A 563,706-nucleotide genomic window follows, 5' to 3' on the forward strand; every position below is an offset into this window, starting at 1 on the left:
TCCCTACTGGGGATGTGCCCACAACCAAGGCACATGCCCTTGACCGGAATCAAACCCGGGACCCTTGGGTCCGCAGGCCGACGCTCTATCCACTGAGCCAAACCGGCCAGGTCAAAATGTTTTCTTTTTTAAATCTTTATTGTTGAAAGTATTACGTATGCCTCCTTTTCCCCCCATTGACCTCTCCCAGCCCACCCCACCCCGCAGCACAGGCCCTCACCCCCATATGGTCTGTGTCCATTCGTTATACTTATATGCATGCATACAAGTCCTTTGGTTGATCTCTTACCCTGTCCCTCCCACCCTCCCCTGCCTTCCGAGTTTTCTAATCTATCACCTTAGACATTCCTCACAATAATCCTATGAATTACATCAATATTCTTATGTTGACATGGCAAAACTCAAGATTCTAAGACTGGATTAGCCAAAGCACTTTGGCAATTTAGTAGAGGATGCAAAACTTTCAGAGCTCTCCCTTAAACAGCTGTTACCTGACTGGCCTCTCTTTGGCCACAAGAAGGGCAGGTTCCTTCAGGTTTCTCCTCATGCTTCCGCCAGAAGCAACCCTCCATCATTGCATGATCAAATCGCAATGGGACATAGGAAGGTCAGACTCTGCCAGGCTCCGGCACAGACTGCGTGGACCTCATTGTGTCATCTGAGCTCTCTGTGCCACCCTTCTCCCCAATACGTAATATAGAGAGCCTACTCAGCCCAGGCTTGCAGGGTGGTTTGAGTTTATTCATATGAAAGAACTTAATAACAAAAAGTTAGCACAGAGAGAAACTAAGATGGCGGCATAGATAAACACGGGGAAATTGCCGCCTCCCACAACAATTGAAAAATACCGCAAAGGACTGAGCGGACATCATCCAGAACAACAGGAAGGCTGGCTGAGTGTAAATTCTACAGCTAGAAGGAAAGAAAAGCACACTGAGAGCCAGAAGAGCTGCGGAGGTGAAGTGCAGAGGTACGGCGGCTCGCGCGCACGGAAAGGGGGTGGCACCTGAGGACGCGGCTGTCTTTTTTAATCACAAGCTCCCGACTGCTCTGAACTCCGGTTCTGGGAAATCTCTGGGGACCCAGGACTCATACGGGGAGAAGCTGCACTGTCGGGCAGCGGGCGAACTTGAGGGCGGCTTTCCCTCAGAGGTGCTTGCAGCAAGTATCGGGTCACTGAGACGCTCGACTCCTTAGGGCTGGGCGGAGAATCAGCCATAGCTGCTTCCTCCGCCCTTTGATTCCCTGAGACCCCGCCCCACCCAGGCTGCGGCAGAGGCTTTTGCATGTGAATGTACCTAACTGCAGCCGAGCCAGGCAGACCCGGAACTTCCAAGAGAAGGCCCAAGGCCCCACAGAGGCTTGCTTTGCTTCACAGCTGAGCTTGCTTTGCTTCACAGCTGAGCCTCTTCGTGGCTCCTGCTGTGTGGCCTCAGGCAGAGGCTGAATTAGCACCTCCTTAGATCCAGGAGCCACTGTACCCAGTGGTCAGAGGGGGACCATCCAGATCACAACTCCTCAGATCCATAAGGGGCACACTCAGGGAGCAGACTCAGTGAGCACCAAAGCCCCACTGAAGCAAGTCTTGCCCCAGAAGGGTGTCTTCAGCACAGAAGTTCTCCCACTTCAGACACAGCTGATTCTCACAGCCAATTGGCCTGGAGGTCAATTCCTCCCAGTGATCCTACAACAACCAAGGCACCAAGAGTGCACCAAGAGTGTCCACCTCAGGTAACTGGGGAGGCTGAGCCACTGGGCCCTACAGGACACCTGGCGCGCAGGGCCACTCTATTAACACAGGGAAGCAGCCAAAATGCGGAGACAAAGACACAGGTCACAAATGGCAGAAATGGAGGAAAGCAAACGACTGGATATAGAGTTCAAGGCCATGTTTATAAGGTTTTTCAAGAATTTTATGGAAACCACCGATAAATTTAATGAATCCCTCAATAAGTATAGTGAGACCATGGAGGACATGAAAAAGGACCAACTAGAAATTAAGCATACACTGACTGAAATAAAGAATAATTTACAGAAATCCAACAGCAGACAAGAGGATCCCAAGAATCAAGTCAAAGATTTGAAATACAAAGAAACAAAAAATACCCAACCGAAAAAGAAAAAAGAAAAGAGATTCCAAAAATATGAAGATAGTGTAAGGAACCTCTGGGACAACTTCAAACGTGCCAACATCAGAATTATAGGGGTACCAGAAGGAGAGAGAGGGCAAGATATTGAAAACCTTTTTGAAGAAATAATGACAGAAAACTTCCCCTACCTGGTGAAAGAAATGGACTTACAAGTCCAGGAAGCGCAGAGAACCCCAAACAAAAGGAATCAATCCAAAGAGGACCACACCAAGACACATCATAATTAAAATGCCAAGAGCAAAAGATAAAGAGAGAATCTTAAAAGCAGCAAGAGAAAGACAGTCAGTTACCTACAAGGGAGTACCCATACGACTGTCAGCTGATTTCTCAACAGAAACCATGCAGGCCAGAAGAGAGTGGCAAGAAATATTCAAAGTGATGAATAGCAAGAACCTGCAACCAAGATTACTTTATCCAGCAAAGCTATCATTCAGAATAGAAGGTCAGATAAAGAGCTTCACGGATAAGAAAAAGCTAAAGGAGTTCATCACCACCAAACCAGCATTATATGAAATGCTGAAAGGGATTCTTTAAGAAGAGGAAGAAGAAAAAGGAACTCTTACCATTTGCCACAGCATGGATGGAACTGGAGAGCGGATAAATACCACAGGATCTCACTCATTTGTGGAATATAATGAACAACATAAACTGATGAACAAGGACTGATCCAGAGACGGAGAGGCATTGATTGGACTGTCGGGCCTTGGAGGGAAGGTAGGGGAGGGGAGGGGTAAGGGGGAAAGATCAACCAAAGGACTTTTATGCAAGCATATAGGCCTAACCAATGGACACGGACAACGGGGGGGTGAGGGCATGAGCGGGAGGGGGGGGGGGTTAGAGGGTAACGTGGGGACAAGGACACATATGTAATAGCTTCATCAATAAAAAATATATTTAAAAAAATAGTTAGCACAAAAGAATTAAGCATTGTGTGAACATAATAAGGCTTGGTATTGCTCTTGAAAATATATAGTATCCTGGTATTATTTCAACTCCAGGAAAAACATCAATGATTTATTTCAAACATTTTTTCCTGAAATCAAAGAGGTTTTCTACACTAGTTATAGTACAGTATTCTTAGAAAGACCCAAGACTCAATGTCTGGGGAAATACTTTCTGTGTTTTCCTATTTGTGAATCACTGTATTGGTTGATTCCTTTAGAGAAAAGTTGTACACTTTATTTTTGGAGTTGAATTTATAGAGACTTATACTTGCTGCTTCTTCCAACACCAGCTCTACTTCAGTTCCTGAGATAAGGCCAGCTGCTGGGAGAGCTGCTCTTTGGTCTTGATCAATAAATATTGTAGTAAATACAGGACCCACCGCAGGACCTGGAAAGGAGGCAGCTCTGTGCTTTCTTCTTCCCTGAATTTGTGGAATTCCTCCCAAGAGAAAATGTTCCCTAAGAAGTCCTGACCATATGTTTGCCATGGCCCCTCCCCTGCCCCTCACCTCCTGGCCAGTGTCAGGTAGGAGGGCTTTCTGATGCCGAAGACAAGACCTCCTGTGATTGAAAAAAGGAGAAGGAGAAGGAGGAGGAGGAGGAGGAGGAGGAGGAGGAGGAGGAGGAGAAGGAGGAGGAGGAGGAGGAGGAGGAGGAGGAGGAGGAGGAGGAGGAGGAGGAGAAGGAGAAGGAGAAGGAGAAGGAGAAGGAGAAGGAGAAGGAGAAGGAGAAGGAGAAGGAGAAGGAGAAGGAGAAGGAGAAGGAGAAGGAGAAGGAGAAGGAGAAGGAGAAGGAGAAGGAGAAGGAGAAGGAGAAGGAGAAGGAGAAGGAGAAGGAGAAGGAGGAGAAGAAGAAGAAGAAGAAGAAGAAGAAGAAGAAGAAGAAGAAGAAGAAGAAGTGGGGCTTAATCACAAATCTGAAAAATGTTGGCCCTCACAGATAAGGGGCAGTTCGCTTTATTTTTTTAAATATATTTTATTGATTTTTTACAGAGAGGAAAGGAGAGGGATAGAGAATTAGAAACATCGATGAGAGAGAAACATCGATCAGCTGCCTCCTGCACACCCCTCACTGGGGATGTGCCCACAACCAAGGTACATGCCCTTGACCGGAATCGAACCTGGGATAGGCCGATGCTCTATCCACTGAGCCAAACCGGTCAGGGCAGACAGTTCGCTTTAAATGCAAATGTTTTTGTCAAGGTCAGGAGTAGCAAATGCATTTCACTTGAGGCCAAACCTGACTGAGGTGGGAGCTTGGGTGTGCAGGCCGCTGAGGCCTTTTCTGGGCTCTGCTAAAAAAACAAACAAACAAAAACCTGTAATGTTTTTGGACAGCATTTATAATGTGCCCAGCATTATGATAAGTGCTTGCTATAATTATTTTATTTAACCATTGAAGAAACCCTCAGGGACTTGCAGTATAGAGTGCTCTTAATTACAGAAGAGGAAATGCGACGGGTTCTGTGGACCGGGGACATTTTCATAGGGACAGTAGTCTCCATGCCAACCCCACTCCTCCTACCTCACCAGTCCTTGTTCCCTCCACACCCCACAATCTTCACACCTCCAACAGCTCCCAAAATCCCGCTTCCAAAATCCCATCCTGGGACTGAGACTCCAAGTCCTCACTAGCACCCAACAAAAGATGAGATATGACCTTGATGGAATACTGCAGTAGGGTGAAGAAAAAGGGGCAGGGGACAGGCCTACATTTAAAAGGGGACTGCCTGCTAATGACTTAGAGGTACAGGGTGACCATTGTCGCCACTTATCAGAAACTGGGGGATTGCTCAGAGGATGGCCTTGCCATGCTAAATCAGGCAAGTCCTGGGAAGCCAGCACAACTGGTCACCCAGGGTCCAGAATTCCAACCCCTGTGCTTCTCAAGTCACACCACAATGTGCTGGACTACCCCCACCCGACTTGAAGACAATGTTGCCAACTGCAGGTATCTCCCCCATGTGCCCTGTTGGACCACCCCTCTGACAGGGGTTTGGGGTAGGGGTAAGGGGGCTGTTAACTTCCAGTCACCACCTGCCTGTCTGCCAAGATTCTTACCACTATGGGGGGCGGGGGGAATGGTATTTATAGAAGTAAGTGCTTCTTGGAATGTGCATTAGCCGGGCTCGAACACTGACAAAACTTCACTATTGACTTATCGGTGCCCACATGATCGGAGCTCCCCAGCTTCTGCGTGAGGTTTAATTCCACATGTTAAATAATTTACAGCACTGGCAAGCAACTTCAGAAGTTACATTTGCAAATGCCAGTGTGTTTAGTTCTTTAGTTTTGGGTTTTTTTCTTGACTTTACTTTGAAAGTATAAAGTTAAAAGGGATAAGCTTTCAGGCTTTTTCTTCCCTCAATTAATGGTTTTTCTTCAGGAGCTTAATGGAAATTACTTGGAGTCGATTGCAGAAAATAAAGTGGAAATTTGCTACTTGCAGCAATATGGAGAAGAAAGAAAAAAAAGGAAGGGAGGAAGGACGGGAGGGAGGGAGGGATATACATATATACATAGCTTTATATTATACTAGTGGCCCAGTGCATGGATTTGTGCACATTGAAAGGAAATAAATTAGAAGAAATATTTTAATATTGTGATTTGCCCTTTCTCTATAATAGAAGTGTCAGAGATGAAAGAAAATTAGTAAAATGCATATGAAAATAATACATAAATTGATTAATAAATAAACAATAACAACATGACATAACAACAACAAAGGCATGATAGAAAAACACCAAAAACATGATATAAAAACATTGATAAAAACAATGACTGATAAATTGATTAAACTTATTCTAATATCTCCCTGTATATCACATTAAGAGCAAAAACACTTTCAGAGTGCTTGACTAATTTCCCTTGTGATGAAGTATTTAGAACTTTAACTTTAACATCACATGCTCTTTGAGAGAAAGCAACATATAACTGACCATGTGCGAAAATGGGTTCAGGTAGGAATATTCCTAGTCTGTCTAGAGTTTGTCCTTGTGATTTATTAATAGCCATCGCAAATCCTGGCATCACAGGAAACTGTCTTCAAATTAATTTAAATGGGAAGCCAGTGTCAGATGGGGACAAATCAATTCTTGGAATCAGAACAACCTCTCCCTCTGCAGATCCTGTTAATACTTCAGCTTTGATTATGTTAGGTAGCAATCTTTTGATAATAAATCTAGTACCATTACAAAGACCCCATTTCCTATTATGATTTCTCAGTAGCATGATGATTGCACCTACTTTCAATTTTAACTTATGACACAGCATTTCAGAAGGAGTAATACTATTAAGAAATTTGATGGGAAAAGTTTCCTTTTTGGCATCATTCATTAAATCGATTGAATCATCACTCAAATAGGTGTGCAGATTTCCATAGAATATATGCAAATTTTTTTCATTTAATTTAAGAACGTGTTCATTTTTAGGACAAAGAATCACACGTTTAGATATATTTGATAATATATATATACTAGGGGCCTGGTGCATGAAATTCGTGCACTGGGTGTGTGTGGGGGGGGGGGAGTGTCCCTCAGCCCAGCCTGCCCCCTCTCACATACTGGGAGCCCTCAGGCGTTGACCCCCATAACCCTCCAATCGCAGGATCGGCCCCTTGCCCAGGCCTGACGTCTCTGACAGAGGTGTCAGGCCTGGGCAGGGGACCCTCATTTCCCTCCATCACTGGTTCTGCCCCCAACCCAGGCCTGATGCCTCTGGCCCAGGCATCAGGCCTGGGCAGGGGACCCCCAGACCCCTCCGATTGCTGGCTCTGCCCCTTGCCCTGGCCTGATGCCTCGGCCAGAGGCGTAGACCCCCATCACCCTCCGATCGCCTGATCGGCCCCTTGCCCAGGCCTAACGCCTCCGCCAGAGGTGTCAGGCTTGGACAGGGGACCCCCATCTCCCCCCGATCACTGGCTCTGGCCCCCGCCCAGGCCTGAGGCCTCTGGCCCAGGAATCATGCCTGGGCAGGGGACCCCCATCTCCCTCTGATCGCTTGCTCCACCCCCCGCCCAAGCCTGACGCCTCTGACCCAGGCTTCAGGCCTGGGCAAGGGGACCATCATATCCCCCCAATCCCCGGCTCCGCCCCCCACCCAGGCCTGATGCCTCAGCCAGAGGAGTTGACCCTCATCACCCTCCGATCACCAATCACCGGATCGGCCCCTTGACCAGGCCTGAGGCCTCCGGCAGAGGTGTCAGGCCTGGGCAGGGGACCCCCAGCTCCCCGCGGTTGCAGGCTCCGCCCCTGCCCAGGCCTAACGCCTCTGGCCTAGGCGTCCAGCCCGGGCAGTGGGGACCCGCAGCTGCAGCGGCCCCGTGACCGTGGGCTCCGCTTTAGGCCCAGGCAAGGGACCCCTAGCTCCCGGGACTGCCAGCTTCGACCGTGTCCAGCTCCCATCGCTGGCTCCACCCCTACTTCCTGCTATCACTGGCCAGGGCGGAAAAGGCACCTGATTCTCCGATCATGGCTGGGGGGCAGGGCAAAGGCGGCCCCAGGGCCACCTTTGCCCTGCCCCCCAGCTCTTAGCTCCCCCCTGGGTTTCCGATCACTGTCAGTGGCAGGGGGCTTCTTCCTGCTTTCCCTTTCGCCTCCCTGCATTGTGCCTACATATGCAAATTAGCCGCCATCTTGTTGGCAGTTAACTGCCAATCTTAGTTGGCAGTTAATTTGCATATAGCCCTGATTAGCCAATGAAAAGGGTATCGTCGTACGCCAATTACCATTTTTCTCTTTTATTAGTGTAGATATACACATGTATATATATTTCCAAAGGTACCTTCAATAATAAGTCTGTTACAAATCATTTCACAGGGAATTTCAATAATATCCATTCCTAAATGAAAAATGCTATCAAGTTTGCCATCTTTAAATTTTACTAACCATTCGCTGTAAGCAGAATCCTCTGATCTCATACTTGTTTTAAGAGACAACTGTCTGAAACATCCCCAAACACTATAGTACTTTAAACTCGTTTATACTATGGCCGATCACATAGCATGCGGCATAACACTGAAACATTGTCAAAAATCCCCTCCGAGAAGGAGAACTTTCCCACCATATGCAACAAAAACAACCAAATTCACGATTGACAATGACAGATCGAAACACACGCGTGAGATTGGCGCCAGCGAGAGCTTTATATGGATCGTGCATGCCAAGTAACATTTATTTTTAAATTACCAATGCGCGTCATATGTACCAGCAAGTTGGTCGGTCAGAGGGTTGGACAGATGGACGGTTGGTCAGTTAGCCTTTTATATATATATATATATATAGATATTATGTGTATATACATATATATCCCCTAGCACATAACATAAATATGAAGGTATTGGGACCACATTCACTAGTTTGAGGCAATACATTTTCTAGGGGGAAACAAATGAGAACATGATATGAGTTGTATTGATATTTTGTCTAAAAGTGACTACATACATGTGTGCCAAGGAGAAAGGGAAAAAATGTTGAGCTGTGCTTATAAAATCTCTCTCTCCCTTTTTAACCTCACCCTCTGGGACTCCCTGCCCCAGCCTGGACCTTCTCAGACAGACTGCATGGTCAGCAGAGGAACAGGACAAGGTGGGGATGCCCACATGTCTCCAATGCCACCTTCACTGCCCTGAAATGAAATTCACATATGATATGACCTACTCTGACACAATTTTTAATAAAATCTATATAGTGTCCAAATCACTATTCAAAGAAATATAAAGAAAAAACCAAGAGTGATTTATACTAAAATACATATTTAAGTATGTAAATTCCTAATTACGACCATAGTAAAAAACATGCTAGTTACACACTTACTTTAATGCATTTGTCTTGATTGTTTAAAACATGTTTTTATTGATTTCAGAAAGAGGGAGAGAGAGAGAGAGAGAGAGAGAGAGAGAGAGAGAGAGAGAGAAACATCAATGATGAGAGAGAAACGTCGATCAGCTGCCTCCTACACACCCCCTATTGGAGACTAAGCCCAAAACCTGGGCATGTGCCTTGACTGGGAATTGAACTGTGACCTCCTGGTTCATGGGGTGATGCCCAACCACTGAGCAACACCAGCTGGGCTTGATTTTTTTTTTTTTTAACGGAGTTCAGAAGCAATACTGTGCAAGAAGTAGAGGAAAATGGCAAACCAGTGGTAGGTGTGGACACAAGAATTTTGGAAACAAGTATGTAGTTTGTATGTTAAAACTATGTACCAATTGCTTATATGTAAATGAATTAAACTCTAGACTCAGATAAGAAGGAAGCTTTTCACCTGTGTGACCATCAGGGTAACATTAAAGACACCTCAATGACATGCAGCACTGCTGGCCCATATCAAGTATTGTGACAACCAAAATGCCGCATATCTAGTTCTAAAACACAGCCTGGGAGGCACCACTGCACCTGTTGAGAAGATTTACCTCCAAGGGTGAATGAAAAACCAGGTGGGACAAGGGCAGGGAAGTCTGTGTGTCTTTTCATGGGGAGTTCTGATGTCATCTGGAGAGAGCCCAGTGGAGGCATAATTTGCGGTGAGACACGAAGGAAGGGAACTGTGAAAAGTGACAGATTATGAGATGGATCCCTTCTGACATCCCCCAGGAAGCATTAGTGAAGTCTGAAATCGTTGTTAATGACCTTTATCTGGTTGGCCATGTTTCTCTGAACGGACCCTGCACAGCCTCAGATCACGGGGGATCCCGTGTGATCACAGTCACCCACCAAAAGGAAAAGTAAATGTATATTTGAGTTGATTTCTTCAATTTCACCATCTTTAAAAAATCATATCCAACAACAGAGCCACTTTCTCTACATCACTTTTTTCTCTTCAAGTAAAAAAAAAAAAAAAAAAAAAAAAAAAAAGATTGTAGGAAAAATCAGTGGGTAATAGTTCCCAAAAAGTGCCATGAAAAGGAATCTGTCTACCTCCCCTCCCCCTAAGAAATAATTTGGGATTTGCTCTTCAAAGTGCCAGCAGCAGCAGCAACTGGGAACTTTTGAGAATTACAGATCTCACCCACATTCGAGGAATCCAAACCTCTTTTTCACGGGAGTCTAAGTGACTGTGACTGTGTACGTTGAAGATTCAAGCGGCAACACTTGCTTTTCTCAGACTCGGTGAAAGTTCCTCTCCTCCCTGCTATTGATGGAAAATCATTGCTTAAAATGCTTCGTTGGATTAAAAAAAATAGGGCTCCCTGTCTTGTCCCACATTCTGTACTGCCCCCAAACTGTCCCTCAGAGCAGGGATGAATAATGTTCCATGCTGAGAGGAGTGGCCGGTGTGTCTCTTAGGAGCACATTTAGTCCTTTCTTTCTCATACAGAGGACCTTAACAATCCTGCTTGGTTGCTTTGGCATCCTCCCTTTAGCAGCACAATAAAGTATTTCTTCTGAAAACATATTCTTCTAAAGAAGAATTTTAGTCAATAAAATTCCCTTTATCTTGTTATTTATTGCTCAGAATAGTAGGGCAATGAAGTTGTTATTATATACTTTGATCAGTTCATGTATGCCTCAATTTTTTTAATGTGTATTTCCAAATAAACAAGCTTGTAGGAAAGATAGAGGCTTAAGCTGCAAGAATGGCGAACCATCAGCCTCTGCTCCTTTTTATACCTACCCTGCACATATCTGCCATTACCTCATTGGCTTCTCATCCCCACCTCTGCTATTCATGGCTTTTGTCTTCTAAGCATCCTCGTCCACAGCTTCTATTTGCTAGGGATACAGCTGGAACATCAATAGCTTTGGTTTATCAAATGAAATGAAGTCTGGGGTGGTGTTTGCAAAACTGGTGAAGACCCCCCACACAAATGCTCATTGCTAGTTCCAGAGGCCTATAATGAAGTACATTTCCCTAAGCAGCCTTGATGGCCTTCCTAAGTCAACTTTAAAATCAAGAATATCAAAGTTGGAAGAAGCATAAAGATCCTATGATCAACTCCCCTTCTAAATCAGCATGCCTTCTGCACACACCTGCACAGTTGTCCAGCCTACACCTGAACGTTTCTGGTGGGAACACCTCAAGACCTGCCAAGCAGCCTATTCCATTGGCTCTGATTTGCCTGTTAGACAGTCCTTTTATAGGAGTCCAAATGTGCTCCATATAGCATTTTTAAAAAGTATTTTTAAAATTTATTTCAGAGAGGAAGGGAGAGGGAGAGAGAGATAGAAACATCAGTGATGAGAGAGAATCGTTGATCAGCTGCCTCTTGCACACCCCCTACTGGGGATCTAGCCCACAACCCGGGCATGTGCCCTTGACCGGAATCAAACCCAGGACCCTTCAGTCTGCAGACTGACTCTCTGTCCACTGAGCCAAACCAGGTGGGGCCTCCATATAGCATTTTGCCAAGGATTCTCAAGCAAAACTTAATTTCTTTCCTTCTTTCTTTCCTTCTTTCTTTCTTTCTTTCTTTCTTTCTTTCTTTCTTTCTTTCTTTCTTTCTTTCTTTCTTTCTTTCTTTCTTTCTTGCCAGTGGGATGGCAACAGTGAGACAAAATAAATTTTTTAAAAAAATTAACCCCTCTTGGTTTCCTTAAAATTGGTTCAACATAATTCTAGACTTAAACATGACAAAATCTCAGTGGTGGTGGTCATTCATGTCCATAAATCCTGGAGATGCTATACATGCTATCTTGACCATAATTTTGATTGAGACTACTGTTTTACATCTAAAATGGGCATACTACAGGAGAGGAAACCATTCTGACATCTGATTCAGGTCTATGAGTTCATTCACACCCAAGAGATGACTGTAAGACAAGATTTCTCAACCTCAATGCTATTGATATTTTGGAAAAGACAATTTTTTGTTGTGGGGTTATTTTGTGCATTGTAAAATGTTTGGCAGGATTCCCTAGATGCTAGCAACACCCCCTCCCCCAGTCATAAGAATAAAAAATGTCTCCAGGTATTGCCAAAGGTCCCCTGGGGGACAGAATCTGCCCCAGTTGGGAACCACTGGAATAAGCTATATAATGTTCTCATTTGGTTTCTGTTTAATGTATGGAGTGATTTTTTAGAAACAGAATATGCTATATAGGAGCTTAATTTACCTTCTTAGAACAAATCCAGATATTGTTATATTGAGACCATGAAAGTTTTCTCATTACTTCAAGAAAACTGACCAAGAAAAATTAGCATTTCTTTCTTTATTACAATTAAGAGTTCTCATTCCTTTGTGTATGAGTTTAGCTATTAGTGTACTGGTGTAGTTATTCCTTATGATTTTCTCAACCAACCTTTGAAACAGTATTAACATCATATGTATGTTTTTTTGAAGCTTAATGGTTATAAGACATTCAAAATCAGCTTTGATCAATACCATCATAATGAAGATTAAAATGTGATTGTGGGTTCCTCAAAAAACTACTGGAACAATTTATCATAGCCAGTCAGGTAGTCAATATAAACAAAACTTGCTGGAGAAAAACAATCACTAGCTTATGTAATACGAATTTAATCGATTTACTTTTATTATTAAAAAACTAATGGATAATTTATCAAAGTTAAATATTTATAGCACCATTTAAAAAAATTGATTTCTGCCCTGGCTGGTATGGATCAGTTGTTTGGAGCATTGTCCTGTGCATCAGAAGGTTGTAGGTTCATTTCAAGGTCAGGGTACATATCTGGGTTGCAGGTTCCATCTCTGGTTGGGCTGCTACTGGAGGCAACTGATCGATGTTTCTCTTTCACATCCATGTTTTTCTCTCTCTCTCTTTCCAGCCTCCCTCCCCCTCTCCCTGCCTCTCTAAAGTCAATAAAAATAAATAAATAAAATAAAAATAACAATTTGATTACTACTTTTTTTTACTCTAAAGCTAAGCAGATACTAGTAGATGTACTTAATATGGTCTCAGATTATACCAGAAAAACATCCATATGCTAGCTAGTAAAATTTGTAATCTTTAGTATTTTGCATTTTCCTAATTTTATTACTGTTTTTAAATTTTAAACTTAAATTGTATGTATACATCTTTTCAATTCATGCAAACATACTTACTATTACTTTAACTTGTAAATTGAGTAGAGAATTTAATTGTGCAATGTTAAAACTGTAGCATTTTAACATTAAACATTACAGTGAAATAATATTTTTGAAGTGTGTTCCACGTGCTAGGCATATCTTACGGCACCTTATTTTATGTTTGTAGGGTGCAGCTATAGGGTTAAGCCTCAGACTGACCTGTTAGCAAAGCCACAAACAAGTACCAGCTTAGAGGGCACAGCCCTCTTAGCATAATTAGGTTTGACCTTATGAGCTCCCTAGATCCTATCTGGGCAGCTAGTGGGCTGTGGGAGGTGCAGCAAGTGCTGCCAAAACAAGTGAAACTCATAAGAACAGTGTAACTATGGTGACCACTACCTTGTTTACCTCTGGCTATAAGATAAAGGCTCAGCTTGCCTCTGGATCTCCCTCTGTGGCCTCAGCCAGGCACAGGAAGATATCCACCTAGAAGACCCAGCTTATTCTCTTTATCTGTCTTTTCTTCATCATTCGCCCCCACCCCCCCTAGGCTCACCAAACCATTGGCTGTGCTAGCTGGCCGCAATGTTTAGCCCATTTTACAGGAAGGAAGTGGAGACTCAAAGAAGTTAAGTAATTTGTCCCCAAACCCACAGACAACATCCACAACAAAACCAAATGGCAACGTCTTTCTACAGCCTGGAGATGTGAGCAGGTAAGAATAAATCACCAACAACTAGAAAACCAAAGTGGTATCATTCCCCGTGTTTAAAATCATAGCGGGAAGGCAGCGGGACACCTGATGGGACGCCTAAAGTGGCTGTGGGTCCTCATCCAAAGGCACAGCAAGACCAGCACAACAGAAGCCCAAACTGGGCAGGGGTCTGCAGATTCCAATTTTCAAGTGGCTGCAGTGCGACCACAGCAAAATCTGAAGGAGCAGGTCTGCACCCTGTGAACTGTGCAAAGTCCCTTTGCAGGGCCAAGCTCTGCTCTGGGGAAGGGGTGCTGAGAGTAGAATTCAAATTGCACAGAATAGAGACACGGAGACAAAGGAAAGAGAAGATCTTGATAAGAGAAAGGAAGAGGATTGCAGGGGGCCTGTCTCAGAAAATATGAAACCATCTTTCCTTTTTTTTCTTTTCACTTTATGAAAGTGAATTAATGCTTTAGGAGCTTAGCTTATATGTCACTCTCTTCAGGGACAGCTTCCTGGCCCCTTCCAGGCTGGGTTGACACATGGGAGACTGTGTCACCTTCCTTCAGAGCCTTTCACTGAGGTTTTGACTGTGTATTTGTTTTAAGGATGAGGTCATTGCTGTTATCTCCCCCAGTGGGCTCCAGACTCGATGAGCACAGGTCGGTATCTGTCTTTACCTGACGCCATCCTTCAAACCCTAGTAGTGACTGGCACACAGGTGCCACATAAGGCGTGGTTAAGTGAGTAAATGTAAGAGTGGATGAACTGATAGATAAACTCATTAATGTTGTTATTTATCAACTCCTGGTCAATCAGGTGTCTTAGACATTATAATATGAAAAATTGAAAGTTTACATTTTTCAAATGCTTCTCAGTGTCTTCATAAAGTACACATCATATGTAGACATTTAAATTTATTTCTCTGGCTTATGATTTATCTGCTTATCATCTTTATTCACTATGTTTTATCACATTCATCTTTCTGGTCATTTCATGTCTTTATCAAAGTAGAATCCCATTGAACTACAACTACCAGTTCTTTTTTTTATATCAGTTGTATTTATTTTTGTATGTATTTATTAAAGTTGGTCCTTACAAAAAGAAGCTTATTGAAACATTTAACAGAATCTTAAAATTTATTTTTACTTGTTATATTTGTTTTATTAAACTTGTTTTAGTTTAAAAGTTTAAAAGTCTGTCTCAGGAATCCTCACTGAAGTTTCACTTCATTTACAGTATATCAGTAGATTTACTGGTAAAAGTAAACCACTCTTAGACTGTCATTATATGAGAAAGTACCAGAAGATAAAATTTACTTCATGATTAATGCAAGTAGTTCATACATATCTAGCCATCTGTGCTTTATGTGGCCTGCCAATGTGTTAATAATGCATTAGGATTTGTCTGTATCCCAAATAAGTCAGATGACAGGAAAAGACACTGGAATTATAACCCATCTCATGCAGTCTAAGTTGCATGTCAGGTGCGGATGACAATGAATGCATTGGCCAGCGTATTAAGAATACGTTCAGGTGAGAATGACACAAACTCAACTTATTAGCAGCCTCAGTAAGATAAGAATTTATCATTCTCTCTTATATAAACAGCGTCCAGAGGTAAGCACCCCAGCACTGGAGGACTTAGGGTCCCAGATTCCTTATGGTTACCCCTTTCCCATGTCCAGGTGCCTGCACCTCAGAATCCAGGCGACAAGATGAAGAAAGGGGAAGAGAAGGGGGCCACGGTCATTCTCCAGCTCCCTCTTAAGAAGGTTCCTGGAACCTGCCACTCCGTATCTAGCCACGCTCACAAAAACTGTGTGTCATGTCTACTGCCTGACGTAACTATCATGATGAATTTTTCTCAGGCTGGTGGTTTTAATTAAGTCAATGTCAGTTTGTAAAGCAGTGTCAAGTAATGACAGTTAACATTAAATTACTTAACAAATACTAGCAACCAGGTCCTGCTCTAAGCACTTTAATAATATAGGATGATTAACTAATTTAACAATAATCATTTGAGAAGGGACTACCACTACTTCAGAGTCTACTAAGTAGAAGTGGTAGGACCTAGCCGGTTGGCCCCAAGCCCCTCCTCTCACTCCTGCCTCTGATGTACTTCCTAGTTAATCCATCTCTTAATTTAAACTACTTGCTATAGAGACCCTACTGTTGTCCTCACAGGGTTTACAACACTGTCTGTTCCACCCTCCACCCCTTTCCGTTTAATTCTTTTATTCTTCCTTCTCCAATACATCTTCTGCTCCCCATTCTTCGGATAATATAGAAAGTTTGATATGGGACCACATTTCCTCAAATCAGCAAAAGCTCTGATCCATAGCATGATTTGAATGTCTGGCTGGTCATAAAGGGTCCCAAATCACCAAAATGTACTATGATGCTCTCATAAAGCAACTTCTTCCAAACCCTCTCATAGAAAGACCTAGTCCAAGTTTACCATGGCTACAACATGTTCCCTATTTTGATTCATTTTGGTTTACCACCATGACCCTTCAATGTCACTTTCCTTTTCCCATCAAGTTCCATTAGCCCCTTTCCTTCCCCTCCTCTTTCCCTCCCATCCCTTCCACTCCTTTCCTTCTCCTTCTCATCCATCCCATCCCATTCTTTGCAGAGAGAGAGAGAGAGAGAGAGAGAGAGAGAGAGAGAGAGAGATCAATTTATTTTGTGCTTATTTATGCATTCATTGGTTGATTCTTATATGTGCCCTGACCAGGAATTGAACCCACAACCTTGGCATATTGGGAAGATGCTCTAACCAACTGATCTACTGAGCCAGGGCTCATCATTTTATTACCTTATTACATTAAAACCAAATTTGGCCATTTGCAATTAATTCATTTCTTTGTTCTGTTCTAGCTGCAAGTGCTGTATTCAGAGACAACACCGTCAGTACACCCTGGTCCATTTAACATGGTGATCACAGTTGATGTCTATGCTGTTGCTATTCTGGCTGTTAAATATTTTCAATCTCTTTCCAGCTATTTAGTTGGCAAGCGTTGCCCCTAAATAGACTATGAATAGATGAACTATTCTACTTTTTCAAGGTCAAATAAGAAAGCTACAGGACTGGATCCAAGCCACCCTGTGTTGGGAGAAGTAGCAGAAACTATTTCTCTGAGGCTTTGAGAAATGACTTGAGGTGGAGAGGGTTAGGGGAGGTGGGAAAGGGCTGCTGAATCAGGCAGGAAGTGGGGTAGAGGTATCTGGGCTTTAATCAGTTCCCTGCAGGGATGCAATAAACACTCAGGTTAGAATCGTCAGCATCAGAGCCTTCTCTGGAAGAAAGTACAGCGTACAGGGTAGAGCACATTCCCAGTATTGTCTAGAAACCACCCCTGGTAAGGCTTTTTTATCCGGGGGCAGGTGCAATCTTCCAGTTGGGGAAATACCTGTGGTCATGAGTCCCATGACATCATGCCATACCTGTACTCTGTCCATTCTTGGTACTTGAAGGGAACAGAAATAAAGAATAGCCTCTTACCGGAGGGACCTTACAAGCTATGTTGGAAAATAGACTAATATATAAAATAATATTGTCCATAGTCCAACAGAATAGGGTGAAACAATAGCAAAACACATAATGGCACAGTCTCAAGGGTTTTACATATGTTAATTCATGAGTCTGGAAATAACCCATGAAGTAGGGATTGTTCTTATTCCCCATTACACAGACAAGGCCCGGAGAGCATGTGCAGCCTTCCTAGGTCTGGAAGTTAAGTAGCAGACCCAGAATTTGAACCCAACAGTCTGGCTTCAGAGTTATCGTTGATAGTATGACAGCTGTAGATGTTTTGTGGAGAAATGCTCAATGATAGCCGATAGAACTAGGAAGGTGACTCCAACAGGGCTGTTGGTAGGAATCACATGATCTTATAGGACAAGGGTAATTCACTGGAAGGATACAGGGCTCACAGAATTGGGGGAGCCTATGAAGTCAGGCTTAGAAAACAAGCTCAGAAAATCACCATGCTGTCTGGGAGCAGGGTAGTCACATCACCAATTGGCCTAGGCAGGTGCTTCTGCTGTGGGGGATTCCATCTGCAAACACCTTCTTTGCCTTTGGGTTGTTTGTTCAAGGATAAAAGTCACAAGTGATGGTCAAACACCACCCTCTGGTCGTATCAGGGAGCAGAGTGGGAAAGTCCCTCTCACTGATCTCCTGTGGTCAGAGATCCCATATGCTCCATCCACTTTAAGTCACCCCCACCCACACCAGGTTCTATAGAGGGACTGAAGTAGAGAATCATCTCCTACCCAAAGGATTGCTGGGAACTACCCTTTATCCAAGACCACACATGATGGGATGCCTCAAGAGGAGACTAGGGCTAGTAGGAAGCAGGTGAGCTGCTTATTGTAAATGCTGCATAGCCCCAAACTGGCCAACATGCCCTAGAGCAGGCTCACTAAGGAGGAGTCTGGGCTGGGTCTTGGCAGGCAGAAGGAAGGTACTACAGTCAGAATGAGCTAGGAGGGCGTGGAAGATATCAAAGATCTGTCCAAGCAGGTTCTTCTTTGTGCTTCAAATGAACTCTGATAATTATCATCCAAGTGCAAAAATGACTGTTATGGCCTTTACTGAAGAATTCACAAAACAGTATGAGGGAGAGGGACCTAATCAAATAATTATACGTTAGCAGGGAAAGTGCTATGAGAAAAGGCCATACTGAGTTCCATGGGATACCTGTATTAATTTCCCATTGCTGCCTAACATATTATCACAAACTTAGGTGCTAAAAATAACAAACTTACTATCTCACAGTTGCCATGGGACAGGAGACTGAGTATGGTTAGCAGAGTCCTCTGCTCAGTGTCTCATGAGGCTGAAATCAAGGTGCCAGTTGGGGCTTTGGTCTCTGAGGCTCAGAGCTGCCTTCCAAGCTCACTTGTTGTAGCCAGAATTCAGTCCTGTGGAGAGCGGCTACAGTGTTGGGACAGGTTCAAGCCTCAGACTAATGAGAGGGCACGGTCCTCTCGTGGCAAAGCCACGTGCAAGTCCTAGCTTGAAGGGCAAAGCCTTCACAGCACAATTATAGCCAAAGGCTATAGTTGTAAGCTTGACCTTATGGTCCCAACCTGTGGTCCCAGTGGCTAAGTGATATATATAGGCTGCAGGAGGTGCAGCAAGTAAACAAAGCTTGATCAGGTGCATGTAATTGAGTAGATTCAAAACCTGCGAGAACATTGGAAACATCTTGACCGCGCCCTTACTTTGTCTCGTGGAATCCGGCTATAAAATAAAGACTCGGCGTGCAGGCTGTGGTGGTGCTGTTTTTCCATCAGGGAAGCAGCGTCCAATCCAGCCCCAGCTTTCTTCTCTTGTCTGTCTTCTCCATCCTTCACCGCCCCCTCTCGGGTTCACCCATGGCAGCACACAGTCCCTTGCAGCAGAGAGACCAAGATTCCTGTTTTTTGTTGCCTGACAGCTGGAGGCTGTTCTCAGTTGTTGGGTTCCGCCTGCCATTCCCTACCATGTGGTCCTCCTTTAAGGCTAACAAGAGTGCATTTCTGTTCAGTATGATGCGACCTAATCACAGGAGAGATGTCCCACCATAGTCAGGGGTTCATAGTCACAATTCAACTCCCACCAGAAGGGAAGGGATTATAGAGAGTGTACAGCAAGCATGTCAAACTCACGGCCCGCGGGCCGAATGTGGCCCACAAAGAATATTTTTGCAGCCCAGGCAATATAACAGTATGTAAGAAACATTTTAATAAAAATTTTGTAACTTAATTTTTACAATAGCCTGTTATACATAATTATTAATAACGAACTACAATGTTCGCTAATGACTGATCACTATAATCGTTACATTCATTTCCCTTATGCGCCTTACACGCAGGTGCACCGTTTCTCTCCACTTAATACTAGCAGTGAATATTTCAGCAGCCGATTGCCACGTCATTAGTCTTAACTAATATTTCGCTTTTGGAGAACAAGAAAAATAGGTTTATTTGCATTATGCTTATTAATTTGTGCAGTTATTCAGTGTCTGGTAAGTTAATGTTCAAGAAAAAACATTAATTTTTATTAAAATACTCCATTATTTTATGTTAATGATTACTCATTTATTTCAGCCCTTTGTATTCAGCATGTCTCTATCGAAATAAACCTACGTTTCTATGAAAATTGAAGCTTTTGTGTGTGTGGGGGGGGGGGGTTTGCAACCCACATAAACTTAAACCTTGTTTATTTGGCCCATGTTAGCCTTTGAGTTTGACATGCTTGGTGTACAGCATGGTGCGGGAGTCTTATAAAATTCTGCCTCCAGCAATACCGGAGAAAGAAGCAAATACCTAAAGAAGGGACACATTCTTAAAGATCTAATGAGGTTTGCCCAGCACACAGAAAGATGAGGAATGTTCCAGAGGGATGAGCGAGCACTGCAAGTGAAAGGAAGAAAATCTAGCTAAATAGATAGGGATCAGCCAGATTATGAGAATCTGTGAAAACTGGATGGAGTTTAGGTTTCATTCCATAAAAAGCAATTAGATCTAATTAATATTTTATTGTTAATAGAGTGACCCTAAATTGGGTAATATCAAATTCTTTATAGTAAAATTTACAAAAGTAAAATTATTCCAAAATTGTATTGCAACAAGTAATAGGGTTTAAAAATAGGTCCTAAGCAGCCATTTAGTATTCAGTTAAACCAGAAAGCCACAGTGCTATCAGCATTTCCTTCACCTGTCATTAAGAAGTCTAGGTAGTGTTGATTTTTATACAGCAGCTACAAGATGAACAAAGGGTACCTCATCTTCTCTACCTGTCCTCCACTTAATCTGATGATATTATAATGAGGTCCATTTGCCTAGCCCTCCCCAGCTCACCAGTGTGCCTTGGGCATGGGCACTCAATAAGTGGATTCAGAGAAAGTGGAAGGAAATGAAGGGGATAAGTAAGGTAGAGAGAAATTACATGTAGGAAACAGGAACATCTGATCACCGTGGGTTGCAAGAAATGTCAAGGGATTCGGAGGTCCCTTCATTGCAGACCAATGGTTCCCATGGCTTCATCTGTCTCTTATCTGTCCTCACATAGTTTCAAAATCTCAAGAATAAAAACAAGAAAAGTTAAGCTTCCCCCCCGCCCCAATTCTTCATTTACATGGAGTTCTAAACAATGTAAAATCAGAGCCCAAACAGGTGACAAAGAAGCTTGTTAGCACCCCTACAGACTTGAGAGCAGATCCCAAATCTCCTATTGCACTCAAAGTAGTAAAAGATATGATCTCTGGTCAAGTTCCTAAAGAGATGCATGCATTGCCTACCGGGTGATATAATATTTTTATCACAATCCTGGAACATCTACACGTTCATTTTCTGTGACTATCTTTGCCACTTGGTGGATGTCGCCTCCAAAATGTTAGAAAGAAATGGTGTTTATAAAGGGTTTCAAATATGGAAATTAGTGCACATGCTAAGTTATTGTTATTAACTAGAGGCCCAGTGCATGAAATCCGTGCGTGGGTAGGGTCCCTAGTGGCTGTTGGCTGCTGGCTGCCGATCAGGGCCTCCCTTTCCCTGGCAGCTGCTGCCGGCTGGGGCCTCCTTTCCCACTGTTGGCCAGCTGGCCCCACCTCCCTGGTCGAACTCCTGGTCAAGGGGACAATTTGCATATTAGGCTTTTATTATATAGGATAACATTTCAAATTGTATACACAGAATTTGTGGCTGCACTGAACGGCATTTTTAAAATATGTTTTTATTCATTTATTTATTTTTAGAGGGAGAGGAAGGAAGTGGGATAGAGAGACACATCAATGAGAGAGGAACATCATCTATTGGCAGCCTCCTGCACAGCCCCTACTGGGGATTGAGCCTGCAATTGAGGTATGTGCCCTTGGCCAGAACCAAACCCAGAACCCTTCAGTCTGAAGGCTGATGCTCTATCCACTGAGCCAAATCAACTAGGGCAGTGGTCGGCAAACTGCGGCTCGCGAGCCACATGCAGCTCTTTGGCCCCTTGAGTGTGGCTCTTCCACAAAATACCGACTTCTGCGCATGGGCCACAAAGTTTCAATCACACTGTACATGCGCGCCCACATGTGGTATTTTGTGGAAGAGCCACACTCAAGGGGCCAAAGAGCCACATGTGGCTCGCAGTTTGCCAACCACTGAACTAGGGTATGAATGGTAATTTAATTGAGTTTGTAATTTTCCCAAGCAGGGGGCAAAAATAATTTTTTTTTTTATCTTCAAAGTCTAAAGTCATGTCAGGTTCCCAGACATCAATAGGATTTGATCAAGATGCTTGTGTTTTGGCTGAAGACATTTGTGCAATGGCTTATTTTGTTAAGGCTTCCAAAGGTAGATGAAAGAGAACAGTGTCTCCAGGTGCATAGAAGCTTTGGGCATTCATTTTTCAGAAGAGACGTCACACCAACAGAAGCACTACAATCTTACTACCTCCTGCTATGTTAGCCCAGAAAGTGATCACTGGCAAGCCTTCCTCCATTTATAGCTTAGATTAAAACAGGAGATAATTTATAGAGAAAAATTACTGGTTTAAACTAAATTTACTTGCTATTCAGAACAATGAGTTCTTTTCATTAAAATTAGATTCCCCAAGTAAGAAATAAGTTTTAAGAAATTTCCACATGCACTTTGCTTGATTTTTAAAAGTTGTTTATTTAGCCTGGCCGGCGTGGCTCAGTGTATGAGCATCAACCAATGAACCAGGAGGTCATGGTTTGATTCCCAGTCAGGGCACATACCTGGGTTGTGGGCTTGATTCTGTGTGGGGCATGCCAGAGGCAGCCAATCAATGATTCTCTCTAATCATTGATGTTTCTCTCTCTCTCTCCCTCTCCCTTCCTCTCTAAAATCAATAAAAATATACTTTTAAAAGTTGTTTATTTTGTGACTAATTTGCAAAATTCCAGTACCTATGGTGGCCAGGAGAGCTTCCCTTAGTAATATCTACTCATATGTGGGTTCCAGGGATACCTTGTTACCTAATTTGGTTGTAAATGTGGTTCATGGGTTTTTGGTTGACTATGTAGTTGCTCTGCTTTAATGTTGGGATTTGGAAAGATTAAAAACTATGCCACCACCACCTTCCACCTTCAACATTTTTAAAAAAATATATTTTATTGATTTTTTACAGAGAGGAAGGGAGAGGGATAGGGAGTTAGAAACATTGATGAGAAACATCAATCAGCTGCCTCCTGCACACCCCCTACTGGGGATATGCCTGCAACCAAGGTACATGGTCTTGACCAGAATCAAACCTGGGACCCTTCAGTCTGCAGGCCAACGCTCTATCCACTGAGCCAAACCGGTTAGAGCAACCTTCAACATTTTTAAGACAAGTATTTCCTACCTGTGACCATATGCCAATCAAATTACCTATCAAGAATAACATTGGGAAGAAATGTTTTTGACATTTATTTTCTATGCACCCTTTTCCAGGAAGTTACTGGAGAATATATTTCATCAAAATAAAGAAATAAATCAGGAGATCCAGGAGAAAACCCCAAAAACAGATTATGGGAGAGGGGGAGGGAATTCCCAAGACATTGGTGAAGTGAAACCTGAGGACAAGTGCAGGCAACAAGCTTAGAAAGTTACATGGTGGCAGGACTTCAAAGCATAACCAGAGGGATGGCTCCAGGGGAAAAGATGGAACTGGAAAATACTGATGTGATTACTCACATTGAGAGAAGTTTTACAGCTTGGTCAGTTGATTGTATGTTAGTGGTAACTATATAGAAAACTGGGAGAATTAGAAAGGGAAGCACTGGCTACCTTCAAGAAAAAAAGTTGTGTAAGAAAGGAAATGTAGTCAAAGTACATCACAGTGCAGCAGCAGCATGGAGTGCATGCACCGATATTTACTCGCTCATAACAATATGATATTATGAATACACAGAATACTGATTTAATGAAACCTTGTGGTAAAGCTCTATGGGGATAGGTGGTGGTAGGGGAGGGAGTGCACAGGAGTAGAAAAGAGGGGAATACTTAATCTTTCCTAGTAGGAAATCAATTGATGCTTTCTAAAAAGTTAAAACTTGCATGATATGCAGATTTTTTTAGAAACTAGAGGCCCGGTGCACAGATTCGTGCACTGGGGGCATGGCCTATAGCAGTGATGGCGAACCTTTTGAGCTTGGCGTGTCAGCATTTTGAAAAACCTTAACTTAACTCTGGTGCCGTGTCACATATAGAAATTTTTTGATATTTGCAACCATAGTAAAACAAAGACTTATATTTTTGATATTTATTTTATATATTTAAATGCCATTTAACAAAGAAAAATCAACCAAAAAAATGAGTTTGCGTGTCATAGGTTCCCCATCACTGGCCTACGGGGATCGGCCTGCTGTGGAAGCACACTGACCACCAGAGGGCAGCTCCTGCATTGAGCATCTGCCCCCTGATAGTCAGTGCATGTCATAGTGACTGGTTGACCATTTGTTCTGGTCGTTCCACCTTTTGGTCACTGGGCTTTTATATATATAGATATGGAAGCAATAAAGGGAAAAAAAAAGAAAGCAAAGAGTTCTAAATGATTGCCTCTGCAGAAAAGGATTTGAAATTGAGGGGAAGATGTCTGGTTATAATTATTAGTAGGGGCCCGGTGCACGAAATTCGTGCACTGAGTGTGCAGGGGTGGGGCGGGGAGGGGAGTGTCCCGCAGCCCAGCCTGCCCCCTCTCACATACTGGGAGCCCTCAGGTGTTGACCCCCATCACCCTCCAATCGCAGGATCGGCCCCTTGCCCAGGCCTAACGCCTCTGGCTGAGGCGTCCGGCCCGGGCAGCAGGGACCCGCAGCTGCAGCGGCCCCACGATCGTGGGCTTCGCTTTAGGCCCAGGCAAGGGACCCCTAGCTCCCGGGACTGCCAGCTTCGACCGTGCCCAGCTCCCATCGCTGGCTCCACCCCTACTTCCTGCTATCACTGGCCAGGGCGGAAAAGGCACCTGATTCTCCCATCATGGCTGGGGGGCAGGGCAAAGGTGGCCCCTTTGCCCTGCCCCCAAGCTCTTAGCTCCCCCCTGGGTTTCCGATCACTGTCAGTGGCAGGGGGCTTCTTCCTGCTTTCCCTTTCACCTCCCTGCATTGTGCCTACATATGCAAATTAGCCGCCATCTTGTTGGCAGTTAACTGCCAATCTTAGTTGGCAGTTAACTGCCAATCTTAGTTGGCAGTTAATTTGCATATAGCCCTGATTAGCCAATGAAAAGGGTAGCTCGTACGCCAATTACCATTTTTCTCTTTTATTAGTGTTGATACTAGAGGCCTGGTGCACAAAATTTGTGCACAGGAGGTGGGTCCCTTCAGCCCAGCCTGCACCCTCTCCAATCCAGGATCCCTCTCACAATCCTGGACCGCTGGCTCCTAATCGCTCACCTGCCTGCCTGGTCGCCCATAACTGCTCCCCCCAGCCAACCTGATTGCCCCTCACTGCCTCTGAGTGCCTGGTCACCCCTAACTTCTCCCCCCTCCACTGGCCTGGTCGCCCCCCCCCGCCAGCCTGGTTGCCCCCAATTGCCCCCCCTACTGGCCTGGTCTCCCCCAAATGCCCCCCCACTGCTGGCCTGGTCACCCCATGCAGCCTGCTTGTTCAGCCGTTTGGTCGTTCTTCACTAACCCCCCTGCTGACCTGGTCATAGGCAGCCATCTTGTAAGGGTGTGAGAGTTAATTTGCATATCACATCTTTATTATATAGAAAGCCAGCTAATTCTATTTTATTTTAAAGCTATGCAAATGCAAGTCTTTGCTTAAAGTTGAAATGCATTTTTATATAAACAAAGTTGTCATTGTAATTCAGAAAGTAAACTTTTGATACAGCTCTGCAGGATCGCACAGAAGAAACCAACCATTCCTTTGCCTTTCTTCTTCCATTTCCAACTGGAATGTTGTTTCAGATTGATCCACACATTCCCCTCACAGAAGACTCCACTCTACTGCAGCAGCCTCAGAAGATCTGTTTGGAAGCTGAACCAAGGTCTGAGGATGCTCTCCAGGTAGCCCTGAACATCCTTGTTAGGATGTGTGGGCCACAGGTGCCCTGGTTTTGTTCTATTCTAGGCCCTTAACCAGGGTATCAGCCTTTCAAAGACACGCGTGCCAGGGCTTCTCCTATGCAGGTCCAAAGCAAAGTTCATTGTAGTGGTCACTGTAACAAGGTCACACCTAGTTGTCCAGGTCAAGTGATGATGTAAAGGTACAGGAGGAGTGACCTACTGGGACAGTGGTGGTAAAAGGGCTGTGAGGCAGGCAGGCCTCTGAGTCAAATTACACAAAGATGACATTTAGCAATGCTCCCTCTGCTCTTCCATGCATCCTCCATGCTCACTATGCATCCTCCATGCTCACTGTGCACCCTTGATTGTCTCCCCTAAGCTGGGGGAACCAACCCTGGGTCATACTTCTGTGTCTTTTACCCTCCAAAGCACTGGCCCTGTTCCATCATTGCTATTTGATATGTGAGGAAGCTGGGCCTAAAGGGGTGGGGTACTGGGGTGAACCTCTCAGTGGGCCAGAACCCAAGCACCTTCATCCTGGGTGCTACTTAACCCCAACCGGGCCTCTCAGCACCTCCCACTGGATGTGGGGAGTTCTCCAGAACTCTTTTTATCTTCCCCAATGAAACTCTGCATCCACTAAACACTAAGTTCCCACCTCTACCCCCACCCCCAAGAAACAACTATTCTTCCTGCCTCTGCGAATGGGATTTTTGTAGGGACCTCATGTCAGTGGAATCACACAGCATTTGTCCTTTTCTGTCTAGCTTATTTCACTCAGCAGAACGTCTTCAAAACCATTAAACTTGTTAGTGTTCTTTTGCCTCTTTGATTAGAATATGTTCATTTCTAGTTAAAACTGATAAAATATTCTTAGAAATTATGATAAATGATATTTTAAGGGAAACCATTTTGTCTTTGTTTATAAAAACAAAGGGACAAGAGAAAGCATTTTCCTAAACAGAGTTTATGCTTGGAGGGTGTGGCTCAGTGGTTAAGCATCGACCTATGAGCCAGGAGGTTGCTGGTTCGATTTCTGGTCAGGGCACATACCTGGGTTGTGGGTTTGCTCCCCAGGGTGGGGCGAGCAGGCAGCAGCCAATCAGTGATTCTCTCTCATCACTGATGTTTCTAGCTCTCTCCCTCTCCCTTCCTCTCTGAAATCAATAAAAATATATTTTTTAAAAAAGAGTTCATAAATAGAATATGCAGTAAAGTGATGTTATGTAACATCAAAGTAACCTGTGAAAGCAAAGGTGCAAATTACCTGGAACAATGCTAAATTTCTAATTATTGTCTAACTCCTAATTCAGCAATCCTATGATTTTATTTACTTTGGAGGAACAATATTTTAAAGTTTTTGTTGAAATAAATGAGAGCAGCAAATTGCGTTAGTGACTTTATTGGTAATTTTAAGCACTTCAGAACTCAGGTTTTTATTTTTATCCCTGAAAGAAAACTTGAATGAACATAATTGATCTTTTTAGAGAAAACAAAAAACAAAACAAAACAAAACAAAAAAACAATGTAGGAAAGGGGGTGTAAAAAATAAATAAGGAAAGAGAAACAAATTCTTAGCATATTTTCCTTTCATGTATTCTCACTGACAAAACTAAGAGAAAATAGGAAACTGAGAAGCAAAATTAATCCTAATTAGGTTCATTTTGGGAAAGCAATCCCTTTGCATGATTACCCATTGTGAGGTGTACAATGGGCCCCCTCTGTGCAATGAACACCTCACTGTGGAGGGAAAGGGCCTGGAGACTGTGATCATCCTGGACTCACTCCTGACCTATGTCTCAATACGTGAAGTGATAGAGGACTGACAGAGGAGAAAAAACATCTCAAAGACATACAATCAAAGAATGCATGGCCTCTCAGAATGGATGTTAAAGGGGCAAATATGAGATCCCCTGACAATCAAATCTATGGATGACCCGGAATCACAGGATTTGGTGATGATTTTCATGGTAGAGATCATACTAACACTACCTGGAAGATGAAATCTTGCTAATTCTTTGTGATTGCCACTCGTGCTAGTCACATATTTTTGGATTAAGAATGATAACGAAATGTGAACATACCCAATTTTTCATACCTGTGTAATGACCAAGTTAATCTAAACTTTCAAGGGTAACTAACTCAGTGGCACTGCCCCACAAGCTCCTCCCAGGCGTGGGAGACAATGTTTCATCAACACATTCCAGGAAAAATGGACTGGTAGAGCGTGGTGGAGTAAGATGCCCTCAGTGGCATTTCTTACCCAAGACCTCGCTCCCCACAGCATTCCTGCAGGGTTACAGGTATCCATTCTGGATAGACTTCCCTGTACACCTTTCCTCTTGCACATGCTAAAACTTTGTGCCTTCCCTTTGTTCTACCACAATAAAGCTTAGTGGATGAAATAGTAGTTAAGGTACATTTAATCTTTTCACCATTTATTCAATACCTATTATGTTTGCAAGGAACTGTGCTATGCCTTGGGGGGTAAAAAGGAATCAAGAATCGAAGTCATCCTCAACAAGTTCACACTCAGGCAGGGAGACAGACATTTAGATTAGTGGGTCTCACAATTTGCACCTGGGAGTTTTGCAAAAAAGCTGATGCCTGGGCCCACTCTAGACCAATTAAATAAACAATGTCTAGGCTGGCAGGAGGGGTCCAGGGGGTAAATAACTAAGTGACACTAAGTGGTGTCATTAAGTGTGCTAAGGGAGGGAGTAACTAGTTGTAACTGAGAGGGAACTGAGGAAGATGTATAGGAAAATGATATTCAGGTGTGACTACAAAGGATGAGTAGGACTTTGTGAGACAAACAAGGAGTGGGGTAGAAGATTCCAGTCAAAAGGGATAAAGGAGTTGAGAGGCTAGCCTGTGTGAGGTACAGAAAATAAGAGTTTCTGCCATTGAAGAACCAATCATGGGAAGATGGCACTGATATAATTCTGAACCTGTGGTAAGAGTGACCCACAAAAGATGTAAATGCTCCACCAGCTTGGAAGAGCAAGGGTGCTCATCTGAAGAGGTCAAGCCCACTAGTGTATGGTACTTGCTCTTTCTCCTCCTTGAAAATAAAACATGTTACTAACCCACACTTTCCTGTTGTATGTTTTCAATCAGCAGTTTTAGCTTCAGGTTTGTTATCTGAGGGCCCAGTAACAATGGTCCTCCCACCCCATTACCATTTGATAATTGTTTTGCACTGCCCTTGCCATAAGACCTTAGTTTTTGACCCGCCCTTATTTTCACTTAGAAGTCCATGAATCCAAGATTTCTGATTTCCATCCTAGTCCCCTCTGGGTTGAAGGGGAGGAGTGGCGAGCAGGTGTTTATGAGTCTGTGCACAGGTGTGGGTGTGGATGTAGCCTGAGCATCCAGCTGCAGACCCACAGTTTCATGTAAGTTTTGGGGTTTGCATCCTATCTATTGCCTCCTCCTCCTGATGTACCACATTAAACCACAGTGGTGAAGCATCCATACTGCTAGTGGGTCAGGGATAGGTCCCGAGAACCCAAAGCTGATTAAGATTATTCCATTCACTCAACCCAGGCCCAAGGCAATCATCCGATGGCATTCCAACAGCCTAGTGACTGATTGGCGAGGAATGGGCACAGGACTTAGCTGTTCCAATTGGAGAGAAAATTCTCTTTCCCTTTGGATGTGAGTGAAGAAACATGTAGACCCTGGAGTCTCTGGCAGCCATTGCACTTTGAACTTACTGTGATATTGCCGATATATTCCCACACTGCACCAACACATTCCATTATTGTATAAGTCTATCTATGGTAGATTATTTATAAAGGTGGCCACTGACAAATTCTTCATCCCTTTATGTATGAGGTCCTCTTCCCACCAAGAAGTGAAATCTATTCTGCCCCTCCCTTGAACCTGGGCTGTCATTGCAACTTACTTTCCCCAACAGAAAGCGACAGATATTCTGGGACTTCCCAGCTCAGGTTTTCAACAGTGGTATCTCGTCTTCTTTGACCCTCTTGGGACCCAGCTGTCATGGAAAGCAGCTCAGGCTAGACCACTAAACAATGAGAAACCATGGGAAGAGAGAGAGGCCAACCTGCTCCCAGCTTCCCAGCCACCCAGCTCAAATGCTGACATATGACTGAAGCCATCTGAACCAACACCAGGTGGAGTAGAAGAACCATGTCACCAAACCACAGAGCCTTGAGGAATAATAACTCATGTTATTTAAGCTCTCCAGTGTGTGATGGCTTATTATACAGAAATAAATGATTTTCAGGGTGAGTTGGGTTTTCTGTTACTTAAATGGAGTCTTCACTGGTTTGTTTCTATAGTCTTAAAGTTAAGATGCTATCAGCCACTAGTAACCAAAAAATCCAACTCAATAAGGATATTTCTTATCTTCATGATATGAAATCCCGTGTTAGGGCCACAGCAGGATTGGTTAATGGTTCAATGGTTTTATTAAGGACCCATGGTCTTCCCACTTTCCACGCTGTCATCCCCAGAGTTCCTCGGGTGACCTCCTGTCATGGATGTAAGAGGCTGCAAAAAGCCAGACATCACATCCAGACAGACAACATCCAGCAGGAATCCAGGAATATTTCTTCTTTATATGCCTTTTTAAGAGTGAGGAAACTTTTCCCAACATCAGGATTCATTAGCTTAAACTTGTTTTAAACTAATTACAGGAAAAGTGGAGTTACCAAGATTAGCTTACATGAACCAGTTTACCCTAGCCATGTAGGAAGTGGACACTTGGACCAAGGTGGGTTTCTGCCAGCAAGAAAAAAGGGCATGGTTGCTGCACTGGTAACCATGGTGTCTACTACATGAAATTAACATTTACCATGGAATGAAACAGACACTCCTGAAAGACAGGCAGCCTTTACCCAGCAGCCTTAAATGATCTCTGCTTCTGTTCTTCCACAAATCTACCCCATCCAAATGTCAGTTTGCAAGGTAGAATGCTACTCAAAACCCCACTCTAGCGGTTAGGGTCCTGGCAGGAAGCAGAAGGCATTCTTGGGAGGAGATTTGGAAGAGAATGTGATGAAGGGGCCATTTGTTGCAGTGCAGTCATGGTTCAACAGCCCATCAAAGGATGTTGTTACCCAGGGACCAGCAACAATGGGAGGCAGACATCACTTCCCCAGGCTTAAGAGGCATGGGGCAGAGAACTGTAGCACCTGGAGCCTGACATGATGCAATGGAAAAGGAAGCCCAATAAGAACTGTCCTCACAGAGGCATACAGATCTGCCAGGCCCCTGCGCTCAGGACAGAAATACCCCAGCCTCTCTCTGTGGGCTCCAGGCTGCAGCTGGCACCCCTTTTGGCGAAGAGCCATTAATAATGCCTATAGGCCTTTGGGGGCACAGAGCAGGGCAGAGAAGGCAGAGAATAGTTTTGGATAATGAGTGGAGAATCAATGAGTTAATTGACCAAAAACTGGAACATTGTATTGAAGTAAAGTAGTTCAGAATCCAGATAGTTTAGTCACTATCGCCATTCACTAATGCTCGTTTCTAATCATCTGTGGCTAATTCAAAACGTGTCCAATACTGCTTCTCTGCCACAGCCAGTCAGGGCAACATTCACATTCAATTGCATTCCTGCCCGGGTCAGGAGCCCTGCTCCTTACAGGCTTGCTAAAGGTGTTGTTCATGCCTCTGTGATGATGACCTGTGAGCGGAGAAGGGAGGTTGTAAACAAAGTACATCAATTAATTCAAGGCTGACTGTGTGGTTGAAGAGAGAGTTTGTTTCACTCTGGGGAAAACAGAGACGTTCCCTAGGACTGAAATCGCGGTGTCTGTGCGATGGAACAGTTCTCAGGTCTGGTTCAGAGCTGACAGCACCAAGTGTGTGCCCCGGGACGTGGAGGCAGCGCAAGCCTGGAGTTTTCACCCTGCTCCGGGCTGGGCCTCCTGGTGGCCTGCCCAAGCAGAGCCTGGGCAGATGCGGAAGCTGGACCGGCCAGACCGGCAGAGGGCTGCCCGCTGGGGCCGGCGGCTGGTGTAACAGGTTCTAAGGCTGACTCCAAACCCCCCACGCTGCCGGACTACCAGGGTCTGGAGACTGGGGGCGGGAGGCCAGGGCTAGGGCTCCGGTCGTGGTTCCGAAAGGAACCCGGATCCCAGCGGGGAGACCCTGTGCTTACCTTCGCTCAGCCGAGAAAAGCTGCACGACCCTGGGCGGACAGACCCCTGAGCCACACCTCCGCCCAGTCTCACCCGAAGAGCAGGAGGGGCCGCACGTGGGCGCTGGGCTCTCAAGGGAGCGCGACCCGGATCAACGAGACCCGAGTCCCCTCCCTCCGCCGGCACCCCCCGGGTACCTTCGCGATCTCTCTCCCACCCGCCGGGCCTTCAGTAGAAACATGAGTTTCGGGTCGGAGCGCGGCAGGGGCCCGGTACGCCGGCCGAGGGGGGCTTCCGCGGGGCACACAGTCCCCGCCGCCCGCCGCCCGCCCCCGGGCAGAGCTCACCGAATCCGCCCCGGAGGCGGAAGCAACAGGGAGTCGCCCCCACCTGTCGGCCTCCGCCCTCGGCCCCCGGCTCCTCTCCTCGCCCTCGCTCCGGGGTCAGGGAACCTGCCGAGGCGGGGCGGGCGGGCCCCTGCGCGCGTGCACACGCGTGAGGGCGAGGGTGCGGGCGGGGGCCGGGGCCGCGGGGCGCATGCTCACACGCGCCCGTGACGTGAGCGCCCGGACCGGCGGCCGGAGGCAGGGCTGAGCGGGGCGACGGGTGGAGGACCCGGGAGGGGAGTGGAAGAGCGCAGATCCCGGAGCAGAGCTGGGGAGCAGAACAGCAGCAGGACCCGCCGGGGTTTCCGCGCTCCCAGCCGGAGCCCCACCGCCCGCAGCAGCCCGGGCGCCCAGCCACGACCGCCAGCAGCCACCGCCGCGCCGGCCGCCGCGGGCCGGGCGGGGCATGAGCGCCGAGGGGCCGCGGCCGCCCCCCGCACCGCCCGGCGCGTCCAGGCTGTGACCGGGGCGGGGGCGCGCGGCCACACTCGGGCCGGGGCCCATGGGCGCGCTGAGCCGGGCGCCGGGGCGCTGAGCGCGGGCGGGCGGGCGCGGCCGGAGGAGCCATGGACTGCAGCCTCGTGCGGACTCTCGTGCAGAGATATGTGAGTGCTGCCCTCGGGAGGACCGGGAGCCGGGCGGGAACGGGACCCGGGGAACGGACCCCGCCGCCCCTCGCCCCCCGACCCCGCTGCGGCCGTCAGCCCGGGATCCCCGAGGGCTCGGGCGGCCTCCAGAAGCCGGCGGTCTCCCGGGGGACGAGCAGGACGCAGGGAGGACCTACGGAGTTTACACCCTCGGGCTTCCGACGGGGGCCAGCGCGCCCGCGCTCCGCCCCGGCCCCCACCTGCTCCCGGTGCACAGCCGCGTCCCTCCCGGGAGCCCGCGCTGGGATGGAGCTCGGGGCCCAGGGCCGGAGCGATGTTCAGGCTCGGCCCCCGCCTGTCACTTGTCCAGGCGGATTAGGAGGTTGGGAGGGTTACACTTCTGCAAGGAAAGGCGGTGATTTTTGCTTGTGTGCCACACCACGGGGGGATCCAGCAGTGAAGTTTGGGATCTTTTATTTTTCCTGAAAGTAACCAATCAGCTCAGAGACCCCGGGTGTTCCGAAGTCCCCCCGAATCCACCTCCCGTGGTGACCGGGTGGTGAGGTCAGGGGGAAGGCCGGGAGGGGAAAAGTTAGTTTCGTTTGACATCACGCCGAGGGGAAAGCTGCCTGTGGCCGTGACCGCCGGCACTGGGTATCCCAAGGGGGTGTGTGCGCCGAGAGGACGAAAACTCTCCGGAGGGTGTTGTTTCCTGGCCACTGTCTTTCACAAAAGGCTCCTTGTTTCCCAGCGGCTGCCGGCCCCGGCCCCTGCCCCTGCCCCTGCCCGGGGTCAGTCGCAGGTTGGAGGAGTCTAGTGCACGGAGGTTTGGGACCAGAAGAGGGTTTTATGATGGGAACTTCGTTTTCCCCCCTGGTATAGGAATTACCTTAGGCAGTCTTTCATATTAGCTTTCTTTGAGAAGGAGATCTTGGCACAAGGTGAAAGTTTCTTTTCATCCAAGGGGAACGCCAAATCAATGCTCTTCTCCCGAATCTAGACACTATCTAGAAGACTCAAGTCTAGGGAGCTTGTGTGCACCTTTCTAGTTCTTCCCTTACGAAAGTCAGTTACCTTCAGTGGAGAGAACTCTCTCTCTCTTCCTCTCTCTCTCTCTCTCTCTCTCTCTCTCTCTCTCTCTCTCATTCTAACTTAGCTGATGAAAGACTTATGTTATTTCCCAAAGTCCACATTGTAATGAGTGGTAAACATCAGATGCCACCTTTGTTTGTTTTTTACAGTAATAAGTTTTAGAAAAACCAATAATAGCGACGATAGGTAACCGGACTTATAAGAGAAATGCTTTCTTGGCCAGGAACATGCTTTTCTCAGCTGTATCACCCCGGCGGTGTGGGTCTCTAGGCCAGTTATTGTCAAACTGCCTCGGTTTCCTCAAAGGGAAAATGCCCCCAAACTATTTTTTCGCATTAATTTTAACCCTCTGCCAACTCTGACATTTTGCAGTAAAAAGAAGGGTTGAGTCGTGAGAAGCAAAGCGCAGTTTTGGCCCCATGAGAGCCGAAGGGTGGATGGGACATCTTTCCTCTTCCTCTGACCTGGCCCAGGTGCCCTGACCGGTGGGTCTGACCTCATCACGCATTCCTGACTCCTTCATCCTGAGACTGGGCAGACGTGTCCAATCTTTGTGTATCTTTTACTCCCTGACTTCCTCCAGGCCTTCGGTTGCTTTTTGTGATATCAACCTATAGAAATGTCAATGTAATTTGCATTTTAAAATTACCTTTTGCTATGTTATTAGACTTAAGAAAAAAATTTTTCTCTCAAATCCAAGTGGTAAATATTTTTTAGTGGGCTTTCCAAGCATATGCATTGTTGGTAATGTCCCTGGACTGCAAGTTACGGGATACTTTTCATGCACTTTTTTATCATGTCTACTTTTCTGCACTTTTTTTTTCAGTTTGGTCATTTGGCCATTACACCATATTCACATACAAAGTCATTCATTTCTATGCTATTAAGTTCATGTCCATGCTATTAAACTAATTTGACCTTTCCCAGAAACAGTCATGATCTGTTTTCTTATAATTTGGTTATCTTTCCAAAGGTCCTTCAGTATAATGTAGGGCCACATTATATTTCCTTTTGCTAGAGGGGGGGAATGTCTGGGGTTGACCATTCATATTCCCTGCAGTTGTGGCTTAAATCCTCTCCTCTGGTAGTGATCGCATAGTCAGAATTTCTAGAAGAAAGAAAACTCAGCTGCTTCTGATGCATGAGGGTTGCCAAACGGTAAAGAAGTCCTTAGAAAACATTGCTGTAGGTATTTTATTCTGGGTTAATCCCAAAGAGATAGAATAGACAAATAAATGAGAGAATTCTGTTCCAGGATTGGCTGTATATACAGCCACAGGTTGCATAGCATATATTACTGGTTGTTTGAATGTCTGGCGGGATAGAATCCATTTAAAGATGTTTTGTATTTATAAATGGCACAGTGCTTATGTATCATGAAGTAGTTTGATGTGTGAGTGTGTGTGTGTGTGTGTGTGTGTGTGTTAATCCTCACCCGAGGATATTTTTTCCATTGATTTTTTAGAGAGAGTGGAAGGGAGAGGGGGAGGGAGAAACATCCATGTGAGAGAGACACATCGATTGGTTGCCTCCCGAATGCGCCCTGAACAGGGCCGGGTATCGAGCCTGCAACCGAGGTATGTGCCCTTGACCGGAATCGAACCTGTGACCCTTCAGTCGGAGAGCTGACGCTTTATCCACTGAGCCAACTGGCTAGGGCTGATCTGTTTGTTAAAGACATTTTTAACCAAATGGATAAAAACCTAATGTTATCTCCTTTTTTGGAGATGTGAGGTAGAAAACAGATTCAGGTATGTAGTTAAAATTCTTAAAGAAACCAGTGTACCTTCTTGAGTTACCTATAGATTCTGTAAGCATAGTTACAATGTAATCTTGGTCAGGTTGCTTCTTTTTCTCTGCCTCAGTTTTCTTATCTGAGAATAATAGAAGTACCCATTTTATAGGGTTATTTTGAGGACTAAAGTGAATTAATACAGGCCTGGAGCTAAGAATGGTGCCTGGCTCCGGGGAAGTGCTCAGTGAATTTATCACTACTCGCTGTTAACATAATTTTGTTAATTATGCTGTTAAAATAATTTTGGGAAGGTGGGCAAGGAGAGAGCAAACATTTCTGTTGGTCAATTAGCAGGGGCCTGGGATGCGGTGAAGAGGTGAACTGGGCCCCCTCCTATTGAGCAGTGTGTAGGCCTCAGATAAGATCTGTCAAACTTGAAAACAAGGTGTGCTAAAATACAACAGGCCAAACAAAAAGTCTACAGGCCACGTTGGCCGTAAAGTTTATTTAAGGGTGAGCATTCTAGGTCTGGACAACCTCCCTGGCAGGACGCTTTTCCTCCCTCTCATCCACGCTCCACCTCCGTGATGGCGAACCTTTTGAGCTCGGCGTGTCAGCATTTTGAAAAACCCTAACTTAACTCTGGTGCCGTGTCACATATAGAAATTTTTGATATTTGCAACCATAGTAAAACAAAGACATATTTTTGATATTTATTTTATATATTTAAATGCCATTTAACAAAGGAAAATCAACCAAAAAAGTGAGTTCGTGTGTCACCTCTGACACGCGTGTCATAGGTTCGCCATCACTGCTCCACCTTTAGGAGATTTGATGGAAGTTCTGTAGGTCAAGAGCTTACTTTAGTTGTGTCTCTGTCATTTGTTTTCAATTCTTCAGCCTGGATATTGCTTACTGGTTTTGTTTTGCTGCTTGTCTCAGTTTCTACTTGTTTCCATCTTATAATGTTTGCTTTCTGGGATACCTCCTACATTTTAAGATTTTAAGATAGCAAACTTAAGAAAAACCTGGTGGTTTTCCTTGCTGACAGTAGATATTTGGTTTTGAAGCAGTTTGTTACATTAGGATTTTCTTTATAAGGGAAAAAATAAACATTATTAGTCCCTGGAGAAGCATGGCTATGTTAGAGTGCTTTAAACCTTCTAAAAAGTTCAGCCACTTTTATTTTATTTATTTATTTTATTGTCTGAAGTTTTATATATGTCTCCTTTTTCCCTGTTTGACCCCTACCCCCAAATTCCCACTCCCGAGGGCAAGCCCCCACCACTCCAGTGTCTGTGTCCATTGGTTATGCTAATATGTATGTATACAGATCCTTTGGTTGATCTCTACCCTGCCTCCCATCTCCCCTGCCAGTTGTCTCTGGATCTATTTTTGTTCATCAGTTTATGTTGATCATTATATCCCACATATGAGTGAGATCATGTGATATTTATCTTTCTCCAACTGACTTATTTCACTTGGCCTAATGCTCTCCAGTTCCATCCATGCTGTTGCAAATGGTAAGAGTTATTTCTTTTTTATAGTGGCGTAATATTCCATTGTGTCGATGTACCAGTGTTTTAATCCACTCATCTGCTGATGGGCACTTATAGGTTGTTTCCAAATCTTAGCTATTAGAAATTGTGCTGCTATGAAGTTCAACCACTTTATACATCACATGTGTCTATTTTTGTTTATTTATTTATTTATTTTGTCACCAAATGGTACCTGTGAGGTTTCTTGTTCTAAAAGGCAGACTTATTTGTTTGACTCAGTTATAACACTTTGTTTTAAAAACTTTAAAAGCTGCACACTTCTGGAGTTGTCTTTCCTAATTCAGCTTCACATGTTGAAATGGGGGCCTTCCTGTTGTTCAGCTCCTGGAGTCTACACCACCGGATCGCTGAGCTGAGCCACTTTCACCACCAAGGCTTCAGGTGTTTGAATTAGGTGACCCTTAGGCGTGTTATCCATGACTAATGGTTGGTCTGGCTCTGGCAGTATAGAGCAAGGCTGTCGTACGGCCTTGTAAAGTGTTTACCCACGGGTTTACCAAGCCCAATAGCTGTTTCCAGGACTCGTGTTTTAACTGGACGTTTTAAAGCATCTGCCGAGGTGTATAATTCAACCTTGACATTGCAGCTATTAAGTTAAATTGTTTCTATTGTTTTTTCAAACTCTTTTAATGTCTGCTTATTAGGAACAAGGGATCTTGAGGTGCTTTTATTTCATGCCAGAGGGTAAATTTAATAACACAGGAGAAAAGGAATGTATATTACTGGGTTTTGCTATAGTCAGTTAAATTTCCAGGGATGAGAATACTGCATTGAATCCACTGACGAACATACCTGTTTAATTATACAGGAAGTTCTCTGTTTGCAGGTGTGCTGGGACCATCTGTTCCAATGGGTTAATATGAGATGGGTAGATCCCCAAGTCCCTGACTTACAAATACTTTCTTAAAACCAAGTTAAATGTAGGCAAAAATGCTATTTATGTGCCATGAAAATCAATGAAAAGCAATTTTTACAGCACTAGAAATTCAACAGGATTGGATAGGGGATGTTTTTGCTTTCACTTGGATACTGGTATCTGAGGAAAACAAAATAGATTGTGGAGGTCAAAGTTCAGCATCAAAGCCTACCAAACTCCGGTTCAGACTCTGCCTTGGCCTCTGATTGTGAAACCAACATGGGCAGGCTGACTGATGTCTTCATGCTTGGTTTCATCTTGAAATGGAGGTGATTATTGGGCCTCGCTGAGGGGTAGCTTGGAGGATTGAGCAGGGTGCAGTGTTTGCATAGGTAGGTGCTCAGGCAAGGGACATCTTGTTTGAAATGTGGGTTTAATGCTGCTCAGCAACCCTGCAATTGTGTGTCCGTAAGGACACCAAATCCTTGTCCCTATGGCACTTACCTTTGGATTGGGGCCTGCAATTCCCATCTGCTTTCTCAGACCTCTTATAGCCCTTCTTTTTCATGTGGAGAATGGGCGACCTTGCCTTGTATTTCATGGAGAGAACTGCAGTCATCAGATGAGGCTCCCTCTCCCACTCACCTGACCAGCTCTTCCCTTTTTAGCTCTTGCCTCCCTCCTGGTGTGGGGCAAGGACCTCGTTCTGATAAAGGCCTGTCCCGTAGTTGTGCTTTGGGTACCCCCACAGCCCTCCCTGTAATACGGAATCGTACCTCCAACCTTCCTTTTTTTAAAAATAAACTTTCTTGACCCTCCTGATGTTGTTTCTTTCACGTCTAAACTATTTTCTTGTTCTATTTATTTTTTAAATATATTTTTATTGATTTCAGAGAGGAAGGGAGAGGGAGAGAGAGTAGAAACGTCAATGATGAGAGAGAAACATTGATCAGCTGCCTCCTGCACACCCCACACTGGGGGTTGAGCCCGCAACCTGGGCATGTGCAATGACCAGGAGTCGAACCGTGACCTCCTGGTTCATAGGTCGACACTCAACCACTGAGCCATGCTGGCTGGGCTAATTCCTGGTTTTAGATGGTTAAAATGTTTACTCCATTTATGTGCTTCTTTAAAACATTTTTTTAAGTTAAATTTATTGGGGTGACAGTTAATAAAATTATGTAGGTTTCAAGTGTACAATTCTACATAATAAGTCATCTGTATATTGCATTGTGTGTTTACCACCCAAAGTCAAATTTCCTCCTGCCACTATATATTTGACCTAGACAGCTAAACGTGGGCACTCCCTTCACCATCTCCATCACTTCCCAGCTGGCTCCCTCCAACGGTCACCTTTCTGCCCTCATGCTGGAACCTCAGACACACTGCATGTCCTTACGTACTGGCAGCAGACATTTAGTGAGTGCCTTTGGTAAATCTGTGAGCCAAACAGGAAGAAGTCACCAAATCCTTGTCCCTGTGGCACTCACCTTTGGATTGGGGCCCGGCAGGCAGGAACCATCACATGAATGAACGTGGGAGTGTGCTGGAAAGTGATAGGTGCTGGAAATGCTAGAGTGGAGTGGGCCTTACTGAGCAGCAGCCTGAAGGGGTGAGTGACAGACCACGAGGTGTGCGTCCCAGGCAGAGAGAAAGGCCGTGGAGTATACAGTAGCATCAGCAGCCCCTCGGCCTCTCCTGACTGTAGACGGCCCTTGTCCCCCTTTTCCATCAACACCTCTGCCTAGGAGGACACCCCAAATACCTTCTTTATGTGTGTGGGTCCCACATTGCTTTCTGAATCTCAGCTTCTCCCCACTAAGTCCGTCCGAACAATCCTGGTGCAGGGCGTGGTCGGCACTCTGCCAGCATCTGCTGAATGAGTGATTACCCTTCTTATCATTATTGTTAATAGGACGGGGAAGAAGTTGCCCTTGGGCGCTTCTGAAGGAAACTGTATGGTGCTTCCAAGGCCTGGAGTGACCACTGACGGTTTTTAAAATCATGTTTACCGTCACTTCAAACTTTTGGATTCCCTTTCCTTGGTATATTTCATAGTTATCAACGTGTGGAAATGAGCTGGGCAGGCCTCTCACTTAGTAAACAGCAAATTGGAGGGAATGAAGTCCCCAAGGTCTCCCGCCGCGCATAGTCCCTGCACCTCCAATGGGCCACCCTGACTTGGTTAGGTTCCGTGTGCAGTATGTCCCCGTGCCTGCCTCGGTGCTCTCTCGGTGGATTGTGGGCTGACCCTCTCATAATGGGGGACCCTAGGATTTGTTTCCTCTTCTCTTGTCCTCATTCCTTGGACCATGCGGCCTGGGAAGGAGAGACCAGCAGGAGTGCCCCTCTTCTGGAGTCAGACGCGCTACCGTTGCGCCACGAGGTCGACCAGAGTGCCCCTCTTCTGGAGTCCCGTCAAGAACAAGTGCTCTGAACGGGTCCCTAATGGGACCCAAGCTCCCTTGAAACAGTGTGCAGAACTTTTGCATATATGCTTTTTGGTTTCTGGACAGGGGTTTCCTAATTTCTGTTAGCTTCTCAGAGGCGTGTCTGCCCTCGTGAAAGCTAAGAACCCTTGTCGGAGAACACAGACAGGACACCGGCCCTTTGAATATGTTGCCGTCGGCCCATTCGGTGGCTTTAGAACTATTTGAAATTCTTGTCAACATTTCAATATGGACGCATCTACATAAATTTCCCCACTTTCGGTACAATGTGGCAATGCCTCACTGTGTGGCTTCCCCACGACCACAGCTGCTGGAGCGAGCAGCCACTCCCAGAGTTCAGTGCTGTCCTGAACTCTGTGGCTTCCTGGTCCCTGCACCTGAGCTGCTTGTGACACGCCCTCACCCCCCAGGCAGCATACTGGCTCTTCTGGTTTCAGTGGACACTTGAGGAGCTTAAACGCAAACTGTCCACATTTTTTGCAAGTTGCTTAATGTGCTTTACCTGCTTTTGTCCCCTGATGTGCTCTCTTTGTTTTAGAATGTACCTGACTATGGTCGCCAAGAGCCCAGGAGGTTTCTATTTCCTCTGGGGTATATCCTGGGAAGGAAGCCCTTTTAGCAGCATCTACAGGAGGGTAGTTGGCTTACTCAGGCTGGCACGCCCGGATAGGAAAAAAACCAAAACATTAGACAGAGAACCAAAAGAGAGGATTTTAGGTTTCCTCTATCAACTGTTACTTTTGTAACCTGGCCAGACCCAAACATGTGAGCACTGTGGGCAAGTTAATCATTAGTCGCCTCTCCAAACCAATCCTTTAAGTCGTTTTTGCACCTTTTTAAGTGGAGTGGGAAGAAACTCATTTTCTATGAGTAAAAATGATCTACTTCTTTCTTTATGTTCCCCAAAAGGAATTTGTTAGTAACATATTTATACTTATTTGCAATTGCCTTTTCTTTCAGTTTTTTTTTAAAAAAATCATAGTTAATTTAATTGAGTTAGTCATTCTCTAAGGATAAAGCTAATCTAGGTGGATATATTTTTAAATTCCTACTCTGAATGTATTTATGTGGACACTTCTGACCTCTCCTGATTTTCTGTCAGCAAAATGTTTCCCATTTTCCTGTGGTTTTAATTTTATTTTTTATGGGATTCAGAATCAGAGCAGTTCTTGGGAGGCACATTAAAAAGTTTACAATTGAGACAATAAAAGAAGTCACTTTTTTTCTGGGAGACAGCAGTATGCCATGCATTATTTGGTATCAAAATTTCCATTCGCTGGCTGCACTCAGGGTTGGCGGTCCATTGAGAAATTTGCAGTCTGTTTTTTTTTTTTTTTTTGCATGTAAAAAAGAATTTAACAAAGATAGGCTGCCACTGGCAAGAAGTTCTTTTAACTTCCATTCATTTTACTTCTGCTCTGTTGCGGCACCTGTCTCATGGATTTATGTAATCGGTAGAGACCAAAGTTAACCAGAACCTCACTTGAGATTCATGCCAGCAATGATCTTCTAGATCGGGGTGCCAGCAGCCTTTTGGATGGCAGCCCTGTCTCCAATCCTGCTCTGCGCCTGGCAATTCACTTAACCCCCAGAGGCAACTGTAAAATGACACTAATGGCATTTGTTGTCTCTGCTTCTCTGGGTCACGAGGACCAAATGAACTCATGGACGTGAAAATAATTTGTGCAAAGTAAAGGGCTGTAAAAATAACTCAGGAAAGCACTGTCAGTTTCTTGTATATCTCATGTGGCAGAGGTAATTGTTTTTGGCTCAGAAAGGGAATGGAAATAAGATCATTTTTCCTGGTTTACAAGACAAGAGAATTTCAAGAGAAGGTTTGTTCCTTGTGAAAAAGACTCTTTGGCCAAAGGCCAGTAAATTAAGAGGTCAACAGAGATGGGAGAATGGGTAGCCTGGGAAATACGGCATCTCCATCCTTATCCTACTTGTCCCCTTTCTTCATGCCCCCCACAAGGGAGTAAAGCAGAGGACTGCTGTGAAAGAGACCCTGGTTACTGTACGTACAGGCTCCTCCCTCAAGCAGCCTGGGACAGCTTGGCGCCCTTTCAGAGAGAGAAGGGAGCTGCCCTTCATTCATGTCTGCTGTGCTGGGTCCTCCCCAGGAGTTTTAGCCAGAATCTCTCACTTTATCCTCACAGCAACCCTGAGAAAGAGTGCTGTGTCTATTCTGCACAAGAACACTGACCCCTGCGTAGCAGATACAGGTGGCCCTTTTGTCTGACTAACCGGTGCCCTGTACATTCGGGTGTGCGTGTAAAAGGTTTATCTGTGCCTAAGGATGGGCAGGTGTGTAGTTTGCCTCGTTCAGCCCCAGTTTATGTTGTTGTCCTAGTACACTAATTAAGAGTGTCCTTTTTTCGCTCACAGTTCACTAGGGAGATCACTTCATTAAAATTTCTCCACCTCTTTCAGTTAGTTGCTGAATTTATCCCCAGGTGGACCTGCATGGACCTGCTATTCCCTTTATGAGCTTAGATTTCAGTAAACTGCTGAGGGAGAGCAGTCTACCTGCGCGTTGCTGTAGCTTTTCAGGAGGATGTGGAGGCCAGTAGTAAACGAATAAAACTCCTTTTGGAGTCTTCAGATTTGAAATCCAGAGAAATTAGGGTTCATTATCAACATCTGCTTCTAGGTACATGTATGCAGAGAAGGAAAGAGAGAGAGAAGGAGGGAGGGGGGAGAGAGAGAGAGAGAGAGAGAGAGAGAGAGAGAGAGAGAGAGAGAGAAACTTTATTTAACCTTAATTACATCCTAAAATTCCTATCTCTAAATTCAGTTACATTGGAGATTAGGACTTCAATATAAGAATTTTGAGGGAACAAAATTCAGTCCATAGCAGTATACTATTAAAAGTAGGCACTGATTAGATTGTAAATACTGAAATAGGTGGGGAATGTCAAAGAGGAAAGTTTGAAAAAGCACATTACTTGCTTACTGTTTTATCAAATAATACAGAAACAGATGTTCCACGAAATCTGGAAAAGTAAAAACGAGATAAACATTTTGTGGGAATGGGTGGGTTTTGTTTTTTTTTAATTTAGGTGATTGGACCATTATTAAATATAATAGACCACAACTTCTAAGATTTGATCAGATCTACCTAAGGTTGTATGCATTTGTATATTTTCCTTTTCCTTTTGAGTCATCTTCCTCCCCACCCCGGCATGAGGTTGGTAGGAGAATGGTGGTTGGTATTTGAAAAGGCTATACGGCATATTGTTTGGGGTTTTGTAGTACAATCCAAATCCACAGCGTCTGGCTGTTGACAGGACAGATGTCACGATATATGCCACATAACTGGATTGGACACATTTGCTTATTATGTGGAGGCTGCTGGGCAATGATCCAGTTCTTCTAGTAAATGGAATTGCATTTTAGGGACTTTCTGTTCTGTTGACCTGCCTCTGTACAGGATGACATTTTACCTTTGGCAGATTTGGAAAGTGATAATTGGAAGTTGAATTTGAAATGTTAGTTAAATAATAGGGACATGTTATCAATCTCCGGGATTGTCTGTAGTAGTGGGACCAAAACATGCTGTTAGCACTCATGCTATGTTACCCAAACTTCTGTTAACTTCATGTGTTTTCATGGCAGTCTGTACGTTTTCAAATCAACTGTCTATCTGTTTTTTTGTTTGTTTTGTTTTTAAATCACAGCCTTATTGTCTTTCATGAAATATTTGCTTATGCTGTTATAAAGCATATATCAGAGATTATATAAAATTTTATGAAAGTACAGTGGGGCCTTAACTTACGACTGTCCCAACTAACGAGTTTTTTGAGATACCAGCTGTGTCTCCGCCGATTTTTTACATTGAGTTGATAGAGTAATTTGAGTTAACGAGCTCCTTAACAAGCTCGGTCTCAGAACGAATTAAACTCCTAAGTCAAGGCCCCACTGTATTACCCACTTTTGGTCAGGAATATGGCCTCTGATGATTGTTGGAAGAGTTCTGGATATTTTTCACTCATTTTGCCTACAAGTGCAAGGCTGATTGGTTCCAGCCTTAAATAGAAACCACAAATAGCCGTGACACTATTTAAAGCCACAGTGGAGTGCTTCCACCTCACAGCATGGTCCTCCCTGACTGTCTGTGCAAAACAAAGTCCTGAAGTGGAGGGATGCACTTACTGAATATCTCAAGTTTGTATTTTGGGAAATGTGAGTCTGAGATTGGCGTGTTGGTGGCCCCCTCCCTCACATCGGCCCCACGCACAGGGGCAGCTGGCCTGCTTCTCCTTTCTCTGCCACAGGCCTCATGGCTGTCTGGAAAGGAGGCTGCCATTTCCTGGGCATTACATAATCTCCCTGCCTCTGAGAAAAGAGGATTTCCTCCAACCTATTTTCTGCAAAGGATTAGGGACAATGAAGTTCTGCCATTAGAATGTCATCTAGATTTTTGTGTAATTTTTTGAGGAGGTCTCAGCAGTTGCTCACTAAAACACAAGTATGGTGATAAAATCCAGGACTAATCGTTGGTGTGGCAGATATGCCATTTTAGGGTAAACCAGACCTAGATTTATATGTCACTTAGATAAAATACCTGATAAAATATCTGAAAGTCACAGATAAAGGCTATGCATTTAGAATAATTTAAATTACCTTTTCGTTTTAGAAAGTGTTTGAAAGTAGTTGTTTTGATTCAGATATAGATAAACCATTAAAATGTTAGCTAACCATGAGGTACATAATGCATTTTTCCCTGTAATAATCAACTTTGATATAAATCTGAAAGTAACATGCATACAAAGAAATGATTGTCATGATGGCGAGAGTCCTCATTTCTGATGTTCCTTAACTCATCTTACCATTTCTCTGATGAAAAATGAGACTAGAATAGGCAGCCTCGTGGCATTGAAAAAATATGTGTAGGGGTAAACACGTCAAGATTCTTGTAAGGAAAAGTATTTGATGCACTTAGTGCATACTAGGTGCTCAACATGTTCATCAAGTACTTATTGAGCACCTGCTGTATGCATTAGGGATGCACAAACACCCTGGATCTCCTGGAGACTGCGTTTTGGTCGTAGGAAATAAGCACATAGCATGTTGGGTATTAGAAGTGATGTGGACAAAAATGAGATGGAAAGAAGGATCAGGAGACATGTTGGGGTGGTAGAGAAGGTGAGGGCTGGCTTCCATGGGAATGTGACAGGAGCCAGGTGGTGGGTGGTTCCAGGCACAGGAAGCTTGAAGGCTGGACCCACTGAGCAGCCTGATGGAGGAGGATGCAGGGCCTGAGGGGAAGGGTCCATGGGAATGGGGGCCCAGGAGGGTCTGAACAGAGAGATGGCTGGTGAGCTATATCTTATTTAATAGGAGCACCTGGCCGCCCCTCAAGTTTCATCGCTTAAAATGTGGCATATGTTATATGTGTTGCTTTTTTTTTATAAAGTTTTAAATTTGTTTTAAAATTATATGGCCAAATGAAAATGTTACATAATAGATAAGTTAGGATGATTTATAACAGTATAAAGGTGTGTTGATTTATTGAATGACTATATAATAAGTTCGTTTATGGACAATTTTTTTTATTGTGGTAAAACATATTTAGCGAAATTTACCATTTTAACCATTTTAAGGCGGTGAACCATTCAGGTTTTAAGTACATTCATTTTGTTATGCAACTATCACCATTATTTATTTCCAGAACTTTTCCATTATCCCAAAACAGAAACTGATTTATGGGCAGTTTTAAGTAGCTTATTCCACATTTGATATTGTATATCTTGCTTTTTTGGAAACTTTTTTTTAAAATCAACGAAAAAGATCATAATTGGGTTGTGAGAGACATATTGAAACCTAAGCACTAATTAACTTTTAATGGAAAATGTACCCAGGTAGGAGGGATTTTTTTTCTTTTACATAATTGGTGGTGGTAAGTTTTATTGTAAGTTAATATTTGAATTTGAGGATTCATTTGAACTTTGCTTTGCTTAATATGTGTTTATCGGAGAACAAATAAGAGCCATGATTATTGTTCCAGGGAAGAAAATCTGACATTTGCTTTAGAGTAATTAATTCTTTAATAAGAGACAGAATACCTTAAAAAGTATGTTTAGTTGGCAGTACATTCAGTATTACAGTCATCCTGATAAGTTTGTGTATGATGTTATAAAGTTGCATTGGCTTTTTCCTAAATGCATTTATGAGGAATTAAAGCATTTTATGTGAAATTGCTTCCAGAAATTTCATTTTGCTGACTGGTTTGGTTTGAATAAGTTTTCCATTTTCAGTTAATTCCTTTACTACCTATAAAATTAATAGCAAATAGATTATTTAAAATTACATTGGAGAATGGTTTTCTGTAAAATTGTTGGTATTATGAGAAGCAATTTTCTGTAATTTCTACTGTAAAAGGGATATGAGATTCTTTTTGTTCTTAAACTGAATTCTTTGATTTCAAAAACTGTGCCGTTGCTTTTTAGAGAACTGTCCCTTTTCCCTCCAGGTGCCTGAGCCCTGGTCCTGCCAGGCTGCAGGCCAGGCTGAGCACTGCCACAAGGCCCATAGCAGGTCGGAATCGGGGGCCAGGTTTATGTGACCCCCAGTCCTCGCTGGCCTGCAGCAGTTACCAGATCTCCTCCCATCTCCCCTCCAGGTGGCCCTGACACACCTGGTCCTCGCACCAGGGGGACATGTCTAAGGACGCCAGTGCCCCGAGTGGGGAGGGCAGGTTGACCGCAGGCGTTGGACCCGGGGCTCTTGACATTCTTTCTTAATCCAGAGCCACTTTCCTTTCCTATTCTGTTGTAATTTGGAATTTAGTAATCACGGTAACATTTTGTGGTTTTAAAAAAGTGACTTGAAGTAGTGAAGGGGAAATTGTCCTAAGTTAGTTACGGTTTAAACTAAAATCCCAGAGAGAAAGAAGCTAACTTATATAAAATTTCAACTCCATCAACAACAACAAGAAGGAAGGGAAAAGGAGAACCCCTCCTAAACTTGCTCATAAATGACTTGTCAGAGGGATGAGTTTCAGGGGTTATAGGTTTCGCTTTCATTTTTGAAGCTGCTGGAAGTTGTAGCTTTTTGGAATTCCAGACTTGGATTTACTAGAGAGTGGAATCTCTAGGAACTGGGAGACTGCCCAACGTGTGAACCAGACTGAAAGGGAGGCTGCGTGTGTCCCCTCCAATCTTTTCTCTGCTTTCTAAATATAACCCGAAGGAGCCTCCCTGGCTGACTCAGTTCTGGAGCCTGCCGATGAGGAGAGGGTGGGAGGGAGAACCCTCATTAACTTTCTGAATAGGAGGCTTCTCATTCCAACCATGTGGGGAACAGAGAGCAGGACAGAGCTTGGACATTTGACTCTGGTAATGATGGCCCAGTGTGTGAATTGCAAGACATTTTACTGATCGGCTTAAAAACCAAAATAAGAGCTATCACAGGCGGCTTCTCCATGATTGCTTCCAGATGCTTTCTCCATCCTTCTTTCCCATGCTGAGTGCTGCTTGATTCTCAAAAATCCCTGCAGTTGGTTTCTGCTTCCTGTCAATGTAAGAAATGTTCAACCTGTAGAGAATATTTATGAGTTTATTGGAGCCAATCTGATGACAATTGCTGGGAAACAAAGTCTCAATGGATTGATAAAATGCTCTGGAGAATGACCGTTTTACAGCTTATTTTATACATTACAATCAAAGGAGGAGATGTAAGGAGGTTACATGAAATCTATTGGTGGTAGATTAGGGAGGCAGGAGAAAGCAAAGTGGGGAAATCTCTGGGATTGGATACAGAGTGAAACAGAGAGACAAATGCTTCTTTTACATTGCTGGGGATAGGATAGTTAATTCACATTTACAGCACACACTAGTAGAGATGCTACCTGAGGGGGAATAAGATAATAATGATGGGTTCTGAGGTAGATTTGCCCTGAGGGGTCCAGAAAAAGGGGCTTACTTAGACATTCCAAGGGTATATTATCTTAGATGCAAAAACACAATGGACAGGCTTAACTGAGGTAAGGTTGACTTTTGTCAAGGAAGCTACAGACCTAGGACATCACTACCCTTCATGACTCACTTTTAGGTCGGAGTTTTATGTTTAGACCATCCTATGTGGTTACTTTCGGTCTCTGAGTTTGTAAGGCCTCCCCTGAGCTTCTCAGGTTCAGAATGTGGCCCCTTTTTCATCCACATTCCCATAGAATTTGGTCAGTAGCTCCCCAACAGTTAACAGTGCAGTGTCCCCACAGGTAAATAGCAGCCTCATTAAGCCTATGCCCTCCCACCCTCCAGAAATGCATGGAATGCCTAAGTTTTTTAGCTTCCCAGGAGATCAGGGTGTGAAGGCTGGATTCCGCAAGTCCTCATGTCTAGGTGGCATCATTTAGACCCCCAGCTTACAGATGGTAAGAGGGAGGCCCTGAATGTGCAGGCCACTAGTGCAAGGCCACACATAGGCTATAGGGAGGCAGAAGCTGGCCTGTCTCCCGGGCAGGTCCTTTTCCCTTCGTTGTGTCACTACCACACAAACCGTCTTTAGGAAGCTCAGCTAGGTTCTGTAGCTTGGCCAGTAAAAGGTGGGTAGAAAGAGAGGAAAACCCACGGACAGTCCTGGAACAGAGGCCCTGTCTTTATCGCTGGAAATGCTGCTGTCCATTAACTGGTGGTCACAGGTCCCAACTTCTCTTTTCCTTGGGCCCCCCTTTTCTGGACCAGCCTAGTGTACCAGCTGAGGCTAAAACCTGTTTCCAACATGCAACTCAGTGGCTGGAGTGAAATCAGTCCGGCCGAGGACCAATTCTGACCAGATGGTGCCCACTTCTGCCTTTTCTTATGTCCGTTGGACAGAATAACAAAGAGCTGTTTCTTATCGAGTCTTGTCTGGGGCTTGGGGTTAAACACGCACCCCTGGGGGTTGTGCCTTTGCTGTTGTAACGCTGTCACAGTGGGTGGGTTTTCCAGTGGTGACCTTGGAATTCAGAGTTTGAATAGGCCCCAGTTGGCATCTGGCTGATTTCATGAATGAAGCATATTTGGTTAATGTGAGCAGAGCCTCGAAAGCTCAAAACAAGTTCCGTGGAATTTCGGTGTACTTTTACTAGCAATAAATCCATGCTTTAATAGTCTGCATAGGGCTATATAACACAGAGTTCACCAAGCTGTACAAATATTCGTGAAATGAAGTGATTTTTTAAAATTTCATAGTTCTTGTGGATGTAAGGATTCATATTATTTATTGAGCATGTTCAAATAAAAAATTGTGCACCACATAAATGACAGTTTTGTAGTCTTCTTTAAGTGCCATTATGCCTGTGTTTTAGAAGAAGACCTCAGTGGGTTTTTAATTGTTGTTTAATGTTGTGCTTCTAAGGCTCCCATTGTTTCGGGCAGGATGGAAATTTCATTCCCCGTTCAGCTGTGGGAAGATCACATTCTGGCCATTTGATCTTTTGCTGACAGGTAACTGTTGATACGGATGAAATGAAACCGATATCAGTTTGGATATACTCAATTGAGGAAAAAGAAAGCCAGGAATGCTGATGAAGTGATAGCCAGGCTGGCTGGTGTAGGACAGAGGATGAGTAAAATGAGATGTGGTTTTAATTACATCTCATTCTTCCAGCTGTGTTCTCTGGCTCTTCTCACTTCCTCTCCTCTTGGTGTCTCCTATTCCTCCATGATATGCCTGGTCTCCCCTGCCTTTTCCAGCCCTCATTTCCCATTCATTGGGGAGAATCTTCTGGGTTTAGGGGTCCCTCATGAGTCACTGACACTTGACTAGGAACATTCTCATCTCATCCAGAGAAGAATGCTGTGGTGGTTTTTCTGTGTTGATGGATGTGGTTGAGACAGCCCCTTGGAGGAGCCCCAACCCTTCCCCCTCTCCCAGCTCTAAGGCATCAGGGCCAGGGTGTCAGGAAGGAAGGAGCAGATGGGGGGGGGGGGGGGGAAGGTGCTTATTTGGGCAAGCTGCTTTTCTAGCCCCACATCCTATGCTTATGTTGTATGCTTCTATGACAGTGGTTCTCAACCTTCCTAATGCCGTGACCCTTTAATACAGTTCCTCATGTTGTGGTGACCCCCGATTTCATTGTTACAAATTGAACACAATTAAAGCATAGTGATTAATCACAAAAACAATACGTAATTATATATGTGTTTTCCGATGGTCTTAGGCGACCCCTGTGAAAGAGTCATTCGACCCCCAAAGGGGTCGCGACCCACAGGTTGAGAACCGCTGTTCTGTGACATAACAAGTATTCTGTATAATAAAGCTTTGACGGAGACACAAAAGAACATGAAGGCGAAAGAGCTCCTGACCACAGTGATGCGTGGGGTTCGGGGTGCAGTTTTTTTTGTGGGTCCTTGTCCTACAAAATTGAAGAATAAATTTGTAGACCAAAAGGCTTCTTTAATAAAAACATGGAAGTTTATTGGAAACATATACAAATTCTCGCTGGGGCAGGTTCCCCAAAGGGGAGCACCCTGGGGAGGGGTCCCCAAATAGGAAAAATCCACTCTCTCTCTCTCTCTCTAATGGGAAAAAATGTAAAAACTTAATTCTGCTGAGTCTTTGTCTCCAGGTTTACAAAGGCTGTAGTTCTTTGTCTCTTCATGACCCTTTCTAATTGGACCCTTCCTTAATTTAGGACCCCTGTGCTTTCCTCATTGGTCACGCTGCTGCATAGTATCAGTTTCAAAGGTCAAAGCTCACGTGGTGCTCCTCTCTTTCTCTTCCCCTTATCTTGCAACATTCCTCTATCCTCTGTGAAAGCATGTTTCTCTCCTCCTCATATCTTGTGACTTTTATCCATCCTCCTTAAAAGTAAGATAAACATTTTAGTGGCTCCAAGCCCTCATCTATGCATTCTTCTCCCATGGACCGCCTCCCCCCCCCCCCCCCCCTTTCCCTATCCTATCTCTAAAATTCCTTTCAACAGGATGGATGCAAACACCCAAAGATGTTTATCCCATAGTTTCTAACCTATTATATGACATAGATAATTGTGCAGCAGTATTTTTTATTGTGGTAAAATATACATACCATTAAGTTTATAATCTTAACCATTTTATGATCTAAAAATCAGTGGCATTAAATACATTTATATTATTGTCCAACCATCACTACCATCCATCACGAGATCTCTTCATCTTGCAAATCTGCAACTCTGTCCCCATTCAATACTAACTCCCCATTTCCCCTTCTGTGGCCCCTGGTAACTTCCATTCTGTTTTCTGTCTCCATGATTTTGACTAGTCTAAGTACTTCATATGAGTGGATTCATACAGTATTTGTCCTTTTTGTGACAGGCTTTTTACAGTTAGTATAATGTCCTCAGTGTCCATTCATATTACATCATGTGTTAGAATTTCCCTCCATTTTAAAGCTGAATAATTGTATGTATGCCACATGTTTTGTTTATATATTCATCTGTCAGTGGACACATGGATTGTTTCCTGCAGCGATGTTTATGGACCCAAACCTCCCAAAAGGACCAGTGCCCTCAGGTTGCTCCGAACTGCCTAAGAAGAACGTGTTGGCACAACTCTAAAGGTGTGAAAGAGGCAGGATCCTCCTGGTGAACCCGGCCAGTGTGTTTTAGCTTTGTAAGGTGCGGGCTGTATTCCTTCCACACCGGGACTGCTTTTCTCCTCGCCACAGCACTGTCCCATCTGTTCTTTCCACACTTGATTGAAATCTCCCATTCTCTGGGAATTCTTTACAGATTAATCTTTCTTCAAGTGCAACTTTAATCTGTGCCCTTTCAGCACAAGTGTGGCTGTTTTGCATGTGTTAATCTGCACCTGCCTGCTGCTTTGTGAATATTCCTGAGTGACTTGGGTTGGTCCCTAAGTTCCCCCTGTCTAGGTATTGCTCTGCTTGTGAGGGGTGGAAACAGGATATGAAGCACCCCTTCCTTAGAAGTACTGCACCTTTCGCTTTGTTCACACTGAAATCATCTCATGGAGGAAGAGGTGGATGTGTTGTAGTGTTTGGGGTTTTTGCTCCCAGCAGCCTTGAGTTTTGGGGGTGGCCCATAGCTGTTCCTTTGGACTTTGAATACTGGGAAGACACTGCAGAGACTGGGGACAAATTCCAGACAGAATTCCCTGTGGCCTGTTTTCTGAGCCTGGTTCTCCAGCCTCTTGGAGATGCTGTGTGCTGCCTATTTTCCCTGCAATAAATTATTTGGTGGGGCTAACTATTCTCTGTGTCCACAGTCCTGCCTGAATCAGCACCCAGAAGTGCCCACAGGCCCCAGAGGTTCCAGATCTTACGGTCAGAGGGCGTAGGTGACCTCCGACCTGCTCTGGGAACTGAAGTGTGAGCCCATAGAAGGTGTTCCTAGTGGTTGCTTGCAGCTCTGGTAGTTACCTTGCTTTCGCTCCACCACAGCTCAGGGACACTCAGGGGAAGCCACCTGGTGCTGCTGATCTATGGGGCTGACACCCCCTGCCATAGCTATTCTGCCTCCCCTCCTTCCCTGATCGCCACACAGGCACCGGCTCTGCCTTCTGGTGGGCAGGTCGGGGGCCAGGACCAGGGCAAACTCCCTTGCTCACCCTCATCCAGACCAAAGCCTGACTCCTGCCTATTGGCTCTGATCCCTACACTGCACAAGTCACGTGATTAGAATGTGCATGGAGATGTGTGGTCAGCTGGGGACATCGAAAAGGAGGTGCAGGGGCTAGGAAGCGAGCACCGTTTCTGCTGGTGGGAACTCCGTGGAACTGAGTTTGGCCATCTTAGTGCGTCAGAGAGCCCTTTTGGTGGTATTGGTGGGATGCCATGGACGGTTGATGATTCTCCCTGCCTCACTTTCCAACCCTTTCTCTTTCTGCTTCTGACCAACCACAAGCATTAGAAAGGTAAAATCACAAAAGCAATAATAGTTCAGAGATGGCTGGGAGTAGTGCCAGCCCGTACCCTCTTTCTCGGCTCCTGGCGTCCACGAGCAGACCTGGTGGTGTTGGGCTTTGTGGGAAATGCAGGCATGTTCTGGGAACAAGAAATTCTGCTAGGAATTCTCTGTGAGTGAGAAATGAGAGCCATGAACAGAGATTCTTCTATTTGGGGAAGAAATTTTTTCAAGTATAAAAAACTGAATGATCAGGACAAAATGTAAAATGCAAACTATGGTTTCATTTATATGTAGTAAAAGGCTGGTGAAGTAGATAACATGAATAGTTCAGAGCTAAAATAATTTTTTTTTCCCCTCCCGAATCACATCTAACCTGTTTGGCTACTTTTATTTAAAAATGTACTTTTGAAACCAGAGGAGATACTGGCTTTCCTGTCCAGGAGGGACATATCATTCTTTAGTATATGTGCTGCCGAAGCGAGCACGACATATCATTCTTTAGAAAACAATTTAGAAAGCAGCATTTTAACCACCTGACCTAATGGTGTTGAAAGTAAATATCCTCACATACTCTTGTAAATATTTGTGATTTTAGTGCGTCTGGTTGTATAGCCTTTAGATTATTGTATATTAAAACATTTAAAAATATGTTTGTGTTAAAAATGGCTGCCATGCCCTAACTGGTTTGGCTCAGTGGATAGAGCATCAGCCTGCAGACTCAAGGGTCCCAGGTTCGATTCTGGTTAAGGGCATGTAAGTTGACTGCGGGCACATCCCCAGTAGGAGATGTGCAGGAGGCAGCTGATCGATATTTCTCGCTCATCGATGTTCCTAACTCTCTATCCCTCTCCCTTCCTCTCTGTAAAAAATCAATAAAATATATTTTAAAAAATAAAATAAAAATGGCTGCCATAACCTCCCTCAAGGTGTGAACCAGGTTATATTTCCCTGCCTGTTCACTACACAAGATTCTCTGTGCTTGTCTCTGTTTTTGCCTTTTCTGTAAGAAGCACTCATTACTTTGTACCATTGGAAAAAGGCACAACAGCAATGTAAATAATAAAAGCATCTGGATTTTTTGAAGCTTTAACCATTTCAAATGCATTTTCGGCTAACAATGTTCATTGTGCTTTCTGTTTGGGATCATAAAATTGTATTTGTTAGCCAGCCAAAAGTGAATGTTTCCAGTTAACAAGTTTATAACGTTCTGTATATAAAGTTATTTTTGGTGTTAACTCTTGTTATGAGCAAGGCCCCTACTTACATTCTTTAAGAGAGAGGCAAAAGAGAGGGTCTCAGTTGTCTTCCGCTCAAAATAATCCACCTGTCAAAGCGGTATATTTTGAGGAGGCCTGTTCAGAACCCCTACACTGCCTTTAGCCGGGGGGGCTTACCTCCAAGCTGTGTGTGGTGGGCTTTGAGGAGCGGGGAGATGTTGGGTCAGCACTTCTGGATTGTGGCCAGATGCCCCTCTGTTTAGGTTCTTAAGACTGTCCTCTGAGGAGTTGGAGTTAGCCCTCAGCGATCGGGAGTCGGGTAGATGAAAGGCTGGTCTGTTAGAATCATGTATTATGGGATGAAGGAGGCTTAAAACTTGGACATTGGTTTTAACATAAGAGAAGACATTGCTTCTACAGCCTGTGCCTGTTTGAACTGTATCTATGTGTATCTAGGTGCTATCTTGGCAATTGGTGGGAGGGGCCCGCAGTTGTGGGCCTCAGTCTCCTTTTGATGCACAGCTAGGTAATTTTATGATCATCTGCTTCAGGTGTATAAACTTTCAGAGAGGCAATAGAAATAAATAGACTACCTTTTATTGTTATATAATTTTCCTGTTTATTACTTTGTTTTGAAACACTATTAAAATCTAAATTAACACGCCAGCTGTGGGAATAATCCCATTAATTTAATCAGACAAATGTATTCTTGATGCAAAGTATATATTTCCATTTCATTTTAAGGACTAAACCTAAAGAAATCACGGCCCAAATGCACAAAGATGATTATATTAAAACTAGAGGCCCGGTGCACAAAAATTTGTGCACTTGGAGGGAAGGGGGGTCCTTCGGCCCAGCCTGTGCCTTCTCGCAGTCTGGGACCCCTCGGGGGAAGTCCACCTGCTGGTGTAGGCCCGTTCCCCGGGGCGTCGGGCCTAAGCTGGCAGTCAGACATCCCGCTGGCAGCTCAGGAGCCCTTAGGGGATGTCCACTTGCCAGCGGGGAACAGACCCAAGTTGTACTTCCTTAGTGCTACTGAGCAGGTGGGAGAGGCTCCCGCCACCAGAACTGTCCTGGCAGCCATCAGCCTGGCTTGTGGCTGAGCAGAGCTCCCCCTGTGGGAGCACACTGACCCCCAGGGGGCAGCTCCTGCATTGCCCCCTGGTGGTCAGTGTGTGTCATAGTGACCAGTCATTCCCAGTGGTTCTGCTATTAGGGTCAATTTGCATATTACCCTTTTATTATATAGGCTATTCTTTGCAGCACTGTTTACTGTAGCAAAGAAAGCAATTCAAATCTCTATCAATAGGGGATAAGTACATTGCTAAAAATTCATACAAGGAAAAACTATGTAGTCCTTTAGAAAGGCGGCATAGATTTAAATTTATTGATGTGGAAAGAAGTGTATACTATGTTGGATAAAAAAAAAAAGTATATTGCAAGCCATACATACAACATGACCTCATTTCACATATGGATGTCTTTTAATGGATTCATGTAAGTATATGCATAGAAAAAAATCTGGACAATGTACACAAAATGTTAGCCAGTGATTATCTCTGGGTGTCAAGATTATGGGATTATATTATTTTTGTTTTTGAATCAATAAAGAGGTTCTCCCCAGAACAACTTAAAATACTTTTTAAATCACTGTGAGGGAAAACAAGCAGAAAGAGAGATTGGACAGAGACGGCCTTGTGGATTGAGGACAGAAGTCTTATCACATGTGTGTTTGGACACATTGGAGTGAGTGGGGAGTAGAGGATTTAAGTGGAGATCAAGGCTGGAAACCAGGCTGGCATGCCACTGTGACTGTCACTGTTTAAAAGTTTTCCATAATTTTGGACTTGAAGCCAAAGATGGTAGGTGTGACCTGAGAATGGGAGGTTAGGGGGTTGAGGGCGGGGACTAATAAGATGGCAGAGTGGGCTGGAGGGGCAGAGGTGACTCCCATGGTCAGTTAGGGCTGAAGGACATCATAACATCGTAACACTCTCAGGTCCACCTTTGGCCTACCTCATCTCCAGATCCCCCCCAAATTGTGTTGCCTTATGAGTGATGGTGAAAAAGCTGTTTTCCAAATTTTGAGTAATGTGAGCAAAGGAAGGAGTTAACAGTTAGAGGCAAAGATTGAGAGTGATCCAGAATGTGGGGGCAGCTGGGAGAGATGCAATGCCTGTCCCTGCCTCAGACCCTGAGAGGTGATGAGGGGCCAGGCTGACATCCTGCCATATATAGGATCCTAGTTTGAGTCATTTTAATTCAAATGTCCTGGGACAGTTTGATCCGGAAGTCTAGGGTTGTGGAGAAGATTCGTTTGGCTCACATCTGGGTTAACTTACACAGACATACACCTGCGTTTCCTCTCCCAGCCAGCCAGTGCCTTCCAGGGGTGTGGAGGGACCAGGTGTCTCTGGCAGCCCACCACTTGGAGGCTGCCCAGTAGCTTTGCCATCTTAGCATTTTGTGGAGATGTATCATTTAATACTGTGAAAAGCCTGTCGTATGGCCTACATGGTATGGTTGAAATTTTTAAATGAGGAAAGTGGGGCTAAGAGAATTGGCTGCACCCCCAGAGTCATGCCTCTGGTGTCATAGCTGGTGGAGCCTGTTCTGACACCAGCAGGTGTCATGCAGTTCAACCCCGTGCTGACATGATACTGGAGTCGCGGCAGGCAGAGCCACCCACAGGTTAGGGCCCAGTCCCACAAGACTGCCCCAGTGCAGACACCAGCTAAAGTCTCGGGTCCACCGGTACTTCCGACTGACCAGCTATGAATTCAGGGCTCTCAGCAACCCTTTCAGGGTTGATAGTTTACAAAAAAGGCTCCCAGAACTCATGGAAAGTGCATTCCTTACAATTACAGTTTTGTTTTATAAAGGACACAAGCCGCCATCAGCCAAATGGAAGCAATGCATGGGGGGGGGGGGGGGGGAGGTCTGGGAGGAGTGCAGGATTACTGCCCCTTTCCCTGAGCACTTGATGTGGCCACTCACCCATCCGCAAGCTCCCCACACTTCTCACGTGGGCCTCAGCATGCCATTGGCCATGTGGTTGAGCTGTCTCCCCCTCTGCCCTCCTCAGAGGGGTGGGGAAGAGTTCCAACCTGTAATCAAGGTGTGCTCAGCCCCTCCCTTGAAACTATCCAGGGACCTACCTGAGTCACCTAAGGAGGTGTGGCCCAAGGGCTTCATTATGAATGACAAAGGACACTCCGGCCACACGGGAAATTCCAAAGGCTGTTTCCTTTATTGTTATTTTTAAAATATATTTTATTGTTTTTCTACAGAGAGGAAGGGAGAGGAATAGAGAGTTAGAAACATCGATGAGAGAGACATCGATCAGCTGCCTCCTACACACCCCCTACTGGGGATGTGCCCGGAACCCAGGTACATGCCCTTGACCGGAATTGAACCTGGGACCCTTCAATCCGCAGGCTGACACTCTATCCTGAGCCAAACCGGTTAGGGCCGTTTCCTTTATTTTATGCCACCTTCTAGAGCCACCGTGACCTCCTGTATTTCACACTGCCCATCTCAGGCCTGCACCTGCTGCTTCTGCCCTGGACTGTGGCATATCTTCGGCCCTGCCCCTTTCTACTGAGCAGTGGCTGTGCCATTCCTTGTAGATAATTCGAACCTCAACCCAGTGACTTTTACAGGAGTCTCGGAGGCCCACCCTTCCCAGGGAGCTGACCCATTGGGGATGGCTGGGACGGCAGCCAGAAATCTGCAGGCCGGGTCAGACAGGTTCCTCCGTGATTCCAGTACATGTGGCCTTTGGTGGTCAAGGCAAGTCCGGATGCTTTAGGAACACACGAGTGGGTGAGAGGAGGCTTCCAGGGGGAGGGGATGAGATCCATGTTGAAGGCTGTTTTTTATTTTTCTCCTTCCGGCCTCTCCTGGCAACCCCTGCCTGAGCAGACCAGCCTCCCAAGGATTTGAATAATCCTCCAGCCTCAGATTGAGCACGACTTTCTGTGGCATGCCACTCCATTATTGATCACTTACTACCTTTTATAACTCATGGTTACTGTTACGTTTTCCTCCCTGCAGCCTTCATGAGTTTACTGAAGTAGCACATGAGTCTGTTTGCCTCTGCGATGCCAGCCTTGGAGAATCCAGTGTTTGCGCGTGAAAAAACGTCAGAGGGACTGCCACAGCGCCCAGCTGTTCTTAGTTATCTGCTGTCTTTAGCCGACGTAGTCAGGCCACCATGGGGCCAGCAGGCTGCCCTCCTCACAGGAGGTTTAAGGAAATTGTGAGGCTGGCTCACCTCTTAAAAAGGTAGCAAAGAAAACCTGGGACATGACTATTTTGGGAAGTCTTGGGAACTGCTGTTTTAATCAGAAATGAACCTGAGTTGAAACCTATTGGGGGAGAAATGATCACTCTTAAATGTCTCCTAAGTAGGATTTGGCAAATACTTTAGATGTAACAGTCAACATGCTTCTCCATTGGCCAGTGATTATACTTAAGCAAATTAAAGGGCTAATTCTTAGTTATAGATCGGGGGAGTGGGATACAGAGTCATCTCGTCTGTCATTTTCGGTGTCTGTGTTCAGTGGTGGTTCCTGATGACTGTGGACAGGAGTGTTCCTTTGTGGGAAATAAGATAACCTGTGGGAAACCTCAGTGGCTGTGAACGTAGGCAGTGGAATGTGGGGACGTCCTTGGGCCGGCCACCCCGTGCTGGAGAGCTGGAAGGCATGCAGAGGGAAATGGCAGTGTCTCGGGGTCCAGTTTGCTGGATCTCTGCACTAGCAGCTCCTTGGGCACCTCCTTCCTGAGGTCTTGGAATTCCTTTACTGGATGATTTTGTCTGTATTTACAAAATAGATCTGGGATATCCTCCGAAGCCTGTGGGAGGAAGTGTGCTGATAAGGGAAAATGAGGATGGCAAATTTTTAAAATTTACCATTTATTTTAAAGTGGGTGAAAATAAAGAAAAAATTCAGTGTCATTAAGTATATTCACAGTGTTAGGCAACCATTACACTAGTTCCAGAACATTTTCACCACCTCAAAGCCAAAGAGGATGGCAGATTTCTGATACATCATAGTTCATTCTCACAGCAAGATCACACGGGGACACAAGGTGGTGTAATTTTGTTACTGGCCCAACAATTTAAGTGTGATGTCCATGATGTTCTCCTCAAGAGATACACACATTCACTCTTCACGCATCACCTGTGTGTAGTAATAAATGAAGTAGCAGGGGTGGAGTGCATAACCGTTTCCCAGACAATTAAACACAGTGACGACGCTGGAGCCCCCATGCAGGTTTAGGGTGGATGGGATTGCAGAGGTAGGTTCCCACTGGGGGATTTATAGGCAGGGTTGTGGGTCAGATCATATATTTATGAGTAATTCTTTAAGAGGGAGGCTTGAACATATTTGGAGGGGAATTTCTGTAAAAATTTAAAAAGTAGAAGTTAATAAATATTTTTTGGTTTGTTTGCACAGATTTTCATTAGGGTAAGTAGCTACTCACAAACCACCCCTCACTTCAGGGTTTTATATGATACCAGAGACAACTGGGGTTTCATCTCATGACCCAAAGAGCAGAGTTCTTAGAAAAAAAAAAATCTAGTATGTCAAATGGTGAGGGATTAATAGGACCAAGAGCTCCTGAAGGGTCGGAACCAGAGCTGACTGAGTAGCACATGCTGACGTTACAGGGGACTTTTCTAAATTTGGTTGCTGTTGTGAGGGAAGTGGGTTTTTAACAGTACTTTCTCATGGGGGGATTGTTGTGTTCATTATGTGTTTTTCCTTAAATAAAACATAAAGTAGAAATGAAAGAGGAATGCCGTAAAACATAAAGTAGAAATGAAGGAGCAAAGATAGAAGCTAAATTTCAAACTCTTACCATGACAGTACAACACATTTGCTGAACACAGCGATCTGTTTCCCAGCTAGAATCGCATAGCCTACATCTCATCCAGCCTTCTGAGGTTTTCATAGTTCATAATCGATTGCCTACTTCAGAAAGCCTGAGATATATATTATACATGTCCAGACTGGACTGAAATAGGTTTGCCTTCCAGGAATTTGTAGTAACCAGAAAGAAGTTTAAGATGAAAGTGAAAAGTCTTGTCTTGATTTCTAATCTGCAAACTAAAAAAAGTGAGTCTGGGCAGAGGTGAGTTTCAGCTGCCTATTCAGTAACCATCAAACGAGGGTCCAGCCTAACCTCATCTGTCTTGGATCAAAAGTGAATTTACTAGAATGGTAAATATTAGTAACAAATGTGGCCCAATACTTTAACACTTCTCCTCTGTGTAATTTCCTTTTTATAATTCTGTTATTTCCAAAGTGAATAACAATATGGATTTGTCTCTCTGTCCACGACACTTGGTTTTTCTTGACACAACAAGAACTCTCCTATATCCTGCGCTTGGTGCGCTTTGCCCCAGGGCTGCATGTGGGGACGTCATCAGAGTGTTTTGGGGGTAGCATGGACTTACTCCTGAGCTGGTAACCCCAATTGTTGAGCATTATTTTAAATAGGCCTCAGTTCCAGAATATAATATAGCAGAAGTGGTGTGAGCCACTGATGCTGCTTGGCTGGGAGGTCAGACTGAAGAAGAGAACTGCTCATGATATGGTCTACCTGCTTCCAGGAAAGAGTTGAAGTAGCTTATGTAGTGAAGTGCAGCATCAGGCAGGACATGAAAAGGAAACGTTAGCAGAACGTAGCTAAAATTAGCTTTTTGTTTTCTGAAAGTTAAAGTAAAAAAAAAGGAAACGTTCCTCTGGATCTGATAAGATTCAAACAGTGTACCCAAATCTTGGAAGAGTTGCTAAACTGGGTACAGTGCAGGTGAAGCATGACCTTTGCACACATGCATCCATTCACTTGTTGTATGTTTGCCCTTGTACTCTGATGTAAGCATAAGCAGAGCAGGTACACCACACCTTGCATTGCAGAGTTGCTTACATGTGGACCATGGGTATGGCGCTGGTTATGAGAGCAGTGTGGATGGAGAGTGAGATTTGGAGCCCCATCCAGCTACCCTGGGTTTGAATTTGACTGTATCACTTAGCAAATGTTTGTTGATTTTTGGCAAGTTTATTTAGTTTTTCTTAGCCTCAGTTGTCTTGTCTGTAAAGTGGGGGTTTTAATAATGCCTTCTTCATGGGAATCTTAAAATGATTAAATGAGAAAATATACGTAAAGCTGTTAAATAGTGTCTGACCTATAGTAAGAACATAAAAAGTAGTAGCTAATTTTATAGGAAAACACGTTTTATAGGCTAGCCAGGCTTTCTCCTGAGATAGGAACTTCAACAGTTGAGTGTTATGTTAGCTTTGCTTCAATTTCTTGAAAATAGTGTAAGTAAATATAAGTCACCAATGCCACTCAGCTAGGAGGGTCAGGCTGATGAAGGAAAAAGAACTGCTAATTAGGAGTTCTAGTCTTCCATCTTTCAAGAAGGATTTGAAGTATAGTTTATTGGAATTAAAAAAAGAAAAAAATCAATGTGAAGCTACAAACAATAAAAAAAGTTCTATTCCGAGTTGCTAAAAAAAGTGTATTAAACTGGGAACACAAATTAAATTAAAATTGGAATCGTTTCTAGCATGTTAAAATAATGTTTATAATACATTTCAGTGTGCAGGTTTCCTATCAGTATAGCTTGACAAATTTGTTTTGAAAATCTGTGTCCTAATGCTGTACACCTAATAGAGTGTGCATTCTAGAGGAAGAGACTGACAGTAAACAAATCAATTATTAAAATTACATAATAGGCAATACCAAGTATTGGCAAGGATGTGGAGCTGCCAGAACTCATATATATAATATATGTATATAGCTTGTGGGAGTATAAACTAAGAACCACATCAGACAACTGTTTGGCAATATCCAGTCTAATTAAATATATGCAGCTGAAAACAACCCACACATTTGTCAACAGTAGAAGAAGAACCCACAACATAATTCATGATATGTTCATACAGTGGCATAGTATACATGAAATAGCATGAACAGCACACATGACTCATAGACTTCGGACTAAGCCAGAGAAGTAGGACAGAAAGAGTACACATTACCCAATTCTATTCACCTGAAGTTCAAACGAGGCACAGAGGTCCCCATGCCAATCCGTCTGGTGAGAGTGGCTGGGAATAGCAGGAGGGAATCGTTCTGTTTCTTGATCTGGGTCTGGATACCCTGCTGAAGGCTGGGCTGCACATATGGGATGGGTGCTCTTTGTATGTAAGTGACTTTTCAATGAAATGTCCATTAAAATATAGAATAGGTCCAATGGTGATGAGTATTATGGAAAAACCTCCAGTGGGGACTGGTGCTGGGGAATGGTAAGCTGGGTTGCAGTTGTTTTTTTTTTTATATTTTATTGATTTTTTACAGAGAGAAAGGGAGAGGAATAGAGAGTTAGAAACATCGATGAGAGAGAAACATCGATCAGCTGCCTCCTGCACTCCTCCTACTGGGGATGTGCCCGCAACCAAGGTACATGCCCTTGACCAGAATTGAACCCGGGACCCTTCAGTCCGCAGGCCGACGCTCTATCCACGGAGCCAAACCGGTTAGGGCTGGGTTGCAGTTTTAAACAAAATGGGAGGGCTGGCCTCTATGAACTAATGTGGGATAAAGACCCAGGGAGGGTGGTGTCTGAGCCGAGGTGGTCCAGGTGAGGAATGGCACAGCAAAGGCCTTGAGGTGTGAGCAGTGAGGAGTGTGGAGTGGCTGGAGCAGTGACTGGCCGGCCTCAGCACATCTTTCACTCTTACTCTAAGTGGATGGGAAACCCTGGAGGATATGAGGAAAGGGGTGAAATGAGCCAACCTGTAAAAGATCTAGTTCTAAAAGATCTCCGTGGTTGGTGTTGAGAGTTTCAGCGGGGTCAGCCTGCAGCAGTTCCTTGTTGTACTGGCTCTACAGTGATTGGCGGTCTTGAGTATGTTCCCCATAACCAGTTCACTGCAGTGCCAGGAAATGCTGCTTGGAGTACAGTCTTGCAGAACTTTCTAAGTGGCCTAAGATTGGCCATTTGAAGCTGTTGCGTGAACGTCAGAGGTACTCACAGTCGGCCGTTTCCACTTTCTGGAACCTCGCTGCTGTCCGAGCTCTCCAGAGCGCTCATGGCTTCCCAGGACAGGCTTTCCAAAGTGCCTGCCTTGGAGGCAATAGCTGCAATCACATCGTCAGTTTGTAACTGAAAGTATTAGCAACTCAGAAAGGTATTTAGTCCTGTGTTCACTGAATATTGAACAAACTTGTGGCATTTGCATTGTATATCCACGAAGGAGTGATTGAACATGAGGAGAACAGAGAAGGGAGGGAGAAGAGGTGGCCATCACCCATCTCCTACGATTGTTGGTAGGACGTCTTCATGGGTGATGGGGGAGGAGAAGGCTAGCTGAGCAGAAGGCCTGGTCTTGTCCTGGGAGGAGGCTTCATGTGAAGGAGGAGGGTATATGCCAGGAACACTGAGCACACCTGCTGGAGTGAGAAAGCCAGGAATCGCTTGGAAGCCAGCCCGCTGGCGGGCAGGGTGCTGGTTTTGTCCTGGTCCAGGCTGGGAGCCCTGGCAGGCAGTGAATCTCCCCCTCGAGGCTGGAGCTCTGCTTGGAAGGCCTTGGGAGGGGAAGGAAGCCCCGGTAAGCCATCTGGCATGCTGCCTACTCGGCTCCCCCACGTTGAGGATTTGGCCAGCAGGCGGAAGGCCCTGGTGCCTGCCAAGGTTTTCAGGCCTGTTCCAGATGTGGAAAAGACGTCATCTCTTTAAGGCTAGTTTTTTCCATGACATGTCTCATAGGAAACACTGTAAGGTGTGCACTGCTTAAGTTTTTTTTTTTTAAAGTGTCCTTCAGAAATTTCCTGTAAAGTGTGTGGTTTATATTTAACTTTATTTATACCGGACTTTATTTAACCTTTGACATTTTTGTTAGTAATCCTTCATTTTCTTGGATAACCCAAAGGAGAGGAGGTTTTGGAATTAAAATAACATCCAGTAACATGCCACACTTGTGAAGTTCGCTGAACTGCAGTCACCTCTCATCTCCCTGGGCGAGGATAATTTGCTTTTGCCAGGATATACATTTCTCCACACTTTTTCACCTGGCCAACTTAGTCGATCACGTGAGTAAAGTGCAGCATGGTATGTCCCCCATATACTCAGCTGTAGTTAGAAAACTGTTAAAGGAAGTGTCAGGAGCCATTTTACACTTAAATCCTGCAAGCCGCGATCACAGGTAACACAAAGGCCACGCTGTTTTGCAAACATGCGTAGAGCTTTTAACCGCACCTTCTCAGGAACGTGTCCGGTTGCTGCTCAGTTTCTTTAAGGTGAGTTTCAGCATGTAGAATCAGCTTTACCCTAAGCTGGAGTCTACCTTGAAATTCTTTAAAATGAGTAAAATTATGTCTGGAAAAAGTCACCCTAAATGGCAGTGTTTCAAACCAAGTGAAATGAGCATGATTTAAAGCGGTAACTTTGGTAGCTTATCAGGTAGTGAAGAGGCAGGTTTAACCCAGTAGGAAGGTCGTGGTTAGAATGATGGAAGGACAACAGACATACTATTTCCCAAGTACTTTTCCTTGATAACCACCCTCCCACCCCCACTTCTTCCTTGCATCCATGTTCATCCCTCAGTGGGCTAAGTATATGAAAACGCTGTGATGTTGTAAATTCTCTTTGATTTTTACTTAGATATGAAGTTAACACTCTAACTCAGTTGGCAGTAGGGAGATAAGATTGTCGAATCAGAAGCTCAGAAGCCTTCAGAGGGGCCTGTGTGGAGAATTAGCAGGTGGCTTCTATGTTTGACGTCCAGCACGCTGTTTATTAAGTGGAAGTTCCCCGGGGAATGTCACAGTGCATGGCTGTGAGACTACAGAATGACCAGTCTCCAGCCCTGGTGCTGCCCAGCTTCTGTGACACCTCGGCTGTCCATCAAGTGGCATCTTATTCTGTCTCCTCCCGAACCATGCACCCCACGGTTGTGGCCGTGTCAGCTGTGTCTCTGAGGAGTGTGGCCTGCCTTGGTCTGGACACACAGGTTGTGATTACAGAGCACATTCATTGGTGCCTCTATAGGTTCATTTTTTTTCTTTAACTAAAAAGGAAAGGGCATAAAACAAAAATGAACTTTCATGTAACACTGGCTTTTGCTAACTTCTGTTAATTTTTACTGTTTCTTGAGACTTTGTTATGACCCCAAGTTAAAGCATGTAGTCACAAAACTCCAGTTCCTATCCCGGCCCCCACTGATGAGTTTCTTAGGCTCCTTAGGCTTCTGTGTCCTCGGCTATGAAATGAAAAATAATAATACCTCTGGGAGTGCATAAATCCGTGCCCGGCACATAATAACCGATCAGCATTGTTATTTTACTAATAAGAAAACTAGGCCCTGAATAGCCAAGTAAAAAACTTACTAGTCTTGAGGTAAATTGGCAACAGAATTTAGCTTTTTATGATTTCAGTCCAGTGTTTTAAAAATACTTCATCACTTCCGAGACCATCATTCATTCTTTTATTCAGTTGGTAGTCATGTGAATGTTTAGTCAGTACTAAGCACTTACTGTGTACCCCAGTGGGCAAAGGATAAAAAGAAATGCAATAAGTTAATATTCCTAAAGAGAGTTTTATTTTTGTTTATAATTTATAGATTTTCTTATGGCTATCCTGTAGGATCATATGAGAAGCTTTAAAATAAAAAGATATCCAGGCTCTTCCCCAGTTAAATTAGAGGCACATAGAGACCGGGTCCTAGCATTGTTTTTAATAATTTCTTAAGTTGTAATAAAAAACACATAGCATAAAATTGACTCTCAATTATTTTTAAGCGTACAGTTCAGTAGTGTAACCGCAGCATACTAGTGACAGAACTTTTTCATTTTGCAAACCTGAAACTCTATGCCTGTTAAACACGAACTCCCCAACTCCTGGTAAATCCCCCATTCTCCCTCCCCTTGTTCCCTAGCACACACCTTCCTACTTTCTGTCTCTATGAACCTGACTGCTCTAGAGGCTTCGTTCGAGTGAAATCATATAGTATTTATCTTTTTGAGACTGGCCTGCTTCACTTTGCATAGTGTACACAGGCCCCATCCATGTTGCAGCAGATGTCCGAATTTTCTTCCTTTAAGGTCAGTGATAGCCCTTTGCATGGATATACCACATTTTGTTTACCCATTCATCTATTGATGGACATTTGGGTTTTCAGATCTTGTCTACTGCTATGAACAATTCTTTTGGATATATACCCAGAAGAGAAACTGCTGGATCATATGGTATTCTATGCTGAATTGTTTGAGGAACCTCCATACTATTTTTCATGGTGGCTGCACATTTATATTCTCACCCATAGTGCACACTTTCTCCACATCCTGCTGACACTTGATATTTTCTGTTTTCTTTGTTGTTTGTTTTGTTTTTATAGCAGCCATCCTAATGGGTGTTAGGTGACATTCTCATTACAGTTTTGATCTGAGTTTCTCTAATGATTAGCACTGTTGAGCATCTTTTCATATGCTTATTGACCATTTGTATATCTTTGTAGAAATACCTATTCAAGTCCTTTGCCCATTTTTTTTATGGGGTAACTTACTTTTTGTTGTTGTTGAGTTATATTGGTATTGTTTTTTCAAAGCTTCCTAAGTGGTACTGATGTGCTGCTAGGGTTGAAAACCATTGATCTAGATGTAAAATAAGCACATAAGTAATAGATCTGATCTTAGGTTTTGGTTATGAGCCATAAGAAACACCGAAGTGTTCAGAAGGGTGGAGACGGGTGGGAGAATACCTCTGAATGGATTGACTACAGGAGGCAGGATCGCTGATGTGTGTGCTGACAGTGAGATGTCTAGCAAACAAGTGCTCATCCTGGGCATGTGCCCTGACCAGGAATCGAACCGTAACCTCCTGATTCATAGGTCAATGCTCAACCACTGAGCCCCGCCAGCTGGGCAAGGGAAGGGACTCTTGACCCCTAGTCCCCAATTAGGGGCCCACAGGAGAGTAGACACTAAACTAAGGGAGATGGTGGCAGAGAAGCCTTTGTCCAGTCTGTCCTCCCAGACTGGCAGTCTCTGATGCAGCCTCCTGGAGCGGCCTGCCATTGATTGGCAAGGATTCGCTCCACTCAGAATGTGGGCCTATTATGCCAAGATATGGCAAAGGCAAAATAGTTTTCTTGGCTGTGTTTCAAAGAAACAATGCTTTTCTTAGAGAGTGCATGATGTGCACATTTCACAGCGCTGTTATAGCCTTTTGCAAATAAAAAAATTATGTAGGACTATGTGCAAAAAGAAAGGATAAGACAAAATCAAAAGGATGAGATGAATATATAAAACATTTATAGGCAGAGGCTAGAAGCTATTACAGGACTCGAAAACCAAGATGGGTCTTTATTACCTTTTAATTTTGATGAGCATGTAGTCAGCATATTTCTTTTGAGAAGTAATCATCAGTATGAGTATAATTTTAAAATTATGGGAATTTATGCTTATTTTTGTAATCTGAATAAGCAATTCTGTTGTTAGCCAGCCAGCCACAGAGATAATGTAAAAGATATTTTACAACCATTTTATCGGGCAGAAAATGCTGCTCATAGGTCATTATCTTCAGCATTTGTACCATAAAACTTTCAGTGTGTGGTCAGCTTTAATTGCTAGAAGAGCCTCAAAGTCATGCTGATGTCTTTTTAACATCTTCAATTTGTTAAGGACAGCCATTACTGTCCCCTGTTGCAGTGCTTTCCAACCTTTCCACAGCATAGAAAGCAGAGTGGTATTGTTTGTACAATGCCATGGGTAAGTGGGTGAAATTGGGTAGGAGAATGCTGATGCTGCATGGCCCAGCCCCTGTGCGTCCCATGGCGTGCCAGCAGTGTCCAAGTTAAGAGCAAGTTGGAATTTGTCACCCTGGCCCCAGGCTTCTATTTGCAATGCCACACTGTTCTGAAAAAAAGAGAGGAAGGAAGGAAGGAAGGAAGGAAGGAAGGAAGGAAGGAAGGAAGGAAGGAAGGACTTTCATTTCACCTTTTTAGCATTTTTGGAGGAAGAGATTGTAAACATTATGAAATATATCATGCATACAAAAGAGTATATGCAATGTACATATGTTGTTTAAGGATAACACAAACGTCCAGCTTTATAAATAGATTGTCACTAATACTTTTCAGCTCCTTTGGGTCTTTTCTGATTATATAACACCCTCTCCTTCTGTAGCATTTTTAAAAATTATATTTCTATTGATTTCAGAGAGGAAAGGAGAGAAAGAAACAATGATGAGAGAGAATCATTGATCGGCTGCCTCTTGCACGCCTTACACTGGGGATCGAGCCTGCAACCCGGGCATGTGCCCCTACTGGGAATTGAACCACGATGCCCTGGTTCATAGGTCGACGCTCAACCCCTGAGCCATGCTGGCCAGGCTTTTGTAACATTTTTAATAACATTTATTTTAAAAGTCTTTCATCATTGAATAAGTATTTCTTGAATTAACAGTGTTCTCATAAAATATACCCAATGTTGGTCAAAGGCTTAATAAATTTTTCATGAAAAGTGTTCCAACTTCTTGAGAAAATAGGATAAGCCCTATAGATAAAAGGGGGCAAAAAAGGTATATATAAGTTAAAAAGAAAAAAGAAAAACAAACATGCTTTGGCGAAAATACTGAAGCTCGATTTTAATCACTAAGGCTGTTGTGAATATCCTGTTAATATGCCTTACTACTTGTCTATTGGGCTGTTCATTTTTTTCTCTTGATTTATGAGAACTCCTTTTATATATATTGAAGAAATTATCCCTTTGACTAATAGGCATATTGCAAATATTGTCCCATTTTTTCATTTGTTTTGACATTAGGGTGTATATTGAAGTATGGTAGCAATCATCTCAGGTAGAAACTATAGTTTAACTTTAACCCTGCTGTTTGGTTTCTGTACTTATTTGTTTGCTAAAATAATGGAAAAGTTATTTTGATTTTCTGAATTATATAAATCATCCCATTCGATTAAATACCTTATTGATTGTAATGTGAATATCCCATTTGTAGTGGTCATACTGGTCTTAGAAAGCACATTTTCCTTTACCTGGGAAGGACAGCACAATTATCCCAAGGTCAGAGGGCTCCAGTTAACGTGTCCCTGTTGACTCAGTGTTCCGGAGACCCAAAACTGTAAGTTAGATAACATGCTGCTTCTGCTTCTGTAAACTGCTTTTTTGCAAACCAGGTTCCTCATTCCAAACCTTGATGTAATCAATACCTTTGTGATCTTTGCCTATATAAGTCTGGTTTTGCCACCATCTTATCACTAGTCCCAGATTGCAATAAATGTGACTCTTTAATTTGACTTCTTGAGGCATCCTTCTGTGATTCGCGGGGTACATTACAACATTTGGAGGCTCCCCAGCGAGATGCAGACCCTTAGGGGTGCTGTTTCAGGCGCAAAGGGAGGCCGAACCTCCCCTGAGACGTTTGCCGAGCCTGAGGGGACTCTAGGGGGTGCCCACCCTGAGAGGTTCCAGGGCCCCGGAGAACTCCCCTTTGGGTCCAGCGAACGGGCAGGGGACCTTGGCCCGTCCCTAAAAAATTCATCAGAGTCACCTGAAAAACCTCTAGAGGTAAGTTCTGGGACCGGTCACTGGTAGTGGACTCAAAAGAGGGCTGGACGCAGCGGAACCTCAGAGTCCGACCGCCCAGACACGACGGCTTCTGGGGGTCCTGGTCTGGGCAACCTTAGGCTGCATTTGTCTGGTTTGTTTTGTCTTTGTTCTTTGTTCAAATGGGTCAGGGATTGTGTGAATGGATTTCTGATCTAGGAAACTGATTCGTTGGTATTTTGTGGTGTAAATGTGGCGCGTGCCGGTGTAAAAGTGTTTTTTTTCTGTTTTGTTTTGTTTCCTTTGAAAAAACCTTCTGAACATCTCCTGAGTTTCCGTGGTGAATGGGGAATGTTATCTGTCTTTATTGTTTAAATATGTGTCTTTGTTGTTTAAAATTGTCTAGCTAGTGAAGTTTTTGTTTGTGTCTCTTGAAAAATATGAATGTATTGCTAATCTAAGGAATGTTAATTACTTACATGTCACCTAAAAATTAAGGCTAAGAGTATAACTGGAAAGTATGGCTTTGGTGTGATGGAGGAAGGTAAAGAGAAATACTTAATGGAAGGTCTGAGGCATGGTTATGCATTTTTGAAGGACATAGAAAGAAGGTTTGAAGGCTAATTTGAAAGTTTGAAATTTTGTGAAGGTTTTGTATGTGATGAGAAGGAAAAGAGAAATGTTGAAAGAAAGTTGAATGCATGATAGGCCAGTATGCTGGGACAAGTAGAATAGGGAAACTGAGCAGAAACCCTCTCTTCCCTAAACCAAGGATACTTGGGAGTACAGTGGGTTCCTTTCCCAAGGGCGCTTGCTCTTTGTCAGAGGTGGAATCGGCCCTCCTAACTAGTAAAAATTTCTGTCTATGTTTATTTACTAGAGAGTTTGATTTGCTCTGTGATTTTTCTGTGTTGGGTTGAAATTTTGGAATTCTGGTGTACATTTAAAGATATTTGTGGCTTTTCTTGTTGATTGGGACATTCAGGGGTGGGCTCACAGCTCCACAGGTCCAACCCCAGCCTCCGGGAGGGAGGGCTATTCCTCCCCTCTGTAGGAATTGTCTTCCTTTAACTCACAATAGGAAATAACACAGTGTCATTTGGCTTGCTGGTTAAAGGCAGACAACAGACCCTGGAATCTGAAAAAATGGCTGAAGCTAGTCAAATGTACTGAAAGGGTTCGGTACCTGTTGCTGCTAGCAGAGGAGAGGCTGATATCCCCTTCCAGTGCACTCTCTTGGGAGAGGCCTGATTGCTGCTCTGTCACAGGGGACTGGTACAATAGCAGGGGCCTGGTACCCAACCCACTGCCACAGGAGCACTTTGTAATGAAAATGCCTTTCCCCCGTGACGGGAGCACCTCCACTGGTCACCTGGGGACCTGCGCCGAGCTTCCCACCTCAGCCTATCCGGCTCCCATCTCCCATGCCCTCTGCTCACCGGGGTTGTAATTGCCTCTCATCCCCCAAAGGGTTATTTTGAGTAGGTGGTGAGGAGGGAAATTTCCCTATGCCTCCCTGCACCCCAATCAGACCCAAGAACCCCCGGGGACAAGGCCTCCTTGGACACTTTTCACCGTGTTCTGTTGGGGGCTTGGAGGGGCTTAAAAAGGCAAGCAGTTAGAAAAAGAAACTCCAAAAATTAGAAGGATTTGAAGTGTATATTTAAACGTGTATATATATATATTAATATGTATGTATATGTGCTTATATATAAAATGGCAAGTATATGCCTATGTATACAGTATCAAATACTACATGATATATGTTTATCATAACTAATATTATATATTATTATATATAAGTATTATTTTAAAAGTAATTATGTGGTCAAATGATAATCTTTATGACCTCTGTGGTATCACATGCTTTTATTGGACTATTTCTCTTTCCACAGTCATAAAATCATTTATACTAGTATACTAGGAAATTTGTGTTAGCTTTCCAAGGGCATTTCACTTTGAACCTTGTGTCTAATTATGTAGACAAGGTGTGGCTCCTTTCAAAGGAATGTTGCTTTTGCGGTATGGCTGACAGGGGTTAAGGCCCTTCCCTGCATCTCAGCAATGTAGCCTGTGCGCACTCTGGCGGGTCACCTTTCTCTGCTAAGGGAGTCAGGGGTGGGCCTATGTAGTGAAGGGAGAATTTTTTGTTGGTTTTTACTATACACATCTCTCTCTACCAAACAAAATGCCATAATATTGTTTAGTAGTCTGGAATAACAGTAGAATACCAACAATTTACTTTTCATCACAGATAACTGCAGTATGTTCTCTGTGTCCTAAAATTGCTAAAGAGAAATGTAGTCACCAGCGTAACATCAAGAATTTCCAGGAACGTCTGATGCCTCCTCCACTGGGAGGCTTCTTCCTGGTTTCTGGCAGCCACCTGCCTAAGGGTTCCCTGGGGGCCGCTTCCACTGGACTTAGTCAGGAAGATTGAGAAACCCCATATTATTTACATGTGCTAGATGATCTAGAAGTCCTGCTCACAAGATAAGCTAAAAAGTAAGATGTTGTCTTTTCATTTTTCACCTTAAGTTTTATCACATGAGATAGAAGATAAGAACATCAGGTCTAGTGTGAATTCCTAGGGCAGTCATGATAGCCATGTGCCACTAAATAGTCTGGGGAATGGAGCTTGCAGTTTAACTCCATCAACATTTTATCTTCTTCAAAATGAACTCACTTTGTAGACTCTTGTTTGGAGAAAGGCTATGACTTTTGTGGTTGAGAATGAGCTGACCTAGAAGATAGTACTTAAAACATAACAGATTGGCCGAACCGGTTTGGCTCAGTGGATAGAGCGTTGGCCTGCGGACTGAAGGGTCCCAGGTTCGATTCCGGTCAAGGGCATGTACCTTGGTTGCGGCCACATCCCCAGTAGGGGGGTGTGCAGGAGGCAGCTGATCGGTGTTTCTCTCTCATCGATGTTTCTAACTCTCTATCCCTCTCCCTTCTTCTCTAGAAAAAATCAATAAAATATTAAAAATATATATATATTTTTTAAAAAACAAAACATAACAGATTGGTACAGTAGATAGTATTGTAATGTACCCCGCGAATCACAGAAGGACGCATCAAGAAGTCGAATTAAAGAGTCACATTTATTGCAATCCGGGACTATGAGGGGGCATCTTGCTCTCCCAAATCTCATAGTGATAAGATGGCTGAAACACCAGACTTATATAGGCAAAGATCACAAAGGTATTGATTACATCCCAAGGTAAATTAAAATACATAAAATACATAAAATGAAGAACCTGATTTTCAAAAAAGCAGTTTACAGAAGCAGAAGCAGCATGTTATCTAAATCACAGTTTTGGGTCTCCAGAACACTGAGTCAACAGGGACACGTTAACTGGAGCCCTCTGACCTTGGGATAATTGTGCTGTCCTTCCCAGGTGAAGGAAAATGTGTTTTCTAAGACCACTATGACCACAACCCATGGGATATTCACATTACAATCAATAGGGTATTGAATGGAATAATTTATATAATTCAGAAAATCAAAATAACTTTTCTATTATTTTAGCAAACAAATAAGTACAGAAACCAAACAGCAGGTTTAAAGTTAAACTATAGTTTCTACCCGAGATGATTGCTACCATAATTCAATAGTTGTTGAGTAGTACTGAATATCAATTAGCAAATTCCTTATGTGTATAGCAATCAGGAAGCTGGATTATTAATATAGAAATAAAGAGAACTATAATCAGCAAATGGAACTTTCAGTAATCACATGTGGGTCTGGAGGTAGAAATACTTTATGAAGAATGACTGATTTATTCATGTGGCTGAAAATTTTTTACCAAATTTTGAAAAATAAATGGAGTTGTAGGGGTGTATCACCATGTGAACATGTAGATTACATGGCCCATCATCTAAAAGTTTTATAATACTCATATATTTAACACAGCAGTTCTCAGTGAGAGAAGATTTGCCACTGAACAGACATTTGATGTTTTGGGTTGTCAGAGTTGAGGGATGGTCCTGGCATCTAGTGGGCAGAGGCCCGGACTACTAACATCCACAATGCATAGGGCAGACCCCCGACAGAGTTATCCTGGCCAAAATGTCTCTAGGGCTGAGGGTGAAAATGCCCAATTAAACATTATGCTTTAGTAGAAAAATATCTTAGATTTTGAAGTCATTTTGATGTGTTTCTTCACTGTTTTTGAATTAAAATTGTGGTCCTGGTCAGTGGGCTCAGTTGGTTGGGCATTGTTTTGCTGTGCACTGAAAGGTTGCTGGTTTGATCCCCTGTCAGGGCACATGCCCAGGTTTTGGGCTTGGTCCCTGGTGGGGGGTGTGCAGGAGACAGCCAATTGATGTTCTTGCATTAATGTTTCTCTCTTTCCCTCTCCCTTCCTCTCTCTCTAAACATCAATAAATTTTTTTAAAAAAAATTCAGATTGTGAAATACAATAGAATACCATACAGCAATTAAAATACAGATACAAATATTGATGTGAAAAAATCAAATCCTATATAATAAAGAGCTAATATGCTAATTAGATCAAACAGCAAAACGACCATCTGGACGACCTTCTGGATGAAGCTGAAGCTGCGAGGGCCAGCCGGGGCTGGGAGGGCTGGCTGTGACTGAGGGGCTGAGAGGGGCTGCGAGGGTCGGCCAGGGCTGGGAGGGCTGGCTGTGACTGAGGGGCTGAGAGGGGCTGTGAGGGCCGGCCGGGGCTGGGAGGGCTGGCTGTGACTGAGGGGCTGAGAGGGGCTGCGAGGGCCGGCCGGGGCTGGCAGGGCTGGCTGTGACTGAGGGGCTGAGAGGGGCTGAGAGGGGCTGCGAGGGCCGGCCGAGGCACTTGGGGCCGTGAAGGCCAGCCCCTTGGCACAAATTTTATGCATTGGGTCTCTAGTATAGCAATAATAGCATAATGAACCCAATCTAGTCCAGCTTTGACAACAGTTAATTTATGACCCATCTTTCATCTTTACCCTGCAAAAGTTTTTTGTATATGTTTGAAAATGTCTATACTAAAAAGTTAAAAAATACATAAAATGTAATCAACATATATGTTCCTACCGTCTCACTTAAGCAACTCCGAATGGCCTGTGTAATATTTGCATGTCCGCTCTGACTTTGGATTCTTGTTTGTAATAAGAACAAGAAGAACCCGCCCTTCAGGATTGTTGCAAAGGAATTTAAAGTTTCTGGCTGCCTGCTAGACATTAAAAATGGCAGCTGTTGATATTGTTTTAGATATTGTTCTGAGTTTTAAAGCTGGACTAAAAATGGGTGTGTGGTCCACATATGTGGCTGCTATGGATTCTACAGCAGACACCCCGCTATTCTCAACATGTCTTGGTGGGTGACTGGAGCATTCCTTAGCTTGTAAGGTCACGGAGCTTCATGGTTAGTTTATGGTAACAAAGGTTGTTGACTCATCTTCCCAGACTGTTTCTCAGTTTCCTTGTCAGCAAACAAGATAGTATCTTTCAGGGTTATCATAAGGTTCAGATGTGCATATGAATGAGCTGCAAACTGTAAAGCATTTTGCAAATGTCTGGTTAATTATTATTAACTAGAAGCCTAGTGCACAAAATACGTGCATGGGTAAGGTCGCTAGTCCTGGCCGGTGATCAGGGCCAATTAGGTTCCCCGCCTCCCAGCATCCCTGCCTCCTCTTTCTCTCACTGCCCGCACACTGCCATTGTGTGGTTCCTGGCCTCCCCGCCTCCTCCTTCCCTTGCTCCCTCAGTGCCCCACCATCGCTGCTGATCGCCCACCATGTTCCGCACTGCCCCCTGGTGGTCAGCACACATCATAGCAAGCGATGGAACTCCCGAGGGGACAATTTTCGTATTAGCTTTTTATTATATAGGATTATATAGGATGTTAATGCCACTTGTGAATACACCTCATGTCAGTCTAGAGTTAATACCTACTGTTGAGACCCCCAAACTTTCTCGAATATTTTATTTCCACCATGGGGTGATTGTCCAGTCAAAGTTAAAGCATTAATTTGTCTGTATTAAGGCAGCATGCATGTATTTATTCACTCAGAAAATAATTATTGGGCAATCACCATGTGTCAGACATCCTTGCTTATTCAACTCATCTATACTGTGTGGTGCTTCTCTCTCTCTCTCTCTCTCTCTGTAGAAAAAAAAAAGCAAGAATGTATTGACTGCAGCAAAAACATACTTAGGTCAGTGAAACAAGGAAGGGCATAGAAGAAGCAACGGGAGAGCCTAGGTGGGGCTGCTTTGGCTCACTGGGAAGTCAGAGAAAGGGGGGGAGGGGACCTTAGAGATAGGTTCAGCAGGTTAGCTCAGGGATGATCTGCTGCTGCCCATTGCTGCCCTGGTTGCAAGTCTCATGAGATCCCTTAGGGATTAGGGGATATGTGCCTGTGGCGGTAGGAGAGGGGCAAGGGAATGGCACCAGTGTGCTTCCTGGAGGGAGAGTGCCCTGTGGCTTTTTTTTTTTTTTTAAGTGCAGGGATTAAAAATGTGCAAGCTGCATATTCTATCTTCCAGGGATCAAGCCTATGTATTGTCACATAAGTTGACAGTTGTCAATAACAATGTCCCAGGAATGATTTCCCCTCATGGAAACATTGTTCAGAGCAGCATAAACTTCTTAGAAGCCCCCACACTGAAAGAGCCCACTGTGTGCTGGGCCTGGCCTGGGCTAACGTATGTGTTCAGGAGTCATTATTACAATAAATTATACAGACTTACATTTAAATAAGTTATATTAACAAGAGAAGTAGTAGTTGCCCTGGTTGGTGTTGCATCAGGCCATATACTGAAGGGTCGAGGGTTCGATTCCCGGTCAAGGGCAGGTACCTGGTTGCGGCTTGCTCCCCACCCCAGGTCAGGGTGCGAGTGGGAGGCAACCAGTCGATCTCCCTCTCTCCTATGCTCTCTCTCCCCCCCTTCTCCTCTCTCCCATTCTTTCACTCTGTCTGAAAAAACAATGGAAGAAATATCCACAGGTGAATATTAACAAAAAGAGAGAGAGAGAGGTAATAAACACTCACAACATACTATTTTCTAGTTGTTTCACTATGTTCTGTGCTCTAAGTGCCCTGGGGGTGTCTGTTGCATGTGTTCAGTAGAAATACGATATAATGTTGGGCTGCCGCACATCTCTCACAGCCCTGGTCAGGGTAGCTAGAAACCGGCTGGGCACTGGTGGTTTTCTCAGGAGAGCTGGCTGGTAAACCTCCTCAGCACAGCAGTGTTGCGAGTGTGTCTGGAGCCAGCTCCACGTTACTCATTAAAACTCTCCTCAGAGCTGGTCATACATGGACACATACTGCTAAGATTTCAGTTAAATTTTAGTCTTTGCTTCCTACAGATATTTGACATAAAATGAATTGATCAATGCATGTTTTCAGATTTCTGAGATCTATTGTACTAGCTCCTCATATGTGAAATCAAGGAACCACTAATAACTATACTTGTAGAGCATCTTATGATTTTGACAAGTGCTTTCTTGAAACGGCTCATTATGTTAGGCGCATGTTCTTCATCAAACTGACTTGGGTGCAGCAACTGGTGAAGAAATGGGCTTTAGAATGTTCAGTTTGGTAGTTGAAGCTGGAAGAAAATTTCAAGGAAGGCATTTCTTTCACTTATAACCAAGAAGTTCTCATGAAGTACTTCTCTTCTTTTTTCTTTCCTTTCCTTCTCTTCCTCCTTGCCCCTTTTCCCTTCACATTTTCAGTTGTGGCATCAGAAGTTATCAGGTAAAGTGCAAAACAAAATCATTGAACAAATTCATTCACTCAGTACAAAACACTTAGTAATACTTGTGTTTTGTCACTTCCTTGAGTAAACACTGTAGGGGTTCAGAGCAAGTCACCCGATGATGTACCTCTGTGGTATGTAGATTATTTTGAGCTAAAGGCAACTGAAACCTTGCAGGCTCAAGAGAAACATGTGTCTCTCCTTTATCACCTAGAAAAATTTATATTATTGGCTTTGCCCATAATAAAAAATTCACAAGAAATAACTTTAAAATATATATATATCTTTATTGATTTTAGAGAGGAAGGGAGAGGGAGTGACAAAAAGAAACATCAATAATGAAAGAGAACCATTGATCGGCTACCTCCTGCACACCCCCTACTGGGGGGTCGAGCTTGCAACCCAGGCATGAGCCCTGACCAGGAATCAAACCTTGGTTCATAGATCAATGCTCAACCATTGAGCCACACCAACTGGGCAAAAATAACCTCTGACCTATCTGTGTGGCCGGGCAAACTACTAATTACTGAGTATCTGCTCTTCTTATTATCCTGCAATGACTTTTGTCTTCTCTGAAGCCCTAAGATGATCTTTAGCTCAGAATTTCACATATACCTCATTTCTCCTTTCTCTTTCTGAACCTCTTGTACATGTGGTGTCTCTGACTCTCTCGTATATGTGGGGTTCCCATGTGTACGTATGTAATTAAATACGGTTATTTTCTCTTGTTAATCTGTCTCATGTTATTTTTAAAAATATATATATTTTATTGATTTTTTTACAGAGAGGAAGGGAGAGGGATAGAGAGTTAGAAACATAGATGAGAGAGAAACATCAATCAGCTGCCTCCTGCACACCCCCCACTGGGGATGTGCCTGCAACCAAGGTACATGCCCTTGACCGGAATTGAACCCAGGACCCCTCAGTCCGCAGGCCCACGCTCTATCCACTGAGCCAAACCGGTCAGGGCTGTCTCATGTTATTTTTATTAGACCAGCCGAAAGAATCTTGAAGGGTAGAGGAAAATTTCTTCTTCCCCCACAACATAATACCAAATTATTCTCTTTCTTGTAAAAATGGCAACATGCCATTTATACTTTCATACTTTTTGTTTCCTTCTTATCCTGTTTACTAGTAAGGTTCTAAGATGGAGCTGAGGATTTGTTCCAGAAAGAATTAGACCCAGATCCTGCCTCAAAGAGTTAAAGTCTTGTAGGAAAGATGAGAGGGTTGTTAAGTAATGAGGGCAGAAGCAGATGATGGATGTTGTAATGAGAGATTCAAACCAGACGGAAAATAAAGATGAGGGTGGCTTTCAGAGCGGGTGTCCTGGGAGCTGGTGCTGGATCACTGTCTCAGGCACCAGGCACATAGCTAAGAGTGCTATGTTAGCATCCTCCTTTGTGCCCAAATGCTCAGTAATTCTATCAAATCCAAAAGGATGTGGTGAGAAGTTTACACATATTTTAAATTTGGATAGACTGCAAAAAACAAGAGTGGGTTTTCATTCCCATTCCAGAATTTATACTACACCTACTTATCTTTTTTCATATGTATAAACAACAGCTTTATTGAGATAACAGCTCACTCTTTTAAGGTGTATAAGTCAGTGTTTTTTAGGATATTCACAGACTTGTGCAAATGTCACTACTTTCTAATTTTAGAGCATTTTCATCTCCCCTGAAAGGAACCCTGCACCCATTAGCAACCACTCTTCATCCCCCTTTCCCTCAGCCCCTGGCAACTACTGATCTGCTGTCTCTTTAGAGTTGCCTATTACAGACATTTTATATAAACAGAATCATATATGGCCTTTTGTGTCTGGCTTCTTTCACCTAACGTATCTTCAAGGTTCATATGTCAATGCTTCATTCCTTTTTATGGCTGAATAATCCTCTATTGTGTGGCTACACCACACCTGATCCATTCATTAGTGGATGGACACTTGGGAGACTTGCACTTTTTGACTAGTCTAAACAATGTGGCTATGAATATTTACGTACAGTTTTTGTGTTGACTTACGTTTCAGTTCTTCTGGGCATATACCTAGGAGTAGATTTGCTGGCTCATATGATAATTTATGAGTTATGTTAGTAGTTATCTCATTGTAAGTATATTTACTTTTGGTGATGAACTCAAGAGACCTACAGTAAACTGATAGCAAAAATATATTCAAATGGTTGAAATTTGAATTTGAATGTAGCTACATTATACCTACTTTTATAAAATACTAGAGGCCTGATGCACGAAATTCATGCAAGAGTAGGCCTTCGCAGGCCTGGTTGCCTCAGCCCTTGCAGCCCCGGCTTCATCCAGAGGTTGTCCAGAAGGTCGTTTGAACTGTCGTTCTGCTGTTCAGCCATTCGGTTGATTTGCATATTATGCTTTTATTATTATAGATTGATAGGTATAATTGTATGGAGGGCACAGAGTTTTATATAAGATATATGATTCCATTTTGAACCTCTGGGACACGCCTCTAGGTAAATGTTGCTTATTGAAATATGGCTTAAGAAGTTTCTACAGAATGAGCAAGGGCAAGTGAGAAGTGGCAACTTCATATAAAAAGGGCAAAGGTCTGTGCTCTGTCGGGACTTATGCCCACTCTCTACGTGTATTTTTTTTTTTTTTGAGGCAGCCACTTTCCAATAGTGTAACATCTAGACCAGATTTACACTGTGACCTTTGTGCTCCTTCTGTGCAGATGTATGGACGCAGTTACCAGATTTGTGTGACACAGGGTTCGAGCCAGCCATGACTACAACCTCTCAGTTTATGTTAACAGTCCATTGAACTTGTACACCGATAAATCGTCTCTGTCATCATGAATGGCTCAGCCAATTTATTTGCTTTATTGATGTAAAAGTCAGAGATGGGCATTTCTTTATCTTTTGTTTGCTGAGATCAAGGTGCTTCCAAGATTAAAAGCAGTTTTGGATCCTTTCTTTTTTTTTTTTTTTGTAATTATTTATTTATTTTATGGAGCAACTTCATTCTGTTCCTGTTTTGCCACGCAGACACAATGACGTCAGTTCTGAAATGGCAAATTCTTAATTAATGGTGTGTCATTTGAAAAAAATAAACCACCTTGTGTAAGTTATTCTCTTAGAGAACTATCGTAACCTACTTGGAACAAGTTATGCATTTTTTATGTGGGTTGCTTTTCATTTAAAACAAATGTGTACAACGAAAAACAAAACCTTGTTCAATCGATATGCAGTACTAATTCCTGTCATCGTCAGCTCGGTAAGAACTGCAGTAAGCTTTCTGTCAATATGCCTCAGTGACAGCTGCAGCTCGGGGTTTTAAAGGAGGAGAAATAGAAGGCCTTCACTGTGTTGAAGAACAGTAGGTCATCCCCAGCCAGAATCCATTGGAGGTTCTGTGATCAGAGCACGAGCCTTTTCATCTCTCAGTCTCTTCCATGTGTGCAGTTCAGAAGGTGGGAAACAAAGTGACTTACCTTTCTCAAGTGATCTAGAACTCATGAGTGTAATGTCAAAGAAGGTTGCTCAGTGGGAGATTCTGTGCTGCCATTCATCCCACAAATGGGGATGGAGACCCACTGTGTGCTGAGCAGGAGCTTGTATTCCTGCATCTCCACAGCTGCCCCTGGAATGGCTGCTGGCCCTGGGACACACCCTCCCACTTCCCTCACTTAGTACCCACCTGGTCCTGCAGGTGTTTGAATTTCTGACCCTGAGAGAAGTTGGAAACCAACATTAAATATAATCCCTGTTATCAAGAAGTTTCAATCTAATCAAGATCATGAAAATGAACACTTATGAAAGTTTTTTATTCTCCCCTAATCATTTATTTATTCACAGCTTGACTTCTTGGAATCTTATTTCAGTGCTCCAGGTCCTGACCAGCGGGGAGAGCACACCTGATCCTCTAGCTTAGAGGGGCTGGACAGGGACTCAGACCCCTGGGGTTTGCTCTCCACATGCTGCTTTTGGCAAGTCACTTGTCTTGTTGGGACTTTATTGTTCCTTCCCTCCTTCAGGGGTCTTCACCTCATTGGAACAATCAGCCATCAAATTTCTATCACCAAAGAGCTAAAGTCAGATAATACTTTCTTTAAAAATATCAAGATATAAGAAGTGTTTATAGAAAGATTGGTAAATTTGCATGACAGTGTAAAACTTCTATGTGATAAGACTCTGAAAATTAAAAAAGAGAAGTGTCTGACTGAGAGGAGGTATGTGCAATACTTGACTGAAATTATCAGTGCCCGTCACCTGTAGCAAACTTCTGTGAATCTGTGGGGAAAAGAAAGCCCAACACAGCAATTGGGTAAGTGACTGGAAGCTCATGGTTCATAGCTTAACAAAATTACATAGTAAATAAATGAAAGAGGGCTGAAGAGGGAAAATTAGGGACTTTATCTGTGATGTGTTAGTTCCAGGCATCATAAAATGTTAACATCTGGCAATGTTGGATGGCAGGGACAGGAACGCTTATCACATGCTCTCTTGGGTACTTTTCTTCATTAACAAAAAGTCTATTACCACAGAACCCTCAAACCTCTTCCTGTTATTGTCTACTTTGGCATTTATAAAATCCCGGCGGAAGTGGGAATCCTGCACCGTTCACCTTGGAATTTTCCTCTTGCTGCTGCTAGAGCTGACCAGCTGATTCTGAGATTATGAGTTGTGATGTGAAAGGCCGTTATCAGTTAGTTAGACAGAATGCAGGAAACTGCCAGGTCTTCATCAGAGCAAACTACATGGTGGTTTATACAACTGCTCTGCACTGGGTTCAGGAAAATGGGTTGAGAGGCTGTTCTTCCGTCTCTAACCCAGTGGCTCTCAACCTTCCTAATGACGCGACCCTTTAATACAGTTCCTCATGTTGTGGTGACCCCCAACCATAAAATTATTTTCGTTGCTACTTCATAACTGTAATTTTGCTACTGTTATGAATCGTAATGTAAATATCTGATATGCAGGATGTATTTTCATTGTTCGCGACCCACAGGTTGAGAACCGCTGCCCATTCAAAGTGGATTGTGACCAAACCTTCCAGCGTGTTGTTCAGTAATTTTGTTACCTGAAGATAAGAGAGAGCCACAGATGGTCTCTTTTGGGGGGTGTGACACAAGCAGAGTATCCAGAAATGGTTAGTGTGACTTCATTTCTGTGTCCTTGTTCGAAAGTTTTCATCACTGTAACTTGGTGACTTTCACACCCATTTATGCTCAAATGGCACAGTCCATGGAATAATTTGATTCAGGGTCGCACAACTCAGAACATCAGAAGTAAAAAGTGTTTGCTGACAAATGCTCACAATACAATAGAAGTTGCAAACTAAAAGGAAGCTGATCCGTGATTTAGTCCCGGACATAAGCATGCCTTACCCAGAGCTGCACATAGTTCCTACCTCTCACTTTGCTTAAAGCTTATTTTCCTTGCCTTTCTCCTCTCTTTCTGGGATCTTCAAGGCCTTAAGGACCAGGAGATTTTCACGGTATGTTTGCCCACGTCCTCACAACTCTTATCATTTCCTGCCCTGGGTTTTTCCACTTGAGCATTGCATCCTGACTGCGCTCACATTCCAGCCATAGTCTCCCAGGGCACAAAGTAGGACGGGTTCCTAACTGCGGTGTGACAGGTTGCACCGTCCCCATCTCCACCTGCAGGAGCTGCTTGCAAGCTGGGCGTTAGAAAGGAGGTGGCTGTCGCCCATCCCTGTAGAGTCCCCACTTTGGTAGCTAGTCAGTGAGGGCACACGTGCTTTCCTTCTTAATTCTATTTGTCTATTATTTGGGGAGCGAGAACCAGATGCCACCCGCCACTGCAGTTGTCCACAATGGAGACAGGGCCGCCCTGCCTAGGGAGTTTGGGGTATTCGGGGGGCATTTGGGTTGTGGCTGGTGGCCTGTCGGCAGTGCAGAGGCAGAGCAGGGCAAGGGTGTTGGACATGCTGCAGTGTGTGGATAGCTCAGCCGATGAAAATCGGCCCACATCTGTAGTTATCTGAACCCAGAACCTAGCTCCACCTCACATAGAACCACAAAGTTTTATTTAGTGGCGGTTAGTGCATGGAGGGTCCTAGGAGCACAGCGCTCCTCACCATGCTTTTTCTTTTGTGTTTATATGCTTGGCTGACCCTGGAGGAGCAGCCCACTGAGGGCTGGGCAATTTTCTCTGAGGAATTCGGCGGGGGTGGGGTGCAGCCCCAGAGCTGCGGCCGTGGGTCAGGGTTGGCGTCAATCAGGAGAGAGAGGCTTTTCACTTCAACCTTCATGTCACTCAGCCCAGGGATGGAGAGGGCAGGAGAGGGCAGGCCTGGCTTATTCCCCTGACCTTGGGTAGGAGGCCAGCTCCAAAGTGCACAGCTTCTCTGCCCGCTCCGCGTAGGTCCATGCCCCTGCAGCCCCAGGGAATACAGCCAACAGTGTGGAGGGTTTCTGTGTGGCTGCCCCTTTCCCATGACTTTTACACATTTTTACATTCTCATCCTGCGGGCTGGAAGCCTGCCTGGGACCCATGGCTCCCGGGCCCACCGGTGGCCTCTTCCAGCAGAGAAGGCAGCAGACACTCATGCCCTCTGCATCCCAAGCCCACTTTTCCTAAGGACCAGAGTCTGGGAGTGGGGCCAGCCCCCCAGCAGTCGTCCTGGGACCAGCAGCAGGGAGCTTGCCCATCGGGGCCTCCAGACTGTAGGCTGGGCCCCTCATCCTCATTCCCAGATGCTCACTGTGGGAGCCAAATGCGAGGATGCTGCTTCTCCATCTGCTGGACCCCTGGCTGCAGTAACGGTTTTCCTGCTGCTGGTGTCCCTCAGCTGCCAACCAGGAAGACAGTGCGGGCCCAGCCGCTACCTCCAAGACAGTCGGCATCACATCTTTGTCTCAGCTTGTGGGGTCTGTCTGACCTGAGACCCAGGAGCCATTGATTGTGCTTTGCCTGCTTTTCATCCTTTGCTGGTGGAAGGCTGGACAGCTGCCTCCCCAGAATCCTTGGAAAGATCAGCTCGCCCCTGAGTAACAATGTGCAGAATGAATTCCTCTTCATTTCTCTGTGCCGTGTCTGCTTTTGTTGTGATCACATGCCACCTGTCTGTGAGGTGGTGTGCTAATTCTCACCTCCTGCAGAGGTGCGGTGGACAGTTGCTGACACTGACCCTGCCAGTCTCCCACTGCAGGAGCACTTACCTGGGGGGTGGAGGGCATGACCAGAGCGTGTGATTGAGGACAGTGCACTTGTACTTTGTTATGCCATCTGTTAGAAATCAATGGACTTTTCAGCCTGGAGATGTTTCACTGGCTGTTTTATTATGTTAACAAAAATGACAGGGAACCCAGCCAGAATTTCGCTGTGACTTTGCCCCGACCTTCAGCTCACTGGGCTCTGGGTGGCTTACGTGGTTTCCGGCGGCCCCCTCCGCTCACACCTGTGTTCTGAGTCTCAGTTTTCTTCTAAAGGGTTTCCAGGCCCAGGTCTGCTTTTTGGAACTCTCCCTCTCTGCCTTATGCTGCGCCTCATCCCTTGTCCTCCGCTTCGCTCTGGCCCATGGTCCTGCATGGCCTGTAATGGGAGCCCCCTTTAGACAACAGAGGTGGCCAGGTGGCTCTCACCTCTAGTTTCTGCCACGCCAGCACAGCCTCAGGTCGAAGGACTTGCTGATGGTCTTTGACCGGTCACCTTCCTAGTCCCAAGGCACATCCATCCCTCTGTGGGGTTTGGTGACAAGGGGTTGACCTCAGCCTCAGGCTCCAGTGCAGTGATCTTCCCTAAATAGAGGCGTTGCTTCTGTTTCTGAGATTGATGCCGATTTCGGGCAGCCTATTTCTAGGCCGTAGCCAGCCGGCTGAACCAAAATTGCTGAGGCTGTTCTGTGTATGTTGTTATCCAATTTGTCAGTATTTTCACTAAACAGTGTGCCGTAATTCCCGACTCAGTCCTGCAGTTGCCTTCATTAGATATATATTCAATTTTAGAAAAGATGCCTACAAGGCAGTTGAAAGTTTATAATTTCAGCTGTTAAAAGCCTATATGTATAACAACATGTTCTTGTTTGTGAATTGGATATGTCGTTTGCTTAGTTTTCTGGTTAATTCATCTCTAGAAAAAGAGACTCAGTAGTGGGAAATAAATATAGAAATTACATGGCTTTCCTGCCGGCCTCCTGGGTGACAGTTTTTATAGGGAGTAGGATATTTGATTTTTTTGAGCATCTCTCCTGCTAATTGATTTTTTTAAAAAATTGATTTTACAGTGGGAGTAAGGGGGGGGGGGAGGGAGGGGGAGAGAGAGAGGCAAGAAACGTTGGTGTGAGAGAGATACTAGTACATCTATCTGTTGCCTCACTTGTGCACCCCGACCAGGGATCAAAACTGCAACCTAGGTATGTGCTCTGACCGGGAATTGAACCCATGACCTTGTCATACATGGGACGACTCTCCAAGCAACTGAGCCACACCAGCCAGGGCTCTCCTGCTAATTGATTTTAATCCACCATCCTAAGTGCAGTATTTTCTGTTGAACCATGTGCTTTGGCTAATTTCTTTGGCTTGTTGGTGTTCTGGATCTTAACCCACATTTTACTACTGAGAACTACTGAATTTGCATTGCATAGCTGGGGACACACCATGATTTATTTCTGTCCTAATGAGAGCTGTAGGTGCAGGTTAGCCAGTTGGAAGCAGGCGTAGGAATTGGACAGAGCCCCAGTAGTCTGCCCACTTCTCTCCCCTGTCCTCCTCAGAACCTGGTCTCTGTCCCTGTGCCTCTGACACTAGGACGCTGCTGCTGACCCCAGCATGGGACTGCTGGGCCTCCCATCTCCATCTCCCCTTCTGAAGCTCTCAGAGACCGAGGGGAGGGGGGAGTGCTGTGCTGTGGGCCATGGGAGCCCTTGGCCTCTGGCTCACAGAAGGATAGTAATTCTTTCATCAGTGACTCATGATTCCCTGTCCTTTTCTCTTTGGGGCAAGAGCCAGCAGGACTGGGCAACAGTGACCTTATCCTTGATGAAGGGCTGGAGTTGGGCACCATGGCCTCCATGCAGGGCTTTCCTCTATGGCTAGGACCCAGCTGAACTCACTCTGACTCCTGGGGCAGGGGAGCTGGCCTCACATTCTAATATCTCAATGTTTGGTTCTTCCTGGAGGCCTCCCAACACTTGTAAGCCTCGTCTTCTCTCTTCTTGTTTACCACCGGGTCACTCACTTTAGTGTGTGTGTGTGTGTGTGTGTGTGTGTGTGTGTGTGTGTGTGTGTATGTATATATATATATGTATATGTATACGTATGTATATATATATTTTTTTTCTTTTTCTTTTTTTTTTTTTTTCCCTGCCTGCCTGATCACCCCTAACTGCCCTCCCCTGCTGGCCAATTTGGTTCTGATTGGTCAGTTTATATGCCAGTCAGCATCAAAAGCTCTGCCTCCTCGGCAGCCACTGTCTCCTCACAGTTCACCAAGATTTGGTTCTGATTGGTCAGTTTCTTTCTTTTTTTTTTTTCAAAACAAGAATTCTTAAGTGTTTTATTTTTTTTTTTAATTATTACATTTGTTCCTTTTTTTTTCCCCCCCATAACTCCCCTCCTCCCAGTTCCCGCCCCACCCTCCACCCTCACTCCCCACCCACTGTCCTCATCCATAGGTGCACGATTTTTGTCCAGTCTCTTCCCACATCTCCCACACCCCTTTTCCCCCCAAGAATAGTGAGTCCATTCCCTTTCTATGTCCCTGATTCTATTATAATCAACAGTTCATTCTGTTCATCAGATTATTTATTCACTTGATTCTTAGATTCACTTGTTGATAGATGCATATTTGTTGTTCATAATTTGTATCTTTACCTTTTTCTTCCTCTTCCTCTTCTTAAAGGATACCTTTCAGCATTTCATATAATACTGGTTTGGTGGTGATGAACTCCTTTAGCTTTTCCTTATCTGTGAAGCTCTTTATCTGACCTTCAATTCTGAATGATAGCTTTGCTGGATAAAGTAATCTTGGTTGTAGGTTCTTGGTATTCATCACTTTGAATATTTCTTGCCACTCCCTTCTGGCCTTCAAAGTTTCTGTTGAGAAATCAGCTGACAGTCGTATGGGTATTCCCTTGTAGGTAACTGAGTTTCTTTCTCTTGCTGTTTTTAAGATTCTCTCTTTATCTTTTGCTCTTGGCATTTTAATTATGATGTGTCTTGGTGTGGTCCTCTTTGGATTCCTTTTGTTTGGGGTTCTCCGCGCTTCTTGGACCTGTAAGTCCATTTCTTTCACCAGGTGGGGGAAGTTTTCTGTCATTATTTCTTCAAATAGGTTTTCAATATCTTGCTCTCTCTCATCTTCTGGCACCCCTATAATTCTGATGTTGGTACGCTTGAAGCTGTCCCAGAGGCTCCTTACACTATCCTCGCATTTTTGGATTCTTTTTTCATTTTGCTTTTCCGGTTGGATGTTTTTTGCTTCCTCGCATTTCAAATCATTGACTTGATTCTTGCGCTCCTCTGGTCTGCTGTCGGGCGTCTGTATAATATTCGTTATTTCAGACTGTGTGTGCTTAATTTCTCGTTGGTTCCCCAATATAAGATCGAGGGTCTTATTAGTTTTCGTGTAGATCTCATTAAGTTTATCGGCAGCTTCTAAACAGTTCTTGAGAGACCTTAAAAGTGTGGTTCTGAACTCTATTTCTTCCATTGACAATTTTATCCTGTTTCTTTGTCTCCGCATTTTGTTCTGCTTCCTTGGTGCACCCCCTAGTGGTCTTTGTTCGCAGTCTTATAGATAAATCTTGATTGTTGTAGCTAATTCCAGGGAGGGTTTGACCTCCAGGCCAAGTGGCTATGCGATTCAGCTGTGTCAGCAGTGAGAGAACTTCTGTCCTCTAGGGAGGTGCTAATCTAGCCTTTGCCTGAGGCTATCCGGCAAATGCCTCTGTGCAGGGCTTGGGCGGGGCGGGTCGCACAGGATCAAGAGGGTGGGCCGGAGAGAGCAGTTATGGCGGCTCTCAGTCCTGTCCCCAGGGGCTCTGCCTCTCTGAGTCCCAGCACCCGCTGCAAAGCTCGGAGAGAAAGCTGCACTCGCTCTGACCGAAGCCAGACAATCCCGCTTCTCCCGTTTGAGTCTGGGTCCCTAAAGACTCGCCTGGATCTGGTGCTCAGAGTCTGCGACTCCCTCCCGATTGAAAACAACAACCGCGCCCTCCGCCGCCAGCCCGCTCCGCGCACTCCGCACCTCAGAATTTGACTTCAGCACTGCGCCTCCTCTGAGTGTCCGTGTGCGTTTCTCTTTCCTCCTAGTTGTAGGACTTCCACTCAGCCAGCGTTCCTGTGGTTCTGGGTGATGTCCCTTCCGTTTTTTGGTTTCACTTTTGAAGTAGTTGTTCAAAGCAGCAAACTCCGGCGTTAACCTATGCCGCCATCTTGGTTCTCTCATGTATATATATTTTAATTTCAGAGAGGAAAGGAGAGGGAGAGAGGGGATAGAAACATCAATGATGAAAGCGAATCATCCATTGGCTGCCTTTCACACTTGGGATTGTGCCCCGACCAAGAATTGAACTGTGACCTCCTGGTTCGTAGGTCAACACTCAGCCACTGAGCCATATGCCCGAGGGCTAGCTCACTTGTTAATGTCAGCTTCCATCTCAGTTGTTGCCTGCTGTCAGGCCCTGGTTCCCTGAGTTCTGACTTGGGAACACGCCCCTGCACAAGTGCATCTGTCTCCTGAGCTAGACTCTGTGGGTCCTCCTTCTAGGCAGGGACACCTCCCTGCTCCTCTTCTCCCCACCTGGGCCCTGCCCGGACCCAGAGCCAGCACACAGTGAGCCCTAACCTGTCCCGGTGTTCTAGGGGAGCGAGCCTCTGTGGTGCACACACGATAGGGGGTGGAAGGTGATTTACCGGCAGTTTATCAGGAAGCTGCCTTCCGGATAACCCGTGCAAAGGTGGCGATGTCGCCATTGCTGGACCGGTCACCTTCCTAGTCCCAAGGCACATCCATCCCTCTGTGGGGTTTGGTGACAAGGGGTTGACCAATCTGCTGGCCCAGATTTATTCAACCTGAAGAGCATAAGGAGGTCGCTCAGAGCCACAGTGGGAAGCCGGGATGGAAAACTCAGTCCATTTGGTCACTTTCCTGCCATTTTGGGTTTAAAGTTGCAGTGAAGATGGCAGCTCCTTCACATGCAGCCTCGTCGGGAAATGTATTCCTGTCAAAGACGTAGGGTGAGTTGGATGACATCGGTGTCTGTTTTGCTCCTATCGCATTTCACAAGGACTGGGGAGTCTGTTTTCGGTGCTTACTACCCATCCAAGCAGCTTCAGTCTCTAAGGTTTCTTCAGTTCAATTTATATTTTTATTTCAGTTCTAGACGCAGTAAATTATAGCATAGGTCAGCTGACGTTTTCCAGATGGTCACTGTTTCCAAATGAAGTGGACCATCCCTTGTGCTTTTGTGATCCAAATGATACTGTGTTAAAAAAAATATGTTCGCGGCAGAAAAATGCCACTGAGAGCCTTGTAAATAGCCCAGATTTTCTGGAGGGAAAATCAGCTGTTACCATTGATTATGGTGAGAAAGATGGGGGTGCAGCGAGGAGCCAGGGTCACAGGTGTAGTGTGGACAGAAGGAAGGGCCCAACCAGGGTGTCTGCCTCACCAAAGGTGGCCTCAAAGCCTTGAGGTCCAGACCCTGCTTCCTGGCCCTCAGAAAGGCTGGGGATCCCTGGCAGACAGCTTTGATCTCATCAATATGTAGGTTCCCCTTTGTAGTATCTTATTAGATGTGAGTGAGGCTCACGGCAGCAAGAGTGAAAAACTTTGCCCACACAGACATGTGTGGGATGTGGGCTGGAGGACAAAAGGAGCCAGTGTCACCATTGTCTTCATCACAAGAGCGCTGGCGCTGCCTGGGAAAAGGGAGCCGGAGAAATGCCTATTTTTAGAAATACCTGTATGGTCTGCTTACACCATCGAACAAGGAATATTGCCCTTTAAAGCTATCAACAGATACCAGAACGAGGAATTGCTTTGTCATTGGATCTCTGTAAATTTGAAAATGGTTGTTGAGAAGAACCACCTCTATAAAAATTGATCTAGTAATTTGAGGCTAGATGACATGCTTGTGTTCCGCTCCTGGTCCCACAATGTAATTCGGCTAATAGGTTTTGTTTGTTTCAGCTGAAATTCAAACCTTCCATTAGGTGACTGACACTGGCTAAAATGGATTTGCAGCATATTTTTAACAATCCCTTTTGTCCTTGTGTGCGTTCTAACTTCAATACTCAGGCAGCCATACCCCCATGGCAAAATTGGGAAAGCCATGATTGCTGAAACTTGTTTCCCTTTGGTAATTCAGCCGTTTATCTGGTTGAATTCTAAATTCAGAGGAGTCTTGTCCTTACTGGAGTGGCGGAGAGTGGAGGTGGGGGAGGGAGCGGGGAGGACGAGAATACATGAAATCTCTCTCTCTTCTCTTGACTGTTCGGCTTTGCTGTTCAGGGAGGAGCAGGGCATTGCATTTAAAATAATTGGTAGCCACCGTGAGTCCTTAGGAATGAGTTATTTTCCTTGGTTTACATCCAGGGTGTGAGGATGTAATGCTTGCCCTCAGCCGTGTTTATCCATTGAGCCCTGGGTGTAAAATTTTCAAGTTTATCCCCTATTAGGCATACTCCTTTGGAAATGCTTTCCACTCATTTTTTATTCATCAGGAAATGCTCTGTATTAAAAACCAAACCTGAAAAATGTTCATTTTCCCTAAAATGGAGAGAATCCTGCTTTCTGGTAAAGGCCGTCCTTCGCTGCGGTAAGAGATACAGGAAGGTAGGAGCAGCTTCAGCAACGTCAGGTGAGGGCTGTACGGACTCAGAAACGTGAGGCGCAATGCTTGGAACTCCAGAATTTGCAGGGAAAGAGCCACCCAGCCACTTGAGTGAGAGGTACTTTATATATCATAAAATTCTCTTGTTTAAAGAGTACAATTCAATGGATTTTAGTACATTTACCAAGTTATAGGACCATCACCGTAATTTAGTTATAAGACATTTGCATCACCCCCAGAAGAAACCCAGCACTCGCTAGCAGTCGCTCCCCTACCCAGCCCCTGTCAACTGCAGATCTACTGTCTCTATGTGTGGATTTGCCTGTTCTGGATGTTTCATGTCTTGAAGTCACACAGTACCTAGACCTTAGTGTCTGGCTTCTCTCCCGTGGCCAGGGTTTGACTTGCATTTATGTCCCTGATGACTGTTGATGTGGATTTTTGGAGAAATGTCTATTTAAATCTTCATTGTTGTCTTTTTTATTATTATTATTGAGCTGTGAGAGACTCTTCTGTATCCTAGGCACAAATCCCTTATTAGAAATATGATTTTCTAGTATTTTTGTAGGGGCCTGACTCCACCATGGAACCACCTGTGTGGTCCCCGAGGATATGAGTCTTGACCCCTAGTTCTCCTGCATCTTGGCAGAATGTCTTGTGATTCCCCCAGGAAGTTAAAAAGGGCTCGCTTGAACACAAGCACTGTGATAACCACAGCGCTCAGTCTGAGAGCGAGGCTGCTACTAACTGAATACCGGGCAGGGAGCATATCCACCGTAGATACGCTGGACAAAGGGATGATTCATGTAAAAGCACAGAACAGAGTTTAGATCCTTCCTTTTATCCACCTGGATTAAGCACGTCATTACAGCCAAGTCCTTAGGGCCTCAGCTTTGCCTGTCCCTCAGAATTGCTGTCTCTCCTCTCAGTACTTTATTATTAGTTGTGGGTAGGGTCACCTGGTGGCCTAGACTAGTATCACCACTCATTTTTTAAATAGATGATTGAGCCTGGTTTAAGTCATTTTGCTAATTGACCGTGCCTGACATTTTCCTGTTAATGAACCAGTCCTCCTTGGTGGTGGTTCTTGGTTTGGTATCACTCTCTGTCAAGTGGGAGGTTATATTAAAGTCTATTTAAAGAGAGGAAATCAGTCAAGTGACTTGGAGGGTGAGCATTTCTGGCCCTGAACTCCGAGGTTCCGGGAGCAGGAATGAATATTTAACAGAACACTTGAGCACACACGGGAGCCTTGCGCCATACATCTTTCGAGACTAAGTGTCACTTGAGCAGAGAGGGGCACGGATGTTTTAGAGAACATTCCCCCACAGGTAACGCTTCCCTGGGGCTTAGAATGTTTCCTCAGCCGCCAACACACATACCCTACCTGTCAGAAAGACTGCTTTTCAGCAGCACTGGATCAACCCAATTGTCAAAAATATCTTCAGGAGAAAAGAGTTAAGGGAAGAAGCTGAGAAGGATATTCGGATAGCTATGTCAGCATGATTTATGGGGACATCTTCTCCATGCCCTGTCTTAGGGAATTGCAGCCATCCTCCCTGTTCTGGAAGGTAGCTGCTGTGGTTGTCCTGTGTGGTGCCTGAGGGCACACTGAGTAGGAGAGGGGAGATGCCCGCTGTGAGGCATGAACCATGCTTTTCTTTTCTTCACGTGGCCTTCCAGCCACCTCGCCCTTGTGCATTACCTCAGCCAGCCTTTCTCCTCCAGCCCCAGATAAGTTCTTCCAGGAGGCTCTGTCCTGGCCCAGACCAAAGGCAGGATGGCAGGATGCAGTCCATGTCACAGACCTTTTGCCTGTAAGGCTCACTGTGGTCCATTCGTCCGTCCTTTGTCACTCTGTCTTTTGTGTGTATCATAGAAATGAAACCGGTCAGCATTATTTAACATCCTGCGCCCCCAACACCTTTGGCAAAAGTGTACATTGCTAACAGACAGGTGAGCAGGTGGAACATGGATGGAGAGTTCACCCCAAAGCTCCTATCAGCCCAGTTGTGCCTCTGGTTAATGGGGCCAAAAGCTTTTGGCAAGACAAAGGGTCTATGAGCTCAGCCATTCTGCAAAGTGAGATGGTCCAGCTTCCAAAGTCCCTGTGAACTCTGTCCTTCCATCTAGTTAAACTGAGAAGTGTTAATAGGTCCCTATCACAGCCTCCTGTTTCCAGAGTTAGACAGAAGCCATGATTTAGCTAATAACAAGTCCTCCTCTTTTTCCTTGAGGTAGTTTGTCATTTGCTCATGGGTTAATAGATAAGAAAAAGAACGAAAGCATAATGGTCAAGAGGTCTTTTGCATGAGATTCTATCTGATTCTGTCCCCTGGTAATTTTTTTACTTCCTGAAATATTTTAGGAAGAGCTTTATGCCTTAGTTCCTAGAATTTAACAGAAGACTGTAAAGGGGAAGCAGTTCAGACACTTCAGAACGCCTTCTCCCTCCAAGAAAGCACAGAGGAAAGGCTCTAGAACAGTGATGGCGAACCTCTGACACGCAAACTCATTTTTTTTGTTGATTTTTCTTTGTTAAATGGCATATAAAATAAATATCAAAAATATAAGTCTTTGTTTTACTATGGTTGCAAATATCAAAAAATTTCTATATGTGACACGGCACCAGAGTTAAGTTAGGGTTTTTCAAAATGCTGACACACCGAGCTCAAAAGGTTCGCCATCACTGCTCTAGAATAACTGAACCAAAGGCCAGCTGATAATGAGAGGAATTACCTAATGATAGCTGTACAAGTGAGTTCTATGACGTTTGATGTAAACATTATCCCATTATGTCCCTAGCACGAAAAATAATTATCCCACATGCAGGCAAACTACATATGCCTTTCATTTAACAAAAATACGTACTCAATGGGGGGAAAGGAGGATATATGTAATACTTTCAACAACAAAGATTTCATTTAAAAAAAAAAAAAACTTGCTTAACTTTTTGAGAAACTGCCAAACTGTTTCCTAAAGTAGCTGCACCATTTTCTATTCCCACCAGCAATATGTGAGGGTTCCAGTTTATCTACATCTTCCCCAACTTGTGTTATTGCCCAACTCTCTTATTTTTTATTCTAGCCATCCTTGTGGGTAAGGAGTTGTGTCTCCTTGTGGTTTTGATGTGTATTTCTTAACCCACAAATGATGTTGACCATCTATGTTCTCTGTTAAATAACAGCTTATCCAATTTTCATTTTAGTGACCTGAACTCACTGGACATTAGATCCTTCAGTAATTTTAACCATTTCAGGGTTGATCCCTTCATCAAGATCAGAAGCAGAGGAAGGAGGGTTTGTTGTGTTAACATAAGTTACTGACAAGTGTCACATCTACATGTGTTCTGGATTTACTACAAGAATTCTATTGCACACTGAGTAGGATTTTAAGAAGTAATTAGTAACATGTAATTTGCCAAAATAAACTATACCATCTACCTACATACCTTAACAAATTGGTTTTAAGTATACCGTGGGTGTGAGCAAAATGTTCATATTTTTTTGCGGTGTTTTCCACACTATAGAACGGAAGTCGAAGTTTTCATTTCTAGCTCATCAGGACAAAGCTACTGAGCCCTCTGTTGTGTGTGTACATATATTAATTTGCTCCATTCCTTTGTTAGCAATCCTCATTTATTCATTAGGGGTTACGAGAGCAGAGCCCCACAGCACACGTGTGGGGTCCACTTTCCATCCCTGGTCTCACTCGCTGCTGGAAGAGGCATCGTTATTTGTGGTTCTTCTCTCAAACTCACATTCTTCCTGGAACTTATTTATGAAACAAGGTACCCACCTGGCCACCACTCTCTCTGCCAGTCTCTGATGGTACATTTTTTCCCAATAAGCCTTGTTGTTGGTTTTGGGTTTGTTTGTATGGGGTTTTTGTTTGTTTGTTTGTTTTTTGGTGCTTTCTCCCTTGTTTCTGTCTGTGACAATTTAATTTTATAAAAATAATAAGAAAAAAAGACTCCTTGGATTCTTCTTGTCTTCCCTCCTCTGACTGTGTTCAGTCTGGTGGTTTGCAAACTCGCCAGGTAGTAGTGGCCTCTCAGCTGTTGGTTTGGTGATTCCCAAAATTCAGTGGGAACCCTCCACCACCACCCTCTGGGAACAGCGCAGGGTGTGTGGATGGGTAATTTTGCATCTTAGAAGCAACTGAGTGCTCAGCCTCATCCTCACAGTTTAGATTTATACGTGTGATCGGGACTTGAGGCCAGCCTTCCAGGGGGCATGCCAGGTGCCTTCTTGATGTGGTCAGGGCACCTGGTGGTAGTGAGTTGTTAGGAAGCCTGCCAGCCAAGAAAGACCGCTTAGTGCTGTTTCCAGCCTTGCCTTGCTGACCAACATCTCAGGGTTCTGAGGAGAGAAGTCACGTGGAGTTTGTTGGGCATTATCACACAGTCTATCTAAGATGAATACCTAGAAAGAGAGGCCAGTGTCTCCGTTTTGCTGCCCTTGGGAGAATTTATTATAACCTACATCTTCATTCTTAGAGCACCCTGTGGCGTAACTTTCTTTTTGTACCACAATTTAACAGTGAACAGTGTGACTGGTATTTGGTTCAACACTGGCTAAGTTAAGAATTGCATCATAGGGACTAAGTGTGTTTTCACTGCCAAGCATGCAGAGAACCAGAATCTCAGAACTTAGAGCTGGTCTAGTCTAATCCTTCAGTTACTGCTGAGTTAAGTTCAGCACAGAAATGTTGAGTCACTTCTCCATTGTCACACAGCCCGTCAGCAGCAGGACATGTGTGACCGGGAGGGGGTGATTGTAATGGTGGTGATGAAACCAGCCATTCTCCAGGAGTGCCCTCTTTCTTGTATTCTCTTCAGCTTTTGAACATTTAATTTTGGCCTTAGAATTGGACATTTGTGCAGAGAACAACATACAGAGCTCACCAGGGTCTTAATCTGAACCCAGAAATGTCCCCTGCCTGTCAGTGCCCTGTGTAAGATCACCGGTCACTTCATGATTTCAGAGCATGTAGTTCCTCTGTGTCCCGCCTTGCGCTCTGCTGTGCTGACTGAGCAGTGAGCCACGTCAGGGGGAAGCGTAGCTTCACTGACCTTTCAGTCCATGAGTGTAAAACCTGTTCATAGAAGCAAGGAGCTTAAAGGAACTTCTGGGTTGTTCCATCCCCAGGGAACTGTATAAATGCAGTGTTGTTGTACAGGGTTTAGCTTTCATTTAGCTAGTGTGTGGTCCATTCCCAAATGACTTCTGTTGTGCAGATCTAGGCCAGTTCTCCTGCATGTGGTGTTCAGTTCATTTTCCCATCTCGTCCCACAGGCAGGAACGGTGTTCTGACCTGTATTTGTTGAAACGGCACTGCACTGTTGAGTTATGTTTAAGGTGTTAAATAATTACATTAAAAACTAGACAGGGCTGAGAACATGCGTTAGCCTCAATAAAATACATTCTGACTTAGCCTCCCTGGAGACGGGGCGCTCTGTCCCCGGCCAGTGCCGGGAAGCACCAGCTCCAGGCCAGGCACCGCGGCGTGGCCCCTGGGAAGATTTGGGCTTCCAGAGTCAGTGCGAGGGCTGAAAGCCAACTGCTATCTTTGAAGTTTAGAAGAAAGGTTTTCTATTTTTGTATTAAAATTTATATTTGTATGCCTTTCCTTTTCTGGTTCATTTGTTATATATTCTTTGTCAGTGTCACTTCCTGAATCCACAGGAATGAAAAGCACGTCTTCGGCCAGGCTCTGAGAAAGAAAGGGAAGTCAGAGCCTTTTTTTTTTTTCTTAACTTTCCTAGCCAGAGATTGATTTATGAAGCTTTTAGGCAGGTTTTTTTTTTTTTTAATTTTGTTTTATTGCTTAAAGTATTACAAAGAGTATTACATATGTCTCCTTTTTTTTTTCTTTCCCCCTTGACATTCCCCTGGCCTCCCCTACCCCCCAGTGTTTTGTGTCCATTGGTTATGCTTATATGCATGCATACAAGTCCTTCAGTTGATCTCTTACCCACCCCCCACCCCAACCCTCCCCAGCCTTCCCGCTGTAGTTTGACAGTCTGTTTGATGCTGCTCTGCCTCTGTATCTATTTTTGTTCATCTACACTAATAAAAGACAAACATGCAAATTGACTGTACCTTTGCTATGCCTTAAGCCATGCCCACCAGCCAATCAGAGTGACTATATGCAAATTAACCCAACCAAGATGGTGGCCAGCAGCCATGGAGCTGGAGCAAGCAGGAGGCGTGGTTGCCCCAATGACGGAGGAAGCCAAGCTTCCTGGCCAGCTCTGAGCTCCACTCAAAGCAACAAAGTTTCACTTATAGAAGGTAAATAAACCCCAGATACCTGCTTTCAGCTGGCTGTGGCCACGCAGCTGGAGCAAGCAGGAGGCTTTCCTCCTGCCCGCCCTGGCTGGCTCTGAGCTCCTTTCAAGGCTACAAAGTTTCAATTATAGAAGGTAAATAAATCCCAGAATAAAAAATAAAAATAAAAAAAAGGAGAGGCTGGGAGCTTCCATTGCCGGGGGGGCTTGGCCAGCCTGAAAACGGCCCTCATCTCCTCACCCAAACTGGCCAGGCACCCCAGTGGGGACACCCAACCCTAAAGGGGGTGTGGCCAGCCTGAAAACAGCCATCAGCCCCTCACCCAGGCTGGCCAGGCACCCTAGTGGGGACCCCCACCCTGAAGGGGTGTGACCAGCCTGCAAACACCCATCAGCCCCTCACCCAGGCTGGCCAGGCACCCCAGCGGGACCCCCACCCTGATCCGGGACACCCTTCAGGGCAAACCAGCCGGTCCCCACCCATGCACCAGGCCTCTATCCTATATAATAAAAGGGTAATATGCAAACTGACCCTAAGAGCAGAACAACTGGGAATGAATGGTCACTATGACACACACTGACCACCAGGGGGTCAATGCAGGAGCTGCCCCCTGGTGGTCAGTGCACTCCCACAGAGGGAGCTCTGCTCAGCCACAAGCCAGGCTGATGGCTGCCAGTATAGCAGTGGTGGTGGGAGCCTCTCCCACCTCCTCAGCAGCACTAAGGATGTCTGACTGCAGCTTAGGCCTGTTCCCCGCTGGCAAGTGGACATCCCCCGAGGGCTGCCAGAGGGATGTCTGACTGCCAGCTTGGGCCGATCCCCCAGGGAGCGGGCCTAAGCCAGCAGGTGGACATCCTCCGAGGGGTCTCAGACTGCAAGAGGGCATAGGCTGGGCTGAGGGACACCTCCCCCCCTCCCCCAGTGGACAAATTTTTGTGCACCGGGACTCTAGTCAGTTTATAATGGTCTTTATTATCCATAAATGAGTGAGATCATGTGGTATTTTTCCTTCATTGACTGGCTTATTCCACTTAGCATAATGCTCTCCAGTTCCATCCATGCTGTTGCAAATGGTAAGAATTCCTTCTTTTTTATACCAGCATAATATTCCATTGTGTAGATGTACCACAGTTTTTAAATCCACTCATCTGCTGATAGGCACTTAGGCTGTTTTCAAATCTTAGCTATGGTAAATTGTGCTGCTATGAACATAGGGTGCATGTATCCTTTCTGATTGGTGTTTCTGGTTTCTTGGATATATTCCTAGAAGTGGGATCACTGGGTCAAATGGGAGTTCCATTTTTAACTTTTTGAGGAAACTCCATACTGTCTTCCATAGTGGCTGCACCAATCTGCATTCCCACCAGCAGTGCACGAGTGTTCCCTTTTCTCCACATCCTCTCCAGCACTTGTCGTTTGTTGATTTGTTGATGATAACCATTCTGACAGGTGTGAGATGGTACCTCATTGTTGTTTTGATTTGCATTTCTCAGATGATTAGTGACTTTGAGCATGTTTTCATATGTCTCTTGGCTTTCTGAATGTCCTCTTTTGAAAAGTGTCTATTTAGGTCCTTTGCTCATTTTTTGATTGGATTGTTTATCTTCCTTTTGTTAAGTTGTATGAGTTCCCTGTAAATGTTGGAGATTAAACCCTTATCAGTGATAACATTGGCAAATATGTTCTCCCATGCAGTGGGCTTTCTTGTTTTGTTGATGGTTTCTTTTGCTGTGCAGAAGCTTTTTATTTTGATGTAGTCCCATTTGTTTATTTTCTCTTTAGTTCCCATTGTCCTAGGAGCTGTATCGGTGAAGAAATTCCTTCGGCATATGTCTGAGATTTTGTTGCCTTTGGATTCCTCTAGTATTTTTATGGTTTCCCATCTTACATTTAAGTCCTTTATCCATTTTGAGTTTAAAGTAAACATCCCTCATGGATGGCCTCACCCAAAATAGGGAGGCTGCAGGGAAAGGCCTGGGGGCCAGGAGACGAGAGGGCCTGAGGAAGGAGGGCTCCCACTCGCTGGGCCTTCAGTAGCCCCTCGATCCTACGGAGCAGCAGGCTCCTCGGCGGGAGCCACATGCCAAGCTCGTGCCAAGGAAGAAACCCTCTGCTCATGCCGAGTGAGGCAGGCGGCTCCTGGGCCGGTTCTGTTCAGGGATCTTGTGCCGTTTCCTGCTGAGCCTCTCTGAAACACAGGTGGAGTCACAGAGGCGATTTCTCTTTATCCTTTAGTCACATGGAATGTACCACAAAGCTGGGCCCTCATGAAAGGAAATGTGGGTGGAATTTGCTAAGAGAATGCGTAAGCGTGCTGTTCCTGCGGATGCTCTGCTCCACAGGTGGGCGGAGCAGTAGGGAGGGGAAACATGAAAAGTCTTACTCCCAAGAAGTTGATAGATGAGCAAAGGAGATGATAGTATAAGCAAAAAAAGGCAGGGGTGGGGGTCATGCAAGACTTATAATAACCTCAAACAATAGAAATGCTGGGTTTCTTGTTACCTCTCTCTTTTTGGCTTTGGAAAGTGAGGGTCCCCTGAAGCCACAAAGGGTGGACCCAGAAATGGAGAGCAGCAGGAACCTGTGCCACGCTGGGAGCTTGGCCATGTGTTTTGTTGGCCCCGTTCATTCCCGACAATCTGAGGAAAGTGCTGTCAAGCCCTTATGGAGGAGGAAGTTCAAGCCCAGAAACTTGCCTGAGGCTCTGAGTGTCTCAGCAACAACTGAACCAGGCCTTTGACTCTGATGCCCATCACACCGACATTCTCTGCAGTTAAAAGGTGTCCCTCTCCTTCCCAGCACTGTACATCATACCCCAGGAAGGCTGATCTCTTCGGAGTTCCTTTAGCGGAATTGGGATGTGACACCAGGACCCTATGCTGGGGTGCTAATCTGAAGGAGGGCTGGGAGGCACATGCTTTGGCTGGTAGTCTGAGGGAGAAGGGGCCTAGGACCGTGGTCTGGGGTGCTAGTCTGAGGGAGGGCCAGGACCCGTACCGGATGTCTAGAAGAGGCTGCATTTTAGCCTCGAATCCGTCACTATAGTGTTGTTATTAGGCACTTAAGTGCTCATGATAGCTTATGGTCTAGTTGGGTGTTTTTAAAGGATCTTTCTATTCAGAAGATATTTACTTAATCCTCATGCACACAGCACTCTGAGTAATACAAAGATGAGTCAGACCCCAGTCTTCTCCCTTTCCAGGAAAGCCTTATTGATAGAGACATCTGAAATGGTTGAATAATTCTTCTGTTCTGTCTTCAAGATTTTACTCTTCTCTTTCATTAAAGACCTTGCCCCAGATTTCTGTCCGTCATTGTCTTTTCTCTTTTGGAAGCCTTAAGATTTTGCTGTTGTGTTCTGTTTTTTACACAAACCCACCCCATGTCACTTCCACCGTAAATCAGCTTTTTTAAGGCTGCCCCTCAGCTCTCACCGGGAGTCCAGAGTGCCCACTCAGACCGTTTCCCCGAAGAATGGGGCAGGGATCGGAAGCACTTGGCCCGTAAGCGTTGAGTAAGATCGAGGTGGGGGTGGCGATCTCTGGCAATGGCAGGTGGGGCTCAGCTCTTCCCCATGGCCCTGCAGGAGGCTGTAAGTTCATATGGACAAGTGCTAAAGCCAACACTCCAGGGAAGAACTTTCTCACCCACCGTCTGAGGCACTTGTGCTAATGCCACTCCGTTTTCCACAGTGTGCTGGAGAAGAGAATTGGGTCGACAATCGGACTGTTTACGTGGGACACAAGGAGCCCCCCCCAGGTGCTGAGGCCTACATTCCGCAGAGGTACCCAGATAACAGAATAGTCTCCGCCAAGGTAACTTCCTTGTCTTTGTGTTTATTAACTTCCTTTGGGGAGCATTGGGATTTTCTGACAGCAGTTAACATCCCTCCTCCGAGAACTGCCGTTACAGCTGCTCTCCACTCCGGACTGAGGGCTGTGATTGCAGTTTACACGGGGCTTGTGAACTCGTTATCCCTCTGCTTGTCTCCAAAACACTGTTCAGACTTGCCAAGATGTAACAGCACATTTCCTCCATTTCTCTTAATTATATCATGATATAGTATCACATTGGAAGTCTAGGACATTCAGTTCCTACTATTGCCACTTATTTATTTGCTGTCTGGCCATGTGCCCATCACGAACCACCCCAGGCTGGAGTTTCCTCATCTGTGAATAGAGACGACCAGACGATGTTAGATGTCTCCCGTGAAAGGGCGTGTGTGCAACCACCTTGTAAACAAAAACACCGAATCCATGTGGAGTCTGTCAACTAGGTGCAATAAATACAAAGAAGAAGAAAAGTGATTAGAATGTCACCATTTGAACATAGTGCCCTGTTTTTGTTGACTGAGGTGGGACTGCCGAGGCGTATTTTACGCATGGAGAGAGTAACCTGGTGAATGGGTCTTGAGAATAGGGTGGAAAATTTTGTAGTTGGCTTTTGACAAAAAGGTAAATGATGGCTTTCAGGATTATGGAGAGCTTTCCTTTTAGGTGCCTACACACACGTGTCCATGAAGGCATATACACATTCCTGGGTGCCTACACACACGTGTCCATGAAGGCATACACACATTCCTGGGTGCCTATACACATGTGTTCATGAAGGCATATACATGTTCTGGGTTCACTAGCTGTATAGATCTGGGATAGACTGACTGGATTCACACGTGAGTGGCCAGTTGTGTAGCTCTGTGTGGTCCACCTACTTCATTCTTCTATGAGCTATCAAAGAATGTTTGTTAAGAATACTTGCAAACAGAAAAACATTATTTTTCAAGGCAGTTTTTTAATGGAATTATTTTAAAATTGCAATGCATAATAATAATAGCAGCTTCAATCTCCAAAAACACAATGTGGATAATTGCTCATAAACAAAATCTCAACCAAATAAATGGAGTATGCAGTTACCCAGATATGATCAATGAAAGGAGAAACAAAATGAAGGGGAATTCCACATCCAAAAATGCATCTGTCCAGCAGTGACATTTATAAATTTAACGCAGTCTTAAATAGAGATCACTAAAGATGATTTCTATGCACATTATACCCTGTCAACCCACTAGTGTGGCTGAAAAAGAAAAAATCTCAAAAACATTTCTTTTTCAAAAAGGTTTTTAAATTTTTCCATTACAATTGACATACAATAATATCTTAGTTTTAGTTGCACAACATAGTGATTAGACATTTACATAATTTAAGGGGTACCCCATCTGACACCATGCATAGTTATTACAATATTACTGACTATATTCCCTATGCTGTACTTTACATCCTGTGACTATTTATTTATTTATTTAAAAAGTATTTTTATTGACTTCAAAGAGGAAGGGAGAAGGAGAGAGAGAAAGATAGAACGTCACTGGTGAGAGAGAATCATTGATTGGCTGCCTCCTGCACGCCTCCTACCGGGGATGGAGCCCGCAACCTGGATATGTGCCCTTGACCGGAATCAAACCTGGGACGCTTCAGTCTGCAGGCCGATGCTCTACCCATTGAGCCAAACCAGCAAGGGCCCCTGTGACTATTTTTACAATTGGCAATTTGTACTTCTTAATCCCTTTATCTTAATCCCTTAAGCACCCCCAACCCCCTCACATCTAGCAACCATCAATTTATTCTCATTTCTTAAAAATCTACTCCTTTGCAGCACAAATGCACCAGGAAACGGGGCAGTGCACTGAAAAATATTAAAATATTGTGCCATGGTGAACTTGTCAGGACAGGAGTTGGAGTACAGGTGATGGGGTGACCTGCCCATGCTGCGCAGTGTCTAGTATGGGTAGGGTGTTTGTCAAAGCACTTTAGCCGCTGATAAAATCCCTGTGCAGCTGCCTTCTCCCTCCGGGACAAAACTTGGCCTTAAACCTTTCAGCCCCAGGTCCTCCGGGAGACGTGGAAAGTTCTGTACAAGGCTTTGTGGAGGAACTTTCTGGAACACAAAGCACCTTGTTGACTGCAGGCATCAGAGAGTTGGGGGTTGAAAGCCCCTGTCAGTGTTTTGGGGAAGAAAACTGAAAGCAGTGATTTCTAAATCCCATCCCCTTTGTTATCTGATTCAAGTTTCAGAACCAATTTATTATTTTCCTATTTTTCTTTCAAATATTCCCGCAGCCGATAGCCAACAATAATTTTGCGATGTCTTGTCTTACCTCCTCACTCTGCATGCAGCTCACCACCCTTTCCTTTGCTGACGTATCTTTTCTCTCCCTGCGTGGCACCTGCCTGGCCCCAGCTGCCCTACATGCACGGTAGCCCCCAAAGCCTCCTGGGTTGCTGACAAAGGAAACCCTGTGCTGGACATTGGGTTTGATAAGGGCTTGCAGGTTCCTGGTGGCCTTTTTGAAACTGGTTTTTGCTCAGGAAAACTCCTTCATACCAGGAAACTCTAGGGTAGGAACTAATAGAATTAAGTCAACATCTTTTCAGGAGGTGGGTCAGGCTGAGTCCCCACAGAAGAGGGGTTGAGTGTTGGGTAAAGTACTCATCCACTTTCATCTCAGCTCAGAGTGGCCGGGGGACTGTGCCTCTCCAGTTCATGTGTGTGCAGAGAATGATCTGCATTCCTCAAAAAGCAGGATTAATGCCTTTATATCAGTGGATGAAGGTGTATCAATTCAAGGGAAAGTTATGTGCAACATCACATGACCTTTATTGCTAATCAAATTCGGCGCAGAAGAGGACCTCAGAAAGACAAGGACTTAGACTCTAAGCCGGTAGCTGGGTGGACAGTGGCATTGATTTAGATCCACTGGTGTAGAAATCCAGAGCACGAGATTGTTTTCATTTAAAAACAGCAGAGGATGTATGAAAACTACATTTAATTCGCAAAATAAAGTTTACAAGCAGGTTTGGAAAATATGTCTGTGGTAATGTATGTTTTCTTGGGAAGAAAACTTTTATTGCTACCTAAAGGAAAAGACTGCTAGCTAAGACTTCTTCAGGACACAAAAGCGTGTGCTCAGGAAGTCTCATTTATCATGGGCATATTTCTACTCGGGGATGAAAAGGCCAATCTAATTATGTTAAACTTCTGGCCTGTGGCATGGAAGCACGGTCATTGGTAATCAGTGATTGATTTGACTTCCATTTCCTTTTGGGGGGAGGCACACCAGCCAAGTGTCTGATAGAAGAAGGAAAACTAAGAAATTGCTCCTCAGCATGACCCCCTTCCTTCCTTTCTGACCACACGCAGAGCTCCCCGCCCAGGGCCTGCCTGAGCTCACCGGGCGGCTGGTCCTGGACTCGAGAGAACGGTGGAGCACTGCTTTATCAATTTCACAAAACTGTACTTTTGAGCACAAAATTCATGTGGTTTCCAGCTCTGCCCTAAGATGTTGCATAATTAAATAATAGGCTCAGGCTGTACTATCACTCCATACCTTCAACACAGCTAAATAACTCTTGAGTATTGGCAAGGGAAAAGTACCTCTGCCAATTAGATATGGGCAGTGTTCTTAATGACTTCCAAGTTTATCATGTCATGTAAGATCTAAAACAACCCCGTGAGGCAACTCTTACTTATTAAATCTAGCCTATTCCTGAAGCACCAAGCCTCAGAACAAAGCAGATGAGCCAGTCCTTAAGCCACACACCGGACCCTGAGCCCAGCATTCCCTCTGCAGGGCCAGCACTATCTCGCTTACGGCCCATCATGATGCTCACTCATTTTCTAACTCAGTAATCCAGAATTGGGGCATAATTTTCTACATTCCCGTCTCCCAGTCATAAATGAAAGAGAAACTTTAAGTCCATGTGAGTTGTTTGCCTCCCATAGAAGACTAGTGACTGGCCTCCAGTGTGTTTTTAGAACGGTCCCTTGCACACCTGTGGTGCTGGATCCACTTTCAAGTACAGAATAGCCGAGACTTAGGGGCGGTTTCCAGGTGCTCTCATTTTACTTTCTGGCAGCTGGCAAAGAAGAACAGCGCCCAGGGCTTTTTTCTTAAGAGTTTTTCTTTCACCACATGACTGTTCTCTTCTTTGTCATGAGCCATACTCTCAGTGAGCAAGCCAGAACCAGAGGTACTTATGCGTAGAGCAGAAGAGATTGGACAGTAAGAGATCAACCAAAGGACTTGTATGCAAGCATATAAGCATAACCAATGGACACAGACAGTAGGGAGGTGAGGGCATGTGCTGGGGGGTGGGAGCAGGTGGGGAGAGGTCAATGGGGGAAAAAGGAGACACATGTAATACTTTCAACAACAAAGAATTAAAAAAGAGAGAGAGAGAGAATGGACAAAACCGAGCTCAGATGCTCGTGAGGCATTCTCATCTCCAGGCTAATGACAGAACAAATGCAAAGACTCTGCGAATGTAGTTTTTTGTGATGTGAAATAAATGCCAGGAGTAGTAATTGTCTCGTATAATTCAACATTTCCCAAAATACCTTATTAAAGTAAAGAGAGGATCTCTGGTAGACTCAGACTTCTCAGTTTTCTGATAGCAAGAAAAGGCCCATTTTTTTTCAATGCCTACGGCTCAATCCAGGGATTTCTGCTATTAAGTACTGTTGTACTGACTTACACATCAGGAGGGAGGACTTGCTGAATATAGGTCAGTGTTTTATTGTTCTTTGTAGTACACAAAGCATTACATTCTATTGTGGCCCATATGTCTAAGCAAATATTTAGATGATTACCATTTAACAAAGATGAAAATTGTATAGTTGGCCCACTAATATCACTTTTCCAGCTCTTATATATGTAATTATATGCTCATTTTATTTTATTTTATCCATATGTTGCTGTTAGTGCAGTCATGAATGTTTAAATTATCTCAGTTGTTTTTCAATTTTCTATACATCATCAGAAAATAATCTTCTTTTGACCATATTAACATATAATCAAAGTAATAACTTATAGTAATTTATTCTATGAAATGCAGAAATTACAAAACCTAATATCAAAGCTATAGCATAGGCCTTCTATGCCTGATTAGAATAAAGAAACCATTTAACTGATTTTATTATTTTTTTTAAAATATATTTTTTAATTGATTTTAGAGAGGAATGGAGAGGGAGAGAGAGATAGAAACATCAATGATGAGAGAGAGAGTCATTGATTGGCTGCCTCCTGCACACCCTCCACTGGGGATGTGACCTGAAATCCAGGCATGTGCCCCAACCGGGTATCAAGCCAGGACCTCCTGGTTCATAGGTCAACACTCAACCACTGAGTCACGCCGGCTGGGCCTTGTAACTGATTTTAAATTCCAAATTTGTGCAGGTTACCTGGCAGACCAGAAGTTAAAATTAAAAATACAACATCATTTACATTAGCATCAAAAGGAAAAGTATGTCCTGGCCAGTTTGGCTCAGTGGATGGAGCGTCTGCCTGCAGACTGGGAGGTCCCGGGTTCAATTCCGGTCAAGGGCATGTGCCTTGGTTGCGGGCACATCCCCAGTGGGGGGTGTGCGGGAGGCAGCTGATTGATGTTTCTCTCTCATCAATGTTTCTGACTCTCTATCCCTCTCCCTTCCTCTCTGTAAAAAATCAATAAAATATATATTTTAAGGAAAAAAAAAGGAAAAGTAATACATTCTTCAGTATAAATCCTACAAAATATGTACAAGATCTATATGAGGAAAACTATAAAACATCGATGAAAGAAATCAAAGAAGATTTAAATAAATGGAAAGATATATTCCATTTTCATGAATAGGAAGACTCAATGTTGTTAAGATAATGAGTTCTTCCCAACTTAATCTATAGATTCAACACAATCCTTACCAAAATCCCATCAAGTTATTTTGTAAATAATAACAAATTGATTCTAAAGTTTATATATGAAAGACTGAAAATAGCCAACACAATATTGAAGGAGAAGAACATAGTTGGAAGACTGATACTACCCAACTTCATACTCTCTATAAAGTTACAGTAATAAAGGCAGTGTGGTATTGGTGAAAGAATAGACAAATAGATAAATGGAACAGAACAGAGAGCCCAGACATCGATCCACATAAATATAGTCAGCTGATTTTTGACAAAGGAGCAAGGCCAATTCAATGGAGAGAGAAAAGTCTTTTACACAAATGGTGCTGGAACAAATGGACTTCCACGTACAAAAAAAGGGAAAAAAAATCTAGATACTGAATAATGTTAGAGGGAACTCATACATCCTGCCTTTGGAGAACACATTCTGTGCCAGCAGTTTGTTTTTGTGGTCAGCAAAATTGAAAAAAAATGTCTGCAAACACACTAAATTTTGAATTATGGGTTTTGTATCTAAAACTAACCATTTTGGCCTGGCTGGCATGGCTCAGTGGTTGAGCGTTGACCTATGAACCAGGAGGTCACAGTTCAGTTCCCAGTCCAAGGCACATGCCTGGGTTGTGGGCTTGATCCCCAGTTGGGGACGTGGAGGAGGCAGCTGATCAATGACTCTCATCATTGATGTTTCTATCTCACTCTCTCCCTCTCCCTCCCTCTCTGAAATCAATAGAAAGATATTACAAAAGTTAAAAAGTAAACTAGCCATTTTGTACATTGAGATCCAGTGCTACTTATGATGTAGTAGAGTAAATAACACAAAAAAGTAAAAGGTGACCAGAATGACACCTTTTTGTTTTTCTTTTCTACAGTACACATTTTGGAACTTCATACCCAAGAACTTGTTTGAACAATTCAGAAGAATTGCCAACTTTTATTTTCTTATCATATTTCTGGTCCAGGTAAGGCCAGTGACCGTTTCTCTATCTCCTCAAATCTAAATGAGCGATCTTTTATTCTCAGGTGATTAACTGTGGTTTGTTAATAAGAAGGAGCAAGAACTTGGTGCCACTTATCTACAGTTTTTTCCTTTATTTTCTTCAGGGACAAGTGTATTGGTTCAGGGACCTAGGTGCTAAAACATACATGGGCATTCTGCATTTGAGTTGGTTCTGGCCACCGTCCAGCACTGGAGGGGAGATCAGGCGCTTCCTAATCTTTAGGAGAAATTCACCAGCTCAGCTAAGCATGTGACCTTACCCTCTTCTAAGTATACATAGATTCTCCAAAGAAAGCATTAAAGAGAGAGGTGGGTGGGGGGGGGGGGGAGCTGGGAGAAAGGAGTGTGAAAATCACAATGAGCTATGAATTAGGAAACAAATCGTCAGATGTGTTTTAAGAACAGCAATCCAGTTTTTCTCAATTACTAGTATGCAAAATACAATTGAAGGACTTTTAAAACTTCCCCCACATTAAGTTATCCATATAACATAATTAAAGTGTGGCGCCAGAAGCAGAGTAGTAAATTAACATAAAATGTACACTGGTATCAGACTGTGTCTTTGCCACCGCTAACATGGTTTTCTTAAGCATTTCCCTTAGTTAAAAAGAATTGCCCTCAGTTTTATAGTAAAATAGGATGATTTGCTTCTTAGCTAACTTAGCTCTAGTGGTGGGAGGAAGTCGGGTAACCGTAAAGCAATTTAAAATAAGTAAAAGCAAATGTCGGGTGGCCATGTGAGAGAGCCAGCCAGTCTGTTTAAAGTCACCGATGCGTGTTTCTGACAAGGGCTCTACAATTCCCTTTTACTTGCAGTTGATTATTGATACACCCACAAGTCCAGTAACGAGTGGACTGCCGCTGTTCTTTGTCATCACGGTCACAGCTATCAAACAGGTAAGACTTCACAGGCAGAGGGAGAAGGTCGTTATCTTTGTTGTGTGTTGTCACCTGTTATCCAAAGCAATACGGTTCAATTTAGCTAGTTCATAGAAAAGCTTAACTACGTTTTAAAAATGTGTTTTTATAACTGTTTCAGATTGATGCTTGTGTAGGAGAGAGATTCTATAACTTAATTGCTAATTTGGTGCCCTGTGAGTTTTAGGAAGAAACTATAGTTTCACACTGAATCAGCCAGGGATGGTGTCTGATTTTAGATGATTGCTTAACGTGGCTGTTTTCTTGATGGTCTTAACTGCAAACATCTGCTCCCTACAGAAAGTCGGGTGTGGCTTTATCCTCGAGCATGCTAACTCCCGACTTACTCAGTGTGGATCGAATTGTTCTTTCTGGTCCTGATGAATAAAGCCAGTGACTAACAGTAAAAAGAATGCATCTCAGTTATTTCCATTATCCATTTAGCCAGTGTGGCAACCATCACCACTATCTAGTTCCAGAGAATTTCCACCACATGACAGCTCATGGGTACAGATGTGTAGCCACATCTGGAGATGTAGACAGCTCTTTGGGTGCCTGGTTTCCCTTTCATGTGCTGGGAAATAGTACAGAGAAGAAGTAATTCATCATCCTTAAACGCACTTTCCACATTCAGTGAAACCCAACCCAGAAGGCATGTTAATCCAGAAAACACCAAACTCTTGGTTGGAAAGTGTGTGTTTTCTTCTACTGGGGAAAGAATTTGAAATTGTGCCTATTTAAGAACAAAAGAATTTAGCAGAGTTGTTAGTTAGGAGAATTAGGTCAGGCTGCTTTGTCAATGCTTGAGCTGGTGTCTGAGTTGACATAGGAATAGCTGGTATTAGTAGCTTCCAATGTTTGTTACAATCAATAAAATGCATATATGCGTGGGTATGCTGACATAGCCTCTTCAAGGTAGAATATTTAAGTTCAGGTGTTGGAAATATAATTGGTGCCAAGTTTCTTGAGGACTTTTGTTCAGTTCATATTAAAAGCCTAAAAGTCTTATTTGTCTTTTGACTCAGACATTTTCTTTTTAGGAATCTGTACTAAGAATATATAATGTAATGGATATGCACAAAAATACAATTGTAAAGATGTTTATCAGAATTATATGTATAACTATAATTCAGGTTGCCATGGGAAAATGCCCATGATATATCGAGGGTACAAAGTAGTATAGTAAGTGCAGTATGATTCTAATTTTAAAAAACTGTACCCCCTTAGGCTAGAATTATCTATAATAATAAAAGCGTAATATGCTAATTAGACCAGACAGCTGGAGGAAGGTGGGGCTGTGAGGGCCAAGGCAGCCGCCACGGCTGCGAGGGCCGAGCCTTTCGCATGAATTTCATGCATTGGGCCTCTAGTATTTATATATAATTATATTGATGTAGTAATATGCTGGGGTCCGACCCCAGCAGGTCCAGGGGTCCCCAAAGGTGTGGACGGAGTCGGCAAAGAAGGAATGACACAGAGACAGCGTTCAGTTGATCAGCAGCCTAGCCAGGATCTCCAGCCAAGTTCTGGTCTCGATCTCCAGAGAGGTTCTGCTTAGGATCTCCAGCCAGGTTCTGTCCAGGTTCTCCAGGCAGGTCCAGTCACCAGGTTCTAGTCAGGCGCTCCTGCCAAACTCCGCAGTCAGGTTCAGTCCAGGATCCCCTGCCATGCTCTCTCGCCAGGCTCCGCCTCCAGGCTCCGAGGCCAGTCCCTGTCCAGGATCCTCCGGCATGCTCTCTCCAGCGAAGTTCTTCTGTCTCTAGAGAACGTTCTGTGTAGGTTCTGTGCCTAGGCTCTGTCTCTCTTGGTCCTGTCTTCCAAGCCCTGTCTGAGTTCTGTCTCTTGCTGTCTTGTTCTGAGTTCTGTGTGTTTCTGTCTTGTTACAACTGTATTTATACCAGTTGATTCAATCCTATCAATCTCTATTACAAAGGTTAGGGCGTTTCTTATCTCCATTCCAGGGAGTAAAGATTATGCAGCTTAAGCATGATTGTTTGTAGTTAAAGTGATTAATTACCCGCCTGGCACTTAGTTAAGGGGTTTTATTCCCTCCCTAACTTCAGGGGAAAATCCCTACCTGGGGAAACAACCTTTCTCAGAGACCTTGGTTAAAACACATAGTGCCAAGAAGGTGAGCAAACATATTAAGAACAGTATGCCATATATGCCAGGTCCCTTGAAACAGCAAGCATGGACCGGCTCCCGGCAGTAATAATTTATGTATTAATAGTTTTTGTGGAGTGATAGGAATAGGACATTTTTAGGGTTTTTTTTTTTGAGGAGTGATTTATGTACGTATTTCTTATTTTTGTCCTCAAACTGCATAATACTTTTGTAATATAAACGGTAAAAACTAATTTGGGGAAGTTATTTTTATTTTATTTATGTCTTGATTTTATTTAAAAAAATGCATTCTCCTGCCCTGAGTGGCAGAGTGGAGAGTAGCAAATCAGGCAGAAGACCCTGGGTGTAGCATGATCCAGGCATATAGTTAAAAATATTTTTTTTTTCTAATTTTATGTATTATACATATTCATTTATTCTACAGATATTGATTGAGCTGCTTTCATGTAGTGAGTCTTTTTGTAGGCCCTAGAGCTGATATTCCTGAACAAAAGACATTCCAGTGAGGGAGACAGACACCAAGAAGCCATGTGTACGTGCACCTGTGCACACACACATGCACATGCATGTGTACAATAAGCCCACATGTGCACTCTAGGGCATCACAGTGTCAGTGGCGGGGGCTTCCCTGATACATACACTTGGACTAGGAACCAGGCGAGTGCAGTAGAAGGGGAACCAGAAGACTCTGCCCCAGATCTCAGGCCGTGAGCAGGCCCTGGCTTGAGCCATCTGGTGTGTCACCACAGGGGACTCGAGAATGGCCATTCCACACATGTCTAGATGGGAGAAAGTTTGGGAAAGCCCCATTAGATGGTGTAGAGCTGGGGCTCCCAGCAGTGACAGGGCCAGTCATGTCCCTGTTCAGTTTGGGAGGGCCCTTCTTCTAGGGTCCAAGAAGGCTGGGACCTTGACCAGCACGATGGCCAGAGGACATGAAGAAGTGGAAGATTTAGGATCCATTTGAGGGGGAAATGCCAGGATTTGCCAATGGCTGTGTTGGATGTGAGGTCAAGGAAAATAAAAGGTGATTTCTGGTGGTTCTGAGGCCACATTTGTCCTTCTCATGGACACAGCTGGAAGCTCGAGGGCCCCAGGGCTCCTGGCCACCTCACTTGTGCAGTGGGCCAAGGCTGGCTGTACTGTACTCACTGTCATGGCCCATCGCAACGAAGTCCAAAAGGATTGGCCCAGAGCTGAGAGATCCTCCATGTTTCTCTCACTTGTCACATGGAATTTTCTCTCTTTTTTTTCAGGGCTATGAAGACTGGCTTCGCCATAAAGCAGATAATGCCATGAACCAGTGCCCTGTTCATTTCATCCAGCATGGCAAGCTGGTTCGGAAGCAGAGCCGAAAGCTGAGAGTAAGTAATAATTGACACCCTTAACTGGAGTAAAGGCAGTAACAACTTAAAATAACAATAAGAGTGTAACAGGTGTTTTTATTAGGTACTAGAGGCCCAGTGCACGAATTTGTGCACCATTGGGGTCCCTCGGCCAGGCTTGTGGGATCAGGCTGAAACTGGCTCTCTGACATCCCCCGAGGGGGATTGCGAGAGGGTGCAGGCCAGGCCGAGGAACCCCACCGGTGCACGATCAGGGCCGGGGAGGGACACAGGAGGTTGGCCAGCCAGGGAGGGACCACAGGAAGGCTCCAGGGCGTGTCCAGCCCGTCTTGTTCAGTCCCAATCGGCCAGACCCCAGCAGCAAGCTCACCTACTGGTTGGAGCGCCTGCCCCCTGGTGGTCAGTGCATGTCATAGTGAGCAGTTGAACGGCCTTAGCGTATTTCATTAGCATATTACGCTTTGATTGGTTGACTGGACGACCAGACACTTAGCATATTAGGCTTTTATTATATAGGATAGGCCCAACCTCTTCCCCTAATATTTCAAGCAAACTCCTAACACTACTTTTTTTTTAAACTAATTTATTTGTTTTTAAAGGTTTTTTTTAAAATATATATTTTACTGATTTTTTACAGAGAGGAAGGGAGAGGGATAGAGAGTTAGAAACATCGATGAGAGAGAAACATCAATCAGCTGCCTCCTGCACACTCCCTACTGGTTATGTGCCCACAACCAAGGTACATGCCCTTGACCGGAATCAAACCTAGGACCCTTGAGTCCACAGGCCGACGCTCTATCCACTGAGCCAAACTGGTTAGGGCTGTTTTTAAAGTTTTAATAAACAACTTTTAGAGCAGGATCATACTCACTAACCAGTCAAGATAAGGAAAGCCCTAAACACTCTTAGAAAACCTGTTTTAGAACAAGGCAAATTCTTATTAACATGAACTTCACTAGGTTCACAGCAAAATTGAACAGAAGATACAGAAATTTCCAGTATACACCTTGTCCTCCATCCCCAACCCCTAACAACCTCTCCCACTGTCAGTAGCCCCAACAGGGTTATTTGAAGTTTATGAGATTACTAGGGGCCCAATAAGAGTGGGTCTTCCTTCCCCCGGCTGCTGGCACCGGCTTCCCTCCTCCGGCTACCGGCAGGCATCCAGGACCCAGGCTGTCTTCCCTTTGGCCCCAGCTTCGTCAGGAAGGACATTCGGAATGACGTCTAGAAGACGTCCAGTCTAATTAGCATATTATCCTTTTATTATTATAGATACCAGTGATTTTCAACCTTTTTCAATTACTAAAATTCTGTGGCACACCAAAAATATATTTTTTGCTGATCTGACAAAAAGTATAGGTATAATTTTGATTCATTCTCACCAGGTGGCTATTGTTGTGTTGGCTGTTGTCATTTTTTATTTGACAATCTGAGGGAAGAGAGGTCAGTGCCCCTGACTAAATAAAACAGGTATTGCATGTTTTCAAAATTCTTGCGGCTCACCAGTTGAAAATCGCTGGATCATACTTACTAACCAGTTAAGACAAGGAAAGCTTTAAACACTTTTAGAAAATCTGATTTAGAACATCTCAAAGTTCATGTGACTATGATCTTCACTAGTTAGAAATCATAGAAATTGAGTCTGAAACCTCACTGAAAGTTTCATTTTAATATTTTCTCCAATGAATTGTTAATGTAACATGTAATTTTTTATCTTTAAATGTGTGTTTGAATGAAGTTTGAATGAAGTTTGGATTGCATTCAAACTTACATCTGTTTAGAGCACCTATATGTGTACAAACGGTAAGTACTAGTATAATTTTTACAGTTTGTCCTGGAGTCTTGTTTAGCTGTGAACCTAAGGGTGTAGCCCAGCCGTCCTCCTGTCACCTTCTCCTGCCCTTGTCGCCCCGCCCAGGCCTCTCCTCCACCCTCCTTCCCTCCTTGCCTGACAGCTCCACTGGCTCTCTGGGTTGCTTTCCTGGCCAGAAGTCGTGGTGGGGTTCTCAGGAAGTTGCAGAAAAGGATCGTTGCCAGCTTTCATGCAAAGAGACAGGAAAGTGGGCCTCTACTTACAGGCACAGCCCTGAAGGGGGATAGCCCAGTCAGCTTGGGGGTCGTGGTGTTTGGAAAAGGGCCGAGTCCAGGATACAAGAACACATCAGGAGGCCTGTTCACATGTCATTGGCATGGGGTCCACCTTTGTTATGTGTATTATACCCACTATTGTATGTATTTTTTAAAATATGTTTTTATGGATTTGAGAGAGAGAGAGGAAGGAAGAGGGAGAGAGAGAAAGAGAAACATTGATGTGAGAGAGAAACATCAATCAGCTTTCTTCTGTACACACCCTGACCAAGGTCAAACCCACAACCTGGGCATGTGCCCTGACTGGGAATGGAACTAGCAACCTTTTGGTACATGGGACAACACTCAACCGAGCCACACTGGCCAGGGCTGTATTTTCTTTGCCTTATAAATTTTACTGTCCATGTGTTTTAGTAATTCTGAATTCAGTTAGTCTCTACTGATGATGTTTTTCTAGTGGTCATGGGGTCAGAGAGGTGAGGGTGTGGGAGCAGGGCCTCACAGCCATGGGAACAGTGTTAACAGGTTCCTTTAGAACCCAAGCCCTAAATGCAATTTCCATGAACAACTCTATTTCCCTTGCAAAGTCTTCTGAACTTTTTTCTATTAAACTATTTTTCAATTACAATTAATATACAATATTAGTTTCAGGTGCATGACATTCATATAGCTTGCAGATTGATCACCCCAATAAGCCTATACAATATTATTGACTGACTACTAGAGGCCCGGTGCACGAAATTCGTGCATGGGTAGGGTCCCTGGGCCTGGCCAGCAATCAGGGCCGATCGGGGCCTCCCTTCCCCGGCTACCAGCTGCCAGCCAGGGCCTGTCTTCGTTCTGCGCCACCCCCTGGTGGTCAGTGCACATCATAGTGAGCGATAGAACTCCCAGTCGAACTCCCTTGGGGACACTTTGCATAATATATATATATATAGATATAGATATAGATATAGATATAGATATAGATATAGATATAGATATATGTATATATCTATCTATATATATGTATATATCTATCTATATATATATGTATCTATCTATCTATATATATATGTATTCCCTATGGTTTACTTTAGATCCCTGTGACGATTTTTATAACTGACAATTTGTTGTAAACATCTCTTTAATAAACATCTCTTTCTTTAAAAACATACCTAAGCTGTGTCCACCAGCAGAAAATTGAATTTTTAGTGCCTTGATCTCCTGTGAGGAATGTCTGCTCTGTGTCCAGCCTGTGCCAACCAGAGGATTCTCAGTCGACTGTGAGACTAGGAAGAACAGTCAGGCATCCTTTGTGACTCAGGCATCATCTTTCATTGGCCATAATGGCTCAGGCCCTCAGAGGCTGCACCAGGCTGTTAGAAAAGGAACCTTTAATTTGTCCATCTCTATAATTTCAAGAATGTCATTACATAAATGGAATCGCACAGTCAGAAACCTTTTGGGACTGGCTCTTTTCACTCAGCCTCATTCCCTTGATTTCACCCTTGTTGTTTGTATCGGTAGCTCCTTCCTTTTATTGATGAGACCATGGTGTGGGTTAGACCAGAGTTTGCTTGAATTCAACAATTGAAGGACAGTTACTAGTACATCTTTTCCAGTTTGGGGCTATTATGAATAAAGCTGCTATGAATACTTGTATGCAGGTTTTGGTATGAATAAAATTTCCATTTCTCTGGCATAACAGCTCAAGAGTTGAATTGTTGGGTCACAGAGCAAATCCATTTTTAGTTTTAAGAGGAATTGCCAAACAATTTCCCAGAGTGCTGGGCAATTTTCCATTCCTATTAGCAATGTGTGAGAGATCCAGTTTCTCCACATTGTCACCAGCATTTGGTGTTGGCACTATTTTTCAGCTTAGTCATTCTGATATCTCAGTGAGGTTTAAATTTGCATCTCCCTACTGGCTAACCATGTTGAATATCTTCCCATGTGCTTATTTGCCATCTGGGTATCCTCTTCTGTGGGAAAAAAGCAACAACAATTCTTTATGTCTTTTACTTATTTTCTAGTTTTTACTGATGAATTTTGAAACTTTATATATTCTAAATATTAGTCCTTTGTCAGAAATCCCTTAATGGGGCATTCACAAAGCAAAGTTTTAAAATTTTGATGAAGGCCCCAACCGGTGTGGCTCAGTGGATAGAGCATCAGCCTGCGGACTGAAAGGTCCCAGGTTCGATTCCAGTCAAGGGCATGTACCTTGGTTGCGGGCACATCCTCAGTAGGGGGTGTGCAGGAGGCAGCTGATCGATGTTTCTCTCTCATCGATGTTTCTAACTCTCTATCCCTCTTCCTTCTTCTCTGTAAAAAATCAATAAAATATATAAAAAAAATAAAAATAAAATTTTGATGAAGTCCAATTTATTGATTTTTTTTTTACCTTTTATGGATCATGCTTTTAGTGTTAAGATTGAGAGCTCTGGCCTGGTCGGTGTTGCTCAGCAGTTGAGTGTCAACCCAAGAACCAAGAGGTTGTTGGTTCAATTCCCAATCAGGGCACATGCCTGGGTTGCCTGCTCCATCCCTAGTGCAGGGCATGCAGGAGGCAACTGATAGATAATATTTCTCTCTCACCAATGTTTCTATCTCTCTATCCCTCTCCCTTCCTGTCTTTCTAAAAATCAATAAAAATATATTATTTAAAAACGATTAAGAGTTCTTTGCCTAACTTGGAGCCCACAGATGTTCTGCACTTTTTTTCTAACAGTTTTATGTTTTACATTTAAATTCATGCTCCATTTGGAATTAATTTTCACATAAAATGTGAGGTTTAGGGCAAAGTTCCCTTTTTTTTTTTTTTTTTTTGCCTATCATTGCCCAATTGTTCTACTATCATTTGATGGAAAGGCTGTTCCTTCTCCATTGAATTGTTTTTGTACTTTTGTCGAAGTTAGTCGGAAGCTTTTTGTGTGGCTCAGTCTCACTGTGCTCTGTTCTGTTTCATTGCTCTTTGTGCCAGTCCTCTGCCAGTACCGGCACATCCTGGCTACTACAGCTGCATAGAAAGCTTCACATTGGCAGAGTGACTCCCCCCTTCATTCCTCTTGATCAGGATTGTTGTAGCTATTCTAGGCCTACACCTTTCCACATAACTTTTAGCATAAGCCCATCTGTGTCTACGAAAATCTTTCTGGATTTTCTATAGGGATTTCACTGAACACAAAGGTCTATTTGAGGAATAACCCTCCAATGTGAAGTTCTCAGACACTCAGTTGGGGCAGTAATGGAGTGTGACAGGGAACTGCACTTACAGTGCAGGCAGGAGCACGCTGATGTCCTGATTCTGGAAACACCTGCAGTGGCAGCAAGAACATCCAGGCGCTTGGAAGGATTTGAACCCTCTGGCTAGTCGCCCTGATTTTCATGGTCATTTGCCTTCCTGACACAAAGTCTGAAGTCACAATCAGAGAAAAGGGGCCTTTCTGGGAGGTCATTTAGATGTCTTGGTTGGTGATGACACAAAAAGTGGGATGTTTCATCTTATTTAAAAATCCGTATGACAGACGTTCTGTGGCTCTTTTTTGCTCTGGTTTTTTTAAGGTGATTGCCACTTCTGCACTCTTCTTAGTCCCTCTTGAGCGATCTGGACAGTGTCTTGGTTCTGTTGTTCAGCCAGCGTTTAGAACTCTCCTACCTGGTTTATGGGACACATGGTTTTAAGTCAGCGCCTTCCTCCAAGGATAATTCCCACTTGGACCCATTAATGAAACACTAGAACTCATCCTTTTGGGCTGAATCAAGGGTAATCCTGTTATGGATGTTTGTGTTTCCATTGCAAAATACTCAATTGTAATGCACTTTGATGCTTCTCAGATCTAAAATTGGTACATTGAAACCTCACCTGGTCTGTCCTCTGTTTGGGCAAAATGCCTGGGAAATGATCTTTCTCTAGAGTCACATTAGCATCCATATATCCTCCTGTAAACAAACACCATAATGGTATCTGTGAGTATCGACTGGTACATTAGGAAAAAGGAAATATTGCTGCACAGTGGCAGGGTTCATTTGATGGCACTGTCTGTCTGTCTGTCCTGCAGGTCGGGGACATCGTCATGGTCAAGGAGGATGAGTCCTTCCCCTGTGACTTGATCTTCCTCTCCAGCAGCCGGGGAGACGGGACCTGCCACGTGACAACCACCAGCTTAGATGGAGAGTCGAGTCACAAAGTAACGTGCCTTTTGTTGGAGATCCCGTGCAGCGCCTCCCCTTCCTTCCCCAGCTGTGCTTGCGGGGCTAGAAACTACATCATGTTTGGAAATCCAGCTTTCAGTGGAAACCCAGGGACTTGTGCTGGCCAGATTGTTTTTTGACTTTTGTTTCTTTCTGTTTTCTACTTTTTTCTTTCCACCCTTGGTATTCATAACATCCAACCATTGAGCTAACAGAAATAACTTCATGTTATTTATGTAGTTGTGTCCTTTAGCAGAGGCACCAAAGGATGTAATGAATTGATTGCTGAAATTTTGAAAGTTTTCATTTCACCAGTCAGAATTAGTGTCTTTACTACCCTGGAATTAAGTGAAAAGTCCCACACGAGTCTAGATTTTTGCCACACTCACGGTTACTCCAATGAGTGTCTTTTTGTTAAAATATTTTAATAAATATCTGAGGTTATAATTAATTTCTTACATTCAGTATGGAATTCTGTACCGGTAGCTGATGCTACAAATTTTAATTAACAATCACGAGAGAATAGAACATATCACTATTAATTTTAAGGTTTTCATTATTTAAAAAATCTGGAAGCTTCCAAGGAGTTTATAAGAGTGAGTATATCTCAACAGAATCAAGGCATTAGGTCACAAAATTGCAACTCTAACACAATACTTAAACGATACCTATGAATATAGGCAATTTCTAGGATGAGAAAGAGAATTTTTTTTTTTGCAAAACCCTAAAGAATATGCTAATCTTTTAAGGATTATTCATGGTATCGTTGTACAAAGCCCTGTGGGGTTTCTCGGCATTTACTTTCACATTTTCTATGTAGCACATCCCAACGGAGTTGACATTCTGGCACAAGCCGTTGTGAGCAACAGTGATTCTGGGAATGGAAATCCCTGGGGTTGGGTTTCAGGTGTTTATTGTAACCTGCCACCTGTCTCTGGAGCGTGTGGAGTTTATGTGCCGGTCCTTTCTGACAGGACACACCTCTAACTCTCCTCGTGTCTTCCTCTCTAATAACTAAGTGCTGGATGAATACACTGTAATAAATAAACAAAACAAGTGAGCCACCCACACCCTCACTGTGGGCAGTGGGCTGCCCGCTCCACCCCTCGCCCGGGAGGGATGTGGCTGCTCACAGAGGTCTCAGCACCGCCGTGAACAGATGCTGCAGGGCTCCAGGTGTATCACTCTTCTCAGGTAAAATGTCACAGCCGTCCAGAACTGCTGATATTCGAGTCCACATTTTACTTTGACCTTTGGCGTGGTGTGCTCACTATCTTGAATGCGTGCCCTCCGGCGTCATTTCTGTGCATTGGCTTTGGCTTGGGTGGCTGGCTAGATCTGAGCCCTTTGCTTAAGAGGAGATTGGGGAGTGGGACTCCTGCGCTGGTCACATTCATGACTCATGACCGTGGCAGACACCTGGCCTCTCTGGAGTTTCCCCATCCACAAAACAGGGACAAACCTGTCTTCTAGGGGCGCCTGTGAGACATAACTAGAAATTTTCCCGAAGTGTTTGATACACAATAAATGCCCTGAAATGTTACAAATCCTGCTGCGGTTGCCGTGATCATATCTCCTGTTAGTTTTGATTTATTGAGCATTTTATGTGTCTAACACTTGATCATTAGAGAGACAGATAAGAGGAGATGTAGCGGTGTGTTCTCCTTCACCAGGCCCTCATGCACGAGTGTTTCTTTCCTCTCTCCATCCAAGGCGAGCCCACCTGTCTGTCCCTGCTTACTAATACCATCTGGCCCCATGGTCTAACGGGGGCCCAGCCCAGCAGCTTAGGCATCATGTAGGATCATGTTAGAAATGCAGGCCTCGGGCCCCACTCCAGACCCTCGGCATCAGGAAGCTGGGGTGGGGCCTGAGAATTGCATTTCTAACATGATCCCTGGTGGGGTCCAGGAGTCAGTGCCTTACAAGCCCTCTGTGGAGATTCTGATGAACATTCAGGTTCGAGGAGCCAAGTGAGTAGCTATGCAGAAAGCTTACATTCCCCTGTGTCAGGCGAGGGCAGTTCCTGATGCTGATGACAGCTCTCTGTAAACCGGGGGTGGGGAACGTCTCCCGCGGGCCACATGAGGCCTGTGAAATCATTTGGTCTGGCCCTGCCTAGGCAACCCCAGGCGGGGCTCGAAATGCCATAAATCTAGGAGCTTTTTTCATAGCAACATAAATTTATATTAAGTGAACGTTGTTATAAATATTCAAATGGCCCTTGGCAGAAAAAAGCTTCCCCACCCCTGCTATAATCAATAGGATGTTATATAAACAAAAAGGAATATTTTAACTCTTAAATTTGTTTCCTAATTGATAGTCACCACCATGACAGATAAATCGAGGTGTCTAATTTTGAAGAAGAATTCCCAACACTGCTATTAGTTTTAAGTTGAGGAAACTGGGTAAGAATGGAAGAACTTTCTAGCACCTAATAGATATAAGAAAAACAGCAGTAATCTATAAATCTATAACTTTTAATGTTTTCAAACTCTTTATTATACTTCTCTCATATGCTAGCCAGGCGTTGTCATCAGTCTTATTTATATGCACAAAAAATTGGTCGTCAATGCTGCCCTGGAATTGGAGGCATTGGCCGCCAGGTTTGTGTTGTTCATTTTGTTGTGAATTCACATTTCTTGTCAATCTGCAGACACATTATGCAGTTCAAGACACAAAGGGATTTCAAACAGAAGAAGAGATAGATGGCCTCCACGCTACCATTGAGTGCGAGCAGCCCCAGCCCGACCTCTACAGGTAAGATCTGTGCTCCCCACGAGTATCTCTTTATTGCCTAAATGCTGTTCTTGCTCTCCACCCCAAATAGTCTACTGGCCTGGGGGCTTGGAAAGAGAATGTCAATCACTGCTTTAAAGTTAAGATTGAGTTAAAAATAGATTACTTACATATTTTCAGAGTCCGACAACATTTAAATCTATAGCTACTTATGCAAACATTAGAAGTGGCTTAATGAAACTAAATTTGTTGCAGAAAAAATAATTTTTTTCTACTTTGAGGAAGTGATCTTAAGGAAAATCATTTAAGTCCTGGGTTAATAAGAACAGAAAGTAAACTAAGAGAGAGGGGGGAGGTAGAGTGGTTTAGCTACACACAGATGTGCTTTTGGGTAAAGAATCCCAGGTAGTGAGCGCACATCCCTCCTTTTGTAGAAACAGGAAGGCAGGTGTGTAAGCCAGGGCACTTCCAGTCTGCCTCTTCCCTGCAGGGTCCCCCACCCCCGTGTTGCTGCTATGCCACTAACCTGACTTTTCTGTTGCCAGGTTTGTGGGCCGAATAAATGTTTACAATGATCAGAATGACCCCGTGGTGAGGTGAGGCGATGTGCTTCTCTTAAATAGATTTGGAGACTTTCTTCTCTTTACTTTTAAATTATAAGTGCATTTTTTTTTTTTTTTTTTTTTTTACTGATAAGAGTTCTTTAGTGTTGTTGTTCTATGGGGTTTTGAAAGTAGAATTAGGTGTTTCCAGAAGTCTAGGTTCTAGTGCAGGGGTGGGCAACCTTTCTGTGAGTGCGTACCAAAACCAGCAAAATCTCTGACTCAGAATTCTTCTGCGGGCCAACCCTAATTTTTTGAGAACATGTTACGCCTACTTGATATCTCTTAAGGTGTACGTATGTGAAGAACCTTGAAGAAATAATAAAATTCATCCGAGCAACAAAAACACAGTATATGATGATGAAAAATGCATTTATTTTTTAATGTATACATGTACACTGATAGTCCGACAGAAAACTTTATGACTCTGTTTGATATTATCAGTGGGACTTTTGCTGCTGCATCACTGATGACAGAGATTTTACATCAGGTTTATATTGTGACCTTCAGAGATATGCATGAACTACTACTTTCACCTGTCAGGCTACTCCTATTATGAGACTTAACAAAATTCATCACTGAGAACAAAGATTCACAAGCGTATGTGGATGAAAACATGGAGAGTAATGCTGTTGCAAAGTTTTTTAAATAGGAAAAATTTTCTGGAATGGCATTCCAAGGCCTCAATAGTTCATTTTCGACACTATTGAAATTGCTCTTCCCCTCTCGTCAATCCATGTCTATGGTCTTTAAGATAACTTATTATGTAAAATTATTTATCTAAGATGCACCTACACTGAATTTATGTGAAAAATAAAAAAGTCATATTAAGAAAAAAAATTGTAAATGGAAGATTATAAGAGAGGGTTTCGCATGCCAGCAAAAGTTACTGGCGTGCCATGTTTGGCATGCGTGCCAGGGGTTGCCCACCCCTGTTCTAGTGTTTTCAGATTTCTCTTGGGTATACAGCTATATGTGTGAACAAATGAACGACGCTCATGGCAAATGTTCTCTCACAAGACTCTGCTGAGGGTCTCACAGCCCGGAAGGGTCAGGAGCCCATCTAACAGTCCCCAGGCAGAGGAGAGAGTGCTGTTTCCCCCATTAGAAATTCCTTTTCAGCCCTAGCCAGTTTGGCTCAGAGCTGCGGCTGCAGACCAAGGGTGGCTGTTTGATTTGGTCAAGGGCATGTACTGCAGTTGCAAGCTCCTCCCCAGCCTGGGCGTTGGTCAGGGCTCCTGCTGGAGACAACCAATCATTGTGTTTCTCTCACATCAATGTTTCTCTTTCCCTCTCTCTTCCACTCTCTCTAAAAATCAATGGAAAAATATCCTCGGGTGAGGATTTAAGAAAATAATAAAAATTAAAAAAAAAAAAGAAATTCCTTTTCAGCCCAGCCAACATGGCTCAGTGGTTGACTGTCGACCTATGAACCAGGAGGTCACAGCTCGATCCCCAATGTGGAACATGCAGGGGGCAGCCAATCAATGATTCTCTCTCATCATTGATGTTTGTATCTCTCTTTCCCCCTCTCCTCTCTGAAATCAATTTTTTAAAAAAGAAATTACTTTTCAGAATTTATACACAAGTATATCGTCAATTGTGAAGTTGAAAGATTTCTGGCTTGGAAGCCCTTTTATTGGAATGTATGAATCTACCCATAATCATTACTGGGGTATGGTTTTGGCTCTGGATTTCACCTAGACTTAAGGCAGTGGTTCTCAACCTTCCTAATGCCGCAGCCTTTTAATACAGTTCCGCCAATTTTATGGTGACCCCCCAACCATAAAATTATTTTCGTTGCTACTTCATAACTGTAATTTTGCTACTGTTATGAATCATAATGTAAATATCTGATATGCAGGATGTATTTTCATTGTTACAAATTGAACATAATTAAAGCATAGTGAGTAATCACAAAAACAATATGTAATTATATATGTGTTTTCCGATGGTCTTAGGCGACCCCTGTGAAAGGGTCGTTCGACCCCAAAGGGGTCGCAACCCACAGGTTGAGAACCGCTGACTTAAGGGGATGTGCCTCACAAGGGCCTGTCTCAGGCTCACATCCACCTGTTGGCCGGGCATTGCTGAGGCCAGTGTAGGTCACAGGTGGGTGTGCTCACCACCTGTGGTCGGGACCAGTGTGATGTTAACATCCAGCCCACATCTCTCTGGGTCTGTATTGTGTCTGCTTCCTCAGGCCTGTGGATGTTTTATCTGGACATTGTTTCAGGATCCTGGCAGTTCATTGGTGCTAAGGTATTCAAGATCTACAGTTTAGGAAATTGACTTTAAGTGGGTTTAGGAGTTGACCTTTTTTATAAATCTCACCTGTTAGAGAAATTATTCTCCCCCCCTCCACCCCCTGATTTAAGCAGTCTCCAAGTTGCCAATATCCTGATAGTACTTCGTGTATTTTTTTTTATTTTATTGATTTTTTTACAGAGAGGAAGGAAGAGGAATAGAGAGTTAGAAACATCGATGAGAGAGAAACATTGATCATCTGCCTCCTGCACACTCCCCACTGGGGATGTGCCCACAACCAAGGTACATGCCCTTGACCAGAATCGAACCTGGGACCCTTCAGTCTTTAGGCCGACGCTCTATCCGCTGAGCCAAACTGGTCAGGGCACTTTGTGTATTTTTTTTAAAAAAGTTGCTCATGAGTAGAAATAAACTCAATGGGAAACTGCCACAAAATAGTAAGTTACTGAAATATAATTCGTTGGTGCTTATCTCCTTATAAGCTCCTGAAACTATTTGTTTAAAGGAAACAATTTATGCACATCTTAGCATGTTTTCACCATTATTTATCTGCTGGTTAGTTTGTAGCTTTCAGAATTTTTTTAAAAATATATTTTTATTGACCTCAGAGAGGAATGGAGAAGGAGAGAGAGAGAGAGAGAAAAACATCGATGATGAGTGAGAATCATTGATTGGCTGCCTCCTGCAACTCCCACACTGGGGATTGAACCCGCAACCCAGGCATGTGCCCCCGACCGGAATCGAATCTGGGACCCCTCAGTCCACAGGCAGACGCTCTTCCCACTGAGCCAAACTGGCTAGGGCAGTTTTCAGAATTGATGGAGGCATTGCCACGGTCTTTCCTAAATAGATACTAGTGTACAGCTAATTCCTAGTTAGTTTGAAAAAATGACCTGTATTTCTGTGTCTTGTGAGAATTAGTGTTTGAACAAGTAATAGATTACTATTTATTCATATTGCTGATGTGATGAATCCGACAAAGTAAACACTGCAGGCTTTTCATGCTTTCTGTTAAGACGAAGTTTAATGCTGAGCATCTTGGGAAGATAATTACTAATCCATTTTGTATTTTGGTAGCAATTCTAGTTTAGCTTTTTATGCATTATACTATTCAGCAGACTTTTAATATTTGGATACTTAAAGATGTTTATAAGTTTGTGGTGTGGACAGTTATGAATTATATATCTAAATTCTTAATCCACTCAGGGTAATATTTCTTCATCCTCCTGTCCAAACTGGAAGTAAAGTACTTTTTAAAGTAAATTATTTTTAGACTTCCCAGAGCCACTTTTTAAAGGGGCCATTTGTTTTCATGAGCACGCTCCACGTGAATTATTGTTAGTGTAGATCACAGAGGTCGACAGTGCTTCTAACACAGCCAGACCGCAGCAAGTCCATGGCCCTGGAGGCTCTCAAGGTGGCTGCCAGGCTGAGGGGCGAGTGTCTGAGACCCTTGGGCAGCCCTGGGCAGACACGTCAGGTCAAGTGTGTCCCAGCCAACTCTTCCCTCTCAGCAGCCCCCTCTTTCTCGTCTTCAGCTGGACACAGTCCTGAGCTGTATCAGCTAAATACACTGCACACATTTGAGGTGTATAGCATTCACCAGGTTCTCAACATTCCATGCTTAAAGGAAATTAAAGACACTGATGGAGTAAAAAGCAAACTTCAGCAAATGCTTTCAACTCTTTCCCTTCCAAAGAAAATGATGAGAATGCTGACAATAGCAAACTGTGCAAAGTTGAATTCTGCTTCATGCTTCCCTTTTCCTCTTGGGAAATGAGAAGAAACGATTACTCCACCAACAAGGGGAGCTGCTCGAATGTGAACCTCCGGGAGGCAGAGATGCTGTCCGTCGCTCCCTGTTGAGTGCTGAGTGTAGGGCAGTGCTTGTTCTTAATGCGCGCTTTTTAAGTTCCTTGGTTGTTGCCCGTTTCTCCCCAAAGTAGCAAATGCATGGATTGTTCCAGATTTACAGCCGCCTGCATGTAGAGGGCTTTGTGGACTTGACAGCCAGTGTTCATAAAGGCACGCAGAGTATCCCAGCCTTTGCCTTTATTTATTTTTTTAATATATTTTTATTGTTGATAGTATTACAGATATATCCCATCCTCCCCCTTTACCCCTCTCCTCCTAGTCCTTACCACCCCCCCCCCAGGTCTTCACTACCCTATTGCTCATATCCATGGGCTATGCCTATAAATATGTAAGTTCTTTGGTTTATCTCTTCTCGTCCCCCCAGCCCCACATCGAGGTGTGTCAGTCTGTTCCATGCCTCCCTGCTTCAGGTCTTACTTTGTCGGTCAATTCATTGTGTTCATTAGATTCCACAAATAAGTGAGATCATGTGATATTTATCTTTCTCAGATTGGCTTATTTACTTGGCATAATATTTTCCAGATCCATCCATGCTGTCCCAAAGGCTAAGAGATCCCTCTTTTTTACAGCTGCATAGTATTCCATAATGTAAATGTCCTACAGCTTTTTAATCTATTCATTTACTGATGGGCACCAGCCCTCACCTTTAAAGTGTGATTGTATTCCATGAGACACACTGAGTGATAGACACAGGACGTGCTAGAAGTGGCTTGATGCCACATGACTCAGAGGCACCACCCTTTCACTTTCCCAGAACATTTGGGGGTCCTCCCGTCCAGGGGTCCTGAAACCTGATACTTGTTAGGAGCTAGTTTGATTTAGTCTGTCAAGGTGACTCTTCAGGCAAGTTGTCCGGTGCTGCTGATGGCACTGATGCAGGGACCCCACTTGTCAGCCCACCACTCTCACAAGCGATCGCCAATAGAATGTTGTTAAAATGTTCAGACCTGGCTCGGTAGGTCTGGGAGCCTGCTGACATGTGCCGCACCAGGAGAGCAGGTGCCCACGGAGCTAGAACTCTGCAAAATTCTTCCAGCAGAGCGGGTTCTTAACCTCCGGCAGGCAGGGGTCACACACACTGTTCCATGGACCCAGGCTGACTTTTCTCATCCGAATATAAGCAAATCTACATTTAAACGACTTCTTCTTACAATGAAGTCTGTTAGGCAAGTGAGTTGACTTTCACCTTGTAGCATGCCTCTCACCATGGTTTCTCCATTGCCCTGTTTCTGGTCATTCTTGTCTTTACAGGCCATTAGGATCGGAAAACGTGCTTCTTAGAGGAGCCACACTAAAGAACACTGAGAAAATCTTCGGTAAATATTTTAATTAATGAATTATTAATCATAGCCTCTAAAATTAAGGGTATGTTAAGTAATTACAATGGTGGTACCATGAAAGCATCTTCTGTACTTTGAAGTACTTTAGACTTGATGACAGCAATAATTCTGCATCACTAAGAAAAGCAGTATTGATGTATAACTGCAATCCATAAAGCAGTGACATCGGAGGATATTGCTTATATATTAAGTGCCTACAGATTTTGACTCAGAAACAAAGTTAATCCATGAAAGAATCCACACAGTATATTTTGTAACTATTTTTTTAGTGACTTTATTTCTTTACTAGTATCTCCCATTTCTGTGTGGGTTATATTTTATGTTTTAAGTAAAATAAATTTTTAATTAAAATTGCTGTACCCTTTTGTGGGAAAACCCAAATTATTAAAATCTGAGCTTTATAAAAAATACAGATTGTTCTCTGTTGCAGGAAATTTTCTTTAAAAAAGTACTTCTTCAGTCTAAAGAGCCCTATTGTGTGACTCTGTTTATGAACAGCTAGCTTGCCTAGTGAAATAAAAAATATAATTCCTTTTACCCAAAATTCCATTTTCACCATAGCTGTGTGTAACTTACTATGTAAAGGTAAATACAGTTGTGTTACTGTTCTGACATTTATTCTCTACTTTACAGGTGTTGCTATTTATACGGGCATGGAAACCAAGATGGCATTAAATTATCAATCAAAATCCCAGAAACGATCCGCTGTAGAAAAGTAAGGTTCAGTCCCCATTGTGTGAAGTCGGTAAAAATCTTTGACTTAGGAGACCAAACCACAGTAGATATGAAAACACTTTTCTCTTGGCCTGATTAGCAATTCCTTCGTGGTATCTAGATGGACAGTGGAGCTGATTACTTAGATTGACTATCTTATTTCGGTGGCGGGGGGAGGAGGGTGTGAATGGCCACACACCTTCAGCCCATGTGGCTCCCTCATGTGGACACCCCGGACACCCCAAAGTCCCAGTTTGAAGTCATTTGCAGTTTCCCAACAGTTCCTCCCATCATTTCCTGAAAAAGTCAAAGTTGGGTCATTTTTAATTTGGGGTATTGAAACCACATGTTTTCCTGAGCAAAGCATTAGCAGGGAGAACAGTCTTCTTTTTATTAAACCATAAAATCTTTGTAAAAATATGTCAAGGAGAGGGTTGAATTTGTAAGAAAATGTGGCCCGGATTTTTTCCGTCTTTGCCTCTTGTTAAAGTGTATCTGCAACTTGAAGTGGGCCACTGAGCGGTTGCAATTTTTTTAACAGAGAGATGTGTGCTGCTCTCAGGTTTGGGGGGAAGACTGTCAGGGTGCCTCCGGCCCCCTCTCAGAATCCAGTCTTGAAATGTGATCCTGGCCTCAATCAAATACCAAAATGCAGACTTGGCTCCTAAGCAAGAATGCTTTGTTTCCAGATGCCACATTGACAAATAGGTTTCAGAAATAGGTTTTGGAAAATTGCCCCTCCTTCATGAGGTCTGCTAAGACCTTGGCTACAGATTGAACATTATTCTGACGCAGAGGGCATTTCTTTCTTTGTTGACTTCCCTCCTTCCCTCCTCCCTTCCTGGTGGTCCGCTCTAAATCCAGAACTCATTGGTTGATGCTTAAAGGTAGAAGGCATTTATTTCTGGATGTTCTTTCAATGATAGAGTCCTAGAACATACAGAAACCTGTGTCAGCAACGCGGTTGTGTGGAGTCTCTCTCCTGTTTACAAAACTTGCCTTTACTGAGCTGTTTTCCTTGTGGTGTCTCAGGGGTGGGCAAACTTTTTGACTCGAGGGCCACAATGGGTTCTTAAACTGGACCGGAGGGCCGGAACAAAAGCATGGGTGGAGTGTTTGTGTGAACTAATACAGTTAACACTGCTGCTGGTGAAGGAGCGGAGGGGAGAGCAAGAGAACCCTCCACTCTTTCGGCTCCGAGGGCCGGATAGAACAGCCGAACGGGCCGTGGGCCGTAGTTTGCCCATGGCTGGTCTAGAATCACACGCCAGTGACCATGGAGGAGACTCAGAAATGAGCGTACGTTATTTTCACTGTCAGTGGATTGGGAGAGGGGTCTTCTAAGGGCACTCATTGCTGTGCCATTTATTCCTGATCTGCTTTGTCACAATGTGTTCACCTCGACACACAGGTGTGCAGCTCGCAAATCTTCAGGGAGCAATGACTAAGTAACCATTACCTCTTGTGTTTTAGATCAATGAATGTGTTCCTCATAGTGTACCTCTGCATTCTCATCAGCAAAGCACTGATAAATACTGTCCTGAAGTACGTGTGGCAGAGTGAACCATCCCGAGATGAGCCGTGGTATAATCAGAAAACCGAAGCAGAAAGACAGAGGAACCTGGTATGGACACTGACTTCCTTTGCAGTGATCAACAATGCTCTGTGGGCTGCTGTTGTGAAAATGTGTTAACATGATGAAGTTGCGGTTGATCCAATCTTTATAATAAGTACATGCACTGATATGGAAAGCATTGGTTGCCTCTCTAGCTGCAGATACTGGTTGCTTTTGCTTTCTTTGGATTTGAATATCCAAGTCTGGAAAGGTATTAGTTCCCATAGTACATTCATATCGATGCGCCTTAAATGCTTTTGGTGTTTCCAGAACCCAGAGCAGTGTCTATACTTAGAGGATGCTCAGTGAATGCTCATTAATGATTGTGAGGTAAATGGTACTTACTTATGGTACGTCTGTGGACAAAAACAAGAGACAATTATATGGAAACTAGGGTAAGAATTACTTTCATTTTTCAAATGAGAAATGTTTATCAAAAGTATTTTGCCCAAAACCAGTATATTAAAATAATTTGATCGAACCTTTTCTACTTAAAACAGTATAGTTTTCTGGTTGGGCCCAGTGAGTCCAGACCTGAGCCATGTGCGACTCTATAACAGTGTCCACTCAGTATAGAGTGGAGTTGTGTGCAAATCCAGACCAGTATCTACTCAGTGCAGGCCAGAGCTGAGTGTAAACTCCAACCAGGACCCACTGCGTCCAGAGCAGGTCTAGAACAAATCCCAGACCAGGGCCCACTGCGTCCAGAGCAGGTGTGGAACCAATCCAGACCAGGGCCCACTGCGTCCAAAGCAGGGAGGGATGGAACCAATCCAGACCAGGGCCCACTGCGTCCAGAGCAGGTGTGGAACCAGTCCAGACCAGGGCCCACTGCGTCCAGAGCAGGTGTGGAACCAATCCAGACCAGGGCCCACTGCGTCCAGAGCAGGTGTGGAGCCAGTCCAGACCAGGGCCCACTGCGTCCAAAGCAGGGAGGGATGGAACCAATCCAGACCAGGGCCCACTGCATCCAGAGCAGGTGTGGAACCAATCCAGACCAGGGCCCACTGCGTCCAGAGCAGGTGTGGAACCAATCCAGACCAGGGCCCACTGCGTCCAAAGCAGGTGTGGAACCAGTCCAGACCAGGGCCCACTGCGTCCAGAGCAGGTGTGGAGCCAGTCCAGACCAGGGCCCACTGCGTCCAGAGCAGGTGCAGAACCAATCCAGACCAGGGCCCACTGCGTCCAGAGCAGGTGTGGAACCAATCCAGACCAGGGCCCACTGCGTCCAGAGCAGGTGTGGAGCCAGTCCAGACCAGGGCCCACTGCGTCCAAAGCAGGGAGGGATGGAACCAATCCAGACCAGGGCCCACTGCATCCAGAGCAGGTGTGGAACCAATCCAGACCAGGGCCCACTGCGTCCAGAGCAGGTGTGGAACCAATCCAGACCAGGGCCCACTGCGTCCAGAGCAGGTGTGGAACCAGTCCAGACCAGGGCCCACTGCGTCCAGAGCAGGTGTGGAACCAATCCAGACCAGGGCCCACTGCGTCCAGAGCAGGTGTGTAACCAATCCAGACCAGGGCCCACTGCGTCCAGAGCAGGTATGGAACCAGTCCAGACCAGGGCCCACTGCGTCCAGAGCAGGTATGGAACCAATCCAGACCAGGGCCCACTGCGTCCAGAGCAGGTGTGGAACCAGTCCAGACCAGGGCCCACTGCGTCCAGAGCAGGTATGGAACCAATCCAGACCAGGGCCCACTGCGTCCAGAGCAGGTGTGGAACCAGTCCAGACCAGGGCCCACTGTGTCCAGACTAGGATTTATGCAAATCCAGACCAGGGTCCCTACTTCTTTCCTGTGTTTAATTGGGCCTCCCATCAAACTAAATGGCTTAGAGATAAGAACAGACTATATAGAAAAATCTTTGTATCAGACTGATGTTTTGGCATCTGTGGGTTATTACAGAGTCAGTTGGTCATTTGTCAGAGTCTCAAAGGAAACTTGGGATACTCCCAATGTAAAGTTTCCTACTGGCTCTCAGCGGGGAGGCCTCCTGTCTCCTGGCAAAGTGACTGTCTAACAGGTGACTTAATCCTTCCCCCTCCTCAGCCCAGAGGCCTGGCTGGCCTGAGGCCATTGCAGCACTAAAATTAAGTGACAGGCAAGTCATCCAATGGCCGCTGCAGCCCCTTGAATAAGCCGTATCTTTGGATTTGAAATACTTGTATTTAAAATCTGTGCTTGGGTGGTTTGTGCCTAAGCTTTAAATAGTTGTGATGTTGGTGTGGGGATGTGGGAAATCACGCGATGTTCTCTCAGTTTCTCAGGGCGTTCACGGACTTCCTGGCCTTCATGGTTCTGTTCAACTACATCATCCCCGTGTCCATGTACGTCACGGTGGAGATGCAGAAGTTCCTCGGCTCGTATTTCATCACCTGGGATGAAGAAATGTTTGACGAGGACATGGGCGAAGGGCCTCTGGTCAACACCTCGGATTTAAACGAAGAGTTAGGACAGGTCAGTGTCTTCTGAAGTGTCTCATAATCTTGTGAGGGCTGAGCCCCTCCATTTTATGTTCCCAGGTATCTAGATTCTAAATGATTCCTATCACGCAGGCAAATCATCCAGATGGCCAGATGACAGCCTTTCCATTTTAATTAGTGCAGAGAGATAGAACCTGCAACCGGGGAAAGACAACAACAGAATTGTTAGTTTGTGTGTGTTTTTAACTTGTATGACAGTTGGTAGTGCTTTTAAAGTTATAGTTATGCAAAATTAATTGCATTAACTGGTTGAGACATGCTCATCCGTAGCCTAAATGGTGCTCATGCTGTGAACCAAGGTGAAGGGGTAAAGGTGAGGTAACGTGTATTGAGTACCTGCTTCATAGGCATTGCACTGGGCTCGCTTCCATGATTTCCTTCAGTTCTGACACTGAGCCTGTTGTCCTCATTTTAAAGACGAGCAAAGTGGGACCCGGGGGAGTTTCAGTAGCTGGATGTATTGCAGGGTTCAAAACCCCTGCATAGAAATCCTGCTCCACAGTGCTGACCTCATGGCCTGGTGCAGGTGGCGTGAGCACTGTGCCACTGAGCGTCTCCATCTGTAAAATGGGCGTAAGGAAGGCACCTGCCTTGCCAGAGTGCAGTGGGGATTGAATGAGATAACAGAGATGAGGCATCCATCACAGTGTCTAATGGAACCGCCACGGGCAGGAGTCATTGTCACGCGGGATCGCCTGGATGGGGGGGCGGAGCCCATACTGGGGAGAGGCCTGTCCCCCTGACCTCGCCTTGGTCCTCTGGCCTTCAGTGGGAGCCTTCCCACTGCCCCAGTCTAACCTTTCCCCGGCCTTTTTGTTGCACGAAAGAGCATTTGATAAATGCTAAGTTATTTTTGTTACAGGAAGAAATTTTGAGTAGGTTTTTTTTTATATATAAACAGCTGTTTTCAACTAGTAGCTGAAATCCACTCCCTTGTGCCCCAAAACATTGGTCTGAAAATAGATGGTTAGACGCTGATAGCTGCCTACTGCTTCACCTCCTCAGGGCAAGGATACTTGTTACAAAAAAATGGTATTTTGCTTGTTCATGAGTTTGACCTTCAAATCATTCCTCTGGGACACTCCACACCCCTCGTGGAGTACTGTCTCAGTCAGCAATGTGCAAATTATAAGTTGGTGGCTCAGTATTAGAATACCTTCACCTCCATGGGGTTCATTTCCTTTGCAATAGTAAATGATGTATTTCATACATTCCGGAGAAATTCACGGAGGAAATAATATTTTTCTGTAACAAGATAAACAGAGAGCTGTGTTCAGTGCAGCAGGTTACTCTGCCTCAGAGCAAGGCTAGGAACGACTTTATGACACAGGAGCTCCGGAGATCGGTGGAGAGGCTTGTTGTAGAGGAGGGAACATGGTGAAATATTCATTGTTAGTGTGGATCCTCACTTTGAAAAAAGCCAGGTACCTGGTGAAGGGGCAGGTTTGGGGCAAACCGCGATGTTAGGAATCACAGCTGCCCGGGGTCTGAGGCAGCCTGCCGCTCCTCCTCGCCTTGGAGAGGGGCGTGTGGGTCCTAGCCAGCACCCCAGCCACGCCTCGTGTCCGCAGGTGGAGTACATCTTCACAGACAAGACGGGGACTCTGACCGAGAACAACATGGAGTTCAAGGAGTGCTGCATTGAGGGCCACGTCTACGTGCCGCACGTCATCTGCAACGGGCAGGTTCTCCCCGGCGCCACTGGCATCGACATGATTGACTCCTCCCCGGGGGTCAGTGGGAGGGTAGGTGTTTGACCTTTTGGACCAACACTGTCGCATTGTCTCTGTTCACAAGGTAGCCTGGTATCCCCTCTGGTCTGGGATCCAGGAAGGACATGAATCTTCCAGTGACTTGAGTGAGAAGCATGGTAAGATGCCACCATTTCCCACCAGTTCATCTGGCCAGTCACATCATGTTAGGAACAGCTTTAAAAATGTGGATGAGCAGGAAAACGGTCAGCTGTGAGCAAAGTGACCTGCATGCCACATGTGCTTATACTGTACACATGCTCACACTCATACCCAAACCCACATGCACATACATGCGAGCTCACATGCACATATGTGCACATAGACATGCACACAGAGACCCATGCCCCATACCCACACATGCATATATGATGTACTTACAGACTGCACATGTAGATATACCCCACACACATATCCTCATATGTGTGCACACAGGTAGAGACCACACATACAGTGCACTCACACACACAGAGACATGCACTCACATACACCAAATGCGGTGGCTTCAGATCTCAGCATTTCTAGGAGGCAGCCGTGACCCTCAGCTGTGGTCAGCCAGGAGACCATTCCAGAACGCTTGGTGACCGCAGAGTCCTGTGTGGTGTCCCCGAGGGCACCAAGGATGGCTGCTTTAGTGGGCTGGGCTGTGACTGCCTGTCGTGACCAAGCGAACCACCCACACACACACATGCCTCAGGTCATTTCACCCAGTCTGAGAGGAGCGGACAGGTGGTCTATGGCCTTCATGAGGTGCTCCACAGGCATTGCACCCTCTGGCCATTTGCTGGACTCCCCTGCCTAGCACATGTGATGCAAGTCTAGCCCTCCTTGGCCCCCCTCAGCCACAGTGATATCCCAGAACCCCTGAGAAAGCTTCCTGGAGTCCCCAGGGAACCCAGGCTCCTGGCGGCCCTGCATGGGAGCCTCCGCTGGCCCAAGGCTCCGCCCAGCCGTATTCTCCTCTTGTGACCTTGAACCAGTCACCTCCTCTCACTACATTCATTTCCTTTCCGTCTTCATAGCCCATTGGTCTTGATCGTAGCTACTGTGGAAGTGCTCAAGAATGAACAAAAGCCACAGTTACACTACCTTCTGACTACCGGAGGCAAAACTAATACTCCCTAACCCTTAAGAGTTGCATGCCCTGCTTTATTGTTTATTGTCTTCTGTTTGGTTTCCTCCTCCTTTAAGCCGATATGCCATGGATGTGTGCGTTTCTGTCCTGCATTTCTATAGGAGCGAGAAGAGCTGTTTTTCCGGGCCCTCTGCCTGTGCCACACCGTCCAGGTGAAGGATGACGATGACGTGGACGGGCCCAGGAAGTCACCAGACTCAGGGAAATCCTGTGTGTACATATCGTCCTCGCCCGACGAGGTGGCCTTAGTGGAGGGAGTCCAGAGGTACGTCTCTGGCTGCACGCGAGTCTGGTCTCAGCTGTGAGGGGTGGGCTGAGCTGGTCCTGGAGTTCTTTTCCACCCCAACAATGTACTTCTCCTGGACTCACACTGGGCCTGCCCTGAGTCAGGCCCCTGTGCCTGGGAGGCTTACTGAGGGGTGCTGAGCAGGTACTGCCTTTGTCACCTGCAACGGGCAGGTTCTCCCTGGCGCCTCAGTGTCTCCTTGACCTCCACAACCTGCCGTCAGCGTGAGAAGCAGCTTGGTCCCTTCTGCCAGTGTTTGTCACTGTCGTATATGGGTAGTTTTTCCTCCTCACTTCTTCAGTAAGAAGGTTAGAGGCCTTTCCAAATCATCACAAGCTTTTAATGATGCAAGCAACCTTAGACACCCTCATGAAAAGTCTTCCTCATCCATCCTAAAGAATTGAGGCCCAGAGATGTCAAGCAACTTGTTCCCAAAGTCACACTACATGAAGAGGGATTAGGTGGGGTGCTGGGGTTTTCTTTACCGTTAGCTTCCCTATCTTTGTATCCTATCATATTAAGTCTGTGTGCTTCTTGCACACTCCCTCCTTCAGTATCTTTTTATTAGGAGTGTTTGCTGCCTCATGACATGCAGCATTTAAGCAAACACTTGGAAAAGTACTTTAAATATTCCAGATATGTGGCATAATTTCAAGTCAAGGGAAATGTTCTTCTAATGATCACAGCTTACAATTCAAATTTAACACGAATGGTACTAATTTTCCCTCTTTGCTGCCTTTGATAAGTGGGTGTTGAACACCTCTCCTCTAATTAGAAGAGTGTTTTTATTGTTGACTAAACTAATGTATGTTTCCCATGCAGTTTGAATAGTGACATAAGTATGTAAACCATGTCAATTATTAAGTGCATAAACCCACACGTACATATAGGAGACTTCTCAAAGCCAGATTTCTCTCTTCTTGGAAAATGTGTGTTCAGAAATTAAGCCACATTCAGTCATTGATATCAGAAGTGAGGACAGGCTGCTCCTGCCTGTTATTCTAGACTCACCTTCCAAGAAGCCTTTCCTTCAGCTGCCCCCCAACTCCCCAGCTCCTGCCGGGATGGGGCCCCAAGGTCCCATGGTGCCTTCCTACCATTATGGCGCCATGCTGTGTCATTAGGTTGATACCTTTCACCTCCCACGCTGTCAGGTCCTGGAATCCAGAAGCCACGCCCTCTTCCTGCCCCCACTCCTGGCATGTGCCTAACAGCCCATGGCTCCACGTGTGTGCGGTGGAGGAGGAGGGTGTTAGAGTAAGGGCTTTGCAGACGTTGTTGCCTGGCAGCCTGCTCTAGAGCTAGTGTCCTCATCAGTGAAGTGGCAGCTGGTCTGGACAATGACAGTCTCTCAGGGTCCTTCTGATTCTGACATGTAACCTCTACGGAACAACCCCACTATCAGTGAGTAAAACTGGGTCAGTATAGCCAGGGACCAGTCCACACCCCTGCTGTCTTTCTGAAACCTGTTAATACCTACCAGTAAGAATGGTAGGTTCCCCACCCCTGCCTTGGGCCTCACCACTGTGGTGCTTAGGAGGGTAAGTCAGAAATTCATTTGGTCCTTGGAGAATTTTTGTGAGATGGTAAGCTCAATATTATAATTTCCTAAGTTTATAATTCAGTTTCCTTCCTCTGTTTTACCAGGAGTATTTCTTTTTTGAAAAGAAAGCTTTACCAGAATGTAAAACAGAAATATTCTATTGAAAGAGGAATATCAAAATTTCAAATTAACCACTGGGTTTGCCTTCTCCTCTACAGACTTGGTTTTACGTACCTACGGCTAAAGGATAACCACATGGAGATATTAAATAGGGATAATTACATTGAAAGGTAAGAATATTGTACATTATATTGTGATGTAATACAGAATTGTTTTACAAGGCATGAGTAAATTAAATGTTTGACCAAATACAGCAGGCTAATTTTTAAGCTGATAATGTTGTATGGCTGGAGAATGAGGTTATGGATAACCTTGGCAGAAAAAAGGTTCCCCACCCCTGCCTTGGGGCTTCAGAGGGGAGCTCATTCACAGGATGATGGGAAGAGCAGGTATTCAGTAACTAGATGTTTACCTTGCCATAGAGATAGATAAAAAAATGTTATTGCTGGTGATAGCTCTTATTTTTTAAAATCCTTGTTTTGTTTTCATTGATTTAGAGAGAGGTGGGGGGGAGATCAGTGTGTGAGAAAAACATCGATTGGTTGCCTCCTGTCTGCACCTGTATATGCCCTGACTCAAATTCAAACGCACAACCTTTTGGTGTATGGTACAACACTCCAACCGACTGAGCCACCTGGTCAGGAATGGTGATCGCTAATTTAAATTACTTAAGGGGGAGGTAGAAGTTTCTCATGAGCCTGCAAGGTCTCGATTGTCTTCAGCTCAAAGTAATCCACCCACCTGCCAAAGTGGCACCTCTTGGGGAGGCCAGTTCTGAACCCCGTCCTCCGCTTGTGAGTGGGGATTGACATCACAGAAGTTTCACAGTCACTTCTGAGCCACTGGCTGGAGTCTCTCTAGACCCTAAGGAGTTTTCAGAGGTAATGTCAGCGGTGGCTCAGCTGTTTTCAAAGTTTCAAACTCCAGACAGAAATCATGAGTCTTCTGATGACTTTTATGAATTTAAAGGACAGTGGTTTATTCTCAGGGATCAAAAGCTCTAATACAACCTGTGGATCTGTGTGCAACAGAATTTAGGAAGGTGAATCAGCACATAAGATAGATCGTTTTTTTGATGCACAAACTCCATGAGCACTTGTAATGCAGGCTGGGCGTGGGAGGTGGATATCCAAGACCAGGATCCTAGTGGTGAGATGAGAGCCCGGCCTCAGCCGCCCTCGCCCTCTGTCCCCGATGAGCACTGGTGGCAGCAGCGTGGAGCAGATCACCAGTCACATGAATCCAGACATTCCCCTGTGTCTGGAGGAAACTGCCCTGTCTCCAGATTCCCCCTTCCCCCCCCCTCCCCCCACCCCAGAGAGCTGCTATCAGCGTTGCCCTCCAGGCAGAGGTGGGGTGGGGCATGGATGGAGGTGACCTTTTCAAAGCCCTGGGCGTGGTGGGGAGAGACTGCTCCAGACATTCCTCTGTGGAAAGGCTGATAAATACCCAGATTTGATGACATACAGAGCCAGATGGGTACTAAAGACAAATTTTCATCTATTTTTCAGGTTTGAATTGCTGGAAATTTTGAGTTTTGACTCAGTAAGAAGGAGAATGAGTGTAATTGTAAAATCTGATACAGGTAGAAATTTATTTTTCTTTGTTGTCTTAAATTATACATTGTGCTTGTGTTTTATTCTGATGCTCACATTCTTCAGGAGCTTTAAAGATTTCACTGTTTTGTTTTTAAAAAAAAAACAGCACATAGATGAAACAACTATAGGTCACACAGCTCCACACACCCCTGCAGGTCACACAGCCCCTCACAGCCACTGCAGGTGACATCACTCCTCAGCTCCTCGTGCTCCTGTTTCTCTCCCAGGCGCCTTGGGCTGGTGACAAGGCCTGCAGAGCCTATCTCCCCAGTGTCTCTTCCTCCCCCTTTCACTCCTCTCACACAGCTCCTGCTTCCCAAGGTCTCCATCTGCAGTCTCTGCCTTTCTATCATCCTGCCACCATGTCGGTCTTAAGGCCCTCGAACGCTCACGTCCTGGCGGGGCCTGGTGGTTCCTGCTCGGTTTCAGGCCGCCACACCTTCCCAGGGTTTCTTCATGGAGCCCTGAGCTGCCTTCCTAGCTTTCATTCCCAGCAACCTCAGAATGTGCGCAGCATGGACTGTTTCAGCGGGAGGCCCTCCACCTGGTGGGGAGTTTTCTACCTGAAGTTCTCTACCTGGCGGGGACTTTTACACTTAGAAGCCCTCTTGCTCGTTTGAACTGTTCCAAGGACAGCTCAACAGCCACCTGGTAGGAAGCCTGTCCTGGTTGCCTCAGTCAGATGAGCTGCTTGTCTTCTGACCTGGCTAGACTGCAAGCATCCTAAATGCAGAACCGATGCTTTTCTCAGCAGTATATCCACCACAGCACTACCAGTGACTGCTCAATACATACTGCTAAGTTCAATTTACGAATGCACCTTCAAAATGCATTTTATCAAGAGATGTGGGATCTTGTTCTATTTGGTTTCTTAAAACTAGGCAATACCAGGCTATGTTTATCTCTTTGGAAAGTTGCCTGGTGAGCAACCAAATGCAGCCACGACCCTACAACTGAACAGACTCAGCCTAAAATAATGACCTGAGGGCATGCTGGGGAATTTTATGTCAGTGCTTATCTAACACTCATGTGGGGAGAATTTCATTTCAATGGGGAGTAAATAAACAAAGTACCTTTCATTAAACAGAGCCATTCTGACTATCTTCTGATAGAACCAGCAATACCTTGTTTTCTCCTCTAAGACCATGGAGGTTGCCGAAGGCCTGTCTGCCCTGTGCGATATTTTTCACAGAGTGGAGCTCCATGTGCTGGAAGCTGAGCCTGGTGGCAGTGCCCCAGCTGTCCTGGGAGCTGAGCTGGCTGTCGTAGAGCTAGATCTCTCTCTCTCTCTCTCTCTCTCTCTCTCTCTCTCTCTCTCTCTCTCTCTCTTTTTAAATATATTTTTATTGATTTCAGAGAGGAAGAGGGAGAGAGAGAGAGAAACATCAATGATGAGAATCTGACCAGCTGCCTCCTGCATGCTTCCTGCTAGGAATCAAGCCTGCAACCGAGGCATGTGCAACTGGGAATCTAACCATGACCTCCTGGTTCATAGGTCGATGCTCAACCACGGAGCTGTGCCAGCCGGGCCAAAGGTCTTATCCACATGCTTCCCTCCCCTCTGAACCAGCTTATCCTACGTGGATAAGAGTGGGCTCCACCAGCGAGACTTGCCCTAAATATCATGGGACATAAAATAGTTTATAATATGAACACTGCCCATACACATGGAAACAGAGATTTTACCAGTGGGATCAGCAGGACATGGGAAGCAGACAGATCATGATGTTTGAAACAATTCAGGTCAATGTGCTAACACTTGCCCAAGTGCAGACGGTTATTTCACTGTGCACAAATGAAGAACTCTCCTGCGAGTTGAAGCCATTCAGATTTTTCCAAAAGAAAGGCATTGTGGACATCTTTTTGTCTTGATATTTTCCCACTTACACATGTGAAGTCTAGGAGCTGAATCATGCAGCAGCCCTGAGCCTGCAGTAATGATCACAGTTTCAGGAAGCAATGCATCCATTACCCACAAACCGTCTCCTGCCCCACCAATGCATTCTCCTGAACTGCATGGTCACAGTGCTGGTACCCACGGATGTACCGCGCAATCTTCCTTAACAACTTCCATTTACCATCAAAAAGGGCATCACGAGAGCTTGAAAAGGAGCGGGGTCACATTAAGAATTTATGCCCAAGGCATCCACGTCATTAGACTAGCTCTTCCACGGGATATCTACCTATTTCCGAAGGCGTCTTTGAGGAACTGTGGGCTTAGAGGGGAGACAGTCGTGCCATCTGACCTGGCCACTGCATCAATTCATTGTAAGAGAAGTTTGAATATTTAATTCAACAAGTTGTTCTCTAATTAGTAACACCTCCCCGGAGATGAAGCTGATTGCACTGGTTTTACAGCTTAATGGACCCTTGACTCCATTAGGGGAGACTGGAGACTATAGGCCATGACAGCCAGTTAACAACTTGAATTTCTTGCTGAGAGCTCTCCGCTGAGAAGTGTGCTACAGCCCTCAGAGCTGAGCTCGGTCCCACAGCATGCTCTTCTGTAGCTTAGCATCAGGTCACCTGTGTGAGCTGCTGCAGGTTAGGATCACCTCACCTGTGTGCTGAATATCTTATTTATCACCTGTGTATGCACCGCTCTGCATTAGTAGCTGCCTGCTTGCTTACAAACTTGGAAAAGAAGGTCTAAAGCTGGTGCCAAATAGTGTCTGCTCTTGTCTTTGAAGATTATATTGTGCTTTATATTGTGGGTATTTTTTAATCCAAGTCTCTCCTCACCCATATCTTAAGACTGAACTTGGTCCATGTTTAAAGTGGGCATTGAGGACTCAACAAGTTGAGACGGTAAAGAATTTAAGCATTTTACAAGCCATTACTATGAGTCACCATGATTTTCCTAGAAAAAGAAATGTATTATTGTTTAAGGAGGTATCTTTATGTCATCTGGACTACAGTTCTTGCTCCAAGCTGTATCTGATGACATAGGAACACTGGCTAGAAATTGTCTGGCCGACGGGAATGAATTCTGACATCAGGTGGTTGGTATGTGACTAAGAATCCCAGGTCACAGACCTGGGCAGTCGCATGGGCGTGTTCTAGGGATGGGAGTTCCTGCTCTGGTGGATTCCTGCTCCGAGTGGCTGGCCATGCTCCCAGGTCTGTCCCAGCCTCTGCTCAGCCACAGCTCAGGTCATATGCTGGCAACACAGACATCACCAGACACCATCCTTTCTGGCCAAAGGTTGACGTTACCCTTGGCTTAATTTCATGACTTGTGTGAGCATAAATTGTGCTGTATTTTTAATGTTTTCACTGTGTGTATCCCAGGAGTTAGTTCTTTCTGGGACCAAGGAAATAAGCCAAGGTGCACTCTGCACACTGTAGCTGAGTACATGAATGGGCCCGGGTGGGTTCCCTGTGTGCACCAGCTGGTATGGTCTCCCTAGCTCCTGCACTCAGCCCCTCCCTGACCGCCCCACCTGGGGAGTTGCTGTGGTGGGACCATTGCCGGCTTCTCCTGGCGCCTCTGGATTGGGTTTCCCAGATGTACTTCTGAGGGCCCTCAGCATCTAGGGTTCCTAGGGATCAACCCCGGGCCAGGGAGCTCAGCTTTCGAACTTTCTGTCTGAAGAAAAATAAGAAGACAGCAGTGCCCCTTCTCAAGCCCTGCAGCCTGTGACAGGCCACCCCAGCTTTTCCCTCCATGAGCTGAATATCAGCAAAGCTCACCTGGCAAAGGGCCCCGCGGCTTTGCAGGCCAGGAGCCTCCACGCCCGAGGGGCCTGTCCTTCAGGGCTGGCGCCTCGGTCTCTGTTACCTCCTTTTGTCACAGACTAGAGAGTCCCCCTACTTATCTGGAAGAGAAGATGGTTTTATCTTGAGGGACAAGGAGCGTGCATCTACAGGACAAATGTGTGCATAGTAATTGGGACATTACTGGGAAGGTGGGGCCACAATGATAAAACAGACTGTCTTGTAACTCTGGTCGACGGTGACTCAGGTGTTGTATTCTCCGTCAGAGTGCGTTGCGTTCTACTGGGTTTTGACGTTTGCCTCCTAGTATTTCACAGACTGTTATCCCCACTTCTGGGTCAGCCACACCCTTCGTTTCCTTACCCCCTCCTGGTCCCAGGGTCATTTCCTTCACATTCTAACCTGAGAGAAGGCAGCGTGACAGGAGGCAGGGCACCCCGGAGCCACTTGTTTTCCTTGTTTGTGGCTTTCCTAGGAGGTTTCTAGGGTCATAAGGATAAAATGAGGCTTTGGGGTGATCTGTAGATTTAATTTTTTCCTGACTTGACATGTTAGCTGATCTATTGAAATCTCCTTTACAGCAGTCTCAGCAGTGGTATCCCTGTTTTTGTTTCTTAGTAGCATAATATGAAAACTAATTTAGTCTTCCCCAAATTGTGATTAAATCAAACATCTTTTGTTTTCCCTTCTCATTTTCTAGGAGAAATTTTTCTCTTTTGCAAAGGGGCAGATTCTTCAATATTTCCTCGAGTAATAGAAGGCAAAGTCGACCAGATCCGAGCCCGAGTGGAGCGGAACGCTGTGGTGAGATGGAGGCTCCCGGGCACGGGTCCCATGGTTCTCCCGGGTCAGGAAGGAAAGACTCCCACTGAGGATGCCACGTGGCTTTAAGAGACACCTTAAAGTCCGAATGGACCACGTGTGCACAACCTGGAAAATCCCCGTCGATTTTCACACGGATAGTGTTCCAAGCTGGGTACCACCCCCAGCAGGTGGACTCAGGAGCCTGTTGCATGTTTTGTTTCCTTTTATTTTGAGGTAGGGGCTGGGTTAGTTGGTTGGTGATTGTGGGGTCCACATAATAAGCACATTTGTGGTGATTATATTGGAGAAAGATCTTTATGCTGAATTATTTCTAATGATTCCTTTTCAAAAATCAGTTGGCTCTTAGGCTTTCCGTATGTCTTCACCTGTTTGGTCTTCTTCCCACCTCTCGTTCTGAAGCATAGTCTGCCCTATAAATTAAGTATTGTTCAGTTTGTCGGCAAATCTGAGCTTTCAAGCTCGCCCTAACCCTCCACCTCCTACCCCAGGCTCCAGTTCCCTCTCCAAGGTCTGCTGTGGGTGTGGGACAAGCTGTGCATCTCTGACACAGGGCCACCCTCCTCCCCTCCACATCAGACTGTCAGCCAGTGATGGGTGGCTCTTCATAGACACATTCCTCCTGCTTGACTCTAAATATTAAATGTGTATATTGTCCGAGAAGCATGCTTCTTCCGCTGAGACCACGCGTGCCGGCAGCAGCTGCTGCAGTGGTGAGCTCTGTTCAGTGTGGCTGCCATGTGCAAACCCTTTGGCTTCCACTTCACATTAAAGCGCCGAGTAACACCTACTGGACCAACAAAGCAGCTGCCGCGAAACCAGCAGGAGTCAGTAAATGAGCCGCAGGTTTAAGATTATAGAACCTTTTGTGTATGGGATCGTGAAAATGACAATGGCGCGAATTTCTGCTGCCCACCGAGGTGAGGAGCCTGTTGGAATAGAAGATGAAGGACTTCTCGTAAGCACTTAAGTGTACACGTGCTGAATGTAGTCCACTTACAGACGACGAGTTTTAATACAGGGTGTGCGAGGTGACCCCTGAGGGGCAGCCCCATCTGCAAGTCCTTTCAAAACCATATCTGAAATGACAGCGAGGCCTTTTCCCACTGTGGCCGGATGGCTGTGTGACACCGGCCACACTGATAACCACACAAGTCAGTGGGATAGGCTCTAGACGGGGGATGCTTGTTGCTGAACCCTGGGGTCTCTGCCCAGGATGGGGAGAGGGTGTTCTCTCCCCCCGGGTTCTCCCGTGCACCCCTCCCACTCCTTCAGACGCACGTCATATCTGAATGAAAGGAAGTTCGTGGAGCCAAAATGGAATTCCGTGTGTTCTATCCGAACAGCGCTGCCTGGGCATCAGGAAAACCCAGACTTAAAACTCAGGGTTCCCACAGAGTACTATTATGGCATTATGTCTCCTGCTCTAGGGGCTCCTGCAGAAAAGGGTATAAGACTTCCCCCTCCCTGGCCCATTTCTTAACCAAGTGGTCCCTTTCTCTTATAACTGGTTTTAAACTTTTCTCTCTACTCTTTAACAACTTGGCTTTCTGACACTAAACTTTTCATCAGGCATTCTGTGTACCCACAGTGTATAGGGGAACATGCTCACTTCTTTCACATTATGCCATGAGCCTTCTCTCAGCTCCTGGAAATCTGCTAATGTTCTCTCTGAGGGGCAGAAGACCATCTCCCTGTAGCCATCCTGCCGGGCAGAGAGGAAGGGACAGGCACATTCCTGCTGTGAAAGCCCCACGCTGACACATTAATGGGATCCAGTGTTCTGCATGTGCCTCGCTGGCTGGGGTGGTTCATTCTCTGTGTGTGGTGACGTCCAGAATTCTGATCACAGCAGAGAGTTTGTTATTCCTAGATTTTTATTTCACTCTCCTGTGGATCCAGTGGGTTTGATACATAGCCTAGCCGCTTCCTTCAGCAAGTGCTGCATAAGATCAAATGGAATCACAAACTCCCGTGTAAAAAATGTTTACTTTAGAAATATTATTTGGTATCACCATAGAATTGCAAATTACTACCCTAAAAAAAATTTAACTCTTCATTTTTCAAAATAAAAGAACAAAGTCTTATCTTTGGATGGCCCTGATTTTATTATTTATTCCCATGCTTACTAGTTTGACTTTTTTCTGTAACCTGTAATGATTATATTTGATGTAAACGTGAATAATGCAGTTGTAAATGGTCAGCCCATTTTAGGGTTGGTTGGTTTAGAATTCTTTGGTTAGTAATTTGAATTAGAGAAAGGAAACATCACGAAAGCTATTTAAAAATGATATTTTGGCACAGTGACCCTGGAATTCACATGAAATGCATTGTCTCCCATAGGAGGGGCTCCGGACTTTGTGCATTGCCTACAAAAGGCTCAGCCCAGAAGAATATGAAGGCATTTATAAATTGCTACAGGCTTGCAAGGTGGCCCTTCAAGATCGAGAAAAGAAATTGGCAGAAGTCTACGAGCAGATAGAGAAAGATCTGATTCTGCTTGGTGCCACCGCCGTTGAGGATCAGTAAGTAAACACTAGGCCTTGTCTCCAGAAATAAAGCTGTGCCTCACGGGCCAGCCACACGGAGGAAAGTGTCAGCCACACAGAGGCCCGTGCTCACGGGCGCTCCGGAGGGAAGTGTCAGCCACACGGAGGCCCGTGCTCACGGGCGCTCCGGAGGAAAGTGTCAGCCACACGGGAGGCCCGTGCTCACGGGCCGGAAGAGACAGACTGTCTGACTGCATGCCGGGGCGGGGGCGGGGGGGGCGGGGGGGGCGACGCTATCACAGGAAACTCACGACTGGGTGATGTTTTACTTTCCATGAATAAGATTCCCGAATTCACACTTTTGCCGAAGAAACCAGAATTAGTCAGCATTTTTGAATTATGTTATGTATAGTCAAGATATCTTACAGGGTTAATTTTTAAAATTATTCTTTAGAATGGAATCAATAACTAATATGTGTCTAAATTTGTTACTAGTTCTTTCTAAATGCAGGTGTAAAAATGTAGGTCTTAACATGCTCAGTGTAATCAGGGGGAATATTGTAAATAATATAAGAAGAACTGGTAAAATTACTGAAGAAAGAGCATCCAATCTGTGACAAGTCTGAAACAAGAGCTTAAAGCTACTTAAGGCTTAATGCACTAAGAAATGGCCATGGGCCCGCTGAGAACAGAGTAAAGAAATGGAAAAGAAAAAATTATTCCAATTTAAAAGAATAAAATAGAAGCTTCAATACATTTACTGAGATTTTATTTCCCATAAAGGTTGAAAGTCTTTAATATCTATATATTGGTCCAAAATTTAAATCCTTAACCCGAAGCCTACAGTTTTTCTGTGTTTTTAACAAGCATTTACTGCGATCTCAATCTCAATAGCATGAGATTGGACAATGCAGGAAGTTTTGGGTTTGTTTGGATTTGTTTTTTGTTTGTTAAATTAGTCTTTATTGTTGAAAGCAATACAGACATACCCTTTTTCCCTCCACTGACCCCTCCCCTGCCGCCCCAACTCCAGGCCTTCACCACACTATTGTCCATGTCCATGGGTTATGCATATATGCATATAAGTTCTTTGGTTAATCTCTTCCCACCCACCCACCCCTACCTTCCCTCTGAGACTGATCAGTTTGTTCCATGTTTGCTTGGGTTTTTTGTGTGTTTGTTTGTTTTTGTTTCTTTAGTCCCTTTCCTCATTCAGTCCAGAGTATAACGGGTATGGACACAAGTATAAACATGAGAAAGCATAACATGCACAGGACAGGTTTACAGCGTGGAACGGTGTCATAGAACGGAGCTGTGCATCCGGCAGGAGAGAGATACTCCGTAGGGTGGCTTTGCCTGGCGGGGGTGGGCCTGAGCCTGGAAGGAAGTGGTGGGAAAGTGGAAGGCTCTTACGGATGGAGGAACCAAGCAAGCAGAGCCGATGTGCAGGGGCCCCTCAAGAAGGTTGTGGAGCAGACTGAGTCAGTGGGGAGTTGAGACATCATAATATTGATAATAGATGCTGGCGTGGGTGGGCACATATAGGGGCCAGTGGCTTTGAAGTGATGATATTTGTGTACATCCTTAAAAGCTCTGGCCAGCTTCTTTGCAGACCACCCTCAGCCTCAGTATCCTTAAAAAAAAAAAAAAAGGTGAAATTAGAGATTTTTCTCTCTCTCTAGAATATTTATGATTATGTGGTCAACCTTAGAGGATGATTCCAACATCTAACCAAATCTTTCCAGTCAGAATCTGAATCCATTTCTTCTCTGCAGTGCTTGGCAGAGAGACACAACGTTACTCCACACGCCTATCAAAACCTCAGACCCTAAAACCGAGAAAAGTGCTAGGCCCCCAAAGGAGGCCAGCATGGTTTTGATGCCAGACTTCCATGGATAGCGAGACGGTCTGACCAATGTCAAGAGAGCCGTTCACCCTCAGACACGTTTTGTAACCTCTGCAAGCTTTGGGTCTTCCACACGTAAAATGGGGTGGTGGTCAAGTCCTCAGCCCTTACGTTGGTTATCAAAGTGAAATGTCACACGAGAAGGGAAGCTTGTGATGCCGGCTAGCCATAGAGTCTCTGCTGACGTTGTCAGTGTGTTACGTGGTTTACAGCAACCTGGGCTCCAGCTTGGTAAGAGGCAAAATTTGAACAGTTTTTGCCAAAATAAAAGGTAATGACTAGTACTGACCATCTCTTTTCCAGATCTCATTTTTCCCTGGGTTAGACTTTTTGTTGTTGATGGCTCTATGATCTTTCTTACAGTTGCCCAAAGCCTCTCCGGGTAGTGAGTCCCAGCTAGACCGAAACTGTCATGCTGGTGTATGGCCATGCAAGACAGCCCTTACTTCTAGATATTTTGTCCGTGTTATCTACTAGGTATTAGAAAGTGTTTAGTTGGGGGGAGGGTAAAAAATAAATCCACTTTAAAGACAGGTTTGGGCACTTTACCGTAAGACCATGAGTCAGCGCGATGGTGCTTTTTAATTCTGAAGGTTTGTTTTGATTTGCCTTTGTCAGCCCTGGCGTTTGTTGTTTCGTGTTTGGGTTCTTAGGCTCCAGGAGAAAGCTGCCGACACCATAGAAGCTCTGCAGAAGGCCGGCATCAAAGTCTGGGTGCTCACCGGGGACAAGATGGAGACGGCGGCAGCCACCTGCTACGCCTGCAAACTTTTCAGGAGGAACACACAGCTGCTTGAGCTAACCACCAAGAAAATCGAGGAGCAGAGTTTACATGATGTCCTGTTTGAGCTGAGTAAAACTGTCCTGCGCTGCAACGGCAGCTTAACCAGGGACAACCTCTCAGGGTAGGTGACCTCCGTTTGCAAGGAGAGAGCCTCAACACCCTTGTGGGAATGTGGTTCTGCCCTCCCGTCAGCAACAGCATCAGCGTGGTTAGAGGGACCACCTGAAGCATGAGCAGAGCTATTTCTTTTTAGCCACTGTAACGTGTCTTTTTACATAGAGGGTGTGCATAAGAGAGGTGTGTGTGTGTGTGTGTGTGTGTGTGTGTGTGTGTACTTTCACACTGCTGGTTAAAGGATACAAAATACTTTATTGATTGATTTATAAAATACTGTGAATGGGATCATTTTCATGTGTCTTTTTAAAAAAAAAATATGTTTTTATTGATTTCAGAGAGAGGAAGGGAGAGGGAGAGAGCAAGAGAAACATCAATGGTGAGAGAGAATCATTGTTCGGCTGCTTCTTGCATGCCTCCTACTTGGGATGGAGCCTAAAACCCGGGCATGTGCCCTGACTGGGAATCTAACCATGACCTCCTAGTTCATAGGTTGACACTCAACGACTGAGCCACACTGGCCGCATTCTCATCTGTTTCTAAAACACTTGGGGTGGGGGGTGGGGGAGGACAGATGGTACTTTGGATTCCTCAGGGCATCTGCCAGACCAGGGAAAGAAATATTAATAATACACGATTGCTTGTCTGTTAAGACAAAACAATATATGCTCCAGAGTTGGGTTTTTTCCCAAGAATACTCAGAATTTATTCTGGTACATTTTATTAATGTTGTCCTTGCTGGTGTTACTTGCATGATCTAAGAATAGATTTTTTTTGAATCGTTTTAGGTTGTCATTAATGTAGGTAAAGCAAAAGCAGCTCTCTGATCATATGCAAATTTTAAAGTGTTCATAAGTGGTACAAAGCTATTTCCCTTCACCTAATCTGCAGAGTTCCTTTTGGGAATTGGAGATATGCCTTATAATTTTGAAAACCAGCAAAGAGAAATATTATAACCATGTTCTTCCCAATGCAGTCATTTAGGCATAATACCAAGGAGATATTAGCTGTGAAGATAAAGACTGAGGGTGGCCAATGTGGCCGGGAAGTTTGGGAATAAGGACTGACCTCTTCAGACTGCAAGATAAATGTTTTCCTCCTATGGTTGGGCAGTACCGGGACACACACATGAATCCACAGTTAGAACTGTGTGTTTGCTTTGCCTACGTGAAATGTGAATGTTTAATTAAAACACAATTTTAAAATTTAGTCAAAGGCTTTACATTGAGTACTTTAAAGACCATATTGATAAAACAAGAAATACAATAGTCCCTCTCTAGCCACAGTTTCGCTTTCCCCAGTTTCAATTACCTGTGGTCATGGTCAGCAAGTATTAATGGAAAATACCAGAAATAATTCACAAGTTTTCACTGTGCACCGTTCTGAGTAGCATGGTGAAGTCTGAAGCCGTCCTCTGTCCCACCTGGAATGTGAATCATCCCTTTGTCCAGTGTATCCACAAGAGAGACAAAGAGAGAGAGACCCTGTTCAGATAACTTTTATTACAGTATATTATTATAATTGTTCTATTTATTATTAATTATTGTTGTTGGTCTCTTACTGTGCCTAATTTATAAATTAAACTTCATCAGAAGTATGTATGTATAGGGAAAAACATAGTGTATATAGGTTGGTACTACCTGCCTTTTCAGGCAACCACTGGGGGCTCTTTGGAAAGTGTTCTCCGAGGATAAGGGAGGGATTACTGTAAAGCAGGTCCTTGAATAACATCATTTCATTCAGTGCTGTTTCGCTATAACGTTGATGAGACACCATGGGAATTTAACTCTTGTGTACATCAGCCTATGGTAAAATCGGTTTCCTTATATATCATTTGGCTTAAAGCCGCAGAACCTATTGACAACATCAGGTTACTGTACTAGTTTTGTAATCCCTTGATCATGGATTTGTAGCCTCTCTAGATATTCAAGAAAGTTATGTGGTCTTCTAAAACCTGTAAACTTAGTTATTGAGGAATCTCTCTGATTTGTGTCATTAACAGACTTTCAACAGATATGCAAGACTATGGTTTAATCATTGATGGAGCTGCGCTGTCTTTAATAATGAAACCCCGAGAAGATGGCAGCTGCAGCAACTACCGAGAACTGTTCCTGAATATCTGCCGGAACTGCAGCGCCGTGCTGTGCTGCCGGATGGCCCCCCTGCAGAAGGCCCAGGTCCGTGCTCCCGTCCCTTATTATCTAGTAACTAGAGTCCCGATGCATGAAATTCGTGCAGGAGTAGGCCTTCCTTCCCCTGGCTGCTGGCACCGGCCTCCCTCTGGCACCCGGGACCCGGGCTTCCCTCGCATCCCTGGCTTCGTCCGGGAGGTTGTCCAGTCTAATTAGCATATTACTTTTTTTATTATAGATTGACGGGTATTTAAATACTGAAAGCCATTCACTAGTTGTCATAACCACTGATTATTTCTTTTGAAATGTAGCAAAGTACCACCGTTTTTACATAGAAGTAAATGTGATAGAAATTTAAAACATGGATCTTGTTTTGCTTGTTGTGATTAGTACGAGTTCACTGAATCAAATGGATGACCCTTTCTAGGAGAGATGTCTCTGGCTGACTTGTAAAATAAAACCGCACACAAAGGTATAATCGTTGATAGGAATACACACTGAAGGCAAACGTTGTGACCTCAGCGTTACTGAGCCAGTCACATGAACCCATTTCACCTTCAGCATCAGCCTGATAGATGGCTGCTGTTAATCTACTTTTACAAATGAAGTACCTGAGGTGCAGAAAACCAGGGTAATGTTTCTAAAAGGAGGCGTTTGGAAAATTACAGCCAGAATCTGGTTTCCAGTTTGTCGGACTCCTAACTCATGTTCTACCCACTGCAACATATTCTTGTGGAAACACACACCTGATGGTTTTTTAAAAAAGACTCTTTAAAGCATTATGGCATACATATGTGAACATAGATCTCTTTCTGATATCAAACTACAACAGTTCCAATTTTGTTAAACCACATTTTAGATACACTAGACCAGTTTCTTGTGAATGACTCATGAAAGAAAACAGTAACAGCTCAGACTAACCCAGTGGGTTAAGGTGAAGTACTGAAAATCACATGCAAAGAGGTCATGTTTAGCATCCTCGCACGTGAACTACACTAATCTGTTAAGTGGCGGTCTTACTAAGAATATAGGACTCGACCTCCCTGGGTAATTCTTTGTGAGGACAAGCTGAGACTCGAAAACTCATATACATTCTATCTAAGATAAAAAATGGTTTTATTCCCTACCGCCCTCTTATGTGTCTGATTCTATGTAAACCTTATATCCACTATATTTAAACACAGCTCTGAACCGAGTCTAACAAACTTTTATACAAATTAATTTTTGTTTCAGTCTCTCATCTTGAAACAAAGAAAGCAATCTACACATTTTTCCCCTCATCTTTTTACTTCTGTATCTCAAACCATCATTTAGACACATGAATGGAAAATAGTGAGTCCCAAGAAATTGACTAAAACATTTGGAAATTATTCATTGCATTGGACTGTCAGATTTGTTTTTACACACATGACAAGTTTGAAAACTAAAATAGCATTAAGAATAGCTTATTTTAAAAAGTAGATGCTAGATAACAAATAGTTTGGAATAGTAATATTTTCTAATAGAATCCAATGTTCAGATTTTTCTTTTTATATTTAAATATACTTTCCCTTCTGTTTAAATATGTAGTGTAGCTGTAACTGAAAACTACTTCATCTATTTTATGTCTGTCTTCAGGTTGCTAACCAGCCATTTCCTACGTATCTCACTGTAATCAAACCTTAGCTACTTTTGCTTTATTTATTTTTTTTCTTTCAATATGAAATATATCTGCCGAGACCGGTTTGGCTCAGTGGATAGAGCATCGGCCTGCGGACTGAAGGGTCCCAGGTTCAATTCCGGTCAAGGGCATGTACCTGGGTTGCGGGCACATCCCCGTTGGGGGGTGTGCAGGAGGCGGCTGATAGATGTTTCTCTCTCATCAATGTTTCTGACTCTCTGTCTCTCTCCCTTCCTCTCTGTGGAAAATCAATAAAATATATTTAAAAAATATATATGAAATATATCTTATATGGATAAAATAGATCGAATGTAGTACACTTACTTTAAGCCAGGGGTGGGGACATCCGGCCCGCAGGCTGTATAAGGCCCACAAAATCATTTGGTCTGGCCCAGCCAAGGCATTAGGGGTGAGTTAATTAAGTGCTTGACCAAATATAGCAGGCTAATTTTTAAGTTGATAGTTTTGTATGATCCACAAATGATGTTATAAATAATATCCAAATGGCCCTTGGCAGAAAAAAGGTCCCCCACCCCTGCCTAAGTAAATAATTTTTTTCATTTTTCTTACCTAACTTATATCTTCCTTATTTATACTTAGTTAATTATTAACCTTATCAAAAGTAAAACAGAGAAGATCAATTCTGTATTTCTTTTCCAGATTGTTAAATTAATCAAATTTTCAAAAGAGCACCCTATTACATTAGCAATCGGTGATGGCGCAAATGATGTCAGCATGATCCTGGAGGCCCATGTGGGCATAGGTAAGCCTCTTCTTTTTTTATTTCCTGCGCATCTTGGTAACTGAGGTTTATCACTTCAGCTAGACAAGAAGGGGATACAGCCAAAGGCAAGGTCATAGGCTTCAGATGACACAGGGCAGCATCTGGGACTTAGTACGTTCATGACTGAGAAATCTCACAGCCATGGTTGTATCTAACCTTACTTTCTTATTCCCACTTTCACTTGCATGTTGTTGAGAAAGCGTGTACTCAGCACATTTATTCTCTTCTTATAGGTGTCATTGGAAAGGAAGGTCGTCAGGCTGCAAGGAACAGTGACTATGCAATACCTAAATTTAAGCATTTGAAGAAGATGCTACTCGTTCATGGGCATTTTTATTACATTAGGATATCTGAGCTTGTGCAATACTTCTTTTATAAGGTAGGAAGTACTTCCTTGCCCCTCTCACTGTTTCGGTGAAATATACTACCTGCGATGGAATGACACATTTGACAGATGCCTTAAGGCAGCGGTTCTCAACCTGTGGGTCATGACCCCTTTGGCGGTCGAACGACCCTTTCACAGGGGTCGCCTAAGACCATCCTGCATATCAGATATTTATATTACAGTTCATAACAGTAGCAACATTACAGTTATGAAGTAGCAACGAAAATAATTTTATGGTTGGGTCACAACATGAGGAACTGTATTTAAAGGGCCAGAAGGTTGAGAACCACTGCCTTAAGGGTTGATTTATGTAAAAATAGAAGTAATTGTCAGCAAGGAAGGGGCTGATCCTAGCGCTTTTCTCCCATTCACACAATTTCATGTGGAATCAATAAGAAGATATCAGTTGTAAAATGAATGAGAAAGGAGCATTCTTTTATGATTCCTTGAACTAATTCCTTATTCATTATGCAATTTGATTCTTTCCTGTTTACACTGACACCACTCCCTCCTATCTCTTCAACAAATTTGCTTTTACATTATCTGTTCTCAGAGTTACCAGAACATGGTCACATATGCACTGTAGGTGCTATTAAAAAAGAGAGAAAAATGCAAAGCCCATTACCTGCTCCTATGAGAATGTAGGACACTTTTGGGTCACTTTCCCCAGATAAAGTGGTGTCCCGTGGACAGCCTCGGAGGAGGTTAGATGCCTATTCCAATGTGCCCTTGAACTAACAGGCATGTGACTTGTCTTTCAGAATGTCTGCTTCATTTTCCCTCAGTTTTTATACCAGTTCTTCTGTGGGTTTTCACAGCAGGTGAGTCCTAATGTCTTAAGTCAGACGCCCCCCTGAGCCTGATCTCCCTCCCACATGGGGGTGGCTGCAGTGGGGGGAGAGTAGACAGCAGAGGCATCAGGCCAGGATGGGGAGGGAGGCCCAAGTGCCCGCAGCAGCCCATCAGCGGGTGGAGAGAAGGAGTGGCGTGGAGGGGCCCACGTCTGCTGACTGCATGCTCTCCGTGGGGCCTAGCGAGTAACCTGCCTACCCCAAGCCCGGGAGAGCTGTGTTGGGCTTTCTGAATGGACTGAATCTAAATCTGAGATTCTGTCTTGGTGTCTCACAATTCATTGGCTTCTGACACTTTCAGGTGCCGAGCTGAGGCATGCAGGCCATCTGACGGGAGAAGAGACTGTCAGGGCCCCTCCTTTCCCTCGCTCACTTGTTCTCCTGTCCTGCTCAGATGGGCTGTGGCCACCTGCTTTCATCTGAAGGGTCCAGCACTGGGGAAAATGGGAGCGTGAAGATGGCGATCGAAATTGCAAGCTTTTATGCAACTCTTTTTGTTGCAAGTTTGCAGTGTCCAAATGGGGCGGGTCACCGTCTGGCCTTCTCTCAGCCATGGTTTTAACCTTGGCTAGTTGGCATCATGAAGCTTTGAAAATTGTCCTGGTCCTTCTAAATCTGTAGAAAGAAGGCTCTGTCTGTGTTTCAGAATGCTCATGTTAAAAGTCTTTGCAAATTAAAAATGTATGTTTGACAAAACATCAAAAAAGTTTAACGAGGCGCACGGGCGCTGTTTTCAGTGGATGTTCTCCCTCTTGCAGACACTGTACGACACCGCCTACCTGACACTGTACAACATCAGTTTCACTTCCCTTCCGATTCTCTTGTACAGCCTGATGGAGCAGCACGTCAGCATGGACACACTCAAGAGGGACCCTTCCCTCTACAGGTACGAAGCCGCAGGCACACTTGCTTTAGAGCTTGGAGAATAATAACGAGGCAGCCAGAGAGCGGTGCCTCCAAATAAGTGCCTGGTTGAATTACTTAAAAACCAGAAACATTCAGTGTCAGTTGATGCACTTGCTTTTACCGGAGTCCTTACACAAGAATCAATGTAATTTGACTGATTATACTTCAAATTTAGATAGAAGATTTATGTTGCATTTGAAATGTACATATTAAGCCAGTTTGTATTTTGCCATATTGTGTTTTCTTTACCATGCCTTTTTTTAATTTTATTTGTTTACCATGATTTTTGATAAATTACGGAAGGACTGGGGTAAGGATGTCTATCCCCTTATAACCCCAATGCATCTATGACCTAAATTATTCTTAAAAAACCACATATGCTCTGCTTTATTCAGTGAAGTGGGTGGGGGGTGGAGTTAACAGATCTGATTTTGGTGTGTTCTTTTCTGCTTTTTGAAAAGTATGTTTTAATAACAAGGAAATGATGTTTGTTATTTCAGAACTGCACTTCAGGATGTCTGGCATATGTCTGTGTTACTGCGGTTTTTTATGGCTTTTTAAATTAAACTTACTGTATTTCAGAAAACCTTAGATTCACAGGTGGTTGTAAGAAAGAATACAGAGAGATTCTGTGAAACTGGGACACCCACGCAGGATGGGCGGATGGTGCCCACGCCAGTGCCCTGGTTGTGAAATCTCTCCAGTGACTTAGAGGCCCCTAGTGGACACAGGTGCTCACTGCAGAGCACAGTGGAGATAGTGGGGTCCCTGGCCGAGGCCTATTTTAATGGAACGCAGCCACTATGTTGTCACTGTTTTCCTTCCACAGAGATATCACCAAGAACGCTCTACTCCGCTGGCGAGTGTTCATTTACTGGACATTCTTAGGAGTATTTGACGCTCTGGTATTTTTCTTTGGTGCTTACTTCATGTTTGAAAATGCATCTGTGACCAGCAATGGACAGGTTAGTACTGAACTGGGTCTTGTTGACTTGGCTGCTTGGGAATAACCCTCGATTGGTGTTCGATCCGGGGTCAGTGCAGTCATTCAGCACAGCCTGTGGGGTCTCCTGATATTTGGGTCTCTAGCTCCCAAATCACTTACAGGTCATAATACGTCAGTAAATACACTGCTCCGCATACTCGGCCTACTGTGGGAGATCCCCTTCCTGAGGGTTTTCAGACTTTGTTTCTGTAACTTATATTTCACCATTCATTATTTATCTAGCGGTTCAGTTAGATCCACCAAGCATGGCTTATTTAATATGGGAATTTCATATTTAACACATTCCCCCCTTTTTTTTCACATGTCCTTAAGTGTCTGTTTCCTTTGCAATGAGTAGATTGATAGTTTCTAATAGACATCAGCTCTCTGGTTGTTGCATAATTTCTAGGGTTTGTTTTATTTGTATCTTGATTTTTTTCTTTTTGCGACTTGCTTTCCTTCCCACTCTCAGATAATGACTACCAACACACACATGGTAAGACAATTGTGGGTGTGTCCTCTATATGTTTTTGGAGTGCATTCTAGATAAAATATTTCTTGAAAATATTTTCAAATTGTGACTTCTTCTGTGTGCTTTGTCAGTAGAAACACTATTAGCTGCTGCTCCCCTCTCCTTCCTGTAGACGAAAGTTGTATTAGAGAAGTCTGTGTACATTTGATCATTTGTACTTGGTGTTTATCTCTGTATTTCTGTGTCAGGATTGCCACTGAGTCAGTGACGGTTTTCAGTTTGACTTGTTTGAGCTTCCCTTTACCTTAAATTAGAGGCAACGTATGCAGGCATGCGGGGCCTGTTGGGGACACTGCTTTGAATGTGGCAAACCCGTGCTACCTGGGACAATTGCAAAAGACATGGAGCACATGTCAGAATTGTGCCCTACCTAAATGTTACATATTTACCTAGCCCTAAAAATAAACACTGTTGTTGATGTAAATAAGGGTGGCTTGTGAACAGAAGTTTGCTTCATTTCCTATTTGACAGAACACCTCTCCCTATGTTGTCCTCCTGTGTGGCTCATCTCTTAGAGCTGTTGGCTTAAAACCCAAAGGTCTTGCTACAGGTCCCATAGAATTTGTTTACCCATTTATTTGTTTCTCATTTCTTGTTACTAAAAGGTGCAGTTATCTTTCATTATAATGTAAATCAGTTTTTACTAAATTGATCTTGAGAATTTTTTAAAGTCTTCTTTCACTCTTCTACAAACTTTGCATTTTTCTGGAATTTGTTCTTTGTCTTAGTTTATTTTAATTGAATAATTTCTGGATGGTAGCAGGCCATAAATGTCGTTTAACAGAGCTGTCTTATTGTTCTTTATGTTTCTTTTATAAGATTGTCCTTATGGGTTACGCTTTAAGTAAGCGTCTTGTATGTATCTTAAAAAGAACTAAGCTTCTGTGTCCTGAGGATGAAATTCCAGGACCGTGGTAGCCAGCCGATACGGAAGTAAGTGCCATTCATCAGGCACTTTATTTGCAGTTCATGTTCACAAATCTTATCCTCTCTCAACTGCCATCGCCCCTGGACATATTTGTAGTTGAAGAAACTTCACTTCAGACAGGTTAAAAAATTTTCACAAAGTCAGGTAATTAGAACTCAAACCCAGGATATTTGGTACAAAATTATAGTATTTGTTGTAGTCCATGCTGCTGCTTACCAGTAATTGTTTAATCTCCGTGTTACATAGTAAAATTATAGGTGTGCCTGAAGAACCTATAGGGAGTGCTGGTTGACCAGTGTGGTGGGGCTTTGAGGTACAGACCATAGAGAGGCCTTGCCAACTTGACGTCTGAGCAGCATCTTCTCCTCCTGCTCCAATTCCAGTAGCCCTGGTGTGTCTCCAACCAAACTTCCACCAGCCACTCCTTATACCGCTGTGGCTCAGTGGATGCAGTGCTGTGTTGAAGCCTTGCATATTATCCAAAGATTTCTACCAATTCTTGACTTACATCCTATTTCCTGTTTCCTTAAGGATGCCCTGAGCCCCTACAGATCCTAAATACTAACGTCTCAACTTCTAAAATGATGCTTTTCTGCAACACTTTTATATCTCCTATAATTACCACTTGCATGCCTTTGTTCAGCCATTATTGGACAAAACTATTTATTAGAATTTGAAACAATGACAGAAAGAGAGACCAGGGTAAAGAAAATACAAGTTGACCTGTACCACTCCCACTAAGAAATCCCTAGTGGGTGACTTGCCACTCACTGGCCAAGAGCTGTGAGAGTCCTCTGCTCACTGGCCTGTCATGACAAAGATTGAACACGCATAATGCACATCCTGTCGTATGAAAAGCTTCTGAGACACATAGTGATGTTAGGAAGCAGTACGTGGGGCAGTTGGTGCCAAATAAGGTATTTAATGTGAGGTGTTTGTCTGTCTATAGTTATGCATTTTAGAGGCGAAATTTGCTCCAATTCACTAGTGCTCTATAGAAGTTAAATAATCTAATCTAAGGACCTAGAGTTGTAACAGCAAGATGAATAACACTCATAGCATCCCTAATTATGAGTGATAAGGGTGTAAAGGACCTAGTGTGAACACTTACCTGTGTCACTAGGAAGACAGGAGCTCCAAGAGATTGGCATAGTCCAAGGCCACTCCAGGTCAAGTGCAAGGCCAAGGCTGCATGCCTGCTGTTGTCGCTCTCCACACACACACACACACACACACACACACCCCTACACACTGTGCCTGGGCATCTCCAGAGGGAGCCTTTCTCATTCTGCATTGTTGATGCTTAAATTTTTGTTTGGGGAAGAAGAGTGTTAGATCACTTGCAGAACTAAAAGTAGTGTCATGGGCTAGTTCTGTAGTAATTCAAGTAAACCTGCAAAATGCCAGTAAATACAGGGTAGTCTCAGGTGACTGATGGCGATGGCCTTGGTTCTAAGGTGGCAGGGCAGCGTGGAGGTGATAATGCTCATCACTGTTCTGGTGGTGTGTCCTGACAAACAAGAATGCATCTTCTTGGTGGTATAATTAGATGCCCTGTTTTATTGATTGTCAGTAGGGGAGGACCACTTTTTTAAAGAACTGAATCATTTTATAGGAATGTTTATAAAACACATGTAGGTTTGAGAGAACACTAGAATCATGAATAACTTTTGAAAAAGGGAAATTCACTTAGGGGCATTTTCTGCACAGACGTCATGAGCCATAATTACTTCCCAAAATCAGAATGCTAAGGCAATGATTATTATTGTTGAACAGCAGGGTATTCCTAGGCGAACACTTGAAAGTTTAGAGCATGGTATAATATGAGTCAGTAAACATCCAGGTAGCTGCAATTTGAGCCATTGCCAGCCAGTGGAGCAAGGACAAGTTATGCCAGCAGACTTGGTAGCAATCCGGAATCTGTGCATGAAGGAAATGTAATAGGTGTTTCTTGTGGCTGTGATCTTGAAAAAAATGCAAGTCAGGTTTGTTGTGGGATATTTGTACGCATAAAAATTAAATTGGTCTGGATCTTAGAGCTTTAAAAAGCAGGAACATTTCCTGCAAAATACCCATCTTCAGAAGAGAGAGGAAGAAGTGGGAGAAGGGATTAAATGTAGATCTGGTGGAGTGGCAGGCTCCAGAGACATTCTACGAAATTCTCATTATCATCTGAGTGAGGCTATGAAGTTAGTGACATTCTCAATGGAGTTAGCAGTTAGGATATCAGGCTCATGGGGGGCATGGGAGCTAATGAAACTTGAAAAAAGATGGTCCCTCCAGACAGTTCTTTGAGAAAGAGGGTTGGTATCCCAGTGAACCATGCCACCTCCCACCACAAAATCCATAGAAATAATGGCAAACAATTTTAATAATACATTTTCTATTAGCAGTTTGCCTAAGGGCTTCCTTAAAACAAATAAGAAAATTCAGAGGAATTTATAGAGATGTTACCATGATTGTCTATCTCAAAGAGCCAGAAGTAGCGAGAGAGCATAGGTGAGGGTGGAGCAGATCCCAGCATTGCCGAGGGTTCCAGCCAAATTTTCAGTTCTGGGTTCAAGGTAGTTGTGCTTTGTTGCTATTCACCTGTAAACATGACAGTGGAGGCCCATGTGTTTTACTGGACTAGGCATCGGGATGCCTAATTTGAGATCCCAGGTCCACCATAATCCACAAATACAAGAAAACCTGGCGGTGCCCTAGAGAAGTACCCCTTACCCTCTAGAGAGAAAAATAAAGAAGTCACTTGAGTGGCTGAAAGCTTGTCCCTGATTTGTGATGCTGTTGGAGATATCCTATCACTCTTCTGTGCCGACTCCATTTCCACAATTTGCTATTATCGAACACTTTTTAAAATGAGTCCCAGGTTTCCTGCCCAGCAGGGGTGGAAAACAAGTGGGCAGGGTGTGCCAGGTCCCACCCATGGTGCCCGCAGGGGATTCAAAGCTGCCCTTCGCCTTACAGCAGGGTCACCCCTCACTTTGGCCAACAGCATCAGCCTCCAGTGAAAACAAAGTGGAGCCACTTTCTCTCCAACACCCAGCTGGCCAAGCATTGTTGTAGTCCTCTGCCAAACTGCAGCCAGACTCAGTTATAAATGTTCCCGCCTCGGAAGTTAGCATTGAAGGGAGAACACATTTTTGAGGATTTCCCAGCCTGACCATGAATTGCCACTTGGAGCCAGAGAGCTCTTGGCTGTGGGTTGCCCAGTGCAATTAGTAGGCCCCTGGCCTCTGCCTGCTAGATGCCTGTGGCACCTCTCCCCCCACTCCCCCCCCCCCCCATGGTGACAGCCAAAAATGTCTCCAGGCACTGCAAGTGTCCCCTGGAGACAGAGTTCCCGCACCCCCTCCCCACTGAGAGCCACTGGTGATTGTAGCTCCGAGTGACAGAAGCCCGGCTTCGCTCATGGTGCTGAAGTAAAGAATAAAGTGTAAAGAGGTGCTCATTGGGGGCAGGATCCTTATGAAGCCTGTTTACAACAAAGTCCTAACGCGTCACTTAGTTTTCCTTCTGGAATTCTACCAGCGTTCCTACCTCACTAGGTATATCACCAGATGGGTAGCCTACACATTCATCTCAATCAAGTCACATGTAGTTGAAAATTTGTATTGCAGTTTTTTAAATTCGTTGTGAAATAAAGCTTTATAATCTGTTAAAGAAGGACAGCAGCGTTTTCTCAGAGGCCTGGTTCGCAGTACCAGGCACAGCAGGTTTAGTGTGGAAACCGGGAAGAAACTTACTCTTAGAATTGCCCCCGAGGGAAAAAAGTCTCCAGCAGCAGGTGTTTTATTTTGCTTGTGTCTTTGTCTGTAGGTGGGAATGTGCTGTTTTCATGATGTGACCCGTGAGTGCTTCCATCCCACACCATCCCTGGCACCCTGCCCGGGTCCTCGGGTGCCGGGAGCCCTGCTCCCTGCTCTCGCCTCTCGGCAGCCTCTTCTGAGGGACTGTGGACATGTCTATGGTTCTGGCCATCAGACTGGCTGCAGGGGACCTTCACGCAGCTCTGTCTTGTCTGCCTCATTTCTCCCTTTCCTGCGATTTTCCCGAGGAAATCCTAACCATGTGTCGCACATACGTGACGTGGTTGTTTTCACTGGCTGCTCACTGGCAGAATGTTCCAGCACTTGCTTTTCTTCCAAAGCAGGCAGGTGTTGGACTTGAGTCTGAAAGAGAATAGACAGAAACTCTACTGAGTTTATTCTTGAACGTGGAGAAGGCGTAGAACTAGGTAATCCGGTAAATGTCGCTTCGACATGAAACTCGAAACAGAAAAGCCAGAGTTCGCATCATGCATATGTAATACCTGCTCTTCAGTGTTTATCTTGCTCCCAGTTTGTGACATTAGGACTGATGTGTGTTGACAGCACCGAGGGAGCCAGTTTGGGGGTGACAGGACTGTCAGTGTAGGAAGGGCTGTTTCCACCTCTCAGTCACTGCCTGGCCCTGAGGGATGGCACTGGGGAGCCGGAGGTGGGGGTGGGGGGGTTGAATGCCCAGGGTGTTCACTGCCAGCTCCTTTCACTTTGTAGTAACAAGACCTAGTCCCTGTATCTTGGGGGTGTGAAGTGTTGGCGCAGGACAACCATGAGGTGTATGCTCTAAACACTCTCGTTTGAGTGTGAAAGGGGGGAAATGCGTATTAACAAAAGACTGCCTGGATTCTGTCCCCACAGATATTCGGAAACTGGACCTTTGGGACGCTGGTGTTCACTGTGATGGTGTTTACCGTCACACTAAAGGTAAATTCTCCCGTGGTGAGGCTGCTTCTGGCCACGGTTAACCCCGGCGTGTGTAGGTCTCCCCGTCTTTGAACTACAAATCTGTTCCAAGTTACAATCCACACTAGCACACAGCCCAGATGGGCACCTGGGCCCAGTAAGGGGCTTCTTACCACCATTCAAATGAGTGAGGCGTAGACTCAGCTCACCCCATGATCCAGTACACAGACCTCCAGAATTATACAAAAGGCAGATGCAGGAATGAGCCTTTTCTTTTTTTAATTTGCTTTTTATTAAATTATGTATTAGTTACAGTGGACATACAATATTATATTAGTTTCAGGAGTACAGCATAGTGATTAGACATTTATGTACCTTATGAAGTGATCACCTCCATAGGTCTAATGCCCACCCCGTAACAAACATAGTTATTACAGTGTGATTGCCTGTAGTCCCGATGCTGTCCTTTACAGCCAAGGCTACTTGTATAACGGGCAGTTTGTACTTATCAATCCCTTTCACCATCCCCACTCATCCCTCAATGAGCCTTTTCTTTGTAAAAGGGTTCGGATTCGAATTATTTTCATTGGCAAGCCCACCTGTCCCCCAGTATAATAAAAAATGCACTTGAACTGAAATCAATGCATTATGGAAAATCCAGCTCTTTTAAAAGTCAAATTCTATATGGGACATTATTATGGAAGTCCCCACACCTATCAATCTGAGTTTTAAAAAGTGATACAAAGAAAATCCAAAAGTAATTTTCTTAGTAATAACATAGCCAGTACCTTAAGCGATCGCCCCCGAGTCCCTGCTGTCGGAGAAACACTTCCCAGTGCATTTCCCCCGGATCCGGGTGAGAGTTACTAGGAATGCTGTGATACAAAGACGTGACGCCACACCTTCTGTATCTTCATTGGAAGAATAAGGGTTTGTTTTCCTTGAGCAGTTTCATGTGGACATTTTGGCTAAAATTAAGGTATATTAAGGTATTGGTTGGTTAGTTGGTTGGTTTCATTATTTTCTGGCTTTCTTTCCTCACCATGGCTCATGTGACATGTAGATAATCCCACTGTTAATCACCTTTTCTCTTTCAGCTGGCATTAGATACACACTACTGGACTTGGATAAACCACTTTGTCATCTGGGGGTCGCTGCTATTCTACGTTGTCTTTTCCCTCCTCTGGGGAGGAATCATCTGGTAAGAATTCTAAGTAGCATATAATCATTATTACCTTTATCCTAGTAGTCCTGCAGTATCTTTCATTGGGGTCTCAAAACACATTTTCCATTTAACCTCATTCCTGCGTGCAAGTATTTGTTGAATGCGTGCTGTGTGTAAGGCACTGTGCCATGGTGGGAATGAGGTAGGCATGGTCCCTACCCCTTGGGCCCCACATTTTCAGTGGTGGCAACATGCTGGATAATAACTTACCGGGGTTTTGACAAGTGAGGAACAAACCGGATACTGTAGCAAGGGGCCTATTTCACACTGAAGGTCAGAGAAGGTTTCTCAAATAAAATGGTTATTTAAACTGGAACCTGGGAGAAAATCACCATCATCATAACAGGTCTCACTTATTAAATGCTTCCTAGAATGAGGCATGGGCTGAGTATTTGACAGCGCATGTCTCATTCCGTCTTCCTCCCAACCACATTCTCCGTACACTGCAAGTGATAAGATGGACACAGAGAGCAGCGCCACTGGGCCGAGGCAGCCTGACGCCAGACAGCCCTAAGAAAGAGAGATGCATGTGCAAAAGCACTGTGGCAGGGCCATGGCAAGTCCACTGTGACTGGAGGGGAGCTTTGGTCCAGCTGGAAAAGTAAGTAGGAGCAGGCCGCACTGGGCCTGTAGGACAGGTAGGACCACAGCCCCAATCTGACAACAATGGAACAGCATCGAGGATTTTAAACAGAGGGAGGGGCAGAGTCTGGTTGCTGTTTTAGAAAGATCACCGTGTTGAAAATGAACATGAAGCAGACAGGACATGTGGTTTAGATATTATTGCAACAAGGCATTCAAGAAGCAATGTCGGTTTGGTCAATCCTGATGAGGCAAGAAGTGGCTGCATTTGACCTGTGTTCTGGTACTGTCAAAAGCACACCTTTGCCCATGCTCTTCCTACCACCAAAAATGCCCTTTCCAATTAGCCTTCCTCTTGAGCTCTTATTCATCCTTCAAAACCCTGTGGTTCATTGTCCTCTTCAATGCCTCCCTCGAATCACCTCACAGACGGTTCCGCCTCGTCCCCTAAGCATTTATTCATTCTCCTGTCATGAAGGTACCATATTGTTTTATAATTCTCCTGTGTACATTTCTACCTTCCCCATAAAGCAGAGCATTTCCTGAGCAGGGCTGGGCCTAGGGGAAGTAAGGGAGGAGGCCCCAGTGGCTATGACCTGGGAGGGAGTGCCTCTTTCGATTCGGCCTGGCTGGATGTGAGTCCAGAAGCAATATCCTCTCCAATTTGCAACTTCAATATTGAGCACAGGCCCTGAGAAACACAGGGCAGCCCCTGAGAGTAGAGAAGCCTCTGTGATCAACCTTGTCCCCATGTTGGCCGTTGCTGAACCTCTCACTACATTACTGCCCTCTCGTGACCAAAGCCATGCATTACATGTTCTTTGCGATCTGGAAATAGAGAAATCTTAGATCTAATTTTTGGGTGGGTTTCCAACAACCCTGTGCCAAGCTTTAAAAAATCCCTGAAATACTAGCGAACTTTCCCAAGTTGTTAAAGCTGCAGCCACGGAAGAGGAAAATTCATCCCGAAAACTTCTCTGACTGGCTCCTGGGCCTTGGGGTTTAGGGATCATGAAACTAACTCAGGTTCAGCATTATATCAATTGCTGCATCCTCTTCAACGTCTTTTATGGAGCCCAGTATAGATATTTCCTTTGGGGTATAGATTTGCCCGACAGGAAAGCCATTTCATGCTCTGTATTTTTATAGGCAATTTTAAAGAATGTTATGACCTAAGCTTTAGGTAGTTAGCTAGAGCTCTGATGAACAGGACCTTTGTCAGTCTTCATGTTAATAGCCATTGTGATTCTGAGATACCCAAAAAATTACCCATTTTAATCTTTTTAAATCCTTTTTGTGATGCTGAAACTGAACTTCAGGGACTTATTTTCCCTTTGGGATGACTTCATACAATTCCCTCCTCTTTTCCCATTCAGAACACCCCAGCGTTAGAGGGGAAGTTCTCCATCCCAGTAGGTCTGTGATTAATTCAAAGCAGGCAGGTTCAGTGGCTTGCCCAATGGCCATCGGTGCCGGAAGTTAAAGCTGCCAGGACAAAGGGGCTCTTTGTGCCAGTGGGGGAAACAGCGGGATTTCAGCGTTTCTCCTGATGATTTCTGACCTGCCATCCTGTTGTTTTTCTTCTTTCCCCCAACGCTCCAGGCCATTCCTCAATTATCAAAGGATGTACTATGTGTTCATCCAGATGTTATCCAGTGGCCCTGCCTGGCTGGCCATCATCCTGCTCATCACGATCAGCCTCCTTCCCGACGTTCTCAAGAAAGTCCTGTGCAGGCAGCTGTGGCCCAGCGCCACAGAGAGAGTCCAGGTACCCGGCTGCTCCAGCAAGGGCATGGGCGCTGCAGTCCCCAGATTCAGAGCAGGACATGGTCATTACCAAGGGTAGCACGAAAGGTTTGGGTTGAAAGCGTCATCAGTACAGGTATTATAATAAATTTCATGGTAGATGATTTTAAACATTAACTTAGGTAAAATTCAAGATGACCAATGGTTAGACCTAAGCAGCTAGTCAGCTGAAATAAGAAAAAATTTAAGCCAATACAAAAGACCAATTATTTCATGTAAATCTAAAAAAGTTTTTTTAAAATCAATCATTATTTTAAAGATAAAATTGCATTATTTTTAGGGATGGTGAATTTGGCTTAAAACTTTAGCATTTACACTGGGAAATTCTGGTAGTTAGGCTACTTATTTTCCACATTCCCAAACTGAGGCCAATAAACTGAATTCTGGATTCAGGTAAGAAGTGAGATATGCAAAGTGACCAAACTGCATAGGACACCAGAAGATGTCACTCAGAGCTTTCCAAAACCACACTGGCCCTTCCAAGAGCTCTCAGGGAGGGCACATCCCCCATCCTCTTACCCCTGAAATCTCAGGAAGGGCACGTCCCGCACCCCCTCACCCCTGCAATTTCAGGGAGGGCACGTTCCCCATCCCCTCACCCCTGTAATCTCAAGGAGGTCACATCCCCTACCTCTTCACCCCTGCAATCTCAGGGTGGTCACATCCCCCACCCCCTCACCCCTGCAATCTCAGGGAGGTCACATCCCCCCCCTCACCCCTGCAATCTCAGGGTGGTCACATCCCCCACCCCCTCACCCCTGCAATCTCAGGGAGGTCACATCCCCCATCTCCTCACCCCTGCAATCTCAGGGAGGTCACATCCCCCACCCCCTCATCCCTGCAGTTTCAGGGAGGGCATGTCCTCCATCTCCTCATCCCTGTGATTTGCCCATGGAGGTGCAGAGCCTCGATAAGGAGAAGGAAGGGCCCTGGTGAGAGGGCGGAAGCCACAGCTGAGGCTGTTCCTGCAGGTTGCATGTCTTCCTCGTAGAGCACAGGTGGTTGTGCAGGTGAAGGAGAGCGGGCGGCTGTAAGGCAGAAGAGGACATGCCCTAGGTTCTGGGAGCAGTGGTGAGGCACTCCGGAAAGCTTACACAGCCCCAGTGGTCTGGGTCTCCAAGTGCTGTTGGCCCGCATTGGGATGGAAAACAGGCAGCCCCCACTGGGGTGCCGTGGGCGTGGCCTGGCACCGCCTTTTTCTCACCCATTTGATCCCGGCAGTGGAATGGGATCTGGGTTGGTGAGCTTTCCCAGAGCTCTGGTGTTCATTTAAAATGTGGAAGCCAGCGGCACCAGTTCCTAGCGATTCCCTCCTGTATGTACCTGCCATGTTTGTAAAGCCGGCGCTAACACAGACTCAGGAAATCGGCGAGAGCGTGCACGTCTAACTGCCCTACGAATTGTTTCGAGTTTTCACCTTTAAACAAGTGATACAGGACAGGGATGTTTTTAGGGCTTTGCTGGCAAGGAGGAGAAATACAGCAGGAATGAGGTCCACACAGCCTTCTAGCAAGTGAGTGTCCCCGGACACGGGGAGGGGGGTGCGGGGGGCCAGGACTGTTAGGAACGTGGCCCACATTGTCCGGTCGCTTAGCACGCTGCACTGGTGTATGTGGGACATCGTTGGCATTTAATCAGACTCACCGTTGTTCTTGTTTCTCTCTTCCTTTCCTCACTCCCTTCCGTCTTCTGACCTCTGTGGCTAAATAACACTGCTACCTTATCTAATGATGTGCGTGGCCCCTCCTGAACCTCCTGGGACTGCCAGGCTAAGAACCAGTGCCTTTCTGTCGAGCAGTCCACCATCTTTATGCTTTCTCAGACTTCCAGCAGCCTGAGTTTCTGACGGAACAAGGTGATGCTTTCTGTCTTTTTGCATGTTTGAGTTTATAGTCACAGGACAACAGAGGGCTGACTTTTAATAGCAAGAGCTGTCGAACACACTGGTGTTCACGGCTCCTATGTCTGTGATAACCACCACCACACCAGGACATACAGGGCTGACTCGTACCTGGATGTGGGAAGGTCATGTGGACTGCGATTTCTATCCATACCACTAACCAGTGTTTCTCTCTCAGCGTCCATTGGAAGTATTATCCCACCTGCAGGGGCGGCTGCGTCTTCACTCAGGCCCAGCCGAGTGCATCGGGCTGTGCTGCCTTAAATTCGTGCTTCCTACACATGCAGGTGTGGGTGTGGCAGTTTCTAAGTCACGCAAGCCCCGATGTGAGCAGTTTCCTCAGTGCCGTCCTTCTCTCCGCAGCCCAAAGAGGATGGGTAGCAAGACCTCCTCGCTCACATTCACCTCTTAAATCCATTCTGCAGACAGGGAAACTGAGGCCTCCCCAGGGCAGTGTGCTCGGGCCAGCCATCTGGGCTGGGGACAAAGCCAGGAGAAATGTGTTTTGAGGCAAAAGTTCTACCAAATTCATTTTTAAAAATTTTGCTTTAATCTGATTGTTTCTAGAAAAAGCCTTCTGCTTTGCTTTCAATGGTTGTAGTAGCCTGTTTCTCAGCCATGGAGAGCCAATCACACAGCATTTCTCTGTGGCGGTCGCCTTGGATCAAAGCCTTTTATCAGAGCCAAGATTTGAGGGACAGCGCATCAACTCGTGTCTGTTTTCCAGCTGTATGCCCATGGACCCAAATACCACATTCATGTGTTCCCCCAAAGTAGTGCCACTTTGAACACACATTTGGTATTTATGGTTTACTAATGCAGTTTAGGAAAATGTTTAAATAGGAAAATGCCTAAAGCAAGGGAAGGCTCTTTTTTTTCTTTAAATAACAGCTCCTCCTCTATACATTTTAAACACTATTTTTTAACTAAGAAGATGGCACTTTTTTTTTTTTTTTTTTTTTTTTAGTTCAAGTGGTTATTGGCAATCAAAGTTTCCTAATCTGGTACCATCAGAATTAGAATTCATTACCTAGCCTCATGTCACTGTCTACATATCTGAAAGGGCTCAGGATGGAATTATTGGGACACTTTAATCAGTCCCAGGGCCACTGATGAAATCGATCCAGTCATGCCAGCTCTGGGCTGAAAGTGCTCTAACTGCAGTTTAGTGAGAATTGATTCGCTTCTGTACCTTTGCAGAAGCCAGGCTCTGGCTGCTTGGAGCAGGTTGTCACTGAGTGCTCTGTGGTGTCTAGCCACACGGGGTGTGACCACAGGTGTCCCCACACCCACACCTGCACACAGCATTCCTGCAGCCGCTCCTGGCACGCACGAGGTGAGGCTGGTGTTGCTGTAAAACCACCCAGATGGTTGCAAAACTTTGGAGGAATAAACATTTGGCTAGTTCTCATACGGAACATATAGTACTTCAAATGGATGGATTTGTTTTTCTTTTAACCTGTTCTATTAAAAAGTAAAACATCACAGGTACCAGGTTTCATATATATATGTGTGTGTATACATATATATATTTATCTCTAGCTACCTATATTTTTATATATAATTAAATTATATATAATTCAAAGGGCAACAACTACCACCTGTTTAGCTCATTCTTCTCCTTCCCAGAAGACATTCTGCAATTCAGACCTGTGGTTCTTCACTTTTTAAAATCTTCTTCCTGCCAAAACTGGTTTGGCTCAATGGATAGAGCGTCGGCTTGCGGACTGAAAGGTCCCAGGTTCGATTCCGGTCAAGGGCATGTACCTGGGTTGCAGGCACATCCCCAGTAGGAGATGTGCAGGAGGCAGCTGATCGATGTTTCTCTCTCATCGATGTTTCTAACTCTCTATCTCTATCCCTTCTTCTCTGTAAAAAATCAATAAAATATATTTTAAAAATAAAATAAAATAAAATAAAATAAAATAAAATAAAATCTTCTTCCTATTACTGAGGAACTAATATGATCGGACTGGAAAGTCTTAGTGTTCGTATTCCCAGCCCCGCTGACCTGCAGCACTGAGCTTTCAGGATCCTAGCCGTGGCCAAGACTCTTCTGTTTGACTAGAGACAGGGCTGAGGATCAGGAGGAAAAGGAGAGATGGGAGGACAGAAGGATGGGGCAGACGGGAAGACAGGCAGAAGGACAGGGATGACAGGCACACAGATCCTCCCCTCAGGGAACCTTGGTGCTCTTTTTTTGGCGGGGGGGGGGGGGGGGGCGGGGGGTGCAGCTGTCTAGTAAATGGCACTTGAGAAGCCTTCAGCTGAGTGTGGCAGGATTTTTGGTTCTGGAAGCATTTCCTGTGCTCGCGACAGAGGCTGGCCTTTGCTGGGTCGGGAGCAGGCCCGGCAGGTGGCCCTTCAGCTGAGACCCTGCTGTCCCGTGTGGCCCATCCTCTCTGCATCCGCTCCCTCCTGCTAGGAAGACCACCTCTTTCCCCCAGCAGAGCCCCTGGGAATGCCCACACTGACAGCCCCGTGCCCATCTGCCCCGGGTTTTGCACAGACTTCCAAGTGAATCCAACATGCCCCATTCACGCAGAGGGGCCTAGTGAGCGGCCCTCGTGGGCACTGGCCCCCACCCCAGCTGCACGGCCGGATTCTGCCCTCAGCGGCCCAGAGAGCTCCCTTGGTTCCCCGTGTGGCAGCCATCTCAGTGTCTTTCCTCGCCTTGCAGAAGAGCTCGAAACCCAAAACAGCGGTCGATGCCGCGCTGAGCCCGGACAGGCCACTGCTGACGGACGTCTTGCCGGGGCCGAGGCGTGATTAGCCCATGGATAGGTAACGGCGTCCACCATGCTGCCTGGCAGGCCCCCTGGGTGTGCTGTGCTCTTTCAAACTGTCTGTTTTTCCTCCAAAGTTTTGCTGTGCTGTGCCGTTTTGATAGCAAAGATTCATTTAAAACAAACAAAAAATGGAAATCATTTTTACACACACACGTGTATTTCTATCCCAGGTAAGTGACCTGCCTGAGAGTGGCTGGACTCATATGGTTGAGTGTCGTGTACACACATGTGGATGTGCACACATCCCCGACGTGCACATCCACACGCCGTGGTGAACGTGGTTCCACGTGCAGTTGCGTGAGGTCCCCGCGTGGTGTGCTCGGTGCTCGGTGTGCCAGAACAATCTCATTCCTCGTCCCTGGTGGTGGAAACGGCTTCCCTTCGCAGGTCAATCAGGAAAGGCCCTCTTTGGAAATAAAAAAGGAGTGCTGAACGTTAGCCCAGGCAGGTCTGGCACGGATGCACTGTTTCCTGTCAGCTGAAGCTGGTGTTGTGTCTGGGCCCAAAATACAAGGAGAGGAAACGCAGCCGTGTTCACACTGAGCTAGGTTCTTCAGATTTGACAACCCCCTCCTCTACCCCAAAGCAGGCACACTGGGAATGCTCATTCCTTTAAAATAGATTTCTCCTCGCCCGGCGGGCACTCAGTGATTGAACATCGACCTGTGAACCAGGAGGTCAGAGGTCGATTCCATATCAGGGCACATGCCTGGGTTGCGGGCTCAATCCCCAGTTGAGGGCATGCAGGAGGCAGCTGATCAATGATTCTCTCTCATCATTGATGTTTCTCTCTCTCCCTCTCCCTCTCCCTTCCTCTCTGAAATCAATAAAAATGTATTTTTTAAAAATAGATTTCTTCTTGCTGGCTGCCCCTCACTCCCTGCCTGCTCAATGTAAAGGTGTCTAGGACGAGCCGCAGGTCTCCCTGGGCTGTTAAGAAACAGCACGGCCCCATTTGTGTGACTAGAGATAAGCGTAGGCAGGAGTCAGCGAGCCGGCCGGTCAGGACGATGTGGGCCCCATCTCTGAGGGGTGGCGTGGCACTCTGACACCAAAGGACTCAGACCTGGTCCCTGGGGCCTTTGTCAACATTGTCTTTACCCAGCGATGGGACAGCAGGGGAGTTCGTAGCCAGACCGAGGGTCACCGCTGCCTCTGCCTGGATGGACGCCGGCTGACCGGTGTCCTGCAGTGGGAGCCCCCGACCAGGACGATGCAGTGACTGCATCGGATCATCGTGGGTGGGATTCTTACAGAGGAGCCTGACTCTGTCTTCTCTGTTTCCCGACAGGACATGCCCACCCAGAGTCGGGACCTCTTTGAAGTCAGCCGTTTCGTCTCTCTGCACAGCCCCCACACCTCGGCCATCTGCCCCACACAGGTGACGCTAACGTGCCCAGAGAGCAAGGAGTGCTCGGTCCTCCCTCCCAGGGTCTGTGTCTCAGACACCTGTCACCATCCCAGCGGGAAACCCTGCTGCCATGCGCCCTGCAGGGAGGCAGGTGGCGAACAGATCACCAGTTCAAGCCTTTAAGACCCGCACGCGGGTGTGCACCGCACACGCCGGTGCTTGTCCTCTGCCCCCAGAGGAGGAGGAAGGGGCACAGGACCCGTCTGGAGTGCGGAGGCTGGCAGTCTGCGTTGTCATTTCCCACAGGCCTGGTGGCCTCGGGCATTTCGTTGGGCTGCTAAAAGGAAGGCATGCACAGAGCCTGCTACATCTGTCCCAGGTCAGGTCTCTGTCTGCGCCCTCCGTCACCTCCGCCACACGCATCGCCCGAGGAGGACGCCTGCTTGGAGATGGGCTCCAGCTCTGAGCGGGAGGCAGTCACCCCCGCACCGTCCTGGAAGCACAGACGTGACTCTCCCTTGCGGAACCGATGGTCTGGCCGCCGCTTCCTTCTCCAGAGCCCTCTGATACTCCGCTTGCGGCACAGACACCGGAGTCATCGTGCATCCATCCCCCATCGAGTCGCCTGCTGTGCTGTTGCTTTTGTTCAGAACCCTCCACGTACTGAAGCTGATTCTTAGGGTTGCGTCTGATTCAAAGTTTGTTTCTCTGAGGGAGATGTGGCCCCTGTGTTTTGGACTCTGTGTGTTTCCATGTCTCCCTTTCCTGTTCCCTCGGAGGGAAGAATACTCACGTAGAAGGAACGGGCGGTACTGCCATTGAAGCTTTCCCAGTACCAGTTCTGAGATATTTATCTTTGCCTCCCAGGGTGAGGCGTGTCAGTTTACTCTATTTCGTGGGGGCCAGGGGAAGGGTGGTGGTCTCTTTCAGCGCCCTCACAGAGAGGTGGCCTCAAGGGGCAGTGTTCATCTTCCAAAATCTACACAGGCCCGCCCGGGTCTGCCCCCTAGATGGCCTGTGGGTTCTAAAAAGCAATATCGCCACTCTAGGCGGCCACCGCCCTGGTAGCTCTGACCAAAGCTCACGCTGAGCTTTCTGTTCGACCTCTGCCTTGTGCGTGCTGTCCAGTGGGTAGACCATCAGGAGGCTGCTGAGTTCAAGTTCTGTCACTTTCCTGCACTGGCGTTTCTATTTCTAGGAATAACCTAGTTGACATTATAGCCTTAATGGTCCATAAGGAAGACATTTCAGTATGAGATTCAAACTTGAAACGTTAAAACTGATGCCTTTTTAGAAAAGTGTCACCCGGAAACTAACCTAAAAGCAGGGTCCTGGTCTGCTGGCCGATCTCACGCTGTGGAGTTGGGGGACGTTGGTAAGTGAACCCCAAGTCTGCTTCCGAGATGCTGGATGTTACATAGTTTTGGAAGTTCAAATTTCACAATTTGATCCTATAATGTTTCACCGAAAGTATTTATTTGATGTAGGGGATAAATTCACAGTAAGAACAGTGAACAGTGAACACAGAGTAGTTGGGATGAATTGAGGGGAAGTGTGAACACCATACCAAAGACTAGGTAACGAAAGTCTGGCGCCCTGTCCGTCCTGAGGGTCGTCCTCACCACACCCACCCATCCCATCCTGTCTTCCTGACACTCCCCATGTTCTGTGTGTGGTGGCAGCCCTTGGCCGTTCTGATCCACACTAGACCCTGCAAACAATGGTGTGCACATTTTTACAACCGTTTTTAAGAACCTAATATGGGTATAAATATAATACCTGTAGGGGGGGACAGATTCTCTGTATGTTTAGTTAACAAATTCTTTGTAATGTATTTTTTTAGGAATCTTAAAATTGCCTTTGCACTGAAGTATTTTCATAGCTGTTTATATCTCTTATTCGTTTATTTGTCAACATACCATATCTAATTTTTAAAGTATGTTTTTAAAGCTTTTTATTTTTTAAGTTGATGAAATTTTGGCCACTTTAAATTCTGGTGAGAGTTTTGGCTGAATGTCTCGATATCTGATGAATGTGAATTTTCAGGTTTGATTTTATTCTCTACACCTGTTCGTTTTTGGTGTTTCTGGTGGCAGTGATTCGTTGGAAGGCATATTCAGAGTGTAATATTTTGCTATGCTTGTTCTTCACAGTTCATTGCAATTTCATCTGCTTTTTGTTTTGTTTTTAATTTCCATCTTTCCGCCTTAAAACAGAAGCTTCTTACTTGATGGTTCGGTATCTTCTTTCCACCTGTATTGAGACGGTTACCATTTACCTCGGATCATTGAAGTCGCATGTGAAAGTCACTAAGCCTGTACACGCTCCATAATGTTTCCTAAAAACGTGTGAGAGATGAAGGGACTCTGCCTGCGAGGGGCAGGAGACAGAAACAAAGGGAGGAAGAGAAGAGCCCCACTGAAATGACATTTCAGATACGTCTCTGATATTCAGATATTAATTCATGTTATTTCTTTTCACCTCATAGGAGTTAGCATTTACTTGCCTTTAACTTTAAAGCAAGTAACTTTAAGCATTTTCCTTAGTGTTGAAACTCTTATTCATGACTGCCTATGTTAGTAGATCATTAACTCATAATTTCCCATGTTGGTCAGAATTTCTGGTTCCTAACCCGCATTCCAGCCCAACAGCCAGTCATCTATAAGCACGAGTGGTCCCGACCATGTCACATTCTCTCACTCTCAGCGTCACATCCACTCACAGCCACACATGTGCACATGTGCCAGTTCTCATGCACACACACAACACACACACATACACGTTCCCCAGGCCCCACACATCCCTGCCTCCTTCCTAAGGGGGGTCACGTGAGGAGCCCCCAGAAGACAAGGCTTCTTGGGCCTCCATGCCGAGTGCCCACGGGGATACAAGGAGGGGGGGGAAGGGGGGAGGAGGGGAGGGACTTTGCAGGGCAGCCCCTGGGTTTGAGCGGAGCTGCTGGGTAGCCCAAGCTCCTCCTTTGCAGGAAGTCCCACCTCTCCCCTCCCAACGGACACCCTCCCCGCCCCAAAGCTTCGCCCTGAGGACAAGTGGCAGAAAGTGGCATCTGGACCCTCCCAGCTGCAGCGTCTTCACAGGAGCTCAGGGTCCAGGGCTGGCCCTCTGCCCCGGGGCAGCTAGGAAAAAAGCTTCCTTCCCTTGGCATTCCTATTAGAACCCACATCAACCCACTCCTGTGCGTTTGACTCAATAGGGTGAACACAGACCAGGTGACACCTGGCGGTGGCCGCCTGGACTAGGGAAGGAGGCTGGAAGCAACCTGCTTCTGCAATAACAGGTTTATAGAACTGCAGTTTGGCCTGGTTAGATCTTGCAACTTTAACTACAAAAATGTCTCACCCCTGCTGTGCTCACGATTCTTAAATTGCTGGGCATCACCAAATGTTCAGTGCAACCTACAGGGAGTTTTCTGGCCTTTTTCTTTAAACCACTAAGTTCACCTCTTTTGCACTGACTAGTAATAACCTAAAGCAACCACTTCTACTTTACCTTTAAATTAATATTATTTATTTGATAACTCAATATAACACCGTGGTATGCAGTTTCTTGTGTTCTACGTTTCTTTTAGAAGTTTCCCATTTGTAACTTTAAAAACAGGAAAAATTTCTGTTGGTTCATTTTTTTTAAGTAGAGGGTAGGTAAATGAGAATGAGAATCATTCTGATATTGTCTATCAACAAAGTTTTAATGAAGACATGTTGGAAGTATTATAAAGTGTGATTCTACTTTTGCAGAAAAAATATATAAAGATCAGTTTATATAGCTTTATTTTTTACCTTATCAAAATACACAGAATTTTAATATGCATATATTGTCTGTGACTTAAAATTATAATGTGTGTCTGCATCGCCATTTAAAATGTCCATTGATTATGTAATGCAATAAAAGAGAATCTTCAAAAATGTATTTAGCAGGAATGGAATCTGTAGTTGTCATCATCATAAATACTGGAATTTATTTTTAAATTATTGACTATAGTAGGTGCGTTTAAGATAATGTCAGCCTCCAGACAGTCATGTTTAATTGATAGTAATTCATTAACCTGCTTTGAAACATTAAATTATAAATTAAACCAAATCTTACATTTCTGTACAGTTTATTTTGTATGCTGTTTTTAACTTTTATTTCTGTAGATAAAGTATGAGTTAATATTAGTTATATTGGACTTTTCCGCAGATTATCTAAGCAGGAGACTTGAATCTGCTTGCAATAAAGAAGAAAAAATGTCTGGTTTAGTTTCTTTATAAATAAAAATCATCTGAGAAGTTGGATTTAAATGTCTGCAAACAGAAGCAACGGAGAAAAACTCTCAAAGTGAGGGTTTATGTTGGTTGCCAGATAAAGTGGACAACAGACTGTGGAAACAGCTTTCCTGAAAATGAGTGGAGTGGAGTGGTTTCTGCCCCCCTTTTTGCCCCTTGCTGGCCCAGGGTCCCCCGGCACTCACTGAGACCACAGTTCTCAGCTGTGGTTGTGGGGCCTCACAGAACAGGAAACACAGCATTGGGGTTTCTTAATGCTCTGCCCATCCCCACGCCCCCTCCCTGATGGTCATACCCAAGATCCATGCCTTCAGCCACATTCCTGCGGGCTAAGCTTCCTCTTTCCATTAGATTCCTCTCCCTTTCCTCTTGGCCAAACTCCAGGCCCTCAGGCCTACATGGGTCTCCTGGGCTATGTTGTTCGCACCCAATTCTGTTATGATGGAGATCCAGTTAGTTCTGTGTGCCCACCACTGCCCACCAGTTAGGTCCTGGGCACTGCCTAAACACCCAGGAATGCCCCACCTGGCTGGGGGGCGGGGGGGGGGCGCTATGGTTTTGCCCCCACTCCTCATCTCCCCCAGCCCTGCACCTCTCTTCTTCTGGTAACCGTCTGCCTGCCCCTCACTGGCCGCTGCCATCCCCTCCCAAAGCCTGGTGCAGGTCTCAGTTCCTGGGACTCCGACATGCCTGAGTGAAAGGGTGGAGTCAGTTGAGGCTGGCACTGTCCATTTGAAGGCTGACTGCTCAGCTGAGGTGCCACCACCTCAAGGACCACCCCAGACCCCGGGGAGCGACTGTCAGGCCTCAGGCTCTGTCCTGTGCAATTCTAAATTTGGAACTTTTGCTCGAGCTGGTTTGGCTCAGTGGATAGAGCGTCAGACTGAAGGGTCCTGGCTTTGATTCCAGTCAAGGGCACACACCCAGATTGTGGGCTTGATCCCAGTGGGGGCATGCAGGAGGCAGCCAATCAATGATTCTCACCATTGATGTTTCTATCCCTCCTCCCTCTCTGAAATCAATAAAAATATAGATAAAGATTTGGAACTTTCCCCCCACCATCCCTGGAATGCCAGCAAGCAAGCCCACAGCAAGCACTGAGGAACACACACGGAATGGGTGACCTTCACTGTCCCAGACCAAACCCCAGTAGCCAACACACAACTCTACAAAATGCCAGGGCTGCACCAGGAAGTAAATGCCACAAGTGAATCCAGGGTTCCAGTGCTGCTGGCTGCAGTTTAGTGTCCACTGGCCACACCTGCCTCAGGTGACTTGAATGTGTGACCGCATTAAACCGGATGAGCCAGGAGATTGCACATTGGTATGAGGCTCGGCAGGTGTAAACAGCCAATGCCACCCACCTGTATACATGGGGAATGTACAACCATTTATTTCTCTGGGTCACATCCCAGCTTGATCAACACCCGTACATTATTAAGCTCTTTCATGGAGAAATCTTGGAACACATAATTTCTCAATTCCTTTCTTGAACCAGAGGACACCACTAAATTTAGTCATATTAACTTCCTCAGGGAAAATGCTCACCTTTGTTCATTTTTATTATTCAGGGAGCTACTAGAATCACTCAGAAACAGCCAATCAGATGGCAGATTTCTAACTCATCATTGACATACATGTATGAGTCTTAATCAAGCCTGACAGAAGCCCCACAGAAATCTGAGAAACTGTTTAGTTATGAAATTCTTCATCTGATTCATAAAGACATCCAACCCACAATTAGGGTACAGGGGTTATGGCTAAAGGAGGTGGACCTTGAGTAAACACTTGCTGCTCGATGTCCAGAGAAATGTATACTCATTGCCCACAGCAGATTACTCAAGGTACCCTGTCTCTGTCCTCACACCCTGGGCCTGCTGACAGACTGTCCTAATGTATTTGTTAAAACTTTAATGAAAATGTTGATTCCTGGATGTATGACTTATTAAGAGTTTATATTATCCTTTAAAGTTAGTTACACAAAATCATAATTTGAGAAAAAATATACTCATCAATGCTCTTATTCATTTGTCTTTGTTTTTTAATGTTGTTAATCCTCACTCGAGGATATTTTTCCATTGCTTTTTAGAGAGAGTGGAGGGGGAGGGACAAAGAGAGAGAGAGAAACATTGATGTGAGAGAGATCGATTGGTTGTCTCCCACAATGGGATTGAGCCTGCAACTGAGGTACATGTGCCACTCTTGACCGGAATTGAACCTGGGACCCTTTAGATCGCAGGCCAATGCTGTAGCTGTATCCGCTGAGACAAACTGGGTAGGGCCTTATTCATTTGGTTTTTACAAGACTGAAAGAAAGGGAGAGGGTTTAAGTAAACTAAGAATAAATATGTCCTCTTCAGGATTTCAGATGGTTTTGATACCTTTAGAATTTTCAAAAGATCTGCTATACACAGTCTCAAAATATGAATTAAGTATCAAAATAAACATGCTTTAATTAGCTAAGATTTTGTTTCATTTATGGATGATTATAGTTCCTCAATCTTTATAAACTAGTTAAGTAAAAAAAAAAAATGTATGTGATAAGGGGCAAATGGAGGTTAAAATCTTGACCATGACATTACCATATGAAACCTGAGACCTCACTGTTATTGTCAGCATTTGTAGGTTGTCTTAGGACAGTTAGATAGGGAGGCAGTTTGTATAAAAGAAGAATCAGGCAGCACAGAAATGGCTGCCCTACTTGGAAACCTATCTGTGTCTTGTACAGCACTCAGTGGAAGAGCAACATAAAACAAGCAACCTGCTGCTCACTGTATTCCTTCTCCGGGCGACTGTGACAAAGCACCATGGCCTGGGTGGCTTGAACAATCAGAATGGGTTGTCTCAGTCCTGGAGGCAGAAGTCTCAGAGCAGATGTCAACAGGTTGGTTCCTTCTGAGTCGTGAGGGAGAATCTGGTCCACGCTCTCCCCCAGCTTCTGGGGTAGCTGGTGATCTTTGGTGACCCTTGGCTTGTAGACCCATCACCCATCTCTGCCTTCACCTCCATGTGGCATTCTCCCTGGTCGTGTCTGTGGCCAAATTTCCCATGTTTATGAGGACACCGGTATATTGGGTTAGGTACCCATCCTAATGACCTTAGTTTAGCCTAATTGCCTCGGTAAGGTCACATTCTGAGGCACTGGAGGTTAGGATCTTAACACATCTTTTGGGAAGAAGGACACAATTCAAGCCATAATAGTTTGGGGAAAACACTGAGACATTTAGTCTGGCTTTAGAGCAGTCAGGTGAGCACATAGGCTGTGCACACAGGGTGCCTGTGGAGAGATGAGTAGGGGACTGTGGGTGGGTATTTAACTAGGGCACCGCTCAGCTACACCTGAGCTCACATCCCCACCCAGAGCTGTACCGAATGCTTACCCACCATGCCTTTCCTCTGGTCCTCCTTGGGCCACTGAGCCCGGGAGGGCACCTCGTTGACATGCAGAACCTGAACGGGCAAGAAGAGTGCTCCTGAAATGGAAGGCTAGAAGTTAGGATGTAACCCACTTCTCCCGCCTGCACGATTTCTTCAGAACGCAGCCTTTCTCCTAACAGAGGTGACCGTGGCAGGTGAGCAATCTCCCCCTCTCTCAACTGGCACCAGCGTCTCCCTATCTGCTCGGTTGTCCCTGTCAGCACCAGAGAGCCCATCTGAAACTGTAGCCTCCCATCAGCTGCTGGCACGTTTCTCATCTCCCCTTTCATAAAACCTTCCCACGGTGTCTAGATGTTGCCTGCCACTCTCTCCCCAGCCCACCCGAATCAGGTTTGTCTCCTGCTCCACTTAGGGACCCCTCCCCACCACCACTCAGGGCCCATGGACCCCCCCCACCACCACCACCACTTAGAGCCCCATCTTGTCTTCTTCCCCTGCCTGGCCTGTGTTCACAGCCCAGCCTGGTTCTGGGAAGGGAGCTCCATGGAACTGCAGACTATGCTTTGTTCCCTGTGGAAGCCCCGTCTAGCTCAGGGCCAGGCACCGAGTTGCTGCCGGAACAAATCCCATGCCGGGAGGGCTCTGGGCCCCACCCCACCTGCCCTGCCGAGCCAGCATTTGGGGGGCCGTTTGCATTTGGTAGACTTTGTAGAACTCCTCCCCTTGTGAGGCCCAGGCACCAGCTGGGAGGAGCCGTGGTCAGCAGAGCAGCAATTAAACCAGACCCCGCCTTCCTTCCTTCAGGAGGAGCAGGGGAGGGAAGGATGTCTGTCAGGGTCAAAGCAGGGTTGCTGCTGATTTAGGGGACCGGAGAAGATAATGTTTTCCTTCCCCGCTTCCCTTTCCAGACTGGTTCTCTGAAGCCCTGGGGATGGGGTAGGCAGCCCCAACCCCCCAACGATGGCCCCTCAGTTCTCCCAACAACCAGCCCTCACTTGCTCCCAGCGTCCCAGCTTGTTCCTTCTCTACCTGGATTCAGCATGGGAGGGGGTGGGGGGCAGATTCCAAAACACACTGAGGGTGCCCGGGGTTCTAGGAAGGAAGGAAGGAAGGAAGGAAGGAAGGAAGGAAGGAAGGAAGGAAGGAAGGAAGGAAGGAAGGAAGGGAGGGAGGGAGGGAGGAAGGGAGGGAGGGAGGAAGGAAGGAAGGGAGGGAGGGTGTCCTGTCACCTTTTCCCTTCATCTCAGATGGAAAACAGTGTTTACTAGCTAAGGTGCTATTGTTTATTTTGCTCTAGACTTATTTTGAGAGCAATGCTTTACATAGAGTTTCATCTCAAATGGGAACGTTTCAAACACCAAGTCAGAGAAATTGGGGAAATCTGGAAGGCAGATGAACCTTTTCTCAACTGCTTCCTGGGCACAGTGACCAAATGAAGCTCCAAACACAACGGACCACAGATGCCCATTCTCACAACCTTCCTGAGGCTGCTAAATGCAACGTGATCGCTCTGGGTCTCTGCGATTGACGTGGGATCTGCAGCAGGTGAACTGGAAAGTCCCACCTCCCCAGGCAGAGCTCAGAACATGCATGTGCCAAGACAGGAACTGTGTGCTCTGAACACAGATGACGGCTGGATCTCCTCACCGCAGCACATGATACCCCGCGAGAATTACCCCTTAGGCTTCTGCTCCTCCGCTGCGCTTTGTAGACCCCCTTTGTGATGGTAATTTCTGTGTGCCTCACTGGGGCTTTGGTGGCTGTGAAAACCACAGAGTCACAAAGGACTCATCTGACCATAACAAGCCAGAGACCAGCAGGGCACTGCTCAGGACAGTGATAAGCTGAGCTGGGCGTTTGTTCTTTGAGGAATTCATTTCCTCTTGAATTACCTCAACTTTAGAATTTGTCCCAAGATTTTCTGAACAGCACAGAAGTCTTGGGGTTTGTCCTCTGTATTTTCACTGTGGCCCTGTCCCAAAGCAGTAAGTGTTCATGGAGAAGGTAAGACGGGCTGGGTCTGTTGGTCTGTGGGTACCAGGGAGCTGCCTACCAGTTCCACGCCAGCTTGTGGGGTGTAGAACTGAGATGATGACTCAGGATCCTGCGTGGGAAGCCTTGCATTGCGGCAGGTTGGGGTCTGGCTGTGCTGCTGTGGGATCGGAGCCTGCAGCCTGCAGGCATTCTCCTGCCTGGGTCCGGGCTTGGGTCACTGGCCATTTCCCTCATTTTCTGCACCAGCGGTGCTTGCTCCTCCCAGGCGAGCTCCAGGGGCTGCCTCCTTTTGGACTTTTATCGCTCCATTAAATGATATTTAATATAGCCTGTCAGAGAGAATCTCTATTACCAGGGGGCCTTTGATGCTTTCATGGGAAATGGGGGGGGGGGGCGTTTAAAAAAAAAACAGGCATGAAACACCAAGTTGGCCCACTATGACCTTGTTCTCACAGGTTTTTGGGGGTGTTTCAGTAATGAGCCCCTCCTGTTTCCTGGGTTCAAAGCTATTGGGTAAGGGAGTCCCCCTTCCATTTAATTTCCTGTCCCCCTCAAATCCCCCCAGACCTTCTCCAGCACAGCTTGCCCATCCGGCTGGCTCTGTTCATTCAAGAACCCCTATTCTCAGGGAGCTCCCACCACCTGCCTCCAGACCTCGCAGGAGAGTGTGGTGCCTGGAGACACAGCATCCTAGGCAGGGAGACCTTGGACCCCAGTGTGCACACCCAGGCTGGGAGCACCCGCCCCATTCTCCACAAATCCTCAGGTGGTTCTGTGCGCCTCAGGGCCCGCCAGGGGCAGGGCCCACCCTGTCAGGGCCCAAGCACCCTCCCCTCCAGCTCGGTGTTGGCAAGTCCCTGTGCGGGGCTCAGGCGGCCCCGGTGGCTCCTCACCCGGTGCGTCTGGCTCTAGGAGTTGCCTGTGGGTTTGTATTTATTTTCCTCTGGGCAGAACTCCGTTTTTGTTTTATTCAAAGGGGCTGCCCACTTTTCCCCACTAAATGCAGGCATTTTAAAGCCCCAATTACAGTTTAGTTCTAATCTAGATCTTCCGGGAACCTTGGCAGACAAGAATGGAAAGGCACGGTCTTTTTCCCTTTTCTAGCAAACGTGTTCCCAGGAAAGGTCCCCAGCAGCCGGCTCGGCGGCACCTGCGCGCCTCTCGCAGGGGGGCGCTTTTGCATAAATACCGAGTGCCCTGGGGTAGCCAGAGCCCTCATAGATTGCGGAGCCCAGATTCCCTGGGTTTGGACCTGCTACGGGCAGCACAGCCTCCTCCCACCCCAGGATGGCCCGCCAGGTGGCCCGGGCCCTGCCCCCTCGAGAGCGCAGCGCGGGCTCCTCCTCCGGGAGGTCGCGGCGCTCAGGGAGGATTACGGCCCGGGGGTCCCCGCGCACCGGGCTTCAGAGAGGACTCACCATCTCCCTCTGGCCGAGTCTGGCCCGGTCCATCGAAGGAGCTGGTGGGACCCCGTTGTGCAGGTGAGCCCGGGACGTGGGGTGGGGCCCAGGGGATCCCGATCTGACCCCCAAGTCCAGCCTATGTCTCTGAGGTCTGATCCCGGGTCGGAGTGACCCCAGGCGTAGAGGCAGGACCCCAGCCCCATTGCTCCCGGCTGACCTGTGGGGGTCTTCCCCTCCCCCTCCCGGCTCTGTCAGGGCTCCCTGGGCTCAACTCCACCTGACCCCGTCCCTCCCCGACTCCTCCCGCACCTGCCCTTTACTCCGCCCCCTCCCCCTGCCTGGCCCTCCCACCTCCCTCCTTCCCCCGCCTGTCCCTGCCCTCTCCCAAACTTTAACCCCTTCCCCCTGCCCTCTCCCCCTCCTCCGGCCCGCGGCCTCCACGCCTCTGCCGCCGCTCTCCCTCCCTCCCCCGACTCCTCCCTTTCCTCCTTCCCCTCCTCCCTTCTCCTGCCCTACTCCCTCCACCTCGTCCCGTCGCCCACCTCTCAGCGGCCTCTCCCCAAGCCCTACCCTCCTGCCCCTTCCCTTCCCCTCCCTTCCCTCTTTTTCTCCTCCCCCTGTCCCTTCTCCCTTCGGCCCTCTCCCACTTTTTCCTCTGCCCTTTCCCCTCCCCCTCCTTCTCTCCTCCCCTTTCCCCTCCCCCTGCTCCCCTGGCCAGCGCCCGAGGGAGCCTGGTGTTAGCGCGCTGGCACCTGTGGGCTTGGAGGACGGAGAACGCAGACAGCTGAGCGGACCGTCCCACGGCTGGGCAAGGTGTGCGGGGGGGCGGGGGGCGTGGAGAGTGACAGGAGGAGGTGGCGGGGACGGGGGCGAAGGGACGGGGTCTGGGCGGGCTCGGACTATTCCCCCCTAAACCACCGCCGCCGCAGGCGTCTGGCCTCTGGGAGCCCCAGGATCCCAGCCTGGGAGCTCGGATCCAGGGCGTCCTCGCGCGGGCTCCACTTGCACAGATAGCCTCTCCATGGTCCTGGGCAGGAGATCCTCTCCTCCACCCCGGCAGGTGTCATCCAAAGGGGCCCTGTCCTTCGGAGGTTCCCCCACACCTCCTAGAGCCACACGCAAGCTCCCCTGCCTGCGGAGCATCCGTTGGGGGTCACAGGTGTGAGGACAGGGCAGCCGGATGGGTGCTGTCTGGCCAGTGCTCCTCTGGGCCAGCGGTCCCCCAGCTCGGCCGTGAGAAGGACCTTGGCCGGAAGTCTAGCTGCTTTGCCTTCCAAAAGGGTAAGGAAAAGAGGACTCCTGCAGTTTAAAAAAGAGAGTGTCATTTTCTCATTCAGCTCCCAGGCTATTCTCACCACGTTTTTAACGTCTTCCCGTCTCCCCATTGGCTCCTGTGTAGCACTAAACACCGTGGAGGGTGGGGGGTGAGGAGGAACCTGGAGGAGACTTTTTTCTAGAGCAACTGCAGTCTTAACTTTACTGGAAACATCCCTGCCCTGGGACAGGTGGCCTGGTGTTGCCCCTAATAGACCGCACGGAGCCCTGGCCAAGGAAGGGGTTAAGGTGACGGTGAGCTCACAGGCAGGATGTGCAGGGGATAGCCCGTGGGAGGCCCCAGGATGCCTGGCCACCAAGTGGCAGGGCTGAGCCACAAAAATAGAAGTTCAGCCCCAGAGGCTGCTGGTGGTGGAGTGCCTGCAGCCCACTCCTGTGCAGGCAGGAGACCCCACTGGCGGGTAAGTGTGGGGATGGGGTGGGGACCCTTTGAGGAGCCCTCACACTGACTGGAGGGTCTTCTAATATGCAAATCGATGGACTGACCGGCCCAAAGCTGGTTTTGAGACCTGAGTTCTCAGACTGACATGTCCTGAGTTCTGAGTTCTGCTCCAGCCTCCTCGGATCAGCTGCCCCTGGAAGGGACCACCGCCCTCCCCTCACACCTCTGGGGACAGGGCACAGTCCTGCCCTGCAGCCCTCGGTGGGTGGAGAGGAGGATGAGTTGGTGAAACGGGACCCAGAGGAAGAGAGGGTTTTCGGCTCTATTTTAGGATCCCCTTCGATTTTCAGCTCCTCAGACTGTGGGCCCTGCAGCCCCCTCCCAAGCCCTGACTTCACAGTCTGGGCAGGGACCTGCCGGGGCAGAGATGGCCAACACTCCCAGTGCAGTGCTGGTCAGGAACACCAACGCCTCTGTGAACCTCAGTTTTGCTCTTTGTGAAATGGGGGTGACGCCTGCCCTGGCTGCCTCACGGAATTGTAGAGCACTGCACCCAGGGGCTTGCAGCGGAGAGGGTGGGCGTGGGGCCCTGGAGGCTTAGTTACAACTCTCTGTGTTACATACTCCCAATTTCTGGAGTGACTCTTTTTATTTATTATTATTATTTTTTAATAGACATTTTATTGATTTTTTTACAGAGAGGAAGGGAGAGGGATAGAGAGTTAGAAACATCGATGAGAGAGAAACATCCATCAGCTGCCTCCTGCACACCCCCTACTGGGGATGTGCCCGCAGCCAAGGTATATGCCCTTGACCAGAATCGAACCTGGGACCCTTCAGTCTGCAGGCTGATGCTCTATCCACTGAGCCAAACCCGTTCGGGCTATTTTTTATTTCTTTAAGCGTGGTAGAGGCAAAGTGTTCTTACAAGAGACCTGCAAGAACAGCGAGGAGGGGGGCAGTAATCTACCTTGCGATGGTGCTGGGGCTGCAGGGCGCAGTGCAGGGAGAACAACGCTGTGTGAAACCCTCCTCTGTTCACCGCAGGGCTTTATCGCACTCCTGTCATAACCAGGTGGGCCAAGATCAGCTTTCTAGTTGACATGCTCCCTTTCGGAGGTTGAAGACTTTAAATAAGATCTGGACAATTTCCCGGGAAAGGCAGCATCTTGGTGACTCGCAGTGAAATTACAGTCAGGTCAGAAGGAGAGGTCTCTGCCGCTGGGTTATTTAGTTGCCTTTTGTACCACGGGGAGAAGCCTGAAATGGAAGCGGAGGAGACTGTAGTACGTATTCTTAAGAATGTTTCTGATTGACAGCGTCTGGCCCCCTCGTTAGTTGATGTGGCACGGTTGTAAGAGGCTCCTGGCGAAGTCGTAGTTGGAAGTGTAATAGTAACAATCGTGTGAGACATGTCATGTTCTGGGTAAAGCTTTTTTCTCTTAAATTCACTCCATTTCACCCTTTTGTCAGCTCCTGAGAACAGGGAGACTCTGGGCTGAGCTCGGAGGACATGCAGGTTTGTTTTCCGAGTGATCTTCAGGGGAGCGGGGCCTGCGGCTCCCTGCAGTCTCAGAGGCTGCTTGTTAGCATGCGGGCTCCTGGGCCCCGAGACCGCCAAGCCTGGCCGAGGTGGCCTGGAGCCCGCACCTGAGGCAGGCCTGGTGATGGCAGTGACTTCTCCCTTGAAGAGGGCCGTGGAGGAGGGGGTGGGGGTGTCTTCACCAAAACACCTGCAGCAAGAACTGCTTTGGGCTGAGCGCCTGCATTGCAGAGGAGGCTGCGGGGAACTGGGCGGGGTTTGGCTGTGCAGTTGTTGAGGGCGGCTGGGAGAGGCCCACGCAGCACCCCCTGAAGGACAGCACCCCCCTCGAGGACTGCCCTGGTGCTTGTGGTGTCCTCGTGGGCTTTGAGCTGGCATCGCCTGTCTGTAGCACTTTCCCTTTGGGACAGCCTCATAACCATGCTTCCTCCTGGCTTCCTCCTGGCTTCCTCCACTAAAGCTTTCAGAACTTCAGCCCGTGACAGGCTACCAGACACTCCATGGTTACCATGAAGCTCTTGGACATCGGGAGGGCTGGACAGCTTGACTTTGTGGTCAGGGGCCTATCCTGAGTGTGACTCATCAAACATCATGGCAGCGCTCGTCAGCTCCAGAATCCTCAGGAAACCCAAGCCCTGCCCAGAACCTCCCAGTATCTCCTCCCGAGTTCTGAGTTCTGCTCCAGCCTCCTCGGATCAGCTGCCTCTGGAAGGGGCCACCGCCCTCTCCTCACACCTCTGGGGACAGGGGACGGTCCTGTCCTGCAGCCCCCGGTGGGTGGAGAGGAGGATGAGTTGGTGAAATGGGACCCATAGGAGAGAGGGTTTTCCACGTGGAGGGCGTGTGGAGCCACCGAGTCTCCATCTGAAGAACCTGCACCAGACAGGCAGCCTTTGGGATTGTCAGGTGAAGTGTTTGCTGGCTGTAACTCACAGTTGGGGGCCATTCGGCCCAATATCTTGAGAAAGTAAAGAGTATTATTCAAATTACAGTGGCACCTCATTTCCCAAACTTAGTTTGTTCCGGAAGGCTGTTCAGAAACAGAATCATTTTTTCCCATTAGTAATAATGTAAATTGAATTAATCTGTTCCAGAACCCCAAATGATTCCCTGTTTTAACGTTTCTTATATACAGTATATGTCTCTTGTACTATTTAGTCTGTAAATAAACACTTTAAAATCAAAAAGGCATGAAATAAAATGAAAATTTAACAAAAACGGAAATGTACAATAAAAAATGAAAATTTTACAGTAATTATAAGCAGTAACAAAAGTGAAAACACACGGGAACATATCCATAGCACAATATCCCGAGATTTTAACAGTGGTAAATGGACTCAGAATCTCTTCCTTGTTTGCCACCTGAGAGATGCATGACTCTTCATACAGGTATCAGCATGAAAGGGCTGTCAGGTTGAGAAGCGAATTGTTCGAGATGGGAGACGTTTGAGAAACGAGGTTCCACTTTACTAAATTGAAACAAAGATGCAACTCTGAGCAAATGTCATAAGAAAGTGGTGATGTGGATGCCAACGAGAGTACCAGCTGGCAAGCATTTAACATCTTCCCGGTGTCTCCCTTCCCCGTTGTCGAATTCTTATTCAGAATTAAGGTTAGAGAAAGCATGCAGGGCCGGACTGACTCCTGTGGGAAAGGGGGTGTGCAAGGTGGAACCTGAGTGAGGGGGTGAAGAGAGGGGGTGGGGGTGAAGATGGAGATGGATGGAGGAGATGGAGCAGTGGGGGGAGGAGATGACAGATAAGGGGGTTCAGGGAAAGCAGCTGGACCCCTCACATCTGGACACTGGCCTCCCTGCCCCCCCTCACCTTCAGCTCTTCCTTTTTAGTGAATGGTAAGACCACATTGTTAATATGGGCAACTCATTACTGAGAATGCATTTGTTACGAGTGCCACCAATGCAGCCGGTTGGGGTATTTCCATTTTAAATGCATTTTTCTAGTGTTCCTGCTTCAATTAAGAAGCAGCTGGAGCAGGCAGAGTCAGATTCTCACACGGATGCAATTGCTCCCTGTTAGTGCGAGTGGGGGTCCTGGTGGAACAGCCCCCAGGCCTCCCTTCATCAAACTCTCCCAAGGGCCCTGTGACTGCGCCATGAGCAGGAGCACCGCTGAGCCGGGATGTCGGCCTGTCTGTGTGCATGGGACTGTGGTCCAGGTACAGACCTGCTCTCCCGGGACTCGCGCTCCTTGAGGGTGGGGGCTGCCCTGATGACTGCCCTGAGCACCCAGGGACCACATGGGGAAGCTGGGATGTCGGCGGGGCAGGTAGACCAGCCAGTGAAGCTAGTTGACCTGGATCTCCCACTGTGCCTGGCCAAGTCCCGGCTACCCAGTGACCGAGTTCTCACCTGTGTGCTGTTGTGGGAAACGCCTAGGCTCTAGAGCAGTGGTTCTCAACCTGTGGGTCAGGACCCTTTGGGGGTCAAACAACCCTTTCACAGGGGTCGCCTAAGACCATCGGAAAACACATATATAATTACATACTGTTTTTGTGATTACTCACTATGCTTTAATTATGTTCAATTTGTAACGATGAAAATACATCCTGCATATCAGATATTTACATTATGATTTTTTTTTTATTGCTTAAAGTATTATAAAGGGTATTACATATGTGTCCATTTTTTCCCCCCGCCCTAGACAGTCTACATTATGATTTATAACAGTAGCAAAATTACAGTTATGAAGTAGCAACAAAAATAATTTATGGTTGGGGGTCACCACAACATGAGGAACTGTATTAAAGGGTCGCAGCATTAGGAAGGTTGAGAACCACTGCTCTAGAGAGAGACAAAGACCAGCCTTGGGCCTACTGTCATTTTACCGCAGTCCTAGTGGCTTAGCATGGCTGTTTTTCAGTCGGACACAGAACACCTGAAGGGCATGGCCACGGTTTGCTGCTCTGTGGTTATGCCAGTCTTGAAGTTGTTAAAGCGAACAGATGTCAATGACAGGCGAGGTTGGTCTGACATCTGGACTTGTGCTCTGGGCTCCCAGGGTTACAGGAGCTGTGGAAAACCCACTGTGCCTGTGTCTGCCTGTGTGTTTCAGGGTTGTTTTGAGCATGACATTCTTGACTGTTGGGAATACTGTTGTCCCAAACAGCTGAAAAATAAAAATCCTAGTGGGAGGCGGGAGCCTTGGGCAGAAGCCCCGCCCTCCCCAGGCCCTGGACACCAGCTGTCCTCAGCAAAACCCAGCAGCCTCAGGTGCCCAGGCTGGCCTGCCAGGGAGGGGAGGCCTTCTGGACCTTGTCCTGGCCCAGTGGGGGGTGGCCTCCCCAGCAAGTCAGGTGAAGGGCGCGTTTGTTCTGTTTTCCAGAACAAACTAAATTAAAACCAAACCTTGGATCTTCTCAATCCTATCTTGAGACCGAGTGCACACTGATACTTGTAAAATCTTGCCGAATAGAGGACAGAAACAGCCGGAACCTTTCTTGGGTTGCTAGAAGGGCTCAGATTATGGACAGCTCTCTCGGGACCTGGGGGAGATCCCGGGCAGTGGGCACAGAAGAGCCTTTTCTTGGTCCTTCTGCAGGTTTAAGATCACCATCAGTCTGCTGGTGTTTGAAATTCTCCCAATAGAATCTAGAACAGTGGTTCTCAACCTTCCTAATGCCGCAGCCTTTTAATACAGTTCCGCCAATTTTATGGTGACCCCCAACCATAAAATTATTTTCGTTGGTACTTCATAACTGTAATTTTGCTACTGTTATGAATCGTAATATAAATATCTGATATGCAAGATGTATTTTCATTGTTACAAATTGAACATAATTAAAGCATAGTGATTAATCACAAAAGCAATATGTAATTATATATGTGTTTTCCGATGGTCTTAGGCGACCCCAGTGAAAGGGTCGTTCGTTCGACCCCCAAAGGGGTCGCGACCCACAGGTTGGCAACCCACAGGTTGAGAACTGCTGAAATAGAAGGAAACAGGACAAATCAGTATTTTCTCTTGTTGTTATTGTTTTAAATCAGAGAACTCTTTCCTCTTTTTTTAAAAAAAAATATTTTTATTGATTTCAGAGAGGAAGAAAGAGGGAGAAAGAGCTAGAAATATCAATAATGAGAGAGAATCATTAATTGGCTGCTCCCTGCACGCCCCTTCTGGGGATCAAGCCTGCAACCCGGGCGTGTGCCCTTGACCAGAATCGAACCCAGGACAGGCTGACACTCTATCCCAGGGGTGGGCAACCTTTCTGTGAGTGCGTGCCAAAACCAGCAAAATCTCTGACTCAAAATTCTTCTGTGTGCCAACCCTAATTTTTTCAGAACATGTTACGCCTACTTGAGATCTCTTAAGGTGTACGTATGTGAAGAACCTTGAAGAAATAATAAAATTCATTTGAGCGACAAAAACACAGTACATGATGATGAAAAATACATTTATTTTTTAATGTATACATGTACACTGATAGTCCGACAGAAAACTTTATGACTCCGTTTGATATTATCAGTGGGACTTTTGCTGCTGCATCACTGATGACAGAGATTTTACATCAGGTTTCTATTTTGTGACCTTCAGAGATATGCATGAGCTACTACTTTGATCCATCAGGCTACTCCTATTACGAGACTTAACAAAATTCATCACTGAGAACAAAGATTCACAAGCGTATGTGGATGAAACCAAAACACTGGTCGGATCTAGGAAAGCAGGGAGAGTTAAGGCAGAGGCATAGAAATTGCTCTTCCCCTCTCTCGTCAATCCATGTCTATGGTCTTTAAGAGAACTTGTTATGTAAAATTATTTATTTATCTAAGATGCACCTACACTGAATTTATCTGAAAAATAAAAAAGTCGATATTAAGGAAAAAATTGTAAATGGAAGATTATAAGAGAGGGTTTCGCATGCCAGCAAAAGTTACTGGCGTGCCATGTTTGGCACGCGTGCCAGGGGTTGCCCACCCTGCTCTATCCACTGAGCCAAACCAGCTAGGGCCTTTTCCTCTTTTTTAATGTCAAAACTAGATTTAAGCAATGGGAAGTCTTTGGCTGTGCCTAACAGTCTTTGCCCTTCCTGGAGCACCAGGTATGGTCTGATCGCTGAAAGATGAAGCAAGGACCAAGGACAAGTGACAAATGCCGAAGCGCGAGGTCCTGCCAGAGGAGAGTGCATGTGGCATGTGGCTCATCTTCTTGGTGAAGGTTCCTGGTGGTGGTGTTGTGCAAAGACGTTTAAGGAACAGGTTATAAGAACTGGAAGACATTCCTGGACAAGAGACACGAACGATGCATATGGGTAACAAACAAGTCGTTGACCACCAGCAGCATTAATACAAACAGAGGGGTGGGCGGATCTTACAGGACAGGCAGTGAAGCCCCAGGGAGCTGTGGTTTGGCAGGAAGAGGAGGGGGTGGGAGAAACATGATATCTTCTTGTTAGGGACAGGTGTGGAATTGGTGACACCCCAAAGTGTTTGGGATCTGAACTGTGTGTCCCCACCTCCCCCCGGTCTTGTGGTGGCTCCTTCCTCTCTGGAACGATCACTGAGACTCTGCTGCAGTAGGCGGCATATTGGAACCCCTCCTCCCCCAAGGCCGGCCGGAATTGGGGGAGCTTACGAAGCTTCCTGTGTGTCCAGAGGGTGGCCAGACCTGCGAGCCTCGCTGAGCGCGAGCGGCCATCCTGTGGCCAGGGACCTGGGGGAACCTTGTTGGATGGAGTGACCAGGGCCTTTCTGGGACCGCAGGGCGTCCTCCACGGACTGAGGCAGAACAGTGGCCATGGGCAGGCCACCGTCTCTAATCTCCCAGCGTTCTCCTTGAAGGGGCAGGAAGGGCTTCCTTGGGGGGTCCTTGAGGCAGGGGCTAAAGTCAACCGGAAGTGGATAAAGCAGAATGTAAAGCAGTGAAATGAAAGGTGAGATTGTGGAGCCACAAGTCAAATTTATTCAAGTCCAATTCTTTATTCTTAAAGAAGGGACCTTGCCAGTATGAAGCCAACAGGAAGAAATAGTAATGAACCATAAATATTCTAAAACACTATGTCTGAAGAAGTGTAGTTAGTGATTACCTAATAAAGGTGAATTGTTTGCCCAGCAAAGGATTTCAGATGGCTTCTGTTTGAGATACAGTTACTAGTTGTCTATTTAAATTCAAGATTGCTTCTAAAACAACCTGATTTATGTTTCTCTGCCAAATTTTCACTGGAGGAATAAGATTTTACTGTTTGTTCTGGAACGCTGAGGACATTCTTTACTTAGAGGATTTAAAATGTTCTTAAGTAACCTGAATAAGCCGTCGGCATGGTTTTGAAAGTTCGCCAGTTCAGTGAAATAGACTGTGACATTGAAACCAGGAGAACCAGGGGTTTTTATATCCTTGAAACTAGAGCCTAAATGTCAAGGAGAAAAAAATCTAGGTTTTGCTTTCTCTTAAACAGCAGAAGTAAATTTTTGTTTATGTAACCCTTTATTTCACTTCAATATTATAAAAGAAGCTTGCTTGGTAAACTGAACATTGATAGATATTCATTGGAGAAGAATGAATTTAATTTTTTAGAAATATGTTTTACTGACTTTAGAGAGAGAGGAAGGGAAAGTGAGAGAGAGAAAGGAGAGAGAGAGAGAGAGAGAGAGAGAGATCAATATAATATGAGAGAGAAACATTGATGGGCTGCCTCCTGCACACCCCCTACTGGGAAATGAATGGTGACTTATTGGTGCATGGGTCAGCACTCAACCACTGAGTCAGACTGGCCAGGGCAAGAATGAATTTGATTTTAAACATACTGTATCCATTTCAGAATAAACTTTGCTAAAGGCTGTATCTAGTTGTTTGGGCTCTGTTCAAAGAAATGACTCGGATGTGTATTGGCAGCGTGACCTCGTTTTCCTTTTAAAATTTGTCTTCCACCCTACAGACCGATGTTTGACTGTTGGAGATTCATCCGGTGCAAGAAAACGGGAAGCAAGGATTGTTCTTCCCCGCGAGGATCCAATGAGGCCCAAACGGAAGAAAGCGACCATCAGATCGATGTGTCTGACGTCATCAGGCTTGTTCGAGATCAACCAGAGGGGACAGCTACAGGTAGAGGCCGGTTTTAAACTTTATTTTGATCTGGAAGCTCTTGCTACTCATCGGACCCCAAAGCCTTGTCCTTAGCTATTCTGGTCTTTGTAGGAGGCGGATGGGTTTTAGATCTGGGAGAACAGTTGACACACGGCTTCACTGGTCATATGCTGGGGGCGGGCAAACCGAGTTCAGGCAGCTGTTAGCTGACACACCTAGGTGAGGACATCTCACGATGTTTGTTCATTTGCCTTTCTGGTGCTTATTTCAATTAACATTTTTAAATGAGGTTGGCTCCAGTGAGAGATCATGAGAAATGTCCATTTAGGTTTTAAACGAAACACTGTGCCCCTGAAGGGAACGACTCCCAGCCTTTGCTTCACTTTTCAAAAACACAAGAGCTTTTGTTTAAATGTGTTGTGCTGTCGTATTGAGAGGGTGCGGAAGCTTTTGCCAGTCACCAAGTCAGTGACCCCGCCCTAACGACAGAATGAGTAGCACACACGGTGGGGAGAGGACCACACCCCTCAGAGCTCAGGCTCACCCCTTCATCCTCGCCTGGGGATGCCTTTCTCCTTGTTTCTGGCTAATCTGAGAGCTCACACGCATTTCTGAATGGAAGGAAGTGATGGCTCCCCGTTTTTAGTGTTGCCTGCATTTAATTATGTGTTGCCATTTCCCCGCAAACTAACTCCACAAGTACCATTTTCACTAGACAAGGCAACACTGTCACTGACTACCGAAGGGGAAGGCGTGAATCTGAGCCGACAGCTAGAGGCTCATCTGAGCACTTTTAAAAAATACATTTTTATTGATTCCAGAGAGGAAGGGAGAGGGAGAGAGAGATAGAAACATCAAAGATGAGAGAGAATCATTGATCAGCTGCCTCCAGCACGCCCCCCTACTGGGGATGGAGCCCACAACCCTAGCATGAGCCTTGATCAGGACTCGAACCATGACCTCCTGGTTCATAGGTCACCGAGTCACTCTGTTAACACTTCCTTGGGTTCTAAACCGGAGCTTTCTCGGCCTGGCCCTAGGCTGGCATTCGCCATAATCAGCCCGCACTGTTGGACTTGGGCACAGCTAAGGCTGTGCTGCTGTCCCCTGGCCACCCTCTCAGGGCTGGGTCCAGGGTTTCCATCCTGTTACAGGTGTGCATGGCTCAGGGTCACAGCTGGATGTCTGGCATTATCATGTGTGCTCCTGTGGGGGAACTTGTAAATGTCCCCGGACCCAGCGGCTCTGAGCCACAATTCTGCTGACAGACTCTTGCAGCTGTAAACATGGTTGGCTATTTAAACTTGGCTGGCTGAGAGGTTGAATTCCAGTGTGGTCGCTCCCCGTCCCACCCCTCCCCCCGCCCCCAGCATCTGTGTTTAGTTTTGCATGTTTAAAACTTGATTTTTGTCACTTCCCTGGTCAGTGGTTTGCAAACGAGAGGCTAAAACCTAAAACTTTGTATGTCTTCCTGTGATGGGAGCGCCTCATCTTTCCAACAAGTTTTCTTACTGCCCAGGTGCAGTTCTGGTTCTCTGATATGTACCCACGTGAGGAATAAAGTGGGTAGTGAGATGGTCACTGCTTGGGAGAGTGAAGGGAGGAGAGGGCCGCTGGGAAGATGCTGCCCCAAGCCTGCGGCTTCTGCTCTGGGAAAAGGACTTAGAAAGGAGGCACGCTTCCTCCTCGGCGAGAGGACGACTTAGAGCAGTGATGGCGAACCTATGGCACGCGTGTCAGAGGTGACAGGCACTCATTTTTTCAGTTGATTTTTCTTCGTTAAATGGCATTTAAATATATAAAATAAATATCAAAAGTATAAGTCTTTGTTTTACGATGGTTGCAAATATCAAAAAATTTCTATATGTGACACGGCACCAGAGTTAAATGAGGGCTTTACAAAATGCTGACACGCTGAGCTCAAAAGGTTCGCCATCACTGACTTAGAGGGTCCAGATCCCATTTATCATTAGCTTTTATGGCTGGAAGGTGAGCTAGTCTTTCAGTGCTTAGCATGGCTGCACATTAACTGCCCGTAACCACTCAGAGCCCGGCAGGCTTCCCAGGCCCCAGTGACCCTGCCATGTCTTGGTTTGAGGGCTGGGATGGGGTTGACCTGTGCAGAAATGGAGACCCTCTATCACCAACCTGACTGCCTGAATCGTTTCCTAGTGTCACTGAGTCTCCCTAGCTGAGCAGCACCAGGTGCCTGTGTGGTGATGAGCAACACGACTCAGAGCGGAACGCCAGGTTCAAATTCCAGTGTGTCACTTTGTCACTCTCCAGCCCCACGAGCGTGAGCAAGGGGTGGAACCTCCTCTCCATCATGTGGCAATGGCAGCACCATGCCAGTGGGGGCTGTAAGGGTCCTGTGAGTGCAAGGTGTGCCCGACAGTGATGCTCAGAGCTGTGTCCCAGAACGTGTCTCTGCTCTGAGTAACATCGCCGTCCTGTGATTTCTTCTCTCTCCCCTAACCTGCAGAACCCTTTTAGAGCTACACACACGTGCTCGTATGCACGCATGGGCTTATGTGCACACGCATGGGCACGTACACACAGTACCTTTTAGCAAGGGGAGCTTTAAAGCTTGACTGGATCTCCAGATTTCCAGCTCTCCAGATTCCACACGGTGCCTTCATACGTAGACACCAGATCTGTGTGAGCAACCACTGCCGTTCTTGCCTTAGCATGAGTGAACGTTGGCATCTGTTCCAGTCTGCCTGTCTCACACACGCCCGCATCGCCCATTGAACAGGGTAGGTGACCCCATGTCCGTGGCACCCGAGGTCCCATGCAGCAGGGTTTCGGCTTGCCTTCCTGTCCCTCCAGGAGATGTCTCACCAAACCAGCTACGAGTCAGGCAAGGAAGCATTTGTCTGTGAACATTTTGTTCATCATAAGACTTGAGCGTGGGAGATCCGGAAGATGTGCTTATAATGATGAGCAGTTTCCTTGCCCCAGCAGAGGTGAAGGGCAGAACCAGTGCCAGTGGCTGTGACGGCCTGTCAGGTGGCACAGGTGAGCGCTCCTGTTTTTAGAATGCCATTGTCGTGCATGTTCACTCTTTTAAAAGGTTTGTGGATTCTAATTGGTTAATGATGCCAACCTCCCCCCCACCCCCCAACAATTTCTTGAGTGTCTTAAACAAGTACTGGCACAGCTTTGTGTGAGTGTGGGGGACGACTTAGAGCAGTGATGGCGAACCTATGGCACACGTGTCAGAGGTGACACGCGAACTCATTTTTTTAGTTGATTTTTCTTCGTTAAATGGCATTTAAATATATAAAATAAATATCAAAAGTATAAGTCTTTGTTTTACTATGGTTGCAAATATCAAAAAATTTCTATATGTGACATGGCACCAGAGTTAAGTGAGGGCTTTACAAAATGCTGACACGGGGTAACACAATTAAAATGCAGTCCCTGACTTGGACTTAAAGTAAATAAAGGCCATCTGAAATACTACGCTCAATCATGAGGTTGCCACTGTGCAAGTCAAAAACCTTTGAATATTGGTAACCTCATGTGGCTAAACAAAAGGCCTTCATGCATTTGTGATGAGATTGTATGGAATTCTGGGAGGGGCCGGGAGGTGTGGGCATGTCCACCTGGAGAAAGCTGGGGGGGTCGGAAAGAGCTGCAGGAAGAGGGGGACTTGAAAACTATGAGGCGACAGCGGTCACGTTATGGGAGAGCCTCACAGAGGGTTTTACGGAAGCAGCTTGGACTGAAAACGCATTTTGGGAAAGGCAAAAATGACCACAGGAAACGGATGCTTGGGAGGAAATTGGCTCTCTGATGATCTCCAGTGTCTCTGGCACTGACTGTAATCGCCGCTGAATGAAGAATGAATGAGTCGCAGTGATTGTGGCCTTTTCAGGGGCCGAGTTGTGCACAGTATAATAGGCGCTACGGTTTCCTGGTTCCTTGTCTTCCAAAGCTCATGTCATGTTCCCGAGAGAGTCATTGTTTTCCCTTGTATGCGATCTGATATTGGAAAGCCATCCTGGGAAGTACCCACTAAGAGGCTGGGCTTGGTTGGTCTTATCTTTGTGGTTTTATGAGTCCCAAGTGGGACATTCTCCAAAGACGAATATGTTGTTTGTGGAAATGGAGCTTTCAGTGTTGCTATAAATAATTAACTTCTTTTTAACCTTCCCTGATCCCTTGGTCTTCTTCACTTGGACTTTTTATATTATTCAGGAAGCTAGCAGGAGTTCTGATTCTTTAGAATACACTAGAGGCCCAGCGCGTGAAATTCACGAGACCCAGACCCTCCGTGCAGCGAGCCCTGTCCCACCGCCGAGAGCGGCTTGTGGGCGGGGGGGTGGAGGGGGGACTGAGAGGTGCTCCATGCACCTCCTGGTGACTGGTTGTTTGGTCGTTACGGCGTTATGGCCACTGGCCTTTTATAATATAGATGTTCACTGCACTGCTTTTACAAATTACTACAGTGTTACTAGTTGATGCTAGAAGCATGAATACTTCTCCTAATAGGTCTTAAAGGGCCAGGATGAGGTGTGGTTGGGGCCAGAGGGAGGGCACAGGGGCTGCGACCCTCCAGGTCATAGGTAAGAAGGGCTTGGAGTGGATCAATCCCCCAACAGCCTCTGCATGACCTTTGGAGATTCCAGGGAGTCCTCTGGTCTCCAAGATCTCCAAGATGGACTCTTCTAAGTGGAATGGACTTGGCGCTTTTCATCGTTGATTTGAATGGAAGCCATGAATTACCTAGAACTGGGAATAACGACTCTGAGCTGGTGGAGAAATGTTCTTCACATGAACTGAAGGTGCTGGAAAGCAGCTCAGCTACGAGAGCTCCAAATCTTCTCATCCCCCATCCCTGGCAGCCGCACCACTTCTGCGGCACGCCCAGGAGGGGCAGTGGTATTGTGAGTGTTTTATCAGAAAGCTAGTGGGTTTTCTATCTAACTGTGTGCTTTATAGTATGTGCTGTATGATAAGGTCATCATGGCGCCAAAGTCTCCTCCAGAGAAAGTGCATTTGTCAGTATGAATCAGTGGGGAACGTCAGTGGAGAACATGCTGCGTCAACAAGACGCCAAACTGTATGCGCCTCCCCCTTCTCCCAGCTGTGCCGAGTGGGTCACCTGGGGAGATGGTCTTTGCTTTGTTTGAACCATTCTCACTGCATAGAAATCCTTCCTCTCGCTCTTGCCTTGTTCACTTCCTGGTTAAAACCCCACCCATTTATTCAAGATCCACAAAAATATCACCTGTTTCTGAAGCAGTCCCCCTGTGATTGCTGTTCACAGTCTCTGCCCTGGGGGTGTGCCTGGGCTCCAGCAGAATTCTTACTGTTTTCCTCTCTGGCAACCTGGGTTCCTGCATCTCTAGAGTCACTGAGGAGTGTGAGGACTGGGAGTATCTCCTTCCCCGGGGTCCACAGTGGAGGGCTGTGCCCAACGTGGGCTAGAGAGGACTGAAGCCTTGATCCCCCGGCCTCCTATGGAGGTCTGAGGACAGCCCTGACCACTCACCCCTGTGTCCTGTACAGATGTTTCATCTTTCATGTGCACATCATGGAAATACTTGGGAGGCACTGCACTAGCACGTAGGGTGGGCAGTGGATGGATTGGCCAAACTGAGCGGCAAGTGGTGCTAGATTGTTGGAAGTGATTCTGTTAGAGAAGAAGATGCATTCTACTGAAGGATCTGAGGGAAATGGAGAAAAGGAAGAGATTTTACTACCTGAACATTAAAACTGTATGTTAGAGCCTGGCTGGTGTGCCCCAGTGGTTGAGTATTGGCCCATGAACCAGGAGGTGACAGTCGATTCCTGGTCAGGGCACATGCCCAGGTTGCAGGCTCAATCCCCAGTAGGGGGCATGTAGAAGGCAGCCAATTGATGTTTCTCTCTCATCTCTGCTTCTATCTTTCTATACCTTTCTCTTTCTCTTTCTAAAATCAATAAAAAATATATTTTAAAAAACAAAAAAACTGTACGTTAGCAATCTCAATGAAGAAGATTAACCACAAGTGAAAAACTAGAAGAAAAAAAATGGCCACATGACAAAAGATATGGCCTTCATATATGCAAATCTCTTACACAGCAGAATGAACAGGATGAATGCCTTAGCAGAAAGCTCACTATGAGGCCTGCAGAGATGACACACCACCATAAAGACAGGAAAATACTGCACTATAAATAAATAGAAATGAGAAATGCAAATTTAACAAGGAGTGCTCCTTTTCTCCATTTTTATGGACAAAAAGTTAAAACCCACTGCTGATAAGAATGTCAATCCTTGTAGCTATACTGGAAAACAAGTTGATGATATGGATAAAAACTTCAAATATTTTGTTTTCAATCAGAAATTTCCACTTGTAGAAATTTAAACTAAGGAATTAATTTTTAAAACTGTTACAAAGGTTCATGAACAAAGATGTTTATCATGGTCATTATTTATGATGATGAATTTTTACGGAAAAGCAAAATCACGGTATTAGGGGTTTGGTGAAATTATTTAGCTGTTAGAATGATCATTCTCCCATGTCTTATGTTCTAAGAAGTGAATCAGCCAATTATAAAACCATGCACTATGATAGCAATTTTGTAAATACAAGGTATGTATCATTTTGAGAAAAGATATAAAATATGCACCAAGCCTTAGCTGGTTTGACTCAGTGGATAGAGCATCGGCCTGTGGACTGAAGGGTCCTGGGTTCGATTCTGGTCAAGGGCAAATGCCTGGGTTGTGGGCTCAATCCCTAGTAGGGAGCATGTAGGAGGCAGCTGATCAATGATTCTCTCTCATCATTGATGTTTCTATCTCTCTCCCTCTCCCTTACTCTCTGAAATCAATAAAAAATATATTTTAAAAATTTAAATATGCACCAAAATGTACACATTTATTATTACACATTTATATAATTTGTTTTCCTCTGTTTTTCTGCTTGGGAACCTTATTATCTCTCTGAGAGTACATGTTTCCGGATGCAGGATATGAGATTGTACCCCATAGGCATGAGGACTGGTCTCCCATCCTATGCTGACCCCTGTTCTGCACCCCCTCACCCCACCTCCGCAGGCTGCTCATACAGGTGCCAATTCTCAGGCGCTGTCCCCATTCTCACTGTCTCACTGGGACTGCACCCACCCGTGCTCATAACAAAGGCGGGAGCTCACCCAGCAATTCTGAAGGAAAAATGTCTCTGGAGAATATTCCTGGACCTCTATTGGCGGCCCTTGGGGAAAGGGCTAGATATGAATGAAGGAATAAAGGCAGCCCCAATGCTTCTTCCCAGTCACAAGGGGAAGGGCAGGCCTGGGGGAGCGGCTGGGCCTCCTGGGCAAAAGAGATCTTGTGTCTGCTGCTTCTTAGTTGCCTTCAGCTCAAAACCATCTGTACACCAAAGGGGCATATGTTGGGGTGGTGTGTTCTGCTACCCTTCAACAGTCATTTATACCACATCACCAAGAGTGTGTGGCCATGGAGGTAGTCACGCCACACAGCTGGTGACCCTCCTTGTAATTCAGGGGCTGAGATGAGCGTGTCCTTTGCTGCGTGGAGTGTCTGCACTGTGCTGTTGTACCCCAGAGCAGCACCTGCATGTCTTTTGTCCTTGTATCTCTTATAAATTGGTCGTTCATGAGAACCTGAACCAGCTCCTGGATCTTTGTTTATTTTTAAGATGATGTCATGGTGGCACCCTTCCAACCGAGAAGTATGTGACTGTTTGCTTGTCTGTCTTTTGGGGATGTTGGCAGCCGTTGGCCTATTACATAGGTCTATTAATTCTCAAGAGTTGCAGATGTTCTCATTCAATCATTCCTTTTTCATTTATTTAAGTTCTAGGAGAGGCAGTATAAATGCTTGATTCTTTCCTTCTTATTTAACAGTTTCTGGAATAGTGTGTTTGTTCCTTAGCAACTTCCTAGGAATTGGTTAGAGTTTTAAAAAAAATATTTTAGCCCTGGACAGAGTGGCGCAGTTGGTTGGGCATCATCCTGGCGTTATTCTGTGCACCAGGACGTTGCCAGTTCACATCTCTCTCTCTCTCTCTCTCTCTCTCTCTCTCTCTCTCTCTCTCCCCCCTACCTCTCTCTCAAAAATCAGTAAACTTATTATTTAAAAAATATATATCAGCCCTAACCAGTTTGGCTCAGTGGATAGAGCATCGGCCTGCAGACTGAAGGGTCCCAGGTTCGATTCCAGTTAAGGGCATGTACCTTGGTTGCGGGCATATCCCCAGTGGGGGCGTGCAGGAGGCAGCTGATTGATGTTTCTCTCTCATCGATGTTTCTAACTCTCTATCCCTCTCCCTTCCTCTCTGTAAAAAATCAATAAGAAAAATAAAAAAAAATATATGTATCATTTTGAACTCAATGATTTTAATATTTTATATTTTTAAAATCCATCACAGCTATTTTTATTGGTCAAATTGTCCCTTTTTTGGGGCCTTGGAAACCTCTTCCTGGCAGGCTTTTGACTCCACTCAATGTGGTTCAGGAGACCTGGACCATCTCCTAACTCTGAGAAGTACACTTGAAACTAATATAATACTTATGCCAACTGTACTTTAATTAAAAAGAATAGTATACAAGCTAGGCACCTGGAATACCCATTGCCACTGGGTTGGTCATTGCTTCTATGCCTTTTCAGTGGACAGGCCTGGGATATCTTACACGTTTTAACTTAAAATATATCTATGAGTTCATACTAAGAATACTATTCAGCAATAAAAACTAACAGGCTGTTCATTCATGCAACAATCCAGATGGGTCTCGGAAACATTGTGAGTGAAAGAAGTCACACACAAGAGTCGCTACCACGTGACTTCATGTACAGGAAGCTCTAGAGAAGGGAAAGCTAATCTTACAGCTACAGGAAGCAGATTAGGGTTTTGAGGGTCAAAGGCAGGTGTGGGGACTGATTGCAGAGGTGATGAGGGGAATTTTTGAGTGATGCATATATTCTATTTCTGGAGTGACAGTGGGTCCACAAGTGTATACATTTGTCAAAATTCATCAATTGCACACTTAGGCGCAAGTTACACTTCACAGATGGTCTAGAAAAGAGAAACATCTATATGAATTAGTTCTGATACTTGCAATTCAATTTTAGGACCACTTAGATCTTGGATCTGTATCTTCCTGTTCCCATGCCCCAAATCCCTTTTTCCAATGACAGCAATATAATGGCTTATGTGCCGTTTCCTACATACACATCCAATAGTATCAGAACAGCAGTCCTCACGGTCACGGTAACATTTTTCCTGAGGAAGTTGGAATTTAGATTGTTGACCTGTAGGAACTTGAGGGATTTAGTCAGATTACTGTGTTTTAAAATCCTCTCTGTGTGACTATGCCACCAACCCGATGAATAAGTTCCTTTGTTGTATTTTTAATTTTTCAAGGATTGCTTAAATTTCCACTTTGTTTTGTAATTATATAGGATAATTGCATATTTCCAAAGCCAAGCCGGATTCGGAGATGTCTAGGGTCTGTCCCTGGGTCTTCCTTCTTGTTTTTACCTTCCTTCTTGTTTTTACCTTCTTCCATAAGTAATCTATTTTTCCCTTTTAGTTTTTGACGTTAATCCTTCTATTGTGTGTGTGTTTTAAATATAAGCGTGTATATTTATAGCTCTCATTTCTGTATACATGGCTGATACTGTACGTGTTTTCATTCACCACACTCTCTTTTACCCGGGTAACTTGTCTAGCAGGGTTGTCTGTCAGAGATGTCAGGCCTCTGGGTTGCTAACACGTTAAGCCCCATGTCAGTCACCGGTGACTGACACTATACTTTCCCCCCAGAAGACAAAACAGGCTGGGCGCTTATCTACCAACTGCAGGAATGGAATTGCGTAGTGGCCACAGCCACTGTCACCTGAGGGCCCGCTTACCTAAAGGCACTGCCAACAATGACCGCCTCAGGTCTATCTGCAAGCCCAATGTCTTTCTCCTTACAGATCCCCACCTCCTCAGCCCAGTGAGAGAGTAGGCCAAAGTGAGCACACTCACCTGGAGTTTCCTGGGATCCTATCTTGCTGGGTTAGCAGCACACTTTGCCTCTGGAAGTTGAGGCCTTCCCTAGGGCCCTGGAGAGTCCGGAAAAGCTGGTCCTGGAGTCTGTCCCACCTGAGCTCTTAAAGGGCCTGTGGAGAGGTGGCTGTGGATCCCATGGGGAGAGGCGGCCTCCCTGCTATGGGGCCCTTAATGCTATAATTGTTGGTGACCCTAGGAGAAGGGGTGTGTGTGTGTGTGTGTGTGTGTGTGTGTGTGTGTGTGTGTGTGTCTGTGAGTGAGTGCATGTGTGCATGTAAAACCCAAAACAGAGCATTACGGCTCAACACCTGGCAAAGCAAAAGACTTCTGAGAGATTCTCAGAGGTTTACAGCTTCTCAATTGCAGAGATCACCTGAGATTACCTTAACACTGACCTTTCTGGAATGTGGCTGGCTCCTTTGTTCCAGGGGACAAACGTAATCTTTGTTCATTCAAGTGAGAATGGTTTCATAAGGCACTTTTGGAATCCTGGGTTTGGGAAGATGGGCTGCTAGCAGCAGTGCATTGCAGTGTGTTGTAATTTTGTATTCAGTTTCATACACTGTGTAGGACTTTTGTAACATTATTTTTGTTTCTTTTTGTGGGTTTTTTAAAAATTTATCTTTATTGTTGAAAATATTATAGATGTCGTCCACCCCCCCCCCCCCCATTGACCCCTTCCACCCTGCTCCTGCTCCCGTCCCCTCCCCAGGCCTTCCCTGAACTATTGTCTGTCCATGGGCTATGCCTATGAGTTCATTGGTTAATCTCTCTCCTCCCTCTCTCTTCCCCACCCCGACCCTCCCCTTCCTTTGAAATAGGTCAGTCTGTTGCATCTTCAAGGCCTCTGGATCTTTTTTATTCATCAGTTTATTTTGTTCATTAGGTTACACATATGAGTGAGATCATGTGATACTTGTCTTTCTCTGACTGGCTTATTTCACTTAGCATATACTCTCCAGGTCCCAGATCTCCTCTTTTCTGAATTCTGCACATTATTTCTCAATTGCTCTACATATAGAACATTGGATTCTATTGTTTTCTGGCTGCTGAGAGAGACCTTCAAGACTCCCCATTTAGTAGTTATACCAAGTCCAAACCTCAGTTTCATATTGATATGAATCTCTCAAGATTGCATCTATTCTCCCTGGGAGCTGACTGGGTTCTCTTCACCCCCGCCTCCTCCGTTCCCCGCCCCTACTTCAACTTTCCTCTTTTCTGTGTTTTGCTTTATAATAAATAGTAAACATCTTTATGGTTCAAAGTCAAAATACTAATGGTCCCTGACTTACAATGGTTTGACTGATGGTATTTCAACTTTACGATGGTGTAATGCGATACACGCTCAGTAGAAACTGTACTTTGAATTTTGATCTTTTCCTGGGCTAGCAATGTGCATGATTTTCTCTTGTGATGCTGGGCAGTGAGCCTCAGCTCCCATTCAGCCCAATGATCAGGAGGGGAACAACCAATACTCCAGTGTGCTGTGTTGCCAGCATGTTTGGATATTGTGTTTTGTGTTTCTGTGTCCCATCATGTCCACAAAAAGCCCATATGCTTGAGCCTCCTGCTTCTGGTGAGAAGAGGAAGGCAATTACTCTTGAAATGAAACTCAAGATAATGCTCAGATGTAGGCTGATTTGTAAGCATGTTTAAGGTAGGCAAGACTAAGCTATGCTGTTTGGTAGGTCAGGTGTGTTAAATGTGCTCTCAACTTACGATATTTTCAGCTCATGATGGGTTTATGAGGCTGTGACCCCCCGTGAATTGAGGAGCGTCTGTCATATGAGAGGTGCGCCTTGAGAATTCTCGCTCTGATCCCGTCACCATGTGCCCATTCTTCACCCCGTAGGCAGTCACTGCCTCAGGATCCCATGTACCTCCCGGGTCTTTACACAAATACAAAGAGACACTGGTATAATCTTGGTTTCCTCCTGTTTTATGCAAGAAGTAGCATACTGCAAATACTGTCCTATATCTTTTACCCCCATTTAATATATCTTGAAGATAATTCCCTATCAGTAAAGAGAGAATGTCTTTAGTCTTTATTTAGTCACACAATAACCCTCTGTGTGGTTATACCAGTGGTTGGCAAACTGTGGCTCGCGAGCCACATGCGGCTCTTTGGCCCCTTGAGTGTGGCTCTTCCACAAAATACCACGTGTGGGCGCACATGTACAGTGCGATTGAAACTTCGTGGCCCATGCGCAGAAGTCGGTATTTTGTGGAAGAGCCACACTCAAGGGGCCAAAGAGCCACATGTGACTCGCGAGCCACACTTTGCCAACCACTGGGTTATACCATAGCTCAGCAGCCATTGCTGGATGCTTGGTTCTTTTCAATTTTTTGTTATTGCATACAGTGCTGCAGTTAATGACCTTTGTGTATGTATGTATGTATATACTTCATGCATATGCTGGATTTCAGATTCTCAGAGGCTGTCAGGGGCAAGTACTTTTTGACAGTTTTGCTCAAAGTTACTATTGTGTTCCATGGTTTCCATTTTTCTCCCACAAAGAGTCATGAATGACTCTCTGTAGAGAGTTCCCAGTGGGAGCCAGTTTCTATTTTTTGTGTTTGTCAGTCTGAGAATTGAAAACAGCTATCCCAGCTGGAGCTTACTGCATTTGTCATACAGGTGAGAAGACTGAGCATCTTCTCATTTGTTTAAGTTATTTAAATTTCTTGTTTGCCTTTTTGAAAACTAGGCTGCTAATCATTTAATGTTTTTAATTTATAATGGAGCTCCTTATAAATTAAGGGAGATTAGCCCTTGAGATATGTGTTGAAAGTACTTTTCTCAGATTATCTTTTCTTGACTTTCCTTTTTGCCATTTAAAAAATGTAGTTGACTTCCATTAGATTTTGAGTCATAGTTTTAAAAGGTTTCCTTATTCCAGGGTTATAAAGGAATCACCCATTTTTTCCTAGTACTTTTATTTATACTTAAACCTTTGACCCATTTGGATATATTTTGTTGTATAGCGTCAAGTATGGATCCAACTTTGTTTTCTGGTCTGGTGGTCCTAATGCCATTTTTAAAAATCCCTATCTTGTCCTAGCTGGTTTCACTCAGTATATAGAGCATTGGCATGCGGACTGAAGGGTCCCGGGTTTGATTCTGGCCAAGGGCACGTGCCCAGGTTGTGGGCTCTAACCCCAGTAGGGGGCTTGCAGGAGGCAGCCAATCAATGATTCTCTCTCATCATTGATGTTTCTATCTCTCTCTACCTTTCCCTTCCTCTCTGAAATCAATAAAAATATATTAAAAATAAAAAATAAATAAAAATTAAAATCCCTATCTTTATTCCACAGATTGGAGATGCCACCATGAAAATATGTTAAATTTCCATATGCATTTGAGTCAATTTCTGGAGTTTCTGTTCTATCTCATTGGTCTAGTTGCCTTTCATTCTCTGGTATTACACTAATTATTAAGGCTTTATGGCATGTTTTAATTCTGAATCAGGTCAACTTGACTCTATTGCTCTTTGGTAGAGTTTTCCTGGCCATTCATGCTACCTTTTTATTTTTATATGAACCACAGTTCATACCATTTAATTACATAATTGCACAAGCAAATCTGCAAATAATTATCATTTTATTTCTTCCGTGTGTTTTTTTATGCTCCTGATTTCTTTCCCTTGTCTAACTGCATTGTCCAGTATCTCCAGGACAATATTAAATAGTAGCAGAGAGTCTTTCCAAAATAGCGGCAGATTAAGTGGAAGCTACACTGACACTCGCCCAGGACCAAAATGGAATTACAACTAAAATATAGAAAAACCATCCTGAGTAATCAACTGAAGACTAGCTGGAGAGATCACTTATAACCAAGGACGTAAATTGGAGACCACATAGAGACTAGTAGGAAGTGAGAGGTGTGAGAGGGCTGGCTGGGCTCCCACAGACAGCAGCTGGAGTTCCGGAGGGATATTTCAGCTGTGGGCATTCCCACTGACAGCTCTGGAGTCTAAACACCAAGCTGGGTTCCCCAGCCCAGTGCACCAGAATTGAAAAAGGTACCCACATATCATGGTTGTGGGAAGCAGTGGGGTTACTTCTGCCAGGGAGAGATGGCTGGAAATGCAGGCACTTTCTTAAAGGGCAAACACACAATATTTTGTGTGCAGCCACTCACCCTGGGCTCTGACAGAGGGAAGGCAGAGTGGGCTAGAGCTGTGTGAGGAGAATCCAGGGCTAGGGGCTCTGGGGTGAGAGCTGCCTGGTTTCCTGTGCTGAGTCATTCCCCCATACTACAGAGGACATTTTTCTCAGGTAGACCTCTACCATCCAGGCAGCTTTCATGGCGGGGGGTTTGGGGGGAAGCAATTGCCCCACCCTGTTGGAAAACCTCTCACCCCATCCTGTAGAGGTTATGCCTTGCTGTGGTCTGCAGCCTGAGGCTCATTAAGAGACTGAAAATAACAATCAGCCTACAGGCAGAGGCAAATCCCTGGATGCTTTAAGTCTTTGCCTGATCTGCTTTTGGATCCGGGGCTAGGAAAAGCAGACCTTGATGTACATCTTGGTCCTTTCCAAAGGCACTCAGCAGGTAGAGCCACAAGCTGTGGATTGCTGAGAGCTCCAAACAGGGTACTCAGTGCCAGTCACTAACAGCATCTGACCACCAGAGTTCCTCCAAAAAGACAGGAAGTCATAGCAGACCTATCTAATCCATAGAAACAAACCCCAACAGGCGGCCAAAATGGGGAGACAAAAAATAAAGCCCAAGTGAAAAAACAAGAGAATTCTCCAGAAGAACTAAATGAAATGGAGATAAAAAAAATTGATCAGTTATAGAGTTCAGAATAATGATTACAAAGATGCTGAACAGCATGAGAAAAGACAGAGAAACTATGAAAAATGACCAATTGGAAATGAAGAAAGATATAGCCTAATAAAGAACACATTGGAAGAAATAAACAGATTTAGAAAAGCTGAGGATTAGATCAGCGAATTAGAATAAAGGGTAGAAAAAAATCACTCAATCAGAAAACCAAATAGAGAAAACAATGAAAAAACAGGACAATTTAAGGGAATTATAGGACAACATGAAACATAACAATATTTGCATCATAGGAGTACCAGAAGGTGAAGGAAGTGAGAAAAGGAATAGAGACCCTGTTTGAAGAAATAATGGCAGAAAACTGCTCTCACCTGGTGAAGGGAAAAGTCACACAAGTTCAGGAGGAACAGATAGTCCCACGCAAGAAGAACCCAAAGAGGCCCATGTCCAGATACATCATAATTAAAATGCCAAAAATTAAAGACAAAGAGAAAATCTTAAAGGCAGCAAGAGAAAAGCAATTTGTTACCTACAAAGGAGTCCCCATAAGGCTGTCAGCTGATTTTTCATCAGAAACTCTACAGGCCAGAAGAATATACATTCTTCTCAAGTGCACATGGGTCATTCCCAAAAATAGACCACATGTTAGGACATAAAACAAGTCTCTGCAAGTTCAAGAAGATTGAAATCCTATCAAGCATCTTCTCAGATCACAATGGAATGAAATTAGAAATCAACTACAGTAAAATCATTCAAAAACATTCAAACACATGTAGGCTAAATAGCATGTTATTAAATAACTAGAGGCCCAGTGCACAAATTCATGCACCAGTGGGGTCCCTCAGCCTGGCCTACGGGATTGGGCCGAAACTGGCTCTCCTACATCCCCCAAGGGGTCCCAGATTGCGAGAGGGCACAGGCCAGACTGAGGGACCCCACCAGTGCACAGTTGGGCCAGGGAGGGATTCAGGAGGCTGTCCAGCTGGGGAGGGACCGTGGGAGGGCTCCAGGTTGTGTCCAGAACATCTTGCTCAGTTCCGATTGGCCGGACCCCAGCAGCAAGCTAATCTACTGGTCGGAGCTTCTGCCCCCTGGAGGTCAGTGCACATATCATAGGGAGCAGTTGAGCGGCCTTAGCATATCATTAGCATATTACACTTTTATTGGTTGAACTGCCTACTGGATGACCAGACACTTAGCATATTAGGCTTTTATTATATAGGATGAATGGGTTACCAATGAGATCAAGAAAAAAATCAAAAATTTTCTGGAAACAAATGAAAATGAGCATGCAACATCCTAAAATCTATGGGACACAGCAAAAGCAGTCCTGAGAGGGAAGTTCATAGCACTCTAGGCCTACCTTAAAAAGCAAGAAAAATTTTGATCAACTATCTAACCCTACAACTTAAAGAGCTAGAAAGAGAACAATAAGAAAATCCCAGAGTAAGTAGAAGGAAGGAAATAATAAAGATTAAAGCAGAGATAAATGACAGAGAGACTAAAAAACAAAAACAAAAGATCAATGAAACCAAGATAAGCAAGATTGATGAACCTCTAGCCAGACTCATCAAGAAACAAAGAGGACCCAAATAAATAAAATCAGAAATGAAAGTGGTGAAGTAACAACCAAAACCACAGAAACATAAAGGATTGTAAGAAAAAATACTGCGAGCAACTATATGCCAACAAGCTGGACAATGTTGATGAAATGGACAAATTCCTAGAAAAATATAATCTCCCATTTTTGAGGAGGATTGCAGGTATTTTGTAGACTGCAGTTCTATTGGGATTTGTCTGATGATTTTCTCATGGCTATAATGGAGTCATGAGTTCTGGGGAGGAAGAACAGAGGTAAAGCGCCCCTCTCACCCTCACCACATCATATCAGGGGAGCATGCTGTCACCATAACTCATCACTGTGGATGTTGACCTTGATCACTGAGCTGAGGTCATGTTTGTTTGGTTCCTCTACTATACGGTGACTCCCCTCATCCCCTTTCCAACTTGTATTGTTTGGAACCACGTTGTTAAGTGCAGCCCACACATAAGGACTGGAAATATCTGGGACTATTTATTGAAGAATTTTTACATTGGTACTTCTAAGTAGGATTGTCTGGATTTTTCTTCTGTTCAGTGTTTGTCAGATGTTGGTATCAGTGCTTTGTTCTCTTCATTAAAAGAACTTTAAATTTGTCCTCTTTCTATACTGTGAGTGTCATATGTGTTGGAATGACCCATTCTATGAAGCTTTGGTAGAACCCCCCTTGGACACCAGCTGGATCTAGTGCTTTTGGAAAGAGTAGCTCTTTGGAAACTTTCTTTCTTCCATGGAATTTGGTCTTTTTGATAAGTTATATAGCCCCTGAAAAGTATCCATTTTACACAGGTTTTCAAACAAGTGCATAGTTATACAAAGAAATTTCATATTATTTTAAAACTTTTCTTCTTTCAAGACTATTTTCCTCTTTCATTTCTTATTTTTCTTTCTCTCTTTTCTTCTTGATTAGTTAGCAAATAGATCTCTTGTTTTTGTTTCCAGCCACTGATTTCTAACTTTAATTCTACTGGTTTTCCAACTTCTAATTCACTTGTTTCTGCTTTGTTTCTATTTCTTGGACTTTACTTCTTTAAAAGTGTGTTGATCTCATGCTTGATTCATTTATTTTTCATTTACTCTTTGGGGAAATAATGGAATGAATATGTTGATCTTACCACTTTTCCCTCCTCGCCCCCATTAGGTCCTCTCTCCCCTTCTCACCCAGTGTTCCGTCCACTCTCAGGCATCACACTCCTGCACACTCCTCAATGGGAGCATCCTCTTGCTTCATTGTGGCAGCGTGGCCAAGCCAGGGCCCTGGTTGACTCCAGCTCTGCCTAGACCTTGCTTGTACTTGGGTAAGGGAAGATGGACGTTATATATGTCAACCAGGTCTCAATAAAGCTCTGCAAAATATACTACCATACAGGCTGTTTTGCTTTTAAATTCCTGACCATGATCCTCAGTGGGTCCTCAACATCTTGGGCAGTCTTGCTCTATCTCCACAGGCTGTCCAGCTCCCCAGTAGAAGCTCACCCTTTCTTTCTGCTTGGCCCCAGTGCCTTTCTCCATCCTTACTCTCTCCTGTGGAAACCTGATTCTTACTCTACAGGAAGAATTGAATCCACCAGAAGAGCGCCTTCTGCCTGTCTCTCCACGTGCCCACCTACCCCTTGATTCTCCACCACATGCTTGCCTACCTGCCTACTACAAGGACGTTTCCTCACGTTAGTCCTGCCACCTGGACCCCAGCAACCCCCTCTCCACTCTAGGACTTCACTCCAGCCCCCTTTATCTTCCCTCCATCATAGATTCCTTATTCTCCACTGGATTCATTTCAGTTCAAAGATGTGGTTATTTCTCCCATTCTAGAGCCTCCTCTCCATCTCTGCCTGCACTCAATCCCATAGCCTGTGGCTTTTGGTGCATCTACATCAGTGACCCCAAACTCTATACCTTTAGCCCAGACTTCTCCCCTGAACTACATCTAACTGCCTCCTCAACACCTCCACCTGAATGAGTCATAGATGGCTCTACACCTGCTTCATCCACAGCCTTCTCTGCCTTAGTTCACTGCTAATCCTTCGGTTCCATAAGCCATAAACCTTATCACCTGGACTGTGCTTTCTCTCACCCTTACTTCTACTCTGCCAGGAAGTCCTGTTGGGGCACCTTCAGAATAGATGCAGAAGCCAAATCCTTCATGCTGCATCTGTTGTTTTTTTCCCCCCGCACCCCCACCCCCCCCCACTGCCATCTCTCAAAAGAGCAAGGAGATGAGTTTTTTTCTAAGACGGTAGCTCAAGCCCTTTCTCTGCACAAAACCCTCCAGTGGCTCCATCTCACTCAGGACAAAAGCCAAAAGCCAACGTCCTTGTGGTGGTTTGCCTGGACCTTGACAACTCACCTTCTGTGGCTTTCTTCCTGGATCCCCTGCCTCAGCGCACAATGGCAGTTCCCTCTCAGGCACGGCCCTCTTCTTCCCTTCTACCGTGAGGGAGCAAATGCTGGGACCTCCAACATCTGCCATGGGTCCCCTCACCTTCTTCCTGGTCCAGCTTTGCAGCTTCCCTCTCGCAGACGTCAAAGTACTTTCATGAGATTTGCAGTTTGTAGGTTTTGTTTTCACATGTGGTTCTTCCTTCTCTGTTTTGCTCTGGGGCATCTCCATGCCAGCTGTGAGGACTCAGCTGCTTCCTCGGCCCCCAGTGATGGCCCCCCGGTGATGTGAGCTGCGGTTCAGATCTCGGCATGGGCCTCCGTGTGGACTCAGTGCCGCCTGCCGGATTCTGTTACTCTCTCAGTGTTCTAGAGACAGTTACACTCATTCAAATTCATCTAAAAGACTTGAAATTGTACAAAATAACTTTTAGTCTTTAGGCATTTTCTGAAGCATATATTCTCAAAAGTGACTATCTGTTAAGAGTTGGCAATTTTTATATTAAAATGACATTTTCATACCAAAAACATTAGGAACCACTGTTTTGTGCTGTAACAAACAAATAAAAAATACCAAAAAGCTTTGAAATACTTCTTAAAAATAGAAAGCATATAACCTATGCAAACTTTGAATATGGCATTCAAATGTGTGTTTGTTTCTCCCATAAGTCTGTACTTGTAGACTCATTTTAGCTATTTGAAAATTTGATCTCAATACCGAGATAGACAGCTTTTCCAGTTGCACTCTTGGTAACGGTACTCATGTGTTCGTTCATTTTATCGGCACCATCTGTAACTCAGAAATGCAATTTTTTATTTATTAAGTTAAGTAGACCATGAAATGTATTTGAGATGCAATATTACATTTCTCCATGCTTCGAAGGACCCAACAACCTACATGACTTCTCTGTATAATTTCTCCTTCAAATATCAAGGCTTGGCTGAATTATGCATGTTGAATCTTTTTCTTTCCTTCTCTTCTTAAAGAGACACCCCAAGTACTTTTATGGCTTGACATGAAATGCCCTCGTTTCCAGTGTCTGAAGTTACTGTGCTAAGGTTTCCCACCTTATGCAGTTTGGACTTTCGCTCTTTCCTGAAGCTAGACACAGGAAGATAATCACAACACCTGCAAAGTTAGGTATTTAAGGAAAAGGGGTCTGCATATAAGCCCATGGTACCTCCCCGACCTGCACAGGGAAGCACACACAGATTTGTGTGTTGGGAAGTAGAAGAGGGAACGGAGTCTTTAGAATCCAGTTCTGTGTTTATCTAACAAAAATATAATGTCTTCTTTCAAACTGCAGAAGAAAACTTTCCCCTGGCAAGTAGCTGTGGAAAGTGACGTGTGCGTGTTGCTGCCGGCACGCACGTGTGTGGTCAGTGACCCGACACTCATGGGCACTAAGGTGTCTCTGGGGCTGAGCAGTATTCCTGGGGCGTGGCTAAAGAAAATGACTAGAACTCCAACCTGGTTGAGGAATGGGGCCAGGGGCCTGCAGACGGAGATGTCAGGAACAGGCTGGGGTTTGATGTATGTCCCATGAGTACAGACAGTGGTTAACCATGGAGTCACCTCCTGTGGCGGTGGGTGCCTCGGCCCCCAGAGGCTCCGTTGGGCTTTAGAATGTGGACAGAATTCAGTAGGTGGAGAAGAAGAGACCCATCCAATCTAAGGGACACAGTACCGTGTGGTGACCCTCTGCTCAGACAACTACAAAAATTGGCAGAAATGGGACTGGATTGCCGTATAAGTAGGCAGGTATTCACCTCAGAGCAGATGTAGGGAGATGGGAAGGGAACGGGACAGAGATGACACAGAGGGAGAGTCTGAGGTGCTGCCCCAAGGGGGTAAATAAATACAACGCTGAACTGGATCTGCACAAGCCTCTGATCTGACGGACAATTTATAGGAGGTACTGGGGACCGAGGGACACAGGAAGCACCGTAAACACCACTGAAGGTGCAGCATTGGCAAACTCCAGACTGTGGGAAGGTTTACTTGACCAACGACCTGGTTCCTTCAACAACAACAAAATTGCAAAGAGAAAAGAATTGTAAGTCAAGAGAGACCTGGGAGAAAGAGCAGCCAACCACAGTATATGGACTGGGCCGTGTGAGGGTTCCCCTGTGAACAAGCAAACCAACCAACCGGGTTTAGCAAACAGAGAAAAGGCAATGGGACGCTGGCTGGACATTTAATCCTGGAGAACTGTTAACTGTATCATGGCCATGGCGTTATTGAGTGTATTATGTTCATATTTTATAAAAAGTCACTGCCGTTTAGAGCTATGCTTCGAATGATTTACATGGGAAAATACAACAGTGGCTAGGTTTTTGCCTTAGGTGATTTGTGGGGGCAGCAGTTGGAGAGGTGGGGGTTACATAGGAAGCAAGGCTGGCCGGGCACAGATATGAATGTGCCGTCATTACACTGTTCTCACTGTTTTTGTATAAGTTTGACATTTCTATTATTTAATAGAAAATCTTTCTATAATGTGACTTGCAAGGTCGAGATCTCCCTCCTCCCTCTACGGTCCTCTGTTTCCTACGTGCTGCCGCGGCTGTGGGTCTTCACAACCAGGATTAATTCAGTGTGTGAATGTGGCTCATTACATCCTTGGAGGGAGCCATGGAGGTTGTTTCTGTCCAGCCTTGCCAGAGGTTCACGTGGCTCTCAAGCACGCGACCTGAATGTAAGGGAACGATTTCCGGACCTTTCAGAGAAACACGGTGCTTTTTCCCCCTCACAAAAATCATGACGACCATCCGCTCCTAGTGCTTTGTTTATAGGAGTGCCGGCAGCTTTAGGGTCTTGTCATGGCTAGAGCAGGCAGCATGAAACTGTTCGGTTTGCCCGTTGTACCGGCGTGGGTAGGACTCAGAGCCACAGTGCCGTGGGCGTGGCCTTGGCACTGGGAAAGGGCCACGTGTTAAAGAAGAGTCTCTTAGCAGCTTCATGACTCTGACCCATAGTGGAAGTGGACATGTGTGTGTCACCCTCCCTCAGGAGGGCTTCTGTGTCCAGTGGCTTTTCTGGGCACCCAAAGGGCGAGGGAGCTCCCTCCCTCCTGGCTTTCTGCTAAGTAAGGTGGCTGTCTGAGGTTGGCACCTGCAGGCACAGAACCGGGAGCCTCTAACCAGCCTTTGCTAGGACTGACACTCAGAATATTAGTGCCAGGAAGGGCCCGGCCCCCGTCCTCCTGCCCAGCTTCCTGCACTGCAGCTGCAAACCCAAAGGCAGGTCGTAGGGCTTCAGTCTGTCTTTCCTCTGAGATGTGTGTCCACGGTGAGTCCCACCAGGAGAGTGGGTAGAGTGGAGGCTTTCTTTGTTTTTAAATATATTTGTTGATTTTTGGAGAGAGAGAAATGGGGAGGAAGAGAGAGAGGCACATCGATGTGAGAGTAAAACATTGATTGGCTGCCTCCTGCACGCCCTCTCCCCTCCCCCACCAGAAATCCAGCCCACAACTCGGGCCTGTGCCCTGACCGAGATTCGAACCGGCAACCTTTCAGTGCATGGACGACACCCAACCCACCGAGCCACACGGGCCAGGGCTGGAGTGGAGTCTTTCCATAGCCACTTTTCTTGCCTCCAAATGGAGTCCTGTCGGTTAATTTTGCTTTCCCATAATGGCAGCTGGGTCTCTGTGTCGGCTGGGTGCTTATTCTGGAGTCGTGGTGGCCCTTCACAGAAACCCGTGTGAAGGACCCACCCTCGCCCCACCGCAGCAACACCGCTCTTTATCCTATGGGGAGCTGAACTTGAACCGTGTTGTCGGATGCGGTCAGCAGTCTGATCTTGTCGGAGCCCTGCCGTTTGGAGGCCAGGAAACTGGAGAAAGCAATTTATCTTTCACCGGGGATGTGAGCCTGCCATTTCCGCCTTCTCTTAAAAGCATTAGCAAAGTCACTCTGGAAAAACAACGGGGAGTTGATTTGAAACTCATTTCCAGGTTAACTCTTCAAGTTCCCTGATGGAGCCTGGGAAGGGGGCAGAGTTTCTCTTGGCCTTACGCTGGCGCGCCACGATGCCAGGATGGGCAGTAGACAAGCACCTGGGCCCGCGGGGATCACCACCGGGGCGTGCCGAGCACCTGCCTGGCTCCTCCGCGCTTCCGTCTCTCACCCGGGCAAAGGGAGACGGGGAGCTGCCTCGGGGCCTGGGCGTGAGGAGGAGAAGGGGCCTGGCACGGTCACGGCCCGGTCCTCTAGTCAGTAGCCGATGGCGTGTTGGTTTTCCTCCTTTCGTGTGGGTGATCCTCTCTCAGGTGACCCCGCTTTATGACATTTGTTATTCCCACCGGACATTGGAACGTGTTGAGGCAGGACAACAGGGCCTCGTTCACTGGGAATGAATGGAAACGGTGGGAATGCAAATGGTGTGGCCACTTCAGAAGACGATTGGGCAGTTTCTTATAAAACGAAACATGCTCTTACCATACAGTGTAGGGATCACTCTCCTTGGTGTTTACACAGAAACCTGCACTTGGTGTTTATGGAAGCTTTGTTACTCACCCTTGTTGGAAGCAACCGAGATGCCCTTAAGCAGGTGAGTGGGTAAATAAACCGGTACACCAGACAGTGCTTTTATTCAGTGCTAAAAAGAAATGAGCTCCGAGGATTACAGGGCGGTGAAACCATTCTGTCTATGTCGTAATGGTAGATACATAACAATGCGTATTTGTCAAAACCCACAGCACAAAGAGTGATGCTTAATGTGTACAAGATTAGGCGGTCAGGGGATCCCAGGAGGGAAGGCTGTGACAAGAGATGCTAACTCAGTGTGGCTGTGACACGACCTCAGTGACGGGGTTGGGAACGGTGCTGACTGGAGCCCCTTTGGAAATGAATGGAGCCTGAAGGCCAAAGGCAGCGGGAACCACGCGCCAGCTCTGTGTTCTAGTTGGTGGTTGTTTCCCGCTGGGTGGAGGCCAGCCGTTGAATTAACAAAGTGGCTGGCGAAAAGTGGGAGGCGCCCACGGACAGGTGCCTAACTGTTATTACTCAGCTAGGCAAAAAATATTTACTTGTTTTAAATATGGCGTTTAAAGACACAAAAGTTTATTTTTAACTGGAAAAGAAAAGGGCAGAGCCACAGCTGTGCCCTTGCAATGGCACTTAACCCGGTGCCCGTGAAACATGCCGGCCCCTCATCCCTGTGTGCTGGGACAGAGGGAAGAGGTGAGGGAGACATAACTGCAACTTCCTGCTCATATTAACCCCCCTTTCCTTCTAGCAGAACCTGGATTTTTTTTTCTGTTAGTGAGGATGACACACCTGTTAGCACTGCTCAGTCTTCTCACCTTCCCAGGTGGCTGTGGGACAGCTCTATAGGCAGAATTTCATATAGACGGTCCCATGGGGAGAGGCTTTGGGGCTTCCCCCCTGCGTGGATTAAGATGTGATGGTGGGAAGGGAAGCAGCTATCTTGTGTCTCTGAGGGCCAAAGCAATAGGCCGAGATGGCTGAGTGAGAAGGAAGCTGGACAGAGGCGAGTCCTGAGAGGAGGCTGAGCTGCTCCGCCAGCTCTGGGCTGCCGACTGACGCCTTGTTGGATTATAGAAACAAGGCTGCCGTGGCTCCAGGTTTCTTTTTCTTTTCTTTTTTTTAATTTTTATTTTCTTGTTTAAAGTATTACAAATAGTAGTACATATGTCTCATTTTTTCCCCATTGACCTTCCCCCGGCCTCCTCTACCCCCGGCACATGCCCTTACCCGCCCCCCCCCCCCTAGGTTTCTGAAGGCAAGCTCAGTCCCTCAGAAACCCCGCCAGGGCGGAACAGGCTGCTCGCTAAGCAGGTTGACTGCCCTGGGGCCTGCTTGCTTCCTGTGGGCTTCTCCACGCTGCCATCCCCAGGGGCAAGGGGCCTCTAGTTGCCCTGCCAGGAGAAGTGTTAGGAGGAAAGCAGCAGTAGCACAGCCGAAAGACATGATGGAGCCTCTGGGAAGCTCCACAGATGGGAGAAGTAGTGGAAAACTACAACCCCAGTGTGTCCTCAAAACCAGGAAAGTGGAAGAATTGAAAAGGGGCCTCTCTGACAAAGGGCTCAGCATCAAACCCAGCACCCTTCTTTCAACAGACCGTGGAGCAATGTCTCCTTTCATCTTCTGACATGGAATTCACAGGCCATATACCTACCCAAACACAAGCTAAAAGAAACAGTATGCGTCATCTGTATTACAAATGGGAAGAAAAGAAAGCAACTTACGATGAAACATATTTGTGTATGTAAGTGCTCAGCAGACTCTCAGAAGGGAAACTGAAGTCCTGAGGTATGCGAGGAGCAATGTGAATGGCTCACAGGTGCAGGCTGGGCAGGTGTGGATGTTGGGACCATGTGGAACATCGTGAATGACTCACAGGTGCAGGCCGGGCAGGTGTGGATGTTGGTGACCATGTGGAACACCATGAATGACTCACAGTTGCAGGCCGGGCAGGTATGGATGTTGGTGACCATGTGGAACACCGTGAATGACTCGCAGATGCAGGCCAGGCAGGTGTGGATGCTGGTGACCACGTGGAACACCGTGAATGACTCATAGGTGCAGGGTGGGCAGGTGTGGATGTTGGTGACCACGTGGAACACCGAGAATGACTCGCAGATGCAGGCTGGGCAGGTGTGGATGTTGGTGACCACATGAAACACCATGAATGACTCGCAGATGCAGGCTTGGCAGGTGTGGCTGTTGGTGACCATGTGGAACACCGTGAATGACTCGCAGATGCAGGCCGGGCAGGTGTGGATGTTGGTGACCATGTGGAACACCGTGAATGACTCACAGATGCAGGCTGGGCAGGTGTGGATGTTGGTGACCACGTGGAACACCATGAATGACACACAGGTGCAGGCTGGGCAGGTGTGGATGTTGGTGACCACGTGGAACACCATGAATGACTCGCAGATGCAGGCTGGGCAGGTGTGGATGTTGGTGACCACGTGGAACACCGTGAATGACTCGCAGATGCAGGCTGGGCAGGTGTGGATGTTGGTGACCACGTGGAACACCATGAATGACTCGCAGATGCAGGCTGGGCAGGTGTGGATGTTGGTGACCACGTGGCACACCATGAATGACTCGCAGATGCAGGCTGGGCAGGTGTGGATGTTGGTGACCATGTGGAACACCATGAATGACTCGCAGATGCAGGCTGGGCAGGTGTGGATGTTGGTGACCATGTGGCACACCATGAATGACTCACAGGTGCAGGCCAGGCAGGTGTGGATGTTGGTGACCATGTGGCACACCATGAATGACTCACAGGTGCAGGCCAGGCAGGTGTGGATGTTGGTGACCACGTGGAACACCATGAATGACACACAGGTGCAGGCCAGGCAGGTGTGGATGTTGGTGACCACGTGGAACACCATGAATGACACACAGGTGCAGGCTGGGCAGGTGTGGATGTTGGTGACCACGTGGAACACCATGAATGACTCGCAGATGCAGGCTGGGCAGGTGTGGATGTTGGTGACCATGTGGCACACCATGAATGACTCGCAGATGCAGGCTGGGCAGGTGTGGATGTTGGTGACCATGTGGAACACCGTGAATGACTCGCAGATGCAGGCTGGGCAGGTGTGGATGTTGGTGACCATGTGGCACACCATGAATGACTCACAGGTGCAGGCCAGGCAGGTGTGGATGTTGGTGACCATGTGGCACACCATGAATGACACACAGGTGCAGGCTGGGCAGGTGTGGATGTTGGTGACCATGTGGCACACCATGAATGACACACAGGTGCAGGCTGGGCAGGTGTGGATGTTGGTGACCATGGAGAACACTATGAATGACTCGCAGATGCAGGCTGGGCAGGTGTGGATGTTGGTGACCACGTGGAACACCATGAATGACTCGCAGATGCAGGCTGGGCAGGTGTGGATGTTGGTGACCACGTGGCACACCATGAATGACTCGCAGATGCAGGCTGGGCAGGTGTGGATGTTGGTGACCATGTGGAACACCGTGAATGACTCGCAGATGCAAGCTGGGCAGGTGTGGATGTTGGTGACCACGTGGAACACCATGAATGACACACAGGTGCAGGCTGGGCAGGTGTGGATGTTGGTGACCACGTGGAACACCATGAATGACTCGCAGATGCAGGCTGGGCAGGTGTGGATGTTGGTGACCATGTGGCACACCATGAATGACTCGCAGATGCAGGCTGGGCAGGTGTGGATGTTGGTGACCATGTGGAACACCGTGAATGACTCGCAGATGCAGGCTGGGCAGGTGTGGATGTTGGTGACCATGTGGAACACCGTGAATGACTCACAGATGCAGGCTGGGCAGGTGTGGATGTTGGTGACCATGTGGCACACCATGAATGACTCACAGGTGCAGGCCAGGCAGGTGTGGATGTTGGTGACCATGTGGCACACCGTGAATGACTCACAGATGCAGGCTGGGCAGGTGTGGATGTTGGTGACCGAACTCACAAACAGCACTGATGGCGCTTTCTGAAATAGCACAAAAGCTCTGGGTGAAGGTCTTAAGAACCAAGGTACACTTTCATTTTGATTTACACAATAGTTTGTTGTAAGAAAATTAGTGTATATTAATAATGGGTCAAAAATGCTGTTTGGCTATGTATAAAGTAGTGTGAGTGTCCAGACTGAGACACATGTAACCACGTTTTTACCTACAGTAGTGTCCAGAGGGGTGCAGACCGTGGACAGTTCTTGGTGCAGTTATGTGCCCTGCTATGGACAGCTTAGAATCCCTCAGTTCCACCAGCTGTGGACAGCTTTTCTATTGAGACCACCCCCTGCAGAACCCCCGTGTGCCAGCAGGTGGTGCTACTGAGAAGGCAAAGTCTGAACCGCACAGTGGCTCAGGATTGAAGGGTGTAAAGGATAGGATATGTCAAAATGATGTGGAAACTTTAGAAAAATACAATTTAGAAGATACAAGGAAATAAAGATCTAGAAAAGTACTCATACAAGCCTGAGAGATGTCCAGCAAACTTTGCGATAGAGGCTATATAGAAAGGTCAGGGCAGAGCGGTCAGCTTGGGAATGAGTGCCCTTCTCAGTGACACCCTAGTGAGCACAGCGTCCTCATGCATTTCTCAGTCAGCTTCTGGATTGTGGCAGGGAAAGTGATTTGTGAGAGAGCTTGATATTTCCCAGGAGGGGCTGGCATGTGTGAGATGTGTGTGTGTGTGTGTGTGTGTGTGTGTGTGTGTGTGGTGTGTGTGTGCTAGAGTCTCTGCATGGGTGAGTAAATGTGAGTGCCTGTGAGTGTGTGTGGATATAGATTGTCTGGTCTGCCATTCACTTGATTTCTAATAATAGCCTTATTTAGGCATGATTCACATACCATAAAATTTCATTCTTTTCAGCTGTACAATTGGCTTTTAGTCTATTCACAGAGCTGGGCAACCATCACCATTATCTAATTTTGGAACATTTTCATCACCCTGAAAAGAAAGCCATACCCATTAGCAGTCACTCTCCCATTTCCGCCAGCCCCCAGTCCATGTTCTGTCTGTGTTTTTGTCTGGATGTTCTGGACATTTCATGTAATTAGAATCATATAATATGCAGCTTTTTGTGTCTGGCTTTTCCCCTTAGCACAACGTCCCACGGCTCATTCAGGTAGCAGACGTCAGTGCTTCCTCCCTTGCTGTGGCTGGTTAATATTCTGTTGCCTGGATAGTCCACTGTTACCCACTTATCGGTTGGTGGACATTTGGGTTGTTTCTACTTGCTTGCGATTATGAATCGCACTATCAGGAATCTTTATGCACACGTGTATGTGTGGAAGTGTGCTGTCATTTCTCTTGGGTCAGTGCCTAGGAGTGGACCTGCTGGGTCACGTGGCAATTCTGGGTTTAACTGTTGGAGGAGCTTCCACAGTTTTCCACAGCGACTGCCCCAGTTCACACTCCCACCAGCAGCGTGTGAGGTTCCAGTCTCCCCGCACCCTCGCTGGCACTCGCTGTCGTCCATCATGTCCATCCGGGCCGTCCTGTTGAGTGTTGAGTCGCGTCTCATTGTGGCTTTGGTCTGCATTCCCCTGATGACTGATGACATTCAGCCTATGTTCATGTGTTTACCGGCCTTCTCGTATTTTCTTTAAAGACGTGTCTGCGCAGGTCTTCTGTTCATTTTTCAGTGGGGCAGCTGTCTTGTGGTTGTTGGCTGCAGGAGTGCTCAGTGTGCCCCAGATACACGTCCCGGGTCCCTGTGTGCCCCTTGGCGTCCGGCGCAGGTCTCACCTCCGCACGATGGGCATCTGGGTGGACTGTGTGTTGCTGTGGGCGTTCTGTGCACTGCGGGATGTTTCAGTGTCCAGCTTCCATAGAGGCCGGCAGCACCCCATTGTGACAACCAAGACTGTCCCCTAGGTGTCAGAATTGCTCTGGGTGAGAAGCCACTTTAGCTGAATGTCCTCATCCGCAGAGGACACTTGCGGGCACCTGGTGACTGTGTTGGGTTTCCCTGCACAGGAGCGCGTGTGTCCCTGGGTCTCTGTAAATGTGCAGCTGTGCCCATAAAACTCAAACACGGAGTTTCTCAAAGGGGGTTTCGTAGTGGAGAACACGGAAGGTGAGCGGTGCCTCCCTTACGCAGTGTGTTTCCGGAGTTCATGTGTGCCTGCAGACCCGTGCACCCCAAGCACGTCTTCTACTTCTCTGGGTGCAGTTTGCAGAGGGCCCTGGGGGTGGAGGACGCCCCTGTGGGAGACATGGACGGGGCAGGGGGTGAGGGGAGGTCAGGGAATTGAAGGGAAGAGAGGGAGGGGCCTGCGGAGAGACAGGAGGCCGGTTTCCTCACCCAGCATGCCAGGTAGGATCCCTGCTTGCGTCCCCTGGGACGGACCACATCTCAGGGACCCACAAACAACTCAGGGTGGCCACAGGGCTAGGCAGTGAGACAGCACGAGTGCACCTTCTGGAAGTTTCCTGAAGCCTCTGAGGGGTGCGCTGGTGGGATGCTTAGGGGAGGGGCCCCATGTGGGGGGTCAAAGGATGGCGGCCACCAGGGCCTGAGCAGGCCTGTGAGGGGCTGAAGCCACGGAGGCCTCCGGGCCCCTGAGACAGTGCAGACCCCTCAGAGCGAAGGGCGCAGCACCAGGACCCTCCCCCTCCCCTCCCCCAGCACCATCTTGGAGAGAAGAGAGAGAATCACAAAGATTAAGGATTTATCCAGAAAGATGGACTTATCCAAACGCACCAGTGAAACTATGGATTAGGCCACTGTCTGAGTCTCCTCGAAGGCCTGTGAGGCACGAAGCCGGGTGGGCACCACCAGCGCCCTGAGGCTGCCTGGAAACCGCTCACTTCCAAGTGGATCCGAGGGAAATCGATGCAAGGCCTTGTGCACACAGGGCAGCCATTTGTCATCTTGACTGTAAAACGCATTCGGGGAAGATGGTGTGTGCGGCCTGGGACTCGGGCCCTGGAGGGGGTGGTGCCCTGAGCCGCCTGAGTGCCGGTGGCAGGAGGGAGATCCTACTGTGGGGAGGAGGGTGAGGGGGCAGCGAGGGCAAGTGGCACAGGGGCTCGGGGCTCAGGGACACGAGATGTTTGGTAATAATCGGAGAAACTGTGTGGAGAGGGAGGAACTCTCTCTGGTCTACTTGTCTATAAATCCAAAACTGCTCTAAAAATTAAAGTCCATTATATTTAAAGCACCCGTTATACAAACAAGTGATTCTGTGTCACAGTCTTCGGGACCGTTCCCCAGGAGATGTGTTTAAAGCGGTGGTGATGGGTTTGTGGCAATGGCACTGCAGTGTCACCTCTGAATCACCTTTTTGACCTTGAGCGCACTGCCTGTCTTGTTGAGCAGCCAGAACCTGGGCTGAGTGTGAAGGCAGCTCCTGATGAGCATAAGGAGCTAACACCTCACCTGGAAGATGCCGATGGTGGTCTTGCAGTGCGAGTGTTCTGTGTCCTGTTTCAATGGGGTAGAGCATGTGTGTTGAGGGGCCAGTAGCTGGTATATTAAATTAAGAATATGCAGAGCCCTGGCCAGTGTTCTCAATGATTTGAGTGTCTGCCCTCGCACTAAAGAGTCCTGGGTTCAATTCCCAGTCAAGGGCACATACCTGCGCTACAGGTTTGATCCCTGGCCCAGGTCGGGGCACATGCAGGAAGCAACCAGATGTCTCTCTCTCACATCGATGTTTCTCTTTCTCTCCTCTCTCCTCCCCTCCCTCTCTCCCTTCCACTCCCTCTAAAAAAAAAAAAAAAAGAGCCCTAACCGGTTTGGCTCAGTGGATAGAGCATCGGCCTGCGGACTGAAGGGTCCCAGGTTCGATTCCGGTCAAGGGCATGTACCTGGGTTGTGGGCACATCCCCAGTAGGGAGTGTGCAGGAGGCAGCTGATCGATGTTTCTCTCTCATCGATGTTTCTAACTCTCTATCCCTCTCCCTCCTTTCTGTAGAAATCAATAAAATTTATTTTAAAAAATCAATGCAAAAAATATGCTTGGGTGAGGATTAACAATAATAAAGAAGAATATGCAAATTATGCCTTGCTGAATGAGGGGGCATAAAGCAGGCCCCTCAGCATCTGACCTCTCTCTCTGAGGAAGGGAAAGCGCAGGGATCATTTTGATTGAAGGCTCCGTTTCAATATACTCAGACGAAGGAAGCAGCCACAAGATTTATTACTCACAGATCTCAGAACGGGGTGCAGTGAGCAGAAGGAAGGGCAGCCCTCCATCCCAGGTCACAGGCAATCAGGGGACAGAGGGCAGAGTAGGAGGCAGTTGGGGCCGAGGTCACTAACTTTTTGAGGGCTCACCTCTTAAGTGGTTATTGTAAAAGGTGCCCCCGGGAAAAGCAAGGTGGGAACCTGAGGTGGGGATCCTAAGCTCAGGTTCTATCCAAATGTCCAGACTTCGGGTGTGAGCAGGGTTGTCATACTGTAAGATGCCGAGGCCGCGACTTAGCTCTTTCCCCATCACTTCGTGTCTGGCACATTTTATACACTCAGTAAGGGAGGCTGTTAAAATCAGTGGTTGGGCTGGTCCTAACATCCCTCTCAGACTCACAAAAATGAAGCATAAATGTGTGAATTCATGAAACTCGGCTCATTGAGGCACGGATATTTGCCACGTATTTTATGCTTTAGATGTTGCTCTTCAGGGGTCATTTCGGACTATTCTTGTGGCTTCCATATGGCTTCAGCCAGACTGGACATCCTTGGCTGTTGACTGTGAAAAACCTGAGCTCCCCCATCAGTGGGTGAGCCCTGTCTCTTCCTTCCAGAGTATTGTGTTTAGAGGGGATTTCTCTTTGAAATTTTATTTGATTTCTCTTTTCATTAGTATTTGTTGATATTCTAGAGCTCAGGATGACTCACATTAAAATTTATTCACTCTTTTGCTAGATCAGCTTTTCATTTGAAAGGTCAAAATCCATGTAGGCATCATTTGGTTACCTAGCCCCGTGGTCGGCACAAAAGTGTGGCTCTTCCACAAAATACCACGTGCGGGCACTCACGTACAGTGCGATTGAAACTTCGTGGCCCATGCGCAGAAGTCGGTATTTTGTGGAAGAGCCACACTCAAGGGGCCAAAGAGCCGCATGTGGCTCGCGAGCCGCAGTTTGCCGACCACTGACCTAGCCAAATTATCCCAAGTAAAACTAGTCAAGATCCTCCAGTAGATATCACTACAGATTATTTTTCTTCTCTTTCTGATTAAAAATTACAATAATTTTAATTTCAAAATAAATAAAATAGATGTCACTGTGGCCCACATAAGCATAACGGCCCACTAGCTAGATGTCTTGGTGAGCCAACATATCGCTTTATTTTGTTGAAACCTATGTTGATGTGCATGATCTACTACAGCGAAATAAACACTTTGAAATTAAAATAGAAACAAGAACGAAAACTGGCTCTTTTAATCCACAGGGCGCAGAGGAGGTTAGAGTTGTTCAAGTCCCCTGAGATTTTGCCATGAAAATGGGCTAGAGTTTTCCGCAAGGTCAAGGTTCCTTCTTATCTGTGCAACTGAAACAGCAACCTCCTTTGTTGTCTCAGGAATTCTTTTTGAATGAATTCAACCAGAGAGCTAGAGTGAGGTGTATATTTAGAGCTCATCTAGTCAGAAGAGCAGCTTAGGAGGATGCTTGTGCCATGACATAACATTAAAAATTAACCCAAGAAAGACCACTTCCTGGAAGAGAGAATGGATATACTTTCTCCTAATCTTCCTACTAAGTAAAATGAGAAACCCTGAACTTTATATACGAAAAGACACAAGAAGACTCTGAAAGGCGGAGAGAACAAACCAACCAGCCAAGGACCCCAGAGCCCTAGGAAGACACAGTGGCGGGGGAGGGGGTCCCCTGGGATTTTTTCTGCCTCAACACATCCAGACTGGATGCTAGAGAAGCTGGCCACCTGGGGACACCAACAGGCATAGAAAAACAAAACAAAACAAAACTCCAAACCAAAGACTGCGCTCTCTGCCAAAGGACCAGGGAAGGGGGCCGAATAGCCAGACAGAAAACTTCTAGGCAATATCTATCCCAGCCATACACCACAGGGTGACCCCACCCCACCCTGACCCCAAAGATGAGTGGGAGGTCTAGACTTCCAGCCTTACGAGGCTGCATGAGGTCCCCGTACACCCCCTAAGGTGGTGCAGAGAAAGCCAAGTCAGAAGCCTGACTTCCATTCCCCCTGTTGGACTCTAACAAAAACCCACATTTAGGTCATTGTAGTCACAAAAGGAGAGAGGATAAAGGTGGGCTGAAAAGTACTCAAAGAAATAATGGCTTGAAAATGGCCCAATTTTGGCCTAAAAGATACAATGTTAAAAGACAGATATGTAAAAAGCTGATAGACCCCCAATCAGAATAAATCCCCTCAGAACCACACCAAAACATATCTTAGACAGACTCCTGAAAACTGAAGACAAAGAAAAAACGTTGAGCAGAGTGAGAATGAGCTGACCCCTTACCTACAGGGGAAACAATCCCACTGATAGAAGATGGGCATCACAAGGAAGGGGCACGCCTTCCCGGCGCCGGCAGAAAACAACAGCCAATCCATAATCCTGTACCCAGTGGAAATGCTCTTCAGGAGTGAAGGAGATATCGACATTCTCAGACGAAAGAAAACTTTAAAAAATTATTGCCAGTAGATTTATTCTAAAAGAGTAATTAAAGGAAATTCTATAGATATACCAATAAAAATAGATCAAAGGAGAAACTTTGAAATACCAGAGGGGGGGGAAAACATGGTAAATATATATATATTTACCATGTTTTCATATATATATGAAACTATAGACTTTCCCTGTCCTCTTGAGCTTTTGAAATCATGTTTGACAAACAAAGCAAACATTACAACACTGTCTGGCGTAGTTCTCAATGTATGTAAAGGAATTCAATTTAAGATAAATATTTTATAAGTGAGTAAAGGGACATAAAGAGAAGTAAAGGTTGTACACTTGTATTTAACTAGTAAAATGATAACACCAGTAGACTGTGATAGGTTATCTATTTATCTATCTATCTATCTATCTATATAAAAGCATAATATGCAAATCAACCAGACGGCAGAACGAGCAGTCGGCTATGTCGTGCACTGACCATCAAGGGGCAGATGCTCAATGCAGGAGCTGCCCCAGCCCGCAGGCCCTGATCGCCTGATCAGGGCCTGCTGGCCAACCTCTCAGTCCCTCCCCTTGGCCGGCAGGCTCTGTCACCTGATGGGGAACAGGGAACTGGGGGTGGGTGGCGGCGGACGTGGGTGGGCGTGCCACGGCCCTGATTGCAGGCCAGGTCTAGGGACCCTACACGTGCACGAATTTCATGCACCAGGCCTTTAGTATATGTATAATGTAATACCTAGAGTAACCATTAAAAATAACTATGCAAAAAAAGGCATATCCAAAAACATAATAGAAAGTAAAAATTGAATTCTTAAATATGTTCAAGTAACCACAGGAAGGCAGAGAAATGAAAACAAACTTAAACCCTAATATGTCAGTGCTGACACTAAATGTAAGTTGTCTAAATACACCAATTAGGAAACAGGGACGGGCAGAGTGGATAAAAAAACATGACCTGATCATACACTGTTTTTGAGAAATTCACTTCAAATATAATAGCATAGGCAGGTTGAAAGTAAAAACATGGAAAAAGATATATAAACATTAAAAGAAAGCAGGACTATCTCTATTAATATCAGATTAAGTGACATTAGAGCAAAGAAAATTTGCCATAGTGATAAATGGGTCAATTAAGCAAGAAGGCATAGCAATCCTAAATGTATATGCACCAAACAACAGAGCTGTGAAATATGTGAAGCAAAAACTAATAGAATTGAAAGCAGAAATAGAACTAAGCAGAAAATCATCAAAGATTTAGAAAAACTCAACAACACCATTAACCAACAAGCTCTAGTCAATATCCATAAAATGTTTCACCCTAAAACAGCGTAATACACGTTCTTTTCAAGAGCTCATGGTCCCCCCCCCCCCAAGAGAGACCATATCTAGGCCATAAAACAAACCTCAATGAATTTAAAGAATTGAAATCATACAGAGTGTGTTCTCTGATCACAATGGAAGTAAACTAAATATCAAGCACAGAAAGGTAATGGGAAATTGATAAACACTTGGAAAATAAATAATATGCTTCTCAATAATCCTTTGGCTAAAGTGGAAGCTTCAAGGGAAATGTTTTAAATATATTGAATGAAAACAAAAATGCAACATATCAGAATTTATGGGACATAGCTAAGCAGTACTGAGAGAAATTTATAGGACCAGATGCATATACAGTAGGTCCTTGGGTTACATCGGAGATTTGTTCCTATGGCTCAATGTAAGGCGATTTTTGCCGTTAAGTCGGAACCCACCTACACAGCACCTACGTCACTCACATGGAGCACATACACAGCAGTAATGAAGTGAAACAGTAAAAAAATTTAAAAGAAAGATAACAAGTCCTGACCTTTACTTGTGGTAAATAAATAATAAAAAACATAAAGCACGTATGTACATACGTCGAAATGACAGAACTTTTTTTTTATATATAAATACAGGCAGTCCTTGGGTTATGTCAGACTCGACGTATGTTGTTTCATGGTTACGTCGCCATCTCTCATTTATTTATAAAAAAAAAGTTCCGTCATTTCGAAGTATGTACATATGTGCTTTATGTTTTTTATTATTTATTTACCAGAAGCAAAGGTCAGGAATTGTTCTCTTAAATTTTTTTACAGCTTCACTTTATTCCTGCTGTGTGTGTGCTCCATGTGAGTGATGTAGGTGCTTATGTAGGTGGGTTCCGACTTATGGCGAAAATCGCGTTACGTTGCGCCTTAGAAACGGATCTCCGACTTAACCCGAGGACCTACTGTAAATGGGAGATGGCAATGTAACCACGAAACGACATACGTCGATTCCAACGTAACCCAAGGACTGTCTGTGTTAGGGAATAGGAACATTCTCAAGGCCACAATCTCAGCTCCCACCTCAAGAACTTAGAGAAAGAGGAACAAAATAAACCCAAGGCAAAAATAGAAGGAAGAAAATAACAAGAACCAAAATTAATGAAATTGAAAACGGAAAAACAGTAGACAAAATGAACGAAACAGCAATCTGGTTCTTTGAGAAGATCAGTAAAATTGACAAATCTCTAACAAGACTAAAAAAAAAAAAAAAATCAACAAAGAAGACACAATTACCAATATCAGCAGTGAAACAGGAACTACCACTACAAACTCTGCAGCCAGTAAAAGGTAAGGAAGGGTACAGACAGAACAATCCTAAGCATATATTTGACAACTTACAGAAATTGGACCACTTTCTTCAAAAACACAAACTGCCACATCTCATTCAATAGGAAATGGATCATCGAAGAGCCCTGCAGCCACGTTCACACATCTGGGTTGCATTAGAAGTGTTTTATCAATGCGTAGAATCGTATTTGTGTGGGAAAAAGAGAGAAAAGGAGCTTTCCTTTTAGATAGCTGTGACCTTGACTGGCTTAAATGAATATTTGCTGCAGATGTATAGGTCCAGATCTAAAAGTTTAAATAGATGTCAAGGTAGGTTAACTCAATTTCAGTGACCTTGGTGTTGAGCCTTGGAAAATATTGCCTCTAAGTTAAGGCTTGAATAAATGACATTTCTAAAATTAAATCAGATGTATTTAAATATTCAGCACTAGGTTAAGGAAGGTGGAAGGCAACAGACCGGTTCCAAGGTAAGTGCCAGGCCCTGCATATCACTTCCTCCTGCTTCTGGAGTCTCAATTGGAGCTTCAAGACCGACAGACAACCTGCCTTCTCCTACTCCCTGAGCAGCAGGTGCCCTGGCTGGTGGGTGTTTCACACACACACCTGATTCCCTAGTTTCTGTTTTTCCTGCTAACCACATCCCTCTTCAGGAGGAAAGGGAGGAAGCTGAATCTGCTTCAAAACACTCAAGGCTCCCACACACCAGCTCCTGCTCCTCTTGGCTCAATGGGAACCCACGTTTTTCAGACCCTCCATGGTGGTGCCTTCATCCTTCTGACCTTTTTGGTATTTTGTGGGTTGTTTGTGGGGCCTTTTGGTGAGGAGAATCTGAAAATGTATGATGAGATTGAATTTAAATTTGTCAATTTTCTAAACAAAGTAATAAACCAACTTCCTAATTATAAATTGGCGTGTTCTCCGGTGTTTACTGTTTTGGACTGAATTCACACGGAGCAAGACTATAAACAGCAGCCTGCGTCAGAACTGGGACGACACCGTGCTGCAGACCACGTTATCACTCCCATCGGTGGCTCCATTGTTAGCAGTTTCCTCTCCGCTTCAACGTCTGGTCCACTGGCCAGAGAGAGTATGGGGCACGGAGCACTCAGTGTGAATATTAACAAGGCAGATGGCAGGTCCATGCCCATTTTTGAAATATATGCTATTTTTACAAAGAGCAGTTGATGCCTACGTAGGAGGGGCAAGTGTGAGTGTGGGTATTACCTGGGTGAGGGACTGCTTCTCACCGGTGAGTCTGTCCTGGTGCTCTGGGCGCACCCCCTTTGGTGACAGCGGCACCATCTCTGCTCACTGCAGGAGGTAAATGTAATGCCGCCCTTTGCTGGGAGCCCTATTTTGGATTCAGTCCGTGTTTGATGTGTTTCTGCTGAATTGGAAGGCGCATTTGCAGCTCTGATTTCCTGTAGGAATGTGTGAAGCTCACTTCGGGGTGAGGGACGAGGCTCACTGACTGAGAGGTGGTGTTCACACTGATAGATATGTACTGAGCCACCAACCCCATAGGGTGGAGTGGGAGCTCACAGAAGGGGGACTGTTCTGTCTGCTTCACAGGGGCTTACTTCTGCAGACACACAGTTCAATGGCAGAAGGTGGGGATGGGAGGGATCCCCCTACAGATCTTACCTGTGGTCCCTGGAGGGAGGGAGGTCCAGACTCTCGGTGTAAATCCCTCTTTTGGCCCATTCAGGCCCCAACACCAGGGGCTGATCCCTGTTTCTCAGCCTTCCAGCTGGAAATCTGGGAGCTCACCCAGACCTGCGGGGCCAGGCCGGTGGGGCTGGGACAGGCGCAGACACGGGCAGGGCGGGACCGAGGAGGCTGTGTCTGCTCTGAGCCCTCTTCCCTGAGGCTCTCAGAACGGCACTTTATTTTACAATCTGTGTAGTCACCTGACATTTCTAAGTATAAGTGAAGTGTTAAGTTTGCTTTCATTGTTGAACTTTTTCTGAGTTTGTCTTGTCACCCAATGAGATTGTAAGCGCCTTGAGGCCGTCTTTTATTTTCCTGTGACACCAGTTTTCCCAGGCCTCAAGCATAGTGGCAGCAAGAGAATGAAACTCTCCAGCTCTGCCCAGCTCAGACCCATGGGCTCTGGGTCATCTTACTATTCTCAGTGTCCCTCCTCCCGGCTCCACCCTACACCTCCAGGGGTGGGAAGGTGGCCCTTTCCTAAAACCCCCAGGCAGGTCCCTTGGCACTCCCACCATCTACATCCTTATGCAGGTGCCAATGCTCTCAACACCTCACGCAGACATCCGGCCTTAAGAAAGGAGGAAATCCTGCCATTTGGGACAGCATAGGTGGCCCTGGAGGACATTATGCTACGTAAAGTAAGTCAGGCAAAAAGGGACAAATACTGCATGATTCCACTTACAAGAGATATTAGGAGTCAGACTTACAGAAGCAGAGAGTAGGAGGGTGGCTGCAGAGGCTGCCGGGAGAGGCGACGTGTTCACTAGGTATGAAGTTTGGTTACACAAGATGAGCCATTCCCAGAGACCCGTGGGGCAGCAGAGCGCCCTCAGTTAGCAACACGGTTCTGTGCACTTAACAACCTGTTAGGAGGGTAGAGCTCATGTTCTTACTACACAAAGGGGCTGACAGAAGGGAGCTTTTGCAGGTGAGGGACATGTCTGTTAGGCTGTGGCAAGGGTTTCCTGGTGTTCCTGTAGGTCAGGGGTCCTCAAACTACGGCCCGCGGGCCACATGCAAATACAAGTATTTGTTCCCGTTTTGTTTTTTTACTTCAAAATAAGATATGTGCAGTGTGCATAGGAATTTGTTCACAGTTTTTTTTAAAAACTATAGTCCGGCCCTCCAACGGTCTGAGGGACAGTGAACTGGCCCCCTGTTTAAAAAGTTTGAGGACCCCTGCTAGGTCCTGACTCATCAACTTGTACACATTAAATATGTGCATTTCTTTGTATATTAATTAAACTTTAATAGAAAATATTAAAATAAAAATTAAAAAGATGTTAGTCAGACCACTTTTATTTTTTAATCTCTCTCCTGTACCTGGTTGTCCTGAAAACGTAGTCAGGTGAGGATGTAGGGCCAAATGGTCCCCCCTGAATGACCGCTTTCCTTGGACTAGTCTCTCCCCCTTGGCACGGACTAGCCTCTCCCCCTTGGCACACCCTCTCGGGCGATCCCCTCCAGGAGGCTCTGGGCTCCCAGAGACACTGGTTTACAAGGCGGAGCACCAGGAGAACCACGCTCTAGGCCTTCTGCTGTGTTCGTGTGCTCTTTGCAGGGTGGGTACACTGCCCCGCCAACAGCAGGTGCTCATATTCGCTGGCTTGCTCTGTAAGGAGAGACACAATTCCGGGATACTCAGAGCTCCTCTGTCACGCCCGCCTGCTGGGATCTGTGTGGAGACCTGGCCAGTGCCAGGCTCAGGGGCTTGCTCCCTCAGACCTCAGAATTCAGGGACAAATGAAGAGTGACATGGCCAGGATTTGAGCCACAGAAGTGGCGGCTCAAGTAGGTGCCGGATGAATAAATCTGCAGCAAAGCATGAACGGCAAGCCTCAAGTCTCAGGCTGCGCTTCATGGGTCAGGAGTGGGAGGGCGCTCCGGGCCCCTGCAGATCGCCGTGGGAAATCATGAACAAACTCTGAAGCATAGAGACCGTGGTCATAGATCTGACTGGGTTTGGATTCTTTCTGAGGTCCATTCTGGCTTTCATGGGCTAATTCTCTGAATATTATAACGTTGGCTAATATTTATTGAATGCTTACCACACACCAGACATTGTTCTAATCATCTGTACATATGTGATCCTCAAAACAACCCAACGATGTAGGTACTTTATGAACCCCATTTTACAGGTGAGGAAACTGAAGCAGAGAAAGGTTAAGTAACTTCTTCAAGGTCACCCACCCAGTAAGTGGCCACGCTGGGATTTGAACCCAGGTGGTTGACTCTGGGACCCAAACTTGGAACCACACTACAAGGCAAAGTTTCCTGAATAGGCATTTCCATCACCACAAAGAGCACTTCAAGCATTCAACATTCTGGATGTGAACGTCATCCGGAAGGACCAGGACCAATGGCTCCCTGTGGGGCGGGGCCATGTGCACACATCCTGCTTGTGGGCCTTTAAAAATATATCTACACCTCCAGGAAATCCCCAGATACTTTGGAGAATAAAATCAACTCAGGTTGCCAGAATTGAGTTGAGATGTTGCATTGAGTCCAGAGGGACTGATGCTGCATCCTTTAATGCCAACGGTATGCTTTTCTCTAGTTTCATTTGGTTTCTTGGAAAGCACTTGAAATGTAGAAAGTCCAGTTGCCACAGTGTATTGATTTATTTTCCCTACTTCCCAGGAGGCATGATTACTAAGGAACCCAAATAACCAAATACAAGCTGAGAGCCAGTGGCCCTGGCCCAGCACCCACCCACGTGGCCACCCCGGCGCGAGGGAAGTCACTGCTCTGATCTGAGGAGGAACAGTTCTGTATTGAAAACCTGAACTCATGTTCAGATAATATAAGGAGAATATTAGAAGTTCAAGCTCAAGTTAGCTTTTAAGTATTTTGCCTTTTAAAACTAATATTTTCAGCCTGTGCTTGTTTTATACAATGGACCATATTTTGAGAGCCAAATATCAAGAGATACGGCCTGGAAAAGACGTGAAAACACTGTTTTCTAGAATGAAGTTGTAATGGCATTCTGAAACCTCCTTTTCTGGAAGAGGTCAGTTATGTAATAGAACACCTGATACTTTTAGCACAGTCACTGTTAAACCAGATCACATGGTTTACAGGCATCTGGCCCAGGTGATGACAGCCAGTGGGGTCTGCACAGGCCATTGTCCTCGGGGCAGCATGCAGCTCCCTCTCTCTCTTTGGGATCCTGCGTTTGCTGGGGCCTGGGGGCGGGGGGTGGGGAGAGGGTGGGTGCGAGCCTGACCAAGCACTGCATTTCACAGCTTACTGCCTGTACACTTCTGTTGGCTGGCATCTACTGCTGTTGGATTGACAGGAGTCACTGAGGTGAACCCTGGGTCCAGGTGTGTCCGAGGCCTGGCTTTCAGACCAGGTCTCCTGGAAAGCCAGCCCACACTGGGCCTAAAATATCTTGCTCTTTTGTGTATCTGACCAAAAGCTTATGCCCATCAAAACGGGACACACCATGCATGAGGTTTTCCTTAAATATTGGGTGAGTTTGCAAGACATTTTATATGCATTTATATAGCATCCCAGGGTCTTATTAGTTCCCAGGTAGACCGATCCTTTGTCCTCCCAGCCAGAGGCTCTTGTCACGGCAGTCTTTTGTGCACATTTGAGCAGCATGCCTGTTTTCTCACGTCAGTACCTGCCGAGAGGCAATGACTCCTGCCTCTTCCTTTTTTCAGTCTATGGATGGGTGGCTTTGTGATGCTGTGTTTGAAGCCTTGTGTATAGGCTGACCTATACATAAGGAAAACAAAGAGCAGAGGATTAATGGTGATAATCTGTGAATGTGAGCCTGGAGGGTTCTTACGGACCTCACACATGGAAGATCCTTGCCCCGCAGGCGCCCTGGTCCCACAGAGGACAGCCGTGTTCTCACAGGTGTCCTCACAGGCCAGCCGACAGCGCGGAAGCGTTTTCCAGGGGTCCCTGGTGCTCCTCTCAGAGGACGCAGTGTTTTCAGAGACCGCGCTAATGCTTGTATTCATGAGTCAGTAGCAGCCCAGTATGAAGTCTCCAGATTGTAGAGAGCTTTTAGGCCCATGATGTGTATAAAGAACCGTGGAGATCGAGGGTCTGACACACCTAGTGGTGGCATTATTAATACATGTTAACTTAAAACATTTTATACAATGGAAGTCCAGTTTAATTTTGAACTCGATGCCTTTTTTTCTCTCTAATGTACCTTTTAGAAAGAATTTAAGCGAATTGTGCTGGAATGATCTCCCCACATCTCTGCGCCCCCCCCCCCCCCCCCCACACACACACACACTCCCTTTGATGGCAGCAGACATCGCCCTGTCTCGCCTCTGGGCCCTGAGCAGTTGGTGTGGCGGGTATTTGATATAAGTACCTGCCATCTGGGACTCTTGTGGAGAATTTCTTGGGCCTGGTGTGACATGAGAGCATCCTCTTTAAGAGCAGCATGTGGCACGAGGAGGCCGTGCCCCCTGGCACAGACGCCCACAGTTGAGTTGGGGGTTCTCTCTCCAGGGTGGGGCTCTTCCTCCTTGAGAACAGAGCATCCTTTGCTCCTGCAGGGAGGTAGGTGAGTCATCCTGGGGGAGAGCTGGGCTTTCTAAGGGCAGCTCCCGAAACAATAGCTGAAGGAGGAAGCTGTCCTGTTTTCCTGCAGCTCAGCTGCTAAAGGCATTCTCCACTGTTTCGGTTTGTTTGTCTCCTTCGTGCTGCTCTCTCACGATGAGCATGAATACTTCAGTCTGCCAGCGTAAACACAGGCAGATATCGGTGGACAAGCAAGAGGGACGTCAAAATCTAAAAAGTGAGTAATACCTTAACCTCACACAACCTCACACATGCACAGTGACATGGAACTGCTGCAGCCAGACATCTGTGTTGCTCATGAGCACACGGGACACTGGGTCTGACCCTCACGCCCCAACGAGACCGTAAAATCAGATTTAAAATATAAGGAATGGGTCCTGGCCGCGTGGCTCAGTTGGTTGGAGTGTCATCCCGTACACTGAAAGGTTGTGGGTTCCATCCCCAGTTGGGGCCACGTATGGGAGGCAACTGATTGATGTTTCTCTCCCACATCCTCTCTCTCTAAAAATCAATAAAAACATATCGTAGGGCGAGGATTAAAAATATATATTAGGAATGGACACACTAACTAGGTTTTCTGAATAATCACACATATTTACATGGTGGGAGGTGAGTAATTTAAATGTTTAGCCTATTTATCTGTGCAGGCAGCAGACTCACATGTCGTCACAAAGAAGGGCTCTTCCTCCTGACGCTGGAGGGTTTGTCAGAGGTGCCTGTGCTCCCCCTGTCCAGAGGGGCCCCGGCCCTGTCACCTGCTCTTCAGTGGGTCCTCAAGGTCACTTCACGGGGACTTTGGACAGGGTGGGCAGTCAGGGTCTTCTCCCAGAGGGTGGGATGGGGCCTCAAGGTTTTGGTGTGCGTGGTTCCAACACAACTGCTACTGCTGTCACAAATACCCACACACGGCGGCTTAACCAATGCACACTTATCATCTCATAGTTCAGGAGTCAGGCGTTCGAGACCAAGGTTCCTCTGGAGGCTCCAGCGGAGAGACTATTTCCTGCCCTTTTCCCAGCTTCTAGAAACACCCACATTCCTTGGCTCGTGGCCCCGAATCACTCCAACCTCTGCTTCCATAGGCACATCTCCTCTTCGCCACTGAGCCTCCCGCCAGGATGAGCTCCCCATCTCGAGGTCCCCAGTTCATCATGTCTTTGTGGTCTCTTTGTCCACGTGAGGTGGCACATCCACAGGTCCTGAGGACCAGGCTGCGGGCCTCTTTGGGGGCCGTCACCCCGGCCATCCCAATGGCTGTCTCGGCCACTCACAGGCATGGGCTCACAGGCGTCCTGGTCCAAGCTGTGGTCGCAGCTCAGGTGGGGACCCCTGAGGGCTGGCTGGCCTTTTGTTGACAGTGACAGGGTTGCCTGGGCATGCAGTTAGAAACATCCAGGCATGTTCAACTTCCCTTTGCTCCCCCTCCCCCTTCCACTAACAGAATGCCCGTGGCTCCCAGCATTGCTGCCTGGGGGCTCTGGTTGTGCTGGATGCTGCCCTGCTCTCAGGTCTGCCCGGGGGAGAGAAGTGGCAGAGCTGCTAAAGGACCTTCTGAGGGTCTAGTCCAGCCGTGGGCAAACTATGGCCCATGGAGCCAAAAGAGCAGAGGGTTCTCTTGCTCTCTCCCCTCCGCTCCTTCACCAGCAGCAGTGTTAACATGGCAACGTCGGGAAACACGGCCGCAGCTCCTTCTTCTGAGTCCAGTTTAAGAACCCATTGTGGCCCTCGAGTCAAAAAGTTTGCCCACCCCTGGTCTAGTCTGTTGGACATTGGACATATGTATGGCTTAAAGTCATACATCAAAAAAATGAAATAATTGTATGTTACTGTTCCATTGTCATTAAAATAAAATGGGTGCAGGCACTACCATGGTCTGAGTGTGTGTCCCCCCAAATTCCTACATGCCTGACGGGATGGTGTCAGGTGGTGGGTTTCTGGGGAGGTGACTAGGTCACGAGAGTGGGGCCTCCTGAATGGGATGTGTGCCCTGGGACAAGAGACCCCACCACCTTGTGAGGGTGCAGGGAGAAGGCCCTAGAAGAGGGTTCTCTCCTGAGCCCGACCATGCGTGCCTCGCTCTCTGACTTCCAGCCTGCAGAGCTGTGAGAAGCACATCTGTCTCCAAGCCACCAGTCCTGGCATTTTGTTACAGCGCCGGAGCAGACCACGACAAGCACTAATCGGAAAGTGTGTGGAGGTGCTTTACACCGTGTATGTGTTTACTGCTTCATGCCTGCAGGAGCATGTTTCCAATGTGAAATCTTTCCAACTAGACTAGAAGCTGGTCTGCCCCATGGGGAGGCCCACAGGCCTGACACCCCCAAATGACCTGCTCAAGGTACACAGCTGGGAGGTGGCAGGGCCGCAGCCAAGCCTGGGGGCATATTTGGATAATCTTGGAACCTGAGGAAGCCAGTGCTCTGGGTCCCCATGAGCAGGAGGGGTTGGTGTCCCAGACCTGGCAAGGCCCCGCCCACCATAGGCCCCGCCCACCATAGGCCCCGCCCCATCCCAAGGCCCATCCTTCCAGTTCTCATTTTCATGGTCCCAGCAGAATGGGACCCAGGTAGGGGCTTCCCCTGCCACTTGCCCACGGTGCCCCAGAGCAGCACTCAGCCGGGAGAGGCATTTTATTTCTCACTAGGGTCCTTCTGGAAGGTCACTCCTATGGCATGAGCCCTTGTCCCAATCGGTTAGAGGTCATGTATGGCCTGCCGGGTGACCTTTGTGAAGTTTCCGTAAACAACCCCGTAAATGACAGAAGCTGTGTCCCTGCCTCGCTCGGTGCTGTGACTAATGGGGAAACACACTGATTTTGCATTTCCTCTTAGAATTCACGGTGGATTTTTACAAGATGACGCCATTGGCACGTCTGCTCCTCATCTCTAAGGGACTGAGCTCTTTGCTGAACTCAGGAATGGCTTTTCAGAGCCTGTCACAGGCTCCGAAGAGAGCACAGCTTGGGGAAGCAGGGCCTTTATCTGTGGTTATCTGATGAACCTGAGCCTCGGGTCCCTCCACTGGGAAATGCCACGGGAGATCAGGACACTGTCTGTTTCAGTCCCTGAGCTCTCTCGGGGTTCTAGCGGATGTGGCCCTGCCCGCATTAGCCCCTTTTGTTGCCCTAACAGAGGGGATCTTGTTGATACGTTATTCTGATTCCATACTTGTCTATTATTTTTGGTCATTCAAATAGCTGCAGTTAGGTTTCTAAGGCTCAGCCCTGTTCACTTAAAAACTTCAATGTGGATCTCTTCCTGCTCCACCCACCCTCACCCTGAAGGGCCACCAGAGGCGTGGGATGGGGGTGAGGACTGCTCTTCACTCACCACCCTCCCTCCAGCGGCTCCCGTGTTGGGGCAGGGATGGAAGATGCCTGCACACGTGCACGCACGCACACACTCGTGTGGCTGACCTGCCTGGCTGTCTCCCCGGGTCCTGTCTTCGCTGCCCTGGGTGGGACCCATGTGTGGTGGGTGGTGTGCCGGTCCCCACTCAGAGGCCTCACTTCTGGCTGTTGCCGGTGGTGGCCACCTTCTCCTGGTGCCTCCATGCCTGACAACCGTCTTCCCAAATCTCAGCCATGAAGAACTCTTTTAAATATATATATATTTTTATTGATTTCAGAAAGGAAGGGAGAAGGAGAGAGAAATAGAAACTTCAATGATGAGAGAGAATCATTGATTGGCTGCCTCCTGCCCACCCCTGACTGGGGATTGAACCTGCAACCTGGGCATGTACCCTTGATTGGAATCGAACCTGGAACCTTTCAGTCTGCAGGCCGACACTCTACCCACTGAGCCAAACCAGCTAGGGCCCATGAAGAACTCTTAACCCTGTTTGGGTGGCTGTCCCTTTTTTGCCATCTCTCATGAGCACTCTCCCCCCCAGTACTGAGATATAATTGACATATAATGTGTGAGTTTGGGGTGTGCAGCGTGATGATTGATCTAGGTGTGTAAGAAATGATTACCCATAAGGCCAGCTACCACCTGTATCACGCCCCATAATTACCATTTCTTTTTTTTGTGGTGAGAACAGTTAAGATCCTATTAGCCGCTTTGAAGTAAGGATACAATGCAGTATTGTTAGCCATAGTCACCATGCCTACGTTAGGCCTCCCCCCTAGGCTCAGGGAGGAGAGCTTTCGTCCCTGCTGGGAGGGAGGGAGAAAGGAGTCATCTTCCTGCACCGCACTGTCCCTCTCTCCGGGGCCGGTCTCTGGGCCCAGATCTCTCAGTGAGTCCCCCACCAGGCAGCTGTTCCCACACACCTGTTTTCTGAATTCAGAATTTGGGCCTCTTTGTCTTTGGCTCTTAGTGAAATTCTGGGCCGACAGGAAGAATCCCACCTGCCATGCCATTACTTACATTAGACCTAGCCCATGCCTGGGCCTGCACTCCTCTCCTGCCCACCTCCGAGGTGCGTCCCCTCCTCTGAAGAGCTGAGAGCTGTTTGCAGGGGGAGGAGAGGGAGGAAACCCACTGTGAGGGCCTGTCCTGGGGCTAGGGCTTCTGGGGTGTATGGTCCCTGCAGGAGGAGGTGCCTCTAGGAACTCAGCAGCAGGACAGGTTCTGGGGGTCGTTAGTGTCTTCAGCAGCTGGCAGTCAGGGATTGAGGTAAACAGGTTGGGGTAGGGCTTGCAACGCTCAGGGCCAGCCCTGCAGGATCCCCATGCTGGGCATCAGAGGCTCTGGAGAACTGCAAAGAAGGCACCGCTATGTCTGAAGCCCAGCTTGCTTTCCCTGCCACCATCCCTCGGGGCCTGAACCAGGAGGAGGTGTCAAAACATGCCTGGAGAGAAGAGGCTGGGAAATGAATAAGCACCCTAATTAGCCTGGGTGGGCTGGGCGTTTCCAACAGTAATTTAGCACCGAGGACATTAATTTTCCCGCCTGCGGGGAGGGTATGTGTCACTTGATACAGGACAGGCACATTAGGTCTGAGATTCAGTTCATCCTACACATCCACTCACCCATCTCATCCCAAAGTGCGTAAGAATTTGTCTCCAAAAGCCCTCCATGGGGCCCAGGAGTTCTGGAACCCCAGCCAGGTGCCTGATCTCTCGCTGCACCCCCTCCCCGTAGCATCTAACACCAGCTTGTGCCTGGGATACAGGCATCCGCTTTGAAAGTGCCCTTCACCTCCCAGCAGCTCTCATCAGCGGAACGCCGTGTGGGTTTTCCCGTGTCCACATGCAGTTCTGTCGTCCAGGGCACGCTGCGGGGCGTGTGAAGTTCTGCAGTGGAGGCCCCTGCTCCTCGTGCAGAATTCTCAGCTTTCCTACGGCGGCTGTGATGTCTGGCAGAGTGTCATTCCCACCAGGGGAGCCGGAGGTGAGGGCTCTTGGATTATTTTTTAAACCTCATCAGCCGTCCCAGAATTTTATATTCCCTCAAGAGTTCAACTAGAGCGGGTAGGAAGGAATGGCCAGTTGTGTGGAGACTACAGTGGCTGCCCAGCAGAATGGAAGCTGGTCGGTGAGGGGAGCAGTCACCACTGATGTACCTACCATCGCCAGCCCACCGTCCCTTATGAATTGTCCCAGTCTCTCTGTGTGTCCTTAGCTAACCTCTATTTTTTTAAGCTCTTGAGACACTGTTGGGGTTTGAATTGTGTCCTCTAAAAATATATGTTGAAGCCCTAACCCCGTGCCTCAGAATGTGACTTTATTTGGAAACTGGATCATTGTAGATGCAATTAGTTAAGGTGAGGTCACACCGGCGTAGGGTGGGCCCTGACCTGGTATCTTTCTAAGAAGAGGACAGAGAGACACACAGGGGGAAGATGGCCATGTGACTGGGAGATGCAGCCACAAGTCAAGGACTGCCTGCCTCCACCAGAAGCTGGAACAGGCACGGAAGACTTCCCCTGCAGGATTCAGGGCATGTGCCCTGTTCGGACCTCCAGCCTCCAGAACTGTGAGAGAAGAGCTTCCTGTCGTTTCAAGCTGCCCAGTGTGTGGTGCAGCATTACGGCAGCCCCAGGACACCACTGCACCTCCCTCTTCAATCCCCAACACTTCCACCACCGTCCCTGCTCCCCCCAAGGACACCGTGGGCACCAGGAGGCTTGGCCTGCAGCGTGGCCTGGAAATTTTGCACATGGCGTTGTTTAAACAAGACCAACGTGGAGGGAAGGCGGTTACTCGGGCCTCCACAACCAGAGCTGAGATTTGGCCTGAACAAGTGTGCCTTTCGAGGAGGAGGCATGTGGCCTGACAGGTGTGACCTCAGTGCTGTTAAGCTCCAGCTCGGGGCGAGTGCAGCTGGGCAGACAGCTCTCAGGCCCAGCGTGTCCAGCCTGCACCTGCTCCTCTCTGTCTGCTAAGCTTCTGGGGAGGTGGCCATGGGACCACAGGTGTTTCAGTTACCCAGTTTGTGTGGGGCTTTGAGATGTGGTTTGTGCCACCTTGGCGCTGGTGTGACCAGCTCGTGCCTCACTCTAGGCAGTGGTCTTAGGTAGTAAGTTTTGAATTTTTTGGTAAGTTTCTAAGTTTGTATTTAATTTTAGGAAAGAGAACCCATGCAAGCTCTTAGCAGCACTGATCTTGCCTGCTGCGGGCCAAGGGAGCCCATCAGGGCCCCTCCAAGGTGAGCTGCTGAACACAGCCTTTGTGTGTTTGTGTGATGAGGATGCATGTTAACACATGTCTTCCATGTAAACATTAGGTACATATTTCAGAAGCTTAAAAAAGGCTATGCCATTGCCCTGGTCCATGGGGCCCAGTTGATTGAGCGTCATCCCCTGCACCAGGAGGTTGCTGGTTCGATTCCCAATCAGGTCACATGCCCAAGTTGTGGGCTCTACTTCCCAGGAGGGGGCATACAGGAGGCACCTGATCAATGGCCCTCACTCATCGATGTTTTTCTCTCTCTCCCTTCCTCTTTCTCTAAAACTAAATGAAAAAACCCAGCTGGTGTGGCTCAGTGGTTGAGCATTGACCCATGAACCAAGAGGTCACCTGTTTGATTCCTGGCCAAAGCACATACCAGGGTTGCAGGCTCCATCTCCAGTAGGGGGCATGCAAGAGGCAGCTGACCGATGTTTCTCTCTCATCGAGGTTTCTATCTCTCTACCCCTCTCCCTACCTCCATCTCTAAAATCAATAAAAACAGACTTTTTTTTTTTTAAAAAAAAAGCTATGCCCTTTGCTCTGTAATTCTACTTCAAGGAATTTAACAGAGATACAATCAGACATGAGAAAAAAACATTATGCCTGTGGTTGTTTCCTTTTTTTATCATTATGATAATCAAGAATTGCTTTAAAAATCTGATTAAATTTCAAAACACACACAAGGGAACATTTACACAGCTGTTAAGATCATGTAGAAGAGTAGCAGCATGAAAAAAGTTTGAGTGAAAAATTTGTTATAAACTATATATTATTACAATTTATATAAAAGTACATCAGGATTAAAAAACATCTCTACATGATGCTATTAGAGCTATTAGAGTTTATTTTTCATATTTTCTAAAGTGAACACAATGATTCTTGTACTCACACAAAAATACACGTTATCTTAATTTACTTGTTGTAGCCATCAGAATCTAATGATCACTTGTATATGAGAACTTTAGTCCAAGTCAGCCATCCTATCAGATTTTTCTCAGCAAAAGGACTTCTTCCAACTAACTACCCTTATCTACTAATTGTCCATTTAGAGTTTGTGTTAATGCAGATTCCAGACATCCTTACCGGAAAAGCCATGAAAGAGTCAGAACTCCAAGCGTCCAGTCTCTAGTTTCCCCGAGAGCACACACCCCAGGAAGGGACTCTGAATGCCCGCCCTCGCTGTGTCCTGCAGGACACACACTGAGGACTGCATCTGAGGTGGTTTGCCTACCCTGCATCTTGACCTTTGCTTCTGTTCTGTTTCCGTTGAGGAACAGATCCAAACAGTACCACATGGTGGCCTGCAGACCAAACTGTGAATGCCTCTTCTGGGGGCTGTTGCTCTACATAATGTGAAATTCTTTAAACAAACAAACAAGGGGGGGGGGGCTCAGGAATCATGTCAAGTCTGGGGCTTGCACAATGCCCAAGGGGAGAGGAAATGCCTGGTCCCCATGCTGAATCCAGGAGAACTCTTATCCTCATGCCATCTCACTCATGTTTTTACAAAACTTTATTGAGGGAATAATGAACAAATCTCATTGCATACACTTTAAAATGTACAGTATGATGATTTGATATGCATTGTGAAATGATTACCGAGATCAAGGTAATTAACACATCCATAACTCTTTGTGTGTGTGTGTGTGTGTGTGTGTGTGTGTGTGTGTTCAGTGAGAATGCTTAAGGTCCACTCTTAATAACTTTCAAGTACACAATTACCATATTATTCACTGTCCTCGCCCTGTTGTACAGTGGAGCCTCAGATCTCATTCATTTTATAACTGGAAGTTTGTACCCTCTGACCCTCCTCCCAGCCCCTGGCTACCACTATTCTGTTCTTCTCTGTTTCTATGAAATCAGCTTTTCTTTTTTAGATTCCACATATAAGTAAAACCATGCAGTATTTGTCTTTCTATGTCTGTCCCCGCCCCCTTAATGTCATGCCCTCCAGGCTCATCCATGTTGTCACAAATGGCAGGATTTCCTTCTTTTTTTATGGATGAATAATTATCCATTGTACATATGCACCATATCTTCTTTATTCATTCATCCCCTGAAGGACAGTTAGATTGTTTCCGTAGCTTGGCTATCACGAATGCTGCTGCTGTGAACATGTGGGTGCACACATCTCTTCAAGAGACTGACTTGGTTGCCTTTGGATACGTACCCAGAAGTGGAATTGCTGGATCATATGCTGGTTCTAATTTTAATTTTTTGAGGAACCTCCATAGTGTTTTCCATTCTGGCTGCACTGATTTACATTCCCACCAGCAGTATGCACGGATTCCGACCTCCCCACACCCTCACCAACACTTGTTGCCTCTTGTCTTCTTGCTGACAGCCATCCTAACAGGTGTGTGGGGCACCTCCTTGTGGTGTTGATTTGCGCTTCCCTGCTGATGAGTGGTGCTGAGCACAATCCCGTCCTTTTACACTGGGTAGTGGACTTGACACAGTCAGTCCCTCTCACGTGTTCTGGGTGAATCCTGCCTTTTGTTTGCTGAGTGTTTTGGCCCTGGGTTAGAGGAAAGTTAGCTGGTGGGGGTCTCAGGCGGGGGTGGGGGAGGTCATCCTGGGTGCTGGGTGGGGACGCTGTTGGGCCCGGCGGGTGGGGAGAACAAGGTTGTCAGAGAGCTAGGTGACGTGCTGGGTTGAGAACAGTGGTCTAGTGGCAAGACGGTGGCATCTCCAGTATCTGTTTCTTCCTGAGCAGCCCACCTCCCCCAACCCGCATCTTGAGAACCTAAGTCCCCTGTCCATTCCCCCCCCCTCTTCCTCACACCTCACCTCTCTCCAGGCCCTGCCTACTGTGAAGTGCCATCCTCAGGGACTAAGGACAAAGCCCCCTGGCCCAGGGCCCCTGCTGCTTTTCAGGAGGAGCCCTCTTTATTACATAAAATTGTGTAACGCGGCTACTTTCCCCGCACCCCGTGCCTGTTCAGGAAGGTCACCCTGTCTCTGCAGCCCCCCAGCCCTTCCCCTCAGACTTGAGGACTTGGAAGACCAACTTGGAGGAACATTTGCTAATGTGGAGGCAGTTGTCGTGTCCCTAACACGACATAGCTTAGTGTGGCCTGTCTCCGAAGTAGGTATAAACGGAGTTATACTTTATGTATTCTTCGCAGCTCACTGTTGTAGCTCAACTGATATAAACCACTGTTTCTACTGCTGCATGGTCTCCCATTGTGTGACCACAACTCACCTTATTCATCCAGTCCGCTGTCGATGGGCTTGTGCTATCTTCAGTCCTCCTCTCCCCTCCTATCTTTCACCCTTTTCTCCCCTCCTCCTTCCTCATCCCCTCCTCTCCCTTCTTCTTTGCTCCCTTCCCTCTGCCTCTTCTCCTCTCCCTCCTCCTCCTCCCCTCCCCTCCTCCTTCCTCACAGTTATAAGCAGGTCTGCTGCAAGCATTGGTGCCCGCGGACACAGGTGTGCATGTGCCAGAGCTTGTTGCTGGAGGGGCTGCGCACCTCTGACTTTATCATACAGCGTCACCTCAGTTCCCGAGGGAATCGTGCAATGGACACACCGTCTTCACCAGCTTGTTCACCATCTGCCACCAGGGAGGTGTATCCTTGTTAGTGGCCGGCCCCCATTTGGAGCGGAAACCCCATGAGGGCAGGGAGCCCGCCTGCTTTGCTAGGCCCTGCACCCTGGAACCAGCACGGGGCCTGGCTCCCAGCTCCTCGGGAGGTTTCAGGAGACCAGGCGCAACCCGAAATTCCCCACGCTCCAAGATGCCTCTTGTCAGAGGTTAGGCCTCCCCCACACCCCAGCTCAGGAGTGAGGCTGTGCTGTAAATGGTTGCAAATTTCTTCATAGGGCCATCTCCAGGTCTCCCCCTTTTCCTTGCTGCCCGCCCCCACGCCCTTGATGGAAATACGTGCATCCTCACTTTCCATGGCCGGCGTCCAGCTGCACCTAGGCCTGGCTGCTCCCGTCTCCTGTTACCTCTCACAATGGCAGGTCTCTGCTTCCTGTCTCCCCCACCACCTGGAGATCCCCCACCTGTCTCACACAGGCTCCTGGCTTCTCAGAACCCGGCCTGCACACCCCTCCAGCTCTCCTGTTTCTCACCTCCCTTTCATGGCTAACTTTCCGGAACAGTTGCTAAGAGGATGTGCTCGGTCTCCAGGTATAACATTACGTTCCACCTTCCCACCTGGGCGCCGTCTGGCTTCACGCAGAGGACGGACAGGCATGTCCTGCTTCTCCTTTCTGGGAGGGGGCGATGCAGTGCGGAGAGCAGGCCTGTGCTCCTGGGACACGTGGGCTAAGATTCTTCATGCTACGTTGGCTTTGGGGCCTCACCTAACTGTCCCTGTCCAACTGTGAGAGACATTGGGGACAACATTCCAATTGAGCTATGACATTTCTCTGAAGCAACACTTGTTTTCTGGGTCTGTATTTGTACACACCTGAGTTTGAACCCAGCCTCTGCCACTTACCAGCTGTGCGACATGGGGCAACTTACTGTCCTTCTCGCTGTGCCTTATTCTGTACAGCAGGGTAAAAATTATGCCAATCTGCTAGATACTTGTGAAGATTAAATCAGTTCACATCAGGTGAGTTTAGGAGGCGCCCTGGAACTTAGCAGTACTCAGTAAACATTGGGCAGTATTTTATCATTTTTATACTTTTGGCAAGCAGTAAAAGATTTTTATAGAAAGCATCATTTGTGTTATAGTGTAAGAAGAGAGTAAAGTTTTGATAGAGGTTGAGAGAGAGAGATTGAGAGAGAGAGAGAGAGAGAGGAGGGAGGGAAGGAGATTTATTTTAAGTGACTGGCTCACACAGTTGTGGGGGCTGGTAAGTCTAAAATCTACAGGGCAGGCTGCAGGCTGGAGGCCATGTTGAGCTCCAGTCTGAAGTGAATGTGGAGGCAGAATGCCCTCTTCCTCTGGGGAGGTCAGTCTTTCTCTCTTGGGACCTCCCACTGATTAGACGAGGCCCACCCACATTAGGAAGGATGATTTGCTTTACTCATAGTCTGCTGATTTGGTTGTTAATCAGATCTACAAAATACCCTCAAAGGAACAGCCAGAGTAGTGTTTGGTTAAATGTCTGGGCACTGAGGCCTGGCCAAACTGACACATAGGAGCAACCGTCACAGATGGCGGCAGACTCCACCCTGAAGCAGCGCGGGAAATGGCACCAGCCAGCGGTGCTCAGGGTCCAGGGAAGAAGTTGAGCGTGTGAACGGGAGTCAGTGAGAGCAGAGTGGGCAGGTTTTGCCTTTGCCTTTGCTTTGCTTTTGGCTTAAAGACGGGATAGACTCTCACAGGGAGCGGCTCTCAAAGTGTGGGTCAGCAGTGTCCCCATCACCTGGGGTCCTGTTAGAAATGAACATTTCTGACCCTCCAACACCGGATCACAAACGCTGGTCATCTGGGTTAACAAGCCTTTGGGTGCAATTCCAATGAGCCTCCGTGTGAGCACCATTGAGTACACTCTGTGCTGGAAGAGGTGGGGACCAGGCAAAGGGAGGAGGTGGAGATGTCTGGGAGAGCGGATGTCCTGGCAGGTGTGTCTGCAGAGGCCTGCGGGACTGTGGCCTGGGGGCTAGTTTTGGCCAAGGACACGTGTGGGCGCCAAGGACAAGTGTGGGTGGTGCTGCCTCAGGAGGCGTGGAAAGGTGGGTGCACTTCACTTTGGGGAGGAAAGGGCCAGCATTTTAGGACACTCTGTCAGGCGACTTGCCTTCCTGAAGTGAGATGCAGGTAGTTGTGATGGGGAAGGGGGATGAATGATTGTCAGGCTCAAGGGGCCATAGCAAAGCTGGGTTTGGCTTCAGTGAAGGTCAGACCAGGACATTTGTCCACAAGGAAAAGGTTCACTGTTGGCCCTGTGATGATACCAGAGACCCCTCCCCTCACTGGACACTACCCTGAGCCATAAAAAACTGCTGATATTCAATGGTGTGTTTTTTAAAATATGTCTTTTAATTGATTTTTAGAGAGAGGGGACGGAAGAGGGAGAGAGTGAGAAACATCGCTGAGGGAGAAACATCAATTGGCTGCCTCCTGCATGCTCCCCACCGGGAATCGAGCCTGCAACCCAGGCATGAGCCCTGAACCGGAATCGAACCTCTTGGTGCCTGGGTCGATGCTCAGCCACTGAGCAACATGGGCCGGGCTATTCAATACGTTTTCATGTATTTTAAAAAAAGTATTTTTTAGTTTTACCCCACACCTTCCCTGTGTGGTTATTACACCTTCACTTCATGCTGCGATGATTTGTTTGCACATCTTCCCTGACCACCAGACTCCTGAGCTCTCCGAGGGCAAATGCTGTGTCACCTTCATCTTTTTACCCCTCAGCCCACCTCATGGTGCCTGACAGTCACCACAGTAGATGTTGGCACACCCATCACATCGACCTGAGCGGCAGTTTGAATCGCTGCCACTCCTTGCTTGAATTTCCCAAACCATTCATGGAAATAGGCACTTCTTCCTGAAATTCTGCTGTAAGGAAGAGCATGCTAACTGTCATGCCAACCGCAAAAGTATGACAAGCCACCAGGGTGGGGGAGGCCCCATGCAGGGCCCACCGGCGTGCACACTCGTGTTCTTGCATGTCCTTGGGATGTGGCAGCCCGAGCCTTGCACACATGACTCCCATCTGCGGGCACTGAGGTGTAGAATGCACGCGGTGGCTTCTTGCCAAACATGGTGAGCTCGGAGGGCCTGCAGCGCGCTTCCCTCCCCGCCCGCGTCCTTGGGCAGGCGGCGCCGCAGCGGGAGCAGCCGGTCCACCCGGCCACCCGAGGACCCTCTAAGGACCCCAGGACCCACTGACCTGGTGCTGCCCGGGCAGCATGCGGCGGCGCGGGGAGGGTGCGCTGGGCTGCTGCGGCCTCTGCACCTGCCCAGGGACTGCCGGAGGTAAAGGGGGGCGGGCAGGTTCGCGCCGCTCCCGCTCCCACAGTCCCTCCTTCCTCTCCGGTGGGGGGAAGGGGCGCAGAGAGGGCCCAGGCTGGGAAGCGGGGGTGGGGGCGCCTCGGAGTGAGAGCGCTGCGGGCCGAGATGCCCGCGGGTGCACACTCGGGACTGTCAGGTGACCCGCGGTGCACACACTAGGGTCCCAGGTGCTGGGTGGCTGCTCCTGCAGGGTTCCTTGGTGACCTTGGGGGTGGATATTTGGGGCTCCCAGGTGGACTTGGGTGTGCACACTCGAGGCTTCCAGGTGACGCGGGAGTGCAGGCGCCAGGCTTCCAGGTGACCGCACGGTGCACGCGGAGCTCCCTGGCGGCTGCGGGGACTTGCGGGGCGGGCGCGCTTCCGCTTCCGCTGAGCAGCCCCCACCCTGGCGCAGGGCGCGCCCCTTGGCGGGGCTGGGGACCAATCCAGGGAAGGGAGGCGCTGCCGTGCCCCCCTCCCCCTCCCCAGCCTCGCAGCCGCGCCCCCTCCCCACCCGTGCTACCCCACCCATGAAGCACCTTCTGGTGCAGAGGAAAGCAGCTGCGGAGGATCGTTTTGTTCTGCCGGAGGATGAGGTTTTGGCTGAGAAATGAAGAGATGGCTTTGGAAGAAATGGTGCAGAGATTAAATGCGGTTTCCAAGCACACTGGTAGGAGGAGCTGCTGGCCTTGAATTCTATGTTCTTAGGGACATGCGTCTAATTTTTGTATAACAGCCTTCATTTTCCCCCCTTAGCAGTAATAACAGGGAAGAGCAGGCATGATGGGCATTTATCTGGCAGCTGATAGGTTTCCACGGACAGTCAGCATGATTTTATTCTGCTGGGATCGTTAAAATGATTGCAGATGGGTGCCACAGGCGAGATCCCAGGTTTGCATGTGGAGCGGTTGTCTGAAATCTTCTCATGCAACCTGCATTTCCGTTGCATGTGCAGCCATAGCAATGGAGAAAGCATGAGTATTCGTGGATGGGAAATAATTTGAGCCAAGGGCTTTTCGAGCCTGGCGTGGGGATGGCGGAGATACCAGCCCATTTGGAGGAGGAAAAATCCGGATTGATCAGGTGGTGCTTTTCTCCACCCCATGTAGTTTCACCTAAGACAATTGTTGGGAAATGGTATGGGTCAAGAGTGGAAGGATAGCATTGTTGGACATTGGTTTTCTGTGTTAATTAAAAGATTACTTAAAGTAAGCCTCTAGAAGCAATTAAAATGGGTTCGTTTAGATGTAAGAAAAACCTGAGCTGGCGGGGTCTTGCTGTTGGCTTTCAATCAGTCACATCTGAGTTGCCCTGTGCGGGAGGAAGACACACAGCATTAACTAGTTTTCCTTCCTTGGAATGAAGAGGAAAGAACCCGGTACAGTTAAAAGTGAGTTGCCACATTTTTGCCTGGTGTTGTCCTACGTTATGTTATATATGATCACCTTGTTGTCTAAATAAGACTTTCCAGCTATGTGGTGTAGATGTGGTATTCTTTCTTTCCTCTTTCTTTCCCTCTCTCTTTCTCCCCCTTCCCCCCATAAGTGGGAGACCCCAATGGCTTTCGAGAGCAAAGCAATGCTTAAATCAGCATAAGCATCATTGTGTGTGACATTCAGTTTGCAATGGTGACTTTTGTGATTACAGCTGCTGGACTTATTGTATACGGGTCAAAAGAAAATAAAGCCGTTTTACGCCATCTGGCCCTTATTCATAGAAAGGTAGCGAGCTCCCTTTTTCTGGAACACGAGTCGCCTTTTGCTGGGTGCGGGGTTTGGCGTGTGGCTGAGGTGAAGGGTGCAGGGGACCGCAGCTTGGCGGGCGGGCTCCCACTGGCCCTGGAGGGGAGGGGCAGCTCTTCACACCCTCCGCATTGGCCTGGAGTCGGAATTACAGAGTGGGAACCGCTCCAAGAGTGATGTCACTCCCTAGCGCGTGGGGAGGGAGGTTTTTCCTTGAGCTTGGAAAGACGCATGTGCATTTTGAATTGCTAAGAGTCTATGTCTGAAGAGCAGGGATGACATTGGCCACTCACCTAACGTGTATTGCGGGCCAGGTCCTTAACTTGACCATGGACTCATTCTAAGCAGAAACTCCGAAATGTGTGCCCTTTGACACATCTGCGCTGCCAGCAACTCCAGGTTTCACCAGACTCTTAAATCCAGGTCAGCAGATGCCTGGCTTTATGAATATCCAATATCATTTTGTTAGATGAGAGGACCCCTGCTTTTCTCCCATGAACACTGCCTCTTCCTTCATTACAAATCCATTTTTCACCCATTCTGCATGTGAGGCAGCCCTGGACGGAAGCTGGGAGACGTGACGTGGGCTGGAGGGCTGTTTCCCGTGCTGTATTGACACAGTGCCATCCACTGAGCATGGGGGTAGGGGTGTAGGTATATGTAAACCTACTCGCCAGCTCAGGTCTAAACTCCAGGCACTTCCTCTGCAGCAGAATGGCTTTTACCTGGAGGTTGGAGAGTTGTTCCACCTCCAAGGTGATTTGGGATCAATGGCAGGTGTGGGCTGGTGGTGCCAGGACATGGGTCTGCATGTTGGTGTAGAGATTCAGGGTGGGGGCCCTGACCCACTCAGGACAGGGTCAGAGGGGAGGGCCTGGGTTCAGCGACCTTGCACAGAGCTTCGTGGCTATTTCACCTGCACAGAGTTGGACCTTTCATGGCTCTGCCCTGAACCAACAGGCATTTTATCTTTGTCCACTGTCCAGACATGCTGCTGCCTTATTTTCACTTCACATGTATATGTTGCTCCCACTCGGCAAGGACATACATTATCTAGTAACCTTGTACATCTGGTCGGTGAATCTTACCTCTTTCTTGACCTTGAGAATTTAAGTTGCATATACTCTTGAACCTGAGCTTTAACCACAAGGCCAGGAGCACTTTTCAGTGATAAAAGCTCCCTTCTATGTGGCAGGGCTTCTTTTCTAGCATTTTCATTATTTGGGTTTTCTCTTTATATTTACAGTAATTGGTGAAAAAGGAATAAAGATTTGAGGGAGAAATGCTAATGGATCTAGTTGATTCAGGCATTTTCCGAATGCAGAACAGTCATCCTCGAACTAGAACATCTGAATCATCTGGAGAGAATCATCACAGATTCCTGGGCCCTACTTCCAGAGTTTCTGATTCAGGAATTCTGGGGCAGGGCCTGAGAACTTGCATTTTTAAATTCTCAGGTGATGCTGATGATACTAGCCCAGGAACTACATTTGGAGAAGCACTGCAATAGAAGTCTTTAAATCTAGTGCCACCTTCTCCATTAATTAACCTTGAGCAAAATATTAATTCTTGTTATGGATGAATGGATGAGGGTGGATGGGTGGATAAATGGATGAAGTTGCATACAAGACTAAAAATAGAAACTGTATCATATATTGAATTTGTAATCCTCCCGCCCCCAACCCTTGCCCTGAGGACTAACAACTTTTAGCTCTTATACACCCTTGGTTTGCATCAGAACATGAGTGTTGAGGGGAGGCGTGCTGATGAGTCTGCCTCACTCCTCTGTTTGGAGTTCAGCCATGACACTCATACTCTTTGGCCCAAACATCTTCCTTCCCACCCGCTCTGTCCCATCTTCTCATCTTCTCCAGTAAGCATACCACCACCAAGAAGCTCACTTTCAACTGACACCTCAGCTGCTAGCTCAGACACTGGAAGGATGGAGATATGTCCCATCCAGTACTATCATCGCAGCAACATTAGCGTAAAGAGTGTCCATCCTTCAGATGTGTCCCTCTTAAAGAACCTAGGCATCCCGCAGTGGTGTTCTCTGTGCCACATCCAGATTCAGATGCAGGGAGAAGTGAGACTCTTTCAGCGAGTTCTGTTGCTGAGATCTCTAGGGAACTCTGAAGTCGGACAGTGGAGGTAGCTTTTGTGACAGACCTGACCTGGGCGCTTCTTTGGAGTACAAATAGATGTTGTTGGATAGAAAGGGTGAGGACATAGAACAACAAACCCCAATATGTAGACAGTGCTCTGTGGGAGATGATGAGGCCACATTCTGGTCTTTATTTTGTGGAGCCAGCACCCTGCATAAGGGATCCTAGTTCTTTGTGTTCTGGGTTCAGTGCTGCAGCTGTTAATTGTTACTGCCCTAATGGAAGCCCCTGGGGTCCCTTGGTCCCCCACCTAGGACAGCCTGGCCCTAGCCGAGGACATGCCACCTCTGCTGTGTCATCCATCCCCCATTTCTGGCCCTCGGAGAGCTCTGCCCCCTGGTCGTCACTAGTCTCCTGTGGGATTGTGTCCTGCTCCTGGCAGAGAACCCCTTGCACACATACAAGGGCTCTGGTGCCTGGTTCCTTTCTTTCCCTATTGGCAGGGCTTGTTGTGACTCGTCTGCTTCAGGGTCCTGATAATGCTCACCTGCTCCCTCGGGGCCCCCCGCTGCTGATGCCTCGACATGCGGTTGGCATCACGGGGGCTAACCTTGCCCATTATCTCTGTACCAGCCCAAGTCCTACAGCCTTGTGAGGAGCCCGGTCCCTCTGGCCCCCCAAGCCCCAGTCAGTCCTGTGAGGGGTCTGGCTTGGTTAAGACATGAAAATGAATAGTTAACCCAGAAATTCCAAAACACAGCCTAAGAACTTTTCTGTGTAAAAATGTGTACAAGCTCTTGGCAGATTCTTCTGTGCACAATGTGGCTACTCGGGTTTGCATTACGGCGTCTGGACGTCCTTGTTGTGTGAGGTTGGGACAGCATGGAGGTTGGGGTGGCCAGTGGGGAGGAGCCGGAGTGAGAGCAGAGGGGTCATGCCGGTGCACTCGTCACCCCCGGCTGCTGTAACAAAGGCACCATGGACTGGGCGGTTGAAACAACAGGCCTTTATTTCTCACAGTTCTGGAGGCAGGAAGTTCGAGGTCAAGGTGTCAGCTGGGCGGTTTCTCCCAAGGCCTCCTTTCTTGGCGTGTAGACGGCTGTCTTCCTCCTGTGTGCTCACATAGGCATCCCTCTCGGCATGTCTGCATCCTAATCTCCTCTGATCAGAACACTCATCCCCTTGGATTAGGGCCCCCAATGACCTCGTTTTACCTGAAGCACGTCTTTCAGGGCCCTGTCTTCAAATACAGTCGCATTCTGAGGTCCCTGGGATTGGGACTTCAACGTCTGGATTTTGGAAGCGCTCAGTTCATCCCACGACTGCCGGATGGCTTGTGAACTGTGGGACCACAGCTCCAACCTCAGCTCAGATCCTGAGGGGAATCGGAGGCCTTTGAGACATTTAAGCAGAACTGCGATATGATCTCATCCTGGTGTTTAAAGGCTTGTCTGGCTGCTTATTGAAAAGACAGAGGGAGCCATGCGAAAGGAAAGCCCCCGGCCAGGTCCAGCCCAGGAGGAGTTAGACGGCCACTGGGGCCAGGGTGGCAGGTTTGCAGGTGGCAGGTGGTGCGGACAGCGGGGGTCTTGACATGTTTTGAAGGTGGGCTGACTGAGCTGGATGTGGGCAAGGAGAGGAAAAGAAAAGGGCTGTGATGCCCATCTGCCATTACCTGAACCACCAGGCTGCTCACTGCTCTCTGGCCATAAGCCCTCCCTGGGAAGATGGTGTCTGGCTGAGACATGCTTAGTGTGGCAGCAGGTTGGGGGCTGCAGGACCAGACTATCATGAATGAGCTTTCAGGGATATGAAGGTTCCCAGGACATCCCCAGAGGTAGAGACCACCTGAAACTGCCCGATTGCACCTGTCAGAGGGAAGGATGCCTTCGAGGCTGATTCAGCAGGGGTCGTTGGTGTGCACATTTCCACACGGAAATGTTCAGGAGCTTTAAATGCAGGGATCACAGCGTCCGGCAGCAGTAAACTCCACCCAGCATGTTCTCCATCGGGGGCATTCGTGCCCACCCTGCCTGCTGTCTTCTCCTCAGCGATGGAATTCTTAAGACTAGTTTTTTCCCCCAAAAATCCATTTTTTAAAAATATGTTTTTATTAATTTCAGAGAGAGGAAGGGAGAGGGAGAATGAGAGAGAAATATAAATGATGAGAGAAAATCATGGATCAGCTGTCAGAAGGCATCCCCCTTCTGAGGATCGAGCCCAAAACCCAGGCATGAACCCTGACCAGGAATCAAACTGTGACCTCCTTGTTCATGGGTCAACGCTCAACCACTGAACCACACAGTCAGGCTCAAATCCATTTTTAAAAAAATGTTGAGTCCCTTATGAAGAAAATCATACAGATGAGTGAGATTGACCTTGATGAGGGATCGTTGAATATTTTGTGATGCGTAATTTAGATTTCTGATTAGATAGGTGGGAACTATTTTTAAAAGAAACAAATAGCTTACATAGGAAATTTGTTATGGAACTTGTTAGCAGAGATTCTGGAATGAGTTTTGGAGATTCTGAGCATAAAGAGACGTTTGTGGATGAAAGTAGTCATTTATTCTTATTTAGAATTGCCCACTGGAGGTGTGACTGGTTTCCCCCATCTAATGCAAGGTCCTCAGGGTGTGCTCCTAGACCAGGCATCACCTGGAAGCTTGTAATAAATGCAGATTCTCAGGCCTGGCCCAGCCAGGTGAGTGGTGCTCCAAGTGAGGCCCACACAAGTTTGTGTTTTTTTGCAGGGGGAGGGGAGGGGGATGCCAAAGCCCAGGTCAGCGGGAAGATAAAAGCTGGACACTCTGGTTCTTCAGTGGACTCCAGTGAGAAACAAGGAGGCACTTTGTGCCTGTGCCACCCTGTCTGGAGCTCCTGCTCACCCTTCAGTTAACACTGGGTCCTCCCTCAGGAACCAGCTCAGGGCCACTCAGGTGAGGCCTTCGTCCTGGGCCCACCTGGCTTTGTGATTCATATGCTCCTGTGCCCGCACTCCTGGGTGCAGTGCTGTCCCCACTGTACTGTCTGCTTGGTGGCTCCTTTGCCACATCCTTCAGTTCACCGAGTCTGCACAATGCCCTGTTTGACTTCATGTCCCCAGGCCTGGCACTTAAGTGTGCTCCATATGTGTTGGACCGGCAGAGTGTAGAAAGTACATGTTGATGTGAATTGAGAAATTGTGGCACGTAGATGAAACATCGAAAGATGAAATATTTGTGAATACTTCTCTGATTTTCAAAAAGAATACATGCTATTAAGAAACTACGAATTTTCCCTTCACAAATGATGGAAAAAATTATGAGTCCATAAGGAAAGTGATCATCTTCAGCTACTAGCAAAGATCTAGTAAATTCTTAATAAACTAACTTTTATGAGAGCGTGAGAGTGAAAGTCAGAGGCACTTCATGTTTTGGTGTCTGGATTTTGAGAAAGGCTTTCTTTACATCCTGTGTTGTCCTCCGTGAACGAAGAGGAGGGAGAGTGACCATAGGATATTGAGATTCTTTGGGTTCCTTTTTAGCAGCATTCACTCTCCCCTTCCACTGTGGGCAGAGCATGTGTCCTCCTTTGACTTGTTCTTGGTCATCTGACTGGCGTTGGCCTATTTGGTGCCCCCATGTGTTTGCACAGTGGGCTGGCCCTTCCCGTTCCCCAGTGATCCCTCGTGAAACATAGCCAGGGCAGTCGTGGCTTCTCCAGCCTGGGTCCAAATGAGGCGGGTGCAGCAGAGCCACCTACACAGAGTTTTGAACATGAGAAGAGTACTTATAATTTACTAGAGGCCCGGTGCATGAAAATTCATGCATTGGTTGGCGGGGGTGGGGGGGTGGGGGTGGTCCCTCAGCCTGGCCTGCCCCCTCTCACAGTCCGGGAGCCCTCAGGGACAGGAGGCGACCTGGCGATCAGGGAAAGGCGACACCCCATCACACCTCTGCTGCTGCCACTGCCGGCAGCACAAGCCTCGGCTGGCCCTGGGCGGCTGGGGGGCTGAGGGCCTGGGGAACTCCGGAGGCAGGCGCCCCGGCAGGGCTGAGGGGTCTGGACGCCGCCATCTTGTGGCTGTGGTTACTGCCATCTTTGAGGACATAGCAGTCAATTAGCATATTCCCTCTTTATTAAATAGGATGTGTTACTGAACTGGTATATAGCTTGTCGTGCAGCAGTAGTATGGGACTTGCTAACTAATTCAGACAGTATGCTTTGAATAGTCAGCCGAACAACCAGCCATCCAATGGGAGAATGGCAGTTCTCAGGGGGATGACTCCATTGTCTTCTCATTTTTAAATTATCTGTTGAAATATTCTCTTTAACTATTGTTGGAAAACAGAAGACCTGCCAGAAACACGTACATGCCCGTCCAGCATGCCAGCCACCGTCCAGCAGAAACAGAAATGGAGGTGTTCTCTTGGCCTCCAAGTAGTAGAGTTAAGAGTAGTAAATCAATGAGTAGAAATTACAGGAAGCACATTTTGACTGAAAGGAAATATTTTTCCAAAGGACTCCAAACACAGAGTGCTGGCTGTTGAGCTGGCTGTTGAGACAGAGCTGGAAAGTGCTGGCCCCTTGACTCCGAGGAGCCTCGCTGGGGACCTGTAGTGGCCTTGGCAGCTCTCAGATTCAGTGGCTTTTAAAATTGCTCGACCTGCTCAAATGTTTTGTAAAGGTCTCTGAGATTTTCATGTTCAATGGACATGATTACACACACACACACACACACACACACACACACACACACAAAATGAGTATTGGTGGTTAAAGTGGAGTGTTCAAAAGACAATATGTAGGCCCGGCTGGTGTGGCTCAGTTGAGCATCGACCTATGAACCAGGAGGTCACGGTTCGATTCCCAATCAGGCCATATGCCTGGGTTGTGGGCTCAATCCCCAGGAGGCAGCCGATCAATGATTCCTTCTCATCATTGATGTTTCCATCTCTCTCTCCCTCTCCCTTCCTCTTTGAAATAAAAAATATATATATATTTATTTTTTTAAAAAAGACAATATGTATACTTTACAGCAGGGGTGGGAAACCTTTTTTCTGCCAAGGGCCATTTGGATATTTATAACATCATTCATGGCCCATACAAAATTATCAACTTAAAAATTAGCCTGCTGTATTTGGTCAAACATTTAATTAACTCACCCCTAATGTCCTATCAGGGCCAGACCAAATGGTTTCGAGGGCCTTGTATGTCCCACAGGCTGGACAGCCCTCACCCCTGCTTTACACTACAGTTAGGTCCTCACTTAAAGTCCTCAGTAGGTTCTGTGACTTTAAGAGAAATGAAACCAATTTTACCACAGGCTTTTTTGTGAATATAAATAAGAGTTAACTTCCTACGCTATCTCATCAACATTATAACCAAACATTGTTGTACTAAATGATGTTATCGAGGATCTGCTGCTTGAGGGAGACCTTGAAGGCAATTTCAAACACAACCTGCTTTAAGCATCTTGAAGAGAGCAGTCTTAATTTGAATTTGCAGAAATCAGTCACATTCATGCATCTGCTTTTGCTTGCTAATTATCGCTTTATTTAAGCAAAACGAAGAAATGTAAACTGTTTTGACTTAAGTGGGTCTTGTGTTGGTGGAGCCATATCGGTACGCTCAACATGATTCTTGCTATGGGTTGCCCTCCTTCGTCAGTGTCTCCAGATGACGATCACATTGTCAGGGTCCTCCCACATCTTTGCTCAGTACTCAGCCTCCCTCTTCCCAGAAACAATTCCTGGACCAGTCAGCTCTCCTGGCCTTGCTCACCTCATTTCCTCGTAGCCCCGTGTAGAATTTCATCATGTGCGGTTTGCATCGTCTGTTAATCACTCGACAGATCTGCGTTGTTCTCCCTACTACCCTTAGAGCTCCATGAGAACACCGACCATGTTCCAGGCTCTTGTGAGCGTCCCCCTGGGACCACGCAGTACTGCCTCTACAAAGGCCACTCAGGGTGGCCGGTTTGCTCCAGTCTTTACCCAACTCATGTCTTCCAGCAGCTCCTTCGGCAAGTGTTCCTGGTGAGAGCACCTTTGCTGCCGGTCATCTGCATCCACTTAATAACTGAGAATTCCCCCTAGAATCAGACCTTTAGGGACTAGTAAATGTAAAAAACATAATCCGAGAAACCCTTCTTTTGGTATAACTAATAACAATGAATAAACGTTGCAATGAAAAGCTTTCTGATCCTCAGTTACTCGTGAAATAGGTAAATACATTTTCCCTATAAGAGAGTAATTTTAACGGTCTGTTAGGGTCCATGGATTCACAATTTAACCAAATGCAGTCTTCTGCAGCTTAGTCTGCACACGAAGGCTGCCTGGGGAGTATCTGCTCGTTTTCTTCTGTTGCACACACAGGCAGAGCCAAGGTTGGAAGCTCTTTCTGTCTGTCCAAGCTCACCTCTTTGCCAGGTTATCATCTCTGTGTAAGTAGATAGCAGTAATCCTTGCAGTTGGATTTGTACTATTATAAATAGTATTTTCACACTTCTGTATTTCTGATCAAATAAGAACTTATCTGGTCACATTCATTTTATACCCCTGGTTTTAGAGAAAGAAACATGTGTTCTATCTTTCAAAACGAGCTATTGCAGTTGTCAGATGCACATACAAAAATCTAGTTGCCTAAATTGTAGTTCCACTTAAGCGCTGAAATTAAAATATAGCCGATGTTCTTGTAGTCCTGTTTGGATAAAATGTGGAATGAGGTTTTCTGCCTTGAGGGATGATAAGAAGAATAGCACCACTGCAGAGAGCCAGTGTGAGTGTCAGTGATAACACTGTCTGGAGCCATCACCGTGGGTTCAAACCCCGGCTCTGCCATCTGTCAGCATGAAGTACCTCGGTTTCCCCATCTGTAAAGTGGATCCATGAGAGCAGCTTGTCAGGTTGCTATGAAGAGCAAGGGAGTTAAAGTCACATGAAAAGCACTCAGAGCTGCCTGTGGGCCAGAAGGTCTCAGCAAATACTTCTGGATGCCGTTGTCACATACGCATGTGCTTAGTGAGTGCCTGGCTCCTGCGCTCAGTACATGTGGCTGCCAATGTCATTATTACATATTATCACCCCCAAGTATGTTTTCCGATGAACAATCCCGGTAATGAGGCATGTGGAGATTTCCCAGGCAAGTGAGAAGAAGAGGGAAGCATCTGAGAGGCCGTGGCTCGGAGAGGAAGGGACGTGTCAGGGGCTGTGCTACCCAGATGGGATTCTCCAAAGTGCTGCTAACACAGAGCACACCCTGGATCCGGGCCACGGCACCAGCTTGTTAGGAAGGAGCTTCAAAGTCGGATCTTTCTAGTTCCCCTCAGAGGAACATGCGTCCCAGCTTAAGTCCCAAAAGGTACACAAATACTGAGGGAAATGAACTTTTGGGAGGAGACCTTCAAGAAAATTTAAAGATGTAAGTTTGACAGTACCAAAGAGTAGATGCTCTTTCTGAATTTTAGAATTAAGTGGTTGATGTGTATCTAAATTCGGGTTTCAGCAGATGTTCCTGCATTTTGCTTTGTTTCATTATAATAACAGTATTAGAGAAACGAATCCAATCCCAACGCACAAAGGCCAGTTTCTTATTTTTATATTCACACCATGGCTGTGGCACTTATTTCACCAGAGGAAAGAACTGGTGTTAATTTCATCCATGACATTTGGGACAAGATTTTGGGGACGGTGAACTGTCCCAAATATGACTTCACTTTTATAAGGATGATTTGTCTTTAAAGGTAAAAACTCTTTCAAGTGTTTGGATTTCTGAATCCTTCAGAAGGAAGACTATGTCATTTGATATTTAAATGATGACAAAATACAGGAAGTTGTTGAATGCACCTACATGTCAGGTCTCCATGATTTGTCAGTTTTATAATTTTATGACTCCATCAATTCTGCAAGGGCTAGAATTTTTACTGTTTTCTGAAAGCCATTCTTTAGTACCGGCAGGATCGCTCCCTCATAAAGACACGTTCATTCATCCTCACCAGACACTCAGAGAGAGTCTGCTCTGTGCTGACGTGTCCGCCTGGTGGAACCTGACTGTGTGGGTCTGCCTGGGTCTGGAAACTTCACCAGGAACCATCTAGGCACAAACCATCGCCTAATGTGAAGAGTGTTAGAACCTCATGTGGAAAGTAGAAATGAGCATTCTATGCGCTGCATGTTTATTCCCTCATTTAAGATTTGGCCCAGCCACATCCCAATTTATGTCTTTGAAAGATTTCTTTTCAAACGCAGCTTAGAAAGGACTCAATGACCATGTCATCTGTTATCTGTGTCTTAATAGACTTCTCAATGCACGTGACCTGGGTGGGCGTAATCTCTAGAGTTTGTCATGATTGGTCAGTTGTGGTGGAACTTTCTTTTATAAAATTAAGCAGATCAATTAATTATTCCTTTACTCCTAAAAAGAAACTTTGGCTTCTCCAACGATGGTTTCATTCCTGGGTTACAGAGGCCTCAGAATTTTAGAGAATTACAGTGTCTTACGGGTTATCATGATTGCCCAGCTCCCAGAATTTTCTGTCTTTGTTAGAGGGAAGATGTTGTCATTAAAAAATGACAAGAAGTAGCCTGACTGGAAGCCCCCTATTAAAACTGAACAATTTAGTAGTGACTAGCAGTGTGGCTCCCTCAGGAAATGCCATCAAGTAGGGCTGCGAGGCTGTGACCGAGAGCAGTGCCAGGTGAGGGGGGTGGTGCTCGGCACTGAACAGGAGGGGACTTCGCCAGGTGTGTTGCTGCCCTGGACCTCAGGGATTACCAGATTTAGGAAAGACTATTCAGCGCAAGGAGAACAATTCATCCATCTACCCACAGCCAAGCAGGGGTGCCAGGCACCAGGTCCAGCGAAAAACCCAGAAAAGGGATAAAGTGCGGAGAAGTCGAAACAACGCTTGTCCGCGGAGGGAGGCGTGCCTGGCGGGCCGGGGACTCCGCGGTGGGTGCTGGTGTGCGTGCCTGCGCGTGCCGACCTCCTGCAGATTCCCTGAATGCAAGCGCCACGTGTGGTTTTCTGCACACGGTTTTTTGAAAGAGAGAAAACAGATTTGTACCCGAGTCCTCAAGTGTGGCTTCAATGGAGCGTTCAGCAGGCGGCCGCTTCCCTGCCTGCATCAGCCCCAGAAGAATTGAATTTTCAATTACCCAGCATCTTCTTTGGTTGAAGACTGCACTAAGTACCTCCCTGCTCTCCTGCCATGATTAACTTCAGATGCTTTTACTGCCAAAAATCATGCCATTTATTGATATGAAACTTAACAATAGCTCGAGGCCCTATTGTGTAAAATATACTCTTGAGGCGTAAGATACAAGTCAGTCCACTTCTCAAGTGCTCTGGTTCCTTCAGCTTCCCCTAGCCTCGCCCAACCCACCCAGCGAAGGCCAGGGCCATGTGAGGGTGAATTGGATCTCAAGTGTTTTTTGTATTTTTTCACTGGACAGCTATGAGAGGGGTTTAGGGGAGGGCACGCCCACTGGCCGCTGGGAAAATCCCTTAGAGTTTTCAAGATGTTTGCCAAACCCAGTGGCTGCAAACGTACAAGACGAGGAAACTGACAGATTGTGAGTGAGGCTGAGATTCAGAATTGACTTTTGGAAACGGTTGCAATTAGTAACATCTTTAAAACATATTTAGATATTTACGGGGGAACGGGGTTAACCCACATCCACTGGATGGAAAGAACACATTGAATCATAAACTGCGTGAGCACACGTGTGTGTGTGTGTGTGTGTGTGTGTGTGTGTGTGTGTTCTGACTTCCTGGCTGCTCAGGGAATGGTCCCCACATTCCAAATTTTCACAGTTTTCTCTGCACATCTTAACACTTGTGGGGGGAAGGGGAGGGGAGAAAGATCCATGACAGAAATTCTGTGTTTCTGAGGTGCAGACCTCAGAAACGACGCATGACAGATGCTCGCTGCGGTTGGTCATCGGCTGGTGGCGGGCTGCTCCTGTGAGCACGTAGCAGTCGCGTTTCCGCGGGTCTTTCCCTGGGGTCCTGTGTCCTGAACCTGATTGAAGGATCCCTGGTCACGGGAAGAGGACCTGCCACATCAAACACACCATCTGTTTCCTCCTGATTGTGTGTTGGGAGGGGCCTGTGCTTAGAAGCCAGTGTGAAGGGCAGACATGCAAACTCGAGTGCCCGACAGCCCCCGTGGCTCATGCTTTGAATCTCGGTCAGGGTTTTCCTTTGCCTCTGGGTGAAGGAAGTGTTGACTGTGACTGTCCAGGTTCTGTGCACGGTTTTCCTCTCGTGTCGTCTTAAGGAGGCCGCACAGAGAGCTAGCTTCCCTCCGTGAGGTCTCAGGTGGCCCCAGAGGCTGGCTTGCCACACCCACAGGTACCAGCTGGGCATGGGGGGTGGCGGCAGGGGGGTTAGGGTAGCCAGCACCAGCTCCACCTGCCCTGTCTCACTCTCGACACCTTTAGTGCTCAGACGTGCAAATCTCCGTGTCACCAAGGAGCGTGCTGGGCAGAATCACTGTCTGTGGGAAGCTGCCCCGCTTAGGGGCTGAGGAAGCGCACGTCCCCCGGACCAGGACTGTCCCCTCGGCTTCACAGTCTCCAGCGGGAAGGACGCATCCGCCTAGGAACATGCCTGGGAGGAGGGGTGCACCCTGAAAGACTGAAATTCAATAAATGCGCTTATCTTGCTGTCAACCAGAGATGCCTGCCCTAATCACATTAGCTTATACAAGGGCACATGGTGCAGGGGCACAGCCTGGTCCTTCAGACAGACCTAAGTGCTAACCTCCGTCACTCCCTTGTTCTGCAACCTGCAGCATGGAACGAGCACGTTTAAGCCCCTTTGAGCCTAAGCGTTGCATTTTAAATGGCACTGAAGTTTGCTGCCTGTCAGGTTGGAGGCAAGGATCTGCAACACCAGCCTGTGCCCCACGCGATGCTGGCACAGAGCGGGCAGCAAGCAGCTCTGGGGCAAGAGGAGCATCCCCGGCGGTCCCTGGGCGGTCCTGAACCCCACCCCCGCCCCGGGGGAGTTGCCAGGACACCAGGCTCTGGAGCCGCTGGGCTTGGGGCAGGCTCGGCATCTCTCCATGGAAAGTGTCGGCTTGCCAAGCAAAACGGCGTTATCATTTCCTTTTTCCCAAGCTGGACAACAGGCGGGAGCAACAGGCAGCGGAACTTCCAGTTTATTTCAAGAAAGCCTGGGGCTGCTTCCCCTCCCTTCCTCCTGCCTTGTAGTTGTACAGTTGTTTGTTTGAACTTGAGACTTCCTGAACTTGGAAGGTGTTTTTGGCATGGGCCCTCCGAGCAGCTCCGGCACAAGCCCCCTTTCTAAGGAAGGAAACGCCCAGAACTTGCAAATAGAGTGGCTGGGTGCGGCCTCGCCTCCACTCCGCAGGAGTCTTTCTCTGACACCGCAGGCATCTTCTCCCGCTGCCTGTCCTGCAGGGTGTGGCTGGCCGGCTAGCATCCCTGTCTCTGCGGGTGGCAGGAGGCAGGCCTGGGGCGAGGGCAGGTTCTGAGCTGCGCAGAGGGGACTGTCAGTGCAGGCAGTAGTTCCAGAGCGAGGCCTGGACTTGGGGACTCCAGGGGACAGACTTGACTTGACGCTCTGGTCGCTAGAGATTGTGTGCCCGGCCCCGCGTGCAGAGCGGCACCGGGTGCCCTGGCCCCTGGCGTCGGTGCCTGCAGGCCCGTGGAAACCACGTTGCTCTGGCACAGGGGCCGCGTTTGGACCTCCTCTGAGCCTATCCTGAAGATTCAGAGCCTCTGCTGCTGCTGCTGCCGCCTGTCCCTGGTGGAGAGACCAAGTGATGGCCGAGAGGCGAGCGTCACAGGGAGCCCCTGGGGGCCCCCAACGTCGATTCTGGCTGCTGACCCGGAGGCGCCGGGGGACCTCAAGGCGCCCAAAGCCCGGTGAGGCGGGAAGGGGTGGCACCATCCAGGGCACACAGGGACAGGCTCCAAGTGTCCCCTTAGCAGGCAGGCACTTGCCTGTCCATTTCTTTGACTGAAAAATGTGTGCCGTTTGCAATAGTTTTTTTAAAAGGTTAGAAGTGACGTGTTGGGCAATCTCCGCTGAAGCCAGACTTCAGGTCTTGCTTCATTTGCTTTACTTAAAGTGTTCCGGTTCTGAGGAAGCTGGACTCGCCTGTCTCTGCTTTGCTGGGCTGATCATGGGGTAGACACAAGGAAAGCATTTGGTAAGTTGAGCACCGGGGCACGCGAGTCTTACATGCGGTGCCCTTTCTGCCTGGAGAGTGCCCTGCAGGTGGGAGGATGGATGGAGCAGAGCCCTCCCATCCTGCCCCCGCGTCCGAGCTCCCGTCCTCTGCAGCCAGACACCAGAGCCAGCGATCCAGGCTCGGGCAGGCGGTCCCCTGCCAAGGAGCAGGCTGCCTCGGAAGGGCTGCTCTCTCTGAATGGCACTGCTTCTACTAGAAGAAGGCGCGGGAGCTTTGAGCATTTGCTCAGCCAGACGGCACGACTGAAATTCTCACGGGTCTCAAAATAATGTGTTTTTACAAATTGACTTCCAAAGGAGCAGGGATATTCTAATAGACCGAGTTGGAGAAAAGAGCCTTGTCACACATTTCCGGTCCTTCCTCCCAGGAGCACCCCCTCTCTTCTTCCGGAACCTGAAAACCCCTTGCAGCTGTGCCTGGCTCTGTGACCTGGGCCTGCTGTGGGGCACAGATGCCTTGATGTAACATGCAACTCATCAGGAATAGGTCAGAGCCAGCTCCACGCCTTTCTGGGTTGTGGGGGCCCCATGACTCTCTCCCTTTTGGGGAGGGTGTAGGTCCGGCCAGTTAGCACTGGGGAGAGGATGATAGATGCCTGTGCGGAACCAGTGAACCTCTGTGAAACCTTCCCTGACCTTGGTTGTCGGGCCTCGACCAGCAGCACCCCCTGGGCAGGGCTGAGCATGTGGCCCTGGTGTAGCCGGTGGCCACACTGGTGGCCCTGGGGGTAGACTCAGCCATGGGCAGGAGAGCCCCCTCAGTTTCCCTTTGGGTGAGGGGGGCGGCGGGGACTGAAAGCCTGACTGCTTCCACTTCTCGGTGGTGATTCTGAGCTCAGCTGCATCGGAACGAATGATTCAGGGTTAGGCCACTAATTTCTGCCCTCACACCGAGTGCGTGGCGTGGTTACGAGGGTCTTGTGTGGCCCCTGGCCCTGCCCAGCACATACAGGGATGAGGCTTCGTTTCTGTCTCTCCAGTCCTCCCAAGCCCGCTGTTGGGTGTTGGGGTGGGGGGGGTCCCCAAGTTGTTTGACCAGACCCGCCCTGGCCCTGGTGGTTCTGTGCTGTGGCTCTGTTAGGGTGGCATCGAGGACCCCTGGGCTGAATTATCCTGATGCCTGGAGACTTAGAGAGGGAGGGGGGTGGCCTGAGGCTGCCCCCACTCCCCCCGCCAGTCATGTGGCCTGGGCAAGTGGATCTACTGCTCCAGGGGTGTCCCATTGGGGAATGTGGGCCCCCAGGCACCCACTCTCTGAAATGAAGGCCCCCCAGGTGTCCCCTTCCCTGTGAAAGGGGGCCCCCCGGGCATCCCCCTGCTGTGAAAGGAGAGCCCTTGGTGCTGGGGTCATCGCCGAGCCTGTGCAGAGGTCAGGAGCAGGGAGGGTACCCTCTGACTTGAGTGGCTTCTCTTTTCGTCGTAGCACTCGTTAGATAGCTGTATGCTGTGGCTCTGCCTGTCGGTCATCAGGACCCATGTGTAGGACGGGCAGTTAAGTGCTCTGTGACATGAGGCCCGGGTCAGCCTGGCTCCATGCAGCCCTCCTGGCTCAGTGCCCTGCCTCCCTGCACTGCCCTTCCCCTGGCCTCCCCGCACTGCCCAGACTCCCTGCACCAGCGCACCCTGGCACTTCACAGCTAAACCCCCACGACCTGCAGGAGCAGAGACCCAGCTCTCAGACACCCACTGCTTACATTTTCCTTGCTCCCAGAGGAGCAGCCTGGCTGGGCAGTCTTCCTGCCTGGGAATTTGTCCTCGTTCCTTCCTCAAAAACCCATGGGTACACGCATGTCTGGGTCAGGCTGGCCGGGGGGGGGGGGGGGCGGGGGGGAGGGCATGGACAGACCTCCCCAGGCTCCGCAGCTCCTTTCCTTGGGTTGAGCATTGAATGAAGTATCCTCAGGTTGACTCCACAGTCAGACTTCACACTCCAAGTAGAGGGCACGGGGAGAAGGGATAGTGGCGAGATTGTAGTTTTCTTTGATAACCAGAAACAACGTGATACCAATTAATTAAGTGGGAGTTAGAGATAATCTCTTGAATGCACCTCTGATCTGTCCTTTCAGCAATAGAACCATGACCTAGAGTGGGCACTTGAATGCACAGGGAAGGGCATTCCCTCTGTGCTCATCCGTCCTAGGACATTCGTTTCAACAAGCCAGGAAAACCGACAGTTTTACTTAGAACTAAAAGATTCTCTTTTTGGAAACATGCTTCAGGTTGACAGGGACCATTTGAAACAAAACCAGAATTAATTAAAAGAAGCAAATAGATATATTTGAGACAACTGGGTGAGTTGGTCGCTGCAAGAGAGCACAGAATTTCTCTTTGAGCTTCCTGGTGGTTAATGCAAAGAGGGAACATGTTTGGATTCCAGGTCACATGCAAAATAAAAGGTTCTTCTGGAAGGAATTCTGGAGGAAACCAGTAACTCAGCTGTGTACATTGGAAACAGTGGCTCACTCCGTGGGTGACCCCTTTGGAATATCTCCTTTCTTTTGGAAAACCAGGCACCTACAATGTTTCAGTGAGGCCTTTTCCAAAGTAAGCGGAGACAACAGTATGGCTCCGGCATTTGCTTGGGTTCCTCTGCCTGTTTCGGGACAGCTGACTGCTGGAAGGGGGATCTGACCTGTGGCTTACAGTCTCTCTCAGCAAGACGAGCTGCCATCGGTGCCGTGTTGGACCTCATAGCAGAGGCCGCCAGATGTGAGGCTGGCCTTCCCTGTGACCTGGGGAGGCGGAGGCCCATGCCTGTGCTGAGGCCAGCACTGAGGGGAGGATGCCTGGGGAGGAGCCGCGGGTTTCTCGTAAGCAGCTTGAAGTGAGCATAACCATTGGGGGAAACACAGTGTTGATACTTGGCCTCATCTGGATCCGGTGGGTCTCACTCAGAACAGCCTTTATGTTTGCAAACCTGGTGTTCGTCTTTTCAGGAGCCACAGAAAGCAGAGGGGAAGCATGCGTCCTCATTGTTGTTGTTCTCTTTCGCTTTTTGGAACTCCCAGATGAGCGGCTAAGGCCGGAAAAGACAAGAGGAGAGTGTGCTGTGTTATTTAAAGTGTGCATATTCGGAGAAGAAATACTTGTGTTGAGATATTTCCTGAGGGACTCTAGTCAACCTTATTGTAAGAAGTTTCATGGTTTGAAGAAATCTGGTTATTATTATTTTTTATTATAATTTTTTAAAATATCAGGCAACGTGGTGGAAGTCACTGCTTCTGGCCTCCTACCCCCACCACCCAGGCCAAATTGGCTCAGGCCCCAGGAGGACTCAGAGCTGGGGTGGGAGGGTTGATATTTCTGCTCTTTGGGGAGCCCTGGGGCTGCAGGCTCAAACCCTCAGCTCCCCAGGCTCCACTGTCTAAGCTAAGCAGCTTAGACTACAGCGTGTCACGGGGCATATCCCTGGTCACCTGCTGGTTGGGGTCTATGGACTCTGTCTGCGGCCTTGATCCGTGAGCATGGAGTGAGAGGAAATATTTCCCACTGTCCCCGGGAGCCCAGGCCATCTACTGGGCAGGGTAGGGCCAGCTGTGATGGGAATGAGGCGGCTGAACATCTCAGGACTCTACAAGAGGGTGTCCAGGTGGGGGCGCCTGCTCTACACCACAGATTGTTAGAGACACAGACTGAATGGAAAGCTAAGAAGAGAAGAGAGGGGCGTTAGAACACGGTGCCTGTACCTCTGCTTTGCTCATTTGCCTTTAAATAAATATAGGCTCTGCCTCTGCTTGTTCCAGCAAGTGACTAGTGTCCAGAGAACTGAACTTTATCAGATGGAAGAAGGTAGTGACGCGGAGTCGTTCTGGACAGTCTTGTCGGATGTAACATGTCTAGCAAATATGCTTCTCTCCCAGCTGGTGTGGCGCATAGCTGTATCTGACCCGCCCATCGCCTGCTTAAACGCGCAGGGAAGTCACGCCCGCAGAGGTGTCCCCTGTGCCTTGAACGGAGGCCGAGGCACACCCAGAGGTTCCTTTTTCTTTCAGTCACCCCGCACCTGGCCAGCGGGCCGGGAGGCGTGTGCAAATGCGCAGGGAGGAGTGGCAGATGTTGGCCTGCAGGAGATTAATCACCTTTTAATGCTTCATTCTCTCGTTCATGGGTAAAAACGAAAGTAAAAAGCCAGCTGGTCCCTCAGGTACATTTTAGGGAGCAAAGTTCAGTGGGAGACGGCTAATGGGTAACCGCAGGAGGGCTGCAGGATCGCCCGCTGCCCGCATGTGCTTCTCAGCCATGGGAGACAGATATGCTACCCGAATCTCCGTGTCTGAGATGAAGCGCTACTACATGTTTTCTGAGAGGTGCTCCTGGCTGCTCTCTGTGGCTGAGGGTGAGTCCGTGGGTCCCGCAACCCACCGTCCCTTTGGAGTCGCCCGCCCAGGTGTCCTGGGAATGGTCAGGGCTGCTGGCTGCGTGGCCATGGTTTCAGGGCAGTGGTTACTCGCGCTGTGCACTGTGGAGATGGTTCTTGTGGGTTTCTTGTGTTGGTGAGGGACGGTGCCGTCTGTCCTGAGTGACATGCAGTCTGTCCTCTGGGAGCCTGGAATAGCCCAGGGAATGGGGATTATGAGCAAATGAGCCTCCTTTCACCAAAGTTATCATTGGATAACTCTAAGTCATGTCATCAGCTACCCAAAAGCAAAGATCTCCCCTTGCTAGCAAGTGTAAGCTCCACGGCTGGTTGGAATTCGACAGGGGAGAGCTCAGCCAGCAGCAAGCCCATCAGGGCTGCAGCAGACCTCATTCCAGGGGCGCTTGATACATGAGGGCGCACGTGTAAAATGCAAAACAGAACAGAAGCCGGTAGCCCCGAGGTATTGATTATTCCTGGACAGAGTGACACGAGCCTGGTGACTTACTTGCTCGGTGAAGTACAATTCCACGACAAAGCTGTGTCCTTGTCCGCTCTCCAGGAAGCTGCGGATCCCAGCGGATCTCCCCGGCACAGTCCCAGCACAGAGCCCAGGGCCATGCCCAGGCGGAGCAGTCTCCTGTCGGGGAAGGGGTGCCTTCATTCACCCCTGACATTCAGAAGGCCTGGAATGTGGTTGTATATACATGGCTCCCGAGTTGGCTGGCTGAGTTGGACGTCCGAGAACTCAACTCGGACGTCCCCGTGACCGGGATCTGGTCCTTGCTGGGGAAGACACAGCCGCAGGGAAGGCAGGGGGAGCCATTGAATGTTTCCTCCACATTTAATGTGGCCCCTGGTTCTGAGTTCTCATCATCAGACCTGGAGCTTTGCCCTTTACGAAGCTTTGCGTCACCGTCTGATCTCCATGTCATCATTGTACAGACGGGAGGGTCAGGCAGTGGCTTCAGAATTAACATGGCTTGTCTTGGAGGTTGTCAGGAGGGACCACAGCGCTGGGGAAGCGGGCGTGGGTGCTGACAGGTGACTTGCCAGTGCAGCTTGGGTTTGCTGGGTGGACCCGGGAGGGAGCAGGGAAGGTGGTGTGTTGGCCAGGGAATCCACCCGAGGGACCACGCCCCCCCCCCCCCCCCCACGGCTGAGAGGGAGGGTCAGGATGGTGGGGCTGGAGCAGAGAGAAGGCCGCCTGGGGGAAGAGCTTTGAAGGCGGAAGTGAATTTGGCCTCATAGTGTGGGGCTTGGGCTCTGCCCAGGACATCAGTGGCTGCCTCGGTTTATCTTTTTGTAAAACAGGAAAATTGAGGCTCCTATGGAGGCTTCTGAAGTCAGTGACTGGGCTGAATCCACAGTTGGACTAGGTAGCCTTAAGCACTTGAGAGAACACCGTGAAGGAGTGTGAAGTTAATCACGTTGGTCCAGCACTGGCCGGCAGCTAAAGCATAGCCCATTGGAGAGGCCCACTGCACTCCCTCTGTGCCGGAGCCGGGCTGGTCTCCACACCCTGGGTCCCGGCACAGGGAGCACTTGGTGCTGAGACACCTCCCAGAGGAAAAGCCTGAGAATTTGAAAGCTGCGTATAGAACAGAGACCAGATGGCAAGGTCTTCTGGGGGCTGTGAAAATGGTCCATTTCAGTGATCCCCAGGACACGTCCTTGGTCCTAAAGTATTTTGGGAGGAACTGCAGGCGTGGGGACAAGAATTTGGGAAATCAGAGCATAGGTGCTGGCTCCCTCCAGCCCCCCAGGAGGACTGTTAGAGGAGAGGCTGTCTGGGTGCCCGGCCACCGCCCAGTGCCGGCCTCAGTTCTTGGTCATTTCAGCCCCAGGCCCCATGGAGCCCCTTGCTGCCACCCTGGTCCTGCGGAAGCTTCGCCTGCATCAGAAACAAGAGCCGAGCAAATGCCGCACCCCGACCTCGGTCCTGCACCTCCCTCATGTGCCTTCTCGGGTCCTCTCGGCGACGCTGGGGGACCCCAGGAATATTAGAACTCACCACTGGCCAATGTCTGGGTTCAGGTTTTACCAAGAAAATACGCCCCAGGGCTCTTCAGAGGTTCTTCCTTCTCTCGCCCCCTGTCCTCACATCTGAGAACAAGAAAGGCATGTCTGTGTGACTCGGGGCCCAGGCCACCGTGCGCTTCGGCACTGAGGTATCGGAGTCAGGAGCAGGCCCTCGGTGGGGGCAGGGGCGCCCGGGACGCAGGCCAGGGTCCTCCCAAGCCCACAGCACGAAGTTTTTAATGGGCAATAGAGTTTCTGTTTTGATTCTCAGTCTTTTTTCCTCTTTTTTTCACTTAATACCCAAATTCCCCTCCCGGTCCCCCCAGAACTGCTGTTCATGTGATAATGAAATCCAACCGAGACCGGCTGCCACGAGACCAGGAGGCACACGCTGGGTGCCCCGTTCTCTAAAAATACTCGACTGGTACATTAAAATTGAGTCAGAGTGGCAAACAGGGGAAGTGAAACCGGCCTTCGGGAACCTCGAGGACCGAGTCCTGAATCTCAGAAAGCTTAGCTGCTCTGCGCGGACGAGCAGGAGGCCGGGCGAGCTGGGCTGGGGAGCGTCTCCGTGCACAGCAGGTAGGAGCCTCCACGCCTGGGGTCAGAGTGTTGCTCGGACACAAGTGCTTGTTGTTAGAACTGGGTGTTTAATGTGATGCTGCAGAAGTCGTGTTAAGAACACAGATACTGGCGAGTGTGCTGTGGACATGTGACGTCTGACACGGATGTAAGGAGCGCCGACAGGGGCGCCACCAGCAGTGCTGCGTGGTCATCGCCGTCCACAGCCGGTGTCGGAGAGGTGCCCAGGGGAGAGGGTACGCCCAAATGTGAGTCCTTTCTGCGAGCAGTGGGAGCCCGCTGCTGGCCGTGTGATGTGTCCTGAGGAAAGATAAGCAGGGCTGGGCATAGGCGAGTTGCTCTGAATTAAGAATCTGTGTCTAGAAGCAAGTTTCAGGGAAATGGACTGGGGATGGGAGGCTTCCGGTTAGGGAGATGTGCACGGTGCGTCTGCAGGGCCAGTGGGCACTCCGGGGCTGTTTACTGGCACTGCCCAGTGTGTTATGATTCAGAGGAAACGTGAATAACATCTAACGTTATTTGCTATGTGGGTATGGCTGCTTCTGGCTAGGGCACGTGATACTTTTTATGCTCTTTATCTACCACATTTTTTTCTACTATTATATGGCAAGCAAGAAAGGTTGTTTAGTACCTCTGGCGTGCAGCGCTACCCTTATAAAAAAAAAAAAAGCATATGAAAGGACAGGAAAGAAAAGCAGCGGTGAACGCCACATGTTCGCCTCTGCTGTCTCGGAGCGGGCACTGGGACCTTTCCCCTGAGCCTCTAACAGGTATGTGTCAGCCCTCCCTGCTGGGTGGCTCTGCGTGTGGGTGCCCCGCACACGTTGTTGTCAGCTGGCTCCGTGGTGACCCTTAAAGGACATTCTACGTTGAGCAGGAGATAAAGTTCAACGTTTGGGGCCCTTTCTTAACTCATAGACTCTGTGTGAGATGCAAAGGGAATCGTAATTCGATCATATTTTTCTCTTAATGTATCAGTCCTATCATGGTTCTGCTTTGTAGGAAACCCTACCCATCCTGAAAGCAGCATGAACAGCAAAGCCCTTCTTTGTCGCTGTCTTATGTTGAAAGAACACTCGGAATATAAAATGTGTGGGCCACACTACTGTAAAAACCCGTTGTGGCAGTTTTGTTCTATATCCTACGGCATCACAGAAAAGTTGGGGTCAGGGGGATTACGTTTTGTACATCTCTAGAAAAAAAATGGTTTTCAAGAACGGAAAGTAGCCCTAGCTGGTTTGGCTCAGCGGATAGAGCGTCGGACTGTGGACTGAAGGGTCCCAGGTTCGAATCTGATCAAGGACACATGCTCAGGTTGTAGGCTTGACCCCCAGTTGGGGGCGTGCAGGAGGCAGCCGATCAGTGATTCTCTATTATCATTGATGTTTCTATCTCTCTCTCCTTCTCGCTTCATTTCTGAAATCAATAAAAATATATATATTTTTAAAAACACAGAAAGTAAAGAGTGTGTTAAATAGATCCAGCACAAACACACATCATGCAGAGGGAGCCTTGAGCAATATAAAAGAACACACCCCCAGACTAGACGGGGCGGGAAGCATTGGGTTTGATAATTGCCCGTTTGCAATTTTAATCGACATCTGTGTGAAATATGTCCACTCTTGTGAGTAAACGTTTATTTTCTAAGATTGCCCGAATGAGTGATCAGAGTACCCTCCATGACTCCTATAGAACAAACTTTCAGGAAAATAAACTTTTCTGCACTAAGCGAAGAACAAATGAATTAACAAAAGTGTCAAAGACCCAAGAAATGCTTTTCTTCATTCATCCCTTCATTCATTCATTGAGAAGCAGGGACTGGGTGCTACCGTGTGCCAAGCCCAGGCTCATTGCTGGGGAGAAAGCTGTACTATCACCCTATGTGCTTTATGAGCAGTTGGGATAGATGACAATCGGGCAGGAGAACCCACCAGGGATATTAATCAATTTCGGGAGGGAGAGATCAATGGGAAGAGCTGCCTGAGCTGGAACAGGGCTCTTGAAACCTGCTTCTTCCTGCCCTGAGAAGCTACCCTTGGCACCCCCTGCCAGCAGACAAGGTCTGGCACCTAGGTCCACTTCACCTGGTGGTGGGGGCCCAGCGAGGAGAGTGCTGCTTCTAGAAGTTCAGGGCCCTGAGGTGAAGGTGTGCTCACTCCAAAAAGCACAGTCTGAACTAAACTTAGATAGAAGTGAGCCCAGGCATTCACCTAGAACGTCCTTAAAAGTGTCTCTAAGAAAGTTGGCCAGCCTGCCTTCCTCTTCAGTGTATTTTGTCCCATGTGTTGTGTAACCTAATTCCCCTATTACGGTGGGTATTTTCCTGAATGACACAAACTCGTTTCCAACACATTTTCTAGTTGCTTGACTCATTCCGTGGAGTAAAGCAGATGTTCTTAAAGCATGATTTCATTAGCATGTTGGAAATTTTATCAGAAGCATTCCAAAAATCCCTCAGATTTTGTAAATGTGTTAGGTGAAAACTCATGTTAAATGGGACCGCTTAGAAGGCAACTGAAATTTGCATTTTAGAACATTCCTCAGATGTTCGCTTTTTATGCCCCGTCTTTCAGCTGGGTGAGACCAGGACGGACGTGCAGCTGGCTGCCCTCCGTGGCCTGTGAAGGATGCTGTGAATTCCAGAGTCAGGAGACCTCCTCATGCCTTACGTTACCAGAAATAACTCATTTTCGGTCAGGATTTGGATTGTTCTGGTCTCGACCACATGCCCACTCGTCAGTGCTCAGTCTTGCGTGTGGGATTCCAGGCCAGAGGACCATTTCTTGTTAAAAGTTCCTTTTTTGTACATTCCTTAGTAATCTTCTCATTGTATTTAAAATAATTCCTGAAACAAAACAAAAAAAGTATTCCTTTTTATTAATAGAAACCACTGTGTGCTCAGGAATATGCCTGACCTGAGTGTTGTGTGCTGCAGGCCAAGTGTGAGCGCACCCCCAGTTGTCTGTCCGAGGATGGCAGACACACAGGCCGCCGGTTCCTGTCTGATGGAGCCGCCAAGGCCTTGGACGCACTCCAGCGGCTCGTTCTTGGCCTCTGTAGATGGTGGAGTCTTTGTCCCTTGAGAGTAGATTTTGGGAATCGGCACAACTCGCAAGAAGGCGAGTGCTGAACGGGTTGGCTGAGCCAGCTGCGTAGTGATGTGGTAGACAACTTCTCGCCAGATCGCCTTCTTCATGAACCTGATAGAGAATGTTCTGGTTTGGATTTTTTTTTGAAAGGGGAGGGGGGAAGAGGCAGGGCGAGGGTACATGGCACTTACTTGATTGACCCCTCTTCCTAACATTTCACAGCCACTCTCTTCGTCAGTTATTTTTAAGTTGCATCAGGACTGCTGTAGTCATTGTAGATCAGCGTAACCTCGAAAACACCAAGAAGTTCGCTTACATTCTGATTTTTAAAAACAGCGACTTCTAAATTATATTTGAGCTCTGAGCGAGATAAAAGAAAACGCTTTCTGTCAACGCCTGGTGTTTACCGCACAGTGTCTGCACAGGGTTCAGGCTCCAGGCAAAGCCAAAAAAACGCTCCCGCGGCCGCCTTGGCTCCGTCATCACCCCCGTGTGCCTCGCGAGCATCCTGCTCCAGCTCAGGTCCTACAAGATGAGGGTCAGGGCGGCTCCTGGTCCTGGAGAGGCTTGTGGTCTGTGGTGGGAAAGGCGGCCCAGAGACCATGGGAGGGGGCATCCCAGGTCAAGAAACATGTGTGCTGATTACAAACACGGAACGGTTCCGGGAGGCAGGGGCCGTAGCCAGACAGGCAGGTGGGGATTTCTGTCTAGGAACTTGACTTTTAACCCGAGGCCCCAGGCTTTAAGCAGTGATGTACAATGAAACTTCTGTTTCAGGAAGGCAATGTGGATTCGATGGGGAAGCAGTCACCAAGAACCTCTGGGGCAGCCCAGCTCACAGACAGTGAGGTTCTGCACCGCTGTGGTAGCAGAGAGAGGGGCGGGTGGGGAGCAGCTGGAGAGACGCAGGGGGCGAACAGACAGAACTGGGGATGTTTTCCAGGGAGAGTCGTCAGGATGGTTCTGAGGCCTCTGGCTTGGGATTTGGGGGGTCGGTGGTGGCGCCGTTGATGGAGACAGATGCCAGGGAAGGAGATGGGGTGATGGAGCCCATTTTAGAACTGGCAATGTCTGTGAGAGCTGGCATGTAGGTCCGAAAGGGTAAAAGATCCGACTCATGGATGACATTGCAAATACACGGGAAATTGCTTTAATTCAAAAGATGTGTTTGTTCGACTGAGCATTGGCCTTCCTTGACGGAAGGTGAGTAAGGACGGGGAGAATGCTGCAAAGACCAACAGCTTGCTTGATTAATCATTCTCCCTTTGACATAAAAATATACATAAAATATGACCACGAAATAAACACCACTTCACTTAAAAGAAAAAGGAGGTGGTGGGGGTGGAGAGATGAGGTGCTGGCCATCAAAGGGCATGTTTGTGTCTTGATGCCTCCCTGGAGCTTCATGGGAGTTTTGCAGGATGTCACCATTGGAGAAGTTAGGTTTCAGGATTTCTCTCCATCATTTTCCACAACCATGTGCGAGTCCACAATTACCTCTCAGCAAAAGCTTGATTTTAAGACAACAGACGGATGGTCCCGGAGCTCCTGCTCTGTGGCCTGTTTTCAACCTGTCGATCACCTGCTGCAGGAACCGTGGGGACCTCGGTTGATGACCAGCCCCGCCCTGAGCTGCCTCTCTACCTGCACGTCTGGCAGGTCTGTGTCTCAAATTGATCTGAAAGCGAAAGTTGAGCCTTAGAAAATGTCTGGAGTGAAAGAAGACCTTTCCAAAATGATTGACCAACTTGGAAAAGCCTTTCCTAGATGTTCTAGATATGAAGGTTCCTCAAAACTCCTTCAGTTCTGGATGTAGGGCCACTTCTCAGCCAGGGTCCTGTGGGCCCACCCACTGATGGCACGTAATCCTGGAGTCGGGTGTGGTGAGATTCCCAGTAAGTATACTTACGTGTCACCATAGTCCTTGTGATTATTTCCCTGCCGTGTTCAGTGACCACTGATGGAGGAAGTAAGCTTCAACTCCCCAGGAAAGATAAGCTGGCCTGGCTACCACAACAGTCTGGGCAGAGAACACGAGGATGGTCTTTAAAGGGTTGAGTCTGGACTATGAAGACATATAGGTTGTCCGAAGGAGTGCAACACAGACAGAGAAAGAGGAAATAGCAACTTGGGGATGGGGATGGGGTTAGGGCAGAACAAGAACCCTGACCCAGAATGGAATGAATTGCAGGGACTCGAGAGAGTCTAGAGGAGAACACTTTGAAATTCGGGATCTGTCCGGGTCCCAGGGCGGCCTGCAATGGGGTGCAGGAGAGAAGCCTGTTCCCAGGCCGGGCTTCGAGACACGTCCTCAGAACTCTGCACCTTGCTCCTGGGCACTCCCAGATCTACACCAACTCCTCTTCCCTGGTAAATGAAGAAGCACACGAGCGCGCTGGGTGTGGACACTGAGAACCGAGCGCGTGTCTGAGTTGGAGGGGTTCGTGGGGCAGGAGCAGGGTGGCACAGCCCTGAGGAGGCCCCGGGACTTGCCCTGGAGGCCCGAGGGGGGGTTCTCGGTGTGAGTCTGGAAACTGTACTTTTAAGACATTGCATTGGCCTTCGGTGATCCTTCTTGACTCATCCCACTGGTCAGGGACCTGGGTAAAGGCCCCGCTCAATAACCAATGGGCCCCACAGCCCTGCTTGTCAAGTCCTGCGGTGAGACCCACTGTCACGCCCGTCATCTCAGGAGAAAGTCATGCTGTAAACACAAATGTTCCCTGTTCTCTGAGGTGCCCCTCCTCTTCTTGAGATCACCTCTACCCGGGGCCTGAAGTCTGATACCTCCTGCATGTAGCCCAGGGAGGCTGCAGGTGGCCAGGCAGGCACCATGCAACCCAGCTCAGCTGCTGTGGATTCAGGTGTGCCGTGGAGGTTGCTCTGGAGCCATCCGGCTGGGTACAGATCCTGGTTCAGCCCCTTCCTCTCTGTGAGCTGAGACAAGAGGCTCAGTCTTATCATCTGTAAAATGGGAATGCTGACACCTTCCTCATAGGGCTGCTGGGACCCCCAGGTGTTTGCCCAGGGTCATTTTTCAGGGATGACACCCCCCCCCCCCCCCCCGCACACACACACACATTCCACTCTCAGTCGCCTTTCCTGGTCTCATCTTTTCTGAGGTATATGGAGCTCATCTGTGTGTCTGCTCCTCCCATCCTTACCAGGACATTGCTTCATTCGGCGGCTTGCATGAATCTCCAGCATTGCACCCATGTCCAGGCTTATATTGTCCTTGTAACAATCCTGTGAGTGGCTGCCATCACCCCACTTTGCGGCCAAGCTCGCTGAGCACTAGATGGGCACAGAGCTGGGTCTCAACCAGGCACTCTGCTCAGTCTGTGCTATAAACGCCACTGCCTGTGGAGGGCGCCCTTGAAGGAGTGAAGGAAAATGCCGCGGGACGCTCAGGGGCAGAGCCCTCTGCAGCCGGGGCTCGGGAACCGCCAGCATTGCAAGCGTTGCTGTTGTCCAATTTCCGGGCCCGACACCAGTTTGGTCTTCCTTAGACGTCGATCCAATGAGCCTTTGGGTGCAGGCTCCCAATGCTGAGATCTGGCGCCTGCCCTCTTAGCTCTCTCGAGCGCTGACACCTGTAGCACCCACCTACCTGCAAGCACAGGGCTGCTTGTGTTTCCGCATGTGGCTCGTATGGGCGAGCCTCCTGCCTGGCATCTGAGCAGCCCCTCCCTCTCCCCCCCCCCTCCCCCATGAAACTCCTGCTCAGACCTTCAGACACACCTGGCACCCCAGATCCGGCTGGTCTCCACCTCCACATCCCAGGTGTGGGCCGGGGTCCCTGCAGGGGTCCAGCCCCAGGGCTGCCTGCCTCTGTGCCTGTGGCCGGGGTCCTACCCTGGCACGGATGGAGCAGTCATTGTGAGCCCTGGAGTGTGAGGCCACCTTGTCCCACTACTGTCCAGGGAGGACACCGAGACCCAGCCCAGTGGTCGGATTTAGAATCCGGAATTCCCATCGAGAGCCTTCGTGGGTCCTGAGACCGAGGTCACCACCGTCCAACCCAGAACAGCACGTGTCCCCTCTCCACACCCTCCTAAACCCGGCTACGGTGGCATTTTATTTAACCTAAGGCTCCAGCTGTGTTTGCTCTCTGCACTGTGTGTCTATCCCACAGCACCCACCTGGAATGGCTGGGTTTGTGACATGAGCTGTTGATCTAGGAGGAGGAGAATGCTGCCTCCTGCCCAGGCCCTTTCCTCCCAGGTCACAGCCCGTGTGGAAAAATAGAGCAGTTGTTCCCGCTTCCTGGGCGGCAGGGATGGGTGGATCTGAGAAGTACTTGGGTGCCGGCCCCGCCCGGAGGAGGGAGAAGCTCACTGTTGAGAGCCGGTGTCTGGGGCTCCGGTGTCTGTTTTTCCAGTGAGACAAAGAGCGTCTTCCTGTTTGGCTCATGGAGACTAGGCAGGGGGTGGTGCCCGGGCCCTGCTCACTGCCCCTGCGGGTGGCACTTCTGCTCTGGGACCCGCAGGAGGGGTCCTGGGCCCCTCGTGTAGAGTTGCACCCAAGTTGTCGGGCATCCACTGGCTTCTGCTGGGCCTCCCCGAGGTGCTCTGGGTCTTTCAGGCTCGGGTTCCTGTACCTCCCTAAGTAAAACCTTCGTGCGCACCCACACTGGGACTTCCGTGCACATGTATTGTGTGCAGTATCCAACACCAGCAAAAGGAAACCTGAGGACCCCACAGAGAGTCAGTGGAGCTATGATCCCACTCTGGGCAATCCCAAAGCATTCGTGTCTGCTGCACTGGGGGAGGGAACGCGCATAAAATAACTGGGAAACAGACTCAAAGGTACAATGAAACGGAAAACTGAGGAGTTTGGGAAATGGGGCAGCTTGGAGCAGGGGCAAAGGCTGAGGAGACTGGATGGGTCCAGGGAGGAGGCCTGACTGGGAGGGTGATGGCGACTTTTTTTAATATATGGTTTTATTGATTATTAGAGAGAGGAAGGGAGAGGGGTAGAGAGATAGTAACATCAATGAGAGGGAAACAGTGATCGGCTGCCTCCTGCACGCCCCCTACTGGTGATTGAGCCCCAAACCTGGGCATTGTGCCCTGACCTGCAATCAAACGGTGACCTCCTGGTTCCTGGATCGACACTCATCCACTGATCCAAACTGGCTGGGCTATGGTGACTTTTACATACATACATACATATATATATATATACACATGTATATACACACATATATATATGTGTGTATATATATATATTATTGATTTCAGAGAGGAAGGGAGAGGGAGAGAGATAGAAACATCCATGATGAGAGAGAATCGTGGATCAGCTGCCTCCTACACGCCCCCACTGAGGGTGGAACCTGAAACCCCTGACCAGGAATCTAACCGTGACCTCCTGGTTCATAGGTTAACATTCAACCACTGAGCCACACCAGCCAGGCTATGGTGACATATTAACCAAGCTGATCAGGCTGCCAGAATCGATTTGAAATTAGATAGAAGGGAAGCCTGGGAGAAAGCAGAGGGGGTCGGGGGTGTTCTCTGTGGCCCAGACTCGGTGGCCCAGCGTGGGCTCCGTCCTGGTCCTGGCATCGTGACCGAGACTTTCCACACTCTGTGGCTAGTGCAGGGAGGGTGGGTGGATACGTCCTTGCTTCTGGATAATTTGACTGGGACACCTGATTCAAGTGTCCTTGTCTCGGGCTGCCCATAATGCCGGGTGATGTGGAAACCGGACAGAAGCCAGCCCCTCCAGAATAGGCGGTCAGACCTGCCCAGCACCTTTGGCCACTTGAATTCCACAGACTAAGGTCCAGCGGGGCTCCATGCACAGTCTGTGACCCCAATGTCACAGGAAGCCCACGGCTCCCAGGTGCGTGTGCACAGAGCGAGCCGGCCCTGCTTGGTCTGGACATTCTGGCAGAAGGGACAACACACAGGCAACCCCAGGAGGAAAGGAGATGGCAACTGGCCGTGCTTGCTATGAACTGGGGCCATTAGAGTGTAGGCTGTCTGGGGCGCGAGGAGGAGGAAGAGCCGTGCTGCCTTTGGTGTGAGACCCTCTGTGAGTCACAAGCCCATTAGCAGGTGCTGAGGACCAGCCTGTGAGGGGCCGTGGGAGCAGGCCACCCCACCTGCCTTTACAGAAGACGGCAGCCCAGGCTTCGGACCTAAAATAAAACCAACAGAAAACCTCAGGAGGCAGACAAAGAAATCCGAAGAGAGCTGCGTGGGGCCAAGGGGCCAGGCCAGACCCCTGAGCCAGGAGGTGGGACCTGGGGCCAGCGAGGGTGGTGAGAGACGGGGACCGTGTCTGTGCAAAGCAGGGGGAACGACACTCAGCGCCACAAAGGCCTTCGGTAGTTTGAACTGGCTTCTGTTCCCAAATCCTCTTCAAGGAAAGGAATCAAGGCATGAGGGCCCCTTGGGAAGGCGGGCTGGTCCAGGCCCAGCCTCGGGGTCGGGAACCACTGTCGTGCCCTAACGGTGGGCTGGCCCTAACCAGGCCCAGGGCACGGAGAGGCGAGGCAGGCGTGAGAGAGCAGGAGCACGCGTGGTGGCCTCTCAACCCGGGCCTGTGCTTCTCCCTGTGTCCACCCCGCCCAGGTGTGACGACTTACAAATGACACGCAAGGACTGCTCTGCTAACCATGACATGCACTTGATCCTTGAACGACCCCGGGTTGGGAGTGCCAACCTCCCAGGCAGTCAAGAAATCCGCATCTAACTTTTGACTCCCCCAGAACTTAACTACTATTAGCCTACTGTTGATCAGAAGCCTTACACATGACAAAAAGTTAATGCATATTGTGTATGTTATATAGTATACACTGTGTCCTTATAATAAAGCAAACTAGAGAAAAGAAAATGTTATTAAGAAAATCATAATTGCAATATTGCATGTAATTACTGGGGGGAAAAACACATATAAGTGGACCCTTGCAGTTCAAATCCATGTTGTTCGTGGTCAGCTATACACACAAAGATCCAAGATGTCTCAATGAGGAGAGGTTAGATATTAATGCTTTTTAATTTTATTAATAGTATGGAAAAACATTACTGCTCTTACTACAAAAACATGTCTTAAGTAAGAGTCATATGACTCAATAGGTTCCTAGTGTTCCCACACCTGACATAATGAATCAAAGCAGATCCCACACCAGCCTCTTTCAGTTCTAATGAAGTTGTTTTCATAGCCATCGCTGCGAGATGGGAGCGTGGGCAGTAGGCTGGGTTCTCTATCTTGATCCTTGGTTTCCTTCAGCAATTATGCAGATGGTGTTGAAATTCAGTTGATGGGTCTCCCTTTTCCTTAATGTCAAGGAAATGTCTCTTTCTTAATGCTAATCTGTTGTTCTTACAAACTAAGTAGGAGGTGTTAAATTTTTATTTTTTAATGGGTGTATGGTTACTGGGTTCAAAACCCACATAACTATTCAATTAGATTATTTTGTTGAGAAAGTTGCCCTTTGTGCATGGGAGCTTTTATAAATGGCACACCTAAGACTACCGATTTGGGAAGATGCTCTCAGCCTAGTGGAAAATGGGGTTGCTGTCTCACTTACGATTAAACACACTGACCTGGAGAGTTTTCATTGTTTGGGGCCCTGTCTTCCCAGATCTCACTGGGCCACCCGTCATCTTGGTTCACCTGTGCTTGGGTATTAGTCCGACTTGTCTTCTCTTAGGCCACTTGGTTCTTTGCTGAGCATTAGTTTAAACTGGACGATATAGTCTGCAGATTCACTTCATCAGGTGCATGGAACTGAGGTGCTCATGTGCGAAGACACACTGAGGGACCCGCTGCCCGCACCCCCCCCCCCAAGCCTCCCTGCAGGTCCCTCATGCCATGTGGCATGTGGCCCCAGGATGGAGAGGCACCTGCACACCTCGCTTGGGGTCACTGCCGTGCTTCACGGCTGGAGCTCGCTGTGGAAGTGAGGAGTCGGGGTGGGTGACCACGGCCAGCGGGAGGACAGCCACCCGGTCAGCTCCCGCAGGCCTGCATGGCACCCCAAGAAGCCTGCTTTGCATCCAATAGCAGTGGGTTGACTTTGGGGGCAGGGACGGTTCATTTGGCTCAGGAGAGCTGAGTGGACGGGGCCTGCAGGACGTGAGAACTGAGGACAGAACCGCTAAGGGTAAGCAGCCAGGGGGTAGGAAGGACTAGGGCCGCGATGATTTCGGAGTCAAAGAAGCTCAGTAAGAACACTGAGGGAGGGGCCATGGGAGTGGACATGGGAGGAGGGTGCTGGGGAGGAATCAGGAGGGCACAGGAGGAGGATGGGGAGCAGGAAGCAGGAGAAGGATGGGGAGGGCACGGGAGGAGGACATGGGAGGAGGACAGTAGCCAGCTGGGCCGTGGGCATGGGGAGGACTCAGTGACCGCTGTGTCCAGCTCTCCCTTCTTTCCGAGGCTTTGCCGAGCTGACTGCTGAGCAGTGACACCTGCCTCACCTGGTAGCCATGACAACGAAACAAGGCCAGGTGGTGAGGAAAGGCCTCAGCAAATAAGGGCGCTGCCTGTAATCCAGGATGGCTCCTCCCAGTTAGTCACTGAGCAGAAAATGACCTGAGCGCACGCAGCACTTCGGTTCTGCTCTGCATAATTCAGGGTCCAGAGCCTCTCGTAAAGTTACACAAAGAGTTTTCTCAGGTTCGAGGGGACACCGCTTTGCCCATGAGGAGACTGTTCGATGCCCTGGTTGGCTTTTCTTGCATCTCTGGACGAGGAAGGATTAATGCCAGGCTTTTGTAAACATTGGAGCTCAGCTGGGCAGGAATTGGGGCTGCAGCCAGGCCCGGAGGAGCCCGCACACTTCAGGCTGCAGGTTTCTGGGCTGGGCCGACTGGGAAGGCAGTCCTGTACGCGTCATGTGTTTAAAGTATGATGCTGCCCGTAGTGTGTGCTACATATTGCAGGTTTTGACCAGTAATGCTGAATTTTCTCAAATAAATAAACAAGCCACATTTATAGTAAAGTACAGCATCTATCATTTCTTTCCAGCTCAGGAAGCCCTTGCGTTGGGAGGGTCAACCGCAGCCAGGAGCTCCCCGAGGGAGCTGTTCTAGAATGGGTGAATGGGTGAGAGAAAGGACAGACGGGCGGTGGGGCCGAGCCTCGAGCCTGGGCTTTCCCAGGCATGCGGCTCCCCTCGCTGGCCCAGCCCGATGCACTCTTGGGATTGTCCACCAGAGCAGCTCATCCAGAGCACCAGGTCGGACATCGGCAGCCCCTCCCAGACTAAGGGTGCAGCGGAGCTTTCCTCCCAGAGGAGCAGCGTGGTGGCCCAAGATCAGCTGGCCTCCCCTCCATGGGTGCAGGCACCTCTGGTCTAAACAGCAGTGAGCAGTGTGGCCGCCATTGCCTTCCTGATAACACATCCTGCTGCCTAGTGTCACTCGGGCATCTGCCCCACGTGGGCCGGGAGACATGAGGCCGAGACTATGCTGGGACAGAGTGGGGAGTGTGGGGAATAAGTTGGGTGTGTGGTTAGGTGGATGTCATCGTAGCCCCTCCTCTGCTATGCGGCACCTCCATCCTCCTGTTTAAAAACGTCACTTCTCGTGAATAGAGCCTCAGGTCTGACAGCATCTTTCTCAGGAGAGTCCTCTTCCCTGGCTGTCCATTACCCACTCGAAGTGCATCTGCCACGGTGCTAAAAGCCCAGGTGTCTTTTGGCACCAGGAGTTCTGCCCAGTGCAGTGGGGCAAGGGGCTCGCCAGGGGCTCCGGGCAGGAGGGTAGAGCTGGACGTGGGCCGTCGTGGCCTCTGCAGGAGGTCAGGCCTCAGCCGCCCCCAAGCAGGCTTCAGGAGCAGGTTGTGCTCAGCGTGGCAGGGCGATGCTGTGAGCCGGGGGACTCGGGGGGGCAGGTAATGTGAGTGAAGTCTGGCCACAGGAGGAGCTGGGCTGTAAAGGGCCTTGCCCGCCACCCTAGGCGCTTGTGCCCTGATCTACTTGAATGTCTCGAGGTTCCCAGTCCCTGGGAACACGTTGTAAGGGTTGTGCTCACAGAACACGCCTGCAGTGTCAGGTTGAGGAGGAGCCATGAGAAAGAAAAGGATGGGAATTACCCAGCAAGCCCAGGTTCAGAACCAGACCATGTGACAGGAACAAAGAGGGGAGGGGTGGATCGGGGTCGATGTCAGCTGCTTGCTGCAGTGACAGATGCCCCCAACAGCATGAGCCTGCAGGACTTGGTGGCCTCCACTTGGGTTCTCTGCCAGTGCCCAGGCAGGGGGCAGTGTGTCAGCAACATTATATGCCAATGGCAGGTGTAGGAACAAAGGCTGCAAAGGCTGTGGCCACCTGCTCAGTGCTGGCCCTGAGGCGTGAGCTTACAGGACTGTCCTCTCCAGGTGTGTGGGCTCCAGCACTGGATTCAAGTGCCCAGTCCCCTTCCCCCCGGGGGTTCATCCTGCTTACAAGCTTGTCTGCAGACTAGCTACCTCCCGTCACCGTCACCGGGGAGCTCGTTAGAATCTCAGTGCCACCCTCCCCCATGGAAGCCTGCACTTTAACGAGCTCCCCAGGGATCCCCGTCTATGGAGCATCCCCTTTATTCCATCTTCCGCGTTCTCAGCCCCTGGGGGGCGCTCTGCACTCAGCCGCTGAGGACCCTCTGGCGCACGGAACTATGCGGCATGCACACAGCTTTCAAAGGAGCTCGGATGGACAGACACCGAAGAGCAGCATCACGCAGCCGCCTGAGTGTGCGGCTCTGCAGCCTGTCTCCATCCTGGGGAGGTGTCCCGGGGCCAGAAGGTCCAGACCCGGCCCCTGGGTGGCAGCCCCACAGGTCTTAGAGGACTGACAGCGGCTGAGCGCGGGGCTCCTGCAGGGAGGGTCCGGACGGGCGACACAAAGGGCCGCAGCTGCTGCTGCTGCGGGAGCCTCCGTGCCGCTGGAGTCTCAACAGTTAACTGTCCGCAGGCAGAATTAGTGGCCACCGCCGAGGGCTCCTGCTTCGGGGACAGCCAACCCGAGGCCCTGGGGGAGCCGGCGGGCAGGCAGCCCTGCAGAGCACCAGCGGTCCGTGTCCCTGCGGCGGCCGGCGGCGGGCGGCCGGCCCAAAGATGGAGCCTCGCAGCCTTTCTTTGTGCGCCCAGGACGGGCGTTCCTGGAGGCAGGTCGCCGCCTCCTGACGCCGGCGCGCTGGCGGGCGACAGCATGACCTTAAGTCTCATCTCCTTGCTGTCCCAGGACATCTCCGGGCTGTGGCTGCTCCTGAAGACCAGCACAGGTGCGTCCAGCCTGCGCTTTGGCCCTGGCTGTGAATGGAGGGTGTGCAGGGAGAGAGGGGCGGGGGACCTTCTGGGGATGGCTTAGCCCGTCACCCACATAGGCCAGCTACAGAGAGGAGCCAGGCTCTGCCCGGCCTCCCTCGTAAGAGAGATCCAGGCTGGGGTAGAAAGGGCAGTCCTGCTCCAAGGGGTGGGGACGTCTGGCATCGCCAGCTGGTTTGGGGCTGTGGCCACCTGGCCCCCCTCCCTGCCCGGGTTTCTCCGCCCTTGGAGTAAAGGTGCACATCGCCACACTCACCCTGGGAGCTGGAATGGACTGTGGTGGGCTCCTTTGTTCCAGCTTTCCTACGGATGTGCTGGTGGGGCCCAGGAAGGGAGCCCAGAGCCTGTGGGTGCGAGGACTGGTCCCTGGCAGTGACGCCGGGACAGAGCGGTCCCGGGCTCCCGTGCACAGTGCACTCCGATCAAGGGCTCTCCAGGTGGCAGGAATCGGGACTGGACTGGTCAGGCCTGTGGACAGTGAGGGGCCCGTCCTGGGGTGGCCTGTGTGGGCTTCATTTGCCATCCCTGCTCCCAGCTCTGTTAGAGGGTAGGCACTTCCCTCCAGACACAGGCCCCCTGCAGACCGAGAACAAAGACCCTGGAGAGGGGATGGGGTGGGTTCCCTGGTTGTGTTTCTAAGGATGGAACAGTGCTCGTTTTGAAGCGATTTGTCATCGCAGATGCTTCTGCCAAGGATCGATGAATAGTTCCTAAAATAAGTATTTTGTAAATTGTAATGAATTGGTTCAACCTCAGCCATCAGTGGCAACAGTAAAGATCTGAAGCGTCCGGTTTTACGATGAAGAGACTGGGTGTGTAAATAATGACTGAGTGCATGGACCTCCCCAACAGATAAGATTCAGAGCATCACGCTCACATAGGTGGCCGCATTGGAAAGCTCAGTCACTGCTTCTTAAACCCAAGGCATAGACAGTTGGTGCGTTTAATGAAAAGTGGTTGTTTTCGTATTTGAAGTCAGTATCACAGCGACAGTGCTGGAAGGATCCCTGAAAAGAATGCTTTCTCATTATAGCTATTGTCTGGAATTTTAGAAATTTCACAAACCAGATGCCTTGCCATCCCATAACCACAGGTAACTTGATTGTGGGGAGTCCTCCCTTGTGGCTATAGGTCATCATTTTAGATGTTCATTTGTTTTCCTAGCTAAATACTAGTTTTAAGTCTTACAACTTTGCATTATAAATTCTTAGTGGTTCTTCTAACACGTCCTTTATTTTTTTTAAGATAAACGTGCTTTCGAATAAGTGTCCTGAGGGAGCTTGGTGTAATTAAGGGTTGGAGGGCTTTCTCCCCAACTCTAGAAATCATTTGCTGTTTTCTTACAAAAAACACACACACAAACATTTGCTAGATTTATGAAGAAACAGACGTGTTGGTGCATGTGACAGTAAATCTTCCTTTCAATGGTACTGCCAGGGGTGTTCGCTCTGCGGAGGGTTGTGTAACTGGCTACTGCTTTTCATGAGCGCCTGCTATTTACAAACAAGGTCACGTGCCTCTTCAGTCACTTCTGTTTGGGCTGGATGGGGAGGGAGCCAGATGGGAAGTTTGGCACCTGGCTGGTCAGGACCTGGGCCCAGAGCACACACATGATTTTAGATGAAAGCTAACGTGGGGGAGACCGCAGACTTATTCACTGTGTCCGAGGCCATTGAGAACCCGAGCTGAGTAGGATGGCAAGTTTGAACCACCATCTCTTTCCAGGCTCAGGTGTCTCCTGTCTTGTCACTCATGAAATTAATGAGATTGACAGATGTGCATGACCTGCCACCACCAAACCCTAAGCCGCCAGCTCACTCTCCATTACACCTCTCCTCCAACCCTCTCCTCTCTGTCTCATCTTTCTCTTTCTCACTCTTTCTCTCTCTCTCTCTCTCTCTCTCTCTCTCTCTCTCTCTCTCTCTCTCTGCCACTCAAATGCTGCAAGTCTCTCCCTGTCCCCTGTGTGTGCCTGAGCGGGGTAGGGGCTCCAAGGCTCCCAGCAGGACAGTGTCCATGACATCCCTATGCCCCCGCTGTGCTCTGTGCCACCCCGTCATGGGGGCCACCTGGGTGAGGCTTAGGATGAGATGAGCGTGCCCTCCCATGGTCCCCACACCGTGTGTCATTGCTTTTGTCGGATGGGGATGTTTTGAGGAAGGTTTATGCAACCTCTTGTTTGTTTTTTTAGATTTATAGAATTCTTGGTACTTAGAAAGCGGGACTAAGTATGCACACGTATACTTCAAGGGAGAATTTTGGAGACCTTCTGGAGTGTCCGGAAGGAGCGTGGTGGGGTGTTGGTGACAGGAACCTCGGTCTTCCCCTGTGTGCTGTGTTCTGTGAGCAGCTTTCTGAGAGCAGCTCTGGATGGAAGGACACGTGAGCACCTGCCCCAGCGTGCCTCCTGCCCCTTGGAGCCAGGAAGGAATGACGTCTATAGAAATTGTTTGCATTGATTTCCCTGATCTTAGAGTTATTGTGGGTGTTTTTTTTTATGTTGACACGTGATTGTTTTAGAATGAGTAAGAAAAGAAAAAAAGCCATCAGAAAAACCTCCTTTATTTCTATCCAGCAGTGGGCTCCTGTGGGGGGGGTGCATGGTGTTTTTGTCTATGTGTGTGATGTGTCTGTGTAGGTGGTAAGTGCTGTGGGGGGGGGGTGTATGGTGTTTTTTTCTGTGTGATGTGTCTGTGTAGGTTGTATGTGCAGTGTTTATATGTAGTGTGTGCATGTGTAGCATGTGTGTGAGGTCCATAAACCATAGCTGCTACTTCCAAGGAAGCAAAGACGCTGACAGCTCAGAACATAAAACTGTGGGACTCTGGGGGGCCCAGGTGCTTAGGGACTTGGGCCAGGCTCCTGAAGGGCCCAGCAGGTGGCTGGTACAACATGCTGTTGGGAGCCCAGCATGGCCGGAAGCTCAGCCCAGAGCCAGAGTGAGGGTGGCGTCATGTCACATACACTGCGCAGGGCAGACATCATTTGCTCCCATGGAAACCGAGAAGTCGGAGCTTTGGGAGAGGAAACGAGACATTGGATTCACTGTGAAGGGTGAGCTGGTGGTTGCCGCACTTAGGATGGTGCTGGTGTTCTTCCCTGCTTGCTCCTCCCTCCTGTCCTCCCACCTCTCCGTGGCCGTTGGTCTTCAGGGTGGCTGCTTAGGGCTCCCTCTTTGTGAAGACGTCAGGCCAGCGTGAGCCTCAAGGAGCCCTGGGACCGGCCACAGTGGGCAGCCCTGTTCCCTGTCATCTCTGGGAGCCTGGAATCGCTTGGTGGCTTTCTTACCCTGACCCTGTCCTGACCCCTGCTGGCTGCACTGCAGGCACCGAGGTGTGCAGGAAGGCTCTGCCCGGTGCGGTGCGGATTAAACACAAACAAACAGCCCAGTCGGCACTGGGTGCCGAGGGGAGGTGCTCAGAGGAGGAGCCATACTGCCCATAGCACGGCTCTTTTCTTCAGGGACTTGAGTCCGAGGGCGAGCGTATTTAAGCCGCAGCTTCACTGATTAGCCAGATTCACTCAGGCGAGGAGGAGGATTTGGAATCAAGACTTATTTCCTTATGTCAGTGGTCGGCAAACTGCGGCTCACAAACCATATGTGGCTCTTTGGCCCCTTGAGTGTGGCTCTTCCACAAAATACCATGTGCAGGCGCGCATGTACAGTGCAACTGAAACTTCGTGGCCCATGCACAGAAGTCGGTATTTTGTGGAAGAGCCACACTCAAGGGGCCAAAGAGCCGCATGTGGCTCACGAGCCGCAGTTTGCCGACCACTGCCTTAGATCACCTGTGAGTGGTTAGCCCGTTAAATGAACAGTGTGAGAAATGCCACCTGGGGCCTGGGCGAGGAGGAGGCGTCCCACTGTGTGGCATTCCAAGGCTGGTTCATGCACCAGCAACCTCTCCCACAGGTCACTTCCCAGCTCTGTTTTCAGGAGCTCGCCAGGTTCCCTTGGGGGGTGGGGGTGGACAGGAGGGGCAGGTAGGAGGGGTGTGGAGAATGCTGGGTCTGCAATGGGGTGGGCTGAGCCAGCCCTCTGCCCCTGCAGAATGGAACCTCAGCCAGAAATGTGTGATGATGTCACAACTGTGGGCTTGTCAGGGCCACGTGAGCTGATTTCCGTGAAATATCAAGCCCAGTCCTGGGACTGGGCAGCAAGTTCATGAAGAGAAATGTTATCAGTAGTGAAAGGTCCACAGGCATCTCTTGCTGAGCCTCCTAGGAGAGACCCTCCAATCAATGCACGAGCTTGCAGAGGGCCTTCCGTCAGCACCAGCTGGGTGTGCGCCCTCCGGCATTCATGAGGGTTCTCCCTCCACATGACCTGGGCTCCTGTCCGCTGGCTTCCTGCTGGCTTGGCAGACACCTGGCAGATCTCCACGAGTCACCCTCACCCATCCCAGCCTGTCTGGACACTGAAAATGGACCACAAATAGTAGCATAGAATAAGTTCAAACCCCGATGTGCCATGAAGCCTCCATGCCCGGGCCCTCCACGCCCTAGCACGCCCCACCCTCACCTGGTTCTGCAGGTCTCGTCACGGGCCGCTTCTGCAGAGAGGCCTCTCAGGGGGAGCCCGGTGAGGCCCTGCGTCTGCTATAGAGTCACAGGCATGACCGCCAGGCGGTGCGGGCAGGGACCAGCCCCTACCTCGCTGCCAGGTGTGCAGCCTCAGAGCTCGATTTAGCTGGGACTTTGATGTGACGCTTTGGGACACGATTGGTGAGATGCCTCTAAAAGCAAACAATGCACTTAGTTTTATGATCAACTCCATCTCCCCCGATATTTGCACACGAAAGTAGGTCTGGTGTTCGTCATGCCGCTGTCCGATTTCTGATCCACTGCTACCAAAAAGAGTCTGAGGCCCTAACCTGTTTGGCTCAGTGACTAGACAGCGTAGGCCTGTGAACTGAAGGGTCCCAGGTTCGATTCCGGCCAAGGGCACATACCTAGGTTGTGGGCACATCCCCAGTAGGGGGCGTGCAGGAGGCAGCCGATCAATGATTCTCTCTCATCATTGATGTTTCTATCTCTCCCTCCCTCTTCCTCTCTGAAATCAATAAAAAAGAAATATTTTTTAAAAAAGTCTGAAGATGTGTTTTCCTGTAGCGTGATCAGGAGCCGCCTTTTAACCCTTTCTTCCAAGGCTCCCTGGCACCTGCTTCTCACGTCGGCACAGGGTGGCCATTCAGGCTCCCCGGTCTCCCAGCTCGCTTCCGTTTGGCCACGCCTGTGGCGTTTGTGGGGAGCAGCTCCCACCTGCGGATGAGGACACCCTCCTGCCCTGCTCCCCAGCCGCTCGGAGAACAAACCTTTAAACGTTCTCGGGCCCATCCCTTTGGTTGCCAAACCCACGCAGGTGCACACTGTTCCCCAGAGCCGTGGGAGCGAGGTGGTCACCTGCCGGGTTAAACAGAAATGAGGCTCTTGGCCTGGGAATTTCAGACTGAGACGTTCCCATGAAGTGCCCTGCTGCCTTCCTTCTTGGCTCACCCATCGTCTACCTGGGAATGGGAGAGGCCTGTGGCTGGGACAAGCAAGGGCTGCAACGAGGTCTCAGAGCAGTGAGGGGTGGCTGGAAACCAAGTGGGCCGGCCACCGCAGGTTTCCGAAAGGACGGGGGTGTGGAGCAGCCCATCAGGGACACCACATCAGGAGTGGGTGCAAAGAAAGCCCTCATCTATGGCTAGAAGTTTCCTTCTCAGTTCTCTGCAGGGCCCAAGGTCCCTTGGTCTGAGTGAACTCCCTCAGCCCAGCCACAGTGCCTGCCCTGAGCCCGGGGGTGGGCCTGGCCATTGAGCACACAGCCCAGGGCCCCCACTCTGTGAACCCAGGGGGGCACGGCATCGAAGAACTGAGGAGTGAAGAACTGAGCAAGTGAAGTGGCATCTTGGAGGGCCGGCTGCCATGGGTGCTTTCTCCCCTCTGCACCGCAGCTCAGGCCCCTCCCCTCTGTGGCTCAGGAGCCCCTGGGATGAGATGCTGCAGCCCTGAGCCGGCCGGCGCAGCTCGGAGAGGCTGTGGCCAGGGCGTGGCAGGACCACGATCATAGATGCACTTGCCGCAGGGCTGGCCTGGCGTCCACATGCTGCAGCTGCTCTGCGGCCATCTGCACGGTGCCGCTGCCAAGTGCAAGACAGACCTGTATTTCACATCGCCGCGTGGGTCCTTGTCTGCGCCCATTTCTCCGATCGCCTTTGTGGGCCTTTAAAACAAAACAGAAACTGTGAACTCAGGAAGGACTGGCCCAGCTGAAGGCCACATTCACGAAGGCCACGCAGGGAAGAGTTTAATAAATGGGTGGTTTAGAGGAAACAACAGGCCGCACAGCTCTCTCGCCATCTTTCCTGCTGGACACGGCAGCTCCTGCACCACGAGAAGCCTCGCTCACCCTGCCGTATCCGACCTTCCTCCCCAGCCTGCCCGGCCCTGACTGCTGGGGACACCCACCCGCCTGGACGCCCAGCAGATTACTTCCAGCACCTCCATGAGAAGCCTCGGTTGCCCAGCTGGCAAGGGTCGAGTCCTGTGCTCCCAGCTCCATGGCCTGAGCTGCTGTTTAGGGTGCCTGACCTCACCCTTCCTCCTTGCTGAAAACTCACCCTTCGGGGTCCTTAGCCTGTGGAGTGAGCTCCGGGGAGTGCTTCCGGCAGCTGCATGGAGGCGCTCCTCCATGGCTGGTCCAGGGGCTGAGGGAGGGGCCTTGCCAACCAGGACGCAGGAACGAAGCTGCTGAGGAGAGACAGGAGCAAAGGGTCACGAGAACATGGCCACGCTCGTCCTGTATCCAACCTCAGTTCCGTCCCAGCGTGTGACAGCTGTGTCTCTGAATCAGATTCTTTGCAGGTGCCAGCTCCCTCCGCTCCGAATGCAGAGCTTTGCTCTCGAACAGCCCCCTTAGCATGTTCCTGAGCAGAGAGGCAGAGCTGAAACCACACTGAACACAGGAGACGGAGCACCTACTGGGAGAGTGGCCTCAGGACACCCTCATCCACTGCCCAGAACAGGTGGGAGGGAGCGGGGACCCCTCATCGGCTCGGCCCCAATCCCCAGTCAGCCCCCAGTCCTTCATGACCCGGCCACGCTGAGAACATGGCCGCATGAAACCCTGTTGTATTTGGGTCTCTTCCTGCCCCTCCCACCAGACAGGTCTCTGGACCTCTGCCCATCGGATAGCCAGCTATTCTGGGATGTGGCAACTGATGTGTCCCTGACCAGCAGGGCAGGTGCCCGGTTAATGTGAGCCCACTCAGTGGCCATCAAACCGACACTCAGAGGCTGAGGTCCGAGAGCTAGAGTGCCCAGGGGAGGAGGGAGAGACAGAGACAGAGAGAGGCTTGCACATCTGCCCGGGACTGGCCTCTCCTCCTCGAACCCAGGGATGCAAGACCCTGTGGGTCTGTCCTGTGTGGGAATGCTCCCTGCAGGGCGCCGGGCTGGATCTAGCCCACGTGTCTGCTCAGAGACCCCGGAGCAGTGAGCGCCTGTGCAGCTAGCTGTGCACAGCACCCTGCCGGCACCCATGGCCCAGAAGGTGCAGCCTGGTGCCCACTGCCTTAAACATGTTCAGGTCCCGAAGTCCCCATGTTGGATGACCCCTCCGTGGGCATCCCAGCCCTGTGGTGGTGTGGCGAGAGCTGAGTCCCCAAGGGAGCTGTGAGCAGAGGCAGCAGAACCCAGAGCCAGCGTGCTTTCACCCTGCATGAGAGAGAAACCTGGAGCTGAAAGAGGAGAGGGACAGCTGAGGTCTCCAAACTCTGGAAGGACCTGCCTCCTTAGGCGGGTCCTCCTGTGAGGAGCCCACCCAGCCCCATGCTGCCTCCAGATGTGGTTCTTGGGCATTTGGGCCTCGGCCCCTTTCCACTGTGAATGCTCTGCTCAGGATTGTAGAAAGCTTTGTGTTAGGTCATATACCGTATTAGAAATTGAAACACATTTTAAAACATCAAATTAAATAAAAATAACAATGATAAATCCAATATGGTAGCACAAATAACATGTTAAATGAAAAAATAACTCTAACAGTGGTTCTCAACCTTCCTAACGCCGCGGCCCTTTAATACAGTTCCTCATATTGTGGTGACCCCCAACCATAAAATTATTTTCGTTGCTACTTCAAAACTGTAATTTTGCTACTGTTATGACTCGTAATGTAAATATCTGACATGCAGGATGTATTTTCATTGTTCGCGACCCACAGGTTGAGAACCGCTGATCCAGAACAAAATAAAAAGTGTGAAAGCGGTGGCATTGTTTTGAATTTTGCACATGTCCCTGATCTCTGACAAGATGGGGTTGGTGACTGCTTTCCTGTAGCTGGTTGGTACCATGGTATGAGATTGCTAGAAAGACCCACACTCTGGTAGGGACGAGGGGAAGGGCAAAACTCTTAGTAGTATTATGACGTGGCATCTCCTTGTGGAGCCCTGAAGGAGACATTGACTGAAATGGCTTTTTGTTTTCCGTTCTTTTTAAATTATTTTTTTAAGGCTTTTATTTATTTATTAACAGCCTGGCGCACAAAATTCGTGCACAGGTATGGTCCCTAGGCCTGGCCTGTAATCAGGGCCATCTTCCCCGGCTGCCCACAGCCCGCCCTACCCCCCATCACCACCTACCCTCAGTTCTCCATTCACCATCGAGCGATTGGGGCCTGCAGGCTGGGGGCAGGTCCTGCATTGAGCATCTGCCCCCTGGTGGTCAGTATACATCATAGCGACCAGTCGTTTCACTGTTCGGTCGATTTGCATTATTACCCTTTTATTATATAGGACTAGAGGCCCAGTGCATGAAATTCATGCACGGGCAGGGTACCTACCAGCTGCCAACTGCTGGCCGGGGCCTTCCTTTGTCCTGCACCACCCCCTGGTGGTCAGCACATGTCATAGTAAGCGATCGAACTCCCGATCGGTCAAACTCCAGAGGGGACACTTTGCATATTAGGCTTTTATATCTATAGATTTTTTTGTTAATCCTCACCTGAGGATATTTTTCCATTGATTTTTAGAGACAGTGGAAGGGAGGGGGAGAGACAGAGAGAGAGAACCATTGATATGAGAGAAACACATCGATTGGTTGTCTCTCGCACACTCCCTGACCAGGGCTGGAGATTGAGCCTGCAACCAAGGTACATGCCCTTAACCAGGAATTGAACCTGGGACCCTTTAGCCAAGGGTCAATGCTCTATCCACTGAGCCAAACTAGCTAGGGCTGAAATGGCTTTTTCTTAAAAACCAAACCAAAGTCAAACTGCAGGGGTGACATATGCTGGCCAGGGCACAGCGCAGACTGTCCATGCCCAGGTGTTAGTAACAATTAATACCCAGACGCCATGCTGGAGGTGTTCACTGAGTATACAAGCCACCCTGGGAGCTGGATGCCATGATCACCCCAATTTTACAGCTGAAGAGCAGCTCAGAGAGGTTAAGTAACATGCCCTAGGTCACACAGCCCCAACTGCCTTCAGAGCTGTGGCCCACTCCCTGGGAAACCAAGGATCCCTGTGTATAAGAGGTGATTTCAGCCAAGCAAAATTCAGCCTCTGGGCTCCAGTCCCTCACTGAAGCAACTCAGAAGATTGCACAGAGGCGATAGCCGTTCTGTAGACAGCTTGCCTCTGTGACCCTTGGGGACAATGTGCAGTCAGTGTTCAGGTTTAAAGACACTTACAGTTAACGCTCTGGGGGCCCCGGCCTGAGCTGCAGCAGCAGTGGCAGAGGCAGTCCCCATCACTGACAGCATTCTCCTCTCTGCCCGCAGCAGGGAGAGCCGGCTTAAAATCTTGAATGGCAATAAATACATATCTACCAACAACTGAATTTAAAAAACAAAACAAACGAATAAGTAGAACAGAAGCAGACCCGTGGACACAGAGAACATGTTGCCAGTTGCCAGATGGGAGGGGTTTGGGGGGATGGGTGAAAAAGGTGAAGGGATTAAGAAGAACAGAGTGGTTGTTACAGAATAGTCATGGGGATGTAAAGTACAGCATAGGGAACATAGTCAGTAATCCTATATAATAGAAGCCGAATATGCTAAGTGTCTGGTTGTCCGGTTGTCCGTTCAACCAATCAAAGCGTAATGTGCTAATGATATGCTAAGGCTGCTCAACATCTCACTATGGCGTGCACTGACCACCAGGGGGCAGATACTCCAACTGGTAGGTTATCTTGCTGCTGGGGTCTAGCTGATCAGGACTGAGCGAGAAGGGCAGACATGCCCTGGAGCCCTCCCGTGGTCCCTCCCCGGCTGGCCAGCCTCTTTCGACCCTCCCCAACCCCAGTCGTGCACCGGTGGGGTCCCTCGGCCTGGCCTGTGCCCTCTTGCAATCCAGAACCCCTCAGGGGATGTCGAAGAGCTGGTTTCGGCCCAATCCCGCAGGCCAGGCCGAGGGACCCCACTGGTGCATGAATTCGTGCACTGGGCCTCTAGTATTATAGTAACTATCTATGGTGTCAGACCTATCCAGATGATCACCTAGTAAGTTATGTAATGTCTAATCACTGGGGTGTACACCTGAAACTAATACAATAATGTAGGTCAACTATAATTGAAAAAATTTTTAATGATTTTTTTAAAAAGAAATCTACTTGGACTCTAAAAAAGAATTGATACAAAATTATGATGAGATTATTTGAAATGCCTCTGCTAGTTGCTAAATATTTCTTTAACCATTGATGCAAGGGTAAGGGACTCAGGAAATCAAATATCACAGTGAGGACCTTACGACCCACTCTAGTCACGTGAGGGAGGCACCAGACTCTCAGCTCATTTCTGTTACTTTGAGCTTTCTCCATGGCTGTCTGTCACACCAAGCCTCCCCCCGCCCCACATTAGAAACGCCCCCTCTTAGCATCTCTATTTCCGAAACCCCATTTCCTAAGAGACACCCACCGTGATGCTGCCTCAGACTGGCTGACACCCTTGCCCCTCCCTTCGTTAAGCTGCTGCATCTAGAACCACCTCCCCCGACCCGGCTCCCATCACTGCTGTGTGGTTTCAGGCAAGTCTCTCAACCTCTCTGTGCCTTAGTTTGCTCATCCAAAAAAATGGTATAATACTCTCCCATTTCTTGGTTTGTTGTGGCAATTAAATGCATTAATACGTAAAAGGTATTTTACTCATCGTTGTACTCGACTGCTATTTCTGTTACGATTGAAGATTTTCTGTGTGAACCAATTAAAATGTAATTTAGTTGCTCCAGACAGCCTGTAAGTGTAAGAAGCTCTTACATTTCTCCTGTACTCCCCATTATGCCAGCTGGTCATAGTGCAGCCCAAGACATACTTGCTTCCTTATTGATTTAAGACCTTGGTGGGGGTGGGGGGTTTGTTTTTGTTTTTATTTTCATCTGTGCTGTTGGCTCAGTGAGTGCTTGTGTTTGAATTTCATTGAAGACTTTTTCTTTGTTTTACTGGTAATAAGCTACCTGGAGTAGCACTTCCCCAAGCACTTTTTTTCCACATTAATTCTGCAGTGGTTAGGAGTTGTTCTCCACTCCCCCCAAATCTGCGACCAGTTAAGTTTCTTGGAGCTTCCACAAAGGAAGGTTTGTCTGCGGTGCTTCCCACGTGTGTTTGACTACGGAGCCCTTCTCTCCTGACGTGGAAGAGGGCTCCCCGGAACATGCAGACAAACCATCTTCTGGGAGTTTGACCCCGGAAGCCCCAGGAGTGGGAGCTGGGGCCCCTGGGAAAACGCTCCATGCAGGTTAGGGTAGCCCGGCTGATTGTGGGCACTGCCTACACACGGACATAGGTCAGGCAGCTCACTGGCCATGGCCTGCGTGGCAGCTTCGTGTGCTTAGGCAGGCTGCCCAGAGCCTGCCTGTGTGAGGGAGGATGCTGGGCTTGCTGGAGCCAGCATGGGGTGGGATGGATAGAAAACACAATACATTCAAGAGCGACATACTGTCAGTTCTGCGTGTGTGCTTAATGAGGCTGCCAGGTGATTCCTGCGCAGGCGTGAGCTACAGACATGTTGGGCGCGTGGGCACGCAGCCTGGGAAGAGGCAGTTCTGGAGACTACACTGTGAGGAGTTTCACAGGGCCTCCAGGGTGTACAGCTTTCTCTGCACAAGTAGTGCACACTGGGGTCCTGTCCAGCCACTTCTGCATGGTGTTCGGACCCCCAGGCCCCTCACAGGAGAGGGGGATGGCTCCAGCTTGAGTGAGTCTGGCTTCCTGATATCCTCCACCTGGATGCATATGAACCAACACGGCTTGTTGGTGGGAGGTGCTTTTTCTTGATGACAATTTCAGGAAAGCACCTTTTCTTATGGGGTCTTTTATTTTAAACTAGAGGCCTGGTGCATGAAATTTGTGCACTGGGGTGGGGGTGGGGGGTCCCTCAGCCCGGCCTGTGCCCTCTTGCAGTCCGGGACCCCTGGAGATCAGGCCTAAGCCAGTAGGCAGACATCCCTCTCACAGTCCAGGGCTCTCGCCGTCTGGGACCCCTCGTTCCTTACCGCCCTCCTGCAGTGGAGGCAGGAGAGGCTCCCACCACCGCTGCTGCATTCACCAGCCGTGAGCCCGGCTTCTGGCTGAGCAGTGCTCCCCACCGTCGGAGCACACTGACCACCAGGAGGCAGCTCCTGCATTGAACATCTGCCCCCTGGTGGTCAGTGCGTGTCATATCAACTGGTTGTTCCGCCATTTGGTCGATTTGCATATTAGGGTTTTATTACATAGGATTTTGTAAGGACTTGCTCTCTGAGATTAGGAAACCAGGGAGAACGTTTGGTGCACTGAGTGAGTTAACGATGCTTTGCACATGATGTGAAATATGTATGCCTAATTCAATAATAGCTCAGGATGTGCTGTGAATGAGCGTTCAGCTGCCCAAATAGTATAGACCTCAAACATCTCGAGTGGCTAGATCACAGAACCCTCCACATAGATTATAAATAGAATTGGAGACGCCGCTCCTGTCCAGACCACAAGGACTCAACAGCTGGCGGAGGAGGCATCCATCCCACCCTGGACCAGGGCTCCAAATGGGGCGTGGTTGGAGCCAGCGGCCTCCCTTGTTCTGTCCGCACTTTGCTCTCGGCTTGGAGATTCCTGGCGTGGGCTTGGTGAAAGGAATCCCACCCATGGGAGTTGGGGGAATAGCCGCACTTGACTCTCCACCCTGGACTTTGAAAAGAGATCACTATTTTATTTTGATTAAAAATAAGCAAAAGCCAGATACAAATAAGAGAATTAGCACATAAGAGACTTGGTGGCCCAGGGCCTCTCACCAGCTGCTGGCCCCTTTGCAGGAGCCTTTCTTGGGTTCCTGTGTCCCCTGTGAGCAAGGTCCAAGGTCAGCAGGAAACAGCAGGGACCAGCCTTTGAACTGGAATTCAGGGCTCCTGTCAGCACTGGGGCTCACTGAACCTGGGACATGTGCCACCTGTTCAGGGCCCTGCGAGTTCTGCATCTGCTCCGGCCCGTCACTGCGTGCTCCCTCTCCACCTCCGGAGGCCACTGGTGAGCGGAGCAGAGGCTCGTGCCCCCTTGGAGTGGCCGGGAATGGGTGAGGTGCTGCCCACCTCCGTTACAGAATTGTCCTACAGTGAAGCAAATCCCTGAGTCAATTTGCAAGAGGAAGGACGTTTGCCGCCGCAGTCTAGTTGTGTTCGGACGAAGGGATCCAAGGGTGAAAGTATCATGCCACCCCGGGACTCTAAGGTTGCTGCCCAACCCAGGCAGGATTCAGGTAACAGTTTTGTGGGAATACAGTTCAGCAGCTGAGGTGTCTCCCTCTTTGTCCTCATCTAGAGCTGAGCTGGGTCCCAGGCCAGGTAAGACCTCGTGAGTCAGGGACATTCCCACTGAAGGGCTAAGCGGGCTGTTCGCCCCCCGCCATGCCCCAGACAGGGCAGCCTTCCCAGACGGGCTCCCAGCCCCAGCCCCCCTGTCCTCACCACCCTGTCGGGGGTCGGAAAAGAAGCACCGTCTTCTCCCACCCTGTACCCCTCCGACTCAAGGCCCTTCTTAACCCTCCTCCTCAAAAGTGACTCTGTGAAGGGCTAATTGGCTGGGAGTCTCCACTTACGTCTGGGCCGAGACAGGAATGCTGGAAGCGGGGAGCTATCTGTAAGGCACTGTGCTCTCACAGAGATGTTCTGTAAAGGAGCTGGGCCCTGCCTGACCCTTCCATTGAACTGGCGGGCGGGGTGACCCCACTTCCCGTCCCAGGCGTCTGACATTGGAGCAGCCAAGCACACACAGTGAAGGAGGCACGCGGGGGAGAGGACTCAGTTTTGTCACCTTCAAGCACCTCCGTGTCCGTCTGAACCAGTGGCCGCAGCAGAACTCTTCCACAAAATTAAACACGTTGGACAGGGACCTTGAAAAAACACTGTCAGCACCAAGTGCAAAACTGCCCTGCCCTTGAGAATGACGCTGCGGGAAGGGTGAACCGTGACACATTGTCCAGAGCCCATTGCCCCAGAGGCACCATGTGAGGAACTCCAGGTCCTGGGCCTTAATCCCAGGTGGGAAACATTTTTCATTATCTTCAGCTTTCTGCGGAGCGGCCAGTGACCATTTACATGGGGATGCTTTGGAGATCATCCCTTTGTTTGCGCAGACCTCTGTGCAGTTTCCACAGAGCAGCCCCATTTTTCAAGCCTAAAAATGGGGCACTTGATCTGAGGTGCAATAGTAGAGTCAGTTCTGCCCCAGAAAGTTCACAAATGTTGGGTGCCACCACCCGGTTGCAGGGTCACGCCTCGCAGCAGTCAGCAGTCTGGGTCTCTGTACCCCACGCGGCCTGCCACCCATCAGACATTCTGGAAACAGCCTATGTGCAAGCCAGAAAGGACTTTGCCGGATTAGATTCCAAATGATGCTCTGGGAAGCCATTCTCTCCTTCTCCTCTTGCTACATTTGTTCAACACGTTGTTCTTTGAGCTCCTTCCATGGGAGCCGATGAGCTGGGCCCTGGAAGTAGGGCATCTGTGAGTTGTGGGCATAGTGGGTGCTGATAGGATGCTGTGAGGCCCCGTCCAGGCCAGGAACCTCCCTGAAGAGTGACATCTTGGCCTGCAGTTGAGTGAGATTAGACAGGCGAACAGAGGTGAAAAAAGCATCACAGAGGGGACAGCTTGTGCAAAGGCCCTGAGGCTGGAGGGGCCTTGGTTCATTTCAGAAAATCTAAGAATATGAGGGTGGGCATCACCTGAAGAGGAAGAAGGTAGGTGAGTAGGCCCCCTAGATGTCCCTCCCTGGAACCAAATTCACAGGAACAGTGCTCTAGCCACTGCGACTGACACTGTCACAGAAAGTACAGGAGGGCCCGTGATACCAGCTCTGTCTCCAGTGCCGGGGAAAGCCATCGGCCATCAGGGTGAGCTGGGCAGAGAACAGACAGCCCGGGGTGTCCGTAGGGAGCTTCGGACGGTGAGCGTTTGCTGGCGAGAGGAAGTGCTACCGCGCAGCCTCGGCCATTCAGAATCAAGCTAAGAGTTACTGTGGACATGTCCACCATCAGAGGCCTCGACACGCACAGCTTTTTCTCTTCGTGAGTTGGTGACGTCTGGAAGCTGAGTGCCGGCGGGAGATTTCAGGATCCAGGGCAAGGTCACTCTGATGCTTGTCCCTGATGCTGGGTTCCCAGTTGGTAAAGGACTGGCCGGCTCAGTGTCTGCACTATTTCCCGCGGCCCCCGGGACGTCTCCAGGCTTCAGGGAGACCCTGAGTTCCCAGTGGCATGCTCCTCCCAGGGCTGCAGAGGCGGGATGGGAGGAAAAGGAGCACACGTTTCGTGTGGTTATTCCTTCCTGTTGAGAGAAGAAAACAGCAATGCAAAACCTAGACTTCTGGGCTGCCGCATGAGCCGCACCTAACTCGTGCCAAGTGAGGCGTAGACAGTCTTAAGTCACCTCATCTGGAATTAAAGATAGATGCTCCAAGCTCTCTTGGAGCGATTGTTTTCAACCCTGTTTTTCTCCCTCAAAAGAAAGCCATTGCTGAGACATCGAAGTGCACACTGGGAAATGCCATCGGTGCCACCGAGCCATCCAGGGGAGGCCCAGCGCAGTTCCCGACGTTTTGGGTTTACTGTTGTTCCTTTCCTCACCCCGAGTGCCTCCCGCCACCGCCCGCTCCATGGGGCCCTGGCAGGCCCAGTCGCCCTCGCCCAAGTCACTTCCTCCTCCACCCGGGCAGTCGAGGGGCAGCCCGTGGTGGCGGTTGGCAGTTCCACAAATGACACAGCCAGGATCTTCGGGGCCCGCCTCTGCTTTCGCGTGTCGCCTGTTTCCACTTGCTTGTTTGCAAGACCAGAAGAACAGGATTTAAGGCTGATCTGTGCAGATAGCATTTTGCTTCCTCCCCTGGAATTTTCAGGGTAAAAGATCTCCATGAGCCATCTTTCCAGGCTGTTCGTGGCCCGGGTCTCAAACTGGGTGCAGAAGGATTGACCTCTTAGGCCATTGGCAAGGCATCGCCGTGAGTCCCGAGTCTCTTTAGACAAAATGATGTGTTAATGCTCAAGACTGCAGGCTTGACTGTACAGCTGGGGTCTGTGACGTGAGACATTGGCTATAAACACATGCTAGCTGGCCTGGCATTGGCTGGGAAACGCAGAGGACACGGAGCACACCCAACACTGGAGTCCACCTGCGACTCACACCCCAGCATCACACGCCAGGCAGTGACCTTACATCTTCAGTCAGGGCCTAGGTTTTCCCCTAGAGTCTTGCAAAACCGTTGATGGCACCAGGGCGTGGCTGGCGGTGCTGCCAGTTCACTCCCAAACCCCTGATCTAGAACTTGCAGCCTGCAGCCTGCTGAGCTGTTTTTCCTCTCAGCACCAGGCTGGGGGACTTGGCTCAACACCCTCCTCAGTGTCATTGTCAGGGTGGTGAGGCCCCACGCGTGTGTGTGTTTGCAGGCTGCGGACCCACGACAGGGGCCAGGTTTCCTCTCTGATTAGCAAGTCCTTGCATAGGCAACAGGTAAGGGCCCCAGGGGTTGCCTGGATCGCTTCCAGAACATGGGTGGAGATTCCCAGAACAAAGCGTGTCTGTTTGCAGTGCTGCTCATTGACTACTGGCCGTAGGAGTCAGCCCTCCAGCTCCCAGCCCTTCCCCTTTCCTGGTGTCTCCCCTTCTGCCTGCATGTCCCTCTCCGTCCCCCTCTCCCCGCCCTCCCTCCTCTCTCTCTGCCTTTCTCTGTGCCTCTGACACACACCACAGTTTAAATATTGATGAATCCCTCAGCACATCGCTTTTTGTGCTCTGAGAAACAAAGGTTTCTGCGTATTGGAAACTGACTTTTTTTTTCCAAGCACGTGACGGCCAGCCCCTTGGTTGTCCGCTGATGTGCGAGGCCGTGTGGGGGCTGGCCCAGACTCGTAGCTCGTGAGGCAGTGTTTCCACCGAGTGACAGGTGTGTCCGTCTGTCTGCTCTCCCCGCAGATGAAATCATGCACCAGGACATCACCCCGCTCTGTGCTGCCGACATCCAGGACCAGCTGAAGAAGCGCTTTGCTTACCTGTCTGGTGAGTGCCGGCTGCCGGAGAGCGTGGGGGCCGGTGTCTGCGTGGCGGGTGGTTGGCCGCCCCTGGGTTCTGGTTCTCCATGACCTAGTTGGTCCTAGTCCACGTGGTGGGAACTGGGGACAGACCACTGGATGCAGCCTGCTTGCAGCATAACCGAGGGCCCGGGCGAGGCTGTAGCGATGCCTGTGAAGAGGGTAGCAGCCAGGGGAAGAGCCGGCCGCGGGTCAGCTGGGTCCTGAGAGGGACACAGCCCCAAGCGCTGCTGGCTGAAGTCGCCTGGAATCCAGAACTTTCCTGCAGCAGGTAAAGTAGGCAGTAGGAGGGTCATTAGGACCCAGCCTGATTGGAATGTTGTGCAGCATTTACAATAACAGTCACATCATTTATAAAGCCCAGAAAACTGTCGTTCACAGTGTTAGGAAAGAAGCAGGACGCCAGCTCTATATTCAACACAGTCTCAATTGTGTAGAAAAATGCACCAAAAAAGGTTTGGAATTAAATGTGCCGCATGCTATGGTGGCTGCCCATAGCGGCAAGATATTAGCTGATTGTTTTAATTCAGCTCACTTTTTTGTATATTCCAAATATTTTCCTTCAATATGCATGAATTTATTTCATAATAAAAAATATTATGTTGACCCTGACTGGGTGGTTCAGTGTGCTGGAGCATCTCATCTTCCTGTACACCAAAAGGTTGTGGGGTTCAATTCCCAATTGGGGCATGTAGGGGAGGCAACTGATCTGTTTCCCTCATGTTGATGTTTCTCTTTCTCTCTTCCTCCCTTCCCCTCTCTCTAAAAATTAGTAAAAGCATATCCTTGGGTAAGGAATATATATATGATATTGAAGAACATGCTCTCAATTTTTTAAATATATTTTTATTGATTTGAGAGGAAGAGAGATAGAAACATCAATGAGAGAGAATCATTGATTGGCTGCCTCCTGCTCGCCCCACACTGGAGATGGAGCCTGCATCCTGGGCATCTGCCCTGACTGGGAATCAAATCCTGACCTCCTGGTTTCTAGGTGTACGCTGAGCCACTGAGCCACGCCGGCCGGGCGATGCTCTCAATCTTAAATGGAATATTCCGTGCCTGTGAAAGGTCAGCCATGTTCTCCTGATGATGTGGCACCGATGTCCAGTTAAGTGCTGCCTTTGCTGTCTCCCCAGGTGGGCGGGGGCAGGACGGCAGCCCCGTCATCACCTTCCCGGACTACCCGGCCTTCAGCGAAGTGCCCGACAAGGAGTTCCAGAATGTCATGACCTATCTCACCAGCATCCCCAGGTGCGTGTCACTACCCCCTCCCCGCGCCCCCGCCGGGGCCTTTGTCAGACAAGGAAACTATGGCGGAGGGGTGTTCAGGAGCCTGCCCAAAGTTACCCATCGGCAGACAACCAAGGGGCTGAGCCGTGAGAGATGCCGGATCAGAATCCAGCTGTTCCGGCTCCCGGGCTGGCATCCTTCCCCTCACCTGTGGGAGGCTTGGGCCGCAGCCTGCACCTCCTGGGGTCCGGCCGCGCCCAGGAACCTTTCCTCCCTCAAATCAGTGTCCAGTCGTTTCATTAGACGAGCAAGACCATGCTGGGGATGGTCTTCCTCTGGGGAGGGGGCTGCGTGGCACTGATGAGGTGGCTGTGAGACCCAGGCTGGGACCTGGCCCCAGAGGAGGTGGGAGGTCACGGGCGCTCTGACACAGGAGCCCTGCCTCCGTTCAGGATGCAGCGAACGGCCTTGCACGAGACCTTTCTTCCTCCTGTTACACACGTGCGGGGAGGGGTAGGTAGCGTGGGGGGACCCTGTGCGTATGGAAGCTCAGCGTCGCAGGCGCCGGGGTGCTCTCCTCATGCCTCACCGTCCGCAAGGACACATTCCCGAATCTGGGTGATGTGAGCTCCGTGACGGAGTCTAGTCCAGAAAACAGACCAAAGCAGCGAGTCTGGTCAACTGATGCGTGACCTGCAAACACCACCCACCAGTAGCGACCGATCACTGCCAGCCAGTGCTGGGGCGGTGGGCGATGCGTAGAGTATTCCAGCAACCTGGCCGGTGGTGGAGGAAGGGAGGCCGGGTACATTGGGGGAGGTTCCTGACAGATGTGGATGGTGAGTGACCCGTGACAGGAAAGAAGCGGGCAGTGCGCCCCCTGGCTCAGCAGGGTGGGGCCTGCAGTCACCATCTCTGTTGTCCTTCCCTTGTCATACCTGCCTCAGTGTGCCAGGCTCCAGGTGGCCGAGCTGAGGCAGGAGGGATGGCTGGCACCCTGGGAGGCCCTCTGGCCAGCTGTTCCCCCTCCAGGGGTTTGAAGGTGTGACTACTATACCACAAAGCAGCTCCATCTATTGTCTCCCTTGACCCTCAGAACTACAGAGGCAAGAAGGCCGTTGTCTTGCCCATTCTATACATGAGGCCGCTGGACCTCAGCGAATGCGGTCCCTAAAGTAAGATCACGCCTGGAGGATTCAGACGCCCCGTGTGCTGTGAGGCAGGGGTGCCCTTGGGGTGGGGACCCGGGACGATGCTCCCGCGCTCTGCGGATGCTAAAACGCCGCATGACCCGCTGGCCGTGGGGACTCGCCGGGACTGACCCCCAAGAGGAAAGGGGCGGCAATTTGAGCCTGAAACGATGAGCCCAGCAGTGGCTTCCGGGAAGAACACGTTCTAATGATTTGGAAGGAAAGGGGGACGGCTGTGGGGGGCAGTCTCGCCGGTCTTCCGGGGCGGGGGCTTCTGCCCCAGCTGCTGGAGCCTCCCCTGCAGGGACAGTCTCCCAGGGGTGGCGGGGAGCTGTACGTCCAGGGGAGGCTGCGGTCTCATCCCTCCCTCCCCGATGGCCCCTCGGCCCCAGGCCTCTCTCTAGAGCCCGGCAGGGGTGGGAGCTCGTCAGAGCTGATGGACACTGAATGCTAAATTTATGACGTCACTTCTCAGATGGCAAAGCTGTTCCTGGTCCTTACGCCTTGGAGCTATACGCTGGGCATCTCCTCCCCTCTATCGAACCTCCGTCTGCTCATTTCCAGTTTAGAAAACCATAGAGTGAGTTGTTCAGATGCCCGCTGCACCTTTGCTGGCTTGTAACTGGATAGAACCTGAGGAATTCCCAGGCTCCGTTCCCAGGAGATGGTGTGCAGTGGGCCTTTGTGTGGGCTATGTTTTATTCACATTTCTCCCCTGTCGAGGTTGATAAAAATTCCAAGTGCTGGAGTGATGGATCTGAGCCTGTCACACCCGATGCGCCCTTTTCATCCAGAAATAAAACTCCTAAACAGAAAGACGATGCAGCATCCTAGCAGGAAGGACCGACAGGGACAAGAAATCAGGTGTCACATGTGTAGCAGGCTGCACGGGACTCATGAAGGTCAGGTGGGCGCCCGCACCGTGTGTACTGAGTCCATCAGCCCCCAGGGTGCTATGGCAGGCACGGCACCTCGAGGGGATGCGATTGAAGATATCCTCTCTGGTTTAGGCATGAGCTCACAGGGACATCCCCACAGCGTGGTCACCCCGTTGGCTGGACGCCAGCTGATACAGACGCTTTGTGGTATGGAAGAGGGAATAGTTTTCGGTGAAGCGCTACAGAACACGAAAGAGCAGTCTCCCACAGTTCACACAGCAGCTGCGTTCCTAGGGAATGTGTGTCCATTAAAAATGTGTGTCTATAGGTATGCAAGAGTCCCAGCTTCCCTGTCTTCAGGATGAGGGGCCAGCTTAGTGCCAGGAAAGATAGTGACAACTGAGAGACTTGTCCAGAGGCATCTGAAGTGGCCCCAGGATGCACCCCATTGAGCACCCCTGTGTGGGGCAATCCCTTCCTTCTCCTGTGAGAATTTGGGGGAAATCATCTCCCCACAGTAGCCTCCCCGGTTACAGAAGGAAGGGCGTGCTGCCACCTGATGGACACAGCCAGCATTGCAGTCAGTCCCCTGGCGTGTCCATCCTAAACCCATTGGAATGAGGAGCTGGGCAGGTGTTTCTAGAAAAGAAGGAAAAACTCCTCACACAGGCAAGTCATTGGCACGGGAGTTACTCCAAACTGCTGCTGAGCCAGCACAGCCTCTAAGTCAGTGGTTCTCAGCCTTGGCTGCACATTAGAATCACCTCGGAATCTTTTTAAAATCCTGATTTCTGGGCCTCACCCTCCGGAAATTCTGTTTCTTTGTTATGAGGTGGGGCCACAACATTAGTAACAAAGAAACAGAATTTCCGGAGGATGGGGCCCAGAAATCAGGATTTTAAAAAGATTCCGAGGTGATTCTAATGTGCAGCCAAGGCTGAGAACCACTGGTCTAAGTGGAAAGAGCGCAATTGAGAGCCAGGTGTGCGCTTTCAAATGCCAGTGCTCATTAAAGGGACCAAGCCCATGCAGACTGCTGTAAGTCTAAGAGACACCACCTCCTACCGTTGTTCACCAAGCATTAATCGTATCCTTCCAGGAAATACGTGATGTGCTGACTTTAGCTCTTCTTCTGTCATTAGTGCAAACGACAGGAGCCCCCGTTTTAGCCATTCCCTTTGACGAATAGTTATTGATCATTGTGAACTGTGACACTGAAACAGGCGGGCTTCCTCCAGCTCTGTCAGATGTACGTGAAGATGAGGCAAGTTATTGTCCTTTGGAGCACGACTCAGTAAAGGGGATGTGGGAGGACTTTATGATTTACTGGCAAGTGTGTCAGCTGACGTCCAGCCAACGGGGTGACCACGCTGTGGGGATGTCCCTGTGAGCTCATGCCTTGGCTAGAGGGCTGCGTTTCACCTCTCAGAGGCCTACCACCCTTGCAAATCCTAATGGGGTTTGTTTGCCCTCATCTGCCAGGCCTGGGTGGGGCATCCCCAGGGACCCGAGAGGACAGGTGACAGTGAACCACATGCCCAACCCCGGAGAGCGGGCCTGTGACCTCCCTACAGACAGTCGCACGACAGAGAAAGGCACAGGGGGTGCTCTGACTGGTTCCCCCATACCTGTCTGTTGTGTGCTGGGCAACGTGGACCTAACAGTGAACCAAATAGACAAACTCCTGCTGCTCACATTCTCAATAAATTAACCAAAATGTGTGCAGGGAGTAGCGTATAAAAAGGAAGAATGAGAGAGAAAGGAGGCGAGGACCCAGGAGGGGCAGTGAGAAGGGAGCCCCCATGAAAGGGTGACTTAGAGGACTCATGGGGGTACAGTCCTCATAAGGGACCCCAGGAGGGGGGCAGAGGGGAGAGAGGAATTCGAGATGGCCTAACGGACGGCTTGGGGGCAGCAGTTGCCCAAGAACAGAAGAAGCATGTGGGAGGGCAGTGTGGGTGGAGATCACGTGCATATCCAGGGGCCTCTCGGGTTGAGGGCTGGTTCCTCTGGGTGCCGTGAGGTGAGTCTGGAACTCTGGGGCGAGGTCCCAGCTGGGTGTGGGTTTGGCAGTTGTGGGCATTTGGGTGGCGAGGGCCCCAGAACTGGGGTGGTGGGCAGAGGGGGAGCCCCAGGTATTCCAGCTGGGGTAGGAGGTCAGAGGGAAGGAGGAAACACAGTGGGGGAGAGGGGTCAGCCCCAGCTGGGGTCTCAAGCAGGGAAGGCCCACCCCGATCCTGTAGGGCTGTGGGGGCTCGACGCAGGTGGAAAGGGTGCTCGATCGGCGGTCACGCTGCGCCTGCAGCTGCTTAAGGCCCCCTTCCCTCTCAAGCATCCCACTGTGACTGTCCATTACTGATGGGTGAAAGGGGATGAGAACGAGGGGTCAGTGCGCGTCTCACAGCACGCAGGCCCCTGGGAGCCCTGAGGGTGTCCAGGAACAGCTTTGGTGAAGGGTTTGGAGTAAAACGCTTATTAGAGTAAATTCAACAAAAATGGGAGACAAGGATCCGAGCCAGTGGGTACAGACACGCCTTTCAGGGTTTTGCTGCCCAGGGAGCAGAGAAATGGGTCGGCGAGCTGGTGAGGGAACGAGAGGCATGTGTATGCTGATGGAGGTCACCCAACAGCAAAACAGAAAGAGTGGCGCCCTCCGGCCTCCTGCACACTCGGCATGTGTCCTCTGTGCACGTCTGAGTCCAGCAGTAAGCAAACCGCAGGGGGGTCACAGAGCCTCGCAGGGGGCCTGGATGCCGCTCAGTCCCCCGCTCCTGCAGTTCTAGAACCAGGATCTCCCCACCTCCAAGTACCCTGCCCCCCAGGCCACCTCCTTACCCTTCACTGTGGCAAGTCACCTTTCAAACTCAGTCTGATCCTGTCCCTCCCTGTGAATGGGTCATTCCTGGTTTCTCACTCAGGTGCTGTGTATACACACACACACACACACACACACACACACAGACAGACAGACATACACACCCACATGCACACACACTGCACTCATGCACACACGTGCGTGCACACAGTGCATGCATGCATGCACAGACATACACATGCATGTTACTCACACATGCATAGGGTGGCCAACACTGAGTAGATTTTTGGCTTTTCTTTGAAAAACAGGTGCAGCAGCCCTGGACTTGCATGTCTCCTTGGCAGCCCTGCAGGAGCCCCTGGGAGTGCCGCGGGGGCTCAGTCACCCACTGTCCCCGGGTTTGGGAGGTGATATCAAGAGGATCACCTCCCTCCGCTGCTGCAGTCTCTCCTCAGCCCAATTAAAACGCAAGTCAGGGGCTCTTACAGTTAATTGGAGCTGACAGTGACGTTGACTTTCCATGGGCCTGGTTCAATCACCCAGCTGCTCAGGAGCCAGAGATCCCATCTCCCAGCTGGCTCTCAGTGATGGGCCCTGTTCATCTGATAAGAGGCGCCCACACGTAGGCGTGTATGCGCCACACACGAGCACGTCCACACCACGCACACTTACACGGGCACAGACGCACCCACAGGCCCAGTTCGCGTGGAAGAGAAAGACAGATGCTTATGGAATGAAACAGGAAGGTAAATGTGGTCCCGACGCCCCGTCAAGGGTTCCAACCCCCTAGTGTGTGAGTCTAGGGCTAACCCAGGACCGCGCAGACTCCTCTCCAGATTGCTGGCTGCGCCGGCTGTCCGTTCCCAGAGGAGCATGCCCTCGGGCTAGCGAAGCCCCAGACCAGGGGTCCCCAGCCCTCAGAAGTACCTTACTTCTCGCTGCCACTATGATTTCCGGTTGGATTTTCAGTTCATTTTAAAATATCAAGATAGAAAAGTGTGTGCGTGAGTGCATCCTAAACAATTAAAAATGTACGCGTGACACAGGGAGCGTCTCCCCTCGCCACCTGCTCCTCCCCCCGCAGGGTTGAGTTTGGGTGAAATCGTCACAGCACTCCTCTTCTTGGTCCACAGCGTATCCGGGCAGCCCTCTGCGCACACCTGTCACGTCGTCCTTCCAGGGGCCACGGTGCTCCCTGGCATAGATGGACCAGCACATGAGTCTGCCCTGTCGGCAGGGATTCCCTTGGCTCACACACCCCCTCCCCTGCCCCCTGGCTCCCTCCGGAGTCCTGCTGAGCTGAACAGCCTTGTTCCCCCCTGGCTGGTTATATCCGGCACCTTGAGAGGGATCCCATCTGTAATAATTCTCAGTCGCTCTGGCCCCATGATCCTCCCCCTCCAGCCATGGAATCAGCTAGGAAAGGGCCAGTCTCGCCACTTGCGCAAGCGACTCTGCTCAGCCCGTGGTCCCACAGGGCCTGCAGCTCTGGGGGCTCGGTGACCCTGCCCACCGCTGCACTCCGATGGGTCCTATCTCTGCGCCTCGTTCTCCCGGGGGAGCCAGAGGCCGCTCCTCTCCTCGGGGCATCTCCCTTGGTTGCAGTTATCTTGCTCTGGTGCTGCCGGCCGGCCGGTGTGACAGCCCCTAGCCATGCCTGGCTATCTATTTAAAAATTAGAATTAATTCCTGTGCAAGTGCAGAGCCTGGCTCAGGCCAGCCATGTTGCAACTCCCTTGCGGCCGGTGGCTGCCGTACTGAGCATCTCAGCCGTGGAGCGTTTCCCTCTGCTGGAGCCGGCGGGCGGGATGGGTGGGATCCCATTATGGAGAAGAGGCCAGGAGATGACTGCCTGGTTCCCTGCCCAGTAGGAGAAACCACAGCCTTTGCCTGACTGCAAAATAATGACATTTTGCTGTGAGGGGAAGATATTCGTAACGTACAGCATCCCGCCTTAACCATTTCTAAGTGTACAGGGAAGCAACTTGTGGGAGTGTGGGCGGGGGTCCCTTCCCTTAACGCCCAGGCTGCACCTGCCAGCTCATCCACCCCGTGGGGCTGGGGTGGTGCAGACGGGGAGGCACGGGGCACCTGGAAGCCTGCGCAGCTAGAGTTTCAGCTCCAGGCAGGGAGGAGACACTGGAGGCAGATCCAGGCAGAGGAAGACGCCAGATAAGCTCTGAGCTGCCAGGTGAGCAGCGGAGAGTCCGGACAGAGGAGGTGGAGGAGGAGGAGGCGCCGGGTCCAGGACCTGCGCTCGGACACAGGAGCGGGAAAGGCGGACGGTTGGGCTGCAGGACAAACCTAACGCAGGTAATGAGCAGATTCCAGAAGGTCGTCAGCCTGGGTCTGACTTCCCGCGGCTGTGCCTGTATGCCCCCACAGGGAGAAGGTCACTCCACTCTTACAAAGCACTGGCCAGATGTGCACCCTTTCATTTCTTTGTTTGTTAATCCTCCCCTGAGGATATTTTTTCCATTGATTTTTAGAGAGCGAGGGAGGGAATAAGGGGAAGAGAGAGACAGAGAAAGAGAGAGGTGAGAGAGAGACATCGATTGGGGCCGGGGATCGAACCTGCAACCCAGGTGTGTGCCCTTGACCCGGAATCGAACCCTTTGATGTGTGGGCCATTGCTCTACCACAGATCCACACTGACCAGGGCTAATTTTTGAAATGTATTTAAAGATATATGTGGTCCTTAGTTTTTTATAGCATTTTTTAAAATCTGGTAGGATATTCAACTTAACTGCTTCTAAGTAGATATTTAGTAAAGTATATTCATATTGTTGTGTGACAGATCTCCAGACGTTTTCATCTTCCCAAACTGAAACTGTCCCCGTTAAACACAAACTCCTCACCTCCCTGCCCCGCCCGCACCCACCGCCCTGCTCTGTCTCGATGAAGTTGATGACTCCAGGGACCTCGTAGGAGTGTAATCACAGAGTGTTTGTCTTTTTGTGTCTGTCTTAGTTCACTGAGCATGTCTTCCAGGTTCATCCATGTTGTAGCATGTGTCAGAATTTCCTTCCATTTAAGGCAAATAACGTTCCATTGTATGGATGTGCCACATTTTGTTTGCTCTGTTCATCTCTTGATGGCTATGTTTTTGAGCTAGATAGAAATCTGTCTTTGAAAAATAGTGGTTCACACACATTCCAGATACATTCACGGTGATTCCCTTGGTATCCTAGTTTGGGTTTTCTTTGTTCATTTTTGTCCAAAAATTTATATTTATTGACATGAAAAAAACCACTTTAATATAAAGAACATAAAAATGCAAGTTTTCTTGCTCTTTAGAGAAATAACAGTGTGGTTTTCCAGGGGTGGGGAACGTTTATTTTTTTTATTTTTTGCCAAAGGCCATTTGGCTATTAATAACATCATTCGCGGGCCATACAAAATTATCAACCTAAAACTTAGCCTGTTATTATTTGGTCAAACATTTAATGAACTCACCCCTAATGCCTCGGCAGGGCCAGACCAAATGATTTTGCAGGCCTTCTATGGCCCGTGGGCCGGCGTTCCCCACCCCGGTAAGTGGACTGTTCCTTCTGGGGTGTGAAGAAGAGAGGCAGTGCCCCTGCTCTGCGGCCCGGGCTCTGTGGCTGGTACCTGCTCGCCTGCGGGCCATCCTCTGTGTGCAGCTGACTCGCCGGCCCGCACTGGGACTGCGTGTCGACTTTGAGAACAAGCACATTACCGTGTGGGGGAGAGAGTTTTAAAAGCGTTTGATGTTTTCCTTGTTGTTTTGCTTTCTGGGATAAAAAGCTGACCAGTATTAAAATAAACGCGGTGCACAATGGTCTTATAACAGGTTAAGCTGCTGAACTGTAAGAAGAGAGAAGGGACAGCCAGCAAAGAAAGGCTCCATATTGAATGCCTAGGGAACACACTCAAGGTCACGGGGTGTGAACTTGGGCAGGTAAACCACAGGGGCAGAGAGAAAGGTGGCCATCGCCTCTGGCTTACAAAAGAAAAACAAGGAAATGAGACTTTTTAGCATTTGCTAACTGGTCTAACTTTTGTAGACCAGTGTCAAAATATGGGATGAAAGAAAGAGAAGTAAACAGATAGAGTCAGGGGCCAGGAAGGGGAGAGCGGGCCCTGCCTAAAGCCAGGACCCGTGTGTCCTGCACGTACGGCTGTGTGTGCCCCTCCCCCCGGCTGTCCCTCCTGGCTCCACCTCCATCCAACCACCTGCCTGGCCTGCCCATCCCCCGTCCCCTCCGGGCTGGCCCAGCCTCAGGACCCTCCTGCTTAGGCAGGGCCCTGACATCCTGGCAGGCCTCGGGGAAGCTGGCCCTTCTTTCCCGTGGGACCGTGGGGCCCAACCATGGATGAATGAGCTCCACCTGACTCCCATGCCAACACCTGCCAGGGACGGTCTGGGACGATGCCAGCCTGTGACCGCCTCCTGCAAGAGCATGCCCTGGCCTGATGCCGCCCCATCACTGGCCTTGTTTCCGCCGGTCCCGGCGCCAGGCAGAGCGGGTCTTGTTAGCAGTGGCTCTAAGAACACTCCTTCAGTGTCGCCGTGGTCCTTTGACACGGGGAAGGGCTGCTCCTCCGTCCTCCAGCTTCGAGCTGTGAGCCCTGGGTGGGCATAGGTTGGAACAAGGCCCAGCTGGAGCCATGGATGCGCTCAGAAATGCCCTTGGCCTGGCTCTGCCTCTCTTTAAACCCGACACCGTCTCCCTTCCCACAGCATCAGCCTGTGTTGACGCCAACCTGGCTTGCTATGACCTGTTGATGTTTACATCCCAGGAAATATTGTTGCAGGACAGGGACCTGGCTCAGCGTTGGGGTCCCGCCCTAGCAAGCAGCTTCCACACCCCAGCAGACCCCCTGGTGCGGGGGCGGTCAGGGGAGGGCATTGGGCTTTCTCTGGTTGGTCCTGAGCTGGAAGCAGGAGCAGAGGTGGCGAACCGGCCGTCACTGAAGCGTGCAGACCCTCAGGGCCAGTTGCCCCCGTGGTTGTTTGGTTTCTGGGATTGCAGCAACAATCTGCAGACAGCAGCCAACTTCCTGCAAGCGTGACTTCTGGAGTCAGGCTGGCTGCTGGGCTGGGCGCTGAGACCGAGGGCTAGTTTTCTGGGCTGGTTGCTGCAGGGTGTGGGTCAGAGTTATGTTTTTATAGGTTGGCCTGGCCGTTGTTCGTCCGTACACTCAGTCTCTCAGTGGCAATAATAAGTGTAACTTCTTTAAAAGACAGTTAAACACGATTAAGGAGGTTGTTTTGCTGCTGATTGGAAAGCCAGCCGACTGGCAGGATTTTGGATGCTACTTGGGCGGTGGGATCGAGGGAATGCACCCAGGCACGGGACTGGCTGACATCAGCAGAGGAGGCCCAGACTCCAGGGTGCTCAGCACTGAACCCAGGACCCAGGACAGCACCTCGAGGAGCAGGGTGGGGGGAATCTGGAATGGGAGCTGTGCCCTGGTAGCATGCTCCTTCTCAGAGCTGGGCGGAGACGAAGCCAGAGGGGCCTGTAGCTCTGGACACACTGGAGAGGAGGGCTGACGCTTTCTCTCTGTCCCATGTTCGTTCATTCATTTGGGCAAGTGAGTGTGTGTCTGGGCCAGGTACAGCGGGAGACGGACAGGGTGTGGCCCCAGTGGGTTTGTGGTCAGGGTCAGCACATGCAGCTCTAAGAGCAGACCTGGAAGTGGTGCTGGCCCCTGGGAAGGTCAGGGTTTCTGCAGCAACACATCTGGTCTCGGCTACCAGAGATCTGATGGCACCAGCAGCCCTTCCTGACCCTCAGGAAGCAGAGGCAGCTTGGCATAATGAGGGTCTTTGCCGGTAGACCCCAAGCCAGCTACAGAACCCAGGGCAAGGCCCTCCCTGGGGGGTGGATAGTCATGTCTAAGGTCTGTCCAGCACTGGGATCACAAATTCCTAATTCTGAGAGAAAGGTGAGCCCCTGGTCTCTGTAACGGGGTGAGGACGGCCTCTTTTCCTGAGCAGCCTCTCCTCCGCCCAGGAGGAGTGCAGTGGCTTGGAAGCCCACGGAGCCCATCTCAGCTAACTCAAAACAACCTGGGTGCACCGCTCTCTACGCTCTCTACGCAGCCTCCAGCCTCGGCAGTGGTGGGATGGGGATGGGGATGGGGATGGGGATGGGGATGGGATGGGGATAGGGATGGGGTGGGGGTGGGGATGGGAATAGGGATGGGGTGGGGGTGGGGATGGGAATGGGGGTGGGGATGGGGATGGGGATGGGGATGGGGATGGGGATAGGGATGGGGTGGGGGTGGGGATGGGGATAGGGATGGGGTGGGGGTGGGGATGGGAATGGGGGTGGGGATGGGGATGGGGATGGGATGGGGATGGGATGGGGATGGGATGGGGATGGGGATGGGGATGGGGATGGGGATGGGATGGGGATGGGAATGGGGATGGGGATGGGTGGGGAGCTCTCACAGAGAGACTCAGGAAGCACACAGGGCACAGCCACGGGTTCCAGTAACTATTTTGCGAGGCCCTCAGCCTATTGCGCCCTCTCAAGTGATAGTTAAATGTCCAGACCCAGCAGGTATCAGCCACACGCTCGAGTGAAGATGAATGCCCAGCATTAAGGGGTTTGTCCCAAAGCAGGGCTGCCTTAAGACCGTCCTGTCAGCCTGGCTTTCAGGAGACCAGAAAGGCACACTTGAGCACTAGATTAGTTGCGAGTTAGATCTTCAGCTCTGAGCCGTTCAGACGACTTGGGACACCTGGGCCAGGTGGGTCTCCCACACACGCATGCTGGCAGGTGGCTGGGACACTGCAGCAGTGTCCAGGGGCCAGGGAGCGTGATGGGCTCCCCAGAAGTCACGGTAACCACATTCTAGCTGGTTAAAGTTGGCCTGCCCCCCCCCCCCCCACACACACACACTCCCGCCTGGGGCACCCAGCATTCGCTTGCGTCACATGTGGAACTCACTTCCAACCACAAGAGGGCGCCATTGGTCAGAACACATTTTAACATTCTGCCGCCCAAGTTCCTCCTCAGGCTTTTACCTGTTTCCGCGCTTGGCTGGTGCTTTGGTTTATTCCTGTAACTAGGACACAGAATGTTGGAAACTGTGCATATGGCCAGGCTGGGAATGCAAGCTGCTCCCAGGTGACGGCCGTCCTGGCTTGTCTCCTGAAAGCCCTGCCTCCTGCGAAGGGGAGAGAACAGGCGTGGGAACTGACCGGGCAAGCACACAGGGCACCGCCGCGGGTTCCACCGACTGTTTTGCGAGGCCTTCAGCCTATTGCACCCTCTCGAGTGATGGTTAAACGTCCAGACCCAGCAGGTATCGGCCACGTGCTCCCGAGAAGATGAATGCCCGGCCCTGCTGTTCTGGGAAGGCGTGTCCCCTCCCCCTCCCCCGCCCGGTTATCTCGGCCTGGAGAGGGCAGTGACCTCCCAGTCCCTTGGGATTTCTTCCCCATTGCCCCTTCTCCAAAAACATCACTGGGCCTGTCACCAAGGGCCACACCTCCCCGCTCCCACGGACGCCCTGACGGCTCACTCCCCGCCCTCCAGAATGACACGATGCCCCCAAACCTCTGCATTGCCCTCTGTTCATCCTCGGGGCCCCCACTTCACTCCACCTGAATATCTCCTTGTGGTGTTGGGGGTTGCCCCCTCCATCCTACCCTCCTTTCCAAGTTCGAGGGGTTTGGCAGCCACCCCCAGTGTCCCAGCCTTCCCTCGGGCTGCTCAGACACCACACCTCCCCACGCAGGAAGTCCTCGGGGCTTGTCGTGGGACTTGTGGGACTCGCGATCCTGGTGGGGTCTTTGGACTGGCAGCATCAGCCACGTGGGGGGCTTGTTAGATATGCACGAAGAGGGCCCCACTTTGGCCTCCTGAGTCTGAATCGGCATTTTAACGGACTCTGGGAGTCATGGGTGCACGTTGTAGCTGGAGAAGCAGGCCCGTGTCATCATGCCCCACCCCACCCCCCTCCACCCCTCGACTCTCCCCACCACGGCCATCCTCTCTGCGAATGCCTTTCCTCCTCGGTCACCCTGGTTTCTCTTTGTGTCCCCCGCCCATCCCTGCTCTGTGATAAATTGGGTTTAAACCAGAGGAGGGGGAGGGAGCAAGTCCCACACGCTCCCAGCCGGCCTGGGGACCAAGATGCAGCTCAGCCAAGAACTAGACAGATGTGATGCCGGGTGACGGCAGACCTCGCTCCCCGGCGGGAACGGCCCAGCCCTTGCTTCTGGACTGTTCCCATGCAGCTCCCTGCTCCCGCCCAGCGAAGGGAGGTCGGACCCACAGCTGCCGGGCCTGTGTGCCCCGGCCGCCGAGGGCCACCCAAGCAGAGTTAGCAGGCGCATGGGCACCCAGGCCCATGAGCCCCAAGGTGTTAGAGGAGACACCAGTGAGTGGTGAACCCCAGAAACAGTTTACTCCAGCTCTGTGCCTTTTTTGATGATTTAGGTCAAAAGTGAGCTCATCGGCCTCACTCAGCTGCTGGGCAGCTGGCCAGGGCGGCCCTCTGATCCAAGTGTTTCAAGGTTGGAGGCCAACATCTGTGTGCTGCGGACCACGTGTGCCCAGGGTCCTGAGACACTGCGTGTGGCTGCCAGATTCTGAACGCTTGCCCCCTGTTTGCTCCCCTGCCGCCACCTTCAGCCGTCAGCCCACGGCCCGGCACGCCAGGGTCCCCCTTGGAGGCAGCTTCTGCAAGCATGAAGCGCCCCATCTCCTGGGCATATGAGGTCACACATTTGGGAGCGGAGAGGGGGTGTAGCAGGGCTCCCTGAGCTCCAGGTCCTTCACGCATGTGGGCAGATCCAGACCCTCCTTAGCCAGCTGGTGGGTGGAAGGATGGACCCTGAGGGCTGCTGAGCCTCGGCTCCTGGGGGTGGGCATCTCACACGGCCTTGCTCTGCGGCTGCAGCCATGTGGGCACACGGGAGGCTTGGAGGGTCTACATCTTACATAAGATGCCTTATGTTTGTTAAGTCTAGGCACCTCTGAGTCACTGCTCCCAAAATATGGTGAGAGGCGAGATGAGGGGGGCACGGAAGAGAGTTTTCCTGGCTCCGAGCTGGGCTCTGGTGTTTGGGCATCTTTGCTGTCTGCTTCTGAGGTCAGGCCCCTCATCATGTCCCCCGACATCTGTGAGTGGTGCAGGGACACCCTGGAGAGGAGGCCCCGCCTGGCCTGGCATTAGGGGGAAGCCCAGGGGTGGGAGGGGCGGGAGGAGTGTGCTTGGCCCGGGAGGCAGCATGCAGGCAGCTGAGAGCCCTGACTCCCAGCCAGACCATGGGGTTCACTCCGTCTGTGCTCACTGGCTGTGTGATTTTGGGCAACTTAACCCCTCCGTGTCCGTGTCTGTGTCTGCTCTCTCAGCTGCCTCGTAGGGTTGTTATGAGGATTAGAGAAAGAATATCCTGACAAGCTTTTAGTGCGGTGGCTGGCCAGTAGCAACCCCGAAGAACAAAAGGAGGGTCCGGGCACAGAACTAGGGTCTCTGTTCCATCTCAATGTCCTACCTTAGCAGCCCAGCCCGAATCAGGCAAGTCGCCCGGCCATCTGTGTTGAGCCCTTGCTGTTGGGGTACAGTGGGGAGCAAGACCGCTGTGAATCTAGGTTCCTGGCACTGAGACTTGAGTGATACACAAACAAAACAACAACAAAACCTTGCTTCCGTAAGAACTGAGCCAGCTCAGGAGTTCTGCGTGGAGCGCCCTGTACAGTGTGAAACACAATCACTGCCTTCTCGCTGTGCGCGCGCGTGAGCCCTGATAGCAGAAGCGGACAGGCTATTCTGAATGAAAGCGGGTGAGGACTTGCACACTCACCAAGGCCTCAGCTGTTGTTGACCCAGATTCCTATACCCGGAGCCCTTCGTCCTCCAGTGGGGATAAGAGCCCAGAATCCACAGCCCACGCCCACCCAGGTGTGCATTCTGTGTCACTGTCGCCGTCATTCCATCCGAGGGCCGGGGAGGATTTGGGATAGGACAGCTCTGGCTTTATTCCGTGGCGTTTACAGCAGGCTTTCACACACTGCAGAACTTCTGTTTGTTGCATGTCATTCTGACTTGCATTTCAAACCACGAGTGGCTCCCTTCGGTTCAGAGGCTTGGAAGTTAGCGCTTCCACTCGGTGCCCCGGCCTGCCCTCCTCTCGCTCCCGCGTGGATTGGCTGGCAGTGGCCGCTGCTGGCATTGCACCATTGGCTCGGCTGTGGGATGCACCGGCGGAGGAGGCCTCCTGGTTTCTACACTGTGACTCAGGCTCCTGTGCTGGGCTAAGTCAGGACGGAGGTTGTCACTCCACAGCGGCTCAGTGTTATCTCTGCCACAGATGTTGCTGTTGCAAGGAGCCCTGTCTCCTCTCCCGTTTCCACCAGATGCTCCTGAGCCTTCGGGTGCCTGGGGGCTTCTCTCCCGTGGTTGCAGCAGTGCCACCAAGAGCAATTCTCTAACGTGGGCGAGCACGAGGACCTCAGCTGCCAGGACTCGTGTAACATGTGGATCTTACAATGTGTCCTGGAGGATTTAGCCAGCTGGTCAACCCAGCAAAGAAAATGACTCGGCGCTTACTGTGGAACAAAAACTGAATAAGCTCCAGGAAGGATAGGTTCTGCCTGGATCTTTGCCTTGCGAGATGGTTGTTGTGAGGTTGGGAAATAAACGAAACACAGAAAATATTGGTGCGTCTTTAGATAAGAGCAAGTCCTGGAAATTGCCCGGACGAGACTCATGGAAATGCTGCAGTCTGCTCAGACGCCTACTTGGCACGCGTTTTACCTTGCAGCGCGGACGTGGCATAAGGATCCTGGGAGGAATCGTTTTATCATTAGATTTTCTTAGAGATTACGCGAAAGCCCGTCTCCCTGCTGCACACGTTAATTGCAGATATTTCTCTCCCCCTCGTTTCAGCTTGCAAGATGCTGGCATCGGATTCATCCTGGTCATAGACCGAAGGCAGGACAAATGGACCTCCGTGAAGGCGTCAGTCCTGCGAATAGCAGTAAGTGTCAGCGCCCCAGCTCTGTGACGTCCCACCTGCTCTTCTCCTGGGCTTGGGGACAGCAGCGTTTCTCTCCTGGTGACCCTTCTGCCTGGGTGGCAGTGTGGGTTCTAGCTGTCACTGTGGTGCAGCACCGAGGCGTACAGCCAGCTCAGAGCACCGCCCGGGTGGCCTGAGGCCTGGAGCCCCACCTCCTTGACTTCAACAATTGCTAAGGCGTGTGTGTGTGTGTGCATGTGTGTGTATGCACACGTGTGTGTGTGTGTGTGTGTGTGTGTGTGTTCTCAAATGGGTTAACTCTTAGGGGGCCTGTTTTAATTAGAAAACAATTCCACCAGCTGGCTTATTTCTGACCATTGAGTATGTGAGCTGCCCAGGATTGACTGTGTAATCATTCTTTAATAGAGCACAGAGTCCTGAGTAACAGGGCACTGCGTGTGTCTTCAGGCCAGAAGTTTTAACTATATCGAATAGCTTCTTCTAAGTGACTTCTCCTTTCCAGTGGACTGTGTATTCCATAGTTTTACGACTGACTCAGATGCCTGTGTCTTTCTTGGGAACCCCATCCTGCACTTGGTAACCCTCGCTGCCAAGGAATTTATCTTTACATCCATGGAGCTGTTTTGCAGCCTGTGTGCCGCCCTCCAGGACAGAGCAGCTGGTCTGTGTCTGTGGCTGTGTTTAGCTTGCCGTGATTATTTAGGAGGGAAGAGTTAAGTCAGCAGGGAGCCCTGAATCTTAATCTTGCCAGTAGCTTCCACCCCCGCTCACGATCTCCACTGTGGAGCACTGCTCACCACACTGGGTTCCACCCACGCTCGCCTCCCAGCCGCCAAAGGACCGAAAAGCGATTGTTGGCAAGCAGGGTGACCCAGAGCGACTTGGCCGGGTCTCCCTGGGCGGTGATGGCTCCACTGCTCCCAAGCGTTTCTTAAAAACCTAATGCCCGGCAGAGTGAAATTCTCCTCCCATCTTGTTCTGGGCCTTGCGTTCAGCCATCTTTGGTTCTTGGCCTCAGAGAGGCTGCTGTGGTGGGCTTCTGGGTAGAGTGGAAGAATCGACTCCTTCCTTACATTCTGCCTCATTATTTCATCTTAACGATGATTAAAGGTTCGGAGTCTGCTCCGGCTCCTACAGTTCACATCGTTTTGGGGCAAGCCTGCTCTTTACTACTGGATCCCACCTGTGTCTTTGGGATAAAGCGTCTCCCTGCACCGCCCCAGGTGTCCCCTGCCCAGGCCCCCCCTAGCACACACTTCCCATGACCTCATTTATCTGAAACAGATCAAAACACTTCAGAGCACTTCCAAAGACGTCAGTGTGTTGTATCAGCAATTTCCAAACTTTCTCATCGCATGGATCACATGAACTGCAGCACACCAAAAAATATATATTGTTTGCCGATCTGAAAAAAAATAGTTATAATTTTGATTCATTCACACCTATGCCTATTGTTGTGTTGGCTATTGTCAGTTTTTTATTTGATAATCTAAGGGAAAAGAGGTCAGCCCCCCTGACTAAATAGATATCATATGTTTTAAAAATTCTTGCAGCACACCGGTTGAAAAAAAAATCACTGTTATATAATCAGATTTCCTTTATTTCAAAATCCTCATAAACTTAGAGTACTCTTTTAAAAAAAGAAAAAGGATATTTTTATTGAATTCAGAGAGTAAGAGAGAAGGAGAGATAGAAACATCAATGATGAGGGAGAATCTTTGATCGGCTACCTGCTGCACGCCCCACACTAGGGATCGAGCCTGAAACCCAAGCATGTGCCCCGACCAGGAATCGAACCGTGACCTCCTGGTTCATAAGTAGATGCTCAACTACTGAGCCACACTGGCCGGGCACAAAGTACTTTTGAAATGCCAACGTGGTCACGGGCGTGCCCTGTGGGTCCAGGCCTCTCGTCCTTGCTGGATAGTGCTTCTCTGCGCCTCTGCACACGGGCATCTCCCTGGAACACCCTCACCCCGAGCACCACGTGGCTTCGCATCCTTCCACACCCCCTCGCCCAGCCCCCAGCAGAGCAGCACTGCCCTGGGAGTCTCCTGCCTTTTCTCTACTTGATGGAAGTTCACAGTCATTCTGTGTTTGCACATCACGGCTTCCTTGAGGTCAAGGCCAAGCCCCGTCCATCCCCCATGGCTGGGCACCCAGCCCAAGCCCCATGTGAGGCAGGTTCGCCATAAATATCTCTCAAGTTAATCGGTTGTTCCTGGTTAGAAGCAAGGAGCATCCTAAATGCAGGGTTGCTTTTAAAAACAAAACAGATAAATTGGGGGATGGGGTGAGTAATCCTTCAGATCACCCTACAATTCAGCAGTGTGGTCTGGGCCAGCTGCCGGAGCTGTCACAGCCAAGCTCATACCAAGTTTTATTCATCATCCAGCTTATAATCAGATTGATTGCTGAAACAAGCTGGCTCATCTTTAAAACTTTGTTTTGTGAAAAATCACAGCTAAAAAGTTGGTGATTGAGATTTTAGGTTTGCACTGATTCTTACACAGTAAAAATATACATGTGGCTTTTTTTTCTATCCTTTTTCCTGTAAGTCACAGAGTTCCCCAGTACTGGTTTGGAAATCCCAGAAATCAGCATTTTTCTAGCAGAGTTGTCAAAGATTCTCTTTGCACTCTGATGCTTCTTGTTATAAAAAAATTACTGATATCAATGCGAAAAATTCTATTAATGTATTGAACACATTTGTGAAAACCCTGTTCTGTGCCTGGAACGTGGTGTTGGGGATATAAGGGGAGAATGAGCAAGAAATATACACCCAAGCAGGGTGCAGACAGCTGACAGACATTGTGGTCAGAGTTATGCCTAGAGCAGCGATGGCGAACCTATGACACGCGTGTCAGAGGTGACACGCGAACTCATTGTTTTTGGTTGATTTTTCTTTGTTAAATGGCATTTAAATATATAAAATAAATATCAAAAATATAAATCTTTGTTTTACTATGGTTGCAAAGATCAAAAAATTTCTATAGGTGACACAGCACCAGAGTTAAGTTAGGGTTTTTCAAAATGCTGACACGCCGAGCTCAAGAGGTTCGCCATCACTGGCCTAGAGACACCAGAAAAATATATAGGGGTGCCTGAGACAGCACAGGCCACAGGGGTGGGCAGGACGCTACGAGCCAAGCCCTGCTGCCTTCCTTGAGCATGCGTCCACCTCTGAGCCAGGGTGTCGATCTGATCTCTTCCATGGCTCTGTGGTGGGACCAGGAGGTGGGAGACAGAACTGGCGCCAGAGCTGGTACTCAAGCTGCCACCTTTAGCCAGCCTATACTACTAACCAAGGGGGCTCTGGGAAAACAACCACCCAGCACCCGCTAGGCCAGCGCCCTCGGGAGGAATCGGCACATGGGCGGCTCCAGGGTACACAATTCCACCAGGGCACCTGGCCAGCTGCAGGTGCCACAGAAGCAAGTCGGTGGCAGCGGCTCTACTCATCTCCAAGTGTGTCTGGACCCCCGGTTGAGGCTCAGCCCTTACATAGCACCACGTAGTTCAGGGCTCTTTTTTGCCACCATGTGTACTGTCTCCTGAGCTGAGCTTTCCTTAATTTGGGGTGTTCGTTTTCCTTTCTTGGATGCCTTCAGCTTGGCTTGGAAGAGAAGAATAAGGCATTGGAGGAGCCAACGTCTAATGTTCCTAAAATCAGACTTGCTGTGCCTCCATCCAAAACAGAGCCTTCATCGGCTCTCATGGGCATTGGGGGCAATGGGTGCTCTGACCTGGCACAGGTCATGATCTCTACCGGTGGACACAAGCAGAAACAAGACTCGAAGCTGAGAATTCAAGCATCACTCTTTGTTTGTCTAACAGTTGGTTCAAAGTTTGGACTGTCTTGGGATAAATGCCTCTCTGATAAAAATACCAGGGTGTGTCTTCTAGGATTCCACTCCAAGTTTGAACCCACTGTTACTACATCTGCGTGCGAAGAGTGAGTGTGTGTGTGTGTGTGTGTGTGTGTGTGTGGTGTTAGCATGGGGGAGGGTTGTAATGGAGTGTACATATTTAAGTTTAGAGCTAGCCTAATTCGGCTCAATCTATGTCCTAGAGCAGTGATGGCGAACCTATGACACGCGTGTCAGAGGTGACACGCGAACTCATTTTTTTGGTTGATTTTTCTTTGTTAAATGGCATTTAAATATATAAAACAAATGTCAAAAATATGTCTTTGTTTTACTATGGCTGCAAATATCAAAAAAATTCTATATGTGACACAGCACCAGAGTTAAGTTAGGGTTTTTCAACATGCTGACACGCTGAGCTCAAAAGGTTCGCCATCACTGTCCTAGAGCATGCCACTGAAGGAAATTGCAGTTCAGGTCGTTGCAGTCCGCGTGGGGAGAACTCGGGGTTTTGCCTGTAAAGCCGATGCCATCTGTGTGTGCACAAAGTGTCTGAGGGACCCAGGAATTTCAGGGCATTCAGTAAATACGCTGTATGTGGTAAAATAATATTATGTTAAACAGTGTTACTGAATGCCTACTGCGTGCCAGTTCCCGGAGGTCTAAGCACAGGTGGTGATGCCAGGGGAGGGCAGGGTGTGGGCAGAGGCGCTGCTGGTCCCAGGAGAGCGGGCAGCCCAGGCGTCCCGATGTTGAGAGTATTTGGTGGAACAACTGTCCTTCCTTCAGAGATTGCCCCCCTCCTACTCATTTTTCATTAAAATGTCCTTTCCTTAATGGTGTTTATGACCGTCTCAGCCGTACTCACCGGGGGCTGGTCTTAGATGCCCCATCCGGTAGGCTCGCACCTAGACCTCCCCAGCAGCAGCCCCTGCGGCCGGAGGTCTCTGCTCACAAATAGCTTTTCTGATTCAGTCTCTGGGTTTTTCATCTCCTCACACTGAGATCCAAGCTTCCAGCTTCATGTTTATCACACAAACTTGTGTTCCTTGTTTGGCTACTAGGAGACAAATGTCATTGGTCAGGCTTCAGCTGCTCCACTTGAAATTAAACATCTCGCGTCAGGCTGGATAGCTGTGGCTTTGGGCACAAGCTAGGGCAGTGACTTGAACTTGGGGAGGATTTCAGACAGCGTTCCCCCAAGCACCAGGGTTCCGCGGAACTTCTTCATCCATTGGCTCCAGTTGCGTTTGCCTCTTCGTTTAGTAAGTACCTAAGAATATGAATTCAGAAGCCAGTTGAGTCCTCTTCATCTATCCCCAAATTGCACATGTAGAGTCATCACATCCTATGTGTTCCTAAGTCAGTCAAGGTCAGCCCCTGAAAACAAACAATATTGCTTTCATATGACACAGGGACCTTATTGTAATCATTTTCTGATTGCTTGATTCATGAGTGAGTTGCAACAAGATGTTATATTATAGCCTCCATCCCAAATCCTCCATCTAGTTACCTTTATGTTTTTAAAATAAAGTTTGATTTTCTCCCAGATGGCTTTTAGTACATATGGTTGGCTCCAACCCAGAGAAAATTTAATTTACTGTTGTTTGTATTCAAATATTGTTTGTGTATGTCACTAAGCCTTCTCACTTGGCTAGGATCTTACAACTACTCTCTTTAATATAAAGATTCAACAGCTTAAAGAAATGGAAACACTAAAGCAAGAAAAGGGGGAGAATGAACCGGTTTTCACGTAGACAGTCACCTCCAGCCACAGGCTCAGCAAGCCCAGTGTCTCCTCCCAGGACGGGCGAGCGAGGCCCACTGCCGGTGGCTTTCCTCGCCGCCTGAGCTGAGTTCATCTACGGGAAATCGCTGGAGGACCAGGGCACAGCTTTATCCGATGCATTCAAACCTGTACTTACGGAGCACATCTGCCCTGAGGTGTGAATTAGGGCGGCAAAAGCAACATTGAAATTTAGAGAAGCGTGACTCGCTGTCGCCTCTAGAAAGAGACTGTGGTCAGGATGTCTTCCTTAAAGAGTGGTGGCCAGTTTCACAAATGATGGTGACAGGTTTGCACGTCCTCCTGTTGCTAAATGGCCCGGAATCTGCCCTCGGGCTGCCCACTCTCCACGTGGTTCTCTGAGTTGTCTTTTCCGCTCGAAGGAGTCGAACTCAGTGAGCATTGGCGGGGTCAGCAGGGCAGCACAGTGGAGAGGTCACGGCTCGCTGGGGTGCTTATTCACAGGCCCCTCCTGAGCTGCGGGTCCCGTGGTGAATGTGGGTGGCTGTGCCAGGCACCTCCAGCGGCTGGGCAGATGGCACCTTGTGACAGCTCCCCTGCTGGCCCACAGGGCTGCAAACACATAGCGAGCGCCTGCTAAGGTGCTGGCGACCGAGGACACATGGTCCCCGTCACCCGGGCTATGGCGGTGGTACGAAGACTCGCTGGGGAACCTGTGGGGAGGGTGTGTCTCAGGGCTGCAGGCAGGAAGGGTATGTGCTCCACACCCAACCCAGAGGCCGCCATCACTGGAGTCTTAGCGCTGCCCTCAAGGTTCCCAGATGGCAGTGGAGGTGCCCGGCAGGCACTGAAGGCCTTCAGGTGGGGCTCAAGGAGTGGCCGGGTCGCAGGCACAGCGTGGATGTCACCAGTAGGTGGGTGGCAGTGTTAACCCTGGATGGTGTAACCCGGGAATATCCGTAGGTGCCGTGGGTTCTGGTGTGCCGATGGGCCGCCCCGCAGGTCCCTGGCTTAGGGTCTTCTGCCAGCCCTGCTTAGATGAGCATGGATGTTAGAGGTGGGCCAGGATGACCTTTGAGCCAAGGTATCTGTTTCAGGCCTTGGGGCTGTGTCATTCTGTTCGTGTATTACAGTGATGGCGAACCTATGACACCTATGACAAAGAAAAATCAACCAAAAAAATGAGTTCGCGTGTCACCTCTGACACGCGAACTCATTTTTTTGGTTGATTTTTCTTTGTTAAATGGCAATGAAATATATAAAACAAATATCGAAAATATAAGTCTTTGTTTTACTATGGTTGCAAATATCAAGAAATTTCTATATGTGACACGGCACCAGAGTTAAGTTAGGGTTTTTCAAAATGCTAGCACGCCGAGCTCAAAAGGTTCGCCATCACTGGTGTATTGTATTTTAGGTGCCTGTAGCCTGGTTATCCAGAAATTGAACTCACTTGCTTCAGAATTTCTTGTTTTAGTAATGGGATCTCCCTGGATTTCAGCGTCTGGAAGTCATCTGGCGTCTAGAATAGCCTTTTACTATGTGTCTGTCATCGCCACGATTTTGAGCGCTTCGTGTGAGCACTGTGCTAAACTCTGCGTGTGCATTAAGTCACTTAACCCTCAGGAGTGCAGTGAGGAAGGCACTCTGTTACCTCTGCTTCAAAATGGGGAAACTGAGGCACGGGGAGGCTAAGTAACTTGCCCAAGGCCAGGTACCTGGTAAGCAAAGCTGGTAGCTGAACACATTCACATAATTGTATCTAAGAGTGTGGTGCACACGCTTATTTTTATCTTCCCTTCAGCTGTGTGTGTGTGTGTGTGTGTGTGTGTGCGCACGCACGTATGGCTTCATTTCTGTTTGACAAGTATAGTTCCCTGGGGCTGTCAAAACAAAGTTCCGGGACTGGATGGTTTAAACAACAGAACTTTATTACCTCACAGTCTGGAGGCCGGAAGTTCAAGGTCAAGGCAGGGCTGGTTCCCTTTGTGGCCGCGGGGAGAACGTATTCCACCCTCTCCCCCAGCTTCTGGGGTAGCTGGTGATCTTTGGTGACCCCTGGCCCGTAGACCCATCCCCCATCTCTGCCTTCATCTTCACATGGCATTCTCCCGGTGGGTTTTGTGTCCAAATTTCCCATTTTCACGAGTCATTGTGTTGGAGGCCCATGCTGATATCTTATTTTAGCTTAACTGCCTCTGTAAAGACCCCATCGCCAAATATGATCACATTATAAGGCATTGGGGGTTTGGTCTTCAACATCTGAACTTCAGAGGACACAATTCAGTCTGTAACAAGCTTTTGACTTTCTCGTTTGTAAGTAACATCAAGCAGTGTGACTTTTCCCCTTTTCTCTTAAGAGGTGGTGATGCCTCTGATGGAGTCCAGTGTCTATAACCTTTGTTGTGTTGGAAACACCTGGACCAGGTCTTCCCCGTCCGGCCTGTGCAGTTAGCCGCAGGTGTGTGGGACCCCTCCGTCAGCTACAGGGGTCCACCAGCGATCCACGCCCTCTGTTCCCTGCAGGCATCCTTCCCGGCAAACCTCCAGCTCGTCCTTGTCCTGCGACCAACAGGATTTTTCCAAAGGACTCTCTCTGACCTCGCTTTCAAATTCAACAGAGATGACTTTAAGATGAAGGTTCCAGTAAGTACACCCGGCTTTAGCTCCGTAGGCAGAACTAAACGTAATTGCATTCTTGGCCCATCTATGATAATCGAAATTCTCAAGGTGCTAACCTCAGTGCTGTGAGCATAACTAAAGCCCCAAACGACTCAGGCGGAAATTGTACTTCCTCTTATGCAACCAGGAGCAGTATGATCCTTCATTCCCACCTGCCACTCTGCACCCCTGGGGTGACTGTGCAAAGCATGGCCTTGGATGGGCCACCTTCAAAGGACTGGCATTTCATCAGAGCCATGAGTCTAGAATGTTCTTATAGCAAGTCAAGCTGAAGAACAAGGGAGCCCAGGGGACAAGAGAGGGCCCAGGGAAGTGGGTGCAAGCATCCCTCATGCCTGCAGAGGGTGGGGGCTGTAGGCCTTGGCCCTGCAGGCAAATCCTTTCCTCATCTCTTCACTCCAGCTCACATCAGCCAAATTAGTGAGTTGGCAAAATCAGATTTCACAAAGAGAAAATGGAGTCATCTCTGCTGAGAACTGTTTTCTACTTTAAGTGGACATTTTAGCTTACTTTATAAAATGAAGATCATGCGCCCTAGCCGGTTTGGCTCAGTGGATAGAGCGTACACCTGCAGACTGAAGGGTCCCGGGTTCGATTCCAGTCAAAGGCATGTACCTCAGTTGCAGGCTCATCACGTGAGGGAGGCGATCAATAGATGTGTTTCTCTCACATCAGTGTTTCTCTCTCCCTGTCTCTCCCCCTCCCTTCCACTCTGTCTAAAATTCAATGGGAAAATTATCCTTGGGTGAAGATTAAAATTTAAAAAAAGGTCATGCTTCAATCAAAAGACCTCCACATTGGCACTGTTGACGTTTGGGCAGGATTGTTCTCTGTGGTGGGGCTGACCTATGCATGATTTTACCCCTACCCTCCGCCCACCAAATGCCAGCACCACCCTCCCTACCCCCCAAACGTTGTGACAATCAAAAATGTCTCCAGACATTGTCAAGTGTCCCCTGAGGGACAGAATCGCGGGGGGAGGGGGGGTGCGAGGACCGCTGCTTTAAACTAATACAGCATTTAATAATACATGAGGTGGTTTCAAATCACATTTGGGCTAAACCTCTCCAGACCTGTTTTGTCGTATCTGTGTGACAGCTTACAAAGCAAAGGCTATATTTTCATCCAGAACTCATGGGCAGAATGACCTCAGAAAGGACAAAAAAACACATTAAAGCAATAAAACAAGTGTCCCGTGTGGAAGAGCTTGCTTGGTCACCACAACCGTGTGGTCCCCCGTCAAGGCCATCGTGCAGGTAAAGGGCACTGAACTGGGTCTGAACCTGCAGTGACCTCACAGCCTGTCAGCAGAAACGAAGACCAAATGGTTTTCTTTAGAGTCCGAGCTACGTCCAGTTACCATGCTGAGCTCACCTGGCCGGAGGAGCATCTGCGCTTTCCATGTGCCTGATGTCCATGCCAAGCCCAGCTAGGTCAAGGGTTTGCCACCCTTCAGTGGCTGTCATCTGGTGCGATTAGTCATCCTGTACCCATTTCATGAATGGGGAAGCTGAGACACAGGGAAAATAAGCGACTTGCCTCCAGTTAACCAGCCGGTTAGTGGTAGAGCTGGGATTGAAAGCCAGGCCCAAAGCCAGTGACTTCGGTCAACAGGGCCACCAGCAAGAAAACGTTTCCTGACCGTCTGCTGGGCGTTCTGTGTCTGGAGGCGGTTTCCTTTCTCCTCCAGGTCATAATGCTGAGCTCAGTACCAGAATTACACGGTTACATCGACAAGTCCCAGTTGACCGAGGACCTGGGCGGGACCCTGGATTACTGCCACACCAGGTGGTTGTGTCACCGCACGGTGAGTCTTTCCGGCACTCTCCCGTGGATGTGGGCTGCGGGCTGTGGCTCGCAATAATCCCCGGTGAAACCCTTAGAATTGCTTTTGCCTTTCGATGCTGCCTTTTCCAAAGACATGTTCCTGTGAAAACCCAAGTTTTCTCCCCAAGAATGAGGAGATGGTCTCAGTGGACCTTAGTCATCCAAAGAAATAACATGAGTAATAAGTTCGGGCGTGGCTTTCTCTGGGCTCAGAGACTGAAAAGAAAGAGAGAAAAGCCCCAGATTGTTGTGGATTGCGGCACTCACACCTCTCTCAACAAGGAGAGAGACCCTGAGCCTAGAATGACTCTCGCTGATGAAAGCCTATGTAAGGCGTGTCTGGTATGTGTCTGAAGAGGCCGTGAGGCTAAGAACCAGCGGGAAGGTATTTACTCTACGCAGACCAGGCTTGCCGTGGCCCCGTCCCCATGAAGATGTCCCGGCCGGTCCTCGGGGGCGCTTTGCAGGCAGCAGGAGGGTGCGGTGCGTGCAAAGCTTTGTGATGGTGTTCTCCCTCTTCCCAAGGCCATCGAAAGTTTCGCCCTCATGGTTAAGCAGACGGCCCAGATGCTGCAGTCCTTCGGGACCGAGCTGGCCGAAACGGAGCTGCCCAACGACGTCCAATCGACGAGCTCGGTGCTCTGTGCACACACGGAGAAGAAAGACAAAGCAAAGGTATGTGCGGTTTCGGGGGCGGCGGGGGGAGGGTAATGAGGGGCTTTCTGTCGGAGTGTGAGATGGTGGAGTAGAAGGAGCCGATGCCGGCATTAGGTAAGACAGAATCAAAGGGTTTTCTAAGATGCCTTTTGCTGCTCATGAGCCGGGTAACCTCTGTGATGGGAACTGAAATGTGCTCCTTTTTAAAAGCAGCATAAACCAGTGCTGTAGGTGGAGGCACCTGGGGGTTGGCCTGTGAACTCTGACTGAAGCAAGGCATGGGAGGTGGCTTCTCGCTGACCCAGCTCCTGAGCTGCCTTGCAGCTGGGCCCTCCATCGAGGTGTTGCTGTTGCTTTTTAGTAAACCAAGACAGGAATTCTGTCCCCAGGGGCCCATAGGCAGCCGGTGGAGGAGATGTGGGCTGACTCAGAGAGGCTGACATTCCTCAAGCAGCCACTGTACTCACATACTTACTGTCACTTCCTGGGTAAATGCTCTGAGGGAGAGGTGCTCCCTGAGTCTGCCGCGTCCTGCCCGACCTGCACATTGCAGGCTGTGCATCAGCGGTGCCCATGACCTGCTGGTGGTGCCCTCCGGGGTATCCCCGCCCACGCCAAGAGAACCCCTCGCTCCCTTTCACCCCTGGCAGCGGGGATGGCTGCAGAAGCAGCACCTAGAGGTACAGTGTCCTGTTACTCCCCTACTTTATCCTGCTGCCCCTGAGTGACCCGTAACCCTAGCTCTGCCCTGGTTGCAGCAGGAGGAGTCTCCCCGACACCCGCCTGCTTCCCCCGTGAGTGAGCGGTCAGCACAGAGGGTAGGAAGACTTCGCTGTGGCTGGTGCTGTGCCCACCGTGCTCACTCCCCTCACGGGGGCGATGCCCCACAAAGCCCACCGCTGTCTCCAGCCTGGTCAGAGTCCCGGGGAGTGGGTGGGCCTGGGGTGCGAGGTGCCGTGCTCTTCCCGCAGGAGGACATGAGGCTGGCGCTGGACGAGGGGCAGAGCATCCTGGAGAGCATCAGGGAGCCTCTGTCCAAGAGCCCGGAGCAGAGCCTGAACCAGGACCAGCTGGACAACCAGACCACCGTGCAGAGGTGAGGCCTCGGGCTGCGGGCCTTTCAGGTGCACGGCCGCTGTGACAGCGAGAGGCTGCAGGCTGAGGACAGAGGGACAGACAGGCAGGAGCAGAGGCCCCATCTGTGCTGCCTCGTCGTCTCTCAGAGCCTGGTTTCCTCGTCCCAAGGGGAAGCAAGGGCACCTCAGAATCCTTCCTGCTGAAATGCCTTTCTCCCAAATCCCAAAGAAAACAGCTTTCCTGGGAGGAGATTTCTTAGTGCAGTCGCCCTTTTTCATAGGCGTGGAGGGTCCTTTAAGGGACAACAGTGGGGACAGAGCTGTCAGGCTTGGCGATCTGCTCTCAGTCGCTTTCCTGTCCTGTTTCGCACCTGAGGCTCCGCTTGCTCCCAGGTAGGAAAGCAGCCTCAGGCCTCTCAGCTCCTCTTTCAGGGAAAGGGGGTGATTGTCCTTGTCCCCGTTGGTGTCCAGCTGCGAGACAAAACACAAGGTAGAGTGTCTAGCTAACATCGTGCGCTGCTCTGCCATGTCCACACACCACGCGCCTCCTCCCAGTCTGTGCTCTTGGCCCCGAAAGCCAGGCCAGCAATGAGGCCCCATCGCCTTGTTCAGGGACAGGCTGGGGACAGGTGCAGAGCAGCTGGACAAACCCAGGCCTGGACCCTGGCCGATGTTTTCAACTCTTAACCTGGGTTCCCTCCTCGTGGCCGAAGTGCACACACCGAGCAGGTGTTCTGTGCCGGGGACACAGAGTGGGCCCTGGGACACGAGGGAAGCCTGTGTAGATGTCCTCAATGTCATGAACGGAGGAGGTTGGAGCACACTGCTAATTCCCCCAGACTCGGTTTCCTCATCTATACAATGAGGCCAGCCTGAGCACCTGACGGGTGGGTGTGGGATCAAATTGGTGCACACTTGTCCAGCACAGTGTCTGGAGCACAGGGGTTCTCAGAGTTGGGAGTCATGACAGTAAGTGGCAGCAGCACTTCTTCACCCACACGTGCAGCTTACTGTTTTCTTAACCCCAGAATCAAAGTGGTAAATAATGACCCCAGACCTTTACCATCTCGACCTTGTAAAAATCAACAAACTCCGCTCAGCCAGCTGCCCTCCCTCTCAAGTCAGTGGGCCCTGCAGAAAGCCCTCCCTCCTAAACCTGTGCTTTAGTGCACAGCTAAGAGGAGGTGAGCGTGTTAAGAAGGCTGCTGGGAGGCTGAGCCCTCCACCCCTGCTTCACGTTGCGGGGGGCAATTCTTCCTTCCTCCACGGGTCACTCCAGCCAGCACAAGTGCCTTCCTCTTTCCTAGGCTCCTGGCCCAGCTGAATGAAACTGAGGCTGCCTTTGATGAGTTTTGGGCAAAGCATCAGCAAAAACTCGAACAGTGTCTGCAGCTCCGGCATTTCGAGCAGGATTTCCGAGAGGTGAGTGGCCCAGAGCCTGGAGAGAACCTGTAGGTGGGCTCCTGGTGTTCTGGCTGCAGGAAGCCAGGAAGTGGCCTGGATCCCCTGGATGCCCAGAGCTGGGTACCCAGTTGACTATGGTTCAATGCGGAATAGTCTCTGTTAGCCACATGGAGCCCCAAGATCAAGTTGAAGTCAACCTTAGAGTATGTGATTGATGAGTAAATCATTATATGCAAAGGTTGTGCAAAATATGTTCATTGGCATGTTCTTCTGCATTATTTGTTCATTAGTCAAGCAAACTTCATTCTCCCTTTATGGTCATTTGTATGTTCTTTTCTCCAACATGTGCCTACTGTGTGCCTGGCAGGGCCCTGTGCATACACCTTGGATTCAGTGTGACAGGGCTATAATAGAAGTGATGTGCCATCATTGTGTTAGATCGTTAGAGATGGCCACCTCATTGGAAGCCTGTTAATCATTTATTTGTGCAGAATACGTATACAGTTCCCTGTGGTCTGGTCCTGAAGCAACGAAGGAATATAAAACGGTAAAGCCATAGCAACAATGTAGACCCAGGGCAGCATCCTTCCTGTCCTCAGGAAACCTCTGGTCAAGGAGGGATCATAAATATACAGGAAATAGGTAGCCACGTCAAGTTCAGTGACCAAGCTGTTGTGAGGCCGTGTCTACATGCAGATGAGGAGGACCAGTGACGGTTCTATGGGGACCGTCCTCCCATTGTAGTCCTCCCCAAGGAGTCATGAGCATCACTTTCCAGAAGAGGTGCGACCTAGTCCAGCAATCTTCACTGAGCACTGTTCAGGTGGGCAGTGCTCGAACTCGGGACAGCAAGGTGAGGCAGTGTCACTGACTCAGACCGGAGATGTCACACTGGCCAGTGGGAACAGCACCCCTGGAGAAGATCATTCCTTCCTTGTTTCTTTGGGAACTGAGGAAGGCTCTCAGACAACCACACCTTTTATTTGAAGACTAGAGGCCCGGTGCACGAAAAATTGTGCACTCGGAATGGGGGGGGGCGGTGTCCCTCAGCCTGGCCTGTGCCCTCTTGCAGACCAGGAGCCCTCGGGGGATGTCCAGGGAGCAGGCCTAACCCGCAGTCTGGCCTCCCTCTGCAGGAGGCGACCCACAGCACCCACCTTGGCTGGCCTGGTGCCGCCTGCTCACCAGCCCTGCCCCCTGTTTGGTAGATTTGCATATTAGGCTTTTATTATTTAGGATAATTGTAGCTTCAAGTGCTGTTGTCAGAAATAAAATCAAAGAGATGCCATGTACCCTTCACCCAATTTTCCTAACTGGTGACATCTTCCCAAACTAAAACGCAGGATCACAGCCAGGATACTGACCCTGACACAGTCTACACACAGGTCATTCCATCCCCACAAGGATGCCCATGTTGCCCTTTCATAGACACACACCCCCCTCCTCCTTCTACCCCCTCCTGAACCCCTGGCAACCACTCATCTCCATGTCCCTTGTTGTCATGAAAAATGTTCTATAAATGGGATTGTACCGCACGTAACCTTTGGGACTGGCTGTTTCCACACAGCATGATTCTCTGGAGATGCATCCAGGCTGTTCTGTGTAATAACAGTTTGTTTTTTGCTGTACGTTCATGTGCAGATCTTTGAGTGACCGTAAGTTGTCACATCTCTGAGATAAGTGTTCAGGAGTGCAATTGCTGGGTCATATGAGAGTTGCATGTTTAGTTTTTTGAGAAAATGCCAAATTGTTCCCAGGTGGCTGTACCATTTTACATTCCCATCAGCAGTGTCTGAGTGATCCAGTTTCTCCACATCCTCACCAGCAGTAGGGGTGGTATTATTTTTAATTATCTGTACATATTTTGATAGCTGTGTAGTGATATCTCAGTGTGGTTCTAGTTCGCAGTTTCCTAATGGCCGATGACCTTGAACATCTTCTGGTGTGCTTATGTCATCAGTATATCCTCTCCGGTGAAATGTCTCTATTTCTACTTCCCATTTTGTGTTTACTGTTGCGTTTTGAGAGTTCTGTACATACTTTAGATACTAGTCCTTTGTCAGACATGCGGTATGAAATTATTTTCTTCCAACTCATCACTTATTTTTGTATCCTCTTAGCAGAACTTTTCACAGAGCAAAGTTTTTTATTTTGATGAAGTCCAATTTATCAATTTTTCCTGTGAAGGACTGTACTTTTGGTGTCAATCCTAGATCCCAAATATATTCCCCTAAACTATTTTTCCTAAAAGATTATAATCTTACATGTAGGTCCATGACCCATTTCAAGTTGCTTTTTGTATGAGGTATGAGAATTAGGTCAAGGTTCATTTTTAAATCTCTGGATGTCCAGTTGCTCCCATAACATTGTTGAAAAGGTTGTCTTTTCTCCTTTCTCCATTGGATTGTTTTTCCACTTTTGTCAAAAATTAGTTGAGCATACTTGCTTGGGTCTATTTCTGGGTCTGTATTCTGCCCCTCCGTCAGTACATAGTCTTGATTACTGTACTATTATAATAACTCTAGAAGTTAGGTGGGTGAATATGCCCATGTTATTCTTCTTTTCCAAAGTGTTTAGCTATTTTCGTTCCTTTGCTTTTCCATGTAAATTTAAAATAATCTTGTCTTTATCTATAAAAAATGTCCTAGGGTTTTGATAGGAATTGTGTTAAACTTCCATTTGAGGGAGAATCAACATCTTAAATATGTTGAGTCTTTCAATCAATGAACATAATATGCCTCACCATTTTTTTTAGATTTTCTTAGACTTTTTTTTTTTTTATCAATGTTGTGTACCTTTCAGCATACCTGTGCAGTACATGTTTTGTTTGATTTATAGTTACAGCGTTTATTTTTTAAAGCCATTACAAATGTATTGTGTTTTTAGTTATGGAGTCTGTGTATTCATTGCTATATAGAGAAATACAATTGATTTGTGTATGTTTATCTTGTCTTCTGAAACTTTGCCAAACACACTCATTCTAGGCGTTGTTTTGTCCTCGCTGGGATTTTTACATACGTGATCAGGTCGCGTGCAAACAGGGACAGCTTGATCTCTCCCTTTCCCGTCTGTATGCCTTTTGTTTGTTTGTTTATATTTTTTAACTTTTCTTGCCTTATTGCACTGGCTAGAGCTGCCACCACTTCAAACAGCTGTGAGAATGGACATCTTTGCCTTGTTCCCAATCTTAGGGGGAAAGCATTGTTTTCACCAACATTATGGACATAATGTTGCCGGTAGAATCTTTGTAGATGCTTTTTATGAAATTGAGGAAGTTCCCCTCTAGTTCTGTTTTCCTTGGGGGAGATCTTGGTTTTCCCTCTCCTCCCCTCATTCCTGGTTTCGGTCATGTCTTCATGTCCTCTCCCTTCAGCTGTGGCTGTTCTGACTTGGGCCTGGGTCTCTCGCCCCTTCTCTGTTTCAGGTCAAGGCCGCCTTAGACGTGTTGGCTCAGAAGATAGCGACCTTCACGGACGTGGGCAACAGCCTGGCACACGTGGAGCACCTCCTGAAGGATCTTGCCAGCTTCGAGGAGAAGTCCAGCGTAAGGGACTGGGACGTGGGTGGGGGACAGGCTGGTGAAGCGCTTCTCACGGTGTCACCAGAGCTGCTTAGAAAGGCACAGGAAATGGCGATGTCGGCAGGTGGAGGGAAACTGCCTGGCCCACCCACCCCCAACCCCCAACCCCACATCCTACCTCCACCCCACCATCACCCCTACCCCCTCAATCCCTCAGAGAAAACAGCACCCTGCTTGCTTATAATGAACATAACCTGAGCTGTGTTTCTGGGACGGTTCTCTGCAGGCGGCCGTGGAGCGGGCTCGCGCCCTGTCCCTGGACGGGGAGCAGCTCATCGACAACAAGCACTACGCCGTGGACTCCATCCGCCCCAAGTGCCACGAGCTCCAGCACCTCTGCGACCAGCTTGCCGCCGAGGTCGTGCAGAGGAGGGGTCTGCTCAACAAGTCCCTGGAGCTGCACGGCCTCCTGGAGGCGGTAGGACCCTAACCCCACACCCTTGGTGGCGAACCTGCTCTTGGTCCCACGTGGGCAGCTCCCTCCACGTAGGATGCACCACAGTCTTGATTAGAAGCTGGCCCATGCCCTCCTGTCTGGATGTCTTTCTGGTGGTCATGTCCTGACACAGTTGTCTGTTCCCTAGAATTTACTTGCAACAACTAACGGTTTCTTTAAAAAGCCCAGAAACTTACCATCTAGCTAACTCACTGCACTTTGCCCCCCCCCGCCCCCCCGCCCCCCCCCCCCCCCCCCCCGTCTCTCTGTAAATGAGTCCCGTCCCGGGTGATTTGCTCAACGTTTTAGAGTGCTGCATTCCCTCCAGGGAGTCCTTTGGACATCGCAGCAGAGCTGGGATGGTGTAGTGCTGCAGATATTCCCAAAAACATAGTGGTCAGCGGACAGGCCCCAGCAAAGAGAGCCCAGACACAGCTGCTAACACAGCCTCTCTCTCCCTCTGCAACGCTTCCCGTGTCCAGTCCATGAAATGGTGCGATGAGGGGATTTACTTGCTGGCCTCGCAGCCTGTGGACAAGTGCCAATCCCAGGATGGTGCGGAGGCAGCCCTCCAAGAAATTGAGAAGTTTTTGGAGACCGGTGCAGAAAATAAGATCCAGGAGCTCAATAAAATTTACCAGGACTACGAACCCATCCTCACCCAAGACCTGATGGTATGCCAGTTCGGGCTTTTCTCCTGCGGCTCCCCTGTCCTGAATGGTGGGGAGTTACTCTATGTTCGAAAGACTCGTTTAATGAATTATTAGAGACGGTAGGCATTTGAGAGAGATGTCGAGTTGGGGGGAGGGGTCACCTGGCTCAACTATCCTTATGCAGGAATGATTGCACGCCTCCCTCAAGAGGTGATGATCCTTCCTCCTGTGGGGTCTCCCCTGCAAGAGGCATGTTCTTGATGACGTAGCCATTTCCCTGGGCCCTGCTTCCTGCATGCTCCTCTCAATATTGCACTGAAATAGGACTCCTCCTCTCTTGCAGCCAGCTGTACTCAGCCCACCCCTGGGGCAACCCACAAGTCTACTGCCCTTCCGTAGGCAGCCTTCATATGCCTGGAGGGGGATGCCGGTCCCTCACTCCACGGTGGGGTTGCCACCCTCCCAGGCCACAGCCAACAGGGCCAGTGCAGGATTGCTGGGTTGGCAATGGGCTCTGCGTCACGAGCGTTTAAACCAGAGGTCATGCTGAGGCCGAGTCTACACATGGTTGTTCTGTTTGTAAACTGCAGACACCGACGCTTTAGAGCATCCTGCTAACTAGTCTGTCCTACCCTGTCAGGAACACGTGCAGAAGGTCTTCCAGAAGCAAGAGAGTATGGAAGAGATGTTTCACCGGAGGCAGGCGAGCCTGAAGAAGCTGGCGGCCAAGCAGACGAGGCCCGTGCAGCCCGTGGCCCCCCGGCCAGAGGCGCTCACGAAGTCGCCCTGCCCCTCCCCAGGTAGATGCCGGCATGCCTCGTTCCTTCTGGGAATGCTTTCCTTCTGTCCCATGACTTATTTTATAAATAAAGTTTTATTGGCACTTGGCCCACTTCTTTGTGCTGCCTCCTTGCTCAGCACCGCAGAGCTGGTTGGTTGTGGTAAAGAGCATGCGGCCCTGAGTACTGGACTATCGACTGTCACAGGACTTTCCTGGGCCTATTTCCCCAGACTCTAGCCTCTCCCCACCCCCCCTGTCCTCAGTGCTGTTGCTAAAATAGTTTCCCCCGCATGGCTCCCACCTCAGCCCCAGAGCCTCCCTGTGCTGTCGATGCCTCAGCCGCATCAGCCGCCCCCGGCACCCGCAGCAGTGCCATGTCCTGAAGACTCCTTCCCATCCCTTCCTGGCCCCCAGAAACGCTCTTCCCCAGCAGCTGGGAGCTCCTGCTGGTTCCTTCAGGCCTTTGGCAAGTGTCCTAAGTTGGCGAGAGCCCTGGAGAGCTGGCTCCAGCCCCCAGGGTGTGGGCTCCAGAGGACGCCATTCTCTGGCCCGTTCGGAGGCCTCCTGGACAGAAGTGTCCTGGCCGAGAAGTTCTTCCCCTGTCGCCTGGTCCCCTGGGAGCCCCTCTAGGGATGTGAGCTAACCAGTGGGCCGACCCCTGTGTGCCCACCCCCACCTTGTCTCCCGATCCCCTTTCCTTCTCTTCTGTTTTGCTGTGCTTTCCTCACCCTTCTCTGGGCTGGTTGCTTTTTGCCTCTGAAAGTAAAAAAACTAAATCCCGGACGCTCCCGGGTGGACCTTTTCCCTTTCCAGACACCCACCTTTCCCCTCTTCTTCCCAAACCAGGTGTCCGGAGAGGTTCAGAGAACAACAGTTCTGAGGGCAACGCACTCCGGAGAGGGCCCTACAGGAGGGCCAAGGTGAGGCCCCAGCCCTGGCCCAGACCCTGCACTGCCTCCTGGTCACCGCCCCTCCCTGGCAGGCACCAGCCCGGTCCTCCCTGGCCCTCTCCCACACGCCCGCTCCTCCTCCGGCGAGATCTCAGGTTTCAGATCTGTTCCCAGATGGGAAATGAGCCTGGGCTCCGGAGCCTTAGAGTCGGGACATGAAGCTGCATCCTCTTGTGTTTGGAATCTCGACGCACTGCGTGCTCTTCTCTCTCCAGAGTGAAATGAGTGAGAGCCGGCAGGGCCGGAGCAGCTCCACGGGGGACGAGGAGGAAAGCCTGGCCATCTTGCGGAGGTGGGTGGGCTGCCTTTCCAGGCACCACTGAGCGGCTCTGGGGCAGACACGACAAGCACGACCCACCCAGGTCTCAGCCTTTGGCTAGGACAGTCTGAACCCAAACGAGCCAAAGTTGGTGAAAAATGCCAGCCTCTGCCCCAAAGCCACAACGTGGGAGCCCAGCTGGCCTCATGGGGCCCACGCACATGCATGCATCACGGAGGGCACGCATCCGTTTGGCATGTCTGCCTCTGAAACTAAGAGAACTGTAGGTTTTCCTTAGAAGAGCCACCCTTGCCCCTGGGCCCCCAGGCGGGACTGCGGTGATTTGAATGGATTGTGTTCTCCCTTCTTCAAGTCCAGGTGAGAAGACAAGTGTGATTCAGGCACCCAGGCCCTTGGGTCCCACGTGCAAGGTCAGCCACATAACTGCCCCTTGAGCCTGCCACCTGTCCCTCGATGGACTTGGTCCCCCCCAGGAGCCTTGGCCCTCCTGGCTCCATGAGCTGGTGTCACTCTCGTTCTTCATCTCTCCCCTCCTGCTGTTCTCACACGGTTTTCAGCCCAGCTCTTTTCACTGCACACCTAGGCTGTTGCCATGGCACCGGCTGTGGCCGTCCTGCACACTCCACTCTGGGATTGCGTCTGTCCCCGCACAGAGCTCTGACGATCTGAACTCTGGACCTGACGGGGAAGGCACTTCCAAAGCCCTTCCCCGATTGGCAGTCACTTTCCCCAAAGAACCCTACCCTCCGGCCCAGCTGGGCCGTTCACCTTTCCACCGAGGTACCTTCACCTGCCACCTTCCTGCGTCTGCACGCTCTGAGATCAGTCCTCAGAATGCGGTCCCTCCCTCCCCAACATGCTGCCTGGCCCTCAGCGTCCAGCTCACTTCTCCACCAGGGACATCCCCGCCTCCTTGCCCACACAGCTGTGTGACCCCAGGCAGGAGCGCTCCCCTCCAGCTTGTGGTGGTGAGAAGGAGGCCTGAGGCCTTGTCTACCCCTCCCCCACTTCACCCCATTTAGGGGCACTGACTCTGAACTGAACCCTAAGCCTTGTTAAGCACTGACAGTTGTTTTAGAACTGATCATGCCCAATGGTCCCAACCCAGAAGCACCTCGAATGGGATGCTTGGTCGTAGGCAGTTAGAAGGTGGTCTTTGTCCCTAAAAAGACACCTGGGCAGCTGGTTTGCAAACCCCTGCCCCTCCTGGGGCTCTGTAACATGATGAGCACATAGTAGTTCCACACATCATCACGGTACCCCACCACGTGCAAGAGGATAGGGATGGACACTGGACCGGCTACAGTGATGCCTTGAGTTGGTGCTCAGATGGCCCCCAGGCAAGGAGACAGGAGTGTGTGCACAGGAAGGGCTCTTGGGGGGAGGGCGGAGGGAGGGTGACTGGAGAAGGAAGCGGGGCAGAATCTGCAGGGCTGGGAGGCTCAGAGACACGGGTGGAAGAGAGGGAGGCTTGAGGATTCGGAGCTCGTTTTGTGCAGGTGGCCCCACAGCAGGGAGGCGGGTGGGAATCTGCTCCTAGATAATAAGTCCTGGCGCCCTGTTCACAGGCACGTGATGAACGAGCTGCTTGACACGGAGCGGGTCTACGTGGAGGAGCTGCTCTGTGTCCTGGAGGTGAGCCTGCCCCTGGGGGTGGCCGGGAGGGGGCCATGGCCAGGCTGCCCCACCTGTGTGGCCTCCTGTCCACCAAAAAGCAAGTGGAGGAAGGTTCGTGGCAGCTTTACTCATGGGAGTCCCTTTGTCAGTGGGACGGACGAGGGGCAAGAAGGTTTAGGTGGGTGTGCACGGGACCATACTGACAGCAAGAAAAAGAGCTGCTGCTGCACAGAACCTCGCACGACCCCGGGAGCCCGATGACGAGTGGGAGAAATCAGACAAGAGTGCGTGCCATGCCTGTAGAGCAGCGGTTCTCAACCTGTGGGTCGTGACCCCTTTGGCGGCCGAACGACCCTTTCACAGGGGTCGCCTAAGACCATCCTGCACATCAGATATTTACATTACGATTCATAACAGTAGCAACATTACAGTTATGAAGTAGCAACGAAAATAATTTTATGGTTGGTCACAACATGAGGAACTGTATTTAAAGGGCCAGAAGGTTGCGAACCACTGCTGTAGAGGAATCCAGACAAGCCGGTCTCAGTGGAGACATCCCAGTGCAGGCGAAGGCTGGGGGCTGTTGCCTGGGAAGGGCAGAGGGGCTTCTGAGGGCTAGAATGTCTATATCTTGATCTGGGCAGCGGTTACAGGGGTGTAGACATATAAATAATTCACTGAGGTGTACACATAAGATTTGTCCCTGTCACAGAAGTTACACCTGGATTTTTAAAAAAATCTATTTTTATTGATTTCAGAGAAGAAGAGAGAGGGAGAGAGAGAGATGGAAACATCAATGATGAGAGAGAACCATCGATCTCACCCCCTACTGGGGATTGAGCCGGCAACCCAGGCGTATGCCCTGACTGGGAATCAAACTGGTGACCTCTTGGTTCCTGCTCAACACTCAGCTGCTGAGCCACACCTGGCTGGGCTATACCTGGATTTTGAAAAGGCTGAAAGGGAGAAGAAGGATGAAACCTCCCGTCCCTTGCCCCCCAAAGTTGACGCTGTTTATAATTCATTTATATTTTGTAGTACTTTCCAGAAGATCATCTTAGAAAGGGTCAGTGAGTAAATAAATGGGAGGTGGATTTGCTTTCTGAAACCTGAGGCGGCGTCACAGTCCCGCGAGGCGGTCACGCGGAGACGGGGCTCCGTGCTGATTGGGCTGCTGTTCAAATGGCCCGAAGTCCTGTCGGCCGTGGTTCAGGATTTCCCTGCTGACCCTCTCCCCGTCCACAGGGCTACGCTGCCGAGATGGACAATCCGCTGATGACGCATCTCATCTCAGCCGGCCTTCAAAACAAGAAGGACGTCTTATTCGGAAACATGGAAGAAATCTACCACTTTCATAACAGGTGGGACCCTTCCTCTGACCACCTGTCTGGCCTCTCACGTAGCCGCCTGCAGGGAGCTGAAAACCAGAGCCCGGCCGAGCTCTGCCAGTGGAGAGTGCCCCTTCCTCCCCCCTCAGCGGGGATAAGCTCACCGAGGGGCCTCGGACCAGGCAGCAGCCGGGTGGGAGGGTGGGACGTGCCCAGGGCTAGTTCTCTGAGCCGGGGCGGGTGGTCACACACGAAGGGGGAAGGTGCCTCGCGCCTTGTCAGCATGACTGCAGGAGCAGCCGCCCCTCCCGCCTCTCCCTGTCCCTTGGGAGCCACCCCACCCCACCCCACCCCACCCCAGGTGTGTGCGTTGGGCACATTGGGGCAGCACCGACGGCCACACCGCTTAGCAAGGACAGTGTATTCCCAAGCCCGTCCTTGGAAAGGGTGGTAACATCAGAGGTTCCTCCCTGCCTGTTACCCCTGTGAGAGCGATCTGCGGCCTCTGGGTGCTTTGGGGAAAGCGTGGCTGGTCCTGGGGCTGCTTCGCCTGGACTCCTGCTCCAGATTTGCGGGAGCTCATGGGAAAGGAAATGAGCGGGCAGCGTAAGTGCGTAGAGAGACAGGCAGGTGATGGCGATGTCTGTGTGTCCTGAGAAAGGGCCAGCTGTGAGCCAACCCCTCTCAGTGCTGCCCGGGGCCAGGAAGCCCGGCCATCACGGCACCAGGCCCCCACCTCCTATGGATCCCAGGGAACACTGGGACTTCTTTCTCACCACCTGCTTTGCCCCTCGACTGCTAGCATTTCTCACCTGCCCACTGATAAAGGAGGCAGCAAGTCACAGCGGAACCCCACCCGAGCCTTCCCTTGGGAAGTAATCTGAGTGAGTGGCCTGGACCTTCAGCATCCGGGGGCTCTGGCCAGCGCTGGGGCACCGGGACCCTGGCTGCAGGGCTAGTGTGGTGAAGAGGCCCCAGGAGCTCCCCTTCTCGGGGATTTACCCCCACAGACAGATGTAAGTCCGAAACATAGGAAAACTCGGCACAGGGCTCAGGAACAAAGCTGCATCAGGGAAGGGCTCAGGGACCTGACCGAGGCCCCCTTACATCTGCAGAAACCCGACTGAGCTGCTGGCTCATCAGGGCTGCGCTTCCAGAACCTCCAGATGCTCTGTCTGCTCACAGCCTCTTCGCCCCATGTCTGTGTGATAAAATAAGCCTCCTAAATTCTGTGTGAGCAGCAACATCAAAAATCAGAGATTCATGGGCGCCATGTCTGCTTAAATCTGAAAGTCTGATATCGTCAACATTTGGGGAGTGACGAGTGTGGGCTGTTGGTCCCTGAAACCAGACTGTGTTCTGACACACAAGACCTCCCAAATAGTCTAGAGTTAGGAACAAGAGTTGTTTGGAAAATAATAGCTATTCAATTGTTACAGATGCCATCTTGTTCAGGCTGTTTATCATACGACCTAATGCAACCTTTCTTTGTCTAGAATATTCCTGAGGGAGCTAGAAAACTACATAGACTGCCCAGAGCTGGTTGGAAGGTGTTTTCTAGAAAGGGTATGTGTTTTTTTAAAAAATGTATACTTGCCCGTGCCTTACTTCCTAAAATTACTAGTACTTAAAATAATAACTTCAAATTCGATTGCAGTCCCCAACCGAAATCACAAAGTACCAAGGTTTCCAGCTTGGCTGAGACGATGTGCCCTTTTTGGGTAGGGCTGAAAGAATGTGGTTTTTTCTAAAGCCCACTAGCTAGTTTGAAAAGGAAAAACGATAAAACACCGGCTTTGAGATTTGCCCAAATTGCCAGGCATCTCCGTTCTGATTGTGTTAGATGGAGCTGAGCCCTTCTCATGCTGGCATTTGCTCTGTTTGCTCTTGTCCTGGTCCTGGTTAAGACTTCCTCGCTGACCAGCGGACATGACAAGTCCTCCACGTTTTCTGAGCCTTGTTTTTCTTCTCTTTGAAAGAGTCGATGTCTGCCTCCTTCCAGGGCGGGAAGATCAGCTAAAGTGTGTGTGTGTGTGTGTGTGTGTGTGTGTGTGTGTGGAGGGAAAGGGGGTTGAGCAGAAGCCTTGGGAGCAGGAAAGGCTGTGGGTATGGGGCTTGCTGTCTTCTCCACACGGTCCCACGTGATCCTCTCCTGTTGACCTCCAAACACTGCTAGCTTAGCAATAGGGAAGTGCATCTGACCAACAGCCGTGAAACTAAGCCATTTCCACCAAATGAGCCGGAGGCTGAGACGGTCACAACGAATTGATGTGAAGAGGCCCTTGGAAGGGAAAGGAGGAGCAATGCTGACTCAGCCTGGCTGTAATGCTTCTCGGTACTATCTGAGAAGTGGGGTGGGGCCATCATGCTGTAGGTCAGTGGTTCTCAAAGTGGGTCACCTGGCAGCAGCATTGGAGTCTCCTGGGACCTCGTTATAAATGCGGGTTCTCAGTCCCACCCCGGAACCTCGGTGGGGGCAGCGGTCTGTTTTCACAAGCCTCCCAGCCATACTGATGTGCATGCACGTTTGAGCCCCACTGTGTAGGCTAAGCCCCTTAGAAAGTCTGTGTTAGTCCCGTCTTTATTCTTAGACTGTTACTCCTATGGCAAAGGCAGCTATCTGGAGGGAACCTGTATAAAAGGGGTATCAGGCTTAAGACAGCCCTGAGACGTGAACTCCAGTGGGGGTGTTACCTGACTGTCCCTCAATGAGGGGCGTGGCGTCTGAGATGGAGGGGCGAACCGGGATCCAGGAAGAGGCCAGACTGGCCCCTCTGAGCCGCGCTGTGACACTGTCTGTCCCGGGCCCAGATGGAGGAGTTCCAGATCTATGAGAAGTACTGTCAGAACAAGCCCCGCTCCGAGAGCCTGTGGAGGCAGTGCTCCGACTGTCCGTTCTTCCAGGTACGTTTCAGGACGCTCTCCTTTGCTAGTTGACTCTCAAGCAAAGACTCCTGAACGCTGTCTAAACCCAAGGTGTGGTGGTTGTAGGAATGCCAGAAGAAACTGGACCACAAGCTGAGCCTGGACTCCTACCTGCTGAAGCCAGTCCAGAGGATCACCAAATACCAGCTGCTCCTCAAGGTGAGACAGCGAGCCCCATGCCTGGCTGGGCACCCCCTGCATGGCCACCTCACTGCTGCTTCCCCCTCCCAGCCACGCACCAGGCGGCTGCGGCTGCCTCACCATCTCTGAACATGGTGGTCTCTGGGCCACCTTCCTTCCATCTCTGCAGGGGCCTGGCTCTTCACAGACCTTGTGGAGGGCCTCCTGTGCGCTGGCCATTGTTAGGGCGAGGGCAGGGACAGCACGTGAACAGATGGGCAAACCCCCCACACACAGAGTCTCCACACTGACACTGGGCTGTGCCAGTTGGTTATCTCTGTGGGTCCAGAGGCAGCACCGCAGGCCGGGGGGAACCAGTGAATGAGCGCGAAGCGCATGCGCCTAACCATCAGATGTTTGTTCGGGTGTCAAATTTGAAAGGAAGGAGTAACCAGTTTAGAAGTGGGACACATGAGACGGGGATCTCAGTCTGAGTTTGCTGGGGGCAGAGCCGCACGAGGGTGCTGGCCCTGGGGAATTGCAAGGGGCCTGCACTTGCCAAGTGGCTCAGGGGACATCCCCAATTTGCAGCATCCATCCAGGCTGAGGTGGGCTGGGGTATGGGGGCTTCAGGGAGGTGGAAGGACAGAGCACTGGAGTTTCAGCAGCTTTCAAGGGAGTGGTAGGGGTCAGTGTCCAGATGGGTGTGTGAACATGACTCCTCCCTGCCCCCACCCGCCAGGAAATGTTGAAATACAGCAAGAGCTGCGAGGGCGCTGAGGACCTGCAGGAGGCGCTGAGCTCCATCCTCGGCATCCTCAAGGCTGTGAATGACTCCATGCACCTCATCGCCATCACAGGCTATGATGTAAGGGCCGCTGAGGGTGCCCCTGCCTTCGCCCCCGCCTGCTGGAGGTGCTGTGAGCCTGCTTGGTGGGGGGATCCGCCAGGCAGCGGCTGAGGGCAGCCCACAGCTAGTGCAGAGCTGTGCCCTTGGCTGACCCTTTTATGGGGCACCCGGGTTCTGGTGTGGGCTCAAAACCCAGCCTGACTCAGGGGGCCTGGGGAGGGTCTGCAGGGGGCTCAACAACGTGGCAAGAAAATCAGGACATGTTTACCCCTCAGAGATGCATCTCTGAAAACCTCTTCATTCCTGGTCTTTTCCTGAGGTCAGCATCACTCAGGGAACGGGTACGAATCTGTTTTCTGGGCTGATAATGTGCACTGAGTCAGGGTTAAAGTCACATTTCTACTTTCTCCTCTGTATGCCCATGTCAGACCAACCTACTAATTTGTTTACCTTCCTGTAAGTCTCTTCAGCACTCATTCTTGGTTTCTTTTCATTAATAGACTATTTTTAGAGCAGTTTTAAGTTTACTGCAAAATTGAGAGGAAGGTACAGAGATTTCCCATGGGCCCCCTGTCCCCTACACACAGCCTCCCTCGTTATCAAGGTCCCCAGCAGAGCGGGACATTTGTAATGAGCCAACGTGGACACATCACTGACACCCAGAGCCCATGGTGTGCATCAGGGTTCACCCTTGGTGTTGCTCACTGTGGGTTTGCGCACATGTACAATGACACGTGTCCACCGTGGGCGTTACCTTACAGACCAGTCGCACTGCCGTGCACATCCCCTGTGCTCTGCCTGTTCACCCCTCCCTGCCCCTCCCCCCTAGACGCTCATCTGTTTACCGTCTCCATAGTTCTGCCTTTTTCTGAATGTGACACAGTTGGAATGCAGCCTCCCCAGACGGGCTTCTTGCACTCAGCAGCAGGCATTTAGAGCCCCCTCCCCACTCCCCCCATGTTCGTCCTGGGGTGTGAATGCTCCTCGCGTTGCTCCGCGTTCCAGGGGAACCTGAGCGACCTGGGGAAGCTGCTGATGCAGGGCTCCTTCAGCGTCTGGACGGACCACAAGAAGGGCCACGCCAAGGTGAAGGACCTGGCCAGGTTCAAGCCCATGCAGCGACACCTGTTCCTGCACGAGAAGGCCGTGCTCTTCTGCAAGAAGCGGGAGGAGAACGGGGAAGGGTACGAGAAGGCCCCGTCCTACAGCTACAAGCAGTCCTTAAACGTGAGTAAGGCCTGTTTCCAGCGGCCGCAGCCTTCCTGGCACTGGCCCTCAAGGGAAGGATCAGGGGCCCGTTCCAGGTCGTAACTGAGCCTCGGTCATGACGTCCACCTTCTGGCACGTGTCTCTTATCTCTGGATGTGGGCGTGCGGGATCTCTGGCATCCGTAGCCCCCATCTCAAAACTAACAGCTGTCTCCCTGTTTTGTGCTCTCAGATGACAGCGGTTGGCATCACAGAGAACGTGAAAGGGGATGTGAAGAAGTTTGAGATCTGGTACAACGCCAGGGAGGAAGTTTACATCATACAGGTAGGACCCGTCTTTCTCTCTCTGGCCCGGCATTCGGGACTCCTGGAGTCTCAGTAGGATTGCCACTGAAAGGCTTCCAGGGAGAGCTGGTGTCTAGACTCTTCCGTGATGTTTTAGTTCCTAGAGGCCAGGAGCACCACTATTCATCTGGGGGCGCTGCCTGGGCCGTCTTTACCCTGAGCTGAGCCCAGGCACAGTACAGGGGCACACTGCAGGTTAGGGTGTCAGAGGTGTCCTTCCAGAAAAAGGAGCTGAGGCTGCCGTAGCCCCAGCACATGTGTGCCTGGATGTGCAGGGAGCACAGCCAGCCTTGCCACACTTACTCGCAGGACTGGGATCTCCTGGCGGGAAGTGTGTTCTGAGTCCTTACCTGTCCTCACCTCGCTGGGGAGAGCAGGAGGTGGGCGAGGTTGTGCATGCATTGGTGAGCCCACACCAGAACCCGGGTGCCCCATAAAAGGGTCAGCCAGCACGGGATGTGCCCTCCTACTTGCCTTCCAAATTCTGACCCCACCCACCCGGCACTTGATGGCTTGGGCCCAGGGCCACATGGCAACCCTGTATCACACTGGGCTTAGTTGTCTACAACGCAAGCACCCGCACCAGTGCAGCCAGACCCAAGGGCCCCAGAGAGCTAAGGCGAGGGTGTGGGTCACCGCTCTGGCTTTCCACAGCTGCCCACCTGGCACTGCCCCCAGGCCGCCCACTGTGCTGAGGCAGGATAGAGCCCTGCCACGGTTCATGCTCCTCGTAGCCTCCCTCCCCCTGGAAGTTCAGAATATACTTGTGAGATTTCAGACTCCAGCTTCCCTTGTCACCTGGAACAGTGTCAGAGCCATTTCCCAGACTCTTTCGGCTGCAGGGTTTCCCCACTGAGTCAGCCTTCAGAGGTTGTGCAAGCGTATCGGCTGGCTTTCCGTCCCCCGGCTGGTGTGTCCATGCCCTGGGCCTTGTCGGATCATGCCCTGGACTGGGATGAAGTCCCAAAGCAAGCGGCCGTGCCACCGTTCCCTCCCTTCTCCTTCCTCACGTACAAGGCTCTCGTTATCTAAGAGCGTTCTCAGAAGTTTCGAGAATAAAAGACCCAAGTGTGTGTGTTTGGGGAGCGGCAGTCCTTACCTCCTGGCATTTCTTTGGGGGGCACAGGCACCGACTCCTGAGATTAAAGCAGCGTGGGTGAATGAGATCCGCAAGGTGCTGACCAGCCAGCTGCAGGCTTGTCGAGGTAAGAATGTCTCCCACCATTCCTTTCTCCCAGCTTTACAGAGGTTCCAAGCAATCGCAGTACCTGAGATCTCCTAGTGTTTAGAAGTAAAGGTGCCGGGGTCAAGTTCCCCAGCCATGCGTGGGCGGTTTGTTTGTTCTCTCCCCGCAGAGGCCAGCCAGCACCGGGCGCTGGAGCAGTCCCAGAGCCTGCCTCTGCCAGCATCGTCCAACACGAGGTGAGGGACACCGTCGCATGGGAAGAGTCACAAGTGGGCATGTGCACAGGCCACAGACCTGCCTTGACCCTTGTCACCTGACCCTGTTGGTTAGGGGGTTCCTTTGCGTTTGCCCAGTGCCCCCCTGGAGTCACAGGCTGGTGGGCTAGTCCCAGGGGGTCAGCTGCAAAGCTGTGTGTCTCTGGCCCCGCTCCCAGCCAAGGCCGGGCCCTGACAGCCCTCTCATCACTTTCTGTCCGTGGTTATGTCACAGGGCGGTCAGCTATTCCATGACATGGCTATTCCAGGTCGCAGTTAATCGCCAGCATTTTCCAGACAGTGGCCCCCAGACAGGGACCCATCCAGGGCTGGAGGCTCAGAGCCACCACTCGCCGACGTGGGCACATTTCGGACACCAGCCTTCACACCGGCTTTGTCCCACCCTTCCTGCAAGCCCTTATGTTTCCTTTGACATTTTATTCATCCTCTTATTTTTTAACATATTGTTCCTGTTTCTTATATAAGCCACCTCTAAGCATGTGTGGGACAGGAGATGGTCTAAGTGAATAATCCACAGAACAACGGTTTTAAAAGAAAAAGACACCCCCCCCCCCCCAAAAAAGACAAAACCGCCTTCTGCTCAATGGTTAGGAAGGAGGTTTTGTCCCCTTTGCGTTCCGTTTGGGCTTAATCTCGAAACGCATGGTCCCTCTGCAGTGGTAGGACACGTGCCTTAAAGCCTGGATTGGAATTCAGGGATGTCTGGACACCTCCAGTCTCCAGGGAGAGTTTTGAAAAACTAACCAGGCAACTGACTATTTCTTTTCCAATGTCTCTGACGCCCTTAGTCCTTCGAAAGGGAATGCAAGAAACGTCAAAAAGTTGGAAGAAAGAAAAACTGACCCCCTAAGCCTGGAAGGATATGTGAGCTCAACAACATTGCCAAAGCCCCCCGAAAAGGGCAAAGGTGGGTGTCTGCGGCGCCCCAGCCTGGGCGTACCGGGAGCTGCAACACAGGTGTCCACTAGTGGGCGTGTCAGGGAGGCACGGCCACCTGCGGGGCCCGAGAAGCATTTGTAAGGAGCTCAGGGGTCCCCGCCCACCCCGCACAGAGCACTGGAACCTCCCAGAGGAACCCCTCTTCCTCACGGTCAGTGCGCGCCCCAGTCCGGCAAACCCAGCTCCAGAGGTGAGCCCCGGCCTGGCCCGACACGCGCCCTCCCCAGGGCCCCCTGGGCGGTGGACACGCTCTGCACTCTCCCTCTCTCTTCCTTTGTAGATGACACAGTCACTAGCTCTACCTCAGAAAGCTCTGCGCTTTCCAAGAAGCGCTTTACTCTGCAGGGCTTTGCTAACCTCAAAGGTCAGAAAGGTAAAAGGCACCCTCTGAAAACCGCTTCCTGGCATGTCCCTTGCCAAGGTGGCATGCCTCTCATCCATCTGTGTGGTGACCATTCATGAGGACGCTCTCGGGAAGGACATCTGCCTGCCTCATCCCAAGCCCAGCCACTCGGGAGCACTTTCCCGCCGAGTCCCTTTTCCGCGGATACTGGTGTGTCCGGCCCATGCAGCCCAGTGCCCTCTGGGGGGGCCTTTTCTTTGAAAAGGTGGACGTGAACTTTTCCAAGGAGGGCTTGCTCACCGACGACCTGTCATTTGCTTTTCTGGCCCAACCCCTCCCACAGCACCCTTCCCCTTTCTTGCTTCTTCTGTCGGTCCCTGTGGCATTCGCCTTTCTGGCTGCAGTGACTGTCTATGCCAGAATGCCCAAGTGCTACCATCGGCTGCCTTCATGGGGCCTTGGCTAGTGCCCAGGCCAGGTCAAGGGTCCCTTGAAGGAGACCTCTAAAAGCTCGACCACCTCTGAGGGCTCCTTGACGGTGAACTCTATGGGAGGGGGATACACCAAGATGGCTCATGAGGCAAGCCCCAAAGTTCCAGTGGGCCCTTACAGGACTCCCCAGTGGACACTAAAAGCCAGTGTTGTCTCAGTTTCTTTTCATTGGTCCAGACGCTGGTCTAAAAAATTAGAGGGTCCCCCCCCCAATTTATAAAATACTTTTAAGTTGGCCTCAAACTTAAAACAAAACAAAAAAGACAAATCCTGGCACTTTGCCAGAATAGAAAGTATAATCATAGCCCAGAAAATGTACCTAGCACTCAGAACATAAACCTGGACATGGCCCTGTAAAAGGATGATAGCGATGGCTAGAGTCAACTGCTCACCATCTCATCTCTCATTTTCCCTCGGGCTCTCCCTGCAACCGTGGGATCCCTCAGCCGGCGTGGTTTTGTACCCAGGAAGCCACTTTTTGAATCAGTGAAAATTAGGCCATTCGCTGTTCGTGTCTCATCCCAGCATGGAGTCAGTGTCTCTCATGACCTCCTCGGTGCTCTGCATGCAATTCCTCACTCTCTCTCTTCTCTCTGTTATATTTTTGCCTCTTCCTCCTTCTGCAGCTTCTCCTACCAGTCCTGACAAAAAAGCTAAGCGACATGAAGTTAAGAGCGATCCAACGCCTTTTGGGTTACGAGGTAGAGTGGCTCAACCTTCTGGACATAGCCTGCCATCCGTTTTCCCGTCCGGTTAGGGACGCTGTCTGTCTTGCCATTGCACATCATCTGGAATGCAAGACGAGATAGGTCCCTACGAGCCAGAAGCAAACTGTTTTGTTCAAAAGCATGATGCTCTGGCCAGTGATGCTGTGATGATGTCATGCTTCTGGGTTGAACTCCTCACACTAGGCCTGCCCAGAACCGGCAGACTACTGACACCTGGCTGGCGTTTGGGCTGGGTTGGGCTTCATTACTCAGTGGCTTTATAGGCTGCAAGGCACCCCAGTCCACAGGCCCCTGCAGCACCAGCCACCCGCTACCTTACCAGTTTATCCCAGTGCTTCGTGGTGGAAACACAGAACACAGAAGCTATGGGATCCCATTAGACCTCTCATTTCACGGGGAGATGGCCAATCCTACCGACAGAGGGGGTCAAGCTCTGTGGTGGAAATGGGGCCTTCTCCCTTTTCACCCCTCATACTCCAAGGGTAAAGGCCCCCACCCCTGCCACCCAGGGAAACCCAGAGTCCCCTGGCCCAGGTTGAGGGTTTCAGGTTTTCAAAGAGAATTTCACTTTGTGAATCTTCCTGAGTTTTGCAAACAATTGTGAAGGTTCCCGAGGGGAGTAGGCGGAGCTAGAATACTTACTGCCGGAGACCACCCGGAGGCCACCCAAGGCCCACTCTGGCCTCCAACCACACTCTGCACCCTGAGGACCCAGGCTGCAGCCCTCCTACTGCCCCCGGACATGACAGCCCAGGGGCCAGGCCCCTCTCCCACTGCCTTGGGGTGGGGGGGGCGGTGCACCCAGCTTGCCCCAGGAGCTCGGAGAAGAGTCCTTTCCCATTGACAGTCTCCTGGAAGGGGCTGTTTTCCTCCCTTACACATTTTCTGCTTAAGACCAGGAGACACCGGAGGCTTCCCCGCTGTGGTCTCAGGTTGTGTAGACGCTGGCGTGAGCGTGGGGCAGGAGTGAGTGCGGGCTTGAGCACAGCCCAGTGCAGCTCAAGTGCTGCTTTTACTGCTTTTTAGCCAGATGTTGTCACCTCTGCAAGCTCGTCTCCTCATCTGTAAAATGAAGACGAGGCCACCGTGCAGGGTCACAGTAGATGTGTGGGAGTCCTGAGCACGGCACCTGGGGCTCAGCAGCCAGTGCTCCCCTCCTCTTCCTCACCATTGACCACCTCAGTCCACAGCAGGTGACGATAAACCCGATGAGCTCGGGCGCTCCCTGCTGGCCCTCTTGCAAATGCTTAAGCGCTCACTTCCTGAAACGCTTCCCCGGCCATTGTTTCCCTCACTGTCAACACCTAGGACTGTTTGACAGGAAATAGGTGTGACCGTACTCATGGGCACCATTTTCTTGTGTCACACTTGGGGCCTCGGGCATAAGTGGGGTCTCATACTTTCTGGCAACTCCCTTGTCACACTGTTTGAAGGCAGGGACGTTACTGAGCCTGTTCAAGAGGTTCCCCCAGAGGCTCCCGGGCAGAGAGGGGAGTGACCACAGCCTGGATGCTGCTCTGTGCCTAGAAAACCTTGTATCTGCAGGCGCCAGGGGGCTGAGTTGTTCATAAGACAAACACAACCAGGCTGCTCTCTAAAGCGAAGGTTGACCTGAGGTCGGCTGGCCAGGCGGCACTGCCTCCTCTGCCCATAGGGCAGTCTTCATCTCCCTGTCCTCACTGTCCTCAGACTTCTGCTCCTGTTTTGCCAGAAACCCCACCATATCTTTCGGGAGTGGGCAGGAGGGGAGAAGATGTTTGCAGCCAGGCCACCTGGCACTGTGACTCTCTCAGTGTGCCCAGCCCAGTGCTCTCCTTAGCTTCCCACACTGTGACAACTCCAGACATGCCCCCAGCAGGCAGGTCGCGTGGTTGGTAGCCAGAAACTCACCAGCCCCAATTCCTGCACAGACACAAGCCTGGTAGTGACATGAGCAGGGCCGTGCTCAGCACACCTCCCTTCGCCCCAGCACCCGGCCTCAGGTAGGCAGAGCTCAGACGCTCTCCTGGCCTGCTGTGGAGGGGCCTTTCAGAGGAGCTCAGGGCTGCTACCATCTGCTGGTTTCTTTGGCTCTGAGGACACCGCAGATACATGCTCTCTTCCTGGGATTCACTGTTCTGTGGCCGATGGGGAACTCTGGGTCCCAGATCCCTTTGCTAGGAAAGCAGAGACGGTTTTCTGTTGCCTCTTTAACACAAGGTTTTCATTGCCAAGCTTAAACGTTCTCAGCCTTGGGAACCGGTCCATTAGACAGCTTGCCTCTTCGCAGCCCTGACTTCATAAAGGGGAGCGTGCATTTTGCATTTGTCTGGCTGTGGTTTGGTCACACCCAGCGCCCTCTCTTAGGGAAAAGCCACCGTACAGGTAACTTGGAACTGGGTGTACTTAAGCCCAGATCTGACTAGCAGTCTGCTTATTTCCTGGGTCCGCTCGCTTCCTGTCAAAATGCTATTTAATGCCATGCAATGGCTGTGATCAAACACCAGGGGGTGTGGCTTCCGCTTGGTGCTTCACTGCTGGCACTTACCCCATTTATTCAGAATCGAGAATTTATCACCTCTAGTCTCCCCAGAACTTACTTGCATCCCCCCCACACACACACACACGGGACATACAGTTGCTTCTCTTTGGGGATCCATGGCAGTAGAGGTGCTAAAGAAGGAACGAACATATATCATTTATAAAACTCCTCGTCTTCTGGCCCGTGGAGGTGGTGGAGCTCGTGCGGGCTGGCTCTGCAGCCTGAAGGCCTGGGTTGGGATCCTGGCTTTTCCTCCATGGCCTGCAGAGCTCAGACACCTGATAGCGTCAATCCCATGAGGATCACAGCCCTCTTCCCTCACACATCGGGGGCTAGGAGTGTGTCTGAAACAGGGCGCTGTCAGGAACCTCCGCCGTTTGTGTGGGGAGCTCTCCTGGCCCACCTGGGTATTGAGTGGTACAGAGGTTCATTGGAAACACCTTCCCTTCCATGTGTTTGCTCCAACCCAGATGGGTGGCAGCCGTCTAGCTAGTGGTCTTCCAGGGTCCCTGTGCTCCCCTGGGACTGGGCCCAGGGGGCAGGAGGCCAAGTGGGGAGTGCTCCGCCTCCTCTGGGAAGCCACAGGGCCTGCTGGGTAAGAGCTCATTCTCTCCCCTGATTGGCCTGGCCGTGAAGCAGGTGCTCTGGACCTCGCCTCCCGGCACCATTTGTACAGTTGAGCAAGCGAGCATGGCAGGCATCTGGGGAGTCGGCAGCGTGCCCTGCAGCCTGGGAAGGGGGCACGCTCCACACGGGCGGCGCATTTCGGAGGTTGCAGGGATTTCTGTAGGTCAGATTCAGACAGGCTTGTCGTTGCGGGCGATCCTCACTGCAGCCTGTTCCTCCCTCAGGTTGGAGCAGAACATCTCACCCGTTGGAGGCCCCTGAGGACAACGACGGCTGGTCGAGTGCGGAGGAGCCAATTAATTCCTCAGATGCGGAGGAAGAAGGCGGAGTGGGCCCCAGGAAGCTGGTAATCGCCCCCTCACCCCCGGGTGGTCAGCCTGGTGCTGCTGGTCCCTGGGCGCCCCAGAAGCGCGGTGGCCGGCAGCTCCCACGGCCACTGGGAGGGATGTTTAGTGCCAGGGCTCCCTGTTGCTGGTAGCCTCTGTGGCTAGGGTTCAGCACCTGGAGCAGAAGCAGAGGGTTTTGCGTGCCTCCCTCCGCAGGTTCCCGGGAAGTACACCGTGGTGGTGGACGACGAGAAGGGAAGCCCCAACACGCTGGCCGTGAGGAGCGGAGACGTGGTGGAGGTGGTCCAGGAGGGCGAGGAGGGCCTTTGGTAAGGTGCCCACCGTGCGCCCCCACCCCCGACCCCCCCTCCCCCCGTGCCACGCTGGGCATACAGGCTGGAGCCACTGACCGGCCCACGCCCCGCGCAGGTATGTCAGGAACCTGACCTCCAGCAAGGAGGGCTGGGTGCCGGCCAGCAGCCTGTCCGTGCTCCTCGGCAAGTCCAGCTCGGCGCAGTGCTTGAGCAGCCCAGGTAAGACCCCCCGTTCCACGCTGACTGTGCCCTGAGCCCACCGGGTGTCACCACCTGGAGCCTGTGACCAAGGAAGAGGGGCCGGAGTGTGCAAGGACGGAGCCGAAGCCCTTCTCGCCTGGTTTTCCCGCAGAGTCCAGCGCAGGGTCCGCTCTGCTGAGCAACTCCTCCAGCTGCAGCGAGAGCTGCGGCGCCCCCCTCTCTGACCTGCAGGGGTAGCACCCGCCGGGCCCCCGGTGCAGGAGGCCAGCCTGCCGACCCCTAAGTTTTCCTTTGCTTGGGCTTGGGCTTGCCTAGTTTGGTGAGGGGACGGTGCTCTAAGACGCCCTGGACAAGGAGGACCCTGACAAGACCCGATGGAGGAGCTGCCGCTGCCCACAGAACCTCGTGGTGCAGGACGTGGGGACATGCAGAGCAAAGGCTCAGGAAGAGTCTGCCCTCCAGCCTCACGCCAGGATCCCCTCCCAGGGCACAGGCCCCGGCTCCCAGGGGAGGACCAGAACACCAAGCTTCCAGGGAAAATCGGAAAGTCTGGGGGTGCTGCAGGCCAACAGACCACCTGTGAAGAAGGGCTCCGAGGAGGAGCCGGTCCCCACCGCTCTGCTTCGGTTTCTGACATTTCTGGTCCGGTGCTTTCGCAGGGATGTGCATCCTATGGGGCTGCTTCCAAAAGCCGTCACTGATTCACTGACCCAACAGCTTGAAGAGAGAGGGGGTGGGGGGGACTCTTTTGTCTTTTACACATTTTTTTTAAAGCAGGGACGAATCCCACGGCCATTTTTCATGGTACTTCGGCCTCTGATCTTTACCAAGAATCACTGTGTTTACATGAAATGACAATTTGATACCGCATTTGATATAAAACTATTTTTTTGTTACTGGGGTTTACATGGCAGCACGTTGTACATGCCGCAGAATGGCTCGGGGGACTCTCTCGTGGAAATTGACGGCAGCCCCGAAGCCCACCTGGTGGCAGGTGGATGAAAATATGTCCCTTGATAAAATCAGGCAGCATTTCTCACACGAAAGCAGTTAGAAACCAAGGAAGTGTCTTCACCTGTGTAGTTAATTTTCGAAAGGACATTTAAACTATAATTTAAAATACTAACCTTCTTTTCTATAAAAAAAAAAAAGTGGGGACTCTTGATTTTTTTTTTTTAACAAGCGTCACTGAATTAGGATTTTTAAATTGTTTTTAAAGAATACATAAAGATGCATTTTCTGCAGGGTATCATCTGAACCAATGATGTCATATGTAGCTTAGTGCAAACCTGAGCTCGACTCGCCTCTGCCTCTTCCAACCTCCTCCACCTGCACACGGAGTAAAATCGCCCTGCGTGTTCTGTATAAAATCACCCGGAGTATAGAAATGTAAAGGTGCAGAGTTTATTTTATTCCAATCAAAGCAGAACTGGAAAGGAAACTCTTCTGTTTTACCCTTTTTTGTGTGTTTCAGAAACACATTCTGTTCTTTGGAAACACTCTCTGTATTGGCTGGGGCAGATATTTTTATATGTGTGTATATATGTTGATGCGTGTACATATGTATCCAGTGTAAGGGATGTATTTATAGCCTCCATGCTGCTGGAAATTGTCACTTTACAGCCTTCTCTGAGCCCGGGCCCTGCTGAGCGAGGCCGACAGGCTTCCCCCCACCACCATGGGCAAGGCCTCATCGCCAGCCAGGCCTTGGAGTGTGGTAATAAACCAGTAAATGTGCAAGACCTGGCAGCTTTTCTTCTGGTGTATAAATTATTTGGAAAAAAAAATGATGTGTCTCATAATTTAATTAATATATTGATTGTTCAGACACCGTTCCTGCCATCTCAGCCCGGGATTGCCCACCATCTTTTGTGATCGCTTCCTCATAAAGGCACTTTAAAACCTCATGTCTTCGTCACTGTTTTCTGTGTTTTTTTCTGCTGATGTAAATGAAATTTGAAAATCCGAGTTCTTTATTATATGGATGGAGTTTGAATAAATATCAGCAACTCTTGCTGTCTGCCTTCATCTGTAAAGGCGCAGAATCCCTCAGGTCTGCGTGCCCAGCACAGCAGTGCTCTGTTTTGCGCATCTACTCACAGGTTGGCAAGCACGTGTTCAAGCAGAAATGGGGCAGGCAGTGAGCGTGTTTCAAACACTTTACGTTGTCAGAAAAGTGGTGAAGATGGAATAACAATAAGTTTATTATGTATGTCAACAATATAAAGGTAACAAAAGAAATGTAAAACTACCATCCCAAAACAAGAATACATTTGATAACTTTTAAACCAGGAAGGTAGAGAAGAAAGAAGGGTCGTTGATCCAGTAGAAAAGTGGGGTACAGAAAGGGAAAATCATGATGAGCTGGAGCACAAAAGATGTAACAGACAAACTATAACCAAAAGGAAGCGGGATAGCAATGCTGATAACACATGAAATGCAATTTAGGACTTGGTTAAGCATATAACAATTATGCTCAAAATATAGAGAGCAAAGATTAGCAGTCAAGGGTGAAAATGTTATCTCTCACAGGTATTAATACCCATTTGTCCCCTAAAAGTATAAAAATATGTATTATTTTCCAACACACATAAAATACACACACAATTTTAAAAAACAATGAAAAGACAATTTTAAAGATTAGCAAAGAAATGTCATTGGAAATTCTGATATCTGCAGGACTACAGAATTATGCATATGAGCACTCAGGAGTGCAGCTAAAGGATAGCTTAGAGTGGCATTGATATCCCAGCTGCATTTAATGACAAAATTAATGAGTATACCATTTAAAGAAGCTAAAAGTAAGACCAATATAACTCAAAGGAAGTATAAAGGAGGAAATAGTACAATTCAGAGAAGAAAATAATAAAAATCAAAACAAATTGATAAAATAAAAACCTTGTTCCTTGAAAAATAATAAAATACAGCAATTGATAGAAAAAAAACCTGAAAAACTTCACAACAAATAAAGGCTTTAAAATGAGAGAACCATTATGAACAACTTCTGCCAATACATTTGAAAGCAAAATAGGAATTTTTTAAAGAAAACAAATTGTTAAAATTAATTAGGAAGAAATAAAATACTTGGTCTGATTAATAACAAAGAAATTGACTTGCAGTTTAAAAAAATTACTCCAGATCCCAGGCTCAGATGGTTTTATGGGTTTAGCCATCTCTTTAAGAAGAAGAATCCAAAGAAAGTCAAGAACAGAAATGTCTCCAGAAAGGGCTGTGGTTAGGAGGAGCAGTCTAACGCTAAAGTATCTTTTCCTCCATCCTCCCTCCTCCAAAAATAAATTCCTAAACAATTAAACAATTATTAAAAACTAGAGGCCTGGTGCACAAAAGTCATGCACAGGGCGGGGGGCGGGGGGGGGGGCTGTCCCTCAGCCCAGCCTGTACCCTCTCCAATCTGGGAACCCTCGAGGGATGTCCAACTGCTGGTGGGATCGGGCCTAAACGGGCAGTTGGACGTCCCTCTCACAATCCAGGACTGCTGGCTCCCAACTGCTCGCCTGCCTGCCTGCCTGATCACCCCCTAACCACTGCCCTGCCAGCCTGATCAATACCTAACCACTGCCCTGCCAGCCTGATCAATGCCTAACTGCCCTCCCCTGCAGGCCTGGTCCCTCCCAACTGCACTTCCCTGCCAGCCTGGTTGCCCCCAACTGCCCTCCCTTTCAGGCCTGGTCCCTCCCAACTGCCCTCCCCTGCCAGCCATCTTGTGGTGGCCATCTTGTGTTCACATGGGAGTGGCCATCTTGTGTGTTGGAGTGATGGTTAATTTGCATATTACTCTTTTATTAGATAGGATTCCAGAAGTGCCTGACTGGTGTGACTCAGTGGTTTAGCGTCAACCCATGAACCAGGATGTCAGGGTTCAATTCCTGGTCAGGGCACATGCCTGGGTTGCGGATTCCATCTCCAATGGTGGTGAGGGATGGGTAGGGAGGGGGGAGGAGGCAGCCAATTTGTAGCCAATGATTCTCTCTCATCACTGATGTTTCTATCCCTCTCACCCTCTCCCTTCCTCTTTGAAATCAATAAAAACATGTTTTTAAAAATTCCATAGGTGATCAATAAAACAGCTCCTCTAAGGACTGATCTTCCTGTTGGTGGGTAGGGCTGAGACCGGCCGGAAATAAGCAGCACTGGTGTCTCCAGTCTCCACCCATTCACAGAAAGGATATGATTTCCACAGAGGCAGCCCGGACAGGGAGTTGCCCTAGCTGTGCCCTGGGACGAGATGGAAAGAGAGGGACAAGACCTGGATGCCGGGGACAGAAGGGTGCCATCTGTCGCTAACACCGAGTTGGGGGCCCAGCTAGGGGCAGATGCCCCTTTCCCTGGGCTTCTCCACCGGACGCTCTAGCTCCCCTAAGAAACCACGCCTCCGAGAGGAGGACAGCCCCATGCGTCTCCTCGGTGGCTCCCTTACAAACATGAACATTCACACTCAACACATGCTCCCCTTTGACTAGTTTGATCGCTGTGGGCTGTGGCTTTTCACTGCAGTTTAACTCTGTTTTCCCAGTTGCCATGATAGATCTATGGGCTTCAAAATCCTAACCTGCATTGGAGATGCCTGTGCCAGATGCATATCCTAACACCTCCATTTCGAAGAACGAACCTCTGCTTCAAAGACTCAGCCATGCTACCTGGGCCTGGATTCCTGGACCGGTTGTCCTGGGCTCAGGCCCGGTCCTTCCGCTCCTGATCCCCCCTCCAGCGGCCTTTGGCACCGAGGGCTTGGGAAGCTAGGCCTCCCTCCCCCCTCCCCCTCCCTCGGGGTAATTTGAGAACTTTGCTCACCTCCCCCACCAGAATGTCAACAGACAGGGAAGGACACCGTGGACCTCATGGACCTCGCCATGTCTGCCCAGCCTGGTGGGCTGGTCCTCCTCTGCTTTCTGCTGGGTCTGCAGGGGTCTCTGGCTGCAGGTATGGTGGGTGCTGGAGAGGGTGGGTGGAGGTTTCCTTAGGGGCCCTGTGAGGGCAGCCCAGCTGTTGGCAGCCAAGCCTCCCAAACCTCTCCCTCACTCCTGTTTACAGGGACATTCCTGCTCACAGGAGCATTTGCTGGCTCGAGTGTGATCTGCCCTCCTTCCAAACAGCAAACAGCCTAGGCCAGTGGTCGGCAAACTGCGGCTCGCGAGCCACATGCGGCTCTTCGGCCCCTTGAGTGTGGCTCTTCCACAAAATACCACGTGTGGGTGCGCACGTACAGTGCGATTGAAACTTCGTGGCCCATGCACAGAAGTCGGTATTTTGTGGAAGAGCCACACTCAAGGGGCCAAAGAGCCGCATGTGGCTCGCGAGCCGCAGTTTGCCAACCACTGGTAGGCTCTCACTGGCTGTTGGCGGAGAGAATGCTGTTGATGGCACAGGCTTTGGCAGAATTATTTTTCAAAGATTTTTAGGAACCCGTGGCGCGTTCCTGGTCCCCGGCGGCACAGCTCCAGTCGTGCAGCTAGACAAGAGCACGTAATCTGGGGGTGGGGGGTGCTTCCCTCTTGCTCTGCCTTCCTGGGCTTTCAGTTGGCAAGCGCCAGGGACGGCGTGGGGATGCTGGGCTGCGCTGCTCCTCCACTGTGGCTGTGGCTGTGGCCACCCTCCCTCCCCGCAAGGGTGCTGAGAGGCCTGAGAGGGAGACGGGGGGGGGGGGGGGGGGGACACACTTTATGAGCCGTCGCGTTATGACTTCACAGTACTGAGCGGTGGTCCTGGTGGAGACAAGGCGTCTGCACTGTCCTCTAAAATCTGGTCCATGTTGCTCTTCAAATCACCAGTCAAATCTCACAGTGGGAAACTAGCCGGGGATCCCAGTACTGGTCGCCTGCCCCGTGACTGCAGGTGCCCAAAGGAGACCGGGTCCTGCTCCAGCAAAAGTCGGTGCTGCCTTGTCCCTTCTGAGCTCGGGAAAACAGTGGCAGGTGGTGGGTAGCTTTCATCTCCCTTGTTCTAGTCTGTCTTTTCCAAATTCTCTGCAGTAGTCGTGTGTTCCTTTGTCAGACTTGGCTCCGGGTCTCTGAGAGCTTTTTGGGGCACAGTTGCTCCCCTCCATGGGGACAATTCAGCCCTGGTTGAATCATCCCAGGAGTCTCCATTCTTTGATTTTCCCTCAAATTCTTCCAAACCTGGTAGATTCCCTAGGAATACAGACAGGTGGAACTCTGCTGTTAAAGAGATGTGGTCTCCCTCAGCCCGGTGGCCCGGGAGCGGGCACTTCCCCTCCTCCCCCTGTTCCCACACGCTATAACCCTCTCCAAAGCGGGTCTCGGTTCATCTCTCCTCTGGGACTCTTAGTGGAAGGTGAGGGATTGTCCTTCAAGTGTGTGATCCTGAAGGGAGAGAGAGCTGGTGGTGGCAAAGCAGAGATGAGCAAAGGGTTTCGATGAGTTAGCTGAGAGAGAACTGACCACATTGGGATGTCACCCAAGCTCCAGAGGAGCTGGAAGGACAGGTCCAGCGTGCAGCAAACAGGACCAGTGGGCTTTCCACGGAGACAAGAGACGCCCAGCCCCTCTTCACCTGCCACCCGCCCATGTGGCCCCGTAGGACCTTCCTCCCCCAGAGGATCCGCCAGCGCATTCATGCAGCAGCTCTTGGTGAAATGCTCTAGGTGCCAGGACACAGCAGATGCAAATTTTTATTAGAGACGTTACACGTGTGGATCGTATACATTTTGGAACAGAATAGCTGCGGATCCCCAAGGTTAATTTATGTACATTCTTTCAATAAATGACATTTGCTCATATGTAAATTTTTCCTTGCAAACATTATACAGTAGGTATTGTTTTATTACCTTCTTTTTCACATAATACCACATCTTCTTAAGCATTCTGCTTCCTGGCCGCATAGGATGCCATCATCTGGTTGTTTCAGATGATTACTAGCAATAGCTCTCCTGTGGCTAGGTTTTTGTGCATGCCTCTGAGTATAGGATAAATTCCTAGACGTGGGGACCAAGTCAGAAGGCATCTGTGTGTTAAATTATAATTTAATGAACATATTGCCTCATCCTTGTATATAAAATTTGTCACCAGCCAGCCATGAAAAAGCGCTCCTGTCTAACATTCAGCCAGGCCTGGACACAGGAATCCTTTGACTCCTGTTACTGAGGGGACGAGACCAGTGTGGATGTTTCTGGGCCATCTTGGCATGGCTGGTTGTAAACGTTTTGTGGAACTCCCGTTTTTCAGTCGTCATCACCCAGGAGGAAGCCCAAAGCGTCCTGCACAGGCAAAGGCGTGCCAACTCGTTCCTGGAGGAGCTGAGGCCGGGCTCCCTGGAGAGAGAGTGCAGGGAGGAGCAGTGTTCCTTTGAGGAGGCCCGGGAGATCTTCAGGAACACAGAGAGGCTGGTGAGTTCCCCTCTAGGGGGCGCCCTCTGCACCACCAGATAGCTACGTGGGCCCTGTACTGAGTCTTCAGGCAGGGAGCTCTGTGATAGCAGAGGTCGCTCCCATGTCTTGGAGGGCAACTCTCTTCAGTCCGTGGCTGTGAGTGCGACATGCCCAGGGGAACACACAGGCAGCTCCGGCACGCACAGCCCCTCCGAGTCTGGGTCACTTTTCCTCCCAAGAAGGACCTCACTTTCCTCCGTCAGAGCTCCTGCAATGCTCCATACCTCCCTGCTATGTCCAGGGACATCCTCCTCTCTGCCACACCATGCATCCTCAATGTTGCATCTGAAAATATGGTTTGAACAGCACACCTGCCGTGTGTCCCTTGCCTGTCCAGTCCCCCAGAGGTGGCCCTGCTGCACAGCGATGCTGCTGACAGAGCAGATGTCTGAGACAGTGGCCTAGGCGAGCCTCTCCTGCCACGCCGCCCGTTGGCACCTCTTCAGAGAAACTTGTGTGAGGACACACCCAGGGCACCACTGCTTTCCTCACCTGCCCTTGGTCCATAGGATGGAGTGCTCTTCACTTCTGTTTCCATTTTCTAAACGAGTGTATTTAAAATCTATCACATCCCTCTGAAACACTTCAGTGGGCGTGAGGGTCAGGTTATGATGAGATAAGACCACACCTCACACGCACAGGACATGCCTTATGCTCACAGGACACACACCTCACCTGACAATCACAGGATGCTTCCCCTCGTACTCAGAGGCATACATTTCACACTCACAGTGCACCGCACACCCAACAGGAAGCCAGGCTATTTGAGACAGAGGCTAACATGACCCTTTCTGTGCAAGTTGGAAATTGTCATACTTTATGGCTGTGTACCAGTTCGTTTTTCAAAGCAGTTTCAACAGTGTTCGTCTTGTTTTATTCTCATAGCCACCCTGAGAGTTTAAGTTCAGTTGATCAAAAGATTCCTAAGGATATCAATGTTATTGATGGGCCCTTGGCAGTTCCTAGAACGCCTTTACACCCATTACCTGCCTTCTCCCAGGTCAGCCCCTGTGTGTGGATCTTCAGAGGAGGAAATGGAGGCTCAGAGTGCATATGTGTCTTGTCCCAGGTTCACAACTCGGACATGGCAGAGCTGGGGCTAGTTGGGGCTGAAACTCGGGTATTTTGACATGGAGAAGGAAATGTGTAACCTCTGGTGACCTTAATGGTCTAGGGTGGGGTAGAACCTTCCCCCTCAGATGAGCCCACCTCAACTCCAGAGGAGAGCCTGGCTTCCAGAGCTCATGGCAAAGGGCCCCAGGCAGAAGCCCCCGCCCACCCCTGCCCACCCCAGTTCATCAGCTCCTTGCACGGATTCCATAAATGTCTGCTTCTGGAGAACATATGTCTCATGTGGCTTCCTCTTTGTTCCCTCAGACGCAGTTCTGGATTTCTTACAACGGTGAGTAGGTAAATGGCCCATTGGTGCCCCACCTTCAAGCTCTTCTCAACATACTAACACGGACTCACTACACAGATGGGGACCAGTGTGCCTCAAATCCATGCCAGAATGGAGGCTCCTGTGAGGATCAACTCCAGTCCTACATCTGCTTCTGCCCTGAAGACTTTGAGGGCCGGAACTGTGAGACAAGTGAGAAGTCCCATATCTTGCAGATAGGGTCCTGGGGTGGGGAGGCTGATGGGCATGGCCTGGCCCTCCGCCCTGGTGGGAAGTTGATCTAGGTGACTCTGAAGGCTTCTGTCAACCAGAGAACCTTGGATTTGGGGTTCTCTGGTGCCAATTCTCAAATTTGATGGCCCCCTGTTCCTTTCTGGGAAACATAAAACCTTTGGGCTCCCAGCACTGGGAAATTCTGATCCATCTGGAAAGGGCTCAGGTGAGAATCACTACATCTCTGCCCAGCTGCCATATATCCTGCCAACCAAGACAGGTGGGTAAACCTGACCTTCCCTACTTGCTGTTACGAAGGTATGAGATTTTTTTCCCCACCTTCCATATATTCAAGTATTGCAAAGTTCAGTGGCTTCCCAGACCATTCCCAAGTTCACTAATCTGCTGGAAGGACCCAGAGAACTCACTGAAAACTGATATATTCACAGTTACAGTTTATTATAGCAAAAATATGCAGACTAAAATCCACAAAGGGACCAGGTGTAAACTTCCAGTTGTCCTCTCCCAGGCAATTATATGGACAGTCTTTCACCTCTGAGGCTGATGGGTGACAAGACGTATGGGGCATCACCAACTCAGGAAGCCTCAGTGTCCAGAGATTTTACTGAGCTCAGTCACATAGGCACGGCTGACCTCTGTCTCCAGCCCCTCCCGAGGCTGAGCTGAGATCCTGTGGCCCAAAGCCCCATGTGAATGATATTCATGTGTGACCATCCCATGTGAGTCAAGGGGCCCAGGGCAAGAACACTCTTTTCAGGCAGATTAAAGGAAGTGTCCAATTTAATCAGGGTGGAGAGATCACCTTGGAGGGACTGAGGTCAAAGGCCAGGCTTCTTTTTGGGGTGTGAACATTGTGATCCTGAAGGAGCTCTTCTGGGCCACAGCCAACTTCTGCTCTAAGCAGAACAGAGGCCAGACGGAGTGAAGGAAGAGGCTTCCTGCCAGTTAAATGGGGCCAGAGAGCCTCAGTGTCTGCCTGGCCTTTGATGCCCAGCAGCCCTGGTGGGAATTCACTTCCAGGACCCACTTTCCCAGTGGGGGGTCCTGCATTTACACAGCAAGACAACTGTTTCCCACAGCAGCGTGCTGTCCTTCAGAGTCAAGTCAACGGTCCTCTTTTCTGCCTCTTGGGACCAGTGGTCCCTGGGCATCAGGGCCTGGCTGTAGAGCAGTCTCATTTCTCTGACCTTGTACTGGCAGGTCTCTGACTGAGTTTGGCTCTTGTACTGTCCTCAGGTGACTCTCACTTCTCCCGGGCCCACCAGCTGCTGGGAGGGGCAGTAGTGTGGAGACCACCACATGCTGGTTCTGTGTCCCCACTGGTTAGGCTGCTCAGACATGGGGGAGCACCCGGACACCAGGCCCCACCTTTCTGGGCCAATCTGCAGCGTTGGGTAGTGCCAGGCTCAGTCTCTGTAGTTGGCAGCTGAGCTCCACCTTCGTTACCCACGGCGGGGGGGGGCCACCAGGGCTGGCTTTCCCTGACCAGCAGAGGCCCCTCGCGGGCTGTCTCCTTCTGCATTCAGACAAGAACAGCCTGCTGATCTGTGAGAATGACAATGGGGGCTGTGACCAGTACTGCAGCAACCATGTGGAGGCCAAGCGCTCCTGCCGGTGCCACGAGGGGTACACACTCCAGGCTGACGAGGTGTCCTGCGCACCCACAGGTAACAGGCCCTCGGGGATCTGCTCCAAGGGCTGTGTGCTGTTTCACTTTCAGATGGGAAGGGGTGGCATACCATTCACTGAGCACCTACTACCTGCTGACCACTGCGGAGGCAGGGATGAGGATGAGGGTGGGGGTGGCTCCCCTGACCCAAGGGCAGACCAACGCAACAGGGGGCGGGACAGAACCCTGGGAGCAGCTCCCTAAATCGGCTTTGGACCCCCTGCCCACCTCAGATGGGTCCACAGCAGCAGAACAAAGCTCCCCCTGCCCCCTGCCAGTCCCCTCTGGCAGGAATCTACGCTGCCACACCCAACTGTGACTAGTGACTACACAGCACGTTTCTAGATTCCAAATTCTTCTTAAAGGAAAGCACTTTTAGGAAAATGGACAATGTCTTCAAACCAACCTCACACTAATGGGACTGCAATTCCAAAGGCTGGGGCACCCCAAGCCCTGTGTCTCTTCAGAAGTCAGTGTCCCCAGCATGGTCAAAGCAGCCTGAAATTCAGCTGCCACCTCTAAACACTTTCTTTCCTGGCCCAAGGACTTCATTGGAGCAGACCGAAAACTAAGGGTGAGGTCAAAATAGCAGCCCAGTTGTTGGAGAGGCTGGGTGGACTTAAGACAGAATATCATTCATCTTTTAGGAACTTCAAGCAGCACTCATCTTTCCCCCCCCCCCAAAAAAAAAATTAGCAGAACCCAGTTTCAAGAAGTAGGGCCCTCTATTCCTGCAAAACCAGCCCCTGGCCCTTCTCACCCAGCAGCTCCCACAAGGGCCTCCCTGCACCCAGAGGCTTCCCACAGCCCCAGGAGGAGCCCGAGGCGGAGCCACTGCCTCAGGTCTCAGAGCCCTCTTCTCACGAGCGCGTCATCCCTCATAAACCCCCACATCTTGCTGACTTTTGTTTTATACAGTTGAGTATCCATGTGGAAAAATACCTGTCCTGGAAAAAAGAAATGACAGCCAACCCCATGGCCGAATTGTGGGTGGCAAGGTGTGTCCCAAAGGGGAGTGTCCCTGGCAGGTAAGGCTTCAGGGCCCCAGGGTCACTGAAGGGAAAGTGGGCAGGTCAGCCTCAGGGCCTCACCCCAGGCCCCGAGTCACTCTGCGCATGGCAGTGCTTCAGTGGGCTCCCTCTCATCCCAAGTCCTGTGTTGACAACAGCCTCGGTTCATCTCAGATGTCAGTGCTCCCGGCAGCACCTCTGCCAGCTGACGCCTCACAGGGCTTCATCACGGGCTGCTAGCCTCACTCCCCTTTTACAGATGAGGAAACTGAGGCCCTCCAACTCATAAATGGCAAAGGCAGGATTTGAACCCAGCTCTCTCACCTTCCAAGCTGCACCTACTGTCTGCCTCTGGAAGCTGAGATTTTCTTTTTGGTATGCCAGATATTGTGTTTTTTTAATTTTATTTTATATTAGAGGCCTGGTGCATGACATTCATACATGGGGGGGGAGGGTCGGGGGGTCAGGCGCAGTCCCTCAGCCCAGCCTGCAGGGGATGTCCACCTGCCGACTTAGACCTGCTCCCCATGAAGCTGGCAGGTGGACATCCCCCAAGGGTTCCTTAGCGCTGCCGCTTCTGGCTGAGTGGTGCTCCCCCTGTGGGAGCACACTGACCACCAGGGGCAGCTCCTGTTTTGAGCGTCTGCCCCCTGGTGGTCAGTGCGCATCGTACCGACCAGTTGTTCCGCTGTTCGGTCTCTTTGCATATTAGCCTTTTATTATATAGGATATTTTTAATTATCATCCCTCAACCCCCTCCTCTTTGGCAACCATCAGCTTTTTCTCTGTACCTATGGGTTTGTTTCTGTTGTATCTATTTGTTTTGTTTTCTTAGACTTCACATACATGAGATCATACAGTACGATTTCTTATCTGTAACAAAGTCCTCCCGCAGGCCTGGAGGCTACCCACCCCCTCACCCCCCACCCCCCCACATGTGGTCAGGTCTGTGGGCCGTGGCCCCTCCAGGGCCTCTCTTCACAAGGCTGCCTATGAGCCTGGTCCCAGTTGGAAATGCAGTCTCAGGCCCAAAGGCCTCCTGGGCCAGCACCTGCATTTCACGAGAGCCCAGGGATATGTGTTCACTCAAGTGTGAGAAGAGCTGTCACTCTAGACCTGCAAGCTCAGGTCTGAGCCCGAATCAGTGGCTCCTCTTCATCCTTTCATTCTGGGACCCCCGTGTTAAACAGCCAAGAATTTTTGGAAATAAAAGTAAATGAATGAGAACCTTGTAAAGGGAATTGGAGAATCACCAGTCATTCTGGTGAAGGGGGTTGACTTCGGGCTCAGGGAAGCTCCAGTCCTCTCGTTTCCCAGCAATCTGGCCCTTCCAGACCAGCCTCAGAAGTTGCACCCACCTGGCCGCCCCGGGTCCATCCCACCTCCCACAGCAGTTGGGGCCCTGGTGGGGCCTCCGCTCCTGGGCTTTGCAGAACCCTGGTGTTGGCGTTCAGAGGAACATCTGCGTTAGGCACATCCAAACAGGACTGAAGTGCTCACCAGGGCCCCCGTAATTGTGTGGCAAAGCCTCTCGAAGATGGAGGCAGAGCTGGCGGGTATGGGTCTCTGTGAATTCACAGTGGGGAGCTCCCAGGGGGGCTTGCTGGGGTGACTGCAGCAGGCACTGCTTCCCAGCACGCGCTCCCTGTGCCGAACCCCACAAGACCTGGCTTCTCAATATCATTCAACCCCCCACAATCCCAACCGAGAGGCAGGTGCAACTCTCACCCGGTGCAGGTGAGGAACCTGAGGCCCAGTAAGAGCAGCGCCTTGCCCCCGGCAGAGCTGGGAGTTGGGCCTGGGAGACCCAGATCCATTTGATGACCACCACCCCCAGACAGTCTCTTGTAGCTGCAGCCGCAGATTCACGGTCGGCCAGGGCAGCGCTAGATGCTCAGGGGTCTGCAACCGGAGGGACCCCACCCTGAGCGCAAAGCTCGAAGGTAGCTCTTCTCATCTGTTGTGGGACCATCTGACTGTGGCTTTTCTCTGAGGGGCCCGATACTTTGGAGGAGACAGGCACCTCCCCAGCACCCTTTGTCCTGCCGTCCACAAGTCGGGACATTAAGCTTCAGACTGACGGACCCATTTCCAGTCTCTTTCCTCCACGGCTGATCCGGCTTCACCACACTTCTCAGTAACACGGTGGCTGTAGAACACCAGACCAGGGCCCTTCACAGGCGGATCCGCCTCACCCTCAGCCAGGCCTCCCTGGCCTTGCAATTCCTCACTGTCCGCAGGCCCGGCCAGACTTTGACTCCTTTCCCACCCATCGTGGGAGGATCCTGTAGGGAAAACGTCTCCACCCAGGATTCATTCAAGGACACCCTCAGCACCCTCAGTGCTTTTAGGAAGAAAAAGAGGACAGAAGACATGTATTGAGCACCTACTGTGTGCCTACAGCTGTGCCTGGTGCGTCACTCTGTTGCATCCTTGAGCCCTCACCTGCTCTAGGAGCCAGTGCTTGGCCTGATCTTTGCCAGTCAGCTTTCAGGTCAAGCCTGGATGACAGTACAGGGAGGCCCACAGAGGGGTCCAGCACCAGCATCCCCATGCCAGGGCGGGGTCTGTGAGTTCTCTCTCCCCTCAGCTGGATGGGGGAGCAGCCTGCTGGAGAGAAGCTAGAACAGCATTGCCCAGGAAGGGCTCTGGCGGGCCTCCCAGGGTTTCAGAAACACTGCTATACAGACAAACGCTCCAATAAATGCAGCCCATCCCGGGGGGATGCAGGGAAAGTTGAGTCTCCAGGAAGAGGATCCCAAGGACAATAGGTGACCTTCCACCGTCTGTGGTGCCCTCGGCAGGCTGCACTGATCCTGAATGGGGAGCTGCAGTGCGGGGGCACCCTGATCAATACCACCTGGGTGGTCTCCGCCGCCCACTGTTTCGACGGAATCAAGAGCATGGAGAACCTGACGGTGGTAGTGGGTAGGTTTTGTTTTTACCTCCTGATGAGCGGCCGGTTCTAAGATTCAGGGCATCAATCCTCCAACTTTCACAACCAGATGAACTTCTCCAAAAAGAGGAGTGGGTAGCATCTGCACAAACCCCGAGGCCCACAAGGAGTCACTGTGGCCACCATCCCCCTCAGCCTTTTTTCCACCCCAAATAAAGACATGGGGTGCGGGGGGGGGGGTGATGCAGTACCCACCCCGTTTGCTTGAGCCAAGAGCCCTGAGGGTGATGCAGCCACCCAGGGCTCCAGGGGTCAACATGGGCGGCGGGGGGGGGGGGGGGGGGGGCTCTGCTTGGTGGAATTATGGGATAATGAGACCCCTGCAGGGAGGGCCAGGCCCTGCCTGGAGTGGGGGAATCAGGCAGTCCTCACCACCTGCCCACAGCTGCCTGGCCCAGCACCCCAGATTCCATATTCACCCCCAATTCATGTTCTGCATGGAGCCCAAGGGGGCCGCCCAGACCAGCTTGGGGTTGGACGCAGGGCCCCTCCTGCCCCAAAGGGTCCTTCCCTCGGGCTGCAGGGGGAGGGGTACAGGGGTGCTGGTCTCCCCACAGGTGAGCACGACCTGAGCGAGAAGGACGGCGATGAGCAGGAACGACGAGTCGCTCAGATCATTGTCCCCGACAAGTATGTCAGACGCAAGACGAACCACGACATCGCCCTGCTCCGCCTGAGCAGGCCTGTGGCCCTCACGGACTATGCGGTGCCCCTCTGCCTGCCTGAGAAGGCCTTCTCCGAGAGGACGCTGGCCTTCATCCGCTTCTCCACCGTGAGCGGCTGGGGCCGGCTCCTGGAAAAGGGCGCCACGGCCCTGGAGCTCATGGCCATTGACGTGCCCCGGCTGATGACCCAGGACTGCCTGGAGCAGTCCAAGAAGGAGGCGGGCTCCCCAACGCTCACGGAGAACATGTTCTGTGCTGGCTACCGAGATGGGAGCAAGGACGCCTGCAAGGGGGACAGCGGGGGCCCCCACGCCACCAAGTTCCAGGGCACGTGGTATCTGACGGGCGTCGTCAGCTGGGGTCTGGGCTGTGCAGCCGAAGGCCACTTCGGGGTGTACACCAGGGTCTCCCAGTACATCGAGTGGCTCCACAGGCTCATGAGCGCAGAAACCCACTCAGAAGGCTTCCTCCGAGCCCCGCTTCCCTAGCCCCGAGGGGCCGGCTCCGAGGGGCCTGCTCCTGGGACCTAAAGCTGCTGTTGCTTGGGTTGTCCTGGCTTCCATCCTGTAAATGCTTCTGCCCTTATTGGGGTGGGGAGGCGGGGAGGGCGGAGAGAAACAGAGAGACTGAGAGAGACGAAGAAGAAAAGAGAGAGAGAAGGAGAGATAGAGAGAGACTGAGAGGTGAGGAGAGAGGAAGGAAGGGGAGAGATTCTAAGGAGACGGGGAGAGAGACTCAGAGATTCCCAGAGACAGACCGAGAGAATAGAGAGATGAGAGACGCAGGGCCGATGATGAGGGAAACAGGAAGCTCGGCCGGCCGTGGTGGACGGGGCGCCGTGACCTGCACTCACCGGCGCATCTCTGCGCCGTCTCCCTGCGGACCGGCAGAGGGGTGCGTGGTTCACTCAGTGACAAGTGCTACTTTCTCTGTCTTTTAACTCTCATAGTTTTCTCCCTTATGCAAGTATTTCTTCTTTGTTTCAAATAAATTGGAAGCATCATCCGTTCGTTTTGTGGCTATCCTCCGGACCTGTCCTGCACATGCATCTTTTCCTCTAACACGGGCTACATAAAAGGCTCCACCCTGTTTGCTGCCCGTTCTCCCCACGAGCAGCAAGCCGCTGAATCTCCTCTGCACTCTTTCTGGCAGCCTGCCATTCACCGATTGTCTATAGTCCTTTCATGGAGACCCTGGTGTGTATCGTCAAGCTGTGGGTAACATCACAGAGATGAATCTTTTAGGTGGAGGCTGGGTTTTTAAACCGCCTCTCTGATGGATTTTGGAGGCTGTAGTTGCCAAAATCCTATACAGCGGGTGTTCTCTTCCTACCAAGGCCCAATGGCAGTCCTCAAAGACCGTCCCTGCCGACACCTGCCTGAGAACCACCGGGGACGCGCCACAAAGTGCACATTCCCACGTTTTGCCCAGATCAGTGGGATTTGAGGGGGGTAGGACCTGCTGAGTTACATTTTTCTCAAGTCCCTCAGGTGATTATGGACACACTACACCTAGGGCCACACAGGTCACGAGTGGGGAAGAATAAGACAAACATCCAAGTTCAAGTGGGCCCCCCTTGAACTTGACAAAGGTGGGTGGAATGAGCCCAGCGGGTGCACCGCTCCCTCAAGGCACGACTGGAGGACAGCGACTGGCCTGTCCCATGCCTGGAGCACTAGTACTTAAGTGAGTGAGCGTGCCAGGACTTGCTCTGCTGAACAGTCAAGCCATATGTAGTTTTCAGCAAGCCACAGCGAAGGCTGAGTCCAAGCCATCTGCTTTTGTAAATAAAGTTTTATTGGGACATACCCATTCCTTTAAGGATCATCATGGCTGCTTAAAACTACAGCGCTGAGTAGTTGGGACGGAGACCGTCGTCTGACCAGAGACCATGTGACCCGCAGTGCACTTTAAGAGACCTGGCATAGGCCAGACCTCCTGGAGTCGGGCTGGCTCCGCCTGTAACTCTTGGCCAAGCCACCGCTTATCCTCCTGTGCCTTGTTTCCGCATCTCTGAAATGGGGGCCCCCTCCTGCTTGTCATGAGGATGACACCAGTGCACAGGGAATGAGGCACCTGGGAGAGCTCGATTATGTCATCCTGGACCAGAAAGCTGATTTGCAAACATCCAGATATCCCCAGCTCAGCTGTCCAGGCAACAGGGACTTAGGGGAAATTCTGCAACCAAAATGCAAGAGACCTCCAGAGGCCCTCAGCCCAGCGCATGTCTTGTATCTTCCTGGAAATGGAAGCTCTCTGGATCCTCTTCCTGAGAAGAAAAGGAGGGGGAGGGGAGGTGGAAATGGTCAGGCCAGGAGCCCCCCGACCCACAAGAGGTTAAACGGGCTCCTGGCAGTTCACTGGCTCTGCCTCAGTTTCCCCAGTCATCCATGCCTCCCTCTCACAGAGGTGCTGGAAGCATGGGCGCCAAGCGACATCAGGACAACCCCTGAAGGCTAACACTTGACGTGCAGATAAACTAACCGTTATGGATCAGCTCCCTCTTTTTTTGAGTGGCGCTTAAAGCATTTCCTGCCCACCAGGCGCCGGGGACAAGAGGACTCCCACAGATCCAGCCTCCGCCACAGCTGCATTTATCCAGAAACAGCATCGCAGCACAAGTTGTCCAGGTGAGACAGGCCCAAGGCGCCAGCTGCAGGTTGTCCCTGAGGACCAGGCTCTGCATGGAACAGTGACCACCCCACAAACGACCAGGCTGGCCTCAGCATACAGAGCAGGCACATTTCAGGCCTGAACTGATTGACCCCATCTGTTGGTGTTTATTGAGCATCTTCTGGGTGCCAGACACCCTTACGAGGTGCTGGAGACAGAGCAACGAACAAGCCAGATGATAGGACTTATATATATCCAAGTGCCCATGGGCAGCGGGTCATGGGTCACCATGTGGGAAGTGTTGTGGGTGGGAGCACTGTGGAATAGAGTGCAGTCCTTTTCTGTCTCTGTCGCCTTGCTGGTCACTTCCCAGGCCTTCCCCTTCAGAGCCTGGAGTCTGGCTGCAGAGATAGACCCTGGTCAGCCCAGGAGCTCAGGCTGTGCCCCCACACTTGGTGCCCCGGAGAGGTTTCTGCGCTGGAAATGAAGCCTGTACCTGGTGTGCACCCGCTACCTAACACACACCTCCCTCCCCAGCCTGGCTGCCAAGTTGGCGGCTGCTTCTGCTGACCTGAGGTGATTCGTGCTTCCCTGACACCGGGCATTTGTTGCAAAGAGACACAGCCTTGATGAGAGCCAAGAAATGAGACTCCGAGACTCCGTATTCCCTGGAGACAGTGCCTTCCAGACTTCCTTGGCCCCAAATGAGGGGAGTGAAGAGTGGGAGCCTCAGGGAGGGGCTGGATGATGAAGCGGCCGCTGATCCTGATGCTCAGGCACCATGCTACCCTCCGAGCTCTCCCGGGGGGGGGGGGGGGGGCTGTTCTGAGCTGCGCAGAAGTGAGAAATGAGCTACACTGCCAGTTCTCTGACTCAGAGCTCTGTCTCCCAACCTAGCCCCCAGCAGAGTGTGTGAGGCCAAGGAGCTCTCCTGGCACAGCCCTCTTGACCTTGAGCCAACTTGTCCTGTGGTCGGTCAACAGATCACTCAGGGTTCCAGCAGAGCAGTCCCCACCAGGCACACCAGGCAGGGGCTATCCTCCCAGAAGTCTGTGTCGGGGCCTGTGCACAAGGAATCCTGTGGTGCGAAGGGTCACAAGACAAGCTCTGCCTCCCAGAGCCCCTGAATTTGGGGAGGAAGGTACAAGCCCGGCATGCAGGTGCAGGAGGCCCTGTGTGGGGCCCCACCTGACAGCACCTGGAGAGAGAGGCCTCTGAGCAGGACCAGGTCAGACCCAGAGACAATCAGGACACTGAGGGGGCAAGTCCTGGGTTCAAATCCCACGTGTACCAAAGACACTTCACTTCTCCCTAAGCCTCTGTGTTTTCTTCTGGAGAAAAGATGAGGGAAGTGATACTTAGCGTACGTCATGATTGTAAGGATGAAATGAGAGCCACACATAAATGTCTGTAAACTATAAAGTCCCATTTTTACTTTCTCAGAACAAAAAGTTCCCATGCCCAAAGCAGGCCCCCTGGATACAGTTACCGACAAGGTTCCAACAGGACTTCCCCAGGGCTGCCCCGAGCGTGGTCACCTTCCCCCGTCCCTCGCCTGCCCCCTGTCCCTCACCCACAGCCAGCACAGGCTCCAATCAGAAGGCTGTGATAAGCAGAAGGACAATCCTCCACCCTCTGAGCTGGGGTGAGTGAACCTTGCCCTGGAGGCCTATCACAGTGCAACCACAACACTGTCCTAGGCCACACCATGGCCGGCCTGCTGTGCCTCCTCCTGCTCAGTGCCTCCCTGGCCAGCCTCCTGTCACCTGGGGGAAGTGGTAAGCACCCCTCGACCTCAGGCTACAGTGGTGGCCTCGTGGAGGAGGAGAAAGGGTGGGGAGCTGGGGTGATGCCCTTGAACCTCCACAGTGTATATCAGTGATGGCGAACCTATGACACGCGTGTCAGAGGTGACACGCGAACTCATTTTTTTGGTTGATTTTTCTTGGTTAAAAGGCATTTAAATATATAAAATAAATATTGAAAATATAAATCTTTGTTTAACTATGGTTGCAAATATCAAAAAATTTCTATATGTGGCACAGCACCAGAGTTAAGTTAGGATTTTTCAAAATCCTGACAAGCCGAGCTCAAAAGGTTCACCAACACTGGGTAGATAGTGGGTGCCCGTCCCCTGTCAAAGGCTGACATGAGACAGCTGGGCTTGGTGGTCTCAGCCAAGGTAGCGTAGGGCCAGGTGTGCCTCCCCATGGGTGGAGAGTCAGACAGCCGGTCAGAGGTCATAAAGACAAATAGAAACACATGGGCAGAGGAAGAGGGAGACAGACAGAGAAACACAGACAGACAGAAAGACAGAGACAGACAAACACAGACACACACAGAGAGAGAGAGACAGAGGGAGAAAGAGAGGCAGAAAACAGAGAGGGGGAGATGAAGAAAGAGAGGGAGCGAAAGGAGAGGTGGCAGGTAGAGACAGAGAGAAGCTGCTTCCTCTGCCAACATGAGCTGGGGGAGAGGTGGGGAGGGGGTCGGCCTCAGGCAGAGAAGAGTGTCCAAGGCAGGGCAGGAACGAGAATGAGAGAGAAGCTGGTGTTGCCACCCTTGGGCTGGCTCAGCCAGGGGGAGGGGCTGCCCAAGGCTGGCTCAGATGGGGGTGTCTGGACCTTCCAGGGCCCCAGGGCCTGTCCAAAGAGAAAGGGCTCAGAAAGGAGAGAAGCAGAGCAAAATCAGAAGAGAAAACAGAGGTGGCATCACCCCTAAGGTTTGTCTGCATCCTAGGTCAAGTGCAAGGACAGGAGCACTGAGGAGTGACCCAGGTGTGCAGGAGAGGAGAAAGCGGTAAAAAGTCAGAAAATGAAAGAGAAAAGCAGAACAGGGAAGAAACCCATGGAGAGGAATGAGAGGGGAGAAACTGCTGTGCAGATTTTATTTCAAAGTCAGCACTTGGTATTGAAGCAGATATTCGAAGTAATGGTGGAGGGGCCCAGAAATACTAGCAAGTTTGAGGCTGATGGTATTGGGGTAACACTGATGTCACAAAATGAAATGAGAAATTTGGAAGGGAACGTGATTTGAGGTAGGAATGAAGCTAACCTTCATTGAGCACCTAATGTGTGCCACACTGGACACTGGAAAGTGTAAACACTCTTTAAAACAATTCCAAGAAGTAAGTCTATGTCTTGTAATTTGCATTTGCCAATATTTAGTAGGTGACCAAGGTGTATTGGAAACTCAGGCCTTCTAGATTCTGTAGTACTGGGTGTTTTGGTTTGGGACGTGGGAGTTTGGAGTTTGCGATGAGGGGAGATATCCACCACGATGAGAGAGTTGAAAGCATAGAGCTGGGATGAAAGTTGGGACTAGCAATACCAACGTGGAGAGTATTATGGTGAAACGCTAAACTCTTTGGTGGAAAAAGGAGAGAGGAGTGCAGAGGGCGAGGAAAAGAATCTGAGGGCCTCCTGTATCACAATGGAAAGAAGAAAAGGAGTGGTGAGTGAGGGAGAGATAAGACTCAGGCAGAGAGTGGGGACAAGCCAGCTGCAGATAGAGACCACAGGGAGGACTCAGAGGCTCTCTGACCCAAGACATTTTAACTGGCAGGTCACTTCTCATTTGTGAGTCATGAAATCAATTTAGTATTTTGCCTTTAATGAAAAATAACAGAATCAAGTAGAAAATGTTGTAATAAGTACTATTTTGTAGAAAATTATAGTAAATACTATTTCTTGAAACTTCTGTTTTGTTTTTGTTATTGCTGTTATTTTTCTTTGTAATTCTCACCTGAGGATATGTTTTCATTGATTTGAGACAGAAAGGAAGGAAATGAGAGAGAAACATCAATTGCTTCCTATGCATGCCCTGACCAGGGTCAGAACCCAGAACGTAAGTGTGTGCCCTGACTGGGAATCTAAACTGCCACCATCTGGTGTCACGGACGACACTCCAACCAACTGAGCCACACCAGCAGGGTGGAAACTTCTGGGGTTGTTTTCTTTTGTTGTGTTTTTAATCATCACCTGAGGATATTTTTCCATTGGTTTTTAGAGAGCGTGGAAGAGAAAGAAATATCAATGTGAGAGAAACACATCGATTGATCACCTCCCTTACACACCCTGACCAGGGTCCAGGCCGGAAGGAGCCTGCAACCAAGCATGTGCCCCGACCGGAATCGAACTCAGGACCCTCTGGTCCACAGTCTAATCCTCTATCCACTGAGCCAAACCAGTTAGGGCAAAACTTCTGTTTTAATTTATATTTGGGAGTCCTGGGACTTGATATAAATCATACCTTTAATTGTAGATCATGATCAAAACAGTATCACAACTCCCCACTGAACTCTGACCTGCAGGGTAGGTGAGGCTCAGGGTGAGGACAAGAGTGGAGGGGCACAGCCTGAGCCAAAGCAGAGTGGAGTAGCCGGTTGGGGGGAGGGAGGTGACAGTGGCCTGGAACCACTCTGAGAAGGGAGAGTTCAGGAGAGGGGGTTTGCATTGACCACCCTAAAGCTGGGTGTGAATGTGCAGGGAGGGTGGTAGTGGATTGGATGGGATGTGTCTACGTCTCCAGAAAAGGGTGTGTGGGATCTTGAACAGGCGCTGTATGTAACTCAAGGAGTCATGAGGGAGGTGGGCGTTTCTTTCCCAGCTGCCTGGTGCCTGAGGAAGGAGTTCTCAGCCTTTTTTTTGCAGCAGGGAGGAGACCTGATAATTTGGTAAGTACTTTGTGTGCTTCCCTGTCTTCCAGTGTTCATCAAGCGGGAACATGCCAACAGCTTCCTGGACAGGGTCAATTCATTATCTGAAGAGACAAAAAGAGAATACCTTGAAAGTGAGTGTGTGGAGGAGACTTGCGACTACGAAGAGATCCGAGAAGTCTTTGAGGACACGGAGAAGACGGTAAGGGTTGGTGAGACGGAGGGCCAGTTTTGGACGGTGCTGGGCCTGTATGGAGATGCTGTCTGGCCCCCTTACCTGTCTATGAAGGCTGTCAGTGTCGCCCAGGCTGGGCCTTCACTCCATGCCCTTCTGTGCTGTGGCCTCCGCCACAGAGAACAGCTCAGGAGAGGCTTTCTGGGGTGGGAGGTGGGGAGCCTGTCTCCTTTTACCACTTGCAAGGCTTTCATTCCTGTTTCCTCGCCCACCACATATCTCCTTGTTTTGTGGGAAGGAAGCTGAGAAGGTATGGCCAAAAATTGGTTATAAGAATTATGAGAACTTCTGAAGGTACTGTTAAATCTATTCTAAAACATAACAACTTTATTTAAAATTATTCATGCCCTTGGCCAACACCTCCCTGGACTGGGACACACACACACACACACACACACACACACACACACACACACACGGGAGCCATTGGGTTTTGCCCAGATCCATGGCCACAGCCATATTTGACGTCTGGCACCTGAGTTGCAGCCTTCAGAGCTATGGCGCACAGGCACACGACAGCAAAGGCTTCCCTGAAATTGCTCATGAGCCTCACCCACCTTGGGTAGGGCCCTGGGGAAACATGGCTGCCATGAGGACGTGAGGTGGCAGTGAAAGGCCGACGATGGAAACTGGGAAAGAATGAACTGAAGACACGTTAAAGCTGAAGAGAAAGTGGCTGAGAAGGAGGCCGAGCAGCAGCTCCGAGAGAGACAGGTAGGCCGGGCTGCTGCCACCACCACCACACCACTGACAACCGACAGTGGACCCGCCATCCACACTGCAGAACCCCCACCCACACTGCAGGCCCCCATCCACACTGCAGGACCCCCATCCACACTGCAGGACCCACACACACTGCAGGACCCACCCACACTGCAGGCCCCCATCCACACTGCAGGACCCCCATCCACACTGCAGGACCCACCCACACTGCAGGACCCCCACCCACACTGCAGGCCCCCATCCACACTGCAGGACCCCCATCCACACTGCAGGACCCACACACACTGCAGGACCCCCACCCACACTGCAGGCCCCCATCCACACTGCAGGACCCCCATCCACACTGCAGGACCCCCATCCACACTGCAGGCCCCCATCCACACTGCAGCGCCCCATCCACACTGCAGGCCCCCATCCACACTGCAGGCCCCCATCCACACTGCAGGACCCCCATCCACACTGCAGGGCCCCCATCCACACTGCAGGACCCACACACACTGCAGGACTCCCATCCATACTGCAGGACTCCCATTCACACTGCAGAACCCCCACCCACACTATAGGACCCACCCCATTCATACTTCAAGATCCCATCCACAGTGCAGGCCTCCCCATCTACACTCCAGGACCCCATCCACACTGCAGGCCCCCTCCATCCACACTGCAGGAAGCCTCCATTCACACTGCAGAACCCACCGACACTGCAGGAACCCCATTAACACTGCAAGACCACAGTTGAGCTCCCACCACATGCTGAGTGCTGAGGAGACCCGCACCACACAGGCTCCATGTAGACCCACTCACTTGCTGCACCTGCAGACCACCTGACCAACATCACCTTAAGGGGTAGGTAGTCTCTATGCCAGAAGAGCCCAGGAGGTTCATCTTCTGTGCCCTTCGAGTACAGGTGAAGTTGCAAGTCATGGCCAATTCAAGGAATTTTAAGTCAGAAGAATTTATTTATATCAATAACAGACTGCCTTGGGGGACATAATTGGAGTTCTAAAGAATCCTGGAAAAAAGAAGAAGGGTTTGCAGAGCGTCATTCTCCATAAAATGACACTATTGCCTCAATGCTCATATAGGTCACCTAATCCTCACTTTGGCCTCAAAGACAAACACATCGTTGGAGGTACTTGGGCTTGGACCTGAATGACTTTGTAAAGAAGAAATTTATCATTTACAGTAATAGTATCATGTGTATAAGAAGATTTTGATAAGTTTGGATTCCTAGACATTGAAATTCCTAGGATGAATGCCATCTCTAGTGGAGATGTGCCCAAGTTTTTCATCACCTGGCAAAATTACCTGGACATGAACTTACATATAAGAATTGCTCCAGAACTCTGCCATAAGATGCTGGTGAGCAGTGGCATTGTCCTGGTTTGTGAAATTGAATGCCAGTTCCAGATGATTTGACTATAATTCACCACCTGTGAATTTTTACATGGCCTCTACAGATCATGATGATCTCCTGAAACCGTGGAGATTATGTCAGGGATGGTGAAGCACATTACAGACAAGATCACATCCACCCTCCCAATGGCCCAGAAGGCCAAACCCATCAGACTGACTTCACCCCATCTACAGAGTCAGCATGGTAGAAGCACGGGAGAAAGCCCTGTAAGGAACTAGCCTGCCAGGAACAAACCTCCTTCAGAACTGAAGAAACTAAAACACATTCTTAATGATACCTGTGTGGCAAAAGCTACTGAATGTCCTTTACCTCAGGCCACAGCCAGACTCTGATAATCTTGTCAGACAGTTCCTGTAAGTGAGTCGCAGCAACCCCATATTCATCTGTGATCACCCACGGATAGTGAGATGTTTGGCCAAACGGACCACTCTGGGTCTCACTGAGCACTTTGAGCTATTTGTCACAAAGAAGGAAGCGTGCAGTACCTACAATGACTTAGACAGTTCCATGCAGCAGCAAGCAGTTTTTTACAGAACAAAACAGAAGCATTGGAGACCTTATTTCCTGGCAACTACCATCAGTTTTGCCTCAAATAAACTCTTAAAAATTTGAAGGAAGAGAGAGAGGGAGGAAGGAGTGTAAGGAAGAGCAGATCAAAGGCACTGATGAGGAGGAGGCCGTGTTCATAGATGAAAAGCTCTGTACTGCCACGGAATGCCCACAGCTGGCTGGGGCTTGGGTAGTAACCGCATCGCATCACCATGTGTCTCACAGTCTCCAGTAACATTACAGAAGCACTGTATTTCCTCCCATAAAACCTGAAGCTAGGAAGGAGAATATAGCAACCACTAATACATTGGAAAACACACTTGGCACTTCTGTGTAGAAAATAGTCATTATAAATTGTGGGACTCAGACATCTTTGTATTTCTGCAAAAGATCAAGGTCTGCAAGGGATTCGTGTATGTTTCTATCCGTTTGACCACCAGTGTTCATTTCAGCCACCAGAAGAGAGAAGAGGCATTGAGAATTCATTTTCACACCTTACCAAATACATGACTTGTCTATTTTTAAAAGTTATTCATAATTTCAAGAACTATTTTCACTTTTAAATGCTCTTTTAATTCATATATGCATCGTTTTGTGTATGAAATAAACAAAATATTAATGAATATTTGTAATTCCAATCCAAGTTTAGGTACTACTTTTTTCTCAGCATCATTTCCGAAACATTCTTCCTTACTTCTATATATAGCTACCATACTTATAATCTTAAAAACCCAAATTAAATTCTATTGTATCAACACATTTACTTCTTTCCCGTTTTGGCCATATAGGTTGTTTTCATATTACTATTATGAAATCATGTACATGCATAGTTCTTCTGGGTTATCTCCTAAGAAGAGCAGCTGCTCCAAAGAGGATTACTGGATCAAAGGTTAGCCACAAGTCTGGTTCCAGGTAATATGGAGAAAGCACACTCCACCCTGTCTCCCACTGAATGTAACTATAAAACCCGGGTAGACTGCATGGAGCCGCTATTTGAGGGCCCTGAAAAGTACATAGCAGCAGTCATTGAAGAAAACGAGAATTCAAAGTACCGCAGAGTTGTGAGTTTATCATTTGTATCCCCTGCAGTTCTCCAGACACCACTCGACCTGAATCTAACTGATAATTGTACGATTCCCAACGGTCCTGTGGCAAACCCCTCTCCTCAAAGTTCCATGCATCCATGGAACTTTCTACAAGATAGGCCATATCCTGTGTCCTAAAAACACATCCTAACAAATGTTAAAGATTGAAAACATATAAAATGTTATCTGACAATAATGAAATTAACCAAAAATCAATAACAGGAAAATTTCTATGTATTTGGAAATTAAACAGCACACAGCACCCTTCTAAATAATTTGTGGGTCAAAGAGAAAATCTCAAAGGAAATTAGAAAATATTTTCGGCTGAACAAAAACGAATATACAACATAGTGCTTCTGGGGGAACTTACAGCATTAAAAGTTTTTATTGGAAAAGAAGAAAGGTCTCAGATTGATATTCTAAGCTTCCACATTAAGACACTAAAAAAATAAATAAATAAAGCAAAATAAAACCACAAACTGGGTGTCGTAAAATGCTTTTTCTCTCAGTGCTGGAGACCACAGGTTCGACATTAAGGTGTCGCCAGGGTTTGTTCCTTCTGGAAGACCTGTGGGAGAATCCGTTCCACGCCTCTCTTCTAGCTTATGGTGGCTGCCAACAATCCTTGGCATTCCTTGGCTTGTAGATGCATCACTCCAATCTCTGCTTCCATCTTCACATGGCCTTCTCTCCGTGTGTCTGGGTCCTTTTCTGTCTCTTATAAGGACCTCCTCATGGATTTGGGGTCCATCCTAATCCAGTAGATCTCACCTCAATTGATAACTTACTTATATCTGCACAAACCTTATTTCCAATTAAAGTCACATTGTGAGTTTACACCTGATTTTGGAAGGTTGGGAGACATTATTTAACCTACCATAGACAGAAAATTTTTTTTTAATCTATGAATATTTTTTCATTAATGTAGGCTCTTGATGCCCTGATTTAATTACCAATGATCATTTTCAAAATTACCATGATTGTTAACCAATAATTCATTTCTTTATTGAATCTTTGACCCAAATTTTTCAACTAAAAACCATTTACTGGAGTAGCAAACAGAGCAAAGCATTTTTGGTACACTCCATTTCTTGGAGATTCACTTGAAAATATACTTTCAATATTCAACAGAGATGGTGATTGAAGCCACCATTTGCACCTTTATAGATACGGAAGATTTAAAAAACTTTCCCGTTTAGATTGAATAGTTCTAGAGCAATTTGTTTCAGAAAATGACCTCTGTTTGGGAAAGTATCCTATTCAAGTTGAGTTATTAGGTTATAATTTGTTATAGGTGTAAAATGTCTGTGCTTTCCCTAATGTCCTTTAAAATATTTTTTTTCTCTTTTAGAATGAATTCTGGAATATATACAAAGGTGAGATGTTTTCTATTTTAACCTTAAGTGAGAGGGGTTCATTAGGATATTTAAGTTGGGAGAAATTGTATTTGAACTTTGAAAATGCTTCCTGAATTGCCTTTCTCTGTTCCTGTTTAAATCCTATGTATTCAACTTGTTCTGTCTGAGCATTTTCATAAGTTATTGTAAAATAGTTTTTTATAGTAACTTTACACCAATCCTAATGTTGCCACTTACATATAGATTTAAATCAGTATGTTCTCATGTGAGAATACCAAATTTAGTGATAATTTTAAAAATCCAAGAATTATTAGGAAAAAAATAGAGTCTGAAAGATTGGATCCTATAATAAAGTAAGCATCTTGAGTCAACCCTTAAACCACCTGAAATGGCATTAATCCTGACTAATGTTTATCCTGGCAATACCATTCAAATTTCTCAAAATGACTATTGGACTTACCTCTAAATTAGATTGTACAAATGCACCAAGAAATGTGAAGTCCCGTGTTGGTGTTGGGCAGTTGTCTCTGCATTCTCATTTTACACAGAGCATTTGGAAACAGGAACCCTAACATCTCTGTTGTCCAGTGTCAGACAATCACATGTCTTCCCCCTTCCAGATGGTCCCACATAGTCGCCATCCTAGAGCTCTTCACTCTAATGTAAAAATTCTGTCAAACATTTCAGCAAAAACTGGAAAACTCAGCCAATGACCCAGTAAGATAACAGCATCACATACACAGAGCCACAAAAGGTGAGGATACTGTGAAGTTCAGTTAGGTGAAATTGTTTACAGGGCAACAGGAAGAAGTCCACGTTCATTTGAGTTATCTGAAAAAATGTGTGCCAAGATCAACACAGCAAGGTGATTTCCATGGTGATGGAAATTGCCCGCAAGCTTCGGTTTCCAAACCCTTTCTTTGCAGATGGTGACCAGTGTGAAAGCAATCCCTGCCTGAATCAGGGCAGGTGTAAGGACGGCCTCGGGGAGTACACCTGCACTTGTCAGGAAGGATATGAAGGCAGAAACTGTGAATTACGTGAGTTCCTCTTCTTGGTAGGCCTTCAAGTCCGAGTTACCTGAAGAATCGAATGTGGGAAAGAGGGACAAAGTCAAAATGTCCAAGGGAACAATCTCATGTCACCTCTGATGTCGAGTCTGTGCTCCATTATGAAGGGCCACTGTAGTCACAGAAAACAACAAAAATTAATGGCCCTACAATCCACTCAGTGTTGGAGTTAGGTGAAACACAAATCACCTCATTCATGAAGCATGTGGCCCACTAACAGAAATGAGAATTGATTTCCTTCTTGGATTAGAATGTATCCCTCATCGTTGGTAATTATATTCCTGTGGTCCTGGGCAATGTTTCTAAATCACCACACCTCACATTTTTTAGTGCAAGTGCCAATGCTAACTGTTTGGGATTGTCCAATTAAAAATTTGGAACATTTAATTCTACATGGAAAAGTCACTAAGAGTTTTCCTAATATGCTGGTTGATTTTTAAATAAAAACTAGCTTTAATATTAAACCAGATTTCCCTAAAGAGAAAGATTTGCTTTTCTTTTTATTACTTAATTTATAATATTTGCAATGTGCTCTTGAATTAGATTACTTCAGAATTTTCTCTGACGGAATATCAACTAGGCATCGTTTCATCCCAATCCAGAGCTGCCGCTCTTCCACACCTTTTGGTTCTGACCCCAGGGCCATGATGAATTTTTCTAAAGTTTCATTAACGTTGATCTTTGCATTACAATTACTTTTTCATCAAAACCCAAGTGGGGAGTGTAAATGGCCAGGGTAGCATCACTGATGTGAGTTTGGAGGTTGAGTTCAGTGCACACAGGAAGCAGGTGGGTGATTCTGGCTCAGGCAGAGCTGCGGATCTGAGGTCTAGGAAGACTCGGGTCCACACGGACACTGCGCCAAGAGCTTCCTGTGACCCATGAGGTTATCCTGTGAGGTGGCACGGCCTCCTCCACTTTACAAGTGAGGAAACCCAGGCCCCTGGTTGAAATAACTTCCTCAAAACACACAAGTGAAAGAAGGGCCAGTTTGGCACTAAGGTTGGCCTGCCTCCAGGATGTGCACTGACTGTTTCGTTTCTTCTTCCCACCACACTGGGGCCCAGACCCATCTCTGAGACCCTTGTTACACAGGGACTCTTCTAGCCTCAGAGTGGGTGGGCCTCTGGCCACTCCACCAGGCTCCTCTTGAGCCCCTGGCCCGGAACCCACCCTCCTGCAGGCAGCCCTTCCAAGCTGGTCAGGACCTATGTGCCTTCTTAGCGCTGAACTTTAGACCTTTCCAGCCTCCAGGGCCCTCACTGGCCATCTTCAGATTATTTAAGGACCTCCTGGAAGGCTGGTGCCGGGGCCCAGAAGATACTCAGCTCTCGCCCTAACTGTACGCCATGGTTTCCCCAGGCAGCCTGGGCAGTGAGAAGAGCACACGCACAGGCATGGTCCTGTCACGCCACCAGCTGCTCTGGGCAGCCCATCCTGTTTGCACCAGCTGATGTGCATGGGCCATGTGGCTCCCGCCTTTTGTTCTAGCCACTGGCTGCTGCAGGGCTCACAGTGGGTGTATGTCCCCCTGGGGCTGCTGTCCCTCCTCCCGGCCAGCTGCAGCCTCAATTTCCTCAGCCTGTCCTGAGAACCAACATGCGTCCCTTACAGCCATGCGAAAATTCTGCAGCCTGGACAATGGGGACTGCGACCAGTTCTGCAGAGAGGAGATCTCTGTGGTGTGTTCTTGCGCCAGCGGGTACATCCTGGATGATGACGACAAGTCCTGCATCTCCACAGGTAGGAGGAGCATCGGGCCACCCCACCAGGGCTCCCTGAGTCAGAGAGGCTGGTGCAGAACAGCCAGAGCAGCCGGGGTGGGCCGCCGATTTAGAGACAAACCCCTGTTTCTGGGAGCTGCCTGAAAATTGGGCTGGCGATATTACCTAACTGCTTAGTAAATGTGCAAATTAAGAGAGCAATGCATGGAGGGCACTTTGCACAGTGCCTGACTCGTAGCAAACCCCCTAACTATGTAATGAGTGTGTGGAGGCCTGATTTGTACCCCTGGATAGGACAGGAGGCTTGGGAGACTGGGAGTTACAATGAACCAAGATGGGAGTGCAGGCGGGTGAGGGCAGCCCAGGCCTGACTGTAGGAGCTGGAGAGTTGGAAAGAGGGGAGCCGAGGCCCCTCGAGAAATAATTTAGGCCCTAGCTGGTTTGGCTCAGTGAATAGAGTGTCAGCCTGTGGACCAGAAGGTCTCGGGTTCGATTCTGGCCAAGGGTACGTACCTCAGTTTCAGGCTCCTCCCCAGGCCAGACCCTGCTTGGGGCTCGTGCAGGAGGCAACCAATCAATGTGTTTCTCTCACATTGATGTTTCTCTCTGTCTTTCCCTCTCTCTTCCACTCTCCCTAAAAATCAATGGAAAAATATTCTCGGGTGAGGAATAACAACAACAAAAAAAGAACTAATTTAGGTTGTGTGGGCCTCGATGTTAATCAAATTTATTTATTCTTTTCCTTGATAAAAGCCGGACACGATGAGTCTGGCCTAGAAGCTCGGGAGGACATGGCCTATTAAGGGGCTGAGTAGGGCCAGGCCCTGGGGTCTCACACACTGTAGAAAGGTCCTCGTATGCTGCAGGGCCAACCTGGAGCCAGTGGTGTGTGCTATGGGTTAGCTCAGCGAGATAGACCACCGACTCAGAATTTAAATTTTAAGAGCCTTTATTAAGCTGAACAGCTGACTGCTAGCCGTGTCCTTCCCATAAGAGACCACAGCTTGCAGTGCAGACCAAGAGTACAGCAAGACCTTTTATCTGCAACACTACAAAGTATATTTTTTTAAAAAAAGAAAAAACAAACTGCAAAGCGGTTCATTAGACGTTCCTGGTACTGGCAGGGTAAAAAGTTTACATAAAATTGACGAGCAGGGTCACACCTGCCTGGGTTCAATCATAACACATTGCTTTTCTAGCGAGGTAATTAGCCATTTTTCTTCCCCATGGTCCCTGTCCCTCAGTCTACTCAGTAATTCTTTTTTGTCAGGCCCCTGCCCCTAGCACAGTGTGGAGGCACCACTCCATTCTCTCAGTCTCACAAAGGCACCAACTTGTTTTTCAAAGCCAGGTTCCCTGACTGACCCACAGCTTCAGCATCAACTGTTCGAGGGGGGTCAGTGAGGGTGAGGGTGTACAAATACAAAGTCCAAGGCCCACTCCACAAGACAGGAACATTCCAGAATGACTGCAATTAGATAACATCAACTCTCTCAACAAGTAAAAGACAGTATCATTTACATCTCCATTGGTAATGAGATTTTTAAACTTACGCTGGTTCAACAATAGGGGGTAGACTGTAACATGCACGCAAATTTTGTTTACATTCCAGGAATAATTACAAATCAATTTAACAAAGTGTGATATTTGCTGGAGGGGGTGGGGGTGGGGGACAGGGGGCAGGGGGAGGGAGCCAGGTAAACTACTTCCTAATTCAGTATTTCAAAGGACAGTGATTACAGATATCAACACCACACTCTTTATCTCCAGCTAACACTGCACAAGTCTGCTGGGGGTGGGGAGGGCTCCTTCAGGTCCTGCTGGAGCCCTCGCAAACACTAAAAAGAACTACGTTCTGCTTATCTGATTTTACGCAAACCCACTGAAGCAGAGAGGAGCCATCTGTTTTCTTTTGTTTTTTCTTTTTTAAATAAATCTTTATTGTTCAGATTATTACAGTTGTTCCTTTTTTTCCTTCCATAGCTCCCCTCCACCCGGTTCCCACTCCACCCACTATACTTATCCCTCACACACACTGTCCTCGTCCATAGGTGTATGCTTTTTGACCGGACTCTTCCCAAACCCCCACACTCCCTTTCCTCCGAGAATTGTCAATCCATTCCCTTTCTATGCCCCTGATTCGATTCTATTCACCAGTTTATTCTGTTCATCAGATTTTTAATTCACTTGATTTTCAGATTCACTTGTTGATAGATATGTATTTGTTGTTCATAATTTTTATCTTTACCTTTTTCTTCTTCTTCCTCTTCTTAAAGAATACCCTTCAGCATTTCATATAATACTGGTTTGGTGGTGATGAACTGCTTTAGCTTTTTCTTGTCTGTGAAGCTCTTTATCTGACCTTCAATTCTAATTTATAGCTTTGCTGGTTAGAGTAATATTGGTTATAGGTTCTTGCTATTCATCCCTTTGAATATTTCTTGCCACTCCCTTCTGGCCTGCATAGTTTCTCTTATGAAATCAGCTGACAGTATGGGTACTCCCTTCTAGGTAACTAACTGTTTTTCTCTTGCTGCTTTTAAGATTCTCTCTTTCTCTTTTGTCCTTGGCATTTTAATTATGATGTGTCTTGGTGTGGTCCTCTTTGGATTCCTTTTGTTTGGGATTTTCTGTGCTTCCTGGACTTATAAGTCTATTTCTTTCACCAGGTAGGGGAAGTTTTCTGTCATTATTTCTTCAAATAGGTTTCCAATATCTTGTGCTCTCTCTCTCTTCTTCTGGCACCCCTATAATTCGGATGTTGGTATGCTTGAAGTTGTCCCAGAGGCTCCTTGCACTATCTTCATATTTTTGTATTATTTTTTCCTTTTGCTTTTCCAATTGGGTACTTTTTACTTCTTCATATTTCAAATCTTTGACTTGATCTTGGGACCCTCTAGTCTGCTGTTGGATCTCTGTATATTATTCTTTATTTCAGTCAGTATATGCTTAATTCCTAATTGGTCCTTTTTCATATGCTTGAGGGTCTCACTATATTTCTCAGAACTTTCTAGAAGATTCTTGAGTAGCCTTATAACTGTGGTTTTGAACTCTATATCCAGTAGTTTGCTTTCCACCATTTCTTTCATTTGTGACCTATTTCTTTGTCTCCGCATTTTGGCTGCTTCCCTGTGTTGATAGAGTGGCTTCCTGTGCTAGGTGTCCTATAGGGCCCAGTGGCTCAGCCTTCCCAATTACCTGAGGTGGACACTCTTGGTGCACCCCTTTGTGGGCTGTGTGCACAGTCTTGTTCTAGTTAAGCCTTGATTGCTGTTGGTGTCACTAGGAGGAATTGACCTCCCTGCCAATTGGCTGTGAGGACCCGTTGTGCCTATATGGGAGAACTTCTGTGCTAGAGACACCCTTATGGGGCAGGCCTTGCTTCAGTGTGGCTTTGGCGCTCACTGACTCTGCCCCCTGAGTGTGTCTCTTATGGATGTTAAGAGTTTTAATCTGGATGGTCTCACTCTGACCACTGGGTAGACTGGCTATTGGATCTCCAAGGGGGTGCAAAGTCAACCACTGCCTGAGGCCACCCAACAGGAGCTACAGAGAGATCTGCAGATTCCTCCTCTTTGTTAGGGGTTTGGAGGTGCCCAGGTGAGGCACAGCTGTGAACTAATGCAGGCTGCTGACAGCCTTAGGCCTTTTGGAAGCTCTGGGGTTCTCTGACCCAGCTGCAGTTTGACAGGTTTTTAGGCAGAGAATGGCCAGCCCATTAGTATGCAAAGGCTCTGCACAGCTTGGGTGGGGTTGCAAATTGGGTGGGGTGTGGTCTCAGGGAGTCACAGGGCTGTGCAAACAGCAATGGTTGCCATCGGCCCTCCCCCAATGGGTCCCTGGGTCAATATGTCCCTCCACCCTGTGCAGGAACAATGAATTCTGCAAGGACCTCTGCGAGAAACCCGCCCTCATGTTCCGGCCCGATGCCAGACAATACAGTTTCTCTCCTTATGAGTCTGGGTCCCCAGATTCTCTCCCAGAACTGGATTTCAGAGCAGTCAGGAGCTTGTATCTCCCTCCTGGTTGAAAAAGATAATAGTGTAACCAGCTGCCAGCCCCTTTCACGTGAGCCTCTGTACCTCCACACTTCCACACCTTTGTACCTCCTACCGGACTCAGTGCACTTTTCTCTTTCCTTCTAGTTATAGAATTTCCACTCAGCGAGCCTTCCCGTGGTTCTGGGTGCTATTTTTTTTTACTTTTAGTTGTAATTTTAATGTGGTTGTGTGCAGCAGCAAGTCCAGGTGTTTACCTATGCCGCCGTCTTGGTTGACCTGTGTTTTTATTTTTTTATTTTTTTATTGCTTAAAGTATTACAGAGTATTACATATGTCTCCTTTTATCCCTGACCTTAACAATCCCCTGGCCTCCCCAACTCCCCAGTGTCTTATGTCCTTTGGTTATGCTTATATGCATGCATACAAGTCCTTCGGTTGATCTCTTACTGCCCCCCTGCCCCCCCGCACCCACTCCCAACTCTCCCCAGCCTTCCCACTGTAGTTTGACAGTCTATTCGAGGCTGCTCTGCCTCTGTATCTATTTTTGTTCATAAGTTTATAATGGTCTTTATTTATTTTTATTTTTTTTAATTTTTTTAATTAAATCATTATTGTTCAGATTATTACATTTGTTCCTCTTTCCCCCCCCCATAACTCCCCTCCTCCCAGTTCCCGCCCCACCCTCCGCCCTCACTCCCCACCCACTGTCCTCATCCATAGGTGCACGATTTTTGTCCAGTCTCTTCCCGCATCTCCCACACCCCTTTCCCCCCTAAGAATAGTCAGTCCATTCCCTTTCTATGTCCCTGATTCTATTATAGTCACCAGTTCATTCTGTTCATCAGATTATTTATTCACTTGATTCTTAGATTCACTTGGTGATAGATGCATATTTGTTGTTCATAATTTGTATCTTTACCTTTTTCTTCCTCTTCCTCTTCTTAAAGGATACCTTTCAGCATTTCATATAATACTGGTTTGGTGGTGATGAACTCCTTTAGCTTTTCCTTATCTGTGAAGCTCTTTATCTGACCTTCAATTCTGAATGATAGCTTTGCTGGATAAAGTAATCTTGGTTGTAGGTTCTTGGTATTCATCACTTTGAATATTTCTTGCCATTCCCTTCTGGCCTGCAAAGTTTCTGTTGAGAAATCAGCTGACAGTCGTATGGGTATTCCCTTGTAGGTAACTGAGTTTCTTTCTCTTGCTGTTTTTAAGATTCTCTCTTTATCTTTTGCTCTTGGCATTTTAATTATGATGTGTCTTGGTGTGGTCCTCTTTGGGTTCCTTTTGTTTGGGGTTCTCCGCGCTTCTTGGACCTGTAAGTCCATTTCTTTCACCAGGTGGGGGAAGTTTTCTGTCATTGTTTCTTCAAATAGTTTTTCAATATCTTGCTCTCTCTCATCTTCTGGCACCCCTATAATTCTGATGTTGGTATGCTTGAAGCTCTCCCAGAGGCTCCTTACACTATCCTCGCATTTTTGGATTCTTTTGCTTTTGCTTTTCTGGTTGGGTGTTTTTTGCTTCCTCGCATTTCAAATCATTGACTTGATTCTTGCGCTCCTCTGGTCTGCTGTCAGGAGTCTGTATAATATTCGTTATTTCAGTCCATGTATGCTTAATTTCTAGTTGGTTCCCCAATATAACATCGAGGGTCTCATTAGTTTTCTTGTAGATCTCATTAAGTTTATCGGCAGCTTCTAAACAGTTCTTGAGAGACCTTAAAAGTGTGGTTCTGAACTCTATATCTTCCATTGACAATTTTGTCCTGTTTCTTTGTCTCTGCATTTTGTTATGCTTCCTTGGTGCACCCCCTAGTGGTCTTTGTTCGAAGCCTTATAGTAATACCAGGGAGGGTTTGACCTCCAGGCCAAGTGGCTATGAGAATCAGCTGTGTCAGCAGTGAGAGAACTTCTGTCCTCTAGGGAGGTGCTAATCTAGCCTTTGCCTGAGGCTATCCGGCAAATGCCTCTGTGCAGGGCTTGGGCAGGGCGGATCGCACAGGATCAAGAGGGTGGGCCAGAGAGAGCAGTTATGGCGGCTCTCAGTCCTGTCCCCAGGGGCTCTGCCTCTCTGAGTCCCAGCACCCGCTGCAAAGCTCGGAGAGAAAGCTGCACTCGCTCTGACCGAAGCCAGACAGTCCCGCTTCTCCCATTTGAGTCTGGGTCCCTAAAGACTCGCCTGTATCTGGAGCTCAGAGTCTGCGACTCCCTCCCGATTGAAAACGCCAACCGCGCCCTCCGCCGCCAGCCTGCTCCACGCACTCCGCACCTCAGAATTTGACTTCAGCACTGCGCCTCCTCTGAGTGTCCGTATGCGTTTCTCTTTCCTCCTAGTTGTAGGACTTCCACTCAGCCAGAGTTCCTGTGGCTCTGGGTGATGTCCGTTCAGTCTTTTAGTTTCACTTTTGAAGTAGTTGTTCAAAGCAGCAAACTCCGGCGTTAACCTATGCCGCCATCTTGGTTCTCTCTCTATAATGGTCTTTATTATCCATAAATGAGTGAGATCATGTGGTATTTTTCTTTCATTGACTGGCTTATTTCACTTAGCATAATGCTCTCCAGTTCCATCCATGCTGTTGCAAATGGTAAGAATTCCTTCTTTTTTACAGCAGCATAGTATTCCATCGTGTAGATGTACCACAGTTTTCTAATCCATTCATCTACTGATGGGCACTTAAGCTGTTTCCAGATCTTAGCTATGGTGAATTGTGCTGCTATGAACATAGGGGTGCATATATCCTTTCTGATTGGTGTTTCTGTTTTCTTGGGATATATTCTTAGAAGTGGGATCACGGGGTCAAATGGGAATTCCATTTTTAGTTTTGTGAGGAAACTCCATACTGTCTTCCACAGTGGCTGCACCAGTCTACATTCCCACCAGCAGTGCACGAGTGTTCCTTTTTCTCCACATCCTCTCCAGCACTTGTCATTTGTTGATTTGTTGATGATAGCCATTCTGACAGGTGTGAGATGGTACCTCATTGTTGTTTTGATTTGCATTTCTCGGATGATTAGTGACTTTGAGCATGTTTTCATATGTCTCTTGGCTTTCTGAATGTCCTCTTTTGAAAAGTGTCTTTTTAGGTCCTTTGCCCATTTTTTGATTGGATTGTTTATCTTCCTTTTGTTAAGTTGTATGAGTTCCCTATAAATGTTGGAGATTAAACCCTTATCCGTGATAACATTGGCAAATATGTTCTCCCATGCAGTGGGCTTTCTTGTTGTTTTGTTGATGGTTTCTTTTGCTGTGCAGAAGCTTTTTATTTTGATGTAATCCCATTTGTTTATTTTCTCTTTAGTTTCCAATGCCCTATGAGCTTTATCGGTAAAGAAATTGCTTCGGCATATGTCTGAGATTTTGTTGCCTTTGGATTCTTCTAGTATTTTTATGGTTTCCCATCGTTCATTTAAGTCCTTTATCCATTTTGAGTTTATTTTTGTGTATGGTGTAAGTTGGTGGTCTAGTTTCATTTTCTTGCATGTATCTGTCCAATTTTCCCAACACCATTTATTGAAGAGACTATCTTGACTCCATTGTATGTTCTTGCCTCCTTTGTCAAATATTAATTGAGCATATTGGTTCAGGCCGATTTCTGGGCTCTCTATTCTATTCCATTGATCTATATGTCTGTTCTTGTGCCAGTACCAGGGAGTTTTGAGAACAGTGGCTTTGTAATACAGCTTGATATCTGTTATTGAGGTCCCACCTACTTTGTTCTTTCTCAGGATTGTGGCAGCTATTCGGGGTCTTTTTTTATTCCAGATGAATTTTTGGAGAGTTCGTTCTAGGTCTGTGAAATATGGCATTGGTATTTTAATGGGAAGTGCATTGAATTTATAGATTTCTTTGGATAGTATGGACATTTTAATGATGTTGATTCTACCAATCCAAGAACATGGTATGTTCTTCCATCTGTTTATGTCTTCCTCTATATCTTTTTTCAGCATCCTGTAGTTTTCTGAGTAGAGGTCTTTTACCTCCTTAGTTAAGTTTATTCCTAGGTATCTTAATTTTTTTGGTGCAATGGTAAATGGGATTGTTTTTTTAATCTATCTTTCTATAAGTTCACTATTGGTGTATAGAAATGCCATAGATTTCTTGGGGTTAATTTTGTATCCTGCTACATTGCCAAATTCATGTATTAAGTCTAATAGTTTTTTGATGGAGTCTTTCGGGTTTTTAATGTATAATATCATGTCATCTGCAAAAAAGGACAGTTTTACGTCTTCTTTTCCAATTTGGATGCCTTTTATTTCTTCTTCTTGTCTAATTGCAATGGCTAATACTTCCAGTACTATGTTGAACAGGAGTGGTGAGAGGGGGCATCCCTGTCTTGTTCCTGTTCTTAGGGGAAATGGTGTTATTTTTTGTCCATTGAGTATGATGTTGGCTGTGGGCCTGTCATATATGGCTTTTATTATGTTGAGGTATGATCCTTCTACTCCCACCTTGCTGGGAGTTTTTATAAAAAATGGGTGTTGGATTTTGTCAAATGCTTTTTCTGCATCAATTGATATGATTATGTGGTTTTTTTCTTTGAATTTGTTTATGTGATGTATCACGTTTATTGATTTGCAGATATTGTACCATCCGTGCATCCCTGGGATAAGTCCTACTTGGTCATGGTGTATGATCTTTCTGATGTACTGCTGGATCCAATTTGCTAAGATTTTGTTGAGGATTTTGGCATCTATGTTCATGAGGGATATTGGCCTGTAATTCTCTTTCATTGTGTTGTCTTTACCTTGTTTTGGCATTTGGTGATGCTGGCTTCCTAGAATGAGCTTGGAAGTGTTCCTTCCTCTTGGGTTTTTTGTAGTAGTCTGAGGAGGATAGGTTTTAGTTCTTCCTTGAATGTTTGGTAAAACTCCCCTGTGAAGCCATTAGGTCCTGGGCTTTTGTTTGCTGGAAGCTTTTTGATGACTACTTCAATTTCTTCCATAGTTATTGGCCTATTGTGATTTTTAGATTCTTCCTGATTGAGTTTTGGAATGTTGTATTTTTCTAGGAATTTGTCCATTTCCTCCAGGTTGTCTAGTTTGTTGGAGTAGAGTTGTCCATAGTATTTTTTAACAATCATTTGTATTTCTGTGGGGTCTGTTGTTATTTCGCCTCTATCATTTCTGATTTTGTTTATTTGGGTCCTCTCTCTTTGCTTCTTGGCGAGCCTGGCTAGAGGTTCATCAATCTTGTTTATCCATTCAAAGAACCAGCTCTGGGTTTCATTGATTTTATGTATTGTTTTTTTGTTCTCTATGTCATTTATTTGTGCTCTGATCTTTATTATCTCCTTCCTTCTGCTCACTCTGGGCTTTTCTTCTTGCTCTCTTTCTAATTCTTTGAGATGTAGAGTTAGATGATTTACTACCATTTTTTCTTGTTTTTTGAGATAGGCCTGTAGAGCTATAAACTTCCCTCTCAGGACTGCTTTCATTGTGTCCCATAGGTTTTGGATTGTTGTGTTTTCATTGTCATTAGTTTCCAGGATGTTTTAAATTTCTTCTTTGATCTCATTGGTAACCCAATCAATATTTAATAACATGCTATTCAGCTTCCAAGTTTTTGAGTATTTTGGGTTGTTTTTATTGTAGTTTATTCCTAATATTATGCCATTGTGGTCTGAGAATATGCTTTGTATGATTTCAATCTTCTTGAATTTGGGGAGACTTTGTTTGTGACCCAATATGTGGTCTATTTTTGAAAATGTCCCATGAGCACTTTAGAAGAATGTATATTCCGTGGCTTTGGGGTGAAATGTTCTGAAAATGTCAATTAAGTCCATCTGATCTAGTGAGTTATTTAGGATTGCTGTTTCTTTGATTTTTTGTCTAGAGGATTTATCCAGTGATGTCAGTGGTGTGTTAAAGTCCGCTACTATGATTTTATTGTTGTCAATCTCTCCTTTGATATCTTCCAGGAGATTTTTTATGTATTTGGGTGATCCTGCATTGGGTGCATATATGTTTATCAGGGTTATATCTTCTTGTTGTATTGATCCCTTTAGTATTATGAAGTGGCCTTCCTTATCTCTTGTTATGGCCTTCACTTTGAGATCTATTTTGTCAGATATAAGTATTGCGACGCTAGTTTTTTTTTCATTTCCATTTGCCTGAAAGATATTTTTCCATCCCTTCACTCTCAGTCTGTGTGAGTCCCTTACTCTGAGGTGGGTCTCTTGTAGACAGCAAATATACGGGTCATGTTTTTTTATCCACTCAGCCACTCAATGTCTTTTGATTGGAGCATTTAGTCCATTTACGTTTAAAGTTATTATTTAAAGGTACTTGTTTGTAGCCATTTCTAATTTTTGTGCTTGTTTTCCTTCTTAGCTTTTTATTTCTTCTTTTTACACCAGTCCCTTTAGCATTTCTTGCATTGTGGGCTTGGTGGTGATAAACTCCCTTAGCCTTTTTTTGTCTGTGAAGCTTCTTATTTCCCCTTCAATTTTGAATAATAGCCTTGCTGGATAGAGTATTCTTACATTCAGTCCTTTGCTTTGCATCACTTTGTAAATTTCAGTCCATTCTTTTCTGGCCTGATGTGTTTCTGTTGAGAAATCACTTGATAATCTAATGGGAGATCCCTTGTATGTAACTTTCCATCTCTCTCTTGCAGCCTGTAAGATTCTCTCTTTGTCCTGAACATTTACCGTGGTAATTATGATGTGTCTTGGTGTGGGTCTTTTTGGGTACACCTTGTTTGGGACTCTCTGTGCTTGTGTGACTTTTTTCTTCCCCACCTCAGGAAAGTTTTCTGATATTATTTCCTCGAATAGGTTTGCTAACCCTTGTTCCTCTTTCAGTTGTTCTGGCACCCCTATTATTCGTATGTTGTTTCGTTTCATGTGGTCCCATAGCTCCCTTAGGCTCTCCTCCTGACTTTTAATTTTTTTCTCCAATTGCAGTTCAGTTTGAGTGTGTTTTGCTTCCCTGTCTTCTAATTCACTAATTCGGTCCTCTGCTTCGCCTAGTCTACTGTTGGAACTTTCAATGGTGTTTTTTATTGCAGCTATATCACTCTTTATTTCTTCTTGGTTCTTACCTAAGTTATTGATTTTTTCATCCATTTATTTTTGATTCTTACATAAGTGGTTGATTTTTTCATCCATTTCTTCTTGATTCTTGCATAAGTTGATGAGTTTTTCCTCCATCTGGTTTATGCACTCTAGGACCCTTAATATGAATTCTTTTTCTGCCATGTTGCATGCCTCTGTTTCACTTAGCTACTTTTCTGGTGTTACCACCTTTTCTTTCCTTTGGGGGTTTCTTTGTCTACCCATGTTTGATCTCACCGTTCAGTGGCTGCTCCTTGGGTGGCAGTGGCTCCTCGGGTTGTGGTTGCTCCTCGGATGATTATGGTAGCAGCTTCTCCTCAGTTGGCAGCAGCTCCTCTGGTGGGTGTTGTTCACAGCTGTGGAGGCTCCTCTCGGTTGTCCTGTTTTCTGATGGGCCTCCACACCTCTCCCTTTCTCTGTCTGCTGTTGTCCCCTCTCTCCGCCTCATTTCCTTAGTTGGTAATAATACAGAAAGGAAGCTTTCTGGTATTAGCTGACATCTCCCCTGAGCTTGGTAATTTTAAGGGTAGTCATCCCTATTAGACATTATCATACAAAGCCGTGTTGTGCAGTGCTCCTTCTTATGCCTCAGGTTGTTTGCATGTGTTGTCCCTTTTCCCCAGAACAATTTAAAAAAACAACAAGAACAGTATTTCATTAGAAAATCTTCACGCACACAGCAGGGTTGACAGGATTTGACAGTGAGCACCCATATGTGCCTACCTGGGTTCTACAATTAAGCTCTTTGCTTGCTTCATTGCCTGCCTGCCCCTCTGTGTCCTCTGTCCACTGTAAGCCTCTGTAGTATGTGGGTGCATTTTCCAAGTAGCTTGCAGACATCCCCTTCAATGCTTCAGCATCCTGGTCAGCCCCAGAGCCGGTGTCTGCAGCAGGTCCTGTAGGTGAGACTGACACACAGGGGAGGCACTGACGGGAGGGCACTTTCCCTGCATCATGACAGTCACGTCCACCTTGTAATGCCACCGAGATCAAGACACAGGGCACTCCGCAACCCAAAAGTTCCTCACACCCTTCCCAGTTACCAAGCACACGCTTCACTCTTCCCCAACTGTAGTTCTCCAGGCCCTCTGACCCAACCTGTAACCTTGGGGGTTGCAGCCTCTCTCTCTCTGGCCACCCTATACCTCCTGCTGATAATGAACTGTGCATGCAGTGCAGGGAGGGATTCACTTTGCTGAAGCCCCAGGCCATTGGTTTTTCTTCCAGAGCCTTATCCCTGTGGGAAACTCACTCTGGCATGGAGGAGGAGGCCAGAGTCCCTGACTGCCCACAGCAGCGAGGATCCTCCCAAAGACGGTGAAGACCTGGATCCCACCATGAACCCTTTCAATGGAGACGTGGATCCCATCACAAACCCTTTTGATGGAGACCTGGAACCCACCACAAACCCATTGGATCTGCTGGGCTTGAACAACACTCAGCTGAGCTCAGCAGAGGAGAACTCACTTGTCAGGATAGTGGGAGGGAGGGACTGCAAAGATGGCGAGTGTCCCTGGCAGGTAAGTGCTGAGCACGTTTAGTGAGTTAACTGGATGGGCGACTCATTTTGTCTGGGCACTGCAGGCACAGACATGGAGGCCGCGGCTGGGATCATGATGCCCGCGCACACATGTGGACCCTCAGCAGGCTCTGAGCTCCCATGCTGAAGGAACCTGAGATGAGAAGGAACTAGGCACTTGCCAACACCCTCCCCGCTGCTGCCCATTCCCATCCCATGCTCAGGATCTAAGCCCTAAAACCTCTACTACAGTAGAAGGAGAGATGGGGTGCCAGCTCAGGCCTTGGATGAGCAGGTAAAGGGCAGCTCCCCTGATTATGGGTGAGGTCTCTGCTGGCTCTTCTCTTTGACTGGAGTCAGAAAGATTTACTCTCCTTGTTTCATTTCTAATTTGTTAAAACTTTTTACTGAAACACCTAAATTCTAATGAGGCAGAGAGTACCTTAGAGCAGCAGTTCTCAACCTGTGGGTCGCGACCCCTTTGGTGGTCGAATGACCCTTTCAGAGGGGTCGCCTAAGACCATCCTGCATATCAGATATTTACATTATGATTCATAACAGTAGCAACATAACAGTTATGAAGTAGCAACAAAAATAATTTTATGGTTGGGTCACAACATGAGGAACTGTATTTAAAGGGCCAGAAGGTTGAGAGCCACTGCCTTAGAAAAAAATACATCCATTTGTTATCAAAGGTAAAAAAAAAAAAAAATCCTTTTGTTGTTCATTTGGACTAAGGTTGGCAGATTTAGCAAATAAAACCACAGGACTTCCACTTAAATTTGAATTTCAGATAAGCAATGAAAAATTTGTAATGTCAGTATATGCCAGATATTACTTAGGACATGCTATTATACCAAAAATTATTTGCAATTCATTTGGTTCCAATTTAACTGGACGTCCTCTGTTTTATCTGGCAATCCTAACTTGGACTTAATACATTTTTAGTGTTCAAAGCCAAAATGGCTTCTCCTACAAGCAAAATCCCAGAGCTGCCAATTACCTCAGCTCACCCTCATCTGCAAGCTACACGATAGCGATGCATTTGTCTGAATTATCAAGAGCCAATACAGGACATTTCAACTTCTAGTCATCATTCACACCATGTGTATTTATGGAGAACTTGCATGTCCAACATAGAGTTGGGGTTGTGTGTGTAGACTGTGAGATCATCAGAGCTGTTTCTCTGACATGTGGACATCTAGATCTGGGAAGGGAGGTGAGATCCACCCAAATGACCACAATTCAAGTTGATGTGATAAATGCCACCAAGGTGGTACCAATGGGTGTAGAACAAAGTTCCACTGGGAAAACTAGTACAAGCGCTCTCAAGGTGGAGGTTTCAGCTCTGGGGGTGGTTTTAGATGGGACTCCAAGGGCAGAGGGGACAGGGAAGGGGACTGGGCAGAAGGATCCTCACCAGCCGGTTCCTCGATGAATCTGTAGGGATTCATGATTCTTGCTCTCCTGGTTCCAGTCTGCACAAGTTGCCTCACCTCCATCTTTAAGAAGAACAAATGGTGTCCAGTCTTAGAAAGACTGACTTGCCCTCACTCATCATCCAAGTTGTATTAAGAGTTGATAAATTATACCAAAAAAAGAAAGGGTAAAGAAACATTACAGAAGTCCCCTGACTTATGATGGTTCAACTTTTACAATGGTTCAGTTTTACAATGTTATAAAAGTGATACAAATTGATCTTTCCCGGGTTCTCCATGTGCGGTATGATACTCTCTCCTGATGCTGTCAGTGAGCCCAGCCAGGTGATCAAGAGGGGAAGCAACCAGTACTTCACAGTGTTTTTGACTATTGTATTCTGAGCACCTTTAAGGTGGGCTAGGCTAAGCTATTATACTTACGAGGTTAGGTGTATTGAACGCATTTTTTACTTACCATATTTTCAACTTACACAAATGGGTTTATTGGGACCTGACCCATCATAAGTCAAGGAACATCTGTACTACATACCAGACAGGAACATCTTCAAGAATTCTTTTAGAACTTGATGTTATTTGTTTCATTTACCCACAATATTTCCAGCCAATAACTGTTGTTTAAAGGATGTGGAATTCCCATAATAAAGGAGAGGAAAAAAATGCTCCATCTCTGTATTTGCAAGCTCGGTGTTTTGGGAGGAAAGAAATATAGGAGAATTTTGGGTGGTGACTTTCACTTGCCCCATCAATGCTCACTCCCAGGTGGAATACTCCTCACTCCCAAATCCAAAATCAGGGTGAAATCCCCTTACAAAAGTAGGCACATAGATTATACAGAAATTAACCTTGATGGTGGCCTTCCATGAGCTGTGGGAGATTGGCTTGAATAGTGGATCCCTTCTAAGCCCACAAGTGACACCAGGGTAGGCAAGCATTTGTCCATAGACTGGCTTCTGCCTGGTCTCTGGCATATACTTCATAGCCACAGAGACAATAAAGATCTTCAACGCAGTGACAATTGTATATCTGTGCATAACTCTTTAGAGAGCGCTGTGACAAAACCAGAACAAATAAAAGACTAGTCATTGTCAGTGTGAGTTTGTAGACCAGGCAGGGAAAAAGGTAGATCAATTATGACACAACTCTACTCAGTGGCTAGCACTTGCCACTTAGTAGGGCCCAAGCAAATCTCTGTAGAGTAAATGAATAAGTGTGTCTGTTGCCTGGTGGGTAAAGCAAAGACCAGAAGGCATGAGATGCTGCCCACACCCGTGCTGTGGAATCAAAGAGTGGTGGGTTGGGAGGAGATGGAAAGGTGGGCTGGGGTCAACCATGAGCCACCTCTTGGAGAGAGAATGTGCCAGGGTCTAGGACTGAATGGCCAGTGGGACAGGTGTGGTGATGCAAGCTCAGGTCTGCAGGACTGGCCATGTTGGGCCATAGCCCAAGTGATCAGTAGAACACTGTAGGTGTGCTGGTTCCAGCCTTGTGTTCCAGTTTGCAGATGCCACAGCTTGTCAGGGCCAGCCTGACAAGGTTGAGCCGGGCTGAGGCAGGGAGGTGGGAATTGAGAAAAGAAAGAAACACAGAACAGCGGGGTCGGAGGACTCCAGTTCTCTCCATGAACTGAAGCGAGTTTATTAGCTATACAATCCTATTTATACACAACACACTGAATAGGAGGTCTGTCAAGAGGAATGTATTCTTTGTTCCTCTTAACCTCTAAAGGAGAGACACAGCAGAAGGAAAAGTTCTCAGGACAGCATATCTCAGGAAATAGTTACAGACTTCTTGGTAAGCCATGAAAGGCTGTTCTTATTCTACAAAGGTTGCTGTCATTCTACTGATAATTGCCATCCAAACAAGTCTGGGAAAACTGTGTGGGTAAGGGTCCCAGCCTTGCTAGCCCCTTCAGGTGCAAGGACCTTGCCAGCTTACATCTGGTACCCAACAGATCCCCCATCTTGGTTTTTTAGGTGAAGTTCATGTTTCAGTGTCCGACAGTTTCTTATGTGTACATGTCAGCAGTAATATTTCAGTTCTGGATGGTGGACAAATGGTGGCAATGCAGGTCTGACCCTCTCTGGTTTGGTCCTGAGCAAGCTGAAGCGACGTACAGCTGCTGACTGCTAGCATGATAAGGCGTCTTCACCATCTTTATTTCTGGACTGCTTCTCTTCTTGTGGTCTCACGGGGCCACTGCTATTCTGTGGCTGGAGCAGTCCTGATAATTCCTCTCTGTTGCAGGAATCCACATGGTCTTGGAGTTGTTTTCTGAAAATATACAAATGTATTCTCAACCAAAGGTTAATAAAGGAATCATATCTATAATTTAGACTTGGGATTCTTTTAATTTTTGTCCAAAGGATTTTCCTTTGGCTTATTTTGACACCACGTATATTTTCATGGGTGTCTTGCTATTAGCATTGTAAATGAAAAAATTAATTTTCAAGTAAAAATATTAAAGCAATTAAGGCATTTACTTAAAAGGTTATTATTCCACTATCCCTCCTTTTTTCATTTTTTAATATTAGGAGGTTTTTGGAAATGTTTTAGTGTAGTCTTGATAACTTTTAATTTAATTTTTTGTATAAAAATATTACTGCTTTAGGTTTATAGTATGTTAAGCAATTTATCCATGAAATTAAAATTTTGGTTAATACTTCTTGAGCTAGTTTTAATTAATCTTAAAACTTGACTATTATTTTACTGTCAAATTTAATACTTTAATAACAGTCTTAGTTTATACTGTAAATATTAATGGAAAGGATTATTTTGTATCCTTGAGAAGGCCCTGAGAATTCCTGGTGTTAAGCTGGATTTAGATATAGGGTAGTTGCTGTTAGCCAAGTCTCTGTTATCTGGGTACCGATTTCGGCTGGACTAAGTCTCTTTCTGTTATCTGGGTCCCGATCTGAGCTGGGCATGGGAAGCGCAGCAGCCATGGGGGCAGGAGACCTCCCTCGGAAGGGGCGAGTGTTCAAGCCCCTGCATAGTTGGGGGGGTGAGGATCTGTGCCCCACCTCTGTTGAACCCCAAGTTCTCCCCTGAGGCCCCCTGCGACTGTGCCTGTCTTAGGTTGCCCCTCCCTGAGGGGTCTTACCCATCATTGACTAACCAGCCATCCTTCAGGGCTAAGCAGGGTGATGTGAGGTTTAGTTCTGTCTCCTTGGTAGTGTATGCCCCTGTGGCCTCCATGCCCAGTAACTGCCTTGGGATCCCCTCGCCTGCTGGCGGGGCCCCGGCATTGATCATGGGGAACCCAGGTTTGTTCTCCAGAGAGGGCCCAGCTTACACTATTGGGCAAGAGACAGATCTATGGTACCAGGCACCATGAGGCTTCAACCTCAGAATGAACAGAGAGCTCAGGTAACAGCTATAGGTAATTGGAAGAGGGACCCCTTGGCAAAAAGGGCAAGAGAGGTCAATATAGAATGCTCAAGTGCCTTCCTAGGGGGCCTTCCACACAGTGGAAGGGATAAAATCCTTTCATGTTCTTATTAAATTTCTGCCAATTAGTTTGTAAGCTTGTTTGGAATAAATGTTAATATGCTGTTGTAAAATATTAAAAATTATTAATGAGCTTTTGTTATTTTAAATTATGTCTTAAAATTCTACTGCTGTATTTTAAGAAATATAAAATAAGATAACTTGTTTTGCCCTTTCTTAGAGGCAAAAACTTAAAATATATATTTATTAATATTTATTTGATAAAGCTTTCTATGTGATTACAAGTATATTAAATTGGCTTTATTAAAAAAATCCTTTAAGAAAAGAGAATAAACTTTTAAAAACATTTCAGGACCCATGAAATGTCCTAAAGTTATTCCTTGGTTATAGTTTTGAAATCTGACTTGAAAGACTATTAAATATATATGTGTATATATGATTTAAAGATTATATACTATTTATAATTATTAAGAGATATCAATTAAATTAAAATTGATCTTTGTATTTAAAAATTTTGGTTGGGATTATAGAATTTATCCTCTTTTTTCAATTAGACAAATGTTGAAATTTTATTATAATTATATGATTTCTCCCAATATATTTAACCAGAACTTTAAACTCTTAGCTGGCAAATTAAATATTTAGTATTTCTTAATCAGTAACATTTTTAAGAATAAACTTCAAAAATACAAGACATAATCAATAGATTTAATTCTGTCCTCTAGATTTTTCGTGAGGGTCATTTAGATTAATATTTTAGCATTTTGTTATTTCAGAATATCTAATTCAATTTAGCAAACTCTTAAGCCTTGGGGTGCCATTGACTGAAAACAGGTAACTATTAAAATGCAAATTAGTTACATTCTTTCTACCAAGGATGGGAAATTGAGAAGCAAGCCTCTTTTTAAAAGTTGTCACTGGCAGGAAATTTTTGGCCTACCTGCTCTGTTGGGGGAAGGGAGGCTAGCCCTTCCTCTATTAGAAATTGCTTTGGGAAGCCAGCCTTAATTAAAGGGCGTAGCCGTCTTTTACCTGGGCTACTTAGATTTTTATAATTAACATATTTTAATAATTCTTGAGATTTAAATCCAATTTATTATTTTAAGGCATATTCTTTAGCAAATTTTTGTAACAGAGACAATTTTACTGAATTTCCTTTTTGGCCTTGAAGTTAACCTTTGAACATCCTTTATTAGTATTTAAAAACTCTTCTTTATTGTGGAAATGCCAATCCTGCTGCTAGAATCTAGCCAGCATCTTTTTTTCTTTGGGTTAAATTTCCCATTTTTCTTAGGAAATAATCAGTCTTGGGTTTTATTTTGTATATTTGTAAAGAGATTTCAGCTTAAAATTCTATCTAAATGTCCATCGGACAGTGCGTGCCTTAGTTCCAAGCCAGTTTTCTCTTTACACGTGTACAGAAATCCCAGACATATTTTTAAATTTCAGATCTGGTGGCATTTGCTGTAGCTGTATCGGAAATGCAAGGAAATCATCATTTCTTCTCTATGTGGGAGGTTTTAAAACTAATGATATTTTGTTTATTTCAGTAGGCAAGGGCAGCACCCAGGGCAGACAGAATGTCTTATTTCTATGGATCCAAGGTCCAGCCCGGCACTTCCGGGGGTTGCTCGGAATAGCTGTTTGTATCTATTTTGTTTTCTGGGGCAGGCTGGGTGCTGTGCAGCCTGCTGGCTTTGAGACATCACAGGGACAGGAGGGTAAATAGACAATGCCCCTGTTATTTGCCGTGGCTAGGCTGGCCCCTTTTGGTAGTTTCCCAACTGGTGTTGAGGCAAAGAATTTCCCTGGATATCTGTCTTAGATTTACACTCATTTGCCCAATGTTTGCCTTTTTTACATTTAGGGCATAGTCCAGGTTGTTTGGGACCTCTGCCATTTCCTTTATTAACCCCTTTATTAGAAGGACACTGTTTTGCTATGTGTCCTGTTCCTCCACAAGTGTAACACTTGTGTGTTTGACTTTTCCCCGTGCTAAATTGTTGCTGAAGTGCCGGGAGCCGGTCCATCCTTGCTGTTTCAAGGGACCTGGCATATATGGCATACGGTTCTTAATATGTTAGCTCACCTTCTTGGCGCTGTGTTTTAACCAAGGTCACCTCTCCGAGAAAGGTTGAATCCCCAGGTAGGGATTTTCCCCTGAAGTTAGGGAGGGAATAAAACCCCTCAACTAAGTGCCAGGCGGGTAATTAATCACTTTAACTACAAACAATCATGCTTAAGCTACATAATCTTTACTCCCTGGAATGGAGATAAGAAACGCCCTAACCTTTGTAATAGAGATTGATAGGATTGGAATCAACTGGTATAAATACAGATGCAACAAGACAACAACAGACAGAATTCAGAAGACAGAACCTACATGGAGCCTGGAGACAGAAGAACTTCGCTGGAGAGACCATGGCAATAGATCCTGGACTGAACCTGACCATAGAACATGGCAAGAGAACCTGACTAGAACCTGGTGACTGAACCTGGCTGGAGATCTGAAGCAGAACCTCTCTGGAGATCGAGACCAGAACTTGGCTGGAGATCCTGGCTAGGCTGCTGATCAACTGAACGCTGTCTCCGTGTCATTCCTTCTTCGCCGACTCCGTCTACGCCTTTGGGAACCCCTGGACCCGCTGGGGCAGGACCCCGGCACTGAAGAATTCCTTCAATGGTGGTTCCCTTTAATGCGGCCACAATGGCAACTCCTTGTATCTATGAGGGACCAATATCTGCGCAAATGCGGATATAATCTGAGAGAGTCCCCTTTCTTTGATAGGGCCACAGTGCAGCTTGACAGGCAGTGTTGGCGTTTTCATATGCCAACTGTTTAACTATTAACATGCCAGCCTCCCCATCCACCACTACTCGGCCAACAACCTGTAATAGCCGAGAGACAAAATCCTGATACTTTTCATCTGGCCCTTGAATAATTTTTGAGAGCTCCTCTGTTTTCTGACCAGAGGTGGGTAACTTTTTCCAGGCTCTGATCCCAGCTCCATTAATCTGTCCATAAGCTTCCTGGGGGTATTGAATTTGATTGTGGGTATCAGCATAGACTCCTTCACCTACCAGCATTTCATAAGAAATATTAACCTGGGCAGCTCGATTACGAGAAGCTTGTTCCTTAGCCTCTTCATCATATTCTGATTTCCACAAGACATAATCCCCTCCTGATAAACAAGCCTTGGCAATAGCTCTCCAATCATTAGGTGGGAGAGCCTCTGAGGCCATAGTTTCCAAGATAGTTAAAGTATAAGGGGAAGTGGGCCCATACTGAGCACAGGCTGTTTTTAACTCTTTTAAGGTTTTAAAAGGAAGCGGGTCATAAGCACGCTCACGCTGTCCCGTGTGAGGATTCACCCGTTCCATAACAGGGAAGGCGTGAATGCCCAATTCCTCACCACACTTTCGTGCCTCCTGCAAGGCCATCTGGAGAGGGGAAAGTGGAACTGGTGCTGCACAAGGCAGCGGAGAGCGGCGGGAACGGCTCCCGCGGCTTCTCTTTTTCTTGCCAAGAAGCTTTAATGTTTCTAAAAAGCATTCTAACACATCCTCTATATCACTGCCCTCTTCAGTTCCAGCAGAAAAATATTCTCCTCTTTTGCCTGAACAATACCTGTATTATCATCATGACAAAGAGTAGCAGCTTCCTCAAAATCCTCCTCATCTTGAGGAGTTAAATTATCTTTAAAAGTTACATTATTTCTTTTTAATATACTGTCTTTTTTAGACCCCTATTTTGTGCTATCACACTGCTTCTCCTTTTTTTTTCTGGCTTAAGAGACGGTTGATTATGGTCATGCCTGGGATCCAAACAATCCCGTATTAAATTCGATAAGGAAATGCAGACCTCCTGAATGAATTTTAAAAAATGTTCTACTTGCTTGTCATTAACCTTAGTTCCTTTACTATTGAGCATAAACTTTAACATTTGCCCATAAAGGGCATTTTCTCTAGATTCTAATTGCCCCATGCTTTACTCCCGATTACCAAAAAATGGCTCCTCCCTTACCTTAACGAGTGCACTCTTTATCCGGAGGAGTTCCTCACCTTCTTTTTCCCAGTTCCTCAGTCCCGTAGCTCCGGCGCCAGATCTGTCAGGGCCAGCCTGACAAGGTTGAGCCGGGCTGAGGCAGGGAGGTGGGAATTGAGAAAAGAAAGAAACACAGAACAGCGGGGTCGGAGGACTCCAGTTCTCTCCATGAACTGAAGCGAGTTTATTAGCTATACAATCCTATTTATACACAACACACTGAATAGGAGGTCTGTCAAGAGGAATGTATTCTTTGTTCCTCTTAATCTCTAAGGGAGAGACACAGCAGAAGGAAAAGTTCTCAGGACAGCATATCTCAGTAAATAGTTATAGACTTCTTGGTAAGCCATGAAAGGCTGTTCTTATTCTACAAAGGTTGCTGTCATTCTACTGATAATCGCCATCCAAACAAGTCTGGGAAAACTGTGTGGGTAAGGGTCCCAGCCTTGCTAGCCCCTTCAGGTGCAAGGAACTTGCCAGCTTACATCTGGCCCCCAACAACAGCTCTCTCCTTGGAAAGGGCAGTGGGGTGGGGGTGGGGGGGGCAGGAGTGGGGGTCGGGGAGGCTCAGGTGGGCACACAGCTATAGGAGGGAGATGCCCTGATCCAGGCAGAAGCAATGAAGAGGAAAGCTTGAATTACAGATTCTAAATTCCTCTTCTCAGAAAGTCAAGTTAGACCTGTTTGGCCCTGGCGTTCTCATTGCAGGCTCTGCTCATCAAGGAGAACAATGAAGGCTTCTGTGGAGGCACCATCCTGAATGAGTTCTACATCCTCACTGCCGCCCACTGTCTTGACCAAGCTAAGCTATTCAAGGTGAGGGTAGGTAAGTGGCACCACACCCCTCACCCCTGCAGGGCCCACTGTCATGGCCTAATTTTCAGAGACAATAAGAACTGATCAAATTTGTTGGAAACACTAGATAAAATTACTGGAATGCAGGCTGGGGGGCTGGGGGGAGTTTCACAGATGAGGAAGAGAAGGGACAAAAGGAGGAGGGGGGAGGAGGAGGAGATCACTAAGGAGGAGGGGGAACAGAGGGAGGAGAGAAGAAGGATGAGGGGGTGGGGGAGGGAGAGGAGAGCTATAAGGAGGAGGGGGAAGAGAACGAGGGAGAAGAGGAGGAGGAGGGGAACGTTGAGAGGGAGGGGAGGAGAGGAGAGTATAGAAGAGGGGAAGAAAAGGAAGAAGAAGGAGGAAGAAGAGGAGAGAAAGAAGGATGAGAAAAAGAAGGGAGAAGAGGAGGAGGAAGACAAGAAGGGGGAGGAGGGTGAAAATGAGGAGAAGAGTGGAGGTAGGAGGAAAATGGGCAGGTCTAGTCAGTCTTTCTAAGCTGACAGGTCTCTATGGTCCTATCCAGCCCAGTTCTCCTCCCTCACGGTCCTCCCTGAGGCTCTTGGTGTCCATGCCCCAAGTGCTGGGTCTCCTCTCAGCGACCTTTCCTCTGGGGAGGCCTCCAGAGCCCCTTCGATGATCTGAGAACCGAGTCCCTCTGCCCCTTATATTTTTGTGTGGGATTATTTTGTAATGTCTGTTCTTTCCTGCCAGACTCTAGAGCTGCCCGATGAAAGCCACAAATGTGAGCCACATGAATTTTAATGTGCTAGTTACATTTACTTTTCCACTATACATTTTAAAAGTTTACAGGTGAAAATAATTTTAGTAATATATCATATTTAACTCAACACGTCCAGAATGTTTCAATAGGTAATCCATTGTAGGCGTATTTATGCGCTATTTTGAGTATTATTCTCACTCTAAGTCTGAAATTTGACACTCACAGCACATCTCCGTTCAGACCAGCCACACTTCAAGTGCCCATTGCCCCTGTGGCTGGTGGTGGCCCTCTAGACAGTGCGGGTCTAGACCCTCAGGCCTTCATCTCCCTCCTGTCCCTGGCACTCAACACATCCTCGGGAAATATGTGTACACAAATGAGTGAACTGGAAATCCCTGAAGAACTGAACGTACATAGAAAAATGTGACTAAAAATAGTGAAATTGAAGGTCATTTTAATTCAGCTCTTTATGATTTCTAATATTTTTCAAATTTCCTAGTGACTATATACCTTTTTTTTTTAAAGTGGAAAAAACAACAATAGCTCCTTTAGAAAGTAACCCACCAAGAACGCGTGGCCCAGGCTGACCTAACACGGCCGTGCTCTCACCATTTTCCAGGCGATCGAAACACGGAGAAGGAGGACGGCAACGAGACAGTGCACGAGGTGGAGGTGATTATAAAACACGAAGAGTTTGACAATAAGACCTATAACTGTGACATCGCCCTCCTCAAGCTGAAGACGCCCATCAAATTCCGCATGAACGTGGCCCCTGCTTGCCTGCCAGAGAAGGACTGGGCCGAATCCACCCTCATGACGCAGAAATCGGGCATCGTGAGCGGCTTTGGGCGCATCCACGAGATGGGCCGCACGTCTGTCACCCTCAAGATGCTGGAGGTGCCCTACGTGGACAGGAACACATGCAAGCGGTCCACCCCCTTCAGCATCACCCCAAACATGTTCTGCGCCGGCTATGACTCAAAGCTGGAGGATGCCTGTCAGGGGGACAGCGGGGGTCCCCATGTCACCCGGTTCAAGGACACCTACTTTATCACGGGCATCATCAGCTGGGGAGAAGGATGTGCACGGAAAGGAAAGTTCGGAATCTACACCAAAGTCACCAACTTCCTCAATTGGATCGAAAGGTCCATGAAAAAACCAAGGCCAAGGGCTAGGGTGAGCCGGAGGTCACTGCTGCTCCCGTCATTAGATTAATGCCCTCCTCCCCCTCCCCCAACACCAACACCCCTGGCAGCCATTGGTGTCTCATTGTGTGTTAACACGTGCCACTCTGAACAGGCTGAATCCTGGAGTAAGTTTCCTCCCTATGGTGATTGTTTCGGTTCCATAGCCTGACCTTGCCCTTGCTCGAGTGAAGTGGGAAATGAAATTGTCATTTGGAACACTGGGTCCTGCCTTTCCCTTGCCTGGTTGGAAGCTTCCTCCTGGAAATGTTATACTTTACAGAACAGGGGCTCACACTCCCCCGATGACTCTCTGCTCAAAACCGTGGAGGGGCCCTTTCCATTCATTGCACATTTTTCTGTTTCTGATTGTCCTAAACTGCCCTCTGGGCAGGCCACACTCAGGACCCTTGAGAATAAATGACCAAGGTTCTGGGAGCAGAGACAAGGAGCAGCAAGGGTGGGTTCTCCCCCAGGTCCAGCGTAGCCTCCCAGGCCGGTGGTTCACCGTCCAAGTCCGGACAGAGATAAGGGTGGGAGTGTGTCCCCCAGGGGCTTCCTGTCAAAGGCAGACTCCCTGGGAAGGGGAGGCCCAGAGAGCTGCTCACTGGCGGGGGCATTTTAACATTGACTTAACCACTGGATCTTCTTTCTGGCTTCATGCTAGAATCACCTGGAGTGCTTATATTTTGTTTTTGTGTGTGTGTGTTTTAATCCTCACCTGAGGATGTTTGTATTTATTGATTTTTAGAGCACCTGGGGCCCATTAAAAATGTGCCCACGCCTGGCCCACCTTGCCCTAACCTGGTGTGCACCCGCTACCTAGCACACACCTCCCTCCCCAGCCCGGCTGCCAAGGTGCAGCTGCTTCTGCTGACCTGAGGTGATTCGCGCTTTCCTGACACCGGGCATTTGTTGCAAAGAGACTAGCCCTGATGAGAGCCAAGAAATGAGACTCTGAGACTCAGTATTCCCTGAAGACAGTGCCTTCCAGACTTCCTTGGCCCCGAATTAGGGGAGTGGAAAGTGGGAGCCTCAGGGAGGGGCTGGATGATGAAGTGGCCGCTGATCCTGCTGCTCAGGTACCATGCTACCCTCCGAGCTCTCCCAGGAGGCTGTACTGAGCTGCGCAGAAGTGAGAAATGAGCTACACTGTGGGGTCTCTGACTCAGGACTCCGTCTCCCTGCCCCCAAGCCTGCCCCCAGCAGAGTGTGTGAGGCCAAGTTGTCAAGAGAAGCCTTGTGCCTCCATGGCTGAGCCGAGGGGCTAAGAGGAAGGCCAAGGAGCCATCCTGGCACAGCCCTCTTGACCTTGAGCCAACTTGTCCTGTGGTCGGTCAACAGATCACTCAGGGTTCCAGCAGAGCAGTCCCCACCAGGCACGCCAGGCAGGGGCTATCCTCCCAGAAGTCTGTGTCGGGGCCTGTGCACAAGGAATCATGTGGCGTGAAGGGTCACAAAATAAGCTCTGCCTCCCAGAGCCCCTGAATTTGGGGAGGAAGGTACAAGCCCGGCATGCAGGTGCAGGAGGCCCTGTGTGGGGCCCCACCTGACAGCACCTGGAGAGAGAGGCCTCTGAGCAGGACCAGGTCAGACCCAGAGACAATCAGGACACTGAGAGGGCAAGTCCTGGGTTCAAATCCCACGTGTACCACAGACACTTCACTTCTCCCTAAGCCTCTGTGTTTTCTTCTGGAGAAAAGATGAGGGAAGTGATACTTAGTGTCTATCATGATTGTAAGGATGAAATGAGAGCCACACATAAATGTCTGTAAACTATAAAGTCCCATTTTTACTTTCTCAGAACAAAAAGTTCCCATGCCCAAAGCAGGCCCCCTGGATACGGTTACCGACGAGGTTCCAACAGGACTTCCCCAGGCTGCCCCGAGCGTGGTCACCTGCCCCCGTCCCTCGCCTGCCCCCTTTCCCTCACCCACAGCCAGCACAGGCTCCAATCAGAAGGCTGTGATAAGCAGAAGGACAATCCTCCACCCTGAGCTGGGGTGAGTGAACCTTGCCCTGGAAGCCTATCACAGTGCAACCGCAACACTGTCCTAGGCCACACCATGGCCGGCCTGCTGTGCCTCCTCCTGCTCAGTGCCTCCCTGGCCAGCCTCCTGTCACCCGGGGGAAGTGGTAAGCACCCCTCAACCTCAGGCTACAGTGGTGGTCTCCTGGAAGAGGAGAAAGGGTGGGGAGCTGGGGTGATGCCCTTGAACCTCCACATTGTAGATAGTGGGTGCCCGTCCCCTGTCAAAGGCTGACATGAGACAGCTGGGCTTGGTGGTCTCAGCCAAGGTAGCTTAGGGCCAGGTGTGCCTCCCCATGGGTGGAGAGTCAGACAGCCGGTCAGAGGTCATAAAGACAGATAGAAACACATGGGCAGAGGAAGAGGGAGACAGACAGAGAAACACAGACAGACAGAAAGACAGAGACAGACAAACACAGACACACACACAGAGAGAGCGACAGAGGGAGAAAGAGAGGCAGAAAACAGAGAGGGGGAGATGAAGAAAGAGAGGGAGCGAAAGGAGAGGTGGCAGGTAGAGACAGAGAGAAGCTGCTTCCTCTGCCAACATGAGCTGGGGGAGAGGTGGGGAGGGGGTCAGTCCCAGGCAGAGAAGAGTGTCCAAGGCAGGGCAGGGACGAGAATGGGAGAGAAGCTGGTGTTGCCACCCTTGGGCTGGCTCAGCCAGGGGGAGGGGCTGCCCAAGGCTGGCTCAGATGGGGGTGTCTGGACCTTCCAGGGCCCCAGGGCCTGTCCAAAGAGAAAGGGCTCAGAAAGGAGAGAAGCAGAGCAAAATCAGAAGAGAAAACAGAGGTGGCATCACCCCTAAGGTTTGTCTGCATCCTAGGTCAAGTGCAAGGACAGGAGCACTGAGGAGCGACCCAGGTGTGCAGGAGAGGAGAAAGCGGTAAAAAGTCAGAAAATGAAAGAGAAAAGCAGAACAGGGAAGAAACCCATGGAGGGGAATGAGAGGGGAGAAACTGCTGTGCGGATTTTATTTCAAAGTCAGCACTTGGTATTGAAGCAGATATTCGAAGTAATGGGGGAGGGGCCCAGAAATACTAGCAAGTTTGAGGCTGATGGTATTGGGGTAACACTGATGTCACAAAAAGAAATGAGAAATTTGGAAGGGAACGTGATTTGAGGTAGGAATGAAGCTAACCTTCATTGAGCACCTAATGTGTGCCACACTGGACACTGGAAAGTGTACACACTCTTTAAAACAACTCCAAGAAGGAAGTCTATGTCTTGTAATTTGCATTTGCCAATATTTAGTAGGTGACCAAGGTGTATTGGAAACTCAGGCCTTCTAGATTCTGTAGTACTGGGTGTGTGTTTTGGTTTGGGACGTGGGAGTTTGGAGTTTGCGATGAGAGGAGATATCCACCACGATGAGAGAGTTGAAAGCATAGAGCTGGGATGAAAGTTGGGACTAGCAATACCAACGTGGAGAGTATTATGGTGAAACTCTAAACTCTTCGGTGGAAAAAGGAGAGAGGAGTGCAGAGGGCGAGGAAAAGAATCTGAGGGCCTCCTGTATCACAATGGAAAGAAGAAAAGGAGTGGTGAGTGAGGGAGAGATAAGACTCAGGCAGAGAGTGGGGACAAGCCAGCTGCAGATAGAGACCACAGGGAGGACTCAGAGGCTCTCTGACCCAAGACGTTTTAACTTGTCAGGAGCAGGTCACGACTCATTAGTGAGTCATGAAATCAATTTAGTGGTGTTTTGCTTTTAATGAAAAATAACAGAATCAAGTAGAAAATTTTGTAATAAGTACTATTTTGTAGAAAATTATAGTAAATACTATTTCTTGAAATTTCTATTTTGTTTTTGTTATTGCTGTTGTTATTTTTCTTTGTAATTCTCACCTGAGGATATGTTTTTAGTGATTTGAGACAGAAAGGAAGGAAACAAAAGGGGGTGGGGGGGAGAAAGAGAAAGAGAGAAAAATCGATGTGAGAAAGAAACGTTAATTGCTTTCCATACATGCCCTGACTAGGGTCGGAACCCACAACCTAAGTGTGTGCCCTGACTAGGAATCTGTCACCTTCTGGTGTCCCAGACGATGCTCCAACCAACTGAGCCACACCAGCCGGGTGGAAACTTCTGGGGTTGTTTTGTTTTGTTGTGTGTGTTTTTTAATCATCACCTGAGGATATTTTTCCATTGGTTTTTAGAGAGAGTAGAAGAGAGAGAAATATCAATGTGAGAGAAACACATCAATTGATCGCCTCCCTCACACACTCCGACCACAGCCCCGGCCAGGGAGGAGCCTGCAACCAAGCATGTGCCCCGACTGGAATCAAACTCAGGAGCCCTTGGTCCACAATCTGATGCTCTATCCACTGAGCCAAACCAGCTAGGGCAAAACTTCTGTTTTAGTTTGTGTTTGGGAGTCCTGGGACTTGATATAAATCACCTATAATTGTAGATTGTGATCAAAACGTATCACAACTCCCCACTGAACTCTGACCTGCAGGGTAGGTGAGGCTCAGGGTGAGGATGAGAGTGGAGGGGCACAGCCTGAGCCAAAGCAGAGTGGAGTAGCTGGTTGGGAGGAGCGAGGTGACAGTGGCCTGGAACCACTCTGAGAAGGGAGAGTTCAGGAGAGGGGGTTTGCATTGACCACCCTAAAGCTGGGTGTGAATGTGCAGGGAGGATGGTAGTGGATTGGATGGGATGTGTCTACGTCTCCAGAAAAGGGTGTGTGGGGTCTAGAACAGGCACTGTATGTAACTCAAGGAGTCATGAGGGAGGTGGGCGTTTCTTTCCCAGCTGCCTGGTGCCTGAGGAAGGAGTTCTCAGCCTTTTGCAGCAGGGAGGAGACCTGATAATTTGGTAAGTACTTTGTGTGCTTCCCTGTCTTCCAGTGTTCATCAACCGGGAACATGCCAACAGCATCCTGGACAGGGTCCGGAGGGCAAATTCATTATTTGAAGAGATGAAGAAAGGAAACCTTGAAAGAGAGTGTTGGGAAGAGACTTGCTCCTACGAAGAGGCCCGAGAAGTCTTTGAGGACACGGAGAAGACGGTAAGGGTTGGTGAGACGGAGGGCCAGTTGTGGACGGTGCTGGGCCTGAATGGAGATGCTGTCTGGCCCCATTACCTGTCTATGAAGGCTGTCAGTGTCGCCCACGCTGGGCCTTCACTCCATGCCCTTCTGTGCTGTGGCCTCCGCCACAGAGAACAGCTCAGGAGAGGCTTTCTGGGGTGGAAGGTGGGGAGCCTGTCTCCTTCTACCACTTGCAAGGCTTTCATTCCTGTTTCCTCGCCCACCACATATCTCCTTGTTTTGTGGGAAGGAAGCTGAGAAGGTATGGCCAAAAATTGGTTATAAGAATTATGAGAACTTCTGAAGGTACTGTTAAATCTATTCTAAAACATAACAAGTTTATTTAAAATTATTCATGCCCTTGGCCAACACCTCCCTGGACTGGGACGGACACACACACACACACACACACACACACACACACACACACAGGAGCCATTGGGTTTTGCCCAGGTCCATGGCCACAGCCATATTTGACGTCTGTCCCCTGAGTTGCAGCCTTCAGAGCTATGGCGCACAGGCACACAACAGCAAAGGCTTCCCTGAAATTGCTCATGAGCCTCACCCACCTTGGGTAGGGCCCTGGGGAAACATGGCTGCTATGAGGACGTGAGGTGGCAGTGAATGGCGACGATGGAAACTGGGAAAGAATGAACTGAAGACACTTGAAAGCTGAAGAGAAAGTAGCAGAGGAGGAGGCCAAGCAGCAGCTCCGAGAGAGACAGGTAGGCCCGGCTGCTGCCACCACCACCACACCACTGACAACCGACAGTGGACCCGCCATCCACACTGCAGAACCCCCACCCACACTGCAGGCCCCCATCCACACTGCAGGACCCAACCTCACTGCAGAACTCCCATCTACACTGCAGGACACCCATCCGCACTGCAGGACCCCTATCCCCACTGCAGGACCCCCCTTCCACACTGCAGGACCCCCCTTCCACACTGCAGGACCCACCCACACTGCAGGATCCCCATCCCCACTGCAGAACCCACCCACACTGCAGGATCCCCATCCCCACTGCAGAACCCACCCACACTGCAGGACCCCCATCCACACTGCAGGACCCCCATCCACACTGCAGGATCCCCATCCACACTGCAGGACTCCCATCCCCACTGCAGGATCCCCATCCCCACTGCAGGACTCCCATCCCCACTGCAGGATCCCCATTCCCACTGCAGGACTCCCATCCCACTGCAGGATCCCCATCCACACTGTAGGACCCTCATTAACACTGCAAGACCACAGTTGAGCTTCCACCACATGCTGAGTGCTGAGGAGACCCGCACCACACAGGCTCCATGTAGACCCACTCCCTTGCTGCACCTGCAGACCACCTGACCAACATCACCTTAAGGGGTAGGTAGTCTCTATGCCAGAAGAGCCCGGGAGGTTCATCTTCTGTGCCCTTCGAGTACAGGTGAAGTTGCAAGTTATGGCCAATTCAAGGAATTTTAAATCAGAAGAATTTCTTTATATCGATAATAGACTGCCTCGGGGAGACATCATTGGAGTTTAGGAGAATCTGGAAAAACGAAGAATGGGACCTACGCATCCAGCTCAGGACTAAAGCAGCCAAGAAGAGGCTGCCCCCTGCCCTGCGGTGGACAGCGGGCTGGCGATGGTCCTGGGACGACCACAGGGCAGGCACCTCCCACCGGTCTGGTACTCAGGATGGGGTAGAGACTCCACAGCTCCCGCTGACGCTGACGCTGACGCTGACGACTGGGTCCTCCGAGAAGCCTGCTGGAGGGTCCGCAGGAAACGGACGCCTCACTGTCATTCAAACTGGGTCCGAGATGTGGAGCAGCTGCAGGGAGGATTATTCTGGTGAGGCTGATTTACTGCGATGCAAACCCTTCAAAGAAGACTGAGGACACCAACCCCAGCCCGGCAGCCGGCTCCCCGCCAGAGGCCAGCAGACGGACAACCACGGAGGGCAGAGGAGGAACCCGCAGAAGCCATGGGCAGCTGCTGGCGTCGCTGACTCGCCCCATCGGATCGCTCATGGCCTGGCCCCCCTGTCCGGACAGACTCCCCCAAGCACCTCCGGGGCACCGGGCAGCGGCGACCCGGGGGCTCGCAGGGAACGGGGTCTGACACCACCCGCTGGGCCTGGGCCCCGAGGGACGTCCCGGAGCGCTCCGGGGGCACCACCGAGGGCCCAGGCCGAGCAGCACCAGCTCGCCCCGCAGGGAGGCGCGAGGGCGGGACACCCCCACCCGCTGCGGGAGGCGGGCCGAGTGCCCGCTGCGTTAGACGAGTGGCCTGGAACCCCGGGGGGGCGGTTCCGCAGCCCTTCCCCTCCACACACCGCCACCCCACGAAGGGGAGAGGGCCTGGGGCAGAGCTAGCAGAGTGGCCCCATTCACCAGGAATGTCCGTCCCGTCGGGCAGGGGCCCAGCCGGGGAGAGCGCCCGTCACCACGTGGATCTGCCAGAGGGGACGGGAGCCACCAAGGGCCAAGAACTCCTCCTCCCCCAGCACCGCGCCCATGCGGAGGCGGGGGGGGGGGGGGGGGGCGCGGGGCGACACCCAGGCGGCAGAAGGCGGGTCCTGGGGGTGCGTCGGCGGTGACCCCGGGAGGGGTCGCGCACGCAAGCGAGTGGGTGTGGACCCACGAAGGAAGGGCCCCGGCGCGACAAGGGAGGGTGGACGTGGAGGTCAGGCGCCGGACCTGAACTGGCCACGGGGTGAACCACGCGGGGATCCCACCGCCGCAGACGCGAGCCCGGGATGCCGGCCGATCCTCCCGAGCGCACACCTCGGCCTCGGCCCACCGCGCGACCCGCCCCGCCACCGGGGAGACCACACGCGACCCTCACCCGCAGGAAAGCTGCTCCGTCCATCCGCCCGCCCGCCCGTCCGTCCGTCCGTCCGCGGGCGGAACGCCCCCAGGACAAGCCTGGCCCGACTGTGCCCGAGCAGCACGCCCGCCGGCTGCGAACACGGACGGAGAGCGCTGGGGGGTGAGAGCGGGCACGGCTGAGCGGGAAAGGCCTCCGAGCCCCCACCCCCCACACCCCCTCCCTGCTTCGGCACCGGCCCACACGCACGCAGCGGTCCCCGGGATGGACGCCGCCCGGCGGGACCCTCCCCGACTCGGAAGGGTGAGCTGCGTCGGCGCTCGGCCCCTCAGAGCTGGTGCGCGAGGGCCCCGAGTGCCCAAAGGCAGGCGGCTGCCCAAGGCCCTAATAGAGGGGCGGCGGCCGGGGGTCCGGTACCCGAGGTCGGCGCATCGGGCACGCGCAGGGCTGAAGGTGGGGATGGCCTGTGAGCCCAGCGAACCTGGTAATGCTGTCTGGAACGGGAGCCGCATCAGGTACGCAGGGAGCTGCTCCTTCATGATGCCGGCCGCGCTCTCCGGCGCCGGCCTCCCAGGCGCCGGCCGCTCCTCCCGGAGCCCGGGCCCCAGCAGCCGGCCCCTAGAGCAGAGGCCAGCGTGGGGTGCACGCAGTGCTGCGCGTCCCGGCGGCGGGCGGGACTTCGGGCCGCCAGCCAACCACTGGGGGCCGAGGCGCTCTGCCCCTGCCAGCCAACCAATGGTGGCCGAGTTGTGCTCTGCGCATGCCCAGCCAGCCAACTTCCAGAACTTTCCGTGGGGACCCTTGGCCACAGCCGCGGATCTCTTCTGCTCTCTGGCCCCTGCCGGTGTCCCTGCCGCTTGCCCTGACCCCTCCAGGAGAAGCACATCCTGGAAAAGGTAGTGGCTCTACCCCTGGGGGTCTGTCCTCCCGTCCCCTGGGGGTCTGTCCTCCCGTCCCCTGCCGGTCCCACCCTCTCCAACCCGAGGACACGCGCTCCCTTGCGGGGCCCATGTTGCAGTTTGCACACCAGCTGTGGGTGGAGGCCGAAAGTCACGGCTTTAGAGGGGCCTGGTCACTGGGGAGGGGGCCGCCACGCGACACTTGGGAGGGCGCTGCGCCCCTGGGCTGCAGGGACAAAGGCCTCTTAGACAAGGAAAGGAGGTGTTGCGGTCAGTTAGGCGTCACTCGAGGCCTGACCTTATCGTGCAGAAGGGACTGATTTTCAGTGGTGACAAGCAGATGGGGGCTTCTGGGGCCGGCCGAGTGGTAAGCTGCTCCCTGTGAAACCTCTGCGGTGGGTAACGCCCGGGGAAACTGAGGCCATGGACGCTGCGGCCTGTTCGGCCCGGGTGTCCCAGGCCTCCTTTTGGAACTTGTCCTGAAGACCAGAGAAAGCACGTTGCCGACCGGGCAAAGGGACAGAGAAAACTCCCAAGAAAAGGCATTTATGGATAGTTAGGGGGCTTTTAGGAGAAATAGAAACCCCGTGGTGAGATTTTGCAGGCATTTTCACAGTCCTGGGAAAGCCACCAAGGATTCTCCACCCCCCGCACATGTGCTCACCCCTTCCCACCCCCACCCCCCAGTGTCTTGCGTCCATTAGTTGTGCTTATATGCATGCATACAAGTCCTTCTGTTGATCTCTTACCCCCGCCTCCACGCCCCCAACCCGCCCCAACCTTCCCACTGTCGTTTGATGGTCTGTTCCATGCTTCTCTGCCTCTGTATCTATTTTTGTTCAACAGTTTATATTGTTCTTTATTTTCCATAAATGAGTGAGATCATATGGAAAAAAAAAAAAGAAAGAAAGAAAGAAAGAGAAAAAAACGAAGAAGAGTTTGCAGAGCGTCATTCTCCACAAAATCACACTGTTGCCTCCTTTCTCATATATGTCACCTAATCCTCACTTTGGCCTCAAAGACAAACACATCATTGGAGGTACTTGGGCTTGGACCTGAATGACTTTGTAAAGAAGAAATTTATCATCCACAGTAATAGCATCACATGGATAAGAAGATTTTGGTAAGTTGGAATTCCTAGACATTGAAATTCCTAGGATGAATGCCATCTCTAGTGCAGATGTGCCCAAGTTTTTCATCACCTCGCTAAATAAGCTGGACGTGAACTTACATATAAGAATTGCTCCAGAACTCTGCCATAAGATGCTGGTGAGCAGTGGCATTGTCCCAGTTTGTGAAATTGAATGCCAGTTCCAGATGATTTGACTCTAATTCACCACCTGTGAATTTTACATGGCCTCTACAGATCATGATGATCCCCTGAAACCGTGGAGATTATGTCAGGGATGGTGAAGCACATTACAGACAAGATCACATCCACCCTCCCAATGGCCCAGAAGGCCAAACCCATCAGACTGACTTCACCCCACCCCATCTACAGAGTCAGCATGGTAGAAGCACGGGAGAAAGCCCTGTGAGGAACTAGCCTGCCAGGAACAAACCTTCTTCAGAACTGAAGAAACTAAAAAACATTCTTAATGATACCTGTGTGGCAAAAGCTACTGAATGTCCTTTACCTCAGGCCACAGCCAGACTCTGATAATCTTGTCAGAGAGTTCCTGTAAGTGAGTCGCAGCAACCCCATATTCATCTGTGATCACCCACGGATAGTGAGATGTTTGGCCAAACGGACCACTCTGGGTCTCACTGAGCACTTTGAGCTATTTGTCACAAAGGAGGAAGTGTGCAGTACCTACTATGACTTAGACAGTTCCATGCAGCAGCAAGCAGTTTTTTACAGAACAAAACAGAAGCATTTGAGACCTTGCTTCCTGGCAACTACCATCAGTTTTGCCTCAAATAAACTCTTAAAAATTTTGAAGGAGCCCTGACCAGTTTGGCTCAGTGGATAGAGCATTGGCCTGCAGACTGAAGGGTCCCAGGTTCGATTCCGGTCAAGGGCATGTACCTTGGTTGCGGGCACATCCCCGGTGGGGGGTGTGCTGGAGGCAGCTGATCGATGTTTCTCTCTCATCGATGTTTGTGACTCTCTATCTCCCTTCCTCTCTGTAAAAAATCAATAAAATATATTTTTAAAAAATTTTTGAAGGAAGAAAGAGAGGGAGGAAGGAGTGTAAGGAAGAGCAGATCAAAGGCACTGATGAGGAGGAGGCCGTGTTCATAGATGAAAAGCTCTGCACTGCCATGGAATGCCCACAGCTGGCTGGGGCTTGGGTAGTAACCGCATCGCATCACCATGTGTCTCACAGTCTCCAGTAACATTACAGAAGCACTGTATTTCCTCCCATAAAACCTGAAGCTAGGAAGGAGAATATAGCAACCACTAATACATTGGAAAACACACTTGGCACTTCAGTCTAGAAAATAGTCATTATAAATTGTGGGACTCAGACATCTTTGTATTTCTGCAAAAGATCAAGGTCTGCAAGGGATTCGTGTATGTTTCTATCCATTTGACCACCAATGTTCATTTCAGCCACCAGAAGAGAGAAGAGGCATTGGAGAATTCATTTTCACACCTTACCAAATACATGATTTGTCTATTTTTAAAAGTTATTCATAATTTCAAGAACTATTTTCACTTTCAAATGCTCTTTGAATTCACATATGCATAGTTTTGTGTATGAAATACATACACAAAATATTAATGAATATTTGTAATTCCAATCCAAGTTTAGGTACTACTTTTTACTCAGCATCATTTTCGAAACACTCTTCCTTACTTCTATATATAGCTACCATGCTTATAATTTTAAAGACCTAAATTAAATTCTATTGTATCAACACATTTACTTCTTTCCCGTTTTGGCCATATAAGTTGTTTTCATATTACTATTATGAAATCATGCACATGTATATTTCTTCTGGGTTATCTCCTAAGAAGAGCAGCTGCTCCAAAGAGGATTACTGGATCAAAGGTTAGCAACAAGTCTGGTTCCAAATAATATGGAGAAAGCACACTCCACCCTCCCACTGAATGTAACTACAAAACCCGGGTAGACTGCATGGAGCCGCTATTTGAGGGCCCTGAAAAGTACATAGCAGCAGTCATTGAAGAAAACGAGAATTCAAAGTACCGCAGAGTTGTGAGTTTATCATTTGTATCCCCTGCAGTTCTCCATACGTCACTCGACCTGAATCTAACTGATAATTGTATGATTCCCAACAACAACAGAATACACTTTCTTGCCAAGCATCCATGGAACTTTCTACAAGATAGACCATATCCTGTGTCATAAAACACATCTTAACAAATGTTAAAGATTGAAGACATATAAAATGTTATCCATCCATCATGAAATCAACCAAAAATCAGTAACAGGAGAATTTCTAAGTATTTGGGTATTAAACAGCACACTTCTAAATAATTTGTGGGTCAAAAAGGAAGTCTCAAAGGAAATTAGAAAATATTTTCAGCTGAACAAAAACAAATATACAACATAGTGCTTCTAGGGGAACTTAGGGCATTAAAAGTTTTTATTGGAAAAGAAGAAAGGTCTCAAATTGATATTCTAAGCTTCCACCTTAAGACACTAAAAAAATAAATAAAGCAAAATAAAACCACAAACTGGGTGTCGTAAAATGCTTTTTCTCTCAGTGCTGGAGACCACAGGTTCGACATTAAGGTGTCGCCAGGGTTTGTTCCTTCTGGAAGACCTGAGGGAGAATCCGTTCCACGCCTTTCTTCTAGCTTATGGTGGCTGCCAACAATCCTTGGCATTCCTTGCCTTGTAGATGCATCATTCCAATCTCTGCTTCCATCTTCACATGGCCTTCTCTCCGTGTGTCTGTCTCCGTTTCTGTCTCTTATAAGGACCCCCTCATTGATTTGGGGTCCACCCTAATCCAGTAGAATCTCACCTCAATTGATACCTTACTTATATCTGCACAAACCTTATTTCCAATAAAAGTCATATTGTGGCCGAAGCCGGTTTGGCTTGGTGGATAGAGCGTCGACCTGCGACTGAAGGGTCCCAGGTTCGATTCCGGTCAAGGGCATGTACCTGGGTTGCGGGCACGTCCCCGGTTGGGGATAGGCAGGGGGCAGCTGATCGATGTTTCTCTCTCGTTGATGTTTCTAACTCTCTATCTCTCTCCCTTCCTCTCTGTGGAAAATCAATAAAATATATTTTTTTAAAAAAAGTCACATTGTGAGTTTACACCTGAATTTGGAGGGTTGGGAGACACTATTTAACCTACTATAGACAGAAAAAAAATTTTTTACTCTATGAACATTTTTTTAGTGAATGTAGGCTCTTGATGCCCTGATTTGAGTTAATTACCAATGATCATTTTCTAAATTACCATGATTGTTAACCAATAATTCATTTCTTTATTGAATCTTTGACCCAAATTTTTCAACTAAAAACCATTTACTGGAGTAGCAAACAGAGCAAAGCATTTTTGGTACACTCCATTTCTTGGAGATTCACTTGAAAATACACTTTCAATATTCAACAGAGATGGTGATTGAAGCCACTATCTGTACCTTTATAGATACAGAAGATCTAAAAAATAGTTTCCTGTTTAGATTGAATAGTTCTAGAGCAATTTGTATCAGAAAATGACCTCTGTTTGGGAAAGTATCCTATTCGAGTTGAGTTACTAGGTTATAATTTGTTATAGGTGTAAAATGTCTGTGCTTTCCCTAATGTTCTTTAAAATATTTTTTCTCTTTTAGAATGAATTCTGGAATAAATACAAAGGTGAGATGTTTTCTATTTTAACCTTAAGTGAGAGGGGTTCATTAGGATATTTAAGTTGGGAGAAATTGTGTTTGAACTTTGAAAATGCTTTCTGAATTGCCTTTCTGTTCCTGTTTAAATCCTATGTATTTAACTTGTTCTGTCTGAGCATTTTCATAACAGTTATTGTAAAATAGTTTTTTTAATACATTTTATTGAATTTTTACAGAGAGGAAGGGAGAGGGATAGAGAGTTAGAAACATTGATGAGAGAAAACATCAAACCGCTGCCTCCTGCACACCCCCCACTGGGGATGTGCCCGCAACCAAGGTACATACCCTTGACTGGAATCGAACCTGGAACCCTTGAATCCACAGGCCGATGCTCTATCCTCTGAGCCAAACCAGTTAGGGATGTAAAATAGTTTTTTATAGTAACTGTACACTAATCCTCATGTTGCCACCTACATATAGATTTAAATCAGTATATTCTCATTTGAGAATACCAAATTTAGTGATAATTTTAAAAATCCAAGTATATTAGGAAAAAAATAGAGTCTGAAAGATTGGACCCTATAATAAGGTAGCATCTTTAGTCAATCCTTATACCACTTGAAATGGCATTAATCCTGACTAATGTTTTCATTCTGGCAACACCATTCAAATTTCTCAAAATGACTATTGGACTTATCTCTAAATTAGATTGTACAAATGCACCAAGAAATGTGAAGTCCCATGTTGGTGCTGGGCAGTTGTCTCTGCATTCTCACTTTACCCCCAGAGCATTTGGAAACAGGAACCCTAATATCTCTGTTGTCCAGTGTCAAACCTTCACATGCCTTCCACCCTTCCAGAGGGTCCCATTGTAGTCACCATCCTAGAGCTCTTTACTCTAATATAAAAATGCTGTCAAACATTTCAGCAAAAACTGGAGAACCCAGCCAATGTTCCAGTAAGATAAGAGCATCATGTACACAGAGCCACAAAAGGTAGTTCAGTTAGGAGAAATTGTTTACAGGGAAACAGGAAGAAGTCCACGTTCATTCGAGTTATCTGAAAAAATGTGTGCCAAGATCAACACAGCAAAGTGATTTCCATGGTGATGGAAATTGCCCGCAAGCTTCGGTTTCCAAACCCTTTCTTTGCAGATGGTGACCAGTGTGAAAGCAATCCCTGCCTGAATCAGGGCAGGTGTAAGGACGGCCTCGGGGAATACACCTGCACTTGTCAGGAAGGATATGAAGGCAGAAACTGTGAATTACGTGAGTTCCTCTTCTTGGTAGGCCTTCAAGTCCGAGTTACCTGAAGAATCGAATGTGGGAAAGAGGGAAAAAATCAAAATGTCCAAGGGAACAATCTCATGTCACCTCTGATGTCGAGTTGTGCTCCATTATGAAGGGCCACTGTAGTCACAGAAAACAACAAAAATTAATGGCCCTACAATCCACTCAGTGTTGGAGTTCAGTGAAACACACAGTCACCTCTCCGTTCCTCTGAGAAAGGCTATGGAACATTCATGAAGCATGTGGCCCACTAACATAGAAATGAGAATTGACTTCCTTCTTGGAGTAGAATGTATCCCTCATCGTTGTTACTTATATTCCTTGTGGTCCTGGGCAATGATTCTAAATCACCACACCTCACATTTGTTAGTGCACATGCCAATACTAACTGTTAGGGATTGTCCAATTATAAAAATTTGAAACATCTAATTAATCTTACTTGAAAAAGTCACTAGGAGTTTTCCTAATATGCTGGTTAATTTTTAAATAAAAATTAGTTTTAATATTAAACCGGATTTCCCTAAAGAGAAAGATTTGCTTTTCTTTTTATTACTTAATTTATAATCTTTGGAATGTGCTCTTGAACTAGATTACTTCAGAATTTTCTCTGCCGGGAATATCAACTAGGCATCGTTTCATCCCAATCCAGAGCTGCTGCTCTTCCACACCTTTTGGTTCTGACCCCAGGGCCATGGTGAATGTTTTCTAAAGTTTCATTAACGCTGATCTTTGCACTATAATTACTTTTTCATCAAAACCCAAATGCGGAGTATAAACGGCCAGGGTAGCATCACTGATGTGAGTTTGGAGGTCGAGTTCAGTGCACACAGGAAGCAGGTGGGTGATTCTGGCTCAGGCACAGCTGCGGATCTGAGGTCCAGGGAGACTCGGGTCCACACTGACACTGTGCCAAGAGATTCCTGTGACCCATGAGGTTATCCTGTGAGGTGGCACAGCCTCCTCCACTTTACAAGTGAGGAATCCCAGGCCCGTAGGTGGAAATAACTTCCTCGAAACACAAGTGACAGAAGGGCCAGTTTGGCACTCAGGTTGGCCTGCCTCCAGGATGTGGACTGCCTGTTTTGTTTCTTCTTCCCACCGCACTGGGGCCCAGACCAGTCTCTGAGACCCTTATTACACAGGGACTCTTCTAGCCTCAGAGTGGGTGGGCCTCTGGCCACTCCACCAGGCTCCTCTTGAGCCCCTGGCCCGGAACCCACCCTCCTGCAGGCAGCCCTTCCAAGCTGGTCAGGACCCATGTGCCTTCTTAGCGCTGAACTTCAGACCCTTCCAGCCTCCAGGGCCCTCACTGGCCATGTTCAGATTATTTAAGGACCTCCTGGAAGGCTGGTGCCGGGGCCTGGCAGATACTCAGCTCTTGCCCTAACTGTTCACCATGGTTTCCCCAGGCAGCCTGGGCAGTGAGAAGAGCACACGCACAGGCATGGTCCTGTCACCCCACCAGCTGCTCTGGGCAGCCCATCCTGTTTGCACCAGCTGATGTGCATGGGCCATGTGGCTCCCGCCTTTTGTTCTAGCCACTGGCTGCTGCAGGGCTCACAGTGGGTGTATGTGCCCCTGGGGCTGCTGTCCCTCCTCCCGGCCAGCTGCAGCCTCAGTTTCCTCAGCCTGTCCTGAGAACCAACATGCGTCCCTTACAGCCATGCGAAAATTCTGCAGCCTGGACAACGGGGACTGTGACCAGTTCTGCAGAGAGGAGCAGAACTCCGTGGTATGTTCCTGTGCCAGTGGGTACATCCTGGATGACAATGGCAAGTCCTGCATCTCCACAGGTAACGGGCGCATCGGGCCACTCCACCAGGGCTCCCTGAGTCAGAGAGGCCATTGCAGGACAGCTGGAGCAGCCGGGGTGGGCCGCAGATTTAGAGAGAAACCCCTGTTTCTGGGAGCTGCCTGAAAATTGGGCTGATGATATTACCTAACTGCTTAGTAAATGTGAAAATTATGGGAGCAATGCATGGAGGGTACTTTGCACAGTGCCTGATTCGTAGCAAACCCTAACTATGTAATGAGTGTGTGGAGGCCTGATTTGTACCCCTGGATAGGACAGGAGGCTTGGGAGACTGGGAGTTCCAATGAACCAAGATGAGAGTGAAGTCGGGTGAGGGCAGCCCAGGCCTGACTGTACGAGATGGAGAGTTGGAAAGAGGGGAGCCGAGGCTCTTCGAGAACTATTTTAGGCCCTAGCTGGTTTGCTCAGTGGATAGTGTTTCTTTCAGCCTGTGGACCAGAAGGTCCTGGGTTCGATTCTGGTCAAGGGAACGTACCTCAGTTTCAGGCTCTTCCCCAGTAAGGACCCTGGTTGGGGCTCGTGCAGGAGGCAACCAATTGATGTGTTTCTCTCACATTGATGTTTCTCTCTGTCTTTCCCTCTCTCTTCCACTCTCCCTAAAAATCAGTGAAAAAATATTCTCGGGTGAGGATTAACAACAAAAAAGAACTAATTTAGGTTGTGTTGGCCTCGATGTTAATCAAGTTTATTTATTATTTTCCTTGATTAAAGCTGGACACAATGAGTCTGGCCTAGAAGCTCGGGGGGACATGGCCTATTAAGGGGCTGAGTACGGGCCAGGCCCTGGGGTCTCGCACACTGTAGAAAGGTCCTCCTATGCTGCAGGGCCAACCTCGAGCCAGTGGTGCGGAGGCGCCACTCTTTTCTCTCAGTCTCACAGTGGCACCAACTTGTTTTTCAAAGCCAGGTTCCCTGACTGACCCACAGCTTCAGCATCAACTGTTCGAGGGGGGTCAGTGAGGGTGAGGGTGTACAAATGCAAAGTCCCAGGCCCACTCCACAAGACAGGAACATTCCAGAATGACTGCAATTAAATAACATTAACTCTCTCAACATGTAAAAGACAATATCATTTACATCTCCATTGGTTATGAAATTTTTAAACTTATGCTGGTTCAACAATAGGGGGTAGACTGTAACATGTATGCAAATTTTGTTTAAATTCCAGGAATAATTACAAATCAATTTAATGAAGTGTGATTTGGGGGTGGGGGGAGGTCAGGTAAACTACTTCCTAATTCAGTATTTCAAAGGACTTTGATTACTAATATCATCACCGAACTCTTTATCTCTAGCTAACACAGCACAAGTCTGCTGGGGGTGGGGAGGGGTCCTTCAGATCCTGCTGGAGCCCTCACAAACACTAAAAAGAACTACGTTCTGCTTATCTGATTTTACGCAAACCCACTGAGGCAGAGAGGAGCCATCTGTTTTTTTTTTTCTTTTTTAAATAAATCGTTATTCTGATTATTACAGTAGTTCCTCTTTTTCCTCCCATAGCTCCCCTCCACCCGGTAACCACCTGACCCCCTACCCATACCCCCCCCAACCCCACTGTTTTCGTCCATAGGTGTATGATTTTGGGCCAGACTCTCCCCCCCACACACACACACACACACACAATTCCCCCTGAGTATTGTCAGTCCACTTTCTTTCTATGCCCCTGATTTTATTCTATTCACCAGTTTATTCTGTTTGTCAGATACTTTATTCACTTGATTTTTAGATTCACTTGTTGATAGATATCTATTTGTTGTTCATAATTTTTATCTTTACCTTTTTCTTCTTCCTCTTCTTAAAGAATACCCTTCAGCATTTCATATAATGCTGGTTTGGTGGTGGTGAACTCCTTTAGCTTTTTCTTGTCTGTGAAGCTCTTTCTCTGACCTTCAATTCTAAATGATAGCTTTGCTGGGTAGAGTAATCTTGGTTGTAGGTTCTTGCTATTCATCACTTTGAATATTTCTTGCCATTCCCTTCTGGCCTGCATAGTTTCTGTTGAGAAATCAGCTGACAGTATGGGTACTCCCTTGTAGGTAACTGACTGTCTTTCTCTTGCTGCTTTTAAGATTCTCTCTTTGTCTTTTGCTCTTGGCATTTTAATTATGATGTGTCTTGGTGTGGTCCCCTTTGGATTCCTTTTGTTTGGGGTTCTCTGAGCTTCCTGGACTTGTAAGTCTATTTCTTTCACCAGGTAGGGGAAGTTTTCTGTCATTATTTCTTCAACTAGGTTTTGAATATCTTGCTCTCTCTCTTCTTCTGGCACCCCTATAATTTGGATGTTGTTATGCTTGATGTTGTCTTAGCGGCTCCTTGCACTATCTTTATATTTTTGTATTCTTTTTTCCTTTTGCTCTTCCGGTTGGGTGTTTTATGCTTCTTCATATTTCAAATCTTTGACTGGATTCTTGGGACCCTCTAGTTGGATCTCTGTATATTATTCTTTTTTTTTTTTTTAATGGTAAGCTTTTTTTTTTTAATATATTTTATTGATTTTTTACAAAGAGGAAGGGAGAGAGATAGAGAGTTAGAAAAATCGATGAGAGAGAAAATTCGATCAGCCGCCTACTGCACATCTCCCACCGGGGATGTGCCCACAACCCAGGTACATGCCCTTGACCGGAATCGAACCTGGTACCTTTCAGTCCACAGGCCAAAGCTCCATCCACTGAGCCAAACAGGTTTCGGCATCTGTATATTATTCTTTATTTCAGTCAGTGTATGCTTAATTTCTAATTGGTCCTTTTTCATATCCTTGAGGGTCTCACTATATCTCTCAGAAGATTCTAGAAGATTCTTGAGTAGCCTTATAACCATGGTTTTGAACTCTATATCCAGTAGTTTGCTTTCCTCCATTTCTTTCATTTGTGACCTGTTTCTTTGTCTCCACATTTTGGCTTCTTCCCTGTGTTGATAGAGTGGCTTTCTGTGCTAGGTGGCCTATGAGGCCCAGTGGCTCGGCCTCCCTAATTATCTGAGGTGGACACTCTTGGTGCACCCCTTTGTGGGCTGTGTGCACAGTCTTGTTCTAGTTAAGCCTTGATTGCTGTTGGTGTCACTGGGAGGAATTGACCTCCAGGTCAATTGGCTGTGAGGACCAGTTGTGTCTACAATGGGAGAACTTCTGTGCTGGAGACACCTTTATGGGACAGGACTTGCTTCAGTTTGGCTTTGGCGCTCACTGAGTCTGCCACTTAAGTGTGTCTCTTATGGATGTTAAAAGTTGTAGTCTGGATGGTCTCATTCTGTCCACTGGGTAGACTGGCTATTGGATCTCCAAGGGGGTGCAAAGTCACCCACTGCCTGAGGCCACCCAACAGGAGCTACAGAGAGATCTGCAGATTCCTCCTCTTTGTTAGGGGTTTGGAGGTGCCCAGGTGAGGCACAGCTGTGAACTAATGCAGGCTGCTGACAGCCTTAGGCCTTTTGGAAGCTCTGGGGTTCTCTGACCCAGCTGCAGTTTGACAGGTTTTTAGGCAGAGAATGGCCAGGCCATTAGTATGCAAAAGCCTCTGCACAGCTAGTTGGGGTTGTAAACTGGGTGGAGGGTGGTCTCACGGAGTCATGGGGCGGTGCAAACAGCAATGGTTGCCATTGGCCCTCCACCGATAGGTCCCTGGGTCAATATGTCCCTCTGCCCTGTGCAGGAACAATGAATGCTGCAAGCACCTCTGCGAGAAAGCCGCCCTCACGTTCCGGCCTGATGCCAGACAGTCCAGTTTCTCTCCTTATGAGTCTGGGTCCCCAGATTCTCTCCCAGAACTGGATTTCAAAGCAGTCAGGAGCTTGTATCTCCCTCCCAGTTGAATAAGGCAACAGCATACCCAGCTGTCAGCCCCTTTCGCACGTGCCTATGTACCTCCACACATCCACACCTCTGCACCTCCTACCGGACTCAGTGCACTTTTCTCTTTTCTTCTGGTTGTAGAATTTCCACTCAGCCAGCCTTCATGTCATTCTGGATTTATTCATTTTGTCTTTTAGTTGTAGTTTTAATGTGGTTGTGCGAGGCAGCAAGTTCAGGTGTTTACCTATGTCACCATCTTGGTTGTCCTCTGTTTTCTGATGGGCCTCCACATCTCTCCCTTTCTCTGTCTGGCGTTGGCCCCTCTCTCCGCCTCAATTTCTTAGATGGTAGTAATACAGAAAGGAAGCTTTCTGGTATTAGCTGACATCTCCCCTGAGCTTGGTGATTTTAAGGGTAGTCATCCCTGTTAGACATTATCATACAAAGCCGTGTTGTGCAGTGCTCCTTCTTATGCCTCAGGTTGTTTGCATATGTTGTCCCTTTTTCCCAGAACAATTTAAAAAAACAAGAACAGTATTTTATTAGAAAATGTTCGCACACACAGGAGGGTTGACAGGATTTGACAGTGAGCACCCCTATGTGCCTACCTGGGATCAACCATTAACCTCTCTGCTTGCTTCATTGCCTGCCTGCCCTTCTGTGTCCTCTGTCCACTGTCAGCCTCTGTAGTATGTGGGTGCATTTTCCAAGTAGCTTGCAGACATCCCCTTCAATGCTTCAGCATCCTGGTCAGCCCCAGAGTCAGTGTCTGCAGCAGGTCCTGTAGGTGAGACTGACACACAGTGTGGGCACTGATGGGAAGGGCACTTTCCCTGCATCATGACAGTCACGTCCACCTTGTAATGCCACCGAGATCAAGACACAGGGCACTCCGCACCCCAAGAGTTCCTCACACCCTTCCCAGTTACCAAGCACACACTTCACGCTTCCCCACCTGCAGTTCTCCAGGCCCTCTGACCCGACCCGTAACCTTGGGGGTCGGAGCCTCTCTCTCTCTGGCCTCCCTATGCCTCCTGCTCCTAATGAACTGTGCATGCGGTGCAGAGAGGGTTTCACTTTGCTGAAGCCTCAGGCCATTGGTTTTTCTTCCAGAGCCTTATCCCTGTGGGAAACTCACTCTGGCACGGAGGAGGAGGTCGGAGTCCCTGACTGCCGACAGCAGCAAGGATCCCCCAGAAGACAGTGAAGACCTGGATCCCACAACGAACCCTTCCGATGGAGACCTGGATCCAACTACAAACCCTTTGGATCTGCTGGACTTGAACAACACACAGCCAAGCTCTGCAGAGGAGGAGAACTCACTTGTCAGGATAGTGGGAGGGAGGGACTGCAAAGATGGCGAGTGTCCCTGGCAGGTAAGTGCTGAGCACGTTCAGTGAGTTAACTGGATGGGCAATCCATTCTGGCTGGGCACTGCAGGCACAGCCATGGAGGCCAAGGCCGGGATCATGATGCCCGCGCACACATGTGGACCCTCAGCAGGCTCTGAACTCCCATGCTGAAGGAACCTGAGATGAGAAGGAACTGGGCGCTTGCCAACACCCTCCCCCCTGCTGCCCATTCCCATCCCATGCTCAGGATCTGAGCCCTAAAACCTCTCCTACAGTAGAAGGAGAGATCGGTGCCAGCTTAGGCCTTGGATGAGCAGGTAAAGGGCAGCTCACCTGATTGTGGGTGAGGTCTCTGCTTGCTCGTCTGGAGGCAGAAAGATTTACTCTCCTTGTTCCATTTATAATTTGGTAAAACTTTTTTATTGAAACACCTAAATTCTAATGAGGCAGAGAGTACCTTAGAGCAGCAGTTCTCAACCTGTGGGTCGTGATCCCTTTGGGGGTCGAACGACCTTTTCACAGGGGTCGCCTAAGACCATCCTGCATATCAGATATTTACATTATGATTCATAAGAGTAGCAACATCACAGTTATGAAGTAGCAACAAAAATAATTTTATGATTGGGTCACAACATGAGAAACTGTATTTAAAGGGCCAAAAGGTTGAGAACCACTGCCTTAGAGAAAAATACATCGATTTGTTACCAAAGGTTAAAAAAAAAATCCTTTTGTTGTTCATTTGGACTAAGGTTGGCAGATTTAGTAAATAAAAACACAGGACTTCCACTTAAATTTGAATTTCAGATAAGCAATGAAAAATTTGTAATGTAAGTATATACCAGATATTACTTAGGACATGCTATTATACCAATAATTATTTGCAATTCATTTGGTTCCAATTTAACTGGATGTCCGCTGTTTTATCTGGCAATCCTAACTTGGACTTAATACATTTTTAGTGTTCAAAGCCAAAATGGCTTCTCCTACAAGCAAAATCCCAGAGCTGCCAGTTACCTAAGCTCACCCTAATCTGCAAGCTACAGGACAGCTATGCATTTGTCTGAATGATCAAGAGCCAATACAGGACATTTCAACATCTAGTCATCATTCACCCCATGTGTATTTATGGAGAACTTGCATGTCCGGCATAGAGTTGGGGTTGTGTGTGTAGACTGTGAGATCATCAGAGCTATTTCTCTGACATGTGGACATCTAGATCTGGGAAGGGAGGGGAGGTCCACCCAAAAGACCACAATTGAAGTTGATGTGATAAAGGCCACGAAGGTGGTACCAGTGGATATAGAACGAAGTTCCACTGGGAAGACTAGGACAAGCGCCCACCGGTTGGAGGTGTCAGCTCTGGGGGTGGTTTTAGATGGGACTCCAAGGGCAGAGAGGACAGGGAAGGGGACTGGGCAGAAGGATCCTCACCAGCCGGTTCCTCGATGAGTCTGTAGGGGGGATTCATGATAAATGCTCTCCCGGTTCCAGTTGGCACAAGTAGCCCCATCTCCATCTTTAAAAAGAACAGATGGTGTCCAATCTTAGAAAGACTGGGTTGCTCTCACTCATCATCCAAGTTGTATTAAGAGTTGATAAATTATACCAAAAAAAAAAGGGCAAAGAAACATTACAGAAGTCCCCTTACTTATGATGGTTCGACTTTTACAATGGTTCAGTTTTACAATGCTATAAGTGATACACATTGGTCTTTCCCGGGTTCTCCATGTGCTGTATGATACTCTCTCCTGATGCTGGCAGTGAGCCCAGCCAGGTGATCAAGAGGGGAAGCAGCCAGTAGTTCACAGTGTCTTTGACTATTGTATTCTGAGCACCTTTAAGGTGGGCTAGGCTAAGCTATTATACTTAGGAGGTTAGGTGTATTGAACGCATTTTTTACTTACACATTTTCAACTTACAATGGGTTTATTGGGACGTTACCCATTATAAGTCAAGGAACATCTGTACTACATACCAGACAGGAACATCTTCAAGAATTCTTTTAGAACTTGATGTTATTTGTTTCATTTACCCACACATATCCCCAGCCAATAACTGTTGCTTAAAGGATGTGGAATTCCCATAAGAAAGGGGAGAAAAAAATGCTCCATCTCTGGATTTGCAAGCTCAGTTCTTTGGGAGGAAAGAAATATAGGAGAATTTTGGGTGGTGACTTTCACTTGCCCCATCAATGCTCACTCCCAGGTGGAATACTCCTCACCCCCAAATCCAAAATCAGGGTGAAAACCCGTTATAGAAGTAGGCACATAGATTACACAGAAATTAACCTTGACGGTGGCCTTCCATGGGCTGTGGGAGATTGGCTTGAATAGTGGATCCCTTCTAAGGCCACAAGTCACACCAGTGTAGGCAAGCATTTGTCCACAGACTGGCTTCTACTTCATAGCGACAGAGACAATAAAGATCTTCAACGCAGTGACAATTGTTTATCTGTGCATAACACTTTAGAGAGCGCTGTGACAAAACCAGAAGAAATAAAAGATTAGTTATTGTCAGCGTAAGTTTGTAGACCAGGCGGGGAAAAGGTAGGTAAATTGTGACACAACTCTACTCAGTGGCTAGCACTTGCCACTTAGTAGGGCCCCAGCAAATGTCTGTAGAGTAAATGAATAAGTGGGTCTGTTGCCTGGTGGGTAAAGCAAAGACCAGAAGGCATGAGATGCTGCCCACACCCGTGCTGTGGAATCAGGGAGTGGTGGGTTGGGAGGAGATGGGAAGGTGGGCTGGGGTCAACCATGAGCTACCTCTTGGAGAGAGAATGTGCCAGGGTCTAGGACTGAATGGCCAGGGGGACAGGTGTGGTGATGCAAGCTCAGGTCTACAGGACTGGCCATGTTGGGCCATAGCCCGAGTGGTCAGGAGAACACTGTAGGTGTGCTGGTTCCGGCCCTGTGTTCCAGTCTGAAGATGCCACAGCTTTCTCCTTGGAAAGGGCAGTAGGGTGGGGGTCGGGGCCAGGAGAGGGGGTGGAGGAGGCTCAGGTGGGCACACCAGCTATAGGAGGGAAATGCCCTGATCCAGGCAGAAGCAATGAATAGGAAGGCTTGAATTACAGTTTCCAAATTCCTCTTCTCAGAAAGTCAAGTCCAACCTGTTTGGCCCTGGCATTCTCATTGCAGGCTCATCTCATCAAGGAGAACAATGAAGGCTTCTGTGGAGGCACCATCCTGAATGAGTTCTACATCCTCACTGCTGCTCACTGTCTTAACCAAGAAAAGCGATTCAAGGTGAGGGTAGGTAAGTGGCACCACACCCCTCACCCCTGCAGGTCCCACTGTCACGGCCTAATTTTCAGAGACAATTAGAACTGATCAAATTTGTTGGAAACACTAGATAAAATTACTGGAATCCAGGCTGGGGTTGTGTGGGGGGAGTTTCATAGATGAGGAAGAGAAGGGACAAAAGGAGGAGGGGGGGGGATGGGGAGGAGATTACTAAGGAGGAGGGGGAAGAGAGGGAGGGGAGAAGAAGGATGAGGGGGAGGGGGAGGGAGAGGAGAGCTATAAGGAGGAGGAGGAGGAGGAAGAGGGAGAGGAGAAGTAGGAGGAGGAGGAGGGGGAGGGAGAGGAGAGCTATAAGGAGGAGGAGGAGGAGGAGGAAGAGAGGGAGAGGAGAAGTAGGAGGAGGGGGAGGGGGAGGGAGAGGAGAGCTATAAGGAGGGGGGAAGAGAAGGAGGAGGGGAAGGTCGAGGGGGAGGAGAGGAGAGTCTAGAAGAGGGGAAGAAAAGGAAGAAGAGGAGGAGAGAAAGAAGGATGAGAAGAAGAAGGGAGAAGAGGAGGAAGACAAGAAGGTGAGGAGGGTGAAGATGAGAAGAGTGGAGGTAGGAGGAAAATGGGCAGGTCTAGTCAGTCTTTCTAAGCTGACAGGTCTCTATGGTCCTATCCAGCCCAGTTCTCCTCCCTCACGGTCCTCCCTGAGGCTCTTGGTTTCCATGCCCCAAGTGCTGGGTCTCCTGTCAACGACCTTTCCTCTGGGGAGGCCTCCAGAGCCCTTTCGACAATCTGAGAACCGAGTCCCTCTGCCCCTTATATTTTTGTCTATGGGATTATTTTGTAATGTCTGTCCTTTCCTGCCAGACTCTAGAGCTGCCCGATGAAAGCCACAAATGTGAGCCACATGAATTTTAATGTGCTAGTTACATTAACTTTTCCACTATACATTTTAAAAGTTTACAGGTGAAAATAATTTTAGTAATCAACACTAATAAAAGAGAAAAATGGTAATTGGCGTACAAGCTACCCTTTTCATTGGCTAATCAGGGCTATATGCAAATTAACTGCCAACTAAGATTGGCAGTTAACTGCCAACAAGATGGCGGTTAATTTGCATATGTAGGCACAATGCAGGGAGGCGAAAGGGAAAGCAGGAAGAAGCCCCCTGCCACTGACAGTGATTGGAAACCCAGGGGGGAGCTAAGAGCTGGGGGGGAGCTAAGAGCCGCCTTTGCCCTGCCCCCCAGCCATGATCAGAGAATCAGGCGCCTTTTCCGCCCTGGCCAGTGATAGCAGGAAGTAGGGGTGGAGCCAGCGATGGGAGCTGGGCACGGTCGAAGCTGGCAGTCCCAGGAGCTAGGGGTCCCTTGCCTGGGCCTAAAGCGAAGCCCACGATCGTGGGGCCACTGCAGCTGCGGGTCCCCGCTGCCCGGGCCAGACGCCTCAGCCAGAGGCGTCCTGCAGGGGCAGGGGCGGAGCCCGCGTGATCGTGGCGCGCCCCCCCCCCCCCCCCCCGCTGCCACTGCAGGTCCCCGCTGCCCGGGCCGGACGCCTAGGCCAGAGGTGTCAGGCCTGGGCAAGAGGCCGATCCTGCGATTGGAGGGTGATGGGGGTCAACGCCTGAGGGCTCCCAGTATGTGAGAGGAGGCAGGCTGGGCTGAGGAACACTCCCCCCCACACACACCCAGTGCACGAATTTCGTGCACCGGGCCCCTAGTATATCATATTTAACTCAACACGCCCAGAATGTTTCAATAGGTAATCCATTGTAGGCGTATTTATGAGCTATTTTGAATATTATTCTCACTCTAAGTCTGAAATTTGACACTCACAGCACGTCTCCGTTCAGACCAGCCACACTTCAAGTGCCCATTGCCCCTGTGGCTGGTGGTGGCCTCTAGACAGCGCGGGTCTAGACCCTCAGGCCTTCATCTCCCTCCTGTCCCTGGCACTCAGTAACTCCTCGAGAAATATGTGTACACAAATGAGTGAACTGGAAATCCCTGAAGAACTGAACGTACATAGAAAAATGTGACTAAAAATAGTGAAATCGAAGGTCATTTTAATTCACCTCTTTATGATTTCTTATATTTTTCAAATTTCCTAGTGAGTATATACCTTTTGTTTTTAAGTAGAAAAAACAATAGCTCCTTTAGAAAGTAACCCACCAAGAACGCGTGGCCCAGTGGGCTAACACGGCCGTGCTCTCACTATTTTCCAGGCGATCGAAACACGGAGAAGGAGGACGGCAACGAGATGGTTCACGAGGTGGAGGTGATTATAAAACACAACAAGTTTGACAATAAGACCTTTAACTGTGACATCGCCGTCCTCAAGCTGAAGACGCCCATCAAATTCCGCATGAACGTGGCCCCTGCTTGCCTGCCAGAGAAGGACTGGGCCGAATCCACCCTCATGACGCAGAAATCGGGCATCGTGAGTGGCTTCGGGCGCATCCACGAGATGGGCCGCACGTCCGTCACCCTCAAGATGCTGGAGGTGCCCTACGTGGACAGGAACACATGCAAGCTGTCCACCCCCTTCAGCATCACCCCAAACATGTTCTGCGCCGGCTATGACTCAAAGCTGGAGGATGCCTGTCAGGGGGACAGCGGGGGTCCCCATGTCACCCGGTTCAAGGACACCTACTTTATCACGGGCATCATCAGCTGGGGAGAAGGATGTGCACGGAAAGGAAAGTTCGGAATCTACACCAAAGTCACCAACTTCCTCAAGTGGATCGAGAGGTCCATGAAAAAAACCAAGACCAGGCCCCAGGGTGAGCCGGAGGTCACTGCTACTCCCCTGTCATTAGATTAATGCCCTCCCCCCGCCCCCCAACACCCCTGGCAGCCATTGGTGTCTCATTGTGTGTTAACACGTGCCACTCTGAACAGGCTGAATCCTGGAGTAAGTTTCCGCTCTATGGTGATTGTGTTGGTTCCTTAGCCTGACCTTGCCCTTGCTCGAGTGAAGTGGGAAATGAAATTTTTATTTGGAACACTGGGTCCTGCCTTTCCCTTGACTGGTTGGAAGCTTCCTCCTGGAAATGTTATACTTTACAGACTCTATGCTCAAAAGCGTGGGGGGGCCCTTTCCATTCATAGCACGTTTTTTCTGTTTCTGATTGTCCTAAACTGCCCTCTGGGCAGGCCACACTCAGGACCCTTGAGAATAAATGACCAAGGTTCTGGGAGCAGAGACAAGGCGCAGCAAGGGTGGCCGCACCCCAGTGTCGGGTGGGTTCTCCCCCAGGTCCAGCGTAGCCTCCCAGGCCTGTGGTTCACCGTCCAAGTCCGGACAGAGACAAGGGTGGGAGTGTGTCCCCCAGGGGCTTCCTGTCAAAGGCAGACTCCCTGGGAAGGGGCGGCCCAGAGAGCTGCTCACTGGCGGGGGCCTTTTAACATTGACTTAACCACTGGATCTTCTTTCTGGCTTCGTGCTAGAATCACCTGGGGTGCTTATATTTGTTTTTGTGTGTGTGTTTTTAATCCTCACCTGAGGATGTTTGTTTTTATTGATTTTTAGAGAGAGAGAAAGGTGCACCTGGGGCCCTTTAAAAATGTGCCCACGCCTGGCCCACCTCGCTGTAGTTGCCTGAGCAACTTACATGTCCACTAGGTACTAACTGCCCCAGATCAGGGGGCTCTGCAGTCCTTCATGTAGGCCACAGCCCAGTGCACTTGAATCAGAGTCTGTGGGGTGGGCTCGAGCCCTAAGTTTCTACAATTCCTCAGGTGACCCCCATGTGTGTGTTGTATGGCGTATGGTGGTCGGGGCTGCGGGAGGGCTCCCCTCTCTTCGACCGCATCATGTTTAAATGCCAAGTCCTTTCCCGTCCAAGTCCTGACCCTCAACTTAGATGGTCATGAAAGTCAAACATGCTTTTAGAAAATGGAAAAGGTCACCTGGGACCAGACCAGTGTGTTCCCAATGTCCCTCTGGAGCTTGCGTTTTGCGTAACTTTGCTAAGCAAACTTTCAAAGTCCCGCTACAAAAACATCCCAAAATGTCAGCAGCTTTGTGTGTGTAAATAGGAGATACTGCAAGGTTAGAGTTCACTGTAAACAAGAGACTTGCAAGCGTAGAAAAGTCAATGTGGACAAGTCCACCGTTTCCCAGAAACCGTCTGAGAGCGGGAAAAGCCAAGCGAGGGTGGCGCTTCTCCTCCTGACTCCTCCTCAGAGTGAGCCTCCCCCAGAGGGCTCCCCAGACCCCTCCTGGAGACAAGGCCTCGATGGCAGGAGACCACGGCGATTTCAGGGTGAGGGTTTTCCATGCAGCCAGCTGGTCTCCGTCCCAAGGCTCACCCCAGACCTGGGTTCCTGTTTCTGGAGATCAAAGGTCGTTTGGGGTCCAGAGGGAACTCCAGGGGAAATTCACAAATAAAGCCTACCTTTGCTGTTACTACTTGATCTCTCACTGTTGGCCATTATTATTGGCAATAGAGTTCATGTACGTATCAGAGAGGAAGGGAAACTGAGGCACAGCAGAGAGAAGGGCAGGAGGAGCCCATAGGTCTGCTTATCTCCCCATCCAGAAATGGAATTCAAGGCAGTGAGGTTCTAGAGGAAATAAGGGGGAGCAATGCCCTTGGCTGTCGTGGGGAGGGTCCTGGTGGAGGGCTCACGGATGGGGCAATTCCTGTTTGCCCTGGAACAACCTAACTGTCTCTGAGCATCACTGTCCTCCTGGGAAAACGAACTCATGAAGCCACCTCATGTACGTGTTCACCCTACACAGGGGCCACGGCGTGTGTGGGAGGGATACTCCGCTACCTGCTACCATCAGAGCTTCCCAGGGAGGTTACCTAAGGGGCTGCTGGGTGTGGAGGGAGAGGCCCTGCAGCACAGAGATCAGCAGGAACCAAGGCTGAGGGACCAGAGACGGGGACAGAGTAAAGGTTTGATGTTTTTCTCCTGAGAGGGGAGAGGTTGCAGCACTGTAACAAAACCACCTTCTCACCAGGCCCTGCCACATCCCACACACATGCTCAGTTCCTGAGGGTAGAAGAGTGAAGGTGACAACCAGGGACTGCTTGCCTAGAAATAGGGAGGGGGTTCTGGATGGTCATGTGAGGTTTGAAGGGACAGGGAGGCCCAGCTGAGCATGAGTTAGGAGGAAAGGAGAGAGTGTAAGCCAGCTGCGTGGGGGGCGGGGGGCGGGGGCCAAGTCAACGGTGCCAGTAGGTTCCCAAGAACACAGGTTCCTGCCCACGGGCAGGGCCTGCTGGCTCCCTGGAGAGTCTGGGGCCTGAAGCCCTCCCTGCCCACAGGTGTGGGGCACCAGGGCTGAGGCCTTCCAGCAGGATGGGGGGGGGGGGTGTTTACTCTCCATCCCCATTTGCATAGAGGGTCTCAATTTCCATTTTACCAGGACCCTGCTCTACGACCACCACAGCAATCACTGATCAAGCAAGCCCTTGGGACGCCAAGACCCTGGCGGACAAATTGCTGAGAAAGAAGATGCTTGGAAGTGACTGTTTCATTGCAAGCAGGACAGGGTAGCTTTATAACAGCGAGATCTGCTGGGCACGTAGCCAGGTGTGCCTGACATCAGGTGGGCTCAACACAGCGCCATGGGAAGGACACACACACACACACACACACACACACACACACGTCTCTCTGCAGGGCTCGCCCCGAGTCACTGAGGGGTCAGTCGGGCACATCCAGCTGGCGAGGGCCTGGACACCCCAAAAATGTCAGCATGCAGGAAACTGCAGTAATTGAGACTTGGGAGGACAGGAACAGGCTGCGGAGAGAGGAGAACGGCCACATGAGCTCCTCAACAGATGCCCCTTAACGGCAGGGTTCCCCTGTATGTGGGGGTGCAGGGAGAGGCGGGAAGGAGAGAGAGATAAGACAGAGATACAGAGACAAAGAGGGAAACAGACAGAGTGAGCATCTGCTGGGGGTCCATCCTTTGTGCTGACGCACTTGGTGAGCGTGTGACCAGGAAATAATAGAGGGTGGGGTGTGAGTGGGTTGTCCCCACAGGGTGATTCTCGGTTCAAAGACACACTTGCTTCTTACCAAATGTCCCCGCGTCCACCCTTCCACGTGGCACTTGCGCCCCGGGAGACCTGGCTCGGCTGGTCTCCTGCTGTGGTGGACTCTAACCCTTCACAGAAACGCTGCTGACCCTGCCCCCCCCCCACCCGCCCCCCACCACCACAGCTGCCGGCTCTATGGGCTCAGGTGCTCTGCTGCCCTCCTGTGGGCGCCCTCCCACTCTGACCTCCTTGCTGGGCGCCAGGCAGCAGCGTCCCTACCTCCAGCCCTTGAGTGTCTTTCTCAGTCACACACACCCTCGTGCCCTGCCCTGTAAGACTCATGAGGCTCCCTGTGTTCAGATTCCTCTCCCAAAGGGAGCCTCTGTGGCTGGCTTGTCTGAAATAGCCCCCCTATGTCTCTATGCCCGCTGATCTGCCCTTCTCCTGGTAGAGAAATGTGACCTTATTTCTCCCTCCCTCTCTCCCCGTCCCCCCACACTAGAACGTGGGCTCCAGGCCCAGGCCCAGGACACCTGGCTGTGCACGTGTGCAAGGATGGCCCGGCTTTCCCCAGGGCTATCACCCCATCTCCTGGGACAGGGCCTCCTGACTACACCCCCAAGGAGTCTATCCAGCTGGCACCTAAACTCCTCACCAAGGCCCTCTTTGCTTTGGCTTTTCCTTTCTCTGCCTTTTTCCCCCCTCTTTGCCTTAAACAGAAAAGTATAAAACTGAAGCATGCATTTAAAACATTAAATGCTCTCACTCATTTATGGATAATTAAGACCATTATAAAATGATGAACAAAAATAGATACAGAGGCAGAGCAACATCAAACAGACTGTCAAACTACAGCGGGAAGGCCAAGGAGGGTTGGGGGGGTGGGTAAGAGATCAACTGAAGGACTTGTATGCATGCATATAAGCATAACCAATGGACACAAGACACTGGGGGATATGGGAGGCTAGAGGAAGGTCAAGGGGAGAAAAAAAAAAGGAGACATATACTCTTTGTAATACTTTAAGCAATAAAACAATTAAAAAATAAAACATTGAATGAATCCAATAAAATTTCAGGCAAAATGTCCTCTTAGCGGAAGACACTTCTTTTCCCGTTTTCTGCCCCCGTCCCCTGCTTGGCTCCACGTTTTAGGGCTGGCGGTCATTTAAGCAAGCAGCTTCCCTGTGTTGTGAGAGGCCTGGGCGGACTTTGGCCCCTGTGTTTGCAGACCTGTCCCTGGGCCGCTGTCAGAATGGCGGGCTGCGTCTGGCTGCTCCTGCTCCTCCTGGGCCTCCACGGCGCCGAGCCCTCAGGTGGGTGTCGCCCTCCTAACTGTGTCCTCCAGGACCGTGTGGGTTTGGTCCGGGGGCTTTTTCTAGGACAGAGGAGCCCCTGGGTGGCCAGCGGGTCTTCACTCAGCTCCCAAAAGAGCTTCCTGTTCTCTTTATAATTCATGACAAATATGTTGGAAATGATGGGATCCCTTGGGGTCCTCCCAGAAGAGATGGCCCGAAAGAATCGAGAGGTTGGACCTAGTCTGATGGGGACAGGAGAGGAGGCAGCCAGGCCTCAGGTAGTGGCAGCGCCATGTACTCTGACTCCCAGGAGCGGGCATGGCAATCCCTGGGGAAGTCCATCGCTGCTGACGGCATCTCCATTCTTATCTTGCTCCGTAGTATTTCTTTCTGCCTCCAAAGCAAGTGACGTTCTGGTAAGATGGAAGCGTGCTGGCTCCTATCTTTTGGAAGAGATCTTTGAGGGAAATTTGGAAAAAGAATGTTATGAAGAAATTTGTGTCTATGAAGAAGCAAGAGAAGTATTTGAAGTTGATGAGACCACTGTATGTACCCTCACCATGAACTCACACACTTTCTGATTATTCCCATTTCTGCTGCCCGAGAGGGCATAATTTCTCAAAAAGACAAAGCTAAATTAATGACTTGTTTACTTACCTGTGAGGCTGACTTAATCCTAATTTTACTGATGAGGAAACAGACAGAGAAGTGAAATAATTTTCCCATCTAGTACGTAGGATACTAAGTCAGTTCCACACCCCTAAACACCTTCTTCCGATTAAGCACATTACCACACTGATTAGCATACTCATCACAAACATCAGTCAGCTTGTCATGACGCTGACAGAATTTGACATTTTTAATAGAGACCTAATTGCTTCAATATATCAACAGATTTTTAAGGAACAAAAAGCCTGTCTAGAGTGTCTACATAGTAAAAATATCTCTCATCATCTATAATTTGGATTAAAACTGACTATATGTATACTCTAAATAATAGAGGCAAACAATTCTTGCTTATTCGTAAGTTTATCAGAAGATAGAGAAGCCAGTCAAATCTGACAGGTCTAATACGTAAAATATTTAATAAAGATCTCCTAGTTTTACATATAACAGTAGCAATATTTAAAGTTATTCTGAATAAAATATCGACCTGTTTCCCTAGTATATTTTTTAAATCACTGTTTCTTGCATGCTTAGCTATGTCCTCTTAATTTGATATCATTCATGTTGTTACAAGTCCAAGTATGATTGGAAGGTGACAACCACTTGTTTACACTCTAGGCTTTAGTTCCTAGTAATTATTCTAATTTTAGATACTCTAATTTTATATATGAGAGAACTCTTCTGAAATAGACCATCTTTTATAAAACTAGGAGAAATTAAAACTTCCTGGTTAAAGGAAAATTGTGGGGTTTTCTTATTTTTCAATTACAGTTGACATTCAGTATTACTTTATATTATTTTCAGATGAACAGCCTAATGGTTAGATACTTATATAATTTAGGAAGTGTTCTCCCAATAAATCTAGTACCCATCTAACACCCTACATAATTATTGCAATGTTATTAATATTATTGACTATATTCCCTATGCTGTACTTTACATCCTCATGACTACTCTGAAACTACCAATTTGTACAACTTTTTTTAAAAAATTCTCATTCAAGGATATGTTTTTATTGATTTGAGAGAGAGAGGAAGGGATTGAGAGAGAGAGAGACGTGAGAGAGAAATATTGATTGGTTGCCTCCTGTACATACCTCAACTGGGGATTGAACCCTCAACCTTTTGATGTATGGGATGATACTCCAACCAACTGAGCCATTCAGCCAGTGTTATCCATTTGTACTTCTTAATCATTTCACCTTTTTCTCCCATTCCTCTAACCCTGGGGTGGGCAAACTTTTTGACTTGAGGGCCACAATGGGTTCTTAAACGACCGGAGGGCCAGAACAAAAGCATGGATGGAGTGTTTGTGTGAACTAATATAAATTCAAAGTAAACATCCTATACTAATAAAAGAGAAAAATGGTAATTGGCGTACAACCGATACCTTTTTCATTGGCTAATCAGCGAGATATGCAAATTAACTGTCAGCCAAGATGGCGGCTGGCAGCCAGGCAGCTGAGAATAGGAGGCTTGGTTGCCCCAGCGATGGAGAAAGTCAAGGATCCCCGCAGCTGCAGGGCTCTGAGCTCCTGAAGCAACAACTCCAAAAGATACAATGTTTCAATTATAGAAGCTAAAAGATGGTGGTTAATTTGCATACTCAGGCTCCAAGCAGAGCGAAGCCAAACAGCCCTGAAGCAGCAGGGCAGAGAGGCCTCAGGGCCTGGGATCAGCGGAGCCGAGAGGCCTCCCAGCCCTGGTGATCAGCGGAGCCGAGAGGCCTCCCAGCCCTGGTGATCAGTGGATCCGAGAGGCCTCCCGGCCCCGGTGATCAGCCGAGAGGCCTCCCGGCCCCAGTGATCAGCGGAGCCGAGAGGCCTCCGGGCCAGGGATCAGGGGAGCCGAGAGGCGTCCTGGCCCTGGGATCAGCGGAGCATCGAGGCTTCCCAGCACCGGGATCAGTGTGACAGGGTGCGGAGCCCCAACCCTCTGATCGGCCCTGCTCTGTGCATGACAGGAGTGGCGCTGCAACCTCCCTATGGACCCTGCCTTGAGTGTGACAGGGGGTGGTGCCCCAACCCCCCAATCGGCCCTACCCTGAGCATGACTGAGGGTGGCATCGCAACCTCCCAATCCGCCCTGCTCTGTGCATGACGGGAGGCGGGGCCCCAACTCCCCAATGGGCCCTGCTCTGAGCCCGACCAGGGGTTACACCTAGGATTAGGCCTGCCCTCTGCCACCCGGGAGCAGGCCTAAACCAGCAGGTCCTTATCTCCTGATGGGTCCCAGACTGTGAGAGGGCACAGGCCAGGCTGAGGGACCTCCTCTCCCAACCCCGAGTGCACAAATTTTTGTGCACCGGGCCTCTAGTCATTACATAAAAGGGTATGGTCTTTTTTTTCAATAGTTTCATTCATTTCAAACGGCTGCTCTAACCCCATTCCCACCTGGCAACTGTCAGCCTGTTCTGTGCATCTATGAGTCTGTTTCTGTTTTCTTTGTTCATTTATCTTGTTCTTTAGATTCTACATATAAGTGAAACTATATGGTATTTGTCTTTCTCTGTCTGGCCTATCACTTAGCATACTACCCTCTAGGTCCATCTGGAAAATTGTCCTCTTAATTTGACATCATTCAGGTTGTTACAAGTCCAAGTATGATTGGGAGATGGCAACCACTTGTTTACGTTCTAGGCTTTAATTACGAGTATCCTAATTTTAGATAGCCCCCACCCAAACTAACCTTACACATACACATACCCACTTTTGATTGTTGTTTCATTGGTTATAAAAAAGTGGTGTTAGTGCTTTTTTTTTTCCAAAGAATTTTTTTAATATATTTTATTGATTTTTTACAGAGAGGAAGGGAGAGGAATAGAGAGTTAGAAACATCGATGAGAGAGAAACATTGATCAGCTGCCTCCTGCACACCTCCTACTGGGGATGTGCCTGCAACCAAGGTACATGCCCTTGACCGGAATTGAACCTGGGACCCTTCAGTCCGCAGACCGGCGCTCTATCCACTGAGCCAAACCAGTTAGGGCAAGTGTTAGTGCTTTGTATCCACATCATGCACTCTGTAGAATAGGACATGAATGAAAACTGTGCCCATGGAGGAGGGGAAGGTGACCTTGGGAGGCCATGGTCATGGTGTTTGTGCCACATCACAGACTATTATTTCTCCTTCCTTAAATAGGTTACAGAAAATACACGTGAAATGGGAAATGTTCCATGTATATTAAATAGAATATTAAGTAGACAATTTTTGCATTCTCAGTTTCAACCAGTATTTTTCTATTAAGTGGATAAAATCAACACTTGTTATCTTTAAGTCAATCGATGGGAGAAAATATTGTAAAAAATCATCTATTTGCAACCCTTTTATATTTTAATTTTACAGGATGAATTTTGGCAACGTTATATGGGTAAGTGGCCTCAACTCTTGCAGGGATTATTTCCTCTTCTTTTTCCTTAAGATGAGGTAAGGCTTTCCATGTTTCACACGTAGGCATCTGGACACTCCCCGAGGACAAGGACGAGGAGAAGGGTAGGAAAGTTCCCAAGGTCCTGGGGAGTCAGGGAGACGCTCCCTTGGGGGCTCGGGTGGCAGAGGCCAGAGGGTCCCCATCCTGAGCCGCTCCTCTCACTTGTGGGGCCTCACAGGCTCCCTGGGGCCTCTTGCTGAAGGGTCAGGACATGGTTAATTTGAGGAAAGTGACAGCTCATCCTAGGCTTGGGGGGATGCTGGGTGTCCCTTTAGGAGGAGCCCCCAGAAGACCACAGTGACTGAGGGCCACAGGGATGGACGAGGGGAATTAGAAGAGCTGGGGCAGCCAGCCACAGTCACCGGTCACCATGGTTGCTCAGCAAAGAAAGAAGAAGGTGAAGGAGGGGGACTTAGACAAACCTCATGGGCACACGTGGCTGGTGGGACCCCAGGGGACACATGAGGAGCACCTGGCAGCCTAATCCAGGGGACATCAGGAGGAAGTAGATGATTCCACCTGCACAAGGTTCTCACATCCCTCTTGGCAGGTGGCTCCCCATGCGTCTCCCAGCCCTGCCTCAACAACGGGTCCTGCCAGGACAACATCCGCAGCTACACCTGCACTTGCTCCTCGGGCTATGAGGGCAAGGACTGCGCCTTCGGTGAGTCCCCAGCCAAGCTGCCGCACCCCAACCGTACAGAGATGGGCTCCCAGGAGTGAGCAAAGGGTGCCCGTGGGAACCTAGTTCCAACCCAATTCTCCACTGGAAACCATTCTGTGAATGGCCCTGCTGCCTTCCAAACACGCCTCCCTACAGTTTCCACGGCTTAGAGTCCCCTCCCAGTCCTCCCAAACCCAGCCCCGCCTAACCCATTTACAATCTGCTCTCCAGAATTCCTGGAACCCGACCCACCCCAAGCAGGGTGATGGGATCTGAAAGGTTCCTCTGTAAGGGGGAATCACACACAGGCTGGCTCAGAGGCAGGCATGGGTGTGAGATTTACAGCTTCATGAACTAATATTCTTGGCGGGAGTGGGAAGAAATTAATTTCCTATCAATAATTATCCGATATGGAAATAAATTCACTTAATCCTTTCAATGCCTCTGGTCAACACAGAGTCCGTTTTCTGGGGAAAAATATGATTCCCAGCCCAGATCTCTCCACTGAAGTCCATCTCTCTCCTCTAACTGCCACCTTGAGAGCCCCACGTATGTTTCGCAGACATCCCAAACCTAACACATGCTAAAGCAAGGTTTTGATCCTCATCCCAGCTGCTCAGCCACCCACATGGGGTCCCACTAGAACCCTCCCATCCCACATCCCCACCTGAAGCGGGAAGTGAAAGTTGTGAAAATGGGCAGAGGCCTTGCAATATGTACACATATATCCATGACCAAGTTACATTTTCTGAGGACAAATACAAGGGCTGTCACTCACTGAACCTTTGCTTTCTCCATGCACATTCCTGAAGACACAAGTGTGGGAAGTGCTTCTATGGGGAACCAAAAATCTGTAAAGAATGAGAACATTTGGACTGAAAAGCCAGAGCCCCAAGGCGCAAGAAAATTTAAAAAACAACTATTTCCATGTTAGCACGTCTGGTTTTCCCTTTATTTCCTTTTCAGCTAAAAATGAATGTCACCCTTTGAGGACTGATGGGTGTCAACACTTTTGCCACCCGGGACAGGACTCCTACATTTGCAGCTGTGCACAGGGGTATAAACTGGGCCAAGACTACAAATCGTGCATCCCACATGGTGAGTTCTCAATCCAGTGAGAAAAGGTGGTCTCTCCCTTTCCTACCCTGTCGGCTCCCATACACACCCCCACTCCTCCTACAATAACATTTGAAAAGCCACCTCTTGTCTATGAGATGAGGAGTCACTATGACGCGGCCAGCCCTCCCCTCCTCCACGCTGAAGCTTGCCTGGGTCCTAGCAGTATCTTAGCTAACCTACAAACACTGAGAGCACATGATTTAACTTCACCTGTGGCTCCATGCTAACGATATGCTAAGGCCACTCAACCACTTGCTATAACGTGCACTGGTCAGACACTCCAACCGATAGGTTAGCTTGCTGCTGGGGTCCTATTGGGACTGAGCAAGACAGGCCAGACACACCCTGGAGCCACCCCAAGGTGCCTCCCCAGCTGGCCAACCTCCCGCATCCCTCTGCAGCCCCAACCTTGGGTGGGTGGGAGTAATCAACCAAAGACCATCCTATATAATAAAAGGCTAATATGCAAATTGACCAAATGGCAGAACAACTGGTCACTATAACGTGCACTGACCACCGGGGGGCAGATGCTCAATGCAGGAGCTGCCCACTGGTGGACAGTGAACTCCCACAGGGGGAGCACCGCTCAGCCAGAAGCCCGGCTCACAGCTGGCAAGTGCAGCCGCAGTGGCAGAAGCCTCTCCCACCTCCGCAGCAGCGCTAAGGATGTCTGACTGACAGCTTAGGTCCACTCCTGAGGGACCCCCCCAGAGTGCATGAATTTCGTGCACTGGGCCTCTAGTCTCAAAATGATGGGCATGAAGAAGCCAGATTCAAGTAGTTAGCACCATTGGAGTAGATAAAACCCGATGTTTGACTTGGAAGGCATTGACCTTTCTTATGTTGTCACCACAAATGAAGACAAGTGTGCGTGCGGAATGCTAAATTCTGAGTGCATCAGGGCGACACAGAGGAGCCGGCGGAATCTTCAGATTTTCCCATGGCAGGTAACAGAAACATTTTATAAACATGTTTTCACTTTTAGTTACAGGTTTCATCCTCCTTGTCATTTCCATGGTCTTTGCCAACCAAATAGAAACATAATGACTAAGTGAAAGAGGCATTTTTGATTTAAGTGAACCATTAACTAATCTCAAAGTCCTACTTCAGAGCACTTTCTAATGCCGAATTCGCAACTTTAGCAGTCTTCATTCTTTCACCAAATAAAAACATAGTTTTATTTATAGCCACCCTAGGTCCAATGTCATTTCTCTCAGACCATAGGTATCCTAGAGTCGCACTTGGGTGGGTAAGGTGACATGGGCCTGGCGAGTGACCACAGGAAAGGCAGGTGGCCAGAGTGAAGGACACAGGCTCTCCACTCCCCAGCCTCCTAGCTGGAACTCCAGCTCCACTATTGTGTGGAGGAAATTTCTCTTCTTTGGCATTCATTTTTGTTATTTTCTGATTTCCCCCCTTGACTGGTTTGGAAGTTAAATATTCTATTTATATTTAACTAGAGGCCCGATGCATGAAATTCATGCAAGAGTAGGCCTTCCTTCCCCCGGCTGCCAGCACCGGCTTCCCTCTGGCACCCGGGACCCGGGCTTTTCTTGCAGCCCTAGCTTTGTCCAGAAGGTCCTCTGGAAGGACGTCTGGTCTAATTTGCACATTATGCTTTTATTATTATAGATTATTATAGATGGCCACTCTTGACATTTAAAGATTCATTTATAACGTGCCAATATATAAAGTTAGTATTTTCATCCCCCCGCCAAGTTATTTCAAGCACCTCACAATAGCCATCTGCTATTTTAACCAGCATTTCATTCTTTTCTTGCTTTTTTAGTAATTCCATAAAATAAGTATTACTTTCATTATTATGGCTTATATCACCAATGTAGATTTTAATTTACATATGTTTGCCATTTTTCTTGCCTCTAATGCAGATCATCTCTTTTATTTGTACACCTTTTTTGTTTAATGTACACCTTTTTTACTTGTGGGTTTTTGTTTTTGTTAATCCTCACCAGAGGATATTTTTTCCATTGATTTTCAGAGAGAGTGGAAGGGAGGAAGGAGAGAGGGAGAGAGAGAAACATCACCATGAGAAAGGAACATCAATGTGAGAGAGACACATCGATTGGTTGCCTCCTGCAAGCACCCCAGCCAGGATCTGGCCTGCAACCCAGGTACATGTCCTTGACCAGGAATTGAACCTGAGACTCTTCAGTCCATGGGCCAACACTCTAACCACTGAGTTACACCAGCCAGGCCCTGAAGTACACCCTTTAGAATAGCCCTGTCAATAGAAATATAATGTAAGCTGCATATGTAACTGAAATTTCCTAGTCACACTAATGAAAGTAAAGCAGATCAAATGAATTTGGATAGTGAATTTTATTTACCAGTACTCCAATATGTCTAAATACTATTATTTCAACATGTAACAAATATAAAAAATTGAGTTATTTACATCTTTTCTTCATTACTAATCTTTGACATCTGGGGTGTGTTTTACACTTGGAGAACATTCAATTTGGACCAGTCACCTGTCAAATGCTCAGTAACCACATGTGACTGCAACGTTGGACAGCCTAGCGTTCGCAGTTTCTTTACAGGGTCTGTGAGTAATGCGCCTCGGTGTGTGTGTGTCGAACACTTTAAGCTGGTTGAATCAGCAGAATCACTGGCTGCTAGGAGGAGCCCTATGCAGACAACTGATGAGAGTTCAGTAACCACTGCAATGACCCAGATTTGAAAGGAGATTGAGTGAAGGGAGATAAAATGATGGAAAGGGACAAAACCAGAATGGTCCAGTTATCAGCTGGTGAACTTGATCTTCTGTTGCCTTTTCTCCTTGCTCTCTCTTTTTAAATTAAATTTATTGAGGTGACATTGGTTAATAGGATCATATTCCTTAAGCTTTCTAAGACCCTCTTATTCATACTTGCACTCTTATCATCTTCATCAGTGCACTAAGGCAGACCTCAGAACATGGGGTGTGGGGACTGGTGGATGGATGACAGTGGTGTTCTAGTTCTGCCAAGCGCACTGCCTTCAGTCTCCTAGCTAGCCCACTCAAGGGGACCTTAGTGGCCATTTTCATCTATAGTAGTGTTAGTACCAACAAGACCAGGAGCTATTACCTGTGAGGTAAGCATTCTCTACATACAAATCAAACACATTTGCCAGACACACTTATATAGGCAAGCTAAATACTATTACATTTTTACTCTGGTATAATAAATAGTTCTCAAATTATTTAACTGAATTAACTGGCCTAGGATATAGAGTTGAAAATTATCATTACAACTTGTTTCTTCCATTCTAAGTAAGAAATTGACACTATGTTCCACTGCATTTTACTACAAGTCTAGCACACTGATGCTGAAAATGCCGTCTTCCCTCAAACTTGGTGTTATACACCTATAAAATATAGTAATACAAGAATTGTAGTGAGGGTTAAAGAAAATGCACCTGACTTCTATAGGTAGTTAATACATGGTAACTATTATTAATAAACACAAGATTTTCAGAAATGAGGCTACATTAAATTTGAAAAACATACTTTGCTTAGTATTTTTCATTTTATTAAGCTACTAAAAATTATAAGCAACATTTCTTGAGCCAGCACCTATGCTATGAGGGTACATTTTTTTTTTCTTTTGTTTAATCCACAAAATGACCTCACATTTCATCTCGTAATAGTGTTTGTTCTGAAATCTCGCTGGTCTGGTACTGACACTATTGATTAGTGTTAGCATGTAATCCCCCCCCTCCAATCTTTCAAATTATATTTACAGTATGTTTTATAGGCAGTATATAGTTGGCTTTTAATTTTATACATCTGACGAACCCCTGCTTTTTTAATGGGAAATTTAGACCATTTTCTACTTATCTAGGTAGGCTTAAATTCATAATTTTGCTATTTGTTTTGTATTTTTCCCACCTGTTCTTTCCTTTTTTCTGCCTTCTATTGAATTACTTAATTTTTTATTGTTTTACCTTCTTTGTTAGCTAATTGACTAGAATTGTTTTTGCTTAGTGGCTGCTTTAGGCTAATTATACATCTTTGCTTTGTCAGTCCACTGTACCTTCAGCTGATACTCCTTCAATGGCTATCTTTGGAGCCCATATTCTTTTTTCTTTTCTTTTTAAATATATTTTTATTGATTTCAGAGAGGGAGAGTTAGAAACATCAATGATTAAGAGAATCATTGTCTGCCTCTTGCATGCCCTCAACTGGGGATCGAGCCCACCACCAGGGCATGTGCCCTTGATTGGAATCGAACCCGGGACCCTTGAGTCCACAGGCCAATGAGCCAAACTGCCTAGGGCTGGAACCCATATTCTTAACCATCAGACTATACTGCCCCTAATCCTGCTAATTTTCACCACTATTATCTGTCTTGTTTTTATGTCTTTTTTTTTTTAAAGGTAAAACTAATAGATTCCGAAGGAAAAGACTTCTGTGGTGGTGTTATAATAGAGGAAAATTTTGTGCTGACAACAGCAAAATGTTCACTGTTACACAGAAATATCAGTGTGAAAACCAGTAAGTATTTTAGCACTCATTTTTATAAGACCATGTTGGAAATAAACAGTATCCTATGTAGAATGAAAATTTAAAAACTAGAGTTTTGTTTTTAATGCAATATAGAACTGAATTTAGCTTCAATACTACTGAGCTACTTATAAACTGAGAAAGCATATGCAAAATACTTAGTGGAATATCTATGCATAGCAAGCAGCCAAATGCTAATATTCAGTCTGATAAAAATACAATGTAATTTGATACTGAAATGGGGAGGCTGTGCTATCAGGCAGATAACTGACTGAAAGTCGGAAGATCTGGGTTCAAGACTCCCGTCACCCACAGCCACGGCTGTGACGTGGAGCTCCGCACCTAACTTCTGTGCCTCAGTCCTCATCAGTGAAAACTGGGCAGTAACTCTGTCCTGTAGGGAGGTCGCAAAGGTTCAGTGATAATCTGGGAAAGTGCTCTATTATGATTCTGAAGAACCTTATTATATTTCACTCCTCGTCCTTGAATATTTTTCAGTCAATGAAATGTCAACCTGAAAAATTACTTCTGACCAGCCCAGTTTTGATTAGCTTGAAGAAGTTCCCCTAGTTTATTTTACCACTTCACCAAAGTAACTCATTTTGTTTTAAAAATCTTCCATTTTTTAATTTTATTATTATTTTTTATTCTATTGACTTTTTACAGAGAGGGAGAGGGATAGAGAGTTAGAAACATCCATGAGAAACATCAATTAGCTGCCTCCTGCACACCCCCTACTGGGGATGTGCCTCAACCAAGGCACATGCCCTTGACAGGAATCAAACCTGGACCCTTCAGTCCGCAAGCCGACGCTCCATCCACTGAGCCAAACCGGTTAGGGCTCATTTTGATTTTTTAAAGGAGAAGTATGAGGAATTAGTTGGAATACTTCATTCCATAGATGAAGAAAGGAGATCAGGACAATTAGCCATGGCATGTTTTATCGTGCCCAGCCTCTGCCTTGTCACAGGGTTCACTGAGAAATTAGTTTCATATTATTGTAACCTGAAAACCAGGCTTTAGGTTACAAAAGCCAGTGATTGTGCATTATTTCAGATTTTCCTAGAACGAGCAAGGACCCACTGACGATCGAGGTGAAGCACATCCATGTGCACATGATGTATGAGGAGGAGACGGGGGACAATGACATTTCGCTCTTGGAGCTGGAGCTGCCCATCCAGTGCCCAGACATGGGGCTCCCCATCTGTATGCCCGAGCAGGACTTTGCGGAGCGCATCCTCATCCCGGGGACACAGGGCCTCCTCATTGGCTGGACATCCAACGGCTCTGAGCTGGGCAATGTGCCAATGATGGTGCCCGTCATGCACATGGACAGTGAGGAGTGTGGCAGAGCCCTGAATGTGACAGTCACAACGAGGACATACTGCGAGAGGGGAGCGGCAGCTGGAGGGGTGCAGTGGGCGGAAGGGAGCATGGTTGCCAGAAAACACAAAGGCACCTGGTTCCTGACAGGGATTCTGTGCTCGGTGCCCACAGCAGAGTATGGACAGGAGTTTCTTCTCACCAAGGTTTCAAGATACTCACTCTGGTTTAGACAAATCATGAAGTGACTAAACCCAGCTAAGCCTCAAGAATAAACGATATGGTGGGATTACACACCTTAACTGCAAGCATGTAGTTAAATTAAAATATCACAACAAAACAGCTGTGACTGCCTCAGGACAACCAACTCGGTCTACAAACCGTTAGTAACTGCTTATGACAGCGATTTTCAACCGGCATGCTGCAACCATTTTTAAAACATGCAACACCTGGCTATTTTGGTGAGGGGCAAGGACCTCTTTTCCATTAGACCAGTGGTTCTCAACCTTGGCTGCACATTAGAATCACCTGGGAATCTTTTAAAAATCCTGATTTCTGGGCCTCATCCTCCGGAAATTCTGTTTGTTACTAATGTTGTGGCCCCACCCCATAACAAAGAAACAGAATTTCTGCCTTAGAGTATCAAATAAAAAAAGGTCAACAGCCAACATAACAATAGTCGTCCAGTGTGAATGAACCAATTATTTTTGTCAGATTGGCAAAAAAAATATATTTTTTGGTGTACTGCAGAATTTTAGTAATTAGTTTGTGTATGCCATGAGATAAAAAAGGTTGAAAATCGCTGGCTTATGAGTTCATTACTGAGTACTGTGAAAAGTTTCTTGCTTGGGACTTTTTAATCTAAACAGAGATTTTAAGAGAATGGGAGATAAGAGGGACCTCATAGTTGTGCCAGGTTTACCAATTGCCCGTGTGAGTGAAAGGGTTGCTCAGTGTTGGAAGAGCCACTAGAAGAGAGTCACCACAGGAGAAAATATCACAGAGGAATAGGTTATAGTTTTAGAGAAAGAATCAGGAAACATGAGAGGTTACAAGAAGATGGACAACATGGGGCCTTCAAACAGGGCCCTATGCTCAGAAAGGCACTTCCTGTGGAGGGAGACCTCCCAGACAGGTTCCAGGGGGCAGCTGATGAGGGCCGTGCTCAGCCTCTCCACTCCGCTTCTGAACCAGCTAGCTGACTCTCAGTGATGTAACCCCTTTGTGCCTCTCTCCTGGGCTCTACTGGTAAATGGAACAATAACAGCATCTACCAACCAGGGCTGAGTTAAAAAGTAGAACAGTGTTCAATCACAGTGATTATCTATTATCACAAAGACCGCAGCTTTGACATCACGGGAAAGACAGAACTTGAGTCCAGCCCCAAACCGTGCTTCCCTGCAGAACAGAACTCCAAGGGGGTCTGAATTTGTGCCAAAATGAAAAGTGAAAGCAATGGATAGAAATGATGTTTAAGTTAATCTCTTAACTCTTATTTAAGTTAAGGAAGTACCAAAACTGCTCCTCCACTAAGTACATCTGATTTCCAAGCCTCCTGGAGTGAAATGAAAGAGCTTCCGAGGCTAACTGCTCTGCAGACCAGCAGACGGTGGAGAGGGCAGCTCTAACTCCAGATGCACATGCAGGGTAACAGTGGGCTGCTGAGGGCTCATTATAAAGAGCTGAAGAGCAGAGAGGATATTTTTAAGAAATTAAAAATGTGAGTTGAGAAATCAACTACAATAAAAACAATGAAAAAAAATCAAACACTTGAAGGCTAAATAGCATGCTATTAAACAATGATTGGGTTACCAAAAAGATCAAAGAATAAATAAAAAGCATCCTGGCAACAAACAATAATGAAAACACAAAAATCTAAAATATATGGGACACAGTGAAAGCAATCGTGAGAGGGAAGTTCATAGCTCTACAGGCCTACCTCAAAAAACAAGAAAAAATGGTAATACATTATCTAACCCTACAACTCAAAGAATTAGAAAGAGAGCAACAAGAAAAGCCCAGAGTAGGCAGAAGGAAGGAAATAATAAAGATCAGAGCAGAAATAAACAACATAGACAACAACAACAACAAAAAAGATCAATAAAACCATGAGCTGGTTCTTTGAAAGGAAAAACAAGATTGACGAACCTCTAGCCAGGCTCACCAAGAAGCAAAGAGGGAGGACCCAAATAAACAAAATAAAAAATGAAAGAGGTGAAGTAACAACCAACCCCACAGAAATACAAAAGATTATGAAAAATTACTATGAACTCTATTCCAATAAACTGGACAACCTAGATGAAATGGACATATTCTTAGAAAAATACAAGCTTCCAAAACTCAATCAGAAAGAATAAAAAAATTTTAATAGGCCAATAATAACTGAAGAAATTGAAGCAGTAATCAAAAATCTTCCAGCAAACAAAACCCCTGGTCCGACGGCTTTACAGGAGAGTTCTAGAAAGCATTCAAAGAACTAAAACCTATCCTCCTCAGACTATTCCCAAAAATTCAAGAGGAAGGCACATTTCCAAGCTTTTTCTATGAAGCCAGCATTACTCTAATTCCCAAACCAGATAAAGACACCACAAAGAAAGAGAACTACAGGCCAATATTCTTGATGAACACAGATACTAAAATCCTCAACAAAATTCTAGCAAATCGAATCCAGCATTACATTAGAAAGATCATACACCATGACAAGTGGGATTTATTCTGGGGATGCAAGGATGGTACAATATCCCCAAATCAATAAACATGATACATCACATAAACAAATTGAGAATCAAAAATCACATAATCATATCAACTGATGCAGAAAAAGCATTTAACAAAATCCAACATCCTTTCTTGATAAAAACTCTCAGCAAAGTGGGAATAGCGGGATCATACCTCAACATAATAAAAGCCTTACATGACAAACATACAGTCAACATCATACTCAATGGACAAAATCTAAATTCATTTCCCCTAAGAACAGGAACAAGACAGGGATGCCCACTTTCACCACTCCTGTTTGATATAGTACTGGAAGTGTTAGCCATAGCGATCAAACAAGAAGAAGAAATAGCCGAAACCGGTTTGGCTCAGTGGATAGAGCGTCGGCCTGCGGACTGAAGGGTCCCGGGTTCGATTCCGGTCAAGGGCATGTACCTGGGTTGCGGGCGCATCCCCAGTGGGAGATGTGCAGGAGGCAGCTGATCGATGTTTCTCTCTCATCGATGTTTCTGACTCTCTATCTCTCTCACTTCCTCTCTGTAAAAAATCAATAAAATATATATATATTAAAAAAAAAAAAAGAAGAAGAAGAAGAAATAAAAGGCATCCAAATTAGAAAAGAAGTAAAACTGTCCTTATTCGCAGATGACATGATACTGTACATAGAAAACCCCAAAGACTCCATCAAAAAACTACTAGACTTAATAAATGAATTCAGCAATGTAGCAGGATACAAAATCAACACCCAGAAATCTATGGCTTTTTTATACACCAACAATGAACTCATAGAAAGAGAAACTAAAAAAACAATCCCGTTTACCACTGCACCAAAAAAATTAAGATAGCTAGGGATAAACTTAACTAAGGAGATAAAAGACCTGTACTCGGAAAACTACAGGACACTGAAAAAAGAGATAGAGGAAGACATAAACAAATGGAAGAACATACCGTGTTCATGGATTGGTAGAATCAATACCATTCAAATGCCATACTACCCAAAGCAATTTAGAGATTTAATGCAATCCGCATTAAAATATCAATTCACAGACCTAGAATAAACTCTCCAAAAATTCATCTGGAATAAAAAAAGCTGCAGCAACAAGTAGCTGCAGCAATCCTGAGAAAGAAGACCAAAGTTGGAGGGATCACAATACCAGATATCAAGCTATATTATAAAACTATTGTTTTCAAAACTGCCTGGTACTGGCACAAGAACAGACATATAGACCAATGGAACAGAACAGAAAACCCAGAAATAGACCCAAGCCATTATGCTCAATTAATATTTGACAAAGGAGGCAAGAGCATACAATGGAGTCAAGACAGCCTCTTCAATAAATGGTGCTGGGAAAACTGGTCAGATACATGCAAAAAAATGGACCTAGATCACCAATTTACACCATACACAAAAACAAACTCAAAATGGTTAAAGGACTTAAATGTAAGACGGGAAACCATAAAAATCTTACAAGACTCCATAGGCCGCAAAATATCAGACATACGTTTAGCAATATCTTTACCGATATAGCTCCTAGGGCAACAGAAACTAAGGAGGAAATAAACAAATGGTACTACATCAAAATAAAAAGCTTCTGTACAGCAAAAGAAACCATCAACAAAACAATAAGAAAGCCCACTGCATGGGTGAACATATTTGCCAATGTTATCTCCGATAAGGGTTTAATCTCCAACATTTACAGAGAACTCATCCAACTTAACAAAAGGAAGATAAATAATCCAATCAAAAATGGGCAAAGGACCTAAGCAGACACTTTTCTAAAGAGGACATACAGAAGGCCGAGAGACATATGAAAATGTGCTCAAAGTCACTGATCATCCAAGAGATGCAAATCAAAACAACGAGATACCATCTCACACCTATCATGGCTATCATCAACAAATCAACAAACAAGTGGTGGCGAGGATGTGGAGAAGAAGGAAACTTCTTGCACTGCTGGTGGGAATACAGACTGGTTCAGCCACTGGGAAAACAGTATGGAGTTTCCTCTAAAAGTTAAAAATGGAACTCCCATTTGACCCAGTGATCCCACTTCTAGGACTATATCCCAAGAAACCAGAAATACCAATCAGAAAGGATATATGCACTGCTATGTTCATAGCAGCACAATTCACCATAGCTAAGATTTGGAAACAGCCTAAGTGCCTATCAGCAGATGAGTGGATTTAAAAACTGTGGTACATCTACACAATGGAATACTATGCTGCTATAAAAAAAAAGGAACTTTTACCATGTGCAGCAGCATGGATGGAACTGGAGAACATTATGCTAAGCAAAATAAGCAAGTTGGAGAAAGATAAATATCACATGATCTCACTCATATTCTATATAATAAAAACCTAGGTGTCACACCATCATGCAACACCCTCACAAGATGGCCAGCAGGGCAGGGCAGTTGGGTGCGACCAGGCCGGCAGGGGAGGGCAGTTGGGTGCGACCAGGCCGGCAGGGGAGGGCAGTTGGGGGCAAGATCAGGACAGCAGGGGAGGGCAGCTGGGGGCGACCAAGCCTGCAGGGGAGTGGTTAGAGGGAGATCAGGCTGGCAGGCAGAAGCGGTTAGGGCAGTGGTTCTCAACCTTCTGGCCCTTTAAATACAGTTCCTCATGTTGTGACCCAACCATAAAATTATTTTCGTTGCTACTTCATAACTGTAATCTTGCTACTGTTATGAATCGTAATGTAAATATCTGATATGCAGGATGGTCTTAGGTGACCCCTGTGAAAGGGTTGTTCGACCGCCAAAGGGGTCGCAACCCACAGGCTGAGAACGCTGGGATTAGGGGCAATCAGGCAGGCAGGCAGGCGAGCTGTTAAGAACCAGCATTCCAGAGAACCAAGATGGCGGCATAGGTTAACGCCGGAGTTTGCTGCTTTGAACAACTACTTCAAAAGTGAAACTAAAACACGGAACGGACATCACCCAGAACCACAGGAACGCTGGCTGAGTGGAAGTCCTACAACTAGGAGGAAAGAGAAACGCACACGGACACTCAGAGGAGGCGCAGTGCTGAAGTCAAATTCTGAGGTGCGGAGTTCGCGGAGCGGGCTGGCGGCGGAGGGCGCGGTTGTTGTTTTCAATCGAGAGGGAGTCGCAGACTCTGAGCACCAGATCCGGGCGAGTCTTTAGGGACCCAGACTCAAACGGGAGAAGCGGGACTGTCTGGCTTCGGTCAGAGAGAGTGCAGCTTTCTCTCCGAGCTTTGCAGCGGGTGCTGGGACTCAGAGAGGCAGAGCCCCTGGGGACAGGACTGAGAGCCGCCATAACTGTTCTCTCCGGCCCACCCTGTTGATCCTGTGCGACCCGCCCCGCCCAAGCCCTGCACAGAGGCATTTGCCGGATAGCCTCAGGCAAAGGCTAGATTAGCACCTCCCTAGAGGACAGAAGTTCTCTCACTGCTGACACAGCTGATTCTCATAGCCACTTGGCCTGGAGGTCAAACCCTCCCTGGAATTAGCTACAACAATCAAGATTTAACTATAAGACTTCGAACAAAGACCACTAGGGGGTACACCAAGGAAGCATAACAAAATGCGGAGACAAAGAAACAGGACAAAATTGTCAATGGAAGATATAGAGTTCAGAACCACACTTTTAAGGTCTCTCAAGAACTGTTTAGAAGCTGTCGATAAACTTAATGAGATCTACACGAAAACTAATAAGACCCTCGATCTTATATTGGGGAACCAACGAGAAATTAAGCATACACGGACTGAAATAACGAATATTATACAGACGCCCGACAGCAGACCAGAGGAGTGCAAGAATCAAGTCAATGATTTGAAATGCGAGGAAGCAAAAAACATCCAACCGGAAAAGCAAAATGAAAAAAGAATCCAAAAATGCGAGGATAGTGTAAGGAGCCTCTGGGACAGCTTCCAGCGTACCAACATCAGAATTATAGGGGTGCCAGAAGTTGAGAGAGCGCAAGATATTGAAAACCTATTTGAAGAAATAATGACAGAAAACTTCCCCCACCTGGTGAAAGAAATGGACTTACAGGTCCAAGAAGCGCGGAGAACCCCAAACAAAAGGAATCCAAAGAGGACCACACCAAGACACATCATAATTAAAATGCCAAGAGCAAAAGATAAAGAGAGAATCTTAAAAACAGCAAGAGAAAGAAACTCAGTTACCTACAAGGGAATACCCATACGACTGTCAGCTGATTTCTCAACAGAAACTTTGCAGGCCAGAAGGGAGTGGCAAGAAATATTCAAAGTGATGAATACCAAGAACCTACAACCAAGATTACTTTATCCAGCAAAGCTATCATTCAGAATTGAAGGTCAGATAAAGAGCTTCACAGATAAGGAAAAGCTAAAGGAGTTCATCACCACCAAACCAGGATTATATGAAATGCTGAAAGGTATCCTTTAAGAAGAGGAAGAGGAAGAAAAAGGTAAAGATACACATTATGAACAACAAATATGCATCTATCAACAAGTGAATCTAAGAATCAAGTGAATTAATAATCTGATGAACAGAATGAACTGTTGATTATAATAGAATCAGGGACATAGAAAGGGAATGGACTGACTATTCTTGGGGGGGAAAGGGGTGTGGGAGATGTGGGAAGAGACTGGACAAAAATCATGCACCTATGGATGAGGACAGTGGGTGGGGAGTGAGGGCAGAGGGTGGGGCGGGAACTGGGAGGAGGGGAGTTATGGGGGGGAAAAAAAAGAGGAACAAATGTAATAATCTGAACAATAAAGATTTAATTAAAAAAAAAAAAAAAAAAAAAAAAGAACCAGCATTCCCAGATTGTGTGAGGGATGTCCGATTGGGATTGGGCCTAAACCAGCAGTCGGACATCCCCCAAGGGGTTGTCCCAGATTGGAAAGGGTGCAGGCCGGGCTGAGGGACACCCCTCCTGCTGCCCTCCCACCCCCGCACAAATTTTGTGCACCGGGCCTCTAGTCTATACATATATATATGGCTAATATACAAAGTGTCCCCTTGGGAATTTGGGAGACCAGGAATACCATGGCTCGCTATGACATGCACTGACCACCAGAGGGTGGTGCGGAATGAAGGAAAGGCCCTGGCCAGCAGCTGGTAGCCAGGGAAGGAAGGCCCTGGCCAGGGGAACCCTACCTGGGTACGAATTTCGTGCACCAGGCCTCTAGTGTGGGATATAATAATCAACATAAACTGATGAACAAAAATGGATCAGAGACAAGGTGGCACTGAGCAGACTGTCCAACCTCGGGGAAAAGGCAGGGGAGGGGGGATTAGAGGTCAACCAAAGGACTTGTATGCATGGATATTAGCATGACCAATGGACACAGACACTGGGGCAGTGGGGGCTTGCCCTCGAGGGTGGGAGTGGCCAGGGGGGTTAGTTGGGGAAAAAAGGAGACATGTAATACTTTAAAAGATTAAAAATAAAATGTGAGTTGATTTAAACTGTATTTTGAGTGAAATATAGGAAATGTATACACAATTCAGATTTTTAAATCTTACACGTCTTAAACACACTACGTATCTCCTTCATTTCTGATATACTTTAACCCCAGAATTAAACTTTTTTTTTTTTGCCAATCTGTAGGCACACTGGCCCACTTCTCTGAAAGGACCTTGGCAAAAATAAATATGCTAATTTAACGCAGACTAATGGTAAGGACAGTGGGGGGAAAAGAGTGAATTTTAAAATCTTAGCAAAATTTCATTTCCCAGAAGATATAATAAAGACTTATGTCACTTGTATAAATTCAGAATGCCTTTTATATAGAAAAATTATATAAAAAATTGCACTTCTGCATAACTCTTAGAAGTAAACTGTAGCTGCCTTGGAGAAGAGCCTCCTTCACAGAAGTTTCTCCAACGCTCCAGAGTCAAAGGAGGGTCTGCAACATTTGAAAAAGAAATTCCACGTCTCCGTGAGGTCGACATTAGTAATGAGCGATGAGAGAATGTCAAGGTGGCTGTGAATGCGGGGAACTCAGTCTCAACATCCTTGAGAGAAGAGCCTCAAAGAGATTCCGGCTGCAGAAAGTAACGTCCTGGCAAAGTACTGATTTCATTAGTACGATAAACACCAGAGGAACAGGTGTTTATACATTCAACACACTGTAGACAGCGGAGGAAACGGATTTTGCTTGCTAACAACTAGCTTCTGATGCTGATGTGATATATAGCCTTTGATGTGACCCTGTAGGAGAAAAACAGAGGGTTAGTTTATGTTCCTGAGTCACATCACTGATGTTGAGAGAGTTAATTACTTATTCTCTGGCATAAGCATTCTTCCCGAATCATAGTGCAATTCAAGTCATTGGGAGAACAATGAATAAAGTTATATACGGAGAATATAAAATATATATTATATTCACCCACCCGAACCCTCTATAAAGCCCTTTGATTATCATGGTATTTCCTGGGATACAATTAATTCTGTCAGAAAATACCTTCACAAAGGAAAAGGGTCTGATAACAACTTTAACGACAGTGCATCAAAGCTTCACATTCTAGGCCAGCGGTGGTCATGAGGTCTGAAAGGTTGGCAACCACTGGTTTAAGGAAACCTTTGGAGTAGCAGTCGCCAACCGATGGTCCACAGACCACTGGTGTTCTGAAAGGTCCAGAGGTTGGCGACCACTGATCTAGACCAAGTCCTAACCTGAACCGAGGAGCTCACGCACCATGTATATCAGGTTGGCTAGAATACACTGGACTTCATCGATGTCCACGTCTTCCACTTGCATGAATTTCAAAGCAACTAGAAAAGCATCCAGAGATAACTGGTGTGTTTTGAGTAACAAGTACCTGGAAGAGGGAAACAGAAGTTCACACTAGTTACCAGCAGGATGCAAGTACTTCAAAAGTTAAGAAAAAGAGCACTGAGTAAGTCAGTAGAAAACACATCTTCTACGAAACATACCACTAGGAATGAAAGGAATGTTCCACCTATTAAATACACTTTAAAAACAGTTATTAAATACCAGAGGCCCGGTGCACGACATTCGTGCACTTGGCACAGGGCGGGGGGGGGGGGGGGGTGGTGGTGTCCTTCAGCCCAGCCTGTGCCCTCTTACAGTCTGGGAGCCCTTGGGGGATGTCAGACTGATGCCAGGAGAGGGCCTAAGCTGGCAGTCGGACATCCTTAGTGCTGCCGCGGAGATGGGAAAGGCTCCTGACACTGCTGCTGTGCTCTCCAGCCCTGAGCCCGGCTTCTGGCTGAGCGGCACTACCCCTGCTGTGGGAGTACACTGACCACCAGGGGGCAGCTCCTGCATTGAGCATATGCCCCCTGGTGGTCAGTGCACCTCATAGCAACTGGTTGTTCCACCGTTAGGGTAATTTTTGTATTAGCATTTTATTATATAGGATAATTTTGTCTTCTCAATTTGAAAAAGCCACTAGTACAAGTATAATTTTTTATATTTACTGAATATTTCAAGGAATCTAAGATGAAGGTATTTTCACATTGTACTATCTCTGAAATCTTAAAATGGATTCGATGAAATATGGTCCTTGCCATTTTTTTATATACTACTTACAGCTATAAAAAGTCTGCCTTTGTTTGAAGTTTCTTAACTGAGATCCTGTTAGGATCAGGCCTTGAAGAAGAGTCAACTTCCAGTGTTACATGGATGAAAACAAACAACTGCAGAAGAATTCAACTTTCTGACAGACAGGAGTGGCAGGGAGAGGTTTAATTATGAATAAAGAAAATGAACAACTCTGTCCCACATACTCTGATAAAATGTGGAATATTTTATTCTTAGGGCTGGTGTTTTAAAATATCTATTGCTAAGTTCTCTTATCATGCATACCCCGAGTTATCCCTCCCACAAGTGAGCCTTTGCTCACGCACTGTGTGGCACCAACGCCTGGAGGCAGTGGGCGGGCCGGGGAATTTTCACTTTATTCCACACAATTAAAGGAAAAGTGATGGGACCTTGTCCACACAGACTGACCTCTCCATCTCAGAAGACACAGCACCTGTTATTTTAAGTTTTCATAACCTGACAACTCTACATGAGTCATACAAAGAGTTTCAACTTATTACAAAAATACTCTGCTTACACTTTCTTAAAAAGATTCCTGTAGGTGATGATCTTCAGCTTTTCAAGGATAAGGAAGATGCCACAGCGAATAAAGAAGGTCTCATGCTTCGCTAGAGCCTCGTTCAATAGGAGGAGATTGCCTTCACTGGGTGACGGGGGAAAGATGAGCAAGCATGGTCACAAAACAAAATCCCAGGATGAGATCACACCAAAAGCAATTGGTTCAACTGCTTAATTGGTGTGTGAAATTTTATTAATTTTATATTTTAAAAAATCCCAAACAGAAAAGAATAAAATACTCTACCTTACAGCTCTGGTTACTTCAGCAAACTGCATGAGATGATACTTTTTCAAAAGCTCAATGGTTGGCATATGACCCTAAAACAAAGAGTTAATTTTCCAGAATAAGAGCCCTTTCTTTTTTAACAGAATTTGTTTTTTTTGGGTGTTTGTTTTTTTTTTGGTTGTTTGCTTTTTATTTTTTTAAACAGAATTATTTTTGATAAAATCCTTAGCAAGGAACTAAGTTTTAAAAACTTGCAAACTTGTATTTCTTAGAATTTCTTCTTAAGTAGCTGAACAAGGTTTGAAAACATCATAGTATGCTAGTGGGGGGAAACTGGTTTAGAAATCAGAAAACCTTGGTATAATACAGTTGTGTCATTCAGTTACATATGACCTTGATCTTGACCTTCCCATGTCTCTTGTCCTTAATATCATAGGAGGGAAGTGATAACTGAAGAAATTTCTAAATTCAGATTTAGAAATACAGAAACAACCTTTAGAAGAATAAAGCTTAAAAAAAATTATCTTCTTTGTTTCTGTGAAGGATAGTTAGAAGTAGAAAGGGTATGTACAACATTGTACCTTTGCCAATACAAGCTATCATGAACTAAAATAATTTTAACCAAATGTGTCCACTGCTTTGATAAGCTTTTAAAAAATGTTAAATGGGAGGATAGAAAGGTCTATCACTTTGAGAATGTTTTAGCCAATTAACATATTAGTTATTTGTCATTGCTTGTTAAGTACCAAAAATAATTTTTGGTGACCAAATAAGACACCTACAAACAGGCTGGAATGACATTTTCCGTTCTTGGCTAATCCATTTCTATTAATGTAGATTTTTTATGGGGAGTAGAAATAATATGAACTTATTTTATTTGTCCTACATTACGTTAAATTTCTTAATTAGATACTTTAAATAGGAAGGAAATACAAACAGAGCCTTTAAAGAAGGATCTGGAAGTGTCAATCATGAAGATACATGGTTCAGGCTACACACAAAGCTATTCTTCCTCTATTCTGGGGTGGGCTCATATGCAGCTCAGGTTGTGATCAACTACAAACCATCTATAAGCTTCTACAAAGTCTATAAGTTTCTTGAAAGCAAAGGGGTCTATAAGAACTGAATAACTCACCAATAGCATTTTTACTGGGAGTAAATATATCAAAATCATCCTTTTGTTCTTCTGACTTAAACGGTGACAGTGCTCAAAGGCAAAGGACAGGTACTCCTCAGCTGCAGAGATATCGGCAAAAGTCAGACAAGAGCATCTTTTAAAATATACAGCTACTGAAGTTCCCTCTATGCTCTTTATCCTGCCATTTATCCTTATACAAAGGTTCTAAAGTTTTCAGAAACTATAAACGTCTACCATTAACACTGATAATTCATTTCTTGTTGTTGGGTATTAAAAACACTCGAACCTTCAGAGCAAAAACCTATCAATGCCTTAATAGACTTCAATATAATTTAAAAGCTTTTCTTCTTATGCTTCATAACTTAAGGGAAAAAAAGCAGTGATGAAGAATAACCAAGGAAAGTCCATTTTCTAAAGTCCTACATCTATGAAATTTTTTTTGTGAAAGAAAATTTGAAATTGGGTCTGTATATGCCTATAGAATAAAAAATAAGATGAAAGAGCTGTTATTTTTGTTATCAGAGAATCCATGGCTATAAGACATGGGGAGAGAAAAGTGATTTTATCTATTTTATATTGCCTGAAGTTATGTTGTTTTGTATGCAAATAGCTGTTGAAGAGGTGAATTAAAAAGTCTGGTCTGAGTACAATAAAAGAAGTTATAAAGAACCACCTCATGCCAGTTAATCAAAAAGTCTGAAAAGAAAAAAACTGGCATCATGTTCTTGAGAAAGTTAATGATATAAATTGCACAATAATGTAATTTCACGAAAGTGCCATTCTGATGTGGTAATGACACCATTGCCTATGGCCACAAACACCAAAGACAACACCAGAACAAGGACACATTCCCACTGCTCGCCTGGGCATGCCATGGGGGATTTCTAAGCAGCAAGTTGGCAGCTGAGCTACCTGCTGCCCCAGTCTCCACGTCCTGTGCCAGCATGATCAGCACAGGCAAAGGGAGAAAACAATTACTTTTATCAAATGCCAAGAATACTGCTGCTTGCTTCCTCACGGAAAAAAGATGTCCAGAATAACTGAGAGTCTGCATGTATTTCAGGGACCCAGCATGGATTAAGAAACTTCAAATACAATTTTCCTTTTATTTAACCAACTTTAGTGTCAAAAATAAACAAACAAAAAATAACTTGAACTTGGTTTACACCTATATTCCACTTTAAGTAATAATAAATTGTAATAATTGTGATCTCTAAAACTACAACAGAGGTGTTCAGAATGCAATGGCTTTAAAATACTGGAAAAAATGATTAACAACATACCTTGTTTAAAGTCACTATCAAACATGGCCTTTCGTCCAACATAGTACCTGTATGTTACTCTCTGTGCTGTGCTATAATCTTCTTTCAGATTTGAGCTGTCGATGGCTCTGATGAGAGGTTTACACAAATGGAGTTTGTTGATCTATAACAAATTACAATCCACTAAACATGTTATTTAAAAAAAAACAGGCAGGACCAACTTAAACTTCTACTTTACTAAGCATATGCAACTTTAAACTGGGAATTACAAAACCCATTACCATCATCAAAATTGATCATATAATACTAAAATCGAAACAGAAGCCATATGGCACAGATTATATCCACTTGAGAAAGCCCAAAGAAGAGCATCAGGCAGAGGTGCTTCCAGGGCAGATGTTCCCTACGAATGAAGGCCCCCCACAGGGGCCAGGGCCAGCCACTGGTGTGTGACATAGCCGCTCTTCACCTGGCCAACTCATGTAGCAAAGAATGATTTCTTCACCCATTCGCAGGCCCATATGTTCTGGCAGAAGGCTCTGGAGTGAAACTCCTCACTGAAAGCCCAGTTCAGCACACCAGCACACTGCTCAATACGCAGGCACCTTAGTTTCCCCTGGAGCTAAAGGCTTACCTCATACGGCCCAGGTTTTTGAAACAAGGCCCCAGGTTTTTGAAACAAGGCGACACTTCTTACAATAGTGCCTTGCACTTAGCAGGCACTCAACAAATGTTAGCTGTTAGGATTACAAATATGGCTAGGTGATGACCATTTCCCAAGCAATGCCAGGGGAGCTAGGTGATAAGTAATAGAAATGGTATGGGGAAGACAGGAGAAAGAAATTTACACACTATTCAAACAGAAGCATACCTTAAAGTAAATCTTGAATAACTGATTCACCAGAAATAGCATCCCCCACTTCTTAGAATCCTCTATACCAGCACGACTACGGGAAAAAATTTTTTATCGTTACATAGGAAATAAGAATTATATTTATAAATTACAAAATAAACTGTCTAAACAAATTGATATGTTGAGATAAAATCTTACAGCTTAAGTCATATTTATGAAATAAAACAACATTTTGAAAGAAGATGTCTTATCTAATAGGTAAAATTGAAGAGTCCAAACCAGGAATTCTAACCCCAGATAATTATTAGGTAATACACTCCCTCTGCTGCAGCACCTGAAAACTGCCTAGTTTGCAGTAATAGTATGTAAAAGCTAATCGTTATAAAACATTTTATGGTTGTTTTTCATTTTTTGGTAGTGTCCTTTGAAGCACAAAAGTTTTTTTATTTTGATGAAGTCCAAAATTTATCTATTTTTCCTTTGGGTGCTTGTGCTTTTGGTTTCACAGCTAAGAAAACCATTGCCAAACCAAGGTCATGAAGATCACTGCTGTGTAGGAACACATAATCAAACAGAAGTCCAAGTATTTATGTAATCAATGTTTCCTGAGGGCTACCTTGGTGTGAGAGACACCATGTGAAAGCCGCATACATGCCCTCACGGACTTTGAAATCGAACAAACATCATCCAAACATCACCAAAATAATTACTTTTGGTGAGTGTAGTGAACACAAAGTACAATCTGTCATGAAAGTTTATGAGAGGCGGAAAGCTGTGAAATAAGCAGACCACCAGATGAAAAGCTGGGAAGACATGCCAGGCAAAGGGATGGCAGTGTGGAAAGCCTCGGTGGGGAAGTATTGGGAGGAACTGCTTTAGTCCAGCTTGGGTGCAATGTTTTGAGGTGGGGCTGGTGGGGACAGAGTGGTGAGAAATGAGAAGCTGAAACACTTTTCTGGGGACTAGAGATTTTGTTTATTTACACATGGAAAGCTTTTCCTTTCTTTGCTTTAAAATATCCTAAAACTCTCAAATAAACATAGCTTTATGATGGGTGAAGAGATAGAGTTTCAGGAGAAAAATGGAAACTCTAAAGTAGAATCAGATGGAAAGTCTAGAAGCAAAAATTAAATAGTGGTCCTAGCTGGTTTGGCTCAATGGATAGAGTGTTGGCCTGTGGACTAAAGGGTCCTGGGTTCAATTCTGGTCAAGGGCACATGCCCGGGTTGCAGGCTCAATCCCCAGTAGGGGGTGTGCTAGAGGCAGCCAATCAATGATTTCCTTTCATCATTGATGTTTCTATCTCTCTCTCCCTCTCCCTTCCTCTCTGAGATCAATAAAAAGATATTTTAAAATAAATAAATAAATACTAATAAGAACAGTCAACTTGAGGCCAGGTCAACATAAATTACCCAAAATGAAAGAGAGGGGGAGGAAAGATTGGAAAACAAACAGTATATCAGTGCCCTGTGGAATAATATCACGTAGTATAATGTACATGTAACTGGAGCCCCAGAAAGAAAAGAGAAAGAATGAGAGAAAGAAAAAGCAGTTGAAGAATATAAAAAATTAAATTTAGAAAAATCTATTAAGAAACATCAACTTAAGATCCAAGAAGCCCAAGGAACCATAAATAAGGAAAATACATAGGGTGCCCAGGCCAGGTGGTCAGCTGATTGGAGCGTAGTCCCATACACCAAAAGGCTGTGGGTTCAATCCCCAATTGGGATGCGAACGGGAGGCAACTGATTGATGATTCTCTCTCAACCTCTAATCCTCTCTCTCTAAAAATCAATAAAAACATATCGTTGGGTGAGGATTAAAAAACAACCACCACCACCTGGGTACATGAGGGTCAAACTACTGAAAGCCAAAAGTGAAGAGAAAAAAAGGCAAAGGAAAGAGTCATTACATACCAACAAACAATAAGAACTGACAACTGACTTTTCATCAGAAACATAGAAAAGCTGATGAAATGACATTTTAAAGTCTTAAAAGAAAAAAGTCGCCGAAGCTGGTTTGGCTCAGTGGATAGAGCGTCGGCCTGCGGACTGAAGGGTCCCAGGTTCGATTCCGGTCAAGGGCATGTGCCTGGGTTGCGGGCACATCCCCAGGAGGAGATGTGCAGGAGGCGGCTGATCGATGTTTCTCTCTCATTGATGTTTCTGGCTCTCTATCTCTCTCCCTTCCTCTCTGTAAAAAAAATCAATAAAATATATTTAAAAAAAAAAAAAAGTCCAATCTCGAACACTCCACCTAGCAAAAGGATCCTTCAAAAATGAAGACAGAATAAAGAATTTCAGAAAAAAAGCTGAGAATTCATTGTCAGCAGACCAACACTAAAAGCAAAATGCTAAATCAAAGTCTCAGAGAAAAGAGAAATGGTACCAGATAGAAACTCAGATCTACTGTATAGGAAATATTAAAGAGCTCAAATGGCAAATACGTGAGTAAGCATAAAAGTCTATTTTTCTCTTTTCTTATTTCTTTACTAAACAATTGACTGTTAAAAGCAAAAAATAAAATGACTGTGGGGTTACACATATGTAGAAGTAAAGTCAATGTCAACAACAGACAAAGGGGAGGGAAGGGGCAATGCATTATGACAGGAGACTAATAATATGTCTCCAAAACCTTACTCACGTGTCACTGGCACAGACTCGGAAACAGCTCATCAACAACTCAGCAGCTTTTTCCAACATGTCCCCAACTTTGCTTTTTCCTTTCTTAACCAACTGCTGATCTGCCTAATAGAATATAAAAACATTTACTTTTTATTTCTGCTAGATTTCTTAATTAAAAAAGAAAATCACAGTGCAGCTAGAAGCAAAAAAAAAAAAAAAAAAAAAGGCTACAAAGGTCCCAAAGGGTTCTGATGAAATCATCTAGAATTATAGTTTAGTCCACCTCTTCCACAAATCAAATCTCTCTTCAACTAATTCAAGCTAATAAGTCAACCAGTTTTTTAAGCCATTGCATGTAGCCCTGCACTAAGAAGCCTTTTGTTCCCTCATTATTGACTTTCCCAACTCCTACACACAGCTATTAAAAACCCTTGAAACACACACTTTTCAATAAATACCGAAGTCATTACCAACTTTGACCTCTTCCTTGCTTTCAGGATAGTCTTCATTAAAAAAGAACCATTTTCTCCCACTCATACTCACCCTATCACAGGTTCTCCAAGTGTGATCTATGAATTCCTAAGGGCCTTCAAGATGCCGGCAGATAACTCACGTGTTTAAACTACTTTCATAATAATACTAAATTAAATTATTATTTCTTTTCATTGTATTGACATGTGCACAGTTTTCACTGATGGTGCAAAAACAATAGTAGGTGAAACCACTGGAGCATCATGCATCTACAATCCATCAATCAATTAACCAACAAAGCTAATTTCACTTTAAAATGTCCTTAATGATACAGTATCATTAAGTCTTGGTCCTTAAATACATAAGTTTTTAATGTTATTTGTGATGAAATGGGAAATGTATTCAAAGTATGTCTGCCCCACAGCAAAATATGATGGTTGTTTTAAGGAAAGCACTTGGGCACAGTTGGAATTGCCAGCTGCACCATGGAACTGACAGACAAGCAGTGCAATTCAGGCGTGCTTGAAAGTGAATGAAAGAAGCCTATTACTTTCAGGCAAACAACTGACAGTATTTGTTACCAATGGCAATATTTGTGCTTTCAAGGGAAAAAGAAATTTTTGGAAAACTTCTATGGACCACCATGAACTTGGCAGCTTTCCATTACTTCAAGAGTCTTCTGATGAGGTCACTGTAGATATTAACAAATGTAGTTTTTCTGGTTTTGTTTTGTTTTTTACATAATGAAACGTATCAATAGTGGGAACATCTCATAACTCAATGAACTAAAAGTTTCCAAATGTTCAATGTATTTTACAAAACCATGCAAGGGTAAAAGATCCATTCAAAGTTCATGACTCACCAGTGGATTCTGATGTAACAGTGGAAAAAGTTCACTGCTAAGCTTCAGAGCCCACACTAGCCTGTAAAAAGTAGCTTTTAGAGTGCTGATACAGCTCAAAGAAGAGTACCTACAATTATCTGAAAAGGCTACTAAAATACTCCTCCCTACTCCATTTACCTTTGTGTGAGGCAAGACTGTCTTCATATATTCAACCAAAACAACATATTGCAACAGAGTAAACACAGAAGCAGAAATGAGAATCTGGGTGGCTTCTGTTATGCTAGACATTAGAGTTTAAACTGCAAAAGAATATCATTCTTCTTAGTACTTTCTGTTCATTCTAAAAATAGTTATTTTTTTATTTAAAAGTCAATTATGTTACCATGCAAAAGTTTTATTACTTTAATTTTTAATCTTTAGTGTTGAAAGTATTACATATGTCCTCTGTTTTCCCCATTGGTTACTGATGAGATCACTATAGACAGGCACCCGCCCTCCTTTTATTTCTTATTTTAAATGAATATTAAAATTTTTCCCAGTTAAAATTTCTAATACAGTAAATATGCATAGATATAACACATACTAGAGGCCCGTTGCAGGAAGATTCCTGCAAGAATAGGGCTTCCTGAGACCAGAGCGAAGCAGAGAAGGGAGAGAAGCCCACTGAGGCAGGCTTCGCTCCCTTCTCCACTGCCTCGCTCCCTCCCTTCGCCGCTTCGCCCTCAGTTCCCTCCCTTCTCCACTGCTTTGCTCCCTCGCCAGATCACGGATCCAAGACCCGGATCCCCCGGGCAGCATCGGGCGCTGCCAGCCCCGCCTTGCCAGATCACGGATCCGGGGCCTGGGTCCCGCGGGCAGCGTAGTGTGCTGCCGGCCCCACCTCGCCGGGTCAGGGATCCGGGGCTCGGGTCCTGCAGGCAGCGTCATGCGCTGCCGGCCCCGCCTGCAGTATGCAAATTTAATGGCTATCTTTGTTGGGTTAATTTGCATACTCTTCTGATTGGCTAATGGCGTAGCGAAGGTATGGTCAATTAGCATCGTTGTCTTTTATTAGTGTAGATAACACTATAATTTCAGTTCTAATATTTCCATGTGGTTCTTCTTTATATCTTTTCTTTACTGAGACTGTCTACATTTTCATTTATTTCAAGCATCTTCGTAATTGCTCCTTTAGGCCTTTTTATGATGGCTGGTGTAAAATCTTTATCAGGGAATTTCAACATTGTGTCATTTCTGTGTTGGTGTTCGTTGATTGTCTTTCCTCATTCAACATTTCAAAAGGCTAAGATTTTCCTGATTCTTGGTATGATAAGTATTTTTCAATTATACCCTGGACATTTGGGGTATTATTACCTTATGAGGCTGTGGATCTTATTTATCTTGTTTCAGCAGGCCTCTGCTGACACCATGCCAGTGGTAATGGGGGCTCCACGTCTATGGCACTGGGTGGGATGGGGGTCTGGCTCCCCAGATGGGGACCTGCAGACTTTGTATGGAATGCAGCAGGAATTATCAAAGAGGTCTGTCTTGATGAGCTGCCTTGCCCCTTCCTGCTCTTCTTGGGGCTTCTTCATCTCTGTGGGTTGGTATTCCCAGATTTCAGGTTTCTCTGGGACCAGCTAGGTCAGAGAGGTGGCAAGAAAGAAATGCAGAAAATTCACTGCTCACTGCTCTGCAGGTTCCTGTCCCCTATTTCTCTCCACCTCTCAGAGTCATATTGGCTTTAAAATTCCCAGCTGGAGAAATAGGAAAAATGTGCTTATTCCATCTTGTCTAGTCATAGAGTCATTAATAATTTTTAAAACTGTAAAGGGGTCTTAGGACCAAACGCTGCTCCAAAACTGGCTGATGCTGATCCCCAAGGGGAAAGCAACTCCATAAAAGCCAGGATCTTTACCTCCTCATACCAGAGAAACCCTTAGCTATTGCTTCAACCTACATTAAGATGGAATTCTTTAAGACAGGGGACAGGCCACATCTCAACAGTAGAAGAGAATCAGAATTGCCCATCTATTACTGTTCCATCCCCTTTAAAAAAAAATCTTGCATGTCATAAATGATTAACCATATACAGAAACAACTCCCTCTATAGCTACAGTGTGAAAACCGGTTTATTTAAATCTGTTCACATCAACCCAAAAAGAAAAGTTGAGACATCCCTGTTATTTTGTTCTCTATATCAGATATATCCCAAACCCCACTCATGTCTCAAAACTCCTGTAAAGAATGACATGAAAGTAAGCAATAGACAGATACCAAGTCTAGGTTGTAAAACAATAATGATAAAAATTGAACTTACATTATTGGCAAATACTCGAAGATCAAGTGCTACTGCATACATGACAGGCAGAGCCCTACAGGGGCAAAAAAATACAGGTGTTTGAAGAGGCTACGAGGTCAGAGAGCCCATTACCAGAGGTGGGACTGACATCTACACACAAGGCTATTATCCAGAATAGGAGTTAGTCCCGCTCCAATAATCCAATGGCTGCTGTTACCTTCCTCATCATCCATCAGGGCAGCTTGCAGCCCTTGTGCTTCCTGATCAACACAGAGGCCAGACACTGACGCTCTCTACACCTACTACCCCAGGCCCTCCTCAGAGGCTTAGACCCTGGTCCACGTAGGAGCCCTCAGACTGAGGCAGCACTTCCTCATTGCTCCCAGGACATCCTCCTTCTCTACTCCCCACAATTATTCAAACAACTCCATTAAAGCTAGATGTGGTTTAGTAAAATTTCCTAACAGCAACCAGAGTATGCAACAGACACAATGTCATAAAACAGATTTTTTTAAAATCTAGCTGGCTGTGTTGGTCTTCTTTTCATGGGTAAATAAGCCTTCACTTTAAAAAGGGGCGTGGGGTTTTGTTTTTGCCTTTTTTCCAGTATAAACAAAATTTCAGTGTTTGCCTACGGTTTGTTAATAAATCATAAAATTAAGAATTAGTTTGGCAAACAATTTAAAATAACCCAATTATTATGTATTACATCACCCAAATGAACTGTAGTGATCTACCTCTTTTGTCCAAGTTTAAAAGCAAAAATAACAATTGAAGGGGAAAAAATTGTTTTTAATAAATATTTGGGGGCACGCAAGGGCTGAAATAAAAATACTTCATTTTTATATAAACACACTGCAAATAATCTGGCTGATCTGCCATTTAAGTTTACAATGACTATTAAAATTCCATTATCCATGTTGACATTACATCAATACATAGTAAATGTCCACATAGAAAATATGATACATATTTAACTAGATTACATTTTTTTAAAGCTTCTGGGGAAAAAAAAAAAAGAGGCTAATTTCTAGTTGTTTTTGTTCATACTTACCAGTTTTCTTCTTTGTGGGCCTGAAATGCCCGCAGGAATGATGTACTACATTAAGGTATAACATATAAATTTAAATAATGCTACAAATAAGAAGAATAAATAAGGAGAATTCTAAACTTTCAGGGGGATAGCTCACCATTTAAAAAATTATAAACTCATAGCAGTAAGTTCTTGAGGAAAAAAATGTATAAACCCACTTACAAATATCTGAGTATCATAAGGTGTAAGTACTAAATATATTTATTTCATACATACTTTCTCCAAAGTAAGAAAAAGACCATTTTCATAAAATAGTTTTTTAAAAAATGATTTGAAAAATCCATGCAAGAGAGAAACATAGATCAGTTGCTTCCTGCATGCCCCCTAGTGGGGATCGAGCCTGCAACCCTAAATGGGAATCAAACTGGTGACCGATCAGTGCATGTGATATCACTCAACCAACTAAGCCTCACCGGCCAGGGCACAAGATTTTTTTAAATTGGCAATCACAAACACTTTATTTGGTTACTCTGATCCCAGATGATCACAACTTTTATGTAACTAGAGGCCCAGTGCAGGAATTTGTGCATGGGTGAGGGGGCTCCCTCAGCCTGACTGGCGATGGGGGGGGGGGGGTCATTTGGGACTGATCAGGGCCGCTGGCCAGGGGGAGGGACCGCAGGAGGTTGGCTGTGGGAGCGCACTGACCACCATGGGGCAGCTCCTGCATTGAGTGTCTGCCCCCTGGTGGTCAGTGCATGTCATAGTCTGGTCACCTGGTCTTAATGGTCGCTTAGGCTTTTATATATACAGATGGGCTGTGGAATCTATAGTATAAAGTTTAATTCATCAATTATAAAATTGCTGAATTCAAAGCAGACCTAATAGTTAGCAAACAACTCTCTTCTGTGTATATTTAAACAAGATGGTTAAAAAAAAAAAAGCAAACTGAGTCTAGAGATACATATAAATACTAGGACACTCACTGACTAGGGGCTTAGTTATAAGCTTTCACTTCAATGATTTAAATCAGAATTTGGCTTGATTAGGTCTTTTTTGACCACAATTAAATGATGATGTGTGTTGAGTCCACTTTTGTCCATCTATACCTGGATTTTGGAGTTCTGATATTCCACTAAGGGAACGGAACCAGTCCCTGTAACTACATTTAATGCTTTAGAGGCAACAAAATATTCTTCTTCATAAGAGAATTAAATTAAATCCTTAATCATAACCAAATCCTTATAAACGTAACTAGATGATAGGCTTAAGACCTATGCTAAATTTAAATACCAAGTAAAATAGGTAAATAGGAGTTTGTCTTCCAAAAAGTTTTAATTCCTTTCCTAATTACAGGGATAAATAAAATTAGCCCAAGGTCTCAAAATCTTAAACCTCAAGTAATCCACTGTATGTTATAAACTGAAGAATTAACAGATGACAAAAGATATTGGACGATGACAGTCTGGCATTTGTATGCCTCTATGAAGTCATGGTTCCCCACTGCGTACGTGCACCTGGAAAAGAAACATTGGAGCCTGAGGACTGAAGCAGCAGACAAGGCATTCACAGGATAAAATCCTAGAAGTAAACTACATAGACCACACATCTTCTATCACAAACACCCCAGTTCTCAACTGATCCTGTAGTGAAAGATGGACCTTCTGCTTGGAAGACTACATAAGTTGAAGAAACACACAAATAACTATTTGAAGTAAAATGGGTTGGTATGTTAGGAAATCCCACATTATGTTTTGAGACTATTCTTTCAAGTCCCAGAAGGAGAACCTAGCTGCCAGCAGGTTTTATTAGTAACATGCACTGATAATACAGTATGGCACTTTAATAAGTGATGACTCTCCAACTAGATGCCCAGCTGGTCAGAGTCATTATTAGTCAGTTCATCAGCAAATCTGGAATCTCATGGCATACTGCACAGAGCTAGGAAATTGAAAGATACCTTAAAGGCACCCCGACTTTTCCTAAGATCTCACAGGGCTACCCGACCTTGCCTCCCCACCCCACCCACACCCCAACTCCAGCCTGCTCTGAAACACTGGAAGGATTGCAGGCAGGGAGGCAGTCAAACACCACATACTGTAAGGACATAAAACTTTGCCTGAATTGATGGTTTAGAGATAAACGTAGATGAAATGAAATGTAAATAAAAAGTAATATCTTATTTGCTCAGCTGTAGTTTCTTTCCCAGTTAGGCAAAGAGATTAAAAGCGAGGCATATTTCCCTGAGAAAATACAGTCAAATGTGGGCTCTACGCCCTACTAAACAAAAGATGACTATACAGCCAATATAATGAGTATCAAGTGTTGGTTTTTTCAGTGACACACAATAGACATATAAATATACATGATCACAATATAATTTTAACTTTTGAAAATATACATGATCCTTGAAATTAAAAAAAAAAGTTTATTAAAATCTTAGTTTTTTAAAGTTTACAAAATTTTCATAGGCTCTACCGAAGTGAAATTGCAAACACACTTTTCTACTTTTCCAAAGTAATTATTCATTGTTTCAAGCATTAGATGATGTTAAATAAAATCCTTAGTCAATTCAGCAACTCCAAGATGTGCTTATTTTACTTACCTTAAATGAGCTGCAAACATTTCATCATAAGGGGGTTCCAAAACTTGTTGACACTTCTCTTCCGGAGAGGCCAACTAAACGAAATGATAAGATGAAAAATGGCAAAAATAAAATTAAAAGGCATGGAAAGAACACAATGTGTACAGATTTAAACAAACCTATTTCAAAAGAATATAGACTTTACAGTTAACAGCAACACTTTATAGTTTAGTACTTCTAAATAAAAGGTTCACTGTTTCAATAAATATCAATCAAGCATGAACTATCGATAGAGCACTAGATTAATACAATGTTTTGTTTACCACAGGCTAGGAAACAGTCTAGGCACTTCCATACATACCTTAATGTTTCATACATACCTTAATAGTTCTTGCCAGTCAGTCAAGAAATATTTAATAAGCAGCTACTATGTGCTTAATAATTAATAAAGTGTATAATACCTTACATAAATAAGGTCTAATGAGTTAGAGAAGAAGGCATGTTAGGAATCACTCCTTCTCAGCTTCCTGGTGATAGAACCAACCTCTATCTGTACTGGTCTAGACTAGTTGACATTTACTTCTAACTCTTTCCTCTCAATGACCAAATTTTAGGTAATATAAGCATTACAATGGATTATAAAGCACTCTGAATTTAAAAAAAACAAAAAGGAATCAATGAGTCTACTCTTACACTGATACAATACATATGTAAATGTGGGAGGGAAAAATGACATCAGAAAAATCATCATTCTACAATCGCTAATGAAACAATTGATTTGGACAATGGCCACCAGTGAATGGAACCATCAGATGGAAGGTTAATGGGGAATTTTATATAGAAGAAATAAGCCTTAGATTATAAATGGACAAACAGACATGTGTGTCCTGATGTGCACCTGAATCTCATCAAGTCTCTGGCACTAATTTCTATTTAGAGCAATGGTTCAATGTGTTCTGCACATTAGAACAACCTAGGAAACTTTTAATTTTTTTAAAAGCCTGCTTCTACTCCAGGAACTATGTGGGGGTTTTTGGTGTGTGTGTGTGGGGGGGGGGGGGGTTGTTTTTGTTTTTGTTTTTTGGTTAATCCTCACCTGAGGGTATTTTTCCATTGATTTTTTTTTTCTTTTTCTTTTCTTTTTTTTTTTTAGGGAAAGTGGAAGAGAGAGAGAAATGCATCGATTGGTTGCCTCCTACACAAGCCCTGACCAGGGCCCAGACCGGGGAGAAGCCTGCAACCAGTGTATGTGCTCTTGACCAGAATCAAACCAGGGACCCTCTGGTCCACAAGCCAACGCTCTATCCACTGAGTCAAACTGGATAGGGCTGTTTTGTTTTTTTTTTTAAATATATTTTTATTGAGTTCAGAGAAAAAGGATGTAGGAGAGCGACAGAAACATCAATGATGAGAGAGAATTATTGATCGGCTGCTCAAGAGCTGTTTATATGGTCAGAGGTGCAATCTATAGGCAGCCAAATATAATCACCAACAGATAAGCTCAAATTCTAAACCTGTCTTAGGAAGCCAGGTACACTGTACCCCGCTCTGTGCTTAGTCCTTTCACCTACCTGCAGCCGTGGGTTGGCAACATGAGGATGCTTGAAAGACACCAGCTCTGCAAAGGATTCCCCATCTCTGGTTTCAATTGCTTCATAGACCTGACATTTGAGAAGAGAAAAGCTCAGCAGAAAATAAAATACTCTATTCTAATAGAACCTAAACAACACTTTGTATACCACTAAAATTCATTTTCCCTATTCTGAAAGGAGCAAGAATCAAAATATAACAAGTATTCTCTTTAGCCAGCAAACAATAACTACCTTTCAAAATAAGATCTTCCAAAGGCAAATAAACAGGTGACTTAATATTAAAAACCATGAAAAAGCAGAATAAACCAGCTTATTATTTGAAAATTAATGAAGGTGAATTATTCTAGTTTTACTTAGTCATACCAGCAGACATTTGAAAATTCACTTTCATAGCTTATGGGGAAAAAGAGCTTATAAACCACATATTTCCAAAATTCAAAAGGCTTCCACTCAACCTAAATATAAAAATTGCAATGGCAATGGCTAAATGAATGGTGTCATAGTCATACAACAGGTAACTGTGTGCTGTAAAAAAAGGATGAAATAAATCTACATGTAATAACATGGGAAAGTGTTCACAATATGCTTACTGTTAAGCAAAAGGAAAAAATAAAGTTAGCCACAAGAAAACTGTATAACTTGATCTGGGAGAAAAAGAAAAAGTATGTATGACATGTAAGCTCAAGAAGAAATGCAGGACCCATGTCACAGCAGTTGACTCCTTGGCCAGTGCAGTGAGGGCTAAGGAGGCTTTTATTTTATACTAGAGGCCCGGTGCACAAAAATTTGTGCACTCGGGGTGGAGGGGGGGTCCCTCAGCCCGGCCTGTGCCCTCTCGCAGTCGGGGACCCCTCGGGAGATAACAACCTGCTGGCTTAGGCCTGCTCCCGGGTGGCAGAGGGCAGGCCCAATCCCTAGGTGCAGCCCCTGGTTGGGCTCAGAGCAGGGCCAATTGGGGAGTTGGGGCGTTGCTCCCTGTCATGCACAGAGCAGGGCGGATCGGGAGGTTGCGATGCCACCCTCAGTCACGCTCAGGGTAGGGCCGATTGGGGGGTTGGGGCACCGCTCCCTGTCACACTCAAGGCAGGGTTAATGGGGAGGTTGCAGCGCCACCCCGTCACACACAGAGAAGGGCCCATCAGGGGGGTTGGGGCTCCGTACCCTGTCACGCACAGAGCAGGGCCCATCAGGGGGTTGGGGCGCTGCCCCCTGTCATGCACAGAGCAGGGCCCATCAGGGAGGTTGGGGCTCTGTACCCTGTCACGCACAGAGCAGGGCCCATCAGGGGGTTGGGGCGCCGCCCTCTATCACCCACAGAGCAGGGCCGATCAGGGGGTTGGGGCACCGCCACTGTCACACTCAGGGCAGGGCCGATGGGGGGGTTATGGCTCTACCCCATCACACACAGAGCAGGGCCCGTTAAGGCAGGGTTGGGGTGCCACCCTCTATCACCCACAGAGCAGGGCCGATCAGGGGGTTGGGGCACTGCCACTCTCACACCAGGGCAGGGCCGATGGGGAGGTTATGGCTCTACCCCGTCACACACAGAGCAGGGCCCATGGGGGGGGGGAGGGTTGGGGCGCTGCACCCTGTCACACACAGAGCCGCAGGGCGATCAGGGGGTTGGGGAGCTCCCCCCTATCAGGCACAGAGCAGGGCTGATCAGGGGGTTGGGGCGCCTTCCCCTGTCACGAACAGAGCAGGGCTGATAGGGAGGTTGTGGCCCCACCCCCTGTCACACACAGAGCCGCAGGGCGATCAGGTGGTTTGGGCGCTGCCCCATGTCACACTGATCCCGGTGCCGGGAGGTCTCTCAGCTCCGCTGATCCTGGTGCTGGGAGGCATATTACCCTTTTACTATATAGGATAGAGGCCTGGTGCACGGGTTGGGGCCGGCTGGTTTGCCCTGAAGGGTGTCCTGGATCAGGGTGGGGGTCCCCACTGGGATGCTTGGTCAGCCTGGGTGAGGGGATGATGGCTGTTTGCAGCTGGTCACACACCCTTCAGGGTGGGGGTCCCCACCGGGGCGCCTGGCCAGTCTGGGTGAGGGGCTGAGGGCTGTTTTCAGGCTGGCGGGTGACTGCAGCTCCCAAATGCTCCTTTTTTTCTTTATTTTTTATTCTGGGCCAGCATTAGCTCTGAGGCTCCAGCTCTTAGGCCTCTGCTGCTGAAAGCAGGTTTCTGGCCTTTGTTTACCTTCTGTATTTGAAACAATGTTGCGATCCTGCTGGCTGAAGCCCGGCGACTAAAGCAGGTTTCTGGGGTTTTGTTTAGCTTCTATATTTGTAACAGAGTTGCTTAGAGTTGCAGCTCAGAGGCCGGGAGCGGCAGGCGGGGAACGTTGGAGTCCTCCATCACTGAAGCAAGCAAGCCTCATGTTTGCTTCCAGCTGCCTGGCTGCGGGCCACCATCTTGGCTGGCAGTTAATTTGCATATCGCCCTGATTAGCCAATGGGAAGGGTAGCGGTCGTACGCTAATTACCATGTTTCTCTTTTATTAGATAGGATATTTCTATACTGGAAGACTGTTATAGCAGACATTTATAATTAAAAAAGAAAATGATATTTTAAATTATATTCACCAAAAATGACATAAAAATCCCAACTATATAAGTGAGGAGAAAGCAAAGCATAAAGCTGCATACATACATTAGTACCAGAGGCCTGGTGCATGGATTTGTGCACTGGTGGGGGCATGGACTGCAGGGATCAGCCCACTGTGGGAGCACCATTCATCCCGGTTAGCCGAGCAGCTGAGGACCTGCCCTCTGAGCAGCTGCTCCTGCTGTGGGAGTGCCACTCATCCCAGTTAGCTGAGCAGCTGTGGACTCACCCTCTGAGCAGCTGCTCCTGCTGCTCATCCTGCAGTGTCTGCCCTCTGGTGGTCAGTGCCTGTCATAGCGATTGGTCTTTCTGGTCATTCTGCTGTTTGGTCACTGAGCTTATATATACACTGAGTGGCCAGATTATTATGACCACCCCATCAGTACTTCGTTGGGCCACCTTTTGCCTTCAATACTGCGGCGATTCTTCTTGGTATTGACTCCATGAGATCTTGAAAGGTGATGTGAGGAATCTGACACCATGCCTGATGAATAGCACTGTCCAGTTCTGTGAGATCTGATGGTTGTGGAACCAGCTGCCTGGTGGCTCTTTTAACTTGGTCCCACAAATGCCCAATTGGATTGAGATCTGGTGACTGTGGGGGCCACCTAAGCAAGGTAAAGTCTCCCTTATGTTCTTGAAACCACTCCTGCACAATAAGAGCACCATGGCATGGCGCATTGTCTTGTTGGAAGAAGCCATCTCCATTGGGATACACCATCAACATGATAGGATGAACTTGATCAGCAACGATACTTAGGTATGGTGTGCTATTCAGATGTTGTTCACACAAATTAAAGGGCCCAAATCATGCCAGGAAAACATGCCCCAAACCATAACACTGCCCCCGCCAGCTTGAAGGGTTGTACTCATGCATGTGGGGTGCATGCTTTCATGCTGTTTCCGCCAAATTCTCACTCTGCCATCTGCATGCTGCAACTGGAAATGTGATTCATCGGACCACATGACTTTTTTCCAATGCGCAACTGTCCAATCCTTGTGTTCATGTGTGAATTGGAGACGTTTTATCTTGGTAACTGCAGACAGCAAAGGTGTTCGAACAGGCCTTCGGCTTCTATATCCCATATGATGTATAGCTAATTTGCCTTCAAACGTCAGTTGGTCATAATAATCTGGCCACTCAGTGTATATAGACTAGAGGCCTGGTACATGAAAATTCATGCACTGGGGGGTGGGGGGGGGGGAGAATGGAAGGGGGGGGTCTCCTCTGTGGGAGGTGACCCCGGCAGGCCATTCTGGGAAGTGAGTGGCCGGCCCTGCCCCAAATCGCCCACCACTGCTGACGTCCATGGCCTCCCTCTGCGGGAGGCGACTGGGCGGGCAATCAGGGGATAGCGCCGGCTCCCATTGCCCCGCTGCTGGTTGCCACACTTCCCCCCACCACCCCATCGCCATCCCCTCCCTCTGCCTACTGGCATGCGCCTTGGCGGACCTGTCACCACCTGCTCGCCAGCCCCACCCTCCGCCGATCTGTAGTTCCACCATTTGGTTGATTTGCATATTATGCTTTTATTATATAGGATAATTTATCTACAAAAAAAGTAAATATATAAATTTATGCCCACACAATGCACATCATAAAGAGAATATCCAAATGGTACATACCCGAGAAAGTGCTCACATCCGGCCCCACCAGTAAAATGCAACAAGATACCCATACTTACCCACAGAAGAGTTAAAATGGAAAAGGCTGACAATACTAAGTATTCTAAGAATATAAAGCAACTAAACCTCTCACACATTGCTGGGGAGGGTGACGTGGCATCCACTTTGGGACACTGTTTGGTGTGCCTACTAAAGAGAGCACATACTTACTCCCCCACCCAGCAATCCCATGCCCAGGCACCCGCAGCCAGAAAAAATAGAGGCAAAAGCCACCAGGACACCAAGGGGACCCAATTCCTCATCTGTTGTACAACTCAGACCATTGACTGGGAACATTTACACCACCTTATCTAATAAAGAATTTGGCACTTAACTATTCAACAAAATTACATAAGCACTTACATTTTGAGCCAGCAGTTCCACTTCTAAGGATTTACCTTACAATAAGAAACAAAAGATGTTTGTGCAGGATTACTTGTTGATGTATTCTGAGTAATCACAAAATACAGATTCCATAAGTATTTTGGAAGGAAACTGATAAAAGCTGCCAAAGTTCCCATCATGGGGTGTAAAGGTGGATGGATGTGTGTCCGGGAAGGGGTAGGGGTAAACAGAGGGGTGGCAACAGGCTAGCTTAACAAACTGATCTGTCCCTCAATGGACACTGAGATCATAGGCAACCCTGTCACCTGCTTTAGTCAGTTAATGTGTTATGTCCCAGAAACTTTGGCCTTTTAATTTAAACACATCCCACTGGACCAGGCAGCTGGACTCCAGCTGAACCTGTTTAGCAGCGCTCTGTGGGCCTGACCCAGGGACTGCAGAGCTCACCAGTGAAGCTCTCTGGCCCTGGGCACTCCTAGGAATAAGTTCTCTTTCTTGGCTGCTGCTGGTCACCTTGAGAACTCCAGGCTCCAAGCTGGTCCATGGGGGAATCAACTACTCTGGGAACTCATAGTTCCTCAAAAATATATTTACTAGCTCTGTTCCCTTAAAAGGCCTAGAAGTAATGATTCCCAGTAGCAATAAGCACACCTAGCACTCAGACTGGTTTTCTAGATTCCATTCTCCACTAAAAGGAACCAGAAGTCCCTGGGGAAATAGCTGAACCAGTGCTGGAACAGGGAAAGAACTAAGTGAGAGTGGAATAGATATTACTGCGCCAGAAAGCAAAGCAGGGCTCAAAGAAGGATGAAGACATATCAAAAAAGCCACAGAAACCAGTCTGAAGGGGCTCCCAGTGTCTAAATATGAGACAATTTGAGCTTCAATAATAATAATATTCTTAATATTGGTAGTGGATTATAACACGCCCTAAAAAATAATGCATAACGATACTTTTAAAAAGAAGGGCAAAGGGGAAAGCATTTTTTTTAACAGATGAAATACTAACAAATGTAAAAGAATGATAGAAAGTCATCACTTGGCAAACATTAATGTAATAACTGACTTGGAAAATGCCCACGAATGAAATCTAAAACCATTTTGTAAGTCTTGAGGAACAGAATGCTCTTAGATTCTCTTAGTCCATCCAACAGTTTCCAAATTAGTAACAAGGGAAAAGGTACCTCGACACCAGAGTGATCTGATGGACATCAAGTGAATCAGTATCATCAATGTGTGCCTCTGAGGTGAGGCTATGGGAAATTCACACTATCAAATTTAACCTGAATCTAATCATAAGGGACAGTCAAAGGCAGACTGTAAGACATCTATAAGTCAACTGGTCAGGACATTTCAAGAAAGGTTAAATGTCATAACCCCCCCCCCCAAACCCCCAGCCCAAAAAATGGCAAAAGGACCCTTTTAGATTAAAGGACTAAAGAGCAAACAAACCAAATGCCATATATGATCTGTCTGGATCCTGGGTTTAAAAAAAGAAGTTCTAAAGAAGAGTTTAGGGAACATGGAAAATTAAACTACAGATTCTACATTAGAAAAATATTGACGTTAATACTGATGTTAAATTTCTTGAGTGTAGTAAAGTCACTGCAATTAGACAGTGGAACAGCCTTGGTCCTAGGCGCAGTAAAGGACCATAGTGTCATCCACTTTCTTTCAAATGGTCTGGGAGTACACATGCCCAGAGCAAACACGGTGGGTGGGCCAGGTGAGGGGTGTTATATGTCTTTTTTTCTACTTCTTTCAAGTTTTCTGTAGGTCTGAAAATTTACAGAATAAAAAGTTGGAGGAAAAATGAAAATTTTAAATGTAAACAGCTTTAAAAAGTAACAAGGCACCCAGAATGATAAATAAATAAAACAAAAACAGAACTATGTGTGGGCAAGAGAATGTAAAAGATGAAAAAAAACCCAAAACATTCATATTGGTTTTCCAGTGTCTAAATCCTTGCTCAACTTTAAATAAACTGATCTTGCTCAGCTGGTGTAGCTCAGTGGTTGAACGTCCACCCATGAACCAGGAGGTCATGGCTGGATTCTGGGTGAGGGAACATGCCAGCTCAATCCCCAGTGGCGGGCATGCAGGAGGCAGCTGATGGATGATTCTCTCCCTCTCCCTTCCACTCTCTGAAATCAATAAAAACAAGTTTAAGCAAACAAACTGATATTTGAAAATGTTAAGTCTGCAAAGATAAGGCCACAGTACACTTATCCTTAAGAAAAGGTCTTAGGCCTCAATTAAAAGGCTAGCAAACGAATGTATTTTTGTGTTTTAAGTTAAAATAAAAGCATGTGTCTGTTTTTTCATGATTCCTGTTATAATCAATGTATTCAAGCTTTGAATACATACATAACTGTATGAACTATACTACTGCCATTTACTGGCTGCTGTATGGTCAAAACCGCTTGGAGAGACATTTCCCAAAGGATACAGAGTATGCCAAGTGCTCACACACAGCGTGTACTGAAAGGTAGCTATGACTTGAGCAGTGGTTCTCAACCTTCCTAATGCCACGACCCTTTAATACAGTTCCTCATGTTGTGGTGACCCCCAATTTCATTGTTACAGATTTAACATAATTAAAACATAGTGATTAATCACAAAAACAATATGTAATTATATGTGTTTTCCGATGGTCTTAGGCGACCCCTGTGAAAGGGTCGTTCGACCCCCCCCCCCAAAGGGGTCGCGACCCACAAGTTGAGAACCTCTGGACTAGAGGCTCGCAGTCTGGACTCCTTGCTACCTCCACCCCCTGCTTCCACCGCCGTCTCTCCGAAAACAAAACCTCTAGGTCAGGCCTCTGGGTCAGGCCTTCTTCCCTGGCTACACAGGGGCTGAACCCCACCTCCTTCGCGTGGCTAACGGGCCTTTCAGCATCCCCTATGACTAGGGACCGCTCTCCATACACGCGGACGTCCCTAAACAGAGAGCAGCGACCATCGGCGAATCCCTGGGTCTCCAAGAAACACGGCGGCGCGTCTGCTTCAATCATTCTTGCTTCCCGGGTGCTGTCAGCCAAGAGACTCAGCCGGACGGGAAGTGTCCATCCAGACCCCAGCCAGCCACGAGCCGGCTGCCCGTCCACCCGACCCCAAAGCCCGGCAGCCAAAGGAAAGAGGCGAACACCCTGCAGACCGCGCGCCGCCACGAAACAGCGTTACCTGCTGCAGGTACTGGTTGATAGTGATGTGCGCCATGGTGGCTCCCACCGCGCCGGGACCAGACGGAGCATGCGCGCAAGGCCGCGCGTCACTTCCGGCTCGGTCCGTTCCCAGACCGGCTCCCCAGACCCAACTTTCCCCGCACGTTGGTTCCGGAGGCAGTGTTCGGGGGAGCGCGAGCCCGGGACCGGCGTGGCGATGTGCCCGGACTGAGGAAGGCTGGGCTTCTCTCTGCTGCAAGGCCCCCAACTACCCCTGGACGAGGACGCCTGGTCCGCGCCCCCTGGGTGCTCCGGCCAGCCCAGGGCGCGCCGGTACCCCGGGCCTGATAGGGCTTTTGCTCCGCCGCCCCCCTGACTGTTGCAAGTTCCACACGGACCCCGGCGGACGCGGACTGGCCGCGCTCGCGAGCCCAGGGTCGGTGGCCAGGTCGCGGCCGGGGCGGGAGCGGAGCGGGGCCGGGCCTGGCGGAGGCCGTGCGGCGGTTGGGCCGGGCCGGGGCGGCGCTGACGGGGCCGGGAGTTGCCGAAGGGAGCGGAGGAGGGAGGCCCTGCCGCGCGGCTCGGGGAGGAGGCGGAGAAGACGGCCGGACGGGGCGGGGCGCCCACTGCTTCCCGGCCGCAGCCATGGCCGACGAGACCCCCAGGAAGGGCAACTTCTCGGCGCTCGTGGGGCACACCAATGGCCTCACCAAGCCAGCGTCCCTGGCCGCGGCCGCCGTCTCCTCCAAGCCAGGGGGCGGCGGCGGCTCCAAGAAACTTGTGATCAAGAATTTCCGAGGTGGGTACCGGGAGCGGCCTACGGAGGGAGAACCTGGTGGGTCGGGAGGGAGTTGGGGGGCGAGGGCCACGGAGAGGAATTCGGGGGGCCGGGATGGAGCGGGGGCGGCTCCGGGAGCTGGAGGCGTGGGGCCAAGTGGCCTTAAGCCACCCGTGGCGGCGCCGGGCGGAGGGAGTGTGTTCGCGGGACCCCCCAGCTGTTCGGCAGTCTCCCGGGTTGGCGGTCTTCGGGGCCGGCCCGGGGCCCTCGGCGCGGGCGCGGGGCCGGTCCTCCCGGCGAGGGCGCAGGCCTGGGCCTCCCCAGCTGCCGGCGGGACCTGCGGCGCGGGCTGTGGGCCGAGCTTCCTGGGAGCCGCCTCCCAGTTGGAATAAATGAGGCCAAGTAACCCAGCTCTCGGTTCGCATGGCCGAGCGAGAACGAGGAGCAGCCGCCGGGGCCCTTCGGGAGGTGATTCTCATTACTTCCTCCGCCTTGCCCCGGCCCTGCCACTGCTACTCTCAAAGCCAGCGTCTTGGGTGCAGATGTCGTCATTCTAAGCTTCGTCTTCGCGTCCCAACTTTGAGTACTTTAAAGCAACTTTACGTGTTGTACAGAGCTTAACTCTTACATGTTTCTACATGTATAAAGTCGACTTACGTCAAAGGGAGACTTGCATCGAGGGACGGGCAAAAGTAGGTTCACAGATAAATAACACGATAACAAATAAATACAGCAGTTGATAATTAGTCATACAAGAAGCGGTTGTTTTTTGCACACTCACAACCGGAAACCTACTTTGCCCACCTTGTGTTTTCTGTGTGTACCCTAAGGATTAATATGAAGTGTATTTAGCAGAGTCTGTAATGTAACACATAAATAGAATACTTTGTACGAGAAAAAAAAAAGCTAATTTCTGTGTTTCTTAAAGTACGTTTTTGTGGACCATTTTTGGAAAGATGTATGACTGTTAGCATGGATTTCATTCACCACTGACTGTCTGGATTTACAGACAGACCCAAGTTGCCTGATAACTACACTCAGGACACCTGGCAGAAGCTTCATGAGGCAGTGAAAGCCATACAAGGTAGTACCTCCATCAGATACAACCTGGAAGAGCTCTACCAGGTAAGGCTCCACCAATGACAACAAAGCGAGCTTATTAGAGTCCTGGATTTTCTTAGATGGGGAGAACTGTAGGACGTGATGATGCCGGCCTCCTGTCTTTCACTTACCTGGTGTTTATAGCTGTCTAAACAAACACAGCTACCCAACTCCAGTGAAATGTGATGCAGATTTGGATTGCGTGCTCCTGGTATTGTTTCTGAGTCAACAGTGAAGGGAATAATAGAAATGCAATATTTACCTCCAACAAGAACAGTAGAAATCCTATGACAGCATGTCCCAGATCAATGAGTGTTCTCATTTTTTGGTGGTGGTGAGATTTTTTATTTTATTTTCAGGCTTAAGCTCCTAGAAAGAGATTTAAAGTTATCCCATTACAGGAGAGAGATGTGTTTCTAAGAGCCACGTGACTTAACATTTTCCAAATATGCAGCAAATTAATGTTATAATTCTATTATGTTATGTAGAGGACTCTTCTCATAGCTTCACTCGTTAATAGATTTTCCCCCTACTTCATTGTGTTTTGTGATTACTTGCTGATATTAAAACATGCAAATAAATTTTGTTACATTTTAAAGTAATGCTGTTCCATTTCTAACATAAGAAAAATGATGGAAAGTAATTTTACTATTTGGATATTCTATTTACAAGTAGGCTGGTTTTTCTGACACTGTATCTTGTTTTTAAAAAATAACATTTGTTAAGTAGTCTTAATATCTACATTTTGGGTAGCAATATGATATCACAATTCCTATTAAGAGGCATGAATTTTAAAAGTTTTTGTTTACACAACTGATTATAAAAAATAAGAAAACCACAAAAAAGTGCCAAGAAGAAAATTAAAACTACCCATGTTCCCGCCACCCAAAGAAGATTACTTTTGACAGTTTGATGGTCCCTTCTTTGTCTTAAATTTGTGTGAGATTATTGTATGTTTTAGTTAACTTTTTTAATGTATATTTTCATATACTATGTACTTCAATGAGTGTTAACAAATGTATACAGTTGTATAACCACCACCACAATCACAAGGCAGACAATTCCCATCCCTCCAAAAAGTTTCCTGAGGCCCCTTTGCAAGAAGTCCTCTCCCCTGATTTCCAGTCCTTGGCAGTCACTGATTTGCTTTCTGTCCGTATATTTTGCCATTTCTAGAATCTCATCTAACTGGAACCATGAATTTCGCAATCTTTTATACCTGGCTTCTTTCACTTAGGATGATGCGGGTGAGATTCATGGATACTGTGGCAGTAAATTGTTTCTTTGTTGCTGTGTGATAGGGATACCACAAAGATTACCTACCCTTTCACCAGCTAATGCTCATTTGGGTTTCCAATTTTTGGTTGTTATGAATAAAGCTGTTGTGAACATTAATGAATAAGTTGTTGTGTGAACATACTCTCATTCCCCTTGGGTAAATATCTATAAGTAAGTTGTCAGAGTAATGTGGAAAGTGTATATATAACTTTATAAGACATTTCCTGTTTTTCAAAAATGGCTATAGCATTTTGCATATTTAGCAGCAGTGTATGAGAGTTCAAGTTGTTCCACATCCTTGCCAACATTTGGTATTGTCTGTCTTTTCCATTTTAGCTATTCCAGTGGGTATGTAGTACAATTTCATCGTGATTTAAATTTGTATTTCCCTAGTGATACTAAACATCTTTTTAGGTGACCATTCGCATTCTCTATACCTTCTTTAAATAACGTTTGTGTTCAGATCTTTTGCTCATATTTTATGGGTTGCTTATTTTGTATGAGTTTGTTATATGTTCTGTTTGAGTTTATTATGTATTCTGGGTACAAGTCCTATACTGGATATTTGCCTTGCAAATAGTGCAGCTTGTCCTTTTTTTTTTTTTTTTGTACAAGTCTATAATACATCATCTGTATATTGCATTGCGTGTTTACCACTCAAAGTCAAATATCCTTCTGTCACCATATATTTGACCCCCTTTACCATTCACTACTACCCTTCTGCTCCCCACACACACAACTTTTCCTTTGATTTTCTCAATTATGTCTTTCAGAAAACAAGTTTTAAATTTTGAAGAAGTCTATGTATCAGTTTGGTCTTTTATGGATTGTGCTTTTAGTGTCAATCTTAGAAACTTTGCCTAAACTAAGATCATAAAGATTTTATCTTGTATTTCCTTCTAGACATTTTAGGAATTTAGGTTTTATATTTAGGTCTATAATCTGTTTTGGGTGAGTTTTTGTATGTGTTGTGAGTTATAAATTTAGGTCTATAATCTGTTTTGGGTGAGTTTTTGTATGTGTTGTGAGTTATAAATCTAAATTAAATGTCTTCCCTGTTCAGGGGTGGGGAATGTCCAACCCGAGGGCCATATAAGGCCCACAAAATAATTTGGTCTGGCCCTCCCAAGGCATTAGGGGTAAGTTAATTAAATATTTGACCAAATATAGCAGGCTAATTTTTAAGTTGAGAATTGTGTGTGGCCTGAGAATGATTTCATAAATACCCAAATGGCTCTTGGCAGAAAAAAGGTTCCCCACCCCTGCTATTGAAGCGTCCTTTCCCCCATTGAACTGCTTTTGCTCCTTTGTCAAAAATCATTGTCGATATATGTTTGGGTATAATGAGTCTCAAAATTAGGAACGTTGGCCCTCCAACTTTATCCTTTTTCAAAGTTGTTTTGGTTATTCCAGGTCTCTTGTATTTCCATATGAATTTTAGAATCTGTTCACCAATTTCTACCATAAAGCCTACTAGAATTTTGATTGGGGATATGTCGATTTATAGATGTGTGTGGGAAGAATTGATTCTGATGTCTTGGCCATGTGGAGTCTGCCAATTGGTCACAAGGGACAGCTTTCTATTTAGGTCTTCCTTAATTTCAGCAATGCTTTCTAGTTGCAGTGTATAGGTCTTGTATATCTTATGTGAAATTGATTCCTTATTTTATGTATTTAATGTGTTATAAATGGTGGCATGATTTCAATTTCTGGTTCTTGCTAGTATGTAGAAATACAAATGATTTTTATATATTGACCTTGTATACTGCTATCTTGCTAACCTTACTTATAGCTAGTAATTTTTTGTAGATCCCATCAGATTTTTTACATAGACAATCATGTCATCTGTAAATAGAGATAGTTTTACTTTTTCCTAATCTGCGTACCTTTTATTTCCTTTTCTTGCCTCATGGCACCATTTAGAACCTCTAGTATGGTTAAGAGAATTGGAAAAAAGCAGACATCCCTGTCTTGTTCCTGATCTTAGGAGGAAAGTGTTCAGTCTTTCATCAGTGAGTATGTTAACTGTGGGTTTTTTTAAAATAGCCATTATTAGGTTGAAGAAGTTCCTTTCTATTCCTAGTTTGCTGAGAATTTTTATCAGAAATACATGTTGGAGATTGACAAATTCTGCAACTATTGAGGTGTTCAGATAATTTTTTTTTCATTTATTAGATTATTGATTTTTTTAAATTTAAACCTTTATTGTTTAAAGTATTACATCAGTCTCCTTGATTGACCTCTCCCCAGCCACTCCCACCCCCCAGCACATGCCCTCACCTCCCTACTGTGTCCATTGGTTGTGCTTATATACGTTATTGATTTTTCAAATGTTAAACCAATCTTGTATTCCTGGGCTAAATCCTACTTGGTCACGAGGTATTATCATTTTCATGTATTGTTGGATTCAGTTTGCTAACATTTTGCTAATTTTTGCATCTGTGATACCAAAGGATATTGGTGTGTTGTTTTCTATTCTTATAATGTCTTTAGTTTTGATATCAGAGTAATGCTGGCCTCATAAATGAGTTGGAAATGGTCCCTCCTTTTTATTTTCTAGAATAATTTTATAGAATTGGAGTTATTTCTTCCTTAAATATTTGAGAGAATTTCCCAGTGAAGCCATCTTGGCTTTCTTTGTGGAAAGATTTTAAACTACAAATCTCTTCAGTAGATAATAGAACTACTCAGGTTATCCATATTTTCAAGTTCATTAAGCTCCTGCCGTGTCTAATCTGCTATTAATACCATTTGGTGTAATTTTCAAGTCATGGGTTGTTTTACTCTTTAGGTGTTCAATTTGAGTCATTATAGTATTTTTTCTGTCTCTACTTAACTTTTGAACACATAGAATATAATTGTAATACCTGTTTTATAGAATTCCTGGCCTGCAATTCTGTCATCTCTGTCAATTCTGGTTGCTTTTGATGGATTGAATTTCTCCCCTATAAGAGTTGTATTTTCCTTTGCATGTCTGATCATCTTTGATTGGATATCTGACATTGTGAATTTTGACTCCTGTGGTATTTTTGTATTCCTATAAATGTTTTCCAGCTTTGTTCCAACCATAGTTAAATTATTGGAAACTGATCTTTTAAAGTCTTGCTTTAAGATTTGTTAGGTAAGACTAGAGCAGTATTTTGTCTAGGGCTAACTGCCCCAACTACTGAGGCAAAACCTTCCTGAATATACCCACTGTCCTGTGGTTTTCTAATCTGGCTAATGGGAAGGTGCCATTCCAGGCCTTGTGTGAGCACCAGACACTATTGTCTAAACTTTTTTGGTGGTTCTTTCCCTGGCCTCGGCTATTTTCCTCACACATTTGTGCTGGTCAGTGCTCTGCTGAATACCCTTGAGGTCTCTTTGCACATATCCAAGCTCCACTCTGGCTGCATCTTTCCCCTCTGGGCTTCGTCTTGCTGACTTGATCCTCAGCTCAGGGCACCTGCTCCGCAGCCTGGAAACTCTAGATCAGTGGTTCTCAACCTTCCTAATGCTGCGACCCTTTAATACAGTTCCTCATGTTGTGGTGACCCCCAATTTCATTGTTACAAATTGAACATAATTAAAGCATAGTGATTAATCACAAAAATAATAATGTAATTATATATGTGTTTTCCGATGGTCTTAGGCGACCCCTGTGAAAGGGTCGTTCGACACCCAAAGGGGTCATGACCCACAGGTTGAGAACCGCTGCACTAGATGCAGGAAGCAAGAGAGCAGTTGGGGTTTGTTTGTTTCCCGTCTTCCAGAGTTCACTGTCTTTCATAGCCCAATGTGCACTGCTTTGAAAAATTGCTGTTTTGTATATTTTGTGGGTTGGTGGGTTTTTTTGTTTGTTTGATTGGTTGGTTGGTTGGTTGGTTGGTTGGTTATTTCAGGCAGAAGGGTTAGTCTGGTTTCTTTTTAAAAAAAAAAAAATATATATATATATATATATTTTATTATTATTGATTTCACAGAGAAAGGGATGGGGAGAGAGAGATAGAAACATCAATGATGAGAATCATTGATCCGCTGCCTCCTACACACACCCCTGCTGGGGATGGAGCCCGCAACTTGGATATGTGCCCTGACCTGGAATCAAACCTTGACCTCCTAGTTCATAGATCAGTGTTCAACCACTGAACCACACTGACCGAGCTAGTCTAGTTTCTTTACTTCATCTTTACCAGAAGTAAGAGTCTTACCAGTGTCTAAACGCTCATAGGTTTTTAATTTAATAAAATATTATATCTTAGAGTGAGGGCTTATTATTCCTCCTTTCCTGGAGATTTGATTGTCTGATATCACTTTCCAAGTAGAGGGACTTTGCCATACCTTTTACCCAGTGATATGTCTCATAATAGTCACCATACATAGTATCATAAGTAGTGCTTTCAGAAGCCCTAAGTGTCCCTGTGTGTGACTTGTGATCCTCGGGACTGAGAATGCTTATCCCAAATGGCATCACACATTCCAGGGAATATCTCAGGAGGGCCCATGTGGGGATCGGTTCATCACCCTATGGAGGGGCATGTGCATAGGCAGGCTCCTGATCCTCACAGAGAAGTACTATTGCTACAGTGAGCTGCTCAGATCTTATGGAAGCAAATGGGTTAGAAATAGTAAGTGATGTCATTGTGAAATTATTGACCACTTCCATTATTCTGATCTCTGATAAAGTAGTCAGACAATGCATCTGCCCTGGTGTTTCAAAATAAAGTCTTAAATTTTTGCTGAGTTGGTGGGGTATATATTTTGTCAAAGACTCTTACGTGAAAGTAACAATTCTCACCAAAGTTTCATTTTTGTTTTTTAAGGAGGTTTTCAGGATGATTTTCAGGATGCAGAATCTCTTATGTTTTGATGTTGAATAGTTTCCTCCAAGTGAGGTCTAGTATCTCCTTGTCAAGGTCTCTTACCTGCCTGTCAGGGCATCCTCTCCCTCATACAGACACTTTAGGGCCTTCCTAGAAAGATAAATAATTACCGTGTGTCTGTTGAAGCTTGCCTATTGTTTGTTTGTTATTTTATTCTTGTCTGGTAAAGGAGATTCAAAGTCTGATGATGAAAAAGTAAACGCACACAACACCCATAGTAATTTTCCTTCTGTAATACGAGGAGGAGAATATTTTGAATGCGGAGACCTTTTCTGTTTGTTTTGGAAGACTTGAGTTTAAATTTGTAATCACTACTTGCTGAAGAAAGTATATTTGTGTGTCTTATGTATGTTTTCTTTTTCTTTTTTATTGATTTCAGAGAGGAAGGGAGAGGGAGAGAAAGATCAATGATGAGAGAGAATCATTGATTGGCTGCCTCCTGCATGCCCTGTACTGGGGATTGAGCCCACGACCCTGGCATGTACCCTTGACTGGAATCGAACCCAGGACCTTTCATTCTGCAGGCCGATTCTTTATCCACTGAGCCAAACTAGCCAGGGCTGTTTGTATGTTTTAGCCCTACTTGTCGGCTTAATGAGACAACAGAAAACTGAAGATTACATTTTTAAGAAGGGTTTCAGAGGAAGGATACATGTTGATTTCAGACTAGTTTTTTTTTTGTTTTGTTTTAATATGGAACGCTTCATGAATTTGCGTGTCATCCTTGTTCAGGGGCCACGCTAATCTCTATATTGTTCCAGTTTTAGTATATGTGCTGCCAAAGTGAGCACGATTTCAGACTAGTTTTGATGCACAAAAACAAACCCTTTGCAGAGGCCTGGCAGTTATGGAAAAGCCATGCTATTTATCTTGAGTCACAAGATAATATTTCTATGCAAATGATAAGTTAATGATGGATAATGAAGTAGAGTTAGGTATTCAATGTATTAATAGGATTGCTAAAATTGATTAGAAAAAGTGAAAAGGCCCAGCCTAGAAAATGGTCAACTGCACATCTACTGTGCAGTCAGTGTTGGTACACACAGCCAATAGACTGTCCCTGGTTTTCCTCAAAGCTCTCATTCTATGGGACTTCCCTCTCAAAATGTATCCCTTCACTCAGATTTTAATCCTGATTTAGTTTTTACATTGTTAACTCATTTCTTAGAGGTAGGAAGCTGGAGGGGTAGAGCCCTTTAACACCTTCTCGTTGTGTGGCAAGCTGGTAACTTAATAGGCCTGCTTTTGAGTCGGGTCCATCTTCACAACTGTTTATTGCTTAGCAAGGAACCATTGCTGTGGAGGGAAATTGTCCAATTCTGAACTACTCACATCACTAAGAACACTGCACTGGCCTGTTAACTGTGAAATGAAGAGTGTGAGTTTTGCCTTGTGCTCCAGCCAGCATATCTTTCGTTATGATAACGACCAGGGGTGTGGTTTCCCCAGGGACAAGTGTTATTTTTAATTTTTCCCCTTGCTCTACATAAATAACTCTTATACTTATCTGCTATTTCTCTTTATGGTTTTTCACTCCTTACCTGTGATATGTTTCACTCCTTTTTCTCTCTTGTCTCAACTTTATAGCCCTAAAAATCTTTACATAAAACAATCTTTGAGAATTGGTACACCCTAATTTCATAGTTCTTATTACCCCAACGCTCACTTTAATATCCTGTTTTGGTATTCCACACTTGAGGGGAAGCATTTTGTTTTAGCAGTAATGAGTGCACTTGGGAGTTAGGGTTTGACAGTAAAATAGACAAGCAGTGGATATTGATGTGCTTGTCTGTTTTGCTTTAATACACTGGTCTGTCCTAATACAATCAGCCATCTGAAGAACTCGGGTGCAGTGACATGACAGACCTGATTAGAGAGCAGCTGTGATGTAAAAATTCAGACAAGCACAGTTTCCCACTTGGCTAAGTTGACACAAGAAAAACATCTTTATCCTAATACAAGTAGGCCCCAATTGCTACTGCTTCCCTACCTCCAGTTATTGGATTAAATTCTTTTCTCTACGATGATGGCTCTTTAAAAAGTGAACAGCAATAGCACCCAAATATGAAACACAAAATACAGGTAAGATTCAGTACTCTGTATACCTAGAGAAAGCATCTAAACCTCAGAACATGACTAAATCTCCAAAACTAGTTTTAGGAAGGGGGGATTCCTGGATTGTGCTGCTCCTTGTAACTACAGAAAAGTTTGCCACAATCCCTGCCAGTGTGGGTAGAGAGCAGGGCTGCCCTCTCTCTTCTAAGGTAATGAGGTGCCTGTAACATGAAGACACTAGCGGTGACTCAGCAAAAGACATGGAGAAATGACGGCACCCACAGCAAACCTGGGTCACCTCAGGGTTTGGCTAGTTGTTTTACGAGGTCTCCAGATTCTCAATTTTAAAAAGAAATAAATCTCAGGTGCTTCATGTTAAATAGTATGTGCCAAATAAGACTCAGTTTGTTGGTTTTTTAGTATTATATCTTGTTATTGAGAATTAAATCCAAACAAGAGAGAAATTAATATATATTGAAGTAGTATATCTCTTAAACCTATCATTTTTATTTCATAAGTAAAATGTGTAATGAAGCATATAAAATTATGAAAGGCTTCATTAGTGCTGCTAAGTTAATATACTTGGAAAAAGACTTAGAATATATTAGAAACTTTTAACCAAAACTCACAATATTTATATAAGCTTCAAATAAGAATGTAGTTGCAAGCAGTAGAAAATTATGTGTAGATAATTTAAATGACTTTTCCCAGAGTATAGAGTACTGAATCTGATCTTAACTAGAGGCTAAGATATTCTTGTTCTAATAGTCTTTGGGCTCATACAACCTGTTCAAATGTATACCTTCCCCCTGCCCCTCCCACATACATTGCATTTTCTTATAGTGATTAAAGATAACATAGTTGTTTTCCTTGTTCTTTTTTAAAAACATTTAATTCTGGAATATAAAGTTCTTTTTAATTAAAGTATAGTTAATATACAATATTATTTTGGTTTTAGGTATACAACATAATGATTTGACATTTATATACCTACAAAGTGATTACCTCAATAAGTCTCATAATCACCTGTCACTGTACAAAATTATTGTGATATTATTGACTGTATTCCCTATGCTGTGTTTTACATCCCTGTGACTTACACATTTGTACCTCTTAATCCCCTTTACCTTTTTGCTCATTCCCCACCACCCGCAGCAACTATCAGTTTGTTCTCTGTACCTATGAGCCTATTTTGTTTCTTCATTTGTTTATCCTTTTTAGATTCCATATATAAGTGAAATGATACAATATTTGTCTTTCTCTGACTTATTTCACCTAGCACAATACCCTCTAGATCCAGCCATGTTGTCACAAATGGCAAGATTTCATTCTTTTTTCAAGGTTGAATACTGTTCGTGTGTGTGTGTGTGTGTATGTGTGTGTGTGTGTGTGTGTCTCATTTCCATTGATTTTTAAAGAGGGGTGAAGGAAGAAAGAGAAGCATTGATGTGGAAGAGACACATCAATTAGTTGCCTCCTGTGTGTGCCCCAACGGGGGCTTGGGATTGAAGCTGCAACCCAGGTAGGTGCCCTTGACTCGGGAAGCAAACCCATGACCTTTTGGTGCTCGGTCCAATGCTCTAATCACTGACCAACACTGGCTAGGGCTCTCACTTCCTCTTTATCCATTTATCTATCAGTGAACCTAGGTTGCTTGCACGTCATACCTATTGTAAGTAATGCTGCAGTGAACATAGGGGTGCACATATTTTTTCGAATTAGTGTTTTATTTTCTTCACATAAGCACCCAGAGTGAAATTTCTGAGTCCTTCTTTGTCTTTTGTGTAGCCCTTGTTGTAAAATCTATTCCAGGAAGGGCAATTCATTGACAAATTTAGGCTAGCTTGCTGCAAAGTGCTTCTATAGCATTGCTTTACTAGTGGTAATATGCCCTAAACCAGTTTTAACCAGGGGAGGGTTATCCGAGATTTTTTAAAGAAAATATATAAAGATATGACTACAAGTGATGGAATTGAAGACTTTGAGAAAAGATGTGAAAGATGTAAAAACACAATGTAGATAGAAATCCCTTATTTCAGTAGCAAGACAAAATGTAGGGGAAAGGTTGTTTTTATTGTTATTATGCAATTATTGTCATCATTCCACACTTTTTTTTTAATTAAATCTTTATTGTTCAGATTATTACATTTGTTCCTCTTTTTTTCCCCCCCCCATAACTCCCTTCCTCCCAGTTCCCACCCCATCCTCCGCCCTCACTCCCCACCCACTGTCCTCATCCATAGGTGCATGATTTTTGTCCAGTCTCTTCCCGCATCTCCCACACTCCTTTCCCCCCCAAGAATAGTGAGTCCATTCCCTTTCTATGTCCCTGATTCTATTATAATTACCAGTTCATTCTGTTCATCAGATTATTTATTCACTTGATTCTTAGATTCACTTGTTGATAGATGCGTATTTGTTGTTCATAATTTGTACCTTTACCTTTTTCTTCTTCTTCCTCTTCCTAAAGGATACCTTTCAGCATTTCATATAATCCTGGTTTGGTGGTGATGAACTCCTTTAGCTTTTCCTTATCTGTGAAGTTCTTTATCTGACCTTCAATTCTGAATGATAGCTTTGCTGGATAAAGTAATCTTGGTTGTAGGTTCTTGGTATTCATCACTTTGAATATTTCTTGCCACTCCCTTCTGGCTTGCAAAGTTTCTGTTGAGAAATGAGCTGACAGTCGTATGGGTACTCCCTTGTAGGTAACTGAGTTTCTTTCTCTTGCTGCTTTTAAGATTCTCTCTTTGTCTTTTGCTCTTGGCATTTTAATCATGATGTGTCTTGGTGTGGTCCTCTTTGGATTCCTTTTGTTTGGGGTTCTCTGCACTTCCTGGACTTGTAAGTCTTTCTTTCACCAGGTAGGAGAAGTTTTCTGTCATTATTTCTTCAAAGAGGTTTTCAATATCTTGGTCTCTCTCATCTTCTGACACCCCTATAATTCGGATGTTGGTACGCTTGAAGCTGTCCCAGAGGCTCCTTACACTATCTTCGTATTTTCGGATTCTTTTTTCAGTCTAACGCTCTCCCAACTGAGCTATTTCGGCGACGCCTTCGGATTCTTTTTTCATTTTGCTTTTCCGGTTGGGTGTTTTTTGCTTCTTCGCATTTCAAATCTTTGACTTGATTCTTGCGCTCCTCTGGTCTGCTGTTGGGAGTCTGTATAATATTCTTTATTTCAGTCAGTGTCTGCTTAATTTCTAGTTGGTTCTTTATCACAACATCGAGGGTCTCATTGGATTTCTTGAAGATCTCACTATATTTATCTGCGGTCTCACCAGTCTTTTCGAGGGCCTTACTAAATTTATCGGCGGCTTCTAGACAGTTCTTGAGAGACCTTAAAAGTGTGGTTTTGAACTCTAAATCCTCCATTTCTGTCATTTGTGTCCTGTTTCTTTGTCTCTGCATTTTTTATGCTTTCTTGGTGCACCCCCTTGTGGTCTTTGTGCGCAGTTTTGTTGTAGTTAAGCCTTGATTGTTGTAGGTAACACTGGGGGGGATTTGACCTCCAGGCCAACTGGCTGTGAGAATCAGCTGTGTCTGCAGTGGGAGAACTTCTGTCCTCTAGGGAGGTGCTACTCTAGCCTTTCCCTGAGGCTATACCCCAAATGCCTCTGTGCAGGGCTTGGGCAGGCGGGTCCCAGGGGATCAACAGGGTGGGCGGAGCGAGCAGTTATGGCTGCTCTCAGTCCCGTCCCCAGAGGCTCGGAGAGAAAGCTGCCCTTGAGTTCCGACCGATGCCAGACAGTCCCACTTCTCCCGTTTGAATCTTGGTCCCCTGAGACTCGCCCGGAACTGGAGCCCAGAGCCTGAGACTCCCTCCCGATTGAAAACGACAACCGCGTACTCAGCCGCCAGCCCGCTCTGCACGCACCTCCGCACCTTTGTATTTTACCTCCGCACCTTTGTATTTTACTTCCGCACTGCGCCTCCTCTGAGTCTCGGTTTGCTTTTCTCTTTCCTTCTAGTTGTAGAATTTCCCCTCAGCCAGCCTTCCTGTGTTTCTGGGTGATGTCCATTCCGTCTTTTAGTTGTATTTTTGAAGTGGTTGTTCGCGGCAGCAATCTCTGGTGTTTACCTATGCTGCCATCTTGGTTTCTCTCCCATTCCACACTTTGTAAAAAGATTTTTTAGTGACTTTTAGGGAGAGGGGTAAGAGAGAGAGAACCATCCATGTGAGAACTGAACATTAATTGGCTGCCTCCTGCACAACCCCTAGTGGAGATCAAGTTCACAACCAGGCATGTGTCCTGACTAGAATCAAACTGTCAACCTCTCAGTGCATAGGTCAACACCCAACCAACTGAGCCACACCTCATTAGGGCCCACATTCTCTTTTGACCCTTGTAAAAATGCATGTGTTTTACATGGTAGTAATTACTGTATTTCCTTAATTTAAGTTAATACGTGCTAGGTGTATTGGTTAATAATGGCAGATTTTCAAATCAAAGAAAACACGATAATTTCAAGAGAAACATCATAAGTGCTTTATTCAAAGTAATGTCCATCTCTAGCTACACATTTCCCCCTCTTTCAGGTAATTTGTAAATACCGTCCCAATAGAACTTTTCTTGTTTTGAGGCAAACCATTCAGAGACCCAATTTTCCACTTCTTCGTACGTTTTAAAGTGCTGCTCAGAAAGTGCGTGTGCCATTGATGGGAACAAGTGGTACTCTGAAGGAGCAAGGTCTAGTGAATATGGCCGGTGGGTTAATACTTTACAGGCAAGATCTTTTCAGGTGTCTTTAACTGGTTTTGAAGTGTGTGATGGTGTGTTATCATGAAGGAAAATTACTTTGCTGCCATTCTGGTCGTTTCGTAATCAAAGCGTGGTCCAAATTGATTATGTGTTGTCGGTAGCGATCACTATTAATGGTTTCAACTGGTTTTAGAAGCTCATAATACACCACACCTTCCTGGAAGGTGCTCACTGAGAGTCTGGAGCAATGATTTCATACTCTCATTTCATATCATCCAATAAACTCACACATTCCTGTGGCTCCAGCCTCAGACTAATGAATTAAAACATCTAGAAACATTGCGAGATGCTCAAATAGGATACAGGTACACCAACTGGGATCCTAGGTGTCATGGGGCTGTCATAGGGTTGCTGTTGAATCTGTGTTCAATATTAACTATTGTGAAGTATCTTTTTTACCAAACTCATACTGGGTTCTAGTGTTCCAACAGTAATTTCCCTAAACCCTAATAGTTTATTTGTAGATTACATAAATATGGGGGAGGAGGCTTCATGTAAATGATCACAGCTACATATAATTTGTAAGTGCTTCTGTTATGATTATAGCTATATATACAAGTAGGGTTGTTTTTAAGAAAGAACTCACTTGTTATTCATAGTGAATAATTCATTTATTCCTTTTGTTTTTAGGCTGTTGAAAACCTCTGTTCTCATAAAGTCTCCCCAACGCTTTACAAGCAGCTTCGCCAGGTCTGTGAAGATCATGTCCAAGCACAAATTCTTCAGTTTAGAGAATATCCTTTTGTTGTCTCATGAAGTTTCTATTCGTTACCTAAATATTTTGAAACTGAACATTAATTAATAGGATAAAGAACTAGTGGGTATCCTTAATATTTTTTAAATGGCTTTTTAAATTCCCTTTTATTTACAGAACAGAAACCTTAAATTTGCTTCATATGACCCAATATAATAGATTTTCTTTAAGTAGAATTTATATCATTTTGCTAATCTGGTCAAAGCAAAACAGTGTCCTTTCATAGGATCTGGTTAAGTATTTAGGAAAAGTTATAAAAAATGTCTTAAAGTCTGAGTTCTGTTATCCTTTATTCTTATAAAAACCCATCTGTGTTAGTTTTCTATGATATGTAACAAATTACCACAAACTTGGCTATGTAAACCAACACCCATTTGCCAGCTCATAAAGTATAGTCAAGAATAGTGGCTTAGCTCAGTGGGTTTTCTGCTCAGGGTCTTAGGCTGAAATCAAGGTGTCTCTGGTCCGGTGGTCAGCTCCTCTTCCAGACTCACAGATGTTGACAGAATTCACTCAGTTACAGAACTGAGCCCCCTCTCAGTGCCCTGTGGCCATCCTTGGTTTCTGGTCACGAGGTCACCTCTCTGACAACATGGTTATTTGCTTCTTCTGGGTGATCCACAATCAAGGGGAGGAAGTTATAGGCGATGTAGAATTTTGCCACTAATTTTGCCATCTGTGACTATATGACTGCCAGGGAAACTCGGAGCTCCTTAGCATTTTGTAGACAGTTGCTTACCATCTGGCTTCCATCTAGTTCCCCAGCTCCCTTCCATTACTATAGCCAACCACATATCAGAAAGTGGACTTATAATTGAAGACAATCTACTTGTGACTGCACTTTTCTGGGCCTCTGTTTCTTCGTTTGTGAAATTAGATAATTGGAGTGTACGTGTTTCTAGATGTTTTTTTCACCTGAAAGAATTTTTTTCCCTTCCATTGAGAAACTGAAGCATTTAGAGCTCATTGAAATCTCCCTTGGCAGTTTGCAGCAGTTCTGTTGTCTGGCATTGGGGCTCTTTATTAATCATGATGATGAAGTCCAGGTCCACAGTGAGATGTCTCAGTTTAGGATAATATATGTAGTTCTCCCTTATAAATGGGTCAGTGATGTCAATTCTTGTTCTATTATATTGACATCTGTAAGTATACCTCTACCATATTAGCTGGCAAAGCTCTGTCCTAATAGTGACAACACTTTAGGCCTTTTGGAATCTGGCCAGTGTGTACCACGTCTCAGGGGGACCCGCTGAAGATACACTCAGCACCTTGGTGCCACAGTTCTAGAATCCCGGGGACTGGGTCCAGGAACCCATGTTCAGGATGTTGGCATCTGAAAATTAGCCTGACTCCCAGGCTTTCTGGAAGTCATCAACATATTCCCAAGCCTTCTCTCCAAGACAGGAACTCGCAAGAATGAGCTGATGTATCTTAGTCCTAATCCAGTTGTCCCAGATTACTTGAAGACTGCTTTTTTATTACCTGATCAAATTATCCTGCCAGTTAATCCTATCCTATGGATAACATGAATGTGTTCATTAACTCATTCATTCAACAAGTATTTCCTGTCTACTAGAAATTAGAAAAATGATTGCCATATCTAATTTCTACCATCCAAGAAGTAACAACACTGTGATAGGTGCAAGGGAATTACCATATTTCCTAGATGCTGTACAAAGCCATGATTATAAGAATTACCATTTCATAAAAGAAGAAAGGAAAAAGAGACACACTATAGATGAAGTGTCTGCCTTAATGTGAGGCATCGGAATTCAAAATGTTGAATGGTTAGAGTCAAGTACAGGAACTACAACACATGAAGCATTTGGGGCACAGCTTCCCAGAGGAGTAACACTTGAATTGTATCTTAAAGGATGAGTAGGTTCTAGCCAGCTAGAGAGTGAAGAGGCATCAGAAAGCAGAGTATGAAAGGGTGTTCATGAAAACCTGGAGGAGTGTGGTGTGATTATAACCTGGAAGAATTGGTGAAGTTTGAGTCTGTAATGCTAAGTTGCAACTTGATTTGAATCTGTCTACACCATTAAGGATTTGAACTTAAATCTATGAGCATCTGAGAATCCGTACAGGTTATTAAAGCAAGAACCCAATGTATTTAGATTGTGTTTTAGGAAAATCATTTTTGACAGAATGATGAAGTAGATTGACAGACCAGAGATAGTACACATTTATTAAATATTTACCACATAATGTTAGGTAATGTTAGATCCTGAGAAAAGTAAACAGGAATGAAATGTGATTTTGGCCCTTCAGAACTTAAACTCCAATGGGATTGACAGAATCAGAAAGATACTCATTTACAAAGGAATGTAGTGAGGGTTTTAAAAGCTATTGGGATGTAAAGAAAGAACAGCCAGCCTGCCTGTGCAGGCAAGAGTATGGCATGGTGCATTAGGGAAAGAGGTAGATGATGAGCGACACAGTCCTGCCTTCAGAGTTTTGTTCTTGCTGAAAGATATATAACCTATTCTGGTCTTAACAGTGGCCAAGTGTTAGTGCTGTTGCAAATGCCCAGATTCTCACTGGGCCAGGAATGTTCTAAGTTAAGCATATTCAGATGTCTCTTGCTCTGGGATATTCCAGTGTTTCATGTAACTCTACTTTCTAAGATTCAAGGATTGCTACCTACTGTATATTGATTGCATGCTGCTGTTAGGCCAGCATAAAATTCAGGGAGACTTCAGGAAGCCCTTCAGAGGTTAAACAGATCAGGTACACAGGATGCCTGTGGAATTAAGTCATCTGCTGCTGTTCTCCTAGGTTACCATATCCATTCCTTTGTTAATATGTTTGATTAATTCTGCACTTATCTGTCCCTTTCAAAATAAGTTACCTGCTGTTGGTGATATGCCTTTCTCCAACATAGAGGAAACTCCCTACACATGCACACCTCAGCCATAAGCAGCCTAGGCTGAAGCAAGCATCACACAGTATAGAAAGGAATACGTGCTGTGTACCTACACTTGATTCATGAGGAGTTCTAAAATAGCAAACTAGCCCTAACTGGTTTGGCTCAGTGAATAGAGTATTGGCCTATGGACTGAAGGGTCCCGGGTTCAGTTCCGGTCAGGAGCACATGCCCAGGTTGTGGGCTCAATCCCCAGTAGGGGGCATGCAGGAGGCAGCAGATCAATGATTCTCAATCATCATTGATGTTTCTCTCTCCCTCTCTGAAATCAATAAAAATATATTAATAAGTAAATAAAATAAAATAGCGAACTGTCCTCAGAATCTAAATCTGTAAATAACTATAGACAGAAGTCACTTTTTCCTTCCCCTGATTCAGTTTTACAGCTGTACAGATTTTCTTAGTCACAGAAATGCTAATTAGCATGTGGCATCGGTGATCAGTCACACACAAAAACAGTGTAGTCCTCAGAACAGAAGGATGCATAAGGAAATGAAGTCTTTGCTGTTAGGGAAATCATGAAGCTGCACCATTACCTCTAAACCTATCTATAATCTGTGCTGATGACAGTAGGTTTTGAGCTTCTTTATATAAAGACCTTCAGCTTATACTCACTGGACTGGTGTGCAGTTAGCATGCATGGAGCATTTGTGGGCCGTAGACTAAGTTTCAAACATTTGCACAGCACTCCAAGTTACAGGTACCCTCATAAGCCAGAAGGCCGAAGACCACATGGCATGTGAGTGGCCCCGGATTAGTGCTAGGATTCAGACGTGAGCATGACATAGCTCCTGCTGCCATGAGCTTTGTAGACTAATGAGGGAGGCAGTAATTAAATACTGTAGAATGTGAACTTGGGTAATTATTATGCAAAATAATGTTATTCTTAGTGATGATGACAAGGGGACCTAATTTAGGTGAGGGGTGTCCGGTGGTAAGTAACCACTGCTGGTCTGTGATGCGGGACCATTGTTATCTCCTGCTTTGTCCCCTGCTGCAAGGACAATTCAGGTGTCACTCTCTTTGCTGGGATTAGAAAAGCTGGATACCTGGTTTAGAAAATGGGGGCAAAAATAGGGCCTGCCACTTCTCTTCTCCAGTGTAACTACTATCTTTGTTGTTTTAGATCACTGTAATCACAGATACATAGTTTTTTCCTTGGTATATTATGAGCATTTTGCCACTGGATTTTTTTATTGTTATTTGAAGACTTGCCTAACTCACCCATAGTAGACCATATTGATTCTTCAACTAGGACTGGCTCTTCTCTGAAAAGATAAAAAGGATGGCTGTTGGAGAACCTCTCTGAAGAATAAACTGTTGACAAACCTCAGCATGCCTGTATGTCTTAAATCCTGAGAGTAATCATGTACAGCTTTGTGGCTACTGTTATAGCTTCAGGTCTGGAGTTGGTTTGGATATTTAGAAGAGTGGAGCTCAATAGATGCCTCATTGTGTGGTATTAGCCGACATTTCATACTTTTTCCACAGGAAATGGCAAAAAGTTATTAAAGATGTATATTGATTTTACACAGCTCTTTAAAGAAAAGTATCTTTTGTTTAAGGAACCCCTCACATTGGACTTTCCTATCTTAAGGAAACCCTGCACCAGATAGAGTTGTGCCTTGCTTAGTTGCAGCACCTGAGCCAACCAGTGGTGTCAGGTTGGCTGGTGTGGGTTTATCCCTGTGCAGCCTTGCAGACTGTCTGACTGGCAGCCTGTGGAAACCTGCCAGGGTGTCGACCACAGGGCAAGTGCCTCCTGTCCAGCACTGGGTGCCAGAGCTGCTGGGTCTCCATGGTGGCACCTGTCTTAATGTGCTTGTGACTGATTCTGTGTGTGTGTGTGTGTGTGTGTGTGTGTGTGTGTGTGTTTTCAGACAGTCTGAAAACAGAGTTCTTCCAGGATGACTTGTTAACCATTGACATATTAGGTCTTTGCTATGACTGACTATTTGTAATGTATTGGCAAAGCCTCAAAAGAAATTAAGATTTGGCCAGGACCACTGTGGTTGTGGTCAGCTACCCTTACGGGTGTGACAAGGATTCAGATATGCCCGTCAGTCCATCCACTGCTCTCCAGATCACCTGTCCCCTTCCTAAAGTCCTGGCTGGTGTCCTATCCTCTGCTGGCTACCCCTCCCGCTGTCAGACCTTCACCCGCTGAAGACTTCCAACGACTATCTAATTTTACATGTCACACTCTAGCTGGTATGTTTTTTCTCCTCACTATATGCTAAGAATTTTATGTGTAACCTCACAATAGCTCTCAGGAGTGTGTTCTCCACATGGAGGCACTAAGGCCTAGGGAAGTTCATCATTTGTCCAGTGTCATAGAGCTGAGAAGTGTAGGCTGGACTGATGCCCAGGAAACCTTTGTCCTTCCACTTCAACAAGCTGTTTTTGTTCATCTGTTAGAATATTAAATGAGCACAAGTATGAAAAGTGCTTTGTAAACTATCAAGCAGTATGCAGACATTTATAACTCTTGGCCTTTGCAAAAACCTGTGAAGGCCGTGCTCAAGGCACTTATCCATGGTTTGCTCTAGGGACCAGCATTCAGGTTCCCCCTCTCTTTGAACAGCATTTTGAGTGTCTCTTGAAAAACATACTCCAGGAGTCAAGCTGAGAGTGTTCCTACTTTGGTGTGCGAATGTGACTTGTCAGTTTTCATTGAGACTAGAGGTTAAAGTTAAACCTCAGCAATTTCCCTGCAGCTGCCAATCCCTCAGTGCTATTAATAATAGACCTGCTTCCTCCCCACTGGGACAGGGTCTCCAGGAGCTCAGGTACAGATTAGGTCATGTTCTGCCCTTTGTGGGGTAGGGCCTTTGGTTCCGTCCCCCAGGCCCAGGAAGCCTCTGACCTGGTGGTTCGCTTCAGCTGGCAGGGCTCTGAAAGTAATAAGGCAGTAAAGTGCTGCCAGCAGGAAGGGAAACCGGAAAGGAGGGGAGGTGAAAAATGAAAAACGGGGGAGTGCAGTCAGGGATAATGACAGCTAAGTTATGAGATGTGGAAATTAGAAAAACTGCGTTTATGGTTTTTGAACTTTTGCTCTGGTAGTATTCTAATTATTAACTGATATGTATGTAGTATTCTGTGGTGAAGAGAGCTGAAGTTAAAATTGCAATAAATTGCCCAAGATTTCTAAAGTGTTCCTTAGCAGGTCTCCACAGACTCACTAGATAGTGTTTTGTTTTTAAAGAAGATTAACACATGCTGGCAAGATCACTGCAGACAAATGGTAAGCATATTGACTTTTCTATTAATGCTAGTTTTATATATGGTGCACTTTCCCTGACTCTTCATCAGTACTGCTTTTTATGTCAGATGTCGTTTCCCCTTTGGTCTTTGTCTGCCTCTGGTTTAGTTAGACACTTTAGTAGCTGGGAGTATGTGTCCTCTTTTAATCCAGCTATCTTTTGTTGTTGTTTCTTTTTTTCTTTTTCCTTTTTTTTCATCAAAGCACCAGTCTCATCCATCTTCCCTCACCTAACTAAGGTAGAAGGGCCAGAATGTGAGCTTAAATAGGGAACTTCTGTTCAAGATTCTCTTTGGGGTCAAATGCTTCTCTCCAACTCCAACGTAGTTGGACAACAGAGGAGAGAAAATCGGAGAAGGTGAACTCTGCTCTTCCAGAACAGAGCTAGCTGCTAAGTTGGCCTTCAGCCCAACCTGACAGGTGATAGCTCACAGTACTCATAATTTCTGAATGGGTCGATAAGTTTTTCCTTAATCCCAGCTTATGACCGATAAGTCTGAATTCCAGAACTTTACTATAACTAAACATCCAAAATCTTAGACTTTATAGATGTTTTGATTTTATGTATATGAGTTTTTAGTGTGACCAGGCTGTTTATTATGTAAGTGAGAGAAAAGATAGTATCAATGGCTTTCCTAAGTAGGTTGAATTCTTTTGTTTCCTAAATGAAGTAAGTAGGGCTTAATGAATGTGTGTCTGTTCTGGGCCAGGCACCTGGTAGATGGTAGAAATTGATAAAAGTCTGTTGGAAAGGTTTTGCTTACGTGTGTAAGTGAACCTCTACAATAGTCTGGTAAGTTCCGTGATGGGAGAATTACAGGGTTACAGCATGCATGCTAGCACGGCAAAGGGAGCGGCTGCATCCTCCTCGCTGTGCTTGCAGAGTACAGTCCAATACATACATTGGCCAAGAGCCTCATTCTAATGTAACAAGAACTAATTGTTTAGAAAGCTTAGAGCATCTCCCCAGTCTAATGAGATTTATCACATGTTAGGAAATAACCAAATTTCAATGGTATCCTTTAGGCTAAATGCTTTAAATCCCTGCAATCAGATTTTCTGGATAAAGGCGATGAAAAACAAACATGGGGGGGACAATAAATCATAAGGGTCTTGGTGGAAAACATCTTTCATCAAGAAACAGTTATTAGATTTGAGGTACCTAGCATAATGATAGTACAAATGGCCTAATCTTGAACATTTTGTTAGTAAGATACATAAATAAAGTAAGTTCTTTTCTAATTTCCAGATCATGATCAGAAGTATTTTCCTGTTTTTGGATCGCACTTACGTACTTCAGAATTCCATGCTTCCTTCCATCTGGTGAGTGTTCTAGTCAGTATAGCTGTATCTGCTGCTGTGCCTGAAACCACACGTTTGACTTGTTTTGTGCTGGTTAATTTGATGGCATATGTAGTCATCTGTCTGTGATCCTTTATGTCAGCCTAAATCACTAGTGCACACATCTAGGCCTAGAATCGTGGTCGGCAAACTGCGGCTCGCGAGCCACATGCGGCTCTTTGGCCCCTTGAGTGTGGCTCTTCCTAAGCCTTAGGAGTACCCTAATTAAGTTAATAACAATGTACCTACCTATATAGTTTAAGTTTAAAAAATTTGGCTCTCAAAAGAAATTTTAATCGTACTGTTGATATTTGGCTCTGTTGACTAATGAGTTTACCAACCACTGGCCTAGAGCATCTCCATCACCAGTGAAGGTGACAGGATGAAGATGGGGCAGGCCGAGTTAGGGGAGCAAATTCTAGCATGTCCCCCAGCTTGCACTGAATGTCCCAGCAGAGGCATCAGGCAAGCATGGAAGTACTGTATGAAGCCACGTTTCTGTAACAGCTGTGGACTTCAGGATCTCTGGAGCCAGTGATCACACACATCTCACCTCTGCTATGAGGGAGAAGAACTCAGTTATACTCTCTCTGATGGCTGGTGTTTGACTTGGCATGGCTCTCTCCAGTGGTCTGGTGAAACTGTGAGAAAGACTACAACTGCAGGCGAAGTTATGAGCCCTGAGCCCCTGAGCCTGCCCCCCCCCCCCCCCCCCCCCGCCACACACACACACACACACCCCAAAACCTCCATCTTACCGACTATCCAAGGGCACTGGGGCCTAGTTTTATTCAGGATATTGAGGTCTGTCATTTCAGTCTGTTCATCATACATCATCTTTCAAAGATGAAAGATGGTATAAATATTGTCTCTAGTCACTGACTTCCACAGCCTTTGCTAATGTGTTTCACCTCTCTGCCCACCTGCCCTAAGTCTCCCCAGAGTTGCCTCCAAGAAGCCCTAACTGACATTAACAAAAGCCTGCCCTTAATCCCATCCTTGGGTTCTTCCTTTGTTGATGCAGGAGTCCTTCTCCCATTGAGAATTGATGTACTTTCTCATTGCCTTTAAACCTGAGTTCTTTTAAAAAAAATTGCTTTCTTTTCCAACTTCTCACCATCTTTTCACCCTAACCCTAAACAATGTGGTTTCTCCTTTCACCACATGGAAACTGCTCTTGCCTTAGACGTCAGTGATCTCTTGGTTACCAGATCCCATAGTCACTTTTTTCCCCTCTTTCTTTTATACTAGAAGCCTGGTGCACGAGATTCATGCACTTGGGGGAGGGGCGTGGGGGATGGACCCCTCAGCCCAGCCTGTGTCCTCTTGCAGTCTGGGACCCCTCAGGGGATGTTCACCTGCTAGCATAGGCTCTATCCTCCTGTAAATCTGGCCTAAGCCAGCAGTCGGACATCCCTCTTACAGTCCTGGGCTCTAGCAGTCCATGACCCCTTGCTCCTTACTGCCCGCCTACAGCGAAGGCTGGAGTGGCTGCCGCCACTGCCGCTGCACTTGCCAGCCATGAGCCCAGCTTTGGCTGAGTGGTGCTCCCCCTGTGAGAGCGCACTGACCACCAGGGGGCTGCTCCTGCATTGAGCATCTGCCCCCTGGTGGTCAGTGCGAGTCATGAGACCAGTCATTCCTCCATTAGGTCAATTTGCATATTAGGTTTTCATTATATAGGATAACCTGACATCTGTATAGCTTTAGACACTATTGAAACTCTCCCCTTCCTTAATCCTCCTTCCCCCCTTTGTTCCTCTGACTTCTACATTTCTCATGCTAGATATCCACGCATGTCTGCAATAAGGCAGACACTGCACAGAAAAGATAGCCTTTATTCAGAGAAATGATAAGGATGGTAAAACTGATAACAGCAAATTGCATAGCTTCTACTCTGTACAAAGCCCTGTTCTAAGTGCTTCAACATCTACTAATTCACTTAATCCTTAGAACAGCTCTATAAAGAATGACTCTTATTGTCTCCATGTTATATGTGGAGAAACAGAAGCACAGAGTTCAAATAACTTGCTGTACCTGGGTTGTCAGGTTACCTAGCCTGAATTCTTAATTTATAAATGTAGTTTATAACATAGGCTATGAACGTTGCTTATAGTATAAAGTATACCATACCACACTCAGTCCACTGCAACAGGCAGAAAAACTGAGCACGATAGTACAGTACAAGAATCATGGTGAGGTATGGGAGAGACTCACTGGGAAAGACAAGAGGGAAGTGGCACGCCTGGGCCCAGTCTCTGCAGAATGAGCAGGAGTGATTAGGTAGCTAACCTAACCAAAGAGGCAATAGAGAAAAGAAGTCTACTCTGATGACAGGACAGCAGCATGCCCAGAACGTGTGAGAATCAGAGAGATGAAGCTGATGAGATACCCTGGCAGATGTTGGTGGGCTGCTCCTAAGCCTTAAACTGAGATTTAGATTTTAGGAAGAAGATTCTAGTGGACAGATAACTTCCTATGCACTGGGTACCTGTCTGGCCCAATGTGAATTATTTCAGATGTACAACAATTCACGTGATCTCCATTTAGTATTAAGGAAGGACAGGCACAGAGAGGTTAAGTTCCTTGCCTCAGAGTCACAGCAAGCATCGGGGGAGGGTTGGTGAGGGGAGGGCAGATTCAAGCCCATGTGACTGGCTTGAGCCCACATGCTGCCCACTGGGCTTTACTGCTCTGTCTTTGAAATTCATGGAAGACTGATCTGCAGCTCCTCCAGGGAACAGGACAAGGCCATTGTGATTATGGAACACAATGAAGGAGAAGGTTCTCCAACACAGACAGGGCTCCCTAGAACGCACGCCCACCAGCATATGTAGTGCTTGTTGCTATTACCACTCACCATTAGTACCACTGCTGCCACACCATCACCACCACTGCTCACTACTCTCTACTCAGCACCGTCACCACCACCACCACCACCACTACTCACCGTTAGTACTACCCACCACCACCACTGCCCCTGAGCTGCCCATTCAGGAGACCTGGCTGGGCTCAGGGATCTGAACTTTGGCCTCATCTGTATTTGGCACCTAGGGGATTTGGGGAGGTGTTTTGGCAAAGCCTAGAGTCCTTTTGTTATCACATGGTTTTTGTGGATAGTAGCTGATAGCTAAATTTCCTCCTAAATTCCTCAGGCAGTGAGCTGAAGAAGTATGATGGACTCTTAAAGTCATATTTTAATGTCAGTTCTCCCATTGAAAGGGCCACATAAAGGAGAGAACGAAGTGTCAGAGAGGAATAGCTCTGTAGAGGGAACAGAGATGGAAAAGGAAAGGACATGGAGGGGCTGATTAGGGCAGTGGAGCAGGGTAGGTTCCTAAAGCCTTGAGCATCTCTGATCATGCCCAGGAAGAATGGTGTGAATTGTGGGCTGAGGATAGCAGGTTTTTGCAAGATACTTTCAATGACATACCTGACCTAGTAATGCCTCAACATTCCTCATGTAACAGTTGCCTGACCCCCTCCAGAAATACATAACAGTCTTGATAAAGAAGGAAATACAAGGCACAGTTAGACTGGCCCAAAATGAAAATTAAAAAATCTTGACACTTGGATTTAGAGAATTAGCAAATGAACAGACTTTGGATGATATAATGTAGCTAGAGCTTCACGTAAAATTTCTATAAAGTGAAACTAAAATATAGTTTACTTTTTTATTGTTTGTTCAGGGATATGGGATTAGAACTATTTAGAAACCATATTATTAGTGATAAAATGGTTCAGAGTAAAACTATTGATGGAATTCTGCTATTGATTGAACAAGAAAGAAATGGTGAAGCTGTTGACCGAAGCCTATTGCGAAGTCTGCTGAGTATGCTCTCTGATCTTCAGGTAAACATCTTATTGTTCTAAATTTACGAGTAACTTTGCAGTGTATAAGAAAAAAATTGGATCCCTGCCTAACTACTTACACCAAAATAAATGGACATATCAAAGATTTAAGTGCAAAAAATGAAATCACAGAAGTATTTATTGAAAATATGGCTTTTTTTTTTTAACCACTAGAAGGAGAATGACTCGGGCTAACACCACACCAAGAGCCAGAGTAGGAAAGACCCCTTACAGCATGGACCCAATACTGCCTAGATAAAGGACAAGGGCCTGGTGGCACTCAGAGGAGAGCAGTAAAAGTGGTCTAGGCTGCTCCCGTCAGCTGAGTAGAGGTCAGCCAGCCAGGAATCAGCTGACCAAGGTCAGCTAAGCAGAAGTCAGCTATGCCTCTGGGGTCAGCTACATAGGAGGCAGCTGAGCTCGCCTGAGACGCTTCAGTGAAGGAATTAGTGCAGGTCACTGTGGCCTTGCACCCTCAAAATTTGGGGTACATCAACACTTCAAAAGGTAGTTTTGTTTACTGTAATTGTTCAATAACTCTGCTCATTTCTTAGGTATATAAAGATTCATTTGAACTGAAATTTTTGGAAGAAACTAATTGTTTATATGCTGCAGAAGGCCAAAGGTTAATGCAAGAAAGAGAGGTGAGACAATGAAATGTTTCTGAATTTACTTATTTCATTTTTATAGTTGTGCATCTAAGTGTAATTTCTAAATGTTTGTCTTTTTACACATGCAAACATTTTATTGAAAATTTTTTGAAATCTATAATCTAGCTGAAATCCCCAGTAATGAGCTTCATTCTTATTATAGTAAGGATTTAATTTCCTGTAGAAACATTCTTGCCCTCCTTCCAAATAATAATAATAAGCCAGTAAGATAGCTTCTGAAGGAAGTATATAAAGGAACTCAAGTTGAAGCTAGAGGTAAATCTTAAATATGAAATCTAACACGTGAAAAAATTACCCCAAAAAACATATGAAAGACATAGTGATATGAACCCAAAAAAACTTGACAGCCAGTTTTGCAGGTGTTACAGCACAGTCCTGGAGGAAGCCCCTGGGGACCGTCACCTAAATGTTACTTGTTACTGTGCAGGATGAAACCGGCCATTGGTTTCTTCGTCCTAGTTTTAAAGAGGGAGTTTCGCGTCAAATACCAGACCTGGCTGCTGCCACTAGATCAGAACCCCACAGACTTGTGTTGTGGGCCTTTCTTGTGCTGTCATACGACAGCAGGGAGACCCTGTGTCCCTGGAAATGGTGTGCATTTTGAGATCTTCTGCAACCATGCTGTTTAGTGTCCACAAATGACAACCAGTTTGTTGAATAGTTTTTGCTGACACTCTTTGTATGTGGGCCAGGGGGTGTCATTAGGTTCTATAACCTCTGACCCAGGTGCTTCTGCTTACCTGTTTATGGGGCCTCAGTGATGGGGGAGGGTACATATGACATCAGCCCCCAGGTGCTGCTGCTCACCTGTCTGTGGGGCCCAGGCATGGAGGGCCCTATGGCATCAACCACAGGACTGCACTGTGAACAGCACACAACAATGCAGTCCTGCCTTAGCCCTGCTTCTAGAGGTTAAGTTTCATCTCCACAATTGAGTTTAAGGAAACTTCTGTGTATCCCACCTGCCCTGCATACACTTCCCACTTTACCACCCCACCCCCATTAATCTGTATTAATATTTGGCTTGAAATATTCTGCTTTTAAATAAAAATTTGTAAAGAAAACAATATTCCAGTTTCTTCAGTAAAATCAAGAATCTTTTTGTTACTGATGTGTTTAAATATTTTGTTTGGAAGGTTCCAGAATATCTTAACCATGTAAGTAAACGTTTAGAGGAAGAAGGAGACCGAGTAATCACGTATTTAGACCACAGTACACAGTAAGTACTATTCATTTATTTAGTTTTTGCAATTCGATCATAGGTGAAACCTTTTCCTGGCTGGTTTTGTAATAATTAACCTGCTTATTATTAAGGTTTGTAGCAAGATATTCAACAAAGACTTTTATCCTTCCTTGACTTGACCACTGGCAAGATCTGACACTACATAAACAAAGCACTTAATTTATCTTACAAGTACTGAGTAATCACAAATAATATAAAATGTGCTAAGAGCAAAAATACTCCCAGATAGTACTGCATAAGTCTACAAAGATACTATTTATATCTGTGTATCACAATGCAGTACCACTTAGTACCCACCAGGATGTCTGTAATACAAAAAGGCAAGCAGTCAAAAGCATTGGTGAGGGTGTGGAGAAATTAGAACCCTCATTCATAATTGGTAGGAATGTAAAATGGGGCAACCACTGTGGAAAACAATTTGCTATTTCCTCAAAATGTTAAACAGTTACCATATGTTTCTCCAATACACCAGTTCTCCTAAATATATAGAGAAATGAAAACGCATCCATACAAAACTTGTACACAAATGTCCATGCAGCATTATTTTTTTGTTTGTTTTTAATATATTTTTATTGATTTCAGAGAGGGAGGGAGAGAGAGATAGAAACATCAATGATGAGAATCACTGATAAGCTGCCTCCTGCACACCCCCTACAGGGGATCGAGCCCGCAACTCAGGCATTTGTCCTGACCAGGAATTGAACTGTGACCTCCTGGTTCAACCACTGAGCCAGTATTATAAAATAATAGTCTTTTACTATTATTTTATTCATAATAGTAAAAAAGTGGAAACAACACATTAACTGATGAATCGGTAAACATATAATGGAATATTAGTCAGCATTAAAAAAAGAATGGAGTACTGACACATGCTACAACATGGATGAACCATAAAAATACTTTGCTAAGTGAAAGAGCCAGACAAGTTATGTTGTGCGATCTCATTTATAGGAAAGGTTCAGGATAGGATAATCTAGAAATTACTGTCTGCCTCTAATTAGGAGACAGGGAGGGGGGGTGGAGAGAATGGAAGTGCTGATGGGTATGAAGTTTCTTTTAGGATGATGATAATGTTCTAAAATTAGATCATAGTGACAGTTATATGATTCTGTAAATATATTAGCAACTGTTTAACTGTACACTTTAAATGGATGGATTTTATGGCATATTTACTCTCTGCCCTCCACCTCTCCTCACGTGGGTCACTGTTCCTTTTCCTGGAGGCAGACTGGAAAAGGCGCTGACGACTCGCTGAACTCAACTCTCAGCTTCACCACCCCCTAGGCAGGTCACACCATCTCTGAACTCTTGTCTTCTCATCTGTGGGATGGAAGCCAGAATGTCTGCTGTGCCTTTTTCTAGGGTTCTGTGAGGTTTAATTAAGATGATACATTGAAAAGGTCTTTATAAAATTAAGGTTTGAAAAGATGGCCATAATTAATAAGCTCAGAATAAAACAGATACTCTGATTTATTTTTTTTTAATGAACTGTGGATAACGAACCCAGAAAGAATGATTGTGTCCCTATAATTATGGCAGTCACACCTGCTGAATTTCCAGATTTTCAAATATTCTGGTCTGTGTGACACGCAACTTGGACTTCATGAAAGCTCTTCCTTAAGTTGGATTTTGATAAATGGTTATGGAAGAAAGCAGACAGCGTGGGGACAGAGAGACATAGCTGTAACAGTAAAAGACAGGGTTTTGTGCAACCTGGAGAAGTAATTGGGGTGGAAGAAGAGGGCAGAATCACAGCAGCAATCCAAGAAGTAATGTGCATAATGGAAGGCAAAACTTAAATTCAAAAAATGACTACAGCATGAGTACCGATTGCCAGCCAAGTGTGGGGCCACTTTTATTGTAAGGCACGGCACACTTGCCTACTGCTGGTGTCCCTTTCTCCCAGCATCTATTGGTCTATTAATGTTCTTAAGTAAATTGTTTTCAGAAATACTTCAGACTCTGTATTAACAGCAGTGGTGACTGTCCACGTGTGAGCAGAGTGCTTGTTCTGTGACCCTTTGGTTTCTGATTGGCTCCATAGAGTATCTGTGTAAGCTGTAAACTCCCAGTCTTACAGTTAACCAAAGTCTCTCCTTTAACCTTATTTTTGAAACATTCTCTTTTTGCCTGTTATAGAAAACCACTGATTGCTTGTGTGGAGAAACAGCTATTAGGAGAACATTTAACAGCAATTCTGCAGAAAGGTAAATTTTCCTACCTCTTGTACCAATTAAATTGAATGATAGTCCTTAATGCATTAAGAAAGTAAGTGAAACATTATAAGTAGCAATGTAAGGACATTTGTTATAAGACAATCTCTAAAAATCATTAAAAATAATGAACATAGTAGCCCTTGAGAAAATTAGTTAAGGAAAATATTGAAAGGCATGTGGTAGAACTACAGCTTATGCTGAAGTCAAATCAAATACTGTCTAGGCTGAAAGCTTCCTAGAGATTCCTCTAGACAACAGGTAGTTTGCAGCTGGGTACTTGTGCAGTGCTCATGGTCCATGTGCCTCTGTATTGTACCTGACATACAGGTGATGCTCGGAATGCTGCTGCAGGTGCAGATGTACATCACTGGACAGGCTGTTAGATTTTCATGGACTTCTTCCCATGCCCTTCAAGCAGCTGAGTGTCCGATAAACTGCCAGATGTGTGGTCAGCAGAAGCCAGAGTACACTTTTCTACCCTGATTATCCTGGAAAAATAAGCAAACAGAAAATAGAACATATTATATTGCTAATTTTACATGCCCCTTGTGATCCTAAAGCTTTGTTAAGGAGTAATTCAAATGTTGATGCTTTGCAGCAACAGTGAGACTATTTATAATACTCTAGTACTTATTGTTACTTCTTATAACTCTTAAGTATTTAATGTTACCATTTGAAAGTCATTTTGGAACTACAGAATGTTTCAAGGTATTGAAAACCTTAAAGTTTAACTTTGGGGAGGCCCTAAATAGCACCCAAATATATTCTGGTTTGGATTCTACTTTGCTAGATAGTCAAAGTGGGACTTCCAAGTGAAACCACAATATAATGCCAGAAGAAGAAAGAATTGCATTGTTGAGCATCCATTGTACTTCATATAAATATCTTCTGGTCTTTGAACAACCCAGTGAAATCATTACCCCCATTTTACAAGTAAGAAAACTGAGGCTAAAAACAGCGTGAACATGGTGCCTCAAGTCACAGCTCCTAAATTGAGAGGCAGGGTGTAAGTCTGGATGTCTTTCTATGTATACCTCACTGAAAACTATAAAGCTGGTATACTTGCTCATGAATGAGGCCTCAATTTACTGGTCTACCTAATACAAATGCATTCAGAATTCATACTAGGTGTGTGTTTTTTAATGAGTCATTTTATAAGAGAAAAGGGGATTCAAGTAAATAGTAGAAATTTGCATACATTGTTTCAAGAAAATTATGAATTTTATATATAGGAGCTTAATCTAAATTTAATTAGAGGCATTGAAAAAATAGCTGTTATTTTTGAATTCTTGAAGACATTAGTGTTTCAGTACAGTTATAAAGTTATTGCATTAGTAGATTGAAATATAATTTAGAGAAATAAACATTGGAGCCCTTAGTGAGGATCTGTACTTTTAACCCACAGTGCATTGTGTGCATCTGTAAACCACCTCAGTGGGTGGACATTGTGCCCATTTATAGAAGAATCTGAGACTTTGTGAAGTAACATGACTAGCTCACTGCTTTTCTAACTTAGCTGCCTCTCCATTGTTATCATAAAGCTGATATTTAGGAAATCTGTGAAAGTCCCGATGGTGGTGTGGTTTTATAAAATCTAAATACCTAAAACAGGAAAGAAGAACTTTTAAAATGCTGTGTTTAATCAATAATAAATGGTTTTCTCTCACAGTGTATTATATCTGTGGATAAAATTAATCATCTAAAAGATTACATTTATAGCATATTCTTTGACAATATACTTTTGGACTGGTGGATTAGATCAGAAGGAACTTGGAATCACGAACCTCCCAGGTCAAATAGTTGGTGTGAGCATTTCTCAGATTATTGCTACTTTAGTGAATTAAGAAGGCTTTAGTGCAAGAGTGGGGAACGTCTGGCTCACAAGTCCTGTAAGGTCCAAGAAATCCTTTGATCTAGCCCTCCCTAGGCATTATGGGTGAGTTCATTAAATGTTTGACCAAATATAGCAAGCTAATTTTTAAGTTGATAAATTTATATGGGCTGCAAATGATGTTATAAATACCCAAATGGCCCTTGACAGAAAAAAAGTTTCCCACCCCTGCTTAGTGACATGAAGAAATAAAGAATACATCTCCCAGCATGGTTAGAAAAATGAGATTCACTTAGTAGGATTTATCAGTTATTGCACCAGAACAACTTGCCTGTGTAGAAATAAGCAATATTCCCTAATTTTTTATATTACATGTTAACTTTTTTGGTGGTGCATACTATTTTCTAATTTAAGTATTATTTGCATTGACTTACTGATGTGATATGCTAACATTTACTGTGTGATCTCAGGACTTGATCACTTACTTGATGAGAACCGAGTGCCTGACCTCACTCAGATGTACCAGCTGTTTAGCCGAGTGAAGGGTGGGCAGCAGATCCTGCTTCAGCACTGGAGCGAGTACATCAAGGTGTGTGGGTTTTGTCTTGATAGTAATACCAACTGTGCTTTGTACAAGGGGTGAGTGGCTCATCTTCAGGATACTGCAATACCCTGGGCAAAGTGAACTGGACTGTTTGGAGGTACCTTTGTTTTTTCATAGCAGGTGATCAGGTAAATAGTAGTCTTCCATTTCTTTCCAGATCACTTGTGCAAACTTTTTAAAAAGTATCTTTTTATTGGTTTTTAGAGAGAGAGGAAGGGAGAGAGAAACATCATCGATTGGCTGCCTCCTATATGCCCTCCACCAGGGATCTAGCCTGCAACCTGGACATGTGCCCTGACCGAGAATCAGCCAGTGACCTCGTGGTTCATGGGTTGATACTCAACCACTGAGCCACTCTGGCTGGGGCAGTGCAAACTTAAGATAACACAAACAGTGATAAACAGCATCCTGGTATAAACATGACTTGAAAGGCTGTTTGACTATTTGTCATCAGCATAAGTACATACGTTTCATTCTACAGTAGTCATTTTTGTGAATCTGCTTTTTAAACATACCTTTCTTTGCACAGTGAGAACTAGTGCACATTTTGGTAGGTTGATGTGTGTGCTACTTTATTTCCTAGCAATCTAGGATTTATTATTTAAACATTACTTTCATGTTTCTGTAGCATGCGTTATGTACATGTATGGTTATAAAAAAGGCAACAGAAGGATTCCTTGTGGTATCTTGACTGGTGAAGGTTACACAGATCTGCACAGGTGATAAAAACTAAATCCATACAAAAGTTAGTTTCAGTTAAAACTGGGACAATCTGGATAAGATGGATAGATTGTATCAATACTAACATCCTGGTAGTGATGCTGCCCCATTGTTTTGCCAGATGTTATCATCAGAGGAAAATAGACAATGTCGTATTTCTACTGCGTGAGAATCTCTATCACAAGGAATATTTCAATGAGATAAAAAGATAAAGCTTTCATACTGCTTTTTGGAATATCAGTCCTGGAGTTAATTACTATTTTACATGTTGAAAGCTTGTACACACATGCGCACCACCACCTCAAGATTCTATACAACGATATTGAGCTAAAACTCATGACTGACTTAAGCTGGATTGGCAATGAAACTTTATGTTAAGGAAAGGCTAATTAATATAGATTTAGGATTTTGCCAACATGTAGTCCTCAAGGAACAGGAAATCTTTGCAATTTTTAGTTTGGGTAGTAAAAAATCAGTGATATGACCACCATTCCTGAGTGTCCATAAGATAAGGACAAAATAGGAAGTTAGATTCAGCACAGTGTGTCGTTATCAAAATAAAGCTGATCTTGGCAGTGTGTGTACATTATTTTTAAATGCAGTCAATACAAAGGGTAGAGTGAAAAGTAAGTCCCTCCCACCCCTGGTGGTCATAGTGTTAATAGTGTTCCTTTCCAGAATGTATTTATGCTAATGTATTTCTACCTTTTCGCCAATAGTCTGCCTTGACCTGCATAAATGATGTGTAGTGTATACTTAAGACCATTTTTTTTTCTTTCTTAATTTTTTCTTTTAATCCTCAGCCGAGAATATGGAGAGAGAGAGAGAGAGAGAGAGAGAGAGAGAGAGAGAGACTGAGAGAGAGAGACTGACTGAGAGAGAGAGAGAGAGAGAGAAACATCAATTGGTTGCTTTTTATATGTGCCCTAACTGGGGGTCAGGTATGTGCCCTGATCAGGAATCGACCCAGCAACCTTTCGGTGCACAGGATGACACTCAACCACCTAAGCCACTGTGCCCGGGCAAGACTAGTTTTTCAAAAATATGTATTACATTGATTAATCATATTCAACACGTCTTCAAACTGGTAGTTTATGTCCTCAAACAGCTAACTATTATTGTCACACATAGAATTTTAGTAATATTTATTTTAATGTAGCATTTTTGATTTAAAATACAGGCTAAAAACCATGCTGTTTATAGTTAGAAGTTAAGGAAAAATAAAACTATAGCCACGAAGTCCAAATGGGTGTGTTGATGGGAATTAATATCTATTTGAGGAATTCATATGTAAAAAGTTCTTCAAAAAAACAATAGAAAATGTTCCAGGGATTTATAAATTCTTCCAGAAGCAGAATTGTAACACTCTTTGTGGTTTCAGTTACCTGTAGTCACTTGTGTTCCAAAAACATTAAATGGAAAATTTCAGAAATAAGCAATTCATAAATATTAAATTGTGAGCCATTCTGAGTAGCATGGTGAAATCTCAGCCTGTCCCACTTGGGATATGAGTCATCCCTTTGTTCAGCATATCCACCCAGTATATACTATCCACCCATTGGTCACTTAGTACACAGTGCTTGGGGTTTAGAAAACCCTTATTTTACTTAATAATGGCCCAAAGTGCAAGAGTGGTGATACTGGCAATCAGATAATGCCAAAGAGAAGCCTTAAATTGTATGTATGTATAGGAAAAAACTGTGTGTGTACACACACACGTGCACAATATATATGGTTCAGTGCTCTACTTGGATCTTGGCACATGTCCCCCAAAGATAAGGGGGAACTACAGTATTCACTTAATTTTTAGAATGCAGACTGAATTTATGAAATTTTTCCACTGTCATGATTGTTTAATAGCAGGAGAAAATAATATGTGGTATCATAAACCTGTTGATGACTTGGTGTGTGTTTGTTTTTGTAGACTTTTGGGACAACGATTGTTATCAATCCTGAAAAAGATAAAGATATGGTCCAGGACCTGCTGGATTTTAAGGACAGAGTGGACCATGTGATAGAAGTATGCTTTCAGAGGAATGAGAAGTTCATCAACTTGATGAAGGAATCCTTTGAAACGTTTATCAACAAGAGGCCAAATAAGCCTGCAGAACTGATCGGTAGAGAAACATGTTTCTATACATTTTTTTAATATGTGAAAGTAAGGCATAACTCAAGCAAAATTTTTTCTCAGAATATTCAAGCTCCTGCCCTGGCTGGTGTGGCTCAGTTGATTGGAGCATCACCCGGTACACTGAAGAGTGGCAGGTTCGATACCCGATCAGGGCATATACCCAGGTTGTGGGTTCAGTCTGAGAAGCAACCATTGGATGTTTCCCTCAAATTGATGTTCTCTCCCTCTCCCTCTAAAATCCTCAGATGAGAATTAAAAATACTTTTTTTTTCCAAGCTCCTCATGCTAGGGGAAGAGTTTGTATCACACCTTATTAGGGGACACATTTTCAAAAAACCATATATACACGTGTTATTTTTTTATATATATAGATATATATATATATATACGTACATATCTGTATGTACACAGTACATGGTATTTCCATAGGGAGAATGTAGTAGTAATTCTGAAAGAAATGAGGTTTGTCTTCACAAAGAAAAAGGTCCTCTGCCCATTTTTTAATTGGGTTGTTTGTCTTCCTTTTGTTGAGTTGTTTGAGTACTTTATATATTTTGGAAATTAACCCCTTATCAGATGTATCATTGGCAAATATGTTTTCCCATACAGTAGGTTACCTTTTCATTTTGATGCTGGTTTCTTTTACTGTGCAGAAGCTTTTTAGTTTGATGTAGTTCCATTTGTTTATTTTTTTCCTTTGTTCTCTTGCGCTAAGGATGTATCTGTGAAAAATCTGCTACCTGAGATGTCTGATATTTTGCTGCCTATGTTTTTTCTATGATTTTTATGGTTTCACACTTACATTTAAGTCTTTTATCCATTTTGAGCTCATTCTTGTATATGGTGTAAGATGGTGATCTAGTTTCATTTTTTTGCATGTACCTGTCCAATTTTCCCAACACCATTTATTGAAGAGACTGTCTTTACTCCATTGTATAATCTTGCCTCCTTTGTCAAATATTAATTGAGCATAATAGTTTGGGTCAATTTCTGGGGTCTCTGTTCTCTTCCATTGATCTATATGCCTGCCTGTTCTTGTGTCAATACCAAGCTGTTTTGAGTACAGTGGCTTTGTAGTATAGTTTGATATCCAGTATTGTGATTCCCTCCAACTTTTTTCTTCTTTCTCAAGATTGCTGTGGCTATTTGGGGTCTCTTTGGTTCCGTATGAATTTTTGGAGTATTTATTCTAGATCTGTGAAATTTGCCATTGGTATTTTAATAGGGACTGCATTGAATCTATAGGTTGCTTTAGGTAGTGTACATTTTAATGATGGTTAATTACCAACCCGTGAACACGGTATATTCTTCCACTTGTTTATATCTTCTGTCTCTTTTTCCAACATCCTGTAGTTTTCTGAATACAGGTCTTTTACCTCCTTGGTTAAGTTTATTCCTAAGTATCTTAACTTTTTTGTTGCAGTGGTAAATGGATTTTTTTTTCCTCTTTCTAAGAGATCATTATTGGTGTATAAAAGTGCCATTGATTTCTAGGTGTTAATTTTGTATCCTGCTGCATTGCAGAATTTGTTTATTAATCTAGTAATTTTTTAGTGGAGTCTTTAGAGTTTTCTAAGTACAATATCATGAAGACAAACAACCCAATTAAAAACTGGAGAGCCCTAGCCAGTGGTCAGCAAACTGCAGCTCGCGAGCCACATGCGGCTCTTTGGCCCCTTGAGTGTGGCTCTTCCACAAAATACCAACTTCTGTGAATGGGCCACGAAGTTTCAATCACACTGTACATGCGCGCCCGCACGTGGTATTTTGTGGAAGAGCCACACTTAAGGGGTCAAAGAGCCACATGTGGCTCCCGAGCCGCAGTTTGCCGACCACTGCCCTAGGCAGTTTGACTCAGTGGCTAGAACGTCGGCCTTCGGACTTGAAGCGTCCCAGGTTTGAGTCCAGTCAAAGGCACATGCCCGGGTTGTGGGCTCGATCCCTAGTAGGGTGTGTGCAGGAGGCAGTCAGTCAATGATTCTCTCTCATCATTGATGTTTCTCTCTTTCTCTCCCTCTCCCTTCCTCTCTGAAATCAATAAAAATATATTTTAAAAAAAATATTGGAGAGAGGACCTGAATAGATGCTTCTCCAAAGAGGACATACAAATGTCCAAACGACATATGAAAAAATGCTTAACATCCCTAATTATGAGAGAGATGCAAATGAGAATGACAATGAGGTACCACCTTATACCTGCCAGAATAGCTACCATCAATAAATCAACAAATAATAAGTGCTGGCAAGGATGTGGAGGAAAAAGGAACTGTAGTACACTGTTAGTGGGAATGTAGACTGGTACAACCACTATGGAAAACGGTGTAGAGTCCCTCAAAAAATTAAAAATGGAACTGCCATTTGACCCAGTAATTCCACTTCTAGGAATATATCCTAAGAAGCCTGAAACCAATCAGAAAGAATATCTGCAACCTTATGTTCATGGCAGCATTATTTACAATAGCTAAGATCTGGAAACATCCCAAGTGCCCATCAGTAGATGAGTGGTTAAAAAAGCTGTGGTACATTTACACAATGGAATATATGCAGCTGTAAGAAAGATCTCTTACCCTTTGAGACAGCATAGAGGGATGTGGAGAGTAATACGCTAAGTGAAATAAGCCAATCAGAGAAAGACGAGTATCACATGATCCCACTTATATGTGGAATCTAATGAACTTAATAAACTGATGAACAAAATAGATCCAGAGACATAGAAGCATGGAGCAGACTGAAGTATTTCAGAGGGAAGGATGGGTTGGGCAGGAAGAGATTAAACAAAGAACTTACATAACCCATGGACAGACAATAGTGCTGTGAATGCCTGGGGAAGGGCTGGAGAGGGCGGAGTGGGTAAACGGGGATGGGGAAGGGGACATCTATATATTTTCAATAATAAAGATAAGTTAGAAAAAGAAAAAAAGGGACAAAGATTTAGCCTAGTCTGCATTTCCTGTTCTAACAGTCCCAGATCTATAGTTTATAGAAATAAACCTTGAACCTCTGACTTGATTACTTATAATTTCTGCTCAAAAATTGAAGTTTGTTGTATAGGATGCCTCTGTATTATGATGATACCTTTATCAATCTCCAAATAATATTTAAATGAGATACTATTAGTCACTATCTTTGCATTCTCTGATTAGTATTAAAATAGGATTAAATTGGATGGGATCTCAAAAGAACATATTTTGAGATGAAACAGGTTTTTTTTAAATATAAATGCACTCTCTGTATATGAGTCCTCCTTTATCAGACATATGGTTGGCAAACATTTTTCCCAGTTTGTAACTTGTGTTTTAATTCTTTAATGAAGATTCTGTCCTTTCTCCAGTATTGTATATTCATGGCTCCTTTGTCATAAATTCTATATGTGGTTTATTTCTGTGCTCTCAATTCTGTTCCATTGTCCTGTGTGTGTGTTTCTGTTCCAATACCATATTGTTTTGATTACTGTAGGTTTGTAGTATATTTTGAAACCAGGGAGCATGATACATCCCCCTTTGTTGTTCTTCCTCAGGATTGCTTTGGCTATTCGGGATCTTTTGTGGTTGTATACTAATTTTAGTATTATTTGTTCTAGTTCTGTGACTATGCCATTGGAATTTTGATAAGGATTACACTGAACCTATAGATTGCTTTGGGTAGTATTGACATTTTAAAAGTATTAATTCTTCCAATTCATGAGCATAGACTATCTTTCCATTGTGTCCTCTCAGTTTCTTTTATCAGTGTCTAATAGTTTTTAGTGTGCAGATCTTTCACTGCTTGTTCAGTTTATTTCTATACTTTGTATTGTTTTTTATATAATTATAAATAGGGTTGTTTTCTTAAGTTCTCTTTCTGATAGTTTATTGTTAGAATATAGCCACAGATTTTTGTGTATTGATTTTGTGTCCTGTGACTACTGGATTAATTTATTCTTTTTTTTTGGTGAAATCTGTAGGTTTTTACATGGTATCTTATTTGCCAATAGTGACAGTTTTCTTTCTTTTCTATTTGGATGCCTTTTATTTCTTCTTCTTGCCTAATTGCTGTGGCAAAGACTTCCACTGTTATCTATAATAATAAAAGCATAATGTGCTAATTAGACCAGACGTCCTTCCAGACAAAGCTGTAGGGGATGGGGGCCGAGGTAGAGGCAACAGAGGCCCGCGGCGGGGGCCAGGGCCAAGGCCCTTGCACGAATTTTTAAAAGTGTTGAGAGTTCCCTCCCTCCAGTGAGCACGCCCATGCCACTCCCTTTCACCTCTTCCCCCACAGGCACATACCCCTAACTTCTAAGGGGCCCCAAGTCTTGCAGCCAGGGGAGCAGTGGGCAGGGGCTAACCCCCTGAACCTGTCTCAAAGGCTCTCTAATCTTTGACTTCCCAGTGAGCCAAAGTAGCCCAGCCTAGGCTCTCCTATTCCTCATGCCCTTCCTTGTTTCACTCTCCTAAGTATATTTTTGCTGTGATCAGTACATTTTTGCTTGCTTTTCTGAAAACTAACTAAATAAAAGTGGTGAGAATGGGCATCCTTGTCTTTCCTGATCTTTTAGGAAAATCTGATTGCTTTACATGTCCCTCTATGCCCAATTTCTTGAGAGTTTTATCATAAACTAGAGGCCCAGTGTACAGATTCATGCACTGGTGGGGTCCCTTGGCCTGACCTGTGGGGATTGGGCAAAAACCAGCTCTCTGACATCCCCCTAGGGCTCCGGGATTGCGAGAGGGCAGTTCTCAGGTGACACACCCCAGAATTGGACTCCCTCCTCTCTGATTCCAGGTGCGTCACCCAAGAACCGCAGCTGCCAAGTCACCACAGCTTGGCAGCTCCTGTGTTTAGCATCTGCCCCCTGGTGGTCAGTGCGCATCATAGTAAACTGTCGGATGGTCATTTAGGCTTTTACTAGTATATATATAGATGGATGTAAATTTTACCAAATGCATTTTCTGCATTTATTGAAATGATCATATAATTTTTGTCCTTCATTGGGTTAATGTACTATATCACATTGATTGATGTACAGAACCATCCTTTCATACCTGGAATAAATTCCACTTTGTCATGGACTATGATCATTCTAATGTATTATTGAATCTGTTTTGCTAATATTTTGTTGAGAATTTACATCTATGTTCATCCAGGGATATTGGCCTATTACTGTCTTTATTTATGGTATCCTGTCTGGTTTTAGTATCAAGGTAATGCTGGCCTTGCAAATGTATTTGAAATTGTTCCTTCCTCTTCCGTTTTTTGTGTTTTTTGGGGGGAAGAGTTTGGGAAGGATAGGTATCAATTTTCTAAAATATATTTTTATTGATTTCAGAGAGGGGGGGAGAGAGAGATAGAAACATCAATGATGAGAGAGAATCATTGATTGGCTGCCTCCAGCATGCCCCCTACTGGGGATCAAGCCACAACCTGGGCATGTGCCCTTGACCAGAATCGAACCCAGGACCCTTCAGTCCGCAGGCTGACGCTCTATCCCAGTGATGGCGAACCTATGACACGTGTGTCAGAGGTGACACGCAAACTCATTTTTTTGGTTGATTTTTCTTGGTTAAATGGCATTTAAATATATAAAATAAATATAAAAAACTTAAGTCTTTGTTTTACTATGGTTGCAAATATCAAAAAATTTCTATATGTGACACGGCACCAGAGTTAAGTTAGGGCTTTTCAAAATGCTGACACTCCAAACTCAAAAGGTTCGCCATCACTGCTCTATCCCCTAAGCCAAACCAGCTAGGGCAATTTTTCTTTTTAATGTTTGGAAGAATTCATCAGTGAAGCCTTCTGGTCCTGGATTTTTATTTGTTGGGAGGTTTTTGATTGCTGATTCAGTCTCCTTACTAGTAATTGGTCTAATTAGGTTTTCTATTTCTAAGATGAAAGTTTTTAAATTACTACTTTATACAATTATGTCATGATAACATCAAAATATATTTAGGATTCATAGAATTTCACTAGTTAGTAAAAGTTTTTAAAAATTGACAGGTGGCAAAGGGTAAAGAAGGATCTATACAGTGATACAAAATTGGGCTTGTGTTGATTATTATTGAAGGTGTTATGATGGGAACATGGAGTTCATTGTACAATTATCTACTTTTGTGTATATTCAGAATATTTTTAAAAAATATATATAAAGAATACAAATAAAAACAACAATAGAAATTCACAAGGTAATTTAATTTGGCTTTTGTGCCACTTTATGGGTTATTGTTTCTCTAAAGATAAATGTTTAACTCTTGGGAGCTGGGCTTATTAAAGTCTTGGGTTTTCCCTTCCTTAAGCCAGGTCATGGTTGATTTGTGTCAAGCAGGAAACCAGAGTAGAATTGCTCTAATCCCTGCATTCAGGGATAAGATATTGTCATCATGGATATAATCACATGAAGCCCTGAAAAAAATCCTTTAAGAGTCTTATCCAAATTTCTTATACCACATCTTGAAGATGGAACATTCCAGTTCCTAAAGCAAAATGTGTCATGAAGCATGTAATGAAAGTATTTATTCTCACATGATTTGAAAGAACATGTCCTAGACCAGTGGTCGGCAAACCGCGGCTCGCGAGCCACATGCGGCTCTTTGGCCCCTTGAGTGTGGCTCTTCCACAAAATACCACGTGAGGCGAGCACATACAGTGTGATTGAAACTTTGTGGCCCATGCGCAGAAGTCGTTTTTCAGCCTGGCCGAGCCTATTTTGAAGAAGTGGCGTTAGAAGAAGTGGGGGTACGTTCGTTGAGGTCGACCCCTCAGATTGAGGACGTTTTTAATAAAGGCTAGCTTAGGAGTACCCTAATTACGTTAATAACAGTGTACCTACCTATATAGTTTAAGTTTAAAAATTTGGCTCTCAAAAGAAATTTCAATCGTTGTACTGTTCATATTTGGCTCTGTGGACTAATGAGTTTGCCGACCACTGTCTTAGACCATCAGGTATTTGCCTTTATGTCATAATAATATCACGTTGGAAAAGGTCCAGGGTGTTTTTTTTTTTTTAATTAAATCTTTATTGTTCAGATTATTACATTTGTTCCTTTTTTTTCCCCCCCCATAACTCCCCTCCTCCCAGTTCCCGCCCCACCCTCCGCCCTCACTCCCCACCCACTGTCCTCATCCATAGGTCCACGATTTTTGTCCAGTCTCTTCCCACATCTCCCACACCCCTTTCCCCCCCAAGAATAGTCAGTCCATTCCCTTTCTATGTCCCTGATTCTATTATAATCAACAGTTCATTCTGTTCATCAGATTATTTATTCACTTGATTCTTAGATTCACTTGTTGATAGATGCATATTTGTTGTTCATAATTTGTATCTTTACCTTTTTCTTCCTCTTCCTCTTCTTAAAGGATACCTTTCAGCATTTCATATAATCCTGGTTTGGTGGTGATGAACTCCTTTAGCTTTTCCTTATCTGTGAAGCTCTTTATCTGACCTTCAATTCTGAATGATAGCTTTGCTGGATAAAGTAATCTTGGTTGTAGGTTCTTGGTATTCATCACTTTGAATATTTCTTGCCACTCCCTTCTGGCCTGCAAAGTTTCTGTTGAGAAATCAGCTGACAGTCGTATGGGTATTCCCTTGTAGGTAACTGAGTTTCTTTCTCTTGCTGTTTTTAAGATTCTCTCTTTATCTTTTGCTCTTGGCATTTTAATTATGATGTGTCTTGGTGTGGTCCTCTTTGGATTCCTTTTGTTTGGGGTTCTCCGCGCTTCTTGGACCTGTAAGTCCATTTCTTTCACCAGGTGGGGGAAGTTTTCTGTCATTATTTCTTCAAATAGGTTTTCAATATCTTGCTCTCTCTCATCTTCTGGCACCCCTATAATTCTGATGTTGGTACGCTTGAAGCTGTCCCAGAGGCTCCTTACACTATCCTCGCATTTTTGGATTCTTTTTTTATTTTGCTTTTCCCGTTGGATGTTTTTTGCTTCCTCGCATTTCAAATCATTGACTTGATTCTTGCGCTCCTCTGGTCTGCTGTCGGGCGTCTGTTTAATATTCGTTATTTCAGACCGTGTGTGCTTAATTTCTAGTTGGTTCCCCAATATAAGATCGAGGGTCTTATTAGTTTTCGTGTAGATCTCATTAAGTTTATCGGCAGCTTCTAAACAGTTCTTGAGAGACCTTAAAAGTGTGGTTCTGAACTCTATTTCTTCCATTGACAATTTTGTCCTGTTTCTTTGTCTCCCCATTTTGTTATGCTTCTTTGGTGCACCCCCTAGTGGTCTTTGTTGGCAGTCTTATAGATAAATCTTGATTGTTGTAGCTAATTCCAGGGAGGGTTTGACCTCCAGGCCAAGTGGCTATGAGAATCAGCTGTGTCAGCAGTGAGAGAACTTCTGTCCTCTAGGGAGGTGCTAATCTAGCCTTTGCCTGAGGCTATCCGGCAAATGCCTCTGTGCAGGGCTTGGGCGGGGCGGGTCGCACAGGATCAACAGGGTGGGCTGGAGAGAGCAGTTATGGCGGCTCTCAGTCCTGTCCCCAGGGGCTCTGCCTCTCTGAGTCCCAGCACCCGCTGCAAGGCTCGGAGAGAAAGCTGCACTCGCTCTGACCGAAGCCAGACAGTCCGCTTCTCCCGTTTGAGCCTGGGTCCCTAAAGACTCGCCTGTATCTGGAGCTCAGAGTCTGCGACTCCCTCCCGATTGAAAACAACAACCGTGCCCTCCGCCGCCAGCCCGCTCCGCGCACTCCGCACCTCAGAATTTGACTTCAGCACTGCGCCTCCTCTGAGTGTCCGTATGCGTTTCTCTTTCCTCCTAGTTGTAGGACTTCCACTCAGCCAGCGTTCCTGTGGTTCTGGGTGATGTCCGTTCCGTGTTTTAGTTTCACTTTTGAAGTAGTTGTTCAAAGCAGCAAACTCCGGCGTTAACCTATGCCCCCATCTTGGTTCCGTACTATATTTCTTCTTTCTCCAGGGTGTTAATGTCCAATTTTGACTTGTAGAAATTAAAATTTTTTTTTCTATTTAAAAAAAAATAGAACATATAACAAATGATTATTTTCCAAATAATTTGAACTCTTAATTTTACAGCAAAACATGTTGATTCAAAATTGAGAGCGGGTAATAAAGAAGCAACAGATGAAGAGCTGGAGAGGATCCTTGACAAAATCATGATAATATTCAGGTTTATTCATGGTGAGAAATACTCTTGTTCTTATTAACATTGGGTATATAGAAAATGCTACATAATATAAACATATATATACACGTATTTGGGCCCTATCTTTTCTTAAGAAAAATTGGCTAAAACATTTCCACTTTCATATTTGATTAAATAAAAAGTATTTTCTTTGTGGAAATTTAACACAAGGATTCAGTGAAATTAGAGCTGGCTTGCATCAGAATGAACATTTCTTAGGGTTTTTCAGCAGTTAAAGTGAACATTTGCATATCAATTGTCTAATGTTATTTTCATTTGGTTATAAATAGGTAAAGATGTCTTTGAAGCATTTTATAAAAAAGATTTGGCAAAAAGACTCCTTGTGGGAAAAAGTGCCTCAGTCGATGCTGAAAAATCTATGTTGTCAAAACTAAAGCATGGTAAGCATGTGGAATCTGGGGTTTTGTCCGACCTCTGGGCTGGGAATTTATTGCTCTAACAACATGTTGCTCCTGGTGTTTTTCACCCACCCTTCACTTGTGTCCCAGAATGTGGTGCTGCTTTCACCAGCAAACTGGAAGGCATGTTCAAGGACATGGAGCTCTCCAAGGACATCATGATTCATTTCAAGCAGGCAAGTTGTGTTTTTTTCAAGTAAAACAGCTTTTTTAAAAGTATCCCACTTTAAATTATGTGAAATGGTTATGTAAAGTATGTAAATACTTACATAAATTAGGTAAAATTCTCATCCTTAAAAAAATTATTCTGTTAATGTCTCACGTATTCAAATAACCTAATTCAAAATGAAAAAGAAAAATAATCCCTAAATATGTATAATGAAAATTAGATTTAAATGAGTTTAATGATATCTTATATTGGTGACATAACCAAAAAAGAAAAAATATTATGAAGGCAAAAATACCATTTGCCTTTTTATAGGTTTTTATGATATTCTAAAATTATTTTGTCTTCATTTTCTTTGCTTTTAGTATATGCAGAATCAGAGTGACCCAGGCTCTATAGATCTAACAGTAAATATACTTACTATGGGATACTGGCCAACATATACACCTATGGAAGTACACTTAACTCCAGAAGTAAGTGTTTTAAAGACTACTCATCCTTTGTTTTAAATATATTAGTACTTCCAAAACATTATTGAGAGACCAGTCGGGAGCCAAAAACCAGGATCACAGGCTTTATTAGGGGATAAGACCTGCCAGGCTGTCTCGCAATGGGAGGACAGCAACCCGTGCAGAGGTGAGCAAACCTTTTGAGGGGAGGAATGGGAAGGAATTGGGGCTAGTGTACTCAGCATGCGCTGATTGGTGGCTTAATGTATGGTCCATATAGGAACAAGGGCTTAGGGTATTTGGCAGGTGTTGATTGGTTGTTCAATGTATAGTCCATATAAGGTACATGGTTAGTCACTCAGGTATTTCCTGGCTGCAGGTCACGTCATACTCTGCCCACCAGTAGGGGGAAGGGCGGATCTATCAATTATAGATGTCTTTCTTTGTTTCACCCATACTATGCACAGACATGTTATTTAGTGTGAGGTTTTTTAAAATCATACACTCAAGCAAAAATCGAAATGATTGTTTTTGTCCCTGTCCACAGCTCCTTCAGCTCACCCATGTCCATTGGCTAACCATCAAGAAGGCATCAATGCAGGCACTTGTGTTTTTTTTTAATATATTTATTTCAGAGAGGAAGGGAGAAGGGGAGAGAGAAGTCTTGTGAATGGTACTACTGAGGGCTTATTATATGTCAGCCACAACTTTGGGTACTCTGAGGATATGTAGATATGAGGGAGAATTCAGGGCTCAGGAATTCAAAATCCAGTGGCAGGAACACCATCAACTACAGTACCACGTGTTACGGAAAAGGGCTGGTTCCAGTGTGGAATCTGGGAATTAAAGATGAGCAGGGATGAAGGCCTTCCAGCTGAAGGCGCTTCCAGAAAGGGCGAAAGGAAGTACAGACTCATGGCAGCTGGCAGGCTGGGTCAGAAATCGTCCCTCTTGAAGCTGCTTTTCCCATTTCCAAGACATTGTCTTTTCTTGATTTTGTTTGTTTGTTTCTGCACCCACTGGTCATTTGCCTTTTTGTTTTCTTCTTTTTTTATTTCTCCACCCATACCCTAAATGTTAACATTGTCCAGAATCGTCATTCAGCTCCCTTCTCATTCCACACCTTTTCATTGAACTCAGCCCTCACCAGCTCTCAGCCTTCAGCATATGTGTTCTTGAATGTACATAGATGACATCCAAGATTTCTCTCATTACCCTTCTCCCTCCCTGAGTCTCTTTATCCTGTGGGAAATGGGGATAGCACCTTAATCAGTTTTTCTATGAGAGGTGAAGCCTCTCTATGGCAAAGCTTGCCCACATGGATGTCATGCTCCCTCTGTTCTAAATTAGTTGTAGGCCCCAACCCACCCACTTCTCTTATCCTCTCAGGCCTCCATGCATAGCCCTCTAAATGGAACCTCCTTCTCCAGAAAACCTCCACACCCTTAACCACCCCCAGCACATGAAGCTTGTTAAGACTTATCTCCCCAGTCACCTTCACCAGAAAGCACTCCCTCAAGTCCTCACCCCACTTCAACCCAGACTCCACCCTGGGCGTGCCTCTCTCATAGCACTGCAAGTTTATTCACTTCTTATTTTATTTTGAAATGTTTCAGACTTATAGGAAATTAGCAAGAATAGTTCAAAGAATTACCAGTACCCTTTACTCATTTTTTTTAGCATTGCTCTTTATGCTTCATCATTCTGTTCCTCTCCATATATGTGCCATTTTTCTCCTGGTCCATTTGATAGTAGATTCATTTTATCCTTAATACTTTATTGATGTATTTTTATTTTTTTGTGAGAAGAGAGAGATCAATTTATAGTTCCACTTATTTATGCATTCTTATTGGTTGATTCTTGTATGTGCCCTGACCGGGCTCGAACCTGTGGCCTTGGCATATGGGGACAGCACTCAACCCAGCGGTCGCCGACATCACGGACCACCAGTGGTTGGCGATCACTGCTCTAACCAACTGAGCTACTTGGACAGGGCCTTTACCCTCATTACTTTAGTGGGATTTTCCCAAAAACATAACCAGAGAATGTTGTCAAATCCGGCTAGTTAACATTGAAGTAATTAATACTTTGATCAATACACAGCCAAGATATCTTTTAGCATTTTTTTCTTGGTGTCAGATCCAGTCCAGTACCCCATATTTCATTTAGTTGTGTCCTTCCATCTGTAACAGCTACACAGCCTTTCTTTTTCTTTCATGACACTACATGTGTTTGCTTGTTTTATTTTTTTACAGTTGTACTCGGGATAAGATTTATTACAGCAAAAGTGACATGTTTTTAAAATGCAAGCCAGTTTTCTTAGATTATCTCTGTTTGTTTGTCTGATTATATTCAGTTCACGCATATTTAACCAGAATCCCACATGGGAGGTGTCATTTCCTCTCAGAATCATGTCCAGAGGCACACACTATTCTTTTGCTCCCATATAATCATTTGGTTAAGGTGTTACCTGGTTTCTCCACTCTACTGCTGGTATTTTTCCTTTTGTGATTATTAAGTAATTTGTGGGGAGATATTTTAAGACTATGTAAACCTCTTATTTCCCCCATCAGACTCTCACCTGCTTGATTCCTGACTGAATCCATTTTTACCTTGATGAGCAGCGGTTTTTTTTTTCTGTCCTTAAGAGTATGAATTCATGGAATCTTATTTGATGCCAAAATTGTCCCATATTTGGCTGGTAGGAGCACTTTTCAGCTGCCTCCTTGTCCTTTCAAAACACCCCTGCATATTTGAGTACTTTTTTATTTTCTGGCAAAAGGTGTTTGAGGCTTACCATACTGTATTTTTTAAATTGTGGTAAAATATACCTACAACTTATCATTTTTTTAAATATATTTTATTGATTTCAGAGAGGAAGGGAGAGGGAGAGAGAAATAGAAACATCAGTGATGAGAGAGAATTGTTGACTGGCTGCCTCCTGCATGCCCCAACTGGGGATCCAGCCCACAACTCGGGCATGTGCCCTGACGGGGAATCGAACAGTAACCTCCTGGTTCATAGGTCGACACTTAACCACTGAGCCACGCCAGCCAGGCAACTTGTCATTTTAAAGTTTACAGTTCAGTGGCATTAAATTGTACGTCCATCACCTCTGTCTAGTTTAGAACTTTTTCATCATCCCAAATAGAAACCCTGGACCCATTAATCAGTCACTCCCATTCCACCCCTACCATACACACACTGCCCTACACCCTGGGTAACCACTAATCCATTCTCTGTCTATGGATTGGCCTATACTGGACATTTCATATAAATGAAATTATGTAATATGTGGTCTTTTATGTCTGACTTCTTTAACTGTTTTTTCAAGTCTAACCTATGTTGTAGTATGTATCACTGCTTCATTCCTTTTTAAGGCTGAATAATTTTCCATTGTTTGGATATACCACACTTTGTTTATCCATTCATCCATTAATGGACACTTGGGTTGTTTCCACTTTCGGCTATTGTGAATAATGCTGCTGTGTGTAATTTTTTTTTTAAATAGATGTTGTCAGTTCTTTAGATATATCCCTAGAAGTAGGAATTTCTGGGTCATGCGATAATTCTGTTTACCAGTTTTCCACAGTAGCTGCACCATTTTACATTACCATCAGCAACACAGAAAGGTTCCAGTTTCTTGACATCTTCAGTATTTGTTATTTTCAGTTCTTTGATTATAGCCATTTTAGTGAGTGTGAGTGGTATCCCGTTTTGATTTGATTATCTTTTCCCTAAGAACTAATGTTGAGCATCTTTTCATATACTTATTGGCCATTTGTAGATCTTCTTTGAAGAAGTCTATTTAAACCCTTTACCCATGTTTAAATTGTGTTTTCTGTCTTAGTTGTTGAACTGTAAGAGTTCTTTATATATTCTATATATTAGACCCTTATCAGGTATGTGATTGCAAATATCTTCTCCCGTTCTGTGAGGTGTCTTGTTACTTTCTTAATAATGTCCTTGCACAAAAGTTTTTAATTTTTATAAAGTCGAGTTAATCTGTTATTTCTATTGTTGCTTGTACTTTCGGTATCATATCTAAAAAAAAACTATTGCTAAATCCAAGGTGATGAAATTTTACCTCTATGTTTTCTTCTAAGAGTTTTATAGTTTTCATGCTTACATTTAGGTTTTTGATCCATTTTGAGCCTGCAGTGGTAAACTAGCACATAATAAGCACCCAATGTTAGTTGCTATATTATGATTATGATTATTATATTAGGAATTAATGTCAAGGAAATAATTTTTAGGAAAGATATGCATTGAGTTTTATCACATTATTGACTTAATATTTAGGTGTTATATGGTTTAGTAGATATGTTTTCTAAAAAGAGTCCTTATACTTAAATACTTAAAAATGAATATACGCTAACATACTTAGAAATGAAATGATACCATGTCTGGGATTTGATGTCGAAGTTGGGTAATGAAAAAGTATAACTGTATAGTTGAGTTTGAAGCGTGAAGAGGAGTTTGCCAAATAGATAGGAGGCTGATAGGCATTTTTAACAGAGGCACTCACTGAAAGGGCACATCAGGCCCGGAACAGCAGGAATTATTCACTCAGCATCTGCAAGTATTTTATACAAAGTGTAGAGCAATGAAAATCCCAGACCTGGTTTTGCCCTCTTCAACTCTCTGTCCAGAGGAGCTATTCACAAATTGCAGTAACTACTATTAGAGCTAAGAGTGGTTGGAGAAGGCTTCTCTGAGGAAGCAGTTCTGAAAAATGAGTCGGTATTGTTAGGAAAGTGGCTTCCCAGATCTGGTAGAGGAGATGTGTGAGAGCCTGAGGGAGGATGAGACACTGCTCGGTGAAATGGAAAATGGGACTACAGAGCGTCAAGGGTGGGAGGCATAGGAGAGGCCAGTGAGGTCAGAAGTTTCAGAGGAAAGGGGCCTTAGCAAGCCATGGAAGAATTTTACTCTTAGGAAGAATGTGGAAGTGGTGCAAAATTGGGGGGAGCAAGGAGGCCATGGAGATGCCAGCATGTGTGGAGTGGGTGGAAAGACAAACCAAAGAAGACTCAGAAAGTGTGGACATAGAGACATAGAGACAGGAATTCATGTCCAAGCGATGAGTGTCATAGACACCAGGAGGAAGCAGGAGGCTGCTTCATGGGAAGCTGTTGAGAGGGATCATCTCACAAGATGAAGCCTGAGGAGAGCCATTAGTTTTGGCAGCACAGATCATTGGTGATCCTGAATGCAGAGTAAAGCAGATGTGAAAGGAACTAAAGAAAATAATGAGCAAAAGGAAGTTAGAGAAACCGATGTAGTGCACATAAACATTCTAGAAAAACACTATCAGAGGAATAAGACAGTCTTTCCATAAACAGGAACAGGTTCAGAAGTGGGAAAGGAGGAGAGGGGGGAGCTCGGGGGCTTAAAATGAGATATCAGCAATAAAAAAAACTGGCTGAAAGTTTGCAAGGTGTAAGAAATCTTCCATGAAAATAATGGCTAGCTTATGTCACGCTTCCTATGCATACACTGTCCTGAGTGTTTTATATTAACCCTCACAGCAGCTCGATGCCCAGGTCTTGCCATTATCACGGATCATGGTTCAGAGATGAGGCATCCCAAGGCCCTCGAGCAGTTAGGAGTCAGTGAGAGCTTGAGCTAAGACCTGGTAAGGTACACCTGGGCCTTAGACACTGTCGCTGAGGATGGCCGCTGTGGTCTTCATTACATGTGCTATCAGCCACGGAGGCTTGGGTGTGGGGTGTGGAGACTACGAAATACAACCTGTTTGTACATAAAACAGTAGTTCAAGTGTTATCCCATTGTGTGAGGGAAAACCCCAATGTCCTAGGTGGTGAGCATTTTTCACAGGTAACAGAATCCAGAAAAATAACTGTCAAAACAGAACTGATATTTTTATTTAGCTGTGAAAAATTGTAAATTGAATGATTAATAGTGTTTAGCATAATTAAATTGTTTTCCTTTGCTTGACAGATGATTAAACTTCAGGAAGTATTTAAGACATTTTATCTCGGAAAGCATAGTGGTCGAAAACTTCAATGGCAAACTACATTGGGACATGCTGTTTTAAAAGCAGAGTTTAAGGAAGTAAGTTCTTTGTTAAATATACTTTTTATTTTTCTAAGTATGTTAACAATTTTTAAAATTGTGATTGAATTTTGGTAGCAAAGAAAGGAAAATATTCAGTATAACTCAACACTGGCTTTTGTAGGTCAAAAAATTGGAACAGTTGAAGGATTAATATCCCAATCAATAATAAGTCAACAGGAATAGAAAAACATTTACCTAATTGAAAAATGAGCAAAGGATGTGGAGAGGCAACTCATAAAAGCAAGACTAAAAAATCAATATCCATGAAAATGTGTTCCACTTCTCTGCCAATCAAAAGGTTGCAAATTAAAACACAATAAAGTGCCACTTTTGATTATGAAATTGATAAAGGCTAAAATTAAAAGAAAGAGCAACTCTTGCCCATTGCTGGAGGGAGGGATAACGTGAGCTTTATGAAGGGTGGTTTGACAATGTGTATCTAAAAACTTCTCAAAACATGCTTTGTTGCATTAGCTTCAATTCTGGGAATTCATCTTAATAAGACCTTTTCTCAGGTTAATGAATAAAAATGTCTGTTGCAGTGCTATTTTTTTAATGGTTTTTTAAAATACATTTTTATTGATTTCAGAGAGATAGAAATATCATTGATGAGAGAAAAATCATTGATTGGCTGCCTCCTGTATGCTCCACTCTAGGGATCAAGCCCACAACCCAGGCATGTGCCCTGAACGGGAATTGAACCATGCCCTCCTGGTTCATAGGTCGATGCTCAACCACTAAGCCACGCCAACAAGGCTGCAGTGCTATTTTTAAAAATGATCATTTAAAATGGGAAATGTGCCCTAACCGTTTGGCTCAGTGGATAGAGCGTTGGCCTGCAGACTGAAAGGTCCCAGGTTCAATTCCGGTCAAGGGTATGTACCTTGGTTGCGGGCACATCCCCAGTAGGAGGTGTGCAGGAGGCAGCTGATCGATGTTTCTAACTCTCTATCCCTCTCCCTTTCTCTCTGTAAAAAAATCAATAAAATATATATATATATTTTTAATATATATTTTATTGATTTTTCACAGAGAGGAAGGGAGAGAGAGAGTTAGAAACATCGATGAGAGAGGAACATCGATCAGCTGCCTCCTGCACATCTCCCACTGGGGGATGTGCCCGCAACCCAGGTACATGCCCTTGACCGGAATCGAACCTGGGACCTTTCAGTCCGCAGGCCGACGCTCTATCCACTGAGCCAAACCGGTTTTGGCAATAAAATATATTTTTTAAAAAAATAGAAATAATGGGAAATGCATACAGTGTATTGATAAATGAAAAAAGCATGTCATAAAACAGTCCCTTCATATTTGAATTTTACTTTAATTTTATAAATAAACTTATGTACACTAAGCAAAAACAAACAAGATTTCTATTTTGCTGGCTATTATAATACATTATCTATACACTATTATAAATTATAAAGTTGACGCTTGAACAACTATGGTTTGAACTGTGTGGGTCCACTTATATTATGCGGGTTTTATTTTTTAAAAAGTAGCCCTAACCGGTTTGGCTCAACGGATAGAGCGTCAGCCTGCAGACTGAAGGGTCCCAGGTTCGATTCCAGTCAAGGGCCATGTACCTTGGTTGTGGGCACATCCCCAGTGGGGAGTGTGCAGGAGGCAGCTGATCGATGTTTCTCCCTCATCGATGTTTCTAACACTTTATCCCTCTCCCTTCCTCTCTGCAAAAAATCAATAAAATATATTTTTAAAATAAATTTTAAAAAAAAGTATAAGTGGCAGATGATCTATCTATAGATGCAATGCAATTCCTATCAAGATACCAGTGGAGTATTTCACAGAACTAGAACAAACATTCCAAAATATTTATATGGAACCACAAAAGACCCAGAATAGCTACAGAAATCTTGAGAAAGAACAAAGTTGGAGGAATCATGCTACCTGATAAACTATACTATAAGGCCATGGTAATCAAAACCATGTTACTGGCATAAAAATAGACATATAGATCAATGAAACAGAATATAGAGCCCAGAAATAAATCCATGCCTTTATGATTAATGTTTGACAAAGGAGGCAAGAACATACAAAGGAATAAAGACAGCCTATTCAACAAATGGTGTTGGGAAAATTGGATACCTGCAAAAAAGTGAAACTAAATCACCTTCGGACACCATATACAAGAATAAACTTAAAAAGGGATTAAAGATTTAAATGTAAGACTCGAAATTATAAAAATCCTAGAAGAACACATATGCAGTAAAATCGGTGACAATTCTCTTAGCAATATTTCAGATAGATAGATAGATAGATAGATATATCTTTGGGCAAGGGAAACCAAAGAAAAAATAACAAATGAGACTACATCAAACAGTGTTTTTGCACAGCAAAGGAAACCATCAACAAACTAAAAAGACAACCCACTGAATGGGTGAACGTATTCAATACATCTGATAAGGGGTTAATATACAAAATTTATAAAGATTTTATAAAACTCAACACCAAAACAATAAAATTAAAAAATGGGCAAAGGACCTAACATAGACATTTCTCGGAAGGGGACATACATATGAAAAGATGCAAATTAAAACCAAATGAGATATCACCTCACACCTGTCAGAATGGCTTTCTTCAGTAACTCAACAAATAGTGTTGGTGAGGATGTGGAGAAAAAGGAACCCTTGTGCACTGTTGGTGGAAATGCAGATTGGTGCAGCCCCTATTAAAAATGGAACTACCTTATGACCCAGCAATTCCACCTACAGGAATTAAATCCAAAGAAACCCGAAACACTAATTCCAAAGAATGTATGCCCCCCTATGTTTATTGCAGCATTATTTATAACTAGAGGCCTGGTGCATGAAATTTGAGCATGGTTAGGGTCCCTAGGCCTGGCTGGCGATCAGGGCCAATTGGGGCCTTCCAGCTGCAGGCCGGGGCATCCCTTCTTTGGCTGCTGGCTGGGGTCTTGCTTTGTTTCATGCCACCCCCTGGTGGTCAACGTACGTCATAACAAGTGGTTGAGCAGCCTTAGCATCTCGTTAGCATATTAGGCTTTTATTATATAGGACTAGAGGCCCGGTGCACAAAAATTTGTGCACTCAGGTGCGGGGGGGGGGGGTCCCTCAGCCCGGCCTGTGCCCTCTCGCAGTCTGGTACCCCTTGGGAGATAACGACCTGCTGGCTTAGGCCTGCTCCCAGGTCACAGAGGGCCCAATCCCTAGGTGCAGCCCCTGGTTGGGCTCAGAGCAGGGCCAGTTGGGGAGTTGGGGCGCCACCCCCTGTCATGCACAGAGCAGGGCGGATTGGGAGGTTGCGGTGCCACCCTCAGTCACACTCAGGGTAGGGCCGATTGGGGGGTTGGGGCACCGCCCCCTGTCACACTCAAGGCAGAGTCGATGGGGAGGTTGTGGCGCCACCCCCTGTCACGCACAGAGCAGGGCCAATCGGGGTTGGGGAGCTCCCCCCTGTCACGCACAGAGCAGGGCCCATCAGGGGGTTGGGGAGCTTCCCCCCGTCACGCGCAGAGCAGGGCCCATCAGGGAGTTGGGGAGCTCCCCCCTGTCACGAACAGAGCAGGGCCCATCAGGGGGTTGAGGAGCTCCCCCCTGTAACTCACAGAGTAGGGCCGATAGGGGAGTTGGCACACTGCCTCCTGTCACACACAGAGCAGGGCGGATCAGGGGGTTGGGGCGCCGCCCTCTATCACCCACAGAGCAGGGCCAGTCGGGCTTGGGGCGCCTTCCCGTCACAAACAGAGCAGGACGATAGGGAGGTTGTGGCTCCACCCCGTCACACACAGAGCCGCAGGGCGAAAAGGGGGTTTGGGCGCTGCCCCCTGTCATGCTGATCCCAGTGCCGGGAGGCCTCGTGGCTCCGCTGATCCCAGTGCTGGGAGGCATATTACCCTTTTACTATATAGAATAGAGGCCTGGTGCACAGGTGGGGGCCGGCTGGTTTTCCCTGAAGGGTGTCCTGGATCAGGGTGGGGGTCCCCACTGGGATGCTTGGCCAGCCTGGGTGAGGGGATGATGGCTGTTTGCAGCTGGTCACACACCCTTCAGGGTGGGGGTCCCCACTGGGGTGCCTGGCCAGTCTGGGTGAGGGGCTGAGGGCTGTTTTCAGGCTGGGACTGAAGCTCCCAACTGCTCCTTTTTGTCTTTTTTTCTTTTTTATTCTGAGCCAGCTTTAGCTCTGAGGCTCCAGCTCTTAGGCCTCCACTCCTGAAAGCAGGTATCTGGTTTGTTTCGGTTCTCGAAACTCTGTATCAACTCCAGCTCTGAGATCCCAGCTCGCTGAAAGCTGGTTTCTGGAGTTTTGTTTAGCGTCTGTATTTGTTACAATGTTTGAAACTGCAGGCTCAAAGGCCTGCAGCGGCAGGCAGGGGAACGTTGGTTTCTTCCATCACTGAAGCAAGCAAGCCTCATGTTAGTTTCAAACTGCCTGGCTGCCGGCCGCCATCTTGGCTGACAGTTAATTTGCATATTGCCCTGATTAGCCAATGGGAAGGGTAGCGGTCGTACGCCAATTACCATGTTTCTCTTTTATTAGTGTAGATTATGCATTCATGTTGCATTGTGTTTTGTTGTGCAGGGTTATACACACAGAACCTCTGCGGAATGATCTCCTCACGTGCGGAGCAGGCTGGCGGCTGAGGGCGCGGTTGTCAGCTGAGGGCTGCAAGCCCCTCGGAGAGAAAGCTGCCCTCGAGTTCCGACTGCTGCCAGACAGCCCCGCTTCTCCCGTATGAGTCTGGATCCCTAGAGACTCGCCCGGAACTGGAGCTCAGAGCCTGAGACTCCCTCCCAATTGAAAACGACAACCACGCCCTCAGCTGACAACCGCGCCCTCAGCCGCCAGCCTGCTCCGCACGCACCTCCGCACTTTAGTATTTTACTTCCGCACTGTGCCTCCTCTGAGTCTTGGTATGCTTTTCTCTTTTCTTCTAGTTGTAGAATTTCCACTCAGCCAGCCTTCCTGTGGTTCTGGATGATGTCCGTTCTGTCTTTTAGTTGTATTTTTAAAGTGGTTGTGCGAGGCAGCAATCTCAGGTGTTTACCTATGCTGCCATCTTCGTTTCTCCTTTTTTACTACTTTAAAAAATATTTCAAGAGAAGAATTTTTAAGTGCAATACCAAGTCATTTTATGCTTGTATAATTAGTAACATAATTTCTTATTTGGTGGCTTATTAGTAATTTCTTATACCCTCTCCCCCAAAGTTTGAGAGCAAAAGAAAGCTTCTTAAAAGTTTTCAAGATGGTGCAAACATAGCTTCATGCATGATATGTTTGTTTTCTTTAAGGGAAAGAAAGAGTTCCAGGTATCCCTCTTCCAGACTCTGGTGCTTCTCATGTTCAATGAAGGTGACGGATTCAGCTTTGAAGACATAAAAATGGCCACTGGGATAGGTATGAAAACACTTTTATGAATGTGTGGTTTTTGAGTGCCCTTGTTTTTAAACACTTACTCGTTTAAGAGAAGATGTAGACTGTGTCTCTGCTTGTCGCACTTGAGAGAGTGGTTTCTTTCATTTTTATTGTGTTATTATTCATTTTAATGCTAATCTGTGCCTGCATTTTTCTCCCCATCCAGAGGACAGTGAATTGCGGAGAACATTACAGTCACTGGCCTGTGGCAAAGCACGAGTTCTGATTAAAAGTCCCAAAGGAAAGGAAGTAGAAGATGGAGACAAATTCATTTTTAACGGAGATTTCAAACACAAGTTATTTCGAATAAAGATCAATCAAATTCAGATGAAGGAAACCGTATGTATAAACTTTCTCTTTTTACTTATAGGGAGGGTGTTCACCAAGGAATCACTAGTTTTTCTAATTTCTTGACTGTAAGAGTTCTGAAGCATATTTCTAAAGTATCTAATTTGAATACAGTGTTTATAAGAGTATTCATTTTAATGTAGCTTTTGTTAACTTTATATTCACAAGAATGAAAATCAAAAAGAAATGCATTTAAGTTATTCACAAAAGTGGTGTGATAAATCAGAGCTTCCTATATCAAATTCTATTAGTGGAGAGAGCATGTCATTTCCAAAACCCAGTGACTTGTCTTTTTATTTTTGCACAGCACATTTCAGCCATTCTCTCAGCCTCGGCCTCAGCCAGGGTCCTGGGGTGGAAGTGGTAAGAGTTGTGGGTGTCAAGGACCCACTGACATTGTATCTGTGATCTGTGTACAGGTGGAGCATCTGTAGCTTTGATCAGATTCTCAAGGTTCGTGTCCAGAGCAGGTTCTGGCCCACTGCCCTCAGGCCCTTCCTAATACAGAAGTCCTTGCACCCCTGGGCTGTTATCAAACATACAGGCCAGGTGGGCAGGCCCACCCCTGGCACCCCACTTATATAAAAGGGTGTCCAGCTGGCCCCCTTGTACATGTTAATGACTTGAAGAGAGGCCTTTTGAATGAGTGAGGTCAATTCAGACAACCCAAGGGCAGTTTTCATTGCTCTAAAGTGGTATCACAAATACTTCCTCCACCTCCAGCAGAAGACAGTGATTGCTTTACTTACATAAAGGTGTTCAAAGTAGCCTTCAGAAAATATGTTCAGACTACACAAAAGAAATAAAAACAAAAACAATAAATATATAAAAGATGTTCACTCTCACCAATAATTTTTATGAAATTCAAATTAAAGTAACATTCCATTTTTAATCTGTCACTTTGGGAAATGTTTAAAAGTTTGTCATATCCAGGGCTGGTAATATATGGGAAAACAGATATTCTTTTTTAAGGGTTTTTTTGTTTGTTTTTGTTTTTAAATATATTTTATTAATTTTTTACAGAGAGGAGGGGAGAGGGATAGAGAGTTAGAAACATCGATGAGAGAGAAACATCAATCAGCTGCCTCCTGCACACTCCCCACTGGGGATGTGCCCGCAACCAAGGTACATGCCCTTGACCGGAATCGAACCCAGGACCCTTCAGTCTGCAGGCCAATGCTCTATCCACTGAGCCAAACCAGTTAGGGCTGTTTGTTTGTTTTTAAGATGTTTGACATACACAGACCTGCCTATCCCCCAACCTTCTTTGATCTGCGGGCTCCTATTAGGTATACACACACACACACACACACACGCACACACACGCACACACACACACACACACACACACACATATATATTTTTAATTTCAGAGAGGAAGGGAGAGGAAGAAAGAGAGAGAAGCATCAATGAGAAGAATCATTGATCGGCTACCTCCTGCATGCCCCCTATAGGGGATCAAGCCCACAACCCGGGCATGTGCCCTGACCTGGAATCAAACCATGGCCTCCCTGTTCACAGGTCAATGCTCAACCACTAACCCACTGTGGTTGGGTTTTTTTAACCATCAAGTTGTTATCAGCATTTGCTGTTTGCTTCTGGTAACAGCTCTTAATCTGTTCAAGTTCTTTTATTTTTTTAATTACTCCTTATATATTCAAGTTTGTTTTAAATCAAGAATAGATTTTCAGTTTTGTCATGCCTTATCAAGGTGATTATAATCTAACCTTGAAATTATTGTCATAATTTCTGTCACATTAGTAGATTCCCAATGCTGAGAAAAGTTTACATTTCTGGAATAAATTCTGATGGCTAGTATGCTTTGTTTTGTTTTCATTACTGTGCTCCTGGACTTAATCCAGGACTATATAGGGTTTTTACAGCTTTTCTATAACTCTTTAAATTATTTTTCAATGTTTGGTACTGACGTTGCACTCCTTGGAAGCTAGGTTTTATTAGAACACAATGCATAGCAGAACAAGATTCATTTAAAGTTTGGCCTTTCTTGGCATCAAAAGTTTCTAGTCAATGTCAACAGTATGACATAATTAATACTAAAATATATCTTTACACTTCACTATTTGTGCAGGTTGAAGAACAAGTCAGCACCACTGAGCGAGTGTTTCAGGACAGACAGTATCAGATTGATGCTGCCATCGTCAGAATAATGAAGATGAGAAAGACTCTGGGTCATAATCTCCTAGTGTCTGAATTGTATAACCAGCTGAAATTTCCAGTAAAGGTAAATGCATATTGGCTTAATTAAAACTGTAGCATTGTGCCAAACCATAGGCGAATAATGTTCGATTCTCATTACCTTCAGAATCATATCATTTGTTCTATATTATAAGTGATAATTTGCTTCAAAAATCTACCTTTATGTATATACTAAGTCTAGAAAACCTGGCAAATGCTGAGAGTAGGAACTTTATCTCAAATGTTGTTCATCACCATTATGGGAGTGATATACTTAAAATTCCCACTCTAGAAGGGAGAAGGCACTACATGGAAATGGACATTCATTATCAGTGGTTGTAACAATTCAGGTTATATCACAGGATTTTAAGGAGATCATGCTAACTAATAAGCATTTTGCAAACTACAAAGCATTCTTTACCTCAGTAATATATCTTCGTTGCTATTGAGTAAAAAGTCTACCCTAAAACCTTTCAGTCCAAGCATATTTCCAGAACTGAGACCTGTCCTGGCTGTATATGGAGTACAGGATAGGATAAGTGAGGGAAGCATTATGAAGAGCTTTAAAGCATGTATAAATCCACCTAGAAAGTATGGGACTCTCATGACACCTGGCCTTTCAGTGACTAAGCCTGCCACATGTGCTTTTGAGGTAGAAGTACCCTGAGTTTGTGTTGTCCAGTTTGATAAAAGACCAGCTGACCCTCCCTTCTCACCAAGGGAGTCGAGGTGGACCAATGAGTCGCGACACTGAAATGGCAGGTGAGAATGCCATCCTGCCCCAGCAGATATTGGGTTTCTGTACTCTGCAGAGGCAATGTGTGCTCCACAGTGCTCTGCACAGTCATAGAACACTGCCTCATACACCATTCCTCCCTACCATGAGCCAGGGAGTGTTGATTTTCCCCTCTGCAGATGAGAGGCCCAGCAATTAAAAGATTAAATAGCAAGTAAGGTGTGCATACAGCCATAGCGCCTAGTTCTATTTTGATAGGTAATTGGGTTTCAGCCACATATTGTAAAATGTATGATGTATCACTGAATAGAAAGTTACGATGTTTGGAAGAAAGAACATACAGGTAAAAAAAACTTGCTCATAATTGTCAGCATAATCGTGCTTCCTAACAGCAGAAGCCAGAGGGCGCTCTTCCTGGGCTGACATGTCATGGTGTGGACATATATCAATTCAGTCATCTACTTTTAGCAAAGGAACACTCAGAATTTGTGATTGTACTGTATAAATATAGCATATGTAGTAAATATTAGTTCTTAGGGAGAAATAACCTTAACAGATGAAGGTGCCTTGAGACATTATCATATTTCCCTTTCAAACAAACAGAAATGTATTGCCTAATAGGATCTGCCATGTACATATATTCATTAGTGATCATAAATAATGTATTTACATTTCACAAGTTTCATATTTCCCACAGGAAAGCCTAAAAATTCACATGGAGCACTTTGATCGAGAAATAATGTTAACATTGTCTTTGAAGTAGGAAGTTTTAGTCTCATAATTACAAATAAATATGTATATTTATATAATTATGTGTAAAATGAGCATAATTATAAATCACATATTTCATGCATGATGTTATATTCCCCTGTTTGCAAATTTAATTCCACTGTAATTGGGTGTGTGCTTTTTTTCTTTTTTAGCCTGGAGATTTGAAAAAGAGAATTGAATCTCTTATAGACAGAGACTATATGGAGAGAGATAAAGACAATCCAAATCAGTACCATTACGTGGCCTGATGCATCGGCCAGCTGTTTTCTCTCAGTGAGACACTGGAATGTATCTCCAGAGCAGTGAAACACCTCTGTGCTGTTTCCAGGGCTTTCTGGGATTGAGCCAGCACAGATACTTTGGATTCGAAGGAAAGGAGATGATTCTTGAATAACCCTTCACAAGGCTTAAGGATTTGCAAATGGCATATATATCTTTTCACCTTCCAGTTCTTCCTCTTGTTCTTTTAGGCATTTAAGTTGTTTCCATTGCTCTGTGCAGAATGACATTGGGATTGGACAAGAAGATACTGGTTAAATGAGGTTCCTTTGTAAGGTGGTGTTCTTGTGGAAAAAAAACTGAAAGTTTGGTTTGTTTTTGTGTGTGATCATGAATGCACAATAAAAAGACCCTCTATGCTGCATTCTTTAACTACAGAGATTACTTAGGTATTCCTGAAGATAAGCTATTTTAGTTGATGAACACTTAGATTAAAACAAGAACCCTTAATTGGTGAACATTAAGAAGAAAGTCGGTGTTAAAAACTGGCTTATTAATTATGCAATCTAAATACTGGCATCTGTTTTTCATTTATTTTTAAAAAGTTTTAAACTTTAATGACTGATTTTTCTATAATGAGGTTTCTCAGTGAGATCTCTGATGTGCCAAGAGGACATCGGGTCTGATGTGTTTGGAGCAATGAACCCATCAGCGTCTTTATTTCCACTGAATTATTTGTGAATTTTCTGTTTAAGGTTTTGGGGGGAGAGTGTGTTTGTGTTTACCATTCTAAGATTGAGTCTAGCAGTCCCTGTATTTTGCATTGGGGTAACTGCTGTTTGATTTTTTTTTAATTGCAGTATTTGTATGAATGGTATAATAAAGTTTGGTTTTGTTCTTACAGTCACGCACAGGGACAGTCGTCATTCTCTGTGCCATAACCACTGTAAAATGTTTTATAGGAGACTTAAAGTCTTTATTGTGAAGCAGAGGTTATTTTGTCAAAAGATTAAAAGGATTTCATTGGCACCTGGTTTCATGTTGTATATGTATAGTGAAGGTGAATAGCAGATTATGTTAGTATGGTAACTATAACAAAGATACTTTTAGATAACATTTAAAACTACTTTATATTTTACATAATGGCATGTTTCATTTTTATTAAAAACTACCAAAGGAATTTTGATCATGGTATAGGTGTTTAAAGCAATATTTTCTGGACTATAACAAGTTTATATAATTTGATTTTGTGCTAAATAATTCAAAGATTCTGCATTTTTGAAACATGCGTGTTTAAAATATGACATCTTATGGTTTCCATATGAAAATCCTCTAAGTATCGTCATTTCTATATTTGTAAATTTTCATATGAGTTCTATGATATATGGTCTATAAAACACCAAATAGATTTCTACTTCTTACATTTTAAGTTCACTGTCTCTAGCGATTAATATTGTAACTTAATGTAGACTTACTCTGAATAAAATTAGTTTAATTGGCCTTAAAATTACATTAATAAAACTTTGTGGTATGCAGATGACATTCCTCATAAATCTTTAGCAACTTAAAATTCATTACTAATACAACAGACAGAACCAGAAGCAGGGCAAATGCCCATCACCCTCTCAGGTAATGATTCTTTCCTGTCTGCTTTCACAAGCTACCCAGCAAAACATCAGCAGACTGGTCTGGCTTCACAGTGAGCAACATACTATGCCTCTTATTGTGCTTGTTTTTATCCATTCAATTATCAGTATCATTTAAAGATTTACTATAATTAAATGTTAATGTAGTAAAACAGTGTAGAGAAAATGATTGAAAAAGAAAAGACACTTAAGTGAGAAAAAGGCTATAAAATTGGAAATGAGAAAGAGAAATTATTTACAGATATGATTCCCTGAAAAATCTAAGAAGTAACTAAAAAGCTATGACTAAAAAAAAAGGGAAATTCACTAAGTTTTTAATTAAACACAAAATTAACAGAAAAGTCAAAATATAATGGAAGACCATATTTTCAATAAGAGCAAAAAATGATAATACCTAGTAACAAGAAAACATCTATGCTATATGAATTTTATTTTTTCAATATGTTTTTATTGATTTGAGAGGAAAGGAGAGAGAGAGAGAGAAATGTCAGTGGTGAGAGAGAATCATTCATGGGCTGCCTCCTGCACACCCCCCCCCCCCCACACACACACACACAGACACACTGGGGATCGAGCTGGCAACCCGAGCATGTGCCCTGACCAGGAATTGAACCACAATCTCCTGGGTCATAGGTCAAAGTTCAACCACTGAGCCACACCAGTCAGGCTGAAAAGCATTATTAAATGATTTATTCCTGTATTTGTGCAGTATTTTAAGATGTCAGATGTCCCTTATTTTAAAACAGACCTGGTGATCCTAAAGTTAAAACAGAAAAGCAGATAGGCAAGAATAGTCAAATATTATTTTAAAACGTATAACACGGTGTAATTAAAACACCATACTGCTGGCACATAAACGGATCTCTGGAACCAAATAAAATCCATAAATGAACCAAATACATGAGAATGTGCGCGACATCAAGGGGCATGTCGGGGAAAGAAAACTTTTCAACAAATAATGCTGGCAAAATCTGGTTTATCAGCTTGAAAAGAGCAAAGTTAGATTGTACTCATTTTTTATACTTTAGATTGTACTCATTTTTTATACTAAGTCCCAAGTGGACAAAGTTTTAAGTGTTAGAAAATGAAACCATAAATTTAAGAGAAGATCCTTTTTTATTCTCAGAATGGAAAAAAGTCTAATCTCAAATTAAGATCCTTTTTAAAAAAATGATAACCTAAAAGTCTACATGGGGAAAAATTTTAAAGCCTGGAAATTTTTGGATAAAAAGACAATATTAACTATTTTAGTGTATAGAGAATTACAAGTTATCAGGAGTGAGACTAATAACCTGTGAGATAGTATGGATGTGTTCTTGATGATTTTTTCAGAGGAGAGAAATACAGTGAGTAATGGATTGTGATTTCAAGAAAAATGAAACGGAGGAAAAGTGGAATCCAAGGGGGTCATTTGAGACAGGCTTGTTCACCAACTTTGCCAGTATTTGGGTGTCACCCTGGAGAGAGGCATACTGGCCAGAAGGGAGCACAGAGGACAGGCGAGGCCCCTCATCACCCCTTCCCTGCTTGGATGCAGCAAGGGAGGAGGGGGTAGGTGGGAGTTGGAGCAGGCAAAGGCCAAAGCCAAGTCTGTCTGATGGGGTAAGGTGGCTGAGGGCAATGGTGGGGATGAGGGCTGAACCTTGCAATCAGATAGCCGGAAGGTAAACAGGTCTGTGCTCAGTGAAGGGCTGAAGAGCTGGGTTTGGAGGGAGCTCATGTCGTAATTACAGGATCTGGGGAAAGAAAGGGGGCTGAAGTGAGATCAAAGCTGGATCAAGAGTGATGACAGCCGAAACCGGTTTGGCTCAGTGGGTAGAGCGTCGGCCTGCGGACTGAAAGGTCCCAGGTTCGATTCCGGTCAAGGGCATGTACCTGGGTTGCGGGCACATCCCCAGTAGGAGATGTGCTGGAGGCAGCTGATCGATGTTTCTCTCTCATCAATGTTTCTAGCTCTCTGTCTCTCTCCCTTCCTCTGTAAAAAATCAATAAAATATATTTTAAAAAAAAAAAGTGATGACAAAGCAGCACAGAGCAGCCAGAGAGTGATGGGCAGTGACCAAGTGCCTGGAGGGAAAGTGATGCCCCTTGGTATGTCCTTCAGAGATGCGGGAGGGAGGGGAGAGGGGGGGAGTGGGGAAACTAAGGCTTGAAGGTAGCAATGAATAGAAAATAACCCCCTACCCCACCTCCAGGCCCAAGGTAGATGGGACAGGAAGATGAGACAGCTACCATGTGCTGGGCTGCAGGGAAAGCAGGGTCCTCAGGACAGGTTTCTGCAGGCGCTGGTAGGAGGAGGATGTTGCTGCATTCAGTCCTGTGGCAGGAAGTCTGCTGGCCAACATCCCTGGTCTCCGCCCCTTTCCATTCACTGTCCCCACGGAGAATAAATAACTGATTAGTCTGAAATGAGAAACAAAACAGGCACAGCTCCCCACCGGCAACTGCTTCCTGCACAGGCTCTTATGCTCCTCCCAAGGAGAAAGCCTGAGCCCTACTTGATGGTTTAGAACTCTTCGGGGAAACAGTGCCATTTATCAAACATTTAGGAGGTGGGGGTTTTATTGACAAGCGATTATGGTTCAGAGAGGCCAGCAGAAAGGGCTGGGGTTGGAAGAGGGGGAATTGGGTGGTACAGGGGCAGACGTAGAGTGTTCTCCTGGAAGGTTAGCAGAGTGCGTAGTGGGGTCAGACCTAGCAGGCTTTCTCAGGAAGCGACCCTCAGTTGTGAGGGGCGAGATGGTCTCTCAGATAAACTTACAAGTATATTTTAAATTAGAAAATGCTTGTCACTTTGACCCAACAAATTCCATTGCTAGGCAATTATCCTATGATATACTGCCACTCATGTGGAATGATTTCTAGTCTAGTACTATAACAGCATTTATTTAAAAATTCCTGCCAGAACCGGTTTGGCTCAGTGGATAGAGCGTCAGCCTGCAGACTCAAGGGTCCTGGGTTCGATTCCGGTCAAGGGCATGTACCTTGGTTGCGGGCACATCCCCAGTGGGGGGCATGCAGGAGGCAGCTGATCAATGTTTCTCATTGATGTTTCTGGCTCTCTATCCCTCTCCCTTCCTCTCTGTAAAAAAATAAATAAAATATATTTTTTTAAAAAAAAATTACTAACTGTCCATGGGCAGGCCTGGTTGAGTGATGTCTGTCCGTACATGCCTGATGCTATCTGTATTCCCGAAGCTTTACCCAAAAGGAGATCTAGACACTGACAGGGAGCAAATGTCTAGATATATTGTGATATGATTAAGTACTGTTAAAAAAGAAACAACAAGCACAAAATGCAATCACTTATGCTAAGCTCCGGGTCACTTAGTTTCAGCCTCTGCCGGAAATGGAATCGTCAACCAGTCGTCAGAAATGACCTGGTTAGCACTAGTGAGGTAATCTGCTAGAAAGACCCCTGGGACCTTGCGACAATCTGCTTTTTGCTAGTTTAACTTCCTCAACCCACTCTCTTCTGCCTGTACGTCTTTCATTTCGTACAGCGCGTTGGAGTTCCTTTCTGATAGATGGAATGCCACCCGATTCATGAATCATTGACTAAAGCCATCTTTAGAATTCAGTCAGTCAAATTTTGTTTTTCAGCAGGATAGAATAGTATAATAGTGCTACAGTGCTACTACTATTTGTGTGTGTGTATACATAGACACACATGCATATGAATGGCAGTTAATGACAGCTGCCCCTCCAAAATGGAGTTCTGGATGGCTAGGAACAGGTAAGAGGTGGACGAAAGCGGCCTCATGCTAACCTGACAAGCTCAGGGGAGGCCTGCATGGCAGTCTTGCAAACTCAGAGACCTAAAGTAACCATAAAGGATGGTCTGAAATTAAACTTTAACTTAGAGCAGTTATGGTGGGTAGTTACATCCTAGGCTGATTTCTTCACTGACAAGGTCAACCTTTACCTTAACTGAGCCTTTCAGTCTTTTTGCATCTATGATAACATATCCTTGAAATGTCTGGGTAACTTGTAACTTCCCTTTTTCCGGACCCCTCAGGGTACAACCAAAAGCCCTGGGCGCCAGGACAGATATCACACATTCCTTCATTGTTACTACCATCATGTTAATTGTTGACTGTTAACTATCCTGCACCCACTTAAGTATGTGTCTTATCATTTTACTTTTTATCCAATCCCAGGGGTTTCCCTGCTTTGCTTTCTCCCGCCTCTCTAATCTATCACCAATGGATTTCATGTAACCCACCTATGTTCCCTCCTTTGATTTCATTGTATAAAAATAGATGGGGAAAAAAACACGCCACTCTCTGGAGCATTATCCCAATCCATTTAGATACTGCTTCCCAAGCAGTTGTCGACAGTTTGGCTCAAATTAACTCACAAAAATTCTTTACAGGTTTGAATGTTTTTATGTTAACAGAGGGAAACTCCATTATAGACCCTTCTGTACTTTTTAAATTTTGGTCAAAACAATGTAAGATAATCAAATTGGTAAGAAAAACAATTTGATTGTTTTTCCACCTACCATATCCTGCAGCCTCCTATCCTACAAGACAAGGAATCCATCAACCCAAAGGAACCCCACTCCCCCTCCCACCCTCCCAATCTAGTCAACTGTATCATTTTGAGTTCTTTTATATTTACTTTTATTGTAAATAATATGTTGAAACCTATTTTCTTGATCCATGAATTTACTGTTTCTCAAGAATATTTACTATGAAAATGAAGAAATAAGGGCCCATATTTTCCCTTTTCTTCCTCCCAATTTCTGACAGCCCTTGTCAGATTACTTTTGCATTTATATATTTAATAAACTTTTTATGTTTTACCTAAAGTTGGAAATTGAAATAGCATTTATGGCATAATTCACTTCAGAAGAGAGGAGTGTGCCTAACCCAGAGAGTGAAATGTATTGCCAAGCCGGTGCAACTTAAAGAATATTGTAAGCGTCAGAGACAAATATCTTTTCCATCAAATGCTCAAACCTCATATCATGTGTTAGCTTACTTTATATTTAAACTATGGATGTGCTCGCTTCGGCAGCACATATACTAAAAAAAAAAATTGGAACGATACAGAGAACATTAGAATGGCCCCTGCGCAAGGATGACATGCAAATTCATGAAGCGTTCCATAAAAAAATAAAATAAAATAAAAAATAAACTATGGAATTCTTGTCCAGCTTTTTGTTTTCCCTGGAGTTTTTAAACTGCTGGTATTGACAAATGAAATAACATGCTCTGTCTTATCACTGGGATAAACTTTCTTATTGACTAGAGGCCCGGTGCATGAAAATTCATGCACTGGGGGGGGGAGGGGGCGGGGAGTGTCCCCTCAGCACAGCCTGCGCCCTCTCGCAGTCTGGGACTCCTTGGGGGGTGTCCGACTGACAGCTTAGGCCCGCTCCCCTGGGGATCAGGCCTAGGCTGGCGGTCAGACATCCTTCTGGAAGCCTGGGGACCCTCAGGGGATGTCCAACTGATGGCTTAGGCCCTCCACAGCACTGGCCAGCCATGAGCCAGCTTCTGGCTGAGCGGTGCTCCCCCTGTGGAAGCACACTGACCACCAGGGGGCAGCTCCTGCATTGAGTATCTGCACCCTGGTGGTCAGTGCATGTCATAGAGACCGGTCGTTCCACCATTAGGGTCAATTTGCATATTACCCTTTTATTATATAGGATTTGCATGAATCCAATTTCTTAAGACATTTTTCTCAGAACTCTCTGATACAGTATTGTTTTCAATTCAGTCAGTTTGCATAGCTCTGGTCCTGGAATTTCCTTTCTTTCCATCCCTGTTTAGGTCCACTCCTCAGATCCCCTGTCCCCCTTTTAGTTATTTTCCTGACTTGTTTTTCTCAGAGAGAATGCTGGGAGACAAACTTTCTGACTTGCTTTGCATTTATGCTTAATAGTTGGCTGTTTATAAAAGTCTAGGTTCAGCCGAAACCGGTTTGGCTCAGTGGGTAGAGCGTCGGCCTGCGGACTGAAAGGTCCCAGGTTCGATTCCGGTCAAGGGCATGTACCTGGGTTGCGGGCACATCCCCAGTAGGAGATGTGCAGGAGGCAGCTGATCGATGTTTCTAACTATCTCTCTCCCTTCTTCTCTGTAAAAAATCAGTAAAATATATTAAAAAAAAAAAAGTCTAGGTTCAAAATAATTTCCTCAGAACTTTGAAGGCATTGCTCCATCATCGTCTAATTTACAGCTTAAAGTCTGGTGCCATTTTGTAACTAACCTGTTTTTCTTCTTCACAAAACTTTTGAAATCTATTCCTGTGTTTTTCTATTTCACAAGAATATATCTAGATGTGAGCCCATTTTTATTTGTCCTGCCAGGACTCAGCAAACCTGCTTCCTCAGGAGACTTCTGACTTCTGTTCTGGAAAATGTTCCTCTCTTCCTACATTGCATCTTCCCCTCCAACTTTTTTGCTCTCACTTTAAGAGGAATTTTTGTTAAGCAAATAGGACAGATGATCTTATAATGAAAACCAACAGTCCCCACCCACAGTGCACTGTTCTATTTTTGTTTCTGGTTTGTTTTTCTGGCAGTGGCCTCTGTATCAGATTATCATTTGTTTTCTGATTACTCAATTTCAACAGCACACTTTTTAATGGCTACAACATCTTGAAACTCTGAGAGCACTAACTCAAATTTCTAAAGGTCTTTTGCTCTTTCCTCATGTCTAGGATAGGGGTGGCCACATATAGTCACTGTTACATGTTATTATTTATGGGTGAAATAGAAATTAAGAAAGAAGGGAGTTTTTTTGTTGTTTTTGTTATTGATTAAAAGAGGAAGGTAGAGGGAGAGAAACATCAATGATGAGAATCATTGATTGGCTGCCTCCTGCACTCCCCCCTCTCCCCCGGAAATTGAGCCTGCAACCCAGGCATGTGCCCCTGACCGAAACTGAACCCATGACTCTTCAGTCTGCAGGTCGACACTCTATGCATTGACCCAAACCAGCTAGGGCAGGAAGAAGGGAGTTTTAAGGAAGAAATAATAAAATGTAATAAGAATTGAAAAATGTCCAGTCTTGTGGCAACTAGGGGCATTACAGTTTGAGTGTGGGGTAGGAACAGGTTTGATGGGGTGCAGTTTATGGTAGCTTGAATCAGAGGCAGAGACAGGAAAGTTTCTTGTGGATGATGAAATGGGCAAGTATACAGACTGAGAGAAAGAAGCTAATAAAGAGAGAAAGGGGCGGGGAGAGATACAGGAAAGGGAGGAATTTGAAGATAGGGAAAAGGGGTCAAGTTTTTACAAAGATAGACTAGAGTGGATTCAAAGATGGCGGGGGGGGTGCTGTTATGGTTATTTGTGTACGTGTTTGTATGTGTATCGGTGTGTGTGCATGTGTGTGTAGTTGTGTGTGTTTATGTATTTGTGTGTATGCATATTTGTGTGTGTGTGTGTGTGCATGTGTGTTCTTACCAAGACAAGAGGTCATTATGTAAAGGCAGGTATAGATGTAGATAAATGAAGTATGTGTAACAGGATAAAAAACTGAGAATATTTTTAAGAGTATCCACCATCAGCCCAGCTGGCATGGCTAAGTGGTTGAGCATTGACCTATGAACTAGGAGGGCATGGTTAGATTCCCAGTCAGGGCACATGCCGGGGTTGTGGGCTCTATCCCCAGTGTGGAGCATGCAGGAGGCAGCCAATCAATGATTCTCTCTCATCATTGATGTTTCTATCTCTCCCTCTCCCTTCCTCTCTGAAATCAATAGAAATATATATTTTTAAAAAAGAATTTCCACTATCTCTTTCCCTCAGTCCCTTCCTCTAAGATAAAATTTTTAAAATTACAGACCATGCACCCCTATGTTCATAGCAGCACAATTTACCATAGCTAAGATCTGGAAGCAGCCTTAGTGCCCATCAGCAGATGAATGGATTAGAAAACTGTGGTACATCTACATGATGGAATACTATGCTGCTGTAAAAAAGAAGGAATTCTTACCATTTGCAACAGCATGGGTGGAACTGGAGAGCATTATGCTAAGTGAAATAAGCCAGTCAATGAAAGAAAAATACCACATGATCTCACTCATTTATGGATAATTAAGACCATTATATACTGATGAACAAAAATAGATACAGAGTCAGAGCAACATCGAACAGACTGTCAAACTACAGCAGGAAGGCCGGGGAGGGTTGGTGGTGGGGATAAGAGATCAACCGAAGGACTTGTATGCATGCATATAAGCATAACCAATGGACACAAGACACTGGGGGGTATGGGAGGGCAGGGGAAGGTCAAGGGGAGAAAAAAAAAGGAGACATATATAATACTCTTTGTAATACTTTAAGCAATAAAACAAAATTAAAAAAAAAATTACAGACCAATGCCCCTTAACCAAATATTAGCATTTTAATTACAACAGTATATAAAATCAAGTAATATATCAAAACCAAGTGAAGTTTAACACTGGTTTAACATTTGAAAAATCTGAGAAAGAAAAGACATAAAGAAAAAATAAAAACAATCATCTCAATAGAAGCAGCAACATTGGGTGAAATTCAAATCTCAATGTTGATTTAAAAAGAATTTTCAGCAAACTAGGAATAGAAAGG

The 563,706-nt window shown here is 46.9% G+C and overlaps 8 protein-coding genes, 2 long non-coding RNA genes, 1 other non-coding gene and 3 pseudogenes across 35 annotated transcripts; 10 read left to right on the forward strand and 4 right to left on the reverse strand.

The window, feature by feature from the left end:
- Positions 1–30,112: 30,112 nt before the first annotated feature.
- LOC132228552 (uncharacterized) lies at positions 30,113–32,367 on the reverse strand. The gene is made up of 2 exons (XR_009451371.1): positions 32,069–32,367; positions 30,113–31,414 (listed from the first exon to the last, which is right to left on the reverse strand). It is a non-coding gene; the product is annotated as an uncharacterized LOC132228552 (long non-coding RNA).
- Positions 32,368–32,467: 100 nt separating this feature from the next.
- ATP11A (ATPase phospholipid transporting 11A) lies at positions 32,468–176,872 on the forward strand. Of its 5 annotated transcripts, none has more exons than XM_059685142.1 (30): positions 32,469–32,862; positions 101,645–101,767; positions 108,543–108,632; positions 109,487–109,567; positions 112,969–113,076; positions 119,193–119,321; positions 121,982–122,085; positions 122,610–122,660; positions 128,061–128,125; positions 128,783–128,864; positions 130,337–130,487; positions 132,738–132,935; positions 134,533–134,706; positions 135,949–136,112; positions 137,895–137,966; positions 139,308–139,381; positions 143,812–143,915; positions 146,277–146,458; positions 148,982–149,233; positions 151,229–151,403; positions 153,679–153,781; positions 154,036–154,181; positions 154,949–155,008; positions 155,797–155,924; positions 156,774–156,909; positions 163,072–163,137; positions 164,214–164,317; positions 166,526–166,691; positions 171,310–171,413; positions 172,710–172,847. In XM_059685142.1, the coding sequence occupies exons 1-29, from the start codon at positions 32,824–32,826 to the stop codon at positions 171,400–171,402; spliced, it is 3,420 nt and encodes a 1,139-aa protein (XP_059541125.1). In that variant the 5' UTR covers positions 32,469–32,823; the 3' UTR covers positions 171,403–171,413; positions 172,710–172,847. The 5 variants fall into 5 exon arrangements, with proteins under 5 accessions (XP_059541124.1, XP_059541125.1, XP_059541127.1 ...); XM_059685144.1 differs by lacking the exon at positions 171,310–171,413 and adding an exon at positions 168,498–168,579 and having other exon boundaries at positions 172,706–172,846; XM_059685145.1 differs by lacking the exon at positions 171,310–171,413 and adding an exon at positions 168,498–168,584 and having other exon boundaries at positions 172,710–172,843.
- Positions 176,873–184,491: 7,619 nt separating this feature from the next.
- MCF2L (MCF.2 cell line derived transforming sequence like) lies at positions 184,492–360,701 on the forward strand. 13 transcript variants are annotated; one of them, XM_059685149.1, is made up of 33 exons: positions 184,492–184,641; positions 193,980–194,146; positions 305,203–305,286; positions 306,458–306,572; positions 322,313–322,403; positions 330,543–330,662; positions 332,389–332,505; positions 333,051–333,200; positions 334,154–334,278; positions 335,566–335,680; positions 339,087–339,206; positions 339,469–339,660; positions 340,161–340,352; positions 340,972–341,131; positions 341,959–342,032; positions 342,278–342,354; positions 343,911–343,977; positions 345,205–345,320; positions 346,784–346,853; positions 348,099–348,191; positions 348,279–348,371; positions 349,075–349,200; positions 350,188–350,409; positions 350,623–350,715; positions 351,862–351,940; positions 352,091–352,157; positions 352,985–353,103; positions 353,416–353,508; positions 354,597–354,671; positions 358,071–358,192; positions 358,389–358,501; positions 358,602–358,705; positions 358,839–360,701. In XM_059685149.1, exons 2-33 carry the CDS (start codon positions 193,984–193,986, stop codon positions 358,922–358,924), a joined length of 3,633 nt encoding a protein of 1,210 aa, XP_059541132.1. In that variant the 5' UTR covers positions 184,492–184,641; positions 193,980–193,983; the 3' UTR covers positions 358,925–360,701. The 13 variants fall into 13 exon arrangements, with proteins under 13 accessions (XP_059541132.1, XP_059541129.1, XP_059541130.1 ...); XM_059685152.1 differs by lacking the exon at positions 184,492–184,641 and adding an exon at positions 196,958–197,146 and having other exon boundaries at positions 194,029–194,146; XM_059685146.1 differs by lacking the exon at positions 184,492–184,641 and having other exon boundaries at positions 359,003–360,701.
- A 2,812-nt stretch (positions 360,702–363,513) lies between these two features.
- Positions 363,514–375,028, forward strand: F7 (coagulation factor VII). Its single transcript, XM_059685160.1, has 8 exons — positions 363,514–363,628; positions 365,890–366,050; positions 367,470–367,494; positions 367,570–367,683; positions 369,252–369,392; positions 370,313–370,422; positions 373,209–373,332; positions 373,918–375,028. Exons 1-8 carry the CDS (start codon positions 363,547–363,549, stop codon positions 374,511–374,513), a joined length of 1,353 nt encoding a protein of 450 aa, XP_059541143.1. The 5' UTR covers positions 363,514–363,546; the 3' UTR covers positions 374,514–375,028.
- A 3,202-nt stretch (positions 375,029–378,230) lies between these two features.
- Positions 378,231–414,427, forward strand: F10 (coagulation factor X). Its single transcript, XM_059685161.1, has 8 exons — positions 378,231–378,416; positions 381,346–381,497; positions 386,656–386,680; positions 387,589–387,702; positions 389,347–389,475; positions 401,742–402,034; positions 411,673–411,790; positions 413,142–414,427. The coding sequence occupies exons 1-8, from the start codon at positions 378,347–378,349 to the stop codon at positions 413,735–413,737; spliced, it is 1,497 nt and encodes a 498-aa protein (XP_059541144.1). The 5' UTR covers positions 378,231–378,346; the 3' UTR covers positions 413,738–414,427.
- On the forward strand, positions 382,885–386,535 carry LOC132228558 (lysine--tRNA ligase-like; annotated as a pseudogene).
- A 1,257-nt stretch (positions 414,428–415,684) lies between the features above and the next one.
- LOC132228556 (coagulation factor X-like) lies at positions 415,685–441,704 on the forward strand. Its single transcript, XM_059685162.1, has 8 exons — positions 415,685–415,842; positions 418,586–418,746; positions 427,244–427,268; positions 428,395–428,508; positions 430,191–430,322; positions 435,243–435,505; positions 438,622–438,739; positions 440,936–441,704. The coding sequence occupies exons 1-8, from the start codon at positions 415,773–415,775 to the stop codon at positions 441,532–441,534; spliced, it is 1,482 nt and encodes a 493-aa protein (XP_059541145.1). The 5' UTR covers positions 415,685–415,772; the 3' UTR covers positions 441,535–441,704.
- On the forward strand, positions 420,011–426,464 carry LOC132225922 (lysine--tRNA ligase-like; annotated as a pseudogene).
- Positions 441,705–445,900: 4,196 nt separating the features above from the next.
- Positions 445,901–458,338, forward strand: PROZ (protein Z, vitamin K dependent plasma glycoprotein). Its single transcript, XM_059685163.1, has 8 exons — positions 445,901–446,022; positions 446,386–446,549; positions 450,015–450,039; positions 450,650–450,763; positions 451,730–451,861; positions 452,744–452,829; positions 456,263–456,380; positions 457,446–458,338. Exons 1-8 carry the CDS (start codon positions 445,962–445,964, stop codon positions 457,958–457,960), a joined length of 1,215 nt encoding a protein of 404 aa, XP_059541146.1. The 5' UTR covers positions 445,901–445,961; the 3' UTR covers positions 457,961–458,338.
- Positions 458,339–465,845: 7,507 nt separating this feature from the next.
- Positions 465,846–491,393, reverse strand: PCID2 (PCI domain containing 2). 7 transcript variants are annotated; one of them, XM_059685176.1, is made up of 15 exons: positions 491,224–491,300; positions 488,060–488,094; positions 483,407–483,496; positions 481,857–481,930; positions 480,701–480,768; positions 479,273–479,312; positions 478,237–478,291; positions 474,642–474,745; positions 472,017–472,092; positions 471,167–471,308; positions 469,881–469,981; positions 468,764–468,837; positions 468,479–468,604; positions 467,092–467,215; positions 465,846–466,604 (listed from the first exon to the last, which is right to left on the reverse strand). In XM_059685176.1, exons 4-15 carry the CDS (start codon positions 481,874–481,876, stop codon positions 466,515–466,517), a joined length of 1,020 nt encoding a protein of 339 aa, XP_059541159.1. In that variant the 5' UTR covers positions 481,877–481,930; positions 483,407–483,496; positions 488,060–488,094; positions 491,224–491,300; the 3' UTR covers positions 465,846–466,514. The 7 variants fall into 7 exon arrangements, with proteins under 7 accessions (XP_059541159.1, XP_059541152.1, XP_059541153.1 ...); XM_059685169.1 differs by lacking the exon at positions 488,060–488,094 and adding an exon at positions 489,607–489,819 and having other exon boundaries at positions 491,224–491,299; XM_059685170.1 differs by lacking the exon at positions 488,060–488,094 and having other exon boundaries at positions 491,224–491,393.
- Positions 485,934–487,202, reverse strand: LOC132226423 (uncharacterized). Its single transcript, XR_009451052.1, has 2 exons — positions 486,257–487,202; positions 485,934–486,188 (listed from the first exon to the last, which is right to left on the reverse strand). It is a non-coding gene; the product is annotated as an uncharacterized LOC132226423 (long non-coding RNA).
- A 15-nt stretch (positions 491,394–491,408) lies between the features above and the next one.
- On the forward strand, positions 491,409–554,526 carry CUL4A (cullin 4A). 3 transcript variants are annotated; one of them, XR_009451372.1, is made up of 20 exons: positions 491,409–492,003; positions 492,992–493,107; positions 506,672–506,775; positions 512,896–512,965; positions 514,233–514,306; positions 518,014–518,176; positions 518,731–518,820; positions 519,984–520,066; positions 522,230–522,297; positions 524,608–524,726; positions 527,386–527,578; positions 536,610–536,714; positions 537,009–537,119; positions 537,228–537,313; positions 537,669–537,776; positions 543,717–543,830; positions 549,104–549,209; positions 549,394–549,566; positions 549,883–550,028; positions 551,665–551,801. XR_009451372.1 is itself a non-coding variant. In XM_059685164.1 (20 exons), exons 1-20 carry the CDS (start codon positions 491,850–491,852, stop codon positions 553,524–553,526), a joined length of 2,286 nt encoding a protein of 761 aa, XP_059541147.1. In that variant the 5' UTR covers positions 491,414–491,849; the 3' UTR covers positions 553,527–554,526. The 3 variants fall into 3 exon arrangements, 2 of the variants coding, with proteins under 2 accessions (XP_059541149.1, XP_059541147.1); XM_059685164.1 differs by lacking the exon at positions 549,883–550,028 and adding an exon at positions 553,431–554,526 and having other exon boundaries at positions 491,414–492,003; positions 551,665–551,817; XM_059685166.1 differs by lacking the exons at positions 543,717–543,830; positions 549,883–550,028 and adding an exon at positions 553,431–554,526 and having other exon boundaries at positions 491,413–492,003; positions 551,665–551,817.
- Positions 499,911–500,014, reverse strand: LOC132228922 (U6 spliceosomal RNA). The gene has a single exon (XR_009451527.1). It is a non-coding gene; the product is annotated as a U6 spliceosomal RNA (small nuclear RNA).
- Positions 554,527–560,149: 5,623 nt separating the features above from the next.
- Positions 560,150–560,263, forward strand: LOC132228931 (U6 spliceosomal RNA; annotated as a pseudogene).
- The last annotated feature ends 3,443 nt before the right edge of the window (positions 560,264–563,706 follow it).

This window comes from Myotis daubentonii, chromosome 2 (assembly GCF_963259705.1).
Source record: "Myotis daubentonii chromosome 2, mMyoDau2.1, whole genome shotgun sequence".
Classification (NCBI taxonomy): Eukaryota; Metazoa; Chordata; class Mammalia; order Chiroptera; family Vespertilionidae; genus Myotis; species Myotis daubentonii.

Excerpts from the sequence above, each read along its gene's own strand:
- MCF2L (XM_059685149.1), top strand. The coding sequence starts at position 193,984 with ATGTTTGACTGTTGGAGATTCATCCGGTGCAAGAAAACGGGAAGCAAG. Across the intron at positions 194,147-305,202 it reads ACCAGAGGGGACAGCTACAG|ATGAAATCATGCACCAGGAC; the intron begins GTAGAGGCCGGT and ends CTCTCCCCGCAG. Across the intron at positions 350,716-351,861 it reads AGGAAGTTTACATCATACAG|GCACCGACTCCTGAGATTAA; the intron begins GTAGGACCCGTC and ends TGGGGGGCACAG.
- LOC132228556 (XM_059685162.1), top strand. The coding sequence starts at position 415,773 with ATGGCCGGCCTGCTGTGCCTCCTCCTGCTCAGTGCCTCCCTGGCCAGC. Across the intron at positions 418,747-427,243 it reads TTGAGGACACGGAGAAGACG|AATGAATTCTGGAATAAATA; the intron begins GTAAGGGTTGGT and ends TTTCTCTTTTAG. Across the intron at positions 428,509-430,190 it reads AGGCAGAAACTGTGAATTAC|CCATGCGAAAATTCTGCAGC; the intron begins GTGAGTTCCTCT and ends CGTCCCTTACAG.
- ATP11A (XM_059685140.1), top strand. The coding sequence starts at position 32,824 with ATGGACTGCAGCCTCGTGCGGACTCTCGTGCAGAGATAT. Across the intron at positions 113,077-119,192 it reads AGCAGAGCCGAAAGCTGAGA|GTCGGGGACATCGTCATGGT; the intron begins GTAAGTAATAAT and ends TCTGTCCTGCAG. Across the intron at positions 164,318-166,525 it reads CTCTGGGGAGGAATCATCTG|GCCATTCCTCAATTATCAAA; the intron begins GTAAGAATTCTA and ends CCAACGCTCCAG.
- PCID2 (XM_059685169.1), bottom strand. The coding sequence starts at position 489,738 with ATGTGTACTCCCAGACCATTTGAAAGAAAGTGGATGACACTATGGTCC. Across the intron at positions 474,746-478,236 it reads TTCGAGTATTTGCCAATAAT|GCAGATCAGCAGTTGGTTAA; the intron begins GTAAGTTCAATT and ends ATATTCTATTAG. Across the intron at positions 468,605-468,763 it reads GAAGTAACCAGAGCTGTAAG|TGAAGGCAATCTCCTCCTAT; the intron begins GTAGAGTATTTT and ends CCCGTCACCCAG.
- F7 (XM_059685160.1), top strand. The coding sequence starts at position 363,547 with ATGGACCTCGCCATGTCTGCCCAGCCTGGTGGGCTGGTCCTCCTCTGC. Across the intron at positions 369,393-370,312 it reads GGTGTCCTGCGCACCCACAG|TTGAGTATCCATGTGGAAAA; the intron begins GTAACAGGCCCT and ends TGTTTTATACAG. Across the intron at positions 373,333-373,917 it reads GAACCTGACGGTGGTAGTGG|GTGAGCACGACCTGAGCGAG; the intron begins GTAGGTTTTGTT and ends GTCTCCCCACAG.
- PROZ (XM_059685163.1), top strand. The coding sequence starts at position 445,962 with ATGGCGGGCTGCGTCTGGCTGCTCCTGCTCCTCCTGGGCCTCCACGGC. Across the intron at positions 446,023-446,385 it reads CCACGGCGCCGAGCCCTCAG|TATTTCTTTCTGCCTCCAAA; the intron begins GTGGGTGTCGCC and ends CTTGCTCCGTAG. Across the intron at positions 452,830-456,262 it reads TTCAGATTTTCCCATGGCAG|GTAAAACTAATAGATTCCGA; the intron begins GTAACAGAAACA and ends TTTTTTTTAAAG.
- CUL4A (XM_059685164.1), top strand. The coding sequence starts at position 491,850 with ATGGCCGACGAGACCCCCAGGAAGGGCAACTTCTCGGCGCTCGTGGGG. Across the intron at positions 524,727-527,385 it reads ACTGGAGCGAGTACATCAAG|ACTTTTGGGACAACGATTGT; the intron begins GTGTGTGGGTTT and ends TTGTTTTTGTAG. Across the intron at positions 543,831-549,103 it reads TAAAAGCAGAGTTTAAGGAA|GGAAAGAAAGAGTTCCAGGT; the intron begins GTAAGTTCTTTG and ends GTTTTCTTTAAG.
- F10 (XM_059685161.1), top strand. The coding sequence starts at position 378,347 with ATGGCCGGCCTGCTGTGCCTCCTCCTGCTCAGTGCCTCCCTGGCCAGC. Across the intron at positions 387,703-389,346 it reads AGGCAGAAACTGTGAATTAC|CCATGCGAAAATTCTGCAGC; the intron begins GTGAGTTCCTCT and ends CGTCCCTTACAG. Across the intron at positions 389,476-401,741 it reads CAAGTCCTGCATCTCCACAG|AGCCTTATCCCTGTGGGAAA; the intron begins GTAGGAGGAGCA and ends TTTTTCTTCCAG.